Here is a 505,740-nt window from a genome sequence, read left to right as displayed (position 1 = left end):
GACTTTATGATCCCATCTGCAAGACCCGGGGGTTTTTGCGTTCGACCGGTTGAAAGGGGCTGCTATTTCTACTGCCTCATGGAACGGGGGTCTGATATCATAGCGTAGCTAACAGGCCTCAATAGCACTGGGGTTGGTGCGATTTAGGGTCTTGTATGCTGCTGTTAGCATTTTCCATAGAGGATCCCCTAGGGGTTGCTTGAGTTTCCATTTTTACCAGGGTTTTGGGGTTTAAGGATGGCGTGACAATTAGGGGAAGGTACTTTTGTTTTTGCTGTCCCCCTCCCAGTACTGAATTTGGTCCTATGACCCCTGCAGCGGGGGAAATTCTTAGCTTTAATTGTATTATGGTGTCAAATAATGGGCTTTGATAGAGATATATTCCCCAGGACAGTCCTGAAACCCATCGTTTGTCCCTCTTTCCTTCCTCTGTGAACTTTACACGTATCAGGTTACAGTCAGGAGCAAGGTTGGACATTTGAATGAAGAGAGATATGACCTGCCATTTCCCATCCCCATCATTGGTAGTGACACATTTCCAAGCTGCACAATAAAGAGTTAACTCCCCCACATTCACGCCTTATTTTCCCAGTCCTAAACCCTGGACAAGCATAAAACCCGTTTTTTACTTATGGATACCCGCCTTTGTCTCTTCCTTCATGATCCCCCTTCCATTTAGTTTCTAGATTTTTGCTATGGAACTTTCGAACCCAGACTCAATCTCCAGGCAAATGCTGATGTTGACTTTTAGCTGCATTTGCCTGCTCAATGGCATTTTGGTAAACAGCCCCAATGGCGGGCCAAACATTGGTCAGTACCCCCTGCACGGCTTACATAGCCCCTAATATTGCAGCAGGCCTTGCATAGGGCAGACTGAATTCTCTAGGGATAATGGGGGGTGGTTTACCGTACACAATTTTAAAAGGTGTTAGTCCAAACATGTAGGGGGAATACCGCACACAGAATATAGCAAACGGCAGGAGAGTCACCCAGTTTTCGCCAGTCTTGGAGGCTAATTTGGTCAAAGTCTCCTTTAAAGTTCTGTTCATTCTTTCTACTTGCCCAGAGCTTTGTGGGTTGTATGCACAATGCAGTTTTCAATTTGTCCCCAGAGCCCGGGCTAAATTTTGAACGACCTCGCTTACAAAAGCAGGTCCATTATCGGATCCAGTTGTTTGAGGCATTCCATATCTAGGAACTATTTCTTCTAACACCTTTTTTGCTACTCTTAGGGCTGTCTCTCTTTTAGTTGGGAAGGCCTCTACCCAACCTGAGAACATATCAATGAAGACTAACAAGGACTTGTAACCATATTTGCCTGGCTTGATCTCAGTGAAATTCACCTCCCAGTGTAGCCCAGGTTGCTTACCTCTTTCTCTAGCCCCTTGATGCACATTTATAATTTTACCTGGTTTCATTTCTTGGCAGACATGGCATTGGCTCACCAGCTGTTCTGCAGTCAGTCCTTGACCTTTGAATTGTAGTTTGGCAGTTTGCAACAATTGCAGCATCTTTATTTTTCCTAAATGAGTGGTGCGGTATAAATTGTACAGCATCTCTCGCCCCACCTCAGCGGGGAGGATAAGATTGTCCTGGGCCGTTAGCCATGGCGAGCCCTCTTCAGTGAGGGCTTGCAGCTTTTGTTTGGCCCACAGTTCTTCTTCAGCTATGTAGCCGGGCACATTTGGAACGGACCCAATTCCTGGAACAGAAAATTGAACAAGGCATCCCTGCCCACCTAGTTCTCCAGGTGCATCTCCTTCCTTCTCTTGAACCGCAGCATTTCTTGCCTCCTTGTCTGTGGCACGATTGCCCTTAGCTTCCATGGGGTCTTCTTTTCTGATGGCCGGGTGTGTGCACCACTGGCACAGCTTTTGGCGGTGTTACAGCTTCCAGTAGCTGCAGCACCTCAGTCTTATTTTTTATTTTTTTCCTTCAGCAGTTATGAATTTTCTTTCTTTTTACTGTGAGGACTGATATTCATCCTGGTTGGTGGTGTGCAATAGTTAAAAGTTGCCTTTTTGAGTCCATCAAGCAGACTCGTCTGTTTTTAAAGTATATTTGGGCATTTAACTTGGTTAAAATGTCTTTTTCCAGCAGGGGTGTCGGGCACTTGGGGATGAACATGAACTTGACCCACGCTGAGGTACATTTTGCGCTTAGAAGTCCATCGTAACAGTTGGTCCCCGTGGCACCTTGCACTCAGCTCGTACGAGACGACAGTTTTTCACTGTCGTGGGTGAGGGCTGATTGTTTTGCCTCCGTGTCAACCAAGAAATCAACCAGTTTCCCCTCTACTAATAAAGTTACCCTGGGTTCAGGGAGGGGTTCCGAACCCTGACCTTCTCATTCTAGGTCCTGCCTTTTCTCCCCTGCATAAAAATAGGGGACGTATGGTAGAGAAGTGGGAGTGGCAGGCCTGCTGGGAAAGATCAAGGGTAAGGTTGCTTAGAGAAGAGGTATACTCTAGCCCAGGTGGCGATGAAGCATGGTAGTAGGGCAGGAGGAAAGTCAAGGGAGATGGAGGAAAGAGCTAGGAGTCAAAGGGCATTCATGGAGGTCTAGACAAAGACATGTACATGCAAATATATATAGGAGGATGGGGAAATAGATCTATGTGTCTATATTTATAGGTCAAGTATTAAGGTGGCGGAAGGACCTTGGGCCTCTACTCAAACACTCCCTCAATGCATGAATACCTTCTTTTATTAAATTGGAACTCTATGATGCTCACTCTCCCGACACAACGGCTGGAGCCAAAGTGGGTGAACAAGTAAATGTGGTGAAGAAAGCTGATGGTGCCCGGCTATCAAAAGAGATAGTGACTGGGGTCTTAAAGGCTTGAAGATAAACAAGCGGCCACCTAGCTCAGAAGCAACAAAGTCCACATGGAAGAACACACCAGCCTGAGTGAGCGAGTGGTCCCAAAGGGATCCGTTACCAGGCATCAAAGAACAAAAAATCATATCATTGACTGCACACCTCCATGATAGGATCGCTGAAGACAAATGGGTGCATAAGCAAATGTGGTGAAGAAAGCTGATGGTGCCCGGCTATCAAAAGAGATAGTGTCTGGGGTCTTAAAGGCTTGAAGGTGAACAAGCGGCCATCTAGCTCAGAAGCAAATAAGCCCACATGGAAGAAGCACACCGGCCAGTGCGATCACGAGGTGCCCAAGGGACCAGGTATAAGGCATCATGCAAAAAAAAAAAGAAAAAGATATAAGTGTGTGTATGTATGTGTATATATGTGTATATGTATGTATATATGTATATATATCATATTAAATGAAGGGGGAAGTGCAGAGTGGAGACCCAAGGCCCAAGTGTCGACCAATGGAGATCCCCTCATAGAGGGGTTTAGGAGAGGAGATGGGTTAATTAGGGTGTGAGGTAGTATCGATGAAGAACACAGCTTTCCCCCGGATCCTGGATGCTTCCTCCCCCCAACTACCATGATCCGAATTCTACCTTGCAGGGCTGGATAGGACAGAGGCTGTACACTCGTGCATATGAGGGTTGGAGGTACAGGGAATCCAGGGTGGATGATACCTTCAGGACCAAGGGTGAGAGGGACGATGCTGGGAGAGTGGAGGGTGAGTGGGTTGGAAAGGGGGAACTGATTACAAGGATCCACATGTGACCTCTTCCCTGGGAGAGGGACAGCAGAGAAGGGGGGAAGGGAGACTCCGGATAGGGCAAGATATGACAAAACAACAATGTATAAATTACCAAGGGCATATGAGGGAGGGGGGAAGGGGGAGGGAGGAGGGGAAAAAAAAGAGGACCTGATGCAAGGGGCTTAAGTGGAGAGCAAATGCCTTGAGAATGATTGGGGCAGGGAATGTATGGATGTGCTTTATACAATTGATGTATGTATATGTATGGATTGTGGTAAGAGTTGTATGAGTCCCTAATAAAATGTAAAAGAAGAAAATTGAAAAAAATGATTAGGGCAAAGACTGTACAGATGTGCTTTATACAATTGATGTATGTATATATATGAACTGTGAAAAGAATTGTATGAGCCCCAATAAATTGTTAAAATTTAAAAAAAAATAAAAAAATAAAAAGTAAAAAAAGTAAAAAAAAAAAAGTATAAAAAAAAAAAATAGGGGACGTGCTGGCTTATGAAGATTGGAGCACCGGTCAACCCAGTGTCCATCCTCCTGGCAATGCCAGCACCATATTATTTCTTTTAAAAGCCCTTTTGTCTTGAGACAATCTCTGGCCCAGTACCCTCTTTTCTTGCAATAACTGCACTGATCTTTCCCTAGCCTAGGCCTCCCATTTCTATTAACGGGCTTCCTTGTGCATCCCTGTTTTCCCTTTTCACTTGCAGTAGCTGCCACCAATACTTGGGCAATTTCCCGTCATTTTCTGGTTTCTCCTGCCTGGAACCATTGATCTTCCATCAGCTGTCTTTTTACCTCTCTTCCGGGGTTTCTCTATTGTTATAGACCTTCTCTGCCACTTTCAACAAATCCTTCAAAGTCTTTTTTCCCAACCTTTCTACTTTCTGCAACTTTCCGCCACTTCCAACAAATCCTTCAAAGTTTTTTTTTCCCCCAGCCTTTCTACCTTTTTTTGACATCTGGTGCAGCTTGATTAATAAAAGCCATTATTACTGCAGTCCTACTTTTCTCTGATGTCAGGTTTACGGGGGTAAACAGCCTCAAAGCTTTCATGGTGCATTCTAAGAACACAGCAGGACGTTCTTGGGGACCTTGCCTTAAATCACCTACCTTGGCCAAATTAGTCGGCTTTTTTTGCTGCCGCTTGGAGACCAGCCATGAGAACCTGGCGATAAACTTGAAGCGTCTCCCTACCTCTGGTTCATTGAAGTCCCATGCAGGTCTTTTCAGGGGAAATGTCCGGTCAATCACCCCAGGGTTTATTGTAGGCTGGCCATTTTCACCTGGTACCCGCCTCCTGGCCTCCTGTTGCATTCACTCTTTTTCTCCTGTGTTGAAGAGCACACGGAGAAGCTGCTAGCAGCCATCCCAGGTGGGATGATGCGTGAACAGAACAGAGTCTAAGAGGTTAATAAGATCCTGAGGGTTTTTAGAAAACCTAGCATTCTGAGACTCCCAGTTATACAGATCACTGGTGGAGAAAGGCCAATATTGGAGACCTTGCTCCCCGTCATCTCTCACAGGGCCAACTGCCCTCAACTGCAGAGCCTGGGCAGAGCGAGGCTCTGGGTTGGAATGAGGTTCTGGGCTGGAACTGGAGGGGTTAAAATCCCTGCCCAATCGCTGCTGGCAACGAGTGGCATTGGAGCCCCGCAGGAATTTGAACTGGAGGAGGGAGAGAACTGGGAGGAGGAGGGCTGCGGGAAGGGGAGACAGGCAAAGGTGGGAGCGTGGGGGAGGGGCAGGCGTCTGTCAGGTCTCTTCTGCATCTTCAAGTGGTGACTCTGCCTCAGCCTGCAAAACTTTTGGGTGAACTTTGTTAGTGACCAAGACCTGGATCTGAATTTTTATTCAATTAGGGGGATTCCGTGCCAAATCTTGCCACACTAGGACATAAGGTATTTGGTCAGGATGGCCTTCTCGTCCGGGTTGGAAGACAACATCCTTCACTTTCTGGGTGATCGGTAGACTAAAGGTTTCCTTCACTCTGGTTTTCACTCCCTTGAAATTATCCGTTAATAAGGATAACGGGGTGCTGGAGGAATTTCCCATAGCTGTAGAAAAATAAATGATTAAAGACAGGACAAGCGACACAAAAGCGAGACAGACAAACAGTTAACAGTACAGACTGAACACAGAAGATGGCCACGCATCTGCAGACTCCCCGAGGTGCCTAGTGCCTCCCTGTCCGACCAGACCCAGTCTGTCGGAGTTTCCATCCGGACTTTAACCGGAACTTACCAGGGGAACAGGAGGATGTCTCCCACTCTGAACCCAACCAGTGACCTCTCTGGCGTGTCTGCCTCGGCCGTATTCTGGTCCCAATTTACGGCGCCACCCAGAAACCTGTCCTGACCGAATTCCAGAAAAACTCCTACCTCAAGATCGGTCCGCACGGTCCGTGGCAGGGCCTGTGCTGTCATCCCAAATCCCGGAGGGCCCCCCAAATGTTAGATTGGGGAATGGAATGCGAGCTCACCTTGGGCGCAAAGAAGAATTATGACCAGTTGAGATGCAAAAAACTGCAAAAGGAATTTATTTTTTTAGCTAGAGTTAGGGCTTCCCTCCCTCCACTGCCCAGCGCAGCGGGGACCCAGCGTCCAAAGGGGATCAGCCCCGAGTTCTTTGTTCCCTGGACTTTTATGGGGCTAGGGACAGGGGGCAGTCCAGTGTTGCTGTTCTTTAAACTTATTGGAGAAAACTTCTGGCATCAGCGTTGTCCAGTGGTTGTTGGTGAGTAGTTCTGCACATATTCTCTTCACTGGTCAATTGCGGGGGTGGGGTGGTCACTGCTCCCTACTGGTCAGTCTGGGACAGGTGATGCCTTCTCTGACAGAATTACCTCAGTGTCCAGGAATCTGAAATTGGAGCTTAAGCCTGCCCCAGACTTTGGTTTTATACAGCCTGTCATGGTGCTAGTGCTGGCAGTTGTAAACCAGGACCCCACATCACATTCTACCTTCTGATTAATGGATGTTTGCAGCTGTATCTTCTCATTTTGAGTCATGCTCCATCAGCAAAGGCTCTGCTCCAGCCACCTCAAGATCGACTCTACTTTGAGTAGGCATTTCTTCCTCAGTTGAATTGTAAATGCCTGCCAACCTGTGGGGCTTAAACTCCAGCACTCTATAACATGTAAGGATCTATGGCTATCCGTGAGGCTTTCAGTGGCTAATTCCTTGGAAGTCCACAGTCTATCCCTTCTTCATAGCCTGGAAGTTCTGAAACTTGCCCACCTTGCGTGACCCTGCTTGTGTTGGAAACACTGGTGCCATCCTTTCTAGCATCACAGTAACATACAAGCCACCACAGTACAACCAACTGACAGATGAGTGGGGTGAGTGCATTAGATGCTTCAAAATGTAAATTAGCATAGAGTATTTGCCTTGTAGGTATTATTGATACAAGTAAACTGGACTTACAAAAGATGTTTTTGTCATAATCTGGGCTATTTTTTATAAAATTAATTTCTTTTGAAACCCTTCACAAAATTCATATATTTTGCTCTCACTGACTTTGACAGTGTCAGATGGAGCAGTCCACACCCCCTGTACTTCCCTAGTGATGCCACTAGGTGTTGGAGAAAGAGCAACTGTGGGGAACTGATCCTGAGGGAAATATGACCAGGACTATATTCCCTAACTTATGACAGGGAATCTGGAAAGCTAATATTCCACAGTAGGAAAGACACCCCTTTGGTAAATTAAAGTCCAAGCACATTATCCTGCTTTAAATGTCATTCCCACAGATTCTCCCCTAACAGCTATGCTGCCTAAAAGTGAGCACATGGTTGATTCTGTCTCCCTGTAGAAGTAGACATTCTTTGATTATCTCCTTCTGCGAGGCACCCACTCCCCTCATTGCCTCCCCCCAATGTAGGTATTAGTTTTCCTCACCTGCAAGCTCAGGCCTTTTACTGTCATTACCATCCACCTTGTGATGTATGTAACTCAGAATGTGCATGACTAATGGCTACCCATAAAAGCCAGGTAACAATAAAGACTCCCTCCCTCTCTCCTCCTCTCTTCCCAGAACTCCACATGGACCACCAAGAGGGGCCGAGGTGAGCATGCTACCATGAAATGTGTCTGACTTGTTTATTTCATTCTCTCTCCTATCTCTCATTCTCTCTGAGTTTACTATAATCTTTATATAGAATTGCCATACAATTGCGCTTACGGGCCTGTGATATTGTCAGGGGCTGGTTACCCTGACAAAGCAACCAAGTGCACATTCTGGGGACCTCTCCTAGGTGCTTAAAACTGTGTGGAGGACTCAAAGACCTCCAAGCCAGCTGAGGGGCCAGGGAGGACTCGGAGCTGGCATTTGAGACTTGAGTTAGGCAAAAGGGAGGTGGCATGGCCTTAGAGATACAGGAAGTTGCATAGAAGAAGATCTTCAAGTAAAGAAAAACGAGACCAGACCTGAGAAAGCTTTGTAGGTAAAGGTGAATTTACAGTGAAGCTAACACAGTGTAAGTTTCTGGACTTGTCTTTTGCACAGGTTCCTTTTAAGACCAGGGCTATGAGAAAACAGACACATCTGATCTCCTCTGGCACAGTAGAGAGGAGAATCCATCTCCATGCCAGTTCAAGGTCAGTTGCCACAAGGCAGAGGTCAGACATGCTTCTACCTTCCATCTTTCTTTACTTATTCTAATACCAACTGTTCTTCCCACGACACTGCTTTTTTGCTGGATTCCATAATTTGTTGCAATGACCACAAAGAACTCAAAGGCAACACTCACAATTTGGGCAATTAGGCGCCCTGGTGTCATAGTGGGTTACGTGTTGGGCTGCTAACTACAAAGTCAGCAGTTTGAAACCACCAGCCACTTTTGGGGAGAAAGATGAGGCTTTCTACTTCCTGAAAGAGTTAGTCTCAGAGTTCTTGCAGTTCCTCCCTATCCTACAGTCACTATGAGCCAGAATTGTCTTAATGGCACTGAGTAAGTAGGTATTAGGAAAATTAACACGTTGCCACAAGTCAGGATAATAAAACATTAAGGATACAGCCTTTGGTCCACTGCAGTCTCCCCTCAACCAGCAGCCATGTCTCTCTCTGGTCCTCAGACTCTCAGACACATAGTCCTTTGGCCTCTTCCTCCATCCATGGCCTAGGAAGTCCACCCACTGCTCTGCTTCCCCATCTTATAGTGTCAGCACTGCTCTTCTGTCCTATCTCAGTCTCTTGGCCTTGCCCTCTGATCTCCGTGTGGCATGGTACCTGCTGCCTCTTCCACTTTACGGCTTTCTAATGTGTTCCAGTGGTGCCTCTTCTTCCTTGATGATCCTAGGAATTCTCTCTGCTCCTGCTTCTGAGCTGGCTCTCTCATACCCAGGGGAATGGCAACCAGCACTGTCCACTTCCTTCTATTAGGGTTCCACATAGCCCCTATTCATGTAGTCCCACCAAGTCATTTGGTGGGAATTACTGAGACATGGATTAAAGAGCCATATTAAGAAATTTAATTTTACTATAGCCTCCTATATTGTATAAATGTTAAACTCCACAAAACTTGGTTTTCTCAGGAGGGAGTCAGTGGTTGTTTGAGCCCATTGGTGCAGTCACTATCAATTCATCTTGCTGAGGATCAATGCCTCTCTACCAAGCATGATGTCCTTTTCCAGGGGCAGGTCTCTCCTGATAACATATCCAAAGTACTTGAGAAAAAGTCTCACCAGGCTTGCTGTTAAGGAGCATTCTGACAGTACTTCTTCCAAGACAGTTCTTTCCAACAGTGTTCTTTTGTCAGTCCATGGTACTTTGAATATTCTTCGCCGGCACCGTAATTCAAACAGATCAACTCTTTCTAAAACTTTCTTTATGCATTGTATAACTTTTGTATGCATATGAGATGGTGGAAAATAACATGCCTTGGGTCAGATGGACATTAGTCCTCAAAGTGATATCTTGCTTTCCAACACTGTAAAGAGGTCTCGTGCCGCAGATTTACCAATAGTGTGTTGTTTGATCTCTTGACTGCTGCTGTCATGCTCATTGATTTAAGCAAGATGAGGTCCTTGACAACTTCAGTGTTTCTCCATGTATCAGGGTGTTACCTTTTAGTCCACTTGTGAGGATTTAAATTCCTTTTTTCTTTATCTTAAGTTCTAACCCATATTGAAGGCTGCAATCATCTATCATTAGCAAATGCTTCAATCCTCCTCACTTTCCAAAATCGATTGTGTCATCTGCATATTAAAGACTGTTACTAAATCTTCCTCCAACCTGATGCCATTCTTCTTCATATAATCCAGCTTCTCTGGTGATTTGCTCAGCCTACACATTAAATATGAGAGGATACAACCCTGACACACACACATCTCTTTCCTGATTTTAAACCATGAAGCATTCCCTTGTTGTTTGTACCACTGCCTCTTCATCCATGTACTCGTTCCACATGAACAAAATTCAATGTTCTGGAATTCCCATTATTCTCAAGGCTATCCAGTTTGTTATCCAGTCTTTATAGTCCACAGAAGGCTGTTGCAGTCAGTAAAACACAAGAAAACATCATTTTGATATTCTCTGCTTTCAGCCAAGATCCACCTGATAGCAGCAACGATAACCCTTGTTCCATGTCTTCTGAATTCACCCTGCATTTCTGGCAGCTCCCTGTCAATGTACTGCTACAACTATTGCTGGATGATCTTCAGCAACATTTTTCTTGCATGTGATAGTAATGATATTGTTCTATAATTTACGCAGTCCACGTTGGGCCACTTTCCTTTGGAATGAGTACAAATATGCGGCTCCTCAGTCTCTGGTAACCAAATTTGATGTATTGAACACTAATGCTACAAGACCTGCTGTGCTGTGGGAGGGCATGAAGACCATCATTCATGAAGGAAGCAAAAGGTCATTAAAGACAGAAAAATAGTGGATCTGGATCATGTCGCTAGAGCTTGAGGTTTCTTCGAGACCTGCTTCTCCATGCTTGAGCTTGGGACTGTTGGATCCTGTCATCTGGCTGTTGGTGACCTGCCCTGCTGTTTGCTGCCTGTAGCTGGACTGTCTGCATAGCTCTTTGACTCAACTTTTTTGACCTTGGACCCAGAAGCCCTCCTGAGTTCAACTGAGCCCTCTGTACTGCTGTGTGGACTAATTATCCGGTACATTCTTCCATGCTGTATCTATTTATCTATCTATACATGGATAGAGTTATCTATAAATATAATATATATATATATATATAAAATCATAAGTGTCCTGGTTTAGTTTCTCTGGAGAATCTTATCTAACATAGTAACTCTTTTCCTTGTTATTATTCTTTTTTTTCCTTGTTATTATTCTTAACATATTTACTTACAGCTTGAATCTCCCTGAAAGTGATTTCCCAGTGACAGCACAGCCTACCCAGGTGCCCTTTCCTTATCAGGCTCAAGGTCATGTTCCTCTTCCAACCCTACACCATTCTCACTCATTAAAAAAAATCACAGGAGTCAGGTCTGTGTATCACTGAACTTTATTAAGATGGAATTAGTACTAATTATGGATGTTACTTGCCCATGCCAAAATCCATGAGGTTCACACAAACTTACACAAATTAGAAACAAATGGCATGTTTAAAACCTTAAGAAAATATCTGATGCCCAGATGATGAAGTTTGAGGTCAACAAGTCTGCACAATTATTTCAAGCCATTGAAGAGTTTGTGGGACACCTAAATAGGAGAAAGAAAAGGATGTCTGTCACCAACTGCCAGCTTTCATCTATGGTTACCCAAGGTATTTCAAGACCTGGAACAAAGCTCCTTATCACCAAGGTTCCTTCCTTTTCATATCCCCACACTGCACTGGAGCCTTTTCACCTTCCTGAGCATGATCACCTTTCTACCTAAACTACCCTGGCCACATTTTTCACATAGCCTTTATTCTTCTTTTAGAATTTAGTTTATATTACGCAATTTCCTAAAACCCCATTAAGCAAGTTCCAACCTAAGGAACAATGAGTTAATTAATATGGCTCATCTAGCAATAGTCTGGGTGGTTCCCACCAGATGCCTGGTTGTATTTCTTCTTTTCCTGATAACTCTGGGTAACAGAAGGTAGGGAAGATGTTCATAGGATTATATGATTTAATTGTGAGTGTTAACAGGGTTAACTGTGAATGTGAAAATTGAAACGCTAATGTGGGGATTAGTCAATTTCACCATCTTGGGTGAAAATAAGCCATCTCAGAAGCAGCAGGAGGAAAATGTTGCCGCCATTAAGAAAGAAGAACCACAGAATAAGATGTCCTGCTGACCCTGAGATCCTTCTGCAATGAATCTCCTTGATCCAGGGACAGAAAGCTGTGACACCGGAATTGGCTGAGACGCAGGAGCAGCAGACCTAAGAGCCAGAGCACCTGAGAAAGCAGTGGGTTTCCTGGCCCACGGAGCAGGAAAGCTGAATACCTTTGGGAAGGAAGCTTGCTTACAGAGTAGGGTGCCTCCAGGCACTTAATCTGGGGAAACTAGACGATACTTTGCTGATCCAGCTAGAGCTGAGCACCTTTGCGCTGAGGCTTATGGTGGAATGGTGTGCTCTTTGAACACTTACCAGCAGTGCTAAGAAAGCTTTGTAAAACTGCCCAAGCAAGGTAGAGGCCAGAGGCTTGCTTGTGGGCACAGCTGAAAAGTGGCTATCCTGATCAAAGAACTGTATCTTGTACATTTCTGATCCTGAATTATAACCTGTTAACTATCCTAATAAACTCCATAATCATTAAGTATGGTCTGTGAATTCTGTGTTGCCATTATAATGGACTATTGAACCCACCAGTAAAGGAGTATATGTGTGTTTTGGAAGAACAGTTGTGTCAGAATTGGAAGAGGGTGGAGGCATGTCTGAATCCCCTCATAGAAATTGGCCTTAGGGTGAAGTTGAATTTGATTCTCCTGCTTTGTGAAGTCATGAGCAGTAAGAAGTCACCCCGATACTATTCTTAACCCACCCCACAGGCATCTGCCCCTCTTCTGCCCTCCCATAAAACCTTGTACCTTCCATACCACAAATGACGTCTATCTCATATAATGAGAATAGAGGTCAAAGGTCACGTCTAGTAGGATAAATGCCAGGAGGAAAACAGAATGGCAGTGGGGAGGGCTGTACCAACTTTAGATAGGGTGGTGAGAGAAACCACTCTGAAAATGATATACTGAAGAAATGTACTTATTGCAGTAGGGAAGGTACTGGGTGCATTCCTAAGTGGTTCTATCCTACTCCACTCTCTTTATTGGACCATAAACTCAGTGAAATAAGGGATCATGCTTATCTCATTTATAAATACCTACATTCTTAAATCTTAATCCAATGCCTGGCTCTTAATTCAGATTACTTATTGAATGAATATAAAATGGGAGGGGAGGAAATCATCAGGAGGGCTTATAATATATTACAATTTGCTTACTCTGGACTTTTCAAATAAATGCAGTCATACATTGTAATTCTTTGTGACTGGCTTCTTGCATTTGGCATGTTTTAAAGGTTGCAATGTGTTTAGTGTACTTTTAACTGCCAAATATTCCATGGTGCCAGATTCAATTCCAAGTCAACCAATCTTAAGTTCAGCCACCACTGTCTGCCAATGGAAACTTGTAAACACACTTTAGTAGAACTTCCAGAGTAAGAAACAGCCTGGCAATCTACTTCGGAAAAGCAGTCAATGAAAACCTTATGGATCACAATTGTTGTCAGGGGTTGAGGGTCAATTTGACAAGTTAGTAGCAACAAATGGTTAAGTACTTTATTAACGGTAAGGTTGGCGGTTTTAACTGTCCAGAGGTGTCTTGGAAGAAAGGCCCGGTGATCTACTTTGAAAGATACTGGGCACTAAAAACAGTATAGACCACAGTTCTACTTTAACAAACACGGGGACGCTATGAGTCAGCATCAATGTGGTTATAGTTAAGTTGGTTTGGGGTTTCTTTATCAACTTATCAAGTTGACGGACATTCATCTTTGCCAACACTGTTATTTTTTTCATTATAGTTTGAAAAAGATTTCATTATCATTTGTGTATCCTATTCCGGAGTAGAAGAAAGGACATGGTTTTCTAATCTATAAATACTTTGTCTTGAGAACTCACAGGGGCAGTCTACCCTGCCCTAGGTGGCAGTGAAAGTGTGGTACAAAAGGTTAATATCAACAGCTAACCCCAAAGTTGCAAGTTCTGAGGTGCCTCAGAAACAAGACCTGGAAGTCTACACCTAAAAAAATAAAATCAGCTGTTAAAAACCCTCAAGAGCACAGTTCTACTCAGACCCACGTGGAGCTGCCATGTGTTAGAATACACTCAACGGTAAGGAAAAAATGGTGTGAAGTGGTATTTCATTGTTTTGATTAATATTTGCTGGTAAAGTAATTTCGAACATTTTTTTACTTTTTTGTTAAGTGTAAGAGTCAACAGATGTTTACATCAAAAACAAAGTTATGGGATTAATTATAAAATATAAGATATCCTGAAAGATAGAAATGATTTTACAGAACAGTTTAAGGCTGCTCTTCTCCAGGGGAAGTGGTATGAATTAGATACAGCTTTCACAGTAAATGCCTGTTGACGGACATGTGCCTAAGGCGGGAAGGTGGTCAGTAGCAAGTCTTCCCTAGCCACCCAAAGCCCCCACTCCACCCGCTGTTGACTTTAGGTTGACTTACGCAGTGGTCCCGCGCATGCAAGAAGTCAAATAGCTCCTCCGTGCAATCCTCCTCCGTGTGCGACCGAGAGGATACTCGCGCATCACAGAGCTCCAGCCGCTCCCGAGCCTTCACACATTTCTCCAGCTGCTCACATTGCTCTCTCACGGTTGTCAGGGGATCCTGAATGATAAACACAGAAAATGGAGAAGCCCATCCCAACCTCTGATTAATATAACACCCAAGCCCAGGTTAAGGTGCTGTCTTTGAATTATCGGGCAGGCCAGCTGGCAGAGCCCCACTCCTGGTGGAAAAGGCAGAATGCGGTCTCCCATTCAATTCAGATGCTAAGTAGTAGGGAAAATTTCACATTCTTGCCTTTGAAGGTTGCCCATATGCACTGAAAGCCTCAGTCCTATCTGAAAAACAAGGTCTGTAAAGGAAACCTGGCCAAACTTTGCTTCAAACCTAGAAAAGCCTCGCCTTCCCAAACCTACACAGCATAGGAAGTAAATCATAAAGGCTGAGTCCACTCCCATTCTCTCCAAAGCCAACCAACCAACCAACAGCACTGGTAGAACTGCCTCTGTGAGTTTCTGATATTGCTACTGTTTACCGGAGTAGAAAGTCCTATCTTTCTTGCACGGAACACATGGGTGCTTTTTAACTCTGGGCCGTGCAGACTGCAGCCCAATTAGAAACCAGTACGCCATCGGGGCTCCTATTCTTTCCAAGGTGTCAAGGAGAGACTCCTCGAATGCCTTTAATGTATCGTTCAGCTCAAGCACCCTGCTTTTATCAAGATGGTTCCAAACCCAAGAGTTCTTACCACCAGTTCTTCCTCCTCCTCCTCTTCCTCCTACAACAAAAGGAAAACATTTATGTCAGTGGCAATTTAGTTATATATATATATATATATCCATCTCCTCAATAACATGATTACTGAGTAAAAACACATTTCACTTTTATTAGAAATAACTCTACCCTGTATACGTGCACCCTCTTATCTGTTATGATTTGACTAATCACAACAGCCCCTTAAGGACTTAATCTGTTTTGCTATAATAAATAGTAATTAAACATTTTCTGATATAGATTTAAGCTGTCAGATGCCCATGTGGAAACGAAAACTTCATTGTGATAAACAGCTAGATTTAATCCTTATATTCTGTGGTAGTTACATACTCTACTGTCAACTTGAGGAAGGGGTGGAGTCTAGCCTGTCAATCAGGTTGCAGCCTGATGACCTCATTTGGAGGTGCCACAGAGATAAATAGTTCACTGGAGGCCAGATGCACTCTCTCTGCTAACATTACTGTTGACAAGTCACAAGGAGCTACACTGATGGAGCTAGAGCCATGGAGCTAATGGAGCCACGTGGAGACCCACGCCAGCATGGAGATGCTTCCATTTCTGCATTTGGCATCATTACATGTGTTGCATGAGTCTGAAAAGGAATTTATAGACTGGCATTGGACATATGGACTTGATCTGGATTGGGTTATTTTCTTAATATACAATTACTCTTTGATATAAAGCTCTCTCTTATACATATGAGTGTCTCTGGATTTGTTTCTCTAGTCAACCTGGACTAACACACATTCCAAACTAAGGCAGGCCAAGGAGAAAAACCATTTTTAAACAGCTCCCAGTCTGTATTACTTCACCCATGGCTTAGGAAGAGCAAATCCTACCCATTTACTACCTTTTGGGAGGGAGGGGGATGGTGGGGGTGGTTGAAGATATATACGGTCAAACATACATCAATTCAGCAATTTCTGTATGTACAATTAAACTTCTCATCTAACCTATTGAGTGGTTGTCAGCTGAGCTAACATAGATAATTCTTTACAAGAACACAATGCTCAAAGCAGACATTAAAAAAATTTTTTATTATGAATTAGGTGGGGCTTACATTTTGGAGTACTTTTTGTATTCAACAATTTAATCAACATAAATTTCTTAATTAAACTAACCTATTATTTGGTTTAAAGAGGATAGTTAAGGTTTAAAGATTTCCTGAGGGCAAATACGTTTCAGGGGTCTTCCAACTTCTGAATTCCAAGATATTTTAAGCCCAGATCCCATAAAAAACTTGAAGTCTGTTCCAAGTTCCCCCCACCCATTGACAGGGCTTATCAGATTACTTCTGAGTCAAGCACTCAAGCTCAAGTTTAATTTCCTTTCTTTGATTGGAGTAGTGTAAACAAATTCTCCATGGAAGCATCAGCATAAGCCTGAATCTGCAGTGTAGCATGGCTTCCACAACCAAGTTATAAATATGCTTAACCACAGTCTTTTATATTGGAATCTTTTACGGTTCTTATCCATCCATCGTGTCAAGCACATTTGTACATATGTCATTATAATTTTCAAAACATTTTTCTACTTGAGCCCTTGGTATCAGCTCATTTTCCTTCTCCTCCAAGAACTCTGATAATTTATAATTTTTTTTAATGTCTTTCAAAAACCGCTGTCTCCCTTCACACATTTTTCTGTTGTCTGCCCCCTGGGAGGGGGTTATATGTAGATCATTGTGATCGGTTCCCCCTTTCTCCCTCCACCTTCTCCTTACCCTCCTGTTATTATTCTCATTATTGGTCCTGAGGGATTTATCTGTCCTGGATTTCCTGTGTTTTGAATTCTTATCTGTACCCCTGGTACATGCACTCGTCTAGCCAGATTTGTAAGGTAGAATTAGGGTCATGATAGTGGGGGTGTGGGGAGAGGGAAGAGTAGGAAGCATTACAGAACTAGAGGAAAGTTTTTTAATCATTTTATTGGGGGCTCATACAACTCTTAAAAGTTGTATGTTTCACTGGCATTAACCATAGTCTTGGGGTACAACTCAGTCAATAAGCATAATAAAATTCATGAACTTTAATTTCTACACCCAAGTGAGTAAATAGTGCCTAGAGTTTTAATAGCTTGTGAGCTGTGATCTAAGATATTGGTCTCTACTCATGGAGCAAAAGAGAAAAAAGGGAACCCAAAACAGAGACGAAATGAATGGAAAGGACCATCTTCACAAACCACGGCCACTTCTAATACAAGAGAACAACTAGACGGACCCTGAGAGAATACGAGAGAAAGCTGGAGAAAGAATTTTTTTAAAAGTTCAGATATAGTGGACTGGTTGAAACTAGAGTACTACCTAAGATCATGCCCTGAGATACCTTTTCAACCTTAAACAAACTAGCCACCTTTTAGCTAAATAATAGATTAGCTCACAAAGGCTATTTTGTTAGATAGAACTTTACTCCTTAAAAAAAAATCATTTGTGTTACCAATTATTATAAAGCAAAGAAAGTAAGGCGCAGGGAAACTAGATGATTAAAAACGGAATAATCAGAATGGAATTAATAGTGAGACTGTCGATATATTCTGAAGAATGTAACTAATGTCAGGGAACAATCCACAGAATTTTGAATAAAAACCTGACAATATATATTCACTGAAAATGCACTCAACAATTTTTACATGTGCCAAAGATATCTGTTAAATGCTTTATGTCTCAAACCAAACTCACTGCCATTAAGTTGGGTCTAGCGTAAATGCTAAATATATAGGATGTAAATCCTAGTTTCTCATTAAGGACCTTTTTTCTTTTTTAAATTCATGATGAAAAGCTTTTCGGTTACCCACAAAATAAAAGCAAAACTAGAAGCAAGTCGTTTTATATGATTTTCTTAGTAGCAATGTCATTATACTGATAATTGTGTATCAAAATTAGAATGATCTGTTCTGGAGGGAAAAAATCTTTAAGCGTCTAGTCAAAAACCAAGGTCATGCAAAAAAAAAAAAAAAAGATTATGCATGGCTCCTAAAATCCCGTTTCCTTCATTTTGAAATTGGCTACTCCGTTTGCTTTCTTGTGCTCATCTGCTGTGGTGGGGGCCTCTTCTCCCCTTTCAGGTGTAAAACTGGGCCACTTTCTTCCAAAAGATTGTTGTGGTTGTTGAAGTTGTCTTCCTGGCAGCTCCCATTCACAGCAGGCCCATGCAGAACTGAATGCAACACTGCCCTCTCCCGGCTTCCTCATAGTCACGTTTCATGTTTGAGCCCAGGGTTGAGGCTACCAGGTAATCCACTTCCCCAGACACAAGACTAGGAAAAATCATTATGGGATAAACAAGTTTCCAGCTACCATGATCCCAAAACCCCATAATGGCTGGCTGCTCTGAAGTACCCAGAGAAGGATAGGAAAAATAATATATATTTTTTAAAAGACCGGAAACCCACAGCTTCAGTACCAAGCTCGGTTTCATTGTGGAGAATAGTCCGGGCTCTGGAACCAAGATGCCTGCGTTGGGTCCCCATTTTCATCATTTATTAGCTGTGTGCCCTTAGGCAAAGCATTTAACCACGCCATCAAACTAATCTAGTTCCTGATGCCTCCCTCCTGGGAATTCTGTGTGGATTACAGATTTAGTAACAGAAAATGTCTGGAAAATTAACAACAACAACACACACTCACTACCATGGAATCAATGCTGACTCCTAGCGCTCCCCCGGTGATATTCTGGGAGCAGAAAGCCCAGTCTTTCCTCCGCGGAGCTGCTGGTGGTCTGGAAATGCTGACCACGGGGATCGCAGGCCAACTCATAACCAGCACAGCAGCAGGGCTCCTCTGGAATAGTTAAGTACTCAATAAATGCTGGTTATTATTATTAATACCTGCATTTTCTTTCAGGGGAAGACCTCCCATCTTCAACACAGAATTATACTGCACGTTCCGACGTATAGCCCAAAGACGCCTCTAAAAAAACAAATCCGCTTGCTCTCAGAACTAATGTTAAGTAAGGCCAGATTCTCTCGAACTTCTAAAGCAAGATGTGATGCCGATGTTTGACCCCAACTGGGGTGAGGAAGAAAACTGGTCGGTCTTTTCGCTAAACCTGTCAAACCACTGCGTCACAACACCTGCCTAGAAATACCATCTCTAGAAATATAATCTTTTTTTTAACAAGTTTCGTCCGCACCACGTTTTTGGATCGCGTTAGACCTGCATCACCACGCTCACAGCATGGGGCCACCCAGAGAATACCCAGTCCCCGACTTGCTCAACGTCCCTCGACGAGTTTTGAAGGGGAGAAGGCACCAGCGATCGCCGACCCGCGTCTAGAAGTCAGGCCCCCGCGGGGTCTTGGCGCGCTCGGGGCGCGGGCTCCGGCTCGCGAAGCGGGTGCCAGGTCCGCGGCCTCGCCTCACCTCTTTGGGATCTCCGGAGCCCGTCAGCATCTTCCGCTCGTCCTCCAGCCCCATGCCTGGCGCCGGTTCTGAACTCAAGATCAGCAGCAACAGTGGAAAGCGGTCCGCCTCAGGACCAAGAAGGACTCGTAAGGGTCACTCAACGGATATCCGGCGACCTAGCCGGAAGTGCGGCAGACTCCTCGTAGGGGCGAACACCCGCTCCGATTGGGACGTACTACCGGCCAAAGACAGCGCGCAGGGGTAGCTGGTGTGTGCACCCGCGGCGGCTTTGCCAACAACCATCCCCTTGGGCACGAAAGACTCAACTCTATCGACCTGTGATTTTATTTAAACTGGTAGATCTTAGGTAGGCTTGGAAACCATGCGGATTTCTCCGACGGCCCTTATCATAATCACCATTCTCCCCTACTTTGCTGATGGAACTGCCCTAACTGCGGACCTTCTCAAGATGGCGACGCGCCTGTGTCACCCGCGGGCTCGCGCACCTCCCCAAGATGGCGGCGCCCGAGGCCTGGCGCGCCCGGAGTTGCTGGTTCTGTGAGGTAGCGGCGGCAACGACCATGGAGGCCACGTCCCGGGAGGCGGCGCCAGCGAAGAGCTCGGCCTCGGGCCCCAACGCTCCCCCCGCCCTGTTCGAGCTGTGCGGGCGGGCGGTGAGCGCCCATATGGGGGTTCTGGAAAGTGGGGTGTGGGGTAAGTCGCGGGGTGAGGGGCTGCCTCTCTTCAGGAGCGGGGGCGGCCGGGGGGCGCGGGGGGCGAGGCCGAGAGGCCCGGGGCAAGGCCCAGCCCCGGGCAATGGAAGCCTGGCTGTTGGGTCGGCGCTTGCATTCCGGGACTGGCGGGGCCGGAGAGAGCGCTGATGACAGAGACGGAACCAGCAGGTGGACCGGCGCCGCGGCCCGGCTGGGGGGCGCGGAGGCGGAGGCCGGGGAGCCCAGCGGCCCTGGCTGCAGCCAAGTCGCCTGGGCCCGGGCAGCCGAGGTGCGAAGGACGGGCCGGGGCCCCGGGCTCAGAACTGCCGTGCGGGCTGTGCGGGGCTTAGGGAGTCGGCGGGCGAACTCGCCCGGCACTGACAGGCCGGGGGCGGCGGCCGGGGGCCGAGGTCGGGCGGCTGGGCCTCAGGCAAACGGGCCGGCCGGGCCCACCGAGTCGGACTGGCGGCCGCGGCCCCGGGTCGCCCCCGGCCCCCAGCGTGCTAAGACTCGGGGGCGCCAGGCGGCTGGGCGAGCGCGGCAGTGAGGCAGGGGAGCGGGCGGAGAGGCTCGGCGGCGGGGCGGCGGGGCCTGACTGGCGGCCCCGCGCTGAAGGGAGCGAACCGATGACCCGGGCCTCTAGTGCCAACCTGCTGGTCGGCCGCGGCGCAGGCCGGGCGGGGAGCGCCCGAGGCCACTCGCATTGGAACGAGCGGCGGGGAAGGGCCGGGGAGGCAGTGCGGGAGCCCCGGGCGCGGTCAGCGAACAGGGAGGCCGGGATGATGGGCAGGCGGGCCGGGCCCCGGGGGCCCACGGCCTGGGAATCGGGAGTGACGGGCCGGCCTGGGAGGGGGCGCGGCGCCGCCAGCAGGCCGCGGTCCGACGACGAGGCGAAGGAGGCCGCAGGCCCGAGTGCGGCCGGGGCGGCAGGGATCGGCCTGCGGGGAGAGCCCCCAAAGTGAGCGGCGCTGGGGCCGGCAAAGCCAGTGCGCCGGGGAGACCGGCGGGCCGATTCGCGGAGGGAAGGCGGCCTCCGGCCAGGTGGGGCGCGGGGAGGCCCGGCCAATGCTGCAAACTGTCGGCCCCAGTCCGGGGCGCAAGCCGAGGGGCTTAGCCTGGCCACCGAGGAGGGGAGAAACGCAGGCTGCGACGTGAGAACTGGTGGTGCGGAGTGGGAGAGCGGAAAGTGCGAGTTCTGGGAGGTGGGCCTAGGCGCACGGGGACAAGGGAGGCCTCGGGCCTGACAGACGGTGCAGCGAGGGGGTGGGGTCCTGAGGCCAGGTTGAAGTTGGGTGAGGCGATGGAAGGCCTGGCGGAGCTGGGCTCTTGGAAGGGGTGGCAGGGGGACACGCCGGCCCTTGGCCTGGTGGTGGTCAGTGGGGGCATTCCCCGAGGTGACCTCAGTGGCCCTGTTGGCTTTTCCCGGAGGAAGGCCCCGGTCAGGTTGGGAGTGAGGACTTGAGCTATACTGGGGGTGGGGTAGGGGAACCATGAGGAAGTACATGTGGAGAAGAGGCCCTGCCTGGAATTTAGGGTTGAGGGCTCTATCGGCCCTAAGATTCTGGAAATTATTAAGAAATCCAGGGATCGTGGAAGCCCTTGATAAGGTTGGGTGGGGCACTGATCCCCCAAAGGCCTACTTGTAGTTGGGGAACTGCTAAGTCACAGGCCTCTGGGGTGAGGGCATTGTGGATGCCCTGTGTGAACGTCTGAGAGGAAGCATCAGGTTGACCCACAGGGAATAGGAAAAATTTTCCAGTGAAGCTAGGCAGGGGGGCTCAGAAAATCTCTAGAATATGGAAGAAAACTTGTTAACCCAGAGTTCCAGGATGCCCAATCTGGCTAGGGCGTTTGGAGTGAACTGGTTCTTTTGAGGCCCAAGTTGGAAAGGGGGGGGAGTATTAAAGATGTAAACTAGAAGGAAGCATGAAGAGTCTGACTTAAGACTAGAGAAGAGAGGAGTTTGTGGCTAATAAGGGATGAGAATTCCTGTAGTATAGAGGGAAGGCGAAATAGAGAGAGCCTCACATAGAACGCGAAGGTGGTAAAGGGACCAGGTTCTGGAAAACATTTCTTTGTTGTCTCTCCTCCCCCCCGGGAAAGGGGATGAAACAATTAATTGATAATTTACTGAATCTCCCTTTCTTCTCCCACTACTACAGCTCCCCCCCTCAAAAAAAAAAAAACACAACCTGTTGCCATCAAGCCCATTCTAACTCATAGTACAACACTATCATTATTACTAAGCGAGCCTTCACACTGAGAGAACTTTTGTAAGCCTAGTTCAGACAAAGTTTTACACCAAAAAATCTGAATCAAACAAAGGGGCCTGCTAAGCAGTGAGTGCTATTTTGGAGCAAGGCCTGATATCTAGGGAATTGTGGGCTGGCATTATTTCGTGTTGGATGAGAGGGGCAAAAGAGTGGGGAGAGGCTGCAGGAAGGGTACGATAAGGAGACTTAGCTATATGGGAAAGAACACAGCGACAGGACCAGAAAGTCAGATAATCTCTGTTATTAAGGGCTTTGAGTGCCAGGCTATGGAGTTGGATCTTACCTTGCAGGTAGAAAGCCTTTGAAGGGTTTTGGAAAGGGGATGACATCAGCAAGTACAGAATAAAGAATGAGGACAAGGCGACCAGTTAGACTGTTGGTTTAATTCAGGTGAAAGTTGATGTGGCCTATATTAAAATTTTCATTCAGGTAAACTGAGTACTTACTATGTAGAAAGAATTGTACTAACCACTTAGATATCAAGATTCAACTACTCTACAAGTAAAGATAAAAAGCAGAATGGCAGTTTTGAAGTACTTTTCCTAGATATTCTCCAATATCTTAGATCTATTACCGGCAGGGCAGAGATATTAGGGACAGGACAAGCATAATAATAGATAACATTTATGGGTTTATTTTGGTTAATGTCTAAAACAGACTACAAGTATGAGCTCCTTTAATATTCACAACGATCCCATGAGATTATTATTCCCATTTTGCAGTTGAGGAAGTGAGGCCTAAAGAGGTTAAATAATTTGCCCAAGGATTCTCCACTCACTATGGTGGAGACCATGCCCCTAGCCACTGTGCTATTATGCCTCAGGCAGGGAAGTTGGCAGAGCAGGTTTCGCCTTTAGATGTGTTGAGTTTAGAGGGGAGAACCTAATTATCTCTCTTCTTCATAGAAAAGTACTAGTTCAGGGTACCCTGGGGCTCAAAGGACTGAAGAGGTCAATCTGGAAGAGTGGAAAGGGAAGTCAAGAATGGCACGTGAGACTTGAAAGATGAGTACTTGATATGCCAAAAATGGCAAGAACATTCTTGGCTGAGAGAACACCCTAAGCAAAGCCAGAGGCACATGTAAAGGAAAAAGTCATTTAGAGTGACTGAAGTATTGGAGGCAGAGCTGGGAGCTGGAGAGACTGAGAGCCCAGAGTACCACATATTTACACCCTTTATGTAGAATGGTTCATTCTGCTCAGACCTGAGTGACCAGCTTCTAAATGAGTATACCAGTTTGCTTTGTGGAATTATCCCAGACTCAAAGTGTATGCCCCTGAAATTCAGCTACCAAGTAAGTGGATCAGAGTTTGGAATACACTTAGATTAGCTTTTACAGCCTTCATGTGCCAAAATGAGATGTTTGCCTTCATGTTTTCGTTTCTAATGGGAAAAGAGTGTTGGAACATTGGGTGGAAAATAAAACATGTGTTTTGGTTTTTGTAGCCCTCCCAGGCCCAATACTTCAAAGCATCTTACCTCTGCTCAACATCTATTACTTGGAGAGGATTGAGGAAACTGCCCTCAAGAAAGGTAAGTGACTTTACTATTTCTCTATGATTGTGAATAAGGCACCATGACATTTTAGGTAAATGTTACACTTGACAGTTGTTTAGAATGCCATTCTTTTCTAAAAGTATTCTTTTATTTTCTTGCTTTGTAGGCAAGGTCATAGTTTCAAGGGACATGCCTGTCAATTGGCCTAATATTGTTTCTCAGTACTTCTATTCTACCTCCTAATCTGTTGGGTATTAGCTGGGACCTTAGAAGCTAGCAAGCAGTCATCTCAGGTATAGCAGTTGGTTTCTAGTCACTGGGAGCAGCAGAGGAAGGAGTCAGGAATTATAGATGAAAAGTGAATATGTATTGGTTGCCTCTGAACAACTAATTGCCTTTTCCATGAGACCAGATTTGGATGGTGTCCTGCTGCTGTTACAGGTCATTTTGGTCAAGAAACCGGATGAAAAGGGAAATTGTTGTATAGATTTTCAAATTCTCAAAGGAATCGAGATGTTTTAGAACTACTGAGACTACATGAATCCCCAAAACTATTGCCTTTAAACTTTAAATCTCAACTATCCCTGAAGTTGTCTTTGAAGCAGAAAATAGTGTATCTTTATTATAAAGTATGTTTGCCTTAGAACTATGTATGTATCTTTGAACAGACGTAATTAGGCTCTAACCTGTTTAATTCATGACAGCTGCAAAGGTTGGGTGGCCTGCTTAGGGGTAATGAATTTAAGATAATGGAGCAGGAATAATTTGGAAAACGACCATGAAAATGTTAGTAAAGCTGAGTGCAATACAAAATCTACTGTCAACCCAAATTCCAACTCATAGCCACCCTTTAGGACAGAGTAGAACTTTCCCATAGGGTTACCAAGCTTATAATTTTTATACAGCAAGGAGCAGCTGATGGGTCTGAATCAACAACCTTGGGGTGAACAGCGAACTGTTTTAGCTACTGTGACACTGAAGCACAATAGAGTATGATTGATGTCACTGAATCGTACATGTAGAAATTGAAAGGTATATTTTGAGTGTGTATAGTTCTGCCAAAATCAAGTTTTTTAAAAGTACCTGTATCTATATAATTTTGTGAAGCACCAAGCAAATATTAGAACCCTATTCTACTAATCAAAGTAATAAACAGGCACATCACATTTCATAGCACAGCCACCCAAATCTTCTGATTCTTAGTGTTGTTGTTTTTTTTCACTAAGCTGCTTCCCTAACTTCTCATTGAATATACCTATTGGACACTAACATGTATGTAATTCTTCTTTGTCACGCACTTTACCTGGAAGGATTAATTTACTAATGTAATCCCTCTAACAACTATATGAATTAGCTATTTTTAACTACATTTTACAGATTAGTAAACCAAGGTAGAAGACGTTAAGTAATTTGTCTAAGTCACACAGCTAGAAAGAGGAGTTGCTGACCTTGAAACCCAGAGGATCTAACTTTAGAGCCATTCTGCCTTATTGTTCCTGTGAACCCAGAGAAGAAAAGCTAGTGTACTTAACACACCGTTCCTAAGGAGCAGCCAAGTAAATGTGATCTCTCTCTACAGGCCTCTCCACTCAGGCTATATGGCGCCGGCTCTGGGATGAGCTGATGAAGACGAGGCCTTCCAGTTTGGAGGTAAGTTTAGATAGAACTCTGGCCTGACTTTGAAGCATGAAAGCAAGAATAGCACACAAACATGAGGTGGGCACTGTTGAAGTAAAGGGGCAGGGATGGAATGGATGTAGGAGGAAGGCTCTGGTGGCTTGTCAAAAGCGTTTGACCCACTGGCATTTTTCTCTGACTTGCTTGCTTGCCGTGTTTGCAGGTAACAAACAGGAAAGTGTAGTGGTAACAGTGGATGACAGAACGAAGATTCACAGAGGTCTTGACATGGCTGGAGCCATGACCAAATCAATTATGAAATTTAATAGGATTTGGTTGTCTTCACCTGACCCTAAAAATGTCCAATTGTGTGTCCTCAGGACAGGATGTGTGGGGCCTGGCTTAGCAATTTTATTTAAAAAATTTTTTTCCCTTTTGTTCCCAATGTCTCTTTACTACTGGTCATGGGAGGCCCTTATATCACTGCCATGTCTTAAGCTTCCACAAAGAAGTCATTCTCAGTTATTACTGCAGTAGGCCAGGGTCTTGGGAGCAGCTTAGGCAAAGGAGTAGTTGCACACAATGCCAGTAAGGGCCCAGCCATCACTGCCTGTTGCCAAAAACCTCAGAAATCAGTTGAGGGTTATTTTAATCTAGGGAAAATATATGTAGGAATTTAAGATAACGAATGTCTTACTTTTAGTTTCAGAATTTCAGCCCCAGCTACCTCGTTTCAGGCTATATTACCTCTCCCTCTGTCCAGCCAATTCACATTGTTCTGGGTATATTATCATTGGCAGCAGTAATAAGTAACTTTTACTTTTAAAAATTTAAGCGCTTTCACATTTTGCACTGTCTCCATTTTTATAACAATTCTGTGAAACGAGTGATGTTCACAGTTTACAGCTGAGGGAAGAGATTCTGAGAGGTCCAACGTAGAGGGCAGTACTTCTGATGGAATGCCAGTTATCAGCAAGGGGACAAACCTGAATGAACCAGTTCAGAGCCCTGGTATAGGAGCAGAGCTGAGACCTAAATCAGAAGTCAGAGGATTTTCTACTGTACCCTAGGCTAGGTCAAGGTCTCAGGGATGATACTGAGAAACTCTGGAACATGCTATGTTTTTGTTTTGGGGGCAGTAGACAGCAGTTTCTCTTCACCTCTGCTGTATACATTAGAATCATTTGAAGGGATTTTTGTGTGTGGGGTTTGTTATTAAAAGGATTCCTGGGTCTCATTCCAGCTGTAACATAAGAGTCACTGCACCAGAAGTTCGGATAGTCCACTAAAGGTTGATGATCACTTGTACTACAGTGTCTTCTAAACATCAGAATAGTCTTTTGCCCCCATATCTGTCCAAACAAATAGCCATCTGGAAGAAAACACAGGTTTGATTCCCATCCTCCAAGAACTCTCATCTGCGTGGGATAATAGTACAAACACAGGCAGAGACTGTTTGCCAACAACTTAGACCGCAGAACTAATAGTCTTGAAGAATAAAGTGTTAAACTTCCTCATGGTGTGACCATGAAGAGCATCCCTAGCAGACAGAAGAAGGGATATGGAAGGCAGGTTTGGGTCTGTGAGATCTACCTGTTTCCTGAGCAGAGTACTCACATGAGCAAGAGGGGACAGTGATAAAGCTTTTTTCATACACAGTCCATATTTTGGGCGGCTTTTCCTGCACGGTACAAAAACCAAACCTATTCTTATCGAATGGATTTCAATTCATAGTGACCCTTTATAGAGTTTTCAAGGCTGTAAACCTTTATGGGAGCAGATAGCCTCATCTCTCTCCTCTGGAGCAAGTAGTGGGTTTGAACTACCAATCTTGCGATTAGCAGTCCAGTTTCTTACTCGACAGCACCACCCGGGAAAACAATGAGCCCTAGTTTCGAGGGCTTAATGCACTTGGCTGCTAACTGAAAGGTCAGTAGTTTGAACCCACATGTCATTTTATATGGTTTTAGACACTGGTAGGATTTGCATCCTTGGAAATTGGATAGGGCAAATCTACTGTCCTTACTACAATATTGTCCGAATTAGCAGTTAAGTTTGGTTAGAGTGGGAAGATGGTGTGAATTTTTAGTCAGAATGTGATCAAAGTGGTGTTTTACAAAGATGAATCTAATGACCTTGTGCAGTCATTGGGGAAGGAAAATGGGGCTAAGGAGCAGTCAGGAAGTTAAGGAAATGACCAAGTGTGAGGGCTGTGATAAAGGTGCCAAGTAATACAGGTATGAATAGGCTGGTGGTAAGTTGGAACAGATTCTTCAAGCAAACACATGGAAGAATCTAGAGTTGAATGACTGCTTCCCTTGAGAGGCACTATAGCAAAAGAAGGCTGGTTAAACAGTGGCTAAGCACTGGGCTGCTAACTGAAAGCCCAGCAATCTGAACCCACCAGCTGCTCCCTGGGGAAAAGATGTGGTAGTCTGCTTCTGTGAACACCCAAACCCACAGCCTCATAGCAACGTTACAGGGACCAGTCGGGTTTCCAAGGCTGTACATCTTTACAGGATCAGACCACCTCATCCTTTTCCCTTTGGAGGAAGTAGGTTGACCTGCCAAGAAAAGTGGAAATGGTGTTGGGGGTGTTTTACCTGATAGGCTTGAATTTGTATTCACTCAGTTGAATATCACATAGCAAAAGAATGTGAGTTCTGGAACCACATTTCCTGACTTCAAATTAGGACTTCTGACCAGTTCTTTCCAGTTTAGTCCCCTGAGAATTTGCTTTCTACTCGATATATGGAACTCAGGTGGCATAGTGGTTACAAGTTGGGCTGCTAACTGCAAAGTTAGTGTGAAACCACCAGCTGCTCTAATAAAGATGAGGCTTTCTACTCCTTTAAGAATCTAAAAAAAAAAGAATCTAAGAAACCCACAGGAGCAGTTCTACCCTGTTCTGTAAGGTTGCTGAGTCACATTCGACTCATGGCAGTGAGTAGCAGTAACTCAATATACTGAGACAATCTGTGTTTTTATAAGATCTCTGGGCATTTTTTGTACCTATGTGCTTTTTATATGTATATAAGGTCTTGTAAAATGTGATTCAGCGAGCATGAGACGGAAATGCACTTCTTAGCAGACGTTGACTCAGAATGATCAGAATGAACTGTTTTCAAGCCCTAGGGAGTATTTTTAGTATCACAACTATACCATATTCTCTGCTTTCAGAGTGTGACCTGTTGGCGAGCCAAGTTTATGGAAGCCTTTTTTTCCCATGTTCTCCGTGGGACCATTGATGTGTCTTCTGACAGGCGTCTTTGTGACCAACGCTTCTCACCTCTTCTGCACAGCTCACGCCATGTTCGGCAGCTCACCATCTGTAACATGTTGCAAGGTGCAACTGAGCTGGTGGCTGAGCCCAACCGCAGAGTTCTGGAGACCCTGGCCAGTTCCCTGCACACCCTCAAGTTCCGCCATCTACTGTTTTCTGATGGGGCTGCTCAGCAATCACTTCGACAGCTGTTGCACCAGCTCATTCACCACGGGGCCGTCAGCCAGGTGTCACTGTACTCCTGGCCTGTGCCTGAGTCGGCCCTTTTCATTCTTATCCTCACTATGAGTGCTGGCTTCTGGCAGCCAGGCCACGGTGGCCTACCCTGCCGTCTCTGTGGAGAGGCCTCGAGAGGCCGGGCCCCCTCCCGAGATGAAGGGTCTCTCTTACTAGGCTCACGCCGGCCTCGCCGGGATGCTGCTGAGCGATGTGCTGCAGCCCTGATGGCCACACGGCGAAAGAGTGAGGCCAAGCAGATGCCGAGAGCTGCACCTAGCACTCGGGTAACACGCCGGAGTACCCAGGAGAGCCTGCTAGCAGGTGGAATAGACCCTAAGAGGGAGGCGCATCCTCCAGCCACCTCCCAGGAGGCTCCTAGCACTAGGCGACCACCCTCTGCTCTACCTGCCGCCTCTTCTTCCACATCCTCATCCAAACGGGCTCCAGCTAGCTCAGCCCCACAGCCTAAGTCCCTAAAGCGTTTCAAGCGAGCTGTAGGGAAGAAGGGTGCTCGCACCCGTCAGGGGTCTGGTGCAGAACCCGAAGACCTGTATGACTTTGTTTTCATCGTGGCTGGTGAAAAGGCAGATGGTGAAGAGATGGAGATTGGGGAAGTGGCTTGTGGAGCTTTTGATGGGTCAGACCCCAGTTGCCTGGGGCTTCCAGCACTTGAGGCCTCCCAACGATTCCGGAGCATCTCCACCTTGGAGTTATTCACGGTTCCACTCTCCACTGAGGCGGCACTGACACTCTGTCACCTGTTGAGCTCCTGGGTGTCTCTGGAGAGCCTCACTCTCTCCTATAATGGTGAGTGCTCAGAAGGGGCAAGCGTTAGGTTGGGTTTCCCATCAGCACCAGCTCTATGTCCAAATTTATGTAGAAGAATTGGGAAGCTGGAGGTATGTCCCTGTCTCATGGGACAGGAGGCTTGATTTATGCTTGGAAGCAGGTTCCTGAGACAGATGAATCAGCTAGAGTACGACTGGCAATCTAAAGGAAGGTTAAAGTATCTGCAGGTTCAGTCAGATCTGGATAGGGGCCCATAAGCCCTATCAAAACCTTATAGAGACAAGGAGTGGGACAAGATTTTTTTAAGACCACAATATGCAAGGAAGTCCTTAGTTCTCTCCCATCGGATTATGCTCGGCTAGGAAAATCGCAACTCTGGCTAAATCCAACAATCTGCCTAGGTATCTGGGAATGACGGGTGGGATGCCACACAACTATGCAGATTACTAAATAATCATGATCATCAGCCTCATAAGAACCATCACTGTGCTTGTAACATCAGCGTTCACTCATGCTCTACCACTTCCAAACACTTTCTTAACCGATGTCATCTATTTCATAGGGGAAAGTTATATAGAAATAACTTACTGTTAAAAATCTATTATAGCCTACTAAATCTGTACTCACTTTCTTCCTTCCACAGTAGAAGATCCATATCGCCATCTTAGTGCTCTGGACCCCTTCCCTCCCATCTTAAAGCTCAGTTCTCATATTTAGTTCTAACTTATACATGCAAATAAAGGAGCCCTGGTGGCATAGTAGGTTAATCAATGGAGTCTTAACTGCAAGGTTAGCAGTTCAAGCCCACTAGTCACTCTTCAGAATGAAGATGAGACTGCTCCTGCAAAGATGTATAATCTTGAAAACCCTATTTAAGAATTGGAATGGACTTGATAGCAGAGTCTACTACACCAGTATGTATCAGACATGTTTTAAGTACTCACTTTTAATCCTCTAATGCAGGGAATCCCACATTCTCTATTAGTTTCTGTCTTTCCACTATTCAAAACCACTCTAGCCTCACCTCCCCCTTCACCCTTAGACTGCATTGAGGACCTAAGTCATCCCCTTGTTGCTAAGTCCAACAAACTTTTCAGTCTCCATCCTACATTAACTTAGCATTTGCTATTCTTAAGCATTGTCTATAAAGTCTCATTTCTACTGACTTTGGACATTTCCCCCGCCCCCTTTGGATACTTTTTTTTTTTGGCGGGGGGCGGGGGTATACCTGTGTCGCTTAATGCTCAGTTTCCTAGGGCTTAGAATTTTCCCACTTTATGCATTCCCCAATTTCACTCCAATTTCCAACTTTGCTGAGACTTCATTATGTAACATAAGTTCAGAGCCTTCTCCTAAACTCAAGATTCACTCATCCAGCTACCTATCAAGCTTGTTGACCACAAGCACCCCAATTCCATTATTAAGTTGAATGCATCATCTTCCTGCCTTTTGTTCTTGGCAAATGAAGTGCTCATACCAGAAATATGAAAACTCAGCATTCTCTTATATTTGAGTTATAGTCTTCTCTCAAACCCATTTATTACTTTATTCCCACTTCCTGAATTCAGGTTACCCTTAGACTCCATATTCTTGCTATACAACCCACTGTCCACACTGTAACCCAAACATTCTGTGGAAATTACAGAAGTCAGTCATTCCTTCACTTAAAAACCCTTCCAGAATCATTCATGTTTTCACACTGTTTAAAAGTTTTATGCCACAAACACTTCCTTTAGCCTTTGTGTTCTTCAGGGACTGGACTACTAACTACAACCCCACCAGCCACACCACAGGGGAAAGATAGGCTAACTGATCGTGTAAAGATTGACAACCTTGAAAACCCTATTCCTAGAGTTGAGTGGTTATCGACTTAATGCAGTGTTTAGTTTGTTGTTCTTTAGGACTCAGCTAGAATGCTTTCACCAAGAAGCTAGCTTAGGGGTTAAGTGCCCATTCTTTCTACTTCCCCAGTTCCTATCCTGTTTTTCCAAGCTGTATAGGCTGCTCACTAGTGTCTAGCAAGAAGCCTGATAGTGCAATGAATCAACAGGAGCCTGCTCAGTCCAGGGAGATGAAGTAAGGGACAGGTTCCAAGGGAATTGTTTATGGGCTAAAGTAACTTCCCTCACCTTCCTGGGCCTTCTATGATAATTTTCTGACACAATCCCCACCCGATGAACCTGCTCATTAGGTCATTGTCATGCCTGTTTTCAGGTGTACCCCATGACCAAAATGTCCTTTGTTCAGGGCCCAGCTTCTATAGCAAACTACTCAGAATACAGATGGTACCCCTGCTCCATCAGTAACCATATGCTGCCCAGCCACAGCCTATCATCTATTTGGTAACTGCACTGTTGATGCTTCTTGAGGGCGTGACCCAGTATAGCAGGCACCAGAGTTTGCTGGTTACCTGAGGAAAAGACAAGGTAGTGGATGAGTAACTGATACAAATGGTTTTAAGTAAATGGATGCAGAGCTGATAATCCAGCAGTCAATAGTAGTTTGTCTGGATTTGTCTGATTGTTCCCCCTGCCAACTCTCCCACATGACTGACATGCTCACTCTCTCCTGTCCAAGGTCTGGGCTCTAACGTTTTCCGCCTACTGGATAGCCTGCGGGCCCTGTCAGGCCAGGCTGGGTGCCGTCTCCGTGCTCTGCATCTCAGCGATCTCTTCTCACCACTGCCTATCTTGGAGCTGACGCGTGCAATTGTGCGAGCCCTGCCCCTGTTGCGGGTCCTCTCCATTCGTGTGGACCACCCCAGCCAGCGGGACAATCCAGCCGGGCCTGGGAATGCAGGGCCCCCTAGCCACATAGTTGGGGATGAAGAGATACCAGGTGAAGCACTGTGCATGCATGTTTACGTGTCTCTCTACACAAGGGATTTGTGTAGGGAAAAGGAGCCTCCAGGTCAGACCTGTCACTGTTCATCCGGCATGAGTAGATTGTCTAGATGTAGTATCCCCTTTAGAGCAGGCCTTGTGCTGGGCAGGGATTATTTCATACTACCACCAGGGAGGGACTGTGGCAGCTCCTTCTCCAGAAAAGGGGTCTGAGCAATGATGGGTTCTAAGCTGATTGGATTAGGTACCTCTACTCTCTGCTCCCTCGTTCCTGTGTCTCCGACCTCACCACTTGGAATATTGTATGTTTGCTTGTGTCTTCCTGGACTAAGAGCTCCATGAAAGGAAGGACAAACTGTGCACTTAGTGCTCAGTTCTCAGAGCCTAGCACAGTGCCTGACAAGTGCTTAGACTCCCTTTAGGGATGCGGTAGATTGCCAGCTGGAATGTCCTCTCTCTCTCTCACCTAGAAAATTGCCTGGAACAGCTGGAAATGGGATTCCCAAGAGGAGCCCAGCCAGCCCCACTGCTCCGCTCTGTACTGAAGGCCTCAGGTTCTCTGCAACAGTTGTCCCTGGATAGCGCCACCTTTGCGTCTCCTCAGGATTTTGGACTTGTGTTACAGACGCTCAAAGGTAGGTAGGACCCAGCCAGAATGGGGAAAACAGGGTAGGTGGGAACGGTACATTCTCTGGGAAAGTTAAGGCTTGTGGCCTCTGCCTCCCATTCAGAGTACAACGTAGCCCTGAAGAGGCTGAGCTTCCACGATATGAATCTGGCTGACTGTCAGAATGAGGTGCTCTTTTTGCTACAAAATCTGACTCTCCAAGGTGAGTTCCCCCATTCAGGGGCTGGGCCTTCCTGGGTTCTGTGAACAAACAAAACTATTCCCTTCTTGGTCATGTGTCCTCAACTATAAAACATATAGAAGCTGCATGAACTTCCTTCTAAAAGGCTGAAACACATCAGTTCTCCATGGAACATAGGAAGCTGTTGATATTTCCCCCAGAAGCTTTACCTTTCAGGAACTGATAAAAATGGTGATAGTAAGGAGGGATAAATGTGCACAGACTTAGAGGGTGGCCAGTGGATGAAGAAGGGCCAAAGGAAGTGGATAGAGGATTAGTTTTACATAGAACTTTGGTACACTAAACTTTTATTTCGTTCTACCCTTGCTTGGGGTCTTAAATTCCTTTCCCTTCTTGGATACCTATAAAATGCTCACACCCAGTGTGAGCCAACTAAAACAAGGACAGCACCAGTCTCAATGCAACCATTTTCTCTTGACAGAAATCACCTTCTCCTTCTGCCGTCTGTTTGAGAAGCGCCCAGCCCAGTTTCTGCCTGAGATGGTTGCTGCTATGAAGGGCAACTCCACACTGAAGGGCCTTCGGCTGCCAGGGAACCGTCTGGGTGGGAACTGGGCCCTAGGGAGGGGGAAGGAGCCAGGCTTATGACCTAGAAATGCACTGGGTGAGGACATGGATCTCTCACTGGGAGCACTGGGGTTGGAACACAAGGTACTTCTGTGCTGGGACTTTGGGAGCAGTCAGTTGGGCTCGGATATCTTGTGCCCTGTTCTGGTGGAGGTGACAGGTATTTCTCTCCTACCCAGGGAATGCTGGCCTGCTGGCCCTGGCAGATGTTTTCTCAGAGGATTCATCTTCCTCTCTTTGTCAGCTGGACATCAGGTACACAGGGAGGGACCAAGGGATTGGGGCTGCAGGGTCACAGACCAGGGATTACTTGCTTCCTAGATATCTAAATCCATCTCACCCCTACCAGTTCCAACTGCATCAAACCAGATGGGCTTCTGGAGTTTGCCAAGCGGCTGGAACGCTGGGGCCGTGGAGCCTTCGGTCATCTGCGCCTCTTCCAGAACTGGCTGGACCAGGATGCAGTCACAGCCAGGGAAGCCATCCGGCGGCTCCGGGCCACCTGCCACGTGGTTAGCGATTCGTGGGACTCATCACAGGCCTTTGCAGATTATGTCAGCACTATGTGATGGCCCATACCTTGCAGGCCCATGCTCAGTACCATCAGCTTGCAGGGGCTGAAGCATGGGTTGCCCAGAACCCCCAACTCTTTCTGCCACTTTTCTTCCTCTTGCCTATTTCCCCCAGTACTGAGGTCCTGGAAGACTTGATGCAGCCCAGCAGAGGCATTCCAATGTTGAGTTGAGAGCCTTTGGGACTCTCAGTACCCTGGGCCTGGAGAGTCTAGTGATCATCATAGTTGCTGAGAACAGCCCTTCCCTCCCTGCCCCAGGGCTCCTGCTTCCCTCTTCAGGAAGGTGCCCAGGCTATAGAGAAGTATAGGAGTGCCCATTACCAGACCTCTTCTTTACCAGGCTCATCATGATGCTCCCAGGCCTCAGTCCCTTTCATACCTTTATTCCTTTCTTTTTTTTTAACCAAAAAAAAAAAGGTTTTTCTTACAAAAAAAAATAAATTTTGGGCAAACATCATGCAGCCCTTCTTGATGCTTTTCTCCCAGAGAACAAAATGCAGTAGGACCCTATGGGGCAGGGAGCCCCTTTCCGTCTCCTCCTCCTCCAGCTACACCCAAAAGCAGCTGGTTGTCAGTGGAGCCCCCGCTGCTCCTCATGGGAACGCTGGTGGAAGACGAAGGTGATGGCAGCGGAGGCAGCATCCCAAGCAGCCTGGAGTACCTCATCTTGGAGTCCCCGCTTATCAGTGCTATGGTTCCACTGAGCCAGGTCTGATGTGCAGTCAGAACCGTCCGGAGGTGGCCGCACTTGGCGATTGTTGACACAGCGGCGACAGCGTAACCTGGGGGTAGAGGACAGAGATATCAGACCACTGCAGATTACATCTCTAAGCTAGACAGGGAGCTCAGAGGTAAATGGCAGCACCCACCTCTCATGTGTGTCACTGAGGCTAGCCTCATCCAGAGTAAACAGCTCCTTCAGCTCGCCCAGGGAGAAGTGCCGCTCCACATCTTCCTCCTCATCTACCACACAGCTACTCAATGCTTTCTTATGGCTCTGACGCTGGAAGATCTTCTCCTCAATGGTTCCTGCCTATGGAGGTTGGGGGTGGGAGGAGAGGATTAAGTTATCCTTATTAAGGATACAGGGAAGCCCAGGGGTTGAAACTACATTACCAGAGGACGGACGGATGGAGGAAAAGCGAGTTCTGTAGCATTAGCTTTGCTCAATTGAACCCAGTCTTATTTTCTCTTCTAGGAACATAGCCTGTGCATGTCTGTTCACCCAGGCTACTTTCTGTATGAATGGAGGGTGTCGGGGTCTAGCTAAAGTACCTCTTGGGGTTTGTCTGTAGTAGCTCTCTACCAGACCTCCACAATATGCCCAAGTCTCTCATTCATTCAAAAAACATCACTTGGGTGTTTTTTCTTATCCAGCCCAATGCCAACACCAACACACAAAGAAGACTCAAATACAATCCTGGTCCTTGAGCTCCTAAGCCTAGCGGGACACAGGCACACAAAGAAGTTACAATGATGGGAATCTATATAGGATACCTAGGGGCCCACAAGAGGGGCTGGTGGTGTGATGTTGAAAGGTTTGAAGATCAAGATTATCTTTGTGCTGAATTTTGAGAAATTAATAGGTGGTTTGCAAGGAAAGGCATTCCAGTCTAGGAACAAAGAAATTGGCCTCTTGGGAGGTCTGTGGTTGGGAATATACTGACAGCTGGCACTGGGCAAGTTCATTAGGGTGATGCTATGGAGAACTTTGGATGCTTGAACTTGTGCAAGTTCTAAAAGGCAAAACCAACATTTTTGGAACGTATTCTAGAAGTAGTAATATTAACAATTGGTTAGAAAGGATAAGACCAAAAGTAAGGAATTGGGAAGCAGCTACAGTGTCCCAAGTGAAAGATGACTGGCTTTAGGCAGGGAAGAGCGGAAAGAGGAAGGTTAAAGAGATTTCAGTAAGGTAAAAATCAAAATGGGCCAGAAGCTGCTAGGAGGCAGAAAGTAGTCCAGGAAAAGGATAATCCAGGTTGATTGGAAGGATAATAGAGCCATTAAATGATGGAATTGGGAGTGAATTGTAGTTGTGCTGCAGCTACAGTGCTCATAAGATAACTCAGTGGAAGAATAGGGCTGGAGCTCAGGTAAGCAATCTGTGCTAAAAAATGTAGGAGACTCATCAACATAAAGAGTAGGTAGTTCCTAGAGATGAGAACTTTAAGAAGACAGGAGAGTCAACAGTGTCAGATACACAAAGGAAACCAACAGTTTCTTGGCAATTAAGAAGCCAGCTCTGACTCACAAACTGTTTCAGTAGCCTAAGGGGACAGAAACCATACCGATGAGCTCTAATGGGTGAGTGGAAGATGGGGAAGTCACGAAGCTTATCTGCAAGCCCTGGAAAAACCAACCAGTGAGTGGAAAGCAACCCAAGGCCATCACTATAGTAGACTAGAATTTTAAAATTGCTTTCTTTTTCAAGTGGGAACTATTTAAACTCAATTATAAACTTTAGGGAAATAAAAGCAAAGAAATGAAAAGATCGGATATGGTCGAGCTAGAGCAGAGCTGGAGATAAAAGATTTGAACAGAGAAGAAAATATTTTGAGATGGGAAGGGAAATGAAGAGAGTGAATTCATGCCTAATGGCTTACGTTTTCTCTGAAGTACAAGACAAGATTTAGAGAAAGAATAAAGGCAAAGTTGAGTATCAGGGAAGTAGTGAAGACCAGAAGTGGCTGCTGAAAGAAATGAAATAGGCCCCAGCCCCAAATGGAAAATCTGAATTTGTGGTTGTACTGAGAAAAAGCTGAGAATGGCAGGAATGACTCGAGTATTAAGGAAAGAATGTCACGAGGATTAGGCTGGGTAGAAAAGGAAATCAAAGCCAAATGGAAGGAGTTGGATTGGAAGACGGGGTGGTAGCAGTTTTCAGAAGCATTCAGTTAAAGATGTAGTGGGTGTAAAGTCAAGAGAAAGCTGTAAGGATAGGAGATAAAAGCAGAATGATAGTAATTAAAGTTTCAAATTTCAGGGGAGTACTTCCATGACAGTAATGAGGTAGGGGAAGTGGTAAGGAAGCCTTTGGAGATGAGGGTTGACATGGGATGGCTAGAGTACTCAGTAAATGTGGGGTCCTTGAAATCAGCTGTGATGACAGCAGGATTGGGGGCAGGAAAATATGGTAAGCTGGTGCCCAACGTCAATGATAAATTAGGAAAATGGAAGAGGTGATTGCAACAAGGTAGACAAGGTCACTAGCATGATGTCCACTGGAAGGCCTGGAAGTATAACTGAGAACTTGGATAGTGCAGTATCACTTGTTAGCCCCCTAGGGTACAGTGAAAGGAATAAAGGAAAGTGCCCTGTGGAAAGGATAAGGCCATAGAGGAGTTGACCACTGAGCAGATATTCAGAAGGCAAACTAAGGTGGAAAAGAATTCTGGGCTCCAGGCTAAGCCCATACATAGCTTGGCCACTCCTAAGAGACACTGAAAAACCACCCAAGATGGTCCTGAAGGTCTTGTTCAATGGCCCACCAATACTCTGACCACTGTCACCATCCTTACAGATAGCAGGCGGTAGATGAAGCACATCTTCTTTTGACCGTCACGCCAGACCCGCGCCATAGCTTGTTCATCATTGGCTGGGTTCCAATCAGGATCAAACATGACCAACCGGTTTGCCCCAATGAGATTGAGGCCGCAGCCCCCAGCTTTGCTGCTCAGCATGAAGACAAAGTCAGGGCTCTGGGAAAATGGAAAAAAGTCTTGCAGCCAGAGATCTTGCTCAGTCCAACTCTTCTCCCTCATGCCTTTGATACTCCTATGTTCAAACCAATTGTGAGAACTACCAGTTTGTCTGCTTACTAGCCCATTTCCCATCCCAGCCATTATCAACCAGCCTAACTCAACCATACAACAAAACACTCCAAATTCACTGCCATCAAGTTGAATCCAACTCATAGTGGCCCTCTGGGTTAGAGTAGAACTGCCCCGTGTCCAAGGCTACAAATCTTTTCAGGGGCAGAAAGCCTCAGCCTTCTCCTTCAGAGCACCTGGGGGGTTTACCTTGCTGCCCTTGTGGTTAGCAGCCTGATAGGTAACCCGCTATGCCCTCATGAGTTCACACCTGCCAGCATTACAACCAGGGAGACCCTGAAGCAGAGGTCTGACAGCCGCTGGCAGCCATTGATTCTGTGACAGCAGCAGTGGTGTGGGAGAGGGGTTGTGCATTTACCGATGGACAGTTGAACCGTTCTACAACCTTGGCGCGCTTCTTAATAGACATTGTGCCATCCAAGCGGACATACAGGTACCTACAGAGGAATCAAAAGATCAAGACCCAAGAAAGAAAGAGTTCTTTGGGGCTGGAGCTTATGAAGGAACTGAACTAACTATGCCTGGGGCTCTTCACGCACAGTCTGAGGTCCTAACCCCTCCACCCCGCAAAGGAAGGGGCAGGGAGCTAAAAGGTCCAGGTCTTTTGGGAATACCTGAAGGACCAGGGGCTAGTCTGCTTACAGGTGGCGCTAGAGCCATCAAGCAATAAGGGAACGGGTATCTCTTAGAAGTCCCTCCTGTACCCACATCTTGGTCCACATCTGATCAGAACACCTAATCTTCCTAGGGGGATAGTAGAGGAGGCTCCCCTTTGGCAGCCTGATGAGGCTCTTTCCTACCTTCGGGCCCGGCAGAGTTTCTCAAAGAGGTCCAGTGTCTGAGTGTAATTGGATACCAACACTACTTTGTCATTGCTTCGGCTCCGAGTCACCGCCAGAATGTAGTCAAGGACCAGCATCTTACCTGCAGAGAGCAGCAACTATTAGCCCAAAGGACCCACCCAGCGCCCAGAATTCTTAGTCTTGATATCCTGATTTTAAACGGTAGCGATAATGCAGAGACCCCCCCACCCCATACCATCCTACCCTCCTCTTAAGAGTAGCCCAGCCTGGTGGGAAAGGGCTCACCTGATAGCTGGGGCTCCAGAGCCTTGGAGCTGTAACCAGGTGGGAAGATGTCCATGGCTCCCTCAAAGCCATTCTCCTCTTCCACACACTTGTCATATATCAGAGCTGGATCTAAGGGGGAAAGGCTTTATTTTCACTGCTTGCTAGAAACCTTCCCCATTGCTAACCTTGCTTGGTTTCCTCCATCTCAAATGCCAGGCTACACTTAGTGCGATGGACAATCTTGATGGACTTACTCACTCATGTTTGCCCCACGAGAAGGGGAGCTAGACCAGAGAGAAAAGTTTCTGTATTATTTTTCCCTCTGCTCACTGTGCTATCTGCATACATTGGCTCCTCTGAAAGCCCACTGTCTCACACATACATACACCCGCCAGCATCAAGGTGGGTGGGGCCGAGAGCAAGCGGAATTTTACAAAGCAGAGTCTTTTTTCAGCATACACAATACAGGGCTCCTGCCTTGGGGAAGACTGGAATTATCTATTGGTTTTATAATGACACTGGGTCATCTATAGGAGTCTTCAATCTGCTCAGTGTCATGGAGGCTCTCAGGGTATGGACTCAACTCACGATTGCACAGCTTCTTCAGGGAAGTGATAGAAGAGAGGGAAGAAACGCTCATCTTGCCCTCACACAACTCTTCCGCTGGTTTGGCTTGTTTCAGAAACCTCTTGTATACTTCTGTCTGGAGGGGCGTGAGCCTGAAAAAGGCAGCTGAGTGAGTAGGCAAGGATGGCCCACACTCTGCCCTCTGAGGACACTGGACAGCCCAGCCATGCCTCAAGAGTTGCCCCATACTCAACCACTCCACACCCCTTCAATTGGGTTCAGTACCTACAACAAACCACTTGTTCAATCTTCACAGGCAAATATTTAGAAAGGATATCAGATGTCCTCCGGATCAGGCACCTGGGGAAATGATAAAAAGCCAGGGGGGTTATAAAACTGTCATGCTAACTACTGGAATAGCTTCCAGTCAAAGAACAAGATGGACTCTCTTTTTGAAGTATCAAATGTCAGCCCTATGGGAAAAACTCATTAGCCCTGTGGCAAAAGTTACCTAAGTCAAGGTCGTGGGAACAGAGAGCTGTCCAGCAGCCTTTCCTACTCACTCAGCTGTGAATGACAACTCTCTCTTCTAACAGGTTGGCTGGTCTTTAAGAGAAGACCCAGGTCTCCCACTGAACTCAGTGCTCTGAAAAACAAGCAAGCTACAAACTAAGTCTTTAGGGAAATTTCTGCTTGCATTAGCCTAAAGGCCTGATACAGAACCTAAGCCTTAATGAACTTAAGCCGAGATCTCCTGGAAGACCAGGAAGGGTAGAGCTCAAACACACTGACTCTCCTTCTACCATCTACAGTTGGGTAGGAGGTAGCCAGACAGCTAGGAAGAGCAGGAAGCCTCTTCAGGATGCAACCACACAACGTGCACACCAAGAACAGAAGTCCAGGCTGGGCTTCCCCCTGGGATATGGGGCTCCACAGGGGAGGAGCGGGGGGTAGGGCCCTTTTTGGCCTAGGAGCCACGCATCTCCTTCAGATCTACTCCTACCTGTCAAAGAAGGGCTATCGGCCTTGAAAAAGGAAGTCTGGTCTGAGAGACAGGAAGCTTGTACAGGTCTAAAGGATATTTTTCTCAGAAACTACCAGCACCAGAGAAGAACTTCCTGAACAGTTTGGTAAGCAGTCCCAAATCAGAGCACAGGGCCCTGGCCAGAAAGAGAGTCCAGAGCTGGTCATGGTTAGGGGTACTAATCCCACTCCCCTTCTAAAGTCCTAACCCTTAAGGGTTCCCACACAGGATTGACTCAGACGGCCTGGGAAGCAATTCTGATGACCTCCCAGGGGAGTATCCGAGGTGGGGTGCTGCCGAGCCCAGCACCCACGCCACCATCATTACCTATTCACAATGCTGATTAGCTCCCGCAGTCGCTCCTCTCCGAGATGCCTGTCAGCATCACTGGCAGCTGCGTCTCGACCTTTCAAAATTGGCAACTCAAAATGCTTCTTGAACTCCTGGGCAGTCCCTGAGCACAGCAGAGAAAATGCAAATAAAAGCATTAAGAAATCGGAGAGGTAGGGAATGGGAAGGAAGGGGAAAAAATGAGAATCAACAGATATCACGAACAGCAAGGTTGCCAGACAGTCAGCCAATATTAAAAAAAAAATCAGAATTTCTAATAAAAAATTTAGATATCTAGTTAGAATAAAAAAGCTAGAAATAAATCTAAATACATATATTTTTTAAAGTCATAAAATATTAGTGAATGGACTTAAAATGCAAAGGGCTGAGAACAGTCGGAACAATATAAAACAGTGAAAATATCGTTGGAAGACACATACTAATATATCATGTTATTATTGAGCTATAGTAACTAAGGCAGACAAATAGACCAATGAGGCAGAATTTAGCCCTGAAATAGAGCTACAAATATATGGAAATGCGATTTGTGAAAAGTGTCACTACAGAGTGAGAAAACAAGAATCTTTACTGGTGCTTCTTGTGCGCTACCCAACTGGCTACAGCTCCTAAGAAACAGGTGATTTTAAAGGGGATCTGGTAGACCCTGAACTACTGTGGTGGTGATTCATAAGCACTGTTATAATAAAGCCACCATTCTCCTACAAAACACCTGAACACATTTGTAAACGACCATTACTAGGGCATTATTTTCAGCACCTATTCTGAGGTGATATTTAAGAAAATAAACATCAAATTTTAAATTAATTTAAGGACCTACTAAAGAATGTGCTACCGAATTTTAAATGATGTTCGCAATATCCTTGTCTAGAACAAAAGACAACGTGGACTTAAGTATTTTCTTTAATAGCATTGCCTTTTCTTTTTTTTAATCCAATTTTCCTCTTACTCATTTCATTGCGGAAGTCTTTTTTTACCTTCCCTCTTCACAGAGAAGTACTGACTTCATGGTATACATTCTAAAGTATTTCTTATTTGAATACTTTTGTACATTTTATCAATTATCCAACCTTCTCTTCTAGCATGATAGATACATAGATAGATAAATGGTACTGGGCAACTGGGTAGCTTTCTGGAAAAAAGACAAGTCTTGAGCCCTGCTATACACCTAAATAAAAATGAACTTTAACTTAATACAAAGGACTCAAATCCAGAACATATGAATAGCTACAAATCATAAGGAAAGGCTAGACAGACCCAATTGTTAAGAATGTGCTAACGAGAAGATGAAGTACATCATGAAAAAGGACAGAAACCACAAAGACCAGTGCACCTCTTAGGCAAAAACACCAAGTTATTACTAACAGCCTATCCAGGAGGACTAAGACTGAACAGAAATAGAATACTGGGGATGACTCAGTAGACGTAGCCAGCAAACTATAGCCAAGGGTCTGTTTCTGGAAAAAGTTTGACTGAAATACAGCCACGTCCATTCATTTACACACCATCGTGGCTGCTTTATGCTATAGTGGCAATGGGCAAGTTGTAACAAAAGCAGTTTCACCCGCAGTCCTAAAATATTTATTACCAAGACCTTTAAGAACAAGTTTACCAACTCCAGATAAAGAGACACTGGAATGAATTCTCCTACATTGCTGGCACAATCACTTTAGAAAATTGTTACCAGTGTGTCTGGACTACAGCTGAAAAAATGGGTAATGTTTGACCCAGAAATTCCACTCTTGGACATGCAGCAGTAATGCACACTATGTAAAGGCACCTACGTGAATATTTATAGCAGTATTATTTGAAAGATTTGAAAACAATTGTTCACCAATGGCAGAATAAATTCTGGTGTGTTCATAAAATGAAGTGGTATATAGCAATTAAAATGAACTAACAATCGTTGCACACAGTAACATGGATGGATCTCATCATAATGTAGAACCATAGAAAGCACCTACAAAGGATGACACAGTTGACTCGAACAATGTGGTTTGATCTGCACAGGCCCGCTTATGCAGAGATCCTCCACCCCTGTTGCTATTGCAGTGGGCTCAAGGATTTGGAGCATCTGCTTTAAAAATGATTGTGACGCTCATCCCCATGTGAATAATGCATCTCTCCCGACCTGGTGTGGTTACATGACTGCTCCCTTTGCAGTTAATCTGCCACTCAGCAAGCTCTGTCTCAAGAGATTGCCCTGAGCACCAGCAAGTTAAGGTGCCACCAGCAAACTCTTCCACAAGTGCAAGAACTGCCCAAGACAGTCTTCTCTAAGGTCCAAACTCTGTGAGACAGCTAGGCTATAAGGACCAAAAATGTTGGCTGTTCATAGTGACACCAGGTCATGCACTGCGCGGTGGGAAACTGGCCAGAGTGGGCCTGAGCTGCTCAGCAGAGCCGAGGCCTTCAACGGCATGTCTGCTCCACAGGAAGAAACCCCTTCCTGTACGAGTGGCGAGTAAGTCACGCGTTAGCTAGCCTTTTCCTGCCCCTTCTCAGTTGGAGCTATGCTCCCAAGGCCAGAGGGGGCTCCTCTCCAATATGGCAGACAAGGCTAGATTCTTACCCAGGATGCCGGAATTAACAAAATGCACCAAGCTGAAATACTCAAGGAGATCATTCTGGATGGGGGTCCCGGAGATAAGCACGCGGCGGCTGGTGTTCAAACTGTCCAGGGCCTGGTAAGTCTGATTCTCAGAGTTCTTGAGCCTGTGTCCCTGCAAGGAAATCAACCAAGTCTCACTTAGGCCTGGGAGCAGTGGAAGAGCCCTCGGTTGGCAAGATCTTGTATAAACAGGAAAAGGGGAGTCACAACATTAAAGGTCCTGGAGGCTTGGGAACTGGGTAAGGAACAAGAGTGTTTGTTGCTTAGAAAGAAATGTCAGGTTCAAGCTATAGCCTAAGCCAGTGGTATATCTTCCATCTCATCCTTTTCCTGTGCCGATGTCAACTGCTGTAGCAGCCTACGCGGCCTGGCCTCCTCAGATATGTCTGCTGGAGGTCCTTTTTTCCAATTGGCACAACCAACCCAGAACTTTCTGAGCATAAGAATGCCATCAGTGTTAGTCTCTAGGCCAGCGGTTCTCAACCTTCCTGATGCCACAACCCTTTAATACAGTTCCTCATGTTGTGGTGACCCCAACCATAAAATCGTGTTCGTTGCTGCCTCATAACGGTAATTTTGCTGTTATGAATTGGGCAACCCCTGTGAAAGGGTCATTCGACCCCCAAAGAGGTTGAGACCCACAGGTTGAGAACCGCTGCTCTAGGCTTTGTCTAGCCTGTCAGTGTAAAAGGGATTCCGCCAGGCTGCTCCCTGTCTTTCTTCCCCAGAATCCGCACAGCCTGTGTACCTGAAGAGCCTCCTTCGGCCTCCCTTCCACTTCTTTAGCTATCTCCATGCTCACCATCCAAAGCAACTTATTATTTCTCTCCTGTCGGCCTTTTTCAAGAAAACTTAAAAGGACCAGACTGTCTTCCCTCTTTCCCCAGGACTAGCTGGCCCCACGAGCCCCACACTGGGCTGCTGTTGTGATTGTTAGGTGTCATTGAGTGAGTTTGGGCTCATTTGGACCTTCTCCCTAACAGAATGAAATGCTGCCTGCCCATCCACCATCCTCACAATCATTGCGGTGTTTGTGCCCATTGTCTCTTGAGCCCTTAGTCTCTCCCCCTGTGCTCCTCGGGCAGTCGATACAAAGATGGCTGCAGTCTACTGGACTATTAATGCGCCAGGGCTTATACTTCACCCCCAGTCTCCCTAGAATCCAGTCGTTACATGAGCAGAAACGATAATACCTACTTTACACAGGAAACCAAGGCTCAGAGAGGTGAACAGAGCACATTGGAAGATCTAAAATTCGTGGCACAGCCAAGGCTGAACCCCCAATCACCTGGTTTCCCCTATTTCAGAGTACTAAGAGGGTCAGGGAATCTGTACATGAGAATTAATACAATGACCAATGTGTTCCAGAGAACAGGACCAGCTGGGAGGAAGTCGCTATGGGTGCTGGGAGCATCTTCCCTTTCCAGGCTCAGAAGTCAAACTCTTTTCCTGTGATAGGCTGTCTTTCAGGACGTGGCTTCCCCAGGTCCCTGACAAGGGACAAAGGTAACAGATAAGAGGTGAAAGAGTAGAAAGGAGGGCCAGCAGACTGCACGAGGCACGAGGCAAGCTGGTTCCTTGTGCCCTCAAGCGAGCTCATAAAACAGGACCGAGTGAGAAAGAAAAGGAGCATTCGCGTGTAGAAGCTCCCCAATCTTCAAAACCTCTTTCTCTAGCTACAGCCTGCCTTCCTCTTTCACAACGCCCTGGCCTCCGGACCAGACACCAAATACAGTCCTTCTCCACGAATATGTAACAGATGCCAAGGGCCCAAACTAAGTGCTGCCAGACCTCTGTCTGCTCGCTTATTCTTTCCTAGAGGCAGGGCCTACCAGAAAACTAAGAGTAAGCCGGAATGTAAGACACTGAATATAACTCTTCACAAGGACAAAAGGCCAACTGGGAAATAGGGGACCCCTGCAAAAAGAAGCTTTTCTGGTCTCGATCTGAGTGGAAAACCTACAGTCCCAAGAGCACAGTCAAGGTAGACAATCAGACGAGGCCAAATATTCCAGACACTTGCCCACTAGATCCCCAACCAAACACAAAATGACCTCAGTTCCTTTTCCCCAAGAAGTGCAAACAATGACTGCAGCCCCCGGGGGCCAAGTTCTCTTCTGCTAGAATCTCTAAGACGCTAGGAAGTTCCCAGTCACCCTTCCTTCTAAGGGCTCCTTTATACATTTATCATAATACCGGAAAGGGCCAGGAAACATTCACCACCGAGTTTCCTTTCGTCCCCAAGAGAGGAATTAAGAAGCCAAAAGCCATGCCAAGCTGTATGAACTGCCCACATGGGGCTTCTGCGCATGCAGGAACCTGTTCCCCGAGCCCATAATCAAAGCCAGTGCTTACCCTTCAGACTCCCACCACCTACCAGGCACTGCCAGAGTTCCCTCAAGTCGCTGAATGTACTGCTCACAATAATTTTTTGTGTTAGCATCTCATTTTAGTGCAGGGGGAAAAAGGCTCAGATGGCTAAGTACTTTGTGCTGGTCACGCTCCTGATAAGTGGCAGAGCCGAGTTTTAAATTCAGGTCCGACTCCTATACCCGCTTCCCTAAGCACTGTGCCATGTCCCTCCAGGCCTACAAATGCTTGTCATGACTCAATGGCAGTGAATTTGGTTGGGGAGTTTTAGATTAAGAATATTGTCAGAGGCAGCAAAACCAATCCATCGGCCCTTGTTTGCTCCCTGTTGTGGTAGGCTGGTACCATGGGGTCCCCGTCTCAGTCTCCCCCGAGGAATCGTGCCATCCGAAGCACTCCCCAGCGACTAGCACCGCTCTTGGGTGGCCACGCTACCAAGGTCCCCTTCTCCCTCTCTCCCCCATACTGCGGAGAGTGAAGTACCTCGTCACAGATGACCAGTCCAACGCTCCCTTTCTGCAGGACTCCAACATGAAGGCGGAACGTCTCATAGGAAATGATGAGGATGGGCGAGGGGACTCTGGCTCCACGTTGGTTCATGAATCCTTCTACAATAGAAGGGCGTCAAAGGCACATAAAAACGCATTCCTAAAGAACTGACCAAAAGCTTCCTTCCCCAACGATTAGAATATCACATACGAAACAAAGCAGCAGGCTGGCTAGAGGCGCTCTGCCAGCTTTGTCAAGGCTCCGTACCCAGCTTTCGGTCTATCTCATCTTTTGAGCCTCCATCGATGGCCAGAGGTTGGATCCTCCCTCCAAGCCACTTGCCAACCTCGTTGTACCAGTTCTTCACCAGACTGGAGGGCGAAACCACCACTGCCTTGTCGATTTCGGGCTTGCACTCTGGACTTTGCCGTAAAAGTGTCCACATCAGGGTGATGCACTGCAGCGTCTTGCCGAGGCCCATCTCGTCCGCCATGATGCAGCCGTAGCTGCCGGGGATCCGCCGACTGGTGACACACTCCCACAGGAACTTCACTCCCTGTGTGGTAAGAGAACTCAGTCCACCTTGCCACTCCTACTGGGGTGCCAGGCTCAGCCTGCGGCCCACTTACCTCTCTCTGATGAGGTCGCAAGACCTTACTGAGAACAGGATCCACAACCACATGCACGGGGAGCTTTTCCCTGAAAAATTCCAGCAAAGAAAACATAAGAGTTCCGACCTGGGCAAGGGCAAGGCCTCAGGATATGGTCTTGCTAATCCAGAAGGAACACTGGCCGCTGCCTGACAGAGAGGACCTTCCTGGCTGAGGGACACTGTGGGAAGGAAATGACTGCTCTAGGAGGGAGAAAGCCAAGGGGGGTGACCTTCCTGTGTGATCACCTCGGTCCCTCCTGCTCCCCTGGGTGAGCAGGAACAATTGGCGAGAAGCCCGTTAGCAGGACATGAGCCCAAGCTCTTCCTCAAGGACTCTCCTTCCCCAGCCACCCACTTGGAAAACACGCTCATCTCAAGGAGAAAAGGAAATTGCCCAAGTGCCCTCCTCCCCCCAGCACGTGTACCTCTCAGGGACCAGGCCCGCCCAAGAAACGCCAAGGCACATACTTGTCAAGCTTCAGCTGGTCGTGGGCGCTCAGCAGTGGAGGCTCGTACAGAACCAAGGCTCCTTCTTCCAGAGGGTCATGGAGGGCCCGGCGGACTCCAGCCTTTTTGAGGCCCAATGCCCGAGAGCCTAAAGGGCCTAGAACCAACCATCTGTCACCTGAGCCCAGCTCCAAGCCTTCACGCCCCATTACCATCGACACCCTCTCTCCAGGAGCCTGTCCCCCCACCCGGTTCATGCATCTCCACTTGACCATTGTCCCAGTCTGCCCCATTTCATTTCTCCCATTAACTGAGAAGTTCTGGAGTGCTGGGTCTGGTTCAACTCAACTCCTGTCAATCCCAGGAAGGTCTGGAACCTTAAAGGGGCCTTTCAAGTCGGAGAGGTCTTGAGAGCGGACCTTTACCCTCAGCTCTGGTTTTCGAAGCTGACTTGCCCTGCATAGCTCAGAGAAGCCAGGCTTCCCATCCAGGCCATCTCATAAGACATGCTACTGAATCAATCCCCTCGCAGGCACTCCCCCTCCTCAGAGGAGGGACAGACAATGCTGGCAGCCCCGTCGAAGGGACCCATCAAGCAGGGCTTTCATGCAGACCTCGGAGAGTGTCCCCATGCGCAGTCACTGCTGGTCTGCGGGCATCGCTGATTTTAAGCTAAGCACATTCACACATGGCCAGTCCAAAAAACAGAAAAGTCTAGATTTTACCTTGATAATTTGGAATGGGGATTTTGAAAGGCTTCGACAAAATGCTTCGTATAAATGCTTCCTACAGAGAAAGAGAAGAAACAGGAGTTCAGGATTGATTGGTGATGTTAGAGAGCTGTATTCTTACAAATACAGTCTAAAAACTTATTTAAGAAGCATTGACACTCAGATACATCTAGGACATAAGAAGATTGTGGTTCACATCTCATTTTATTCCATAACTTCCATTGTGTAGCTTAATGTATAACTCTAGAAACACACAGGGGCAGCAAAGGGTAACTTGTGAGTGTCTAACGTCAACCACGAGGCTCAGAACCCATTCACTCAAGAAAGACCACGCCAGTGAGAACATCTGGCTTTTCCTTAAGATGCAACACACCTTGAAAGATACCACAACTTCCCCAACCCCAATATTAAAAGAAAGCTCTCTGTCTGGGTGCAACCATGTCCACAAAGGGCTACAACTTCCCAAACATACCCCACAATCTTTTTCTTATCGCAATGCCCCGCCTCTGGGCACTAAAGAGCCCTTTAAGGGCACTGGTAGTAGGACTAAAGCAAGCAGGAATAGTAAAATCCCAACAGTGACAACAATAGGCTGGCTAACAATGGATACCAGACAGTGCTGAACTCCTGTGCTCCTGTTACCATGCAGTGTACACAAACAACCCACCTGAAGGAGGCGTGCTGAAGCTGTGGGCTAGGCGTTGGACCAAGTAGCTGCAAAATTGATGGTTCACGCCACCTCCCCACCCCCCCGCCAGCTCCACCGGAGAAAGATGACGCTGTTTCCAGACAGATTCATAGGCTCAGCTGTATGAGACCCCAAGAAAATGATTTTTTTTTTAAAGAAAGATTTCTAGGCTTGGGAATCCGGTGGAGAGTTGTTAAGGGCCAGAATCCACTCAGAGGTAGTAGGTTTGGTTCAGCAGCCGGTTCCCACTAGTCTCTGGGCTGCTCCGAGCAAAGGGTGAGTGTGGGGAAGGGGGTGTGAAGGAGGACTCAGGTGAGCCTTGAGCGGACTGTGACAACTACCCTGAACATCCCGCTGCACACACACCTGAGCCCTCTGGGAATGGAAAAGAGCCCATGAATCTAAACGGGGGGAAAAAGAGCCAAGCTAGAACCCAAGAGAGCAAGGAGAAATCAAGAGCAGAAACCCTAAAGGTAGTTTTAATGAGAATACATAAATGGAAAAATTGGTCAGGAAAAAAATTCCCTTCTCACAAAAAGGTAGCTTAATAAGAAAGTAAACCTATCTTGCTGTGAATTTTCTACTCTCGTATTCTGACCTATCTCTTCACACATAAGAGATCCACAGCAATTCCTAGAAACTCAATGTATTTTAAATAGGAGGGGAAAATGTAATGAATATATTTTGTGATTCCTTAGAAGACCGAAAAGGACTGTAGCCAACAGAACCTCATTAGCAGACGAAAAAACACGACAAGGGCAGGGTTAGGGCCAAAGCTAAGCCTGCCTTTGTTCATTTATACATTTCTAGGTAGCAGAATAAAATCTTTTATTGGGTTTTTAATTAGTGTGATTATCATTATGAAGAATAATAATCGCCACCTCACATATGAAAGATGCTACCAGAAGAAAAAGGACATAATTTCTTTACTAATTTGGTATCAATTCATCTTTCAATTCTAAAACGGAAATATCATTTTCAAGATTACTGACAAAAAAGGCTAGATATAAGCCTTTCAAATAAAAGTCGATTAAAATCTGACAAGGACTTTCAACAGGGCCCAGGCCGCAGGTATTACAGGGAGAAGAGCAGGCTGGGGGGCTGGAGTAACCTGAGGAACTATGGCGGGAGGGGAGCCCACAGCCGAGATATGGGATGGCCCACTTCAGAGACAGGGTCTGGTGACACTATTGCCTAACAATCGCCTGGGGATCTTGTTGACATGCAGGTTCTGACGCAGTACCAAGATCTAGGGTGGAAATGCAAATTCTCAGCAATGAACCAGTCCGAAGGCCTTGGTAATAATCATCGCGGGCAGAGGCAGAGAAGAAAACATGCTCGTCTTCCTTCAGTAGCAAGAATTCGTACCGTCCTTCTCTTCCTAAACAAGTGGGAGGGCATCACTCCTCCCCCCACAAACCGCACCCAAAGACCAAACCATCGCCGCCAACCAGCTAGCTCACAGCGACCCCACAGGGCAGCAGCGCACGGCTCCACAGGGCTTCCCAGGCAGGAAATCTTGGAAGGTCACCCACTGCCTAAGACCAAACATCCCTTTTCCGCAGGGTACGTACAGGCCTGCTATCAGTTCCCCCCAGTCTCTCCTCTCATAACTTCTCCCTGGACTAGCTTTTTCTCACCTGCCTTTTTTTTTGCAGTGTATTTTTTTAAAAAAATTTATTAGGGTCTCATACAACTCTTATCACAATCCATACATATATATACATCAATTGTATAAAGCACATCTGTACATTCTTTGCCCTAAACATTTTCAAAGCATTTGCTCTCCACTTAAGCCCTTTGCATCAGGTCCTCTTTTTTTTCCCCTCCCTCCCCGCTCCCCCCTCCCTCATGAGCCCTTGATAATTTATAGATTGTTATTTTGTCATATCTTTCCCTATCCAGAGTCTTCTTTCCCCCTCTTCTCTGCCGTCCATCTCCCAGGGAGGAGGTCACATGTGGATCCTTGTAATCAGTTCCCCCTTTCCAACCCACTCTCCCAGCATCGCCCCTCACACCCCTGGTCCTGAAGGTATCATCCACCCTGGATTCCCTGTACCTCCAGCTCCCATATGCACCAGTGTACAGCCTCTGCCCTATCCAGCCCTGCAAGGTAGAATTCGGATCATGGTAGTTGGGGGAAGAAATCAGCTGCCTTTTGTGTATGAGGGGAAAAAAAAGACTCCAAATACATATATTTATTACACCTTAAACAGGACGCACACAAGACAAGGCATCCAGATATGGGGGACCATAATGACAAGGAAACCAGCACAAGACCCCGATCGGCGGCAGACCCGGCACTGTCCCCAGGGGGCCGGGGAGAGGGAAAGGGACCGTGACTGGGGCACATCCATCTCCTAAAGCATTTCCGGGGTTGGCTCTGCAGCCTTTCTACCGCCTTACTCAGGGACGACCCATGGCCATGCGGCCCGCTACTCCACATCCCACAAGAGCATACCCAAACAAGCAGTGAGGGCTAGCCCGCCCATGCAGGGCGGGCCAGGGGCGAAGTAACCCCCGCCAAACACGCTGCCCGAGGACACGGCATTTACATGGCTTGTTTGGGGCCTGAAAGAACTCCAGTGGAAGCTGAATCTGGTGGTGACTGAGACGGAGGGAGAGCTTTGTTTATAGCCGGCTACAATTTAAAATGTCGCTTCCCTCCCACCTCAAGCACCTCAAGCACCCCCCTCCCTCAAGCACCGAAGTGCCTCTGATCTCATCTTCTCCCCTCCAGTCCTCTGTTAGAGATGGAATGGTGTCCCCTACAGGCATGTCATGTGTTGCCATTCCTAATCCTTCTACCTGCAACGATGGTTAGAACCCTATTTGGGAAGGGGTTTTAACAGGCTGATGAAGCTGTATTAGTGTAGGGTGTTGTTTTCAGACACAAAAGAGCCAATTAAGGAACCACGCAAGCAAGGGGAGATGGGGATCGCAGATGAAGGGGGACAAAAAACTTCCTACAGAGCCAAGAGAGAGGAAGCCTTTCCCAGATCCTGAACCCCAAATTCAAACGTCTCGTTTCCTATATTGTGAAAAGACACATTTGTCCGTTAAAGCCACCTCCTTTCTGTCAGAGTTGCACTCGATAACCGAGGGCCCTTCCTTTCCCTCCTGTCCTCCCATGTCTTCTGCTTCCTCCTCTCCTCTTCTACAATGACCCGGACCAAGATCATCAACAGCCCATGGGACCCTCAGGCCAATGGACCTGTTTCTCGCCTTATCTTACTTGACTGGCAGAGCTGGACACTTCTTTTCAAATCCCCGCTGCTCTTGCCGTCTATGCCACCGCTCTCCCCGCCTTCTGTGCCCGGGGATCCCGTGCTCAGTCCTCTGACATGCTCTCCCCGCCTTCTGTGCCCGGGGATCCCGTGCTCAGTCCTCTGACATGCTCTCCCCGCCTTCTGTGCCCCGGGATCCCGTGCTCAGTCCTCTGACATGCTCTCCTTGCTGACTCACCTCCACACAGGCCAGGGCTTCCGGCGTGGCACTCAGCGCCTCCATCGCTGCACACTCGCCCTCATGCTGTGCTGTCAAACACCATCTCTAACTAAGCCACAAGTTGCCACTGAATCACTTCTGACTCATGGCAGCCCCAGGCCTGTCCGAGCAGAACTGTATTTCATAGGGCTTTCAATACCTGGTCTTTCAGAATCAGACCCCCAAGCCTTTCTTCCAAAATATGAGTGGCCTCCAACCAGCAATCTGGCAGTTAGCAGCCAAGCACATTAACACTTTATACCACCCAGGAAGGGACTCCATCTCTAGGTTAATAGCCCCCCAAATCTATGTCTAGTCCATACCTGCCTCCTAGGTTCCATTCTCATATAACTACTCCCAACCCTGAATATCCCATAGGGGCCTCAAACTAACATGCCTGAAGGGTGACACTGTAACCTTTTGGGCCTCTTCTTCCTCTATAAGGATCTATTTTTAAATTATATATTGATAGACAAATACACCCCTGGGCCTAGTGCCCTGAGATTCTCTTTACGCCTTAAACCTGACGTCTCCCAAAACCAATAGTTCGGGTTAGCTAGCAGAGAATGTCTGCTTTGAGCAGGCCTCTTCTAAAACCTATGACTATGGGATCCAATTGGAATACCTTTTTATTTTTCCTCCCTCTTTTCACTTTAACAGGAATGAAAACATTGTGAAGTCCCAAGGTCCTAGGCCCGGTGCCCACAGCCTCCCTCCCAGCAAATCCTGCTCCACAGCTCAGCAACGGGCAAGTCTGCAACGTCATGTCATCCTCCAGCTGTCCCTCTCCCCACATGCAATTAGTCCAGTCCTTCCTCATAGAAGTCTTAGGCACCTCTCAAATGTACCCGCTTCTCCCCAGTCCCACTCCCCACACCACCCAAAACAGGCCACACCCTCTCTTTCCTGCTCATGGGTCTTCTTTCCTCCCGCGTGCACCCTTCCCACGGCTTCCTCTACTCCTACAGCTCCCACGCTCACCAGAAAGCTCTTCTGTGGTCTTACAGTGCAAATTCTTTAGCGTGCCTTACAAAGATAGATGCCTTTGAATTATGGTGTTGGTGAAATTATTCAGAGTACCATGACGCCCCAGAAGAACAAACACATCGTTCTTGAAAGAAGTCCAGCCACGTGCGCCTGAGAAGTGTGAGTGGTGAGACATATTTTGGATGTGTTATCAGAAGAGACTAGTCTTTGGGAAAGGAAATCATATTTCGTAAAGTGGAGGGTCAGGGAAAAGGAGGAAAATGGTCAAGCAGATGGACTGACACAGCCATATGTTGAGTTAGAGCAGGGGTTCTCAACCTTTCTAATGCCTCGACCCTTTAATACAATCCTCATGTTGTGATGACCCCCCCAACCATAAAATTATTTTCATTGCTACTTCGTAACTGTCATTTTGCTACTGTTATGAATTGGGTGACCCCTGTGAAAGGGTCGTTCGACCCCCAAAGGGGTTGCCACCCGCAGGTTGAGAACCGCAGAGTTAGAGGCTGAGCTGGCAATGACAACCCTGGTCCCAATACTCCCCCCTATAGCCTTGTCTCCTATCCTTCGGCAATCCTGAGCCACCTGGCATCTGCTGCCCAGGGAGCTATCTATAAAGAGGGAGACTCCAAGTCAGGCACCTACTAGGGGCTTAAAAGTTCATGGAAAAATGGGACGAAGAAAGAATGAACGCGGTAGAGGAGGTGGGTTTGGAACGGGGAGCTGATAGCAAGCGGATACAAGAAGTATAAAAAGGAAGAAAATGTTTTGAAACTGATGATGGTAGGAGTGTACAACACTGCTTGATATGACTGAACTATGGAAGGGTCTGATGTTGGGACTATGTCCTAATAAAATGGTTTGGAAAAAAAGAAAGAATGGGCAGGTCTCTCCCAGGCCCTGACAACTATGGGACGGCTCAGAACCGTCGAAGCTCTGTCCCTTGGCTACTCTGCAGTGCAGTGAGGAGCAAGAGTGAAAGCGCAAGAGTCGTGCCCAGGCTAAGCGACCCGTACACATACTCAGGCGCCTTTTGCACTTACATGTTGGCTGCTATCCAGGCAGGGCGGTCGATTCGTTAGCTGTATCAAAGGTTTCCGAAAAGGTGATTGGAAACACTCCTGGCTCTGAGTCCCACTGCTGCCTTTCCGTTTCTTAGGAGTCTAGGAGAAAGAACGTTTAAACCTCAAGGCTACAGAGGTCATCATAGTGGCCGCCAGCAAGTGGAAGACTCGGTCTTGTCTCGCCTCCACAACAGCTCTGGAATCTCAGTTTACTTTTAATCAGCCTCATTTAACAGCTGAGAAAAATCAAGGCTTAACAAGGTTAAGTAATTTGTTTAAACCAATGAATCAACACTGGAGAAGCAAATGACATGGGCCTGTGAAGAACACGGGGTCATGCTACCCTCAGATCTTCATTCCAAAAGCCCCAGGCAGGATTGAATAACCATATGCGCTCCCCCGCCCCACTTCCCAAAGGAGGGACAAGAGGATAGCCCCCAGCTCCCAGCCACCCCACACCAGAACAGAGAGCACAGTAGCATCAAATGCATTTTCAGGAAAAAAAGAAAAAGAAAAAAAAACAGCTGCAAACCACACCATTCATAACCCAAGTGCAAAGAACGCTACTCCAAGTTCAAATCTGAAACCCAGGGAAAAGGCAAGGGGTGGACAATGTGCCTCCCTCACAGGTAAAGGAGCCAGCTAAACATCAACAGAGCAACTATCGACCAAGGCTCGCTCTAACCATCAGATGAGATCCCACTTGCACAAGTTTGTCAAGGTGTATGACCTGCTAACAATCCTATAGGCACACCTGACACAAAAACACCAGGGCCCTCCCTTCTCCCTACCTGGCTTTACTCACACACTACCCTGCCCCAAAATCCCTTCTTGATTTTCTGCCGTTGATCCTTTCTTCTAGTCTACGGTTACAATGGCCAGTGCCAGAGTTCACAGAGCTCTTTCTGAAAGACGCACTACAGTGTCTTAATTTATTTTTGGTTTTCATAATGGTGCTCATAGGAGCCCTAGTGACAGAGTGGTTGCTAACCGCAAGGTCAGCAGGATAAAACCACCAGACCCTCGGCGGGAGAAAAGTGAGGCTTTCTACTCCTGTAGAGTTAAGTCTCAAACACCCACAGGAGCATTTCTACCCTTTCCTATAGGATCGCGGAGTCAGAATCGAATCAGTGGGAGTGGGGGAGTAAGTGAGATCCATAACCAGGCTCAGCAAAGCTTCCAAAGCATAAAGCCCGGCCCAAAGTGGGGCACAATGTACTTGAGCATGAGCTGGGGCAAGACGGGGCAAGCCCATCAAGCAAGTTTATGGCCCATGTGAACACAGGGTCTCAAGGTAAGCTCAGAACATCCTACTGTGCTGTAACTCTGGGCAGAAGCAGAGAGCAGGCTGCTAACTGCAGTTGGGGAACCTTTTTGCCACAAAGCAGTGAAAGGGCAGAACCCAATCTGCTCTTTTGCTCCGGAATACCCTGTGCCAACAGGGCAACTGACTGCATTAGCTTCTGCTGAGTACCTTAAGATGTGGGCTTTATCATCCTCCAGCTCAATACCTGTCACATAAGAAGCACTCATTAAACCTTCACCTAATTTACAACAAATAGCTATTTACAAAATAATAATAAAGAAGAGCGAGTTCGGAGTACGCACCACAACCCCAGGCTGCCAGTCTTCATCCTCCGAGTGTCTGCCTTCAGGCTTCCTCTTAGCCAGCTGGCTGGGAGCTAAGCTCCTCCTCTGTCAGGAAAGAGTGGAGGCTGGGCACCGGCAAGGATCCTGCTGCCTGGGCACATTAGACCCAGACCTCGTGCCACCCTCAGTCCCAGTGTGTCACACTTACCATCCTGGGCCCGGGAGCATGAAATATCAAGTAGCCATCAGTCGACGGTCAAAGGCACTCACTCAGCAGTTGAGAATGCAGGACCCGGGCCTGGTAACCCGGGACTGCTGTGTTGGGAGGACCAGCTATGAAACCGTGGGGCATGGGTGGAGAGGAGGCGCAAGCCGGCCCAGGGCTGGAGTTTAGGCACAAACTGCCAGCGTCAGTCGCCAGTTAACCGAGGTTAAGAGAGGGGGTCTGGATGGGGGTCGCGGGCTGCTAGGGGAAGGTTCGTGGAATCCTAGAATGAGCAGGGTACGGTCGGGATAAGGGTCCCACGTCGGACTGAAAGAGGGGCTAGCAGGTAGTGAAGGGTAATCCCAGACCAGGAGAGAGAGGTTGGGCCGAAAACCTGGGGGCTGGAGAGGGCGAGGCGCCAGGGTCCCTCGACGCAGCAGCTGTAGGTCCGAGCAGAGGTCCGCGCGGCGCGGGTGAAAATGCCCCGGGCTCGGAGGGGCGCCTGTGGGCGGGGAGGGAGCAGCAGGGCAGCCTGCCAGCAGAAGCAGCTCCCCCATCAGCCTCCCTCTCCCCGGAGCGCGCCTAAACCGACTGCGCAGCCCGCCAGGCCCGGCAATCGAACCTCCCGCGGCGCTGCCGCCGTGGCGCCCATTGGCTGCGTTCGATGCGTTCGGCGCTCGCGACCCAAAAAAAAACAGGAGGCGGGGCGAGGGTTGTGACGACTCCGGGGACTTAGGCCCGGGAGCAGAAGACACCGAACGGACCTGGCAGCGGTGGAACCCGGAGACGGAAGGGCCGGGCCAACGGCGGCGGGAGCGGCCGGGCGGGGCCGCGAGGCGGGGCCGGGGCTGTCCGCGTGCGGAGCTGGGCCCCAGAAGATGCCACTCCTGCGGGAGCCTGGGAACTCGGGAAGGCGGCAGGCACTTGCCCCGCGGCTTTTAGATCGAGTTTGGGAGCTGACCTCCCCTGCCCTATGCCGGGCCAGGAACTGGGCTTGGACGGGATCCTCAGCTGGAGTCCGATCCCGCCCACCCTAGCTGGACAATGGGAAACCCCCGGGGTTCGGGACTTTGTTGGTGTGGAGTGCCTTGAAAGAAGCGGCCTCTCCTGTAGCAAGCCCTGTGGGTTGAAATTGTGGTTTGGGGAGACAGGCCTTCATCCTGGACATTTAGCTTTTCAAAATTTCAACTTCGCCATCTCTAAAATGGGTATTCCTTCTCCACAGTTATTCAGATAATTAAGGAAATTACTGTGTTTAAAATACTCAAACCTAGTGGCAGGGAGAGCCTAGGTGTTTGCTCACCATTAATAATAAGGGTATACACATTAGCATTTACTACCAGGTGCTTCTAAGCTTCTTGGAAATAACACATTTAATGTTCGCCACAATTACATGCACTTAGTTTTGTCTACATTTAATAGGTAAGGAAACTGGCTTGGGCAAAAAAAAACTTGTCCAAGAGCACACAGTGATTACAGCCTGTATTTGAACTTGGGCAATCTGTGGGGCCCAGAGTACTTGCTCTTAGCTGCATGCTTTACTAAGGAAGGGAAGAGCCTGTACAAAATTTAAAGTAGATACAAATGTTAATGTTTGCTTTGGGCGATTAAAAATAAAAGTATCACACTCAATTACAGAATCTTAGAAATTTAGGTCCTTCTGAAATCTGTTTAGGCAATCAGGAATGTTTCTGGCTGTACTTTTTTTTTATTAAAAGATCATTTTATGGGGGGCTCTTACAACTCATAACAATCCATACATCACTTGTATCATGCATATTTATACATATGTTGCCATCATTCTTTTTCTAGACATTTACTTTCTATTGAGCCCTTGGTATCAACTCCTCTTTTTCCCTCCCTCCCTACCCTCCTCATGACCCCTCAATAAGTTACAAATTATTATTATGTTCATATCTTACATCTACCTCTGTCTCCTTTGCCCCATGGTTTCTGTTCGTTCCCCCTTCCTCTCCTCCCCACCTTCTCCTTCCCCTCCTGGTATCGCTATTCCTATTCCTGCTCCTGGATTCTGTGTGTTGTGAGCTCTTATCTGTACCTGTGTACATGCTCCGGTCTGGCTGTACTTCAAGATAGATTTGTTCATTCTTTTGATCGCCCTTATATTCAATATTCTTCACTATAATTCAATATCCATTCAAATGTATTAATTCTTCTGTTTTCTGCATGCATTGTCCAGCTTTTGGATTCATATGTTGAAGTTGACTATCCTAGAGCTGCTTACTGTATGCATATGAAGGGGTTAAAAGGTGCCATGGTTTGAGTCACACACCTTAATCCTCAAAGTGACTGTCTTTGCTTTTCAACACTTTAAAGAGGTATTTTTTTTACAGCAGATTTGCCTGATACCACATGTCATTTGCTTTCTTGACTGCTGCTTCTATGAGCACTGACTGTGGATCCAAGTAAAATGTTTCTTTTTGAGAGGTAAGCTGAGGCACAAGGACAAACAGAAAAAATTTAGAGGATGTAGCAGCTCTTTATTAGAAAAGAAGCTCCCGGACAAAGTAACGTGGTCTAACAAGTAGCTCAGGGAAGTCTCACCCAGTGAGGAGAATGGTGGATTTTTAGAGGAGGGGCCCTTTGGGAAGGAGTTGGAACTGCAGCTGCTGGAGATTTTCCACTTCTGTCATGCTTTTCCTTAGTCTAATTGTCCAGCCATTGCAGGTGGGGAGAAAAGACGGTTATTCTTGGAACCAGTTCTGAGAATTGTCCATTAGCTTCATTTCCTGGTACATGCAGGGAGAAGGGTTGAGGCCAGACAGCCTGTCCCTGACCCAACATCCCCACCTTTTGGTGATAGGGGTGGGACCTAAGTTGCTCTGGCTATTTCCTGCTTGGTGGCGGGGAGGGACCAGTAACAAGGGGCTACAGACTGGAGTGTGCTGGGTCAGGTTCGGTAGGCAGGGGCTATAGGGTGTAAAAGAAGCTGGTTAACAGTTAAATTGGTATGTCCCTTATAATGTTTTGGAGAAACTTGAAAAAAAAACAAACGGGGCTATTAACAACGGAAAACACTTGACTACTGGTGGCCCAACCAAAGGGAGAAGCCAGGAGACAAGAGGGTTTTGAAACCAAGATGTTAACCCGTCGATGGTTCCTGACCTCGGCCGCCATCTTATTAAGAACTCTTACATTCTGTTCTACTACTCCAGGCTCCTTGATGTAATCACAACATTCTTCTCCCCAAAACATACAAGTACCACCTTTTTGGACTGTTAGGGGATCCAGTGCCCTACAGTTTGGGAAGGTTACCTGTGCTAGGGAAGTAAGCTGTCGCTGTAAGATTAGGGATTCTGAGGTGGAATCATGACCAGTTGGAGTCTTTTTTCAAAATTCTGTGCCCATAGCACGCTTTGGCCTAGGGCCCCACTAGAGCGTCCAGCTGCCGAGAGCCAGGAGGCGAAGTGAAGGCCAACTAATACCGGTAGAACAGCCCTTTTGTTGAGCAGGTTGTTTTGGGGACCCCATAGCCATTTGAATTCAGCAGTCCTGTACATAGTAATTTGGAGAACTACCGTAGTTGGGAGGCAAGGACTGTTACAGAGTCACTGATGCATTTGGTAAGGGTACCACTGCACCAAAAGAACATGCCTGGGGGAGCTTTGAGAACCCCAGATATACTGTGGGTACTGTAGCACCGGTGGTTTGAGACCAGAGGTTTTTGGTAGCAAATGGGATAGGTCTTATTCTGGCTGGCATTTGAGGGGTTATATAGGGAAATTCTCTAAATTGGTGCAGGGCACTCCTTGGACTTACTGAGGGAGAAAAAATTAATAGGAACACAGCAGCTAATAGAGGGCGCTGTAAGGCACAGAGAAAGCAGGTGGTCCTAGTGTTTATTCCTGAAACATTGAGGAGGACTACGGCCTCCTGAATCACTTTTACCCAGGTGAATGCCTTGTCAGGACGTTTGGTCCGTGCTGAGCCTTCTATCGCTGGTAGCTGGTTGGCTAAAGATTGTTCGCTATCCAGGATCTCCTGTACCACTGAGTCTAATTTATCAAAACTCCCAGGAAGGACTCTTACATACTGCTGATGAGTCCTAAGGGTGCCGGAGGACTTGGCGCTTTGCCACCAAGGATATAGTTGCCCTCTACCCCTGACAGCCATGTTGTCTCAGGGGTCTGTGATATTGAGGCGATAGGTTCCGCTTCCATCCCTACAAAAACACCTGCTCTATCTATGTTGAGCTCTGCATTCCAGTCCTGCCTTACGTGTATTCTTCAAGAGGAATATGGACACCCACCTTAGATGTCTGGCCACCGTTGACAATGCTTTTTAGTTTAGTCAAAACAGAAACACAGGGCTGGTAGGGAAGCTCCGGTAGCTATTGATTTTAGCGTGCTGGGGGGAAGTAGATTGAAACTGGTGACTGGCTCTCTGCCAGGCGCAATATCCTTTTCCAGTGACGGGTTTGCTTAGCATTGCCAGGTTTGCGGACAACAAATTCCTACGCGAAGGGGTTGGCTTTGGGCTTTGTAGCCTTACCTTGGCTTAGGGTGGCTTGCAGAAGGCACCCTAGTAAAACGAAGGTGAATGAACCCCATGACTTGGGTGGAGTACAGGGGATCATGGCTGGAAGGTGCCTGTTTAACTCGGCTGAGGTGGTGCCAGTTAGGATTCCGGAATACCTGAACTGCCGTGGGAATAGTGGGGATTATGTATGTGGACCTGACCACCATGGTTGTAGAGGTTTTGGATGAAGTGTTGTTTTTTTTTCATTTCAACCATGCCCTCATTCTGGGTGTTTTGGGTTTTTAAAATCACTTTATTAGGGGCTCATACAACTCTTATCACAATCCATACATACATCAATTGTGTAAAGCACATTTGTATATTCATTGCCCTCATCATTCTCAAAACATGCGCTCTCCACTTAAGCCCCTGGTATCAGCTTCTCATTTTTCCCCTCCCTCCTTGATCCCCCCTCCCTCATGAACCCTTGATAATTTATAAATTATTATTATTTTGTCTTATCTTGCACTGTTCAATGTCTCCCTTCACCCACTTTTCTTTTGTCCATCCCCCATCCTTGTAATCAGTGCCCCCTTTCCAACCCGCCCTCCCTCCACCCTCCCAGTATTGCCACTCACACCACTGGTCCTGAAGGGATCATCTACCCTAGATTCCCTGTGTTTCCAGTTCCTATCTGTACCAGTGTATACATCCTTTGGTCTAGCCATATTTGTACAGTAGAATTGGGATCATGTTAGCGGAGGGGAGGAGCATTTAGGAACTAGAGGAAAGTTGTATTTTTCATCGTTGCTACATTGCACCCTGACTGGCTCATCTCCTCCCTGAGCCCCTTCTGTAAGGGGATCTCCAGTGGCCTACAAATGGGCCTTGGGTCTCCACTCCGCACTCCCCCCTCATTCACTATGGTAAGATTTTTTGTTCTAATGATGCCTGATACCTGATCCCTTTGACACCTCGTGATAGCACAGGCTGGTGTGCTTCTTCCATGTGGGCTTTGTTGCTTCTGAGCTAGATGGCCGCTTGTTTACCTTCAAGCCTTTAAGACCCCAGATGCTATCTCTTTTGACAGCCGAGGGATGAAGGGTTTTGAGAAGCACCGAGTTTCCAGGTTACATTGCAGCCACCTGAGAGGTTTGGGCTGAGTCTTCAGGACAGGACAGGTACTTGCCTGCTTGATTTCAAAACATATACTTTAAAAGAGAGAGATAAGGGCAGTAGGATACCAAGGGGGTTCTTGCACTGGTAAGTGGTGGTTAAGTAGGAATGGTCTTCCATACATGCGTTCATTCTTCTTTCAGTCTACAGCATATTGAGTATTCAAGAAGCAATGTATCAGTGATACAGTTTCCCTACATTCTCACTAGTCTTTGTTACTATTTTTACTGTAGTTATTGTTAGATATGAAGATATATCTTACTGTGTTTTGTTATTGAGAATATACACCGTAGAACATATATCACTTCCACAGTGTGTCAGTTGACTAGAGAAATAAATCTGGAGACACGCTTTTCTTTCTTTTTGAGCCATTCTTAGATTTGTGAAAAAGAGCTTTATATCAAGAAAACATCCCATCCCAGTCCAACTCAGGCCCATAAGTCTGATACTAGTCCACAAATAAGTCCCTCTCCAGACTCATGCAGTCACAGGCAGTGATGCCGAATGCAGTAAGGTCACAGGTTGGTGGGTGCAAATTTGTGTGGATTCAAGGCCAGTGGAGTCATCACAGGGCTCTGGCAGCAACCAAGGTCCACCAGCAGGAAGGTGAAGGCAGAGAGAATGGGAGGTTCCCTGGGCCCTCTTCATGAGAAGGCCACACCCACATGGAGGCAACATCAGGCTGTGACCTGATGGACAGGTGGATACCACCCCTACACTTTGATATATCTTCAAGTTGACATGAAATTATGTAACCACCACACGCAGTTGTGACACTGATTATATTCTTCAGGTTGTGAAACCATTCTCGCCCTTGTTTCCTGAGTTCTTTCCCTATTAACATACACTTACTTCTCCCTCCAAGGTTCCCATCTAATCTTTTGAGTTGCTGTTGTCAATTTGATTCCATATAGACAGTTCTTCAAAGCGCATAATGCTGGGTCGGTGACCAGGACCATCATCTCAAGGAACGCCAAGGTCAGTTGGCACAATTCACAAAGACAATATCTTACTTTGGTGAGAAGCTGCTGGGACCTTACAATCTGGTGAGCAACCACCGAAGATGCAACTCTTGGTTGCTCCCTGTCTGGATGAAAATGAAAAGATACGAGGAAACCATAGTCCAAGGAGCTAATAGAACACACAAACCTCAATATCCATACTCTCAGACCAGAACTAGAGCAGTGGTTCTCAGCCTGTGAGTTGGGACCACAACCCTGTCACAAGGGTTGCCTGATTCAAAACAGTAGCGAAATTACAGTTATGAAGTAGCAAAAAAATAGTTTTAGGGTTGGAGGGTCACCACAACATGAGGAACTGTATTAAAAGGTCGCTGCATTAGGATGGTTGAGAACCATTGAACTAGATGGTGCTCAAGTACCACTATGAGATGCTCTGGAGGAAAAAATCCTATTAGTAGGTCCTGGATAAAATGGAAATGGAAAACAAAACTCAAAATCATAAGCGGGACCAGCCTAGTTGAAGCCCTGGGACTATGGCCTGTAGTAACCCTGCAGATCTGGAACAACCACCATGTTAGAATAAATCAACCAGTTAAGACGAGAAGAGCAGCCGTTAGCCATGGACAATGTTCAAAAGTTTAGAAAACAAGGAAGCATGGGAACAGGAAACAGGGAGGAAAAGGAATAAGTGATAGTACATTGCGGGGACTGCAACAGAGGAGTTGAAACAAAATGTAAAACTGATCTCTGTAAACTTTCATAATAATTCACAATAAAAAGCAATTTAAAAACAATGCTCAATACATGTTTTACTAGTTGAGTTAACTGCTGTTTGATTTTTTAAAAAGACCAGGGACATCTAAGATAAAATGCTTGGCCTCTATGCATCTGGAGCAAAAGAGAAATTAAAGCTTCAGAATATAAATTAGGTTACAGGAATCATGAGCTTATCTACCCTGAGACCAGAGGAACTAGATGGTGCCCAACTGTCACAACTGACTGTTCTGGTCAGGAACACAGTAGGAGTAAAATGTGGAACTAAACTCTTTAAAAATCCAGACTTACTTTACTGGTTGCAATTGGAGGGCTCTCTGAAAGTATTTCCCTGAGACAGTCTTTACATCTTGAACCAAAACTATTCCATGAAGTCATCTTTGAGCTAGATAATAGAGTGGCTCCTAAAATAAAAATAATATCCATGAGTATTGTTCCCTTAAAAAATCATCTATATGAGCTCAAATGATCAATATTTACCATAATCTATGAGCTCAAGTGGTCAATATTTACCCTAAAATGAAGATGAGAAGCTGGGCAGAGCAGCTAGATTACTGGAAATACAAGTGGAGTGGAAAAGAGACTGTTGACACAATGTAGAGAATGTAACCATCATCATCATCATATGCAGATTGTTAAATATGAACCCAACTTGCTCCGTAAACTTTCACCAAAAACTCAATAAGATATATTTGTTAGGAAGATTAAAATGGACATTCCCTGGTGCGCCCCAACCCTCTCAATAAAGAAACAACTCGACAACAGTTTAAATTTTTTAAAAAGATATATTTGTTAAAAGCCAGTTGAATGTATGAGTCTATTGCTGGGCTTTCACTTTTGTTCTTTTGATCTATTTGTCTATCTGAGATTAATAGTCCCCTGTGTTGATTGTTATGAGTCTTCCTCCAATCCTGATACCACATATTTCTTCTTATAATCCAGCTTCTCCGATGATTTGCTCAGCGTACAGCTTGAATAAGTATGGTGAGAGGCTACAACCCAAATGCATACTTCTGATCTTAAACCAGTATTCCTTTGTTCTGTTCACACAACTGCCTCTTGATCCATGTATGAGTTCCAAATAGGTACATGAAGTGTTCTGGAATTCCCATTCTTCTCAAGGTCATCCATAGTTTGTTATGATTCACACAGTCAAATGCCTTGGCATAGTTAATAAAACAAATAACATCTTTCTGATATTCTCTGATTTGAGCAAAGATCTATCTGACATCAGCAGTGATATCGCTTGATGTACGTCCTCTTCTAAATCTGGCCCACACCTGAGGTAGTGCCTTGTCAAGGTGCTGCTGCAACTGTTATTGGATGATCTCCAGGAAAACTTTTCCTTATAGAAGCAGCAGCAGCCAAGAAATCAAACAGCACATTGCATTGGGCCAATCTGCAGGACAAGACCTTGAAAGTGTTAAAGAGCAAGGATGTCATGTTGAAGACTAAGATGTGCCTGAGCCGAGCCATGCCATTTTCAGTTGCCTTATACACTTGTGAAAGCTGGATGGTCAGTAAGGAAGACCAAAGAAGAATTGCTGCATAAGAATTATAGTATTGGCCATCTAGCTTGGAACCAACAAAGCCCACAGAGAGGAAGTACAGAGCCTAAGTGAACACGAGGTATTGAAGGGATCAGGTAGCAGACACCAAAGAACAAAAACCATCATTGTGTGATCACCTTCCTCACATAAACGCCAAAGATGAATGTGTGCATAAGTAAGTGTGGTGAAGAAGGCTGATGGTGCCCGGCTATTGAGAGATAAAGCGTCTGGGGACTTAAAGGCTTGAAAGTAAACAAGCAGCCATCTAGCCCAGAAGCAACAAAGCCCACATGGAAGCAGCACACCAACACATGTGATCATGAAGGGCCAAGGGGACCAGGTTTCAAGCAACAAAGGCAGGGGGGAAAAATCATATCATCGTAAATGAGGGGAGTGCATGATAGGGATCCAATGCCCATCTGTAGATAACTGGACATCCCTTGCAGAGGGGTAGTGGGGAGGAGATGAGTCACTCAGGGTTCAGTGTAGCAATAATGAAACTCACAACCTTCCTGTAGTTCTTAAACGCTTCCTCCCCACCAACTATCATGATCCTAATTCTAGCTTGCAAACCTGGTTAGACCAGAGGATGCACAGCAGTACAGTTGGGATCTGGAAACACAGGGAATCTGGGACAGATGAACCCCTCAGGACCAACAGTGAGAGTGGCGATACCGGGGAGGGAAGGGGGTGTAGAAAGGGGGAACCAATCTCGGGGATCTACATAAGAACTCCTCTCTGGGGGATGGGCAACAGGAAAGTGGGTGAAGGGAGATGCTGGGCAGTGTAAGATAAGATAAAATACTAATTTATAAATTATTAAGGGTTCATGAGGGAAGGGGTAGCGGGGAGGGAGCGGGAGGGAAAAATGGAAAATGAGCTGATTCCAGGAACCCAAGCGGAAGGCGAATTTTGAGAATGATGAGGGCAACAAATGTATAAGGGTGCTTTACTCAATTGATGTATGTATGGATTGTGATAAGAGTTGTATGAACCCCAATAAAATGACTTAAAAAAAGAATTATAGTATTGGCGAAGAATACTGAAAAGATCATGGACTCCTGAAAGAACAAACAAATCTGTCTTGGAAAAAGTACAGCCAAAATGCCCCTTCAAAGTGAGGATTATGATCTTTGTCTCGTATACTTTAGACATGTGATCAGGAGAGACCAGCCCCTAAAAAAGGACGTTATGTTTGGTGCAGAAAGTCAACAAAAAAGAGGAGGACCACCAAGGAGATGGACTGATACAGTGGCTGCAACAGTGAGCTCAGACATAGCAATTATTGTGAGTGCACAGGACTGGGCAGTGTTTTGTTCTGTTGTACATAAGATTGCTATGAGGTGGAACCCATTTAACAGCATTAACAATAACAACAAAACAGGCAAAACTAGTTTATGATGAAAAAATTATAAAGGCATTTGACTAGGAAGGGACATCAGGGAACTTTCTGAAGACGTGGCAGTGCTCGACAGCAAACCTGTTAAACTCTGGGGTCATGTAACTGTTGGGAGTGGCCCCAAAATTGGCATCATTGAAAGGTTTCAGACTGCACAGTGACCAAAAATTAATTTAAAATCAAACACAGTGAACTCCAGGTGTTTCTGGCAGCCCTTGCCAGTGTTACATCCTGAGACTTCACGGCAGCCGTGGTTTTGAACACACAATAGGTGCATTTGCACTGCGCCTGCCGACACACCACACAACACAACGCTGTCAGAAACACCTCAGCTCCGATTTGAAACTATCATATGTTATGAATGGCAGTGCTTCTACTGTACACACAAAGTTGCTGCTTTTACAGAAACAATCGTTTAATTATGAAAAGCAAAGACTTTAAATATTTTCCTCCCATCATTCCTCAGCATATGAATATCAAATTAGTATATCTTTGAATTACATTGTGTTAGAATGTTTGACTTTACAGAATGTTTCTTTTGACAAACATAAATGTTTAACTGCAGCAAGTAAAGAAAAAAATCCTTTACTATTTCTCCGCTGTTGCTGCTGTACGTGTGTGTAAGTGTGAACATCAATTTTTAAAATCATGTTATTGGGGGCTCATGCAGCTCTTATCACAATCCATACATCCAGCCATTGTGTCAAGCGCATTTGTACATCTGTTGCCATCCTCATTCTCAAAACGTTTGCTTTCTACTTGAACCCTTGGTATCAGCTCCTTATCCCCCTCCCTCACTCTCCCAACATCAATTTTTTAAATTAAGCACAAATGTAATTTGATAAACAAAAGCTAGTAATTTTGAGAAATGATTAGCAATAGTTATTTCTATTTTAAGACAAAAATATTTTTGGGTTAAGGATAAATGGTTAAATTTAGACAGAAGAGCTAAAAATATTGATGATAAGGTGATCCGAGTCTTCATTAACAGGCTGTAGTATGCCTAAATTGACAAAAAATAAATAAATGTCAAGTAATTTTGGCAACATGGATTTACTACTAATAATGATGATGGTATGGGAAAATATCTTTGCCTACTTTTTTTTAACATTAAAAAAATTTTATTGGGGCTCATACAACTCTTATCACAATCCATACATCCATCCATGGTGTCAAGCACATTGGTACTTTTGTTGCCATCATCATTCTCAAAACATTTTCTTTCTACTTGAGCCCTTGGTATCAGTTCCTCATTTTTCCCCTCCCTCCCCGCTACCCCTCCCTCAGGAACCCTTGCTAAATTATAAATTATTATTTTGTCATATCTTACTGTCCAATGTCTCCCTTCACCCACTTTTCTGTTGTCCATCCCCCAGGGAATAGGTTATATGTAGATCCTTGTAATCACTTTCTGCTTTCTACCCCACCTTACCTCCACCCTCCTAGTATCACCACGCTCAGCATTGGTCCTGAAGGTATCATCTGTCCTGGATTCCCTGTGTTTCCATTTCCTATCTGTACCAGTGTACATTCCCTGGTCTAGTCAGATTTGTAAGGTAGAATTGGGATCATGATAGTGTGGGGGTGGGGTGGGGGAAGCATTTAGGAACTAGAGGAAAGTTGTATGTTTCATCGGGGCTACATCACACCCTGACTAGCTCGTCTCCTCCCTGAGACCCTTCTCTAAGGGGATGTCCAGTGGCCTACAGAAGGGTCTTGGGTCCCCATTCTGCACTCCCCCTCATTCACAGTGATTTGATTATTTTGTTTTTTGATGCCTGATACCTGATCCTTTCTACACCTGGTGAATACACAGACTGGTGTGCTTCTTCCATGTGGGCTTTGTTGCTTCTGAGCTAGATGGCTGCTTGTTTACCTTCAAGCCTTTAAGACCCCAGATGCTATATCTTTTGATAGCCAGGCACCATCAGCTTTCTTCACCGCATTTGCTTATGCACCCATTTGTCTTCAGTAGTTGTGTCAGGAAAGTGAGCATCATAGAATGCCAGTTTAATAGAACAAAGTATTCTTGCATTGAGGGAGTACATGAGCATAGGCCCACTATCCACCTGCTACCTTAATACTAAACCTATAAATATATACACATAGATCCATTTCCCCATCCTCATGTATAAATATATTTACATATGTACAAGCCTTTATTTAGACCTCTATAAATGCCCTTTGCCTCCTAGTTCTTTCCTCCATTGCCTTTTACTTTCCCCTTGTCTCACTATCATGCTCAGCCTTCATTTGGTTTTCAGTAATTCCTCTCGGAATCACATTACCCTTAATCACGCCCTACCAGGCCTCCTACACCTTCCTCACCACTGATTTGGATCACTTGTTTCCTTGTCCCTGGGTTTGTTAACAACCACTTTCTTTTTCCCCACCTCCCTCTTTCCCATGTCCCCCCTCCTGGAACCATCGGTCCCATTGTTTTCTCCTCCAGATTGTTCCTCCAGTCTATCTTATTTAGACAGACCTGCAGAGATAATAACATGCACAAAATCAAGACAGAGAAAAACAATGCAACAAAAGAAAATGAAACAACAAAAACAAAAAAAACAATGACCAAAAAAAAAAAGGCCTGTAGTTAGTTCAAGGACTGTTTGTTGGCCTTGAGGAGTGTTTTCTGGTCAAATCTGATGGGGTGCCAATCCCTGGACACAAAGTCTATTTTTAGTATTCCCTGGGGACTTCATTGCCCTGTTCCCCTTGCTATTCTGTTGCACACCCTTAGTGTTTTGCCTCGGTATGGTGGGATCCGATTGGGTGCAATTCCTACATTGTGTCTCCAATGTTGTCCCCTGCAGGGCTATGGGTCAGTGAGGAATGTTGTGTCTCAGAGTGGGGGGGGCGGGGGGCATGTGGTCCTCTCTGTGCATTGGCTGCTCTGAGTGGGAATATTGTCCTCAAGGCTTGGTGGGCCAGGATGTGTTCCACTCTCTTCCTCCCCCTTCATTTGCTCCCATTTGCTCTGATCAGACATGTCCCTCTCCCTGAGCTACAGCTTCACTGCTGACCTCTGAAGTAAATTCTTCTGGAGGGAGAAGGGACTGTCCACGTAGTTGGGGTTGGGGCCGGCCCCTCAGACCTCTCCACTGGTTCCCTACTCCATGCCGGTATGTTTCATTCACATCTTGGAGCACCGGGTTGAAGTCTGGTCCCTCTTTCCCTGTGGAGATATAAACAACACCCTCCCCTTGGGGGGGTTAGCGCTTTGCTTACTTTTTAATGAAGTTTTGACTGCAGAGAGCACGAAACTAAAGCAACAGCTTCACACCAGGGATCAGCATACTGTCATATGTCAGGGGAAGCCAGCCCCTACACCAAAGAACTACTTTGCATGTCTTTAAAATCCTTCAAATAAAGAAAAAGTGTTTGGAGAAATTTGCTACTGCCAACAAAAATTATTATCTCTTATGGAACTTTTTATTTAATTGAAAAAACATAAATTAAAAAAAAAAAGAAAAACAAAAATAATCCCAAAACAAACCTGACACAATAGGAGATTTTTGTGTTAGTTGCTGCTATTAAAATATCATAAATATTTCATAGGAAAAATTATAAGGATGAAAGTCATAAATTTCCTTTATTTTGCATACTTATCTTTCAAAATAGTATCAGAGTTAGATGTGTTGCTTTGTGATACTATCAAAATCATTAACTTCCTCAGAAACCATACTCTTTATCGTTGTTGTTCTCAAACCTTTGCAGAGAAGACATGGACTCCAATTACAAACCCTTACTACTGCACGTGGAGGTCAGTTCGCTCTCAGAGGGTCAAGTTTAAGTAGATTATTTAAATTGGAAGCTGAAATTGTTATATTTTTGCATGAGCAGAAATCTGATTTTGTTAATTTTTTAAAAATAATGGCTTCCAAACTATGCTGTCAGATATAAAAAAAAATCACAGGGAGAGGGAACACTACAACTGATTGTGATGACATATACATACTGTTAAAAGTGTGAATGTGCTTGACACAATGGATGGATGTGTGGATTGTGATAAGAATTGTATGAGCCCCCAATAAAATGATTCTTTAAAAAAGTGACTTAACGATGGAAGTGTATGTTTATATCAAGAAAACTACTAAGAAAAAAAATAATGCAAAGTTGACCAATCGCTACCATGGGTGAAGGAGGAAGAGTTTTTGCTTGGGGGATATCGAGTTTACATTAAGGGTGCTGGTGGAATAAATTGGAAAAGAATATCAATAATGGTTGCATGACCAATGACACAAATATATATGTAAAAGGTATTGACTTGGAGACTGATTTGTTGGGTGTACTTTTGCCACAGTTAAAAAAAATCAATAATTATATTAATAATTAGTACAACAAAGAAGAAACTGTGTTAATTGTGGTGATCATTTGAGGTCATTAGTTTATTGTGCCAACCTGGCTGATAAACACACGTGGGGTTGATTGAAGGGCAGAGAGATAAATGGCTCAGTGAGCCTTGCCTTTCTAGTTCTCATGTCTCTTGCTTTGTGATGGTCGGACCAGGGTGCAACTGCCTTAGCCAGTTCCCTGCTTCAGCTGGCAAGGTCCACTTCCTGCAAGACATCCCTGAGGGGAAGCCACATGGACCTACCCCGATGCAGCCCTGGGTGATAGAGCACCCGTGTGGAGACCCCTGCCAGCGCTGAGATGCTTACACATTCACTGACTCGGCTTTCCTCCTGCAGTTGGCATCGTTGCATCTGTTTTGTGATGGAGGATGACTTTGTGGATTGGTGTTGGACATATGGGCTAATGGGTTAATGTCGGACTGTGGGCTTGGGCAGCACTGAGTTGGGATGTTTTCTTGATGTACACTTAACCTTTATATAAGACTTTTTTATCATTTTACTAGGGGCTCATACAACTATTTGTTGTATATTGTTGGTTTTGCTCTGTCTTGTTTTTGTGCATGTTATTATCTCTGCAGGTTTGTCTAAATAAGATAAGCTGAATGAACAATCTGGAGGAGAAAACTCTCTCTTATACATGAGTTTCTGTGGATTTGTTTCTTGAAAGTGCCCAGACTAGCACATAATTATACAATTTTTCTTGGTATGAGTAAACTATTGAATTATATGGTATGTGGAATAAATGCCACTAAATCTGTAATAAAAAAAGAAAAATCAATGATTTAAACATATTGTGTCAAGGAAAAATGATAACAAATTTGTTAAAAGATAAAATGTAAAGTTTTACTAAAAAGTTAACATATGGAAGAATAGGATGGAAAATGGTTCTTTAGAAATGTTTACAGCTACGAATGATTTTATAATTAAAAAAATAACCTTTCCAAAGGTTTAATTGTAAGAGTTATAATTGATCATCTGAAGTGCCTAGATACAGTTTCAGAAATGAAAAATGTTGAAGATGCTCTCTGTCCTGCAGTACCAACTACTCCTCCACTAAACAAGCACATCCATCTACTTGGTGTGCAAATTTGCTTTCATGTTTCCATAAATGATAAAACTATATGTGTACGAAGGAACTTTTACATGGATCAAGAGGCAGTTGTGTGAACAGAACAAGGGAATACGGCAAGGTTTGAAATCAGGAGAGGTGTGCATCAGGGTTGCATCCTTTCATCACACTTGTTCAATCTGTGTGCTGAGCAAATCATCAGAGAAACTGGTTTGTCTGAAGAGGAATGTGGCATCAGAATTGGAGGAAGGCTAATCAACCACCTGTAATATGCTGATGACACAACTTTGTTCATTGAAAGTGAGGAGAACTTGAAGCGTTTGCTGATGAAGATCAAGAATTGCAGCCCTCTGTATGGATTAGGAAAGGAGGCCTGGTGGTGCAGTGGTTAGGTGTTACCCTGTGATCCTCGTGGTTGGCAGTTTGAAGCCACCAACAAAGTCCACATGGAAGAAGCACACCAGCCTGTGTGACTACGAGGTGTCAATAGGATCAGGTATCGGGCATCAAAGAACAAAAAGTCATATCATAGTGAATGAGGGGGAGTGTGGAGTGGAGACCCAAAGCCCATCTGTAGGCAACTGGACATCCCCTTATGGAAAGGTCGTGGGGAGGAGGCAAGCCAGTCAAGGTGCAGTCAAGCACCGATGAAACATACAATTTTCCTCTAGTTCTCTAATGCTTCCTCCCCCCACCTTACAAATCCAGCTAGACCAGAGGATGTACGCTGGTACAGATCAGAGCTGGAAACATAGGAAATCAAGGACAGACAAACCCCTCAGGACCAACAATGAGAACAGAGATACCAGGAGGGTAAGGGGAAGGTGAGGGAGGTGATCTACATATAACGCCCTCCTGGGGGATGGACAACAGAAAAGTGTGTGAAGGGAGACATCGGACAGTGTAAGACATGAAAAAATAATCAAAATTTATAAATTATCAAGGGTTCATGAGGAAGGAAGGGTCCAGGAGGGAGGGGGAAAATGTGGAGCTGATATCAAGGGCTCAAGTAGAAAGAAAATGTTTTGAGAATGATGATAGGAACAAATGTACAAATGTGCTTGACACAATGAATGTATGTATGGATTGTGATAGGAGTCGTACAAGCCCCCAATAGAATGATTTTTAAAATAGAAAATAAAGTTGAAAATTTTTAAAAAGAAAAAGCTGCGAGTGGAAATAATTTAAGAAGCTCTACTCTATATCTTGATTGAAGGGTTGGTTACACAGCTAACCATTTGTTAAAATTGTAACTAAGATTTGTGTATTTCTACATATATAAATTTTATCTAAAATAACTAAAAAATGCAACCATGTTTTAGAAAATTAAGTATTCATATTCAATGAGTAACACCACCCACACACTACCAAAAAGTTGATTCTGATTCATAGTGACCTATAGGACATAGAATTGCTCCTTACAGTTTTCAGAAACTGAATCATATGGGAGCAAATAGTCTCATCTTCCTCCCATACCTGCTGGTGGGTTTGAACCACCAAACTTGCAGTTAGCAACCCAATATTTATCCCAGTGTGCCACCAAGTATCCTCAGACAGTATAATAGAGGATGGTAGATGAGTAGGTATTTTTAATGCCAAACATGAACAAGAATGTCTATTGTATGATAAAGCTAATAAATAGTTATGTTAATATGAGTGGAAATAAAAAATTTTCAGCATAAGAAAAAGTATGATCCAATAGTTTTAGAAATTAAGTAAAGACTTGTAAATTTAGATTGTAAATATCCAAGAGTACTCATAAGTTTTTCCTCTTTCAAAAAATAGGCATCTTTTGGTTCTGTTTACTGAAAAGGCCTAAAAACTTTGCCAACCAAATACCAATAAGAACCCCTAGCTAATATCCAACATCCATCAGGATGATGGATATTCATTAGGATGAATTCAAGCTCTTGGAGAAATGGCTGGTGTGAGATCTGGGCCGGTCAATTTACCACATGAGCCTGGGACAGCTCGTGCCTGAAAGCCAGGCAGCACTCAAGGACCAATGAGGTTGTGTCAGGAGGGTGAAGGCATCGAATCTATTCACAGGGTCCACGCATGAATTAAGCTTGCGGTGAACCCCTCTGACCATAGTTGAGGGGAGTGAACAGCCTTGTTATCACACAGAGAGTATTGTAAGTCAATTAAGGCAGATGCAGTGAGGTTAAAATGTAATATCATTTAATCACCCTTTGACCCATCTTAAACTTGTTTCAGTTTAAAAACAAATGAAGGGGAAATATACATGGATTAAGCCTTCAGTGAATCCCCTGGGAACACAGACCAGAGATGTAAATAACCCTGGTATCATGCAGAGGGCACTGGAAAGTTGATTATTGCAGATGCAAGTCAGGTGAAAATGGCACACCTTCAATCTCCTTTGGACCCATTTCTAATGATAGTTTTTAATGTTTTCTGCTTTCTTTTCTATTGAGGTTTTTCACTGTTTTATTTTTATTTTATTTTTAGATAACAAAGCTTATTGTATTGCTCGGGGTGAAAGCAGCAGAGACGGGGCCTAGGGACAGAGGTGCACAAAGCACTTGTCTGAGTGTTCCTGGGGTCTGGACCTGCTGGCCACTGAAGTCAAGCGCCCCAGTCCTGGGAGCTGGGTCCCTCCTCCTCCTCCCAGTAGGCAGGGAGGGAGGGGCGGGGCGCCTGCAGACTGGTCTGGCGACACTGGGCTCCACAGTGGTGGGAGGCCTTCTTGGCAGAGGCTACCCCCTTCTTTCCTGGGGAGCTTGGCAGTGCCAGCTTCTTGGGCAGACTGCTGCTGGCTTTCATCATGATGTCATGTTTAATCTTTTTCCGGATGCCAACCTCCAGGTCCTCCTGCTGCACCACTGCCTTCTGGGGGGCGATGATTCAGCGCCCTTCGGGGGGGGGGGGACGGGGTCCCCCAGATACGCTCCTAGGCTGCGGCCCACACCGCTGACCTGCTCTTGGCGACTTCTGCACCTGGAATTTGTGTTGTCCCTGCGCCATGGCCCCGCGCTGAAACGGGGCACTTCACTATTTTACTTTGTTCTTGTTGTTAGCTTTTTTGTTTTTAGGGGCTTTCTGGTATGTTTTTCTGTAGATGAAATGTAGGACAGGTAAATGTAGAGCGACAGCAACTGGGTAATTGGTTTCTTGGAGGTATAGCAGGGAGGTTGGGGATAACAATGAGGACAAGAATGCAGCAAATGTTCTGAACGTGATTGTGAGGATTTACAACTTCTTACTATAATGGATTGTATGATATGTGAATTATCTGTCAATCAACTAAAAAAAAAAAGGATATGGAAATCAAGGCCCCTGCGTGATCTAAATAGTTTGCACTCAGCTGGTATAAGAATGGTGTGGGGGCAAAGCTGGTGCGGTAGCAGCACCAGACTCCTCTAACTTCACAAGGAACAGAGAGAATCAAAATCAATGTCGGCCTAAAGAGATTACTATGAGGCAAAGGTCAGATATGCGTCCAGCCCCCCACCCTAACCCATCTAATGCCAACTGTTCTCCCACGGCACTCTCTACATGCTTGACTTCTCTGCTGGGGGTGGTGATCACTGCAGTGGCCACATAGACTTCACAGACAATACTTAAAATTGCAAGGTTTGCTAGGGACGTTAACTGATTACAATTCAGGATCAGAAATGCTCAGGATACAGTTCTTGCTGGACAAGCTCTTTTCAGCTATGTTCCCTTGGCCTCTTGGACCTCAGCCCTTTGGCCTCTCAGTCCCAGCTCCTTGACCTCTGCCTAATTTGGGAAAATGCTAGAAAACTCCGTTAGCTCTCAGATGTATGGCCCCTTGTGTTCTGCCCTGCTGGGGCAAAGGCAGCTCTGCTGATTAAGTGCCTAATTTGCAGACAAGCAAGCCTTGGCCCAAAGGTTCTATAGTTCTGTGGGTGGGCAAACTTAGTCCCACCATCCCTCTCCCTCTGCACTCCTGGAGACAACTCACTGCACCAGCATGCCTCCTGCCCAAAGGCACTCTGCTTTGCCACTGCACCCTGTGTACAGACCAGGAAATCCACTGCTCTATATCTTGCTCGTGGTTCTGCTACTGTCTCTTCTCTGCTTCTCTGACACTTCCCTGCGGTCTCTGTTGCCTAGATCAAGGAGGTTCATGGAAGGATCCCAATGTCCAAATGCTGGGTGCTATTCCTGGCTTTTTTGTTTTGTTTGTTTTTGATGGAACTGAGATTCCATTCCCCCTTTCCCCTTTTGAGGTGGTTCCTTTGAAACTTAGTGGGATGGCAAAATTGACCAATCCGCGCAATGGGGTACCACCCATGGTCCCAGTTCACAAGGGTAATATCCTTTATTTATATTATTAACTAGGAGTCTAATCTTCTTGGTGGGCCATAAGCACCTCACATTTGCACATACCTACCCAGTTAGGGCTAGAAGAACCCTGTCAAGGAAATCACTGCACTGTAGCTGGAAACCAAAAGGTGGTCACCTCTGCAGAAGACATAGACCTGATCATGTGCTTCCATAAAGATTAGAGCCAAGGAAGCCTATGGGGCCATCCCACTCAGTAACAGATGGGGCTTCTTCAAAGTCACAAGCCAACGACAAAAACAAAACAAACAACAAAAGGATGCAGAATCCAGTGGGAAAGAGCTCTGCGTTTCAGCATTAAAAACAATAACGAATGTGTCAGTTACATAATCTCCTGTCGATTTGCAAATGGAGTCTAGCCTGGAAATCAGGTCACAGCTCGATGACTTCATTTGGAAGCACTAAGGAGATAAATAGCTTGCTGGAGGCAGGACACAGACATGCCCTGCAAGACATTCCTGTTGCCAAGCTAGATGGAGCTATGCTGATGGCAGCCGGAGCCTTGGAGCTGGAGGAGCCATGTGGAGACCCATGCCAGCACTAAGATGCTTTCACAGCCACTGGACCTACAAGACTTTCCACTCACTGGCTGTGATCTTCCTGCCCTCAGCATCATTGCATGTGTTCTGTGAGTCTGAAGAGGAAATTATAGACTGGTATCGGACATTTGGGCTAATATCAAATGTATGGACTTGATCTGGACTGGGCTGGAATGTTTTCTCAATATTTAATTGCTCTTGTATATAAAGCTCTTTCTTACACACATAGGAGTGTCTATGAATTTGTTTCTCTAGTCAACCCGGGCTAACACAAAGAATCTGTGGTTGCTCACATTTTAAAAAAAGAGACAACTAATTATGGAAATGCCTCCTCATGGAAGTTCACTGGGTCACATCTGACAGATTCTTGCCCAAACAAATAAGACCTAAATGTAATGAAGCTTCTAAATTTAGCTGCCCAAAATCAAAGAAAACAGAAACATATGAAATGCCATCATGAGGATACAACAATCAAAATTTAGATTGTAGGGAATTCTATAGGACAAATAATACATTATTCCCCAACAACAACAACAAAACACCAGGGGAAAGGATGGGGTGGAACCTATAGAGTCAGCGAGAATGACCTCAAAGATCTTTATCAATCATTGCAGTGCCTGCCTCTTATTTTGATTCTGATTCTCACAACTTTTAAACTTTTATAGGTTATCAGAAAATTGGGAACACTTAAACACCAACTCTATTTGATTATAGTGATGTGGTTTTTTTAGGTGTAATAATGGCAATGCATACTCATATCCCTTATTGATGAATACTGAAACGTATACAGCTAAATTGAGATGCTATCTGGTTTTGCTGCAAAATAACCTCAGGTGAGGGAGAGAGTAGTGCTGGACTGTTGAATAAGGAAATAAATAACCCGAGATTAGTTATCAATTGCTGAGTATTGACACTGGGTGATAGGTGCATGGAAATTCATTACATTATTTTCTCTACTTCTGCATATGATTAAAGTCTTATATAACAGAGCCCACATATCACTGCAAGTGATTAAAGGGAACTGAATAAATAAAAACTGAAAGTTCAAAACTAAAGTTTACAACCAGAGGGAGAAACAGAAGCAAACTTTCGAAGACCGCTTAGCTGTTGCCAGCACACCGACACACTACTCTGGAAGCCATTCGTAAGGAAAGGGAATTAAGCATTAACCTTGCCATCTGGTATGAACTTTATTTCAGGAGAGCTAAGTGGTCAACACAATATAAATAGAACTTTCTGCGTAGAATTGCATTATTAAATAAGGAATGGTAACATGAGTTAATCACCAATTTTTGATCCCTAATGAAATAATCAACTCAAAGGGGTCATCAATGAGGGAAAAACAACTCGATGGAAGGCTGACCCAGAACATGAGGGTGCAAGAATAAGACTGTCGCTGCTGGCCAGGTGGGGTCTGCCCACTCTGCCCCGCCAACCCGGCGCTGCGTGGGGTGCTCTCTGAGCTGGTCCAGAAGCTGTGGCCATGCAAGTTTTCTTAATTTACTTCATTCAGGTTGTGCTCTATCCCCAACAGGGAGACCTCAGGGAACAGGGAGATCTCCGGGAACAGGGAGATCTCCGGGAACAGGTACCAGGCCTGGCTTGTCGCTGTACCGCACTTCGGCCAAGGCCCCTGGGCTGCCAAGCCTCCTGGACTTCTGAGGCCAGGCCAAAATCTGAGAGTCAGGAATGACTTCCGGCCCCCAACCTCCCGTTATGTCCTACTGTCACCACCCCCAACCCCACCCCAATTCCCCACCCACCCACCCAAGACCCCCACGTAGCCCTTGTCTTTCACAGAGGCTTCTGTTTCTGATGGGCATAGTGCCCACCCAGGCTGACCCTTCTGAAGGGGGCCCAACCCTCCATGCCCCAGTTGGCCGCCCATGTTGCTCCCTGGCGGTTTTGACAACATCCAACTTTAGTATTTTTATTATAATATGAAGCTCTTGCTTCAAATTCTTCAATTAAAAACAGCTTTTCAAGTAAAAAAAAAAAAGACTGTCACCACTGAATAGTGGGAGGAGGAGGTTGAGGCCCGAAGGGGGGGTAGAAGAGAGCAGGTCAACCAGGAGCAAACATACTGGATTGCTGAATAAGTGAAAATAAACCTTTAATGTGCTAAATCACTGAAATATGGGGCAGCTCTCTACAGAAATTAGATTACTGTAAAAGTATATCATTTCTATATTAAAACACGTAAGTATATCAATATTAAATGCTCTTTCAAAGATACATATACATACAGACTACATATGCATACATATGCATACATACAGACTATCTACGCATGGGGAAGGAACAAGAACAGGAATCAAAGAGCAAAAGAAGAAAGACAAAACCAGAGCACAAGCAGCTCAGCACCCTTTTCTAGAACGAAAAGGTAAAATGCACCACAATGTATACCTTGGAGATAAGCTCTATGTGCTGTTTTTTTTTATTCCTGTGGATGATGCATGCATTGAAATCCTACCAACCTGACTATGTAAATTGGGAATCAAATAAATGTTGAGTGGCAATTAAAAAGTAATAAGAAGAAAATCAGAAAGCTCCAGTATCAACTGTCAAGAGTTTGAGGAAGATGATTTAACTAAAAATTTTTAAACAAGAATTTTTTTACAAGGGTTTTTTTAAAAGACAACTAATCTACCCTTTCCAATGTGTCCACGTTAGTTTGCTGAGTGCGGGAGCCAGAGCACAGAACGGTCCAGAGAGGAGGCGGTGGTGAAGACAAAGCCTGTTGGAATTGACACAGGAAGGGCCTAGACCTGAAGGGCCCACTAGGAATAATTAAGAATTTCTGCCGTCTGCTCTCCCTCGCAGCGTCGGCATATGAAGCCCTTGAGGTTGTTGGACAGGAGACCTCCCTCTTGGCACCGTTGCTCTCACTCTGGGCTGGGGGACATCCTCCGGCCCAACTTTCATCCCTGCCTGTGATAGGCTGCAACATGCTTCCCATCCCCAGAGCAATCCACGTTATATGTGACCTTACATGGCAAAAAGGATTATGAATTAAGGATCTCAAGATGGCTGGAAGCGGGGTGGGGGGAATTATTCCAGTGGGTCCAATATAGTCCGTCATAAAAGAGAAACAGTACAGTTGGATGGGAAAATAACAGCAGCAGTCAAAAGGGAGAGAATTACTGAATTGGCAAATGTTTTGTTAGATATTTTCACAATTAAAATAAGAAGATGCTACGTACACCGTTGTTGTTGAAGGCAAGGCAAAGGACTGTAAACCAAGGAAGATCTTGCACCTGCCTACTCACGTGGGCTTGTCTCCTTGATGCGCCCAGCCTGGCCAGACCTCTACAGCTACCATGAGCACTCTTATCTCTGCTTCCACTCCACGCCCTGGCAAAGTGCTCCCCCGGGACACAGTTTTCAACATCCCTTTTTCATCTCCTTCTCTGTCTCTCTGCTCTCTCTCTTTTCCTACTTTCTTTCTCCTTGAGCTCCCCAACTGCGCTGATGTAAGAAAGGCTAAAGCAACAGGAGAACTGAGCCCTAGCCAGCCATTCCAGTAGCAGGGAGGGAAGACGAAGGATGTGTATCCACTGGGTTTGTATGATACAGGGGTCCTCAAACTTTTAAAACAGGGGGCCAGTTCACTGTCCCTCAGACCTGTTGGAAGGCTGGACTATAGTTTAAAAAAAAACTATGAACAAATTCCTATGCACACTGCACATATCTTATTTTGAAGCAAAAAAACAAACAGGGCAAAAACACCCGGTGGGCCGGATCAATGTCCTGGGGTGGGGGTGGGGGGAGCCACATGTGGCCCATGGGCCATAGTTTGAGGACACCTGGCTCTGATGCTTAAATGAAGTCTAAGGGATTAGGGGAGGACACCCAGACCTACCAGGAGTAACCAGGCAGTCCCAGTCACCCCACCTCTCCAGCCTTGGTGGCCCCATCTGGATTTCTAAGTCTCAAAGCTCCCTGCCTCCAGTCCCATCAAGGTCTCCGTGGGACTGAATTGAGGAGCTCTGCCCCCACCAGGTCCGGGTCGACTAGCTCACCTGTCCCTTTCACGGATCATGTTTGACCTGTCTACACCCCTGCCTGGACCCAGGCTTTCTTTTCTCAGCGCCCAAAGACTGGGCTACCTCTCAGGGTGGCATGAGAACCTGACCGTGAGAGTACTGGTTTTAGTCCCTGTATGTTGGTGGGCAATCTGGAGCCGTGGGCAGGCAAGGCACGAGATGTGGGTTCCTTCACCCGGGCACTGATACTGCTTTATACCTTGGGCAAGTCCCTGCCCTGTCGGGCGCTGAAGAGCACACTGGTCTGGAGCTTGGAGGATCCACTCAGCCCTCTCCCCTGGAGCTGGGGAGTCCACACGTTAAGGGTCAGAGAGTCGCACCCTCCAGCAGCTTCTTGAGAGAAAAAGCCAGGCCATCTGCTCCCATAACGGTGACAGCCTAGGATCCCTGCGAGTCCCCGACAACCCCACGGCAAACAACACCCCGGCAATGGCACAGCATGGCCACGAGATGGCGGGCATCTCCTTCACTTTAGACTCAGGTTTGGCAACTTCACCAACCAAACAGCTTCTAAAAGGAAAACTGAGGCTTCCTCGTGGGAGAGGACTTGGGAGGGCACCACAGCAGAGATTAGAACGGGGTATCAAATTCCCGGCACGGCGGGAGGTAAGGAAAGGAGAGACGGAGAATACAATACTTTGGAGAATTCCCTCCTTTTCAGCAGAGAGGAGTGAAAACCGTGTCTTTAGGGGAAGGCAAAGACGGACAGGACTGCCCCAGAAAGTCTGGCGTGGAACTTGTTAAAACAAAACTTTGGGGTTTAGGGGAGGTAGGGGCAATCACCTGGACTTCCTTCTTTTCCTCAGCACACAGACTGCAAAGTGGGGATTTTGTGGGGCGGGGGGTGGGGTGTAAAAAAGCATGCAGTTAATCAAAACACTAGAAATAGAACAAAATTAAAGATTTAGTTTGCTCGAAATCCAACATGGACTTTGTGTAGCAGCATGCACCAGCCCCCTCCCTTGCAGGGCAAACTCCTTTGAAGCTGAAATAGAAGGGCTGCCTTCTGACTAGGATGCTGTAAACAGGCCACTGGGACAGGTAACCAGGCATGAGGTGCACACACACCCCGCCCCCCTTTCTAGGTAGGCAGTGGAGCAGGGGATGGTGGTCTGGCCAGTTAAAATCCTGATAAACATAACCTTTGGGGGCGGGGTGTGTGTGGAATACACATTCGGAGAATTGTTTCCTGGGATCATCGTGCAACCTGCTTTTGTCACCTAGTTTGGTGTCTATAAGTTTCCCTGGATTCTCAGAGCAGTTTGGAGGTAGCAAGCCCCACTCCTGCCTTCTGTCTCAGGCTTGTAGAATAAGCTTAGTTTCTGGAATCAGCTGAAACAGTGAAAGGCAATCCCAGACCCCTGTTCCTGGCAGGATTTGGAGAAGACTCCTCCCATTCAGAGCCCCAGAGATGGACACTGACATCCTTTTCCGCCTGACCACCTGACATCCTTTCCTTTCCTTTATAGCCTTTTGTTTAGGTTTTGGTTTGTTTATTTGTTTTTTGCCAATTAATAGTTTTTGGCCAGGAATTTAGTTTCAGGGCCTGGGGGGGTGGGGGGGACAAGAACTGCCAAATGGGGCAATTATCTGGGACTCAAAGGGTCAATTTTCAAGCCTTCAGCCTTAGCCCTAGTCCCTCACCCAGCTTCTCTAGGCAGGTCCCTTCTCTGGGCCCCAGTTTGGCAGTGTCCCTGAATTCCTTCCTTGGTGTAATTCACTAGGGCCCTGGGACCCACGCCCAGAGCCAGGCCCCTGCTCCCTTCACCAGGTCCCAGGAGTCTAGGGCTTCCTCTAAAGGAGGAAAGAAGCCGTTCTCTCCCTTCCTCCCCACGAGCTCCTGTGGGCACAGGGACCAAAGAACTTCTGTTTTTCCATGCCACACCCCATTGTTACCCAGACAAGGGGATTCCTTGTGTCCCAGCCTGCAGTAGGCATCCATGTGCCCACACAGTGGAAGGCTTGGAGCTGGATGGGGGAAGGAGAATCACAGGATCGGAGAACAATGCCGTCTCATCTGAAATTCTGATGAACTCCCAGACCTGAGACCTTCAGCAAAAGGCCAGAAGGCTTAAGAGAACGCTGAGAAGGCTGCACGTCCTGGTAAACAGATTTGGAGGCAGAAGACAAGGACGGACGGGGCAACCCAGGGCCTGGGGAAGACAGTGTGGCAGGGCCAGGCCACAGGATTTGATTGAGAAGAGAAGGTAGAGCCCCGGCCCCCACCCCCCAAACACACACACCTCCCTCCCTCAAAGCACGATAAACAAGGATGAGGCCCAGTAAAAGGAGAGAGCCTGTAGATGAACCGAGAACATTCTGATCAAGAAGTAACCTTTCCGAAAACAAGAACAAACAGCTGACAGAAAGTGAGAAAACTTCCTGCCTCAAGGGGTCAGGTGTTCCCAGTCACCAAAAGTAATGGTCTGATGTCACGCAGCAGCAGCAGGGGCTCCAGACACGGCTTTACTTATCTGTCACCGACCCAGGACTGCTCCAGAGGAAGTGGTCATTCCTCTTGGCAGGAAATGACATCACTTCACAGACAGAAAGGGTGGTTAAGTCACTCAAAAGGCTTCTGGGAGGGCTACTCCATGGAGGGTTAGTCCTGAGTGTCTCTGTCTTTCTTCAGTCCCGCCCCCCTTAGCCGGGAGTGGGACCAATGGTCTAGACCTGGGGTAAGCTAACTACACCTGCCTCTTCCCCAGGGACCCCCTAGCAATCCTAAATTCCTCAAATCCTTACCAGAGTGGCAGGGGTACAAGTGGGGCTAGGACCACACCAGACACTGGAGGCCCGGCCTTTCAGGTCAATGTCTCTAAGGAAATAGTGGTAAGGACTCATAACTGAGGGGTGAAGGCCAGAGGCTCCTCAGGGACCGAGGAGATGGTGAGGCCAGGTTTCCATGGTAACCACAGAGTACACACATCAAGGCAACCTCTTCCTAGCCTCCGACTCAGAGAGAGTTTTAGGGGAGAGCAGAGCTCAGAGATAAGAGAAATCACAGGAGATGTTTACAAAAAGGTCACGTCATCCTGGCACTGGCCCCAGTACCAGTGGGTCTCAAAGCCCAGCTTGACACTCCCGTCTTCTGGTGGCTCAGGCAGCCCCTCCCCTGGGGACTTCCACCCAGCCTTCAATCCTCCCAGCCTGGTAGCTGTCAGGTCCATCTCAGTTCGTGCCCTCTCCCCACTGGGTATAGCCCTTGCCCAGTTCATCTCCGGCGGGGGAGGCTCCAGGGGGGCCTGTTCATCCAGCTCGCTGGGGGCCACCGTGTCCAGGAAGCTGCCGATAGAAACACTGTCCAGGCGGTCAGTGGAGCCAGTGTCCGGCAGGCTGTCCCAGCTGCCCCGTCTGGAACGGCCTGGGCTCCCGCCTGTCAGGCTATATTGGCTGCTGGTGAGGCTGCTACAGTGGCTGGTCAACGTCCCGCGCTCCTCTAAGAGCCAGCGCACTGCCTCGATACCCTCATTCAGGGTCACCAGCTGCTGCAGGATCTGCACATCGATGGCACGCAGGTAAGCCTGGGGGAATGGGAGAAAAGGTTAGCAGAGGTCTGGGCCATGTGCGTGCAGTATTTCCGGAGGCCCTCATCTTATGGCCTACCCAGCTGAACTTCACTTTGAAGAAGCCTGGGGCTAGAATGGTCTGGAAGTGTGGGTTTGAGGGTACTAGGTATTGAACCAGGGGGTCCAGGTTGACCAGTAAGACTGTTAGCCAAAGCATACCTTGATAAGGGACCAGGTGTTAATTGGGAAGTAGAATGGGCTAAAAGGAGGCAGACGCTGGGGAACCAAGAGAGAGCCAGCCTGGGTCCCCAGCCTCTTCAGGGTGTTGGTAGCAGGTGCCTAGGGAAAGGAGAGCTGGCCAGACCACAGTTGACAGAAAATTCTGCCAGGACTGGGAATAAGTTTGATTTACTGGGCAATCTCTCGGGTCCTGTACAACTAAGAGTCCCTGAGTTACCATCCTCAAGCACAAGTCTGAGCCTGTCCTTTCCCTGTTCAAGAGGCTTTATGGGTTTTCTACTGCTCTTAGAGAATGAAATCTAAACACTTCGCAGCTGGCATTTAAAAGCCTGTCATAATACAGCTCTAACTCATCTCTTTAGCTTCACCTTGAGCACATTTTCCTCTAACACCAAGGTCCTGCCATATATAATTTTAAAACCACCTAAATTAAAGAGGCAAACTGTTCTATAAGGTCTATTATAAAAAAAGAACAGTTCATCCGATCTTAAATCCCACTTTCCAGAGACAACTGTTTCATATGTAAGTTCTTTTGACATTTACCTCCTAATCTCTAAATACCATAGATACTCGTATAGAAGCTGGGTTTTTCAGCACATTTTAATGCAGTTTTTCATGGTAAAATTAGGTGCTTTGGCTGGTATTTGGGTCGACGTACACTTGAATATATACAGTAACCTGTTTACATCACTACTTCTTGATTTTTCCATTTTGGGAATTTTCTCCCCACCCCTCTTAACAGTCTATTGACATATAATTCACATATCACACAATTGGATGGTTCAATTACATCAAAAAGGCTTGTACAATCATCACCACAGTCAGTTTTAGAACATTTTTTTCATTCTTGTACTCATTGTTATTAGCTCATTTCCCCCAACCCCAACTCCCCTGCTATGCCCCAAGGAACCATTAATCCAGTGACTGTCTCTGTAGAGTTAGCTATTCTGGACTTCATCTACAGAGAAACATTAATTTTAAAAAAAGCAAACACTGGAGGGCGGAGGAGGGAGGGGAAAAAAAGAGGAGTTCTTACCAAGGGCTCAAGTAGAAAGAAAAATGTTTTGGAAATGTTGATGGCAACTGATGTACAAGTGTCCTTAATACAATTGAATGATGGTTTGTCATAAGATTTGTAAGACCACCCCCTATACAATGACTAATAATTTTTAAAACACAACAATAACTAGGTAAAACTGACAGAAACCTCAATCTTAAAAAAAGCAGTAAATAATAAACACTAGAGCGAATTTAAATGGCTCCTAAGAGAGATCAGTTAGGCTTGGGATTTGTCAGAAGATTCGGATGTACCTCTTGCAGCATGCTCCCAACTCTTGCCACACAGATCCCCACCTCATTGTCCCATCCTTCTAATATGGACAGTGAAAACCATTCCGTGTAAGATCTGGAATGCTAGTCACGGCTCTTAGTTTAGCTAAGTACTTTACTTTCTAACACATTTTCATTTTCCTTAGTTTTTGTTGTTTAATTTGCTGTGACTATCACTAATTAATCCCACTTAAAAAAAGAAATCCATTGCCATCAAGTGTATCCGACTCATAGTGAGCTCACGGGACAGAGTAGAAGTACCCCACTCGGTCTCCGAGGCTGCACATCTTGACAGAAGCGGACTGTCTCACATCTTTTGGGAGGGACTGGCGCATTCGAACTGCGCATTTGAAGGATTTGAACTGCGAGAGCTCCCCACTAAGCCCGCGCCCTCCCTCAGTTTTCCAGGTTTCCCCGTCAGTGCTTTCAGAACCATTTCTTGCTCCTTGGAGAACGTTCTTGGGGAGCCTTCTGAGGCAATCCACTCTGTCCTCCGCACAGATGTCCTGTGAGGAGCTCCCTCACCATCATCTTGGGGACGGGAGTCCCTTTGCCACGCTCCCTATTTCCTGGGCATCTCGGGTCTTGCTCTTTCTTGATTTGCTTCTCTAGGAGCTTCCAGAGGAAGTCTGAACAGGTCAATTTGTTGAGGCCTTGCATGTTTATGAATGTTACTCTACCCTCACACTATTGGTAGTTTGACCAGGTTTGGGATTTTCATTTGAAAATATTGTGGGGTTTTTTCCCCTCAGCATTTAAGATACTATTTGAATTTCCAATAATATAATTTTTAAATCATTTTATTGGAGGCTCATACTACTCTTATCACAATCCATACATACATCAATTGTATCAGGTATATTTGTACATTCGTTGCCCTCATCATTTTCAAAACATTTGCTCTCCACTTAAGCCCTTGGTATCAGCTAATTTCCCCCCTCCCTCCCCGCTCCCCCTCCATCATGAACCCTTGATAATTTAAAAATTATTATTATTTTGTCATGTCTTACACTGTCCGAGGCCTCTCTTCACCCACTTTTCTGTTGTCCATCTCCCAGGGAGGAGGTTATATGTAGATCCTTATAATCGGTTCCCCAGTAACAGACTTTTAGAAGTCGGATGCTATTCTGATTCCTGACCTTCTCCATACTTTCTGTATGTTCAGGTTCCTCTCCTTGCTGCCATTTTCTCAGATTTTACAGCGAGTGACTTGCCGATATGGGTCTGTTTCATACTAATTGTTGGCTTCTTCATAGGCCCTTTTATTTTGTAACTGTTTCCTGTGAATTGGCTGAAGGTGTACAAATCATCCATCTTACATTCCGTAATGCATATGCAGTTGGCTTCTTATCAAACACTGCAGTCCCCTCAGAGGTGAACATCAGCCCCCAAACCCTAGACCAAGAGAACTCCCAACACTCCTTATTCCACTTCCTCCCTGGATTTCCTGCTTTTCTTTCTCCTCCTCTCCTAATTTGGTCCCTATGTAAATGCTGTCCTTTGGTTATTCCACACTCACTGACTCATAGCAACTCTATAGGGCAGGCAGGGTAGAACTGCCCTAATGAATTTCTGACACTGTAACTCTTTACAGGAATGGAAAGCCTCATCTTTCTCCCTCAAGGCAACTAGTGATTTTGAACTGCTGACCTTGCAGTTAGCAGTCCAATTCATAACCACTATGCCACCAGGGTTCCTACAGTCTGTTACAGAGGGTATAATATAATAAGCAAGGCTTTCAGGATTCTGGAAGCTAAGTAAGGAAGGGAGAAGGATGGGGGGAGTGCTTTGTGTATCTAGTACATTTTAGCTCCATCCCCTCATCCTCATCTGTGCTTGGTGTCTTCTAACCTGGGAGCTGCCGGCACCTGGTTGCACAGTTCAGGAAGCGATTTGTAAACCAACTTTCAACCAGCTGCTTCATTTTCAGTCCTCCTCTCACATCCAGTTCCAGAAATACCTGGTGCTTATAATTCCTAAATTTTTTAGGCCTTATAACATGCAAGATATTTTGATTTTCAATTTCCCCTCCGCTGGTTTGGGATTCAGCTTTTTTTTTTTTTTAATCTGTGATGTTAGTTACCACTCACTCTTGCTTCTGCTTTTCAGTTTCCAAAATTTTGTTTCTAGCATATTCTCTCTACTCTCTTTGTCATCATGGTGTCTGGCCTTTTCAAAGAACCATGTATTTGCATTTTGCTGGAATTTTAGAAGAGAATGGAGGTTAATGCATTGCTCAATCTGACTTTTTTTTTTTTAATCTGACAGCTTAAACTGAGATTTCCGGTCTCGTAGGGTTGCTCTGAGTCGGCACTGCCTTGATGGCAGTGACAGTTGATAGGCCTGGCAAAGGAACCCTGATAGCCCAGTGGGTTACACACTGGGCTGCGAACTGCAAGGTCAGCCGTTCAAAGCCACCAGATAAGATGGAACTTTCTACTCCCATCAAGAGTTAGAGTCTCAGAAATCGACAGAAGTAGTTCTACCCTGCCCTGTAGGGTCACTATGAGTCAGAATCAATGGCAGTGAGTGGAAGATCGATCTAGAGGGAGGACAATGAAGGAAGAAAAGATAACCTTTCTTGCCCACGAAGGGTGCACAGTCTAGCAGGTAAAGAAAGACAATGAAGCAAGTTATTACACTGAAATACAGTGTAATGCCGGGTTAGGGGAAACAATTGCTCCACAGGGGTCATGAGTACCTAGAGGACATATGGACCTATGGCCCATAATCCAGAGTAAAGTTTAGGTATCTGCTTTTGTGGTCCCGCCCCTCATCCTTGCCCTGTGCACGCGCGCGGGCGGGCACACACACACACGCACACACACACACACACACACAGACGCACCGTTTCAGGGCTCGGAAACACTGAACTCAGTAAACACCAGGGATCCCCCTCCAGAGTGGTCTTTCCAGAGCATACGCCCAACCATGTCACCCTTTCTGGAGGACCTTCCCGGGTTCCAACAGCTCTATGAAGGTATACTAGAGTTGTTAGTGTATCTCTCACCCTCTCTCAACAGAAAAAGAAACACCTCATTCGCACCATCCCTTTGGACACAAGGAAGGGGGTAAGCAGTTCAAGAGAGAGGCAGTGTCGGAGGCCACTCCAACTTGAATCACCCTGTCCCTCCCTTCCACATGCACAGCTCAGCCTTGGCAATGCTGAGGCACAGCTTCCTCGTTGCTCCATCCAAATCAGGCTTTACATAGCCCACCCCAAGCATCCTGGCTGTGGGTTGAGATCCTTGGCTTACATTTACAAGCAGGGCCTTGGGAGATCTAGTTCCAATGCCCATCCCCAGAGGGAGAAAAACTGAGGCTGGAAGAAAGACAGGTCAGTCAGAAATCGAGGAAGATCTCGAACCCCTGTCTTTACTCTTCTGGCCTACAGCTTTTCCTTACGCTGCTCTGTGGGGGTGGGTTGTCATAGAAATAGTAATGTGGGTGGAAGGACTATTGTTTCTCCTTCCTACATTTCCCAGCCTTTGGCTGGTTCTCACAACCCTCCACTAGAGGGAAGTGGCAGCGCTGACCTTGGCCTCAAGGGCAGGCCTGCCCTTTACTGCAAGAACAGCTGAGAAGGGGGCAGATGAAGGACTTGGACCAGTCCTGCCATCAGGGCTCCAAGGGAAACCCCACCCGACATCTTGTTTGGTCAAGGCAGACCACGCCAGTGGTCAAGGCAGAGAATATAAAGGGACCAATGACACCCCGACCTGAGGTGAGGGAAAAGAATGGGGGTAACCATCCATGTCTGAGCCTCCAGAAGACTCCCTTCCTCGAGCCTCTGGCCAGACAGCCCAGTCCCCACAGAAAGAAATCAGAAGGAAAATGTACCCCCTTTGAAGTTCCCACACATTGTCCCCACCAAAGGCAGAAAAGTGTGGGAGCCAGAGAGACCAAGTGAGGCTTCTTGGCCGACAGCTGGGGTTCCCGGGCAAGCCAAGCCCCTGAGCACCTCTGAGAGAGTTGGTAGGGAAAATGATGATTGCTTCTCTCTTCACCCACACGATGTACCTAAGTGATCTGATGGAAAGTAGGTCTCCACGGTTGGTTGCGATGTGGCATGCAGTCAGACTACCTGAGTTCAAATCCTGCCTCTGCGGTTTCCTTTTTGTATGACCCTGTGCCTCAGTTTCTGCATCTATGAACCACTACTGGCGTGAGAGGGCTACTGTGGGAAGTAAGAGAGCAGCTTGTAGAGTACTACCTGATTCCTAGCACATGCAATCAGCAGGTCAGCTTTAATTTGTATGATGAGGCAAAATCAAGTCTCCCCATGCCTACTCCCGCCCCCCCCCCAACTCGCTCACTCACCCCCCCTCCCCCCCGGCCTGGGCCTGTGGGCACAGTCACAGCCCTGCTCGGTGGCATTTGGTGTTCACCTTAACCTTCAAGGCCAAGTACACAGGAGGGAGTCAAGTCCTTCTCCCCTCCCCACCTTCCCTGACAGCTCCACCCACCAGACTCTCCTCCCAGCCTCTCCAGAGATAACCTTTACTGATCTGGTAGCTCCATGATCTCATTCTGCACCCCCTCCACCAACCCAGCCCTCACAGCAAAGCCTGGCACAGAGCTAGGCTCTGTGGGGCGCCAGGAAGACGTATTCGCTGACACACTCAATGTGGGTCTGAGCCAAAGAACAGTTGGCAATTCCTCAGGCCCCCAGAATGGACTGCGATGTGGTGGCAGGTGGCAGGTGTCCTTTACGCTCTAAATCTCGCCCAGCTACCTTAGGGTGCCTATTTTCGCCTCTCCAAAGTGACACACAGGAGATCCAAAAACAGCACACCCAGCGGGGAGCTTGCGGTGGTGGTGAGGGGACAGGAACCTCTTGTCTGTGGTGGTTCCAGCACGTTCCAGTATTTTTCAGTGGGAATGTGGGAGGGTCCGTCGTGGGTATGGGGACAATGGGGAGAGGTAAGAAGAAAGCTTTTGGTGCCCCCTGGCTCCGGCAATTTTCAGGTGCTACATCGTCCTGTCCTTAATCAAATTTCTTCTGTGCTGAATCCTGAGTTGATTACTGGAGTCTCGGGTAAACCAAACCCCTTCCTGGTCCGTCCTCAAAAAACTCCCAGTTTGGAGGAAGAAACAAAACAAAACTGGATAAAGAGAGGCGGGGTGGGAACAGGTGGCAGGAGTTCTGCGTGGATTTGTGGTTTGCTTGGCTCTGTGGCTTCTCCGGCCCTGCTCTCCCAGAGCCATTTGTTGGGCAGGGTAACTTCCTAGAGCCTGTGCCTCACCCCCCAGGCCCCCAAGATTCTTGGGGGGTGGAATTCACAGAGATCCCTCCACCTCCCACTCCGGGATGAATGCTCAAGTTGGGTGGGATGCTGAGGACCGGCGAGGAGTTTTAACCCCCCGCCCCCTGCAGTCCAACTCCGGGGACAGCAGCCGGTGCTGTCGGGTCCCTCAGCTGAGCGCCCAGGTCCCCCCACCCGCGGAGCCGACACTCACCAGCTCCGTCCTCAGCGTCACGAGCTTGTCCCCCAGGTCGTGACCAGAGCTAGACGTCCCCGGGAGCCTCTGGGCGCCGCCGGTCCCCGGCTCCCTCTCCCCTCGCAGCCCGCGGAGCAGCCCTTCGGGGGTCTTTCTGCCCACCTTGCTCTCCACGTCGCGCAGGTCGGGCGTCTGAGACCCTGCAGTCCCCTCCATGGGGACCCCAGCGTGGGCAGCGCCGGGGCTGGGACGCCGCGGGCTGAGGTGGGGCTGGCTCCCCCGGGGTCCTGCTCCCTCTCCCCGGCGCCGCGGCGGAGCAGAGCCCAGCGGAACCGGGCCGTCCCCGCCCCCGCGGGAGGAGGGCGCCGTAAGTCTGCGAAAAGCCGCGCAGAGCCACAGAGTAGTCCGGCGCTGCGCACACCCCCTCTGGCCGTGGACCGTAAGGGACCAGGAGACGTTGCATTTGCACTTGACAGGGCAGCGAAGAGAATTCCATCCGGCCCCTGAATCCAGCCAGGCACCCGGCGGGCGCCCCAGAAATGCGTGCGTGCAGGATGAAGACGGGGTCTCCGCCAGGCAGGGCCGGGCAAGGTTAACGCACTGCAGCAGCCAGGGTTGCACGGGATTTGGGGAGGCTTCCTGGAGCCCAGGAGCTGGGTCTCAAACAGTGGTTAGATTTAGCTAGTCACTGCGTGTGCGGAGAGAGAGAGAGAGAGAGAGAGAGAGAGGAGAGAGAGAGAGAGAGAGAGAGAGAGAGAGAGAGAGAGAGAGAGAGAGAGAGAGAGAGAGAGAGAGAGAGAGAGAGAGAGAGAGAGAGAGAGAGAGAGAGAGAGAGAGAGAGAGAGAGAGAGAGAGAGAGAGAGAGAGAGAGAGAGAGAGAGAGAGAGAGAGAGAGAGAGAGAGAGAGAGAGAGACCCCAGTAAGGGGGTGGGGAGAGAGAGAGAAGAGGTAGTTCAAGGCCCCAGTAGTTAGAATTTAACCCCAGGAGTGGGGTGGGGGGAAGTAAAGTCCTCCCATTCAGTGAGACGCAAAATAGTGCAGTGCGGAAGCTAGAGAGGGCCACAGGAATGGATCCAGCGAATGATGCTGGATCCTGTAGACTGGAGTTTCTAAGCCTCACTGCGCCTCGGAATCACTGTGGATCTTGATCTGTCAGTGGTAGGGCCTGCGATTCTGTCTTTCTAATAAGCTCCGCAAACCACACCTTGAGTAACAAGGTTTTATTTTATTCTATAGGTCACTAAAAACTTTTTCTTTTCTTTTTTTTTTTTTTGAGGGTGGGGGCTTGTTTTTCTTATCTGTAAACCAAGTCATTCCAGTCTGTCTGTGAAAGGGTTTACAATAAAAATATGGTCCCTGCCTTTCCTTTCCCACCTCTAATCTCTTTCTCCACTAGGTTTATTTGTTGGTGTTTATGCCCATAATTCTTAACAGTGGGCTTATATAGCTATTTCTTGATTTTTAAATTTGTCTAGTGACTTCCTAGTACGATGAATATGGATCTATCTCACTTTGACCCTGTACTTCCCTTTCTCCATCAGCACCATCTACTTCTAGCTCTGCTCCTTGGGTCATCTAACACATGGGTCTCAGCAAACTGGAGCTCTTGGGACATCCGTGTGGCTCTGAAGTAAAATTGAAAATGAAAAGAAAACTACCCTACTTTCATTTACAAAGGGTTTGTAAAAATATATTTATAGATCTCAAAGAACTTTTAAATTGTTGGGAGGGAGAGGATTGGCTCTTCTGTCTCAAGAGTTTATCGACCTCTGATCTAATACATCTTGCCTGTATTCAGAATCAATGCTCCTCATAGAAACTGCAGTCAAGAAATGAAATGACATCCTGCATTGGGTAAATCTGCTGCACAAGACTTCTTTAGTGTTGAAAAGCAATGATGTCACTTTGAGGGCTAAGGTGTGCCTAATCCAAGCTAATGGCCTCATGTGCATGTGAAAGTTGGACAGTGAGTAAGGAAGACCGAGGAAGAATTGATGCATTTGTGTTGTGCTGACAAAGGATTGGGGGCCCTGTGGACTGCAATCTGTATCGGAAGAAGTACGGGCAGAAAGCTCCTTAAAAGCAAGGGTGGTGAGAGTTCATCAGGTACTTTGGACATGTTGTCAGAAGAAACCAGCCACCCTGGAAAAGGACACATTTCAGTAAAGTTGAAGGGCAACAAAAAAGAGGAATATCGCAACAAGATGGACAGGCCCAGTGGCTGCAACAATGGGCTGGTGCAAGACTAGGCAGGGCTTTGTTCGGTTGTGCACGGGGCGCCAGGGGGAGGAACCCAGGGCGCCTGACAACAGCATGGACAGGTTCCCAAACTTATTTGGCTTGCAAGCTCCTTTCCTGAGAAAAAAATTGCCCTGCGTTCCTCCTGGCAATTAAAAATTTATATTATAGCTCATAATGTAAGCTAAAGTGTAGATTTCTGCTTTGGCAGCCCCCTACCCCATCATTCCAGTGTCCCAGGGAGAGGTATTGGCCACTTTGGGAAATAATGATCTAGTCATTACTTTTGTCATTTTAACTGACACATTGTCCCTTAGACAATATCTCTATCCATGCAAAGATTTTAAGTCAAAGATTGACAGAGAAAAGAATGCATTTTGGAAAACTTACTCTGGATTTTTCAAGGAGAAAGGATCAGATGGATAAAAAAAATCTGGAGTGGAAGAGCCCAGTTAGAAGATGAGCAATGTAAATGGCTGGTTATGACCTTGGAGAAGTACTAGACCAGAAGGGGGCTCTTGAGGAGCTAAGATTGACAGGACTTGGCGACTGTTTACAGTCATTTACTTATGGTAGCATTTGATACATTCAAGTGGGCTTAAAAAAACATCATGAGAAATTACAATATCTTTTAATTCCATTTTCCTACAAACTTTTGAAGTCCCTTTTTTATTAATGATTTCAGCAAATATTATGGAAAGCCTACAATGTGTTAGGCTATCTGGCAGTGCAATGGTTTGCAATGGTTTAAGTGTTTGGCTGTGAATTGAAAAGTTGGAAACTTCAACCCACCTAGTGGCTTCTTGGGAGAAAGACCTGGCAGATCTGCTCCTATAAAGCTTGTTGTGTGACATCTAGTGGATTCCGACTCCTACCGACCCTACAGGACGGAGTGGAATGGCCCCATAGGGCATCCTAGGTTGAGTGCTTTAACCATTGTGCCACCCTGCCCCTTTTGGAGAATATAGTGGTCATTAAAGAGATCTAGCCTGGGAACTGGAGAGAGAAGGCATCAAGGGAGGACTCCCAGCTGTTTGGCCTGATGTGATTCAACAGGAAGGAAACCTAAGAGGAGGTCTGGGAGTGGGGGTAGATGATTCTCCAGGAGTCATGACTTGGGCTTTCTACTCCCGTAAAGAGTTGCAGTCTTGAACCAGAGGAGTACACTGGTACAGATAGGAACTGAAAACACAGGGAATCCAGGACAGATGAACCCCTCAGGACCAGTGGAGAGAGTGGCAATACCGGGAGGGTGGAGGGAGGGTGGGGTGGAAAAAGGAGAACCGATGACAAGGATCTACATATAACCTCCTCCCTGGGGGACGGACAACAGAAAAGTGGGTGAAGGGAGACGTCGGACAGTGTAAGATATGACAAAATAATAATTTATAAATTATCAAGGATTCATGAGGGAGGGGGGAGCTGGTAGGGAGGGGGAAAATGAGCTGCTCCCAAGGGCTCAAGTAGAAAGCAAAGGTTTTGAGAATGATGAGGGAAACAAATTACAAAAGTACTTGACACAATGGATGTATGTGTGGATTGTGATAAGAGTTGCACAAGCCCCCAATAAGATGAGTTAATTATTTAAAAATGGTAATTAAAAAGTTGCCGTCTCTGAAGCCCACAGGGGCCATTGTAGCCGGTCCTTTAGGGCTGCCATGAGTCTGACTTGACTCTCAATGGCAGTGAGTGGAAATGTCCAGAATCCCTGGGTGGTGCATTTGTCTAAGTGCTGGACCCTGACAGGTTGGTGGTTCTAGCCCGTTCAGGAGAAAGGCCTGACAATCCACTTCTGAGATGTCACAGTCGGGACTGCCCTATGGGCACTTGTCTGCACACAGGGGCTGCTCTTCCCACTGGACTCGACTGGTTTTGTTTGCTTGTTTGGATAATGGTGCTGGGCAGGCAGCGGGGCACAGGGGTCAGCCTGACACACGAGGGAGGTTAGCGCTGTTGCTATGGGTTTGGAAATCTATATGGAAAGGAGGTCATGACAGTGGGTGAGACCGTCCCTGGATAACAAGTTTGAGAAAAGAGGGCTAGGCAGGAACTCAGACATTTTTTAAAATACTTTTATTGAGGGCTCTTACATCTCTTATCACAATCCATACATTCATTCATTGTGTCAAGAACATTTGTACATATGTTGCCATCAACATTTTCAAAGAATTTTCTTTCTACTTGAGCCCTTGCTATCAGCTCCTCATTTTTCCCCTTCTCTCATGAACCCTTGATAAGTTATAGATTATTGTTTTCTTATCTTACATCGTCCTCTGTCACCCTTCACCCAAATTTCTGTTGTTTGTCCCCCTGGGAGGGGGTTCTGTGTTGATCCTTGTGATCGATGTCCCCTTTTTCTCCCCACTTTCCCCTTATCCTCCTGGTATTTCTGTTCTCATTATTGGCCCTGAGGGGTTTATCCATCCTGGATTCCCTGTGTTGCGGGCTCCACATCTTTTTAAAATGTTAATAAAGTGGGTTGGATTTTCTTCTGTTCTACTATATATCCTTATTGGGAAAAATCACTGATGGTCTCAACTCCTAAAATAGTACTGGTCACATGCCAAATCACCATTTAAGGAGCCCTGCCAGGAGCCCTGGTGGTGTGATGGTTACGTGTTGGGCTGCTAACGGCAAGGTCAGCAGTTCAAAATCACCAGCCTCTCTGAGGGAGAAAGAGGGGTGTTCTAGTGTTGTATAGATATACAGTCCTAGGAACTCATAGGGGGCAATTCTCCCCTGCCCTAAAGGCTTGCCATAAGTCAGCATCAACTCCATGATGGTTTGGTTTGGTTTGGGTTTGGTGGTGCTGGTGGGTAGCGCAGGACTGCTAATTACACTGTGAGCCATTCAAAAACAGAGCTACTCTATGGAAGTCAATGCTTACCCAACACAGCCCAGAGGGCTCCAGACTCCAAGCAGAAACTTGTACCAGTTTCATCAAGCTCCTCAGGTGATTCTGCTGCAAACCCTGGTGACAGTGGTTTAAGAGCTTGGCTCCTAACCAACAATGGTGGCGGCGGTAAGTTTCGAGCCCACTAGCTTCTCAACAGGAGGCAGACGTGGCCGTTTGCTTCCCTAAAGCTCCACAGGGAAGGCACTTCTCCCCGTGGTAGGCAGTTACACTCTGCCCTATGGGGTCACCACGAGTCGGAACCCACTCTCACACATGGGGTTTGGTTGTGGTGTTGGGCTAAGTATATTATTTCACGGAACCTCCACCACAACTCCGTCAGTGTTACTATTCCCAGTACAAAGAAGGAGGTAAGAGCTGAATCCGGAACCAGGCCACCTGTGTCCCAGGCGCTTCCAAGTTTTGTGATTTGGGGTCTAATAGTACCTGTAAGATTGGGATAGCAACGACCACAACAAAAACCATTGCCGTTGGGTCAGAGATGAAATCATTATGGGAGCCCTCAGCCTCATCGTTCACCCACGGTACCGCTGGGAGGTTTCAACCAGTGCCACCGGGATAAAAATACCAGAAAACAAAACCAAACTCACTGCCATGGAGTAGATTCCAATTCATAGTGAGAGTAGGGCCGAGTAGAGCTGCCACTGTGAGACTGTAAATCTTAAAGAGAAAGTTCATCTTCCCTCCTGAGGCGCAGCGGTGGCCTTAAACTGCTGACCTTGAGATTACCAGCTCCATGTGTAACCCACTACACCAACAGGGGTCCAGAGTTAGGGTAGCCCTCCCTAACAGGATTGCTAGGGAGCTCTGCTGGCTTGGTGGCTTTTACTTGGGTCTCCTAAAACATAAGGCCGGTTCCAAGCCACCAGCCTCTTTTGAGTAAGAAGCATGAGGCTTTCTGCTTTCGTGAAGATGTTCAGCCTCAGAAACCTGTGGGAGCAATTCCACTCCTGTCTGAAGGCCGTTCGTTGGGTTTCCTTAATGGCGGTAGTTATGGCATGCGTTAACGTTAAATAAAGTGCTTATAACAGTGAGTAGCATCCAGCCAGCATCATACAGGTGTGGCCCAGTTTCCCATGAAGGGACCCTAAGCCGAGAGATGAGGTGACTTGCCCAAACCAAGGGGCGTGATGGTACCAGGTTTTGATCTAGGCTCCTTCACCTCCAAAGGCTACGGCGGACTCTGGGCTGGAGTGCAGCCTTGGCAGGGCGGCGGGCCGGGCCGGGGCCGGGGTGCAGGGCTGGGCCCGAGGCCTGGATCCCGCCGGGCGGTGGTCTGGTCTGGGACGCTACGACTCGGACTTGGCCCGGGGCTGCCCTCGCGCAGGTCTGGGGGCGCGGGCTGCTCCCCCCACTCCGGGGAGCCCGCCCGGGGCCCAGCGGCACTGGGGGGCGAGCGGCACCCCGCCGCCGCCTCCGGCGTCCTAGGCACCGCCCGCCGCCCTCTCACCCCGCGGCGGCGGCGGCGGCGGAAGCGGAGGGGCGGGCCGGGCCGGGCCGGGCCGGGGCGGGGCCGCGAGCGGCATGGAGGAGGCGGAGGCCGCGGCGCGCCGGGCCGAGCAGTGCGGGCCCGAGTGGGGCTTTGGCCCCCTGAGCCGTGAGTGTCTTCGGGCGGGGTTCGGGGAGGGGCGGCGCACACCCGGCAGGTCGCGAATCCGGAGCGGAGAAAAGCGGGGCCCGATAGGAGAAGGCGAGGATGGAGATGGACAGGGTGAAGGATCGGGCAGCCGCTGCCCTTTGCCACCCCGGTTCTGCTGCTGCTGAACCTTGATCCAGCCTCACCCCCACCCCCATCCCACCCCTAGGACCCAGGGCAGCCCGGACTCAGCTAGCTCTTCCAGCCCCTGAGGAATTCCCAGGTGTTCCGACACCTCCCGAGCTTTTCCTGCCAGGCCCAGAAAAGTTGAGCCGCTTCCCCCAGGTCACGCAGCACGCAGGCCTCCTGGGGAAGCGTTCCCGGGAGACCCTCCCTCATCTCCCCTAGAAGGCGTTAGCTTTTGAGAGCAGCACCTTACCCACGTGACACTGTGGCCCCTGCAGATTCCTGAAGGCATGGGCTGGCCGGGACAGCGGTGACCCCCGCAATCCAGCATGGACGACTGGAAGTCCAGCCCCCTCATCAAGCCCTTTGGGGCTCGGAAGAAGCGGAGCTGGTATCTTACCTGGAAGTATAAACTGACCAACCAGCGGGCCCTGCGGAGGTTCTGTCAGGTATAGGGATGTCCCAAGACCTCCCCCGGGCTCCCTTCCAGCTTTACCCCAGCCTAGACCAGGGGCACTGGGCCCCACTTTGGCTGCCCCCAGGCTGGAAAGGGGAAACTGCTGCGGTTCAAGGCTCAAGGCCCCACCAGGTAGTGATTTGGGCCCAGAATTCAGCTTTGGCCTCAGAACCCAAGTCTGAGCTGGGTTTCGGGTTTCTGAAGTCTGGTCAGGGACTCTGCCCAGAGGCACACTCCTGTCAGGTCAATGGGAAGGGGAAGGTTGGGCAGGGTATCCTGGTGTTCCCCTTCCAAGCTTGGTCCTCTGAGACTGGTGCCATCTCTTGGAACTAACTGGAGGGGATCGAGGAACTTAAGCCTTCAAGTGGAAGAACGCAGGAGCTCTGAGCAGTGAGGGCCAAGGTGGAGGACGAAGGACTAGGGGGGATTACCGAGAAACCTGCCCGGGCCGAGAGTAGAGCTGAGTAGATAGAGGGAAGCAAGTCAGACTTCAAGTTCTCCCTGTGTCCCCAGTGCAGCCAGAACCCTGCTTTCAGGAGACCCTCTATTACCTGGAGGAGGTGCCCCTCTTTAGTCGTCCCCACCCCACCCCCTCAGACAGGAGCGGTGCTGTTCCTGCTGGTGACTGTGATCGTCAACATCAAGTTGATCCTGGACACTCGTCGAGCAATCAGCGAGGCCAGTGAAGACTCAGAGCCCGAGCAAAACTATGGTGGGGCCCGGCTGCGTTTGAGCTGGGGGCGGGTGGAGGGGGGGTGTCAGCATTTCTCAACGGGGCGATTCTGTTGTGAGGATGGTCTCCATGCCCTGTTGCGCTCCTGCAGATGACCCCCTGGGCCGCCTGGAGCCTCCACGCCGCAGAGGCAGGGGCCCCCAGCGGGTCCTGGATGTGGAGGTGTACTCGAGTCGCAGCAAGGTGTACGTCGCAGTGGATGGTACCACGGTGAGTGGACCAGGGCCCGGCAGCCTGCCAATGGCCTTCTGCTCGGGCACATTGGCTCTGGGGCCCCGCTGCCTGGGTGGGACCTGCAGCTCTGCCATTGTCCAGCTGTGTGACTTTTGGAGGTCTCAGCCCCTCCTCTGTGTACTGGGACTAATGATTTCTACTTGTTCACTGACTGAGTGAAAAGTGAGTGAGATGCCTGCTATGTAGTGGTATCTCAAAAGCGGCTGTTCGTGGTAGGAGGCAGTTCATTGATTGATTGATTTCAGAAGCTTTCTTCGTTGCTTAGAACCACTGCCTCCTTTGGACTGAGCCTTAGACTGAGCCCTGGGGAGCTGGAGGTAATCGAATTTGGCCCGACCTCAAGTGGCTCAGTCTGACAGAGGATTGTGTACACTCGAGGGTAAGGCCGAGGGAGCCTAGGAGTCTTTCAAGCGCCACGGAGGTTGCAGAGGGGGCGGTAGTCGAGAGAGGGGAGCTCTCTGGGTGGGGTTGCTGTGGAGGCCTCTGTGACGGGCTTCGGGCTGGTGTGGGAGAGACCTGTGAGAGCAGGCCCAAAGGAAGGAGGGAAGGCTTCACGGCCCTGAAGTGCCCACTGGAAAGGGACCGTGCATGCCAGAGTGATGACTCTGTGGTTGCCACCCTGTAGGTGCTGGAGGACGAAGCCCGGGAGCAGGGCCGGGGCATCCATGTCATTGTCCTCAACCAGGCCACGGTGAGATGCCAGGGGGAAGGGGGACTTTGGTCTCCTGGCTGGTGACAGCAGCTCACAAGAGGTATGTCCCCTGCCAGGGCCATGTGATGGCAAAGCGTGTGTTTGACACGTACTCTCCTCATGAGGACGAAGCCATGGTGCTCTTCCTCAACATGGTGGCCCCCGGTCGAGTGCTCATCTGCACCGTCAAGGTCAGTGGCTCTGCCTGGGCACTGCTGTCTTCCTTGTCCCCATCTCCAGCCCTGCTCAGGGTCTTGGTTCTTTTGTGCCCCCAATACGGCGTGGTGGGAATAAGCTCCGGATATGACTGTGACTCAGGGTCCAGTCTTAACCGTGCCATTTTTACTAATTCTGCAAATGGTCCTCGAACACCAGATCCGGGCCCGGCACTCTGGAGTGCTAAGGATGCCAATGGGGCCCACAAGTCAGGCTCTGCCGCTCAGCAACTAGAGACAGCCCCAGATACAACAGAGTAGAGGTGCAATATCAGGAAATGATAGCTTCAGGGTAAACGGAAAGTAATAGCGCCCAGGAGACAAGCAAAGGGGATGCTGTTTTAGAAAGGAAAGCCCGTTGTAAGGACCTGGTATATGGCACGGAAAGCTGGAAGAAGTAATAGGGAAGGATGATGGTGGGGATACTCCGGATAGAAATCCTGGCAAGCACAGAGGCTCCCAGGTCAGAAGATGCTTGAGGGACAGCGTGGATGCCAGGGGAGCTGGCGCAGAATAAAGGAGGGCAGGAGTTGAGTGATAGGAAAAGCGAGCAGGGAGTTAGTAAGGGACAAGAGGGCAGAGGGTGTGGGGTCATAACTCAAAGCCACCCTATAGGATAACACTACCCCTGTGGTTTTCCAAGACTCAGTAGTCACAAGAGCAGAAAGCCTTATCTTTCTCCCCGAGAGAGGCTGGTGGTTCGAATTGCAGCCCCATGTGCAGTGTGTCACCCACGACACTTCCAGGGCCCCCTATGTGGGATCATCCAAACCAAACCAAACTCACTGCCACCGAGTCGATGCTGACTCAGCGAGCGCCTGGAGGACAGGGTAGAACTGCCCCCTGTGAGTTTCTGAGACTGTCATGCTTGAAGCGAATAGAAAGCCCCATCTTTTTCCTGAGGAGTGGCTGGTGATTCCCACCTGCGGACCTTGTGGCTGGCAGCCCAATGTGTGCCCACCAGGGCTCCCTGTAAGGGATCACTGCAGTCAGGGCTTAGGAAGCGCGTGTGACCTTGGCTAGTTCTTGGAATGCAAGCCTTTAGTTCTCTCATCTGAAACGAGAGCAACCGCGGAGGCTTGTGGAGATAATTTAATGAACCCGTTTAGGTAAAAGGTGGCACATACCATATGGAGGATCCTGTCTCCCGGAACTATACCACGTACATTGACGGTCTTCTCTGCTCCTCTAGGATGAGGGCTCCTTTCACCTCAAGGACACGGCCAAGGCTCTGCTAAGGAGTCTGGGCAGCCAGGCTGGCCCTGCCCTGGGCTGGAGGGACACCTGGGCCTTCGTGGGACGAAAAGGAGGTGCCGGCATCCAGGGCTTGTCGGGAACTGAACCCCAGGAGATGGGCTAGGGTGGGAGGCACATAGCCAGTGGTGGGAGGGATGAGCATGGGCAGGGAGATGGGCCAGAGCCCCCAAACTGGAGCCTGAGCTCCTGCCGCCCCTCATTTCTGCCTCCTGCCAGGTCCTGTCCTGGGGGAGAAGCATTCTAAGTCGCCTGCCCTGTCCTCTTGGGGGGACCCAGTCCTGCTGAAGACAGACGTGCCACTAAGCTCAGCTGAAGGTGGGGTTGATTCACGGGGCAGGAGCCTGGCTGGTGGGTGGGCTGTAGGCACCAAGCTACCCGGACTTACTGTGGCGTGTCTTCACCAATTCTTAGCCCCTTTGTGGGACTTGAGCCTTTTCCCTTTCCAGACCACACTGGCCTCGTGTCCCCAGCACTGCTGTCTGTGTTCCTCCCGCAGAGGCAGAGTGTCACTGGGCAGACACAGAGCTGAACCGTCGCCGCAGGCGCTTCTGCAGCAAAGTTGAGGGTTATGGGAGTGTGTGCAGCTGCAAAGACCCCACGCCCATCGAATTCAGCCCTGACCCTGTAAGCAGTCTTAGACCCTAGCTTTGGCAAGGGGCTGAGGGAAGGTCCAGGGTGGTCTGCCTCTCCTCTAGTCTGGGAGGGATGCAGAAGGAAGTAAGAGAGCACCCTCCACCTCTTCCTTGCCTACCTTGGAATTTAGGTTCCGAGACACCTCCCCCACCCCTTCCTCAAGAGTACTGTTCCCTAGGTGGGGTTCTAGGTTTGGAGAAAGAAGTTGGAAAAGATCTAAAAATTGTCTCTCCCTCAGCTCCCCGACAACAAGGTCCTCAACGTACCCGTGGCTGTGATTGCAGGGAACCGGCCCAACTACCTGTACAGGTGAGCTTGGAGCAGGCTGTTCCCCTCACTGAATCGAGCAGGTGGGGACCCCAGGCTCATCTGCCTCCAGGAGGATCTGCTGGAAGGGGTGGGAGGGCACTACGTGCTGGGTCTATTCACCAGTTGGTGTTGGGGAGCACGGGACGCCTTGGGCTGGTGCAGGGGCCTAGAGGCGCTAACCCATTCCTGACCTCCCTAGGATGTTGCGCTCTCTGCTCTCAGCCCAGGGAGTATCTCCCCAGATGATCACAGTTTTCATCGACGGTTACTATGAGGTGAGTGGGGCATGGGGTGCTCAGGTGCACAGGGCTGGGGCTGTGAGCTGCCTTTCTCCAAGCTGGCCCGGGCGACAGCCCGGAGACCTGCTGTGTCGTGTGAAGCCTGCATATGTGGGCAGAGGCAAGGGTGGTGACCTATGAGCCTGCCTCTCTCTCACCCCCCCTTTTCCCCACCCTACCGCCCCAGGAACCGATGGATGTAGTGGCATTATTTGGCCTGAGGGGCATCCAGCACACTCCCATCAGCATCAAGAATGCCCGTGTATCTCAGGTACTGCTGGGCAAGGGTGGAAGGGGCAGGCCGAGGCCCTGCCCGCCACCTCACTGCTCACGGGCTGCCTCTCTTCCCTACCCAGCACTACAAGGCCAGCCTCACTGCCACTTTCAACCTGTTTCCCGTGAGTAGGCCAGACAGGACTCTGGAGCTGGGGAGGGCACTTGTGGGTGCGAGGTCTGGTCCTGGTACGGACGGAGTCAGCCCTGGGCCTCGTCCTCCAGGTCTGGGGGTAGGGAGATGAGGGCGGGGCATGGGTGGCTTGGGATGAACCTGTGCCCCTCACCCTGCCCTGCAGGAGGCCAGGTCTGCTGTGGTTCTGGAAGAAGACCTTGACATTGCTGTGGATTTCTTCAGGTGAGGGGATGCGCCTATAAACCACGCCAGGTCAAGAACTTTCTAGAGAAAGCGAGGTTAAGAGTGGGGAAAAGGTCTGTTGACAGGTGTTAGGAGCAGAGGGTAGGAGGGGGTGAACAGAGACGGGAGACAGTGGGCATTTGGGGCACGGAGACATGACCCCAGCCCTCGACCAGCCAGGATCACTGTGCGACTGGGTTAACCTTGCCTCTCTTAGCTTCCTGAGCCAGTCCATCCACCTGCTGGAGGAGGATGACAGCCTGTATTGCATCTCAGCTTGGAATGACCAGGTAGGCCTGGTGGCCCGTGGTCAGCAGGGGGAGTTTGTAGATAGCCGGAGCTCATCCCCTGGGCTCCTGTCCCCAGGGCTATGAACACACAGCTGAAGACCCGGCTCTCCTATACCGTGTGGAGACCATGCCTGGACTAGGCTGGGTGCTCAGGAGGTCCCTGTACAAGGAGGAGCTTGAGCCCAAGTGGCCCACACCAGAAAAGGTGCCGTGGCGGGCAAGGGTGGGTGGGCCGGGACGCCCACTCCACTGTACACCTTTGAGCTCTCTCATCTTCCATGCCCCGCAGCTCTGGGACTGGGACATGTGGATGCGGATGCCCGAGCAGCGCCGCGGGCGCGAATGCATTATCCCCGACGTGTCCCGCTCCTACCACTTTGGCATTGTTGGCCTCAACATGAACGGCTACTTCCATGTGAGTAGGCGGCGGTGGCGGCGCGTGGGAGGGTTAAGAACAAGGACTCTGGAGCCACCCCAGCTCTGCTCTTCCACTTCCTAGCCCTGGGACCTTGGGGAAGTGACCTTCCCTTGAAGGTTCACAATAGTACCTACCCGACACGGTGGTGAGGATTAGACGAGTGAACGTCTGTTAAGCGGAGGGGCAGCGAGAGGAAGGCCCTCGAGCAGAGAGATTGCCCTCGGGGCTGCATCCGTGGGCTCAGGCACAGGAAGGATTGTGAGGGTGGAGCAGGACCGGGCACTGTTTGGTTCTGTTGTGCACGGGGTCGCTATGGGTAGGAGCTGACTCGATGGCCCCTAACAACAACATATAATGTCTTTAGAATTAGAAGCATTATATAAGGGCCAGCTGGTATTATTTTCCGTATTACTATTCTGAGCACTAGACTGTGGGTGTGGAGAGGGTATGTTTGCTGCCAAGCACTTCTCTAGCCCTGCGAGCTCTGCCCCCTCCCCTGTCCTTGGAAGTGCTAGGTCCCAAGCCTTAGTCTGAAGTGAGCAGGGAGACTCCTTGGTCCCTTACCCCCCAGCTGGCTATGTCCAGGGGGCCAGCAGCTCAGAGATAGCAAAGGAGACCTGGAAATAACTCAACCCCAAAGTAATGGACGGCATCCAGCTTGGAACCTCCTAGAAACCAGAAGAGTACCTCCTCCCCACCGGAGGCCATCGGATACAACCCCTTGTCCCCCTTTGCAAAAAATAGATGTTCACCAGAGGCCGACTCACGACTTGAGTCACAGCAGTTGTTTCTCTTAGTCCAGCTAGGCCCTCTGCCCATGCCGCCACGCCCTACAGGGCCTTTTACAGTCCACTGTGGCTACAGCTGCAGGCCCAGGGGCAGCCGCTGGGGACAGGACTAGCTCGGGTCAGTGGCATGAACTCCCTATGAGGCCATGAGCTCCTTCTCTGGCAGTGATGGAGCCCCCGTCAGGACTCGTAAGAGCCTGCCAAGGGTGCTTCAAAGGGAGACATTAGCGGGACCTTTCCAGGTCCCGGACTTCACCTGCAGTCTTTGTGGACAAGTGCGTGAACAAGCAGGCAGGTGTAGGTTGGGCGTTGTGAGGCCCTAACTTCGCCCTCATGTCCACTCTAGGAAGCCTACTTCAAGAAGCACAAGTTCAACACGGTTCCCGGTGTCCAGCTTCGGAATGTGGACAGGTGGGGTCTGGGGAGAGGGGAAGGGGGAAGGCTGCCTACAACCTTTGAGGATTCAGTCCCCAACAGTTACCTCCAGCCCTGGGGCCTGACCCAATTCCCATGTGACCCTGCGCCCTGCCCCTGGGATGATACTGGGCGGCTGCCTCCTCCCCTGACCCACTTCTTCCCCTGTAGTCTGAAGAAGGAAGCTTATGAAGTGGAAATTCACAGGCTGCTCAGGTACGGCTAAGGACCATTGCTGTGTGTGGCAGGGAATGGAGAGGAATGACTTAAATGGGTCTTGGCTCCACTATGAACTTAAAATGCAGTCTGCCTGGAATTCCAAGATGGCAAGCAGCAGACCATTACACCAAGCATGGGGTCCCACATAGCATACCTGTGAAGTGAACCTTGTCTTGACCTAAGCCCCCTTCCTCCCCACTGCAGTGAGGCTGAGACCCTGGACCACAGCAAGAACCCCTGTGAAGACTCTTTCCTGCCAGATACGGAGGGCCGAACCTATGTGGCCTTTATCCAAATGGAGAAAGAGGATGACTTTACCACCTGGACCCAGCTTGCCAAGGTGCCCCAACACAGCCTACCACACACACACACACACACACACACACACACACACACACACACACACCTGGGCCCAGCTTGCCAAGGTGCCCCAACACAGCCTAACACACACACACACACACACACACACACATGCACACACACACACACCCCAAGCTTGCCAAGGTGCCCCAACACAGCCTACCCTACACACACACACACACAGCCTTTGTTCTGGACTCTTCCACCTCACAGCTTCTCTTCATGCCCTCAGAGACCCTTCTCCATTGCATCGTTCAAATCCTACTCCAGAAGATGCTAACTTTTACAAATTGAGGAGGCTGCTGAGGATGGGTAGAGGCTGGCCAGAGGGTCCTCAATGACCCCTCCTCACAGTCTCTGGCCTGTATCTCCCCCCACCCCTCCCCCTCAGTGCCTCCATATCTGGGACCTGGATGTGCGTGGCAATCACCGGGGCCTATGGAGATTGTTTCGGAAGAAGAACCACTTCCTGGTGGTGGGAGTCCCTGCCTCCCCCTACTCGTGAGTGACTTCTTGTTCCATAGAGTGGGGACTTAAGGGGGACATGGCTAATGACCTTGTCACTAATACATTTTCATAATCACTTTGCAGGGTGAAGAAGCCACCATCAGTCACCCCAATTTTCCTGGAGCCACCCCCAAAAGAGGAAGGTGCCCCAGGAGCTGCAGAGCAGACTTAAGAGCCCCTCCAAGACTCTGCAGGGCTGGGTACTGTGTACCCCCAGTCAGCCAAGCCCTTCACCCCATCCCGTAGGATTGCGTAGGCACTGTCAGGGGCTGGGACAGGTTTGTGTGTAACATGAGACTTAATGACTAACTCCATGGGTGTCCTCACTCCAACCTCCCTGTTCTTGAGTTGGAGGTCTATTTATTTACTTCCTTGTTGGCCACGGGCAGGGTGGCATCCGGGAATCTCTGGGATCCCTGGGCAGCTGATCCGGCTCTTTATAACCCCCTCCCCTCATGCCTGGCTCAGAACTTAACCTATTTATTGACCGCCCCGCAGACTGGGGGACCTTGGAAACAGGCCAAAGCCTGGGCGGCCTTGAATTTCATTTTGGGCTGAGGTGCACCTCTTCAGGGCGGGGCTGGCTCTTACTCAGGAAACTGCTATGCCCACCCCATGGACAAGCCCTGCCGGGCCCACCTTGACACAGACTCACTCTGAGACCCTCAGACCCTGGACCAGGCCTCTGCTCAGCCTCCTTTTTGTCCAGGTTTCCAAAGCTGAATAATGTGGCCATTGATTAAAAAAAAGGAGAAGACTTCTGAGGTTGTGCCTCTGTGTGTGTGTGTGGGGGGGTGAGATCAAAGAGCCAAGGTTAGATAGTAGATAGATAGATAGATAGATAGATAGATAGATAATAAATTTTCTTTAGTGTCCATTTGAGGTCATTTGACCAGCAGGGGATGCCCGAGCGTTGCTCCAGGACAGCCTGGCCCAAGCCACGCCCCATTTGGAGCTGAGCTTCGGTTAGACTAGCTTACCCTGCCTGGAGGTGTTTAACTCCGGAGGTGGCTGCTGCCTCCTCACTTGTCCCCGCCAGGCACCTGCCCCCAGAGATGGAGCGGGAAAGAAGAAAAAGGGCTATTTAGAGGTCGTGGGGGAGGGTGGGGGGAAGTGAGAAGGAAGTGGGTGAGAGAAGGGCTGGGCTGTAGGTGGAGACACCTGAACAAGGACGATTGTAGCTTTTAAAGGTTGTCCAGTTGATTGTGATCTACGTGACCTTCGAAGACGGAGTAGAACTGCCCCGTATGTCTCCTGAGATTGTAATGGCTACGGAAGGAGACTGCTACCTCTTCTTCCTGCCAGTGGGCGATTGGTGCAAACCACTGACTCTTGGATTTACAGCGGAGCACATTAACCTCTGTGCCCAGGGCTCCTTGTGTGACCCTGGAGGTGTTTTCCATGCAGACTTCCTTGTCTGGTTGTTTCCCTGGAGATGGGACCGTGGTTTCCATGAGAGTTTCACCCAGTAAGTGACCACATGAAGCCAGGACTAGGCATAGTATTGGGCGAGAGCCTTGGGAACCGCCCTCGGGTGAAACAGCCCCAGGCAAGTGGGGTGGGGAGAGTAGACAGGGGTCTCTGGAGAAGGCATCTGCTTCCAGGGCCTGGTGGGTGGGCCTCCTGAGCTCCCTACATAGCGCTGTGACCGAGGAGGCCCTGAGGAGGCCTTTCGTGCCCTGCTTCCTGCTGTGTGTCCCCACCAGTGCTTGGAGCCCAGATCAGCGATGGCACGGGTAGTGTGTGGCCTGGCCATTTCCTGCCTCCCGTCTGACGCCTTTGGTGTTTGCTGGAGCCAGAGATAGCGCTTGGGGTGGTACAACAGCCACATTGAGGTGGATTCTAACACAACGCGATGACGAGTAAGGCCCGCCCTGGGCAAACACGTCTGTGACCGCCACACTGGCACCTGAGGTGGGGGTGGGGAGGCTGATTGCCCTCCCTGCCTGGCCTCCTCTGTGGCTCCTGGGCTGGGTCTCCCAGGCTGACTCAGGTCCTGGGTGGCTGTGGCCAACCCTCTGCTCCTGTTTGGACACCACACAGGAGCTATGGTTTGGGGCTGCCCTTGAAAGGCGTGGGCCGAGTGGAAGGTGGCTGGTATATAGCAACGTGTCCCCTCGCCGTAACTTCCCGCCACTCCTTCAACAGAGATCATCAGGTCCCTAGCTGGGACATTCAGGCCAGGTGCCCCCTTCAAGTGGAGCTGTCACCATTGTCGACCAGAACCACACCAGGTTCTGAGGCAAATCACTCAGACTCAGAGGGCGTCTCAGCTTGTCACCTGAGGCAAGTCAGCTACTCGGGCTGTCGCCATGCCCTCGCCTGGAGCCACGGGGGTGGCGACTATTAAATAAGGACCCACTCGGGTCTGTGAAGCTGCAGGGAGGCTGAGACCAGGAATAAAGGAAGTTCTTTCTGAGACTCCCAAAGCAGGGGCAGGTTTGGAACTTTGCTTGAGCCGAGTGGGCTGACCGGGCCCGGGGTGGCGGTGTGATGGTGTGTGTCCATGGGCACGCTTGCTCTGGACGGACTTCCCAGAGCCCAAGGAGTGAGCGGCTCCTGTTGCCCTGGTCTCTCCTCCCCCACTTGGACGCAAGCTTGTTGTTTTCATACCTTTCCAGTCCAGTGCCCCCACCCAAGAGGGGGCAGGTTCAGCCAAAGTCCTCCCTTTTTTTTTTTTAAAGAGGGCAGACTGGCCCAACCCCACATCTTCAATGCTCTCTTGACTGGTCCCCTTAGACTCTCTCCCAGCGCTGGGCCTAACGGAAGGTGAGAGAACCTACCCAACCCCACCCCTTTGGCTGCCTTCCCAGGTGTTTCCCCAGTCACCAGCCCTCCAGCGACCCCTCTTCCCAAGGATACAAGAGAAGTTCAAATAAAAATATTTTAATTGTTTTATAAATCCTGAAGTCCCACCCAACCGCTGGCTGGCTCAGCTGATTTCACATACGCCTGGATGATGGGGCACCTGTTCTCATCCCCCAGGAGCATTCTGGGATCACCACGAGGGGCCCCTACCCAGAGGGGGTATGTGTCAAGGATCTAAGGAACAGTACAGGAACAGCAGGAGAACTGGGTGGTTTAGAGGTTCTGAGAGCAGTGGGCCCCGACCTACCAATGGAAGGAATAGTCAGTCTGAAAGGAGTGGTCCCGATCAAGTCCCAAATTCAGAGCAGCAAGGCTGGGTCCACTGTGGCCCAGCTAAGTGTGAGATCCGGCCCCACCCTTGCTTGGCAGCGCCTGAGAGCCTCATTCCAGTGGCCATGAGACGGCAGCAGAAGCAGGCTCAGTCCATATTGCAGTACAGATACATGGACACGATCATGGCAGCCAGCTGAGGAGGGAAGAACCAGAAGTGAAGGGACTGGGTCAGGTGGCTGGCTCCTGAAGCATTAGTCCCGGGCTCCCCAATCACCCTCCTACATGGAGTGCCTTCTCCAGCGAGGCCTCAGAGGTGAGACAAACAGCCTCCAGCCGTAGGCTTGGTGGGACTCACCCAGCCCCAGTCACCCCCCTCATCCCCTTACCTCCAGGCCTCCAATTCCAGCAGCCACACCACCCACGGTGACCGCATTGGTTCTGATGTCATGAAGAAGCTGTTTGAAGCAACCCTTGGGGGAAGAGAGTAGAGCATCTAGAGTTAGCAGGTGTCCCTCCATCCCCATCCTGGTCCTCTGGCCAGGAATGAAATCTACACCCATCCATGGCAGCTCCACACCTCCACATGATCGGCCTCGGCCTTCTCCCTGGTGCAGGGCACACTGGCTGTGCTGTAGTCCTGGCAACAGTAAGGGGGGAAGACATGGTATTCGTTGAAGTAGGGAGAGTCTTCAAAGTCCGTGTAGTTTGTGAAGCCACAGCACTTGAGCTGGAGACAAGAAGGGAAGGGAGTCAGTAGGGGCCTTGCTTCCTTCCCTCTACCCCTCAGATCCTCCCCAGCCCACCTTACCCCTTCCATGGTGGTATTCCACACTTGGGAGAAGTCCGACTGCTGACCATAGTCTTTCTTGATGGCAGGCACTACCAGCAACGTCAGGAATTCCTCAGCCTGGGGGTGGGGTGGGGGTGGGGACAGGCCAGTGTTTAGGGGTGGATAGGGAAAGGTGGCCATTCACAGGCCATGGTCACTTCCGGGCTTTTGCCTAATACGCTTCCCTTGCCCATCCCAGCACCTCACCATCGAGGTGTAGACCAAGGCGACCACAGCAGCTGCGACTTCAGCAATGAAGATGACGAGGAGAATGGAGAAGAACTGGGGGGGGGGGGGAACGGGTCTGTGTTTTAGGAAGACAATCTTTTGTGCCCTCCTTATCCCCAGTCTGGTCCCATCCCCCACCCCCACCCCATCCCCGTCCCCCTGTGTGAAAACAGGGCAAAAGGATTCCTGAGTAGGATTTGGGGATTCCCAGGGCCTGAGGTCAAGGGTGAGGGGCCACTGAGCCTCGGTCATAGGCCTGTGGAGCTGGGTCTGACGCACCATCATGAGGATACACTTGCTCTCCGTCTGAGCACCGTAGCAGCCCAGGAACCCGAGAGCAAGGAGCACAGCGCCAGCCGCAATGAGGAAGTAGCCCACGTTGACAAACTGCATGGCACTGGATGACAGCGGCCCGAAGATCTTCAGGAAGGAGGATCCATCCACCGATACCCAGATGCCCACAGCCAGCAAGGCCACACCACACAGCTGAGGACAGAGAAGGTAGGCCTTGAAACAACTAGCTCCCTGCCATACAACTGAGACGGGGAGATGGGAACCTAACACGTTTCCTCTTCGTAGGCTAACAGGAGCCCTGGCAGCATAGTGGGTTAAGCCTTGGGTTGCTAACCTCTAGTCAGCAGTTCAAAACCGATAGCTGCTCCTCAGGAGAAAGACAAGGTTCTCTATTTCCATCAGGATTGACAGTCTCAGAATAATAACAGTAAGACTGACAGTCTCAGAAACCTACAGGGGCAGTTCCTCTCTGCCCTATCAGGTCTCTCTGGGTCAGGTTCGAGTCCATGGCAGTGGGTTTGTTTCTCTTTTTAAGATAAAGGCTAAGGAGGCTAGAAACTCCTCCTGCAGGGCAAATGCAAGAAAGGTGGGCACTGGGTCACCCACCCATGGTCAGCACCAGGCTGTACACCTGGGCAGGTGAGGATGGGATTAGGAGTTCTAGAAATGTCCACAATGGTGCAGGGAGAGGCGGGGCTCTTTTTCACTCCTTCCAGGTTCCTGCTACAGAGCTGGGAATGGAAGCAGCGGGTGAGGACCCAGTCCATTTCCTTTTCATGCAATGGGTGCCAGGAGCAACACAGTTCTGTTCTCTGATCTCTGTTAGGTATAAACGGGGAGGGGGGTGGTTAGCATAGAGCAACAGTCACCGTAGCAACAAAGGCGTGGCTGAGGTGTACACCTGCTCCTAACCTACCTCGGAGAGTGCAGTAAGGAACGGTCACCCGGAGGCCCCATCTGGCTTCTCCAGAGTCTGACTCCAAGCCTGCCCTTAGTCAACCTAGGCCTCCCTTTGCCTCACAAGGAGAAATCAAGGGACCGGATGGGGAGTAGAGCCAGAGCTACTCTTGGAGGCTCTCCTGCTAAATCCCAAACAGGTGTCCCTATGGCCGCGTGACAAGAAGTCACTGCCTAGCTCCCTCAGCTCCTGGAGCAAAGCCTTGTTGACCCAGTGGCCAGATCCCATTTCCCAGCTATAAAAACCGAGGCTGGAGCCTGAGGGAGGTGGCGGGACTAGGTTGGATCCCGTGTTTGCTTAAGAAGAGCTAGCTGGGCTTGCAACCAGCAGTGTCAAATTTCAAGGAGCCCGAGGCCTGCCCTACCCTGCTCTAAACAGCCTGGCCTGGTCTAGGCAACTGGGGCCAGAAATCAAACCGGATTTGCCTTTAACCCCATCAGGCCAGAGTCCTGCTCTTCAGCTCCCCAAGATCCTATTTGCCTCCTTCAGGTGCAAGGATAAAGGGGAACTCCTTGAAGCCAAAGAGGCTGAGGCGCAGACTACATCGGAGTCAAGTCTACGGGCCCAGTCCCATGTCTCCAAACCCTTTTACACACGTGTGACTCTCTACCTTCTCGTTGCTCATTTATGCACTCTACCGTGGCTCTGGGATCTCTGGTGACAACCTCAGAGCCTTACCCTGCTTAAGCTTTTCTGACACGTCTTCTCTCTGTTTCCCCCCCTTTCCCCACTGCTCCTTCTCCATTGCCTTCATGGTTACAATTTCTGCGTTCATTCCTCATCGGCGGGGGCAATCTCCCAGAGTTCCCTCTCCGAGAGTACTCCCACCCCCACCCATGGTTTCACTGACCGGCTCTGAGCACACGACTTTCAAAGACCTGTGTCCAGCTCAGACCTGAGCCGCTAGGCTGCTGGGTAGACAGTGCCTTTGGGATCCCTCCCAGCTGCTCCTATCAAAGGCACGATCGAGCATCGGCTGTCTCCAAGACCTCTGTCTCCCTTGTCCCTTCTTCTAGCCCTCGGCCACCCTCTGAGAGCTTTGTCCTTTGTCTAGGTCTCCCCATCCCAGGGTTCACGCCTCGTTGCTCAGCTTCCTCAAACATGCCCTCTGCAACCTGTTCCTGGCTTTCTGAGCCATATCTGGTTTCATTACTTCTCTGCTTTGATGCATGTTTTACAGGCCCTCACCTCCACCCACTGGAGCACAAATTCCCAGCCTCCGCGCTTTCCTCCAGGAAATCTTCCCCCCACCCCCACAGGCTGGGCTTAGCCCCTGTTACGGGCTCCCATCGTTCCTATGCCCTGCTGGACCTGAGATTCTCAAGGGAAGGGAAAAGCTGGTAAATGTTTGGTCACTGAGTAAGGGCTACCTGAGGTAGACCCTCCCTCTGCTCCATCGCTGGGCTCCTTGGCTTCCTTGGGCGCGTCTCCTTTCAGCTCCCTAACATACAGAGGCCGCGGAATTCCTCACCACATGAAGTGACCTTTGGCAAACTCCTTCACCTCTTTACCGACACATTCCTTTCTCCAAAACATCTGAAAAGGGGACAATTGGCCAGCCGCCTCTGTCCTACCTTGCTCCGATCCTGGGCTGAAGCTTCCTAGAGGGAAGTGGGCTGCTACTGGGCTCAGAACTGGTTATTTTTGGGGAGCTGCCACACCCCACTTGAGGGAAACGTCAGTCTGTGGAGAGTATTCTCCACACCACAAGTTCACACACTCTTGTAGGGATCCCAGAGCGCACCCCTCCCCTCCCCATACTTACAAAGATGAGCAAATTGAAGAGGATCATCATGGTCTTAAGGAACTTGAAGCACTGCATGGTGGCTCCTAGAGGCAAACATGTGTGAGTGGGTCCCCACAACCTAGGCCGACCATGACATGCCAGACCCCAACATCTTGAGCCCCTGTGTCAGCAAGCTTCCTGCACCTGGACTTTGACACCTCAAGACTTACTCCAACCCCTATCCTGACATCCGACCCCCTCTTTATTACCCACGTCCTCTGCCAGCACCAAATACATAGAGATCCTAATATTCCAGGCTCCTTCGCAGGCACCCCAAGCTTGACCCCCACCCCCACCCCAACTCCAAGTCTCTCCTGTCACCTCTACATCCTGGATTCTTCTCCAAACCAACCCCACACCTTTCTAGGAACCCTTCCTGTAACCCTGCCAGCTCCCGGGACCTCTTTCCAGGTGGATTTCTCGTCATAGGAGCGTCCCTATCCTACACCATCACCTGTTCAGGGATCTCGGTGGCGTGGATTCTGGAAGAGGAATCAACAGAGGTTCCGAACTCCACAAACAACTCCGAGGAGCCGCCGCTGAGTGGGCAAGCAGAGGACAGGGCTGGCTCGCACACACCACTGCTCACCTGCAGGCGGGCCAGCAGCTTTAAAGGCCTCCTCCTGCCCGCCTTCCCGCCCCACCCCAGCCAGTACATCACCTCCTCTGGCCCCTGCTGCCCCCTGCTGCCTGACATCCGTCCCCAGAGCCACCAGCTCCCTCCTGGCAACACCAACCAGAGGCAACGCCCCGCCTGGTCTTTGGAATGTGAGGCCTGGAGGGGGGCAAGCCCCCCCCAGAGCTTCTGTGTGTCTTCCATCACAGCAATGTACACAGGTTTCTTCTCTCACACCTGCTAATATGTTCATACACACTCCATATGCTCATAGGCACTCACATTCACACATCAAACACAGATTCTTAAACACTTATCAGTGCGTGCACAAGCTTGCATGAGCACGTGCTCAACACACACACACACACACACACACACACACACACACACACACACTCTGAACTCTTTTGTGGACTGACTCCCAGCAACAACAAAGGAACAAGAGAACATGTTTCTCTATTTCTCTGCCTCTAACACACACACACACACACACACACACACACACACACACACACACACGTTTTCAAGGGAAAACCCCCAGAGTTTGGTAACCTCTGCCCCCTCTTCCAAGTAGCAAACTTCTCTCAGATTTTCTCAATCTATAAAACCCCAGCTTCCTAGTCAAGAGCTGACATTTCTTAGTTTGCTGAGGGCTGTACTTTGCAGCGGAAGTCCACATCCATTTTTGACTCTCCATCTAGATCCAGCCTCCAGTGAATTCTTTCAGACCATTAACCAGCAGTGAAAAATTTTGCCTTCAGGCAGAGGGCATTAGTAATCGAATTACCATCAATACTACAGCCGGTCCAGAGACTCCCTGTAGACCTCGGGGACTTGCCTGGGTGTGGCCTTCATGGAAATGGAATGAGAGAAAGGGTCATGTGGCCTGGAGTCCTGGTGGTCCAAGGGCTCTGACATGGTCTTGGAAACTCTTCCGTCTAGCATAGTGTAGTGTCCCAGCCATGGTCCAGTTCCCACCGCTGTCCTCCCACCCGTAACTGTGATCTATCAGTCGGCCAACAATCCTGCGTTTGCTCTCCCATGTCCTCTGCAAGTCTATGACTTGCTGCAAACCCTTGACAGCCAACCTTGCGCTCCCTTTGATTCATTTTAAAGTTGTTCTAGTTTCTAATGTTTTCTGATTTCTTTTCAACTGTTTTTTTTCCTCTTTTGTTATTGTTAGCTTTTGATTCTTTGTTTTTGTCTGTGTTTCGGCATATGAAATCGCAAATCTACAGCGACAGTAAGGGGACCAATGGTTTCTTGGGGGTAGGGAGGGCAGGCTGAGGGGAAATGAGGAGCTAATAACAAGGAGCACGAGAAAGAAGAAAATACACTAAAATGGATTGTGGTGATGACTGCACAACTCTTCTTGATATGATTGAGCTATCGAATTGCACGATGATATGTGGATTATGTCCCCAAAGTGTCGAGATATAAAAGGAGCAAAAAGCAAGATGAAGTAAAAAAAAAAAAAGACCTGTGTTAATTGGCTCGCTCTCATCCTGATGTCTTTGTCTTGTCTGTTCCTATTTTAGACTTAAATCAGTGTTCTCCTTTAATTTAATTGTGTTTGAAGTTTATTTTGTACCCTAAAATGATCCCCATCTTTACCCTCAATTTCCCCTTCTCTCTCCTCTCCCTGCACCCTCCTTTCCCCTTTCTATGACCTCTCTGCCCACGCCTTCTGCCAGCAGGTGGCACCAGGCTCCAACCAAGGAGACACCCCTCAGTTCTAAAAGTGTTGTTTTTCCCATCTTCATTCATCTTTCCTTCCCTGTTTGTCCCACTTCCAGGCCAAGATTTCCCCCTTACCTCCCCCTTTCTCTTTCACTCTGACACACTTGAGGTAGAGCTACTGGGAGAGTTCTGCCTCTAGAGGCATTCAGACCGGGACTCGAATTCAGGTTCGGTCTTTCCTCGCTGTGTGACCCTGTGAACGTCTCTTAGTCCTGGCTTCCACTCTCCGTTTCCTGGTCTGCATAACCGAATAGTTATGGAGCCATAAAGGAAGATTCCCTACCCACTCTAGGACATTAATATGGGAGTGACCAGAGACTGAGAAGGTCAGAGAGGAGAGAGTGAGAGTCAGAAATTATATGGGTAAGGAGTGGAGGAAGTAGAGTTTTGTTTTGTTTGTAGATGGGAGGAGGCCGCTGAAGGGACCTGAAAGAGATGGGCTAACACCACCATTTGAGCAGATCATGTTTTAATTAAGTTACCTATATTTAGTCCCTCTTCCCTTCATGGCAGTCCTATGAGATAGCTTCTCTTTTTAATCCTCATTTTAAATTGAAGGGACTGAAAACACAGAAAGGTGAAGTAACTTGCCACGATCACACAATTTGTAAGCGACAGAGCCAGGATTCAACCCAAGTACAACATCTTAACCACCAAGATGAAGTCCCTAAGGAAGAGGAGGGGCTGGCTTCCAGAAAGAGCTGGGGAGGAAGCCTTGGTCAGGGCCAGAGGAAACAAGGGCGGGTGGGCTTACAGGGATGGTGGCTAGAGTTGATGGGGGCCAGGTCATTTTCTAGAACTGAGGTGGCAGGGGTGGAGGAGGTATGCCGCTCTGGGGAGTGGTGTAAGGACCTCATAGTTTCCCAGCAATCTCCTGTAAAGAAGTCTTCCAATGAGATGAGAAGAGGAAGGAGAGAGAGAGGACTGAGGTGCAGAGGGGGAGGGGCAAGGGCAAAGTTTCACAACAACTCCGTGACAGGACTCTCCTTCCTCCTACAAACCAAGGCTGGCACCTGTTGCAAGCCAAGAGGAATGTAGGTGTGCCTTTCCTTGATTGTCCACCAGACTTTCTCTTCCTCTCAGGAAGAGCATTCATTTATGCTCAGGTGTCCAGGACAGATGAAGCTGTCGGTGAACATTTTCTAAATGAGTGAATGAGTAAATGCAGACTATACCCACCCCCCACTGCTGTTGTTCATGCGATTCCATTTCAACTCATAGTCAGACCCTAGAACACAGGGTAGAACCAGCTCATAGGGTTTCTGAGGTTGCCTCATTCATCTCCCTTGGAGTAGTTGGTGGTTTTGAACCACCCACCTTCTGGTTAGCACCCCAGTGTTTAACCCACTGTGACACCAGGGCTCTTCCTTGTAAAACAGCAAGCATTTTCAATGCTGCAAGGAGTGGTCGTGATTCTGAGCCCCTGCTTGCCTCTGTGACTTCATCTCATGGTACCTCCGATGAAGCGCTTTATAGAGAAAATACTTTATATAAAATAGCTTCCATATATACATAAATAAATAAAATCAGGTGCCTTAGTGGTGCTGTTGGGTAAGTGTTGGACCGCTAGCCACAAGGTTGGTTGTTCAAACCCACTAGGTGCTCCTCTCCTCGGGACCCAGATGAGGCTGCCTGCTCCCGTAAAGATTTATAGCTTCTGAAACCCATTTGGGGCCACTAGGAGATGGCATGGACTTGATGGCAGTGGATTAGTGATGGAAATAGGAAAAATGATAGAACTTTTCTAAAGGGTGATTGTGAAATGAAATCATGTGAAATGTTCAGCTCGAAGGACGTGCTGACTAAGCGTGGGTAATGTTGTTCATGTGGGTGAATGAGAAAGTAAGAGAGGCATTCTCACCCCCTCCCCAGAGCTCCTTTTCCCAAGGGGCCAAGTTCGGACTGGCAGTTGGGCTGGCTCCATGGAGAGGATTGTGAGGTAGCCTGTCCCCTGGGGAGGGGCTTGAGGTCAGCAGTTGTGACTAAGAGTGCCACTCTGATGTAGACTTCCTATGTCAATAAAGGTCCGAGCAGCTGCCCTGACCAGCAGCACCTGTAGCAGCTCCCTGTGGTCATGGGGCCCTCTCATCTTGTCCGTGCCCCTCGGCCCCCAGGCTTTAGGTTCCCTTACCACAGGCCAGGTGTGGGTCAGCCCCGGAATCGAGGCCCCAGGATGTTCAAGAGCAGTCGCAGAAGGTACCGGCCAAAAAACCAATGGCCAGCTGTAGCTACCACCATTACAGCCACCAATCTCGCCACCATGGCTGCTGGCCTCAACACCAGCACCCACGCTGCCATGACCAGGGTGTGGATCCTCCCATCACAAGGTGAGCCATGGGGCCCTGGCCTGGGCCACACAGAGCTGTTGGAGGCCCTGCCTGGATCTTCTAGAGAATGGATCCTAAGGACCACTGCCCCAAAGGGATGCCCGAGGAGTCGTGGCAGGCCTCTCGGAGTTAGAAGAGCTGACAGCAGAGGCTCGGGGAGGCTTCTAGAGCTGTTGCCCTCCTCACACTCATCTCTCTTATTCATTTTTTCAGTTCTCCAGCATCTCTGTCAACCCAGGAGCTTCCTGATCCTCTAGAAAGACCAGAAACTTAGCTTGCTCTGGGCCTGCCTCTCCCAGGGGCAATGGGTGATGAACAGTGGACGAATACAGATGTTTCTGCTCCACCTGCCTTCTGTACTCTGAGGTGTTTTCAGCCGGCTGTGCAGGGTGTGAGGGCCGGATGGGGGGCTGAATGCACCCCCAAGCAGGACTTTGGTGAGAGCAGCAGGGATTCCAGTTAGACGGGACAAAGCCAGTAACACACCATCTCTCTCCCTTTGGCCATAGCACATGGTTTGACCTGTGACATAGGGGCTTTTCTGCTTTGCACTCCGATCAAGGTATAGGAGCCGGGCCTTTGGGGAGGGACATGGAGGCGCAGAGGGTGACTGGCTGGATGAGGCTCAGACTTCATTGGGCTGAGTGTAAGGTATGCCTGTGATGTCAATGGGGAGGTGTGTGTGCCCAAGTGTGGTGTCTGAAACCACAAGCGGACTACTGAAATCAAACCCACTGCCACTGCGTCACTTCCAACTCACAGTGACCCTACCGTCCAGAGTAGAAATGCCCCAACAGGGTTTCCAAGGCTATCAATCTACTCGGAAGAAGACCGTCACATCTTTTTCCCTCAGGGTAGCTGGTGAGCTTGAACCGCTGACCTTTTGGTGGGCAGCCAAGCTACTGTGGCACCAGGGCTCTGGGAGAGGGGGCACTGGCCCCTGATAAGAGAAATGAAGGTCTGTTGGGGGAATAAGAAACAGACTGAGAAGAGACCAGGCCATTTCCTGGGTCACTTTTTCAGAACTGGCAGCTAAGCTGGGACGCTTGGGGCAGGCCAAGACTGTGGTTGAACCCAGAAAGGTGGGGAGGGTGCTAAATTCTCTGGCCTGGGGATTTTCCATGTGGATTTCTGAGTATGAGCCCGTGTGTCATTGGGTGTAACTGGGTTTCTCTGGGGTGTGTCTTTATGGAGTGTGTCTCTGTGGCTGGGAACATTGTGGGGAACTCTGCCTCTCCTGAGTGGCTTTGTGTGTGGGTTGGTGTGTGTTCCATTGCCCTTCCAGATTCGACTCCGGGTGGGGTCCGGGGGGTGGGAATAAACCCTGAAACCTTTGGCCTGGCCCCCTGGGCTTCCGGAAGCCTGGCTCCTGTCCCTTGCTACCTCTGAGGGAAAAAGGAATTGTGTCCACCCACTCTCAGGCTTATCTGAATCTGGAACCCTTAGGGGAGGGAGGGTGGGTAGAGAATTTACTGAGACTTCCTGCCTGGTCAGTGCTGGCTGGAGGCTGTATCTTCTCAGGGTACGAGGGCAGGACTGAACCTGGTCATAATTGGAAGGTGGCTGCCCTGGTGCTCAAGGGCCCCAAGGGGGCCCGCACTGAACACACAGGACAGTCTACAACACATTACAGAGAGAGATGTAAACATCATCGAGAGACCCAGGCACACCATGCAACAACTGAATACATGCAGGCAAGTATGCACGTAGTCCCCAGATGACACATGTAACACCATCATCTACATTACCTACAAGTGAACAGACATGCATGCACCCAGGCACAGGTACCCAAGTGTGTGTATGCAGGCACATGCAATCACACTCATGCAGACCCGGGCACACACAGACACACTCACCAGACTTCCCTGCCCCCTTGGCCCTGGGACCCGGAAGCCTTCCTCCCTTATGAGAGTGCGCGTGCATACCCACACTTGTGTCTGTGCGCATCTGTGTCTGTGAGTGTGTGTGTGTCTGTGTATGTGTGTGAGAAGGGGGTGCCGAGCTGTGGGAACCCGATGACATCACCTCCTCTGGCTATTTTTAGATCCATCTGCAATGACGGGCTTCTCCAGAGCCCCTCCCCCTCTGGGTTTCCAACTCTCCTCCCCCTCCAGGATCTCAGAGGCAGCTGCAGCCAGAGGGCACCCAGCACCCCAGTCTTAGTGACCGGTGGGTGGATGACTCTCCCACAGCCTGGGGGCCGAGACAGAGTTTGGGGTCGTGTGGGGGCCTGGGTTTGGTGAGTTAACCTGGTTGGTATCTAGCTTCATCGAGGCCTCAGCGTCTCCTTCCCCGTAAGAAGCTGTCTCCGCCAGCCTGCGCTTTCTCCGTTCCCTGCACACACCTGGAGCGCCTGCTCTGAGCCAGGGGGTGTGCTGCCTAAGGAGGCAGTGGGGGTGGTTCTTCCTAAAGCGCGGGGCTGGGACATCACAGAGGCGCTTCATTCTATTGCGTCCAGGACTGGAAAACTTGTAACAGGGGTCCACGTCTGGGATAGGGATGAGGTGCCCCCTGCACTCTGGCTTCGCCCGCTGGGTAAGGTATAAGCTGAAGAAAGTCAAACACTCGGGTCATACTCTTTGTCCTTGTACCCTTCCCCCCACAACCACACCTCCCTATCCCACAGAGTCAGCGTTTCCTTCTCGGCCCTGGCTGTGGTCCCAACACAACACGGACCCACAGTTCACCTCCCCTCCGAGGCCGCCACGGTGCCCCAAACGGAGGCCCCTCCAGCCGCAGCCTGGCCTGGCGGGCGCTGGCACGGAGAGGCAGGAGCCACTCGCACAGGTGCAGCAGGAGGATGGGGGCACGGTGGCCGGAGGGGGCCTTGCCAGGGGAGGGTTCCCAGCTCCAGCCAGCCTCGGCGGCGGCAGCCACCGGAAAATCGGGTTTGGCAGCCTGGACCGGCTGGGGGAGGGTGTGGCCAGCCTCCAGGGCAGTGAGGCCAAACTTCCTGGTGGGGGAAACCGTTGACAATGCGGGGACCTTTCGGAGTACGGGTGACTGGCTCTGCCTGCGCAGGAGGCAGGAGTTCGGAGTTCGAGTCCCCGCCCGATCTTAGAAAAGCCGTGGCCCTTTTTCTAGCCCTCAGAAGGGACTCGAAGATCTCCCTGCTTTCCTGCGCACAGGGCCACACAACTGGTGGGGAGGGACCAGAGGGCGCCCCCCACCCCCGCTTACCGCCCCCACCCCCGGCCCCGCCGGGCGCCAGGCAGGAGGTCCCTAGTCACCGATGGGTCAATTGCCGGAAGCTAGCTCCAGCCCCACAATGCACCACCACCGGCCACCCCACCCACCTGGTGCCCCCACCCATACCCCGCTTCCGTCCTCTGTTCCTTCCTCACCGAAAGCTGGAGGTCCCCTAGGGAATTCCCCTTTCCCCTCTGGCTCTTTGCGCTGTTTACGCACCCCTACTGCTCCGCCCCGCCCAGGTCCTGCAGGCCCCCCAGTAAACTTGCCCTGGTCCCCGGGGTAGGCTAGGGACAAAGGAAGATGATGGAAGAGCTGAGAGGCAAGCAAGCTGCTTTCCCTGCTCTTCTTAGATGGCGGTGGTGTTAGGTACTGGGTTGGTTCCGACTCTCAGCGACCCTATGTGGACCCGAAAGCAATACCGCCTGGTTCTGCGCCACCTTTGCAATTATTTCAGTCACCGTGTCAACCCATCAATCCAGGGTGAATTGACGCCCTCAGATAGTGACGTTCAAACGAAAAGGGTCGCTATGAGTTACAGGATCGTCATGAGTTCCAAGCGACCCCATGGTGGAGAGAGGATGTGCCTGAGACTACCTTCTGCAGCCCAGGGAAGGTGGGGCCGCTTCCCATCTATCCAGCCATCGCCTTCCTCTGCCTTCCCAGAACGCAGAGAAGAGAGCCCGGAGCTGCAACTTGCAGCAAACCCCCAAACCCAGTCCAGATGACTCTTCGCAGCTGTCACCATGTCAACAAAAATTCATGGCAATGTGTGAGATTTTATATTCACAGGAGTCCATCATTCTAGCACATGGAGATCTGAGTTACAGAATCTTATACATCCAGAATTCCCAAGTCCTAAGGTAACTGGTTGTGGTTAGGTGCCCTGAAGCGGGTTTCCACTCAGCAACCCTGTGGCCAGCCTCAGGAAAGGGGCCTGCTCTGGTGCCGTCCTCACAATCGTTCTTACGTCTGAGCCCATGGATGCAGCCGTTCATCTTGTCCAAGGCCTTCCTCCTCGCCACCGCCTTTTACATCACCAAACATGACGCCCTGCTCCAGGGACTGGTCTCTCCTGAGAACATGTCCCAAACGTGTGAGGTGAACTCTGGCTGCACTTCTTCCAAGACAGAGCTGTTGGTTCTTTTGAAAGCCCAGGGCCCTTTAATATTCTTCCCCAGCACCATAATCCAAATGCATCAATTCTTCTTCCAGCTTCTTTATTCAATGACTAACTTTTGCTAGAATATTGAAAAGGTTGGAGTATTCCTAAACTGGAAGTCTTGATGAGCCAATGAGCAACTCCCTTACCTGGAGCTGCATATCTAAACCAGAGGGTTCCCCACCAAGGATGGTCATGTGGGTTCACACACGCGCTCAGAGGAAGAGGAGGAGGAAGCAGATGAGTCGCAACATACCAACTCAAGGTGAGGCAAGATGCCTTCAAAAAAAACCCAGAGGAAGTCAGATCTCATCTGTAAGGATACATTCCTGGGTCCTGAGGGTAGAGTGGCAGGTGGGGAGAGGAACTATACAAACTAAGAAAACAAAGAAAGAAGGATTCAATACCATACGAAATCAGCCCCAATATCGCCAGCTTCCTCATGATTTAGAGTAATATCAGCCCAGGACATCTCCAAAAGTAAAAAGACTCATTACCCTGGAATGACATCTATGTCTGGCTATCTTACAGTGTGCAACTACAGAACATATTCCAAATAGGAACACTTTTATTGAGGGGTTTGGCAGACTCGGATCTCTCTAAGGAAGATGTTGAACCCTGAGCAAGATAACGCACTCCAAAGCTACCTTTCCCCCTGTGCTGGGGTTCAGAGCCCCCAGCAAGGCGCTGGTAGGGGAACTTGTGGGAGTGCACCCTTCCAGGTAGTGCCTGGGAGAATTGGGTCTCGCTACAAACGGAGCCAACAGCTAGCTGGTTTAATCTGTGAGGTTGGTCACTCAGCAAACAACAGGACTGTGTACTTAGTATTTCTGGAAACTACTGCAAACTCAGGAGACCAGAAGAAGCAACTCCACAGAGAGGCAGATGCCAGACTAGGCCTTATTGGACATAGGAAAGCGGCCCATGTTAGCTGAAGGTTCTCTAATTCAGCTGCTTGTCCTAAGCCCCAAATGACATACACTGCCCGTCTGCTGCCTCCTCCCTGCTTGCCTGTTGTACTTCCCTGCACCTTCAGGGTGACCTTTGACAAACTGTTTCCTCATTGGGCCTCAAACTTCCTCTACCTACATTTGACGCATACTACGGGGTCCTAAGTACAGTATTTAGTATTGTATAGCCCTTGTTTTGTCCAGATCAGCTCTTGCTTCAGATATCTCCATTTCCAGCTTCCACAGCAAGTGCCAGGAGAATGTAAGGGACAGGGAGATCCCTGGTGGCACAGTGGTTACTTATTGATTGGACTATGGTTTGGAAGGCCAGCAGTTTGAAACCACCAGTCGCTACATGGGAGAAAGAGAGTTTTCTGCACTCGTTAAAGACTTACAGTCTGGGAAATCCACACGGGCAGTTCTACCCTGCCCTATATGGTCCCCATGAGCTGGGAATCGACTTGGTGGCAGTGAGTGGCTAGAAACAATGTTTACACTTGACAAACTATTGACTCCCGTGCCTGGGCCAGGTGATTTCGTAGATCTTACACGACAGCCACCACTTCCCGTGTGTGTGCGCGTCGGTGTTCCCATTTTATCAGTGCCAGGTCTAAGACTCAGAGAAGGCAAGCAACATGCCTAAACTCATCCAGCTAGGGAGTAACAGGACTATAATCTCAAGCAGATCTATCTTAACCTGAGGGTGGTGGTTTCAGATTAGCTATATTCTGTGGTTTCAAAAGGCACCGTGAGAGTTCATGGGTGGAAGTTTGCAGGAGGTGACCAGGTGGTCCGGATGGTGAGCCCTGAAAAGGTGGCAGGGTGAGTTACATTAAGGGAAGTCTGCCAAGGAGCAGGCACCTTCTTGTGCTCCGAAAACAAAGCTGAAACAAGGCTCCTCCTACTGGGAGTTCTAGGTAGTCTCAGCTTAGAGTGGAGGTGGCTGGAGGGAGTGGGGAGGGAGGAGGGTTGAAGTGGAGACTGGGGTGCTCCTGGGCTAGTCAAGAGATTTGAGGGCTGCTGCCACTGTTCCTGGACATGAGGGTGTGTGTGTGTGTGTGTGTGTGTGCATGCGTGCATGTGTGTGTGCACGTGCGCTGGAGGAGGGACAGTGAATGCGGCTTCTACACTTTCAGGAGTAGGTTGGTTTCCTTGCCCTTATCCCTTAGTTATGGCTAGTAGTCAGCGCCCCCCCCCCCCCCCCCCCGCAGGCAGGGGATCTTTCCACTTAGAACAACATGTTGTGTTGACACTAGACTCATTGTCTCGAGCCTCCCAGCACCTTTTAGATACCTGAGAGTGTCCCAAGCAACCTCTTAGAACTGTTGCAGTTTAACTTACCCTCAAGGGACTGGGTTTCAGAAGTACCCCTGACTCCAGCCCTGCTTGGGTTGGGTTCTCAGAGCTGGGAGCTCCAAGAAGTCTCTGGATTACAGGGTCAGGGCCAGAGGCAGCCCTTTAATCGAAACCCCCCCAGGAGCACAAAAGTGAAGAAAATGCTTTAAAATGGATTGTGGTGATGATTGTACAATTCTTATTAATATGATTGAGCTATTGAATTGTATGATGTGTGAATTATATGTCAATAAAACAGCTTTTTTTTAAGTGGTAGAAAAGTGCTATACAGAGAGGGAACAGGGTTTGCTAAAATGTGACATAGTAGTTTAGCCAAGGCTGTTCCCACCATGTCCCCTTGGCACTGCGGACAGAGTTGAGTCAGGTCTGAGAGCGTGAAGTCTATTAGAGAGAATGGGTTTGGCTGCATCAAGCCAGATGTAGGGCTCAAAGAGAGGTTTAGACTTTGCACACTGTCAGGCTTCAGAGAGGATCCACAGAGGCAGCGGCTGGACTTAAAGAAAAGGTAACACTTTAGCAGATGCAAAGGAGAAAGGGGCCTTCCAGGTGGAGAAACAGCATCATCAGAGGCACAGAGTGGGCACTGGTTGGTTGTGTGGCGAGAATGAATTGTCCTGCACGCCTGGCGCGTTATGCTGGGAGCACAATCACATAGCCAGAGCCAGGGCCTGATGCTGAGACTCTGTGTGCTCGGTAGGCACAGAGGAGGCATGAAAGATGTTAGGCTCCTGGGACTTGAGTGCTCAAAGAGGAATGGTCAGGGGGCCTGAGTAGATTACAGCTAGATTCTTTTTCAGTCAAGGAAATGCGTTTATTTATCTATTTACTTATGATTTCATTGGCACTTCTTCCACATATCATACAATTCAATAGTTCAGTCATATCAAGAAGAGTTGTACAATCATTCCCACCATCCATTTTAGAACATTTTCTTCTTCCTTGTACTCATTATTAGTGTAATTACTGTTATTTTTTAATTGTGACAAAAATATACACAGCAAAACATTGTCCAGTTCAACGCATTCCACATGGATAATTAATTCAGTGCCATTGATTATACTCCGTTGCACAACCATTACTGATAGAGCTAGGAGAGTCTACCGCGAGACTGGGAGCTGCTACTGGACCCTCGCCCCCTCTAGACACATTTCCTTTCATCTAAGTCACACACACACACACACACAAACACACACAGTCCTCCCTCATTGCAGGTGGATACAGGCCCAATGGGAGGTCTGGCCCAGGGACTAGGGAGAAAGTTACCCCCATCCCAAGGCTAGCTTGAACCCCCTCCACACCCCTGCCTCCCCTTAGGCATAGTCTTCCCAGGGCTATTCTCTGTCAAGTAGGGTTGGAGGTGTTTCAGGGTGGGACTGAATTATTGGTGCCTGCTATGTGGGCTCAGGGAGAAAGAAAACAGGTGTGGATGCCCCTCCCCATGAGATGAAGGGTGGGAGCCCCAAGAGTGTGACTAGGAGTTTGGGGTGGTAGGTACTTGAGGTTCTGGTAGACAGCCATGAAGGTTTCGGACTGGTGAGCTGTGCTAGAGTGTAAAGTGGGGTATGCTGGGAACCCCCAGCTCACAACGGGTTGTTCTGTCCCCAGAAGTCACTAGTTGCCTCACACAGTCTCAGGACTGATGTGGATGGGCATCTGAAGGAGAATCCAATCTGACCGATCCCTGTCCTGGAAGGGTTTGTAATCTGGCAGGAAAGTTAGGCAGGTTCACAAGCCAGTACTCTGCAGGAGCTGGTAGCTTGACTTGCACTGGGCTGCTGTGGGTGGGAGGGGCCTCCCAAACCTGCTGGGAAGGGGGTGGGAGGCCCTCTAAAGGCTTCATATGTATAAAATGCCATTGGTCTAAAATGCTGCCAAAATGGGCAGAGAGAGAGATGGCATGTTTGGAGCACTGACTGCAGCCAGACCAAAGATATTCCCCAAATTTACAAAAAGAGGAATGCTTCTAACCTTTTGTTTGTGTTTTTGTAAACGGAAAAAAAAAGACAATATAGCTCTATGTCTGAAAAACAAAACACAAAGAAAAGATTTCAGCCCTGTTGAGTCACTCACTCACTGTTGGACCTTGGGACATTTCCAGTTGGCCAAGCCTCAGTTTCCTTACCGGTAAAATAAGAATAGCAGGAGTTGCTAGGCACAGGGTTTTTGTTGAGGATTAAATGAATCGAGACATTTCAGGTGCACGAACAATAAGAATTAGCATTGGGGGGAAAAAAAAAGAATTAGCATCGGGAAGAACACTTAGCCGTGTGTGTGTGTGTGTGTGTGTGTGTGTGTGTGTTGTAGGTAGAGGAGCAAAAATCCTTTCGAACCGAGTAAACACTGCCATCGAGTTGATCCCGACATCAACCCTATCAAACAGCGCAGCTTCCTCTGTGATTTCCAAGCCTGCAAATCTTTATAGGAACAGAGAGCCTCGTCTTTCTTCCATGAAGAGATGGGTGAGTCTGAACTGCTGACTTTGAGGGTTAGCAGCCCAACAAAGTAACTGACTACGCCACAAGGGCTCCTTGAAAAATCCTCTAGAAAAGTGGAAATCTAGGCTAACTCTCAAAGTTGGTGGATAAAAAGGGGAGGAATGACAGAGGGAATAACTAAAAACCAAAATAACAAACAAGCTCAATGTCATCCAGGGGACTTGGATCGACAGCAGCCTTCTAAGGCAGAATAGACTAGTCTCTGTGGGTTTCTAAGACATTACACCACAGGAGCAGAGTCTCATCTTTCCTGACTCCGGAGTTTGAACGCCTAGTCTGCTGGTTAGCTGCCCAGCGTGTAACCCGCTATGTCACCAGAAGTCCCATGACAGAGGCCATCAGACTCAAACTCACTGTCACTCAGTTGACCCTATAGAACAGAGGGTCACTATAGGTTTCTGAGACATTTAATCTTTAAAAAATATATATATATATAGTTTTCCTGACATATGGCTTACATATGAAGACTTTAAATCTTTACAAGATTACACGGCCTCATCTTTTTCCTGTGGAGCAACTGGTGGGTTTGAACTGCTGACCTTGTGAGGACTTCTCTGACAGAAGGAATACCAAAAAATTAAAAACTTACTGCCATTAAGTCAATGCTGACTCATAACAACCCCCTGTGAGTTTCCTGAACTCTAAATGTTTACAGGAGTAGAAAGCACAGTCTTTCTCCCTTGGAGATGCTGATGGTTTTGAACTGCTGACCATGTGGATCACAACCTAATGTGCATCCGCTACACCACCAGGGCTCCTTGGCAAAGGGAATAGCATGAGCAAAATCAGGCCGATAAGTAGAGGCCGGTGAATCTGGGGAAACTGCAAGACATGAGACAGGTAGTGGAGACTGGTAAAAGTTGAAAAGATGTATGGGGCCAGAATGGGGAAGGTGTAGGGCTTGAAGTTACTGATATGTTTGTTCTTTTTTTTAATCCTGAGAACTATTAAAAAAGGATTTCTCAGTTGAGGCTGGAGGAGAAGGATAGCTCCCTGGCGGGCAGCACGATGGCAGGAAGACCTGCGACAGAGGTGTGCACTATAGTAGTCCAAGAGGGCGACAGAGGTGTGAGGATGGACCATGATTTCTACCTTGTATACCTGAGTGAGACAGGGAACAGGAAGAGTAACATATTTGGGGGGAAGCTGAGTTCAGTATTGGACATGCCTGTGACCACACCCCCAGACAGACCCTCAATTATTGGGGTCCTGTTGTCCCACCTGGCAATTACTCTGTCCTGAAGATGGTAGGGGTATCATTAGCCACTCCTGGCTGTCTGCTTTCTGGCTGCGGCTGACTGCAGGTCTGGGTGGGGAGTTGCTACCACCAGGCTGGGCATGGGGAGTCACCCTTTGTGGTTCTGGTTTCTTTGGGCATGATCATGTGTTTGTTTTTTAAAAATAATTTTAATGGGGGCTCATACAACTCTTATCACAATCCATACATACATCAATTGTATAAACCACATTTGTACATTCATTATACTCATCATTCTCAAAACATTTGCTCTCTACGTAAGCCCCCTGCATCACTTCCTCATTTTTACCCCTACCTCCCCGCTCCCCTCTCCCTCATGAATCCTTGGTAATTTATAAATTATTATTTTGTCATATCTTACACTGTCTGACATTTCCTTTCAACCACTTTCTGTTGTCCATCCCCAGGGAGGGGGTTATATGTAGATCCTTATAATTGGTTCCCCCTCTCTACCCCACCTTCCCGGTATCACCACTCTCACCACTGGTGCTGAAGGGATCATCCGTCCTGGACTCCCTGTTTCCAGTTCCTATCTGTACTAGTGTACATCCTCTGGTCTAGCCAGATTTGTAAGGTAGAATTGGGATCATGATAGTGGGTGGGGAGGAAGCATTTAGGAACTAGAGGAAAGTTGTATGTTTCATCATTGCTACACTGCACCCTGACTGGCTCGTCTCCTCCCCGAGACACCTCTGTAAGGGACTGTCCAATTGCCTACAGCTGGGCTCTGGGTCCCCACTCTGCAGTCCCCCTCATTCACAATGATATGACTTTTTGTTTTTTTTAATGCTTGATACCTGATCCCTTTTGACACCTCGTGATCACACAGACTGGTGTGCTTCTTCCATGTGGGCTTTGTTGCTTCTCAGCTAGATGGCCGCTTGTTTACCTTCAAGCCTTTAAGACCCCAGACGCTATGTCTTTTGATAGCCGGGCACCATCAGCTTTCTTCACCACATTTGCTTATGCACCCATTTTGTCTTCAGTGATCATCTTGGGAAGGTGAGCATCATGCAATGTCAGTTTAATAGAAGAAAGTATTCTTGTATTGAAGGAATACTTGAGTGGAGGCCCAATGTCCATCTGCTACCTTAATACTAAACCTATAAATATATACACATAAATCTATTCCTCATCCTTATATATAAATATATTTACATATGTCCATGCCTTTAGACCTCTATAAATGCCTTTTGCCTCTAGTTCCTTTGACTTTCCTCTTGTCCCACTATCATGCTCAGCCTTCATTTGGGTTATAGTAATTCCTCTCTATTACATTACCCTTGGTCACACCCTATCAAGTCTCCTACACCCTCCTCACCACTGATTTGGTTCACTTGTTGCTCCCTTGTCCCTGAGTTTGTTAACACCACTTCCTTTCCCCCCACCTCCCCCTCTCCCATGACCCCCCGGAACTGTCCGTCCCGTTATTTTCTCCTCCAGATTGCTCATCCGGCCTATCTTATTTAGACAGACCTGCAGAGATAATAACATGGGCAAGATCATATTAATGAGATCAATGATGGGACTCTCAAACTGTTCCCAGAGAGTCACGGGGAGCCACCAATCCTCTGTGCTCTGGTTTCTGTTTTCCCCTTTACAACTGAGGAAACTGAGGATCAGGAATTGAGCAGGAGGTGAACATGCATCTGTACCACGTTGTCACATAATGCCAGCTGCAACATCATGAGGGATTATGTTTTCCCAGAGAGGTCGGGCAAGCCCTAGAACCATGGATGTTGCAGGAGCAGTGCAGTCTGTGGGGCAGCAGGCATGAGGGAAGGAGGCAGAAAGAGCTTCCTGGAGACATTGCCATTTGTATTATGGAAGCAAAAATCGCTTTTTTGGGGTCTCCCTAGCCAGAAATCGTTGGGTTACAACTCGGGGTGCTAACCACAGCCAGCAGTTCAAAACCACCAGCTACTCTGCAGGAAGAACATTGCTACTCTTGCAAAGATTTCCAGTTCTAATGCTCACCTTCCCAACACGATCGCTGAAGACAAAACGTGTACATAAGCTAGTGTGGCAAAGAAAGCTGATGGTGCCCAGCTATTACAAGATATAGCATCTGGGGTCTTAAAGGCTTGAAGTTAAACAAGCGGCCATCTAGCAGGGAAGGAACAAAGTCCACATGGAAGAAGCACACCACCCTGTGTGATCACAAAGTGTTGATGGGTTCAGGTATCAGGCATCAGAAGACCCCAAACAAACAACCACTTTGATGTGAATGAGGGGTCAGATGGAGACCCAAAGCCCTTCTGTAGACAATTGGACATCCCTCACAGAAGGGTCACAGGAAGGGATGAGTCAGCCAGGGTGCAACATAGAACTGATAAAACACACAACATTCCTCTAGTTCTTTAATGCGCCCCTCCACCACCACCGCTATCATGACCCCAGTTCCACCTTACAAATCTGGCTAGACCAGAGCATGTACACTGGTACAGATAAGAGCTCTGGACACAGAATACAGGACAGATGGACCGCTCAGAAACAGTAATGGGAGTAGTGATGCCATAAGGGTAGGGGAGGTGGAGAAAGGGGTGGAGAAAGGGAGAACCAATTGCAATGATTGACATATAAGCCACCACCCTCCACTCCGGGGGATGAACAACAGAAATGGTGAAGGGAGACAGTGGACGGTATAAAATATGAAAATAAAAATTAACAACTTATCAAGGGTTCACAAAGGTGGGAGGGTTGGTGGCCAGGGAGTGGTGGAGGGTGGTGGTGCAGGGAGAGGTAAAAAGAGGAACTGATACCAAGGGCTCAAAAAATGTTTTGTAAATGATGATGGCAACATTTGTTCAAATGTGTTTGATACGTTTGATGCTTGGATTGTGATAGAGCTGTAAGAGCCCCCAGTAACATTATTTATTTAATAAAAAGATTCATTTAATAAAAAGTTCTATTCTGTTCTATAGGGTTGCTATGAGTAGGAATTGACTGCATGGTACTGAGTGTGGTGTGTGAAAGCCAGCAATCCTTGATCCTCCGTCCCTGCCTGCAGGGAGGAAGGGAGACCTGGTCTTCTGAGGGGCCTCCTGGCTGAATGTGTCCAGAGCTGTCTGGCAGACACCCCCATGAATCAGAACCAGGACACGTTTACCTCAGTCTCTGGCATCAGGAAGCTTTGGCATCCCATTTGTGTTGGCGCTTCACTGGCAGCTGGAAGCCACATATCTATTCATTGTACATCAGGATTCAACATAAGTCTATACTTTGTTTCTAGGTATAGTTTTACTTAAAAAACAAAACAAAAAGACCAGCAGTCTTTATTCTTTCTGAACTCCCTCAGACTGGAAAACAAGAAAACTCCATCTTCCAGAAGATGATGAAGGAAATGTTGCTTCTCCTTATCTGTCACCCAAGGGTTTCCCCCTAGATGTTCAAAGGGTTGAGGCAAACTGATTTGGTCAGGGGAGGTGGAAGGATTCTTGGAAACTGACATGAAGGTATTACCAAAATAAGGTTAAAGAAAACATACTTATTGTGGAAAACTTGGAAAATGTAAACACATAAAATAACTAACTAAACAATATGCATCTATCTAGCTATAAAACATCCATCACTACCATTTTTATATCTCTCTCTTACATGGTTAATACTATACTACAGAGATAATTTCTTACCTTGCTTTATTATTCAACAGAATTATGAGAACTATACCATTTAAAATGAAAAATATGATGGGAAAATTAATGAAGAGGTGACTGTCCATGAGAAAGAGGAAGACGGTCATGGAGATGGACCGACACAGTGGCTGCAATAACGCACTCGGACATACCGTTGTGAGGATGGTGCAGGAAAGAACAGGGTTTCCTTCGATTATACATAGGTTGCTATGAGTTGGAGCCATCTCGACAGCATCTAAACTCAAACAACTTTTGCTATCTGCAGTTTCCATATTTTCTTTTACCCAATTCTTGTCCATGGATATCTAAAATGGCATCTATAGTTTTTGCTAGTATTAAAAAAATGTAGTCACGAAGATCTTTGTGCATAAATCTTTGTCCACATTATGGAATTTTTTCATGGAATTTTCCTTGAAGTGGTATTACTGGGTCAGAGGATAAAAATATGTTTAAAGATTAAAACTATGTATTGCCAAAATTCTTTCCAGAAAGATTGTGCCAATTTATACTTCAGCACCCTGACATAAATATCTCTGTCTTGAGGCATAGGACTGGTTTCAAACATTTAAACATTTTTTGCTAATTTAACAAGTGAAGAATGGATTCTCATTTTTCTGTGATGAGTCAAGTTTCTTGAAGGCCAAAGTGGTGTGGGTCAATGATTTGGCCCAGTCTCATAAATGTCTTTACTGATCAGATAGATGGTTTCCTTCCCTAAATTGGTAGGGCTTGGCCTCTGTCTCTCTGTCTTGGGCATCTGTTGTTCTTACCTTCTCCTCTTCCTTTGGTCACAGTGCCCAGTTTTCTTCTGGAGAACAGTTCTCAATTTCAGTTCATGCCGTTCAAGTGGGCCAGGTCTATCCCCCTCGATTTCCGGAATGGTCATTGAGACCAGTGATCATCTGGCCAATCATTACAGTGATTGCTTTGGTAATGGGGCACTTCATCCACATGGGTCAATGAGAGCATGCCTTTTGCTGGAAGAAGTGGGGACAGAAGCCCTCTCTCCTGGCAGGGAGCTGGAGAAGGGAACGTGAAGCTGAAGACTGTCGACTCAATCAGGGAAGCGTTCACCTAAGACTGAACGTAAAGTGAGATAAGTGGTTCTAAGAAATCAACTCATTGCCATCAAGTTGATCCTGACTTAGGGCAACCCTATAGGGCAGGCTCGAACTGCCCCTGTGGATTGCCAGCCTTGTAACTCTTTACAGGAGTAGAAAGCCTTATCTTTCTCCTTTGGAGCACTGGTGGTTTCAAACTGCTGACCTCTCAGTTAGCAACCCAGTGTGTAAGCCCTAAGCCACCAGGGCTCATGCTCGAAGAAAGGAAAAGCAAAACCAAGCTCACTGCTAGTGGGTCAATGCTGACTCTACAATGCAGGGTAGAACTAACTGCTCCTGTGAGTTTCTGAGTTTGTAACTCTAATGAAGTAGAAAGCCCTGTCTTCATCTCGCAGAGCCACTGGTGGTTTAGAAATGCTGACCTTTTGGATAATAGCCCAAAGCTTAACCACTATATCAGCAGGGCTTCTTGCATTCTAGTAGAGAAGGTGTATTTCCAGAGCCTTTGAATTTCTGAATCCAGCTTCCTGGCTTTTTATTTACACGTGGCAACAAATGCCCCCTTTTTGCATAAGCCAGTTTCAACTAGTTCAATTGTTACAAGTATTGAAAAAAAATCCTACTTCTCTACATGATTTTTTAAATTAATAAATCTTTTTATTGGGGCTCATAAAGCTCTTATCACAATCCGTACATACATCAATTGAGCAAAGCACCCTTATACATTCGTTGCACTCGTCATTCTCATAATTCACCTTCCACTTGGGTTCCTGGAATCAGCTCGGTTTCCCTTTTATCACCCCTCCCCCTCCCTCCCCGCTGCCCCCTTCCCCCTGGTCCCTTGATAGTTTATAAATAATTATTATATCTTATCTTACACTCCCCGGCGTCTCCCCTCACCCACCTCCCCATTGCCCATCTCCCAGAGAGGAGGTTACACATAGATCTCCAAGATCGGTTCTCCCTCTACATGATGTCGCATGGTGTTCAGAGAAGGCATCGGTTCTGAAGGTTTCAAAGGTCTTCACTATCTTCCTAATGCCTGCTTTATACACAAATCACTTCCATGTCTTTAAGTCAGTTCTCAGCCCCTTGCACAGTTGTAAGGGTCTGGGAGTTACTCTGCCTTCAGAGGTAATCTTTCTGTTATTGGAGAGTCACCACTGACTCTGGAAGTTGTTTTCCTTCTTTTAATGAACTGGACAACTCTAAGCTACCCCAGCCTGAAATGAAGATAAAAGAGGGGATCTATAGAAGAAACTAATCTGATGACCTGAAGGATTTTGGCCAAGCCTTTGGCAATACAAGGGAGGGAGAGGATAAGTGACTGAGTTTCATACCCGGAATAGCTAAATGGTTTGAATAAAATAATCTTTGTGTTTGCTTGTTATTGTTTTTTTAATCATTTTATTAGGGGCTCATACAACTCTTATTACAATCCATCAATTGCATAAAGCACATTTGTACATTCATTGCCCTCACCATTCTCAAAACATTTGCTCTCCACTTAAGCCCCTGGCATTAGCTCCTCATTTTCCCTCCTCCTTCTTCGCTTCCCCCTCCCTCATGAACCCTTGATAATTTATAAATATTATTTTGTCATATCTTACACTGTCCAACATCTCCCCTCACCCACTTTTCTGTTGTCCGATTTGTTCATTATTGTTTTTAAGAATATGAGGTTAGGAAGAGAGGGATAGAGAGGAAGGAGGAAGAAGAGAGAAAGAAAACTCACATAACAGCGTACAGTGGCAGAAAGGCTTTTTTTTTACATTTTATTAGGGGCTCATACAACTCTTATCACAATCCATACATATACATACATCAATTGTATAAAGCACATCCGTACATTCTTTGCCCTAATCATTTTCAAAGCATTTGCTCTCCACTTAAGCCCTTTGCATCAGGTCCTCTTTTTTTCTCCCTCCCTCTCCGCTCCCCCCTCCCTCATGAGCCCTTGATAATTTATAGATTGTTATTTTGTCATATCTTGCCCTATCCGGAGTCTCCCTTCCCCCCCTTCTCTGCCGTCCGTCTCATGTGGATCCTTATAATCAGTTCCCCCTTTCCAACCCACTCACCCTCCACTCTCCCATCATCGCCCCTCACACCCTTGGTCCTGAAGGTATCGTCCACCCTGGATTCCCTGTGCTTCCAGCTCCCATATGCACCAGTGTACAACCTCTGCCCTATCTAGTCCTGCAAGGTAGAACTCTGATCATGGTAGTTGGGGGAGGAAGCATCCAGGATCTGGGGGAAAGCTGTATTCTTCATCAGTACTACATCGCACCCTGACTGACCCATCTCCTCCTTTAGACTCCTCTGCAAGGGGATCTCCAGTGGCGGACAAATCGGCCTTGGGTCTCCACTCTGCACTTCCCCCTTCATTCACTATGGTGTGTGTGTATGTGTGTGTATACATACATATATATATTCTTTTTTTTCCTGATGATGCCTTATACCTGGTCCCTTTGTCACCTCATGATCGCACAGGCTGGTGTGCTTCTTCCATGTGGGCTTTTTTTGCCTCTGAGCTAGATGGCCGCTTGTTCACCTTCAAGCCTTTAAGACCCCAGACACTATCTCCAGAAAGGCTTTTTTAAAGAACAAGAATGTCAATACTAACGTTGGGAGGTTTTCTTAAGTAGTTTGGTGACAGAGGCCTTTGCTAAGTAATTTGTGTATGTATATGAACATGACAAGGGTTGCAGACTAGAGTGTAGATGATAAAGTATAGGACAGAGATAGATAGCATGAGGGATGTAAGGCAATTCATAAACTAAATTCAGGTAGTTGTATTAGAGTTTAAATTCTGAGCACTGTGGATAACAGTCAAAGCCCAATATCCATTTGTAGAGTCATGGATTAAGATTTCATTGAAGTCCTATGGACCAGTAACCAGGAATATGAAGTCTTGCCCTCACAGACAGAGTGCATTAGAAAGTAAAATACCACCTCCCTCTACCTTCCCTCTCCCCCTTACACACACCTAGGGAAGGGCAGTGTCTTGTAGGGGGTTGCCTGGATGTGTCATTGATAGAGACTGCCATACTGGGAATTTCACAGTCATGAGCTATGCCTTCGGTGCCTTGGTCAGAAGGTCTTAAGCCAATCTTGTAAATTCTTCTCTCTTCTAGCATAATGTAAGGGTCCTAATTTTGGTCCCATTTCCATTTCCCTAGTCCCACCTGCAAGTGTGATGTCTCGATCTTTCACTAATCATGCTGCTGTGACAGTTTCATTTGTCCTCCTCTGTCTTGTTTAAGCTTCTGATTCTCAATGAATCCTTGGACATCATAAAGACCTCATGCTAATGGTCTCCCTTTTCCACGTGATGTGTCTTTTCCTTTTCCTGTTTAAGGCTGTAAGAAGTGCCATCAAGTTGGTTTCGACTCATAGAGAAGAAATGTACAACAGAAGGACCCACTGCCCAGTCCTGCGCCATCCTCACAATTGTTCTTAGGTGGAGCTCATTGTTGTAGCCACGGTGTCCATCCATCTCATTGAGGGCCTTCCTCTTTATCACTGCCTCTCTAGTTTACCAAGCATGATGTGCTTCCCTAGGGACTGGTCTTTCCTGACATGTCCAAGGTATGTAACTTAAGATTCACTATCCTTGCCTCCAAGGAGCACCCTGGCTGAACTTCTTCTAATACAAATTTTTTTTGTCCTGTGGGTAGTCCAAATACTTTCAATATTCTCCGCCAGCACCGCCATTCAAACACATCCATTCTTCTACAGTCTTCCTTACTCAATACCCAACTTTCGCATACCTGAAGACTACCATGGCTTGGGTCAGGTGGACACTTGTGTCCTCAAAGTAACATCCTTGCTCTTCAATACTCTAAAGAGGTCTTGTGCAGCAGGTTTACCTAATGCAATCCATCTTCTGTTCTCCTGACTGCTGCTTCCATGAGCATGGATTGTGGACCCAAGCAAGACAAAATCTTAACAACTTCAGCCTTTTCTCCATTGATCATGAGGTGACCTATTGGTCCAGTTGTGAGGATTCTGGTCTTCTTGACATTGAGTTGTAATCCACAATAAAGGCTGCCATCCTTGATCTGCATCAGCAAATGCTTCCAGTCCTCTTCACTTTCAGCAAATAAAATTGTGTCATCTGCGTAGTGCAGATTTTTAATAAGCCTTCCTTGAATCCTGATGCCATATTCTTCTTCATGTAAGCCAGGTTCTCTGATGATTTGCCCAGCAGATTGAATAAGTATGGTGAGAGGGTACCAACCCTCTTGCACACCCTTCTTGATTTTAAACCATGCAACATTCCCTTGTTTGGTTCACACAATTGCCTCTTGATCCATGTACGATTTCCTCATGAGCACAATGAAGTGTTCTGGAATTCATTCTTCTCAGGGCTATCTATAGCTTGTTATGATCCACACTGTTGAATGCCTTTGCGTAGTCAATAAAACACAAGTAAACATCTTTCAGCCAAGATCCATCTGACAATCAGCAGTGACACTTCTTGTTCCATGTCCTCTTCTGAATCCAGCCTGCCTGGATCCTGAATCTCTGGCAGCTCCCTGCCAATGTACTACTGCAGCCATTATTGGATGATCTTCAGCAAAATTTTATTTGCATGTGATGTCAGTGATATTGTTCTATCGTTTAAGCATCCTGTTGGGTCATTGTTCTTTGGAATGAGTATAAATAAGGATCTCTTCCAGTCAGTTGGCCAAGTATCTGTCTTCATAACTTCTGGGCATAGATGAGTAAGTGCTCTCAGTACTTCATCAGATATTGAAACATTTCATTGGTAGTCCATCAATTCCTGGAGCCTTGTTTTTGATGAATGCTTTCAGTGCAGTCTGAACTTCTTCCTTCAGTACCATTGCTTCTTGCTCACATATTGCCTTCTGAAATGGTAGAATGTTGACTAGTTCTTTTTGGTCCAGTGACTCTGTGTATTCTTTTTGTCATCCTGCGATGATGCTTCCTGCATCATCATTTTATGTTTTGCCCATAGAATCTTTCAATATTTCAATTTGAGGCTTGTTTTTTTTCGTGAGTTCTTTCAGTTTAAGAGCATGTTCTTCCTTTTTGGTTTTGTAACTCTAGGTCTTTACACATATAATTATAATATTTTACTTGGCCTTCTGGAACTATCCTTTGAAATGTTCTGTTCAGCTCTTTGACTTCGTCATTTCTTCCATTTGCCTTAGCTACCCTATGCTTAAGCAGGAGATTCAGAGTCTCTTCTGACATCCACTTAGATCTTTCCTTCTTCTCTTTTTTTCCTGTTTTTGGTGAACTTTTGCTTTCTTCATGAATGATGTTTTTGATGTTATGCCAAAGCTCATAAGGTCTTTTGTCATTAGTGTCCAATGCATTGAACCTGTGTTTTAGATGTTTGAAGCTACCAGGTTTTTCATGGGATAAAAATGAGGCCGTCTGCTTCCCGTAAAGATTACAGCTTTGGAAATCCCGTGGCACAGGTCTACTCTATCCTACAGGGTGGCTGTAAGTTGGAGTTGACTTCATGACAGCTGGTTTAGATTTGTTATAGAATGCAAACCCAAAAGGATAACATGGCAAAATACGCTTGGAGATTAGAAGTGAGCTCGTAGAAGTTTTCTTAGAGGAAGCTGCATTTGAAATGGCCTTTGAAAATATGACTTTCATGGATGAAGATGAGGTGGTGTTGTTAGGTGCCATCAAGTTAGTTCCAACCATGGTGACCCTGGGCACAGAAGAATGAAACACTGTGTGGTCCTGCAGCATCCTCACAACTGTTCCTATGTTTGAACCCATTGTCGCAGCCACTGTGTCCATCCATCTCGATGAGGGCCTTCCTCTTTTTTGCTGCCCTGCCACTTTTAAAAAATCATTTTATTGGCGGCTCATACAACTCTTATCATAATCCATACACACATCAATTATGTAAAGCACATTTGTACAGTCATTGCCCTCATCATTCTCAAAACATTTGCTCTCCACCCAAGCCCCTGGCATCAGCTCATTTTTTTCTCCTCCCTCCCTGCTCCCCACTCGCTCATGAACACCTGATAATTTATAAATTATTATTTTGTCATATCTTGCCATGTCCAACATCTCCCCTCATCCACACGTCTGTTGTCTGTCCCCCAGGGAGGAGGTCACATGTAGATCCTTGTAATCAGTTCCCCCTTTCCAGCCCACCCTCCCTCCACGCTCCCAGTATCACTACTCATTCCACTGGTCCTGAAGGGATCATCCATCTGCCCTGGATTCCCTATGTTTCCAGTTCCTATCTGTACCAGTGTACATCCTCTGGTCTAGCCAGATTTGTAAGGTAGAATTGGGATCATGATACTTAGGGAGGAGGAAGAATTTAGGACTAGAGGAAAGTTGTATGTTTCATCATTGCTACGTCACACCCTGACTGGCTTGTCTCCACCCCGAGACCCTTCTGTAAGGGATGTCCAGTGGTCTACAAATGAACTTTGGGTCTCCACTCCTCACTCCCCACCTCATTCATAATGATATGATTTTTTCTTCTGATGATGTCTGATACCTGATCCCTTTGACACCTCGTAATCACATAGGCTGGTGTGCTTCTTCCATGCAGGCTTTGTTGCTTCTCAGCTAGATGGCCGCTTGTTTGCCTTCAAGCCTTTAAGACCCCAGACATTATATCTTTTGATAGCCGGGCACCATCAGCTTTCTTCACCACATTTACTTATTTACCTGCTTTGTCTTCAGCAGTTGTGTCGGGAAGGTGAGCATCATAGAATGCCAGTTTAATAGAGCAAAGTATTCTTACATTGAGGCTGCCCCTCTACTTGACCAAGCATGATATCCTTCTCAAGGGACTGGTGAGGTAGAGAGGGTATTAAAAGAGAAAAGAAAGAGTAGGTGTATGGGTGCAGAGCCTAGCCTGCTCAAATCACAGAAGAAAGTGTCTAGTGTGGTACAGGTATAGTGTGTTGGAAGGTGAGAAATGAGAACCAGGTTTTTGAAGGGTTTTAATTGTTAAACTAGGGAGTTTTGACTTTATAAATTATGGCGTGTTATCAAACAAGTTCAGGTAGACAGTGATAGCGTCACAATTGTGTTTGGGGATACTCTCTCTGGTTATAGTAGAAGAGAGAGAGAGACCAAGAAAGGGTGACCTGGTGACCGCTAAGGGGACCTTAAGAATGAAGATGGAAAGGAAGGATGAACGAGGTGCAAGGAAAAACGGGAACACTATTCTCAGAGGACTGTCAGAGAGCACAGAGGAATTGCCCTGATATGGCCACAATGAAACTGTGCTCTTTACGACTCTGTAATATTACCTTGGAATATTGAGGTCAGCTATTTTCAGTCTTAGTACTGAAAGAAGTACCCTTCAGATAGGGAGATGGAACGTAGTACCATGGGCTTGGCCTGGGCACCTTTCTAGTTGGGCACTGGATAACTGCATACAACTTCAGCAACCATCTGAGATCAACTTTCTGAGTAGCGTGGCTTGAACTGAGAGAAAGAGACTGGAATGCTGACTTTGGAGTGTCAGGTTCAAAGCAGGTAGAGCAAATCATCCCATCATTTCCATGTAGTCATCTCAAAAGGCGGTTTGCCTTTTCTAAATAGCTCATCCAGTACTAGACAAAGATCTTCCAAAATCTGATAAATTTGGTCGACTCTTGGGTCTGTATAGGTACCAGTTCCTCTAAAAAATAAAGCCAATCCAGACTCTAAGTTTCAGGATTTATGATTTTAGTTGAGGTTCTGACTTTAAACATGGGCAGCCACTCCATCACCTCCCGGGGGTTGGGGGGGTGGGGGTTTCCCATTGACAGACAGTAATGGGTCTTGTGGGGAGACTTTGGGTGGAGAAAAATCAAAGGGAAGGGGCCCAGCAGACAATTATCATGATAGGCCAGCTGGGCATTTTTCAGCTTCCAGCATTTTTACCCACATTAACTAATTAACTGACAGTTTGTCCAAGAGGAAATGAGGGATGGTAGAATATAGCAAGCTCGTGCCTGATCACACTTCTAGGATCTGGAGGGGACTGATAACGTGACTGCAGTCCCAGGGCCAGAGCTTTTGTATGTTTGAACAGGGGCTAATGGACAGGAGCTAAGTGACAGGCTCTTGAGTCTGTGTGTATGATGGTCAGCTGGCTTGCCCTTGACAGCGTGATAAATGCCCTATTCTGTATAGGGCCAGTCACGGCTAAGAGAGACCCAGTCAGACCTCGTTAACTGAGCTGATGACAAGTGCATGGGATATTAGCTATTTCACCACAGATGTCTTCTCTGGAGAACTGTCTCTGTCTAGCAGACAGAATGAGTTTCTTCATGGTCAGAGTTATGGCATACAATTAAAAAAAAAACCACAGGAAATTCTCACATCAAAACTCAGCCATCGATGAATTCCTGTCCTTCACTATTTAAAATAATCATGTGCATTCTTTTCTATAAGAAACACCAGAAAGGGCATGTAGATTTAAAGAAACAAATGTGTCAGCTTAGCTCACCGTGGTACTTCTCTGTGGACATCTATATCTCACTTTCTAAAGTCTACATACGTAACATTTCAATCCTTTTTGCATACAGTTCTGTGGGTCTAGACCTGGTGTCAGCAAACATTTCCAGTGAAGGGACAAATAATAAATATTCTAGACTTTGCATTGACACCATCTCTTTCACGACTACTGAACTTGACCTTTGGAGCAGATAATTCATACACCAAGGACTGTGCCTTCATTTAAGGAGACAGAAATTAGAATTTCAAATGATTTAAAGGTTAAAAAAATTTCCCCCCATTTTTTTTAAAATGGAAAGAATATTCTTTGCTTGCAGGCTGTACAAAAACAAATGGTAGGGCCAAATTTGATCTGTGGAATGTATGGTGTGTGCTGACCCTTGACTCAGACTGAGGTTTCTTAACTTCAGAGCTATTGACATTTTGGGCTGGGTAGTGATTTATCATTGGTGATATGTCCCTATCTTTCTTGCTTATTTATTTGTTTTTATGAGCTGGCTTGCTTTTGTATTACTAATTTCTTTATCTCTTCTTTATCTTTTTAAGGCATGTGACTTGCAAATATTTTCTCCCAGCCTGTAGCTTGTCTTTTCTTCTCTTAACGGTATCACAGAGCAAAATTATGTCATTAAAAATCAATCATTTTATTGGGAGTGCTTATAGATATTATAACAATCCATAATTCAATTAGATCAAGCATAAATTGTACAATTGGTGCCACCATCATTTTCAAAATATTTTCTTTCTTCTTGAGCTCTTTGTTATCAGCTCCCCTTTATCCCTTCCCTCCCCCACCCTATTTCCCAGGAGCCCTTATTATTATATTATCATTTTGGCCAGATCTTACACCATCCAATGCATCCATTCACTTACAGTTCTGTTACTTGTTCCCCTCGAGTGGGGTTATACAGTCATCATTGCTGTCAGTATCCCCTCCCCCAAGTTTCTCATTTTGATGAAGCCTAATTTATATATTTGTATGGGTTATGCTTTTGTGTTGTACCTAAGAAATTTTGCCTCATCTCAGGTCATGAATATTTTCTCATGTGTTTTCTTCTAGAAATTTTATCATTTTAGGTTTTATATTTAGGATTATTATTCATTTTAGTTAATTTTTATGTAAAGTGTAAGGTAAGTGTTGCAAGTAGTATTCAATTGTTTCAGCCCTATTTGTTGAAAAGATTATTCTTTTTTCCATTGAATTGCCTGTGCACTTTTGTGAAAACTCATTTTAGCATATATGTGCGGGGCTATTTCTGGCTCTTTTTCTTTAGTCTCTTAGCAGTATCTGTCTATCTACACACAGTAAATTTCTGTCCTTTCCCTGCAAATATCACACTGTCTGATCTCATATTTTAAAGTCAACTCCTACTGGTGTATTATTTTGGAACAACTATGGAACTGAAAAGTGTTTGGGCACACTGAATACACTTAATATTGTAACATATTTACAATTTGAAATTCGTGTTTTGGTGGAAATGTTAGCTCATGGTGGAGGGTGGTAGAGTTGATAACTCAGACAGTGAGGATGCTGAAAGAACATTGACATACCTATCACCTCTCTAAGTCACAGTTGAAAAGAACCGAGGAATTAAACAAAATGTCTTCAGCAAATCTTTGTGGAGTAGTGGTCTAGGCACTGTGCTATAGGGAAATGCATAATATAACTCATATACCCGCCTTCATAGAATCTAATGCCTTGCTAGATATTCAAGCAAACAGAAAAACATGTAAATAAAGTTATTTTAGATTGTAATAAGCACCAATAAGAAATTATAATACTCTCTCTCAGTTTCTCCTCCATTCTGAGTGTGGTGTTGCTCCGACTTCACCATGTCGTCTCATAAGACTTTCAGGATCAAGAGATTCTTGGCCAAGACACAGATGGATTAGAATGAAAACTGGTAATAAGATCAGGTACAACTCCAAGAGAAGACATTGGAGAAGAATCAAGCTGGGTCTGTGAGGAGTCCCCGGAGGGAGGGCACACACGCCGCATTGGCCCAGGCTCACATCGTGTTGAGTTGTGTTAAGACTTTTGCCACCATCTGATCAATTGAACTTGTATTAGCAAGTAATCTGATTTCCTCCTTGGTTTTTATGCTTCTGCATCAAGTTTAACAATAAATAATGTAAGGCTGTTGGTTTGAAAATAAAGAAAAAGAAATTATTATACATTACCAGAATAAAAGCTGATGTGGATGGGGCCATGTTGCCTAGAGTTTTCAGGGAAGGCCATTTGGTGGAAGTGACATTTGCGTCAAGATCTGAATAAAGAGAAAGGAGTTATAGTGACAAGCTGGGGGAAATCATATTCTCTGTAGAGGGAACAGCAAGTATAAAGGCCTTGAGGCCCATGTGATCCTGACAGATGACAGGTCAAGGCTGTCAAGGTTTGTGTGCATGTGGGTGGTGGATATGAAATGTAGTGAGAGATAGATGGGATTGTTACAATCTGACCTTCCCTCATCTCCCTCTGCCATTCACATTCTGTCTTCTAGGTATTCTGAATGTTTTTGCTCTCCAAACAAGGGATTCCTTTTTATACTCACAAGTGTTTCAGAAATGGTTGCCTCAAGCGACAATGTATGAAAGTGACCAAGCTTTCCTTTTTAAGGAATAGAATTTCCCTGAGTTCTGGTAGAGTCTCCTCTCAACGCAGACACTGACCCACCTTTTGACTGTTACAAGAGAGAAAAATAAACTTCCGTCTTGTTTGACCCACTGTTTGGGGTCTATAATATCAAAGTAGTCTGTATGCTAAAATTTTCTTCTCTGCCTAGTGAACTCTAGTTCTATCCTTTAAGACGAAGGCCTAAATATCATGTCTTTCTTCTGCTCGTCCCATCCTGCCCTGGGAAATTAGTTAATCATTTTTTCTTCTAAAACCTCATAGTAATTGGTATAGCTATCAAGGTATCCACTCAGTAAACAGTATTGATTGGAGTCTAACAGAAGTCCTGTACGGTGTTAAATAAGGAGTTCGTGGCCTAGAGGGGAGGAGATCATTTCAAAGCAGTGGTAGGACAATCTCTCTAAGAAATGAGTTGCAGGGAAGCAGACAACTCTAACTTTCCCTTCTTTCTCATGCTCCATATATCTAGTTCTAGTGAGATGTTAAGGTATAAGTAAGGCTTTACAACATAGACTTCGGCCACTTGTCTGTCAGTTCGGTTTTTCAGTGGTGGTTTGTGTATTGCTGTGATGCTGGGAGCGATGTCACTGCTTTTTCAAATGCCAGCAGGGTCACCCACAGTAGACGGGTTTCAGTGAAGCTTCCAGACAAAGAACAGACAATGAAGAGGTCCCAGCGCCCTACTTCGGAGGAAGGAGCCATTGAAAACCTTACGTATAGCTTCTAAGCATTGTCAAATACTGAAAGCCCAAACAAAGGAACATTGTTGGAGATACTGCCAGAGGATGGGCCCCTGGGTCCAATGTGACTGAAGAGGAGCTGATTTCTTAGAGGGGAGTCGACCATGGTGGCGTGAATCAGGTAAAGCCTGTGGGAGTGGAGCCTTTGGAACTTTCATTTGCTGATGGTAAAGGGAAACAGCAGCAAAACTCTTTTAATGATGGGAACTTGAAATGTGTGCAATGTGGATTTAGGAAAATTGGAAGCGGTCAAAAATGAAATAGAACACATGAAGGCTGATAGTCATGAAGGAGCTGAAAAGGACAGGTGTTTGCCATTTTGAATCAGACTCAGATTTACTATGCCAGGAATAAACAATGAAGAACAACAGTATGGCATTCGTTGTCAGAAAGGATCTTGCTAAATCCATCATGAAGTACAATGCTCTCTGTGAAAGGATCTATCCACTTTCAATGGAATCCAATCAATACAACTATTATTAAAAAAAATTTTTACGGCACCACGTGGGTTTATTTGTACAACAAACAGCACAAGAAGACACCAGCGCCATGCAGGCGGCAGACCAGGGCTCACACCAGTCCCTCTCGCCCTCACAGAGAACTCTACTTTGTGGGAGCCTGGGGGCCTTTGGGAGCTTGAGCTGGGGCAGGGGCGCCTTTGGGAGCTTTTGTTGGAGTCGTGGCCTTGGCTGGAGCATCAGCCTTGCTTTGTGCCTTGGCCTTGGGCCGGCATAGCCTCAGACCCTTGGCAATACGTGCCCGAGCCCGCTTGCCAAGCTTGGGGTGGGCAATGTAGGCCAGTTGGCTGAGCTTGCGGTTGACGCCCATTGGGATCTTGGCCTTGACCTCTGTGGGCTTCACAAGATCCTTGATGGCCTCAGCGCGAGCAGCCGCAGCCTTGGCGTTGTTGGCCTGCATTTTCTTCAGGCCCTTCTTGTTGTGCTTCTTGGCGAAGCGCATGTTCCTCAGGAACTTGGGGTCCACCCCCTTAAGAGATTCGTATCGTTGTGACCGGGGTTTTTTGATGCCGTTTCTGTGCCATTTCCGGGATTGGTTGTGCGTGGTGTGGTTCTTGGATTTGGCCATGTCTGCACCGACGCCTGCAGCTCCCGGAAAGCCAGGGACCGGAAGAGAGAGAGAAAGTCCTATGATTAAAATTTAGGCACCAATGAAAAAAGGTCGTGATAAAGAAATTGAAGAATTCTATCACTGACTTCTGTCAGAAATTAATCAAACATGCAACCAAGATGCATTGCTAGTTATTGGTGATCAGAATGCAAAAGTTGGAAATAAAGAAGAAGGACCAGTAGTTAGAAAATATAGGCTTGGTTATAGAAATGAAGCTGGAGATCGCATGATAGAATTTTGCAAAACCAATGACTTATAAATAGAAAATATCTTTTTCAACAACACAAAAGGTAACTACACACATAAACTTCCCCAGATGAAACACACAGAAATCAAATTGGCTATATCTGTGGAAAGACACGATAGAGAAACTCAGTATCAGCAGCTAAAACCAGACCAGGTACCAACTGTGGAACAGACCATAAACTGTTCATATGTAAGTTCAGTATAAAGCTGAAGAATATTAAAACAAGTCCACATCCCACCTGAATTTAGAGAGCATCTCAAGAAACGCTTTGATGCATTGAACACTCACGACAGAGACCTGATGGGCTATGGGAGGACATCATTCATGCTTGGAAAAAGCAAAAGGTCTTTAAAAGATAAGAAAGAAATAAAAGAGCAAAGTGAATGTCAGAAGATACTCTGAAACTTGCTGTGAACGTAGAACAGCTCAAGCAAATGGAATAAAGGATGACGTTGAAGAGGGCTGAGTAGAAAATTTCAAATGGTAGCTCAAGAAGACTAAGGTAAATAGAATGAAATGTTCAAGGACCTAGATCAATTTGTATGCTGAGCAAATAAATCAGAGAAACTGGATTATATGAAAAAGAATATGCATCAGGATTGGAGGAAGTCTTTTTAAAAAAATCATTTTATTGGGGGCTTGTACAACTCTTATCACAATCCATCCATCCATCCATTGTGTCAAGCACATTTGTACATTTGTTGCCATCATCATTCCCAAAATATTTTCTTTCTACTTGCACCCTTGGTATCAGCTCCTCATTTTCCCCCTCCCTCTCTCATTAACACTTGATAATTTATAAATTATTTTTTCATGTCTTACACTCACTGTCCAATGTCTCCCTTCCTTGGAGACATTGTCCATTCTGTTGTCCCTTCCCCAAGGAGGGGATTATATGTAGATCATTGTGATTGGTTCCCCCTTTCTCCCTCACTTTTCCCTTACCCTCCTGGCATTGCTACTCTTATTGTTGGTCCTGAGGGGGCTATATGGATTCCTTGTGTTTCCAGCTCTGATCTGTACCAGTGTACATCCTCTGGTCTAGTTGAGTTGTAAGGTAGAATGGGGATCATGAGGGGCGGGCGGGAAGCACTAAAGAACTAGAGGAAGGCTGTATGTTTCATCAGTGCTATACTGCATCCTGACTGGCTCATCTCCTCCCCGCAACCCTTCTGTAGGGATGTCCAGGTACCTACAGATGGGCTTTGGGTCTCTACTCCACACTCCCTCTCATTCACAGTGATATGATTTTTTGTTCTTTGATGCCTGCTATCTGATCCTATCGACACCTCATGGTCATACAGGCTGGAGGCAGGCTTTTTAACAATTTGTGATGACAAACCTTGCTTGCTGAAAGTGAGGAGGACTTGGAGCACTTGCTGATGAAGATCAAGGATTGTAGTCTTCAGTATGGACTACAACTCAGTGTAAGGAAGACCAGAATCTTCACAACTGGATCAATAGGTCACATCATGATCAATGGAGAAAAGGTTGAAGTTGTCAAGGATTTTGTCTTGCTGGAGCCACAATCCATGCTCATGGAAGCAGCAGTCAGGAGATCAAAAGATGGATTGCATTAGGTAAATCTGCCTCACAAGACCTCTTCAGTGTATTGAAGAGCAAGGATGTTACTTTGAGGACTAAGGTGCTTGCCTGACCCAAGCCATGGTGTTCTTCATTGCCTCATATGCATGTGAGAGTTGGATATTGAATAAAGAAGACTGAAGAAGTATAATGCTCTTACAAATTTAGTAGGGAGGGATCAGATCTCCCCCCCCCTCCATTTTTTCTAGCATCAGGTGAGAGAAAATATACTTACTTTCTCACTGAGGCTAATGATGTTTTAATAGAAGACAGAAGAAACAGTGTCAAATATACAAACAGTATGAATCAGGATCCTCTAAGATTTTGGGGACATTTCTAGGTTCCATATCCAGAATGATCTTTTAGATTCTTCCAATGTTTGAAACTAATATTAGAAAAGAAAGAAAGAAAAGAAGACAGTGTGATTGTAAATTCTTAAGGCGACTGGAGATTCACATCAAGGATTTGATTGCCTTAGGTGAGGATTTCACCAGACGTAGGAAAGCCTGAGGGTGGCCCAATTGATATTTGCAAGGCGGTATGATAATGGGCACTATGAACCCTCAAAAGGCAGAGCACTAGATGAGATTGGGTGGGGAAGAAACTCTTGGGAAACTGTGGACAAAACAAAAATCATGCTATAAGTCCTACTACCAGGCATATATCCTAGAGAGATAAGAGCTTTGACTTGAATAGACATATTTACATCCATGTTCATTTCAGCTTCATCAACAATAGCACAAAACTGGAAATAACTTCAGCGTCTATCAACAGATGAATGAATTATCATAGTATGGCACATATGGAGGTAAGTAAAAAAATTGTTACTACTAAATCATAGAAACCTTTATTAAACAAAAATTAAAATATCGAGCTATTGGTCCTCAGCATGTCTTCCTCCTAGAGTTATACACTGCTAATTGTTTCCATTTTTCTAACCCTTCCCCCAAAGAATTCTATGCTCTTCAACTTATACCACTTCCCAATGGCAGCTTGGGCAGCCTTGAGAGACTCAGACTGTGTTCCCTTTAATGCTCTTTGATTTGGGGAAACAACAACAAAAAAGTCTGAAGGGGCAAGATTAGGACTGCAAGATGAAGAGGGTAAGGTGTTCTAACCAAGTTCTCACAGGACAGTCTTGGCTACCTTTGCAGAGCAGATGCATTGTGGTTAAAATAAAATCCTTAATGCAGATTTTCTAGCCTTTTCTCAACAATCCAGTTTTCAATTGTCTTAAAACATCTTCATAATAAGCCCTGTGATCATCCTATGTCTTTCTATCAAGAGCACTCCTTTGCTACAGCTGAGTAGTGAGTAGGGTCTTTTTTTTTTTTTTTGCCAATTTAAATACAGCTTTATTTTCCAAGGCATTGCATGTTCCACTTACAGTAACAGTACTAATAAAGTGCAATGTTGACTTGATGTCCCCTATGCATACTGTATGTTCAAGTATGGAGAATGCCCAGAAATTTATCATAGCAGCTTTAACTCCTTACTGCTGGGTCAGTGTGCTACAAATTTGGGTCCTTCCATTTTTAAATGTGGAACAATGCTGTTTCTATTCTCTACTTGGTTTAATCAACCTCTTCGATGGTGGTTCCAGATGAAGCACCACCAGATGGAGGAGCTCCACCACCAGGGAAGCCCCCAGGCGTCCCTCCAGGCATGCCTCCAGCACTCTGGTACAGCTTGGTAATGATGGGGTTGCAGACTTTCTCCAGCTCTTTCTGCTGGTGCTCAAATTCCTCTTTCTCTGCAGTCTGATTCTTATCAAGCCAGTTGATAATTTCATTACACTTGCCAAGAATCTTCTGTTTGTCATCATCATTTATCTTCCCTCGCAGCTTCTCATCTTCAACAGTGGCTTTCATGTTAAATGCGTAAGATTCAAGTGAATTCTTAGAAGACACCTTATCCCGCTGCTTTTCATCTTCTGCTTTGTACTTGTCAGCTTCCTGGACCGTCCGTTCAATATCTTCTTTACTCAGACGACCTTGATCATTGGTGATGGTAATCTTGTTTTCTTGTCCAGTTCTCTTATCCACAGCAGGTACATTGAGAATGCCATTGGCATCAATATCAAAAGTGACTTCAATCTGAGGAACGCCACGTGGGGCAGGAGGTATGCCAGTGAGCTCAAGTTTCCCAAGCAGGTTGTTGTCCTTGGTCATTGCACGTTCACCTTCATAAACCTGAATGAGTACACCGGGCTGGTTATCAGAGTAGGTTGTGAAGGTCTGCGTCTGCTTGGCAGGAAGGGTAGTATTGCGCTTGATAAGAACAGTCATAACTCCACCAGCTGTTTCAATGCCCAGGGAAAGTGGAGGGACATCAAAGAGCAGCAGGTCCTGAACATTTTCAGATTTGTCTCCAGATAAGATGGCTGCCTGAACAGCTGCACCATAAGCAACAGCCTCATCAGGGTTGATGCTCTTGTTCAGTTCCTTTCCATTGAAGAAATCCTGAAGAGGTTCCTGAATCTTAGGAATACAGGTAGAACCACCCACCAGGACAGTGTCATGGATCTGCGACTTGTCAAGCTTGGCATCTCTAAGGGCTTTCTCCACAGGGTCCAGGGTGCCTCGGAACAAGTCAACATCCAACTCTTCAAATTGGGCACAGGTGATAGAGGTATAGAAGTCGATGCCTTCAGATAGAGAATCAATTTCAATACTGGCCTGGGTGCTGGAAGACAGAGTGTGCTTTGCACGTTCACAAGCAGTGTGTAGGCGACGGACAGCTCTCTTATTCTCACTGATGTCTTTTTCGTGCTTGCGCTTGAACTCAGAAATAAAATGATTGACCATTCGGTTGTCAAAATCTTCTCCACCCAAGTGGGTGTCTCCAGCTGTCGATTTTACCTCAAAGATGCCATCTTCAATAGTGAGGATCGATACATCAAACATGTCACCTCCCAAGTCAGATATCAGCACATTTCTCTCAGCACCAACTTTTTTGTCCAAGCCTTAAGCAATTGCAGCAGCAGTTGGCTCATTGATGATTCTAAGTACATTGAGGCCAGCAATGGTTCCTGCATCTTTGGTAGCCTGGTGCTGAGAGTCATTAAAACAGGCTGGTACAGTGACGACAGCATTGGTGACCGTCTTCCCAAGGTAGGCTTCTGCAGTTTCCTTCACCTTAGTCAGAACCATGGAGGAGACCTCCTCTGGATACAAGCTTTTTGTTTCTCCCTTATATTCTACTTGGACTTTGGGCCTGCCTGCATCCTTCACCACCACGAAGGGCCAATGTTTCATATCAGACTGGACATCTGCATCATCAAATTTTCATCCAATCAGACGTTTGGCATCAAAAACCGTGTTTGTGGGATTCATAGCAACTTGGTTCTTTGCTGCATCGTCAATCAATCATTCCGTGTCCGTAAAGGCAACATAGCTGGGGTGGTCCGGTTGCTCTGATCATTTGCAATTATTTCCGCTTTTCCATGCTGGAAAACACCCACGCAGGAGTAGGTGGTGCCAAGATCAATGCCAACAGCGGGTCCCTTAGACATGATCGCTTCGCGCAGATGGAGCGAGTAGGGTCTTGAAAGCTTGTGAGTGAGCATCCAAAGTGCTTCTCCCCATCTGCAGGAAAGAAGTGTGCTGAAAATCGAAAGACATATAGAAACAATTAGTTCAGTGGACTAACAGATCGTGGAAGTATCAGTCTCTACCACTCTGAGACCAGAAGAATTAGATGGTGCCTGCTAACAACACCAGCAGTTCTGAAAAAGATCACAATAGAAGGTCTGTAAGGTTTCTCCAGTGGGTGATACCTCGTTTCTTGGCTTCCCATGATGAAAGAATTCAGGCCAAAGCCCGTTTTGTAACCCAAGTGAGTTTTTATGAGGGGAAGGACCAGTTTCAGATTTTATAGTCTCAAAGGGGTTCACAATTGGGCACGAACAACCTCGTGGAAAAGAGTATCCACAGGTGTGGAACTGGGGAGGTGGGATCCCAGGGATGAGGGAGCAAGGGACAGGAGGGTGTGGGGAGGCCAGAGAGCAAAGGGGCCAGTGTGGAGGCACTAGGGTAAGAGAGCATCCTAGAGCATGCTCTCTGCCTTTATTCTAGGCCTCCCGGGCTGGGGGAAGGTGTGGTTGAAAGTATTGGTTGACCCCATTGACTGGGTTGAGCCCACCTAGGTGAGGTCATGAGCCTGGGCCTAGTTTGAACAGCTCGGATGTGCCTCCCACCTTGCTCAGGCGCTCGAGTATGAGCATGCTCAGTTTGGAGTCTTCATAAGTGTTTAATGGTTGGCTGATTTCCTTCTGACCGACTCCATGGAGGCCTTTGCAGGCGTGGGAGGGGCAACCCCCTGTCCCTAAATCTAACTCCCTAACGTGACCTAGATAGAGTTGGAGAAAAAGGTGAACCAGTACTAAAAATAATAAAAATTTTACAAAGACTAGGCTTACTGATCTAATAAAGACTGGAAGAATTCCTGAGCTTATGGCCTTAATACCCTCGAAGCCTGAAGCCGAACTCACTTGTAGAACAGCTTGCAGCCAAATGATAGGCCTGTAGGGTGAACCGTGACACCAGGGATGGATACATTCATTAGAGCAAGCGACCATAGGTGAGCAAAAGGGTAGCATTTTCCCAGGAATAAAGGTCAGAAAACAGGAACAGATAAGAAAGAAGGATAAAGGGAATGATAAACAGATGGAGGAAGTAAGAGGAGTCTTATTACTTTGTGGGGATTGCAATGTCTGCAAAATATGAAGTATTGAATGGAAAACCAGTATACTATGTAACCATTCACCCAAATCACAATGGAAAACAACAATAAAAACTCTGCTACAGCAGAGTGGAGACTCAAAGCCCATCTGTAGACAATTAGACATCCCCTTACAGAGGGGTCACAGGGAAGAGACAAGCCAGTTAAGGTGCAGTATAGCGCCGATGAAACATACAACTTTCCTCTAGTTCTTTAATGCTCCCCCCCCCAAATATCATGACCCCAATTCTACCTTATAAATCCAGCTAGACCAGAGCATGTACATGGGTACAGATCAGAGCTGGAAACACAGGGAATCCTGGACAGATAAACCCCTCAGGACCAATGAGAGTAGTGACACCAGGAAAGTAAGGGTAAGGTGGGGAGAGGAAGGGGGAACCAATCACAAGGATCTACATATAATCCCCTCCCAGGGGATGGACAACAGAAAAATGGGTGAAGGGAGACAGCAATTGATGTAAGACATGAACAAAAAATTAATAAATTATCAAGGTTCATAAGGGTGGGAGGGTGGTGGAAGGGAAAAATGAACTGATATCAAGGGCTTAAGTAGAAAGAAAATGTTTTGAAAATGATGATGGCAACATATGTACAAACATAGTTGACACAATGGATGGATGTATTATGATAAGAGTTGTAAAGCCCCCAATAAAATGATTAAAAAAATAACAACCCTACTACACACTGTTCACAATAGCAAGAAGATGGAAACAACCTAAGTGTCCATCAGTGAAGAATGGACAAAAGAACTTTGGTCCATATGTACAATGGAATACTCTGCAAGGCTGAAAAACTGATGAAACCACAAAGTACCTTAAGACATTAAATAACCTGGAGCACATTATGTTGAATGAAATAAGTCAATCACAAAATGACAAATATCATATGAGATCACTGTTAGAAAGAAAAAAGAGAAAAAGACTTTCATACAAAAGGGAACAGACTTTGGAGGTTGCCAAGGGGTGGGGGTGGGGGTGGGGAGCAGGCAAGAGAGGGAGGATGAAGCAAGAGGCTAGAGAACTGGCAGGTATTAACATGGGTGAAGGGAAAGATGCTAATTCATAAGAGAAATCAAATAAGGGTGGTGATAGTGGTAGGATAAGCTACTGTGGAGAGGAGGGCAGTTGATAAGTAATTTAAACTGCTGAATACAAAACTGATAATCTGAAGTATAAACTTCCTCCTAATTAACAATTTAAAATTTGTTTTTTAAAAACCAACAAAACCCTGGTATAGTTTACCTAAGGTTGAATAGCAGCTAAGAAATATAGGGAATAGAAATGAACCCAGAGCTTAAACTATCTTCAACTCTTACTTGAGGAGGTGCTAGCTAGCTGGAAATCCCAAATTTGTCTTGTGGAAGGAATAGGGACACTCAACAAAACAGTATGTAGATTCCCAAGTGCCAAGCATCCTAGTCATCTCCCATGATAGCAATGAAGAATAGATCAGATGTGATTTGAATATCAATTGTAAGGCTTGAGTTTCCAAGAGAACTTTGGCAATGAGGGAAGAGGTGAAAAATCTGTACTTTGATGTTGGAATCTGGTGGTGCCCAGGAGTCAGAGGTTCATTGATGGGGGCTGAACTTGATTCACTGCCATCCAGTCAATACTGACACAAGTGAGTCAGTAAAGGACAGGGTAGAGCTGCCCCTGTGGGGTTCCAAGACTGGAACTGTTTATGAGAGTAGAAAGCCCCGTCTTTCTCTCACAGAGCTGCTGGTAGCTTCGAACTGCTGACCTTGTAGATTGCAGGCCAACGTTAACCACTAGGCAACAGCCTAGATTTTAAAATGTTTAACTAAAACATGAAGGAGCAAACCATCTGAACATTCCCATCCTTGTTTCAGTGTTGAAGTCACAGGAAAATCAAGGCAGTCAGAGATCCAAATTCCCATCCTTTCTGCTTTTACCCTGAGTTCTTTAACTTTTAAAGCTGTAATTTTGGGATTTTCCCAAATTCAGAGTGTTATGAAACTGTATCATGGAAAAACCAAGCCAAGAGTAGTTTCTGTAAGAATGGGATGTGGCTGGGTATAGGTAAGCAACATAAGAAAGAGCTGAAGACCCAAATCCCGTAGATTATGGTTTAAGAAAGTTGGTGTTGTCTGAGACTGATGGTTTTTGAGTTCACCTTAAAGAGCTACTGATGAACTACATCAATTCTGGATTCCGTGTCCTTCATTTCCCTTTTGTGATAGTTAAGAAAAAAAGGTAAGATCTAGGTTTGTGTGGATTTTCTGACTCTGAATAAACATTCCAAAATAGACCAGAACATTGTATTCCACATACAGGATGGCTTAGCCACTTCCTATGGAGTCAGTGGTTTCCAGTGCTGGAAGTCAGAGCAGGTATTAAATCCCTACGGCTGCAGAGTACATAAACAGAATGGATTTTTTTCTGTCTTGTGAAGATTTTCCAATTTGAAGAGATGAGGGTTTCAGAAACCCCTGTTGCTCTTCAAAAGTTGCTGGAGAAAGTGACAGATCATTTGAATGCATCTGGAAGTGTTCATTGTTTATTTGTTTTTGCCTAGATATTGGAGGAATTTGAGCAATGGCTTCTTAAGAGTAATGAACATCCTTTTTTGGTCTGTCCAGACTTTATTACAGAGCTTCCCCTCAATATATATGGCTTGGGTGCTGCAGACCTCACACCCTACTTCTAGCAGTGGCCACAGGACCCAGGCCCTGGTCTATTAGAACATTCTACATATATAACTGAATGCATTGATTGTTTCAGGGATGATCATGTGATCCAAGTTTGGCCAATGAGATTCAATCCCAGCATTTTTCAGCTGCTCTGTGGACAAACTTATCCTCTACTGGAACTGCTAAAGCTTTGTCACCGTCTAGGGCAGTGGTTGTCAACCTGTGGGTGGTGACCCCCTTGGGGGGGGCGGTCAAACAACCCCTTTCACAGGAGCTGCCTGATACATAACAGCAGCAAAATTAGTTATGAAGTAGGAATGAAAATAATTTTATGGTTGGGGGTCACCACAGCATGAGGAACTGTATTAAAGGGTCATGGCATTAGAATGGTTGAGAACCACTGATTTAGGGAACAGCAGAAGGAAGGAGATTGAGAATGAGTCTAGTTTCTACTAACATTGAGCACTGCTAATCAGCTGTACATGAAGTAAAACTGCTCTTTTTGGGAGGGCTTATCTTCTTTTCCTGTCTCTTGAAACTGAAAAAAAAAAAAGAATCATCATAATGCAACAATGATAATAGACCATGTAGGAGACTCAGGCCTAAAGCTGCCCATTTATAACTTCAGTAATTTTGTTTGATCTCAGTAAAGGATAGGCCACTGAGCTGATCTCCATTTTAAACAACTGTTCCTACTCCATAGAATATGGAAAATTAGACACATTCATAACACTTGTTTAAGAAAAATTCTACTCCCAGGATTGCAAACTCCTCTAATGTTGCAACTTGGCATTGTCAGGATAGACTCAAGGCACTAATTTTTGAAGAGTTGGTTTACGGGTCCAAAGGAAGTCCAATTCCTCCCTGATTAGAAACTTTTTGGGTGTTTAAAGTCTTGCTAAGTTTGGTGAGTTGCTTAATTCAGGCTTGCTGACCCATGCTGATGCTGGTTTTAAGGGCATCTTAGAAAAGTGAACAAGAGGCCATCTAGCTCAGAAGCAACAAAGCCCACATGGAAGAAGCACACCAGCCTGTGCGACCACGAGGTGTCGAAGGGGTCAGGTGTCAGACATCATCAGAAAAAAAAATCTTACCATAGTGAATGAAGGGGGAAGTTCAGAGTGGAGACCCAAAGCCCATTTGTCGGCCACTGGAGAACCCCTTACAGAGGGGTTTAGGGGAGGAGATGGGTCAGTCAGGGTGCGATGTAGCACCGATGAAAAATACAGCTTTCCTCCAGTTCCTAAATGCTTCCCCTCTCCACCCTATCATGATGCAAATTCTACCTTGCAGGACTGGATAGGGCAGAGGTTGTACACTGGTGCAGATAGGAGCTAGAGGCACAGGGAATCCAGGGTGGATGATACCTTCAGGACCAGGGGTGTGAGGGGCAATACTGGGAGAGTAGAGGGAGAGTGGGTTGGAAAGGGGGAACCAATTACAAGGATCTACATGTAACCTCCTCCCTAGGGGACGGACAACAGAAAAGGGGGTAAAGGGAGACGTCAGACAGGGCAAGATATGACAAAATAATGATTTATAAATAATCAAGGGCTCATGAGGGAGGGGGGAGCAGGGAGGGAGGGGAAAAAAGAGGACCTGATGCAAAGGGCTTAAGTGGAGAGCAAATGCTTTGAAAATGATGAAGGCAAAGAATGTACAGATGTGCTTTATACAATTGATGTATGTATGGATTGTGATAAGAGTTGTATGAGCCCCTAATAAAATGTTTGGGGAAAAAAAGGAAAGTGAAAATGAGAGAAAATCCATAGGTTTTATTAACATAAGTCTGCCTACACAGAAGGGTGAAATTGTATTAAAAAATGAGTTTGGTTCAAAAGTGGGAGATCACAGGTAAGGGCTGAAAGAGTAGATGTGTCAAGTGCTGGACTACATTTCACTTACACACGTGTTTCCCAGGGTTAGGCTGGTTTCCTCTGATAACTGGAACGAGTCCAGACATCAGCATCCTGAGGCTTTCTCTTAACGAGCTATATGCAGGCTTTAAGGCAGGTCTAGCAGGAAGCTCTGGCCTGTGTTGGGTAGTATTTTCAGAGCAGCATTTGACATTATAGTTCAAAACAAGTCATTACTCCCCTCGATGTTTTGTAGGGTTGGAGAGAATAGTGATGGGTAGTATAATGTCTAAACTAATGTTCTCTCTTTTACTTTGTTGGATCCTAATATTCATTGCAATGACTACACAGAACTCAGAAAAAAATCATGGTTAAAAAGTTTATTAAGAAAGTTAACAAGTTGTAATGCCAGTGAGAAATGCTCAGGGTAGTTGTCTACCAGGACATGTTATCAAGTCTGCTAATGGATGCCCAAAGGGGTATACCACTGTGCTATAAGACTCAACCCAAAGGCATTCAGCTTAAGTCCTGTGGGTTAGCAAACCAAACTCCCTGAATTCAGTGCCCAGATGCACCCAACTCCAGTACGACTCAGCCTGTAGTTACTTAACTATACTTTCATGGGTCAGCAATTCTAACTTCTCAAAAGTAAGTGTCCAGAGGCACCCTACTCCGCAAGCCAGCCTCCTGAATCAAGGCACTCAACTTGCTCTGTGGGTTGGGAGTCCATCACTCTGTCCTCTGCTCCTCTGATATTATAACTGTCACCTAGATCCAGAAGAGTCACTGCACAGGGATCTTAGGTCCAAAGGAGTCCATGATACTCCTGACTCTTGCTAGTAATGATATCACTACTTCTGCTTCTCAGCGGACTCCTTTTATAAACAGCAGGATGGCACGCCAGGGAATTCTAATCTTGATTACTCACAGGTGAATCCCATCAGTATCTTCCCCCACCTTCCTACCAGACCCATGCAGAGAAAGGTCTTTTGGTGGGAGTTAGAGTCTTTGGAGAGAAGAGCCACAGTGAATAATTCACCACCCTACAGGTAGCTTCAAGCCAAGTTGGTGGGAGGGAAAGGAGTTGAGGTGTTTTACTGAAGGAAAATCTCAAGGCTTCCCAAAGGAGATGATCAGAGGTTCCACCCAGGGAGATTGCTTCAAGATCTGATTAATGGGGTTGTAGAAAATATTTGACATTTCTGGCTGCCCAGCATCTGAACACCCTTCCCATTTTGGAGGACTCCCAAATCAGATGGGAGGCAGGGCACATAAACTTTGATATGATGCCTGTGTATGGTGCCAGAAGACACAAGAATGAAGTAAACGGCTATTTTAGGATTTGGGACTGCCCACTAAGCTCAAAATAACTAAGTGGAGTTATAATGTATAGCCTGAAAGTAAGATAGATAGGAAAGTCAAAGTGATTCACCCAAATAATTTATGACTAAAAGGGGAACCTAAGAAAAAACTCTGCCTCCCTGTTCCTAACACAATTGGCAGGCATGAAGGCTGATGAAGAAGCCCTCTCACCAGGCACCAGTTCAGTCTCCTTAGTGAACAGAAAGGGAACATTAGACAGAGATTCAGTCACTTCTTGGAACACAAGCAACAAAATCTAGTTGGAACCTGTTTAAAATAAGCAAACAAATTATGTAAGCAGCCTCGTTCATCACAGGAAAGAGCAGCTCCAGTGCTAGGTCCCATGCTTAGAAGACCTTGCTTTGGCCACCCTCTGGGTTCATCGTTTCCCACAGCATGGGAACTCCTGGAGGTCACTCCTTCTCTCTTCTAGACCATGTTCTATTATTCAAGATCCCCAAATTTGCAGTTCAAACAGTTCACACTGTTTTTACAGGACTTGAGTATTGAGTGGGATTCTTTCCTGGGTATCTTTACCCAGGGACAGGCAGGATTACCAGTGTGGTTCTTTACTAGAGTGGCCTGGGGCCACTGCTTGTAGAGACTGTAAAAGAGGCTTAGGTATGTGTACAATCCCTTCCCCTACTGTGTTAGACTGGTTTCTTCAGAGAAGCAAAAGCAATGATACTTGTTTTTATATGTATATAGAAAGAGATTTCTTTTTCATTTTTTTTTTACATTTTATTAGGGGCTCATACAACTCTTATCACAATCCATACATACATCAATTGTATAAAGCACATCCTTACATTCTTTGCCCTAATCATTTTCAAAGCATTTGCTCTCCACTTAAGCCCTTTGCATCAGGTCCTCTTTTTTTTCCTTTCCCTCCCTGCTCCCCCCTCCCTCATGAGCCCTTGATAATTTATAGATTGTTATTTTGTCATATCTTGCCCTATCCGGAGTCTCCCTCCCCCGCCTTCTCTGCCGTCCGTCTCCCAGGGAGGAGGTCACATGTGGATCCTTGTAATTGGTTCCCTCTTTCCAACCCACTCACCCTCTACTCTCCCAGTATCTCCCCTCACAACCCTGATCCTGAAGGTATCATCCACCCTGGATTCCCTGTGCCTCCAGCTCCTATCTGCACCAGTGTACAACCTCTGCCCTATCCAGTCCTGCAAGGTAGAATTCGGATCATGGTAGTTGTGGGGAGGAAGCATCCAGGATCTGGGGGAAAGCTGCGTTCTTCATCGGTACTACATCGCACCCTGACTGACCCATCTCCTCTCCTAAACCCCTCTGTGAGGGGATCTCCAGTGGCCGACAAATGGGCTTTGGGTCTCCACTCTGCACTTCCCCCTTCATTCACTATGGTGTGTGTATATATATATATTTTGCATGATGCCTTATACCTGGTCCCTTTGGCACCTCGTGATCGCATAGGCTGGTGTTCTTCTTCCATGTGGGCTTTGTTGCTTCTGAGCTAGATGGCCGCTTGTTCACCTTCAAGCCTTTAAGACCCCAGACACTATAGAAAGAGATTTCTATTAAGAAATGGCACACACAATGATACCTTCAGGACCAAGGGTGTGAGGGGCGATGCTGGGAGAGTGGAGGGTGAGTGGGTTGGAAAGGGGGAACTGATTACAAGGATCCACATGTGACCTCCTCCCTGGGAGACGGACGGCAGAGAAGGCGGGGGAGGGAGACTCCGGATAGGGCAAGATATGGCAAAATAATGATGTATAAATTACTAAGGGCACATGAGGGAGGGGGGATAGGGGAGGGAGGGGAAAAAAAAGAGGACCTGATGCAAAGGGCTTAAGTGGAGGGCAAAAGCTTTGAGACTGGGGCAGGGAATGTATGGATGTGCTTTATACAATTGATGTATGTATCTGTATGGATTGTGATAAGAGTTGTATGAGTCCCTAATAAAATGTAAAAAAAGAAAAAAAAGAAAATGATGAGGGCAATGAATGTACAGATGTGCTTTACACACTTGATGGATGTATGGACTGTGATAAGAGTTGTATGAGCCCCTAATAAAACATTAAAAAAAAAAGAAATTGCACACACAATTGGGTAAGTCTAGTCCTGTTCAAGGATCTGTGGATCAAATGTAAGCTAAAGGCTTCTCCTGATTTCTGTAGCTGCAGGAAGCAGGGAGATGAGACGGGAAGGTCACTGGCTGGTGGATGCAGAGCTGAATGAATCTGAGCTCAATCAAATCCAAGGTGGACCCAGTTTGCCGATGGCTTCTGTGGTTGGCAGGCCATATGACAGGTCAATGAACCAGATGAAAGACACAAATCCAGCAGTCGGAGTGAGTTAACTTGCCTGCATTGTCAATTTATACTCAGGGAAGGCTACACCCTGAATGAAGCCTCCCTCAATCACATCAGGGCTGTGACCAGATGAAGGTCTATTTTCTCCATAACTGCTTGACTGCGTCACAGAAGATCCCATCATGGAGTTGATCACACTATGTTAGATCATATTGTGAAAGGATCCTGGACCATTCAAGTTGATATAAAACCTATCACACCCACCATCATCCAGCCTCCCACCCCCAACACACACACACACACACATAGTGCATTATGGAGACAAGAATAAGCAGGAGGTCAGCCCTTCACAAGTAATTGCTCAGGCAGGATGCTGAAGATCAGTGAATTCTAAATTTAAAGCTAGTCTTCTGGGTTTACACTGTGTTACGCAGGGTTCTCTAGTGAAACAAAACCAGGACACACACACACACACACACATATACACATATTATAAATAAATATATGCATTTATACAGCATGAAGGAATATACCAGGTAATTAGTCCACATAGCAGTACAGAGGGCTCGAACAATTAATATACTGGAAGTCCTTCAATTCAGGAGGACTGCCAGTTCCACGGTCAAGGAAGCAGACAGCTAAGTCTTCCCTCAGGCAAAGTAGGTAGAGTCCACCCACAGGCAGCAAACAACAGGGCAGGTCACCAACAGTCAGAAGCTCAGGAGCTTAGTGAAGCAGGCCCAGATATTGAACTCAAGCAATGCAAGACAACAGGATCCACCAGCCTCAAGCTCAAGCAATGTATACACCAGCAGCATGACGAAGCAGGTCTCAAAGGAACCTCAAGCTCTAGCGACAGGATCCATGGGTTGGCTTGTCCCACAGGTAGTGTAGCTCACAAGTTGTGGCAGAGAACTAGTTAAATCAGTGGCATGCTGGTCCGATCCCCAGAGAGCAAGAGAGAGAGGGGCGGACCTTGCTGAGCCATTTATCTCTGCCCTCCAATCAAACTGCGACCTGATTAATCCCACATGTTCCTATTGGCCTGGTTGGCACAATTAGGTTACCTACCTATTCCACACTGGTATTTCAAATACTAGCAGGATCATGCATGGTGGACAGGTTTCAGGAAGCTTTTGGACTAACACAGAGTAGGAAGGAGCATCTGGCAAGTTACTGCCGAGGGTGGGGTGGGGAAAGGCTGGTGAAGACCTCATGAATAGAAATGGATTTTTTCTCATACAGTGCCAGAAGATGGGCCCCTGAGGTTGGAAGGTACTAAAAACACAAATGGGAAGATGTGCCCCCTCAAAGCAGCATTGCGGAGTCTAACTCAATAACATAGATCAAGGGTTGGAAAACATGACTTTACAGACCAATTATAGAATAGATTTGAATATTAATTACCAAGAAAGTTGAGGGATGACAAGGACGTTATGCATGAAGAAAGCAAAAGGTCATTTGAGGCCATCCATTTCTCCATCAGTCAGGAAGGACATTTGTGACGAGGGAGAAGAGCCCCCTTGTCTTCCAGTGCTTTAGCAAAACCTCAGATGTGAGGCCTTCTGGCAGGGCATCTGCAGGCTCATATTGTTGGAGCATTCATTATGTCTTTGAGAGTTGCAGCTTTCTGTAAGTTTGCAGTTGCCGAATCGAGAAAGAAGGCATATGCAAATTTCTACAGGAATTATTATTCCATGAGGGATGAGGAGATTTGGAAAGCAGATATCTTTCAAAGTGAAAAGTGATTGTGGAATGGAAATATAATAGTTTCTTCAGATAGAGTTCATGAACATCACTGGCTTTTGTCCCCGGATTATGAAACATGACTGTGAGCTAAGGAGTAGTTTCTCTTGGTAAATAAATAATTAACAACAACAAAGGTCATTTGAATGACAGGGGTGGGGGAAAGACCAAAATGAGTGTCTGAGGAGGCTCTGAAATTTGCTCATAATCATAGATTAGCTAAAGCAAATAGAAGAAATGAAGTAAAATAACAGAATAGAACATTTAAAGGGCAGTCTTCTGGGCTTACACTGTGTTAGAAGACAAAGTATTCTAATGAAATGTACAAAGGCCTGGGGTTAGAAAACCAAGTCAGAAGAATAAATACACTCCACATTTCTCAAGATGAAAGAACTGAACAAAAATTCAGATCTTGAATTATAATATTGAAGGATTTTATGGGCAAAATATTGACTGATGCAGGAAGCATCAAAAGAAGATGGAAGTAATGCACAGGATCACTGTGCCAGAATAATTGGTTGACATTCGATCATTTCCGTAGTAGCTTATGACCAAGAACTGATGGTATTCAAGGGAGAAGTCAAATCAGCACTGAAGTTATCGGTGAACAATAGGACTCCAGGGATTGACAGAATACCGAATGAGTCAACAGATGGCTGTTATGCTGGCAGCTCTCACGGTCTAGACCAAGAAATACGAACGACAGCTACCTGGCCAGCTGAATGGCCAATTCCAAAGAAAAGTGGTTCCATAAATGAGGAAATTATTAAAAGTATCATTAATCTTACATGTAAGTAAGATTTTGCTGAATAAAATGTACAAATGGCTAGCGCAGTACATTAACAGGGAGCTGTCAGAATTCAGACTAGATCCAGAAGCATATATAGCATGAGGGCTATCATCACTGATGTCAAATGGATCTTGACTGAAGGCAAACAGTACCAGATGTTTACTTGTATCTTATTGACTGTGGAAAGGTATTCAACTACGTGGATCATGACAGATTATTAATAACACTACAAAGAATGAAAATTCTACAATACTTAATTGTACTCGTATGGAACCTGCTCATAGACCAAGAGGCAGTCATTTGAACAGAAGAAGGAGATATTGTGGAAGTTCAATACTAAGAAAGATATGCATCAAGATTGTTTGCTTTCATCATATTTAGTCAATCTGCATGCTGAAAAAACCATATCTGAGAAGCTAGACTCTATGAAGAATGAGGCATTAGCATTGGTGGAAGAAAGCTCATCAACAATGGAGAGACATAACCTTGTTTGCTAAAGCTAAGAAGTCTTGAAGCATCTACTACTGAAGAGCAAAGACTACAGCCTACAGTATGAATTGCACCTTCACATAAATAAAACCAAAATCCTCACAATTGAGTTGATAAGCAACATTATAAAAAATGCAGAAAAGATTGATATGGTCAAAGATTTGATTTTACCTGGATTTACAATCAATGCCCCTCGAAGCAGCTGTCAAGAAGTCAAATGATGCAATGCATTCAGCAGATCTGCTACAAAGATCTCTTTAAAGTGTTAAAGAGCAAAGATGTCACTCTGAGGACTAAGGTACGCCTGATCAAACCATGGTAATCTTTCCTTGCTTCATGTGCATGGGAGAAATGGACAATGAATACGGAAGACTGAAGAAGAATTGGTGCCATTGAATCACGGTATTCATGAAGAATAGTGAATACACCATGGACTGCCGTAAGGACAAGCAGATCTGTATTGAAAGTGATACAGCCCAAATGCATCCTGGAAAGGCAGATGGTGTTACTTCATTTTATGTATTTTGGGCATGTTATTAGGAGGGACCAGTCCACTGGTAAAGTGGAGATTTCAAAATGAAGAGGAAGGCCCCCAGCAGGAGGGATCGACCTAGCCCTGTAACAGTGGTCTGAAGCATGGCAAAGATTGTGAGGATGGCACAGGCTGGGCAGTATTTATTTCTGTTGTACATGGAGTTGCTATGAGCTGAAACCAAGTCAGCAGCACCTAACAGCAACAACATAGCAGCTGACAACAGAGAAGTATGGCCAGTTTTGCTTTTACAAATCATCACTGGCTACAGAGTTGATTCAAAAGATTAATTTTGAAGACATGAGACACATGTAGTAGATTGTTGTAATAATGAAAGCAAAATATTACTTTAATAGGAAATATTGTAAGAGTAGGGAGGATGGAGAGATAAAAAGGCCATGTTTGGTCATGTATTAGGTAGCCAGTGCATCCCCACCTAACTAATGGATCACTACAAAAATGACTTAAAACCTTTCTGATGGCTAATCCTTCCTTAGACAATATTGGTAGTGTTTTCTCTTTTGCTTCTTCATGGGATTCACTAACTTCCATGACCTCACTGGGCGGACCAACCAACCCTAAATCTTGAGAATGTACGTGGCTCGGTGGTTAATTGGCCCACTGTAGTGAATACCTTTAAAAACTTCTTCCCACTTCACTATGCCAACCTCTTTTTCAGTTTATATATGACTTTGTTCTTACCCAAAGTTCTTTTTTAAAAGCATAGAGATTTTATTTTAAAACTTTGTATTGTGAATTTGTTGATAGTTTAAAGAGTACATCATTATTTACATTCAATAATTCATACACTTTTTGTTTCAACTTATCCATTGCAATCCCTTCAATGCTTTTCTGAAAATAACTGGTTGATTATTCCAACATGTAGTGAATGTAGTTCCAGATGTGAAAGACTGACTTGAGCATAGGGGAAGGCAATACACAATAAGAGGGAAGTTTGCAACAACAACAAAAAAAATTTATGGAGGCAAGGGAAGATACTGGGAGGCATGCAAGACTTAAAGGAACCAGAGAAAAAATACTATCATGTTCACAATACTGCTATAGTGGTCCATGAGCAGATGCTTGGCTGGGCATCAGATATGGGAAGGGAGTGGGAGTGTAACCATGAAATACAGAGATTCGACATGGAGTCATAGTCTTGGGTGGTGTGTTAGTCTGGGTACTTCAGAGGAAAAAAATCCACAGAAACTCTTGTATAAGAGAGTTTTATATAAAGGTTAAGTGCACATCAAGAAAACATCCCAACCTAGTGCTGCCCAAGCCCACAAGGCGAACATTAACCCATTAACTCATATGTCCAACACCAATCCACAAAGTCCTCCTCCATTACAAAACAGATGCAACAATGCCGACTGCAGGAGGGAAGCTGAGTCAGTGAACGTGTAAGCATCTCAGCACTGGCAGGGGTCTCCACATGGGTGCTCCAGCACCCAGGGCTGCATCGGGGTAGGTCCACGTGGCTTCTCTTCAGAGATGTCTTGCAGGAAGTGAGCCTTCCCAACTAAAGCAGGGAACTGTCTAAGGCAAATGCATCCTGGTACAACCATCAGAAAGCAAGAGACGTGAGAATTAGGAAGGCGAGGCTCACCGAGTCATTTATCCCTCTGCCCTTCAATTAACCCCACATATGTTTATCGGCCACATTGGCACAGTAAACTTTTGACCTCAGGTGTCGCACCAGTTTTTAATCTGACCAGTAAGCCTGGTATGTGTATATATATATATATATATATATATTTGTTAAATAACTGTTTTACGGGTGTGTGGGGTTTTTCTGGGAAAACCAGAAAACCTGCTAGACAAATTCTAAAAGAGCTGTAACACTAAGCCTGGTATATTTTATGATTATTTTTCTCCCACTTTCTCCCAGAATATTTTAAAAAATCATTTTATTGGGGGCTCTTACAGCTCTTATCACAATCCACAAATCTATCCATTGTGTCAAGCACATTTGTACATACATTGCCATCATCATTAAAAAATCATTTTATTGGGGGCTTATATAACTCTTACCACAATTCATACATCCATCCATGTGTCAAGCACTCTTGTACACTTGTTTCCCTCATCATTCTCAAAACATTTGCTTTCTATTTGAGCCCTTGGCATCAGCTCCTCATTTTTTCCCCTCCATCCCCACCCCCCACTCCCTCACGGACCCTTGATAATTTATAAATTATTATTATTTTGTCATGTCTTACTCTGTTTGACATCTCCCTTCACCCACTTTTCTGTTGTCCGTCCCCCAGGGAGGAGGTTACATGTAGATCCTTATAATCGGTTCCCCCTTTCCACCCCACCTTCCCTCCACCCTCCTGGTATCACCACATCAGCACTGGTATCATCTGTCCTGGATTTCCTGTGTTTCCAGTTCCTATCTGTACCTGTGTACAACCTCTAGTCTAGCTGGATTTGTAAGGTAGAATTGGGATCATGATAATGGGGGTGAGAAAGCATTTAAGAACTACAGGAAAGTTATATATTTCATCATTGCTACACTGCACCCTGACTGACTTGTCTCCTCCCCAAGACCCTTCTGTAAGGGGATGTGCAGTTGCCTACAGATGGGTCTTGTTGGATCCCCAATCTGCACTCCCCCTCATTCACAATGATATGATATTTTGTTCTTTGATGCCTGATCCCTGGTCCCTTTGACACCTCATGGTCACACAGGCTGGCATGCTTCTTCCATGAGGGCTTTGTTGCTTCTGAGCTAGATGGCTACTTGCTTACCTTCAAGCCTTTAAGACCCCAGATGCTATATATTTTGATAGCCGTGCACCATCAGCTTTCTTAACCACATTTGCTTATTCATCCATTTGTTTTCAGTGATCATGTCATATCCTGGACCTTCTAATGTGATCCTTTTCAGAGCCATTGGTAGTAGTAGCCAGGCACCATCTAGTTCTTTTAGTCTTAAGGTTGTGGGGATTTATGTTTTCATGGTTCATTAATCCACATCTTTTGATTTTTATTACTCTGTTTCCTCTGGATGGGAAGAAACCATTAGTTGCACCTTAGACCCCAATTGCTACTCACCAAAGTAAGATGTAGAATATTGTATTTGTGAGCAATGTTATGCCAATTGATCTTGGTGTTCCTGAGAGTGTGATCCTGATTCCCCAGACCTAGGGGCTCTTTCCCTCAAGATGTTGGGTTATGTCTAAATTTTCATAAATTTGTTCTCTGTATGCTTCCCTCACATTTATGGATATATTTGCAGCAAAGGTAAATACACATATACAAGTATTCTATGTCAAATTTATGCATTTCCAGGTATACACCACAGTTCCTCCCATACCTGTTCTGCCTATCCAAGCTTCTACTTGTAGATCATCATTATTGCAGGATTGTGAATAGTGTTTGTCTCATGAGACATGCCTTTAACTCTCAAAAAGCTCCCGGTGTCTTAACCTGCATAGACATGCACACCAACCTCCCTCTTATTGTGTATTTCCTTCCCTTCCCTCTTGTTAACTCTTGTCTACCTTCTCACCCAAGATCTCTGCTTCTTCCAGGCCCTTCCCACCCACTGGGAACCATCAAAGAATATTTATTGTAGTGTGCGAATATTTTCTGAAATTTTTTATAATTGTGGTCTCATATAATATTTGTTCTTTTGTGAATGACTAATTTCCCCTAGCATAGTGTCCTCCAGATTCATGCATGTTATGAGATGTTTAGCAGATTCCATGTTATTTTTTAATGTTATGTACTATTCTTTTTGGGTGTTTGTACCTAAGTTTATTTAACCATTCTTCCACTGGTGGACATTTAGGTTGTTTCCATCTTTTTGCTACTGTTAATAGCCTTTCCATGAACATGGGTGTTCATATATGTATTCGTGTCATGGCTCTTATTTCTCTAGGATAAATAAGAAATTCCTGGTCTTTCCCCATTTTTGAAGAAGCACCAAACTACTTCCCACAGTGGTTGCACATTTTACACTTCCGCCAGCAGGATATGAGGGTTTCAGTCTCTCTGTACTTTCATCAGCATTTGTTGCTTTGATTTGCACATCTCAAATAGGTCATGATCACAATAATTTCTTCCTATGTTTTTTTGTGTCCTGAATTTCTTTTTTGGTGAAGTGTCTGTTCATCTCCTCTGCCTATTTTATTTATTTAACAGTTTTGTTGTCATATAATTCATATATCATACACTTCAATAGCTCAATCATATCAAGAAGAGTTGTGCAATGATTCCTACAATCAGTCTTAGGACAGTTTCTTCTTTCCTGCACTCATTATTTTTAGCTTCTCATTCCCCCCAATCTAATCTCCCCTGCCATACCCTCCAAGGAGCTATTAATTCAATTACTGTCTCTATAGCTTTACCTATTTGAATTTAATACACAGAAAATCTTTTTAAAATGAGGGATTAATTAATTTTATTATGATTATTTTTTAAATAAATCATTTTATTGGGGGCTCTTACAGTTCTTAAAACAATCCATACTCCAATTGTATCAAGCACATTTGTACATATGTTGCCACCATAATTTCCTAACATTTTCTTTGTATCAGCTCCTCTTTTTTTTTTTTTAATCATTTTATTGGGGGCTGGTACAACTCTTATCACAATCCATCCATCCATTGTGTCAAGCACATTTGTAAGAAAATCATTTTTAAAAAGTCTAACAACAATAACAAAGTAAAACAGATAAAACCTCTATCAAAAAGAAAGAAGAAAATATTAAAAACTAGAACAATTTAAAAATGGATAAAAAGGAGATTAAATGATAAGATGTTACATTTTAACCTAACTTTACCTGCAATAATCCACTTTCTAATGCATTCTGTGATATGGCAAGGCTCGTCACATCCCTGGTCCGTGTTTTCAGAGGGGATTCACTAGAAGTTTCAGCCACGTGTATTTCAACAACTTTAAAATGGATCAAAAGGTCCGGAGGTAATGTATGAATGTCAGTTTCTTAATTTTAACAAATGTACTATGGTAATTCCCCCCTCCCCAAATAAAAGAATCGTTTTAATTACAGTCTGGGTAAATTGTTCTCTAGAGCATTTCCATTTTAATATAAAACATAAGAGTGTAAAAATACATAATATGAAGGAAAGGAAAAAATGAATCATAAAATATTTTCAGGAAAAAAACAAAACACGGGCGGGGAAATCTAGGTGCGTCTTGGAGGGAGGGAAACTGAGTATTCACACACCTGTGTGCGGCTGTGGCTCCAGGTGGGTCGAGCTGCTTCGCGAGCCAAAAGGGTCCTTCCACCTCGAGATGGCCCATCTGCACTTACACTGATGATGCACTTGTTGCCGGGACCTATCTGCATGCGCGTGATGTTGCCCCTGTGTTCCCCCTCCCCTCCCCCATGGGGGTCACTTCACAGATGGTCATTTCCACCTGTGACAAAGTGCACTCCTTCCACAGTAATGTCCATGCCATTTATTGAGCCAGACAAGGATCCTTCCAACTCTCTGATTACGGACCGTCCAATACTTCCCAGTAGGCACTCTTTCTGTCTGTTCCCCTGGTGATGATCTGAAACTCCTCAGGGATAGCAAACACACTGGAATAAGGTATTGGCCAGGATCATCCGGTTCCTCTTAAGATGCCTCAGGGACGGCCAGGATCTCAGCAGCCAGGCCTGTCCAGAGAGAGAGAATATATTTCTACCCAAGGCTTATATACACTTAAGGGGCATGCAAGCCCCCTTAATTACAGGTAACCACATACCTAACAGGAAGGCGCTGTTCAATAGTGTACTATGGTAATTTAAGATGTTAAGCTCTTCAGGAAGTTGGGTCGAAGGATATTCAGGAACACTTTGCACTGTCCTTGCAATTTTTTCAGTAAATCTAAAAGTTTTCAAAAATTAAAAGCTAATTAAATGAAAAATAAATAAATAAAATGGGTCAAAAGAGATCAAATGGTAAGATACTACATTTTAACCTGAGTACGTCTGCCATAATCGACTCGACAATGCTCTCTGTCTTATAACCAGGTTATCCACACCCTTCAAGTATGATCAGAGGGAATTCACTGGAGGCTTATCCTTGTGTGGATTCTGCAAATGGGTTTGGGGAGTCCATTGTCATCCACAGCCTTCTGCAAACCAGGCGTTCACAATTTAAGCTCTGATACCATTCCCTCCTTTGGAGTCAGATATTATTTACAATCCTTGGATCACTCAAGGTACTGTGCTTTTTCCGTGTGGGTTTAGTCGATGATTCACTTAGATGGCTGCTTGTTTGAAGACAAGCCTTTAAGAATCCAGATGCTATTCCTTCTGATAGCAGGGTACCATCTCGTTTTGTCATTACACTTTGCTATCGTACCCATATCTTTAGTGATTTCTTTGCGAGGGCAAGCATCAAGAAGGGCCACGTCATAAGAAATTGTTCTTAGAATCGGGCTAGAATTAAGTGTAAAACCAAAATTCAGTCATGTTTTTATGGTTTATATATGTCTCTGGTTCACCTTAGAGACATCATTGTCATTTTGTGTTAGAGAACATTATCAATCATCTCCCTAGAGCATCACTTCCACTGCCATCAAGTCAATGCTGACTATAGGACAGAATGGAACTGTGAGTTTCCAAGACTAAATCTTTTCAGGAGTAGAAAGCCTCATCTTTCTCTCTTCTGCCTATTTAAAAATTAGATTATTTATTTTTTACTTGTTGAGATATTCTATAAATTTTAAGGATTGGTCCTTTGTCCAATATGCCATCGCCAAAATATTTTCCCAGTCTGTGGGTTCTCTTTTTACTCTTTTGGTACAATCTACTGATGCACATAAACGTCTAATTTTTCAGAGGTCCTAGTCAGCTAATTGTCATCTGCTGTTTGTGTTTTTCATTACGTTTGATATTGGATTTTTATCATGTATGAAGGTCCCTAAAGTTGTCCCTATTTTTCCATTGGTGATCTTTATAGTCTCAGGTCTCACATTTATGTCTTTGATCCATCTTGAGTTCATTTTTGTGTATGGTATGATATGGGCTCTGATTCATTCTTCTGGAAACGGATATCCAATTTTGCTAGCACCATTTGTTAAAGAGATTATCTCTTCCCTATTTAGTGTATTTGACCCTTTGTCAAAGATCAGCTGTCTGCACGTGGATAGATTTACTTCTGGGTTCTCACTTTTGTTCCATTGATCTATGTATCTATCGTTGTACCAGTATCAACCTATTCTGACTATGGTGGCAAAATAGTAGGTATTGAAACTGGAAATGAGATGCCTTCTACTTTCTTCTTTTTCTTTAGTAGTGTGTTGCTTAGCCTGGACCTCTTTTCTTTTCTTTCTTTTTTTTTTTTTTTAACAATTTATTGGGGCTCATACAATTCTTTTCACAGTTCATACATATACATACATCAATTGTATAAAGCACATCTGTACAGTCTTTGCCCTAATCATTTTTTTCGCTTTTCTTCTTTTACATTTTATTAGGGACTCATACAACTCTTACCACAATCCATACATATACATACATCAATTGTATAAAGCACATCCATACATTCTCTGCCCCAATCATTCTCAAGGCATTTGCTCTCCACTTAAGCCCCTTGCATCAGGTCCTCTTTTTTTTTTTCCCTCCCTCCCCAACCTCTTTTCTTTTCATACAAAATTATTAATTAGTTTTCTGTCTCTTTAAAATATGTTGCTGGGATCTGGATCAGAATTGCCTTATATTTGTGGATTGCTGTAGTTGGTATTGGTATTTTCATAATTCCTACCCAGGAACATGGTTTAGTCTTCCACTTAAGTAGATTTCTTTTGGTTTTGTAGTAGTGTCTTACAGTTTTCTTTTGTTTCTGTAAAAAAAATTTATATATTTCTTCTTTTGGACCCCCGGGGGCATAGTGGAAAATGTGTTCAGCTGCTAACCATAAGACTGTCCGTTGGAAACCATCAGCTGCTCCACGGGAGAAAGATGAGGCTTTCCACTCCCACGAAGAGTAACAGTTTTGGAAACCCACAGGGGCGATTCTACCCTGTTTTATATGGTTGCTATAAATCAAAGTTAACTTGATGGCAGTGAGTGTTTTGATTGACTGTTGGTTGGCTACTACTGTAAATGATGTTGTTTTCCTGATTTATTTTCAGAGCTCTCTTTGTTAGTATAAAAGAATATAAGGGATTCTTGTATGTTGATTTGGTGCCCTGCCACTTTGCTGCGTCTTTTAATTCATTTCAACAATGTTCTTGCTGAGTCTTTAGGATTTTCTATGTATAGGACCATATCATCTGCAAATAGAGTTTTATTTCTCTTTGACAATTTGGATGTCTTGAATTTCCTTTTGCTGCCTGATAGCACTGGCTATGATTTCCAGCATATCCATCGTAATATTGAATAGGAGTAGTGATAAAGAGCATCTTTGTGTAGTTCTCATTCACAAGGGGAATGCTGTTTGCTTCTTTATTTCTGTTAAGGGTAATATTGGCCAAGGGTTTTGTATCCATGCTCATTAATATATTGAGGAATTTGCATTCCATTCCTAATATGCTGGGTGTTTTAATCAGGAATGATATTGAATTTTGTCAAATGCCTTCTCATACCTGGTATAAGCCCTGCTTAGTAATGATGTTGTATTTTAAATATAGATATAATTGGATTTGATTGGCTTGATATTGTTATTAATTTTTGTATCTATGTTGCTGAACGATGTTGGTCTATAATTTTCTTTCTTTCTTTCGATGTTGCTACCAGGTTTTGGTATCAAAGTTATGCTCATTTTATAAAAGAAATCCTTTTTTATATTCCAGAATAGTTTGAATAGAATTAGTGTTAGCGTTTCTCTGAATGTTTGATACAATTCACCAGTGAGGCAGCCTGGGCCTAGACTTTTTTGCTGGGCACTTTTTTAATGACCTGATCCGTTTCTTTTTTTATGGCTTGTTCAGGTTTTCTACTTCAGTCTGTGTCAGTTTAGGCAGGTAACACATTTCTAGAAATTTGTCCATTTCTTTTAGGCTTTCAGATTTACTGGAGTACAGTTCTTTATAGGATTCTGTTATCCTTTTTTATTTCAGTTAGTTCTGTTGTGACGTAACCCTATCCATCTTCTCCTTTGCTAGATTCCTGGCCATAGTTAACGGCCAACTTGAGCCAATTAGAGTTTCTTTCACAAAATTAGAAATTGGACTAACAACAAGAAGTGGTTCAGACCTGTAACATGGAATCTCTGGAGCTGGCTGGAGCTGGTGCTCACCATGAAGACCGAGTTCCAAAGGAAGCCAGACTTTAAAAAGCCACGGAAGAATCAAAGGAATTCCCGGAAGGGAGTAGGGGTGAGTAGTGCAAAGAATACTAGCAGCAATGTACTCTCCGACTGCAGGGGACCCCGAGACCTAGCTTTGTCCCTGTCTTATAGTTTTTACCTGTCCTTAGTAATTGCAGGGTCTGAGGTAAGTGGAGATTCATATACTATGTGTCTAAGTATTTTTAAAAGTCAGAAATCAAATCATAAACTATTAATATAGTCAGTCTTCCAACTTTGGCAAATATCTTATTATTATTAGGGGCCCTTGAGTTGCTCCACCTCCTAGATTTAGTGAGAGAGAGACAGGGTAGGCTGCTTCCATACAGATTACAGCCTTGGACACCCCGTGGGGCGGTTCTGTTCTGCCCTATAGGGTCACTATATTTAAAAGCTATGTATTACATTATTTATTTATTACAAAAGAACCATATTATCTTCAAAGTACTCTCCATTACACATAATACATTTGTCAAATCAGAGATTCCATTCTTTTTTTTCCCTCATATTAAACTTGTTTTATTCAGGTTTGATTTTAACAAATGCGTTGGGGAGAGGGCCCAAAGGAGAAGATGAAGCCCGTGGGAGCAGGTCCCCTCCTTTCTCCTCTTCTTCCCTCCCCCATCTAAAGGGGGCTTAGGGGAGAGATAGGCAGGGGAGGGGCTGGTCCCTAGTCTAAGGGTGTTGTTTGGAGGGAAAGGGATACAGGAACAGGAGACCAGACTAGGGACAAGAAGGGCAGAGGACCATGACCAGAATCCATAGCGTTCTGATTCCAGATTGAATTTTAAAAAACAACAAAAACTAAGCCATAAGCAGCACCTGTCCCCTTCCCCATCCAGGGCTGTAGTGCGAGGGAAGAAGAGGAGGGCAGCTTCCCCAATGCCATTGCTCGCTCCTGGCCAAGGGAGCAGGGTGAAGGGCAGGGGTTCCCCGACAGATGGGAGAGGGGGAGGAGAAAAAAACCCAAAATAAAACATCAAATAAATTGTGTAGGAGTCCAGCCAGGGGCCAGGCCAGGCTGAGGGAGGGGCCTCTGCAGGCTCCAGGATCACTGCTGCCGCCACCACCAGCCTGGGAGCCATTTATTTCGCCATGGCCTTGATTGCAACAGCTGCCTCCTCTGTCATGGCAGACAGCACTGTGATCAGGATCTCTTCTCCACAATCATACTTCTGCTCAATCTCCTTGCCGAGGTCTCCCTCAGGCAGACGAAGGTCCTCCCGAACCTCTCCATTGTCCTGGAGCAGTGATAGGTATCCATCCTGAATGCCAATCAGCTGGAAGTCATTCCTTTTGATGTTGGGAACATCCATATTATGAGTTGAGGGGCAGATATCTTCATATTTCTTCCCAGTAAAGATGTCAATACCAACCAGGTGAACCTTGGCGTGGCCATGCTTGCCAGTCTTGGAAGTAGACATTTCGACGATCTTACATGGCCGGCCTTTGAGTACCACAAAGCCATTCTTCCGTAATGCTGAGCACTGCATTGGGAAGGTGGCTGAGGCCCCTGCATCTCCTGTCTCGAAGTCCAAATCATCTGCCATTTTAAAAGGCTTTGATTCCAACCATCCAATGTCGTGCAGCCAGAGATTCCATTCTTGAAAACATTTTTCAAACTCATTTGTTTGGATGGCTGACCGCACCTCCCTCTTTTTTTTCTTCACCTCTTCTACATTGTCAAATCACCGTCCTTTCATGTCCCTCTGCATTTGTGGAAACAAAAAGAAGTTGCACAAAGCAAGGTCAGGTGTGACTAAGGTACATGGGGCAAGAGAGGTATGCTGTTTTTTGTTGTTTTTTTGTCAAAAACTGGCACACTGAGATGGCTGCGTGAGCTGGTGCATTGTCATGGTGGCAAAACCAGTTCTGTCTGCTGCAAATTGGGCCTTTTTGTCACACAGTTACACAATCTTTCAGAACCTCTATAAAGTTTGATTGACAGTTTGACATGGTAGAACAAACTCCAAATGCATTAGAAGTCAACATTTTTGTCTCTTCGGGAAGTTGATGGGTGTCCAGGACGACGTTTGTCATCAATTGACATTTCACCATTTTTGAAAGGAGAAAACTACTCTTAAACTTGAGTTTATCCCATAGCGCCGTCCTTGTAAGCTATGTTCAACATCACAACAGTTTCTGTGGGATTTTTCCCAAGCAGGAAACAAAATTTCACAGCTACATGCTGTTCTCTTAAATTATCCATCACAGAAAAACAAGGTTGGAGTGAAACTGCTTCCACGAAAAAAATTCACGATGACCAGAGAGAACCTTCCCAGGCAATGTCACTGTGTACACTAACTCAGAGTGAGTTGCTTGATGATGACCCTTGCCTAGCAGGAAAAATACATACTACAAAAGCTGCGCACTGCCCACCATAATTCTGGGGTTTGGTTTTTTGTTATAAGGCAATATGTATTGTTTTGGAAATGTCTTGATATTAAAAGTCTTTTAAAACTCTATAGTGGTAGAAGATGATAATTATTCCCGTCATTGACTTTGCTTTCCCATCTTCCATGACTATTCTCTCTCCCCACAAAAAAGAGGGAACGAAGTCAGAGTAGTGAATTTGAGGTAGGATTTCAGAGATTCATGGTTCTTATTTTCAGGGACTTTGAATAACTCAGAGCCTAGTAGTGCAATGGTCAATTAGTCTTTCAGCTGTTAACTAAAAGGTCTGAAGTTTAAACCCAGTAAGTACTCCTCAGGAAAATGATGTGGTCTTGGAAACTCCATAGGGCAGTTCTACAATGTTGTATAAAGTCATTGTGAGTTGAAATGAACTTGAGAGTAATAGGTTTGGTTTTCTGTTTTGGATAACTCAGTAGAAACACCAACACAAGTTCCTATGTCAAGGTAGGATTCTGGGTAGATTATTCTATGAGCCTAGTAAATAAGACCCAAGACAAGAGTTGGAGTTGTGATTGGGGAACAAAGCTAGGAGTCAATACTACAAGGACAAAATCAGTGAGGCATGTGAAGTTAAGACTCAGCCATAAGCTATTAGAGGGGAAAGCTGGGGTGGATAAAGAGTGCTATCTTGCTCCAACCCTATGACCTGAGAAAGTTACCCAGTTTAAGAATAATGCACAGAGTTAAACTGCTATTGCTAGTTCACATGAGTCTTTATTAGTAGATGCTGGGCTGGGCTCAAGAAGGATAGACATCGTGCATTAGAGTACTTAGCACAATGTGACGTGGTGGAGGAACTGAACTGAATGGAATTTGAATTAAGTTTGTCATTTTGGGCATTCCTCCCCTCTTGTCTTTCTGTTTAAGAAATCTACTTGTATAAAATTTTTAATGTAATCTATTATAAATTTGTAGATTATATATTTGATGTATGTGATATCCAATTATTATTATTTTTTGTCTTCAATATAGTACTTTTGAATATACACTCCCAGTGACTTAGAAGCTTTACTTAGCTCTTGCCGTCAGTTGCTGAGTCAAGTCTGACTCCCAGAAAGCCCAGGTGTGCAGCTAGAACTACAGTCCCGTCATCCATTGGGCCTCCAGGTGAGCACAGCTTTTCACCCACTGGCACTGAGAAGAGAGAAACAGGATTCTAAATCAAGTTTATGTAACCAATCCATCCCATCCCATTGCCATGAGTTGATTTTGACTCAGTGATCCAATGGGATAGAGCAGAACTTCCCCGAGGTTTCCAAGACTGTAAGTCTTTCCCTGGGGGAGTCACTGGAGCAATAGTTAAGTGCTCATCTCCGAACTGGAAGCTCAGCAGTCCAAACTCACCAGCAGCTTCTCCGGAGAAATGATCAGGTGATCTATTCCTATAAAGAGTAAAGGCTAGGAAACTCTGTCGGACAATTCTACTCTGTCATATACCCACTGCATTCTGACTCATTGTGGCCCTCTATAGGTATTCAAAGCTCTAAATCTTTACAGGAGCAGAGAGCCTCATCCTCTCTGGCGGATTTGAACCATCTACTTTGGGGGTAGAAGTCCAATACTTACCCAACAGTGTCACCAGAGCGCCTTACCCTGTCATCTAGGGTCATTGCAACTCAGAATCGACTTGGTGGTACACACAGCTGCAATCTCTTTTTTGTAAGAAGCCTAAGATGAGTACAACACAAGGCAGTCTCTACCCTTATGTAAAAAGAAAATTACCGTAGTCAGATGCTCAGAGCTGAAGAAACAAAGACCAGGACTTCTGTACTCTATGCTTGTATTTTTCTTACTCAAATGATGATCCTACTCCCTAAGAGTTGCCTCATTGTCCCTGCAGAGGTGTCTTTGAATTTGCAGGAGGCCTTTTGTTGTAACACAGATTACATAAAGCAATTATTTTATTTAAAAAGGATTTTTAAATCATTTTATTGGGGGCTCCTACAATTCTTATCACAATCCATATGTACATCCGTTGTGTCAAGAACATATGTACATTTGTTGCCATCATCATTCTCAAATATTTTAAAAATTTTTTTAATTATTTTATTTATTTAAATAATTTTATTCAGGGCTCATACAACTCTTATAACAATCCTACAGCCATCCATTGAATCAAGCACATTTGTGCATTTGTTGCCGTCATCATTCTCAAAACCTTTGCTTTCTACTTGAGCCCTTAATATCAGCTCCTCATTTTCTCCCTCCCTCCTCACTCCCCCTTCCTCCTGAAGCATAAAGCATTTTAAGGGATATTTGCAACTTTATTGTTCATAAAACAAAGCAAAAAATTAGCACCATTGGGTCAGTTCTGACTCACAGAGACCCTGTGAGACCAAGAACTACCCCAGAGGCTTTTTAAGGCTGTGAATCTGTACGGGAGCAGAAAGCCTCAGCTTTCTCCTGCAGAGTGGCTGGTGGTTTCCCAACTGCTGATCTTGTGCTTTGTAGTCCAACACGTAATCCACTATGCCACCAAGCAAATAAAAATTTCCCCCTCTTCCCTCCAGCCTCTCTACAGAGGTTGTCCAATGAGAGACCTGAGCTTAGTCTGTCCTCTAACATTAATAAACAGTTTTTGGATTTGAGACTAGTGGGATTTCAGGTTGATTCTGGTACATTCCAGAAAGAAGGAATGAACTACAAATTGTTCTCAACTACTGAAATAATGACCACAGGAAGTAAGCGCAGTTTAAAGCCCTATATGGTGTTACATTTCAGAAATGAGCAAGGCTGGAAAATGAAACCAGCTTCTTTTCTTGCTGTTGAGTTTTCCAGTATTTCCTACACGCTGCTTGGAATTTTGCAAACAATTCACAGCTGATGAAATAAAAGGGCAGCCGGAACTGAGTGTCTGTAGGGAAGACCCTAGAGGCAGCAGGCAGAGGGAAGGAAGGGTCACTGTCTGCCTCTCTTGGTTCCTGTAATCAAAGAACTGTACATTTCCCCCCCTTTCTTTTTGTTCTTTTAAATCAGTGGGACTCAGCTGAGAACCTACAGAAAGATGACTAGGGTACCCTGAGTTTAGACGGCTTCAGGAAACTTTTTGGGAAGGCCTTCTAGAGAACTCATTCATTCAAGAATATTCACTGGCAATATGTGCCAAGCCCTATGCAGCTACTGATGACTCAAGCACCCATGACTCCATCCATGATCAATTCCAAGGTGGTCCAGGGGAGAGAGACTCGGGGACAGACACTTTGAACACGATGTGTGAAGGGTTGGGCAGAGGCCAGCACAGGGGGATTCATGAACAGTCTGCCGGATCAGATGCTGACCGCAGGAGTTTGCCACTTTATAGTGTTGTGTGGAAGAGAAATACTTGACTATTGTGAGAACTCCAAGGACTTTATTATAATTGTTTTTTTTATAGGTAATAGGAAGAACTACGAGAGAAGAGGCTGGAGAGGTTGGTGAGGGCTGGATCCTGAAGGCCTTGAATGCCAGCTGAAGGGGCCCTAGTCTATCCTGAGGGCAAAAGGAATCACTACAGGGCATAAGTATGGGAGAAACATGATCTTTTAAAAAAATATATAGATTGGTCACTGTGTGTAGTATATGGACCGGAGATGCCCAGACAGAGATTATGAAGACGTTGTTGTAGTCTGATTAAAGAAAGTGAACGACTGTGGAGTCATCTTTCAAGGAAATGCTTTCAGGCTTGGAGCTAATCATACACATTGGAGAAACTGATAAGGTAGAGACCACATGATTTAAAGTATACGTGTGTGACGTGAACTTTCACAGTAGCTCAAGTCTCCTCTGGGAAGCCTTTCGTCACCTTTATGTGGGCGGAGAACATCACCATCTTTGGGGATCCCAGAAGATTGTCAATTTATTATAGCCCATATCACATGCTCTGTCATTGTTTATTCCTCATCTGTCCCCTTCTCTATGGGCTAGATTCAACATTAGATCCAATCTCATTCATTTTTGTATTCCCAGTGCTTGGAAGCATCAACAAACATTTACTGGATGAATGCAGTGCAGAGGGTGGCTGTGTGGGCTGGCAAGCTAGGACACAGGGCTCTAATCCTGGCTCAGCTAGTAAGTGGCTGCGTGACTTTGAACAAGTCTCCTCACTGCTCTTGTTCTCAATTTCTTCATCTGTAAAATGAGAATAAAAATACAACCCTCCTTCTCAGGGTTATGGAGATTAAATGAAGTAACAGAGCTTACCAGCTGCCTGCCCTGTTTGTGCCCTGCCCTGGTGAAACAGCCTGGACTATTGTTCCTTCATTTGGATCTCATTTGCTCTCACTCTCTTTCCTGGTGATAGTGGAGCTGAAAACTGTGGCCTTGTTGGAGGAGAAATTTTCTACAGTGGCATACATACTATGCAAGGGGGCCCCTGTGTTGTTTGGAAGGGCAGGAACCAGTAGTGGGGAGTACAACAGGCCAGAGAGACCTGTTTCTTGGGTGACCCCTAAAACTGAAGAGAACCCCATATCACCTGCTGATGGATTTAAGGAAGCCCTCAAATAGTGCTCCTCAGCCCTGGAATTCAGCAGCAGCTGGCGTAATGTCATTTATCTGAAGTCCACCCATTCATCTAATGTCATAATTTCTCAGGCTTGTGGGCTGATATGATTAGCCCTTTCATGAGGCTTTAAGTACTAAGAAAGATGTAGGAGAGGAGAGGGTAAACCATTGTGAATGTCAGATAAAAGGAATGACATTCTGGGGGTGGGGGTAGAAAGAAAGGAAATCATGATTTTTGGACACTGCTATCTGAAGAGATGACTAACAATTTGCAGGCGAAGATGTCTTTCCAGAGGGCTCTTCTGGCATTACTCCTTTTACATTGTAAAGGCAAACTTTTCCATCAAAACTTGTATTTCCCTGACTTACCAGGCATGTGGCCAGAGAGGCCCTAACGTCTGCAACTGAAACTGTGTACAGCTTTACCAGGAGTCTCATTTATTGAGTTTATTTAGATGCATGAATTGGGCCTTATTACAAGGAAAGTGGTCAAGGGAAGAGGAGAAAGGGGAAAAAAGGAGGGGAGATTTGGCCAGTCGAATGGCTCCCTAAAGGCCCAAGTCAGCCCTGGTGTTAAAGCTGGTGATCTTAAAAATAAATACATAAAAGTATGTTTCCATTTTGCAAGGCTTTAAAAAAAAAAGTGTGTGCTCAGATGGCACCTTTAATCACGAAGAACTTTTGGCTGAGTTCCAGGCTGATTCTGCAGTCACAGAGAGCTCTGAGATCATACCCTAAATTCAGTGCACAGAAGAAACATTTCATCTATCTCTGAAATAGTGGGGGAAATGGAGCAAATTTGAACAGTTTCATAACTAAACCTTACTGGGGTGAAAAGTGAAAGACACCCTATCCATTCAGTTACAGAAAGACACTATTAATTCTAAGTACTTAATTGGCGTCTTTTTTTTTTTCATTCTGAGAGGGCTTCACAATAAACTAAGCAGCTTGCATAAATCCAAAGGCAATCTCCTGTTTCACAGATACATAAATGAAGGCAGGCAGATTTTGTGATTTACCTAAAACTAAATTAAAAAAGAAGCAAGGAAGGGGTAAAGGGGTGGGGGTGGGTGGGGGAGAAAGCAACTCCCAAAAAGGCAGGTTGTGACCCAGGAGAGTTTGAGCTCTTACAGCTGAATTTAATCCACACCCAGGCCAAATATAATTCCCCAGGATGGAAGTAGTCCAGGACACCAGAGCTCACATTCTCTACCTTGCCAAAGAGCCTGAGGTGGTTTAGTGATAAGAGGCAGAACCTCACTTTTACTTCTTAACTGAAAGAAAGTAAAGCCAGCATCTTGGGACAAGAATTTCCCACCCTGGCAGGGGGACTGATTCAAGGTCAGCTGAAGGAAGCATGCTTCCCCTTGATTCATCTCTTGAACCACTGTTTTTCCTTGGAAGTCTCCAATTCAAAGATCTATTTAAGCTTGGGCAGTTGGGTCATACAAGATTGTGTCACAGCTGTATTTCCTGTGACCGTCTTGAACATTCATTTATATATGGTGCTGCTGCTTCACTGTAGGCTCTCAGCTGTGGGAAGGGCCTGGCTGATGGCTCCGTGGATTAAAAATTGAACCCTGATACTAAGTGGAGAAAAGTGGTCCTGGTGAAAGTCACTGTGGAAATCTGAAAGCCATTATCTTTTCCACACTTTCTTCATCCTCATTCACAGGGACACTCATGAGCAAAAATAAATCAACTTATAGTTGACTGATTGTTCTCTTTTGAATGATCAAATGTGAGTACTTCTGGCTCCCAGATAGGGCGAAGTAAAGAGATTGCTGGGAATCCAGCCACAATTTACCGTTGATCTTTCAGCATCTTTTACCTAGAGGAATGAGTCTGTAGATTCAAATTCATATGCTCTGTCCCAAAGTTGATCCAGCTTCGGAATCACATTTGGATTTCAGAAGTGGAAGGAAAGCAGACTAGAATTGTTGGGTTTTTGGTGTGTTTTTTTAAACCCTTACTCTCTCCAATCCATAGATATTTCAACTGCTCCCAGAAACGCTCAAGTCAGACAGCACCTTTAAGGAAAGCAGAGCCACCTTAGGAAATAGAGTGAAACGTGGCAACTCGTCCACAGGCACGAATCAATATAGCATAGCCCTTCAGAGGAGGAGGTTTTGCTAGGGCTTAAATCAGGTTGTCAACTCAAACACAATGGGCTTTGTTACTCCTGTGTAAAGAGGAAATGGAGCAGTTTTTGGCTTCCCCAGTCTGTATTGTAGGGCATGCAAGCAGGAGGGTAATTCCAGGCACAATTTTCACGAGACACATAGCAGCTTTTGACTTTTTGGTGTTCCCCAGCAAGTTAATCAGCTATTTCTGAAATGCATGGAAATGCCATTTCCACACTGAAACCTAGTAACTTTAAGCTTGGGGAGGAGGAATTGGGTGTGGGCAAGGGGTCTTGTGGCGGGAGCTGGGGTGGGGGACGCAGGGGGCATCCCAGCACTTGATTGATCTCAGAAACTGGTGGAGCACCGAATTGGTGTGTGGTGACGGTGGTTGGGCTTCTGATGCGATGCCCTTCTATTTATTTCAGGTGTGAGGGAGTTCAAAAGTCCTCGGGTGGGAAGCGCGGAGGGACTGCGAAATGTCTCCCGAGAAACGTCTCAACTCTCTTTAAGGGAAGACGCAGGGACGAGGCACAGGTAGCAGCCGAGGGGGACACGGGGAACTCTGGGCACCTCATGGGGCGGTCACTGTGTTCGAAAGTGGTTCTGAGGGCCTCCGCTTTGACAACTTAGCACGGGAGCAGGGGGCTGTCCTAGCAAGGTAAGGAGGGCTGCGGGGGAGGAATTCTTCCCGGGGTCCGGAGCGGCGCGCGGCCCGTCAAGGGGCGGCTTTGCCCCTCTCCGCTCCCCTCCCCCGCGGCCAGTCTCCGGGCAGAGGAGCCTCGCGCCAGCTCGTCCGCCTCCGTTCCTCACTCGCCCTGGTGGACCGAGCCTCAGCGGGCGCCTGGCCTGTCTCTGGGCAGCTCGAGCCCCCGAACGTTCACCTAGCCTGTCAGTAACCGCCGTTTGCGCTCTAGTCCGCACGTCCCCCCACCCCACCTTTTTTTTTTTTTTTTTGCCTTCTTTTCCCCCTCTGCCTTTGTCCCGCTTAGTAACTGGGCCCTGACCAATCGTTGCTTTACCGGCCGGCGCCGGCTGTTTCCTGATTGGCTCACTTGGGGCGCGCAGCGGTCTCCCGCTTCTTCGCAGGAGCAAGGCAGACAAAAGACGTAGGCTCCCGGCTCCGGCAACCAGGATCAGCCAATCACCGCCTACCTTATCCGTTCTCCCTCCCCCCCGCCCCCACGCTCCTGTCCTCCTCCCCCCTCCTGACTCCCTCCCAGCCTGGCTCGCGTGCTTCGGGCACTGACTCCTGGCTGGCGGCCAGCGCCCGGACCGACCCATTCTGCATCGACCTTGGGGGAGATAGGTGATGGCTGATGCTGGAGCCGAAGCCTGGAAAGTGGCGGCGACAGTAAAAAGCTGAGACGGAGGACGGCTGGCCGGGCAGTTTCGGGGGGTCCCTGGCATGATTTCCAGGACATCGAGGCTGGCGCTCGTAGAGCGGGTGTGAAGCTGGGTGTATCCCCCCGCCTGACGCGGGTGGGTGGTTCCTCAGCGGGTGGGGCGATTGGGCGGGGGTGAGCGTCCCCTCGCGCTGTTAAAATGAAACTCTAGTGGCTGAAGCCGGGGCAGAGCGTGAGGTAGAGCCGGCGCTGGCGGGCTTGCGGACAGCCGGGCGGGAGAGCCCGGCCGAGCGGAGCTGACTGGACTCCCGACTCTCGGATTCCGGGGCTGCGGCAGCCAGGGTTCTGGGCCCGGCAGGAACGGAGCTGGAGCCCTGGCCCTTGAAGGGATACCTCTTCGCAGACTAGTGGGACCCCGAAACTTGAACGCAACCCTCGGTCCCATTTTTATACCTTCCTTTGTCACTTCCCCACTTTTCTTCCAACGCGTTTTTTCCCTTCTCTTTTCCCCTTCCCACTCTTCAGTCCCCCTCCTCCGAAGGACACAAAAGTGGCTTCCGTGGAAATATTCGGAGGCGGCGGGAGCTTTTTCTCTTTGGAGAGCGACTGTGTAGAAGTGATTTTTTTTTTGGGGGGGAAGCCACTTTTCACACTCTTCCCTCCACCCGCCCCCCAAAAAAGAGCTTTTGTACCCTTTTGAGAGAAGCTCAGAGTTTGAAAGTTGGAGGGGCTTTTTGTTGGGTACTGGAGGTGGAGAGAGGGGGAGGACCCTGGTCCTCGTTCTGGTCGTTGCCTGGACTTGTTACCGGCCTTTGGAAACCCAGAAGTACCTTTCCGTGTGGGACTTTAAGAGATATATATTTTTAAAATTTTTTACATAGCAGATACAAAACATATTATATATATATATATATGCTCTCTCTATATTTCTTGACGACCTGCCCCTGACAGCGCGATGTACAATACCGTGTGGAGTATGGACCGCGATGACGCAGACTGGAGGGAGGTGATGATGCCCTATTCGACAGAACTGATATTCTATATTGAAATGGATCCTCCAGGTACTTGGGTGAAGGAAAGGAACAAGGATCTGGTGATGGGTCTCATTTCTGTTTTAACAAGCCACGGGTCGTGTCTTCCGGGGCCGGAGTATTCTGGGTGCTGCGCTGAGATTGGGGCTGAGGGCAGATTCGCTGTTGGAGCTGCTGTAGAGCAGGTTCTGGTTTACACGGTTAAAGTTTACAGTTGGGACCCGGTTCCTATTGTCCTAGGAGGGTGGGAGTGGGAGCTCGACTCGGAGGAGGTGGAGATGAGAGACCGTTTCTGTGACTTCTTTACCTTCGGAGGCGTTCTGGTTCTGGTCAACTGCCCCCCCCCCCCTTTTTCCTTTTCGCCCTCGGAAAGACTCATGTACCTGCAAGGGATGCTCTACGTGCCGCTTTCACTAGTTGGGCGCTGGGAAGCCAGGTTTCTCCCGGTGGGGGATTCGAAAAGGCTTGGCATCGCCTCCGTTTGTCTAATTTCGTTCGTTGTGCTATACCTTTGTTAACTTCTGCAACGGGGTGGCCTCGGCGATGATTCATTTGAAGAGTCCTCGTTTCTCCCTTCGAGAAAGCAAATGCGGGTTAGTGATTTTCAGGGACTGGTGTTGTGCTTTGGGGGCCAAGGCCTGGCTTGAGGCTTTTTTCCTCTTCAGAATGTAGTTGCTTAGAGAGATCTATGAGCAATGTGTTATGTTTATGGTGATTTAATTGATCTATCATTTTGGGGACAAGGTTAATCTTCAATTCTTTAGTGGAACCTTTTTTTTGCGTGTGAATGTTACATTCATATATGGGATGGCTCATATAGATGTAATGTCAAGTATACATACACTGGCTTTTTATTTTAGAGCTTTGTTCGAGGCCCTCACAGACATTTTGTATATCTGGAAGGAAACGGAAAGGAAGGGAAAATGGAAAAGTTGGGTAATTTTTTTTCCTCCTACAAAGTCTACCCCATTTTATGATTATTAACTGGCACATTTTGAAGCCCTGCTTGCAATTGTAGACAGCACTTAATGCAATGATTTTGAAAGTAGAGAGCCTTTGTGCCCCCTTATTTTTTGTTGAGGATGAGTGTGTTATATGTCTTTTAAGCCTACAGAATAATTGTGTGTCTTGGGGGAACCTCATTTATTCTTAGACTATGCTTTTTGGAATGCTTTAAAAGGATTTGAGCCCATGTAATTGTAATGAGGTATAATGATTTTATAAGATGTATGTAGAAATTGTTTCTTGTGTCCTTGTGAACATTGAATGATTTAGTCTTTTTAAAAATAGAGTGTTAATGATGCTCTATTAAAAACTAAAACTAATTGAATCAATCTTTTTCACTTTAATGATCACTTAGCATTTCCCACACCCCCACCCCCCACCCCTGCTTCCCCTCATTTTGGAGCCTTCTTTGTTTTTTAATTGTGATTGCAATCTAGATGCAGCTTTTCAATGTTTCCCAAAGTTTGTAGGATTTTGCCACCCATCTTTTGTGTGTGTTTCCCCTTTGTTTCCCCCTAATGGTAAAACATCACTTCTATTAGATGCATTTGTTATTCATGTGAAAGGAAATTTAGTATATCATTGGTACCTCTCTTCTAAAAAGGAAGGTTAATGATTCTAGATAGCTGCTTAAGAATTGCAGTTATTAAGGGCTCAAGTGGAAGGCAAATGTTTTGAAAATGATGATGGCAACAAATGTACAGATGTTCTTGACACAATGGATGTATGTATGGATTGTGATAAGAATTGTATGAGCCCCCAATAAAATGATTAAAAAAAAGAATTGCATATATTCTAACTACCCTAGAATCATACTGTATATCTTGCCTTACAGACATACAAAGGGGACTTGTTGGGAAAAGGAGGGGAGTGAGGAAGAGGGGAGAAAATCAAGAGGGCATTAATGGTTGAAAAATATTGACCTAGTAGAAACATATTGGCTAGGGCATTGATTTTAAGTTGACTTACAATTATGTAGTGATGTGGGTCTTGTATGATTGTATAGAAAATTCTGATCCAAACTTTGTGTATCCTGTAGAAATAAACTTTGGAGTTTAAAACATCCATCATTGAATTACATTTTACATATTTAGATTCTTTCAGGATATTGAAAATATTCATACATTGCTCTTTATTACCCATTACGTAGCCTTAACGTAGAATACAGTTTCTAACAGCTTTTAAAAAATGAAGCACACTTGTGTATGCTGAAATATTGCCAGTGAAGTGAATTTTTAATGGAGAGACTGTGAATGCCAACCTTATTTTATTTGATAAGTTAAGCTTTTAAAATATTTAAAAACTGTAAGTAAATCATTAGTGATGTGTTTGGAGCATGTCTTGCGTCTGCCTTTTTCCATCCTCAACAGCTCCCTATCAGGCTCTTATTTTTTCTTGCCTGCTCTGGTGTGATAGGATACTAACTGTCTGCCCCAGTGTGTACTGCCACCAAATGAGTAATACTAAAGTATCATTTAATGATGATTTTCTACCGTGCTTTCAAAACCTTTTAATGGATTTCTTTTATCAACTGGGAAAAAAACCCCTCCAGATTGTGTCTCTATCTTTTAAATCCCTCTGTGATCGTTTCCAACCTATTTTTCCAATGCAAATACTCCCAAATATCCACCGTCTTCAAGTTACCACCAACTGTACTTAAAAACATTTATATGTGTTTATTGTGGTACATCTTAGAGTTAGTAATATGTATTACGTACAATGTTGCAGTCCATAGTTTGCTAGTGACGTTCTCAGATGTTCACTTGGAGATGTTCAAAGGTCCCGTTTATAAAGATGCTTGTAATGAAAGTCAATGATAATGAAAACCAAAAGGCATTGGACTTATGTCAGATCTGATTTACAATAGAGTTGTGGGAATGGAACCTGGCCAGAAGTGAGTGACTACCTTGCGTAAGTTAGTCTTCATTTCTATGGCAACTGTTTTGTACTTGGTATTCGTTGAATAAAGAGCCCTGGTAGTCCAGTGGTTAAGTGCATAGCATAGTTGCTTAACACAAAGGTTGGTGGTTGGAACTTGCCAGCTGAGATGTGGCAGTCTGCTTCCATAAATATTTTCTCTTAAAAATCCTATATGGGGCAGTTCTACTCTGTCATATAGATTCACTGCGACTGTCACTTGACAGCCATGGACTTACGGTGTTGCTTGAGTGTTTACTTTTTCCCTTTCTTGGACTGCCTTTCACTTTCTGTGGCTGTTTGCTGCAATCTTATACAAGGAGGCGTCACAATGTTCGTGGAATAGTTATTGTATTAGGCCGGGTTGACTGGAGAAACAAATTCAGTGACACTCATATACATTTAAGAAAGAGCTTCATATCAAGAAGTAATTGTATATCAGGAAAACATCCAGCCCAATTCAAGGCAAGTCCATAAGTCCCTCTTCAGCCTTTGAAGCCACATGCAATGATGCAGAATACGGGAAGATCACAGGCCAGTGCGTATAAAGTCAAGTGGAACCAATGGTGGTGTATGTATCTCCAGGGCTCTGGCAGATCTCAGAGTGGCTTACCAACAGGAAGATGAAGGCAGACAATGAGGGGGAGGTTCCTTATAAGGAGGCCATGCCCACAAGGAGGCACCATCAGGCTGTGACCTGATGGGCAGATTGAATACCACCCCTACACTTTAATATATCTTCAAGTTGACATGAAATTATGTAACTATCACAATTGTCTTTTGATTCTATTTTTTCCACAGACTTCTGGAAGCCCTGTAGTATGGGTTTTGTTTAAACAGTTTTGTTAGCTCTTCATCCATGCCACACTGTCAGTCATATCAAGAAGAGTTGTACAATCGTCACCACATTCAATTCTAGAACAGAATCTTCCTTGTACTCATTGTTATTCCCTTGTATCTGTTTAGGACTGGTTCAGATGCCTTTATTTTGCCAGATACAGTCGCTGATCTCTTCTATTGGGAGTTACTCCTCATTTTCACTTCCTCTTCTAGCACTTCTTGTGGAGCCTTTTCGTACAGAGTTGCTTCTGGGGCTATTTGTGGTCCCATCTTCCTCCCCTATGGAGCTATCTTTCTACTAGATTATGAGCTTCTTAGTTTCTCAGGGCCTGCACTAGTGTTTAGTAGATGATTGAATGAATTTGTTGAGTTGATAAAGAAGGAAAACTGTTTCTAGTCTTTAGGTGCTTTTTTCCTGTGGAAGGTCCATGGTGACCTCATTTCTTGGCAATTGCAATAATTTAGAATTAAAAGAGCTATGAATTAGACTTTTGCTGATTTTTGTCCCTTTCGCTGTATTGGTGGCAATATTTTTTACATAGTTTTCCTCTTAATTTTTGATCAAACTATAAATGTGAAGAGGAACTCTGGTGGCAAAGTGGATTATACATTATGTTGCTAACCAAAAGGTCATCAGTTTGAATCCACCAATTTCTCTATGAGAGAAAGATGAGGCTTCCTTTACCTGTGAGATCTACAGCCTTGGAGACGTAATGGGCAGTTCTATTCTGTCCTCTATGGTTGAGTTGAAATTGGCTCAGTGGCAGTGACTTTGTTCTTTTCCCTTTTTATAAATACAAAGTTTGTAAGTGTTTAAATTTCTTTTCTCATGCCCTTGGCCATCTAGTTAGTTTACAGTCTTGGAAACCCACAGAGGCAGTATTACTATGCCTAGAGGGTTGCTGCGAGTTATTTCTCATGTGCTCTCAAAAAATGACTTTTCATAGGTGCTTCCCTTCTGCCTGTCTTGCCAATACCTATCATTACCATACATCTTGAAGGTTTTTAGTAACTTCATGGGTGTTATGACTTATCACTGCCATTGTAAGGATTGAATCAAAAAGGAAATTTGTTTCAATCTTAATGTATTTTTTGCAGCAGTAAAAATAATGAATTTTTCAAATGTTAACATAAACTTTTTTTGTTTTGCAAATGTTAAAACTGAGGCACATAGAATTACTTGTAAGAATCTTTATTATTGCTGTTGTGAATACAGGAACTGCAGTTATTCCACAGCAGAACAGTTGCTGGATAGGCCTCTCAGAAAGTCCTGCCTTTTGTTATAAGAGATGTTAGAAGAGTACTTAAACACACACACACACACACTCTCACGTACCACGTTTACAGATTGTTATCTCTCATCTTGGCACCTTAGTGGTGACTTTTTTTTATTTTGGGAAGATTCAATAAATTACCTTATTTTTAAGTTAATGGGATATTGTAAAGTTATCTGTAGTTTTTTTAAAAATCAAAACAAACTTCTAAAATTTAAGGCTGCAACATTTTTGAAGTAGATTAGAAAATTATATACTTAATTGTCACTTAAAGATAAATCATAAACCGATACAGAAAAGTGGTCCACATTTTTTTGGTTAAAGTCTCAGTACCTGTCTGTACTCTTAAAAATTGAGGACCCAGCTTTTAAGTGTTGGACTGCCAATTGCAAGTTCAGCAGTTCAAATCCACCAGCTGCTCTGTGGGAGAGGCTGTCTGGTCCTGTGAATATTAACCATTTTGGAAACCCTAAGGAATGAGTCCAACTCTGTCCCATGGTATTGCTATGAATCTGAATGGACTATGGTAATGAGTTTGGTTTACAGTTTTAAAGAACTTTTGTTTAAGTAGGTTATATACTGATATCTACCACATTAGAATCAAACTGATTTAAAGAAAATTTTACTTAATTCACAGTCAATAAATAATAAAGCCATTACCTGCTTTTTTTATGATATAAAAAAGTATATTCCAAAAGACCAAACTCGTGAGAAGTGTTGCTGATTTACATTTTTGTAAATTTCTTTAATATGTGGTGTGTCTGTGTCTATAATCTGTTGAGAAATTTCACATGCCATAATTGAAAAAAATCCCACTGTACAGTTGTCAGAATGAGAGTGAAAAATACAAATAACATCTTAGTAACATTATAAAAATAGTTTGACTTTTTGGAATCACTGAAAAGGGTCTTGGAGTCTCATATGGATTCCTAGCACCATACTTTGAGAATCACTAGTCAAGAAGTTAACCTGACTACATACTTTAGTGGCCAGCCTGCAAAAATATCTTCTGACTTCTTTGAAGCTGATGAAAAGATTGTTTCAGGAAACTTACTTGCCTATCCTGGAATACTTTGTATTTTCTTTTTTTTTGTTACACTTTGTATTTTCGTCCTCGTAAAAATTTGGGTTAAGCAGCATTCTGGTGAACTGCCATACTGGTTCTGTGGTTGGGGAAAATGTCTGCTGAGGCACACTGAAGAAATAGGTCACCTGTCACTATGGGGTCCTTACTTTTGGCAGGTTGGGCATGTTCAGAGGTTGTATTTTTCCTTTTAAGCCTGAACATGGATTCACTTTATTATATAACTGCTTCTCCCAATGGTAAAGTATTTCTTTTATGAAGAATATATCACTTTTTAATACCATATAGGGTAAATGTTAATATCAAATAATGTAAAGGCCTATTCAAACATTTTTCCATCTTCTCATGGAATAGAGTTAATCATTGCTTTCATTTAGTATAGTTTATCTATGCTTTAATAGAAGTATGATGATTCTCCTGTTTGATATACTCTCCAGTGGTTCTTAACCTTCCTAATGCTTCAACCCTTTAATACAGTTTCTCATATTGTGATGACCCCCCCAACCATAGTTATTTTCATTGCTACTTCATAACTAATTTTGCTACTGTTATGAATCAGGTGACCCCTGTGAAAGGGTCATTTGACCCCCAGAGGGGTCATGACCCACAGGTTGAGAACCGCTGCTCTTCACTGTCATGTCATGCCTTTATATATTTTTTAGAATATAGAAAAAACTAGAGTGCTCGCTTCGGCAGCACATATACTAAAATTGGAACGATACAGAGAAGATTAGCATGGCCCCTGCGCAAGGATGACACGCAAATTCGTGAAGCGTTCCATATTTAAAAAAAAAAAAAAAGAAAAAACTAGGACATGTTAATGGCCACCATCTTTTAGCGAGGTATATAAAATAATTGCAAATGTATCTGTGAGATGAGATAACATTTTTTATTGTTATTAATGTGGGTAGGGCAGGGGAGGCAGCCTGAGTGTAGTAGAAATAACGTAATAGACTTTGAAAACAAATGATAAGGATTTCTAAACCAGCTTTACCATTTACCCTGCCCAAGTTTATACAACTAACACTTAACTTGCTGAGTCGGGATTACTGTATTATATCAAGTGCCTAGCACAGTGTCCAGCACATAGTATCTACCTAATAGATGGCAGCTTATATTTAAGAGTATGACTTCTGCTAGAAATGCAAGAAAACTCTTGCATTAAAACTTAAAAAAAACCATTTTATTGGGGGCTCGTACAAGTCTTATCCATACATACATCCATTGTGTCAAGCGCCTATGTACATTTGTTGCCACCATCATTCTCAAAAGCATTTAAAACTTTTTAAGCTCCTCTATTCTTTTCTTCATCCATGACATTTAAACAAGTACCAAATTTTAGTCATGTTATTTTTGGAAGTGTTCTCTAGGGTCTAATATCATGAGTCTATGGAAATGTAACTCCAAGCTATCCTTTAATTTTAATTCCTATTGCCCTTGTCTAGTTCTTCATCACCTTCTGTTTGAAATGATTCGTAATAAAGGTAGAAGTTAATAGTTGCTGATGTGTATTGAATAATTATTTAAAATAATTATGTTAAATACATTTATAATTTATTTTGTTCCCACAACAACCTTATGAAACAATGACTATTATTATTACACCTTATAGCAGAAAAGTGAGACTTGGGTAGCAAGCAATAAATAAAGCAAGTCTCTGCCCAGGCTCTTATGTAATACCTCCTAACTGTTTGATGTTTTTTTTCTCTTCAAATTTCTTAAAAAAATTTTTTCTCTATGGTACTCCACAAATTTATCCTGAAATTTTCAGCTCAAATTTTCCTACTGAAATGTTACTCTTATTGTTTTACTGCCCTTCTCAGAAATATTCAATGGCTCTACATTCCTTTTAAGCGGAGGCTCTACTGACTTACATTTCTTACTTTATTGTTGTTTGCTGTTGAGTTGATTCCACTCACAGTGACCCTGTAGAACTCCCCCATAGGCTTTCTTTGGCTGTAATCTTTTTGGAAGCAGATAGTCAGCTCTGCTACAGAGCCACTGGTGCATTTAAACCACCAACCATTTGGTTAGTAATAGGTTAAGCAGAATCCCACAGGTTTCTTCTCTAACTTTTTAACTTAACTTCTATTCATAGTTCCTATAAAATAATAGAATGTGTTTTATGATTTTGACACTAAATCACATTATTATGATATTAAAATATATAATTTATCTCAACAAGGTAAACTTAAAAAAAATCATTTTATTGGGCCTCATACAGCTCTTATCACAATCCATACATACATCAATTATGTAAAGCACATTTGTATAGTTATTGTCCTCATCATTCTCAAAATATTTGCTTTCCACCGAAGCCCCTGGCATCAGTTCCTCATTTTTTCCCCTCCACACTCCCCCCTCCCTCATGAACCCTTGAGAATTTATAAATTATTATTTTGTCATATCTTGCCCTGTCAGACGTCTCCCTTCACCTACTTTGCTGTTGTCTGTCCCTAAGGAGGAGGTTATTTGTAGATCCTTATAATTGGTTCCCCCTCTCTACCCCACCCTCCTGTTACCGCCACTCACACCCCTACCCCTGAAGGGATCATCCGCCCTGGATTTCCCTATGTTTCCAGTTCCTATCTGTACCAGTGTGCATCCTCTGGTCTAGCCAGATTTGTAAGGTAGATTGGGATCATGATAGTGGGGGAGGAGGAACTCGAGGAAAATCACATGTCTCATCATTGCTTCATTGCACCCTGACTGGCTCGTTTCTTCCCTGGACCCTTCTGTAAAGGGATGTCCAGTGGCCTACAAATGGGCTTTGGGTCTCCACTCCACACTTCCCCCCCATCATTCACAATGATATTATTTTTTGTTCCTGATCCCTTCGACACCTCATGATCGCACAAGCTGGTGTGCTTCTTCCATGTGGGCTTTGTTGCTTCTGAGCTAGATGGCCACTTGTTTACCTTCAAGCCTTTAATACCGCAGATGCTATATCTTTTGATAGCCGGGCACCATAAGCTTTCTTTACCACATTTGCTTATTCACCTGCTTTGTCTTCAGCGGTTGTATCGGGAAGGTGAATATCATAGAATGCCAATTTAATAGAGAAAGTATTCTTGCATTGAGAGATTGCTTGAGTGGAGGCCCAATGTCCTTCTGCTACCTTAATACTAAACCTATAAATATATGCATATAGATCTATTTCCCCATATTCATATATGAATATATTTACATATTTATATGCCTTTATTTAGACCTCTGTAAATGCCCTTTGCCTCCTAGCTCTTTCCTCTATTTCCTTTGACTTTCCTCGTGTCCCACTAGACTTTCCTCTTGTCCCCGTCATGCTCAGCCTTCATTTGGGTTTCAGTAATTCCTCTTGGTTGCATTACCCTTGATCATACATTACCAGGCCTCCTACACTCTCCTCACCAACGATTTGGATCACTTGTTGTTTCCTTACCCCTGGGTTTGTTAACATCATGACCTTTCCCCCACTTCCCCATCTTCCATGTTCCCCCGGAACTGTTGGTCTCGTTTTCTCCTCCACATTGTTCATCCAGCCTATCTTATTTATACATAGCTGTGGAGATAATAACGTGCATCAAAACAAGACAGAGCAAAGCCAAGCAACAATATACAACAAAACAACAACAAACCAATGACAATAAACACACACAAGAAAAAACAGCTTGTAGTTAGTTCAAGGATTGTTTGTTGGCCTTTAGGAGTGTTTTCCAGTCCAGTCTGCTGGGGCACCACGCTCTGGCCCCAAAGTCCACAACAAGGTAAACTTTTGGAGATCAGACCCTTGTATTTATTTCCTCTCTCTTTCTTTTTTTCACTGAACACTTGGGTGCCCAAATATTTTTCTTAAGTCTTACACCTGACCAGTTTCATTTTATGTCTTAATTTTTAAAATGCTGGTTCCATACAAGCCTTAAATTATAAAGATAATTTATCCTAAGAAAAGAAATAATAAAAATATCTAATATGTTTAGTCTCTGGGTTATGGTTGCCTGACTCACAAACCAAAAAACAAATACACTGTCATCAGGTCGATTCCAACTCATAGTGACCCTATATATGTTTTCCAAGATGATACATCTTTATGAGAGCAGACAGCCTTATCTTTCTCCGAATAGCTTGGGGGTTTGAACCATCAACCTTGTGGTTAACAGGTGAACACCTAAAAGTAAGGTTAAATAAGAACAAGATGGACCTGTTCTCACTTACCTACAAATTTGACTTAAAGACACTTAGGATTAGGAATGAGTCTTGTTTGTAAACCTGTACTTAGAAAATAAAAGACCTTGCTCATAAGGTTTTATTTTTGTTCATAAAGTTTTATCATTTGGAATAGTCATTTTTGAAACTGAAGAATTTGAAATGAATAGTAAGATTTTGACTTTGGTAGGCTAGTTTTACACAACACAAGACCAAATGGAAAATTGTTCCCCAATGTTGCTATTATAGCAGTTGGCTTCAGTATGTGTAAGACTTGAATTGGCATAAATTCCTTGGGTATATTTGTAAGTCATATAAAGTAAGAGGGTATTATTACTAAAATAGAAGAGGTAGGATTCTATTTTCAACCTGCTAGACCAGACCATTTTGCCTGCCTCTTACCATTATGAAAACAGTCCTATGAGTAGTGGTGAATCAACAAAAAGCTAAGGCCAGTAGCACCTTCCATCATGGTTTAGTCTTGGCCTTCCTGTTTTATGCTCTGTTTATTTGCCTACCTTTGGCTAACCAAACCCCCAAACCCAAAACCTACTGCCATGGAGTTGGTTCCTATTCATAGTGACCTTATATAGAGTTTCTGAAGCTACAAATCTTTATAGGGGCAGATGTCTTCAACTTTCTTATGACAGAGTGACAGGTAGGTTTGAACCACTAACTTTGGCTTAGCTGTCCAACATAGTCTATAGTGCTAACAGGGCTCTGTCTAAGGATACAGGACAATAAATTTAGAACATTTGTGTTTGAATAATCTTAAATACTTGTGTAATCTCACTGTTACAGTTTTTATTTTTAAAAATAAAACTAGATTCAGTCTTGAATAAAGACTAGCTCCAACCTTAAATAAAAATTGAAAATCTGCATGGGAATTCTATGGAAAAGGCATTACTGAAAATAATTTTTTGTGCTAGAATAATATTTTTTCTTTTTTATAACAATTTATTGGCATATAATTAATATATCATTCAATAGATCAGTCATATTAAGAAGAGTTATATAATTATCACCACAATCAATTTTAGACTTTTTAAATTATATTCATTGTTATTTCACCCCCCAAGAAATCGTTAATCCAGTACTGTCTCAATATTAACCTATTCTGAATTCCATATACAGAAAAATATACCATAACAAAAACAACTTAGTTAAACAGAAAAACCTCAATTGGAAAGTGGTTACACTTTGGGCTGCTAACCATGAGGTCCACAGTTCGAAATGACCAGCTAGCTCCTCAGGAGAAAGGCCTTTCTAATTCCGTAAAGAGTTACAATTTACCTATCACTTCATTAATTGATAAACATTTGGATTATTTCTCCCTTTTGGCTGTTGGTGAATTGTGCCACTGTAAACATTTGAATAGATATCTGAGTCTGCAAGTTTACATTTTTGATTAACAGCACTGTGTAATTCAGGTGAGAGATGATGGTGATTTGCACAATGGTGAAATTATGGAAGTGAAAGTGGTTGCATTTTGGTCAGGTTTGCACTTTATAAATATTATCTTGTTTGATTTTTACAACAACCTGTGAGGTGTAGGTACTATTTATCACCATTTTACAGATGATGAAACTGCAGTTCACTGAGGCAAGTAATTTGCCCAAGGGCACAAAAACTAGTAATTGGTAAAGCTGATTTGAGCACTGGTTGTCTGACTTTAGTTCATTTGCTTAACCATTATTTCAAGACACGACTAATTTCAGGTTTCAGAGAAATTTAAGGCTTTCCGTGAGCTGCTTGGGTGTATCTCTTTTTAAGCTTTATTTTTCTCCCCCAAGAGGAATATTTCACTAGAAAATTATAACAAGCATTAAGCAAAAGTAATTGTGAATAAAAAGTTTGACAAGTTACATTGGGTCAACATTGAATGCTAGACCAAGAATTCTGATATAATCCAATAGCTGTGAGGCAAAGCAGTGGCATAGACCTAGTTTCTAGAGATTCCGTTCCCAACTCTACATTCTTACCATGGTGTATAAACAGAAAATATACCCTGGTAAAATTTCACCATGTCACCACTGGATGGGCTACTTGGGACTCCTCTAGATTAGCTCAACCTTGTTGGCTTTTAGAAAGAAACATGTTTTTAAAGGACAATTAGATAGTTCAGATCTGTTGCAGAACATTAATTCCAGACTGTTGGTAATCCTGAATTGTAAGAGCAGCTATTGCATCTGTCCAATGGGAGCTGACCCAGGCATCTCTTAGATTTTCTAGGGCTGAGCCAGGGGCCTGGTTAAAGTAGGATTGCCTGATAATATGCACATAATACGTTCCATGCAATATTTAGGACATGCTTACACTAAAAAATAATTCATCTGACATTAAAAGTTAACTGTATATTCTGTATTTTTATTTGTTAAATCTGACCACATTACTTTAGGGGCTCTTGATTAAACAGAATTTGTTAGTACATTCTCCTTATCTTATTTAGGAGCCTTGCTGGTGTAGTGGTTATGGGTTGGTTGCATTACTAACTACAAGTTCTGAGGTTTGAAACTACCAACAGCTCCACTGGAGAAAGAAGAGGCTTTCTACACCTGTAAAGAGTTACTGTCTTGGAAACCCACATGACAACTCTTCCTTGTTCTATAGGATCACTGTGAGTCTCAGATGACTCGATGGCAGTGAGTTATTGTATTTAAGGATAGGTTTGTTACTTGATTGGGAGAAAGATGGGTCTCTCTACTCTTGTGAAGAGTTACAGTCTTGTATACACGTTGGGGCAGCCCTACCCTGCTGTATAGGGTCATGAGTTGGCATCAACTCTATGGCAGTGAGTTTATTTTTATTACTTGATATAGTGGATATTAGGATATTACCAATTTCTGTAATAGAAAATCCAACTGGAATTGAAGTAAAGAGATTTAATTGACTCCTATAATTGAAAGCCCATGAGTGAGAAACCCTTGTGTGGGTTGATCAGGCTTTCAGGGCTTGATTCTGTTTTTTTTTTTTTTTTAATCATTTTATTGGGGGCTCGCACAATTCTTATCACAATACATATATACATCTATTGTGTCAAGAACATATGTACTATTTGTTGCCATCATCATTCTCAAAACATTTGCCTACTTGAGCCCTTAATATCTGCTGCTCATTTTCCCCCTCCCTCCCCACTTCCCCCTACCTCATGAACCCTTCATCACTCATAAATTATTATTATTTTGTCATATATTACACTGTCCGACGTCTCCTCCCCCCTCCTGTCTTCTTCTCTGCTGTCCCTCCCCCAGGGAGGAGGCTATATGTAGATTCTTGTAATCAGTTCCCCCTTTCTACCCCACATTCTCTCCACCCTCTAGGCATCGTCACTCTCACCACTGGTGCTGGAGGAGTCACCTGTCCTGGATTCCTTGTGTTTCCAGTTGCTATCTGTGCCTATTCTCTGGTCTAGCCAGATTTGTAAGGTAGAATTGGGGTCATGATAATGGGGGGGGGGAAGTGCTTAAGGACTAAAGGAAAGTTATATGTTTCATCATTGCTACCCTGCACCCTACCTGGTTCATCTCCTCCCCACAACCCTTCAATAAGGGGTGTCTGGTTGACTAGCATTGGGCTTTGAGTCTCCACTCTGCACTCACCGTCATTTTCAATGATAGGATTTTTTGTTCCTTGATGCTTGATACCTGACCCCTTCTACAGCTTGTGGTCACACAGGCTGGTGTGTTTCTTCCATGTGGGCTTTGTTGCTTCTGAACTAGATGGCCAATTGTTTATCTTTGAGCCTTTAAGATCCCAGACGCTATATCTCTTGATAGCCAGATACCATCAGCTTTCTTCACCACATTTGCTTATGCACACGTTTGTCTTCATTGATCGTATCAGGGAGGTTGGCACCCATTGATAGGATTTTTAGTTCTTTGATGTCTGATAACTGGTCCCTTCTGCGCCTGTGGTCAGACTGGTTTGCTTCTTCCATGTGGGCTTTGATGCTTCTCAGCTAGATGGCCGCTTGTTTATCTTCAAGCCTTTAAGACCCCAGACGCTGTATCTTTTGATAGGCAGGCACCATTAGCTTTCTTCATTGATTCTGTTTTTCTGCAGTATCTTGACTACCTTCCCCTTAGGCTAGCTTTCCTGGTAGTTCAAGATGAAGCCTTTGGCTTTTGGACTGTCTATTTTCCTCATTAGTTGTTGGAAGTAAGGGAGAAAAAGACAACACAGACATCAGAACTTCATACTAATTGGACCATTCCCCTACCCACATTGTTCATTGTCGCAAAAACCTGTGCTTCTTAGAACTATAATTGTTACTTTCTCTGCCTAGACCAGTGGTTTTTAAACTTGAACATGCATCAGAACCACATGTAGGGCTTGGTAAAACAGACAGTTAGGCTTTGTCCTCTAAGTTTCTTATTCTGTAGGTCTGGGGATGAGTTAATAAGAATTTGCATTTTTAACAGTTTAATAGATAGTGCTGATTTTGCTTGTCCACACTGAGAATTTTGTTTCAGATCGGGGATTACTTTTGGAGGTAGTGAAGAAGTACCACTAACTCACTGACCATTGAATTAACTGACTCATCGTAACCCTGTGTAAGGTTTCCAAGGCTGTAAATCTTTTAAGGGAGTAGGTAGTCTCCCCTCTTTCCCTTGGTGGAACAATTGGTCATATACAAACCTCAGCAGTTGAGAGGGGAAATAAGATTCATTTTGGGAAGATAACCACTATGTCCACTAAAGAGAAGACATGTTTTTTGCCTGCTATTTTTTCCTTTCCTCTTATTGAGGTAATGACTTCCTGATTTTCCCCTGGGAACCATCATCCATTTGTAATTCATGTGACTTGAGTGGGGCTGATTTAGCTCATTGGTTTCAAGGGTGTGTGTGTGATGTTCACTCACTGCCTAATGTCAAGTCCATTCTGATTTATGGGACCCCTGGCCTGACCAATAAGAACACTGCATTCTCCTAGTTATAGTGATTAAACCAAAACTCATTGCCATTGAGTTGATTTTGCCTCAAAAGTGGTCCTGTAGGGCAGAGTACAACTGCTCCCTGGGGTTTCCAAGACTATAAATCTTTACAGGAGCAGAAAGCCTCATCTTTTTCTTATAAAGCTTGATTCGAACTGCTGACCTTTTGATTAGCTGTCCACCTTGTAATCCACTATATATCAGTCTCCTTAGGTAGAGTAATAGAAGAACACATAAACAAAAGAGGGAATGATTGATTTATTTTTACATAATGGAGAGAGAATAGCCTAGGTAAATGCACAGAGCAGGGCTTTCAATGGTCAGTTCCATTTGATCACCTACTGAGACCGTATTTCAGTCACCAAAAGAAACAAACAAACAGCCCTCACTACCATGGAGTCGAGTTTCTAAGACTAACTTCTGAGTTTCTAAGACTGTAACTCTTTATGGAAGTAGAAAGCCCTGTCTTTTTCCCATGTTGTGGCTGGTGGTTTCAAACTGCTGACTTTATGATTAGCAGCCCAACTAGTAACTACTGCACCACCAAGACTCTTTCAGTAAATTAGCTACTTTAAATATATGTTGACATTGATTATAATCCACCACAGATAAACTGATTCAGAATCTACATATTGGCAAAATCCTTCCTATGTATACCTTATTCAGCTTATCTGCAAATTCTCAGCAGGAGGCTGAACTAGAATGAACCAATTTGAATTCCTGACAGAGTTGTTAAAATACTTTGGTGTATTTTGGGGACTGTGTAGTTAAATTTTGTTGAAACATGATATGTCAAATGTGGTGGTAGATGAGTCTAGAAAAAGAGGTAAGGGTTAGATCAGAGGTTCTCAACCTGTGGGTCATGACCCCTTTGGGGGTCAAAGGACCCTTTCACAGGGGTCGCCAGAATCATACAGTATCAACATGGCAGTTATGAAGTAGCAGCGAAAACAATTTTATGGTTGGGGGGTCACTACAACATGAGGAACTGTATTAAAGGGTCACAGCATCAGGAAGGTTGAGAACCGCTGTGGTTAGACCATAAAGGACTGTGCATACTTGGGATTGGGCTTTATCCGATGGGAAAATCTGTGCCAACATTATGAGGAATAGATTGGAGGAGAGCAAGGTGAAAGAAACTGATTAGGAAGCTTCCAGTACAGACCAAAGTTATTATAAAGCTGGAGGAAAGTAATGGCAGTTAAAATGAATAGAAGAATTATTAAGTAGAGTTGATGGGATTTAGAAAATATTCAGAAAAAAATGAATCTAGAATTTCTTTTAGTTTTTTTTTGGCTGGGGAGATAATAATACTATAAAATTAAGCAATTTAAGGCAAACATAGGTTTGGCTATAAACCAAAACAAGTCCACTGCCCTCAAGTTGTTTGCAACTCATAGTGGCCCAGTAGAAAAGTAGTTTCTAAGGCTGTAACCTTTAAGAAGCACACTGCCATAGTCTCACATGGAGCCATTACTGGGTTTGATCTTTTGGTTTACAACTGAGTATTTTAATCACTGTATCACCAGGGCTCCTGGTTTGGACTGTATTTACTAACATTAAGTTTTTTCTGACTCATAGTGACCTTACAGAATAGAGTAGAACTGTCCTTCTGGGCTGTAAATCTTTATAGGAGTTGAAAACCTCATCTTTCTCTCATGAAGTTGCTGGTGGATTAGAACTGCTGACTCTAAGATTACCACCCCAATTGGTAACTCACTGTGCCACCAAGGCTCTCTGAAATAAACATGAGTCCCTGGATGGTGCAAATATTTAACACCCTCAACTGCTGGATGTTCAAGTCCACTCAAGTGATACTGTGGAAGAGATGTCTGGCAATCTGCTTCTGAAAACTCAGCCTTTGAAAATTCTGGAGCATAATTCTGTTCTGACATGTAATACCATGAGTTGAAATGCATTTGGTAGCAACTGGTTAAATTCAAAATGATGTAGTGGTGAGGTGGCCCAGGCTTTCTCCTTTTTGTGTGGTTCTTTTTCCCGTAGGCTTTACTGAGGAAAGGGAAGGGAGTAACGTCCGCTGCTTCTAGTCATAGTAAATCAGATACTGCTGAGTTCCTAAGGGTGGTGAGAGGTTGCAGTGTGAATTTGCCTAGTGGTCAGGATAAAGTAATGTTTAATTTTCAGATGTTTAAGTTCCCTAATCCTTTTTGAAAGAAATTTGGCATAAATTATAAGAATATTGCCTTTATCCATGAGTTAAGTTTAATATCGATGGGAAATATTAATTGCTGCAGCCATTGTGGGAAGTATGACAATTTCTAATAAAATTATTCTGGGGATCTCTCCTGTAGAACTAAAAGTAGCAACATGTAAGAAGATATGTATGGGAGATGTATTTTTCTAATCGTGTGGTAGAGATATGTGATAAAACATCTCAATCATTTTTATATGTATAATTCAGTGATTGCCATGTGTGTACCATTCCTTACTCTCTGGTTATAATTGCTTCATCCATTATAACACAAATTCTGTGTCCTTTAAGCAGTGCTTTTCTTCTTTTATCTGCCTCTACTAATGAAGAGTGAACTTTGGTGTCTGTATTTACTTATTCTGGATATTTCATATAAGTAGAATCATAATACAATTATTTGCTCTTTTGTATGTGATTTATTTTATATAGCATAATCTTTTCAAGGTTCACCCATTTTGCAGCATGTCTCAGAAGTTCAGTTCTCTTTATGACTAAGTATTCCATCATGTGTCTATGCACATGTACATAAGCATGTACATAGACATGTATACACATGTGCTTTTATGAACATATAAATGTAAGCATATATGTGTGTACACAAGTGTATCTGGATGTGAACATATGCATGTGTATTTATATGTTTATTTACTCATTTGTTGATAGGTAACTTTGTTTTTTCTACCTTTTGGTTGTTGTAAATTTATGAATTATGAAGGGTTCATGAGGTAGGGGGGAGTGGGGAGGGAGCGAGAAAATGAGCAACCAATATTAAGGGCTCAACCAGAAGGCAAATGTTTTGAGAATGATGATGGCAACAAATGTACATATGTGTTTGACATATGGATGTATGTATGGATTGTGATAAGAATTGTAGGAGTTTCCAATAAAATGATTAAAAAAAAATTTAACACCTTAAAAAAATAATGCTTCAGTGAATACTGGTGTGTAAGACTCTGAGCTCCTGCTTTTAATTCTTGTGGGTATGTATCTAGGCACGAAATTGCTGGGCGATAAGGTAATTCTATGCATAGCCTTTGAGGAACCACCCAACTTGTGTCCATAATAGCTTTTTATAGTCCTACAAACATTGGGTGAGGGTTTAAATTTTTTCCACATTTTCACCTATACTTGCGATTTTTATTTTTAAAATTATTTCATTAATTTTTATTTTTCAATCATTTTATTGGGGCTCTTACAGCTCTTATAACAATCCACTGTTTATAATTTTTTTAAATAACTGTTCTAGTGACTGAAGGAACCCTTGTGTCTTAGTGATTGCCCATTGGTTTGCTCATTGTCAGTAGTAGTTCAATAAGAGTTACAGTTCTGTCCCCACCAGGAGAGTTCTTCCCTACCCTATGGAGTGGCTATGAGTCAGAATTAACTTGATGGCAGTGCATTTGTTTTCTTGGTTTCAGTGCGTGTGAAGTGGCATCTCATTGTGATGTATTTGCATTTCTCTTAATGACTAAGCGATGTAATCATCTTTTCATGTGCTTATTAGCTGTCTGTGTTTTTTTTGTGGGGGGTGAAATGGCTGTTCAAGTCTTTTGCACATTTTGTTATCTTTTGTTTTTGATTTGTGACTTTGGAATCTGTTTTACCGCAATCTTTAGGGAGGAGCCCTCGGGATGCTGTCAGATAAGTGTTGGACTGCTAATTGCAACATTGGTTCAAACCCACTGGTCTTTTATTTCTCTGTGAGCTGGGATCCCTTGTTGGCAGTGTGTTTGTATTTTTTTTTTTTGTTGAGTCTTTTTGGAAGCACATTTTTGGAAGCCTGTTTCTTCCTTGGTGCCACTGACTGGGTTCAAATTGGCTATTTCTAGCTTTGGACAGTTGTAAATAATGCTGCAGTGAATGTTGGTATATAAGAATCTGTTGTAGCCGCCCCGGCACTTTACTTTGTCCATGCTTAGACTGTATTTTGTGATTGTTGGATTTTAGGAGTTCTTCAGATAAACTGGATATTAAGCTCTTGTCATATATGGGGGCCTACGTCTTTTTTACTGTCGCTTGTTTCTGCACTTGGTTAGTAAAATCCTTTGATGCACAAAAGTTTTAAACTTTGATGAAACCCAAATCAGTGGGTTAACTCATTTAAACTGGTTTAAACACATCAGCCAACTGCAGAAGGAGGATGAGGCAGTTTTCATCTGTAAAGATTAACAGCACTTGAAATAATGAAGCAGTTAAGCAGTTCTTTCTGCTATGATTCAGAATGGACTTGATCGCGATGATGTTTTCTTTTTTAAAAAAAATTACGGTGGAAAAGTATATCCTAAAGTATTTCCTTTATGTTTTATTTTTATTTATTTATTTAAACATTTTATTAGGGGCTCATACAACTGTTATACATACATCAATTGTATAAAGATCATCCGTACATTCTTTGCCCTAATCATTTTCAAAGCATTTGCTCTCCACTTAAACCCTTTGCATCAGGTCCTCTTTTTTTCCTCCCTCCCTCCCCATTCCCCCCCTTTATGTTTTATTCTAAGAGTTTTATGGTTTTAATTCTTACATTTAAACCTTTTATCCATTTTGAGTTAATTTTTTTATATAATGTGTGATATAGGTTCAATTTCATTCTTTCTCAGAAGGAGATCCAGTTGTCACAGCACCATTTATTGGAAAGACTATTCTTGCTCTATTGGATACACTTAATATCCTTGTAAAAAACCAAGGGACTTTTGTTTATATTCCATTGGTTTATGTGCCTATTATACTGACACCAGGCTGTTTTGATTCCTGAACCGTTACAGTATGTTGTGAGATTGGGAAATGTGAGTCCTCTGATTTTGTTCTTTTTAAAGATTTCTCTGACTGTTCAGGACTCTTGCAATTCCCTATACATTTGAGGATTGGCCTTTTCATTTCTGTGAAGAAGATTATTGGAATTTTGATAGGACTTGTGTTGCATCTATAGATTGCTTTGACATGTTAACAATATTAAGCTATGAATCCATGAATACAGAATTCCATTTATTCAGGTCTTCTTTAATTTCTTCCAAGCAATGCTTTGTAGTTTTCAATGAACAAGCGTGTGAATAGTGTACAAGTCTTTCACCTCCCTGATTAAATTTACTTAATGCTATTGTAAATGGAATTTTTTTTTAGTTCACTCATTGCTGTTTTATAGAAACCCAACTGATACTTGGGTTATTGACCTTGTATAACATAATTTTGCTGAATTCATTATTAGCTTTCTTGTGCATCTAGGATCAAATCATTTGTGAATAGTTTTACTCTTTTCTGGTTTGAATGCACTGGATATTATTTTCTTTCCTGATTGCTCTGACTAGGACTTACAGCACAATATTTAATAACAGTGGTGAAAGTGAGTATCCTTGATTTGCTTCAGACTTTAAGGGGGACCCTCCCAATCTTTCTTTATTGAGTTATGATATTAACTGTAGGTATTTCATAAAATGTCCTTTATCATATTGAAGAATTTCCTTTCTGCTTTTAGTTTGTTGAGTGTATTTTAATAATTAAAGTGTGGTGAATATTTTTTCAAATTCTTTTTCTGCATTGATTGAGATGAACATAACGATCCTTTACCTGTGTTCCGTTAATATATTGCATTGATTGGTTTCCTAATGTTGAATTACCCTTGCATTCCTTATCTTAAAGGGGTTTTTTTGGTAGTCAGAAGTCCTAAAATTAAGGTGTTGGCAGAGCTGTTTTTTTTTCTCTATAGACTCAAGAGGAAAATCTGTTTGCTTTTCTAGCTTGTAGAATTACCTATTGACTTCTGACTCTTTTCTCTGTCTTCAAAGCTATTAGAGGAAGCACCTTCAAATCTCTCTCTGACCTCACTCTGACACTCCTGTCTCTCTGACAGAAGGTACCTTTTTGACCTGTGGCTCGGCTCTCAACTTTCGTAATGCCGCCACCCTTTAATACAGTTCCTCATGTTGTGGTGACGCCCCTAACCATAAAATTATTTTTGTTGTTACTTCATAACTAATTTTGCTACTGTTATGCATCATATTGCAAATATCTGATATGCAGGATGTATTTTCATTGTTATAAATGGAACTTAATTAAAGCATAGTGATTAATCACAAATAATATGTAATTATTATGTGTTATGAAATATTTATTTCTAATGACAAATAAATGGAATTTTGTCTTGAAGCATGGTGTAGCATGGGTAACAGTCTTCACGATGGGTACTCGTAGGTGGGCGGACCTGCCTGGAGACAGAGGAACAGTGTCTCAGTTCCTAAGACCAGCAGAAAATATATGCTTTCTGATGGTCGTAAGCGACCCCTGTGAAAGGGTCATTCAACCCCTCAAGAGGGGTCATGACCCACAGGTTGCGATCCGCCGTTTTTGATCTCCCATGATAATCTTTTTACCTCAAAATTCTTAATTGAATCACAGTTCCCTATTGTCATGTAAGGTAACATATTTATAGGCTCCAGAGATTGGGATATGGACAGATTTTGCGGGTTGTTAATTATTCTGTCTCTTACAGACTCAAAACTTAAGAGCAAAAAAAATATTTTTTAATCATTGGGGGCTCATACAACTCTTACCACAATCCATACATACATCAATTGCATACAGCACATTTGTACATTCATTGCCCTCATCATTCTCAAAACATTTGCTCTCCACTTAAGCCCTTGGCATCAGCTCCTCATTTTCCCCCTCCCTCCCCACTTCACACTCCCTCATGAACCCTTGATAATTTATAAAAATTATTATTTTTTTCATATCCTACACTGTCCAACATCTCCCTTCACCCCTTTTCTGTTGTCCATCTCCCAGGTAGGAGGTTATATGTAGATCCTTGTAATTGGTTCCCCTTTTCCACTCCACCCTCTTTCTACCTTTCCCGTATCGCCACTCTTGGCACTGGTTCTGAAGGGACCATCTGCCCTGGATTCCCTGTGTTTCCAGTTCCTATCTGTACCAGTGTACATCATCTGGTCTAGCCAGATTTGTAAGGTAGAATTGGCATCATGATAGTGGCGTGCTGGATAGGAAACATTTAGGAACTAGAGGAAAGTTGTATGTTTCATTGTTGCTACACTGCATCCTGAAACAACCCTTCTGAAAGAGGATGTCCAGTTACCTACAGATGGGTCTTGGGTCCCCAGTCTGCACTCCTCCTCATTCACAGTGATTTGATGCTTTGTTCTTTGATGCCTGATACCTGATCCCATCGACATCTCATGATCACACAGGCTGGTGTGCTTCTTCCATGAGGGTTTTGTTGCTTCTGAGATAGATGGCCGCTTGTTTACCTTCAAGCCTTTAAGACCCCAGACGCTATATCTTATGATAGCCAGGCACCATCAGCTTTCTTCACCACATTTGCTTATGCACCCATTTGTCTTCAGCAATGGTGTAGGGAAGGTGAGCATCATGGAGTGCCAGTTTAATAGAACAAAGTATTCTTACATTGAGGGAGTACTTGAGTAGAGGCCCAATGGCCATCTGCTACCTTAATACTAAACCTATACATTTATACATATAGATCTATTTCCCCATCCTCATATATAAATATATTTACCAGGTATGTTTCTTAGGGTTTGATGAAGTTAGGAATTGGAAGTACAGATAAAAGCCAGAGTAACTTTACTGGCAGAGAATGAACTTGACAAATGTCTCTCCTTATTTTTGAATACTCGACACATCAGCCATGGAGGCCTAGCTTTTGACTGGGTTTATACATGTTTGGGAGGGGTACGTGAGATGAAATTTTAAAGCCATGCCTTTGTGTATCTGCTTCCTTAGGAGGAAAGAGCATTAGACTTTGTTAGATCCTGTGTTGCACTAAATGGGAAAAAGAATATTTCATTTACAAGGACTTTTTGGTAAAGATTATAACATACTATACTAGTAGCTGTTATATATAGTAATATTGAAAACAATACCCAGTTACTAGCCCCACCTCCCCTAACAAAACAAAAACTCCATTGCCATTAAATCTATTCTGTGTGTTCTGCATGGTTTCCAAGGCTGTAATCTTTGTAGGGGTGGGGGCAGACTGCAGCTGTTGGGTTCAAACCACCAAATTTCCCGTTAGCAGCCAAGCACCTTTGTTACTGGCTCCTGTAGCCAGTTTAGTATCTGGCACATAGGCATTGCTTCGTGTACCTTTCTAAGGGTCAGTGTTTTTGTGAACAGTAACAGGGAAATATTAGAGCGATTGGGGAGGGACTTTGTTTCAGTGATTTTTTTTTTTTTTTTTTTAGGTAGCTGCACATCTCACTTCTAGAAAATTACATGGCTTTAGTGTATGTTGAACTCTTAAGATCAGCATGGACAAAAGTTAGGACAAGAGAAGCAATGGGTTGTATTTGTAGAAAATGTTCTATTCATCATTTTGTCAATGGGTCATTTTACCATTTCCTATGGGAAAATTCAAAACATTTTTTTTTCCTGTTTCCAGTCTACCGCCCTCCCCTCCCCCGCCTTCAGTAAAATTCCATTGCTTTTCTTTCAGCATTCATGGATCTTCACTTCTCCTTACTGTAAGCCTAAATGGTTAGTGATCATCTTCTGCCTTTTGTTGAACGTCTTTTATCTGCAAGGCAACCAGAATTGAAGATGCAAAGATAATTGTGTTTTGAGGAACTGCTAGGGTTTTGGTGTGAATAAAGGGAAAGGTACCTGTGGGAGTGTGATAAGAAAATGGGCCTGAAAGAGCAAGCAGGGACCAGAGTATGAAGAATCCTATGTGTTATACTGAGGAGTTTGGACTTTATTCTATAGATGGTGGAAACCTTTGAAACATCGTTTCAAAACTATCAAATTTAAGGCTAAAAAAAACCCCCAGAAGGTAGGAAAAGTACTAGAGATTGGTTTCTGGGAAAGCTCAGGCCAGGGGAGATTTACAAGCAGGAAGAAATGACTAATAGTGTTTTTTTAAAAAAAAAGAGTAGGAGGACCTTAGCAAGACTAATATATTTATTGATTGAGACTAAAGCTAAATTACAGTAGATTTAAAAGCATTCGAGAGGTGCAAATATAGATTACCTTTAGAAAACTTTCTGTGAAGCAAGTGAGCAGTTGTAAGAGAAGTAGAGCTGAATAATTTTTTTTCAAGTATGAGTTTAGTGGTTGTTGTATGTTTATAGAGATGAGACAGTAGAGAGAAGTTTGAATATATTGCACATTGTGATTTGATAGAACAGGAAGGGGACTGGAGGTGAGAAGGGGTTATTAGACTAAAGAAAGAGAAATCATTGTCTTAACATTTTATAGAAAGATTTGAAGAAAAACATACGGTACCTTGGAAAAATGTGAGGTCAGATTTTTCTTTCTCCTTTTGGTAGAAGATCACTCTGGGAGGAAGATCCACAATATAAGTATGTGTATACATAGTACTGGGCTTGAGATTTAGATAGTCATTGATGACTGTGGTGGGGGTGGATTGTCACAGATATATATTTTATATATAGATGAAATATGAACAGGTTAAGCAACAGTTAAGATTAGACATTTGTGCTAATATGAGTTCCCAACTGGTTTCTGATTCTCTTCTGTAGAACTCAGTATTGGTGGTTTGGGAACAGAGAAAGTAGATCTTTGGATTAATTCCCCATGACAGACATTTTATTTTATTTAGTTATTTTCAAAAATAGCTTTAATTATAATTTCAGTCAATTGTATTCTAGGATATACTTCCTTTTTAAGCCTACTTTTTTCATCTGTAACAAAAATGTTTTCATATATGAACTTCTTGTAGCACCCTCGTGTATACAGTCTCAATATTTCTCTTAGAGTATTGCTCTTTTATTTTTCAATAAGAAAATGAAATTAGGAGAGATGAATAATAATATAAGCAGTAAATAGCTAAGTGTCAACAGAATGATAACAAGTGCTATAATACAGTTCTAGAAAAGGGGATGTGCTAGGATAGGAAGGAAAGCTTTCAAAATGATGGGTTTTGAAGTACAGAGGAGCCCTGGTTGTGCTGTGGGTTAGACATTGGACTGCCTACCTTAAGGTCAGTAGCTGCATCTGGGCAGAATGATGAGGCTGTCTTGCTCCTGTAAAGATTCAGTCTCAGAAACCCTCTCTATAGGGTTGCTATGAATCAGAATTGACTTGATGGCGGTAGGTTTTGTTTTATTAAATGGAGGACAGGTAGGATAGTAGTTTTGGTTTCTTCCATGAACTTTCTATATTAAATTTAAAAAAAAGATTTTCTGTAATGGTCATGCTCTCTCGTGTTTCTGGAGCCTTTTTCTTAGATAAAGAAATCTTGCTTATTTCTGTTAGATGGTTAAAGCTTTTTGTGGATGTCAGAAAGGGATCCAGCATACCAGGAATTTCTAGATCTTTAATGCACCACATTTACTGTGGAAGGAGTGGAAGAACTAATGACTTTCAATCAACTTTGCAAATTGAGTTAGGAGCTCCTTGCTAGACCTTCTACAAGTAGCATCAAGTGTTAGTATAAATCAATAGGTTTAGTTCTTCCTTTCAGTAGGCAGGTATTTATATACAAATAGTTTTACTATGGTTAATGAAAGAAAACACTTTATTTGAAACAACAATGTAAACATATTGAAACCAAAGAGATATCTCTTTTGTTATGCAGAACTGAAATGGGCAAAAATAAAGACTTTTCCCTTAAAGTAATAATAGTTTAAATTTCTACTTCTCTTTCTTTCCAATCTTGATACTTTCATTCTGTGGGTTTAATGAAAGAAAAATTTCAGTATGAAATATATTGTCAATAATATATAAAAAGTATTTAGTAAGGATGACCTCACTGTACTCGAAGATAAAGGAAGGATTGTCCTTTGTGAATTTGTTATTCATCAGTATTTATATTTTAGATGTCTCTAATTGCACCCATACATTAATTTCTATAAGTAATAACCATTGTATTCTGTTTCATTTGTATATCTCAAGTCCCCACTTAATGAATTATAGTTTAAAACAATCTAAGATACTTTTAAATAAGAAATACCTAGGAACTATGAAAATGGAAGATATAAAGACCAATGAGAAATTAGCTTAAATAGGGAAAGCACTTTAACAAAAAAAGTTACGTATAGAACTGATCACAATGATTGACTTATAACCTCCCACCCACCATCCACCACCCACCCCAGGGGAGTGAACAAAAGAAACGTGGGTGAAGGGAGACAGCGATGTTGTTAAATATGAAAATAAAAAGAATTTATTAAGGGTTCATGAGGGTGGGAAGAAAGGGGGGAGGAAGGGAAAAAAAGAGGAGCTGATACCAAGGGCTGAAATAGAAAGATAATGTTTTGAAAATGATGATGGCAACATTGTACAAATGTGCTTGATACAATTGATGTATTGATTGTTATAAGAGCTGGAAGAGCCCGCAATAAAATGGTTTATTAAAAAATATATTAAGTGTAATTTACCAAAACTAACTGAGAAGTGGAAATTTTTCATTGAACCCTTTAACCATTAAAGACATTGAATCAGTAATAATAATGGGAAGAAACCCAAATTATTGTTACACAGTCCCAGATCCATACAGTTTTATGAGTGAATGCTACCAAGCACTTGAGCTTTTCATGAGTCTTGAAAAAGGAATGTTCACATACTCATTCAATGAGTTATTAATGAGATGAATGTTACCTATATAAAAGGCCAAGATCATTTACTATTGTTATTAAAGAAAACTAGATGGTTAGAACAAAGATCAATATATAATTGGAGTCTATATGTCAGTAGCAAATAACATAATTTGAAAAAGCAATAGCTGGAAAAATACCTATGAATAAAATCAATGAAAGATGCCCATAACTATTTTTGGACAACACTATAAAATTTTATTGAACGACATTAGAGGAAATCTAAATAAATTGCAGAAAGCCATATTAGTGATAGGAAGACTCAATATTAAAAACATGGCCATTCTTTCCAAGTTAATTTATACGTTAAATGCAATTCTGTGCGGTTTTGTTTCATGTAATTTCAGAAGCTAGATCCAAAATTTATATAGATCAAACTGTCAAGAAAAATTAAGAGGGAGACTTACTCTATCAAATAGTAAGACTTATCAAGCCATAATAACTAAAAGGGATCTAGATCAACCAATGGAACAGCATACAGAGCCCAAAAACTGAACCCGTACATATAAGGAAATTTAATACACGACAGAGTTTTGCTTGTGAGTGAAGAGTGAGTGAGATGCTGAAGCAGTATATGGGCAAATGGTCATCAATATGAAATGATTACGTGGGAGAACTACCTCACATCTTATGAACAAAATCCCCAAACCAAACCCACTTTCACTGAGTCAATTGTGGTTCGTAGCAGTCCTATATAGGGTTTTTTTTTTTTTTCCTATATAGGGTTTTTGAGACTAAATCTTTACAAAACAGACAGCTTCTTTTTCCTACAGAGCAGCTGATTGTTTTGGACTATTGAGCTTGCTTACCTGATAGTGTCTCCAAGGATCAGTTCCTAAAAAATTAAAGAAGTAAATATGAAAAGCAAGACTTTTAAAAATAATATAAAAGAATATGATATCAAGACAGGGAAAGATTTCTTTTAAAAATACCTGGAATGTGAAGTCTCAATGTGTAGATAAAAAAAGGACACAAAAGGTAACATGAAATTGCAAGATACCCTACCATCTTGTAGAAAATGTTTTTATAATATATAACTAAAGAGAATTAATTTCGGGAGGGTGGAGGGAAGGTGAGGGAGAAAGGGGGAACAAATTACAAGGCTCTACATATAACCTCCTCCCTGGGGGATGAACAGCTGAGAAGTGGGTGAAGGGAGACGTTGGATGATGTAAGATATGACAAAAGTAATAATTTATAAATTATTAAGGGTTCATAGGGGAGGGGGGGTACCAGGGAAGGAGGGGAAAGAATAAGGGGCTGATGCCAAGGGTTCAAGTAGAAAGCAGATGTTTTGAGAATGATGAGGGAAACAAGTGTACAAGAGTGCTTGACACAATGGATGTATTATGGATTGTGATAAGAGTTGTGCGAGCCCCTAATAAAATGATTTTAAAACTTTTAAAAATAAAATATCCTTTTATTGGGGGCTCTTACAACTCTTAACAATCCATACATCAATTGTGTCTGGCATATTTATACATATGTTGCCATCATTCTTTCTAGACATTTGCTTTCTATTGAGCCCTTGGTATCAGCACCTCTTTTTTTCTCACCATCCCTCTAAAACTTGTTTTTGCCAGCTTTCTTGCACACTTGGGTTAATGAAAATTCATCCCTTGAGATCTTGAAGAAGCAAGACAATCTATACTGAACATTTAAAACCTCATTGAAGTTAAAATATATCAATAAATTTAAAAAATTAATTTCTGGAATATATAAAGAACTTTTTATAAACATACTAATTTTAAAATCTGGACTGGTAATTTATAGATGAAGAAACACAATTATCTACAGATAACCCTCAACCTCAGTATTTATGGGAATGCAGATTAAACCATCAATGCAGTCATAATTTGTATTCATTATACTGGTGAGGTAAAAGGAGCCTGATGGTGTCGTAGGTTACACATTAGGCTGATAACCGCAAGGGCAGCAGTTCAAAACTACCAACTGCTCTGTCGGAGAAGGATGAGGCTTTATACTCCTGTGAAGGTTTATAGTTTTATAAATTGATAAGTGCAGGCCTATTCTGCCTATAGGGTTGTGATGAGTTGGGATTGACTCAGCAGTGAGTTTTTGGTTGGATACTGGTGATATGGAATAATGAGAGTTCTCATGCACTGTTGTGAGGAGTGAATTATCAATTGGAGCCCAACTTTAGAGAAAGCAATTTTGCAGCAAAGTATATACTCTAGAGGGACTCTGGAACATAGGCATAAGTTTGTATATGGGACAAATACAGGGAAGTTCACAAGGCTATTGTAAAAGTTATAGAGCCAACTCAAGTTTCTATTAGTAATAGAATTAATGTTTTGTAGAATAATCATAATGGAATAGTATTGAGTAACCGGTTGCTGCCAGTGTTTTTCTTTTTGGTGTTACTGTAAATGGAATTGTTTTCTTAATTTTATTTTTGTGTTTGTTAGCATATAGAAATATAATTATACAATTATTTTATATATTGATCTATCTTGTAACAATAAACTTTTAAAAATCCTTTTAAAAAATCCTTGTGAATTGTGTTTAGTTTTTTGTGTGTGTGAATTCATTAGGATCATGTCATCTGAAAATTAAGATAGTTTTGCTTCTTCCTAATTTAGGTAAATTTTACAGTTTTTACTTTCCTAACCTCCCGAGTAGACATACTTATCTTGTTCTACATTTTAGGAAGAGAGAATTCAGTCTTTTTACCATTAAGTAAGATGCTTGTTTTTGTTGTTAGATGCCTCAGGATTTTTATTTTTTCCTGGAGATGCTCTTAATCAAACTATGAAGTTCTAGTGTGCTCAGTATTTTTGACATGAACATGTTGGGTTTTGCTATATGCTCTTTGCACATCTATTCCTCATGTATTTTTGTTATTAATATCGTTTACTATATTGATTTTTGCTTGATGCACTACTCTTGAACTCTTTGGGTATACCCAAATGTTTACAGTGTTATGTAATCCTTCCTTATACATTCCTAGAGTCCATTTAATGGCATTTTAAAAAAGAATTTTGTGTTTATGGTTATAAGGGATAGTGCTCTATGGACTTACTTTTTTTTAAGAAAGACAGCTTTTTACTTTATTTGAGATATAGTTTCACATGCAGCTGTAAGAAATAACAGAGCAATATCATGTAATAACATCTTGAAAAATTATAGTACAATATAATACTCAGGATACTGAATCCATATAGTTAAGATACAGAACAGTCCTATCACCACAGGATCTCCCTTGCTGTTTTTCTTTAGCAATAGCTATCTTACTACCTTCCACTTTCTATCTCTTGCTGATCTCTAGGACCACTTAAAATTTTGTTATTTCAAGAATTGAATATAAATTAAATCATATAATATGTAACCTTTGGGGATTGACTTTTTTCACTCAGAATAATTCTCTCAAGATTCACCCAAGTTGTTGCATGGATCAATTTGATAAGGCAGCTGGCTTCAGTAAAGATGGAAATCTTGGAAATTTATGGGGTCGTTCTATGTTCCATAGAGTTAATATGAGTCAAAATAGACTCCAGAGCAATGGGTTTTATTTGCCATTTATGTATCCTCTTTGGTGAAATAGCTGCTTATATATTTTGTCAATTTTCTAATTAGAATTTTTTCCTACTTCTGTTAGAGCTTTTAATTTTGCTTTAGTCATTGCAAATACTGTATATACTCATGCATAAGCCGAGTTTTTCAGCACATTTTGAATTCCGTTTCTGTGGTAAAATTAGGTGCCTCGGCTGATACTTGGGTCAGCTTATACTTGACTATATATGGTACCTTTTTCTTGTTAACGATTTAGGTGCAGGGTTTACATTTCAGATTATCAACTCTGCATTCAACAGTTCAAACCACTCACCAATCACCACTCTGTATTCTCTCCCTCTCCGCTGCTTGCTTTCTCCATTTATGGACCTCTGTTCTCATGTACACACCTGTATATACCTGTTAGCTTTCAGTTTTTTTATTCATCTTCCACCTTTGTCCTCACACACTGGGAAACCTCCCGAGTCTGTTGTTCCCTTTGGTATGCCAGTCTTTGTCATGGCATAGTAGTGATCTCATACAATATATGCCCTTTTGTGATAGACTAACTTCAGGTCCATCCATTCTGTGAGGTATTTTGTGGTTCCATTATTGTGTTTTAACAAGGCATAGTATTCCATTTTGTGTATGCACCAGTTTCTTTATCCATTCTTCTCCTCAAAAGCTTTGGAGCTTTTTCAACTTCTTGCTATTGTGTACAATGCTGTAATGAACATGAGCGTGCATATGTTTGTCTATGCTGTGGCTCTTCTTTGGGTTATATACCCAACAGAGGTGCTGCTGGCATGTATGGAAGTTCTATTCCCAGTTGTTTCAGACGTACCACAGCTCTTTCCACAATGGTTTTATGTACACTGTTTTTTGTGATGTCTGTATATGCCTTTGGTATCAGGATAAATGTTGGCATCTTAAAATGAGTTGAGAACATTACCCTTTGCTGTTTTGCTACTTTTTCCCTCTTTTGAATTTTGAATCCAGGTTTAATACAATTTTGTTATTGACTTAAAAATACTAATGTCATTTTTAGTGTCCTTTTTATGAGCCATGTGTTAAATTTTTCATTAAGCTGACAGGGAATATTACTCCTGATCCTCAGCAAAGCACTAATGGAATTTTTGCTATTCCACTGAAATCTGCCCAGAACACTACCCTTCTTGGGATGTCCATTATCGAAAAGGTCAAATACAAGGCCCATAAAATTGAGAAGAGGGACTGTGGGGATGCAGTCAAGCCTTTACATGGAGTTAGGCAAGAGAATTTAAGAGGATTACCAAAGGTACATTACAGGGTTATGGTAAGTCAGGACATTTTACTTTAAGCCATTGTTTTTCATCCATTAACAATTAATAATCTATGTAAAGGAGAAGGTTTTTGCATCTTAGTTCTTTCAATTCCATTTATATATTTGCAAGCAATGTAAAGAAACAGTAGTACTTCTATTTATTTTGAAAGGAATATGTTTAAAATTTATACCTTTAAGCTTTCTGTATTTTAACTTGAGAAATTTTTAAAAAGAAAATGAATTTATTGCTATCAGTTAGGAATGATTATTAGCATTTTTGGAGTCTTCAAAACAGTTAATTTTGTCAGTGAAGAAACTACTGCTTATATGAGTAGACAAGTCAATGTCTAAATTTATATATTGTGGTTAGAGCTGTATGGAGCCCCTGATAAAATGATTAAAAAACAAAAGTTAATGTCTAAATGGATTGAAATCTGAAAACGGAACTGTCGTTAATTTGGGTAGACTAGTTTTGAAAAAAAATCACATGAATATTTCAACCTAAATATTATACGTTTTAATTAATTTAATATTTCTCCTAATTCTTGAAATTTTTATTTTGATTGTGAAGCATTCTTTTAGAAAACACACATTTTCAAAGAAAAAATTAGTATGCACACCTTCATTTTGCTGATTCAGAATCAACTGAAACTACCTGCTGGAAACAGCATAGTTTTTTGTCTAAATGTTAGTAACATATCTAAATTCTTTGTTGTGATTGGCTAATGTAATGTTTTCATTGATAGATTAGTTTGTCAATAACATGTGATTTGGGATTGAGATGATGCTCACAAAACAGGTGAGTGTTGGGGCATTGGAAGGCATTAGTGTAACTCATGATGAACATGCTTTGGAGAAGTCATTCCAGTGGAGGAAAAAAAAGAGCATTTCAACTTTTTTGAAATGAGAAAATCACCTGTACATTTGAGTTTACCCATAGTACTGCCTTGTAAGCTGTGTTCAAAATCACAACAGTTTCTGCAGCATTTTTCCTGAGCAGAAAACAAAATTTCACAGCTGCATGCTGTTATTATTTTTTAAAATATTTTTTATTTGGGATGCACGCTGTTCTTTTAGAGGTTTGAGTGAAACTGCTTTCACGAAAAAATTCACTCTGACCAGAGAGAACCTTCCAAGGGGATGCCACTGGGTGCACTAATGCAGAGAGAGTTGCTCAGTGCTCACCTAGAGGGAAAAATGCATACTATGAAAGCTCTGCCCGGCGGAGCTTTTTTCCTTTCTTGGTACCCTCTCATATTTATATTTTTCCTTTTTTGGTAGCTTTTTCTAAATATTTTCTTACATCTAAGATTACATCATAACCTCCAGGATAGTACTAAATTTTTCATTTTATGTCTTATGATTTTAAGAAAATATATTTAATAAAATTGTTTTATTTTTATATTTAAAATCTAGACATAATTTCTGATTATTCGCAAATACTTTTATGGGGAATTTTTTTGTTGTGGTTCCCTGGTTTCTGTATCATGGTTAGTGAAAGCTGATTTAATGGCTCCAGAATTTAGAATACATTTCTACTAATAGGGGTCAATCAGAGAACACCATGGTTAGCACTTTTTATTCAAGTAGTTAGAATTTACAATCTGATGAAATATTTTAACTTTGTCATGTGCTTTTTGATAACATTTGTTATTACATTTAATAGGATAATTATTTAAGTATTTAGTTTTTAAGCAAAATATTCTCAATACTTTATAGCAAAAATAATGTATATGAATGAAAATGAATGAAGCATTCTTAAGCTTATGTTTCTTATCAAGGGTATTTGTGAAAAACATGATTTATTATTTAGAAGATAAATGTCACACATATTTGCATTTTTTACAGCTCTGATTTGAGGAAAAGAATGTTAGGATGATAAATATTCCTTTATTTTCAGTTGACTGATCAAAATGAGGAATTAAATAGAGCTTTAAGTGATTTAGCTGCAAGAAGGAAGTAAAAGCACGAATTAGTAGTAATAACTTATTTCTTTAATAAAATATAAAGGTAATTTCTGATCTAGTATTTCACCATCTCTAGTTATACTAAACTACCAGTAACAGCTGGCTAAACCAGAAGTACTAGAAACCTTTTCTTAATATAGAGATCCTATATAGCGATGACTACTGTTTTTCCTAATATAGAGATGGCTACTTTTATTTTTGTTTATTTGGTTTCTGCATATTAATGAGGTCTGACTAATTGGTTTTGTGATAACTGAAATATAATATGGCTGACTATTAAATATATTTTGTTACTTGTGCTCATATGCAAGTTCAAGCTGAGGGAAATTAAAACAAGGCCATCAGAGTCAAAGTCCAGAATCGTCTATAGTGATCCTAATTAGAGATGTTGGCATTGAGTAGCCTTCTGGTTCTGGTCTTTGGCTAGTGGAGGCTATGGTTTGTATCACCCTTCAGATAAATTGTTTCCTCGAATCTTTATTTTTCTTCATTCTTCTTTGCTGATAGAGATTGATAGTTGCAGCTTTTTATTGTTGCTGTTGCTGAATGCTATTGAGCTGATTCCAACTCATAGAGTCCTTACATATAGCAGAATGAAACATTGCCTGCTCTGTGTCAGCCTAAATGGCTGCTTTTAAGACCCCAGCAAACATTGGTATTGTTGCCTCGGTAAGGTGATATATTACTGTTGCTGTTGTTTTGATTGTCATCTCTCTAAATGCTAATGATCATGAACATTTCTTTTATGTATTTGTTGGCTGTTTGAATGCTTTCTTTTGTTCTTCATTTATTTCATCAATGTCTTCTAGTTTTTCATATAGAAGTCTTTTATTTCCCTAGTTAAATTTATTTTCCTGAGGTTTTTTTATATGCTATTGTAAATGTAATTAATTTCTTAATTTTCTTTCCTGTTCAGTGCTGCTGTTTTGAAACACAGCTGATTATATTGTGCTGACCATGTCCAACTTGGCTGAATTCATCTTACCTTACTAGCTTTTTTGTGAATTCTCTGGAATTTTCTGTAAATAGGATCATGTCATCTGCAAATAAATATAGCTTAACTTTCTCCTTATTATTTGGATATATTTATTCTTGTGTAATTGCTCTGACTAGGACTTCTGGTACAATTTTGATTAGCAGTAGTGGAATTGAGCATCTCTGTCTTGTTCTAGATCTTAGCAAGATCTTATCAATCACTCTCCCATTTAGTATGATGCTAACTGGGTTTTTCATAAATGCGCTTTATCATATTTAGGGATTTCCCTACTATCCTAGTTTGTTGAGTGTTTTTTTCCCAATATATCTATATTTTTATATTTGGGAAGTGGGGTATAGAAAAGCCAGCAGCCCCTATAGTGGGCCCTATTCAGTGGCAGCTTCTTGTTCCATAGGGCTGGAAGACTTGAGGGAAAAAAAAGTTGTTTGGAAAACCCCAGGTGTAGTTGCTTTGTATGTTGTGATGGGTAGAAGGGATGAAGTGAAGGGTGAGGGTGGGCCCTCACACCCTCCATGTTGCCTCAAACTATGTCCTGGAGCCCTGGGGCTGAGAAAGCACTACTCATTCCTGCTTTTTAGGATTATTGATGGCCATGTAGTGATTGAGAACGACAAGCAAGAAGAGGAGCGACACGCCCAGAACGTTGGTGAAATGGCGAGCTGCACGTCCGCGATTGTCCTGATCAGCCCGGCTTGGCTCCGACATTCTCAGTGCACAACTTCGTGGTCAGCAACTTGTGTTGAGTGTTAGAGTGTTTTTGTCATGATTTTGGATTTTTCCCCCCAACTGCTTTATTGGTATGTAATTCACATACAATTCAGTAGTTAGATCATATCAAGAAGAGTTGTATAGTCATCACCATAATTAGTTTTAGAAAAATTTTTTTCATTCTTATACTACTACTATTAGCTCCCAGTTTCTCCCAACCTCTCCTGCCATACCCCCAAGGAACCATTAATCTCGTTACTGTCTCTCTATAGTTTGGATTTTTAAAAATGCCTTTATCAGGTGAATTTGAAATGATCATGTGACTCTTTTGTTCCATTTTTGCATTTTATTACACAGATTATTTTCGAATGTTAAACCACTCTTGCATTTCTGGAATAATTGAACTTGTTCATGGTATAGAATCCCTTTGCTAAGGTGTTGGATTCATTTTGCTAAATTCTGTTGAAGAATTTTGATTCTTGTGTTTTTGTCTGGCTTTACTATCAGGATAATGCCACTCCATAGATGAAATTAGGACAGGTTCCCTACTCTTCTACTCTTTGGAATTATGTCAGTTCTTTAAAATTTTGATATAATTCCCTAGAGGAGCCATTAGGTCCAGGACTTAAAATTTTTTGTTTTTAATTGGGAAGTTTTGCTTACTGATTCAATCTTTTTTCAGGGGTTGATTGAATTGACATTTTCTTTCTTCTTGAGATAATTTAGGTAGTTTATGTGTTGCTAGGGATTTGCCCACTTCATCTAAGGTATGTAATTTGTTAGTGAACAATTGTTCTAGGAGTCTCTTAAATCCATTTTATTTCTTTATGGTTTGTTTAGTTATTTGGCCATTTTCTCGCTGTATTGTCAATCTAGCTAAAGTTTTGTTGATTTTATTGATCTTCTCTAAGAACTTTTGGCTTTTGTTGATTGCTTACTTAGTTTTTTTATGATCTGTTTCATTTATTTCTTCTCTGATCTTTGTTACTTTCTACCTTGTAATAGCTTTTGACTTTGTTCATCTGTTTCTGCTTCCTCAAGTAATAGATTGAGATTATTAATTTGAGACAATATTTTTCTTATTATTTTAAAATGGCTTTATTAGCACTTCATCCACATATCAATTTAGTACTTCAATCATATCAACAAGAGTTGTACAATCATCACCACAGTCAATTTTAGAACATAATCATCCTCCTTATACTCACTGTTATTAGTATAATTATTTTTTTAATTGTGGCAAAAATATGCACAAAACATTCTCCAATAACTTCTATGTGTATAATTTAATGTCATTTATTATACTCTGTTGTGCAACCCTTATTGATATCCTTTTCCAAATTATTTCATTACAACATAAACTCAAAAGCAAAAACTCTTCCTTCTTCACCCATGGTAATCATTGGTAAACTTAGATTTTTTTCCCTTTTTTTTAAAGTAGTTTTCTTGATATAAAATTCACATTTAATATGCTTCCATAGTTAAGTCCTACTTAAGGTTAAAAAAGAGTTGTGTATATACATCATTACAATCAGTTCTAGTGCTCCCCCTTCCTGCATTCATTGTTTGTTCCCCAATTACCCTCACCCTCTCACCCATTGCATCATGTATTATCTCTATCCACTTCTGTGCTTCATAAACTGAGAAACCTAACAAACAATAAAAACAAAAACAAAATGAAACAGAAGAAATGTATATAAAGATAAAAATAAACAGTAAGAGAAAAAAAATCACCAACAATATTTAAAAAGCCAGAGAAAAATTTCTGTCCTGAAACCAAGTGAGAGCTATTTAATTCTAGAACAAATTCAGGTTGGGTCAAGAGGGAGGTTAGTGGACCAAGTATCACATTATACCATAGCTTGGTCAAACATAATCAAGTTTATAATAATTTCTTGTCTGTTAGCAAAGCTGTTCGAGACTCTCCCTGTGGCCAGAGGGGATCTGCCATAAGCTTAATCTGCAGATGGATATTGGGTTCCCACTATCCTCCACAGCTTTCTACAAATTGAGTGTTTACCATTTCAGCTCTGATACTTTTCCCTTCATCCACATCACATTTGGATTTTGTTATTGTCATTTTTGGATCACACAGGCTGGTTTGCTCCTTAGATGTGGACTTAGTTGACACCTCACTTAGTTGGTTGCTTGTTTGAATATAAGCCTTTAAGACTCCAGACACCATTCCAGTTGATAGCTGGGCACCATCTGCTTTCTTCACCACACTTTACTGTAGCACCCTTATCTTCAATGATTTTTTCGTGAAGGTGAGTATTGAGCAGGGCCATGTTATAAGAACTCACTGTTCTTGGTTTGGGGATAGAATTATGTGGGAGCCCAGAATCCATCTGCTTGTCCACAGGTTATGAACGACTCTAGTTTACTTTAGTAGTCATATTATGACCAAAACAAAACCCAACAGGAACAACAATAACCCCTCCCCCAATAAAACAAAAAAGAAAAACCTTGTTAATCAATATCCTGATGTATAAGACAATTTCACTGATAACATAACATCAATCATTTATCCAATGGCATAGAGGGTTTCTTTGGATTTTTCAGCTAAGACAGCACAAGAGATAATTATTGTTTTACATTCCATTGAACCACAACTGAGAATAGATCTAGTCTAGAATGTCATAGGCCTGGGGTAAAGGATCAAAATTGGACTACTTAGGTGTGAGCAAGGAGGTCTCTTTGGTGCTCGCAGTGATTGAATAGTGATAGAAGTTCTAGGTCAGTGGTTCTCAACCTGTGTGTTGCGACCCCTTTTGGGGGGTCAAATGACCCTTACTTGGGTTACCTAAGACCATCGGAAAACACATCTTTTTGATGGTTTAAGGAACTGAGACACCACTCCTCTATATGTCTCCAGATGGGTCTGCCCACATGCAGATAGGCCCACATACGAGTACCTGGCGTGAAGACTGTTACCCATGCTACACTATGCTTCAGGACAAAATTCCATTTATTTGTAATTATAAATATTTCACAATGTATAATTACATAATGTTTTTGTGATTAATCATCATGTTCAATTTGTAACAATGAAAATACAACCTGAATATCGGATATTTATATGATAATTCATAACAGTAGCAAAATTACAGTTATGAAGTAGCAACAAAAATAATTTTATGGGTTGGGGTCACCACAACATGAGGAACTGTATTAAAGGTCACAGCATTAGGAAGGTGGAGAACCACTGTCTAGATCCACAGTTGGTAGCATGCAGTCAATAACTTATACCAGTGTCCAGGCCTCAGTCACAACATAATTCCTGTAGCTGTGCTTTCCGAGGGTGCACGCGGTTGGTTTACTTGAACCTCTGCCTCATCTTTTCTTGCGCTTCAGTGTGCACATTCTCTTCTTCCTCCACTTGGCTCTCATGGTTTGGAGGTTTCTAACTAGATGACGCTAAAGCCAAGAGACCCAATGGCATAGAGTTTAAGGTACTGTGGATATGAGTTTATCCAAGTGTAATCCAACTGCAAGCTGCAAGACTTATTTTTTAATGTAAGCATTTCTTGCTATTGATTGCCTTTTGAATATTGCCTTCACTGTGCCCTATAAGTAATACTTGTATGTTGTGTTTCCATTTTCACTCAACTAAATATTTTGATTTGTTTAATATGTTATCCTTGTGATACTGATTTCTAGTTTGATTCCATTGTGGTTAGAGAAAACAATTTTGGATGATATCAACCTTTTAAAATGTATTGTTTTAAATTTATTGAGAATTGTTTGTGACCTAGCATATGGTCTGTCTTTGCGAATGATCCATGTACACTGGAGAGGAATATATAGATTGTGCTGTTGTATATGTGTCTGTTAAGTCTGTTTGGGTTATAGGGTTAAAATGCTCTTTATCCTTATTGATGTTTTGGCTAAGTGTTCAGGTATTATAGAGTGATGTATTGAAATACCTGTTGTAGAATTGGGTATTATATATTTTACTTAGTCCTTTTGTCTAATATTAGTAAACTCCCTAGTTATCTTTTGATTACTGTCTGCATGGAGTATTTTTCTTTTATCATTTCATTTTCAAAGTGTGCATGTCCTTGAGTCAAATGTGCCTGTAGTCTGACAGCATATAGATGGAAACCCTTCACCTTCTTTCTTCCAATCTCTGCATTTTGACTGGATTGCTTAAGCCATTTAGATTTAAAGTATTGTTAAGGATTTATGCCGTTTTGTATTCTTTTGCATACACCCTATACATTTTCAGTCCCTCATTTTCTTTAGTACTTTGCCTTTTGTGTTTTGAAGCTATTTGTGACAAACCATCTTGGTTCCTTTCCTTTTCCCCTTTTGCGTATATATTTTTTAGATATTATCTTGTGTTTTCTATGGCGACATTTAACACCCTGAATTTATAACAACCTAGCTTAAATGAATAGCCATTTAGCTTCAGTGACATACAAAAATTCTATCCTTGAATTGCTTCTTTCCCCTTTATGAGTTTGCATCATAAGTTACTTCTTTATACATTATATGCTGAATAACATAAACATAACACAGTTTTCTACTCCAGAGAGCTTGTTACTTTTGTCCAGGTTGATTGACATTACTTGGATAAGTTGTAAACAACTTGATGACTCCATGCTTTTTGTATGGTCCCAGGCTGTAGCCAGTACTGTGATTAGTATCTACTTTTCAGGGATTGGTCACAATAGGATATGCAAATGAAGTATCTGTGACCCATTATGTAAATGAAGTCTCTGTGGCCCACCAAGAAGGAATTGGTCAGTTCTTGGCCTTAGTAGGAGGGTTATGCCTTGAAACTGGCAGAGTTGTATGCAGCCAACCCCACAGAGACAAGGAACCTACTAAAAGGTTCTGGAACTGACCCTTGTGGCAGAGCTGGTAGTAACAGGTCCAGCAGGATTTCAGTATCATTCCATGGTAATGTCAGGAAAGTCCAAGGCAGAGAAACCTGTCCTAAGGAGGTGGACAGGAGGACTGCATGACTAAAAGGGAGGAGGGTGTGCATAGAAAGACAGACCTGCTTGCTGGCATGAATAGGAGGAGCTGAGAGCGCAGTTCTGTGTTGAAGAAGGGATGGATGTGATATCTTCTTTGCAGACCAAAGAGACCAACAGACTTTGCCTGTTTGCTCCCTGATCTTGATCCTGAGCTATAGCTGGTTGATTTTAATCCAGAGTTGTACTGTGATTTCCTTAATAAACCACTTACCTGTAAGTGTGGTCTATGAGTTTTGTGTGGCCATTACAATGGATTACACAGCCTAACAACAATTTTTCCTGGGTCTGTTCCTGGGGTTATTTGGGGTGCTGATTCAGGAAATGGCATTGGATAGCCCACTTCAGCTCTAATAGTTTTAGGTATGGTGTTACGTTTTCAGCTATTATGTTTTACTAGTTTATTAATTAATCATCATGATTTTAAAATATGAGAAGAATTTAAGCCCACAAATTACAGGATAAGGCAAAAATGTAAGACATATTTGAAATAGATTTAGGTATTAAGGGACTTTCAAGGAAGCTGTATATAGGGTAGTTGGTTGCATATTGAGCTGCCAATCATAAAGTCAATTGTTAGAATCTCCCAGTCACTCTGCAGCCTTTAGAAGATTTAAGGATTTGGAAACTCATAGGGATAGTTCTTCTTTGTCCTATAGGGTCACTATGAGTTAGACTTCATGAGAGTGGATTTTTCTTTTTGGTATAGGAGCCTGTTTAATATATTACAGAAACTACAAGTTAGGTAACTACAAAGCCAGAACAGTTGGAGAAGAGAGGAAAATACAAGATGTGAGGGTAATTTAGAGTGTTGAAAATGTAAAACTTGATAGCACTTTAAATAAATATTTTTAAGATCTAAATTTTTCTTCAAATTATGTGGCAGACATTTCAGAATACATTTTAATATATAGAAGTCAATGGATAATTAATATAAAAGGTTTCATAAATGAGTTTGATGCCAGCTTCTTTATAAGAAAAATTCTAACTTTTTAAAGGGCTTCTGTGCACAGGTGGAAATGTTGTGCCATGTTATAACAAGATGAACGCTTTCATTTTAATAAAGGAGGTTGAGCCATGATAGACTCATTTTGGGTTTCAGAACATTTGAATCACTATTTGTTGTACCAAACTCACTACTAGTCTATTGTAACTCATAGTGACCATAAAGAACAGGGTAGAACTTCTTGTGGGTTCTGAGGCTTTAAATCTTTACAGGAGCAAGAAATCTCATCTTTCTCTTGTAGAGTGGCTGGCTCAACTGGCTGACCTTGTGGTCATCAGTCAAACATATAACCTACTATTGCCATTAAGTTTCCTTACAGAAGCTCTTATTTCTGGCCCCTTTTATAGGTAACAAATCTGAACTGCTTGCTATTCATTTCCTGATAAAGGTAAAGTTATACTTGGAGAAAAGTCCAAGTTCATGCAATTTGCTCTGTTCAAATATATCTTTGTATCAAAGGACACTATGTGAAAGTACATCTTGACCTAAATATTTAGTAAAACACAGACTACCTTAAATAAAACCAGTGTGGATTTTCTCAGGTTAGTGAACACTGCATTCAAATATCCTCATTTGTTATGGTCGAGCAGAATGGAGAATGGTATATAGCATGTGTTTTGTATCTCAAAACTTAGAACTGATAGGGGAAACTGGTGCCATTTTTGGAATCAGCAGGTCAAACATACTCAGAAAGAAGTTTAGCATCTGAGGTGCCAATATTGTTGGCCAATGATTGAACCTAGAAGAGAATAATCCTGTGGGAAAGATGACTAGTTTTAAATTGGTAAAAAAGTTAGAGTGAAAGGAAGTATGTTTCGCCTCCATCTCATGACAGTCTTTAGGTTGCTCATGGTTGTTGTCCTCACCTGAAGTTAAATCAGTTCTCATATCATGACTACTCTCCCACCAATTTTCAACAGCATTTCCATATAAGTTTTTATTCACTTTTCATGTTTTAGTTATCTAGTGCTACTGTAACGGATACACTGTAAATTGGTGATTTTAACACAGGGAAAGTGACTTTGCCAGTGTAGCTTAGAAATTCGGATTCAGGATGCTGAGTGTAGAAGAAAACCTTTCTCTTTTTGTAAGCTGCTTGGGGAAGGTTCTTGTCTTTGGCAACACCATATAATCATTGGTCATGGTATCCATGTAATATTAACACTTCATTTTTATATTCATGCTTTTAAGATTTCCCTAATTGTTATATTTATTCAGAATATTAACTTAAGGGATGAGTATGAAGCAGTCAGTGAAGTTCAAAGGATGCTCTCGGTAGCAATTGGACCATTCTACTTGATTGTATTCAAATATGGACTGATACTTTATATGTATTATTACTACTAATAAAGAGGATGCTCTGGTGCAAGACTGGACACATCTCAGCTCCTGTTCTTATTAGTTGGGTTACATAGGGCTAGTTACTTAAACTCTATGCCTCTTTTCTATATGTAAAATAGATATAATAATAGGATCTACTTTATAAGATTGTTGTGAGGATTAAATTAGTTAATACAGGGGAAAACTCATGTACATAGAGTGCAACTGCGTGATCTTTTGGGAAACAGATTTCCAGGCCTGTCTTTCAAATTGCCAACCTTTGATAGTAGTAGAACATTTAATCCTTTATGTCACTCACGGGCCCCCCAGCACTCAGTAAACACTCAAAAAACAAACAAAACTCACTTCCATCTAATCGATACCAACTAATAGTCACCCACCTGCAGGAACTGTGTATGGGAGTAGAAAGCCCCATCTTTCTCCCCAGGAGCGACTGGTGGTTTTGTGACTTGCCACTTTGTGGATGGCAGCCCAACACAAACCACTACACCACCAGGGATTTACAGCATATGTAGTAATTGTTTTGATACATTTGGGATGAATTAGTGTATCAGGAAGATCCATGGAGTTGATTGTGATTCATAGTGATCCAACCTAGGGTTTCTGAGACTGTAAATTGATATGGCAACAAACAGCTTCATTTTTCTCCTGGATACCTGCTAGTGAGTGTGAACTGCCATGATCACCCTTACAGTTAGCAGCCCAGCATCTAACCCATAGAATCCCATGCTCAGGGAAGGACTCTTGTCCTTGTTTGCGCCCATCTAGTTGGCTCTGACTCATAGACCACAACAGAATGAACCACTGTACTGTCCTGCACCATCCTCAATGTTGTTACTGTGTTTGTGGCAGTTACTTCATCATCTTCCTTTTTCTCTCAACTATCTACTCACAGGCATGCATGATGTCCTTCTCCAGGGATTGGTCTGCCCTGATAAAATATCCAAAATATATGAGACAAAGTCTCACCATTCTCCTTTTTAAGGAGAATTCTGGCTGTGCTTCTCTAAGCCAGCTTTCCTTACTCTTCTGAAAATCCACTACCAACAACACAATATAAAAGAACCAGTTCTTCTCCAGGCTTCTTTAGTCACTTTTCAACTTTTTTTTTTAAACTTCAGCTATGCTCTATTTTTTGAAGTTTTATTGGCACTTAATCCACATATCACACAATTCAATAGTTCATTCATATCAAGAAGAGTCGTATAATCATTACCATATTCAGTTTTAGAATGCTTTATTTCCCCCCACTATGGTTAAATAACTTTTAAAATGAGTTGTGTAATCATCATCAGTTCTAGTGCTCCCTCTCCCTCCCATATACATTATTTCTTCCCCCCTCTTCACCCCTTCCTCCCATATAATCCCTTGCATCAGTTCTTATCTATGCATCTACTCTATGCTTCACAAACTGGGAAACCCAACAGAAACAATAAAAAACAAAGTGGTAGGGATAAAATAATAAAAATACAAATAAATAGTAAGAAAGAAGAGGCCACTGTGAATATTTATAAGGTCAGGGAAGAAATTTTTGTCATGGAATTAGCAAGAAATACCTGCATCTAGAAGAATTTCAGGTTGGGTCAAGAAGGGAGGTCAACTGACCAAGTACCAGGTTCAATCCATTATAATCACAATTACAATGATCCCTATCTGATAGTGAAGTTGTTTGAGACCCTTGTCTATGGCTAGTGGGGATCTGTCGAGGCTTAATTGAACTAGATACACTGCAGATTTTTTTGGCCCCTACTGTCCTTCATAGCCTTCTACAAATTGGGTGTTTGCAGTTTAGGCACTGATACCTTCCCCTTTGTCACATTTGGTTTTGTTATTGTCATCTTTGGATCACACTTCTTCCATGTGGACTTAATTGATTCCTTGCTTAGATGGCTGCTTGTTTGAATACAAGCCTTTTAAGACCCCAGACACTATTCTGATTGACAGCCAGTCACTGCCTGCTTTCCTCACCACACTTTGCTGTAGGTGAGTATCAAGCAGGGCCATCTTCAACTTCAAAATGCATGTGAGGTGACTGAAAATGTCATGACTTGGGTCAGACATTTTAGCCCTCAAAGTAACAGTCTGTTCACTTTAAATAGATCTTGTGTAACAGATTGACCCATTACAAAATGTCATTTGATTTTTTTGACTGCCGCTTCTAGGAACATTGATTGTGGGTGCAAATAGAATGAAATCTTTTTTCTTTCTCTCTTTATCATGATGTTGTCTGTTGATCGTGGAACCCTGGTGGCATAGTGACTTTTGAGTTACATGGCTAACCACAAGGTCAGAAGTTTGACTTCACCATAGGATCAGTGTAAGAAAGAGGAGGCTTTCCTGTAGGGTTGAGATAAGTCAGAATGACAGTGAGTTTTGTTTTTTTGTTTGTCTATTAGTCCAATTGTGAAGATTTTCTTTTCTTTACATTGACCTGTAATCCACCTGGAGACTTTGGTCTTTTGTTCTTCATTGGTAAGTGATTCAAGTCTTCTTCCATTTTAGCAACCAAGGTTGTATCATCTGCATATTAAAGATTGTTAATGAGCTTCCTCTAACTTTAATGCCCTGTACTTATTTACATAGTCCAGTTTCTCAGATTATTTACTCGGCATAGATTGAATAAATTTGGTGCAGAGGTCCAACCCTCATACATATCTTTCCTGAGTTCAAACATTGTTCTGCTTGAATGATTGCTTCTTGGTCTATGCACAGGTTCTGCATGATCACTATTAAGTTCTCTGGAATTCCCATTCTGCATGTTACCCATAATTTGTTAAGAGTCATTGTGTAATAAATAAACACACAAACATTTTTCTGATATAGTCTGCTTTCAGCCAAGAGTCATCTGATGTCAGCAATGATATATCACATTCTGTGTTTGCTTCTGTGTCCAGCTTGGATTTCTGGTAGCTCCCTGTTGATATAATGCTTACAACTGTTTTATAATTCAGCAAAAATTTACTTGTGATATTAATGATATTGTTTGATGATTTCTGTATTCTGTTGGGTCACCTTTCTTTGGAATGGGCACAGAGGGATTTCCATTTGGTTAGCAGGAAGCTAGCTAGTTTCTAAATGTCTTTACATATAGACAAGTTAGTGCTTGCAGCACTCCATTGATTTCATTGAAACATCTCTCAGTTGATACTCTGTCAATTTTTGGAGCCTTGTTTTTGACTAATGCCTTCAGTGCAACTTGGTTTTTTCCCTTCAGTACAATCGGTTGTTGATCATATGCTACCTCTTGAAGTGGTTCAATGTTGACTACTACTTCTTGGCATAGGAACCCTTTATTCCTCATCTCTTTGGAATGCTTTCTGGGTACAAGTATGAATCAGACCTTTTTTTTTATTGGGCTTTTTCTCTTCAGTCTTATGTTTCCATTTTTGTGCTTTGCTAATTCAAGTTTACATAGTTACTTTTCCAGAATTGGAGTTTTGTTGTTCTCTAAGAAGGGTTAAAACTCTCAAACTTGCTGCCATTGAGTAGATTCCAGCTTATAGAGTAATCCACTACATCACTAGGGCAGGATCCTAAGAAGGGCCAGAGAGATGAATACTGTCTTCCCAAATATATAAACCTAGATGGGGAGGGTATATCAAGAAACAAGGGGTTCATATTTTAATATTTTCATTTAATAAAAGTTTCTATGAATTTATAAGGAGCTATGGTGAAGAGTAGTGGGCCGAGGGAAGAAGATGAGGCTCTCTACTCTTGTAAAGTTAGAGTCACAGAAACCCCCCAGGGGCAGTTATACTCTGCCTTTATAGGGTCACTATGAGCTAAAATTGACTTGATGGCAGTAAGATTTTAAAAAAATGAATTTATAACAGTAACCTTCATAATATCAGAAATAGATTTCATGCCATTTTGGAGTAGACTGGCAGCATTGAAATCACCATGAAACTGTTAGAAATGTAGACTTCTAGGCCCCAATTCAGACCTAATGATTCAGATTCTTTATTTTATGATTGGTCTAGTATGAGTACATGCTATGTACTCATTATATTTTTTTGAATAAATTTCTGTGAATCTTCTGTTGGACAGTCAAAAGTTTAGAAATGATCCACAAGCGACAAACTTTGTTTTGGGATCAGGATATAGCTATTATTTGAAGGTTTAGCAGTAGATGAAAGTATAGAGTGAAATCATAGCCAAGGAAATAGCACTTTTAAAGGTGGATGAAAGAAAATAAGGCTTTGTAGGAAAATGAAGGCCTCAGGAAGATCAGAGCCCCAGGAGAGATAAGAGTAGAATGAACAACATTCAAGTGATATTTGCTACAATATTAGTGGAGCCTTTCAGGAAGAGCCAGTTTTCAGAGAAGGTTAGGAAGTGGAAAGAAATATTCCTGAAAGATATTGAAGTTGTAAAACAATTTGTTTAATTGAATGTGGGGAAATGATCGGGGAAGATGCTCCTGAGGCTAGCCTGGTATGACCCACAATGAAAGGATGGTTGTGAAGAAGACATAGACTGTCAGGAGGTTGTAGTTAGATGATAAAAATTATTCCACTTCAATTTTTCTTCTCATTTTCTGGGTATTTAGAAATCTAAATATTCAAAATTCTCTTTTGGACTTTGTGTGTTTGTTCCCATAGTTTGGAATACCAAATTTTACAACTCTTAATTATCTTTGGTTAGGTTCAGTGCTCTAATTTTGTGTCCTTCTTAGTAACTTTTTTCTTGTTCTATTTTTTTTCTTGTTCTATTTGTACTGAGATGTAATTCACCCACATTCATGTGTTATTTACCCTATTTGCATTATTATTTTTGCTCTTTTTATCATATAAAATAAGACCTTACCTTTTCTGAACAGCTTGAGCGTAAATTATATCATCCTGGCTTCTGAGTACTTCAATGTGTGTGTGTATGTGTGTGTGTGTGTGTGTGTGTGTGTGTATAATTTTATTGGGGGCTCATACAACTCTTACACAATCCATACATCCATCCATTGTGTCAAGCATATTTATATTTTGTTGCCATCATTTTCAAAACATTTTCTTTCAACTTGAACCCTTGGTAGCCCTTGCTATCAGCTTCTCATTTTGACACTGTATATTTCTTATCTAACTACAATACACTAGGTACCAACTTTGATAATATAACATTGATATATTACTTCAATCTAAATTTTTGAAGATTGTTTATAAAAGCCAAACTCACCCCTCCTTCCCCCATTATCATAACTCCAATTCTACCTTACAAATTAGGCTAGATCAGAGCAAGTACACTGGTACAGATAAGAGCTCGGAACACAGGGAACCCAGGACAGATAAACTCCTCAGGACCAACAATGAGAGTAGCGATACCAAGAGGGTAGTAAGGTGAAGGTAGGGGAGAAAGGGATAATTGATCACAAGATCGACTTATAACACCCTTCCAGGGGGATGGACAACAGAAAAGTGGGTTAAGGGACTTGAGTATACATTTTTTCAAAGAAGTTATACAAATGGCAGAAAAACCCCAAAACCTCAACATCCTTAGTTACCAGATAAATCAATACCACAATGAGATACCACTTCATATTCATGAGGATGGCTTATTCAAAACAAAACAAAAACACAGAAAACAAAATATCAAGTATTGGCAAGGATATGGAGATTGGAACCCTTGTGCTTTGCTGGTGGGAAATGGTACAGCTACTGGGGAAAATAGTTTAGGTGGTTCCTAAAGAATTAAACTACCCCAACCTTCTGTGATGCTCACCTTCCCTAGCACGACGGCTGAAGACAAAATGGGTGCATAAACAAATGTGGTGGATAAAGGTGATGGTGCCCTGGTATAGTGTCTGGGGTCTTAAAGGCTTGAAGCTATACAAGCGGCCATCTAGCTGAGAAGCAACAAAGTCCACATGGAAGAAGCACACCAGCCTGTGTGATCATGAGGTGTCGATGGGATCAGGTATCACAACCCCAAAACAAATCCTATCAGTATGAATGAGGAGGAAGAGGGCAGAGCAGAGACCTAAAGCTCATCTGTAGACAATTGGACATCCCCTTACAGAAGGGGGTCACAAGGAAGAGACGAGCTAGTCAGGGTGCAGTATAGCACTGAAGAAACATACAACTTTTCTCTAGTTCTTAAATGCTTCCCCTGACTCCCTACTATCATGACCCCAATTCTGTCTTACAAATCCAGCTAGACCCAAGAGCATGTACAGATAAGAGCTTGCAATACAGGGAATTCAGGACAAATCAACCCCTCAAGACCAATAATGAAAGTAGTGATACCAGTAGAGGAAGGGGCAGGTGGGGAAGGGGAAAACCGATCACAATGATGGACATATAACCCCCTTCACAGAAAAGTGGGTGACGGGAGACAGCGGTCAGTATAAGACATGAGAAAAATCATAAATTATCCAGGATTCATGAGGGAGGGAGGGTAGGGAAGGGGAAAAGGGAGCTGATACCAAGGGCTCAAGTGGAAAGAGAATGTTTTGAAAATAATGATGACCACTTATGTACAAATGTGCTTGACACAATAGATGTATGGATTGTGATAAGAACTCTATGAGCCCCCAATAAAATGATTTAAAACAAAGAATTAAACATAGAATTACCATAAGGCCTAGAAATTCCACTCCTAGATATAGACCCAAAATAATTGAAAGGACCAACTCAGAAACATGTATACTAGTGCTCATTGGAGTATGTTTTATAATAGGCAAAAGCTGGAAATAACCAAGTGTCCATCAACAGATGAGTAGATAAACAAAATGTGGTACATACAGAGAAATGAAGGTCTGATACATATTACTGTGTACAAAAATTGTGAATTCATTGTGCATAGTGAAATAGCCAGATACAAAGGACATATACATGGTCCCATGTATGAAGTGTCTCAAAATAGGCAAATCCATTATGACAGAAGATTAGTAGTTGCCAGGAAATGGAGGGAGGGAGAGAGAAATGGGGAATTAAAAACAAAAACAAACAAAAAAACACCCCAAACTACCACTGATGAAATAAGTAAAATTTTCATTATTAACAAGATGTTTTAGAAAACAAACTGATAAGTAGAAAAGAAGAAGTAAACCCCAACTATTCACTGTTCTTAAGAGAAAAATAAAATAAGAAGATAGAGCATCTGGGATCATAAAGGCTTAAAGTTAAATAAGCGGCCATTTAGCAGGAAAGCAACAAAGTCTACATGGAAGAAGCACACCAGCCTGTGTGATCACAGGGTGTCCACGGGATCAGGTATCAGCCATGAGAAGATCCAAAAGAATCAATCATATTGATGTGAAGGAAGAAGTTTGGAGTGGAGACCCAAAGCCCATCTGTAGACAATTGGACATCCCCTCACAGAAGGGTCACAAAGAAGGGATGAGTCAGCAAGGGTGCAGTATAGCACCAATGAAACAACATTCCTCTAGTTTTTTAATGCTTCCCCCTTCCCCGTCCCCCTACTACCATGATCCCAGTTCTACCTTAAAAAACTGGCTAGACTGGAACAGGCACATGGGTACAGATAAGAGCTCTCTCAACACACATAAGCCAGGACAGATTAAACCCCTTAGGAACAGTAATGGGAGTAGCGATACCATGAGGGTAGGGGGAAGGTGGAGAAAAGGAGCAACCGATCGCAATGATAGACGTAAAACACCCCACGAAAAACAAATGTGGGTGAAGCAAGACAGCAGATGGTGTAAGATAGGAAAATAATTTAAAATTTTATCAAGGGGTTACGAGGGTACGAAGGGTGGTAGAGGGAGGGAAAAAGGAACTGATACCAAGGGCTCATGTAGAACATGGCATTGAAAATGATGGCAATACATGCAGAAATATGATTGATATAATTTATGTCTGGATTGTTGGAAGAACCCCCAATAAAATGATTTTTAAAAATTAAATACAATTTAAGGTTAAACCACTCAGTCTTATTTCTTCATGTGTACTGAAATTTTAGGTTGTCTTCCATACATGGTGGTATTGTATTTGATTGGCGATTATATGCTGGTATCCTCATAGGCACTCACCCCTTGTCTCCTGGTAGGCAGTGATAGGGAATGAATGGTAGTACTACATTTTGCGTATTCATTAGTTGATGGGCATTACAATATTCCTACTTTGGGCTATTATGAGTAATGTAGCTATGAGCATAACATAATATGGACACATGTTTTAATTTCTATTGGGTATATACTAAGGTGACTAGATTTTAACATTGGTCAAGTGGGACACCATTGACCCGGGGTGGGAGTGAGGGGTGGGGGCTCTTGATTAAAAATTTGATCTATATGGAGCAACAAAAATTTTCATTGAACACAAAAATAGTATTGTAATATATATTTCAAATTTCAACATAAGTACAATTTATAAATATACATTAAAATTATGTATAGTACTATTTTATTTGGCATTTTTCTCATTTGAGTGAATATTTTTTAGTAGATTGCTCTTGTTTAAAAGGTCATGAAATTTTTCACATTTGTTAAATTATATTTCACACGTAAAATGGCTTTCAAAGTCTCAACACTTAATTGTGATTTTTCTCATGTCCACACTTTATTTACCATAGAAAAAACACATTCAGTCGCTATACTAGTTCCTGGTAAGGACAGCGAATATTCCACAATTTTTAGTGCATTGTTGTATGGAACATGGTTTGTTTCAAAATGATGAAATGTTTCTAACCATTTGTTTTCTATTGTGATTTTTGCTGATGCCCAAGATTTAACCTTTTTCTTATCAATATATATTTTAATGATACCTCATTAAAAATTCATTTTTGGAAATATTATTATATGGGAAATTTTGAGTAATATGATCTAATGATTTTTGCACATCATGCCAATTAAGTTCTTGTTTTAATGTAACCCAATGAAAATGTTCAATATCATTGTAATGTACTATCCACTCTTCTAAATAATCTAAGGTTATAATTTTTATTCCAGTTTCTGAATTTAAAAATTTAATAATGCTTGGAAATAAACTTTATATCCTTATGATTAGATGTATCAAAATATATGGATATAAAATTAATTTTTTTATAGATTTTTGTTTAATTCTGAAAATGCATGTGGGGAAAGGACATTACATACAATTGCCTCGAATTTTGTTCTAGCACAGGCAAATTTTTTGTTGATTAACTTTTTGACAACTTGTGATGTACAGTCCATAGATCTGAAGAAATGATTGTGATTAATAGCATTAAAAGACATAAGTCCTTCTGCTAATGCTAATTTCTTCTCTTCGTGTCCATAAGTTGTTTTCCGAAAAAAATTCCTGGATTTTGGAGGAAGATTCAACAGAATTTAAATATATTTTATGTTTCTGTGTATCCAAGTGCTTTGAAATATTCTTCCTGCCATGCGAAATGGAAAATTCACCATTACATTTCTTACATTTTACCATGTAATCACTTTTGGTTTTTTTAATAAAAGGAAATTCACTTCTTAGATCAATGTTGCATTTGCATCCTCTTTTCTTATTCATTATGTTAAACTAAAAAATAATTTAAAATTATATTATAAATTATTATAGACATATTGCTTAAAAGCACAGCAAGTAGGTACACAATTATATGAACATATTTTATTACTAGTTTATAAATTAAATTAATTTGATTGTTATAAAAGAACTATTAAAATTATTTTAATCCTATATTTCTTTCTAAATAATAACAATACTAAATTGTATTATTTTTTCTCTGAATTTGCCGTAACATAAGTCATAAGTGTCACTTTCAAGGCCAGCGCTAGATTTTTTGCTGCCATTATAAAATATAATATGAGTACTTACTGTCTGCTAAATTCAAGAAAATACATTTATGAAATAAAAAATTAATTAATTACCTAAGTTATATGAATAGCTGATTTGTTGACGTCACTTGTTTAGCACTAGCACGCAGTACGATGTGTATCGTTTGAGAGACAGTTACAAAATGTTTCCGTTGTTGCCAATGCCAAAAAATGCCATTGTTCATTAAGTCCAAACAATGGTGGGTGAATTCTAATAACTGATCAACAATGCGAACTTTGAAAAGCAGTTCTTGATAATCATTTATTATTATTAAAGTTTAACATAAAATTAACAAAAATAATATAAAACTCATATCCTGGCGAAATAGCCACCTGGCAGCTGAAAACCGTATTATGCCCTTCCCGTTCTCTTGCTGTTCCCTAGCTTGTGCCTTCTTTCCAAAACTCGGGCCTTTTTAAAAACGCCATGGGACGCGGGACAAATTGTTAAAAATCCAGATGTCTGTTCACTGTAGTATATACCTAATAATGGAAGTGAATTGCTGGTCCATATGGTAGCTTATTGTTTATCCTTTTGAGAAATTACCAGATTCTTTTACAAAGAAGCTGTACCATTTTACATTCACAAGAGCAATGTATGAGGTTTCCAGTTATGCATCCTTGTCAACTTTTGTTATGGTCATTCTAGTGGTTGTGAAGAGGTTTTGTGGTTTTGATTTGCATTTCCTTGATGGCTAATGATATTGAACATCTTTTCATGTGCTTGTTGCCCATTTGTGTACTCATATGCTTATGCAAATAGCATGAGCCTTCTGTTTGTACCCTTCCTTATGAGGGATTTTTATAAATGCTGCTAGGCCAGTACATACCCTGTACCCCTCTAGGGAGGAGGTCTTTACCTCTTTTCAGTTTCTGTTCTATGGCTTATTGGTGATCTTCACATGGACTGACAGCTTACTTGCTTCTGTGCCTAGTATACTGTGTAGGGCTTAGAATTTACAGTACATATCTTGGCAGGACGCTGTTCAACCCTTAACAGTACTCCTGTCAGTCCATCTTTTGTCCTACTCAACTCATTTGAGTGTATCTGACACACTGCCATGTGTTACTACCTTTCTCACTTTGTTCAAGCTTCAACACCAGGCTTTCACTTGTGAAAAATCTCCTTTTTTTCACACTTGAGCTCTGAGATAATCAGTTCTCAGCCGCTCAGGCTCTGCACAACCCTCCCTTTACTACCACAAACTACATCATTCAATCCTAGTTAATGGTTTTGGGATTGATTTTTTGGAGTGTGGCTTCACTTTGTCTTTGAGTAACTTTGAAAAAATTTTGGGAGATCTATTCAGAATTAAAAACTAGTACTTTATAAATGGGAAAAATAGTAGCTTAAATGTTCACTTCCTAGGCAATTACTACTCATCTAAAACTCATTGCCTAATGTTTAAATTAACACTAATTTAATTGATAATTATTTGAATCCTAATGTTCTTAATGAACTGCTTCTGAGACAAGTAGAAAATGAATAGTAATTTTATTTATAAATAATGTCCCAAAAAATAATGTCACTTTCTTTTTTAGCTCTTCCACCAAAGCCACCTAAGCCAATGACTTCAACAGTTACAAGTGGGATGAAGGATAGTTCTGCTGCTTCTCTTCAGGATGCAGAATGGTACTGGGGGGATATTTCAAGGTAACTAGAAGTCTATAAAAAATGGAATTTTTAATTGTCTCTGAGAATTAGTAGTTAAGATAAAATTTTCAGTGCCCCATTTGTTGTTCTTAGATGCAAAATGTTGCTCTCATTGTGGTTCACAAGGTGTTCATTGGTAGCTTTTCAGAAGTAAATTGCCAGACCTTTATTCCTAGTTCATTTTAGCCCCCAAAATGTCAAAACCTCTTCATCGTAACAAAATAACAACTCTCCATTAACAGTCCCACAAAATAAAATGAGAAGACCATTAAGTTTTGAGTACAATTATTTTAAGTTCTGCGGTATCAGTCCTCAGCTTCTCAGGCCTGCACACCCCTCCTTTTATTGCCACGCTCTACATATCCAACCCCAGTTAGTGGATTTGGGACTGATTTGCTGGGGAGGGGCTTCACTTTATCTTTTGTACTATATATTTAACACTGTATGTAAGACAGATATCTGAATAAGTGGAACTTTTAAAGGACAATTACATATTCAGGACAACTACATGTGTATTGGAATAAAAGATACTTTTTCTCATTTTTCTTTTTCTAAAACAATGATTCCAAAATTTTTGCATATATTAGAATTAACTGAGTGTGGGGTCCAGTAATCTGCATTTTAGAAAACTCTGTTGGTGATTTTGATGTAGATTCTTTATAGGTGACACTTTGAGAAATAGGGCTCGGGGAAGATTTACTTTTTAGGCAAAATATGAAAGGTGAAAAGTGGAAACCTGAACAAGAAGGAAATAATAAGTATTTTATCTTAATAGAGAGTGATGGAAAGTGGCAACACTACATTTTCAAAGATGGAAAACATGTAGGACCCAGAAAATCAAGGCAGTCAGGTTGTGTTCTGACACTCATAGATTTCACTGTATTAAAATTGATCAGAAAGTTATCATAGAGTAAGAGAAACTATTTAAGGGAACTCTGGTGGTGTGGTGGTTACACATTGGGTAGCAAGGTCAACAGTTCAAAACTACCAGCTGCTACTTGGGAGAAAGATGGTGCTTTCTACTCCTAGAAAGAGGTTCCGACTTGGAACCCCACAGAGGAAACATGTCCTGTCCTATGTGGGTTGGCATAGACTCAGTGGCAGTTAGATAATTACATTTAAGTACCGTTCACATTCATATTTTAAGATCCCATGGTCCCGTAATTCAAGGATATTGTATGTTCTTCCAGTGCCTTTGTGTGTTCTAATCCTACACCAACTTTTGAGAATAAATTTGCTATCAGTATAAATTCAAATTGGAGACTATTCTATTGAAAAGTTGTGAAATTATTATTTTTGCCTCTGATCAGGCACAGCTGCCAATGTTGCTTAAATATAGCCACCTTGCTAAACAGCTGTTGGTTTTTCATGAAACTGCAAGTTCAGACCAGCCTAAGGAAGCCCTGAAGACTTATTGGAAACTTTATCCCCCTCCGACAATTGGAATCTGGAAGAGTTTAAAAACAAATAGCCCTTCCTGAGGTTGTATAACATGGAAAATCAAAACAGAGCATATCTAGTGGGAGGAATGAAATGACCCACCTCCCAACCAGCTCTCAGTAATAACAGATGCTGAGAATAATGTTTTTGTAGTTTAATTTTCCAATAATTCTGTTCTTCAGAGAGGAAGTAAATGACAAATTACGAGACATGCCAGATGGTACCTTCTTGGTTCGAGATGCCTCAACAAAAATGCAGGGAGATTATACTTTGACATTGCGGTGAGTACTTTATTTCTGCATTTTATTTAAACTTTTATTCAGACATATATACATTGCTGTATAATTTTTAGTTGTTTTACTAATTTACCTTATGTACACATTTAATGGTTATACATACAATTGACTATGTGCACAGGTTTTGCCTCCACAACCAACCACGAATTGAAAATATTTGGGGTGAAGGAAGCAATTAAATGGGCAAAGCAACCCTTCAAAGGCTAATAGGAAGTATAAAATGTGATTTATGTAGCGTTTACATTATATTAGGTATTATAAGTTATTCAGTATTGTTACTTTAGTAGGAGAATGTGTGTAGATTATATACAAATGCTATGCCATTCTTAAGAGTCTTGTATTGTAAGCCTCTGTGAAGTTTGTAATACACAGGAGTCCTGAAACCAATCCTCCATGGGTGCCAAGGGATGACTAGATAAAATTATCAGCTGTTTGTATTTTTATGTAATAATAAAGTGAAAAAGTTAAAACCACTCAATGCAAGGCAGTCAAAAGTATACTGTCCACCGCAGGAGGGAAGTAGAAATTGTGGGCACAATTTGCCAATGTTTCCAACTCTTAGCAACCCCGTGTATACCAAAACATTGCCCAGGCTGTGCCATCTTCACGATCCTTGTTATGTTTAACCCCTTTGTTGCAGCCCACTGTGTGAGTCAATCTTAGGGAGTGTTTTAATCCTATTCATTGACTTTCTGCTTTACCAAGCATGATGTCTTTCTGCAGGGCCAGGTCCACCCTGATAACATGTCCATAGTATGTGAGAGGAAGTCTCACCATCCTTGCTTTGAGGGAACATTTTGGTTGAATCTCTTCTGCCAAGACTGATTTGTTGGTTCTTCTGGCAGTCTCTAGTATAGTCAATATTTTTCACCAACACCATAATTCAGAGGCATCAGTTCATCTTCAGTCTACCTTATTGTCCAGTGTGCATATGCATTTACTTAACAAATTGTTTCTGAGAACACCATGATCTGCGTCAGTTGTACATTTTAGATGTGTTTAAAGTAACATCTTTGCTTTTTAACACTTTATAGAGGTCTTGTGCAGCAGAATTGTCCAGTGTAATATGTCATTTGGTTTCTTGGTTGCTTCTGCTATGTGTTTTGATTATGGATTCAAGTAAAACAAAATTCTTGATACCTTCAATCTTTTTCTGCAAGTATCATGTTGGTTATTTGTCCAGTTGTGAAGATTTTTGTTTTGTCTTTGCTAAAGTATAATCCATACTGAAGGCTGTACTTTTTGATGTCATCAGTAAATTCTTGATTTAAGTGCTTTAGGGCCTTTTTGCTTACAGCAAGCCAGGTGCCATCTGTATATTGCAGGCTGTTAATGAGTCTTCCTCCATTTCTGGTGCTGTGTTGTTCTGCATGTAGTCCAACTTTTCAAATTATTTGCTTCAGCATACAGATTAAATAAGTATGGTGAAAGGATATAGCCCTGACACGCACCTTTCCTGATTTTAAACCATGCATTATCTCCTTGTTTTGTATGAATGACTGCTTCTTGGTTCATGTATAGGTTCTGCATGAGTACAATGAACTCTTCTGGAATTCCCATTTTTTGCAATGTTATCTATATATAATTAGTGAGGATCCACACAGTTGAATTCCTTTATATAGTCAATAAAACACTGCTATACATCTTTCTGGTATTCTCTCCTTTCAGCCAAGAGCCACCTCACATCAGTTTGTTTCACATACTCTCAGGTCCAGCTTGAATTTCTGGCAGCTCACTGCTAATATACTGCTGCAACTGTTTTTGAATTATCTTCAGCAAAATATTATTTAATGCCATTGTTTGATACTTTCTGTATTCTATTGGCTCACCTCTTTTTAGAATGAACACAACTATGAATAGTTTCCAGTCATTTGGCCAAATTTCTTGGCATAGGTGAGTATTTCTAGTATTTCATCAGCTTGTTGAAACATTGCAGTTGGTGTTTTGTCAATTCCTGGACCCTTGTTTTTCACTGACACCTTCAGCGCAGTATGGGCTTCTTCCTTTAACACTGTTATTTCTTGATTATATGTTACCTCTTAAAATGTGTGAACATGAGAAATTTCTTTTTAGCACAATGACTAGTCCATATTTTTGGATGCTTACTGAATAAAACAATGTTTTTCCCACAAAATCCTTCAGAATTTCAACTTGGGGCTTGAATTTTTTTTCTACAGATCTTTCAGCTTGATAAATGCTGAACATGTCTGTCTTTTCTTATTCCAGGTTTTTGTACATTTGATTATAGTGTTTTGTTTTCCTGAGCTGCTAATTCTTTTTATTTAGCTTTTTTACTTCATCATTTCTTACATTTGCTTTAGCTATTCTACATTCAAGAACAAGCTTAAGACTCCTCTTCCGATATCCATTTCATTATTTTCTGTCTTTTTAGTGACTTATTTTTCTTCATATTACCATGCCCTTGAAACAATCTTACAACTCATCTGATCTTCATTCATTAGTGTTCAGTGAGTAAAATCTTCAGATGATCTGTAAATTTGGGTAGGAGAATACTCAAGGTCATTTTTTGGCTCTTAATTTTCTTCAGCTTCAATTTGAACTTGCTTAACAACCTTATATAATTCCTAAGAAAGAAAAATCCAAAATGTATGTCAGGAAAAAATGCTGAAATTTGTTCTTCAACACATAACTATATACTAATGAGAGGAAAAAGAGGCAAACAGAACAGAGTTGAAATTATAAGTACATAGGAGGGAAAAAAATCTTCCTCCCCATCTTCCATGCAATTGATGGTCTGTTCTACAGTCTGCCCCTGGCCTTATTCTGACTGATGATAACTGAGCTTCTCCATCATCTCTTTTCCACAGAAGTCACTAATTTTGATTCTTATATCCATAAATGTTATTTAAATAATTCCTGGATTGTATAGTTATCTATGCTTCATAAGCATGCTGAACTATTCATCAACTCTCCTCCCACTGTGAATTGATACAAATCTGTGTGTGTGTGTCCCTGTTTGTGCGCGCGTGCATGGAAGATGGGGAGGAAGATTTTTTTCCCTCCTATGTACTTATAATTTCAACTCTGTTCTGTTTGCCTCTCTTTCCTCTCATTAGTATATAGTTATGTGTTGAAGAACAAATTTCAGCATTTTTTCCTGACATACATTTTGGATTTTTCTTTCTTAGGAAATTATCTAAGGTTGTTAATGCCCCTTTGAGAAATAATTCCCCAATTCCCACCCTCAGTGACCCTATAATTTTCTTTGATACAGACTCCAGAAATAAAGTTTAACATAATTTTGGCTGGTTAGGATATGTAAAATATAGAGCAATTCTCAGTGTGCATCATGCTTTCCAAGTGGGCATATTTGAATAAATGATAGAAGTGATAGATTTTTTATATTTGGAAAGGGTTTTTGTTTGGAAAGATGAAACTTACTTACAAGGTTAAGAAAAATTTCATCAGGCATTTTCATATTTAATTTTTAACACTTAAACTGGCCTAATTACAATAAAGTCTTGTGCTTTCTAGAGAATGGAATGTCTTCTAAAAAAACAATGGTAGCATCAGCAACAACTACTACCAACTCTGTTGGATTAAGTAAACACTTTGATGCAGTATCTCAGTTATCCCTAACAACAACCTTATGGAGTAGGTACTATTACTGTCCCATTTTATACATAAAGTGTGGTTAATGAACTTGCCTGAAGACACCTATATAATAAAGTGTTAAGAGAGGTTGGCCTTCAGAACTTTATAGCTCTTTATTGCCTTTCCAATCTAATATTTCTAAAAAGAGTAAACACATTATACTAGAAATTTAGAGAACCACTATTACTCTTTGACAGAGACATTAAGAAGTTAATACCTTAGCACAATTCGAGTTGTGCTGAGAAATAATCACTGTAGAACAAAACTTTTTTCCACTCCAGTCAAGCTTTGATCTTCTCCAATATACAGGGGCTGATAAGCCAATGACTTTTCTCTTCTTACCTTACCTAACCTCTAGGTAGCATTAGTCATAGTCTCTTACTCCCAGAAAGAGTTTGTCTTGGCTTTGGTGATATCATACTCTGACAGTTTTCTTAACTCAGACCATTCTTTTGCTCAATAGAAATATTAAATGACTCTAGACCCAAACTTGGACTCCCTTCTCTTCTCTGTGTTCACTTCCAAGGTGAGCCTGTTTTATCCTTTGGCTTTTTTTTGTCCCCCTGGCTCTCAGATTTTATTGCAATTAAAAATGTAGTGATAGTTAATAGCATTTTATTTCATAAACTTTTAGTCAAGTAGATACCTCAATTATAACTATAACTTTAAAACTAGAAATACAAGTATTGTCACTTTCTATTTTTAAAAAATACTTTTATTGGGGGCTCTTACATCTATTACCACAATCCATACATTCCTCCAGTGTGTCAAGCATATTTTCACATATGCCGTCTTCATCATTTTCAAAACATTTTCTTCCCACTTGAGCCCCTGATATCAGCTTCCCATTTCTTCTCCCTCCCTCCCCTGCCCACCCATCCTCATGAACCCTTGATAAGTTATAGATTATTTTTTCCATGTCTTACATCGTCCTCTGTTTCTCCCTCACCCTCTTTTCCATTATTTGTCCCCTGGGAGGGGGTCCTAGGTGGATCCTTAGCCTTAGGCTTTAAGAAACAATTATATGATGGTAATTCATAAACCTCATTTCCAGCTCTGACCTCTAGAGCTCCAGATAAATTTATCTAGTTGCCTATTTGACTTTGCCATTTCGATAACTAAGAAATATTCTGATTCTAACATGGTTCAAGCAGCATTTCTAGTCCAACTTCTTTTACCCAAATTGCTTTTCTTATGGTCTTTCCATTTCTCAGAAATAGCACTGCTCATATAGTTGTACCATTCAAGCCAAAATTGCCTTTTTTACATCTCTTGCCCTTGCCCTCATATCTAGTCTATCAGCAGCAAATACTGCCAACTCTGACTACACGTCTGTATTTGGAATGTCTTCCTGCTTTTCTCTTCACTTTTCTGCTATCCAAATGTAAGCCACCTTGTATGACCTTTTGCAGTCGTCTCCAGTGGGCATTTCCCAGTTTCTGACCTTGTCCCCTTCCATGGACTATTTCATGTACAGCAACCAGAGTGATCATTTTAAGATCTAAGTCTTATTATCCCATTGTTAAAAATCCTTTAAGGGTTCTTTTATTCTAAGTTAAATAACTCTAGTTCTGCCCTGCCCTAATCAAGGTTCCTATGAGTCAGAATTGACTCAGTGGTTGTGGGGGGTTCCTTGCCTCTGTCTAAATTTTTTGGATCATCTTCTATCACTCTCTCTTACCTTACTACTAGGCTCAATTCTATTGATTCCTCAAACAGGAAGCTTATTTTGGTTTAGGGACTTTGCACTAGCTGTTCAATCCAGTGTAATGTGTTTTTCTTTGATCTGTGCCTCTTTTTTTGTCACTGCATCTGCATAAATGTCACCTTTTCAAATCTTTACTCATCACTCAATGTACAGTAGTTATCCAAGGATATGTTACCACCATTTAATTATCTGCCTAACACTGCTCACTTTCTATTTTTTTGCCCCCAGCCTCTGTCTCCACCAAACTAGAATTAGGCTTCATGAGGGTGGAGATTATTTGATCATTGCTAGGTTAGTGCCTGGCATAGGTTAGTGCCTGGCATATTAAAAACCCCATTGCCATTAGATCAATTCGAACTCATAGCGACCCTATAGGACAAAAGATAATTACCCCCAAGGATTTCCAAGGCTATAATTTTTATGGAAGCACACCACCTTAAATTTCTCCCATGGAGCATCTGGTGGATTCAAACTACTGACATTTTAGTTAGCAGGTGAGTGCTTAACTATAGTACCACTTAGGGCGCCTATTTGGATGCCTAATTAGTATTTCTACCACTTTTCTTCAGTTTGTTGTACCCTGGTAGCTTGTGTGTTCCTGTAATCCTAGAACTTATGTCACTCATATTTCAAATATCAGCAAGGGCACCCAAAGTGAACAGTTTTCAACAGAACTTGCAGACTGCAAAGATGGAATGAGCTGTCCACTTCTGAGGACATTGCAGACCTTTAGTATAGGACATGGTCGGATACGGAAGATCTAATGAATAGAAGCAGAACACTGTTAGAGATAGTGACAGAAGACAACCTGAGCCCCTTAGGTTAGAAGGCACTCGGAATATGACTGAGCAAGAGCTGCCTTCTGAGTTGACTATAATGATCTGGGTGGAGTAAAGTCTGTGGGGCCTTAAATTTGCTGTTGTGGCACGACTCAACATGAGAAGAAACCGCTACCAATATCAATTAATAATTGGAACTTGGCATGTATGAAGTATGAATCTAGGAAAATTCGAAGTTGTTAGAAATTAAATGAAACATATAAAAATTGCTGTTCTAAGCATTAGTGAGCTGAAGTGGACTTGGCCGATCTGAATCAGAAACTCATTTGGTTTACTGTGATGGGAATAACAGATTGAAGAGGGAGGGTATTGCATTCATTGTCAAAACGAACATTTCAAGATCTGTCTCGAAGTATAGTGCTGTCTGCATTCAAGAGAATCCAGTCAATACAACTATTCATAAAATTTATGTACCAACTATGAAAGCTACTGGGGAAGAAATTGAAGAATTATATTAATGTCTTTAGTCTAAAATTGATCAAACATGCAACCAAAATGCACCAATAAATTATTGGTGATTGGAATGCAACAATTGGAAACAAAATAAGGAACAGTAGTTCGAAAATATAGTCTTGGTGATAGAAACGAATCTGGAGATCAGATGATAGAATTTTGCAAGACCAACAACTTCTTCATTCCAAATGTCATTTTCAGCAACACAAAAAAGGTGATGACTATACATGTGAACTCCAGAAATTAAATTGACTAGCATCTGTGGAAGAGACAGTTGAGAAACTGAATTACTAGCATCTAAAACCTGGCCACAAGCCAACAGTGGCTCATATGCAAGTTCAGGTTGAAGATGAAGAAAATTAAAACAAGTCCACAGCAACCAAAATATGACTTTGAGTCTACCTTAATTGAATTTTGAGACATCTCAAGAACAAAGCTGATGCATTGAACACTAAAGACAGAAGACCCGATGAGCTGTGGGGTGACATGAAGAAAATCCTACACGAGGAAAGCAAAAGTTGTGGGGAAAAAAAGAAAAGAAAAAAACTCTAAAACTTGCATTTAACCATAGAATATCTAGGGCAAATGGAAGAAGAGAATATCAGAAAGATATTTACTTGTGTTTCGTTGACTATGCAAAGACATTAGATTGCGTAAATCATAACAAATTATGAAGAGTCTTGAGAAGAATGGGAATTTCAGAACACTTCATTGTGCTCATATGCAACCTGTATATGGAGCAAGAGGCAGTTGTGCAAACAGTGTGTCAGGATTATATCCTTTTACCATACTTGTTCAATCTGTATGCTGAACAAATAATCAGAGAAGCTGAATTATATGAAGAATGCGGTATTGGAATTGGAGGTAGGCTTATTAACAACCTGAGATATCCTGATGACAAAACCTCGCTTGAGGAATGTGAGGACTTGAATTGTTTGATAATGAACATCAAGGATTGCAGCCTTCAGTATGGATTACAGCTCATTGTAAAGAAGACCAGAATCATCACAATTGGACCAATAGGTAACATCCTGATAAACAAAGAAAAGATTGAAATTGTCAAGAATTTTGTCTTGTTTGGATCCACTCATGGAAGCAGCAACCAAGAGATTAAATGATGTATTGCATTGGGTAAATCAGCTGCACACGATTTTTTCTAAAGCGTTGAAAAGCAAGGATGTGACTTTGAGGACTAAGGTGTACCTGACTCAGGTCATGGTCCAGACGCCTCATATGCATCTGAAAAATTGGGCCTTCAGTGGGAAAGACTGAAGAAGAATTGATACATTTGAATTAAGGTGCAAAGAATATTGAAAATACCATAGACCTGTCAAAAGGACAGACAAATCTGTTTTGAAAGAATATAGCTTGAATGCTTGTGAGAGGCCAGGTTGGTGAGACTTTGTGTCACATACTTAGGACATATTATCAACAGAGAACAGTCCCTGGAGAAGGACACCATCATATTTGTTAAAGTAGAAGGGGCAGCGAAAGAGAGGAAGACTCTTCACAAGATAAATTGACACAGTGGTTGCAACAGTGGGCTCACATGTGAGGCTGGATAGGACAGGACAGTGTTTTGCTCTGTTGTACATAGGGCCACAATGAATTAGAACTGACTCAGCAGTACAGCACGTGACAACAATAAATATGTATTAAATTAGTGAATATTATTCTTAGCCATCTGGAAAATGAGTTTATGCCCATATCAAAGTAGCATTTTACAATGTATATGTCCCTAATTGCTACTTATTAAAAGCAACAATTTTGGTATGGGGATAAGAGTTTACTAAGAGCTTTCAAAGGTTACATAACTTATTTGAAGTTGCAATGCCACAATATAAACTCTTCTTCCAAAGAGCTAGACCTAGAAGGGATATTAAATGTTACCTGGATCAACTAGATTTCTCCAGGTGTAGAAATCTTTGTATACCATTTTCCAGAAAAGGTCATTCTGCTTACGTTGATCTTCCATGTATAAAATTAGCCTTTTTAATTTTATTTACTTACATGTTAATCATTTTATTGGGGGCTAATACAACTCTTGCCACAATCAATATATTCCTTTTTTATTCTTGAACCAGGCTTTTTTGTTTGGACAAACTGTAAAGTTTTAGGTAATTATTGTACTGTGGCAGGCCTAGGAATAAGGAGCCTTGGTTCATGTAGTGGCTTACGAGGTGGTTTGCTAACTGCAAGGTCAGCAGTTTAGCAGTTGAATAACACCAGTGGCTCTGTAAGAGAAATCTGAAGCATTCTGCTCCTGTACAGGTTCACAACCTTGGAAACCCACAGGGATGCTTCTAATCTGTCCCAGAGGGGCACTGTGAGTTAAGAGTCTACTTGATGGCAGTAAGAGCACTAGGAATATAGAAATGAATGACATGCTTACACCTTCAAGATAAAATCAGACACGCATATACTCACTATACCTTATTACAGTATGGTGAAGTATTACTCTTACACTAGAGACATAAAGAAATGAGAGCACAGAGGCAAGAATGATTTAAAGTCTGTATGTATCTAGCACAGGGTCTGATATGTCAGGTACTTAATGACATTTGAAGGAAGGAAAAGGGGATACATGAGAGAAAGATACAGAGAAAGTTTCTTGAAGGAAAGGACAGTTGAGTGGGCTTTAAAGGATTTTGCTAGACAGAAAAATGCTTGTCTTAATTAAATTTAATAAACACTCTTAGTTTAGTGCTAGTCACTACAGGGGATCCAGCAATGACTTGCAACTTCTGTCTCGAGGAATACAGGATAGTGAGGCAAGGGAGGAAAACAAACACACTGCTTTGACTTAAAGTAAAATAACATGAGAAGTTCCAAACAGTATTTGAGACTCAATGGAAGGAAGCTGATGCCTTGTAGAGGGGACAGAGAAAGTTATTCTTCATTGCATTTGAGATAGACAGGTTCAAACATGTAGAACTGGAGATGGGCAGGTATAGGAATAGGTTACAATAGAAACAGAAATGGAAGCAGAAAATTAGGGATAATATTTTATGAAATGGAGTCCTGTTTGCCTGTAAGGAAAAGTTAAGAGGTGAAAGTGTGGCAAGTAGAAGGTTGGAAAGGGAACCTTTGGAAAGAGGGTCTTTAATTCTAAAATTTGTATTCTATTGTAGGTAGGCAGGAGGGAACCATTGCATTTTCTCAGCAAGAGCATTATGTGATCAGACTATTCTAGTGTAGAAATACTAAAAGAGGGTGGTGGTGTTGCTGTTGTCATTGATTTGGTTCATACTTATAGTGACCCTAGTACAGCAGGACAAAGCTGGTCCTGTTCCATGCTCACAAACATTGCTGTGTTAGAGAGCTACTGTGTCAAGCTATTTGCTGAGGCTTTTCCTCTTTTCCACTGACCATTTACGTAGCATGGTGTCCTACTCCAGGGACAGGTTCCTCCTGATAATATGGTCAAGGTATGTGAGACTAAGTCTCTCAAACCTTATTACTAAAGAGCATTCTACCTATACCTCTTCCAAGACAGATTCGTTGGTTTTCCTGGCATTCCATGGATATGGTCAGTATTCTTAACCAACACCATAATTCAAGTGCATCAATTCTTCCCTTATTTATTGTTTATTTATTGTTCTAGCATGCACACTACAATAGGAGATTATCCATAATACCATGACCTGGCTCAGGTGCTCCTTTGATATGTTCTCAAAATGATATCTTTGCTTTTTAACATTTTAAAGCCGTCTTTTGCAGAAGATTTCCAAAGTGGAATACATTTTCTTGAGGCCTTTTCTGATCTTTCCATGGGTCTCGATGGATGTAAATTGAAAGAGGATAAATACTATTATGAGTTGAGAGATAATGGTAATACAGGATAGAATTTATTCATTTAATCCTTTAAGTTTTATTGACAGCTTACAATATATTAGGGAATGTTTTAGGCAAAGGAAATAATGATGGACAAGATAGACATAGTCTCTATTTTATAGTTATTTTGGGGAGTAAGGGAAGGAGAGAGTGAGCAACAAAGTAAACAATGAAAAATGAGATTAAAATGCCATAAAGAAAACACATAGGGTAGTATGATAGATAACATATAGGCAATAACTTGAATGTAGCAATAAAGGATAGCTTTTCTGAGGAGATGACCTATTAGATTTGAAAGAACCAGCCAGATAAATGTTCTCAGAAGACGGAACAGAAAATGCCAAAATAGAGTTGGGAAGGATTTGATAGGTATCATCAGTACAAAGACCATTGTAGACCAGAATGAGAGGGGTTGGAGCTGGAACTAGAAGTGGGAAGGATCGGAGAGCTTTGTAGTTACGGTAAAGAACTGGAGTTTCATTTGTTTGTTTGTTTAGAAAGGGCTTTAGACAAGGGAATGACTAATAATAATTGACTAATAATAGTTAACTAGTTGAATGACTAGGAAGGTAATCAAAGTAAGAGGTGTGGAGCTATGACCAATTGAATAGTTAGAAGGTTGAGGGAGAAGTCGCAGGTGACTCTGGTTTGAGCCTGAGCAGTTTAGAGAGAACATGCCATTTACAGTAACAGGAAAAGCAGGAGCATATATTTTAATGGAAGAGGTGGGAATGGATGTTGACTCTTTAACTTCTCTAGAACTTCTGGTAAAAAGTGAGCCTCGCTAGCAGTGTAGGTTTGGAGCTCAGAAGAGAGTATGCTGTTGGTGGTGCCATCACATAGTATGTGACTCAGTAATTTATGTGACAGAGTAGAACTGACCTGGAGGGTTTTCTTGGCTATTATTTTCAGGGAAACAGAAAAGAAGTATTTGTAATTCAGAGTAGCTGTCTGAGTTTGAACCTCCAGATGCTCAGCAGCTGTGTGTTTAACTGTTGGTGCCACCAACCCTTTTATAGAATCAGGTATGATCTGTATAAAGTGAATTTTAAGTAAAGATTTCACAGGAAAAATGAATACAAGTTGAAAGTAAAATCTCTTAGGGAATAACTATGCTTAAGGTAGGGTAAGCAAGAGAGGAAGAAAGGTCTGAGAGATTAAAAGAAAAGATTAGTATCAGAGGCCATGGAATGCTGAAGTATTAAGAAGAAAGGGAATGGAGTTGAAAAATTTAAAAAATTGACTGGTGATGGTTTCATATTCTATGAATATATGAAAAACTTGAAGTTTACACTTAAAATTGGAGAAATGTATGGTACGAATCTTGTCTCAAAGCTGTTAGGGAAGAGAAAAAAAGGGGATCAGGAGGCGGAAAAGGAAGAACAGGATTAGAAAGACTCTCAGAGCCTAGAACAAAGGAAAGAGACCGAGTCTTTAGTCAGTAAGTATCGTTGATGATCTTCGGCAAACTGCAGATGAAAAGGAAGTAAAGATATTTTCAGTTCATTAGCCATTATTTTAAAAAATAAGATGATAGGTAACAAATCTTTAAGCATCTACTATATGCCAGGGTCAGGTGTTTTAGATAAGAATTACCATAATTTTTCTGTTCATGAAAATTTACAGAGACATATAATTAAAAAGTCACTATTCTTTAATTTCTTCTTGTCTTCCTTTTTTTCTCCACCTCTGCACAAACCCCATGACTCATTACTAAAATCCCTCCTGGGAATATATCTTCAACAATCTTGCTCTTCTTGCCCTCCATTGTACTCTTCTAACTAACCTCTAACTTTGGTTAAATTTATCTTTCCACCTGTTTGCTGCTTCTGCCTGGGCACATGAATGTTGAGAAATACACAACTATACGGATTGGTCACACATTAAATAAATGTATGCCTTTAATATTACCCAGCTGAAATGCTTCATTTTCACCATCCATTTGCCCTCTCACAACTCTTCCCCATTTTTTTAAACATTCCCTGACACCTTGCTTTTCCTATTTCACTCAGAAAGTAGAAGCAGTTAGAAAAAAGAGCTTCCTCATGTTTCCACTGCCTCAGCTTTCAGCATGTTTGCATCTTGATGTGAATGTTCTCTCTTCCTCCAGTGGATGACGGTTCACTTCCTTATACAGAATTTTCTTATCTACTGTGGACTGGATCCTATCCCTATCCAGTGGTTCTCAACCTTCCTAATGCTGCAACCTTTTAATACAGTTCCTCATGTTGTGGTGACCCTCCCACTTATAAAATTATTTTTGTTACTACTTCATAAATGTAATTTTGCTACTGTTTGAAATCGGGTGACTCCTGTGAAAGTGTTGTTCGACCCCCAAAGGGGTCGTGACCCACAGATTGAGAACTACTGCTCTAATCTATTTGAAGAGATCATTCTAAGAATTATCTTGTCCTTTCTTTTGAATCAATTAATAATGTTCTGTGCTGGGTCATTCCCATCAGCAGAGAAATATGCTATTGTTGTTGTTTAGTGCTATAGTCATTTCAGTATAAAAGAAGGAAATGCTACCCAGCATGTGCCATCCTGAAAGCCCATTTTGTTGCATTCAACTGTGTCAGTCCATCCTACTGAGGGTCTGCTTCTTTTTGTGGACCTTTTACCAAGCATGGTGTCCTTGTCCAAGGAATGGTGGTCTCTTCTGATAACATGAGATGAAGTCTTGCCGTCTTCACTTATATGGAGTATTTTTGTTGTACTTCCTGCATGACACATTTGTTTATTCCTCTGGCAGTTGCCAACACAAGAATTCAAATGTATCAATCTTCTCTGGCTTCCTTATTCATTGTCACGCGTTTGCACACACATGAAGCAGTAAAGATACCCTGGTTTGGGTCAGGTGTACCTTAGTTCTCAGAAGTGATATATATGTTCTTTAACACTTTAAGGAGGTCCCTTGGAACTGATTTTCCCAGTGCAATGTCACTTGATTTCTTGGCTATTGCTTCCATGAGTGTTGATTGTGGATCCAAATAAAATTAAATCCTTAACAACTTTAATCTTTTCTCTGTTTGTCATGAAGTTACTTGTTGGTCCAGCTATGAGGAGTTTCGTTTTTCTTTATCTTGAGGTATAATCCATACTGAAGGTTGTTGTCTTTAGTTTTCATCATATAGCACTTTAATAAGTTTTTTTTTACTGGTTGAATGCTTTTAAAACTTTTATTTTAACAGAGAAACTAGCTTGTATTTATTTAAATGTGTAGGGGGTGGTGCTGCCCATAGTAACTGAAGATGATTAGTGTGTCCTAATATCCATCATAGAGGAATGAGTAGTTTAGCATCCATATATATAAGTACTGATCTCCAAGCTTCTAAAATTTATATCACACCATAGGTTCACACCTATTAGACTTGATATTTTACAACGCTACTGCCTCACTTAAATGTATAATAACATGACTGATGAGATATGGAGGCCCATCTCTGTTTTTCTCATTAAGTTTACATGCTGCTAAAGGAAGTGCTGAATGGAAATAGTGCAGTATTTTGTTATGATTTAATGAATAAGTCTGCTGTGGTTTTAGATTATGCCTTATAAAACTTGAAAAACATTATCATTTTAAGCTTTGCTTATAAATTATTTTTGAAGGGACCATTTGGGTATCACCCTGTAAACAAAGATGTTCTAAACTTTTCAAGTATCAGATTATACATATTTCACATACATGGATCTTCAAAGGCTATACATTGTAAAACAACTGAATGGCATTTGAATCGTTCATGCGCTGTGATGTCCTAAGTGTACCTTCATTTCTGAAAATTATAAGTAACTATAAAGACAAAGTAGTTCAAGCTGCTAGATTAATTTCCTGATTATACATTAGTCATTATGATTGTGTATTAACAATAAAACCTTGAGTGTATTGATTATTATATAAAAAGTTTTTATCCTTCTTCATATAGAGGTAGCTTTTGCTTCCCTCCACATACCTTCAGGCCATAAATAGATTGCCGCTATTCCTGCTCTGAAAAATATTGATAGCATTTAAGTTAAAAAATTCATTAGACAATAATTAAAAGATTCAATTTACTATAATCTTAGTTATTTTTCTTGTGATTATTTATGCTAGATTTGTTGATACTGATTATTGTGAAGGTTTGTTGACCTTTAGAAACCCAAGGTATTTAAGGACAAAGGGAATAATGTGAAATAATACCATATGCATATTTTTACTTATACATGATTTTTCATCCCAAGTAAAAATTGTTTATCATGTGACACCAGACTTTATAATATGCATATGATAGTAATTCATTATTAGATACTTTGGGGGGAAAATATGCAACTGATGTTTTCTTGTTCACAGGAAAGGAGGCAATAATAAGTTAATAAAAATCTACCATCGGGATGGTAAATATGGCTTTTCTGATCCTCTGACATTTAATTCTGTGGTGGAGCTCATTAACCACTATCATCATGAATCTCTTGCTCAATACAATCCCAAACTTGATGTGAAGCTGATGTACCCAGTGTCCAGATACCAGCAGGTATGATTATAGATGTTCTTGACAGCTACTGAGTAAGCCATTTTAAAAAATTAATAAATCATTTTATTGAGGGCTCTTACAGCTCTTATAATAATCCATGCATCAATTGTATCAAACACATTTGTACATATATTGCCATCATTATTTTTAAAACATGATTCTTTCTACTCAAGCCCTTTCTACTCAGCTCCTGTTCTTTTCCTCCCCCTCCCTCCCCACGACCCCTGATGAATTATGAATTATTACTATTTTCATATCTTACACCATCTGATGTCTCCCTTCACCCGTGTTTCTGTTGTTCGTCCTCCTGGGGGTGGGGGTGGGGGTGGGTATATATCGATCGATCATTGTAGTTGGTTCCCTGTTTCTCCCCCTTCTCCCCCCACCTTCCCCCTACCCTCATAGTATTGCTAATCCCATTACTGTGCCTCTGTCCTGGATTCTGTGTGTTGTGAGCTCTTTATCTGTACCAGTGTACAAGCACCGGTCTAGTTGGATTTGTACAGTAGAACTGGGATCAAGATAGTGGGGGTGGGGGAGCATTAAAGAACTAGAGGAATGTATCATGTTCCACCAGTGCTTTGCTGCACCCTGGCTCACTCATTCATTCCTGGTGACTCTTCTGTGAGGGGATGTCCAATTGTATTCAGATGGGCTTTGGGTCTCCACCCTGACCCCATCATTTGGATCGATAAATTTGTTTCGGGTCTTCTGATGCCTGATACCTGATCCCATTCACACCTCATGATCACACAGGCTTGTGTGCTTCTTCCATGTGGGCTGTGTTGTTTCCCTACTAGATGACTGCTAGTTTAACTTAAGACCCCATATTGCTATATCTTGTAATAACTGGGCACCACCAGCTTTCTTTACCACATTTGAGTAAGCCATTTGTAACCGCATAATTTGATTCTAATTTAGCGGGCTTACCTGTTTAAAAAAACAACAAAAAAGTAGTCTAATAATTTTACGTTTTCTGCCCTAAGTATTTACATGAATAATTTTGGAATTTATTTTGTATAGCTAACTTTCCTTTAGTAGTATATTGAATGCATTTATTATAAACTGTATAAAAATATTTAACAACAAAAAGACAAAAACTAAATCATAACATGAGCAAATAGCTTGATTAAATATTTCACCAAAAAGGACATCGAAATGGCCACCAAAATCATGAAAAGAGGCGTAATGTCACTATCTAAAAGCCCAACCTGACACACTAACCACCAGGGGAATGTAAATCAAAAGTACAATAACATTCTGTTTTACTGTATTAGGCTGCCTAAGATTAAAAACAAAACAAAAAACCAAATAACAAGTATTTGTGAAGATAGAAGGAAATTGGAACCCTTATCCATTGCTGGCGGGAATACAAAATAGTACAGCATTTATGAAAAGCAGTGTGCAGTTCCTCAAAAGAACTAAAATTGGAACTCCTATATGACCCAGCAACAATACTCCTAGGTATGTGAGAAGGCACCCCCAAAAACCCAGAATTGCTCTAGGCCGAGCAGAGCTTTTGTAGTACACATTTTCCCCACCAGGCGAGCATTGAGCAACTCCCTTTGAGTTAGTGCACCCAGTGGTGTCTCCCAGGAAGGCTCTCCCTGGTCATAGTGTATTTTTTCATAAAAGAAGTTTTGCTCGAACCTTGGTTTTGTTTTTTTTTTTTTTGAGCCTTGTTTTTTTTTGTGATGGACAAACATTGTGCAACTGTGAAGTTTTGTTTCTTGCTCGGGAAAAATACTGCAGAAACTGTTGTGATGTTGAACACAGCTTTCAAGGACAGCACTAGAGGAAAAACTCAAGTGTACGAAGGGTTTTCTCATTTCCAAAAAGGTAAAATGTCGATTGATGACAAAACTCGTCCTGGACATCAGCTTCCCAAACAGCCAAAAATGTTGACTTGCAGTGTATTTGGAGTTTGCTCTACCAGGTCAGACTGTCAATCAAGCTTTCTATTTAAAAGTTCTGAAAAATTTGGGTAAACGTGTGTTACAAAAAATCTTGATTTGCGGCAGATGGGGGACCGGTTTTGCCACTAAGACAATGCACCTGCTCACGTAGTCCTCTGAGTGCTCCAGTTTTGGGCGATAACCAGCTTGCCTCTCTTGCCCCACATATCTTAACTCACCTGACCTTGTTCCTCTTGTTTTCACAAATTAAGAGGGACATGAAAGGACAGGGATTTGATGACATAGAAGAGGTGAAGAAAAAAATGAGGGAGGCGCTGTCATCCATCCAGACAGATGAGTTTGAAAAATGTTTCCAAGAATGGAATCACAGATTTGAAAAATGTATTAAGTGTAATGGAGAGTACTTTGAAGGTGATAAGGTTGTTTTGTAAAAAAAATTAAATACATAGCTTGGGGGATGGGATTATGTTATTTTGGGGGGGTACCCCCTTGTATATCCAAAAGACTAGACTTGAAAGCAGAGACTTGAGATTTGTGCACTGTATTCTCTGTAGCCATATATCAGCATATCTTAGAGATATTGCAAGCTTAGTTTCACACCACTGGAATGTCACAATGAAGCAAGTCACACAAATATTTTTGTTTCCTCGTGCTTATAAAAGTTCTGTTTACTATACTGTATTTGTGAGATTTTTTTGTGTGCTAGATTTTGAGGCCTAGGATCATAGTTTCATGGGATAACTCAGGCAACTGACATAGCATAGTTCATAAGAATGATGCTCTACATTGTAGTTTGCTGAGTAGCCGAGGTCTTAAAAGACTGTGAGTGGCCACCTAAGATATTAGTATTTGTCTCTTCCTCTCTTGAGCAAAAGAGAAATAAACCAAAGATGTAAAGGAAGAAGTTAGTCTAGAGGTTAGTCCATGAGAACCTTAGTCTCTTTGAGGCCAAGGCCAGAACTAGATGGTGCCCAACTACCATTACTGACTGGTCTGACTAGAGACACACAGAAGATCTCACTTAAAAAAAGAGAAAAATGTAAAGCAAACGCAAATCCCTAAAAGGGCTCATACATAATATACTCACAGAGACTAAAGAAACTCTTGAGACTTATTGCCTTGATACTCTTCGCACCTGGAACTTAAACCACTCCTAATAGTCACCTTTCATTTAAATAATAGAACAACTGAATACTGTGATCCCATAAATCAATCAGCCATACGGGACCAAACTCTCAACATTTATCCTAAAAGATAAGATGAGAAGCTGAAAGGGCAAGGAAATTAGATGAATGGAAATAGAAAATGAAGAATGGAAATAATGAGAATATTGACTAATTGTGAAAAATAGAATCAGTGTCTGGAATAAATTGTACATTGTTGAACAGGAACTCCAGTGAGCAGGCCTGTGCCCTTTCTTTGACCAAAATGCCTCTTTCTTTGGAGGAGGCTCCACACAACTCCGTAGGCAGTACTTATATGCTTACTGTGATGAAGGGAGCCGAAGGGTTTTGGATATTGCTTTATTCATTCACTTTTCATTTGACTCGTGCTTCAGAAACTCTCAGAGGGCAAGAAAGAATGTCTCCTTGAGCACGGAGCTCTTTTAATATCTAGCTATATAGAATGAAGCTGATAACAGAGAAAGATAGGAAAATTAGAGGGACAGTGAGTTTGTGTTACTGTGGGATGAGCAACTCAGGACAGTGAGGATGATTACACAACTTGAAAGAATGTAATCGTTAAAACAGAATTGTACATGTAGAAATTGTTGAATCGGTGTATATTCTCCTGTATATAATATCAAGAACAACCAAAAGTATAAGATGTATTTCTAATTATGTTTTCTATTTACACTTAATTTTTAATTTTAAGTGATAATTATTATTTTAAAACATTTTATTGGGGGCTTGTACAACTCTTCTCTATCCATACATACATCTATTGTGCCAAGCACATTTGTACATTTGTTGCCATCATCATTCTCAAAACTTTTGTTTTCTACTTGGGCCCTTGGTATCAGCTCATTTTTCCCCTCCCCCATGAACCCTTGATAATTGATAAATTATTATTATTTTTTTCATGTCTTACACTGACGGTGCCTCCTTTCACCCACTTTTCTGTTGTTCATAACCCAAGGAGGAGGTTATATGTTGATCATTGTGATTGGTTCTCCCTTCCTGCCCCTGCTCCTTCTCTTTCCCCTCCTGATTGGTACTCTCAATATCAACCCTGAGGGGTTTGTCTGTTCTGGATTCCTTGTGCTTCCAGCTCTTATCTGTATCCAGGTACATCCTTTGGTCTAGCCAGATTTGTGAAGTAGAATTGGGGTTATGATAGTGTGGGAGGGAAGGAAGCATTTAAGAACTAGAGGAAAGTTGTATGTTTTGTTGGTGCTATACTGCACCCTGATTGGCTCGTCTCTTCCTTGTGACCCTTATGTAAGGGGATGCCCAATTATCTACAGGTGGGCTTTGGGTCTCTACTCCGTACTCCCCCTCATTCACATTGGTAAGATTTTTTGTTGGTAATTATTTTGATGGTTCCAAAGACCGTTTTTCATATTAACAAAAGGATTTTACGTGCTTGATATTATTATAGTGGCCTAACTCTACAGTAGAATTATAAGCAACATTAAAATAAATAGATGTGGAAAAAGTCTGTCAAAATAATATTCTCTACTTTTCTTGTTTGCCTGTGTAGGATCAGTTGGTTAAAGAAGATAACATTGATGCCGTAGGTAAGAAACTGCAGGAATACCACTCTCAGTATCAGGAGAAGAGTAAAGAGTATGACAGGCTTTATGAGGAGTATACCAGGACATCTCAGGTTAGTAGATTTTTGGTGTTTGAACCATAAGTGTCCAATGTTATAGGTATGCCATATTTTTGATAATTCACCTCATGATTTTCAGCTTAAGTTTTTTAGTTAAGATTTTAATATCTGAAACAGCTTTTTTAGACTGATGATGATGATATAAAGTGTACTACCATTCAAAAACTAATTTTTATGTTAGTATTCACTAGGACAAAGTTACTGCAAGTGACAAAAAAATAACGAAGACTTTAGGTGAAATTTATTTTCTTCATGTGCGTGTAGGCAGCGTGGGTTGTTGTGGCAGTTCCATAGCTGTCAGGGTTGGGACTTAAAAAGACTGCTTTCTTTGGAAGTTGGCTATCCAAGTAGCAGCCATCACAGCCATATTCTGGTGCACAGAATGTGAAGGAAAAAGAGATGTTCCCTGTTTTTTCTCCCCAGAAGAACGTACTGCTTCCATTTTTATCCTGTTGTCTAGAACTGTAATGACATGGTCACACCTAACTGCAGAGGAGACTGGGAAATAGAGTTTTTATTTGGTCAATAATGCCCAACCTTTGGCGGTTCTGTTATTGGATAATAAGGAATGAATAGAAATTTTGAAACCATTATTACTGTTCTTTTAAAATCATAAACCTTAACAATCTATGTATTTCTTTTACTACATTTACCTAGTTCTCCATATTTCTGTCCTATTTTGATTCTTTTTTGGTTATACTTGGATTAATTTGTCAAATGCTGTCACATGGTTTATAAAATGTTTTGTACATTTTGATGAAGTGTGTGTCTTCCTTTGTAACGTTAGGGTAAGTAGTTGCTTAAGAAAATATATTTAACTGAATTTCTCATGCATCCTATACTGAAACACAAGTTATTACTTTGGATATCAAATGATTTACAGAAGCGTTATTCTATATTGATTCTATTAAATTCCAAGTGATGGGTACCATAAATTTGACATCCTCTTCACCACACAGTGATGCAGCAGTAACTTGTGTGATCCTTTCTAGTACATGAGGATGTTGCTCCTCATTGCCATATAGTAAGTTAGGCTTCATGGAGCCCTTATGTACAGCAGAATTAAACACACCTGACTCATGGTTGCTATGTGAGTCCATCGTTGAATTTCCAGTGTTGTAAATATTAACAGAAGACTGCTTATCTTTTTCCCATGGAGCAGCTACTGGGTCCCAACTGTCAACACTCTCGTGTCATTGTTATTTGAATATTCTAACTCACTCTGCTCTAGCCGCACTAGCCTACTTGCTGTTCCTTTACTGTGCCAGACTGTCTTCCCACATTTTAGCACTGGCTAGCACTTAGCTAGTCTTAGTACTGGCTGTTTCCTGCACCAGGAATGCTTTTCCCCCAGATAGTCCAGCACCTGGCTCACTCTAACCTTTTCCAAGTTTTTGTTCAGTGTCATCTTCTCATTGAGGCCTATCCACCTCTTAATTTGAAATTACATCTTACATTCTGATCCTTTCTTGCTTTACTCTTCATAATACATCTCACCTCTAACAACTTATATAATGTACTTATCTATTGCTGTTACTATCAGTATAACCTCTAAACTGTTGATTCCCAAAATGGGTGATAGTGTCCCCTGGGAAGAGGGGGCTGGATTGGTCCAGGGGTCTACAAAAGCAGCTATCTACATGGACTATATATAGTACAAAAGCTTTTTAATTGCCAGGGTGGTTTTGGGGTAATTTTTTTTCTCCCCAAAAAGGGGGCAGTGGACCAAATAAGTTTGAGAACTCATAACCTAGAATGCAAGTTCCAAGTGGGCAGAAATCTTTTTCAAACTTGTTTACTTATATATCCCAAATGCCTTGAATAATGGTGTTAATGTAAGCCTAGTGCTCAGAGTTTTGCTGAATGGATTTATGCAAGGTATTGAATCAAAAGTAGTCTACCTTGGCTGGACCGTGGAGTCAGACTCATGTTGCCAAACTGAGATGGGTAACCTCTGTAAACAGAGGTTAGAAAAAGTAGCTGTATTTGCATGTGCCTTTGGCTTAGAGAGAGCTGCATTTTTACTTTCTTGTCCTGGTTGGAAAAATCAGAGAAAGCCTTACCTGCTGGTCACATGCTCAGTTATGTTGGGGATTTAACATGAAAATAAGAGTTCTGAGCAGCAGATAATGAGACTGCATGTTTGGACTTGGAATCACGTGTTGGGGAGTTGGTAAGGAGGTTAATGTAAACAAAAAAGTCAGTCCATAGAAACCTGTTGTTTAGGTACTGTTGAGTTGGTTCTGACCCATAGCAACCCTACGAACAACAGAATCAAATGCTGCCTGGTCTTTGCCACCAGTACAGTCAGTGCTATGTTTGAGCTCACTGTTGCAATGACTATGTCAATCCATTTTGTTGAGGTTCTTACTCTTTTTTCTGACCCTCTGCTTTACCAAGCGTAGTGTCTTTCTTTTAAGGTCTAATTCCTCCTGCTAACATGTTCAAAGTGAGACAAAGCCTCGCCATCCTTGCTTCTAAGGCAAATTCTGGTTGTCTTTCTTTTTTTTTAATTAAACATTTTTTTTGGTTGTATTTAATTCAAGCCAGATAAAAATTAGAACAGGAATAAAATTTTGTTTGTGAGAATTGGCATCAAGACTTGAGATACGCGTTAGGTTGGGGCAGAGTCCCAGAGTAGGCAGAGAAGAGCCATGGAGGCAGAAAGCCTTGGGAGGTGGAGAAGTGAGAGACCTCACCACAAGTGAAGTAAAGGCTTTGAAAGACTTTAAAAGAGTCTTTGAAGAGGTTTTTTTTTGAGGTATATGTTATAGACCACCTCTGTTTTTACTGTCAAACCTAGATCACTTTGGTACAAGTCAGTTCTTTTCAGAGGATGTGAAGCGATGGCATGCTCTGGCTCAGTCGGCACAGAGTAAGAATAGGTCACATATGGTGGGATCTGCCATTTAGATTACATGTAATGAGGAAGAAAAACAATAGGGCTCAGTGATAGGTTCAAATAAGATAGTGGCGTTTGGGAATGAGGAGACTCATTGAAGACCTGGAAAGAGTCTGGGTATGTTAAGAAATAACAGTTTCCCAATTTGATATATTTTTAAAAATAAAACTTTTTATGATTTTATGACATTACTTTTTTTTTTACTTATATATAAAACTACTCTTTCAAGGAACTTAACTCACTGGAAGGGAATTTAAGGGGGAGGTTTTTTCTCTTTCCTTCAAAGTGGTGTTTATATGTAGATAAAGAGAAACCAGTAGACAGAAAGAGTTAATGATGTAAAAGGGTTTGGCTGATGTGGTTGGTGGATTGAAGCATCTCAGAAAGGAAGAGGAGGTGGGATCCAAAGCACATGGAGATAATGGTCTGGGGAGATGGGGTGGGAAGGGAAATAAAGGTACAGCTGTAGGTCGGTTTATAGTTTTTGTAGACAAGCTCTAGTGGTGTAGTGTTAAGCTCCAGGTTGGTGGTTCAAAACCATCTCCTTATGTGTGGAGAAAGCTGTCAGTCTGTTTCTGTAAAAACGAAAGCCTAAGAAACTCTCTAGGGCAGTTCTTCCTTGGCCCCTTGCCCTATAGGATTGCTGAGTTGGAATTAGTCGATAACAATGTTTTTGTGTTTGTTTTGTTGTTAGGTATAGTGGCACTAAAGGAACCCTGGTGGCATAATGGGTTATGTTTTGGCTACTAACCTCAGGAGTAGCAGTTCAAACTCAGCAGCCACTCTGAGGGAGAAAGATGAGGTTTTCTGCTTCTATAAAGAGTTACAGGCTCTTTTTCTGCGTGGCCGTTCTCGTGGGGCGCCTGGAGCAGAAGATCTGCTTCCCGCCTTAGAGATGAGGATCTGGGGCCTTGAGCAGTGAAGTGATGAGTTATCCATGTCCTGCAGCTAATTAAGTAACAGAGCTGGGATTAAAACTGAGGTTTCCTGCCACCCAAGGTTGTTAAAATGAGTTTGTGGAAACAAACCCCTAGTGACTTCTTAAAGCAAATCATTGGACGACCGGTTGTGGTAAAATTAACCTCAGGAGTGGATTACCGAGGGGTCCTGGCTTGCCTGGATGGCTACATGAACATATATCCCTGGAGCAGACAGAGGAATATGTAAACGGACAACTGAAGAACAAGTATGGGGATGCATTTATCCACGGGAACAATATGTTATACATAAGTACACAGAAGAGGAGGATGTGAAGCCAGCAAGAGAGCAAAGCTTTCATACTTGGATATATTTTTTATGGAGTTTTTCTTCTGTTTTTTGACTCTTGTATTATATAATTGTCCTGTTTTCACAGTTGTTGGTGCTTTTTCACTGGCTGATACAATGATAAGATAAATGTGTAAAGTTGTTGAATCTAATTGTCAAGAGTTCTTTCACATTTAAGTTTCAGCGTTTTCCCTTTCTCTGTGTACAGAATGCAAAAAGTATAAAAGCAGTTATTAGTTTTACTTTCATTTGATCTGCTTTACTTATTTGACTGATTAAAATGATGTACATGAAGGTCAAAAAAAAAAAAAAGAGTTACAGGCTCCGAAACCCAAAGGAGCAGTTCTTTTCTGGCATTATGAGTTGGGATTGACTTGATAGCAGTGAATTTGGTTTTGTTTTGTAGTGGCATTATTGAAAACAATAGCAGTGTAGGTAGGGGAACTGCTGCTTTGGGAATGGTATAAAATAACTTTCATGCTGACTTATCTACCAACACAAATATCAGTGTTAAACAAACAAACACCCGCACTCACTGTCATCAAGTCAACGCTGACTCATGGCGACCCCTTTGGGCTTTCGGAGACTGTAACTGTTTACAGAAGTAGAAAGCCCAATCTTTCTCCCTCTGAGCTGCTGGTGGTTTTGAATTGCCGACTATGTGGGTCAGTCACAGCCCAATGTATAACCACTACACTGCTAGGGCTCCTCTATGTCAGTGTTAGTAAAGTCTAAATTGTTGGTATTTGAAGATCCAGGGCCAAAGTATGTTTTTTTTTGTTTTTTTGTTTTTAACATTTTATTAGGGGCTCATACAACTCTTATCACAATCCATACATATACATACATCAATTTTATAAAGCACATCTGTACATTCTTTGCCCTAATCACTCTCAAAGCATTTGCTCTCCACTTAAGCCCTTTGCATCAGTTCCTCTTATTTCCCCCTCCCTCCCCGCTCCCCCCTTCCCTCATGTGCCCTTGATAATTTATAGATTGTTATTTTGTCATATCTTGCCCTATCTGGAGTCTTCTTTCCCCCCCTTCTCTGCCATCCGTCTCCCAGGGAGGAGGTCACATGTTGATCCTTGTAATCAGTTCCCCCTTTCTAACCCACTCACCCTCTACTCTCCCAGTATCTCCCCTCACACCCCTGGCCCTGAAGGTATCATCCACCCTGGATTCCCTGTGCCTCTAGTTCCCATATGCACCAGTGTACAACCTCTGCCCTATCCAGTCCTGCAAGGTAGAATTCGGATCATGGTAGTTGTGGGGAGGAAGCATCCAGGATCTGGGGGAAAGCTGTGTTCTTCATCGGTACTACATCGCACCCTGACTGACCCATCTCCTCTCCTAAACCCCTCTGTGAGGGGATCTCCAGTGGCCGACAAATGGGCTTTGGGTCTCCACTCTGTACTTCCCCCTTCATTCCCTATGGTTTTATATATATATATATATATATATATATATATATATATAGCATGATACCTTATACCTGATCCCTTTGGCACCTCGTGATCGCACAGGCTGGTGTTCTTCTTCCATGTGGGCTTTTTTGCTTCTGAGCTAGATGGCCACTTGTTCACCTTCAAGCCTTTAAGACCCCAGACACTATCTCTTTTGATAGCTAGGCACCATCAGCTTTCTTTGCCACATTTGCTTATGCACCCATTTTTCTCTGGCGATTGTATCATGGAGGTGTGCAGCCAATGATATGATTTTTTGTTCTCTGATGCCTGATAACTGATCCCTTCGGGACCACGTGATCACACAGGCTGGTGTGTTCTTCCATATGGGCTTTGTTGCTTCTTAGCTAGATGACTGTTTGTTTATTTTCAAGTCTTCAAGACCCCAGACACTATCTCTTTTGATAGCCGGGCACCATCAGCTTTCTTCACCACATTTACTTGTTCACCCGCTTTGGTTTCAGCAGTTGTGTTGGGAGGGTGAGCATCGTAGAGTGTCAATTTAATAAAAGAAAGTATTCATGCATTGAGGGAGTGCTTGAGTAGAGGCAGGGCCAAAGTTTTATAGATTATTTCTAATCTCCCAGTGGAACCAAATCCCCCACAGTAATTTGAGTGTTAACAGAATCTCTCACTAGATACTTAGTGTGAGGTACGCTATGGATGTGTGTAATATAATGGAGAAAATGGCATTGGGGCCATATCTGACTTCCCCTGGCTATCCAGGAAGAGAATCAACTGCATACCAACAGTGTTAGATGAGGGAGTCTAGAGAAACGGATAAAAAGAAAAAGGAACTTTCCATCAAGAAGCCACCCCAGCCAATCCAATTGAAGTCCACTAGTCTAATGCTCGTCCATAAGCCCCCTCTTCAGACTCACAGAGCCACATTGCAGACTAGGGAACCGGGAAGAAAAAGATCCCAGGCCAGGGGGTGCAGAGTTGCATGGATCCAAAGTTGGTGGAAACACAGCAAGATACCGACAGCTTCTTGGTCTCAGCAGCAGAGTCCCAGCAAGCAGGAAGATGAAGGGGCAGAAAGAAAAAGAGATCCATCTCCATTGTCTCACATCTTATACAAAAAGGTTTGTGGTATAAGGAGGTGTCACTAAGCTGCGACTGCAGCTTGATTGACAGGTTTGCCTCTGTCTCTAATGATGTGTCTAGTTGACATGATCCTTAACTCCCACACTAACCCAAGGCCGACATGCTTCCACCCTCTTCTTTCTTTGCCTGTTCGGGCGTCAACTGTTCCCCATGACCACTCCTTGTTTGCTGGGTTCCATATTTCATTTTGGTGATCACACTGATCTCTTGGACAAGACTCACAATTATGGAGTTTTATTAGGGAAGTTAATAGATTAGTTACCACAGCCAGCATCAGTAAATACCATATATACTCGAATATAAGCCGACCAGAGTATAAACCGAGGTACCTAATTATTACCTGGGAAACCAGAAAAAACTGATTGACTTGAGTATAAGCCTAGGGTGGGAAATGCAGGATGTGAGTTAACACAGAGACCAGCGGGGAGAGACGGAGCGCAGCCACAGACATATCCTTACCAGTTTAGCTGCCGGTGTAAGTGAATCACTAGGAGTGCTTCTGTGAATTGGAGCTGTCCAAGTCATAGGACGGCTCTGATTGGTTAGATGTGAGTAAACAAACATTCAAAGTCCTGCAGTGTCAGCGGGGCTTTGAATGAACAGCGAAGGAAAGACAATCACCCGTGAGATATTATGCCTCAGTGGAGTACCACTGAGCCGTGTATAAGCTGAACCCAGTTTTTCAGCACATTTTTTGTGCCGAAAAACTCGGCTTATACACGAGTATATACGGTAGTAAAGATAGTCATTGGTCTACAACAACACCTCTCCTCAGCCAACAGCTGAGTCTTTCTCTCTGGTCCTCAGCCTTTCAGCACATGGTCCCTTGGCCTCTGGTCAATAGACCAGGAAGTTGCTCTGCTGTCCTGCCTCACAGCCTCCCCACTGTCTCTCTGCTGTTTTATGATCTCTTTGCCTCCGCCTCTAGCCTCAGTGAGGCATAATGTCTGCCGCCTCTGCCTTCAGACTGAGATCTCAGAGGTGCGCTCCCTCTTCCTTGATGATCCTAGGACTTCTCTGTGTTCCTGCTTCTGAGATGGTTCATTCTTATATGGAGGTGTGTCATACTCTCAAGGAAACAAAAGGCAGTGACTTGAGTCACACTCTCTACTAAAGTGGAGACTCAGAATATGTCCCACTGTAATCCTGTAACAGAGAACTCCCTCCAAAATAGGGTTTGAGATAGAGGCTAGAATTTATAATACCTCCGAAAAAGGATTATGACTAGAAGCCAATAGTAGGTATGGACTACATCTCAGTAACCTTTACTGTATGTAACATCGCAGAGTTCTTGCCTGCCTCATATGCTGCTAATCTCCTTCCTCACCAGGGAATTCCTCAACCATCCCCTGTTCTTTCATGTATACCGGATACCATGCCTTCTGTGCCCCAGATTCTAAAAACCCACCCTCCTCTGTGAAGCCTCTGTAAAGCAATAGTTAACTAATTCACCTGTTTGATGGCCGGCCTCCACTGTGGCACGAGCGCAAACCCTGTGAAAAGTCACAGTTCTGCCCCACCCGCATGCTGAGCTCTGGAGAACATTCCACCGTATTCATGACTATCTGTTTTACCAGTGTGGTATCTTCTGTATAGTAAATTCTTAATAATCATTTGTCGAAATGAATAAATGCCGGATAACTAAGGAATTATCTTGTAAGTACCAGAAATCTTAATATTGTAAACATTTAGGATGGCAGTCTTCTTACACCTTCACATGTATTTCTTGCCTTTTAAAAGTAAACTGAACAAATTTTAATTCTATTTGTGAAGATTTTAGGGGAATCCCAGTTGGTATTTTTAAATTCTATTAGTGCTCCCAAAACTGTTCCAAAATGTATAGGGCTGTGAATCCTGGTGCTGAATGGCCTCGCCTACTAGGCTTTTCCTGGAATTTTAAAGTTTTTTAATCTTGCTTTTCTAAATTCATCTACTTTCAGTAGTTATTCTTCCCCCTTTCATTTCTGTCTTTAATGCTTAAGAAAAGAAAGTAAGAATAATTATATCTACAGTGCTCTTCTGGGATTGAGACTTTACACCTTGGGACATGGCCTTGGCTCCATCTATCTACTCTTCAGAGCTGTCTTGGGGGCAACACTATACTATTAGGTGAAGACAGAATTTGGACATGGTGTTCAAGGTCTATTTCTTTTGGCAGTTTAAATGACTTTCTCTCAGCTACATATTCCAGATAATGGTTCTTTTTTCTTTTTTTTAGATTTTGAATGATGTACTTTGTATAAAAATTAATAGAGATAGGAGCTAATTAAAGGATTTTAGTTGGGTCTTATATGAGAATGTTAAACTGAAAGTATAAGTCTAAATTTTAAGAAAAAACAAAAGTAATAAACTATATATCTTTCCTTTTTCCTCTCCCATAGGAAATACAGATGAAGAGGACTGCAATAGAAGCTTTTAATGAAACAATTAAAATATTTGAGGAACAGTGTCACACACAAGAACAACATAGCAAAGAATATATCGAGCGATTTCGCAGAGAAGGAAATGAAAAAGAGATTGAACGGTAAGTATACTTAATGCCTCCGTATGCATCAGTGAGACAAGATCTCTTTTCTTCCCCAGCAGTCGTTTTTACCCCTTCCCACTGCACAGTCGTGCTCTCAGAGCTACTTGTTTCTGCTGCTAGCGCCATGTCAGACTTCCTCTCTGTACTCTCTGTTCCCTGAAGTTACTGACTCCTGCTCATCCTTAGGAATCAGCCTGGACATGGCTTTTTCTAGAAAAATCTCCTCAGATTCTGCAAGACTCGTTTAGGGAATTTCTGTGTATGCCTACAGAGTATATGGTATTGATTTATAGAATGCCATATCCACTAAAGTGTGAGCTCCTTGGGAGTAGGAATGGTGAATTATCTTCCCTGATAGCCTAGCACATATTATGGGACCCTTCTATTCATGTCTGGGAGAGGTTCGTGATAGCAAAATGTATCTAGAGCAGGATTTGAAGAAACAAGTGCTGAAAATTCAGAGTCACTGAATATTTGTTGAACAGGAAGGAAACTATAACAGGGCACTTAGATATATGGATAAGTTTACTTGTTAAATCTTGACTAGAACCAGGGCTTCCACAAGGTCATTGGGACTCACTCTCCCTTTCTTTTGTCTTCTGGTTGGTTTTCAGCTCTGTTGTCTTTATCTTTTGTGGTGAGGAAGCAATGTGGCTGTTGAGAGTCCTAGAGTTACATATTCAAAACTGAGTAACCCTGGGGGAAAAGAGACTCTCTTTAGACAGTGTTGTTGTGTGCCATGAGTCAGTTCAGACCCAAGGTCTCCACTTGACTCTTATTGGAGAAGCTTCTATCTTATGCCCTGTCTGGTACTAGTCACTGTGACCTGAGTGCGAAATGGAACACTCTTACTGAGCAAACATCCCACCTCCTGAAGTGGGGCAGGAAACCCTACCTACAAGGAGCACCATCACGATTACTAGTATGAGAGGCTGGGAATGGAAACCGAGTAGGCAAAGACATCAGATGTCTGCCACACTTGAAGATGTTAGGACCATGCTCAAATGATAGGCTTATTCTGCTTAGGTATTGTTTTAGTCTTAATATATCAAATATTTTCACAGAATTATGATGAATTATGACAAATTGAAATCACGTCTGGGTGAGATTCATGATAGCAAAATGCGTCTAGAGCAAGATTTGAAGAAACAAGCTTTGGACAACCGGGAAATAGATAAAAAAATGAACAGTATCAAACCTGACCTGATCCAACTACGCAAGATCCGAGATCAGCACCTTGTGTAAGTAACCTGCGCCTGCGTGGAGAGGGAGCTTCAAGCACCAGATTCCTCCTGGCACTAGAGACCTCAGAAGATACTTTTAATTGAGAACTAGCATTGAGATTGTAAGATTTTAGGGAAAAGAGCCCTATTAGTAGTAGTGGTATCAGTTTACCGAAAGTCAGTATGTAGGGCAAGCTGGGAGGGCTGGTTTGTAACATGAGCAATGTGAAAAAGCTTTCAAAGTATGGATTTATGTTTGACTTTAAACACCAGAATCTTTAGTTAATGGGGAGAACTATAGAAATAGAAATTACAACCCCTAGGAAAAAAATCAAATCATTGTGAATGAGGGGAAGTGCAGAGTGGGACCCAAGACCCATGTGTAGGCAACTGGACATCCCCTTACAGATGGGTCTCGGGGAGGAGACGAGCCAGCCAGGGTTTAGTGTAGTAGCGATGAAACATACAATTTTCCTCTAGTTCCTAAATGCTTCCTCCCCACCACTATCATGATCCCAATTCTACCTTACAAATCTGGCTAGACCAGAGGATGTACACTGGTAACACAGGGAATCCAGGACAGATGATGTGGGGGAGGTCAGATCACGCCACATCACAGGGGTGGGCCTGCTCCATGCTGCTGGAGACAATGGATTACTTCTTGAAGCTTTCAACTATTAGCTTGGTTCCTGTAGGTGGGGTTTACACCCTACTGATAATGGTTCCTATGGAAATCTAGAGAACAGGTCAAAGTTAAGCTGCCATCCTGACACTAGGATCCGCCCATCTTGTCATATGTATACCCCCAATCCCTCCTCTTCCTATTGCGTGTATGTCCCTAGACCACCCCCCTCTCATTGCTGTATAACCTATAGTGCAACCCGTTCCTGTAACGCATGTCTTTACCTGTATTTAGTGGGCTTGCATGCCCCCAAGGTATATAGGCCTGGGTTAGCAATAGAGGTCTCTCTCCTCTCTTGCTGGTCTCTCCCCCCCCCCCCCCCCGTCTTTCCTCGGCCCCCTCTCCTCCCATTTTCCTTTCCCCTTGTCCTCCTTCCCTTACCCCTCTCTCCATGTAGACCACCATGCGGGGCTAAGGTAAGCAATGAAATGTGTCTAGACCATGAAGTGTGTCTAACCCCATTATTGCAATGTATCTTTTGTCTCTCATGCTCTCTATGACTTTAATATAATATATATATATCTCAACTGTACAATTGTGCTTACTGAACCCGTGATTAGTGTTGGGGGCTGGCATCCCCCAACTCGTACCACAAATGGTGCCCAACGTGGGGCAATATGAGTTATACCCCGTGTAACAATTGTGTGGCGCCCCCCCCCCCCCCCCACCGGACTGTAGAGTGAATCAGAAAATTGTGTAAAGTGAGGATCCAGTGTGGGGATTGGAAGATAAGCAGTAGAAATAGTGAATGAGTATTTTAAAAAGAACAATGGGGCAAGGTAAAAGTAAACCTGAAACTTATGGTACTATGCACATCTACTTACTGAAAAGACAGGGTGTAAAAGTAACAAAGAAAAAGATGCAATGTTTTCTAAAAGTAGTAAAAAGGTATTATCCATGGATCCCAGAGGAAGGAACTTTTGAGCTAGAGACCTGGGAGGAGGTCATTGTAAACTTAAAGAAGCACACAGAGATGGGGAGAGTATCCCAGTGGAGATGTGGTCTCTGTGGTTTCAGTTAAGATGGTTTAAAAACTTTTGCAGGAGGTGATACCAGAGGATGGAGGGAGGGTGGGGTGGAAAGGGGGAACCTATTACAAGGATCTACATATGACCTCCTCCCTGGGGGATGGACAACAGAAAAGTAGGTGAAGGGAGATGTCGGACAGGGCAAGATATGACAAAATAATAATTTATAAATTCTCAAGGGCTCATGGAGGGAATGAAGTGGGGAGGGAGTGGGAAAAATGAGTTGATACCAGGGCCTTGGGTGAAGAGCAAATGTTTTGAGAATAATGAGGGCAACGAATGTACAGATGTGCTTTGCACAATTGATGTATGTGTGTATTGTAATGAGTAGTATGAGCCCTCAATAAAATGATTAAATAAAAAAAAAGAAATTACCAGTCAGACAGGAAGGAAACTATAACAGGGCACTTACAAATATGTATACAGAACAATCTCTAAAAGGATATTCTCTACTTAAGAAGTCAAATTTTAATTGTAAATAATCAAAATATGTCTATAGCAGGCACAAAAGAGAATTTGACCTGAAAAACAAAATTTAATTTAAAAAATATTTTTAAGTGAAATTAATATTATAATATCTTATGTATATAAATTAAACCACATTTTTTTTTGACTTTGAAATCATCGATTTTTCTTTCTTTTTTTGGGGGTGGTTAATGATCTTTATTCAGGTAACAATAATTTCTTTTTTTTTAATTAATAAATATTTTTATTGGGGCTCATACAACTTTGATCAGAATCCATACATACATCAATTGAGCAAAGCACCCTTATACATTTGTTGCCCTCGTCATTCTTTTTTTTTCTTTTTTTACATTTTATTAGGGACTCACACAACTCTTATCACAATCCATACATACACATATACATACATCAATTGTATAAAGCACATCCATACATTCCCTGCCCCAATCATTCTCAAAGCATATGCTCTCCACTTAAGCCGTTTGCATCAGGTCCTCTTTTTTTTTTTCCCCTCCCTTCCCGCTCCCCCCTCCCAATGTGCCCTTGGTAATTCATACATCATTATTTTATCATATCTTGCCCTATCCGGAGTCTCCCTCCCCCCCCTTCTCTGCCGTCCCTCTCCCAGTGAGGAGGTCACACGTGGACCCCTGTAATCAGTTCTCCCTTTCCAACCCACTCACCCTCCACTCTCCCAGCATCGCCCCTCACACCCCTGGTCCTGAAGGTATCATCCACCCTGGATTCCCTGTGCCTCCAGCCCCCATATGCACCAGTGTACAACCTCTGCCCTATCCAGCCCTGCAAGGTAGAATTCGGATCATGGTAGTTGGGGGGAGGAAGCATCCAGGACCCGGGGGAAAGCTGTGTTCTTCGTCGGTACTACCTCGCACCCTAATTGACCCATCTCCTCTCCTGAACTCCTCTGTGAGGGGATCTCTATTGGCCGACACTTGGGCCTTGGGTCTCCACTCTGCACTTCCCCCTTCATTCAATATGGTATATATATACATATACATATGTAGACACACACATATACACACATATATCTTTTTTTTGCATGATGCCTTTTTACCTGGTCCCTTTGGCACCTTGTGATCGCACTGGCTGGTGTGCTTCTTCCATGTGGGATTTTTTGCTTCTGAGCTAGATGGCCGCTTGTTCACCTTCAAGCCTTTAAGACCCCAGACACTATCTCTTTTGATAGCCGGGCACCATCAGCTTTCTTCACCACATTTGCTTATGCACCAATTTGTCTTCAGCGATCCTATCATGGAGGTGTGCAGTCAATGATATGATTTTTTTGTTCTTTGATGCCTGATAACTGATCCCTTCAGGACCACTCGATCACACAGGCTGGTGTGTTCTTCCATGTGGACTTTGTTGCTTCTGAGCTAGATGGCCGCTTGTTTATCTTCAAGCCTTTAAGACCCCAGTCATTATCTCTTTTGATAGCCGGGCACCATCAGCTTTCTTCACCACATTTACTTGTTCACCCACTTTGGCTCCAGCTGTTGTGTCGGGAGAGTGAGCATCATGAGTTCCAATTTAATAAAAGAAAGTATTCATGCATTGAGGGAGTGTTTGAGTAGAGGCCCAAGGTCCTTCCGCCACCTTAATACTTAACCTATAAATGTAGACACATCGATCTACTTCCCCATCCTCCTATATATATTTGCATGTACATGTCTTTGTCTAGACCTCCATAAATGCCCTTTGACTCCTAGCTCTTACCTCCATCTCCCTTGACTTTCCTCCTGCCCTACTACCATGCTTCGTCGCCACATGGGCTAGAGTATACCTCTTCTCTAAGCAACCTTACCCTTGATCATTCCCCACCAGACCTGCCGCTACCCTCTCTCTACCTTTTGGGGTCCCATGTTTGAACCATATTTTAAAGAATATGTTAATATGAAATAGTTTTCACTTATAAACTACCTAGCTTCTTGTTATTTTCATTACTTTTTAGGAGAAAAAAGATACTAATGCAATATAAACTATTCTTTATATGCTAATAAAAGTAAATAAAGCTTACTGAGCCTCCCCCTTTTAAAAAAATAATTTATTGGGGACTCTTACAGATCTTATCACAATCCATAATACATCCACGTGTCAAACACATTTGTACATATGTTGCTATCATTTCCAAAACATTTTCTTTCAACTTGAGCCCTTAGTATCAGCTCCACACTTTTTCCTCCTCTCTCCCCAACTCTTCCTCATGAACCCTTGATAATTTATAATTTTTTTTTTCATGTCTTAAACACTGACCGCTTTCTCCCTTCACCCACTTTTCTGTTGTCCATCCCCCTGGGAGGGGGTTATATGTTGATCATTGTGATCCAGTTTCTCCTTTCTTCCCCCAGCTCCCCCTTCCCCTCCTGGTACTGTTACTCTCATTGGTCCTGTGGGGTTTATCTGTCCTGGATTCCCTGTGTTACGAGCTCTTATCTGTACTAGTGTACATGCTCTGCTCTAGCCGGATTTGTAAGGTAGAATTGGGGGTCATGATAGTTGGGGGAGAGGAAGCATTGAAGAACTAGAGGAAAGTTGTATGTTTCGTCAGTGGTATACTGCACCTTGACTGTCTTGTCTTATTTGGTTTGTGACCCTTCTGTGAGGGAATGCCCAGTTGTCTACAGATGGGCTTTGGGTCTCTATTCTACACTACCCCTCTTGCACATAGATATGATTTTTTTGTTCTGAGTCTTTTCGGCCTGATACCTGATCCTGTCGACACCCCATAATCACACAGGCTGGTGTGCTTTTTCCATGTGGGTTTCATTTCTTCTGAGCTAGATGGCCGCTTGTTTATCTTCAAACCTTTAAGACCCCAGATGCTATATCTTTTGATAATAGGCACCATCAGCTTTCTTCACCATATTTGTTTATGCACACATTTTGTCTTCAGTGATCCTGTCGGGAAGGTATCACAGAATGCCGGGTTATTAGAACAAAGTGTTTTTTTATCGAGGGAGTACTTGAGTAGAAACCCAATGTCCGTCTGCTACCTTAATACTTAATATTTAAAGATATGTACATAGATCTATTTTCCTATCATTATATATAAATATATTTGCATATGAACATGCCTATATTTAGACCTCTATAAATGTCCTCTGCCTCCTGGTTCTTTCCTCTATTTCCTTTTACTTTCCTCTTGTCCTGCTATCATGTTTGCCCTTCACTCAGGTTTCAGTAATTCCTTGCAACTACATTGCACTCCATCAAGCCCCACCAGGCATCCTCCACTCTCCTTGCCATCGATTTTAAATTACTTGTTCCCTTGTTCCTGAGTTTATTGGCTTTCCCCTCTCTTTCCCCCCTAACTTTTTAATATTAAGGAGACTTGACAGTAATAGGTTTTACACAGTTTAGCCAAGTACAGGCATAAAGCAAGGTTGTCCAAATATAGCTGATCAGAATAAGATGCGTAGATTAGATATTTAGAAAGATTGAAGGACTGATTCCTAGAAAGAATCCATGAGTTAGGAAAATAGACTGGGCTTCATTCTATGCAATGAAGGGACTGTCAGGTGTTGTATTTATGGGTGACATCCCTATACATAACCCAATTTAATTCAAACTCCTGGCACTCCACATAGCAAAGATGTCTCACTCTGAATTTTCTATTCTTTTGAGAGTTTCCCTATATGATTAAAATATAAGCTAGAGGTTAGAGTCCCATCAAATAAATTCAGTAGAGAAAAATGTAGAATGATGCATCTTGGGACAAGCAATTACAACTATACTATGCTGAGCAGTTTTAGTAACATCCCTTTGAAGGGATCATTTTAGTTTGCAGTTGTGCCCAAGAAAAAGTCAACCAAGTGGTCTCTTTGGGAATAAGCCAAGGTGGTGCCATCGTCTTAAGTTTGTATGATTTTGGAATGCTCATGTGGTTGTGGCCACATTATGAAGCTGAAGAAAGGTGCAGGAAGGCCATGCTGTGCCCCAAATGAATTAACCATTTGTTCACCCTGAAAAAATGGAGACCAAGAGGCATACATGGGTGTGGTCAACCAGACCTTGCCTTAACAGATCGCACAAACATATTATGAGAGAGTTAAATTACCATTATAATGACAGATCAATGCCCTGCTACTAGGAGCATCTAGAGTATTTCGGAAAATATAGGTAGCCATTACATTCGTGGGAGAGTTACTTCTGGGAGGCTAGTCTGGTATGCCATAGGCTATACTTAGATGTTTCTAAAAGAGACGGCACTGGGCTTGGTAGTAGACTGTTCTGTCCCAGTGCTGAAATTTGAGTCTGGTTATAAAATGTGTGCTGCAGAGTATTGCTGCATGATATGGAGCACTGAGCATGATCTCGCCATCCTGTTTTGCAGTTGGAATAGGTTGGAATTCTGCATTACTCATTTAGAGATTGCCACTAGTTCATCAAGCTCCTGTAGAATGTGAATATTTTCCTTACTTTCCACTGTATGCCCCACAGGGTTTATATAGGCATTTTTATGAGATTCTCTGCTGAGATCTTAATGTACTGTGTTTAGAATATTTTTGATTCTTCGTGTATCAGTATAATAGCCTTTTCTAAAAAATGAAATTTGGTTGTGCAGTTCTTTTTTCTCATGAATTTAGGTTAGTTACCTTTCTGTGTACTCATAAATTCAAAATAAAGAATAACTTGCCACTTAATGAAGGTATAGTAATTTTGAACTGTGAATCATATGTGTAGGGAGTTTGCAACAAAAGGAATCCTATAGGAGGCAATCTATTTGCTTTTTTAAAAAACAGCATTGAGATTTAGTTTATGTATAATTCACCCATTTAAAGCATATAATGAAATGATTTTAGTGTATTCACAGATGTTCGCAACGATTGTTACAACCAATTTTAGAACATTTTTATTTTAAAGACCCCTGTACCTTTGAGCTGTGAATCCCCCAACATCTTTTACCTGTACCCCTAATTCACTATGAACAGCTATTAATCATTTCTCTGTCTCCATAAATTTTCCTATTGTGGATATTTCATCTATGTATAGAATTATAAACGATGGGATCTTTCTGTGACTGGCTTCTCTCATTTAGCATAATAGTATTTTCTTTTTTGAATGAGTTTTCTGTTGTCCAGTAGGTGGGGCTGGGGTTTGCACTTCTGATCATCCACTCTGAATTCTACAGTTCAGATCACTCATCAGTCATTAATCCTGTTAGCATGTTTTCAAGGTTCATCTCTGTGGTAGCATGTGTCAGTATTTCACTCCTTTAGTAATGGTAATATTTTAGGGTATAGATACATACCACATTTTGTTTAACCATTCATCAATGAGTAGCTCTTGTGAATTGTTTCTACTTTGGGCCCTTATGCACAGGGCTGATATAAAGATCCATGTACACATTTTTGTGTGGAATATATGCTTTCATTTCCTTTGGGTATCTACCATGGAAGAGAGTTACTGAATCAGATGGGAACTCAAGTGTAACCATTTAAGGAGCGATCAGATGATGTTCCAAAGTAGCTGCCACATTTTATAGTCTCACTAGCAATGAAATTCTAGGCTTCTAAAATCAATAAATGTTACTTAATTTAGCTATTATAACTCTGAATTTTATAATTGATTTTTCTTTTAGAGTGTATATTCTCATATTATCTAATTTTACCATTACAGAGGAAGTGTAAAATTATGCACACATAGCATGATGTAAGACAAGTTGAATTTTTGTTTTTCTTTCAACTAGAGTTTATTTTTTATTGTCTTTTTATCTGAGATACTTAATCTTAATTATTATTGAGAACTATTCCTACCTCCTATTCATACATGTCCTTGGGCGTTGCAATGTAACACACTAGACTGCTAATCAGAAGGTTAGAAGTTTGAATCTACCAGAGGTACCTTGGAAGAACACACTCAAAATGGTGTTAGGAATCTAGAAGAATACAAAGTCCCTTTTCCTTTGTGACCACCTTAATTAAATGCTGCCTCTGCCCCTCTTCCTTGAGTCCTGTTACCTGGTTAATACCAATATTCCAGACAATTGAGAGGTGTTCTTCCCAGTAACCGTTGCTTCAGTAGCCAGCAACAACTCTGTGTTCTGAAGTTATGCTGTCTGTTAGTCTGGGTTGACTAGAGAAACAAATTCATAGACACGCATATGTGTATAAGAAAGAGCTTTGTGCCTCCAAATGAGGTCATCCAGCTGTGACCTGATTGACAGGCTAAACTTCACCCCTTAACTCTTAACACTCTCACATTGACAACAGATTATATAACTGCCTCACTGTCCCACATCCACAATGCCCTGTACCCGGGCCACCCCATTTCATACTTTAGCCTGGCTCTACAGACACTTAAGAGGAGCACTGGTGGCATAGTGATGATATCTTGGCTGCTAACCTCAAGGTCAGCAGTTCTAAATCACCAGCTGCTCCATGGGAGGAATATGAGGCTGTCTATTGCTTTGAAGTTACTGTCTCGGAAACCCTGACCTATAGGGTCACTGAGTGGGAATTGACTTGATGGCAGTGGGTTGGGTTTGGAGGGAAGCTGAGCTCTCCTCTAATAGCTTAGCTACTATTTCCTCATCTTAGTAGCTTTCTAGTTTAACCTTCTTTTTGGACCCAAACAGTAGCTAATCCTAGAAGGTAGAAGTTGGGTTGTAGGGGTTCCTGAGGTGGCATAAATGGTTAATGTAATCAACAACTAACAAGGGCTGGAAGTTCAAGTCCATCCAGAGAGGTGCCTTGAAAGAAATGCCTGGTGGTCTGCTTAGAAAAACCAGCCATTAAAAACCCAACAGAGCACAGTTCTCCTCCGACTTGGGTGGGGTCACTGTGAGTCAGATGGCCTCAGCAGCAGCTGTGGTTTTTAGGTGAGTGGTAAGGCCAGCTAACACCTTACGTTTTCCATCACTTACCTGGGATGTGGGCTAGGAAAGGACATGCCATAATGAGCTTTTCGCTCCTTCTTAAAATAACTTCAATGTCAGCTTTAGGAATAGTATTTTCCCAAAAAGAAAACTGAGATACAGAAAGAGGTCCAAGACCACATAATTAGTAATAGAATTAGAACTGATAGTCAGATCTTTTGATGTCATGCCTCAATTTGGGTTTTCTAGGATGTAATGACTTTAGATATGACTTGGACATTATTAATAGGTAAGAATCAACATATTTACCAAAATAATTTTAGCTTTTATTTTTTTAATTTAATAATTCATTTTATTGGGACTCATACACTTCTTATCACAATCCATATATACATCAATTGAGTAAAGCACCCTTATACATTCGTTGCCCTCATCATTCTCAAAATTCGCCTTCCACTTGGGTTCCTTGAATCAGCTCATTTTCCTTTTTGTTCCCCCTTCCCCTCTCCCCCTCCCCTATGAACCCTTAATAGCTTATAAATTATTATTTTATTTTATCTTACACTGCCCGGCGTCTCCCCTCACCCACCTTCCCATTGCCCATCCCCCAGAGAGGAGGTTACACGTAGATCCCCGAGATTGGTTCTCCGTTTCTACACCCACTTCCCTCCTGGAGTCACCACTCTCACCACTGGTCCTGAGGGGTTCATTTGTCCCAGATTCCCTGTGTTTCCAGATCCCTACTGTATCTACAGGTCCACAAGGCAGAATTGGGATCATGATAATTGGGGGGAAGGAAGCGTTCAAGAACTAGAGGAAGGTTTTGAGTTTCATTGTTGCTACACTGAACCCTGAGTGACTCATCTCTTCCCCACTACCATTCTGCAAGGGGTGTTCAGTTGTCTACAGATGGACATTGGATCCCCATCACGCACTCCCCTCATCACGGTGATGTGATTTTTCCCCCCCTGCCTTTGTTGTTTGAAACCTGGTCCCCTTGGCCCTTCATGATCACACATGTTGGTGTGCTGCTTCCATGTGGGCTTTGTTGCTTCTGGGCTAGATGGCCGCTTGTTTACTTTCAAGGCTTTAAGACCCCAGACGCTATATCTCTCAATAGCCGGGCACCATCAGCCTTCGTTACCACATTTACTTATGCACACATTCATCTTCAGCATTTATGTGAGGGAGGTGATCACACAATGATGGTTTTTGTTCCTTGGTGTCTGCTACCTGGTCTGTTCAACACCTTGTATTCACTTAGGCTGTGTACTTCTTCTCTGTGGGCTTTGTTGCTTCTGGGCTAGATGGCCGCTTGTTTGCCTTCAAGCCTTTAAGACCCCAGACGCTATATCTTTTTGATAGCTGGGTACCATCAGCTTTCTTCACCACGTTTGCTTATGCACATGTTTGTCTTCAGTGATCATGTCGGGAAGGTGGGTATCATGGAATGACCGTTTAGCTGGGCAAGGTGCTATTGTATTGAGAGAATGTGCACGAGGAGGCCCAATGTCTACCTGCTACCCTACTACTGAACCTATAAATATATGTACATAGGTCTATTTCCCCCATAATCACAAATATATTTACATATGTACATGTTTGTATTTAGCTTGTCAAATCATGTTTAAAAGTTAGGCAGCTGAGGAAATAGTGTTGGCCCCATTTGACCTGCTCCAGCTACATAGGGAAGGAGAATCTACCTCCTTATCTGCCCATGGATGCTACCTCTGCCTCCCGCCTCACCTTCTTAACCTGATTCTGACACCAACCTTCCTGCCCACAGCACCCTGCTTCTATGCTGGTCACAGGGAACTCACAGACTACTCACTATGTGGGGTTTATTAGAGAAGTTAACAGGTTACAAGAAGTCAGTATCAGAAAGCAAGTGCCTGCAAGTGCCTCTTCTCAGCCCTGCCAGCAGGCACATCTGTCATTGACCCTTGACCTCCTTACCAAGTAGCCCCTTGGCCTCTGCCCTGCTCATGGCAAGTGTTACAAGGCTTGTAGTAGTAGATTTGTTACTAAGTCATTTCTATAAAAGGTCACCTGTTAACCGGCTTCCACCTTCACTAACAGTAAAATATAAGATCCAGGCTATTTGTGGAATCTATAAGAACTTTAAAATTAGGTATGATGCCAAGTTACTTAGTGTACTTGAGAACAGAAAGAGAGGTAAGATATCCCCGAATACTTCAGAGTTGTGAAGATTTTGTTAAAGGCAGCTAGCCAGCAAATATTTACTCTTTATTTATTAAATGTGTACTATCTGCTGACACTGTTTGAAGCACTGGAAGCATGGCAATAAGCAGAACAGACCCTTCTTTACGACAGGAGACAAACAAGTACAGTGCTAGGATAACTCATTCAGGCACAGAGAAAGGTATGACCATTAGAAAATAAGGTAAAGTGTAGAGTGTTTTTAGGGGGTGGTCTTGGGAGCTCTCACTGAGGGGATGATGTTTGAGATGAGCTCTAACTGGCCAAGAGCCTTGTTGGGGTGATGTTGGATGTACTTTATGCTCCACTCTGTAGACCATTGGCTGTCTCAAAATGAAGGATGCGAGTTGTTACCATTTTCCAAATTAGACATTAGTACATTTGAAGATACTGTCATTTGCATGACAATGAAGTAAAAGTGATATTAAATACCTAGATTGCCACCTTGAATTTCTTGTGGCTTGTCTAGGTAAACGTCAACCTTGAATTTCTGTTTTTTAATTTTAAATTCAATGCCAGAGGCCACACAGGAATAAGGCCTTCTGGTTTAGCAGAGATTGAATGTTTGATTCCAAAAATAAATGGTCTGTGTATGAGTGCATGTCTGTTTGTAGTAATACATCCTTCTAAAAATGGAAAATGCAAAGTGAGAGAAGTAGCTCATTTCAAGTAGCTCTATTCCTTTTCACAGCAGAGAATAATTAAAAGCAACTAATTGAAGGAAAGCATGGAGATGAATTCAGGGAAATCTCTGGCTGCTTTTTTGGAGTTTTGCCAGGGGAGGGGCTCCTGGACTCTGGGAGTTTGGTTGGCGGAAGTGTGACTACTTTGTCCGGCAGATTTTGTACAGCTACTGACACTGTTGTCTTCCTCCCGGCAGATGGCTCAATCACAAAGGAGTGAGACAGAAGCGTCTGAATGCCTGGCTAGGAATCAAGAATGAGGATGCTGATGAGTACGTTCTCTCTGTACCTCCTGTCAGAGGGCTTGGTTCCCACCATGAGGCCTGGGCCTTTTAAAAAAATCATTTTATTCGGGGTCCGGGCCTTCTTTATACATGCTAAAGACTAGTTCTCTTTGTCACTTGAGACACTGAATCCAGAACGTTGTCTCTCTTTTAAGCAGAACTGCCTGTAGAGTACCCTATAGGCTCTTGAATTCAATCACACAAACCTGTGTGAACCAGCACACAGACTTTCATATTTCAATTAATTGGGTGGGACATGGGAATTCAGTACTTTACACCATCAACAAGCAATGGCGTTCTTAAAAAAAAAAGCTCAAAACAAATTACAATTTAATGTTGTTCTTATTCTGGTTAAAGATTTAGATGGGAGCTTTATTATGAATTTGCTTTTAGAAATAAGTAACCTGATTGTTAAAATTATATTTTAACATTCATTTTTAGGAACTATTTTATGAATGAGGAAGATGAGACCCTGCCCCATTATGATGAGAAAACCTGGTTTGTTGAGGATATTAATCGAATACAAGCAGAGGACTTGCTTTATGGAAAACCTGATGGTGCATTTTTAATTCGAGAGAGTAGCAAGAAAGGATGCTATGCTTGCTCTGTGGTGTAAGTCTTCTCTTGGAGTATGACCTTTTGAAAACTTCTGTGTTGATTTCTAGAAAGCCCACCTCATAAAATTCAGATCAAATTAGTTCAAGTACAGTAGTAACAGTATAATGAGGGCTCATGGTGTGAACCATTTCTACTTCTACAAAGAGGAGAGTTGGTTGTTCTAGGAGAACTGATGTCTACAATAATCTTGGGCATTTAAATTTACATGGTGCAGCCGATTGGGCATAGTGTTGCTAGTTCTGTGTTGTCTTTTTTGTTTTGTTTTGTTTTTCAATCATTTTATTGGGGGCTCATACAACTGTTACCACAATCCATACATACATCCACCATGTCAAGCACATTTGTACATTTGTTGCCCTCATCATTCTCAAAACATTTTCTTTCTACTTCAGCTCCTCATTTGTTCCCTTCCCCTTCCCTCCCTCCCTCACAAACCCTTGATAATTTATAAATTATTGTTTACTTTTTAATGCTGTTTATAAACAGTAAAGTGATACCTGGAATTGATCTGCATACTTTGGTCCCCACTCTCAGAGTGGGGAAGGCTTAATTAAGTGGGCATCCTGGCGGTGAAGTGGTTGTGCATCGGGCTGCTAACCACAGGCTCAACAGTCTGAAGCAACAAGTGGCGCCATGGGATAAAGACATTGCTTCTCAGAAAGAGGTACTGTCTCAGAAACCCTCAGTGCTACCTACTCTGAAGGGTTCACCGTGAGGCTCAGTCAACTCGATGGCAGTGAGTTACAATTAAATAGAAGGAAAACTCTATCCCAATTTTGTATTAAGTAGTATTGAGGTAGCGAGAGAAAATGTGGGTATGTTTGCCTTAAGGTGATCTGTGACTCTGAAAAAATTATTTTGATGAAAATTCAAAAGCTGGGCCACTAACCTTGCCTCAGTCAGATAGCTAAAGCTAGAAGTACTTGAAATCTTTCTCTTTTTTTAACCTGGGCTTATCAAGTTATCTGAATGAAGATGCCAGGATAGGCTATTTTGGTAAGGATTTTGGCTATTTTAAGAGTAATTAATAAAGAAAGGCAGCAATCCCAGTGCATTGATCTCTCGGGTGTTTGGGTAGCAGTCGGTCAGTGATGGACCTGATGGCGGAATGTATTGTCCAGCAGTGCAGTCAATCCCTGAACTGTGTTCATTTGAATATTGAGATAACTGAACTCTTTAATTTTCCTTCCTTGTCATGGGCTTAACCAAACTCAAGTCCACAGCAGTGTGGATAACCCTTGGGTAGGCAAACCAACTGCATTTGCCGATTGTATTGGAAGTGAGTACAGAATACCACTTGGAGGATGGTTAGAAGTTGGAGAAGCTGGCTTCAGGAATCTCTTCCTTGTTTGCCAGTCACACTGGCTAGAAGAATCCAGCTACAGGGACCTTCCCAGAACACATAGAACATTTGCTGAAGTAGGAAAATAAATAAAATTGAATAAATTACCTTTTTACAAAACACAGCAAAATTAAAATGATCATGTAGTAGTAGGTCATGACATGCATTTTTTAAAATCTTAAATTCTTTAATAACAGGAAGTGTAAGAGAAAGTTGTTGAACTTCAGAGCCTACTCTGGCTGTAAACATCCAGCAATCCATGTGTTTTAATAGCTTGATCTGTGATACTTACTGGTGTTGCCGTTTGAGATAAGAAATTGGATTATATATAATACAACTAGACAAGGAAACAGAAGACTTGGACAATACTACCACTCTAAGGCAGTAGTCCTAACAAACATCTATAGAATATTCCGTGATATGCTGACTTCCCAAGTATACACGAACCTTAGTATAGACCATAGGTTAGGCCATAAAGCAAATTTCAAGAAATTAAAAGGATTGGAATTATACAAAGTATGTTTTCTAAACACAGTGGAATGTAGCAAAGAGATTGACAAATGTGGGAAAAATACATTTGTAAATAATCAATGAGCAAAAAAAGAACAAGGGAAATTAGAAAATATTTTGAGTGACAACTGAAACATATCAAAATAGATGAAACATAACTTCAAACTCACTGCTGTTGAGTCCATTTAGACTCTTAGCAGCCCTGTGAGGAAAGGTGGAACTGCCCTTTGGGTTCCTCAGACTTCTTGGAAGCCTCATTTTTAGAATGCAGCTAGAAGGAAATTTATAGCTATAAAACAAAGATCTAGAGTTGCTTACCTAACCTTCTACCATAAAAATCTAGAAAAGGGGGGCGGGGAGGAAAATGAGCTGATTCCAGGAGCCCAACGGAAAGCGATTTTTGAGAAAGATGAGGGCAACGAATGCATAAGTGTGCTTTACACAATTGATATACGTGTGGATTGTGATAAGAGTTGTATGAGCCCCAATAAAATGATTTTTTTTTAAATCTAGAAACGGAAGAGCAAATTAAACCCAAAGCAAGCAAAAAGAAGGAAATTATATAAAGATTCAAGTAGAAATAAGCAAAATAAAAGTAAAACAATAGAGAAAAATCAATGAAACTAAAAGTTGATTCTCAGAAAAGATGAGTAAAATGACATTTACTACCTTGATCAAGAAAACAAGACTCAAGTGACTAAATTCAGGATGAAGAGGAGGCAGTATTAACAATGCTATAGAAATGGAAAGAGAAAAGGGAATACTATGTGCGCCAACAAGTTATTTAACCTAGATTATGTGGACAAATTTCTAGGAGGACATACTACTGAAACTGACTCAAGCAGAAACAGAAAATCTGGAAGCATAGCAAAAGTTGAATTATTAATTTTAAAAAACCCTACAAAGAAAAGCCCCGGCCCAGATGACTTCACTGATGAATTCTACCAAATGTTTAAAAAATGGACACCATGCCCTCACAAACTCTTCAGAAAAACAGAAAAGGATGTAACACTAAAACTCATTTTATAAGACCAGTATGACCAGGATACCAAAACCAGAAAAAAAGAGACATCCTAAAACTGCCAGTGGTTATCAACTTTCCTAATGCTGCAACCCTTGAATATAGTTCTTCATGTTGTGGTGACCCCCCCCCCCGACCATAAAATTATGTTTGTTGCTACCTCATAACTATAATTTTGCTACTGTTATGAATTGGGCGAGCCTTGTGCAAGTTGGTCATTCGACCTCCCCCACGGGTCGCGACCCACAGGTTGAGAACTGCTGCTGTAGACCAATGCCCTTTATGAATATTGATGCAAAAATCCTTAGCAAAACACCAGCAAACCAAGACAGCAATATCTAAAGAGTATATACATTATGACCAAGTAGGATTTATCCCAGATATGTGAGATTGGTTCAGTGAAATCAGTCAATTATAGAATGAAGGGAAAAAAAACACATGATCATCTCAATTAAAAAACCCCAAAAACTCAGGCCCATCAAGTCAATTTCAATTCATAGAAACCTATAGGACATGTAAAACTGCCAGAGTGGGTGTTCAAGGCTAACTACAGGAGTAGGAAACGTCATCTTTCTCCCATGTAGCAGTTGTGGTTTGGAACTGCTGACGTCAAGGTTAGCAGCCCAGTGCGTAATCACTACACTACCTTGATCATCTCAATAGATACATAAAAAGGATTCGACAAAATCCAACACTCTTTCCCAATAGAAACACTAAACAGCTATGAATGGAATGGAGCGTCCTCCATCTGAGGAAGGGCATTCCTGAAAACTCCACTGCTAACACCATGCTTAGTAATGAAAGACAGAATTTTGTTTTCCTAATGCCAGGAACAGAACTACTTCTGTTCAACATCATACTGGACGGTGTGAGCCGACACAGAAAGGGTCCGTTTGGACAAATGAGCCATGGAAGCCCCAAGGAGCACAGTTCCGCTCTGACTCACGTGGGCCACTGGAGGCTGGAGTCAGCTGGTCGACATAAGTGGAAAGACACTGTGAATCCAGGAAGCAGAAGAATGAACAAGGTTTTGATGATATTACTCCCCAAATTGAACTACAGATTCAGTGTAAATTTTAACATACTACCCCCACCCCCAAAATAGACAAGCTGGTCCTAAACTCTTATGAAAATGTAGGGGACCCAGAATTGCCAAAACAACACTGAGGGGAGGGTTTTTTCCAAAAGGTCAGAGAACTCAGTATATGTCTTAATTTCAAAACAATATAAAATTATAGAAATGTGTGGCATACTGGCATAAGGAAAGACACATCAGTGAATACAATGGAAAGTTGATAAACATTTATAGTCCACTGGTTTTCAACAAGGGTGCCAAAAGAGCACAGTGAGGTGAAAAACAATCTCTCCAACAAATGATGCTGGGTGACAGGAAAAACTGAAGGTGAAAGAACGCTTGAATGAATTAGAGCGACTCCTACCTTATACCATATCCAAGGGAAGAGAGACTCAAATGTACCATAGCCATGACTATCAAAGCTTGAAACACGCTTAGAAGAACACTGTAAGTTTACATTGTCATGACCTCAGATTATGCAATGGCTTCTTGAGTTTGAAACAAAGTCACAGCAAGAAAATTGGAGTTTGTTAAATATAAAGCTTTTATGCTTAAAAAATACCGTCAGAAAAAGATTTGCCATGCCACCGCTGATAACAGTGGTTATGCATTGACCTATGATCCAATCCCCATGGTTTGCGGTTCAAAACCACCAGCAGTTCAGAGGGAGAGACTGGGCTTCCTACTCCTGTAAACAGTTAGTCTTGGAACCCCACAGGGGGCGCTGTGAGGCAGCACTGACTCCATGGCAGTTGAGTGCATTCCTTGCAGTACAAAGGTGGAGATACCTTCAGTGCCCCTCAGTAGTGACTGGATAAACCAAGTCTGTTACCTACACACCATGGATACAACTCAGCCAGGAGGATAAGATGAAGTTTTGATACATTCCACACTGAATGGAGCTGAAGACATTATGCTGAGTGAATTAAATGAGTTACAGCCAAAGAGTGTGTGACCTCACGCATATAAAAAGATAACTACAAAAAGAAAAAGCAAATATAAAGACCAAAATAAATTACTGGTTATTCGGGGTGGGGGTTGGGGTGGAATTAGCAGTGATGGGAAAAATTGCGTTAAGAGTACAGTCGCTGCAGAGCTCAGTAACTGCTGTCAGTTTGTTGTATGCTTGCAAAAAGTTGAATTAGCAAAAGTCATGTGACAGATGCAAAGGAACTTCAAAGAGTTTGTGGGGAAATTCCATTCTTTTAATTCCATCTTTCCATGAACTTTATGAAACAACAAGACCCCCCAATGGGGGGGTGGAGTGGATAATGGTAGCTTCTGAAGCTGCTGATGTGCAGCCAAATACCACATGAGATTTGGTTCCTTGGTTTGGGGGTTTGTAGGGTCATTGTTCATGCGGCACCCCAATTAATTGACCAAAGACCCTGTTTAGTGTTTCCATTCTACCTCCTAGGTGGTGACTGCTTGGGGTCTTAAAAGCTTGCAAGTGGTGGTCCAGTGCCCACTATTGGTCTGTAGTCACCTGGAACAACAGGAATAATGAGAATCGGATGTGGTGGGGCTCCAAGAAGTTTGTAGGAAAATGAGTTCAAATTAGCAGCCGTAACTCAAGAGATTAGATACAGGAATCTTAGGGGAAGTGTGTTGTGTGTTTTTGTGAATGAGGGAAGAACCACTTTAGAAAAGGAGAGTGAAATGGGTTGTACAACTCAAAGAATGCAATCAGTGTCACGCAGTTGTACACGTGGACACGGTCTCACTCACTGTATACTCAAAAAAACAACAATATAAAACTTTAAACAAAAATACTGTCAGGCAAGTGAAAGGACAGCCCACAGAATGGGAGAATGTCTTTTTCAAATCATGCAGTAAAACCTGGTCTGTGTAAAGCAGAAACCTGTCAGAGAAGGACAACTCAAATCTTTTCCACCGAAACAATAACTTTAGCTTGATCAAGAATTCTCTGAAAGCCAGAGCTTTCTAGACATGATGGAATTAAAAAGTCAATGGCATTGCAACTGAAATATGAGGAAGTTCAGATGTTAAAGCCAGAAACCGTTCCAAGAAATACCCGAGTCTACACTTCCACCTAAACTACAATTGAGAGAGAGACGGACAATCTGTCTTCCACTTTCTTCTGCATCCTTCCTCTGTGTGAGTGTATCACTGCTGAGCTGGGAGATCTCTTCACATTTTTTCCTTGTGTATTTGGAATTTTTATTTTGCCTGTAAATTTTTTTTCTCAGAGAAAAAACAATATCCATAAGTTTGGAAGAAGATAAATACTAAAAATTTATTTATTTTCATGAAAAGCTAGTAAAATATGTTTGCCCTCTTAAGAGGTTTTACTTTTCTCCTTCAGTTTGAAGTTTTCACTTTAGCTGTTTGTAATTTTGATAACATTATTACAATTTTTAAAATCCACTTGAAAGTCTTCCCTTCACATTTCTTGTTTTGCCCTCAAAATAGAGAAGCATTTCCTTAACGCATTCAGTGTGTACACAAAAGCCACAATATTGTTCTCATATATATTTCCTGAAATATTTTACTGAAGTATGGTAATTTTATCATATAGTGATGTTGATAGTTTTCATTTTTTTCTTTCTAGGTAGTCATGTTTTCAAGAATAAGATGATACATTCCTTACCTTTTATAAAAATGTATTAACTTTGGGGGGTATAAAACAACAAAAAAATCTAATCCTTCACAGCTGTGGACAAGATCTTATCTTCGGAAAGAAAAATTTGACATTGCCAAGATAATTATCTGAGGGAAGAGACATTAGAGAAGTTGTAATTAAGTGCTGCAAAAGAGAAATTTACTCAGTTGTGAAAGAAAAGGGTAAAATAATTGACAAACACATGAGCAGCTCCCACATAAATGTCAAATGAAGAAAGGGATGGAAATGATGCAGAAATCAACAAATTTGCTTTTAAGTTTTTTTGTGAAGCCTCCACCAGAAATATTTCCCTTTCAGGACCTTGCTTGCTTGGTAAACTCTGAGAATCTAAGAGATGATTTCAGAGTGCTAAAACCAACCAGCCTAAGTAAGTAACCAAACCAAACCAAACCAAACCAAACTTTGGAATCTCTTACAGTGTAGCATGTAAGGAATTGAACAAAGTTGACAAAGGCATTCAAAACTGGTGCACAAAATAACTGGTGCACTAAGTCCAAAGAGTTCCTAAGGGGTATAAGCTTCACGTAAGCGCCAACGAGACTCTGCTCCTTTACTGGGCAAAGCTAATAGGGCTCCTAAAACGAGGGGGGAAATGCTTGAAGGTCGACTTTTTTTTTTAAGGAACCTCTTACTGTCCTCTTGATCACACTTGTGGACGAGATATTTGACAAAACCATGTGTAAGAGCAAAAAGCCATGGTGCTTTAAGAATATCTAAATCAGCTTGTAGTAGAATAGGAATGAATTTTAAAAGTTGAGATGACAGGAGCAATTTATAAAGAGTTTTATAATGAACTCAATAGCACGTAAAAAAGATCAAACATCTTTTGTTCTTAACAGTCTTTCAGCTGATGAATGGATAAGCAAAATATGTTATACCTTACAGTGGAATATTACTTAGCTGTAAAAAGAAATAAAGTATTAATACAGGCCACAGCATGAATGGATCTGAAAATATTGTGAAAGAAACCAGACACAGACCATCTATGATGGTATTATGATCCCATTTCCATGAAATGTCCACAATAGGTTGAGCCATAAAGTAGCTTGATGGTCATTGGGGGAGTGGCCGTGAGGGAGTGTTATTTTTAGAGGGTGACAACAATATTCCACAGTTAAATAGTGGTGACAGTCACACCTGTCAATATATTAAAAACGACTGCATTGTAGACTGAAAGAAATTAGATCCGTTCTCCTCTCCAATGCACTCAGCAGGGAAGATCCAGTAGTTAATCACAGGTACCCATCCTAGCTTTGCCACCTTTGCAGGAAGGGAAAGGTTCTTTGGGTGGCCGTGACTCTATCTGGGGCTGGGAAGCCTACAGTTGATCGTAACATATTGTAAGTTTTGTCTGATCTAGAAAACATCTTGACTCGTGTCAACAGTTGCCCTCTGCTGGACTTTGGCCATTTCTCTCTGGCTCTCTCCTTCACCTTTTCCCTGTGGTGTTTGTGTTCTGTCTCTGCAGTGCCGACGGGGAAGTGAAGCACTGTGTCATCTACAGCACTGCTCGAGGCTATGGCTTTGCGGAGCCCTACAACCTGTACAGCTCTCTGAAGGAGCTGGTGCTCCATTACCAGCAGACGTCCCTGGTTCAGCACAACGACTCCCTCAACGTCAGGCTTACCTACCCTGTCCACGCACAGATGCCCTCGCTCTGCAGATAAAGGGGGGGCGGGGAGAGAGGTGGCTCTCTAGCGTTTTTTTCTACCGTTTTTATTAGACTATGAGGGCATTCTTTCTACGTAGACTGCTTGTTTTGCACAAGAAGTGATTATGTGAATGTGAAGTGGAGACTGAGCAGCCACCGGCCAGGGTGGGGGAAGGGAGGGATATGGAGTCCCCTGGACCTCAGCTCTGTGCTGCACTGACATACTAAGCCAGAAGCAGATGTTTTTTTTTTTGAAAAGTTGGTTATTGGGGATTTTGTTTTGTTTAGTCAGGCAACCTCAGCAGAACACATTAGGCTTGGGGTGGGTTTATTGGAGCCCTCTGAAGAAGCCTGGTCCTCTTTCAGTCTTGGAGGGCAGCTGGAGCACTGGGAGTTCTGTCTTGATCTGGCAGCTTCTCTTAGGGTACATGTGGACCTCCATCAGGCCTCTTCCTCCCATAAAAGAAGGCGGTTTTGGTTCTGTGGTGGTGTGGGATTTGGTGGAAAAGACAACCAAAGGAAAACTGGGAGGCTCAGGGCTTTGTTGAGAGAATGTAAGCCAAGGAGGGGACACCTTCCAATGAAGGTGCTGAACCTTGTCAACATAATTTAGGCTTGAGCAGCCCCAAACTCCTCCCTTTAAAGAAGCATTATGTTTATAAACCAAACTGATCCCTCCAAAACATTGTTGTTGCTGGACTAATGCCTGATGGGAGAAGGTGGCACTAGTATCAAAATGCACACTTATAAACCAAAACTTGAAAAGGAAAAGTAAGATATGAGTTTTTACAAACACTAAAATTGGTCAGTGTAGTTCCTCCTGCCTGCCTTTTTTCTGAGAGATGAGGAATAGTGTTTTTGTGGAGATATGGTGCGCTTTGAATCATAAAATGAAGTTGGTGCTATTGTGGTATTTCCTTAGCATAAAGAATGATCTGTTGTTTGAAACCTCTGTAACTTGTTTGTGTGAGTAAAAGGTGCAATCCAGTGCGTTTAGATGACTTGAATATACCAAATAACCCTAGAGAACAACATTCGTTCATGTCTTCCCCAGGCTGGGAGGGCGGGCCTGCAGTAGCATCAACATGGTCTCCATTTATCACCGCCTCCTCTGCAGGGTAGGGCTCAGAGTCCTCGGGAGGGGAGGGTCCTACCATGGGCCCATCACCCATGCACTTCCTTGCTTCCATTCACTGGTTTCTGAAACTCTCGCAGGAGCAGAGTGTGGCTGGTGTTTAAACTTAGCAAGAGCCACCTAGCAGGGTTTCTTCTTTTTCTGTGATCCAGTCACTAAAACAATGTGCACAGTCTGCTTCCTGCTCCATTGGCCCCAATTTCAGGCTGGGAATCGTCTGCTGCCCCGCTGTAGTTTCAGCCAGCCTTCGGGCTGAGTGAAACTAGGCAGTTGGAGTAAGAGCAGGCATCCCCTCCAGGCTGCATGCTGCCCACCCCCTTTAGTCAGCACTCACTTGACAAGAAGAATCCATCTGTCTCTGAGCAAGTCAGCTGTTTGAGCACAAAGCTGTATCGTCAGGCAGCCTGGCCGAGCCAGGGAAGCCAGTGTCTGGAGCTTGAAGCTCCAGGATTATGGCGAAGGAAGTTCTAGTTTTAGGGGGAAAGGAAAACAACTGCTTTTAACGAGCACCTGTCGTGCTGTTGCGACCTAGAGTGGACCATGACGTAGAAGTAGACATGGATTACACTCTGGGGAAAAAACACCAGTTATAAGTGAGAGGCTCGGAAGGAAAGGTGTGTCTTTGACTTTTCCTCGGTTTAGTTGCAATCTCAGGATTGGGTGAGAGACAGATGAACCGCCCCACCTCAATGTCACTGTTCTGACTTAAGCTCTTGACTGAGAGGTAGCCACCCTTTCTATCTGACTTGCAGAGGGTAATATTCCCAACTGTTTTCTGGGCAATGCCATGCTCACTGCTGCTGGACACCCCTGGATGGCCTAGCACCTGGTGTTGAACCTGCTTAAGCAGCTAGACAATGGAGATTGGGTTCAAGTCATTTCTTCTCTGGTACTAAAGTTTTTGTGTGTCCTGTCTTTTAAAATACCCCAAATGGGAATAAGGGTTTATGCCTATTTTGTTGGACTTGTGTCTGCCCTTGACTGGTAGACACTGGGAAGGGCAGCTGGAGGGCAAGCCGCTCTGATTTCCCCTTGGGCTGGCTGGGAGGACTGCTTTTATTTCCCACTCTAAAGTCTTCTACTTTTTCTCTCCCCCGTTTCTCAGTTTTAAGTTCATTGCTTTCTGGGATTTAAGGCCCAGGGTTCATTAAGAAGTTGGAAGATTTATTTTCTGACCAGTTGCCACATGGCTCGCTCGATCCTACACCAGTGGGAAATGGCAGAGAGGCAGCCTAGTGTATACTGGGCTGTGCTGTGCATGCATCAAGGCAGTATGCAGCTCCTTTGCTCCGTAGACTTGGGAGCAGGTCTGAGTCTGCCGGGGGCCTGTCCCACGATCTGGGCCCTGAGGCACTCTCTAGGCATGTTTACCCCAGCCCCACCAAGACCAGAGTCCACTGTGGAGGTAGACCCGGGAGCTAAAGGAAGCGTTGAATGTTCTCTCGGCTAGGGAAGCCACCCATCAGCATGAAGGCAGCGCCAGGCTGACTGGCTGTAGGTCTCCTTAATGCTCACCTGTACCTTGCCATAGGTGCTGGCTGTGTTCTGTCACTACTCTAGCAAAGGTGGAGGGCTTCCTGATACACCCCCCCCTCTGATGTCTTCCACAGCTCCCCCTTTTATTGGTGCAAAACCAACCCCATGGGTCCTCTTGGGACAAGAACTGGATCTAGGCTATGCCTGTTTTCCAAGGTGGTCTCTGCTGCCAGGTGACATCCCACAGTAGGCCTCTTTGAGACTCCGTGGCCTCAGAAGCCAGAGGGTCTGGGTAGAGGCCTAACTGGGCCCTCCCTCTGCCACCAACTGCTCATCTTCGCTTTCGGTCCAGCCACTTGTGACACCCAACTGTGTTTCCTTACAAATTCCAGCATGTGATGTTGGTGCCCCGTTGTTAACTTGTGAAAAATCTATTCTGTTGTCTTTGATGTAGTAAAAAAAAAAAATCATGTAGTTTATGTAAAAGTATCTGATTCACAAGGAAGCCAACTGTGTGTCTTGTGTTGGGACAGTTCATAATGTAGTTCCTAGGCCACTTTTGCAAATTGTTCTTGTCACCAAATGTGTTCAGACATTGCTGTGCAGTTGTGGGGGAGGGCGGGGGGAAGGAGAGGGAGATACTTTTTTGGTCTTTTTGTTTACCTTCCCCAAATGGGGACAGTCTGGCCAACTTGCTCCAGTAATGCAATAAAGACACTGCAGTAAAGCACCTTTCGGCCTCATGTGATGATGGAGTGAACTGCACTGGTGAAAGGGGCGTGAAGGGAGGAGATGGAGGTTATCCCCCAAAGCTTCTCTGCTCACCACACACTCCACACCCGACACCCCAAACCAACAAACAGCCTGGGTCATTGGGGTGAAATGGGTCCACCGGAGGCTCTCTTCTTACCCTTCAGGAGGAAGCCAACCCCAAGGATGCGCTGCTGGAGTCCATGCACACAGGACACAGGAGCCTCGGGAATCGCCTGGACAACCACTTCCTATCCCCCCCTGCACTGCCAACCTTTAGAAAGCCCAGTTACTGGCTTTTTGGCTGGAAATTAGGTGCCTCCACATTTCACCCTGGGGCAGAGGGAATGGACTCTGGCTACTCTTGTGGCCCGAGGCTTCTGTCCACTCTTCTGCCTTGTTCCTGGTCGAGGTGCCTACTTGCCGGGGCTGGAATGAGCAAATGTCTGACCCCCTCTACTAGGAAGAGAGCTACCAGCTCTCATCTGTGTTTCTCAGACTGCCCCCAGAGGTGCCCTCAATTGCAACAGTAGACTGGGCAGGGGCCAGTCTGTTGCTTTAAAGGACCCCCTACAGCCCTCCCCATTACATTTCAGACTCCCAGCACATGCAAGACCCCTGCTATTCACTGACAAAAAGCGTATACTTGAGTGAATTCCCTCGCCTTCCTGCCCACAAGCCACACATCTCTCCACACTCATGCACCTTCTCATACCTGTTAAATTAACAAAGGGTAGCTCAACGGAAGCCGTCTCAGGAATTTCACCTGATCCATTAGTTTTTTTTTTTTTTTCTCAACTAGAGAATCTGATGTCTCTGCCCAGCTTTGCCAGTCCAGCCTCTGTCCCACGCCTCCTGCCCCCATATCTCCCTTTCAAAACTGAGCCTTCCCTAAGAGTGGCTTACATCCACTTTCATTTCCTCACCTCCCCAAGCATTTCAGTCCAGGGTCCACCACTTTTGGAAGGGCTGCCCCGACGTACTGCCACTCGTCCCTCTAAGAGAAACTGCCCACAAACCCGCTCTTTTTCTTCCCATAGCTGTCCCTGTGACTCTCCTCCACAGGCCCGTCCGTCCTCTGGACCTCTTATCACTGCACCTTCTTCCCTCTGCCAGTGCCAGTCACCCCAACTCCGCTCTTCTGCCCAGACTCATACTGGAAGGTGCCTCACTGAATGCAGGATCCTCACTTAGCCCCCGGGTTTCCTCTCATTTTATACAAATGGAAATCTGAGGGGGTACTCCACCCCCAAGGAAACAAGTTTTTTTTTCCCTCCAAGGCTATGTACTTAATTTTTTTTTTTTTACAAAACTTTATTACCTTCAAAGTGCTCTCCATTACACTGATTACATTTGTCAAATCTGCAATTTCATTCTTGGAAACATTTTTCAAACTCATCTGTTTGAATGACTGACAGCACAGCACCTCCCTTGTTTTGCCTCTTCATTCTAGGAAGCACGGAAACAAAAAAGTCCCAGGGAGTGAGGTTGGTGAATCAGGTGCGTGAGGCATGCTGGGTTGTGTTGTTGTTTTGTTTTGCAAATACTGGCACACAGATACCTGAATGAGCAGGTGCATTGTCGTGGTGGCAAAACCAGTTCTGTCTGCCACAAATAAGGCCTTTTTGTTGCACACTGTTACGCAATCTTTCCAGAGCCTGTAAATCAGTGGCTTTCCACCTGTGGGCCGTGACCCCTTTGTGGGTCAAATGACCCTTTCACAGGGGTCGCCAATTCATGACAGTAGCAAAATTACAGTTATGAATAGCAACGAAAGTAATTTTATGGTTGAGGGTCACCACAACATGAACTGTATTAAAGGGTTATGGCATGAGGAAGGTTGAGAACCAATGCTCTAAATAGAAAGCATGATTAACAGTCTGACCTAGTGGAATGAATACCAAATGCATTACCCCCCCCCCATATCAAAAAAACTTTTGGGGGAGAGGTGGGGTACCCTCTTGTATAGTCAACCTAGTAAGTCAGTAATGTAGTCCCCACCCACGAACTTCCTCTGCTGCATGTCTATATTAAAACCTATCATGAAATCCTATCACGTATACCTTCTAAATAGGATTCAAATACACCACCCACCTCCCCTCTCTCAATCTGTGGCTTCTTCCCTTCCCACACTCCTGGAAGGCTTCTCTCTATTCTTGTCTCCTCAAACCCATTCTGATTATAGCACCTGGCTCACCTTTACAAAACAAAAATCTGAACATGTGTAAAACCGTGAAGGAATTTCATTAGGATAAATCACATTCTCAAAAATGATCTGCTGTGCCTCCCAGTTGAAACTTCATCTTACACCCTCAATCTTACTTCCAGTCTTTTCCTTAGACGCCCGATTCTAGGTCAGGTGGCTTTGGTACCTTTCCATAGGGCCATGTTCTCCCTGTCATCCCCTTTCAACCCATTCCTCTTTCAGACGGTTCATCTTTCGTCACCCATCCTTTTATTCTAGGCACTGTGCATGAAATTTAAGATCATCCTTTTATCTCACTCTTTCTCAAGATAGACCTTTACTCTCCACTTAGGGCTTCATGTTCTTCCCTGTCCAGCCTGGGCCTTGGGGGCTCAGGGACACTGCAGTACATATTTGTTAGCTAGGCAGCCCAACATCTGAAAGCCTGACCTAGTCTGGGGAATTTCTCCCTTGCTTGCACATCGATAGGAAGCAGCTCCTCAGCTCCCCGCCAGAGTATGGGGTGGGGTTGGGTCACCTGGCGGGGGCTTGGCTCCACCGATGTTCTCACCTTTGTGGTTTCTATGCCCTAATGGCTTCCTGAATGATGTGAAGATTAAACAAATGTCAGGCGTTTAAAACTGGGGTACATAAATGTGGTATGAGTTGGGAGCGCCAGCCCCCTACCAATCACGGGTTCAGTAAGCACAATTGTACAGTTGAGACATATAAATATTATATTAAAGTCATCGAGAGCATGAGAGCTAGAAGAGAGATTGAAATAATATAGTCAGACACATTTCATAGTAGCATGCTCACCTCAGCCCCACTTGGTGTTCCACGTGGAGAGAGGGAAGGGAAGGAGGATGGGAAAGGAGATGGGGAGCTGACGAGAGGTCAGGGGAGGAGTCGAGATTTGCTAACCCAGGCTTATATGCCTTTTGGGGGGCATCCAAGCCCACTAATTTCAGGTAAAGACAGGAAAGGGTTGCACTATAGGCTATACAGTAATGGGCAGGGGTGGTCTAGGGGCAAACACGCAATAGGAAGAGGAGGGGTTGTTGGGGTAAGCACGTGACAAGATGGGCAGATCCTAGATTCAGGATGGCAGCCTAACTGGATGTCACAGAGCAGGTTTGACCTGTTCTCTGGATCTCCACAGGAACCAGTATCAGTAGGGTGTGAACTCTACCTGCAGGAACCAAATCAATGACTGCAGGTCTGTCCATTGTCCTTAACAGCAGGGGGGGGGGGCACTGCAGTCTGGTGACTGATGGCCCTCAGGGAAGATGCCTGCAAGTGTCTGACCTCTCCCCACACAGGACTTGAATTATTCTTGATGTGCAAATTTTGTTGATGTGGCTTAACTATTGAATTGTACTATGTGAATTATATGCCGATAAAACTGTTGCGGAGGAGAAAAAGGGAATAGAATAAACACTTCAATAGGGGGAGACCCAAAAGTTATCCTTGCCATTTGGCAGTGTCCACCTTCACATTTCTTATGTTAACCTCTCTCAAAGGCCTCCTCTTTCATACAAAATGGAAGTCAACTTCTTGCTGCCAAGCCCCTCAGCCTTTGCCCTCTGGGAATACGGGCTCCTCTCATCCCCAAGCCCTGTTCCACCCCTGGTGCAGACAGCATTTGATCAGGGGTTGGCACAGTTAACGTCACATCTGACATTTTAACCACGGGTCTTTGGCCTTCTGCCCTTTGCACACTACCAGGTCCCTACATAATCCCCATTCTACTGGCCCCTATCTTGATGTCCAGCTCCTCGCTGGTGGTGGCCTAGTTTAGACCACCATATTGATTTCTGTACCTCTCTGGTCAGCATGCTCCATCTAGCCAAGGAAAAATCATGAAACCACCTTCTTTCCCTGCAGCTCCCTTTCAGAAGAGCCACTTCCCTCCCCTTAGGGAGCCCTGGCCCAGAGTGGGACAGGAGCGCCACTGCAGTTGGGGCAGTAGGTCTGTGTGTTGCTCTTCCCCAAATGTGTCACCAGGCAAAGCAACCCCCCACTAACAGATCGTGGTGAAGGCCACATGGCTTGAACGTGGCTGATGTCACTATATTGGTAAAATGTGTGGAAAGTGTTGTTACATACTTAGGCCAAGACAGACAAATAGAAGTCCCATATTCCTATGAATTGAGTGACTGCAAGGTTGGTTCCCACCCCTACCCTACCCCCTTGGTGTTGCACTTCATTCCCTCTGCCTTTCCTGAGTGTACCCGTGACCCACATTCCTGCTGTCTAGTATATCAGGTTGAGCTCCCAACACAGGCCAGGAGGAAGAGGAAGGAGGAAATTGAAGAGGTGAGGCTAAGGGCTCACACAATGATGCAATATCGCCCTCTGGTGGCCACAGACATCAGGTGCAGAGCGACAAATGCTGAGAGGCATTTCCTGTCTCCAGGCACTGGTCTGCGGGACAGCCATTCAAGAAGACAAGTCTCCATAGGGCCTGAGTCACCAGCCTGCTAGCCTTGGCACCTGACCACAGTCCAGCTTGTGATGAGGGATTGCTTCACACAACCCTATTCCTCTCCTCACGCCCTGCAGGGCCCTGTGCTGCTGGCCCCACTCCTCTACCACCCACAAGGGCGGTTCAAACCACTGGGGGCTTACACACCTTAGCAGTCTCCATCTCCAGGGCCAGGCCGGGCCAACCTCGGCAGTCTAAAAGCACAAGGATTGATGATGAAATTCAGTATGTCACTTTTTATTCTTTCATGGGCCTCAGCCTCAGCACTGAAATGAGTTCATTTTCCCTCCATTTAAAAATGTTCAAACAGGGCAAGCCACGGGAGATTTGATAAGTTGTTGAATAAAAAATGAGCCACTCTGTACACTTTCACGTAATTCACAGTAAAAGGTTAAAGTTCAGATTTTTTGATTCCCCTGTTTTCTAAGAGAAGCAAGGCCCATTCCCACTGTGAGTTATTTTTGACTTCTTTAATACAGCAGCCCTGGGCTATCAAACCACAAGGCTGGCAGTGGAAACCCACCAGCAGTTCCAGGAGATGACACTGCTCCCAGCAAGATTCAGTCTGAGAACTCCCAAGGAGTTCCATTCCACCCTGATGGGAAGCAACTCAGTGTCTTTGCCCAAGCATACTTCCTTAAAGCAGCCAACTCCCTCTCTCCCTACCTACTTATCACCTGGCCTCCCTGTTTTGAGTGTAGACTTCAGTGTCTCTGGAGAGGCAAACTTGGTTAAGTGCCCTTCTGAGGATCCATGCTGTCATATCACCATTACGTTCTCAGTAACAACCCAAAGAACCAGTCTACACATGAACGAAGGAAGAAAGCAAAAGACATCAAGGAAGTTTCCAAGATCTTGTATTACAACTGGTCTCAGTGCAAGTAATGGCAGACAACTGTTACGTTTGCTTTGAAGTCTCATCAGGAGACCGTGCCAACCCCTGTTGCTTTCGAGGCCCCCCTGGTTCTCGATCCCTTCGGAGGAGGATGGGCCCAGCCTCCTGGGTGTGTGGGCAGCTTCCACATGGAGCATCCTGCCTGCTGACCCCTGAGGCATCAGGCACTTTGGTGATGCCAAGGGCTGCCTCCTCCAGGTGTTTCTCTACTTGGGGTGGACGTACAGGCTCCCATAGCCAACTAGGGCTGGGAACCTTACCAGGAGAATGGGCCAGTCCAGGGGCACTGGGTTGAGGTGCCTTACCCTCCTGACCGGGTGACAGGTTGTCCAGGGGGACTGGCACGGTGCTTTCTAAATCCTGTGGACCGGCTAGCCTAACTTCCAGTGCTGCCCTTCTACTTGGGGATGCCTTGTCTGGGCCCTCAGTAAGGGATCTCCAAGACCATGGGCTTAGCTCCCTGGGGGTGGAGGAAATGTCAGAGTGACTGGTCGGGGCAGGTCCTGAAGAGCGGGGACAAAGTGCCTGGGGCTGGAGCTGCTGGGCCTTCCAGCAGCCCTCCGTGAGGGTGGGGAGGCCAGGCCTAGTCAGGCTGGGGGCTGGCGAGGAGGTGCTGGCAGCCATCTCCGAGGCTTTCAGGCTTCCAAGTTGCCTCTCGGGGGTCCTGTGGTCTTCTATTCTGAGAGCCCCCAGTGTGACCCCCATCAGTAAGTCTGGAGCCACCAAACTCTGGCTCTTGGGGTCACTGGGCGGGAAGACATCACCTCTGCCCTGTTCCACTCCTCTGAGAAGTGGGTTGCGGCCCACTTCCGGGTGAGTGGCCATGTTGGGTTCCTCAGTCCCCTGGCTGTTCCCAGGCCCTTCGTCGGTGTCATCCTCCGAGGAGTCCACCTCCCGGATAGCCTCTTGCTTCTGTAGTGATTCTCTTCGTTCAGCCCGATCCTGCCGGAGGGTGCCCAGGGCCCAGGAGGGGGCAGGCTGCAGCACCCCCTTCCCAGACAGCACACTGCGGGTCCCTACCACCTCGAGAGGGCTGCCTTCCCTGGGTGCCAGCTCCTTCTTCAGCTCAGGGTGGGGCAGCTCCAAGCTATGCTTGCGGGAGGTGGCAAGCTTCTTCTCTGAGGCCGCAATGGCAGCCGCCAGTTTCTCCGCAGACTGGACCCGTTTAAGCAGCGGTGAACGGGGTGGCTCCGCGCTCTTTGGTCGAGACAGCTGCCTGCCCAGGGGAGGCGAAGAGTGCAGCTTGGTGGGGAAGGCCTGGGCCCCATGGGCAGACAAGGGCGATGGAGAGCGCTGAGGTGAGGCTGCTGGTGGTGGAGGGGACGGGGTGTGGGCCAGCGGGGACAGCGGGATGCTGCCGGCCGACTTGCGCCTTGGGGACCGGTACTGGCGCTGGAGCTTGGGTGCCAAACCGTGCAGGGAGCTGGGCCGTGTGTGCCCTGAGCCAGCTGGGGAACTGGGCACACTGGAGCTGGGGGAGCTGCTCTGTGATGAATTTCCTCCCACTTTGCACAGAGAGACAAGGCAGAGCAGTATTAGCGATTACAAGTGACACAGGGGCTAAGAGGGGAATGCCCAGGCTACAGCCACAAGCCAACCGGCTCTACGGAGGTGTTTTTCCACCCCCACCCTACCCCCCACCCCCACCGGCGGGCTGGGTCTTCCAGGGTGAAGTCAGAGAAGCACCGAGGGAGGGGCAGGTCCTTTCCTACCTCCCAGGGATCACCTCTGAGACGACAGAAGCCCTTCATACCTGAGTGCACAGCGTCCGGGGTCACGCGGTAGCCCTGCGTGGGGGAGCGGGGGGACAAGCTGTGGCTGTGCGTGGGCGAGCCGGGCCCACTCTCCCCTGAGGACAGAGAGCGGTTGAGGGAGGACAGGCTGCGGCTGGTGTGGAGCAGGGAGGCTTGCTTGGTGATCTTCCGAAACAGGGAGCTCCTTTTCCTGCTGCAGAGACAAGGGCCAGGGGGACGGGGCTGGGGCACAGGGCACACACGCGGGCCCTGCCCAGGGCGCTCGCACCAGCCGCTCCCAGACGGTCCCTGCAGACACCAGGCTCACCTCTCTGGCCCATCCTTTCCCCGGCTCCGCTTGCTCCTGCGGGCCATCTTGGCCTTGTAGCTGCCTTTCCGGGCTGGTCCCACCTTAATAGACGTGTTCTCCAGAGGAGTCGTTGAAATAGACACTTTGTTTCCACTCTAAGAAGCAAAGTGTAAGGCCGAGACTGAGGCTGTGGCCCCATCCTTGCCTCGCTCCCACCCCAGGGCGGCTGCAGCAATAACCCTGCACCCACCTGTCTGCACCACACACCTAGCTTCCTTCCCGACAGATGACAAAACAGCTCTGGACACCAGAGGGCTCCGCTCAGGAAAGCAGAGAAGCAAAGCAACTCACCTGCCCTGCTCACCAGTCCTGCTCACAGTTTTGAGAGGCCCTGAGCCTTGGCCAGGGGGGGTACCCTTTGCTGTGACTATTCCTCAGCTCTAACTCCTCAGCACCTGACCTCAGTGCCTGGTGCCCGTGCCAGCCCAGCACTAACCTTCAGGATCAGCTCCACCACCTCCGTGTGCACCAGCCCTTGCACGGACTCCCCATTGACGTGGGTGATGAGGTCACCCTGACGAAGCCCCACTTCACTGGCTGGCCCTCCGTCTTCGACATGCTGCCCCAGGAGAAAAGGGGCCTCAGCCTGGCGTCTGGTTCCGCTCACCAAACTGCGACTTCCCTTGCCCGACCCCTGGGTGCTTTAAGAGTAGTGTGGGCAGGGGCAGAGGCAGTGTAGAGAGGCCCTGCGAAGGAGCATGTGCAGTAGGAGCCAGACATACCCACACCATATGGTGCACAGTGTAGACATCAGAGTCACCCATGTAGACACGGATGGCCCGCAGGGTGAAGCCGTATTTCTTCCCAGCGCGGTGGATGGTGATGGGCGGCCTCATGCTGCCCAGGGCTGGCAGGAAGTCCCTGCTTGGAGAAGAGTCCCTGGACGACGGGTTGGATGACTGGGAATGTGGGGACATGGGACTGGCCAGCGGAGAGCAGGTGTGATGGTCTGGGGGGAGGAGCTGGGGCTTAGTAAGTCGGAGTGGCCTAGCCCACCGGCTCCCAACCCTGCCCTGTGTGGCTTGTCTTCCCAGAACACTTGACTGTACCCAGGCCCCAAGACCCCAGCGATGGTAGAGGAGGGCTGGTTTGTACTGAGCACTGACTCTAGGTACCAGGGATTGGAAGCTCTGCATACACATATTCACGGTCACAACATTCTTATGTGGTAGCTGCTGCTGCTGCTGCTGCTGCTACTACTACTACTACGGGGCACTTGAGATCTGGAAGGTTAAGCAACCTGTTCAAGGTCAAGAGCCATGTAAGCCCAGGAGCCCTATCACACTATCCTCTCCAGCTGTCTTATGCACACAGACAAGTGACAGACATACACATGCACACGCTGTCACATGTGGATTCCTGCCCAAGGTCTATCAAGAGTCCAGTGTCGACCTTTGCCCTTGTCCCCCTGGGGTCTCACCTGCAGGAATGAGAAGGGAAAGGGCTGTGGCTGAGGCTGACTTGATCACTTTGGTGACAGGGCGGGCAGTGCGCTTCTCTATAGAGTCCCCGGAGAGCAGCCGGTGGCGGGCCCTGCGCACAGCCAGGTCGCTGATGGCTTTGGCTGGTGCTCCCTCGGCCAGCTGCAGGGTCCCTCGGCCTCCTCGGACATCCATGGCTGTGAACCCAAGTGAGCAGTGAGACCCCATGCTGCTGAGCCGCCCTCCTGGCAGGCAGCCCAGGCCCTCAGGCCCCTGCTGGGCCATACCTGGACTGCACCCTTGGCTCGGGGGCACATGCTCCTCCTCCAGCACCAGCCGCTGCTCTACTGGCTGTTCAGGGGCAGGCCCAGTTAACCCCTCTCCAGATGGGGGTGTCATGAGCCACGTGCCCTCCTGCTGCGGCTTCCTTGGGGTGCTGCTCGGCTCCTCGGGGCCCTCGGAGAAGCGGGGCACATCCAGAAGGCCGGAGCAGCGTCGCCGCACCGTCAGCGGGGGGCTCGAGTCACTCTCCGTGTGGGAAGACTCAGACATGGACAGCCGTTTGCGCAGTCTGTGCGAGACCCCAGCCCATCCCTTCACTTGGGTGAGGGTCACGGACCTTTCTCCCGACACCCACTGGGAGCTGCCCCTTCATCGCGCTCTTCCCCAGGGCTGTCACCCCCTTCCCCCCAACTACCCCCAGGTAGCCCTTCTGATGGCTGTGCTGCCCTGAGGGTACTCACATCTCAGGGGAGCCAATCACCCAGCCCCGATCTCGACCCTTCAGCCCCGCCAGGCCGTCGGAGCGGTCTTCCTTCTCCTCACTCAGGCTGCGCTTGGTCGGGGGTGGCGTCCGGCGTCCCTCGAGCAGAGAGAGCCGCTCCATGCTGCTGTACACCTGGGGGCGGGGTGCCATGGAGGGGCGCAACAAGCACCCCACCGAAGAAGCAATGACGTATCTGGGCACCCCACCGCCTTTTTCCCATCAGGTGATCATTTGGGGAAGCAGCTTTTCCACCAGCCTGATGGGGCCTCATCTTGGCGTCTCCTGCCAGGCAGGCTCTGTCGTGGACTCAGCAGCACCTGTCACCTGCAGCCCAGCCCTCCCCCAGCAGCCTGCCAGCCCGCCCGCGTGTGCACACCTTGCTGAACCTGGGCGAGCAGGAAGAGAACTGGCGGATCTCCAGGCAGCCGTCCTCACTCACATCCTCCTCATCCTCTGAATCCACGTGCTGGTACCGCTCCAAGCGCGCTAGCCAGACACACAACAGTCTCCTTCAGAGGCCCCTGGTGACCCTATCAGATCTCAGTAGGGTCTCAGTGCCAAGGTCAGGCAGGCAAGACTGACCCCACCGCACTTACTGTCAAAGTAGCTGGTATCATCCTCGGATTCCAGCTGAGGAATAAATTCGGCTTTCTGGCGAAGGAGTCCTGTCCAATCCAGACCCGTGAAGAAGGGGTGTTGCTTCACCTCATAGGCACTGCCTGTGTGCATGGTGGGGGGGAGGGGGCTGGCACTCGCGCTCCTCCAACAAGGAGCAGGGCAGAGGTCCCCGACCCGAAGGCCCCCTCCCACTGCACAGCCTCTCCAGCCCCCCACCACTGCACTGGTGACAGTGGGCCTGTCCTACCTGTGCCCAGCCTCTCCAGAGGGTTCTGGCGAAGGAGTTTGGAGGTGAGGTCTTGGGCATCTGTGGGCAGGGCATCATCCCCTTCAGGCCACACAATCTCATCTGGGGAGTCGTCAGAGACAAGAGTTGGAAGCAGTGGGCAGAGGGGGGTCTTAGAAATTGTGGGGAAGGAAAAAGGGGGGGGGTTCCAGGAGAGTCTGAGTGGAGGGGGCCCAGAGCCTTGGAAGCCTTGCTTGGGCCTCCGTTGACCGAGTTTCACAGGTCCCTTCCTCAGAGAGCCTCCCAGACCTTGGATCCCAGCTTGTTCCTTCTTCCAGACTGAACTTCCCTCGTAACTGTCCTGAGGCTCTAGCTTACCCTGTCCTTTGCACCGCCCCCCCCCCCCCCACCGAACTCTCTCACTCACATACACACAGCATAGTCAAAGGAGGGGTACAGGTATGTGTACCGTGCCCGCTTCCCCCCCCCCCCCATCTAAGCATACTAAACACACACAAACAGTGTGACAGGTCTCATGAGCCTCCCCCTCCCTGGGGTGGACGTGAGTCATCTCTAGCCCACACTCTGCTGCTTCCCTGGGCACTTACCACTGATCACTTGCCCAAAGAGCTCCTCCGGTGTGTCTCCAAAGAAAGGCACGCAGCCCACCAGGAACTCATACAGAATGATGCCCATGGCCCACCAGTCCACTGGCTTCCCATAGCCCTGGCGCAGGATCACCTCAGGCGCAATGTATTCCGGGGTCCCGCATACCTGGCCACAAAGAAACCAGGTTGACTCAGCTTCCCAAGTGAGGCAGCTTTCCCAAGGAGGGTGTGTGTGTGCCCACCTCGGGGGTAGAGAAGTCTATGAGTGACCTTAGTCAATGAACAAGAGCAGTAAGCGCCTCAAGGAACCAGAGCTCAAACATCTGGCCAGGAACCAGGACTCCCTGAGCTCTCAACGTCTTCTCCTGACAGCCAAATCTCAAGTGGCCTCCAGTCTCCCAGGAATGGCCTCTGCCAGTGACAGGACTACAGTCGGAAGCTAGGATGTCAAATCCAGGCCACGCAGAGGCAACTTGCAGGAAGCCAAGCCAGAGCCCATGAAAATGTGGGGCTGTGTTCCAGAACAGGGGCACCAGTATTTGGGTGGGAGATTCAGGAGTGTCAAGAGTCCTGCTACCTATTTTCTCTAAACTTTGGGGAGAAAGTTGGCTTTGAATTTTAGATCCACAGATTCTCATGGCCCACCCTGTTCATCAGAGGTGACCCCTATCTCAATGCCTGCCTAGACTAAAAAGGGGGAAGTCACCAGGCTGTTAACATCCAACACAGGGTGAGCATAGGGTGCCGCACTCATGCCGAGACCGGAAACTCATCTCCCTCACCTGCTTGTCCAAGAACTCCCGGGCATCCTTTTCAATGTGACCTTCATACAGATTGGTCGTCAGACTCATGAGGCCAATTTTAGAGAGTCCAAAGTCAGTGAGCTTGATGTGCCCCAGGGATGTAATCAGGAGGCTGGGAAAGGGAGGACCAAATGAGGGTGTGATGTTCTGATCTTCCAGGAGGGCCCAGGCTCCCTCACCTGCTCTAAGGGAAAGTGGGGGCATCAGCAGGGAGACACCAGTAGGGGAAGAGCAATAGCTTTGGCTTTGTGTGTTCAGCATTCTGCACAAGCAATGGGTCTACCTTTTACCCATCACCCCATCTTCATCTCTCTTCCACACCGGCCTGGGTGCCAGCCAGAGCAACCGAATTTTCTCACTCAAAACCACCAGCCTCATCCCGAGGTGGTTACTCTACCTGCTCCTGGCCTCATCTAATCTGGGTGGCCCACGAACGCCTTTTCCAGGGAGAAGGGGAAGGGTACACGTCTTTGGAGGACTGGGTGGAGAAAGTCACTCCTCGGCACTGACACTGCCAGAGCTGTTCCAGTATCTGCCAGACCTCACCCAACCACCCTTTTACTCCACTCACGCCTGACTTAGCACCCTGGCTCTGGCTCACCTATCCATGCCGCTCAGGCACGTGAAACTCAACCTATGCCAAACAAGTCCTGCCTCCCGACCTGTACCCTCACCTCCTCTCACGAACACCCATCATGTCCGCTCCTGAGCTCTGTGCAAGGTGCTTTAGCTACATTCTGGCACAACAGAGGGAGGGGCTGGCAGGCCCCTGGTCTTCTGCAGTGGTCATTTCTGTCCTACGGTGTAGTAAGTCTCCTGAATCTGAGCACACCAACCTAGCATGCACTCAGGCAAGAGGTCCTTCGAGGGCCCGTCAAAATAAAATCCAAACCTAGCCCCTTCCCAGCTCTCTAACCTTCTCAGCTGCAGTTGTAGGACCTCATTTGTAGTTTCTGACAGGATCACCTTCTGTCACCAGTGAGGCTCGACAGCTTCTCCCCAGCTCTGCCTCCCACCCACTCCCACTCCCCATCTGACTCTTGTTCTCCAAGCAGCGTTTCCTGGGTGTCTGTTCCCCATACCAGGTGAGTTCTACAGGCCGGCCGGTAGCTGATCGAGAGGAAGCTCCCCCAGGCCACAGCTCAGTGCTTGTTAGTCAATGCTGCGATACTTGATCAGACATCTACAAGTTGTCCCTGCCTGGTCTCTTGAGCGGGCCTCCTTAGTGACTCTTTCATGCCTTTGACACTCTCCAAGGTCCCTGCCAGACCTTGGCTTTTGTACCTTGGGTGGCTGGGGAGCTGGAAAATACACCTAGACAGACAGACACACCGACAGTTTCCTAGCAGCCCCTCTTGAGCCCTCTTTTCAATTATTTACACCCACAGAGGGGGTTCGCAGAGTGGGCGTACTTGTCAGGCTTGAGGTCCCGGTGCACGATGCCGTAGTTGTGCAAGTACTCTAGGGCCAGCACCGTTTCCGCAAAGTACAGACGCACCATGTCCACGGGCAGGGCGCCGATGTTCTTCAGCAGAGTGGCACAGTCTCCCCCTGCAACAAGGCCAGGCCACCATGAGGAAGACTTGTGCACAGAGAGGGCGGAGCTGCACGAGTCAATAACCTGCTACCAGAGACGGGGTCAAGGGCTGGTGGGGGGAGGGGGAAAAGTGAGGTGAATTAGCCAATGAATGTCCAGGGGATATCGCTGGCCTGAGAGGCAAACCTCTGCCAGTGGGTTGACTTGTAAGCACAGGATAAGTTACTTTAAGATGGTAATCCTGTATGTTGACAATACATTTGACTGAGATCGTCGCCTGTGTTCCTGTGTCCCTTCATGCTGATACTCTGTGTTCTGATTAAGTCACGTTGGTGGTGGTGGTGGTGGTGGAGTGGGGGGCATGGAAGATTCCTGGCATGTACTTCTTGAATTAAAAGAGCACTGTGTTCAGCTTCAACTTTAAGGAAAACGCTCTTTGGGAGTGATGCAACACAACGGTGGGGAGGGCCATGGCAGAGCGTCTGCTCTCTCTAGAGCTGGGCCTGGATGCCTAGAGCACTTCATATGCTTTCAAGGCGTGTCCCTTCATAGTCACCAGCCAGGCCTGCAATGACCTTCCTTTCTTCTGAAGGCCCAGGTGTGGCCCTCCCACCAGGACTCAGTCCTGGGCTTCAATGGCTCTGCTTGGCCCAGTAGGATGCAGCGGATAGGTCTCTATAGTTACTGGGCTGCTACCTCCTGTCCACACTGCCTTTGGGAGCACTTGACAGGGGCAGCCCTTGTGTTGAGCCCTTGTGGAGAGGGTAAGAAGCCTTGGCCAGCATGGCCAAGTGGTCTCTAAGACCTCGTGGCAAAGAGGGCTTGGCATGCTGGGTGAAATCCCACTCTAGACAAAGCTGCTGGCCCCAGCTCAGAGCAAAACCTGAGGGCCTGCCTTGGCTTTACCCCAGCACCTTGCCCGGTACCTCAGTACCTTCAACATACTCCATCACCATGCACAGGTGGCGCTTGGTCTCAAAGGAGCAGAACATGCTGACCACAAAAGGGTTCTCAGCGAAAGTCAGGATGTCCCGCTCCACGAAGGCCTGCTGGATCTGGTTCCGCAGGATCAGGTTCTGCTTGTTGATCTTCTTCATGGCGAAGCGCTGCCGGGTCGACTTGTGGCGCACCAGAAACACGGCCCTGGGAACACACCCCAGCCCAGCCCGGGGCCCTCTGCACCTGAGCTGTGTGAACCACCTGCTCTCACACTACACAATGCACACAAGGGGGTGGGGGCTGCTTATCAGCGAGAGGTTCATGAATGCTCCAGAGAGACCTGATATAGCAAGTCCTGAGGACGTGGCTCCATTCTCCCCAGAGCTTGGGGGTGGGAGGAGTGCTACCAACAGGGGCGGAGGCCTTGCCTGGGAAAGAACCAATGCTCAGCTATCAGAAGCAGCTGAGCCCTGGCTTCTCCAGGAGCCACAGGGAGGGAGAGCGCGCATCTGCTGCCCAGAAGCCTGGGAGTCACGCACGTCTAGAAAGAAGAGCCCAGGGCAGGAGCGCTGCACACCTTACCCCCAGCCTTACCCGTAGGCACCATTGCTGATGAGCTTGATGGTTTCAAAGTCCTCTTCAGATGGGGTCTTTTTGGATAGCACAGGTGCCCCCCGGCCCTGGAAGGAAGACCGGGAAAAAGACTTGGGGGTGCCCTCAGCAGAGCATCTGCTGCAGTCTCCTGTCTAATCTGGCTCAGCAGACGAATGATTTCCCAGTCAGCGTTTGCACCCATGGACCCACCCCCACCCTCAATTCAAAGCTCTGCGGAGGAGCTGAGTTGTGTCCTCTGGACCTTATAAGGAGAACTCACAGGCTTGCTTCCTTAGGCCTGGGCTTTACCTCAACTGAATCATCTGTTTCCGGAGTATCAGGACTATCGTAGCTGCTCAACTGGACCATATCTAGAGACAAAACAAGGACACCACAGCAAAGTACGTGGCGATGCCAGGCATTTCCTTAAGTCCATGCAGGGTAGCAGGTAATGCTTTGGGACCAGGAAATAAGTAATATTTCTATCTCTACTGCTGGGAGCCCAGTGCCAGGCACATTCGACAAAGCTTCTCTGGTAGAACTGGAGGCTTGGGAGGCTTCCTGGCAAGCAGGGTCCAACGCTGAGCTACCAGACCTCATCCTGCTGGCCAAGCTCTGCTGTGAAGTAGGGAGGGCAGGAGGGCAAGGACTATATGCCAGGGAAGTGGAAGCCCATGGTTGGTACACAGAAGCAGTCTGATGCCCAGAAGAATGGAGATACCATCTGATGCCCTGAGTGTTCCCAAACCACCCCCAACAATACAGGAGGGCTGGGAACGTGGCCAGGAAGAGGTGAAATCATGCGCAAGATGATTTGCTCTAATTTCAACTCAGCTGGACCCACGGCAGCCCCGATGGGGGTATATCTATTAAAGCAGAGAATGCAGAGTGGCCCCCTGCAGTCCTGAGGCTCCTAAGTGTTGTGCCATGTTCAGGTGCAAGCTAGCACTTCTACAAGCAGTTTGTCTCCTATTCATGGCTCTGGGTCTGGCCACCAGGCAGCATACTCACCCTCCAGAGGACCCCGTGTGAGGCCCAGCTGGCTAACGATGTAGCGGGGGATGTCACATTTAATCCCCTGTCCCTCTTTGGCTTGGCCTTCAGCTGCTTCTAACAGGTGGTAGAACTCTTCAGGGTCAAACTCCTGCACCGGGAAGGGGAGAAAGGGAGTCAGTGCCGAGGATGCACACGAAGGGCCCTGGCCCCTTTGGTTTTGCAGCACACACCTGAAGGGGAGGAGCACGACTTTCTCTTGATGATGGGTTATGCCTACTCCTGAGTGCCCAGAAACATCGTGAGCACCCGAGTGGGACAAAGTTATCTTGTAGGGCACTTCCAGACTGGACATCTAAGTATAAGCTGCAACAAAGATGAGCGCTTCACCCACAGTCTATTCACCCAGCCAGACGGCCCTGCCATGTGCCCCGCTGTCCAGAGCGCAGCCTCTCAGCCCTAGGCCGTGTGCACGCACTCACATAGCTCCTGCGTGTCTCCCGGGCGCTGAGGGCGAGAGCACAGAGTAGCAAGGGCCCCTACTGAGTGCCCCTGAAGTGCCACACTCTGGGCGAAGCCCTCAGAAGAAGCCTGTGGAGGAAATCATGGCACACTACGATGCACTGTTTTTCTATGATCCCAGAGGGAGAAAGGAAGAAAAACTCCCGGCATTCAAATCCAGACATGTTCTTGGAGGGAGGCCACCAGGTCCAGCTCCCCTTTCAACCTTTCTTCCCCTCTGTTCTCACCAGCTAGATGGCTGCCTAGCTGGACAGAAGGTTAGGTACACCTGGAAGTCTATTAAGTCCCTTTGCTTACTTACTCCCACCTGCTCAGCAATGTTCCCACTCAGGTTCACTCCTTTCTCCCTGTTCTCCTTCCATTGCCCGAGCCCAGGCCCCCCACTGTCTGCAGGAATGGCTTTCTGTGGGCTGACCACCAGGGCCAACCTGTCCTTCACTCTCCAAGTTGCAGTCAGAGCAATTGTTGTAAGGAGTAAATCTGATTAAATATTATTCAGAAATGAATTATGAATAGATTCCTGATATATGTATCAACATGGATGAGAATCTCAAAAAGGAGGAAAGCAGGCTGTGCCTGCTGCACGGCGGTGCTCTGTAGAGAAAGGCTGTAGGGAGGAGTGAATAGACAAGAGACACGATGAGGTGGCAGAAATGCTCTCTAAGGCAGTGATATATCTCAATTTGTTGAGCCTCGCTAACTTGTACACCCCAAGGAGAAATAGTCAGTTAGACATAAATTATACCTCAATAAAGTTGGTTAAAAAGAAAATAAAGTTCAACCATGTCACACTCTGGCCTAAATTTCTAGTGGCCACATCAGATCGAATGCAAACTCTTGAGTGGAGACACGGTGCCTCCCAGGACTTCTCGTGGCCTGTCTTCCACGTCCCCCACTCCTCCAACAGCGTCTTGTGAGCGCTTGTCTACATATTCAGTTCCACAAACGCACCAGGCTTGTCTCCCTGGCCAATTCCTCCAAGCAGCTAAGAGGCTTTTCCAACACAAACCCACACCTTATCCTTCGAGTTCCCCAATTAGCTCTCAGTGAGTGCGAGGGGGCTTCAAGCACTTCTTTCACTATGTTCTCCTTGCTTCTCTGCTGTGATGCTTCTGGTGTCAGTATGTCTTGTGTCTTCTGCTTGCATGCCCACACACCATATACCCTCGCTCTACTACAGAGCAAGCTTTTCCCGCATGCCCAGCTCTAGGGAAATCACTGTAGAATCTACCCTGGAGATGAGTGGCTTTGCTCGGGTCTCTCTCCCCAGGGTCTAGCATGAAGGAGGGACTGAAGAAAAATGTTGCCAAATGATGGCCTGAATGATTCAACTTGTTCTGTCCCTGATCTGGCTGGAACAGTGGCCTAGGGCCTGATCAGTGTGGATGGGCCAGACTAGTACCTGCCACACCCCCAGAACCATCCACTTCTCCTCATGAGTGCCCCATTGGTCCCCCATGTGTGCGTACCACATTTAAAACAGGCTTCAGCAACAGAAATGACAGAAGGTGCCACACCACCTTGCTGTGAGCAGGATCCTTCTGACTGCTTCCTGTTCCTACCCCAGCTGCACTGACCTGCCCAGGGCCCACTCACCAGGCATTCCAGGAGACGAGCTGGGCGGGCAACAACCATCATCAGCTTTTTCACGAGCAGTATCACAAAGGCCACCTCCGGGCTCTCCGAGCGTTCGTGGGCCTGCAAAGTGAAAGGTCACTTAGGTCACCCACTGGCTGGGCTGACTACGAGGGACGCGATTTGATGGTACAGAGAGCTCTGCAAAGCAAGGAGCTCAGAGAAGGCCACATGCGCTGTGAGGAAGGGAGCACACTGTTCATCCGGAGCCGTGTGAGCTTTAGAACATGACATGACATCAAGGACCAGCGCAAAGACACCAGCTTTACCTGCTCCTCCCTCGAGCAAGCTTACTTAGCCTCCAGACCCCAGCTCAAGGGCAACTTTCAAGGAATCTTCATTGATGCTATGTCCACCTTACACCCCTGACTGACCGCAAGGAACAGAAAGACCTCAAAGCAGGGGACTGGTATGACCAGGTGGGGATTTGAGAACAGTCACTTGAGCTGCCGTGTGGAAGATGCACTGAAGAGAGGAAAGCCCACTAACAGGCCACTGTCATGAATCAGATGGAAAAAGGTCTAAGCCAAGAGAGAAGTGGCCAGACAGGGCCACATGGGACGCTGTTGATTAGAAAAGAAGAGGACTGGGAGATAACATCAGCTTTAAAGAAACGGTGACACCATTCAATAAAATAGAAACGAACGCTAGGCAGTTTATGTGAGGGAATGCACAAACACATTCCATCTCGTACGAGAGAAAGGGCAGATTTAGGGAAAAGATAGGTTTCATCTTGGATTGGTACAGGGTGAGGTATCTACAGTGGGCACTTTTGAGGATCTGCTCAGCCCAGGAGTCATGTTTTTATGACATGCCTGAACCCTTACGCTCATCCCCACAGCTGACGGGCGAGGGTTTATCAGACTCTCCTCCCGGGGAAGTTACGAATGGATGAAAAGAACTGCTAATAGCAAAGGGGCTAGAATGCTCTGGGGTGAGATGAGATGGCTGTGCGTGTCACCACAAAGCCCGGAGAGAAGGAACGTTTCCTGTGCTTCTCCCACATTTGGCGTTTAGGTCAGGACCCTCCTGAAAGCCTGGTTACACTCAATTCTCCAATACTCACAATTAGTTCCTCTGACTGCGTACCTGCTCCGAGGTACTGTTCTACTGTTTTTGCAAGTCAAGAATCTTAACCAATGGGGATGGGGGTGAGGTTGGGGGGGAAGCAGCAGTCAAGGCTGCCAAGGAGAGTGGGGAGAAAGGAGGCCAGCCACGCAGGGTGGCACCCAGCATGTAAGACAGGAGGAAACAACCTAAGGAAAAGGTTCAAGAGATGTAAAATCTGGAGCGTTCTGTGGACGGAAAGAGGTCAAGGGATCTGGTGACGGGACCCTTGTGCTCTTGGTGACTTGCTTGAACAGTCCTCGTGAGAGGACGAGCAGGAAAGCTACAAGGCAGAAGATGGGAGTCATGAATAAGTTGGTGGGGCGAGAGCAAATGAGCACTCTTTAAAAAATTGGTTATGACATGCAGAGAAAGGCTGCACAGGTGGTGAAATTCTGCTTCTTCTGTAAGACTGCCATGCACCCTCTAAAGCTTCACCCAAGTCCCTGACCAGGTACTGCCCTAATACACTCATGTGCGTGCACAAGCACACCACGCAATTCCGGCAAGTTTCTGCTTTTCCAGCTGCTTCCTTCCATCACAGGCACCAACAATCCTGTTGTTTTATGATGGACCACCTGTCTCCACAGCCATCGGAGGGCCTGGTGAGGAGAGAGGCAGTAGCTTTCCCATTGTTTTCTTCCTTCACAAGCTAAGCCTAACACAGAAGTAGCTCAGTTGCTCTATTTGGAAAGACAGGATTCTAGGCTCTGGCTGAAAAGAAAGCTGGGTTGGGTTTCTGGCTCTGCTTCTTCACCTCTTTACGCTTCGGTTTCCACGTCTTTAAGTTTTATGTTTAGAGAATCACAAAACCTCCCTTACAGGATTTTTGTGAAGGTTGGACCAATCAAATGAGATAATGAAGAGTGCCTGGCATGTATTACGTGTTCATTACATATCAGTGATTTTTGCTATTTTAAATGCAAAATGGATAGAACCTTTTTCTAACTTAAAACCACTACCTTCATGATAAAATCTAAGTTCTTCCTAAGGCCCTGGACCACTCGGCTCCTGGCCTAACCTTTCAAATGTCTCTACCAACTTCCCCTGCAGGTATCCTTCCCTCCAGTCATGCCGACCTACTACAGCTGCCATTCCTGGGAAGTGTTCAGTTCTTTTACCCTCTGAGAGGTGGTTCATACGTCCCCTGGCTTTAGGAGGCGCCTACCAAATCCTCCCTCCTCCAGACTCCGCCTTTCCTGACCTTGCTAGGCAACGTCCACACGTCCTCCTCTGGGCTGAGGACCTGCGTGTTTAGTGATCAGGTACACTGCACTGCAATAAACAGTAACACAGCATTCTGTAGCAAGATCGGCAATGTACTTCTTCCTGCATTCTCAGGGCTACATTCTCCATAGAATGTCTGAATCTAAATATTATTTTTGAAATCAGAAGGGGGGAAATTTATAAAAGGAATTTCTATTACTCCACTCCACCCCCCCATCTATTAAAGCAAAAGTTTTCTCACTGTAACTTTTACCCATTGTGTAGTTATGTCTTCTAAGGCTACAAAGAACAATCTGACACTTGAGAGTTTCTAATATTTGATAGCAATAATTGGGACTATCTTTAATCATTCTTCTCTAGGTTCAACTTTTTCCTACACACATTTTCTTTGATCCTCCTAATTCCTAGACGCAAACATTGGAGTCTTATTTGATCACTACCCTGGATTCTCAGCTCAGTGTTCATGCATGGGTCTGGAGATACTGAAGGCTTCTGGACCAGGGAACATCTCAAGGAGGAACTAAGGAGGCAGACCACTAGGGGTGTGTGTGGACAACTCAATGATGCTTTGATCTTAGCCGTCTCGGGATTACCTGGGTCCTCCCAGAGTCTTTTTACCAGACCTTTAAATACCTACCATCCCCACTAGAGAAATTATCACCAGGCAAACAGAATGTCAGCAAATGAAAAAGCCTCAGGTCTCTTTTCCTTGCCTGAAGATAAATGGTCTGAAGTCTAACTTAAACCCATCTCTACAAGAAGAGAGCCCACAACAGCTTCTGTGGTCATTTGGGGGCTCTAAGTTACAAATCTCCTGGTTAAATACTTACAGACACTAACAATGTTAGAACTGAACTTAGAAAATTAAATACCCAAAGATTTGAGGTCCTTTGACACCAAGCAAGGTGGGAAACAGGCTTTTCTCAGAAATATAGGGGACCGAGGAGGAATCCACGCCCATCACCACCACCGTGGAGGGCGAACCCTGTGTACCACCCCAGTAAGGAAATATGCAGGGGTTAGGGCCTGATGGGAGGCACCCCTGCGATAGCCAGCCAGCTGGGAAGACCTGGATCTTCACTTGGACCGAGGCTCAATCCATCAGAACCAGGTGCAGGACACTCACATCTTGCAAGAGTTTCTCCAGATTCTCTTGAAGTTCGTAGAAGTAGTGTGACGTAATGAGGCCACTCCGAGATTTATTCAGGCAGTCTCGAGCCATCTCGATCACCTGATGATGAATGAAGCTCAGGGCTCCATCTGCCAAGGGCAATACACTGTCTGGCGTGTTGGAGGAAATAAATTCTGCCAGCCGCTCTTCCATCTGTGCAGTCGCCTGGGAACAAAAAACAGGAAAAGTGACCCTCCCCACTTCTGGTCCCAGAACAGGGAGGGCTCCATGTGAACCAGGCTTTCTGATGCTAATCACGGGAGACTTCCAAAGACCACCTTCAGGTGAAATTAAACTGCCTGAGCATAGAGTTAAGGCCTTCCATCAAAGCTTTATTTGTCTGCCATAACTTCCTGCAGGGCGGACTCCTTTGCCTTAGAGACACTTGCATACAGCAGCACACACACAGGTACGACTGTTTCTGATTCTAGATGGACAATTCAGCGACACAGATGGCATTGTGCATTCTGAATTGTTCCTTCCTCGTTGACATAAACTCACTGCCCCTGACTTTCCTGTCTGATCTTTCAGGTGGCTGTTGCCACTATGATCTCAACGCAGACAGGTCTTAGCATGGTTTAACTAGTTGAGCTAAACCCCTGCTTGGTTTAAAGATGTGAGCGGATAGTTTTGGTTCACAGTTGAAAGGTCATCTCAGAGTGATAGTTTCAGGGGTTTATCCAGCCTCCATGATTCTAGAGACTCTGGAGTCCATACAAATGTGAAATTCTATTCTGCTTTCTCTCCCTTTTCATCAGGATGCTTCTGTAGAGTCTTTGAACATATGTTCAATAACAATAGTAGGACATCATCTAGTTCTTCTCGTATTAAAAAATAGTAATATAATTGAATACTATAAAATTCACCCATTTTAATTAAAATTTAACATTTTTTTACAATTCGATTTTTAGGAAATTCACTACGATGAAAATCACAATAAGTCAGTTTAAAAACATTTCCATCACCCCGGTTAAGATCCTTCATGCTCATTTACAACTAATTCCCATTCCTACCCCTAGCAATTGGCAACCACTAGTATCTAAAGTCAATACAATTAGCCTTTTGTGGACATTTCATACAAATTAAAACATAATATGTGGTCTCTCATGTCAGGTATGGCTTGGCATAATGTATTTTAGTTCTTCGTACTATTTACACAATTCTAAAATTTCAAAATGGAAAGATGGGTGAAGGAGGTGAAGTATAATTGTTATTGCTGTAAACTGCATCGTGCCTTTCTTTCTTTTAAAACATTTTATTATTAGTGTGGTGAAGAAGGCGGATGGTGCCCGGCTACTGAGAGATATAGCGTCTGGGGACTTAAAGGCTTGAAAGCAAACAAGCAGCCATCTAGCCCAGAAGCAACCGAGCCCACACGGAAGCAGCACACCAACATAGGTGACCATGAAGGACAGAGGAGACCAGGTCTCCAACATCAAAGGTGGGGTGGTGGTGAGAATCACATCACCGTGAAAGATGGGGAGTGCGTGATGGGGACCCAATGCCCACCTGTAGAGCTGAACACCCCTTCCAGATGGGTAGTGAGGAGGAGATGGGCCACACAGGGTTCAGTGTAACAACAATGAAACTCAAAACCTTCCTCTAGTTCCTGAACGCTTCCTCCCCTCCCAATCATCATGACCCCAATCCTACCTTGCCTTGCGGACCTGGTTGTACCAGAGGATGTACAGCGGTGCAGTGGGGATCTGGAGGCACAGGGAATGTAGGACAGATGAACCCTTCAACACCAGCGGTGGGAGAGGCGACACCAGGAGGGAAGGGGGTGTAGAAAGGGAGAACCGATCTCGGAGATCTATGTGTAACCTCCTCTCTGGGAGATTGTCAAGGGGGAGGCGGGTGAGGGGAGACGCCGGGGAGTGTAAGATAAAATATAATTATTTATAAACTATCAAGGGACCAGGGGTGGGATCGGGGAGGGAGGGGGATGGGGGGAAAAAAAGGGAAACTGAGCTGATTCCAGGAACCCAAGTGGAAGGTGAATTATGAGAGTGACGAGTGCAACGAATATATAAGGGTGCTTTGCTCATTTGATGTATGCACAGATTGTGATAAGAGCCTTATGAGCCCCAATAAAAAGATTAAAAAAACATTTTATTAGGGACTCATACAACTCTTATCACAATCCATACAAACATCAATTGTATAAAGCACATCTGTACATTCTTTGCCTTCATCATTTTCAAAGTCTTTGTTCTACACTTAAGCCCTTTGCATCAGGTCCTCTTTTTTCCCCTCCCTCCCTGCTCCCCCCTCCCTCACGAGCCCTTGATAATTTATAAATTATTATTTTGTCCTATCTTGCTCTGTCCGGCGTCTCCCTTTACCCCCTTTTCTGTTGTTTGTCCCCCAGGGAGGAAGTCACATGTAGATCCTTGGAATCTGTTCCCTCTTTCCAACCCACTTACCCTCTACCCTCCCAGTATCGCCCCCTCACACCCCTGGTCCTGAAGGTATCATCCATCCTGGATTCCCTGTGCCTTCAGCTCCTATCTGCACCAGTGTACATCCTCTGCTCTATCCAGACTTGCAAGGTAGAATTCGGATCGTGGTAGCTGGAGGGTGGAGGAAGCATTTAGGAACTGGAGGAAAGCTGTATTCTTCAACAGTGCTACATCGCACCCTGACTGACTCATCTCCTCCCCTAGACCCCTCAGCGAGGGGATCCCCACCGGCCGACAAATGGGCTTTGGGTCTCCACTCTACACTTCCCCCTTCATTCACTATGGTAAGATTTTTTTTTTTTCCCGATGCCTGTACCTGATCCCTTCAACACCTCATAATCGCACAGGCTGGTGTGTTACTTCCATGTGGGCTTTGTTGCTTCTGAGCTAGATGGCCGCTTGTTTACCTTCAAGCCTTTAAGACCCCAGACATTATCTCTTTTGATAGTTGGGCACCATCAGCTTTCTTCGCCACATTTGCTTATGCACCTGTTTGTCCTCGGCGATCATATCATGGAGATGTGCACCCAATGATAAGATTTTTTTGTTCTTTGATGCCTGATAACTGATCCCTTCAGAACCACGTGATCACACAGACTCGTGTGTTCATCCATGTGGGTTTTGTTGCTTCTGAGCTAGATGGCCGCTTGTTTATCTTCAAGCCTTTAAGACCCCAGACACTATCTCTTTTTATAGCTGGGCACCATCAGCTTTTTTCACATTTGTTTGTTCACCCGCTTTGGCTTCAGCGGTTGTATTGGGAGGGTGAGCATCATAGAATGCCAATTTAATAGAAGAAAGTATTCATGCATTGAGGGAGTGCTTGAGTAGAGGCCCAAGATCCTTCCACCACCTTAATACTAAACCTATAAATACAAGCACATAGATCTATTTCCCCATCCTCATATATATTTGCATATGTACATGATTTGTCTAGACCTCTATAAATGCCCTTTGCCTCCTAGCTCTTTCCTCTATTTCCTTTGACTATCCTCCTGTCCCATTATCATGCTCTGTCCCCACCTGGTTACAGCTATACCTCTTCGTTACCTTACCCTTGATCATTCCCTACCAGGCCTGCCACACCCACCTCACCACCAATTTGGATCCCTTGTTGTTCCCTTGTCCCTGGGTTTGTTAACACCACATCCTTAACCCCCACCTCCCCCTATCCCATGTCCCCTCGGAACTGTCGGTACTGTTGTTTTTCCTCCAGATAGTTCATCCAGCCTGTCCTATTCAGACAGACCTGTGGAGATAATAACATGCACACAAACAGACAGAGGAAAACAAAGCAACAGTATATAACAAAACAACAACAAACCACTGACAAAGAGCAAAACAAAACACATCAAGAAAGAAAAGCTTGTAGTTAGTTCAAGGATCATTTGTTGGCCTTTGGGAGTGTTTTTCAGTCCAGTCTGTTGGGGCACCACGTCCTGGCCCCAAAGACCACTTTCAGCATTCCCTGGGGACCTTGCCGCTCCATTCCCTTGCTGTTCCGCTGCACTCCTCCAGTGCTTTGCCTTGGTGTGGTGGGATCAGGTCAGGTGCAATTCCCACACTGTGTCTCCAGTGCTGTCCCCCCCAGGGCCATGGGTCAGTGAGGGGCGTCATGTCTCATAGTGGGGGTCAGCCATGTGGTCCTCTCTGTGGACTGGCTGCTCTAATCAGGAATATCATCCTCACGGCCTGGTGGGCCAGGATGTGCTCCACTCTCTCCTCCTCCCCCTTAATTTGCTCCCGTGTCCTCCGATCAAACATGTCCCTCTCCCGGAGCTGCAGAGTCAATGTCATCCTTTGAAACAAATTCTTCTGGGGGCAGGGGCAGGCATCCACTTAATATTTGGTGCTGGGGCCAGCCTCCCAGACCTCTCCTGCATCGTGCCTTTCAAACAGATACAGTGAAGCTCTAATCTTGTTCCTGCCAACAAGACCTGTCATCATACAGAGTATGCTGAGCAGTGTCTTCTACAAAGGGGAAAAGGACGTGGTGAGAGACACACTGGGAGGAAGATAGCCGGTGAGGATTCATCTATAAGCCAAGGAACCCAAGGTAACCAACAAGGACCGAGCCCCTCTGGTTTGGCTTTCTAGTTTCCGAAACTGAGAAAATAAACTCCTATCCTTGAAAGCCACCACTTTTGGTGCTTTGTTACGGTAGCTTAGGAAATGAAGACAACTACCAGGTGGCTGAGCACTGGCCTCTGTCCTGAGTTGCTCGACCTTGGGCAGTGACAGAACCAGAACACACTTGGTGAGTGGTAGTCCATTCTACAGGGATCCTGTGGCATGCCATCCCTGACATCACAGCCCCGTACACAATCCCACCGTGCCAGCCCTAGGGTGGCTGATGGCAGGGGCTGGCCGGTTATCAACTGAAGCTGCCACTCGACTCCAGTTGGCTTGAGTTTATGGGAGGTCCACTGTTACCTAGGAGCGACTAGCTGCTTTTTGGAGGGATCAGATTTGTGGATTAAATTGGGGCCCCACAAGGGAGATTACCACCCATCCTGAATGCTTTTAAAAAGTCGCTATCTAATAAATTCTGATTCATGGCAATGCCATGTTTGCCAGCACAGACCTGTACTCCATAGGGTTTTCTTTTGCTTTGAAATTTTGTTGTGTTGGTGAGTCTTGTATTTTGACAGGAGTGAGGTCATTTGTCCTTTGGTGACTGACATTTCATTTAGCTTGACTTCAAGTGCCGCCCACATCAAGCCTTCCTTCTCCATTGGCGGAATAGTAGTCCATCACATGAACCGTGTTTTCTCCTTGCATTCACACATTACTGGGCATGGCGGCACCATTTAACTATTGTGAAGGTGCTCAGGGAACACTGATGTCCTAGTCTCTGAGTGTTTGCTCTGGGGCATATTGTCGCTCTAGTTTCAGTTCTCAAAGGAAGCCCCACACTCTTCCACAATAGCGGCATCACTTTGCATTTCCACAAGCAATGACTGAGTGTTCCCAGCACCCCGTCCTCTCCAGCACTGTGTTCTGTTTTGATCTGAGCCGTCCAGGGGGAGTGAGATGATCTCACTGTGGGTTGGAGTTGCACCGTTCTGACGGCTAGTCACACTGACTGTATTTCCATGTGCTTGGCAGCCATTTCTATGTCCTTTTTGGTGAAATGTCTGTTCAAATCCTTTGCCCATGCTATGATTGGGTTACTTCTCATTTTGCTAAGGTTTATCTATTTTTTGGTTATTAGATTCTTATTGGAAACATGATTTTCAAAGATAGCCTTCCAGGTGGTAGCTTATCTTTTTATTTTTTTTGGGGGAAAGACTTTTGAAAAACCAAGAACTTACATTTTTATGAGGTTTATTTATTTTTACTTTTGTTATATTAGATAATCCATAGTTAAAAGCTAGGCCTGCTAGCCTTGCCCCTATATTCTTCTAAGAATTTTATGGTTTGGGGACAGTTGTTTTAATTACATTACTCCGGCTAGGAGTTGGCTATCCCACAAAGACTAATCACAAGAAAAGTGGATTGGAACCTTGAGCCATGTAAAACTGTATCAACCGTTACATGTTCTTTAAAGCTGTTTCATACTATAAAAGCAGAGCTGAGAAGGGAGGGAGCACAGTTACATGACTAACCATATCTATATACTGATTAAAATTAAATATCTGACACCTTTGTTCACTGAGCCTCCCTCACAATATGCTCACAGGCAGATGGTTCCAGAAGGGGTCTAAGTTAGTTAGTTTATTGTGCCAACCTGGCCGATAAACACATGTGGGGTTAATTGAAAGACGAAGGGATAAATGGCTCCGTAAACCTCGCCTTTCTAGTTCTGGGGTCTCTTGTTTTGTGATGGTCACACCAGGGTGCAGCTGCCTTAAGCCAGTTCCCTGCTTCAATTGACAAGGCTCTCTTCCTGCAAGACATCCCCAAGGAGAAGCTGAGAGGACCTACCCTGATGCAGCCCTGGTGACTCCTGCCAGTGCTGAGATGCTTACACGTTCACTGATTCGGCTTTCCTCCTGCAGTCAGCGTCATAGTGTTTGTTTTGAGAGTCGAAGGAGGACTTTGTGGATTGGTGTTGGATATATGGGCTAATGTTGGACTTGGACAGCATTGGGTTGGGATGTTTTCTTGATATGCACTTACCCTTTATATATAACGCTCTCTCTTACACATGAGTTTCTGTGGATTTGTTTCTCTAAAGGACACAGACTGACACAGGGTCACATTCTTACTCCAAAGGCAGAGAACTGAGACCCTCCCAGGTCTGACACTATGTCTCTCCCTTTTGCTGGTTCTGCGTTACTATAATCAGAAATATAATACTTGCACTGAGTTCTGTGAGCCATTCCAGTAGATGACTGAACCTCAGAATTTATAGCCAGTTGGATAAGAACCAAGTGTGGCCTGAGGACTTCTCAATCTGTGGTTGAGCAGACTTGGACGTCAGGAGGATGTGCCTTTAATCTGTGTAACCTGTGAAGTTTGGCCTAACACTAGGTATCTGGTGTCAGAAGTCATTTGCAATGACCAAACAACAGAGGTACGAGGGCGATTCCTCAACTATCTCAGGACAGCAATCTACCTTTCTCCCTTAGAATGTTCTAGCTGGAGACCCCACATTTAAATGTTAGGAAGCAACCCTGAGGTCTTGGTCTGGTACTGAGATGCTACTTAAGAACTCTGTATTGAATGTATTATCTTTTATCAGGGGGCAAATCTTGTTCTGGGAGACTCTGGCTCATGGATCCATATGTGCAGTTAAAAATAAAGTCTTCAGTTCTCTCCTTTCCCTTTAATATTAGGAGGGAAGCCTAATTTCTTACCAGATACCCCATCTCCCAGGGAGAGGAGAAACACAGGTTCTGTCCACAGGCACAATCCTCAAACTTCCACTCCTCTGCCACCTCTCTCTGCTCAGGCAGCCTGCATGCCCTGAGCACCTGGGCTCCTGCTCCAGGTGCCTCTCTGCTCTTCTACTTGATTAGCTCTAGGGGTAGCACTTGGTCCCCTCACCCCAGTCTTCCCACTGGAGCTGACTGTAGGAAGCCATTCTCAGAGGGGTTACCGGCCTTTTACCTGGGGCCTTACCTTGGGGAATCTTTCTTTGTAAACATGATTCATCATTATTATTTCACTGTCGAAGGAAACTGGAGACCGTCCGGGACTAGACAAAACAGAAATAAACCTGTTACTTCTGTGCTATGGAATTATCACGTGGAAAGATGCCCATCCCCAGAGCCCCTCACTCCCAGTCTTTAGTGCCCCTAGGATGATCTCCCAGGACAGGAATAATAAAACCTCTGAGCTTTGGCCAGTGGGGCTAGGTATAACCCTGCATGTTCCATGAATCAAATCAAACCATTACCAAAGCAACCAAAGTGAAACTCTGTACACCTTTATCTTATTTCAGATAAACCATAGCCAGCGGGCCTTTGACCTAGGGGGTGACTGAGGTCAATTCAACTTGTAGTAAATTAGGAGTGCAAGTCACCCACAATAAAGAACAAGTAATGTTTTTTAGCCTAAAATTATTACTCCCGACCCCAACCTAAATCCCACTCCCCTGACCCTGTGGTCACACTCCATTGAAGAATTTCAAAGTTTGAGCAACGTAACTGAAAGGATGTTTGGGTGCTACTTAGTCTGGTGCTCCTGACATGTGATCCCAGTTGGACTGGATTCAGAGAAGCCATAAGGCCTTGAGCTTCACTGTATTTAATAACTCACTTGAGCTGTGTCAATTTCTTATGCCAGGGGTTGGCCAATTGCTGGCCAAATCAAGCCCACTCCTCCCTGCCATTCCTCCCTAAAGTGGCCCATGGCCTGTGTGCTGGCTGTACTGATAACAAGAATTTAAGAGTAATGCAGCAGTGATCTCCCTAATGTCAATGTAGTCCTCTCAAACTCAAACGGCCTCAAAGACGGCCTTTCCTCTGGGCGGGAAGCTAACACCACCACGATTCAGGTGCGGGGAGGCACTGGGGATGCGCACCAACTGCTCAAGTCACAAGTCATGATCCTCACCAAGCTATGACCTTGAACCAGACTTTGTGGTCTACTCAGCTCACTGCTGACACTGTGGGGTCCTCCACTTTTCTGGGAACCCACCCTACACGTAGTAACCATTCATCACTCCCCAGGAACCCTAGAAAGCTGAGCGAGGCATTAAAGCCATGTCAATTTAACTGCCATGCTCTTATCTTGGATTTTGGCACAGACTTATCAGTTATGCAAATTAATCTAAGGAATTCAGATAGATGAGCTGTTTGAGTTTGGTAAAGGCCCGCCCAAGTGATTAAGGAAAATGAGCTCGCTTATGCTCACTTAATTCAGCTTTTGAAACAGTCTTCTTCAGCCAAGTATGCCCAGGACTGATGTCACTACTATGTTGTTACTATGCTACTGTGATGTTACTCTTGTGCTCCTTTTACTTTACAGCACATGCAAACTGTGAACTACTCTGAAAGGGAAAAGAGATGAGCAAGTCGACAGTCTTCCCAGACTTCTTCGGGCAGTGAGCTGAGCACTGTGAATAAAGCCAGAAATGCCCTGAGTTTCACTGGGCTTAACACACTTGAGGTGTGCCCATGTCCTATGCCAGGCACTGGCCACCTATAGCCTGCGGTCTAATTTTGTAAATGTTGTGTTGCTGTCGAATCAATTCCGACTCACAGCCAACCTATCGGGCTGAGTAGAGCTGCCCCACAAAGTGTCTTCATGGGAGCAGATTACCAGGTTTTTCCCAGTGTGCATTCAAGCTGCTTTTTCCCACCGTGGATTCAACCTTTCAGGGCAGAGTGCTTACCCACTGTCAACGTTTACAGACTGTCTCTGGTTGCTCTCCAACGACATGAGCAGAGACTTTGTTGGCCACACAGGTTGTGTCAAAACTATTTACCACTTGGCCCTGGACAGAAAAAGTTTGCCAACCCTTGCGGCATACAAGCAAGCAGAGATCCACAGGTACTGGGTGCTGGGCAGAGAGAGCACTGCTCACCTGAGGCTGCGGGAGCGGGGCCTCATGGCTGGGGACTGCCGCCCCTCCTCATCTGGTACACTCTCTGTGCTGAAATGTTTGGTCAGAAAGTGCAGTTCATCGGCTGTGGGCTGGAAGGGCAACTGGTGCAGCTTTTCCTGTGAGGAGCAGGAAGACTACAGAGGGAAACATTAACAAACACCATTAGGGGCAGGGCCCAAGACAGTCTGCAGAAAGAAAACTGCACACAGCCTAGGGGGTTCCCAGAATCTATGTTTACAACGAAACCCAAAGGACAATCTTCAGTCTCTCGCTCCTTTTTGCTTTGCTCATCTCTGGCCCTTTAGAGAAAGTCAAAGTTCCGTATAGACTTGAGAATAAGTTGAGTTTTTCAGCACATTTTTAGTGCAGTTTTTGTGGTAAAATTAGGTGCCTTGGCTGATACTCGGGTTGGCGTCTCCTTGAGTATACATGGTATCTGAGTCCTTCGGGAGTCTTGGTGACATCAGACCGACATCTTCATGAGGTGTGAGGGTCCCATAACACTTAGAAGCCTCTTTCAGTGGCAAAAAGCAGATTTGTCTACATAGACCTTTTGCCCTCAGTGAAGATTTTGGCTGGTGGGAATGGTGAATAATCATGCTTCCTGGTTCAAGAAAGGTTCTGGGTATTTTCAGTGTACAAATGATAGCCCCTTTAGTTTTCCCTTCCACAGACCTTGAGAGAACACGCCTGTGGATGGTTCAGCAATGCTTCCTTTGGACTGTTAGCCAGAGAATGGGCTCTGCTGAGGCCCTGACTGTACCCAGACATTAGGGACACCAGTACATCAAGGAACAAGCCAGACATTTTTTTAAAAGTATAACTTTTGGGTTATACTTAACCAAAAACCACTGTGAGTTTGAAATGTGGCCCAATGAGAGAATTCTCAATGAACGCCTACTCTGAATCACAGGAGACCATTTGAGGGCAGTTCACCCAGGCACCCATGGGATGCAGCACCTGCTGTGGCCCCATGCAGTATGGGTTCAGCGGTTTCCCCTTCACCTGACACAATGACTGAGAGTAAGCAAGTCTCATGTCACTGGCCCACAGGCCATTCACCAACTGATTAAAAAAACCAAACACTGCCCCGGGGGTCAATTGCGACGCATAACAACCAACTGATTAAGGATCAGAAATTAAGACCTAAATCCATTCAGAGTCAAAGCTGCAGCAAACTGAGAGACCTTGGTTGTTATAGGGCACAAGCCTGACCACCAGGGGAGCAACCAGCATTTCTCTGGCTACTGGTTAAAGCTTCTCTTGTGGGACAATACTCTACATGAGGGTATACACAGATGGAGGGCGGTCTCCATAGCGTCTTGGAGGGCAGTGTAAACCAGCCAGTGGCAACAGTGGCCGGAGTCCATTCAAATATGGAATAGGAGTAACTAGAGGACTCTTAGCTTGACTCAAAAAACATGTTTCAGTAAAGGATGATGAGAAGAGTAGTACTTACTGGGGATGAGTCTTGTAGCTTTACAGCTGTCAAAAGATCAGTGAGATCTTTGGATTTGTGTACATGTAGTGTCTAAGCCAAGGGAATAAGTCACACTCCTTTCTCCTGCCTTGAAAAGCATTCATGAGGGATTCATAAAAAGAAAAACTAGGGAGAAAAGACCTTAAGAGTGGCAGGAAAAGTGAGCACGGGTCATAATTTGTTTTCAGCTGGCTGGCAAAGCCTACAACATTTGCCATTTGGTTTACTATCTGAAAAAGATGACCAGTCCTGTCACCCTAAACTCAGAGCCAAATTCACCGCCATTGAGTCGATGCTGACTCACAGGACCTTATAGGCAGGGTAGAAAGGGTAGAAAAGCCCGCCTAAGTTTCCAAGACTGTAACTGTTTACAGGGTGTAAAACCTCACCTTTTCCGCTTGGAGCGGTTGGTAGGCTTGAACTGCCAATCTTGCAGTTAGCAGTCCAATGCATAATCACTATGTCATGAGGACTCCCTGTAACCCTAGTTTCAAAAAAGCCTCCACCCTGGCTCAACGAGGAAGATTTATTTTCGGTTAATTGTATACAATAACAATTTGGCATCTATTGTGCTTTAGGCAAAAATTCTCCCTAATTCAAAATTTTAGGGAACTACAATTTCAAATAATCTTTCTTCCCTTTATTTTTGAAAGAAAAAAAGTGACAAAAGTAGGGAGAGGAACAGGAGGAAGGGGTTGCAGTTCTGGAAGTCTAATGGAAGAAGTGAGGAAGCCATGTTTAAAGGCCCCAACCCTGGACTTCCCTGGCAAAAAGCCAAAGTCCACCCTCAATTTCTTCTCTGACTTTGGTTACCCTTTCCAAGGGCATTTCAAGAGTATGGCATTCTGCCATATTCAGTCTTGTCAAACGATCTGAGTTTGGTTCAAAGGAGGAAAGGTAGAAAGAAAAGCTGAGAACCACTTGGCACTAACACAAGGATAGGCTCAATATCCCCTAGTAAAGGACTGCCTCTGCAGGGAGAGGTTTGCAGAGTCTGTGACTTACGGAGACAGTGGAGCTAGGAGTGTTGGTTCCATAGCCTGAAGAAGGCAGAGAGGCCAAGGACCAGCGCCGTCCGTCAGTCCTATGTAAGAAAAGATTATGAAGACCGTTTCCACAGGCTCCATTCATCCTGGCCCCAGATCTGTCTGCCCCTCCATCCTAAATTTCTGGCAGTTGGTTAACTCATCTCAAAGCAATACTCTGCTGTATCTATTTTATGTTTTCATCTCATCTCGACATGGGGGCCCACTACTGTGTGTTTTCCACTGCAACAACGAGTATCTAATTATGAAGGAGTCTGTGACTCTGAAGAAGAATATCTCTATATAATCCTGCGGTTCTGAAATAACCATCTTTATACTCTTGAGCCCGAATCGCTTTCAGGGACGCAATGGCAGAGGGCACCAATTAAAGGCATCAGTCAGTACAAGGAGGCAATTTCCATTGGATGAAATAATTTCCAATTCAAAACTCCATGTGGAGGGCACTTTGGTCTTTCCCAAGCCAGTGGGTTAGCAACTACCAAGAAATGGACCATCGTTTGGGTCTGCACTGAGCATGAATCCACAGATGACAGGCAGTTAAAGGCTGGCTAGAATCTATCCTAAAAAGAACAACAACAACCAGGTGCAATCAATTCCAAATCATGGTGACCCCCTTGTGCGCACAGCAGAAATACTTCACTGGGTTGGTTTTCAACACTCTGACCCTTTGAAAGGAGATTGCCAAGGCTTTCTTCCTTGGCACCTTGGGTATGTGAACAGCCAACCTGTCGGTTAGTAGGTGAGTGCTTAACCATTTGTACCACCCATAAAACCATTGGAGGATGTTTGCCCATGCATGACAGAACTCTTACAAATGAGGAGAAAGCTGATACACTTGGTTGCAACGGGGGCCTTGGGGGTGGGGGGAGGCTGTGGTGCTCTCCAAAGCCCAACCCCATTTGCTTTGTTGTAGAGGAGAAAGATCCAGGTTTTATAACATGAACACATAATTCCTTGCCTGAACTGTGGGATGTTATGCAGCAAAAACAATGTCTCACGGAGTTTGGCAGGGGTGGGGGTGGGGTAGGGGATATGCTGCCCTGGTTAAAGTTGGAGCAAAACTATCTTGTGTGTCTTGCCATAAACCTTAGAGCTGGCAATGGAGGATCAATAACCTCAATTTTCAGAGAACACTGAGACCCACGGCTGTATGTGATTTGGCCAAGGCTTTCCAAGGCTGTGTGTGGTGTGAAAAGGTTGAGCAAAGAGGAGGTAAAAGGAGGGATACTCTTGCATCTCCTTTTGAAGCACTCCTCCACACCACCAATACCTAGCAGCTTTCCCTGCTAAATTCTGAAAGGGGAGTCTGGGATTCCATGCTGCATGCATATAACTCAAACCTCATGCCCCCCCCCGCCCCCCCCCACCCCCGCAGCCAGCACATGTCAACTTAGCTCTGCAGGGAACCTAGCCTCTGAGGCAAAGAAATGCCCAGGAGAGTGCTCACACTTATGTGCACTCTGCAGTGTCCCGGGAGCTCTATACAGGAAACATACCGACACCAGGAAACATAACTTGGTGAAGATGGAAGCAGTATGACTCAGGGATGGATTTCCCAAAACCTTATCAAGTAAATTTTTCACTGTTAAGTTTTCCTCCATTATCTAGAACTGGAAGTCAGTTCTCTGGATACTGAAGGGCAGAGGGGTACTGAGAAATAATACAATACTGCCCCAGGACGCCTCGATTTCCTCTGCCAGTCACTTTCACTAGGTGACTTGTCCTGAGGCCACAAATTTAGAACTATTCAGCAACTGGAAATAATAAGCAGTTCCTGCTTCAAAGGATGTCAGCTCTGAGTCTTGGTTCCAGCAGGCAGTGGGGAATCCCTTGAGCCTTTTGATGAGATAGGAAAGCCCAGAGTTCATGCCCACAGTCAGAAAATCAATGCAATCATCTCTCAACAAGCACAACATCACAAACCCTATTTATCTGGCCATGCATAGCAGTTTCCCAGCACCTCTCCCCAACACACACATCCCTTACTTATTACCTGTCTGCTCTGTGTCCATGGCTGTAGTGGAAAGATGTACATTTTAGTGAGAATCAGGGAAACTACAGAGTGATGTTGGATCATGGGAATTTAGTCTAGTGTGGAAATCAGAAGTAAAATTTTATGATGAATGCGTCTATCCTTTGTGTTTTATCCTATCTGTCTTTTGAATGATATTCCAAAGTAATGTGATTCTGTAAGGCTCAAGCTTAGACCAGTAACAAATAGTTTCAGAATCCCTGGAATTCACAGAACAGTTTGAGTCCTAAGGATAATACTAGTTCCCCAAGTCTCCTATTTGGTTCAATTCCTGAAGCAGACACAAGGTCTCCCGTGGAATATGTTATCCCTTCTGCCTGGAATGCTCTGTACATCAGTGCTCCCTCTCATCTTTCAAGTTTTAGTTTAAAAGTCAATCTTTAAAAAAGAAATTAATTTTTTTTAAAAGTCAATCTTTCAGAAAGACCGTATGTGACAATCCAGTAGATTCTCTAATTCCATATTCTTTCTGTTCTTTCATGCAGCATTGTTTTCACCCTTCATGGTGCTTACCACAGTTTAGAACTACAAATTTGTTTATTTGCTCATTAAATCTCTATCCTCCCATTCAATCAACAAACAATGAGATGCTGCTTGCAACATATCTGTTAAAGATGTTTTTAATTATGGCTGAAGGATGCTGAAAAGCAAATAATATCAGGTATTGTTAAGTGACACTTAGAAAATAAAATAAGATGAGCTGACAGAAAATAAGGCTCCTTTAGAACGTGTAATATGGGGGACAGCTCAGAGAAGTTGGCAGTTAAGATGTGACAGGAAAATAAGAATGAGTTAACTAAGTGAAAGTGTAAGGGACAGCAATCCTTACACAGGGAATACCAAATGCACAGAATCTACAAAACTGTAAGTTTCAAGAAAATAGGGGTTATGTCAATTTTAAGCACCCAGCATAGTGTCTGACTTAATAGTGATTGATAAGAATTTATTGGATGAATGGAAAACAGCTCAATGTCACTTAAAGGGACCTAGTGACAGATTCTGAGGCTCCAACTCAGTCCTCATCTGAGGTTACAATTTAAACACAGCCCCAGCTGGCAGTCTAGCGTAAGGAAGGCCTTCCACCCATTGAGCATGTTTTCATATTGTAAGAGACTGTCTAGAGCTTTGGTTAACTAGTTCAGGTTACCCAGCTTAAGAGAAGTGAGTTCAAAAAAAAAAAAAAAGGGAGAGTGATGAGTTCACGGAACATAGTGAATTTTAAGTAGAGGAATTGGGTCAGCTGGGTAGGGTCACTCAAATCAGTCACCAAATGCCCCCAATTTGGCCCTGTCCTTCTCAGACAGAATCCTGGGTAGAAAGAAGATGGATTTCTTCCAGACTGTCATTAATAATTAGCTGATGGTTGAGTCTCACCCCCCCTTCTCCTGTTATGTATGAAGGAGCTTCAAAAAGTTCATGAAATATTCCATTATATTTTAATCTTTTTTCTCCAAGAATTTATTTTCTCCCTCAAATTTAGCACAACAATCTTCAAAATAACTTAAAAAATCATTTTATTGGGGGCTCATGCAATTCTTTTTGTATATGTGTGTGTTTTTAATTTTTTAATAGTTTTATTAGGGGTTCATACAACTCGTGTCACAATACATGTATACATCAATTGTGTAAAGCACATTTGTACATTCATTGCCCTCATTAATCTCAAAACATTTCCTCTCTGCTTAAGCCCCTGGTATCAGGTCCTCATTTTCCCCCCTCCCTCTCTGCTCCCCCCCTCCCTAATGAACCCTTGATAATTTATAAATTATTATTTTGTCATCATATTTTGCCCTGTCCGATGTCTCCCTTCACCCACTTTTCTGTTGTCCGTCCCCCAGGGAGGAGGTCACATGTAGATCCTTGTAATTGATTCCCCCTTTCCAACCCACCCTCCCCTCCCTCTACGTTCCCAACATCGCCACTCACACCACTGGTCCAGAAGGGATCATCCGCCCTGGATTCCCTGTGTTTCTGGTTCCTAGCTGTACCAGTGTACATCCTCTGGTATAGCCAGACTTGCAAGGTAGTGGGGTGCGGTGGGGGATGTTTGGAAGCATTTAGGAACTAGTGGGATCATGATAGTGGAAGAGGGGAGGGAAGAAGCATTTAGGAACTAGAGGAAAGTTGTATTTTTCATCGTTGCTACACCGCACGCTGACTGGTTCGTCTCCTACCTGGACCCTTCTGTAAGGGGCCGTCCAGTGGACTACAAATGGACTTTGGGTGTCCACTCCTTACTCCCCAGCCCCCCCATCCACTATGGTAAGATTTTTTTTGTTCTGATGACGCCTGATACCTGATCCCTTCAACACCTCGTGATCACACAGGCTGGTGTGCTTCTTCCATGTGGGCTTTGTTGCTTCTGAGCTAGATGGCGCTTGTTTACCTTCAAGCCTTTATCTTTTGATAGCCGGGCACCATCAGCAAAATAACTTTCTTTTTAGTCTAAGTGTTGGAGTTTCCTTGGCCTCGTGTTATATTATATTCCCTAGTCACTCAAAGGTTTAAATTTGGAGCCACGATCTTTCTGGTTGTTCCCTGGAGCCTTGGTGTCTAGTATGGATGGATCAGTATCCCTCCAGAGGCCAGTCTATACCCTAGCAAGGGACTGAGCTGTCAGAATTGCTACTAGGTGTCAACAATAGGGCTGTATCATTTGGGGGATGGATAAAAATGGAAAGAGAATAGTGTAAACATTGCTCTCTAGATAACAAATCATTCTAAATTAATGGAAGGTTAAGTTAAGACCCTGTAGTTCCTTGACCCCACTCCTGGGCTGTATGATAGAGGGGTAGTTACATAATCTGGTGTCAATTTGAGGATAAAGAGTGAAGGGGTGGAGTCTAGCCTGTCAATCAGGTAGTAGCTTGATGAGTGTATCTGGAGGCGCTAAGGAGATCAATAGCTCACTGGAGGCAGGACACATGCTCACTCCCTGGGAGACATCTCTGTGGAGAAGATACATGGAGAAAGGCTGATGGAGCTAGACAACTGGAGCTGGAGAAGCCATGTGGAAACCCCTGCCAATGCTGAGATATTTACAATGCCACTGGATTCACGAGACTTCCCTTCCCCGGCCTGTGATCTTCCTGCATGTATTTCCTGAGTCTCAATAGGACTTTATAGATTTGTATCAGACATATTAGATAATATCGGACTTATGGACTTCATCTGAACTGGAATGTTTTCTCAATATTCAACTGCTCTTATATGTAAAGTTCTTTCTTATACACACGAGTGTCATGAATTTGTTTCTCTAGTCTACCCAGATTAACACAGAGAGCTTCCGACAGATTTACCTTCATGGCCAAGAAAAGGGCATATGATGTCCCTTCCAGCCCCTTCAAAAGAGCTAAATTAGAGGATGAATTGAACACCTTTAGTTCCTCTTGGGAGTTCTTTTCTTACTGGCCATTCTGTTGAAAGTATGTTTGAAACATACCCTGAGGATTATAAAAAAATAAATCTAATATCCATTCTCCTAAGGCTCAAATACTCAAACACAAATACCTAAGGCATCTAGAAAGCAAAACGAGTAAGGATATTTGAGCCTGGGAGAAGAAAGCAGGCAAGGTACTCTGCTGGCTGTAGTCCAAGCTAACACACCTAGAGGAGGGTGACATTCGTGCAAGTCCACACATGCTAATTATAAAAGGTTTTCTATCCACTTACCTGCGGGCAGGAACAAAGGAAAAATGAGCAGGTGCATTTGGCGAGAAATTCCGGGGGCTGTCCAAAGGACTATTACCTGTGGATGTGAAAAGCAAAAGAAATCTGTAGGGCGGTCTGCTTCAGAGGAGAATTGTGAGTACACTTAGGCATGCATTCTTCTCTTAGCATATATGGCTATTTCTCTAAGCCCACCATCTGTTTAAAGATTCTCTCTTAATAAAAGTTTGGCTACCCAGAAATTTTCTTCCTTGTTCCTACGTTGTCTGTTATAACGCATGTCTTTCACAACTGCATTTTAAGTCCAGCAGTAGCTTATGCATTTCCTAGGAACAGACAATTCCTATTTCCTAGAAATATTTTAAAATTCAATCTGCCTAATCAAATTAACCCAATTTTCTATGGGCATGAAGAACTCATTCAGCACAGATGGCGTTAGGAGAGACAGAATGAGTGTACAAATGCTTTCTCTGAGGGCAACAGAGATCCTGGTCCCAAACCTCTTCTTGTGTATTTATCTTGGCACACTGCATCCTAACAAGAAATGTGTATGAGGGGTACCAAAAACAAAAATAAAAAACTGGAAAATGGCTCCACTGGGTGGAGCTTTTATAGTAAGCCATTTTCCTGCTAGGCGAGGATCCAGCAACTCAGTTCTGAGTTAGTGCACCCAGTGGCATTGCCTGGGAAGGTTTTGCCTGGTTACAGTAAATATTTTGGTGATGGCTGATTTAAGAGTACACTGTGCGGCTGTGAAATTTTGTTTCCTGCTCAGAAAAAATGCTGCAGAAACTGTTCTGATGTTGAACACAGCTTACAAAGACAGCGCTATGGGGAAAAACTCATGTGGTTTTCTGGTTTCAAAGAAGGTGAAATGAGTGGGGCCGTGGGGCGTGAGTGTGTGCACGCACCGCAGTGGGCACAGGGGTTGGGAGTGGGAAAAAAAAAGGTGAAATGTCAATTGATGACAAACCTCCTTCTGGACGTCTGCCAACTTTCTGAGTGGACAAAAATGTAGTGCATTTAGAATTCATTCCACCAGGTCAGACTGTTAAGCTTTCTATTTAGAAGTTCTGAAAAAATAAAGTAACAGTGTGCAACAAAAAAGGTCTGACTTGTGGCAGATGGGACTGGTTTTGACACCCTGACTATGCACCTGCGTACACAGACATCTCCATGCAACAGTTTTTGGAAAAAAAAAAAAAAGCTAGCTGCCTATCTTGCCCCACACACCTGACCACACTCTGTACAACTTATTTTTGTTTCCAAGAATGCAGAGGGATGTGAAAAAAAATGAGGTGCTGTCCGCCATTCAAACAGATGAGTTTTACAAATGTTTCTAAGAATAGAATCACAGATTTGACTAATGTATTAAATGTAATGGAGAATACTTTGAAGGTGATAAGGTTGTTTTTTTAAAAAGTTTTGGGGCAGAAAAAAGTTTAAATACATAGTTTTGAAAAAAAATAATCTTTTTTTTGGGGGGGGGGGTACCCTCTCGTATGCTTTAATGAAACAGGCTCTGAGGTGAAGACTCAGAATATAGTGTCGCTTGAAACAGTTCACATTCAGGCCCTTATATCTGCAAAGCACACTCAACTATCTATCTCAGAGGGTGGGAAGGACCTCTATCTCTTTATTTGCTACAAGAGTCCCATGTAGAGTCCTTACTGAAATTAACATCCTGTGATGTCTAAAAAGAGAAGAAACTGTGGGTGGGAGGGAAGGGGCACAATATAGCTGACATGGCTATATTAATACGAGACCAAGTCAATTTCAGAAAAAAGAATATACAAGGAAGTAAAATTCATTTCATAGGGTCTAAGACTCTTAAATATACATGTATAAATAACAGACCTTTAAAAACTGATAGACCTGCAAATAGAAATATGCATTTCTATTTGCAAATCCACAATTATAATAATGAGGTCTCTCTCAATAATTAATAGATTAAGTAGAGAAAGTACTGTTGTTATGTAGCATCAAGGCAGTGATTCATAGCAACCCTGTGTACAATTGACCGAAATAATATCCATTCCCATGCCAGGAGCAATCATTTAATAGTAAGCAACAAAAAACCCACTAGAGAAAAACTGCAGTAGTGATGGCTGTCCTTGAGTGGGTGAGAGCGTACTAGTGGAAGGACTGGCTTGACAAAGGGAGTCAACAGTTCATGGATTCAGGTAGAAAGGCAGACTCAGCGGGTACAGATATACTAATAGAAGTCTATGTAAGAGTAGCAGCTAGTAATATAAATTCTCATCTGCTTGTTTCTATTTTCTCAATTAGTAAGCCCAGTAATTAAGTCTGACTGGTTAAGAGGTATGTGGCGGTTTGAGAAAATCATCTAGGAGAATGAGAGTTGGGGGAACTTCAGGAGTGAACAGTGAGGACGGGAGGGGTAGGGAGCACTAGACCAGATTTAGTGCCTACACAGCTCAGTTTGAAGGCAACGACTATGGCAAGGGGCGGGGTGAGCTCTAAGATAGATATAGTGCAACTCCCCTTGATGTGACTTGACGATTGCATTGTTCAATTCTATGAGAGTGAAATATGTGCCAATGAAACTGTTGGGGGTGGGGAATCAAGAGTAAATGGATCAAGAACAAGAAATATGACCACTTGATAAGTATTAATTAGCTACTTGACTTTTGGATCATGAATATATAGTATGGTTAATAAGCATAGTTGGTTTTTCCTTAGTCAGTTGATGATCCTGGGTCAGATACGGTCAGACAACAGAGTTGGATTTGATCAGTGTTGTGGTTCTGATAGTTGGGCACCTAAAGTGAAACAGGCCAAGGCAGAGAAGGGTGCATGCAAGGAAATAATTACATTTGACCATAAAATAAATGGGAGCTGTTATCAGATAGCAGAGGATGATTTTTTTTAACATTTTATTAGGGGCTCATACAACTCTTATCACAATCCATACATATACATACATCAATTGTATAAAGCACATCCGCACATTCTTTTCCCTAATCATTTTCAAAGCATTTGCTCTCCACTTAAGCCCTTTGCATCAGGTCCTCTTTTTTTCCTTTTTTTTAGAGGATGATTTTTAAAGTATTATATAGTCAGTCGTTTAGAGGCCTAGGGATCAAATGATTCTTTAGGGGAAGGGGGTATTCCCACATGGCAAAAACCATAGGATTAGAGGTAATTTCTAGAGAATAGGAAGTATTAAACTGAAATTATACAGACAAGATGTGGTAATGGGTATAAGCAACTGAGGTCGATGAAAGAAAATCCCACTGGAAAATAGTAGTTCAAAGAACTGATTATCTTTGGTGTAATGAATCATCTTTCTTCATATGGAAAAATAAAGAATAAGGCAAGATTAGAACTGAAGAGGTTAACCGTAATTCAAAAGTTAAAAATTTACAGTTATAATATGTAGAGCTTTAAAATTTTTTCTATTTATGGTACTTATTTTTTATGTAGAGATTCTTATTATTGAAATGATGGGTAGTGGATACTATCTTTTTCATGCTAAAATTCCTACCTTTGATAGAAGATTAGTAGGAAGGAAGAAAGAATAAGGAGAAAACAAGAACAGCTACTCTCACTTCCAGGTTCAATATTATGAGAGATAAGAGCCAATTCTTGAGTGTTCTCCTCCATTCTCTGAAGTGTTGACTCAAGAAAATTGCAGGATAATTCCAGAGAGGAGTGCTTAGACTGAGGATCTAGGAGATTCTGTAGGTGACTATGACTTACAGAAAGTAAAATGGAGGAGTTTCAGAAGCTGATGAACAATGAGACAAAAAAGATAAAATAGGGAATGTTCAGAGGTTTACAGGAAGTGGAATGAAAGAGATGGGCGAGGGTTTCTTGTGAGACTGAGATAAAGGATAATGAAATTAGTCCTAGTGAGTTTAAGACACAAAGAGGTGGAGTCAAGAGGGTAAACTGCTGTGGCTTATTCTTGACACTGAACAATAGGCACTAAAGTTTAGGACAGGCAGTCTTGGTCCCAAGATGCTAGTTCAAAAACAATGAGATGTTCTAAGAAACAAACATTAAAATATGCATGTCTTTTACTTATTAATCCTAGTCCTAAAAATGTATACAGTACATCTCAAGACTCAGCAATTCCATGCTCATTTAGAAATCCTAGGAGGGAAAATTTTTTTACATGTATAATAAAAAAAAACACGAGAAACACGGTATTTGTTACAGTTTCAACCACAATAGTGAGAAACAAAATGCTCTAAATGCCTGTGCCATTTATCAATCTAATGCCGCTCTACTCCAAATTCAGTCTTCATTACTTGCTCTATAATCATGGAGACTATTTCTTAAAGTACAATTTCTCTTTTACAATGAACATGCCATTAAACTTTCTCAATGAAGGGCACTAGAAGCACACTGCTGGAGGAAGAGGCTCCTTTACTAGTTCCAGCAGCTGCTCCATGGATGGTGTACGGGGGAAGACTAGCGGGGAATCACCAGGACTGGCCTGGCGAATGCCTTTCCACAGTGAAGCTTTCCAACAGATTTGAGTGTCCCAGGTTTCCTGCTATCACTCTGCATGCATGGACCATCCTCCACCCCACTCACAGTCTGTGCTCAGGGTCTCCTGTCCACAGCATTCCTTCTGCATGGCTGCCCACTGGCTGCAATTTGCTTTTCATGGGCACCAGAGTGTTGTTTCTTTATTGTCCAGTGACAATGGGCCAGGTCTCGCCTGGGCAAACCACAAACATAATTGCCATCTGGTGGGCTGCAACGAGATTTTCTCTGAGGAGATCTAAATCCAGCTTAGGCAAAGGTCTTCATCCACGCTTGTTCTTTCCTGGATACTTGACCTCAGCATCCTTTGTGCTTATGGCTTTCCCTTACATCTTAAAGTTACTCTTTTATCATTTAATAATTTTTCACTCTCATCATTTTAAGCCACTTTTATATTTTATAATTCTAAAATAATTTTTCATATTGAACTTCATCTATTTAAATCACTTGAGAATTTTGATCTCTAAACTGGACTCAAACTAACGAGTAAGAAAATGGACCCGTAAATTGTGGAACAGTTATACAATGGATTGCACTATATAGGCTCTAAAGTTCCTTTGTCAGCATGGTGCACTAAACTACTACTGATACTATAGTTGCTATGTGCCGATATACAGTAGATACTTAATGCTGAACTGATCTGTTCGGAATGGAACTATTTTCAAATCAATAGGTCTCAAGTTATTTAACGGATCCCATAGATAAACGGGAAGTTGAAAGATCTCAGCATTCTGTGGATATAACAACAAGGATATATATCACTTGAAGATATAATCTGATGTCAAGTTTGATATGTATGTAACAAGTCGTGTTGCCTTTCACAGTATCATTACCTTTGATCTTCCTTAAAAGAATGATGGGAAGATAGCTGATCTTTGCACAAGGTTTTTGAAACCCATCAAGCCAAAAGCTTGCTGAGGACAAAGGTTCGTTTAAAATGGACAGTGCTGAACCATATACGATCCCAACTTCAGTACCTATTTCATCAGTGGTCATTCTGCTTCCAGCTACAGTTTCTTCATTCATAGGCTAACAAGTATTCCCTCTCTTGGTTCTCTTTTGAGGTCTTCCTGAGCTTCCTAAGCAAGCTTGATTTATCTAAAACTGTTGATTTACATGAGACAGCATTCAGGCAAACCTGCTGCAATACTTTAATGATTGGAGAAGATGTCAACTTGAGTTTTAAAACTAATTTGGTACAATCCCTGATCTCTTGTTCTGTTCAAACAATTGCCTCTTGATCTATGTAGTCATCTATGTGCATCAGCACAATGAAGTATTCTAAAATTTCCACAGCCAAAAGTGATTGCTGCCCAGTACTCACATTACGTACTGTTGTGAATTTACGTACAAGGATTAGACATGCTAACTTTGTTTCTGTATGATGAAAAGACCAGATCAGAGGTATGGTTAAGTTTTTGTAGTTTCAGAACTAATCTAAAACCTAATCAATCTCTAGGCTGAAAGTACCTAAACACAACGAGAGCGCTGCTTTAAATGCTAAGTTATATCTCCAAATGTGACAATAAATAAGGTATTTATTGACTATGGAAAAGAGTCATAGGCACAGTAAGTGTCTAGCCTATAGGTTCAGAGTCCTTAGAAAACTTCTTCATAAGCACCTGTGGTAGGCTGAGTTATCTGGAGAAACAAAACCAATGACACCAAGACGTAATCTTTATACCAAGACGTAATCTTCTATCAAGAAGGCATCTCTGCCCAGTCTAACAAGTGCCTGGGTCCGATGCTAGCCATAGCTCTCTCCAGACTCAGAGCTGCAGGTAGCTGACACAGAAGGGGAAGTGGGATGTAGGTGCAGAGCCATGTGGATCCAAGGTCAGTGAAAACATGGCAGGATGCTAACAGTTCTCAGGGTCACACTGCCCACATGGGGCCGCCCCTAGAGGCAGGCACAGAGACCCAGCAAGCAGAAAGGTGAAAAGGCACAGAGAGGAGGGGTCCCCAGTGTCTCTCTTATGAAAAGGCCACACCTGGGAAGCATCACCAGGCCATGACCTAGTTGTTCATACAAATTCAAGTCAACATAAAATCAATCAAACATTGCACCCTTGCTTTCTCCTGCCAAAGGCTCAGCACATTGTGAACAAGGAGATAAACCCCAAGGGAACAGTCCTAAGCTATCTGATCTGCTTTGAGCAGCCCACCTTTGTTATTGTTTTGGCACCCTTTAATTGACCAAAGGTAGACAAAGTCAGGCTTTAAACAGCAGTGCTCATGGGTAACCCAAACAGAAGCCCTGAACTGGTTCCTGGGATTCCAAGCCAGCTCCTTTCCCATTAATCCTAGGTCTATAATTTCCACTGTAAACAGTGTAGCGATGGAATATGTAAGTAATACAGTCGCGTCTTCAGCAACATTGGGTCCCTTAAGACTGGGGGTCCCCTGTTGCTGCTACCAGGTACCACTGAGTCAGCTGTGATTCACGTACAACAGAATGAAACAATGCCTAGGCCTGTGCCAGTCTCACAATCATTGCTTCATGAGCCCACTGTTGCACCCACTGTGTCACTCCATCTCACTGAGGGGCCTCCTCTTTCTGATGACCTTCTAATGTCCTTCTCAAGGGACTGGTCCCTCCTGAAAACATGTCTAAAGCATGTGAGGCAAACTCTTGCCATCTTCACTTATTAGGAGCATTATGGCTAGGTTTCTTTCACGGCAAATATATTTTTCTGGCAGTCCATGATATATTCAATGTTCTTCACCAACACTGTAATTCGTATTAACTCCTCTTCAGTCTCTTATTTAGGATCTAGTTTTTGTATACATAATAAGTCATTGAAAATACCAAGCTTCCCCTGGGATACAAAAATACAAGTTCAACCCAAAATAAATGGTTACTATCATTAAGGTCTTTTCCATTCATCTGGAGGGCAGTGTGTCTAAATCAATCCAAGTCGCATAATTCTTACACATTCCTTAATCAGAAGCAAATAAATCAATCTTTATGCTATCTGGAAGAGCCCATTTTTGACAGAACAAGCCAGTAATGCATGAGATCATGCACTTCAATTCCAGTACATGAAATCAATGCAACATTGAACAAATATTCCTCTTGCTTTTGTTGTCTCCTGGTTTGACACAGGGAAAGTTAACAGTTTTATGGGGCAGAAATCCTTTCTTGATCCTTGGGCATGACAGAACAAAAGGTTCTGGGACCTCTCATCATATAACCCAAAATGATTGGAGCCGTAATACACACTTCACCTTCTAGAACAGAGGTTATGGAACCAGGACACATACTTGACCAAAACAGATGTTGAGAGGGCAAGGTAGGAAACAACCAAAAATCAAAAGCAAACAAAACACATTTTCCTAATAGAAAGCATCCTTGAACTTGGTATGCTTCACTCGGCCCAGTGAAGTGACAATGTAATGTACCGAACTACACAAACTAAGAAGAAAAAACAAATAGTAGCAGATGCTCAGTGGAAACTGGACACCAGAAGCCACTCTTCCACTCCACTCTTTTTAGCTTTCAACCACTCACCTGTGTGGCCATGGAGTGGTGAGTGTGGCCGTGGAAGTGTAGGCGATGTGCTAGAGGTCACAATCAAGCTCTTACGGTTACCTGTCCGACAACTGCAATGAAAACACAAATGTCAGTTATTACAGGATAATAAATGGAGCCAGAGGCCTCGAGTGGCTATCTAGGAACAAAGGAATGATGCTATTTCACGGACTGAATAATATATTATTCCAAATTCTGAAGTGGGCCAGTATTACTGTTTGTACCACTTAAATTTACTAATTCCCCAGACTTCACCTTGGAATAACATTGTCATGGTTATTGCATCTATCCACTGTTTAGATTCTGGTTCCCAAACAGACATATTTCTCCCTAAGGGAAACAGATCACGTCTTAAGTGGTAGCTAGTGAAGAAAGGCAAAATTTGAGTTAGAAAATTAAAAATACAATCTTCTCATAAATCACAAAAACCAATATTCCTACCATAAAAACAAAACAGAATTTAATCTAAACACTTATTTTAAATTTATTTTACTGATATGTAGAGGGTTTTTATTTCCCCACCCCCATCATTTTATTGGGGGCTCTTATAATTCTGATAACATTCCATACATCAATTGTATCAAGCATATTTGTACAGATGTTGCCATCATCATTTCCAAGACATTTTCTGTTTGAGCCCTTGATATAAGCTCCTCTTTTTTCCCTACCCTCCTGTATCCTTGATAAATTATATATTGTTATTTCGTATCTTACATTGTTCTTTGTCTCCCTTCACCCACATTTCTGTTATTCGTCCCCTTGAGCGGGGGATTACATATCCAGTCTTGTGATGGGTTCCTCTTTTCTCACCCTTCCCCCTCCTTTACCATCCCGCCACCTCATGATATCGCTACTCCCATTACTATTCCTGAGGGGTTTATCTTTCCTGAATCCCCTGTGAAACAAGTATTTTTAAAACTACATTCAAATCAATTAAGCAAATAAATGACACATTTCAGAATAAGTACTCTTTATAAACCTTGAGGCATGTGTACTGTCGGAGAAAATCAAACCATGGTAACAAGTCATTTCATGCAATATTACAAATTTATATTCATTCCAACAAATAGTTATTAAACATCTACCTTGTTCTAGGTGATAAGGAAACAGTAAGGGGGGAAGAGAAAGGAGAGGAGTTAAAAACTGAAAAAAGGAAATAAAAAGACAAATAGAGGTGGACATGGTATCAGGGCAGGTGGCATTCGACCAGAGGTCTGAATGGTATGAATACACAAGACATGTGATTTGTTCAAGAAACAGTAAAAGAATCACGATTGGGTGGCAGAAGACTGACAAATCTCATCGTGCTTCACATTCCTAATGACCTCGTTTCCGTCAAATATCCAAACCTTCCATTCTCTAATTGATATAATTTCTCATTATCCCCTTCATCTTCAAAGACGCTTACATGTGCCTACACAAATTCTATTTGTCATCAGTAAAATGCCTATATCTTCAAATTCTTCTTTCAACATATAAAATTCTAGCTATACTTGAAACCGCAGTACCCCGTACTAAGAACATCACTCAAACTCACTCCCGTTCTCTCCCATTTCCATTGATTCTAATACATTACCAACCCTAGGTAGGGCTTCCAACACTAAATCTTTATGGGAGAAAACAGCCTCATCTTTCTCCTAAGGAATGGCTGGTGGAGCGAAACTTCAACTCCCATGCACTGCCAGGTCCAAGGTCAAGGAAGCAGACAGCAGAGTCTGCCTACAGACAGTAAGCAGCAAGGTGGGTCACCAAGAGTCACTAACTCAGGAGCTTAGCAAAGTAGGCCCTGGTGGGATATCGAACACAAACAATGCAAGTTGACTGGATCCACCAACCCCAAGCAAGCTCAAGCGATAGACACTCCAACAGCATGGCAAAGCAGGTCACTAAGGAGCCTCAAGCTCTAGCTACATGATACATGATCCAGGGGTTGGCTGGCCCACAGGTAGTGTGGTAGTTACATAATCTGGTGTCAACTAGAGACTATTAAGAGTGAAGGGGTAGATTTTAGCCTGTCAATCAGGTCTGAACTTGATGACCTCATTTTGAGGTGATAAGGAAATAAATAGCTCCCTGGAGGCCAGACCCACACTCCCTGCTTCATCTTCCTCCCTGGACACAGGACACAATATCTCTTTCTCTGTCTCCCTGTGAGACATTCCTGTTGACAGCCACATGTAGCTACACTGATGGCGCCAGAGAGCCCTGAAACTGGAGAAGCCATATAGAGACCCACACCAGTGCTAAGATGCAGGGGTCCTCAAACTTTTTAAACCGGGGGCCAGTTCACTGTCCCTCAGATCCGTTGGAGGGCTGGATTATAGTTTTGTTTTGTTTTTTAACTATGAACAAATTCCTATGCACACTGCATATATCTTATTTTGAAGTAAAAAACAAAACGGAGCAAAAACACCTGGCAGCCTGGATAAATATCCTTGGTGGGCCGCATGTGGCCCGTGGACCGCAGTTTGAGGACCCCAGGCTAAGATGTGTTGCATGTGTCTAAAGAGGAATTTTTAGACTGGTGTCGGATATATGGGCTAATATCGGACTTATAGACCGGATCTTGACTACGCTGGGATGTTTTTTTAATATACAATTACTCTTTATATAAAGCCCTTTCTTATATATATGTGAGTGTCTATGAATTTGTTTCTCTAATCAACCCAGACTAACACAGGTAGTGTAACTCACAGGTTGAGGCAGAGAACTAACTACAGCAAGCAGCACACACTCTCCAGCACGCTCTGATCACCAGAGAGCAACAGAGAGGGGGCGGGCCTTGCAGAGCCATTTATCTCTTTGCCCTCCAACCAAACTGCAACCTGATTAATCCCACATGTTCTCATTGGCCAGGCTGGCACAATAAACCCAACCATCACACTACATGAATAGTCTCTTAGCGTTATGGAGAGGGAGGTCAGGGGGTAATGGAAACTAATAATCATGAGCACAAGAATGAAGAAAATGTTCCCAAATCGATTGTGGTGGTGATCGCACAACATTGAGAGCATAATTAAACCACTGAATTGTGTGGTATGTGAATTGTGTCAATAAAACTTAAAATTAAAACAAAAAATGCTATTATAAATGCACTTTATATTTTCAAAAAGCATGAGCACATGTTAAGGAGAGATTATGGAAGATATGAAAAAGCCTAAATCAAACTTTTGGCACTAAAAATGAAAAAGAATCTTAAAAGCAACAACAGTAGTTTAGACATCAACTGATAAAAAGTTAGCGAACCCGAAGACACAGCAAGAGTAATTATCCAAAATGATAATAAAATAAAATAAAAGGGGATGCTTTTGGTTTGCTTTTAAAGGAAAAAAACCAGCAGCAGTGTGACAATTTCAACCAGATTAACAAGTGCAATTACCGTCCTTGAAAAGGGCAGTGAGGGAGACACAAACATTTGAAGAAACAACGGTTGAAAATTTTTCATATTCGAAGCTTACATATTCAAGAGGTCCAATAAATCCCAAACACAAGACACACGAAGTACACAATAGCATACTATAATCAAATTACTTAAACCAATTATTGAAAAACCATATGCCCATTACATTGAGCCAATGTTGATTCAAAATAACCCTATAAATATAAAGCAGTGGTTCTCAACCGGTGGGTCATGACCCTTTGGGGGAGGGGAGGTCAAACAACCCTTTCACAGGGGTTGCCTGATTCATAACAGTAGCAAAATTACAGTTGTAACATAGCAACGAAAATATTTCTATGGGTGGGGGGGAGGGGTCACCACAACATGAAAAATTGTATTAAAGGGTCGTGGCGTTAGGAAAGTTGAGAACCACTGCTCTAAAGGGTTTCTGAGGCTCTAAATCTTTATAGGACAAGACAGCTTTATGATAGTAAATAAAAATCTAGATACACAAAAGAAAAGCACAAGAAATGGTAAAGACAGTGGGGCTTCAAAAATTTGTGGGAAAATTCCAGTCTCTATTCCATTTCCACCAACTTTTTGAAGCCCCTTATATGTAGGTAATAGCAATTATTTGATTTTATTTTCAAATCTTTCTTAGGGACAATTGACTTTAAAGAAACATCATACATTTTTAGAAGCCTCCTCGTATTGTGAGATTCATGAAATATTATGTCAAGGTAAACTGTGACAAACTGAAGAGTTATTATAATTATTAAAGCAATTACTTAAAAATAAACAGGAAAAGATGACTAGTTAATAGGCCAACTAGTAAAACAAAACAAAAAACTCACTGCCTTCGAGTTAACTGACGCATAGTGATCCTAAAGGACAGAGTAAAACTACCTCACGGGTTTCCAGGGCTGTAAACCTTTCCAGAAGCCGACTGTCACACAGTTCTCCAACTGAGCAGCTGGTGAGTCTACCTGGTAACAATTCAGTTAGTGGGTGAGTACTTTAACCATATTATCACCAAAGTTAGTCAAACTAAACCATAAAAAATACTCAAAACAGGACTTTAGGCAAGATGGCAGAGTAGACGTGGGGTGCCAAATTGACTCGGGTGGTGGTCCTGGAAACCCTGAGCACCAGCAGTGTGAGGGGAAGAGACTGTGGCTGCTCTGATGCCGTGTGGTCAGCATGAACTGCTGCAAGGAGCATTAGTGAGGCAGCAGCCTGACAACACAAACTGCACCGCCCCTTGTTTCCACACCTTCCTGGTTATAAGGAAGAGTGTGGCCGCCCTACCCCTACTTAGTACCCACCCAGCCCCTGCTCTGCTTGAGGCTGATGATGTGCCTTCATGGACTGGGCTCTTGGCACACTAGCCCCTCGTCTGGAAATGCATAAACTCCACCTCATTATACCTGTAGAACATAAACAGTGCCAAGCCCCTGAAAGGGCAACAATTCCTTCCATAACCAGCCATTCTGTTTCCATCTGCCCTGGAGGTCTGAAGGAGATTTTTTTTCAGAATTTAAGTACTCAAACCTCAGACATCTTCAGAGCTAGCATGAACTACTACTTCCTGATCAGACACCCTGATACCAGATAGCACCTAGACCAGGAAGAAGTCCCTCTAGGACTGGACGTCCATTCGCTCTTCCCTCCCTAGCATCCCCCCTCCCCCCCACCCTGTAAGTTCCTAGGTTGGCAGAGAGTACAGATCCATACTGGGTGCCCTGTCCCCAACATCTGCCTTTTCTCTGGTTCCTACTCCTGCTCCAGTTTTCTTTCACGTTCATTCATCTTAATTCTTTCTTTCTTTTTCTTAGTTTCTCTTTTCTTTTTCCTTTCTCTTATTTTTTCACCTTTCCTAAAGTTCAGCTTATTGTTTTTTCTTCTCATGTTTTAATATTAAATTATTTTTATCGTTCTTACTTAATTTCTCCTGCTTGTTTTCTTTCCTTAAAATTTTTTTCCTCTTTTTTCTTTGTCCAACCCTCCAAAGAGACTGCAACCATGCACATATATCCCAGTCACACTATCTGCTTCCGCACCACTTGATCATAGACAACATCCAATACTAGCCAATACACCATTCTCAACTGTGCTACACCCTCATTCTCTACCACACCCACCAAGGGGTAAGGTACACCTAAGATTACACTAGAATTATTGTGGTTAAGTTATTGTTATTAAGTGATGTCAAGTCAGTTCCGACTCATGGTGACAGAAACAAATACTGCCTGGTCCTGTGCCATCCTCATAGTTGTTCTTATGTGTGGGCCCAATGATGCAACTATTATGTTGAAGGTCTTTTTTTTTTGGGAGGGGGTTGCCTCTACATTTTACCAAACATAATCTCCAGAGACTGCTCTCTCTTGATAACTTTTTCAAATATGTACGATAAAGTATCACCCTTCTTGCCTCTAAGGAGCATATATTTCTCCCAAGGCAGATGTTTATCATGGTACTTTGAATATTCTTCACCAGCACTACAATTAAAATGCATCAATTCTTCTTAGGTCTTCCTTATTCAATGTCCAACTTTCACACGTATATTAAACAACTGAAAAATACCATGGCTTGGGTCAGGTGCTCCTTGGTCCTCAAAGTAACATCCTTGTTTTTCAACACCGTGAAGAGGTTCGTGCAGCAGATTTACCTAATGCAATGTACGGTTTGATCTAACTGCTGCTTCCACAGCATTGATTGTGGATTTAAGCAAGAAAAAAATCCTTGATAACTTCAACCTTTTCACAATTTATCATTAGGTTACCTATGGGTCCAGTTGTGGAGACTAATTTTCTTTACAGTGAGTTATAATCCATACTGAACTTCATTAGGAAGTACTTCAAGTCCTCCTCATTTTCAGCAAGCAAGTTGTTATCTGCACATCACAAGTTGTTAATAAGCCTTTCTCCAATCTGGATGCCACTTTCTTAAACTTCACATAAGTCAGCTTCTCTGATTATCTGTTCAGCATACAGATTGAATAAGTGAAATAGTTAACGTTTATTGTGCCAACATGGCCAAAGAACACATGTGGGATTAATTGAAGGGCAGAGAGATAAATGCCTCCGTGTGTCTCGCCTTTCTTGTCTCTTGCTCTTTGATGATTGGACCAGTGTGCGGCTGCCTTGCTTGTTCTGTGCCTCAATTTGCAAGCTACACTACCTGTGGGACACCTAACCCGTGGACTGTGTCGCTGTAATTTGAGGTTCCTTCAAGACCTGCTTTGTCACGCTACTGGAATTTACATCTCTTGAGCTGGGCATTGTCAGACCCTGTCATCTGGCTGACTGCTGGTGACCTGCCTGCCTTGCTGTTAGCTGCCTGTGGCCGGATAGCCTGAATTGCTCTACAGAGGACTGCCCTCAAGACTTGAAGGACTGCCAGTGTCTCACAGGAGTGAGTTGCACTGAGCCATTTGTACTGCTTTATAGATTGTTTATTTCTTATGTGATCTATCTATAAATATATACAAAATTATTAGCATTCTGGTTTTGTTTCTCTAGAGAACATAAGTATGGTGTGAGGATACAATCCTAACATACACCTTTCTTGATTTTAAACTATGCAGTATGCCTTTGTTCTGTCTGCAAAACGGCCTCTTGATCTATGTATGGGTTCCACATGAGTGGAAGTGTTCTGGGGTTCCTATTATTCTGAAGACTATACATAGTTTGTTATGGTTCACATGGTCAAATGCCTTAGCAATACTGTATGCAATAATTAATTAAGTACAAATATAACACCACCACAGTATCTGATACAAAAGACTGTTTCAGTCACATGAAGAGAGAAGACAGAATAGCTTAGACAAGTAACCAAAACGCAGAAGTAGAAGACCATTCAAGAAAGAAATGGCATTGGTACTACTTGTTAAGGAATTTTAAAACATTGGGTTGCAAGAAAGACTGAGAAAGCTACAGATGAAATCAAGGAAAATACTGGGAAAACAACTTTAGAAGAATTCAGGAAGCACTATAAGAACAAACTTAAAAAAAGTAAACGCCATACAAAAACTGCAAATAGAAAGTGAGAAGATTAATACTAAGATATCAAAATTAGATATTATATTAAAAGGGTAAATGAATAAAAAGAAATAATGGAAAGCTAAAAAAATATATTACTAATGAAGCACTGGAAGCACTCACTCATCTATACCAGCAAATCTAGAAGGCAGCTACTTGGCCAACTGACAGGCAGAGATCCAAATTTGTGCTCATTCCAAAGAAAAATGACCCAACAGAATGCTCAAATTATAGAACAGTATCAGTGATATCACATGCAAGTAAAATTTTATTGAGGATCATCCAACAGCAGTTGTAGTAGTACACTGAAAGGGAACTGCCAGAGGTCCAGGCAGGATTCAGAAAAGGACATTGAACAAGGGATATCAATGCTGATGTCATATGGATCTTGGCTCAAAGCAGAGAACACCGGAAAGATGTTTACTTGTGTTTCTTTGACTATGCAAAGGCATTAGACTGTGTGGACCATAATAAACTGTGGATGACCTAGAGAAGAATGCGCAATCCAGAACACTTCATTGTGCTCATGAGGAATGTGTACACAGATCAAGAGGCAGTTGTCCGAATAGAACAAGGGCTTACTGTGTGGCTTAAAATCAGGAAAGGTTGTATCCTCTCATCATAATTGGTCAATCAGTAAGCTGAGCAAATCATCAGAGAAGCTGGATTATATGAAGAAGAGTACAGCATTAGGATTGGAGGAAGGTTTATTAACAACCTGTGCTATGCAGAGGACACATATCTGTTTCTGAAAGTTAGGAGAAATTGAAGTACTTGCTAGTGAAGGATTGTAGCCTTCAGTATAGATTACAACTCAATATAAGGAAAACCAAAATCCTCACAACTGGACCATAGGTAACATCATGGAGAAAAGGTTGAAATTGTAAAGGATTTTGTCTTAGTTGGATCCACAATCAATGCTCATGGAAATAGCAGCCAAGAGATCAAAAGACATATTATATTAGGTAAATCCGCTGCATAAAATCTCTTTAGAGTATTGAAGAGCAGGATGTTTCTTTGAGGACTAAGGTGTGCCTGACCCAAGCCATGGTGTTCTCTATTGTTAATACCTTGTGAAAGTTAGACATTGAATAAGTTAGACCATAGAAGAACTGGTTCATTTGAATTGTGTTGAAGAAGAATATTGAAAGTATGGTACCACGTGTCAGGCATCAAAGAACAAAAAATCCAATCATTGTGAATGAGGGGAGTGCAGATTGGGGACCCAAGACCCATCTGTAGGCAACTAGACATCCCCTTAGGGAAAGGGCCGCAGGGAGGCGATGAGCCAGTCGGGGTGCAGTGTAGCAACAATGAATCATACAACTTTCCTCTAGTTCTTAAATGCGTCCTCCTCCTCCCCACTATCATGATCCCTGTTCTACATTACAAATCCGGCTAGACCAGAGGAAGTACACTGGTACAGATAGGAACTGGAAACACAGGGACTCCAGAACAGATGATCCCTTCAGGACTCGTGCTGAGAGTGGCTATACTGGGAGGGTGGAGTGTAGGTAGGGTGGAAAGGGGGAACCAATTACAAGGATCTACATATCACCCCCTCCCTGGGGGATAGACAACAGAAAAGTGGGTGAAGGGAGACATCAGACAGTGTAAGAAAAATAATGATAATTTATAAATTATCAAGGGTTCATGAGGAACGGAGAGGGAGGGGAAAATTAAGGAGGAGCTGATGCCAGTGGCTTAAGTGGAGAGCAAATGTTATGAGAATGATGATGGCAACAAATGTAAAAATGTGCTTGACACATGGAAGGATGGATGGCTTATGATAAGAGTTATATGAGCCCCCATTAAAGTGATTTTTTTAAAAAGTACGGTACCAGGCACTACTAAATGGAAAAACAAATCCATATAGGAAGAAGTAAGGCCAGAGTGCTCCTTAGATGTAAGGGTAGTGAGAATTTGTCTTACATATTTTGGGCATGATGTCAGGAGAAACCAGTTCCTGGAAAAGGACATCATGTTTGGTAGAGAAGAGTGCGGGGAGGCAGTAAAAAGAAGACGGCTCTGGATGAGATGGACTGACATAGGGGCTGCCACAATGAGCTCAGGCACGGGAACAATTGTGAGGATGGGGCACGACGGTACAGTTTTTCGTTCTGTTGTGCACAGGGTTGCTATGAGTTAGAACTGACTCCATGGCACCTAAAAACATAACAATAAGTTTTTCTTTTCTGTCTTTTTTTTCAATCGAGGTTTTCCTATTGTTGGGGTTTTGTTTTTTATATGTTTTTCTTTATATAAAATCTAGGATATGTAAATCTACAGAGAACGTGAGTGTATTAATAGTTTCTTTGGGTTATGGCAGGGCAGGTTGAGGAGGGGAATGAGGAGCTAATAATAATGTGTACAATAATGAAGAAAATGTAAAATGGTAATGAATGCACAATTCTTTTAAATATATTCAAACCACTAAATTGTGTGGTATGTGATTATGTCAGTAAAATTCTTCAAATAAAACACACACAAATGAAAATAAAAGAGTAATACAGAAAAAATAAACAAATGGCAAAAAGAAAAAAAGATAACCAATAATACTAAGACATTGACCATATTGTCAGGAGAAGCCAGTCCATGAAGGTGATCCTGTGGGGGGCAGTGAAGGAGAAGAAGGCCCTCCATGAGATGACCTGACACAGTGGATACAGCAATGGTCCCAGGCATAGGAACAAGTATAAGGTTAGCACAGGACAGAGCAGTGTTTCATTCTGTTGTGCATAGGGTCACTAAGGGTCAGAGTACAAGTCTACAAGACTAAACATAGGGCACACAATATATCAATTTATAATGAACATAATTACAAAATAAAAAGAATAATGTGGTTATATAACTTCCAAATGAAGAGAAAGTCCAATAGATTTAAAGATAGAAAAGAACTTGGAAAGATGCAGAAAATGGCAAGGGATCTGTATCTCACCTCTCATGGCTTCCCTATTGTCATGAGGCAGAGGTAGACATGGCTCCACGCTCCATCCTTCTTAAACAACTCTGACACCAACTATTTCTCCAACAGTATTCTAGTTCTACACCAGTTTCAATAATGTGTTGCCATGGCCGTGACAATGCTCACAATTATGAGGGTTTATTAGGAAAGACCAAAGGAAAACTGATGCCTTTACATTATGGTGCTGGTAAGGAACATTAAAAGTACCAACAGCTGCCAAAAGAACAAACAAAACTGTATTGGAAGTAGTGCAGCCAGAATGCTCCTTAGAAGACTGGATGGTGAGACTTCACCTCATGTATTTTGGACATGTTGTCAGGAGAGACCAGTCCCTGGAGAAGGACAACATGCTTGGTAAAGTAGAGGGGCAGCAACAAAAAGAATAAGACTTTCAACAAAATGGACTGACACGGTGACTGTGGATCGGCTCATTAGGCAGTGTTTCAGTTTGTGTTACGTCAGGTCGCTGTGAGTCGCAACCAACTGATGGCACAATAAAAAATTATGGCTAAAAAGGGCATGTTCTAACAGACTATAACTCAAAAGTAGTTAATATATGGTTGCTCACAGAAAATCTAAAAATCTTATCAAAATAATGAGAAAAATCATGAAAATTTAGTAAACACTAAAATACTACCAGTGAAATAAATGAACTCAAGACAGAAAATTATGTGGAACAAAGAAAACCAGCAGTACTGCAACCAACCACACATTAAAATGACAGCAATAAATTCATACCTATTGATAATTACTCTGAATGTCGTTGAACAAAATGCCCTAGTCAAGAAAAAGAGAGCAGCTGAATGAATGAGTAAACAGACCACATCAATATCGTGTCTACCAAAGACATACCTTATACACAAAGACAAAACTTGAGAATATTAAAGAATAGAAAAATACCTATTAAGCCAATAGCAGTCAAAAATAGCAGTATTGAAATATTAATTTCTAATAAAATAAACCTTAGGGCAAAAATCAGCCTAAACAACAAAGAAGGACATTATAAAACGATTAAAGTTCAAATAAACAAATGGACACAGCCATGATACGTATGCACCCGTGTTAGTCCATGTAGACTAGAGAAACAAATTCATAGAGACTCAGGTGAATAAGAAAGAGGTTTATATACAAGAACAATTGAATATTGAGAAACCAGCCCAGCCCAGTCCAGATCAAGTCCTTAAGTCCAACATTAGCCCCTATGTCCAATACCAATCTATAAGGTCCTCTTCAGACCCACGAAACACAGGCAATGATGCTGAATGCAGGAAGATCACAGGCCAGTGGCTGGGAAGCCTTGTGGATCCAGTGGCATTATAGGCATCTCAGCGCTGACAGAGGTTTCCCCATGGCTTCCCTGGTTCCCAGGGCACAGGGTCTATCAGTGTAGTGCCATGTCTTGTCAGTAGAGCGTCTCTCAGGGAGAGTCAAGAGAGAGAAAGTGTCTCCTACCTCCAAATAAGAAATACAGGAATTCTCAGACTCCTCAGAGGAAGTCCATGCCCACACTGAGGCTTCATTGGCTATGACCCGATTGACAGACTAGACTCCACCCTTTCACTCTTAAGTCCCAAACTGACACCAGATTATGTAACTTCCACAGCACCCCATGAAAGAGTTTCAAAATACATAGATAAAACTAAAAAAATTTAAGAGACAAATCGACAATTCTACAATAATAGACTTTAACACACCACTTTTTATGAAGGGCAGCACAGCAAGAGGACAATTCAACAAATACACAGAGGAACTAAATAACACAATCAATTAATTTGACCTTATAGAAATACATGAAACACGCCACCTAACCACAGAACAACATATATTCTTCTCCAGGACATTTGGAACATTCTCCAGAACAGACTAACTATATGGTAGGCCACAAAGCATACCTCAATAAACTTAAAAAACATTCAAGTACTACAAAGCATTCTCTTATATTTTAATGCTACAAAATTAAGAATCAATAACAAAATCAAAAGGGAAAATATATGGAGATTAAATTACAAATGCTACTTTAAAACTGGTTAATAGAATAAATAAATTAATTTTAAAAATTAATTCTATCCCCCATTCCCCCCAACAGGAATTCAGAGGACAGCACTGAAGCAACCGCTTGGGGAGAAGGGTGTGTCTGATTAGAACACACAGAAGAAAATGAAAGAGGAAAGGAGAGAGTGTGGAATATATCTGGGCCCGCTAAGCCCCGAGAACACTATTACTGGTCAGAGCAGTCAATGCACAGAGAGGACCACAGGGCCAGCCCCATCATGGGACATGATGCACGAAGCCCCTCATGGACCCATAGTGCTATGGGGGACAACACTGGAGACACAGTGCGGGAATTGTGTCTGATCTGACTCCACCACACCAGGGCAAAACACTAAGGGCATGCAACAGAGCAGCAAGGAGAGCAGAGCAAGAAGTCCCCGGGGATTAAAAAAAATAGACTTTGGGGCCTGGGCGTGGGACCCTATGAGCAAAGCAATGAAGTCCCCAGGGATACCAAAAATAGATGGTGAGGCCAGGGCGTGGCACCCCATCAGACTCAACTGGAAAACACTCCTAAAGGTCAACAAACAGACCTGGAACTATAATTCCTTGGATTATAATTCTCTTCCCTGAAGAAGCTTCAGGTTCCCTCATCTTCCTCAGGTTTTGTACAAATATAATCTTCATATCAAAAATTTCCCTGATGATCCATCCTTTTAAAAATTGTACTATCACCCCAAACTCTCTATTTCCCTTTCCTACATTTCCCCACAACACATATCATCACTTAACTTACTATGTGCTTTGCATATTCTTAGAAAATAAGCTCCATGGAGACAGGAGTTTTGTATAATTGGTCACTGCTGCAGTCTTCGATGCCTACAACACTGCCTCTCGCCTCTCACACTGTGTGTTAGGCTGGGTTGCCTAGAGAAACAAAACAAGTGACACTCATATGTGTAGATCAAGAAGTAATTTTACAACAAGAAGGCATCTCAGCCCAGTCCAACTTAAGTCCATGGGTGTGAAGCTAACAAAAGCCCTTTTCAGACTCACAGAGCTGCAGGTCAATGACAAATAAGGAGCAAGTGGAAACCAGGGACATCACAGGCCTGTGTGTACAGAGTCACGGGGATCCGAGGTTGGTGGGAAGATGGGAGGGCGAAAGCTCCCAGGGTCAGTAGCCCTGGATGCAGACGCAGAGTCCTGGTGCAGAGGAAGGAGAAGGACAAGTAGAGGAGCATTCCCCAGTGTCATTCTTATAAAATAGGTCACAACCTCAAGGTGATATTAACAGGCTGTGACCTGACATGTTGGACTCTACCCCTATGATTTCACATAGGTGCAAGCTGTCATAAACTCTAACCACCACCCATGGCAAGATCTCAATAAATATTTGTCAAATAAATGGGTGGAGGAGTATGTTTTGTTACAAGAATTGAGAATGCATGCATATTTGGTACACCTAAGCTATGAAAGGGCTTCAAAAAGCTTGTAGCTAGTAGAATGAACGGATCCTAGTTTTCTATGATCTTTTAAAAAGCCCTTACATATACCAATAATTATGTCTACTAAACATCTTGTGTATGAAAATAAAAATTTCTTATAACTGTAGGGACAGATAATGAATTCTAATCTCATTTTCCATCTTATTTAAAATAAAATTCCCACTAAAGATCATATTTCTAGATTGCATGCCTTGTATGAAGGTACACCTAATCTCACTGGACAAATCTGTAACAGCTGCCAGGGGAAAAAAGGTCAGGCACCCTGATACTGATGCCATGACTGAGCTGAGATCCAAGACAATGAACTGCTAATTTTTCCATTTCAACAGGCTCCAACCAACTAACTCCCGAGTATCCTAAAAGATAAAAGGCAGGCCTTGATTCGTTTATTCCAGTAAAATGGCAGTAGTGGATGTTTGCAGAGTCAGGCAAAGCAACTCTATCTGGTGGTGTAGTGGGTTGTGTGTGGGCTGCTAGTCCCAGGGTCAGTAGTTCAAAACCACCAGCCACTCTTCAGAGAAAGACAAAGCTTTTTGCTTCCATAAAGAATTACAGTTTCGAAGGAAGAGATGAGCCCATCAGGGTGCAGTATAGCACAGATGAAACATACAACTTTCCTCTAGTTCTGTAATGCTTCTTCCTCCACCACCCCACCCCATCGTGGCCCCAATTCTACCTTACAAATCTGGCTAGACCACAGATGTACATGGGTACAGTAAGAGTTGGAAACACAGAGAACCCAGGACAGATAAGCCTCTCAGGACCAATAATGAACAGCCAATACCAGGAGGGGAAGGGGAAGGTGGGGAGAGAAAGGGGAGAACTGATCACAATGATCAACATATAACACCCTTCCTGAGGGAGGGACAGAAAAATGGGTGAAGGAAAACATTGGTCAGTGTAAGGCATGAAAAATAATAATAATTTATATCAAGGGTTCATGAGGGAGGGAAAAATGAGGAGCTGATACCAAGGGCTGAAGTAGAAAGATGTTTGGAAAATGATTTGAAAATCATTTGTACTCAGGGATTCCTGCACAAGCAGCAGTGGGAATTCTGGTAGCAGCTATATTAAATCTGTGGATAATTTGAAAATTTCTTCCATCTAACAATGTTGAGCCTTCTAACCCTTGATCACAGGGTATCCTTTCGAAACGACACAATGACAGTGAGGTTGCCTTACTTTTTTTCAATAATGTTTTGTAGTTTTCAGTATATTTCTTCAGCTAAGTTTATTTCTAGGGTTTTTTTAATGCTATTTTAGATGGAATTGTTTACTAATTTCATTTTCAGAATGTACATTGGTAGGGTACAGAAATAGTACAGAAATAGAAGGAGATTCTCCTTCTCCCATGTGGAGTCAAAGGAGGTGAGATGTAACCTCCATGTTCTTTTCGTAACTCCTGCTTGGTCTTTAAGCTCAAGCGCCTATCTATTGTGAAACATTACCTCACCACTCTTCTCACCCCTGGAGTCTCTCGATGGTGCAAACTGCTCAGCACTCCACTACTGGTTGAATAACTGGTAGTTCGACAAACCTACCAGAGGCACCTTAGAAGGCAGACCTAGCGACTTGCTTCTAAAAGGTCACATACATTCTTCTCTCTACACATGTGGCAAGATGAGTGATCATCAATACAAGGGCACCAAACAACCACCTTCTGCCCACCCCACCCCCACCCTATTCAACTCAGGAAAAGTTAGATGATTCTAAAGTTCATCTTAAGAATTCATCTTTTTATACTGAGGAACTTGTGGGGCTTATAGTTTGTCAAAGCAGAGTAGAAGCAAGAAATATAGTCAATGACTGACAAACCTCATTAGAACCAGAAATGAGTCAATATCAGCAGTTAATTTGGTAGGAGAAAAATGACCATTTATGGAAACATGACAACTAGCAAGAAGTAATAAGGTTACTGTAGTTGACTTTCCCAGAGTTCTAACTGACTAAAGCTGTTGCAAGCGACAACAGAACAGGTGGGCCTGGGGTTAAGAATGAAGCCCAATCTCTAAATCTATCTTTAAGTCAAATTTGTACATAAATCCAAATGTTAAATAGTCAAATGTTTGTCTTAGTGCCTATCTATGGATAAAGCACTAAAGAAACACTTCCACATACTCTAAAACCTCTTTTCTCTCTTTTTTAAATGGGGAGTTAATACATATATCACATCATTCCATAGTTCAATCGCATCAAGCAGAATTGTATAATTGCTACATCAGTTTCCAAACATTATTTTACTTCCTAGACTCCTTGACATAGTCTCTCTTTCACACCACCACCACTGTTACTCCCCCATGACCCCCACACACCCCAAAAAACCCACATTATATTTGCTGTCCCTACAGGTTCATCAATCAATCCTGGGTTGCAGATACCATAAAAAAGAAAAACATGTAACACAAATCCAAGACGGCGACTCCCAATAACATAACACAACTGAAATAAACCCTAATATGAACAAATGAAAATCAAAATACAGAAAATGTTGAAAGCCAGATCAGGTCCCAGCATGTACCAGAAGGGGGATCTGCTGACAAGGTTTTTACCATTCATGCCAGGTTTATCCCTTTGATCTTCTACAGTCATCTCTCCAGTGCACTGTTTAGTAACCACTTTCCTCCCATCCCTCTATTATGGACAGAGGAAGATCACCGGAGGCTTATTTCCTATGTAGTTCCCACTCATGTATCTTGGGCTCCCACCGTCTGCAAATCGGATTCCCCCCTTCCAAGTCAGATTATGTGCTTTAAAATCCTGTGTTGACTAATGATGGCATGCTTCTTCCATGTAGACTTAATTGACATCTCACTTAGATTGCACCAGCCTTTAAGACCCCAGATGCTATTTTATCGGATAGGTGGGCGCTATCTAATTTTTTCACTATATTTTGCTATAGCACCCATATCTTCTGTGATACCTTCCTGAAGGCAAGTATTAAGCAGGGCCATGACGTAAGGACTAATTATTTTTTTCCCCAAGTTTGTTTTAGTTTCTAATATCTTTTCTTTATAAAAATGATTTATCATTTTATTGAGAGCTCTTACAGCTATCATAACATTCCATAGTTCAATCACATCAAGCAGTATTGTACAATTGCTACCAGTTTTAAAATATTTTCTTTCTTTATGAACTCCTTGATATCAGCTCCCCTTTATCCCTTCCCTCCCCACCAGGAACCCTTATTTTTATTTTTGCCGCATCTCACACTATCCAATATATCCATTTACATGTTGTTCACTCCCCTTGAGTGGGGTTATACAGTCATCAGTGCTATCAGCTGCTCCCATTTCCCCTCCCTCGCTTCTTGTTCCCTCAGGGCACCATTACTCCTGTTACTGTTTCTGAAAGGTAATGTATCTTGACTTTCATGTTTTCAATTATCTTAATTTTACAAATGAACATACACAAGTCTAACATGTTTAATGAGGTAAAAGAAATAAAAACCATAATAGTAAGGGAAGGAAATATTAAAGAACAAGAGGATAGTATGTATTTCACCACTGCTATATTGCACCCTGGATTTATCATCCTTTCATGTGGCCCTTCTGAGAGGGACTCATTCAATTAACTTGCAGGTAGATTTTGGGTTTCCACTACATCCTGCACCCCTTCACATCAATCTGGTAGCTTGGTTTGGAACTCCTGATTATCTTTTCATAGTCAACACCTCATGATCACACAGGCTGGTGTGCTTTTTCCAAGTAGCTTTTGTTGCTTTCCTGCTAGATGGCTACTTGTTTGACTACAAGCTTTTCTTTAAGACCCTAGATGCTATTTATTTTAATAGCTGGGCACCAACAGATTTCTTCACCACATTTGCTTATGCACCCATTTTGTCTTCAGTGATCGTGTCAAGAAGGTATCATACAGTGCCACATTATTGGAACTAACCTGCTTGTTCCGAGGTAAGATAAGTTAAAGGCTCAAAGTCCATCTCTTCCTTGGTGAATTTGCATTTATAAATATATATGAACAAATAACCTATATTCAAATCATTTACATTTACATATATGTATGCCTAGATATATTTTTTCCTTTCTTTCATTTTTCTTCCTCCTGCCCCACTATGTTTATCCATTATTCACCTCTCAGAAATTCCTCTCAGATACAATTCTATTGATCAGACATGACCAGAAAAGCTACATCCTCTTTGCCATCCATTTTAGAACGCTTACTATTCCCCTGTACCATCTTTATTGGGTCACCATTCTCCTACCCTGCCTCCTCCCCTTGCATGCTCCCCAGGAACCATCAGTCCTGTGGCTGTCTCCATAGGATTGCCTATTGTGTCTATCTAGTATAGATAAACACACACACCAAAAAAAGAAAGTAAAAAAGATCATACAAGTAGTCACAAATCTATCATGGATCCTGACACAGAGCAGATGAATATCTCTTTGTTAGAGAGAGAGACAAACGTGTTATAATCCACCAGTATAGACGCCTTTTCTTTCAGGGTTCCATATCCCGGTTCATACTTATCAAACAACACATACACCCTTTTTGGTCTTCAGCAGTCCTGTCCGAAAAGTATGTATCCTAAAAGTCTCCATTGCTATACCTGCAGTGAGGGATGGAGTGGTCTAGTGCCCCCCACCCAACACCCCCGCCCATTACATCTTTAGACTTCCAGTATGGTCCCCTTGTGCATAAACCCTACCCAGTTCAGATGGGTTGCCAAGTGCTGCCCCCCATCTACAATGGAAATTCCTCTGGGACTTCGTGGCTTTGCTCCAATCACTGGTCTGTTGCACACCCTTCTTGGTTTGTCTTCAAGCAGGTGAGTCAGAAAGGCCGCTCTCCCCAAACGGTATCTTCAGGGAGAACTAATTGTTCTTAAATTGGAACCCCAAACCCATTCTTGGATCTGTTTCTTTTGTTTTGTTTGTTTCTCCTGAAATATCTTTAACATAATAATACAGAAAAGGAATGATGGGGCTGAAGAAGAAATTTATAGCAAACAATAATGTATCAACAGTTATCATTCTCATTTTAATTGTTGTTACTCATGATTCAAATATAAACTTTAGTAGTACATTTAAAGAAAACTATCAAAAGATCACATCAATCACCTGCTCAAAATTTCCTGATAACTGCCACCACCAAATAAATGATAACTAAATTTGGTTTTTTAATCCTCATCTTTTGAAATATAAATATAGACAAAATTACATATCTGATATTTGCTTCAAAATAACAGAGATGGGGTCATAAATGAAATAATATTGGTCATCAATTAATAACATTGATGCTAGAGATATAATATTATTCTTTATTTTCTGAATGTTTGGGGAATTTTTCTGTAATACTAAGTTCTAAAAAGGAAGTCTACATTTCAGTGAGAAAATTTTACAGTTTAAGAAGCAGAAACATCTTAGAAATCCTTCAATTTCCTGCATTTAAGCCAAGGGGTAAAAACAAACAAAACAAATAAAACAAAAATGTTGACAGGGTGCCAAACAAAACTGCACTTTTCTCTGACGTCAGCTGATGCCAGAAGCTATAGAATATTCTATGCCACACAAAATTTCCTTTAAATCATAGCTAGTGTGATTCTCATCACTTTACCTTTCATCAGGAAACACTTTCCCTTCCCTAAGAGGAAGGGCCTCTTCCTGAAGACCCTTTCAAGTGGCTCCTTCTCTTACAGACGAACAGGAGAGAGAAACATCTTCAGTCTTTTCTTTTTGATGGATTTTTCTTGCTGACAAAAAAATAACCCTCTTAAGTGTATTTTCAGTGTTTCTCATTGTAGTCCATGTCCGGATGAAACCCAACCAGCCAATTGTCAGCAGCCACCATTATTGAGACTGCATGTTAGGATAAGAGGGCCATCTAGCCGTCACTCCCTTACTGGGCCAGTAACAAAGCTTCCACAGGCAAGACGAAACAACAAATGATTCCTAGAGTTTCCCATGGGAAAATAATATCAGTGGTGATAACAGGAAAATTAATGAAAGCAAGAAAGTGTTGTGAATCAGCAACAGGTGAGCTTTCCCACAGTGGTAGTAGTTAAATAGTTATTTTAGTAGCTACCCAGACTACTAGGAAGCAAGTTTATGCATAAATTCATTTAATCCTTACAACAATCATTGCCATATTATTACCCCCATTTTAATGATACAGAAAACAGAGTCAGAAGATTAAGTTAAGAAGCTTTCCTACAACTGGTGTGCAGAAGGGTCAGTATAAGAACACATTTGTGAGATTGTCCTCTTTTGGAATACTTTGAAAAGCTGTTGTTTAGAAAATGGAAAAGGAGAAAAGCAGGTGTTGGTAAACAGTGCTTTCTCTGTGGCAGGAGATAATCCTGACTACCATGAAATGCTTTCAAAGGCTGCTTAGTTTTGGAAGAAGACCAAAGGAACACCTGTCCTTTTGTGGTAGAAAAGTCTAAAGAAAGTCTCTCACTCATTTGAGACAGACTACTGAATTAGTACCAATGACTGCAAATTTCAGTAGTAAAAGTTTTGTTATTATTGATACTTATGCAAAAGTTGAATCGCTTTTTTTGCTAGAAATTTTAGAGAAGAAACTCCGGTGCAGTGGGAAGTAAGATAAATCAGGACCCTTACACACCACCACCACCAAAATTATTGCAGTAATTATTGTCATTCAAAATGGATGTTGTACCTAAGTCATTCTATGAGCTAGAAAATTGCCAACATCAAAGTTCTATCCCCAGCAGGCTAAAACTGTGCCTGTGAATAAACTCCTCTCTTTTCAGGGACCCCAGACTCTGGCACTTATTCCTGTGGTGTTATACCTATAATGCACTTACCCATCCATGCCTGAGTGACAAGCAATAGGCTAGAAGGATATGAGGGGTACCCAAAAAACCTCAGAACACTAGCCTCCAAGCAATTCCATTCTTGGAAACATTTTTCAAACTCATCTGTTTGGATGACTGACAGCACCTTCCTCGTTTTTTAAATTTTTATTAATGTCTTTTTAATGGGACTCATATATATTATAATATACACATCCAGTATATTAAGCAAATATGTACAGATATTGACATGAACAATTTCAAGGCATCATCTTTATTCTTGAGCCCCTTGATATCAGTTCTTCTTTTCCCTCCTCCTCTAACCTGCCACCTTCACGAACCCTTAAAATATTGTTTTATCTATACATATATATTTTTAACCTCTTTTACATCACTAAATCACTGTCCTTTCATGTTCCTCTTCATTCGTGGAAAGAAAAGAAGTCCAACAGAGCAAGGTCAGGTGAGTAAGGTACATGGGGCAAGAGAAGCATACTGATTTTTTCCCAAAAACTGGTACACTGACTGAGGGCTTTGTGAGCAGATTCATTGTCATGGTGACAAAGCCAATCCACAGTCTGCCATAAAACAGGGCTGTTTTGTCGCACACTGTCACAACATATTTTCCGAACCTCTAAATAGAAAGCTTGATTAACCCTGACCTAGTGGAATGAACTCCAAATGCACAATCCCTCTAACATCAAAAACAAATGAGCATCGTCTTGATCTTTGATGTCACTTGATGAGCTTTTTTGGGTGAGGTGATGATGGTGTCTTCCACTGGCTTGATTGACGCTTGCTTTCGGGGTCATAAGAACAGCACCATGTCTCATCACCAGTAATAATCTCGTGGGGCGGGGGGTGTCTAGGTTGCTTCGAAGCTGTTCTTTCCAAGAACTGCATGTTTTACACTGGACGCTCTTTTTCCTGGTCAGTCAGAACTCGAGGGACAATTTCACAGCGACCATTCTCATTCCCAAATCTTTCATTAAAATTCACTGAATCTAACGCCAAGATAGTCCAGATAATTTCTCCATCTCTTCAATGATCCGTCGTCAGTCTTCGAGCATGAATTTTGTGAACGTTTTCCTACGTTCTGGAAGTTAACTAATGTCCAGAACAAGTTTTGTCATCAATCCACATTTCACCTTTTTTGGAAAGGAGAAAACCACCTGTACACTTTAGTTGTTCCCATAAGGCTGTCCTTGTGAACTGTGTTGAACATCACAACAATTTCTGTGTCATTTTTCCTGAGCAGGAAACAAAATTTCACAGCTGCACACTCTTCTCTTAAATCAGCATCACAAAAAAATGAGGTTCGAGTGAAAATGTTTTTATGAAAATATTCACTGTGTTCAGAGGGACCTTTCACAGCTGATGCCACTGGGTGCACTAACTCATAGCAAGTTGCTCGATGCTCACCTAGTGGGAAAAATGCGTACTATGACAGCACTGCCCCGTGGAATTTTTTCCATTTGGGGGGCAGGGGATACCCCCTTGTATATATTAGAAGATATGCAAGTTGACTAAAGGTCAAAGGTTAATTAATCTAACTCATCACAATCGTATCTATTATTCTTCTTAAGGCTGATCATACCCATAGGAGATACCTTACAGATAGTATCCTTTGCACTAAAGTCTGACTAGAACAGACCTATGCCTTCTCTTCAAGAAAGAAATAATTATACTTGAGTATAAGCCAACCTGGTATCAGCTGAGGCACTTAATTTTACCACAAAAACCGCATTAAAATGTGCTGAAAAATCCGATTTATGCACAAATATATACGGTATACAGTAAGAGCCAGAATCATTTAAAAACTATGTCTTAGTTGTCCTTCAAGTTATTTTTGGGTGGTGGTGGTGAAAATTAAAGGTAATAAGAATATCACTAAGATGAAAGCAATAAAAAGGCTTGGGAGTTTGCGCAGGGCTGGTTCTCACCACTATGCAAAGGGACACACTGTTTTCTAGCCCTTTGGTGTAATGCAGCCAAAGGTTCTGTAGCTGTATTCCAAAGGGGATAAGAAACTCAGTCCAGACACTGAAAGGTGGCAGTGTGGGGATCCTAGTTCCCTGTCTCCTGGGTCACCTATTTCCAAACAGAGGTCAAACTCGCTGCCAGTAACTAAAACTTTAGCTCTTTACTCATCTGCATTGTCTACAAAACCATTTCTCTCTTCTTTCCATTTGTACTTGCTCATTTACTTCATATCACTAATATTCACAGGTACAGCACATGGTCAGGACTTTGTTCATTGCTGCATTCACAAAGTACTGGTTCTGTCCTTAACTCTCAGTGTGAACACAGAGACCAAAATAAAGTTACTGGATGGTGGCTGTTGGTGGTGATGAAAGGAAACAAAAGTGAACGATGTAAGTTATGTTTTATTAGAGGGTAAGGAAAGAACAATAAATATTGATTCCCATCTCTTACATAGGGGCCTTCATTAAACAAGGTTACTATCTTAGTTACTGCGTAATACTGCTTACTAAACTTCTATATATATAAAATAGTTACTATGCTACAATAGAACTATAAGTAGTTGGCTTTAACAAACAGAAATTTTCTCAGAGTTGATAATGCAAGACTAGAAATTCAAATTCCACACATGTTAAAGTTATTTTGAACAGGGTCTAGAAACTATTTAATGTTTGATCAAAGTTTGTTAAGCTAATTAAATACACAATAACAAATTTTCATCAGAAATACAGCAGCATGTTTAAAAAAAACAACCACAGACGTTACAGGCAGAGTCTATAAAGCTTAATGCTAGTTCTACCACTTATTAATAAGTTCCTTCACCTCTGAGTGCTATAGTGAGTGCCATCATCTATAAAATAAACTTACTTGGGATTATCCATCTCACCACCTTACACTGACAATTACAGCCAAATAAAAACAACAAATCCTGAAAGTGTGGAGAGAATGGAAGACTCACACATTGCTGATGGGGCGGTAAATACACATAACCATGTGGAAAGCTGTATAGCACTACTTCAAACTGGAAATAGAAATTCCATACAATCCAGCAATACCTCTGTTGGGCATAAAGAAGTAAGAGCCATAGAATGAATAGATACACACACACTCATGTTCATTGCAGCACTGTTCACGACAGCAAGATGGAAACTACCCAAATGCCTGCCAGTGGAAGAACAGATAAAGGAAACTTTGGAACTTGCACATAGTGTAATACTACACACCACTAAAAATAATGATGAAACCACTAAGTACCTCAGGGCATGGATGGACCTAGAGGTCTTTATGCTAAGTGAAATTAATCACAAAAGGAAAAATAATATATGAGCCATTGTTATAGGGGAAAAGACAAGACAGGCTTTCAGTCCAAAACAAACAGATCTGGATGTTGCCAAGGGAAGGAGGACAAGGGAGGAAAGAAAAAAACAATAGGCTAGATGCCAGACTGGTATGAACCTGGGTGAAAGTGTTCTGTAATCCACACCAGGAAGGAGAGAAAGCAAAGGAAGAAGGTACTGGGCAGGGGTGAAGGGAGCTTGAAACACACAATTTTGTGTGCAACACAAAATTGATGGTCAGAAATAGAAATCCTCACCTAATTCACAATTTTAAAAAGTTATTTAATAAAATAAAATGGTATATTGCATTGGGAAAAATCTGCTCCACAAGACTTCTTTTAAAGTGTTAAAGAGAAAAAATATGTCAATTTAATCGCCTCATGCATATGAAAGCAGAACACTGAATCGGGAGGATTGATGAATAATTGATACATTTGAATTATGATGCTGGTGAAGAATATTAAAAGTACCATGGATTGTCAAAAGAACAAACAAATCTGTCTTGGAGAAGTATAGCCAGAATGCTCCTCAGAAGCAAGATGGCATGATGTCTCATACTTTGGACATGTTATCAGGAGAGACCAGTCCCTGGTAAAGGATATCATGCTTGGTAAAGTAGAGCGTCAGCGAAAAAAAGTAAGACTCTCACCAAAATGAACTGACACAGTGGCTGCAACAGCAAGGGTCTCCAACATAACAGTTATCAGGATGACAGGTAGTGTTTCAATCTGTTTGTACAAAGGGTTGGTATGAATCAGAGCCAGCTCAACAGCATCTAACAACATCAACAACAAAGTAGCTAGAACTTGCGAGGCAGAGTGCCAAGATAGAGCTATACAGGAAGAGTTCTCAAAAACCAAACCACTCTCACCGCCATCAAGTTGATTCTGACTAATAGTTCTGCCCCTCTGGTGTGGTAAATCTAGAAATCGGGGGCAGGGGGGTGGAGTAAGGTTTTAGTTTCTGTTTTTAGCTGCGTAGAGATCAATGCACATGGGTAAGAAAATTATCCAAGAAAAGAAGCAGATGGAACACTCCCTGGAGTTCGCACAGTCCTACCATGGAGAATGGTAAACAATCCCATAATATGTCAAGTAGAGGAGCAATGAAAACGAGGAAGACCTTCAACCATATGGAATGACAAAGTAGCTGTAAATGAGCTCAAACATAGCAACGATTGTGAAGAGGGAGCAGGACTGGGCAGTGTGCAGTGTTTCATTCTACTATACTCATTTGCTATGAATCCAAAACTACTCGACAGCACCTAACAATAATAAGGTATCAAATAATACCACTTAAATCCATACAATAAATCATCCTTCAAATTACATTTTAGTTTCTGGGGTTACTTTTCTAACTAAAAGCTTGAAAAATACTCATTGATTAATCACATCTTCCTTGTTTATTTTTGTTCCGGTTGGCTTCTAAAATATCACTCTCTTATTACTCTTATATGACAGTTGCTACTTTTCAAGCTTTCCTCACTGTCTTCCCAACTTTCCAGGCCACAATCCTTTAACATCTCATCTCTGAATAATCACTCACTGAATAATCTGATGAACCAAATGACTTTATATTATCATTTATATGCTAATGATTTCTAATTATTTCTCTTTAGAGATCTAACTAAATGTCTAATTAATGATGCCCTGCAGTTTCTTAGTCTGTTAACAGTGACTTTAATTTTCCAGTTGTTCAATTCAAAAGTTTAAATCATTCTTAACTTATCTTAAAACCAGATATCCAATCCACCAATAAATCCTATCAATTCTTTCAAAATGTAACCCCAAATCTGACCACATATTACCTGTACCACCACAAGTTCAAACACAGATTATTCCCTTAGCCTTTTAATCTGTCAGATCAAGTCATTCTTCCACTTCAAATCCTCCAGTAGTTTCTCATCTCATTTAACATAGAAGCAAAAGTCCTTAAAATGGCTTTTGAAGTTTTACTAATGTGGTTTGCCCACATCTCAGACCTTATTCCCCACCACTTACCACCTTATTCACCAGCCTCACTGGCCTCTTTGCTGCACTAAGAACACACAAGGCACACTTATTAAGCAGGCACTTAACACTTACTATACCTTGGCCTGATACACTATTCCTCCATCTTTTTCCTTTCTGGCTCTGTGACTTCCTTTAGTCTTTGCTCATATATCAACACATCCTTGAGGACCTGTGTGATCATCTCATATAAATGGCAACACTTAGCCACACATTCTCTACTCTCCCTATCATACTTTATCTTAATAGTACTATGACTATCTGTTATCTATTTACTTATTAATTTCAATCCACGCTCTCTGTTTTCTATGCATAGAGCAATACCTGTCACATAATAAGTACTCAAAAATATTGAATATATGAAAAAGAAGACTGGAAGAAATGGGAGGTAGGGCTATTTTCATCAACCTGAACAAATAATTTAACCTATTTTGGAATCATATTTTCTAAAGCATGATCATCTAAATGTGGGAGTGTGGACTATTTAACCTCTAAAAAGCACTAGCATCCTGTCATGCTATGCTTCTTCCTCAAATGATCACAAGGCTATCCAACATCTGGATGAGCACACAACTAGTCTGAAGTACTGATATGCTATTCTAACGCCTAAAAATTTTAATGTAGCAATCTTTTTATAGTTTGTTTAGTCTTCTCTGTGCCAGGTTCATGACTCTTAACTCCTCATAATTTAAAAATTAGGTATGGGTTTACCCTATCAAGACTATTAGGTCAGAAGCGATCACCAAGGCCCACATTCACGTCACAGCAGTTTTCCTTACCTCCACTGCAGTGGGCGGCTGGAACAGGGGCTGCCAGGACTGCTGTGAGCTTGTGGGTTCAGGAAAAAGGCAAGAGGAGAAGTGGCCAATGCACAGTCAGCACTAAATGGAACTTTAGTGAGGGATAGGGCTGGAGCCGAAGTGGGTGAAAACATATGCTGGTTTACTTCAGATCCTCGGCAAAGAGTAGAGATTCTGACAAGGCACCACAATAGACAAAAAAACAAGATCAGTAATAGTTTCTCAGTGAAGAAACATATTCAAGTGGATTCTTTCAAGCAAGAGGATGAAGAAAAGTGAAAAAAAAAAAGTTTTTCAAATAGCATATCTCAGTTCCAATGCTAGAACAAAATGACAACAGAAACTTAAACTGAATCCACTTAATTAAAACCAAAATCTTAAGCTCTGGCTACTCAAAGTATTAAAAATTAACTCTGGATAAATCAAACATTGTAAGTATATACAATTCATCAGTTAACAAGAACAGGCAATGTTTTATGCTCAATGACTTAGTAAAACTGCCCAGAGAAATAGGCACATGTCCACTAAAGTAAAGCTCGGTGGATTAATCCTATAGCACTTTTTGACTAATGATTATATCAAATAATGTCATTTAAATTTGTCATATACAAAATCATGCCTTAATTAAATTTTTCTTCTCGTAATACTTTCCTCTCAAAATATTATCTAACCTTTTTGATGTATTAAGGCTAAGGGAAGACTATTAAAGAAATAAGATCATTAAACTGAAAAGACAGGCAGTAAAACTTTAGTTCACATTTGTTAATCACTGGTAGATATGGTACAGTTCATTAACTATAATTGAGGTTTTAAAAAGTTGCCTAAGTATTACATAAGCACCTAAACCGTGTTTAAAATGCTGGTTTCATATATTATTATTGCTAAATTCTCAAATATGAACTTAGTGATCTTCTAATTGTGTACTTCCAAATATGTATTCAAAGGAAACCTTCACCTTCCTACTAATTCTTCCTGTAACTAGCTTCAGTGTATTTCTGATTAGAAATAGAACAGAAGAGGGGAGGCCAGCTAAGTATTTAAAATTACAGGTATGCTCAATTTTTTTTTAACTTAAAAAGTAAAAACATTAATTTGGCTTAATATCTCTCAAAAATTAATTTTCATTTTTCTAAAGAATTCTTTCTAAAATAATCTTCCCAGGAAACACAAGTTACAGCTAATTATAACATGCAACAAGACATTAGTACTTGTTAAGTGAAACAATGTTTACACAGAATATTGCCATTTTAGATCTTATCACATAAAAGGAGGTTTAGTCATTCTGATAAAGACATAACGAAGATTGTAAAAATCTATGAAAACCAAATTCCTGATTTTGCTTCTAATTACCACTCTTCAAATAAGTCACCTTTACTTTAAAAGATATTTTAATTGATGAAGACATTCTTTTTTTTGTGGTCTTTATAGTCTTATAGTCTCACTCTGGGAATAAAGTCTCTTTCCCTAAGTTGCCAATTCTATTAAGTTATATTCATCAAACAAGTCATATTTTTCCCCAAGGTCTGGTAAAATCATTAATTCTATTACCGACCATCCATAAACACTGAATGCCAACCAAAGGGCCAAGGGCCATAATGGAGCCTGTGGGGGGAAAAGCTGTCTGTTGGAATAAGCAATGCTATCGCTGGGTAAGCATTAACAGTATGGGGGAATGGGAGGGGGAGAATCTAAGTGTGCGCCCTTCCTCCTATGAGTTAAACAAAGGTAGTTCAATATAGAAAACTGAGCTACAATGGGTGCTAGGGCCCTTCTTTCCCCTCCTGGTTCCCTTACTTGCTGAACAATGCCCTTAGCAATTTATCATTAAATAGCCCAGTACTTTTCCATCTTTGAATCCTCATCTAATTAATTTCTTATTGACCAACAAAGAAATAAAACTCATATCAAACCCTGAAGGACCCTAGCTTGGTTCTGTAAGAGAAGATCTGAAGTCTTGATCCAGGGTCAAGAATGCAATTTACTAGTCAAAAGAGAAGCTATTTTTCCTTTCCATTTGCTTTTCACATTCATGAGGCTTGTATTTGTCACTTTGTCAGAGTATTTAAATATGCATCTGCTTTTCAAGACAAAAAAATGTTATCTTGATTGTTAACCCAGTTCCTCCAGTACCTAAGAATCCCTAAAATAGCCTCCAAACCCAATTTTCAGAATCAGAAGCTCCCGATGCCCCTGCCAGGGACCACTTTTTTGACCTTGAATTAATGAAGCCAGCTCAGTCTCTTCCTGGCATACATTGAGGAAGCAGTCTTTACTCGGGCAAGTAAAGCTGTGTTAGTTGGCATTAGTTCTCTTTCTGACAATTGTCACTTTCCAATCAAAGACCCCAGCCTCCTTACTGAATCCGAAGGCATGGTGCTCCCAATCTCTCTCGCCTCCTTTTCATCATTTTCCTGGTTACTCAAATTTTTGCTCTTTCACACTGGCACCGTCTTTGCAGGAAGTTCTCTCACACAAGGGGTATGCAGTCTGTCAGCCAGAGGAAACCTAGGCTTCTCACACTTAATGGCCTTTTCTCCAAAAGGCACGATATTCAGAATCCTCTAAACAAAGACCTAAGAGGCCAGGAAGCAGCAAAGAGACATCTCAGACCCCAAATGAATCAGCTGTCCTCTGATCTGCCTGACATCATTCACACTCAGCCTTCAACAACCAGAGTTGTAAAGAGCACCTTGTTCCATCCACAGTGACAAGCACCAAAATCCCTCCCCTTCACAAATCAGTTGCAACTTCCAACCCTGAGGCCTGGCAGCAGGGAAAGATGCTGGCAGAAAGTGTACATACCAACTTGAAAACTCACACTGTGACAGAAATACTATCAACCCAGGAGGCGTGGGCCAGGCTACAACAGCTGCTGCAATGAGGAGAGGAGAGGAGAGGAGAAAAGAGCCATAATAAGGCTCCCAAAACAGTAAGCTAGTGAGCTAAGATTAGGTGGAATTTCTGCAACATTATTCACAATCAAACCCAAGCATGGTAGAGGGTACCAAGGCCTTAATGTTAGGGCTTAAAGTCAAGCCATTATTCAACTTCTGAATTTGGTCGATTCAAAAGATGCTATACTCCTTCAGGCAAAGATCAAAGCAGTTTTTTATTCAATTGCTAATGATTCTAATCACCTTGCTGTGAGAACAGCATGTTACCAAAAATAAAAGTAAAAAACCATTTCATTAAATTTTGTACAGATACTATTAATAAAAACACATATACATAAAAACACTTATATAGCAGACATTAAGATAAACTGCAAGTATAGCACGGATGAAACACACAACTTTCCTCTAGCTCTTTGGTGCTACCTTCATCCCACTATCATGACCTCAATTCTACCTTACAAATCGGATTAGACTAGAACATGTACACAGCTACAGGTAAGAGCCCACAACACAGAGAATCCAGGATACATAAACCCCTCAAGGCCAACAAGGAGAATAGAGATACCAGGAGGATTAGGGGAAGAAAGGGGGAATCAATCAAAAGGATCGACCTAGAACTCCATCCCAGGGGGATGAATAACAGAAAAGTGGGTGAGGGGTGACGGAGGACAATGTAAGATATGGAAAAAATAATCTATAACTTATCAAAGGTTCGTGAGAGAGGGCGCTGGCAGGGGAGGGAGGCGGGAGAAATGGGGACCTGATATCAGGGGCTCAAGTGGGAAGAGAATGCTTTGAAAATGATGATGGTGGCATGTGTGCAAATGTGCTTGACACATTGGAGAAGTGTATTGATTGTGATAAGAGATATAAGAGCCCCCAATAAAAGTATTTTTTAAATAAAATAAACTTCAGAAGAACTCTTATTGAAGGGTAAAACACTAACATTCTGTGCTTCCATTTCCTCATATGTAAAATATTTATAGTGCCTGAGATATATGTTGTCATGAGAATTAATGCACATACTACAGAACACCACTGAGCACAGAGCAAATACTAAAAGTGTGTTAGCCATTGTTACAGGAATTACACTCCAGGATTGAACTCACAGTTTAAAGGAGGAAATAAGCCTAAACACATTGGAAACTATCTGAGGGAAACAGCCTGGTCTAAAGAAAGCCAAGTGAATGATCAAGTCAAGAGCTCAATACTGGCAACTACAGAGCCAAAATGGTACTCTGGTGGCAGAGCAATTACACATTGTGCTGTTAACCTCAAAGTTCACCGTTCAAAACCACCAGCTGCTCCACGGGAGGAAAATGGGGTTTTCTACTCCCATAAAGAGTTACAGTCTCAACCGAACACAATGATCTACAGATGACCCCCTCTCAGGGGGATGGACAAAAGAAAAATGGGTGAAGGGAGACAGCAGGCCGTCTAAGACATGAAAAAAATTTTTTAAATAAAATATCAAGGGTTCATGAAAGAGAGTGTGTGAGGGGGCAGGTAAAATGAGCTGATACCAAGGTCTCAAGTAGAAAGAAAATGTTTTGAAAATGATGGTAACATATGTACAAATGTACTTGACACAATGGATGGATGTATCAATTGTGATAAGAGCTGTATAAGCCCCCATTAAAATGATTTAATGAAAAAAAAAGTCACAGTCTCAGAAACTCACTATTCTGCCTGTCGACATCAACGTTGGTTTGGTTTCTGTTGAGAGCCACAGAGAAAGGAAAGATCTTCATCCCAATCCAACTCTGATGGACACCTCTGATCCATCTAGATGGCAATATATGCCAAATTAGTCATAAAGTAGTATTCAAAGGATTAATCCAACCAGTGCTTTTTAAAGTCGCAACTCCTTAGGAGGGCATAAACTCTTCTTAGGAAGTTAGAACCAACTTTTTTTTAAAAGCAAAATAGAATAGATTAAAAATAAAATCAGTGTGCTTAACACATACTAAGAGTAAGAAGAATATGTTTACATTATTGAAATGTTTATAAACCTACAAGTGCACACACATGGGATGGGTTGCAATGGAAAATCTATTTGTTATTAGAGGCCATGGTCTAAGTGGTTTGGAAGACAGTGTTCTAATTACTATACCACACTCGCCTGACCCAGTAGCTACACACACTCATTTTTCGATTGTGTTCAGTGGTCTAATTCCTCAGCTCTTGCAGTTTGTATTTCAGTATGTCTGTTTGGTAGCTGGGCTGCACTCTGAAACCTAGCACTTCTTTACGACTAAGTCCTGCTTTGGCAAAGTCTAAGGTTAATTGGAAAAGCCTACACGCCAAGCTGAGGCCACATAGATATGGCTAGGCCCTAATTTTCTATCCAAGATTCCCCAATTCTTAATATACAGTACCTAATTCCAGACTACTAAATATCAACAATAGTAACAGTAACATCAATATTTATGCTTACTAATTACTAGTATCTTAGTCATCTAGTGCTACTAAAACAGAAATACCACACACAGGTTGTTTTAACCAATACATGTATTTTCCCACAATTTAGGAGGCTAGAAGTGAATTCAGGGTACCAGCTCTAAGGAAAGACTTTCTCTCTGTGGATTCTGAGGGAAGGAAGGTCCTTGTCTCTTTTGAACTTCTGCTCCAGGGTAATCTTCATGTAGCCTGGCATCTATCTTCTCCTGTCTCAGTTTGCTCATTTGTTTGTTTAATCTCTTTTATATACTATTAAAAGATAAATTTATTTAAAACACATCTTATACTAACACTGATCCTCATTAATGTAACAAAGACAATCCATTCCCAAATGAGATTAAACCATAGGTATGTTGTATGTCATCCAATCAATTCCGACTCATAGTAATTCTATAGGGTAGAGAACTACTCCAAAGGATTTCTTATGTTGTACTCTACAGGCAGGAGCCCTGGTGGCATAGTAGGCTACACATTGGGCTGCTAACTTCAAGATCAGCAGTTTGAAACTACAAGATGCTCTACATGAGAAAGATGAGGCTTTCTATTCCTGAAGAGATGTATCATCTCAGAACCCCACATAGGCAGTTCTACTCTGTCACAGAGGGTAGCTATGAGTCAGAATTTGTAATCATTTTTTAAAAAACATTTTATTAGGGACTCATACAACTCTTATCACAATCCATACATACATCAGTTGTGTAAAGCACATCTGTACATTCTTTGCCCTCATCATTTTCAAAGCATTTGCTCTCCACTTAAGCCCTTGGCATCAGCAGTGGCAGAGAAGCACTCAAAAACTCACTGCCATAAAGTCAATTCCAATTATTAGTGACCCTATATTAAGACAAGGTAGACTGGCCCTGTGAGTTCCTGAGACTGTAACTCTTTATAGGAGCAGAAAGGCTTTTTCAATAGAGGAGCAGCTGGTGGTTTTGAACTGCTAATCTTGACATTAGGAGCCCAAAAAGTAACTGCTATGCTACCAAGGCTCCCAGTAAAACTGAAAATCCACTCAGTTACCCCCTCACCACCACCAAAACTTTTCTATTCCGATTATTCCATGGTTCAATCACATCAAGCAGTATTGTACAACTGCTTTCACAGTTTGAAAACACTCTTTCTTCCTGAACTCCTTGATATCATCTCCCTTTTACCCTCCCTCCCCCATCCCCACTGTGCCTCTCAGGAACCCTAATTCTACCTGCTGTCCCTATCTGAGAAGCAACAAAACCCACATGGAAGAAGCACACCAGCTTGTGTGATCATGAGGTGTCGACAGTATCAGATAATTAAGCATCAAAGAAGAAAAAAACTTATCACTGTGAATGAAGTGGAGTGCAGAGTGGGAGCCCATCTGTAGGCAACTGGACATCCCCTTATAGAAGGGTCACAGGGAGGAGACAAGCCAGGCAGCTTGCAGTGTAGCAGTGAAGAAACGTATAATTTTCCAATAATGAGAGTAGTGATACCAGGAGTGGAAGGAGAAGGTGGGGTAGAAAGGGGGAACCGATATGAACCCCTCCCCAGGGAACAGACAAGAGAAAAGTGGGTGAAAGGAGACATCAGTCAGTTTAAGACATAAATAATAATTTATAAATTATCAAGGGTTTGTGAGGGATGGGGGGATGGGTTGAGAATGAGAAGCTGATACCAAGGGCTCAAGTAGAAAGAAAATGTTTTGATAATGATGATAGCAACAAATGTACAAATGTGCTTGACACAATAGATGTATGTATGGATTGACGAGTTGTATGAGCCCCCAATAAAATGATTTTAAAAGGTCTAGAGGAAGGAAGGAAGGAAGGAAGGAAGGAAGGAAGGAAGGAAGGAAGGAAGGAAGGAAGGAAGGAAGAAAGAAAGAAAAAAAGAAAAAGAAAGAAAGAAGACATCTAGGGCTATGACACATTTACTGAATCACATTACTAACTGTTCTTATAGCTGGTGTATTCTCAGTATGCACTTAGCTCTTGTCACTGAGTTAAGTCCAACTCATAATGTCTCTAAAGGGCCGTGTATACGACCCCATAGGGTTTCAAAAGCTATAGGTTTCTATGGTAGCAGACTGCCATCTCTTTCTCACATGGAGTGAGTGGCGGGTGGGTTCAAACAGCTGACTTTCAGGTTAGCAGCCAAGCACTCAACCACTGTGTCACAAGGCTCCTTGCTCCCAGTATATGTCTCAAGATTGTTATATAACAAGATTTTTCCCCTCTACAAAGATGATATTCGCCCACATTTTAGAAATCAGATGTAGCACTCACTACCTTCTGTCTGTAAAGAACTATTCTAGGAGTCATTTTATCTAAAACATTTTTGGATTACCTTTATTATTCTTATTTTTCACACTGCAAAATCAGCCCAATTCCATTGGTAAGTGCTTTATTCTTGTAATTCTCATTAGCCCTTTCACAATTAACACAACAGCATTGTGGAATAAATTAACCACAATGATTTAAGCCTTTAATGCTGCTGTTGCATGATGGCACTACAATCAACTAGAGGCCAGAGTTTGACCCTGCAATATGAGGATCATCTCTGGAAAGGAAATATAGTAGATATTCCAGACTACTGAAACTTCAAAGAATAAATTATTGGATACAGGATACTAATGGTATCGCCTAGACAATTGGACAACTTCCCAACCATTCCAGAGGACTGAGTCAGAATTTCCAGAACTCTTTTTAGTATGTGTGTGCACACACACACACACACACACAAATAAAAAAGATCTAGTGACTGAATGAGCTGATAAAGGATCACTATAGTTACTTATTTGAATTAGTTTTAATTCCTGGATATATGAAAGTCCTTTCTCTTCTTTTTAAAATTTTTCTTTTTAAGGCTACTCATGATAATTCAGTAAAGTTTTCTTTGGTAAACTTCCTAAGTCATAGCTCACTGAACCACTGGAATAGGGAAAATTTTACTAAATCAACTTAATTATCATGACAGTATAGTAATTAAAATAGGTTCGCTGTGAATGTTTTCTTTTGTACTGGAATATAAATTTCCAGAACAGCAAATTTACTACTACCGGATGCTGACAAGTCAATTCTGACTCACGACTACCCTACAAGTAAAAGAGCAACTACAGTTTTCAGTGGCTGATTTTTCAGATAGCCAGGCTTTCTTCAGGGGCTTTCAGGTGGACTGGAGCCTCCAACTTTCTGGTTAGCAGTCTTCCTCAGGTACTCTAAAGTCTATTTAAGAAGGCCTACATGATAAACTAACATTCTTGCCGCACTCGTGTTAAGTCATCATGGCAAACATAAAGAAAACAGGAGGGGTGTTTTGTGGTCAAGATTATCTGAAAATACATTAGATCCAAAGGTAAGACAGATTGTTAGAAATCTAGAATAAGAAAAATCACATTTATTTCCACTAAAAAACAATGCAATATTTACAGCACACTTTCCCAATTTATCTGAATATAGCCCTTTACTGTCAGCAATACAAAATACTTCTTTCTATGAGTGGCAATTAGGTGCCATTGACTCAGTTGTTATCTGATACACAAGAAAAAAACACTTCCCAATCCTGCAACAACCTCACAATTATTGGATGTTCTTGTCTATAGGCATGCTATTAAATTCTGTATGGGGGAAATTCAGTTAACTCCCCTCCAACTGGAAAAAAATCTAGATTTTCGTTCATTGTAAATTATTTTTTTTGTAAATTACCATGTAAATTTGAGCCTTTTATGATCTTCTCCTTTGAGTGATCTGTAAAATCTGCCTGGCTCTTTTACTCAAAATAATTTTGGGGAGCTAGGTACATGCTAATTTTTTTGATGATCACTTTCTAGACACTTCTGAGGAAGCCTAGTGGTATAGTGGCTATTTGTTGGACTGCTAACTACAAGGTCAGCAGTTTAAAACCACCAGCAGATCCAAGGGAGACACACAAGATTTTCTAATCTTGTAAAAAGTTAGTCTTAGGAACCCAATGAAAACTGGTCCACAGGACTGCTATGATTTGGAATACACTCGAAAGTTGAGTGAGTTTTATTTTATTATCATGAAATAATATTTTTCAAGACATAAAAACAGAACATCTTTTTTTTTTTTACAGAACATCTTATTTTAGTTTGTTAGCTTGATTTAAAAGTCTATACCAGGGTAATTCATGTGGAGGTCGGAGTGAAAGCAGGTGTGAGTGGGCTAAAAGGGAGATCCAACAGAATCACACATGGCTGCCAAGGTGTTTGAGTCATCAGCAAGTTCAGCCTGGCCTTAGCCATCCGCGGGAGGCGTGGTGTACTCAGCCCTTTACAATGTGGACGTGGGGCACAGAGTTGTCATCTCTGACTGGTTCCGTGGAGTCTAGGACATCATAGTAAGGGAAGGGACTCACTTTCTCATCCCTTGGGTACAGAAACCAATCCTCTTTGACTGTCACTCTCAACCATGGAATGTGCCTGTCATCACTGGTAGCAAAGTTCGACAGAACGTCAACATCACACTGCACATCCTCTTCCACCCAGTGGCCAGCCAGCTGCCACGTGTCTACACCAGCATCGACGAGGACTATGAGTGCATGCTGCCGTCCATTACCACCGAGATTCTCAAGTCCATGGTTGCTGACTTTGATGCTGGAGAACTAATCACCCAGAGAGAACTGGTCTCCATACAGGTGCGGGATGACCTCACAGTGCGAGCAGCCACCTTTGGGTTCATCCTGGATGATGTGTTTGACACATCTGACCTTCAGGAAGGAGTTTACAGAAGCGGTGGATGCCAAGCAGGTGGCCCGGCAGGAAGCTGAAAGAGCCAGATTTGTTGTGGAAAAAGCTGAGCAGCAGAAGGCGGTGGCCATCATCTCTACCCAGGGAGACTCCAAGGCAGCCAAGCTGATTGCCAACTCACTGGCCCCCACCACCGGGGTCAGGCTGATCGAGCTTCCCAAGCTGGAAGCTGCAGAGGTCATTGCCTGTCAGGTCACATGCTCTGGAAACAAAACCTACCTGCCGCAGGGCCAGTCCGTGCTCCTCCAGCTGCAGCAGTGAAATAGATGGAAGCAAGAGGTATAAAAGAAGAGATTGGTGTTAACTAGCCATAAGTATGAAGAAAAAGGTAATGTGTTAGTCTGAGTAGACTAGAGAAACAAATCCACAGAAACTCATATGTATGTAAGAGAGTTTCATATAAAGGGTAAGTGTACATTAAAGAAGTATCCCAGTGCTGTCCAAGTCCTTAAGTCCGACATCAGCCCAAATGTCCAACACCAATCTACAAAGTCCTCCTCAATCTCATAAAACACACTAAATGACACAGACTGCAAGAAGAAAGCAGAATCAATGCGTGTGTAAGCAAATCAGCACTGTCAGGGGTCTCCACACAGCTGCTCCAGCACCCAGGGTTGCATCAGGGTAGGTCCATGTGGCTTCTCCTCAGGGATATCTCACAGGAAATGAGCCTTGCCAGCTAAAGCAGGGAACTGGCAAAGGCAACTGAACCCTGGTCTGACCATCAGAAAGCAAGAGACCAGAGAACTAGAAAGGCTAGGCTCACAGTATATAGTCGTGCATAAGCCAAGTTTTTCAGCACAAAAAATGTGCTGAAAAACTGGGGTTCGGCTTATACATGGGTCAGTGGTACTATTAGTAATGCTATGGATGGCAGCGAAGACTGCGCTTTGTATGAAAATTATAGCAGTGATGGTGATAACTGTGATCTCAGTGAGTACAGTGTCTATGATGACCTCATACCAGCTGAAGCTCTGCATTGGGATACGGATGACGAGGAGGAATCCAGTTTTGAAGGATTTTAATTCTTTACAGTTTAGCTTGGTTGCTGATTGAGCTCAGGGAATAGTACTCTTAAGATATCATTGTTTTTGTTGAACCTATTTTCCACTACTGTGCTGGTTTACTAATGTTAAATGACTTGTTGTCCTTTTATTTATGATTTTATTTAAAATAAATATTTAAATACATTACCCCACTGATGTCTCAATTTTTAGTAATTTTATTTTCATTTGTTTTGATTATTGAAACTCACCAATAGCGTCTGCATTTTCCACCCTAGGCTTATACTCGAGTCAACCAGGTTTTCTGGTTTCCTAGGTAATAATGAGGTACCTCGGCTTATACTCAGGTCGGCTTATATTCGAGTATATACGGTATTTCTCCACCCTTCACTTAATCCCATCGGTGTTTATTGGCCAGGTTGGCACAATAAACCTTACCTATCTCAGGTAACATGAATGACTCATTTTCAATCTTGAGAAATGACATTTAGTAAGTTTGGGAATGAAAACACAACTTTTTTTTTTAAGACAATGACTTCAGTGTTTTGTTTTTATTTCAATAAATCATTTTTATTTCAATAAATCATGTTGGGGGGCCTTACAACAATCCATACATCGATTGTATCAAGCACATCTGTACATATGCTGCCATCATTTCCAAAACATTTTCTTTCTACTTGAGCCCTTGATATCAGGCTCCTCTTTTCCCTCCTTCTCTCCCTCCCCCTTTCTTTTGTGTACCCTTGATAATTTATAAATTATTTTAATTTTCATATTTTACATCATCCACTATCTCCTTTTACCCATATCTCTGTTGTTTATTCCCCCAGAGGTGGGGGAGGGGTTTATAACATTGACTTCAATTTTATAAATGTTGAAGTTAAGAATATTCTGAATACTCTTGTTCAAATGCAATGCAACACAATGCAATTATATGTATTGGTAGTTTTGAGATTCAGCCATATGAATGTAGGGGTTATATCATATCAATTGCTATTCTCAATATAACAGTAACAAAACTGGATCTCAAGGATTTTCAGGCCACGGACAACCATGTGCATTTTTTAACAGTGAAACAGTTCCTATGGAGAAATTAGTGATGACTATTACTTGATCGCTGCTAAAACTTTCCTATCTGAGGTCATCTATTACAGCTCAAAGGAGGACAGGTTTTAAATGTAACACAAAACTCTCACTTTGACCTTCACAGTACTGTGTTGCTTTAACTTATGTCCAGTGGCCTCTGACTCATGGTAACCACATGCCAGAACGCATTGTCCAGCCCTACATCATCCTCATAATTGTATTGTGGATTAAACCACTGTTTTTGACAGCTTGTACCTAGACAGATTGCCCTTTCTTCCTAGACCATCTTAGAGTGGAAGTTCTGTTGAAATATGTTCAGGACTATACTCCTTACAAAAAAGGAAAAACCACACCCATTGTTGTAGAGTCAATTCTGACTGATGGCAACCCCTTATGTTACAGAATAGAACTGCTGCATAGGATTTTCTTGGCTGTAATCTTTACAAAAGACAATTGTCAGGCCTTTCTGCCTTGACACGTTGGGTGGATTTGAATTGCCAACCTCTAGATGAGGGCTCAAGCACAATCCTTTGTGCCAACAAACTCTCTAATTTTCAAAGACCCACAAAAATTAAAGTCTTGTGTAACTGATACCATACAAAGGGTTTATATATTTACTACGTTTAACAGGTGGCATCTATTTTAAGCATTTATCCAGACAAACACCATCCAGTTGCATGAGTAAAAAAGTACATGACCCTGTGTCAGTTTCACAAGGCCAAAATTTGACACATCACATTCCTGAGCCCCAAGAACCTGGGATTGCAGACATCTGGCATTTATTTCCATCCAATATCTGGTGTCCACATTCACTGCCCAATTGAGGAAGACAATAGTGCAAAAGGATAACTATCCCCAATGACTACAAGAATAAAGGCCAACAATATCAAAAGACAGATACATACACACATACACAAACAAGGGGTTTTCAAAAATTCATCAAAAAATTCAACCACCTTTTAATTCCACTTTTCCAAGAACCTTCTGAAGCACCTTCATATATAAACATGTTCTCATTCTCCATACTGGGATTTCACTCTCTTCTATAAGGTGATTACCAAAGCTGACTTCATGAATATCCTGTGGCTTTTCTAAGACATATTACTATTACTTTTAACAACATGATTTGGAACCTGCAAATCTTTATAATAAAATGTTCATACCTTCTAACTAAGTTTATAATCAAATATAAGGGAAAAGTTGGCAGAAAGCAGAGAATATCACAAAGATATTTATGTGTAATTTACCTATTACATGAAGATAATTTGATAGTGTGAGCCCTAACAAATTATGGACATTACGAAGAGCAGAAAACACAGAGCACTTAAATTGTGCTCATGTAGAGCCTCTTCATGAATCAGGAGACAACTGCTAAAACAGAACAAGAAGGTACTGACTGACTTCAAATTGGAAAATGTGTGGCTGGATTATATGTTATCATCTTATGTATTCAATCTATACTTATAAATAATCGGTGAAGCCAGATGATATAAAGAAAAATGAAGCATCAGAATTGAAGGATGATTCCAAATCATCAGACATAAGAAGCAAACTTTACTGGAAAATTTAAGTCAAGAGAGAGGGAGAGTCTTGGAAAAGGAGATTACATTTCTGTTGGTGGGTAAACCGAGAGGAGCAACCTCCCATCAGGAAAAAAAAAGTTTAATAATACTTACATAGAACACAAGGTGAGAATACGCCTTGTACTATATTCCTAATTGGACATTTTGACATAGTTTTATACAGCCTTTGGTGACCCAGGTCCTGTGCTACAGCCTACAGGGCCTCAAGACTCCATTCTTGTGAGGCACACTAATCCCTCATAGGCCACACTTGAAGGATTTGATGTGGAAATCCACTAAGTTAACTGTGCATTACCCCAATTCACCTTTAACAGATTTAAGGAACTGGCATACTCTCTTGAAAATGCCTTAGTATGAGAAGACGCAGAATGACTGCGATCCCAGAGTTATGGAATTGGTGACAGTTGGACTCGGGTTCACATTTCTTGCTTTGAGGAAGCCCAAGGAATGTGGGACTATTTTAATGCCCCCCCCACCAGTTTTTTATGACATGTATTAATCTAGTAGAAATAGCTCTGCCTTAAAGTGTTATTAAAAGTTTTGCCCAATTACCAACCCCAATTTTTTGTGCAAATAGTTCCATTCACTTTAGAGTTTATTTAATCTATATGCATCAACAATTCATGTATTGCAGTCTTTTCTCAACAGTGTTTTAAATTCTATACCATTGGCTAAATTAATGACATCAATAGAATTATCTTAAATACAAAGGAATAATTTATAATATCTCTCATAAAATGATAACGGTGTTCCTAAAGTGAGCCAGAGACATATATAAATCATAGATATGTGAATGAACTTGGGGTCACACTTAATTCTAGTCCCAACCTAAGAATAAGTTCTTATTATATGACCCTGCTGGATGCTTACTCTCATGAAGAGATATGGGTGCTACAGAAGTGTTACAGAAGAAAGCAGGTGAGGGCCAGCTATCAGAAAAAATAGTGTCTGGGGTCTCAACTGTCTGTCTTCATACAAGCATCCACCTAAGTGAGGCATCAATTAAGTCCATATGGAAGAAGCACACCAGACTATGTGATCCAAAGATGATAAACAATAAAATCTAAATCCAAAGGAGGAAATGTTATCAGAGCTTAAATTGTGAACACCCAGTTTTCAGAAGGCTATGTATTGCTGTGGAAGCCCAAAATCCATTTGCAGAGTCCCTGTGTGGATTAAGCCTCCAGGGAATCCCCTCTGGCCATACTTCAGGGATGTGAACAGCCTCATTATCAGACAGAGAACATTATAAAATCAATTATGGTGTATATGTAGTTAGGTCAAAATATAATACCGTATCATTTGATCTCTCCTTTGACCCATTTTAAAGTTGTTTCAGTTTTTAATATTTTCGGATTCCTTTTTATTCTGATTTTTCTGTTTTACTTAGTCATTATTCTTGGGTTTTGTTTTATATGATTTACTACATATGAAATCCAGCAAAGGTAGATCTATACTGAAAATTATCAATTGCCTAGGGGCATGGCAGGGGAAGATGGGGGAATTGAGAGCTAATAACATGAAAAAAAAGAAAATGTGCTGAAATTGATTGTGGTGACCATTGCACAAATCTTAATAAGACTGAATTATTAAATTGTATAATCTACAAAGTATATACCAATAAGACTATTAAAAAAGAACTGAAGGATAATTAACATAAGATAAATAGATGTTACATTTGGCTCACCCAAAATAAAGACAACTTTAAGCATTTAAATACTTCACTAGGGATTGTGTCTGAAAATAAAGAAAACAAAAATCTTCACAAGTGGACCAATAAACAATATCATGATGTACGAAGGAAAATAGTGAAGTTGTCAACTATTTCTACTTTATCAACAACCAATATCCACAGGCACAGCAGTCAAAAAGTCAAAAAACCTATCGCAACTCTGCTGCAAAAGACCTGTTTTTTTTCTTTTTAAACCATTTTATTGGGGGCTCTTACTGCTCTTACACAATCCATACATACATCCATTGTATCAAGTACATTTATACATACGCTGCCATCATTTTCAAAACAATTTCTTTCTACTTGAACCCTTGATAACAGCTCATTTGTCCCCCTCTCCCACCCTACCTCTCATGAACCCTTGGTAATTTATAATTTTTTTCTTTTATGTCTTAACACTGACTGCTGTCTCCCTTCACCCTCTTTACTGTTGTCCATCCCTAGGGAAGGGGTTATATGTAGAGCATTGTGATTGGTTCCCCTTTTCTCCCCAACTTCCCCATATCTTCCTAGTATCTCTACTCCATTATTGGTCCTGAGGGGTTTCTCTGTCCTGGATTCCCTGGTGTTGCAAGCTGTTACCTGTACCAGTGTTCATGCTCTGGTCTAGTTGGATTTGGAAGGTAGAATTTGGGTCATGATAGTGGTGGTAGTGGTGGGGGGACGACACATTAAAGAACTAGAGGAAAGCTGTATTTTTCTATGGTGCTATCCTGTACCCTGGCTGGCTCATCTCTTCCTTGTGACCCTTCTGTGAGGGGATATCCAATTATTTATAGATGGGCTTTGGGTCTCCACTCCACCCTCTCCCTCATTCACATTGATATGACTTTTTTGTTCTGGGTCTTTGATGCCGGATCCCTGATCCCATCAACGCCTCATGATCACACAGGCTGGTGTGCTTCTTCAATGTGGGCTTTGTTGTTTCTCAGCTAGTTGGCCGCTAGTTATATATTCAATTGTTTCACATTTTCTTTATGTTATTTCTCAATGCTTGTTGATTTTTCATTTCAAGATACATTTTACATCTCATAGGGGTCTGTGGCAATTCTTAATCAGGCTGCCTAAAATAGTTTTTATCTAATACAATTTTCTGTCTAAATGTTTTTAGGGATGGTAGTTTTGTACAGTTAAATGTTGTTTTTAAAGGGGAGTTTAAATTTATTTTTTCACCATTCCAAGTTCTGCAAAAGAGCTCTGTAACAGACAACTAGACTGCTCTTTACAAGCGAGGATGTGGAGGTTTTATTTTGCTTTTTGGGACTTGTCATCAGGAAAGATCAATCACTACAAAAGGATATCATGTTAGGTAGAAAGTGAACAAAAATGATGGAAATTCTCAGTGAGAGGGACTGACACAATAGCCACAATATAAGGGATATCCCTACCCACCCCCAGAAAATGGAAAAAATCTTCATTAGGTGGAGCTTTCATAGTATGCATTTTTCCAACTAGACGAGCATTGAACAACTCGCTCTTAGTGTACCTAGTGGTGTTACCTGGAAAAGTTCTTTCTGATCACGGAATTTTTTCGTAAAAGCCATTTCATTGGAGCCTCGTTTTTTGTGATGACATTTTAAGAAACAGCATGCAGATGTGAAATTTTGTTTCCTGCTCAGAAAAAATGCTGCAGAAACTGTTGTGGTGTTGAACACAGCTTACAAGGACATTGCTATGGGAAAACTCAAGTGTACCTATATCAAAAAAGGTGAAATGTCAATTGATGACAAACCTCGTTCTGAACATCCTTTGTGCTAATTACATAAAGCAATGTCAATTTGAGATTTACGAGTGAAGGAGTGGAGGCTAGCCTGTCAATCAGGTCACAGCTTGATTACCTCATTTGGAGGCACTAAGGAGATTAACAGCTCACTGGAGGCAGGACACACGGGCACTCCCTACAAGCCATTCCTGTTGAGAAGACACATGGAACTACACTAGAGCCCTGGAGCTGAAAGAGCCACGTGGAGACCCCTGCCAACACTGAGATGTTTCCACTGCCACTGGATCCGCAAGACTTTCCACCCACTGGCCTGTGATCTTCTTGCATTTGGCATCATTGAATATGCTGCATTGAGTCTGAAGAGGAATTCATAAATTGATATTGGACATATGGGCTAACAGCAGACTGACAGACTTGATCTGGACTGGACTGGGATGTTAGTATACAATTGCTCTTATATATAAAGCTCTTTCTTATACACATTTGAATGTGTCTATGAATTTGTTTCTCTAGTCAACCTGGACTATCAACAACCAGAACAGACAAAAATTCGACACATAGTATATTTAGAGTTCATTCCACCAGGTCAAACTGTTAATCAAGCTTTCTATTTAGAAGTTCTGAAAAGATAGCATAACAGTGTACAACAAAAAAAGGCCTGATCTGTGGCAGGCAGGACTGGTTTTGCCACCATGACAATGCACTTGCTCACACAGCCATCATCTCAGTGCATCAGTTTCTGGTAAAAAACAGCATGCCTCTCTTGCCCCATGCACCTTACTCTCCTGACCTCGCTACATGCGATTTGTTTCCACGAATGCAGAGGGACTTGAAAGGATAGCGATTTGAAGATTTTGGAGAGGTGAAGAAAAACTGAGGGAGGTGGTGTCAGCCATCCAAACAGATGAGTTTGAAAATGTTTTCAAGAATGGAATCATAACAGCAAGGGAATGGAGTGGCAAGGTCCTCAGGGAATGCTTAAAGTGGACTTTGGGGCCAGGGCGTGGTGCCCCAACAGACTGGACTGGAAAACGCTCCTAAGGGCCAGCAAACGATCCCTGAACTAACTACAAGCTTTTCTCTTGTTAAAAAAAAAAAAAAAAGAATGGAATCATAAAAGAAAAAAAAAGAATGGAATCGCAGATCTGACAAACGTATTAAGTGTAATGGACAGCACTTTGAAGGTGATAAAGTTGGTTTCTAAAAGAAATTTAAATACATAGCTTTGAAAAAAAATCTGGGTTTTTTTTGGGAGGGAGTACCTAAAAGTAGAATCAAACAAAGCAAAGATTACGAAAATGGCCCAAGAACAGATAACATTTTGTTCTGTTTTACATAAGGTCTCCATGAGCCAGAGTTGACTAGATGGCATGTCACTAAGGCCTGCTAATAATAAAAATAATAATAATTAACTATCACGTGTTAAAAGCTTATTATAAATAGAATTCCCCTAAGTTCTCTAACAATAATAAAGTCTTGAGTACAAGCACTATGTCTGTATGCTTTACAAATATAATGTTTAGAAGTGAAATGAGGTAATGAGCTTACTGGAAAACTGTTACGTTCCTAAGGTCAATACCTCCACTGATGGACATTAACACTGAGGAAAACAGGATGAGGACTGTATTTCCTAACTTATAACAGAGGGAATCTGGAAAACTGGTATTCCACAGTAGGAAAGCCTCCATTTTGATAAGTTAAAGTCCAAGTACATTATCCTGCTTCAAATATCATTTCCACAGATTTTCCCCTTTAATAGCTATGCTACCTTTGGGTGAGCACATGGTTAATTATACCTTCTTATATAAGCAGACATTATTCTTTTGCTCTTTCTTACTGCCACGACACCAGCCCCCCTTGTACCTTCCCCCATTCCAGGTATTAGATTTCCTTGCCATTGAGCTCAGAGATACTAATGTACCGTGTACACTCAAATATAAGCCGACCTGAGTATAAGCTGAGATACCTAATTATTACCTGGGAAATCAGAAAAACTGATTGACTCGAGTATTATCCTAGGGCAGAAAATTCAGAAGCTATTGGTGAGTTTCAATAATCAAAACAAATGAAAATAAAATTACTAAAAATTGAGACATCAGTGGGGTAATGTATTTCAATATTTATTTTAAATAAAAAACATAAATAAAAGGACAACAAGTCATTTAACATTAGTAAACCAGCACAGTAGTGGAAAATAGGTTCAACAAAAACAATAAGGTATCAACAATGATACCTTAAGAGTACTATTCCCCAGGGGAGCAATAAATGATCCAAAATCAGTAGCAAGGAGAGTGTGAGTGGCCTGGTAGGGATTCAGCAAGGGCCAGGTAATCTAGAGAAATTATTGAAACCCAAATAAAGGCTGAGCATGATAGTGGGACAAGCAGAAAGTAAAAGGAAATATAGGAAAGAACTAGGTAACAAAGGGTATTTATAGAGGTCCAAAGATTGGAATGTACATATGTAAATATATTTATATGAGTGTAGGGAAACAGATCTAAGTGCATATATTTATAGGTTTAGTACTAAGGCAGCAGATGGACATTGGACCTTCACTCAAGCACTTACTCAATGCAAGAACACTTTGTTCTATTAAATTGGCATTCCAGGATGCACACCTTCCTGACATGATTGCTGAAGAAAAATGTGTACATAAGCAAATGTGGTGAACAAAGCTGATAGTGCTCGGCTATCAAAAGATATAGCATCTGAGGTCTTAAAAGTTTTAAGATAAACAAGCGGCCATCTAGCTGAGAAGCATCAAAGCCCACATGGAAGAAACACACCAGTCTGTGAGATCACGAGCTATCGAAGGGATCAGATATCAAGCATCAAGGAACAAAAAATCCTATCATTGTAAATGTGGGTGAGTGCAGAGTGGAGACTCAAAGCCCAATGGTAGCCAACCGGACACCCCTTACTGAAGGGTTGTGGGGAGGAGGTGAGCCAGTCAGGGTGCAGGGTAGCAACGATGAAACATACAACTTTCCTCTACTTCTTAAATGCTTCCTACCCCCCCGCCCCAACTATCATGATCCCAATTCTACCTTACAAATGGGGCTAGACCAGAGGATATACATAGGCACAGATAGCAATTGGAAACACAGGGAATCCAGGACAGATGACTCCTTCAGGATCAGTGATGAGAGTGGCAATGCCTAGAGGGTGGAGAGAATGTGGGGTAGAAAGGGACAACTGATTACAAGAATCTACATATAGCCTCCTCCCTGGGGGAGGGACAGCAAATAGTAATTTATGAATGATGAAGGGTTCATGAGATGGGGGGAGTGGATAGGGAGGGGGGGAATGAGCAACAGATATTAAGGGCTCAAGTAGAAGGCAAATGTTTTGAGAATGATGATGGCAACAAATGTACATATGTTCTTGACACAATGGATATATGTATGGATTGTGATAAGAATTGTACGAGCCCCCAATAAAATGATTTTTAAAAAAATAAGTACTATTCCCTGAGCTCAATCAGCAACCAAGCTAAAATGTAAAGAGTTAAAATCTTTCAAAACTGGATTCCTCATCATCATCCGTATTCCAATGCAGAGCTTCAGCTAGTGTGAGGTCTTGATAGACACTGTCCTCACTGAGATCGCCGTCATAATCATCACTGCTGTCATTTTCATACAAATCGCAGTCTTCACTGCCACCAATAGCATTACTAAGAGTACATTTCTGGAAGGCATGTCATACCATGTCTTCTGGAATGTCTTCCCATGCATCTCGAACCCACTTTACTATTAACTCTATGTCAAGCTTCATGCAATTCACTCCCTAGAGCCCCATTAAAGTACGTTAAACCACGAAGAGCTTTTATAGCTTTTGGAATCTGTTCCAAGTCAGCCTTCATGTTCCGCCACTCCCTCACTTGCTTTTTGTCAACACAGAATTCCGTACTTGCAATACTGTTATTGCTCTTTTCTGCTCTTGACACAACCTTCATTTTGAAACCAGCCTCATATGACCGGCGTTTTTTTGGTTCAAGAGTATCGATTTCTAATGGGATAAAAAAACAAGACTTTGAAAAAGAACTTTCATGGTAATGCACACACACACCCCCCAACGTGTTAGCCGGGAGGAAGGGGGAGGGATCTGTGTGGGAAGGGGATGCAGGATGTGAATTAACACAGAGACCAGAGGGGAAAGACAGAGTACAACCACAGACACATCCTTACCAGTTCAGCTGCCTGTGTAAGTGAATCACTACAGGTGCTTCTGCGAATTGGAGCCGTCCATGTCATAGGACGGCTCTGATTGGTTAGATGTGGGTAAACAAACATTCAAAGCCCTGCAGTGTCAGCGGGGCTTTGAATGAACAGCGGAGAAACGGCAATCACCCGTTACTGGAAGAGTGGGGGGCAGCGAGATGTTACACCTTGCTGGGGTACCACTAACGCGTGTATAAGCTGAACCCCAGTTTTTATCACACTTTTTGTGCTGAAAAACTCAGCTTATACATTTGTATATACGGTAGGTAGATGCCACCCACCTTGTGATGCATGTAACTACTGAATATTAATGTCTTATGGCTACCTACAAATGTCCCAAGATAGTAAAGGTTCTCTCTCTTCTCCCAGTTCCACTTGGACCATCAAGAGGGACTGAGGTGAGCATGGTACCATAAAACATACCTGACTCCTTTATTTTACTCTCTCTTTCTTATTCTCTGACTTTACTATAATCTTTATATATTATCGCAGTACATTTGCGCCTTCTGGTCCTTTAGTTGTTGGAGGCTGGTTTCCTCCGACACGCCACACGTGTGCCTACAATCTATTTTCTCCTCTCTCCTGCGTCAACTTTTCCTTCCTTATTGACTTTCCTTTGGCACAGAAGCATGAGGTAATATGCGGGGGGTGGGGGGGTCCAGACAGACGCGTAGTGGAAGACACAGACAGGGACACGACCTCACAGCTTTCAGTTATCCACCATTTTACGGTTCTTTTCCATAAAATTCTGAAAAAACAATATATGAAACTACTCCCAAAACTTAAAAGAGGAATAAAAATTAAGTGAAATCATGTGTACTCTTCACTGAGATTCACCAACTGTTAACATTTTTGCCACATATGTGTCTTTCCTTATCCTTCATCCCTTAAAGCCCCCACTCTTATCACACCCACTCAGGTCATCTATTTTTGTTGTTCATCAATTGAACAATTTGAAAGTCAGTTGTAGACTTCATGTCATATTTTCCCATTACTTCTATAATTAACACCTTTGATCTATGAACAATGAAAACTCCTAAATAACCACATATGTATTATAATACAGAAGTTTAACGCTGACCCAAAAACATTACCTAAGAAATGTTCACGTTCAAATTTCCCAGTGGTCTCAGTAATATCCAGAACCAAACCCTGAATTTAGCTGCCATCTGTCTCTAATCTACAATATATCTTTAGTCTTTTAAACTTTAACATAGTTTTAAGAGATTAGGTCAATAGTTCTACACAATGACCTTAAATTTTGATTACTCTTATCGTGTCTTCAGAGCCCTGGTGATGTAACAGTATGCATTGGGCTACGATCTGCATGGTCAGCAGTTCAAAACACCAGCAACTCCAGGGAAGGAAGACTGGGTTTTCTATTCTTCATAAACAGTTACAGTCTCAGCAAACCACAGAGGTTGCTATGAGTTGACATTGACTCAATAGCATTGAGTTTGGGTTTGGTTTTGTTGTTTTTTTGGTGGGGAGGGGGGTCTTGTTTCTTCATAAATTAGTTTGGGTTAATTAAACATCTTTGGGCAGAAATATTACAGAGGTAACAATGTCTTCTTATGCAAAGGGGTTATCATATACCGTACATGCTCAAGTATAGGCCAACCCAAACATCAGCCAAGGTACCTAATTTAACACCTAATTTTACCACAACAACTGTATTAAACATGTGCTGGAAAACTCACTTATACAAGAGTATATACGGTATATCCTTTCTAACCTGATATTGTAATCTTCCCAAAATGATTGGTCAGACGACAATCTTACAGTTCTCAATCTATGAGTCGAGATGCCTTTGGGGGTCAAGCCACCCTTTCACAGGGGTTGCCTGATTCACAGTAGCAAAATGACAGTTACGAAGTAGCAACTAAAATAATTTTATGGTGGGGGGGGGTGTCACCACAACATGAGGAGGTTTATTAAAGGGTCGCAGCATTAGGAAGGTTGAGAATCACTGCCCTAGAAAGTCATCAACAACGTCATAGATTAAAAAAAAAAAAAAAGTTCACCGCTACTATATCCAAAGCCAATCATGTGTTCATTTTACAATCTCTCTCTCTCTCTCTCTGTAGCATTTGACACAAACGATCACTTCTTCCTCCTCGATCTTGGTTTTCAAGATAGTATTGTCTTCTGGTTTTATTCCAGCCTCACTTCTATAGTCTCCTTTACTGATGTGTCCTCCTCTTCACTCTCTTCTTTCCTATTTAGATTCACCCACCAGGTCAGTACATCTCAAAGTAATTGCCAAGAAAGATAGTTATTCAATTCATTCAAACACAAGCCATTGCAAAATAAATAAAATCAGTTATTAGAAAAATGATCAAATGTTTATAAGTCACAACAATGTCAAATTACTAAAGAAGCTACGACATGCTTACTCTTAATTTCTGGGTTTAATTCATCACCAACTGGTAATATCACCAGTCAGCTAATCACACCTGACTAGAGTTCAGTAGATGATCTCATCCTATCTTGTGGATATAAATACCCTACACATGGCATCAAAAGTAAAAGCAATCAAGAAAAAAGCAGATAAATTATACTTCAACAAAATTAAAAACTTTGTCCATCAAAGTACAGCATCAAGACAGTGAGAAGACAACACAGAATGGTAGAAAATATTTGCAAATCACATTATCTGATAAGTGATTTGAGAAATAGTTGGCATCCATCATATATTTTTTTTTTAATTCTTTCAACTCACTAAGAAAACAAACACACACACAAAGAAAGAAAAGGACACAAGTAACCAAATTCCAAAAGTGGGCAAGAGATATAAATGAATAGGCATTTCTCTAGATATAGAAATGGACAAAAAGCATGTGAAAAGCAGCACATAATTAAGTCACTAAAAATATGCAAATAAAAAAAACCCAATGAGAAAGCACACTTCACATTGGCCATTTAGGAAAGTGATGTCGATGGGAGTGTGGGGCAGATGGAACCCTCAATTGCCAGTGGGGATGTAAAATAATGGAGTCACTTTGGAAATCAGTCTGGTAGATCCTCAGAATTTTAAACAAATATTCATCGTATCATTATTCATAATAGACAAAATATAAAAATAGCCGAATGTCTATCAACTAAAGAATAGATTTCTAAAAAAGAAAAACCATTGGTATAGCCATACAGGATACTACACTCAGTCATATAAAAGAAATGAGGTACTTATACATGCTACAACACTGTAAAATTCTAGCACTAACATCTGACCCTTTCTAACTTCAGGAGGAGAAATGAGAAACAGGAACAGCCTAAAATTAACCCTTATGAGGTGGAGGTCAGACTCTTATGAGATGGAGTTGCAACTCTTCAACTTTCTTACCAATTTTGATACTGGTTATCCCTTCCACTGCACACTCCACTTCTCTTTTGGATTCAATAATTGATCGTGATGACCACACACAACTCACAGACCATACATGCAGGTAAGTGCTTTATTAAGGAATTGGGATTGGGTAGCAACAGGCTACAACACAGAATCTAGACCAGAAAGCAAATAGGCTACTTCTAGAAACCTCTCAAGAAATGGATGGAATGAACATCCCTCCTTCAGTGCAATTCTCTCCATTCCTCTTGGCTTTGCAAATAAGCAAGGAATTCACAAGCAGGTTCTTATCTCTGCTGTGCATGCATTCTCTCAGCCATGCAGGCCTCCCCTCCCTTTCAGCTGTCTCAAGACCAGCCTTTTGTCAAGCCCTTCAGAACAGATTTCTCTACCATGACCTCTTCCACTGCTAGCTCATCAGCTCATACTCTGTACTGCAGTTTTATTAGCATCCTCAGTGCTGTCCTCACTACTTCTGCCACATGGCCCTTTCTGGGCCGATCACCACACGCTCTGCTACATGGCCCCTTTGAGCTTCTCACTGTCTTCAGGGTTACAGCTTTTCAAGAGTTTCCTCATCTCCTCTATCTTTTCTTGTCTCTCCTTGACTTTTCTCATTTCTTTGTCTTTCTTCCTGTGAGGCTGGATGTATCTGAGAGGGTTTCAAAAGCACAAGAAAAAGTCCACTGTCTTCTAATTCCATTTTTCCTCAATTTTTTTGAAGCCCTTCAAAGTATAAGCAAATTCCTGGTCAAGGCCACAGACGCTTCATTTTTATTTTTCATTTTAATAAATCATTTTATCGGGGGCTTTTAAAAAACTCTATTTCTATATCATGATGGGGAAATAGATCTATGTGCACATATATTTATAGGTTAGTATTAAGGTAGCAGATGGACATTAGGCCCCCACTCAAATACTCCCTCAATGCAAGAACACTTTGTTCTAAACTGGCATTCCATGATGCTCACCTTCCCGACAAGATCACTTAAGACAAATGGGTACATAAGCTAATGTGGTGAAGAAAGCTGATGGTGCCCAGCTATCAAAAGATATAGTGTCTGGAGTCTTAAAGGCTTGAGAGTACAAGCGGCCATCTAGCTCAGAAGCAACAAGGGCCACATGGAAGATGCACACCAGCCTGTGTAATCATGAGGTATCAATGGTATGAGGTAACAGGCATCAAAGAACAAAAACCCCACATCATTGTGAAGCCCATCTGTAGGCTTACACGGGGAGGAGATGAGAAAGTCAGAGTATAGTGTAGAAATGATGAAACATACAACTTTCCTCTAGTTCTTAAATGATTCTTCCCCCCCCCATCCCCATCCCAATTCTACCTTACAAATCTGGTTAGACCAGAGGATGTACACTGGTACAGATAGGAACTGGAAACACAGGGAATCCAGGATGGATGATCCCTTCAGGACCAGTGGTGAGAGTAGCAATACAGGGAGGGTGGAAGGAAGGGGAGGTAGAAAAGGGGAACCGATTACATATAACCTCCTCCCTGGGCGACAGTCAACAGAAAAGTGGGTGAAGGGAGATGTTGGACAGTGTAAGATATGACAAAATAATTATCAAGGGTTCATGAGGGAGCAGGGAGGGAAGGGAAAAATGAGGAACTGATACCAAGTGCTCAAGTAGAAAGCAAATGCTTTGAGGATGATGAAGGCAACAAATGTGTTTGACACAATGGATGTATGTATGGATTGTGATAAGAGTCGTATGAGCCCTCAATGAAATGATTTTTAAAAAAGGAAAAAAGAAAACTATTTCAACCTAGTCCCAAACATAGCTTCTCTTGTCCCAATTTGTCAGGAAAGTTGGCCTCTCCCTAGTATCATATTATGGGATAGATGTAGATGTGAAAGTCACAATTTCAACATGTTTAAAAGCTTGAGTCTAGAAATGTTAAATAAATCCAAAAATACAAATACAAGACTGATGAGTATTTAAGTAGAAATGCTCATAAAATGCTAGGCATTCTGTAAATAAACAAACACAAGCAAACAAAACACCCCCAACCACTCTTAAATGGAATTCTTCCATGTGAGGCTGAGAGCAATCCCCAAGACAGGATAATAACCATAATCACACTTCTACTGATAATAATAACAGTCTTCTACTTACAAACTGCCTCTTCTTGGAAGGCTCAACTCCTTCTGAAAAGTAAAACACAAAAACCATTAAGACAGAAATAAAGACCCATTTGATCCTTGAAGGTCTGAACTAAATAACCTACCAGAGTTATGTTATTATAGCATTATCTTAATAATGGTGAAGACTGTGGGGGGTGGGGGGGGAGGAAAGAGCTGATACCAAGGGCTCAACAGAAAGTAAATGTCTATAAAAGAATGAGGGCAACATATATACAAACATGCCTGATTCAATTTATGTATGGATTGTGATGAGTTTTATGAGCCTCCAATAAAATGATTCAAAAAAATTTTAAAATAATAGTGAAGACTAAATATTTCTAAATGATATTTTCTTTTGCCTCTTTTAAGTTTTAGTGAGATAAAGAACACTCAAATTAACTATAACCCTTCCTTTTAAAGAGAATGGTTTCCTAGAATAGTTGAATTAGTATTTTCTCCACTAGATAAAACCAGTGTAGATTCTAGGCATGAGTCTAATCATTAAATGCTGAAGAATAGTAAAGGACTCATATCATTAAAGTCAGATACATGAAAGGAATGACATGTGATTATTTTACTTAAAGAAATATAAAGGTAATATAGCAAAAGGATTATTAACATGAGAAAAAGTCCTTTTAAAAGTTTGGATTACTGTGATATTTCATATACATTCATAAGTAACTATTAATACTGTCTTACATGGTTTCTTATTATATGAATTCATTTGTAAATAGCTATTTTAGTCAGTCAATATTATAATTGGGAGATTAACCCATGTAGATGTGCGTCAATTTAGTCCAATCTATAAACAGACTAACATTTACTCATCAAATCGCGAGCTAATGAAAATTTAATTTGCGTTTCTAGGTTGTTGGGTTTTTTTGTGGTCAGTTGCCCAACCCTTAACCAACAGTGCCACAGAGAGCTCTTTGATTGTTGTTTTTTTACCTCCATGAAAACAATGCTACTATATATACTCTTGTACTTATTTATTTGTACAAGTGTCTAAAGAGTTTCTTGGAATCATATATTTAGAAGTGAACTGTTGAGTCATAAAGTATTTGATAATCAAAAGTGCTCCAAAAATGGTTGAAACTACTTATCCTCTCCAATACTACCTAAGAAAAGTTCTTTCCAGACTGGTCTCCCAACACTTACAGTCAACTACCATTAGAGACACTGTCATGCCCCCAAGTCTATGCCACCATCATCCCTGTAACATCCTCCTAATTGGTCTCCCTTCAATTTAGCTTACTTTCCCTTTAGTCTTAATGTTACCATTTACTGCCATTGAGTAAAACTGTCCCTGTGGGTTTTTCTGAGACTATAGATGGGAGTAAAAAACCTCATCTTTCTCTCAAGGAGTAGCTGGTGGTTCTGAACTCCTGATCTTGCAGTTAGCAACCCAACGTGTTTCCCACTATGCTACCAGGCCTCTTTCTTAATGTTATAATCAGTGTAAAAACCCTATCATTAGTGATTATTTGCTGGATGATACCTTTGGAGTTAACAAAACAAATACTGCCATCAAAAAGATTGTTTTAATTATGTCCCTCTATTCTCTACTGCATTCCTGGATACTCTGGCAACAAAAGAAAATACACATGAAGAAATATCCCCCATGAAACACACACACACACAAATATTCACGGGCATATGCCCATTCTCCCTTCCACACCTGTTCAATCTGTGTGTCTATGACTCCTCAGAGATCACCATTACCGCAAGATTGTGTACTTACCAGTATTTACCTGTGGCCTTTAACTCTCACACTCTTCCCAAGGTGTTCCAATGCCCCCACAACTTTCTGCTGAACTCCCTCTTAAGGTATATTGCCTTCTCCTTCATCCTAGTTAAACTCAGTAATTTACCCATCCCCCACCACCACCACCACCCCCCGCCTTCTCTTCGCTTCTCATCCCTGGTAATCATCAAAGAATGCTTCGTTTAGTGTGATAACTTTTTCTTGACTTTTTACAGTTGTAGCTCTTACAATATTTGTCCTCTTGTGGTTGACTGTATTAAACATAACCGAATTACCTTAAGCAAATGAATTAATGAGGTCTGAGGACTCAGGACCATGGATGGTCTCAGGGGACACCAACACCAAGATCAAATGGCATAACACAATCCACTGAGACAATGTTCTATATCCTACTGTGGTGAGCAATGACAGGTCTTACAAGTTTGTGGATGGCTATCTAAGGTGCAACTGTTCATTTCTCCCTGAAAGAAGCAGAGTCAAGAAAATTGAAGACATATTGGTGGCAATAAGTCCAAAAGACTAACAAAACGACTTGAGACCAGAACAACTAGATGGTGCCTGAAAGGGATCATATTCAGAGTCTGGATAGAGGGGTAGAAAATCATGATACATAACTCAAAATTATTAATAATTTTTTAAAGCCAGGCTTACTGATCAGATAAGAGACTGGTGAGATCCTGGGACTAGAGCCCTTAGTCACCCTCAGGTGTGGAAATGAGCTCACTACTACGATTTAATTTTCAGCCAAAGAGACAGGCTTATAAGGAGAGTAATGATACTAGGGAGTTGCACACACCTGAGAATAAGCAAGCATTCGTGATCAAAAGGGCAGCATTTACCCAAGACAAAGTTCAAAATGGTTAGAAGGAGTAAAACATGAAACATGGGAAGAAGTAGGATAAGGGGTGCTACACTGTAAGAAATGCAATGACCTAATAAAAAATATATATACACTTTTGGATGAAAAACTGATTTACTCTGTAAATATTCATCCAACTTCTTAAAAAAACTTTTTTAAAAATGCAGATTGGACCGGGTCACATCTGAACTTAAACTCCTCAATAGATAAAAAGTCTAGAAACTTGTCTGTAGCCTACAGGGTATTTTTTTACTGGGGAGTAAAAGTACTCCCTACTTGTTCAGAATAATTTCCACAATTCTCCAGCCTTGCTGAGGCTTTAGTTTCTTAAACATGCAATGCTCTCTTTTATCTTCAGGTCACCAAACATATTATTCCCTTTGGCTGAATCACTTTTCCTAATCTCTTTTTCTCCCGCACCCCCACCTTTCCCTCTACCCTACCCTCTCTTCCTTGCTCTCTCTCTCTCATACATTATTGGGTCTCAGTTTAAACCTCATTTCATCTGGGAAATTTTTCCTATTTAGTTTCCCTCCACATATTTCCAAATAGTCCTTTAATTTCTCGGTCATACACAATTCACTCTTCACTTAATAATTTAACAAACTAGTTTCCTTAAGTTACTTCTATCTCTGAATAAACAAAAACCAGTCTTTCTCAATGACATACCTAACATCTGGCAGGCGGCAAATGAGTAAACTCTCCAAATTCATTGCCATCAAGTCGATTCCAACTCAGTGACCCTAACAGACAGGGTGAAATGGCCCCTGTGGATTTCCAGGACTATAACTTTCTCCTGCAGAGCCACTGGTGGTTTTTAACTGCTGACTTTGTAGTCAGTAGCCTAACTCACTGGTGACTAAGTCAATGAATCAGTTTAGTAAGTAAATACACTGTAAACACTATCACCATTATAAAGCTCACAATAGGCTCTTCATTCCCCATCTGGAGTGAAACTGACGACAACTGTCTATTACAACTAGGTCAACTAAAATGATTTTAATGCCACAATATATTGGCATCACATATTATCTACTGACAAGGCCTTCTGGATAGTATATACTCAAGGGTAAATCAGAAAGAATGCTTTTAAGAGAGAAAGCATTACCTAGGAGGAAATCTGACTCAGTATCACTGACAAGCTAACCTTGAAAGGGCCATTATTCCCAAATGCAGTCATTTCCTCAGCTCTGGCAGCAAACATCTGCTGGAATGCAAAAGATGCCTTTGTTATGTAACAAATTTACTATTACTACTACCCTTGACTTTGTAGTGTTTTAGTCTGCTTATTTACATTTTAAGGTAAGTCTATTACAAGGTCAGGAGTCAAGAGGGAAATCAGTGAAAGTGCAGCTATTATACATCTATGAGATTCTTTTTTTTTCACTTAAGCCAAGTGGAAGATTTTTATAAGTTGCATTTATACATCAAAATCTTAAGTAACAGCAATGGAGATATAAGAGTGATCAGGGATGATGGCATGCCAAGATAGCTGACAAGCAACTTAACATTCATCAAACCAGAATTTCATTCAGATGACATGAAACACCTGCCTACTGTAAAATGCAAATTCGATCGGGGCCTCTCTGCCTTCCAAAGAGTGCTGACATGAACGGAGATGGGTGACTTACTCTACATACAAGAGTTACAAGGGCTAAATTCAATCCAACATTTCAGGTTTGGCTTTTCTGGTCATAGTCGCATAGGGACATTTAAATGGAACTTGTTTGTCTGGGATCCATTCGTTATACGATACAAAGACTTAATAGTAAAACTAACTTCGGTCAGCAGCCTGTGCAGCCCTGAAACTTGATCACTGTAATTGTTAGAGAGACAGAAAAATGGAAACATTCCAGATATTCACAATATGCTTATATCAGATTCGACTGTTGTGCCATCTTTAATCTCAGTAAGATGGTTTTCTTAGAGAACGCTTTAAGCGCATCCATAGACATGGTTTGAAAATGCGACTCATGTCATGGCAGCGGACTCATCTCTGATCAAAGAAGCCCTGGCAGCACTGTCGGTTAGGCATCAAGCTGCTAGTGGAAAGGTCCGTGTTAAACCCACTAGTTCTCCTCAGAAGACACATGAAGCTGTCTGTCCCTGGAAAGATCTACAGCCTCAGAAACGATATAGGGTTGCTGTGGGTTGGAGTCCACTCAAGAGACCATTAGGTTCGGAAGGCTTTTGGATTCCACGGTCAAGGATCAAGAAATACTAGCACAATTTATCGAGAACATGGTGTATTAAATGTAGACAATGTGGCCAAGGGAGTTGAAGCTAACATTAAGAATGTGCCGCTGCATGTCCAAGGAGTTGCCTGGTGCATGATTCTCCAAGGGAGCTATAGAAAGGTAACGCAATGGCTATTCAGCATGGGCATCTAAAGAATAAACCCACCACCACTGAGTGGACTCCCGACTTGCGGTGACCCTGCACAGGGGTTCCAGGGCTGGAAGTCTTTAAGGAATCTTTATGGAAGAAAACAGCCTCCATACCGCCTCCAGCTTTCTCCAGTAAAGCAGCTGGTCGGTCTGCAGCTCCTAGGCCAACACTTACCCAACATGACCACCAGGGTACCTGGCCTAAAGACAAAACTCATGGGACCAAGGAGTTCCCCATTCCCATTCTTCATCTGTGAACCAACAGGGTTCCAGAAAGCAGCCGCCCACGAGATTGTGATCATACTACGTATGACAGCACATTACACTGAAGATCAGTGATAGTCAGAGGATACAGGGCAGACTTAAACATCCAGCGTCACAAAATATTGGTGTTAAAATGAGTCTTCAACGACAGCTGGTGTTTCTCAGCGTAATCAAAACATGCACTTCACTGTTTGCTACTAGGTCGAATGACTTGCCAGGACACAGCTCCGGGTGTTCACTAGTAGCTCAGGTAATATTTGGGTGCTGGCTTCCAAAGGGCAAAAGTGATTAGGTCGCTTCTTACTCTCGGTCAGGCAGGCAGGTGTCCTAATGCACAGTGCAGTAAGAGAAGCTGATTTTAGCAGCTGCTAACCTGTTCAAGCTAACGTTTTCATCCATGTCAACCAGGTGCCTTAAGAGACACGTGCCTTTAGGTATGTAAAGTCATAATACAGCCCTTTGTGAAGTATCACTTGTTTGCATTTCCAATATGCATGGGCACAATTATGTTTGCCCATTTATAAATTACAGGAGCAAAAAGACCAAGAGATTCAACAACTGAAACCAGTAGAAATGTCCACAGAAACATCCGGTCGAGAACCTGGGCTATGAATTTCCAATCTTCTACAATCTCTCGGACATCGTTCTCCTTCATGACGTGTCTTGTGATATAGCGAATAGAATCGAGTGCTGCTTCCAGGGTGTTTCTGGAAGACTGCGATCCACTCTCATGCTCTGCTTCCTCTCTCGGGGGGAAGTACCAGTCCGCATGGCTCCGCATGCAGAGCAGCTTGGGAAGCCTGTGAAGAAAGAGCTTGTGGACCCATGGGGCCATCGCATCGTGGGTGGAGGAAGACTGGTGGTAGATGTTGATGGTGAAGACGGTGACCATGATCGACAGCGTCACGAAGATCATGGTAAACACCAGGTACTCTCCAACCAGAGGGATGACTTTGGAAGAGGAAGGGATGATTTCTTCAATCGCCAGAAGGAAGACGGTCAAGGGGACAAGGACGGAGGTGCAGAGACAGATCTTTTCCCCTTCGTTTGAAGGAAGATAGAAGACAAGGACGGTTAAAAAGGAGAGCCCGATGCAGGGTATGATAAGGAACAAGGTGTACAGGCACCTGATGACAAAGGAGTAAGTGATGGATGTGTACCAGCAACAGCTATCCGTTCTGTTCCCTTTGCTTCCCTTTGCGCTCAAAATTTCCCATTCTCCATTGTCAAAAAAGTCTCTCTTGTCCACTTCTTGGTCCTCTAAAATCAAATCAGCTTGTGATCCATCGTAAAGTCCAAGAGCTGAATTTCATGGAACAGTTTTGAAGATCAAATGGGAAAAACGTTACATCGATGGTGCAGGAACTTTTGTAGCTTGCGGGCGGGGTCCAGGTGACAGTGCCATCGTGCCTGACAACTGTTTTGGTACTGGCACCTTCAAAACACCCATCTGCGTTATCAAACAAAACGATGTCTGGGGTCTAGATTGCATCTGAAGGGACACGTATAGTTTTTATTCCACCGTAGTCCAGGGGGTTCCACCTTAATTTTACATCTGTCCATTTCTGCTTCAACCAGACATTTGTTGGCATTAAGTGATTTTTCTCATCCACATCCACTAGTTGAGATATAGCCAGGCCAAACTTTATCTTGTCATTCAGGTGGTTCACGGGACGCACCCATCTTTCATAGTCTTCAAATAAATCCTTAAACAAACTGTCTTCATGTCTTGCAATTAAGGATGGTTCTGACCAGCCCCCGAGCCAGCCGGGCCCCAGCGCCTCGCGGGCAGCAGGAAAAGGAGGAGCCTGAGGGAGAGGCGCACGGAGCCCAAGACCTTGGGGCTGACTCCCCGCAGCGCAGCCCAGAACACGCGGGTGGTGTCCGGAGGGCTCCGCCGGGAACGCGGGTTCCTGGAGACGAAAGGGGTGTGCGTCGGCAGAGGGAGGGGTGACCCAGCGAGCCGCTCCAGTCCCGCTGCAGCCACCTCAGCCCCACAGCCGGCGGCCGGCTCCATCTATGAGATTCTTACAAAAGTTGTCTTGATCCTTTGTTTGTTCCATTGCATTCACATTGTGTCATGATAAAGTATTTAGATTATACAACAATACTTATATTACGGTATGCAGAAAATAGCACAAAATTTGAAGTTAAGAAAACTAGGTTCATGCAGGCTCAACCCAATAACATAACCAAGGAAATGGAAGAGGAGGGCCCTCGATGAGATGGACTGACACGACACAGTGGCTGCAACAATGGGCTCTAACATAAGTACAATCAGGAGGACGGCACCAGGACCAAGCCATGATTCACTCTGTTATACCTAAGGAAGTCGGAGTGACTAGTTAGCACCTAACAACAAACCAAATGTAGATTTCAACTACTGTTCAGGCTTACAAATAGTGGCTATAATGGTTAGATTAAAAAATGTGTATGGATTTTATAAAGTACAACACAAATAATAGATGTGTTGTTCTTTCGTATGTGTTTGAGGAAAACTAAAGATAGCTTGATGATAATAGGGCATTATAGTTTGATAGAAAAACACCCAGAGTACACATGAAAAGATGATCAATGTCATTAGCTATTGCTGTCATTGTTGTTAGATGCCATCAAGTTGGTTCTGACTCATAGCAACCCCACATACGAAAGAAGAAAACCATGTCTGTATTTATACAGACAAAATAAACAGAATAAAACCATGTCTGGTCCTGTGCCATCCTCCCATTTGTTGCTATGTTGGAGTCCACTGCTGCAGCCACTGTGTTTGTTACCCATCTCACTGAGGGCTCCCCTCTTTTCACGACATTACCAAAAGTCTGATAAATCAAAACCACAATGATATACCACTTCATGCCCACTAGAATGGTTATTATAAAAATAAATAAATAGCAAGTATTATGAGAATGAGAAGAAACTAGAACTTTAAGCTACTTCTGGTGGCCACTGTAGAAAACCGTTTGACAAGTTTCTCGAAAAGTTACACAGAATTACCATCTGACCAGCAAAAAAAACTTGTGATTAAATTCCCTTATCTTTTCGTTCAATTTTCCACAACTCTTTTTACAGTATTGGCACATACTCTATATAACATACAATTCAATAGTTCAAGCATATCAAGAATTGTACAATCATGACCACAATCAATTTTATAACATTTTTTTTCATGGTTAAATTGCTTTTTAAATGAGTTATTTAATCACACTCAGTTACAGTGCTCCCTCCTGAACTCATTATTTGCTCCCCAAATCCCTTACCCTCTTTATCTCCCATCCCCACTCCTACATCCCCTATAAGCCCTTGTATCTGTTATTATCGCGGTGCAACTACTCCTTCTGTGCTTCACAAACTGGAAAACCCAACAGAAACAATAAAAACAAAATAAACTGGTAAGGATAAAATAATAATATAAAGGTAACTATACAAATAATGAGTAAGAAAGAAAAGAACACCATCAATATTCAAAATGCCACGGAAGAAATTTTTGTCATGGAACTACCAAGAAATACTTGCACCTAGAACAAATCCAGGTTGGGCCAAAAGAGAGCTCAACTAACCATGTATCAAGTTTGATCTAGTGTAATCAAGATTACAATGATCTCTATCTGATAGTAAAACTATTTGAGACCCTTACCTGTGGCTAAAGGGAATCTGCAATCAGCTTAATCTGACTCGATACTCTGCAAATGGGTTTGGGGCTCCCACTGTCCTCCATAATCTTCTACAAATTGGATGTTCTCAATTTAAGCTCTGATCCTTTTCCCTTTGCATTATTTGAATTTTGTTATTGTTGTCTTTGGATCACAAGTTGTGCTTCTTCCATGTGGACTTAGTTGACGCCTCCCTTAGATGGCCGCTTGTTTGAATACAAGCCTTTCAGACCCCAGACACTGTCACCATTACACTTTGCTTTGGTACCCTTATCTTCAGTGGTCATCTCATGAAGGTGAGGAACTGTTTTTGGGTTAGGGCTAGCTTTAAGTGGGAGTGCAGAATCCATCTGCTTGCCATAGCATATGTATAACTCAGGTTTACTTTGGCAGTCGTATTATGGGAAAATCAAAACCCCATAGGCCAACTATACCAACAATAGCAACAAACCAGCAAGCAAACAAAAACAAACAAAGGCAGAAAAATAAAAACCCATAGAAACAAAAAAGCAAAACCTTATCAATCATACCCCTGAGTATGTATAAGGTGAGTGCACTAATAAAATCAACAACTTTTCCAATGACAGCACTCCAGACACTGTACGAGCGGTCTATGCTAGCATAGTTCCCCTGAGTTGTTGCCCTACACAGTAAACTCTCCCATTTAATTGAGCTTCGTTTGCCCTAATTATAGGGACTTTTGCCAGGGGGAAACTTATTAGATGAATTCTTCAAAGTACATACCCCTGCCCAACAGATCAAAACCTGTCATGTCACTGAAAGAGGGGCATCAAGGTACTACATATATGGTGCTTCTGGGTCCCTTTCCATTTGACACGCACCAAGCTGGGGGTTTCCCCCAAGCTCCAATGACTGCCACTCCAACATCCCCAGAGTGGCCACTCTCTGCTTCCTCTCCCATGCGACTACCCCAGTTCTCAGTCCAAGGGTGCATGCAAACTTAAGGCAGAGCCTAGTTCATTCAGCTGGACCTCTATAAGAAGTCCTTCTGGTATAAGCTCCTGGGTTGTGCCACATTGCGACAAGGTCGGTGTCCAAAGTCATCATGGTGCTTAGTCCATGGCAGGGTTCACTAAGGGTTGGGTAGAAATGTATTCGTAGTTATCTATCCAGGAATATAAAATCTGGCCCATTATCGGACCCCCACCCCTGAAATTTCCCTATAGTCATTGTTTAGCACCCCTTCCCAATGTGAGTATACTTCTCCCCAGTCACCCACCATACTCACCAATAGAACTATCAAGTGTCTCCTCCAAACTGTAGGTGATCCCCTTCCCCTGGTCTTGGCTTGGTTTTTCTGGCAAGGTTCTCCAATCGTATGAAGGGGGGGGGGGGTCCACTGATTTGTCCCAGGCTTGTCTCAATGTTGTACAGCCTCAAGTAATGGTCTCCCATTTCCCCCTCTTGAAGGTATGACTCCAGACAATGTAACTCCTTCAAGATGGCTCTTGTGAGGTGTGCAAATGGGAGGGGATACATGGTTCATGGCTGGTAGGTAGCCTTCTTCCCTTTTGTGCAGGAATTAGTCCCTAAGATTTGTTTAATTGGTGTTTCTTATAGTAGTGGATACATACAACAATTGTCCTCTTGTGACTGACTTACTTCACTCAGAATAATGGTTTCCAAGCCCTTCCATATCATGTGGTGTTTCATGCTTTCATCACTGTTTTTTAAGATGCACAGCATTCCATTGTGTGTATGTACCAGAATTTCTTTATCCATTCTTCCACTGTTGACATTTGGGTTGCTTCCAGTTTCATGCTACCATGAACTGTGCTGCTATGAACATGGGAGAGCATACATCCATTGTGTGTGTGTCTCTTATTTCTTTAGGGTATATGCCTAATACTGGAATTGCAGGATCATAGGGGATTTTCAATTCCCAGTTTCTTTAAGTATCGCCATATCGTTTTCCACAATGGCTGTATATATTTACAAGTCTACCAATATATGAGTTCCAATCTCTCTACCTCTTCTTCAGCATTTGTTGTTTTCTGGTTTTTTAATTTGGGCTGGCATTGTGGCTGTAAAGTGGTATCTCATTTCCACAAACTTTTTTGAAGCCCCTTCAGATACCCAAAACACAATTGTAAATCAATGTTGACTGCAGCATTATTCACAATAGACAAAAGTTGAAAATAACCTACCGTATTTACTCATGTATAAGCCAAGTTTTTCAGCACAAAATGTGCTGAAACTGGGGTTCGGCTTATACATGGGTCAGTAGTACCCCAGTGAGGCATAACATTGCCGTTCCTCTGCTGTTCATTCAAAGCCCCACTGACACTGCAGGACTTTGAATGTTTGTTTACTCACATCTAACCATTCAAAGCCATCCGATGATGTGGATGGCTCCAATTCACAGAGGCACCCATAGTGATTCACGTATGCCAGCAGCTGAACTGGTAAGGATGTATCTGTGGCTGCACTCCGTCTCTCCCCTCTGGTTTGTGTTAATTGACATCCTGCATTTCCCACTCTAGGCTTATACTCAACAGAGTCAATCAGTTTTTCTGGTGTCCCAGGTAATAATTAGGTACCTCGGCTTATACTCGGTCGGCTTATATTTGAGTATATACGGTATGTCTAGCAACAGATGAATTAATAAAATGTTGTATATCTACATAATTGAATAATATTCAGCTACTATATGATCCCACTTATATAAATACCTTGAATAAGCAGAGGCATAGAGGCCAAAGTGGCTGAGAAAGGAAAATAAGTTCATGCTTACAGGACAATGAGTTTGTTAAGGGTACTGACACACTTCATACTGTCTGCCAAAAAGATATCCCCTCGAGTCATTAAAGTAATACTGAACAGAAAATAAAGTCTTGAAGTATATTCTCAAACAACAACCAAAAAAAGCGCTATATTGAATAATAAAAAATGATTCAGTTCTTTTCACTTCTCCACAATGCAATCTTCCAAAGTTATTACATTAAAAAATGAGATGCTGCCATTCCCAAAGACCCATGGGGTAATCACTTTCTATATTACTCATAATTCAAAATGACTAAACGCTCAAAATACTTCCAAAGAAAAGACAAAGGCCAAGTGTCCAAAGGCATCAACCACTTCCCTCACAAGTAACTATGCAAGCCAAGCCTCACAAGACTGGTGCTTTTCCTTTATGCAACAGGTACCAGCATGGAAGAAGTGCCTGTGGGTCAAAGCTGTACCAACGGCAACTTCTTCCTCAATGTACCTTTAGATCTTTCTGTTACATATTCTGCCATCTGTGGTGAGATATTACAGTTTTTTGGGGGGGTCTTCAAATTATAGGAAAAAAATTCTGTTGCCTTTCATCTCGGTACCCCCACACCCTTTCTGAAGCCCCTTCATATGTATGCGCACACACTGCAGCGGCAGCCACCGCCTTCTTCACAATTGTGATAAATCTATAGAGGAGTTCTACACTGAATACATGGGACCCCCATGAATAAGAATCAACTTGATGGTAATTACCAACAAAAAGGTTGATAAAGAGAGGTGGATAATGACATCTGAGAATGGAAAAAAGTTGGAGGAAATGAATAAACATGGGAAAACCATATCTCCACAACCATGCCACACAAAGAAAAAAAATGCAAAAGACTGGTTGATGTAGCTACAACACAGAGTAGGAGGACCATAAGGGGCAGAGAGAGGAGGAAAAAGAATTAAGTAATTCACTTGACTTTCAGAGCCATCAAATTTACTGAACTTGAAGAAAATACTGTTACTAAAGACTGATGAGTACAAATTTAAATTTTCATTATTTTTATCATGACCCACAGGAAGAAAATAAACAATGAAACACTGACTACCTGAGAAGTAATAATTAGCTTATATTTGTCCATTATGCCATCTTTTATAAAGTAAAATAAATTGATAAAAAGACTGAAATGTTTGAAATCTATGTCATTCCTGATGATTTTATTTTCAAGGTTTAAAATGTAAACTGAATCCTTTTTCAGGGTGATTAAAGCTTATTATGATAGTCATAATTTTCACCACACACACACAACCTGTCTCATTCTCAAGCAAGTTTTGTCAAGAATTGTTTCTCAAATGAAATTACTTAAATGGAAACACTGAAACTCTTCACACCTTGTGAAGAATGTAATCAATGTCCTTGAACAATCTGTACAGAAATAGTTGAATAAGAACCTAAACTGCTGTGTAAACCTTCCCCAAAACCATTATTTAATTTTTTTTAATCTCAGATTACAAGAGTTACAAAATATATATCAAGAAAGAAAACAAATTCGTGACAGATTGGAAATGAGCCTTTGTGGATTACAGAGTAGCAGAAGAATGTTAGGATTAAATATGGAAAGTAGCTGCCAAAAGTGCAAAATGAAATAAAGCACACACAATCCAACCATGACTAGCCTCGTAACTCCGGTTTAAAATTTAATCCTGCCTCAAAGGAGATACAGATGATATTAAGACATACAAAGCATGCCGATCCGTAGTACATCAAAAATGATGGGAAATTGATCAACTCAGGGTATAATATTTTTAGATATTAAGTAAGATTATTAAACTGAAAGAATAAGAAAACTGAGTAAATTGCTTTTATTTGATAGATTTGGCTAGGTAAATAAAAATCGTTATCAAAATTAAAAAGAAGAAAATACATCTCAATGTACATTACACTTTCATCACTCGTCCAGAACAAGTAGCCCGGAATAATAGCACTTTATATACTCTCCTTTTGGAGCAGCACAGATAGAAAGGGGGCAATACACAGCTTCTTCCCTGGGGGCAATAATATTGTCTGCACAACAAATAGTCTCAATACAGAACCTGAGAAATCAGGTTCTCTAAGCAGTGAAAACTGATTACTGTATCTGCCTCTCTGGGAAAATACTTAATGTGGAAATTCTGGCTGTAAGAGAGTTGTTGATAAAATGTGCTATGGTTGGTGAGTTAGTTTATTGTGCCAACTTGGCTGATAAACACATGTGGGGGTAATTGAAAGGCTGAAGAATAAATGACTTGGTGAGCCTCGCCTTTGTAGTTGTCTGGTCTCTTGCTTTGTGATGGTCGCACCAGGGTGCAACTGCCTTAGTAGTTCCCTGCTTCAGCTGGTAAGACTGACTTCCTACAAGACATCCCGAAGGAGAAGCCATCTGGACCTATCCTGATGCAGCCCTGGGTGCTGGAGCAACTGTGTGGAGACCCCTGCCAGTGCTGAGACGCTTACACATTCACTGACTCGGTTTTCCTCCTGCAGTCAGCACCACAGTGGATATTTTGTGAGCTGGAGGAGGACTTTGTGGACTGGAGTCAGACATATGGGTTAATGTTGGACTTGTGAGTTTGGGCAGCACTGGGTTGGGATGTTTTCTTGATGCGCACTTAACCTTTATATAAAACTCTCTCTTATACATGAGTTGCGGTGGATTTGCTTCTCTAAAGTACCCAAATTATCACAATTGGCTACTCAGTTGACCTATTAATGTTAAAATAAAATGATCTCCCATAAAACTGACTTGGAAATAAGAAAAATTTAAAGAAATTTCTTACATTCATAAAGAACTGCAAGAATCTCTTGCTGTACATGTGTCAAAAGTAGCTGCAGGTGGACCTCCATTCAAGTACTCTCTCAATGAAAGAATACTTTGTTCTATTAAACTGGCATTCTATGATGCTCACCTTCCCAACACAACCCCTGAAGACAAAACAGGTGAATAAATATATGTGGTGAAGAAAGCTGATGTTGCCTGGCTATGAAAACATATAGCATCTGGAGTCTTAAAGGCTTAAAGGTAAATAAGCGGCCATCCGACTCAGAAGCAACAAAGCCCACAAGGAAGAAACATACCAGGCTGCATGATTACAAGGTGCCGAAGGGATCAATTATTGGGCATCGAAGATCAAAATATCATATCAGAGCATGCTCACCTTCCTGTCACGATCACTGAAGACAAATGGGTGCATAAGCTAATGTGGCGAAGAAAGCTGATGGTGCCCAGCTATCAAAAGATATAGCGTCTAGGGTCTTTAAGGCTTGAAGGTAAACAAACGGCCATCAAGCTCAGAAGCACAAAGCCCACATGGAAGAAGCACAAAAGCCTGTGGGATCACGAGGTGTCGAAAGGATCAGGTTTTCAGGCATCATCAGAACAAAAAAATCATATCATTGTGAATTGGGGGGGGGGGGAGTTCGGAGTGGAGACCCAAAGCCCTTTGGTAGGCCACTGTACATCCCCTTCCAGAAGGGTCTTGGGGAGGAGACGAGCCAGTCAGGATGCAGTATAGCAAAAATGAAACATGCAACTTTCCTCTAGTTCTTAAATGCCTCCCCCACCCCCGGCCCACTATGATGATCCCAATTCTACCTTATAAATCTGGCTAGACCAGAGGATGTATACTGGTACAAATAGGAACTGGAAACACAGGGAATCCAGGACAGATGATCCCTTCAGGACCAGTGGTGTGAGTGGCAATACCGGGAGGGTAGAGGGAAGGTGGGTTGGAAAGGGGGAAACCAATTACAAGGATCTACATATAACCTCCACCCTGGAGGGCGGACAACAGAAAAGTGGATGAAGGGAGACATCAGGCAGGGCAATATATGAAAAAACAATGACATAAATTATCAAGGGTTTATGAGGGAGAGGGGAGCAGGGAGGGAGGAGCAAAAATGAGGAGCTGATGCCAGGGGCTTAGGTGGAGAGCAAATGTTTTGAGAATGATGAGAGCAATGAATGTACAAATATGCTTTACACAATTGATGTATGTATGGATTGCGATAAGAGTTGTATGAGCCCCTAATAAAAGGATTATTTTTTTTAAAGTAGCTGCAGGATGAGAGTCAGGTTATACCTTAAGGAGGAACCAACCCTTAACTACTTTTCAAGTAAAACAATGGCAAGGCATAGACAGACAGAGGCTCCTCTAATTTAAGAAAAAGATGTCATTAAAATCTAAAGATGTTGAGGTTACATTCTATAATCACTACTGTTCTTTTTCTTATAGAAAGCCAGCCTGAGAAAAAAGCAAATACACAGAAGATAAAAGTAGCAAGATACATTAGAATGCCCAACACCAACACCTATGTGACCTCTGACTTCCAGTCTGTAAGCCAATTATTTCTTTAATATTTAAACCACTTTCAGCTCTGAGTATCCTAACTCATATTCCTAGTCTTACTCTTTAACCTCAATTCTACCTTACAAATCTGATTAGACAAGCACATGTACACTGCTACAGTTAAGAGCCTGCAACACAGGGAATTCAGGATAAACCCCTCAGGGCGAAGAGTGAGAGTACAGAGATACCAGGGGGGATTGGGGAAGGTAAGAGGAGAAAGAGGGAATCGATCACAAGGATCAATCTAGAACCCTCTCCTAGGAGGACGAATAATAGAAAAGTAGGTGCGGGGCAACAGAGGACAATGTAAGATATGGACATAATAATCTATAAATTATAAAGGGTTCATGAGGCAGAGCAGGTGCGGGAGGGAGGGGAAAGAAATGGGGAGCTGATAATCAGGGGCTCAAGTGGGAAGAGAATGCTTTGAAAATGATGGCATCATATGTGAAAATTTTCTTGACACACTGGATGAATGTATGGATTGTAATATGAGATGTAAGAGTCCCCAATAAAAGTATTTTTGGGGGAAAAAGCTTTATATAAAAGAGCAATTGAATACTGAGAAAACATCCCAGGCCACTCCAGATCAAGTCCATAAGTCCAGTATTAGCCCTTATGACCTATATCAATCTATAAATTCATCTCCAGATTCATGAAACACATGCAATGACGCTGAATGCAAGAAGATCACAGGTCAGTGGGTGGAAAGTCTTGTGGATCCAGTGGCAGTGTAAACATCTCAGTGCTGGCAGGTGTCTTCACATGGCTTCTCCAGCTCTGAAACTATGGCTGCTATCAGCCTGTATCCATATAGCTTGTCAACAAGAATGTCTTGCAGACAATGAGTATGTGTCCTGCCTCCAGCAAGCTATTTATCTCCTTAGTGCCTCCAAATGAGGTCAAGCTACGACCTGATTGACAGGCTAGACTCTACCCCTTCACTCTTAAACCTCCCAAACAAACAACAGATTATGTAACTACCACAGACCACCCTTTGTCAATTTGACACTTTCACACAACTCTTTAGCCACATATAATTTTCAAATACACAATAAAATAATATCTGTACCTAACAGGATAAAACTAAAATGCATACAATTCAATATGAGCCACCCACATTTAAACATAACATTCTGTAAGTGAACAAAACAAAAAAATCCTATGCCTAACATTTGAATAAGTAACACCTACACCTTAATCCTATAATCCTATGAATATATTCCCCTACCCATGAAAGTTTGTAAGCCAACCACTCCATGCTTCTATCCCCCCAATTTTGGGTATCAAATTTCTATGCTGCCCACTTACATCAACCCAGTGCTCTGAGGAGACAATCATATTCTTTGACGTAAAGAATCTTCATTCCAGTTGGAACCTTGTAAAATCTGCATTGACAACAGATTACATAACTATCATAAACACTGTACTAAGGGGGACCCCAGAACACAAGACAGATATATAATAAAAATGGATTATTTGTTTGTGTCACATAGAGTTGGAATCAACACATCAGCCAACTAACAATATATTTCAATATCAACAAGATAATTTTTAGCCAAAATTTCATGCTATATATGGGAGCAAATATGGGGATAATATCAAGGGGAAAATACTCTTTTTTGTGTATTCATTTTATTTACTTGGAATGGAGACCAGAATCATGTAACTCTAATAATTCCATCATGACCATTACTAATTCTTCATAACTCCACTGATGTCTTTTTTTTTTAATCACTTTATTGTGAGCTAGGACAACTCTTAACACAATCCATATGTACATCCACTGTGTGAAGCACATTTGTACTTTTGTTGCCATCACCATTTTCAAAACATTTGCTTTCTACTTGAGTCCTTGGTATCAGCTGCTCATTTTTCCCCTGCCCTCCCCACCACCCCCTCCCTCATGAACCCTTGATAATTTATAAATTATTATTATTTTGTCATATCTTACATTGTCCAGTGTCTCCTTTCACCCACTTTTCTATTGTCCATTCCGCAGGGAGAAGGTTATATGAAAATCCTTATAATCAGTTCCCCCTTTCCACCCCACCCTCCCTCCACCCTCCCAGTAATCAACACTCCTGAAGGGATCCTATGTCCTGGATTCCCTGTGTTTCCAGTTCCTATTTGTACAAGTGTACATACTCTGTGCTATAGTTGATTGCGGCAGCCTGGCTGATAAACACAAGTAGGATTAACTGAAGGGCAGAGGGATAAATGGCTCGGTGAGCCTCGCCTTGCTTGTTCTGTGCCTCAGTTTAAAGGGGTACACTACCTGTGGGATGCCTAGCCTGTGGACTGTGTCGCTGTAAGTTGAGGTCCCTTTAAGCCCACACGATTGGAATGTTCATCTCTGGAGCTGGGGACTGACAGTTGATGACAGTTGGGGACCTGTCTTGCTGTTTGCTGCCTGGGTATATATAGTCCAGCTCTCTCTACAGAAGGGGACTGGCAACTGGCGGCTCTCAAGCTTTAAAGGACTGCTATTGTCTCACTGCTTTATAATTTAATTGTTAATTTCTTGTATTATCTATCTGTATATAATTTAACGGTTTATTTCTTGAATTATATATCTATCTTTATAAATATATTTATATATAATTACTAGCAATCTGGTTTCTCTCTCTAGAGAACCCTGTCCAATACACTCTGCTCCAGCCAGATTTGTAAAACAGAATTGGGATCATGACAGTGAGGGTGAGGAAGCATTTAAGAACTAGAGGAAAGTTGTATGTTTCATCGTTGCTACCCTGCACCTGATTAGCTCGTCTCTTCCCCTTGACCCTTTTCTGTAAGGGGATGTGAGTTGCCTACAGATGGGTCTTCTTGGGTCCCCAATCTGCACTCCCCTCACTCACAATGATTTAATTTTTTTGTTCTTTGATGCTTGATATCTGATCCCTTCAATATCCCGTGATCACACAGACTGGTGTACTTCTTCCATGTGGGCTTTATTGCTTCTGAGCTAGATGTCCACTTGCCAGATACTATACTATGAAATATACTAGAGCAGCGGTTTTCAACCTGTGGGTCGCAACCCCTTTGGAGGTCGAATGACCCTTTCACAGGGGTCGCCTAAAGCCATAAGAAAACACATATTTCCAATGGTCTTAGGAACCAATACACCACTCCTCTCTTCAAGCAGGTCTGCCCACATGAAGATACACCCACATACTGTTACCCTTGCTACACCATGCTTCAAGATAAAACTTCATTTATTTATCATTATAAATAAATATTTCACAATATAGAATTACTTATTATTTTTGTGATTAATCACTTTGCTTTAATTATGTTTAATTTGTAACAAACTGAACATGGTTGGGGTCACCACCACATGATGAACTGTATGAAAGGGTCGTGGCATCAGGAAGGGTGAGAACCGCTGTCCTAGAGCCTATTTCTCCTCTGTAGTCATTCTTAGAGTCATGGTAACCTCATACACAATAAAATGAAACTGCTGCTCAGACCTGCGACATCTCCAAACTTAGCAATAGACCAAAAATTTGTGGACCCATCAGGTTTCATTGATGGATTTTTCTAAGTAAATTACTAGGCCTTTTTTCTCACATCACGTGAATCTGGAAGCTCCAGTGAAATCTGTTCAGTATCATAGCAACACACTAGTCTCTTGATTGGTGACTTCTTAAATGTTAGAGTATTAGTAGTTTACTCATCATGTACCTGGTCATTTTTCCATCAGCCAATAGATTTTAGTTAATTTCTTTAAGGTGTCTAGACAACTAGTTATAAGTTCAGTATCACCTATATTTATTCTTTTATTATTAGTTGGGATTTAATACATATATCATATCATTCCAAAATTTCAATCGTTTAAGTAGAATGTACAATTGCCACCACAATATAAGTATTTTTTAACATCCAGTATTCATGCTCCCTTTATTATTATGCTCTCCAGCATTTTTCAAACTATAAAGTAATAATGGTAAAAACATATCCTTTCACTAATTCCGTAGAGTGTTTAGTTTATATGTGGTTTTGTTCTAGTACTGGAAATACAGTAGCAAACAAAATAGACAAGATCTTTGTCCTTGTGGAATTTTTTAAATGCTATTTCCCTAAAAACACCTGGAAAAAAACCTGAAGGATCAAAGTTGGTTTTATCTTGGCCAATTTTATAGAAATCTTACAGGACGTCTAACTTATCTACTAAAAAGCAATGTTAGGTCCAAACATGCATTTGGATTGTCAGGTATCTAATGTTAGGTTGTCTAGTAGATCACTTGTACAAAGAGGCATACTTAAGCTTTTACCATGTTCATGTATGATTACTGGGTGAAATAATCCATGGTTTAACACTATAGAACACAAAACAAACACCTAAGAAATAACGTTTTTTTCCTTGCAGTATTACTTTAATCTGAGTCTAGCAGAGTGGGAATCAACTTGATAGCAACCAACAACATACTCAGAAACAGTATCGACTGGATAAAACTTCATTTTTAAGTTTTACTTAGTAATTTACCTGTTTAAAACAATCTATCTAAACTGCAACTTTCAAACATCAGTTCTCTTTCTGAATGTTTCAAAGCAGTCGTCTGAAGAATAAAGTTAAAGTGATAAAAAATGTTTTAGGAAAACACTCACATTGCTATATGACCTGGTCGTTTGGAACCCCTGCTAGAAAGAAATGACGACTCATGAGAAAGAGCATCAACAAGCCGGGCAGCAGACACTGGAGACTGACTCCATCATAAGAGATGATTATTTCAAACACACACCTACCAACAAGAATTGAGTATTACCAATTCAATAAAAAATTCTTTTTTGAATACTTCCATAATAATACTAGGCAATGAAAGAGAACTAAAAATAAATGAACAAAAATAAAATCTTAAATGGACAACATTAAATTAAATGTGATAATGAGGAGCTGATACCAAGGGCTCAAATAGAAAGAAATTGTTTTTGAAATGATGGCCGGATTGTGATAAGAGTTGTATGAGCCCCTAATAAAATGTAAAAAAAGAAAAGAAAATGATTAGGGCAAAGAATGTACAGATGTGCTTTATACAATTGAGGTATGTATATGTGTGGATTGTGATAAGAGTTGTATGAGGCCCTAATAAAAGGTTTAAATATATATATTAAAAAAATAATGATGGCAACAAATGTACAAATGTGCTTGACACAATGGAAGGATGGATAGATTGTGGTAAGAGTTGTATGAGCCCCCCCAAAAATGATTTTTTTAATTAAATGTGCTTCATAGAAAGCTATTTTTAATTAGCTACCTGAACACACTCAGTACTTATGAGAGGTTTTCTGAGTATTTTATAAATACTTCTGAAAATATTCCAAGAGATCAAATGACAAAATCTCATCAGCCAAACTGTATTAACATGAGAAATTAAAGTATTGGCATTTCATATCATTAGCTTCAAAGCTTGGGCCACAGTGAACAACTGTTTGAAGGGTGCTCCTAATAGGCTTTGAGTGTTAATAATGCAATAAAGAAGTACATTAACATAAGTTGCATTTCTAAAATGTACTCCATAGCTGACAACTAAAAATATCAGAATTTGTTTAAACTTTACCAATCATATAAATTTTCTCTCAGAGCATTTCATAGAAACTTTTGTGATAACTAAAAAAGACCAAGGTAGTTTGTATAAATAAAGTGATTTACAGATGTCAGAATAAATAAATGAAAACAAAAGGAAGAGCAATAGCTCCATGTCCTGACAAAACCCTCACAGACTGATCTGATTAGGTTATTGTTTTATACTGGAATATTCCAGTGTCAAGTCTTTACAACCATCCAGCAATAGACTAAATACAAGTAAGCTTGTTCCAACAACGAAAGTACACCAAGGCTATCCGTGTCTGTATTCCTCCTCACGGTTTGACTTCAGTTACCTCTTCAAGTGCCAAATTATCCGAAGGCAAAAGGAGAAGACTTCCAAAACATATGCCCCTGATAGATAAGCAAATTGATAATTTAGAATAGTTCTTAAAACTATATAAAGAGTCAAATATGTATTAGATATACATATGACTTAATTAAGGGACTGAGGAGCATGCAAAGTGATCAGGAAGAACATGTTTATTATAAACTATTAGCAATACTATTACCTATAAATAGGCTTATGCTGATTTAATCACTCCACTCAACTTAATATGATCTAAATAAGTCCAGATGGCATTTCTCTATAGAAGTATTAAGGGTCTTAGACAAATTCTCTAATTATAACTATACATGAGGGATTAAAAGGAACTTAATGGTACTTCTTAATGGTACTCCACCCTGCCTCCTGCCTCAAATGAATTTAACAAAATTGAAGCAATCAGTTTAAAGTATTTTCAAAAGACTCTGAGAAGAAGTAGATGGTTTAAAGGCTTTCTTTTACTCACCTGTAACCCTCTCCTTTGACGAACACTGGAATCATCCATTATAGAAATCAGACAAAAAAGCCACTCCCAGATAGTCAACGACTAGTGTCGACTTGCTTACTGCTGGATGAAGAGGCAAACAATTAAGCCAGCAAACCATGCTGTGCCCACTAACACTATCCCACTACAGCAGTTCTCTCAGCCCAGCCTAAGTATGCAATCACTCTCTCAGAGCAGAGCCATGTCATTCTTCACACAGGGGACAGAAAAGGTCTCATCTGATTCACTGCCAAAATCGGAGGAAATAATTTGCTTTTCTTCTCCAGACATATTCCTTTGGTTGAAATTATCTGAAGTACAAAGAAAAGAACAAACGTCCAGGAAAAAAATTTCCAATCTTTGATGCACTGACTTCACTGCTTACTAAAAAGGTCTGGCAAACAAAACAAGAGTCTCCACCTACAGCTGCTAAGCTTATAAAATCCATGTCACGTTTTCCTTTCCAAAAACAAAACAACTCCACATACGTTTGTAAAAAGATAGTAAACAAAGAAAAATGTGTTATTCTGATGCCTGTATTTCAGGTTCAGACTGATATAATACCAGTTATTGTTTTCATTAAATCGGCAAAATTCCTTTTATCCTTTGTATAGACAAAGCAAATGTCAGATTCTGTCGATACTGTCTCAGGCTCTCTTGTTTCTTTCTCTAGATGCGCTGGGTCTCCACTTCTTGGACAGTCACGAAAGTCTTTTTCTTCAGGAGCTTAGATCACTGCTAAGGTCGGTTTCCCTGTTCTTTTATGTCTGGGAAGGGGCTAGTACACGTGTTGTGAATTCTGCGCATAGACGAATTCATTCATTCATCTATTCATCGTTAATAATACTGTCACGGGAAACGCTACCCATTCCACCACATTTGTAAAGGGACTTAGCATGAAAAAGACCAGTTTTACCAGGCTTTAATAAACTCAGAATTGTTTCCGTGGTCACTGGCTGCCATTTTTACCATCAAGTTTAAAGAAGTCTGTCTCTTGATTAATGGTTCAAAGAAAAAACTGCTTACATACACACACACACACACACACACACACACGAGACTTTGAAAGTTCATAGAAAAATGGAATTAAAAGATAATGAAAATTTCCATTTATGTATGAATTTCAAGAATTAAAGGTTTATTCTCATAATGGTGTCACTCTACAAATAACCCTTTAAATTCTTCAATTTTAAAGAAACATGCAAAATCACAGTTAATATTGGGGGTAAAATTCAAACTAGTTGGTGATTTTCCTAACATGTTACACACACAAAAGAAAACCCAACAAAAACCCCCACAAAATTAAGGATAACACTGTATTTTTAAAAAGAGGGTTAAATATATATATAAATATATATATAAACATATATATAAACATATATATATAAATATATATATATTCTTCCAATTCATACCTGCTGGTCTTCAAATTATAGTACATACCATCAAAAGTATTTTCTCTCCCAAGGATTTCAGGAGGTAAATAAATTCCCTCATTTGCAAATAAAGACATACACAGAGCACTAGGATCAGGCTGCTACTACTACTAAGGAGTGAATATAGCAATAACAACTATAAGGCAGATTTCATCTGCACCCAATAAGGAGGAAAAGCTGTTCCTCCAAAAATGATGACAGCTGCAACCAACAGTCGGGGCTTGAAGGAAGGTCTGTTTACACTTCTTTTTCTAGTCTTAAACTGACTCTAGTCATAAGAACTAATCACACCACTGAAAATAGCATGAAGGAAGGAAGGAAGACCAAGCTCCCTTTCATTTGGTAGAAATTTTCTAATCCTTAGCACAACCGGTGTGGTCTCCCTCATTGTAAGAATTAATAATCCACATCTCCATGGACTCCTTCCATCTGCTGCTTTCAGCCATTACATGCTGGCTTATGTGTATGGGAAAGCAAATAAAAGGTCTGAGCACAGAGCTGATTTGCATAGGGTATACTGGAGGTACACTCTAAGAGTGTCTAGAAAGCCACAGGCTTTTAAAGCGATAGAACCTCTAAATAGAAATAGGCTTTATTAACTAACTAAATTAGATATATCAGCAGAAAGGAAGTAGGAATGAGCCTCGAGTCCAATGGTTCTCAACCTTCCTAATGCAGCAAAACTTTAATACAGTTCCTTGAAAAACAAACAAATAAATAAATAAATATGGAGCTGACAACTAGGGCTCAAGTACAAAGCAAATGTTTTGAGAATGATGAGGGCAACAGATGTACAAATATGCTTGACACAATGGATGTACATATGGATTATGATATGAGTTGTATGAACCCCCAATAAAATGATTTTAAGAAAAATACACCTCCTCATGTTGTGGTGACCACCCAAACCATAAAATTATTTTCATTGCTACTTCATAACTGTAATTTTGCTAATGTTATGCATCGGGCGAACCCTGTGAAAGGGTCGTTGGACCCCCAAAGGGGTTGTGATCCACAGGTTGAGAACCGCTGCCCTAGTCCATTCAACCTTATAATTAGTAGAAACATAAAAAGTGGCATATTCTGTCACCTTAGCGACACAATCACTGACGACAAAGTGGATTCATAAACAAAAGTGGTGGGAAAAAGCTGATGGTGCATAACTATCAAATGATACAGAATCTGGGGTCTTAAAGGTTTGAAGGTAAAGAAGCGGCCATCTAGCTCAGAAGCAACAAAGCCCAGATGGAAGAAGCACACCAGTCTGCGTGATCATGAGGTGCTCAAGGGATCAGTTATCAGGCATCAAAGAACAAAAAAATCATATCACTGTGTGTTCACTCTGCAATAAGATCAATGAAGACAAATGGGTACATAAGCAAATGTGGTGAGGAAAGCTGATGGTGCACAGCTATCAAAACATATAGCGTCTGGGGTCTTAAAGGCTTGAAGGTAAACAAGAGGCCATCTAGCTCAGAAGCAACAAAGCCCACATGGAGGAAGCACACCAGCCTGTGTGATCACGAGGTGTCTAAAGGATCAAGTATCAGGAATCATCAGAACAAAAAATCCTATCATTGTGAATAAGGGGAAGTGCAGAGAGGAGACCCAAAGCCCATCTGTAGGCAACTGGACATCCCCTTACGGAAGGGTCTCAGGGAGACAAGTCAGTCAAGATGCAGTGTAGCAATGATGAAACATACAATTTTCCTCTAGTTCCTAAATGCTTCCTCCCTACCCACTATCATGATCCCAATTCTACCCTACAAATCTGGCTAGATCATGGCATGTACACTGGTACAGATAGAAAATGGAAACACAGGGAATCCAGGGCAGATGACAGTGTTGATACTGGGAAGGTGGAGGGAAGGTGGGGGGCAAAGGGGGGAACTGATTACAAGAATCTACATATAACCTCCTCCCTGCAGGATGAACAACAGAAAAATGGGTGAAGGGAGATGTTGCACAGTGTAAGATATGACAAAATAATTTATAAATTATCAAGGGCTCATAAGGGAGGGAAGAATGGGGAGGGAGGGGCAAAATGTGGAGTTGATGCCAGGGGCTTGAGTAGAGAGCAGGTGTTTTGGGAATGATGAGGGCAATGAATGTACAAATGTGCTTTACACAATTGATGTATGTATGGATTTTTATGAGAGTTCTATGAGCCTCTAATGATTTTTTTAAATGTCACATAAAAAAGTGGCATAGTCTGATCAGCTCAACAGACTAGAGAATCAAAATTAAAACTCATTATGCATTCAATAATTCAGGGATCATTTATTATGCCAAGGACTGAGATGTGCATACAGAAAGATTACACATAGACAAATAATTCTGTACCACAAGCGCTCTAACTGAATAAGAACAACTGGAGGATGTTACAGGGAGAGATGGGGTTTTGTTCTGTTATACACAGAGACACTACGGGTTGAGCCAAATTGCTGACACATAATGAATAACAATAAATATACCTTAAGACTAATGCATTGTGGATAGCTATGAAAAACTTGACATGTTAAAAAGAGGTAAACTACAATTCAAAATTTCACTTTTGTTCCAAAATCTAAGTCCCAGAAATAGCCCCAAAGAAAGAGGACCCTTTCCACCAGACCTATCATTACACTCAGCACAAAGCACAGAACCTAGAATGTCTATGATCTGTGATAAATTCTTGACAATGAATCCTCTTTGTTCCTTAATTGAAAACTCAGTCAAGTTAGAGTCTCTCTAAATACGAAGGGGTTTTTTGTTTTGTTTTGTTTTGTTTTTATAGTGGAAAAATGTGCTCTTGAAGTTAAAATAATAGAAGTGATTATTTTAATACTCTTTGGGAACAATACTTTACAACTTACATATGCTTACTTAAGTAAAATTCCTTACTCAACCTCCTAGGAAATCACTGTCTTTTGAAATTAATCCTCATTTCATTCACTCATTCCACAAATAAAGCACCTTCTATGTATCTAAGAACTGTTTTAGGTTCTACAAATACAAATGTTAACAAAAGAACAAAGAATCTCCCGTTTACTCGAGTATATGTCTAAGTCTATTGACTGAAGTTCCTGCAAATCCAACAAGCCCTGGCTCACGGCGCCCATGTGTGTCAGAGTACATAGTGCCTCCAATGCCCAATTTTTGGAAGCAGCTCGCCAGGATTTTCTCTCAGTGTGCCTCACTGCATCGAAACCACCGACCTTTCAGTTGAAGTGAACAGTATCAACCATTTACCCAACCAAAGGACTCAAGCATATGTAGCAGACATTAAGCAAATAAAATAAAAATAAATAAGATACACAATATGTTAGAACAGCGGTTCTCAATCTGTAGGTTGTGACCCCTTTGGGGGTCGAGTGACCCTTTCACAGGGGTTGTCCGATTCAAAACTGTAGCAAAATTACAGTTATAAAGTAGCAAAGAAAATAATTTTATGAAAGGCTTGAAGGTGAACAAGCGGCCATCTAGCTCAGAAGCAACAAAGCCCACATGGAAGAAGCACACCAGCCTGTGCGATCACGAGGTGTCAAAGGGATCAGGTATAAGGCATCATTAAAAAAATTTAAAATCTTACCATAGTGAATGAAGGGGAAATTGCAGAGTGGAGACCATTTGTCGGCCACTGGAGATCCCCTCACAGAGGCGTCTACAGGAGATGAGTCAGTAACGGTGTGAAGTAGCACTGATAAAGAATACAACTTTCCTCCAGTTCCTAAATGCTTTCTCCCCCAACTATGATGATCCCAATTGCTATAGTTTATTATGCCAGCCTGGCTGATAAATACAAGTAGGATTAACTGAAGGGCAGAGGGATAAATGGCTCGGTGAGCCTCGCCTTGCTTGTTCTGTGCCTCAGTTTAAAGGGGTACACTACCTGTGGGATGCCTAGCCTGTGGACTGTGTCGCTGTAAGTTGGGGTCCCTTTAAGCCCACACGATTGGAATGTTCATCTCTGGAGCTGGGGACTGACAGTTGGTGACACTTGGGGACCTGCCTTGTTGTTTGCTGCCTGGGTATATATAGCCCAGCTCTCTCTACAGAAGGGGACTGGCAACTGGCGGCTCTCAAAACTTGAAGAACTGCTAGTGTCTCACTGCTTTATAATTTAACTGTTAATTTCTTGTATTATCTATCTGTATATAATTTAACGGTTTATTTCTTGAATTATATATCTATCTTTATAAATATATTTATATATAATTACTAGCAATCTGGTTTCTCTCTCTAGAGAACCCTGTCCAATACACCAATTCTACCTTACAAATCCGGCTAGACCAGAGGATGTACACTGGTACAGATAGGAATTGGAAACACAGGGAATCCAGGACAGATGATCCCTTCAGAACCAGTGCTGAGAGTGGCCATACTGGGAGGGTGGAGGGAAGATGGGGTCGAAAGGGGAAACCAATTACAAGCATTTACATATAACCTCCTCCCTGGGGCACAGACAACAGAAAAGTGGGTGAAGGGAGATGTCGGACAGTGTAAGAAATGGCAAAATAATAATAATTTTTAAATTATCAAGGGTTCATGAGGGTGACTGGGGAGGGAGGAGTAAAAATGAGAAGCTGATACCAAGGGCTCAAGTAGAAAGCAAATGTTTTGAGAATGATGACGGCAATAAACTTACAAATGCGTTTGACACAAGGGATGTATGTGTGGCTTGTGCTAAGAGTTATACCAGCTCCCAATAAAATGATTATAAATAAAAAATAAAAAACAAATAAATAAAACACACCCTATATTTGTCATTCTAACTAGAGTTAAAGTGTATCTTGTCAGGAAACATTTTCCCAAGACTTCTCCCATTAGAAATCACATGTTGGCTTCATTTATATATTTTCTCAACTAACATTAGTAATATTAGATACTTTATTTAGCAACATTAATTAATATTAATAAATTATTGACATCATTACTATTTATTTTTTAAATCATTTTATTAGAGGTTCATACAACTCTTATCACAATCTATACATATATCAATTGTGTAAAGCACAACCTTCAAATCATAGACCTCTACTACCCTTTCTGCTTTTCTTTATATCATTTTATTGGGGGTTCCTACAACTCTCATCACAATCCATACATACATTCATTGTGTCAAGCACATTTGTATATTTGTTGCCATCATCATTCTCAAAACATTTGCTTTCCACTTGAGCCCTTGGTATCAGCTCATTTTTCTCCTCTCGCCCTGTTCCCCGCTCTCTCATCCATTTCTTCTTATGAGAATAACTTTTCTACTAATCTCTATGTAAAACTAGTATCTGGAGAGCCCACAGTCTTAGGCTTTATTATGTATATCTGACTGATTAAGGACGGAAATAATACTTTGTAAGACTTCTAGGCCTTAGTGGGGAACAAAGTCTCTGAAATTTCCTTAGTGAAAACATGAAGAAACTTCCTAGAACAGTGAGCTCTAAAATATTTTTTGTCACTAAGTGAAACGATCTTCCGTTTTGCTTTCAAATAATCAATTCCCCAATAGGAAAAAAAGCATAACTTGAATTTTATATCATTAACAGAACCCATTTTTTACTTACTGTGACTTTCCTCTGGAATATTTACTCCATGAAATTTGTTTTTTGTGGGCTAAAGACTACTTTTTGTATACTTTTCTATGATATCCTGACTTCTGACAAGATTGTTTCCTAATTTCTGAATGCCACCCTTACAATGGATTTTTCTCAAGACAGAAGAAAGCTGCCTATACAGAAGTAAGTTAGAAAATTCCAGCAAACAGCCAATGCCAATTTTTACTAAACTCACATAGCCAGCCCCAGCTGATGCCAAAGAATGTCCTAAGACTCTCTTGAATAATGGGTGGAATAGGGAAAAGTACATTCTGTGCAGGCCTTTATCCTACAATAGAGAAAGCACTGAAATAGCAAACAAAGCATCCCAATTCATTAGCAATATCACTTGGGTAATACATTATGTCACAGTTTCCTCACCTCTAAAATGGAGAGACTAATTCAATATGCCTTCAGCATACATAAAGAATAAATGAGAAAGTTTATGTGAAACAATTTTTAACTATGATGTACATTTAAAATAATGCCAGTTATGGTAACCCCACATAAATGCCTAATAGGAGTCCAATGGCATAGTGGTTAGGCGTTGGCTGCTAACCATAAGACAGTAGTTCGAAACCACTAGCCAATCCACAGGAAGAAAACAGGCTTTCTACTCAAATAAGAGTTAATCGATAACACAAGGGCATTTTTACCATGTCCTATAGGTTCATTATTTGTTGGCATCAACTCAATGGCAGTGAGTTTTTGGTTGTAGAAGTGCTAATACTGTGAAATATACTTTACAAATACAAGTCCATTTTATAAACAAGTAACATGAGGAGGAATAAGAAAAGGAGAGAATGAGGGGAAGAATGGGAAAGAAATGTGCAGATGAAAGGAAAACAAAGAAGGAAAAATAAAAGACACACTTGAGAGCTTAAATCATGAAATTACTAGGTGAAGAATCAGGCCTCAAGACTAAGTTTATCTTTACTACAAACCTACAGTAATCAAAACAGCATGATACTGGTATAACAACACAGAAGAGAGTGCCCAGAAATAAATCCTTTTACACTGATTTCATAATCATGCCTATTACAACAAGTGGTTTAAATAAACTAATGCCAATTAAACTGAGTGTGCTAGCAAATAGCATTATCAAACAAATGCTTGGTAAAATGAGCAGTGAAAGAGAGGAAGGCCCTCAACAACATGGACTGACAGTGGCTGCAACAATGGACTCAAGTAGAGCAAAGTGAGAATGGCACAGGACTGGGCAGTTTTTCTTCTGTGTGCATAAGGTCGCTATGGGTTGAAACCGACTAAATGGCATTGAACAACATCCATAAACAAATACTAATGCTTTTACTCATGCAGCAAATGCCCCTTCAAAATAGACCTTGCTATAAGAAATAGTTGATGTGGAAACGTAAGGGGGCTTCAACAAGTTTGTGGAAAAATTACATTTAAAGAGATAAAGAAAAATTTCCCATAATTTTTAAGACTTTTTGTATCACACTATTTCTTCAATAAACTACTTTAGTGGGAGATATAATATGCTTAAATAGCTTCTGAAAGATATAACAATAACATTGAAAGTTTTTAATTATATAATTTGTTTCCATATACATAGCCTTTTCATATGTAATTTTCCAGGCATTATGGTTTAATGCATGATGACAAGAATCTTTTGATCCCACTTGATACACTAGTCTACAGAAAAACTATAATCAATGTCAACTCATATTTAAAGTAGCTAGTTCATAAAGGAGCCTTAGTGGTGCAGTGGTTACACATTACGCTGCTAAACATAAGGTTGGCAGTTCAAAACCACCAGCAGCATTGTGGAAGAAAAACAGGACTTTCTATTCCCTTAAAGAGTTATATATCTCAGAAACTCACAAGCACAGTTCCACCCTGTCCTATAGAGTGGCTTTAAGTCAGCATCCACTTGATGGTAATGAGGGTTTTTTGTTCTTTTTTTAAAAAACATTTTATTAGGGACTCATACAACTCTTATCACAATCCATACATACATCAATTGTGTGAAGCACATCTGTACATTCTTTTCCCTCATCATTTTCAAAGCATTTTCTCTCCACTTAAGCCCTTTGCATCAAGTCCTCTTTTTTCACCTCCCTTCCCGCTCCCCCCTCCCTCATGAGCCCTTGATAATTTATAGATTATTATTTTGTCATATCTTGCCCTGTCCTGCATCTCTCTTCACCCCCTTTTCTGTTGTCCGTCCCCCAAGGAGGAGGTCACATGGGTTTTTTGTTTTTAATGTGCTAAAACGAAGTCCTGTCAGTACAGTGGGTTAACATTTAAGCCCACAAGCCGCTCTGTAGGAGAACGATGAGGCTGTTTGCTCTGGTAAACCTTTACCATCTCGGAAACCCTAAGGAACAGTTCTACTCTGTCCTAGAGGGTTGCTATGAGTTGAATCAACTCAATGACAGTGGATTTGAATTGGTTTAATCTGTTGACAAGACTAACGGGTTTCTTTAAAACAGCAATATAATACATTCCACAAACTAATTACATAGTTTTTTAAAAGACCAAAAATCTAACGCCCTAATCATATTAACACTAAATGGAACAGCTATTGAAGATGCAAAGCTTAGTAACAGCAGCGTTCTTTCTCCCCAACAATCAGCTTTTGCTTTGCACTGTTTGCTACACATCTCTCATCATCAAAGACTGGGATTTTACTGAACACAAAGATCACTGCTCATTCTTCTCTGTGCCCTCAACGCCTAGCCCAGGGCCTTTTGGAGAAAACCAGTCTAAAAACAAACAAAAAATGATTTTAAAATTGAGAGAGACATATACATGATCCCTGATTTAACAGCTCACCATTTAGAAAAGAATTCTCCAAATTTTCTATTTTTTTAATCTTCCCACATATTCTCTGCTAAGTAAATTTATCCACACTGATAACTCTAATTATCATTTTCGTGTTGATGACTGACTTTTGGATCTTTATCTATATCTTTAACATAAATGTCCTCTGCTCTAAATAAAATTGCTTAATGGCCAACCATTTGTAGACCAGATGCCTCAAACCTTGATACAGACAAAACAAGCTCTTTTTCCCTCATTTCCTAGACCTGCCCTGGCTCCCATTTTTATGTATTTCTATTGTTTTGTTTTGGTTTTTCAATCATTTTATTGGGGGCTCATACTTGTGTCAAGCACATTTGTACATTTGTTGCCATCATCAAAACATTTGCTTTCTACTTGAGCCCTGGATATAAGCTCATTTTACCCCACCCCCCCCTTAATGAACCCTTGATAATTTATAAATCATTATTTTGTCATGTCTTACACTATCCGATGTCTCCCTTCACCCACTTTTCTGTTGTCCAACCCCCAGAGAGGAGGTTATATGGAGATCCTTATAATCGGTTTCCCCTTTCTACCCAACCTTCCCTCCACCCTGCAGGTATCGCCACTCTCACCACTGGTCCTGAAGGGATCATCTGTCCTGGATTCCCTGTGTTTCCAGTTCCTTATCTGTACAGATGTACATCCTCTAGTCTAGCCTGATTTGTAAGGTAGAACTGGGATCATGATAGTGGGGGGAGAAAGTAAGGTACCGCTATTGTATTGTAAGACCTATCAAGTCTTTGTAATTATAAGCTGTCATTGGCAGTGTCTAAGCAGATAATTATCTTTACTTCCAGAAGATAATTAAAATGTATTTTACAAATAAGACCACTGAGAAAAACAGACAAGGGGCAAGTAAAGTGGAAGAAGGCTAAAGACATTACTTGTAAGGATAGAGAAAAATATAAACAGTAAAAAACATGGGTAGACATAAAAAGGTCCTCAATCAAAACATATCTAATCATTCCACATATTAATCTTTCTCTCCTCAGATTATGTATTTATTGCACCTGCAGTCTCTCACTCCAGCTATTTGCTCCACAAAGAAGTCTATCTCCACCCATGATCTCAAATCAGTCGCCCAGGCAGGGATTTTCATACTCAATAGCTTCCCATTACCTAAAAATTATATCCTGCCAACTTATTCTTCAAACTCCTTTGCTATTTAAACCCATCAACAATCAACTTTTCACAATCTTAACTAACACTACTGCTTCCCTTAGGCTCCAAGAAGATCTGGAACTCTGACAATTTAACCAAAGATTTAAGTAGAACTAGACACAGTGACTACCATATTATATATATATGCCACCATTGCTGTGAGTTAAATTCTGACCACAGTAACTATTCCCTTAGGACAGAGTTCAACAGTCCTGGAAGGTTTCCAAGACCACAATCTTCATGAAAGCAGGCTGCCACATATTTCCCCTACAAGGCAGAGCACCTTGTAGAGCTGAATCACTTGGTTACCAGCCAAGCACTTAACCAGGTTGACACTAAGGCTCCTTATATTATGAGTAAACAAATATTTGGTTCTAGTGAAAAAGAAATACTTGCTACTTGTGGGATTTTAGACAACTCTAAGTTTAGTCCATATTCTATACTGAAAGGGGCCTCTCCTTGTTCAAGCTCAATAGTCTGTCTAAATATCACCTACCTACCCGTCAGTGGCCAACTCAAATACCATCTCCTGAAAGAAGCTTTACCAAATTCCCTAGAAAACCTATTAATTCCTTCACAGACCATCAACATCCATTAATCATGTCTAATCATTCTTTAAAACCCTACTCAAGCACTATCACTATTAATTTTTAAAACCCCATCCATTCAAAAATGGATCACTAGTTCTTGTGTCCAAACTGCCTCACATGTTTCTGTTATAAAAGTTATAGTTATTAGTTAACCAGATCACTGAAAGCTAAAGCCATGTTATATAATCTAATTTTCCATAAATCCACCACAATGCACAATACCCCAAGAACACTAAAAATATTTGTTAAAAGAATTTTTAAAATCCAGACAACAGAACAAAACACTCCTCTGGTCCTGCAGCATCCTCACAATTGTTATGTTTGAGACTATTGCTGCAGCCACTGTGTCAGTCCATCTCACTAAGGGCCCTCCTCTTTTTTACTGCCCTTCTACTTTACCAAGCATGATGTCCTTTTCCAGGGACTGGTTTCTCCTGACAACATGTCCAAAGTATGTGAGACAAAGTCCTGCTGTCCTCAATCCTAAAATGTATTCTGGCTGTGCATCTTCCAAGACAGATGTTTGTTCGCCTGGCAATCTATGTTACTTTCAATATTTTTTCCAGCACCATAGTTCAAATACTTCAATTCTTCTAGAGTCTTCCATATTCAGTGTCCAACTTTCACATGCATATGAGGCAACTGAAAATACCATGGCTTACATCAGACACTCCTCAGTCCTCAAAGTGAGCTTAGGAGAAAATTATTCAAATTCATTTCAAAAGGATCAAAGAATCAAATGAACTATCATAGGTTTAATTTAACCAAATCAGAGCATACGTGGTTAGTAAGCTGCTTGTGACATATGGTCCATACATTAAACACAGTAGGAATATCTTCAGTATGAATTCTTCCAACAATTCTGTCTCACTTTTAACATAGTAATAAATTGTGATTGTTATACACACACCAGAGTACATGCTCCAGAATCAAAGTTCTAAAGTAGAAATGCTGTTTTGGGGGGCCAAAACAATTTTGCAAGTATTAGAATAGACACTCTTAGGATAGCTTTTTTTAAAAAAGGTATATAAACTAATTGTTAAATGTATCCCCAAATGTGAAATATCAGAAAACACAAAGTCAGAAAGAGAAATTCAGAAAAGGTTTATTATGTATATTAACCTTTCAAATTACAGATAAAAAGAATTAAGTGAAGCCATTAAGAAGTATATACTCTAGTAGGGAGAAGGTGGGAGGAGGAAGGGGGAATCAATCATAATGAGTGACACACAACCACACACCACCCCCTCCAGGGAGAAGAACAACAGAAACCATTGGGGAAGGGAGACCGTGGTCAGTGTGAGATATGAAAATAATAATTTATAATATATGAAGGGGTTACGAGGGTGGGAAGGAGGAAAGGGAAAAAAGAGGAGCTGATACCAAGGGCTAAATAGAAAGTAACTGTCTAGAAAAGAATGCTGGTCACATATACACAAATATGCCTGATAAAGTTAATGTATGGATTGTAATGAGTTATAAGAGCCCTCAAAATGGTCTTTAAAAAGTATCATCCAGGACCAAAGAATAATAGGAAACAAGATGGTTCAGTAGTAGAATTTCCACCTTTCACGCAGGAGGCTTATTTCCTCCTGCTAGCATGTCCCTTAATCAATGTACCTCAAACACAGGCATTATTTTCTCTGTGAATGGATGCTTGCTTATTGGTTGCTATGATACTAAATAGGTTTCAGCAGAGCTTAAGACTAAAACAAACAAGGAAAACAAGTACAAGGGGGTACGCCTCCATCCACACCAAAAAAAAAAAATGGAATTTCCACCCCACCCCAAGCTAGGTATTAAATTTTTTTTTTACAAAACGACCTTATCACCTTCAAAGCACTCTCCTTGACACTTAATACATTTGTCAATCTGCGATTCCATTCTTGGAAACATTTTTCAAACTCATCTCTTTGGATGGTTGACAGCACCTCCCTCATTTATTTTTCCACCTCTTCTATGTCATCAAATCGCTGTCCTTTCATGTCCCTCTGCATTCGTGGAACAAAAACAAGTCATCACATGGAGGTCAGGTAAGTAAGGTGCATAGGGCAAGAGAGAAGTATGCTGTTGTTTTCCAAAGATTGGCACACTGAGACGGCTACGTGAGCAAGTGCCCTGTCATGGTTTTGTCGCACAGTTATGCAATCTTGTTAGTACCTCTAAATAGAAAGCTTGACCTAGTAGAACGAACTCCAAATGCACTATTCTCCCCCCTAACAACAACAAAAAAAGGGGGGAAAAAACAAAAAGAAATGAGCATTGTCTTGATTTCTTATTTCACTTGAGTTTTGGGGTGAGGTAACAATGGCGTCTTCCACTGGCTTGACTGATGCTTGCTTTCAGAGTCATAAGAATAGCACTATGCCTCATCACTCTGTTCTCTTAAATTGGGCATCACAAAAAATGAAATTTGAGCACAACTGATTTTACAAAAAATTCACTGTGAGGCGAAGTCATTGAATGAACTAACTCAAAGTGAGTTGCTCAATGCTCACCTAGTGGGGAAAATGTGTACTACGAAACTCCTCAGCAGAGTTTTTTTCCCCCATTTTTTGGAGGGTATCCCCTTGTACTTCTGAAAATCAGCCAAGGAAAATCTTAAGCTAGTCCAATCTATAATCAATCATAGGAATGGCACAGAACCAGTCGGTTTTTTGTTTTGTTTTTCACTGGACCACCAAATATTAAGAACCAACTTGATAGCAGTTAACAGCAACAACATACAGAATCAATTAACCAAGAAAATAGACTCCTGATCTTTCAATCTTGTATATATGCCATCAGAAACAGAAGTAGACAATAGCAAAAGCATCATTATTTTTCGGGTTCAAGACAAACAATGCTAGCACCTAGGTAGAGAAAAACATGGTTTAGTAGCAGGTGATATGAAAAAACTTGAATATGTATAAAGGCAACCTCCAACCCTTGCCTCTAGTATAAATCTAGGCAGATTGCCCTAGTTCATTTCCACAAACCACTTACAGACTATGTCGGGGTCCCCACAGCCACTCCTTGGTTTAATGATTTACTAGAAGGGCTCAGCATATAGTCATACTTAGCTAAGATTTATTGCAGTAAAATAATACAAAGCAAAATCAGCATATGAAAAAGGCACAAGAGGAGAAATCCACAAGAAGCATAAGCTTGAAAACAAAGGTGTTCTCCCTCTAAGTTCAGAAAGGAAAACAATTGAACTCTTCCAACAAATTGTGAAAACAATTATGTAATATTATCCACTTGAGTCCTGAGACTTGATGCTCAAAGTTTTCATTGAAACTGATCATATAGGCACACTCTACCAAGCAAAAGCACAATTCCAAACTCCAAGAAGGAAAGGCAGAGTGGGTCACTCTTACAATTTACAGCAAGTTTTTACATTAGTGTAGAGAACTATTTATTATTCAAGTTCCCAGGCATCACCCAAGGGAAACTTGCCCAAGGCCTTCCCAAAGAGCAGGCTCTGGGCTGACATGTCAATGATTCTGCACGCTACCCTTTCTTAAGGTGTTCCCTGGAAGACTACAACCCTGCAATCAGCCCTGTACCTTAGACAGTCTATAAATAAGAGGGGAAACTGTGCCAAAAAGGAAAGTGACAACATACTTGTTCCTATTTTTGTTAGGTGCCACTGAGTTGGTTCTAACAGTGAACAAAAGCACGAGACACAAGACACTCCTTGTCCTGCACAATCATTGCTGTTTGAATCCAATGTTGAAGTCATCGTCTCAATTCCAGTCTCAATTCCATCTCATTGAGGGTCTTCCTCTTTTGCTGACCCTCTGCTTCACTAAATATGGTATCCTCTAGGAACTGCATCCTCCTAATAGCATGTCCAAGGTGATAGAGACATCTCTCCCCATCTTCACATAAAAAAGAGCACTGCAGCCACACTTCTAAGACCAATTTGTTCATTTCTATCAGTCCATAGTGTAATTCAGTATTCTCTGTCAACACCATAATTTGCAAGCATCTATTAATCTATAGCCTTCCGTTTACACTATCCAGCTTTCACATGCAAATAAGACAAGTAAACCATCTTTCTCTGCAATGGGAAAAAATATGCATGCAACTGTCTTCCAGTGGTTGGTTGCCTGCCAAATCTTGACATACCGTATATACTCGTGTATAAACGGAGTTTTTTCCAGCACATTTTTAATGTTTTTGTGGTAAAATTAGGTACCTCAGCTGATATTAGGGTCAGCTTATACTCCAGTATATATGGTATTATGGGTGAGCATTTCTAGTGATGAATCGATTTGTTCAAACATTTTAACTAGTATAACATCAATTCGTGGAAACTTGGTTTTTGCTTATGCCTTTAGTAATGCTTGGATTTCTTCTTTCATTACCATCAATTTGCTGTTTGTTTGTTTGAAAGTCCAATGGAGTGGTTTTCAAATTTATTTTAATTATTTTATTGTTAATAGAGTGGGGGCTTTACATTTCAGATCACCAACTGCTCCAACCATTCACCAACCCCCCACTCCCAAATTCTACCTCAATCCCCCACTGATTTCTCTTCTTCAGATTGGAAGGCCCTCAAAATATGACTAGGGAAGAGCAATCTCATCAAAGTAGAGTCGACATTAATGACATGGATGGAGGAAAGCTTTTAGGATCTGTATTTGTTTCTATGGCAAGACAGGGAAAACACAGCTGCAAACATCCATAAGTAATCAAAACATGAAATGAAGTATAAATCTAGGAATGTTGGAACGATCCAGGAGGGCTGCAAAAGCAGATACCTACACTTCATCCTGGGTTGCAGGCTTTAGTACAAAAGTTTTTAATTACAAGGGGTCACTGAGTTTGTTTGTTTGTTTGTTTGTTTTCCCTGAAAAGGGGGCAATAGGCCAAATAATAAGTTTGGGAACCTATGTTCTAGAGCAGGGTTGGCAAACTGCAACTCTTGAGGCATGTGCAGCTCGTTTGGTATGTCCATGTGGCTCTGAAGTTGAACTGAAATTTTTTAAGGCTATTATTCAGATTATGGTGGTTTCATTTGTTTTTAAAAATATATTTATGGCACTCAAATAATTTTTAAATGGTTGTGAGAGATGGGATTGGCTCTTCGATGTAAACAAATAATTACAAGTAACAGTACAATAAAAATAATATATAATATTTACTAGGGTTTACCATCACCAGGCACACTGTTTTAAGAGCTTACATAATAAGAGACTTCAAAAAGTTTGTGGAAAATAGAATGAGAGATAAGGAAATTCTTCCATGGAAATCCCTTGTATAAATTTATTCAATATATAAAAATACAGTAACTTTAGATTTTTTATTTCCATTTCACAAAGAAAAGTTATAGAAAAAAATAAGTAAAATGATCTAACTTAATTTACCTTTTAATGGTGGCAATTGTTTTGACAGAAGAAATAAAATGTAGTATACACATACAGTGGAAAATTTTTATTGTTGCTGCTGGGTCCCTTTTGACTCCCAGAAATCTCATGTCAGTTACAACAAGAACTGAGGCCCTGATGCATGCCATTACATGGATAAGCCCTGAAAACATCATGCTGAGTGGAATGAGTGCGCGGCAAAGGGCAAATACTGTTTGATTACATGTATGCAAATTATAAATCAATGAGTATTGGTAGTTATCAGTGGTGGAGGGAAGAGGAAAGGGGGAGATTTTCCTTGGAGTCATTCATTTATGTGGGTGGTGGTCGAGTAATTTTAAAAGGGCAGGAACAATGGTTACACAATATAAAAAACTATAATCAATGTCACTGAAACATGTGCAGAAATTATTGAATTGGCAAATGTTTTGTTGTATTTTCATCCCCATCTCACCCCAAAAAAAGGAATGGGAAGGGAAATAAAGATCCTAAATGAGTCACGTTCAACACTAAGATTTCTCACTTGAAAATAAAATGCATTAAGTGAAAAGCCTGTCAAATAACTGATTTTTGCTACTAGAAAGAAAAGCACTTTAACTACTATTTCATACACACAAATTTAAAGTGAAGGTACAATAATGGGCTGTTTACATCTTGATAAATCAGACAACTGTAGAATATTTTACATCCCAGTTCAAATTTCTTTAATGAAATTTTGCTGCATTTGAATAACACAAAGTGTCAATATCCTGGACGTTCAATTTTTGCTCAGCACTTTTAAATAGACTTGGGTATAATACACATACATGCAATACAGGTCCCCTAAAAACTAATGATAGACTTCTACACAAGATTGAAAAGAAAAAAATAACAACCAACCCTGTAGGCATAACTTTAACTGTTTAAAATAACGGTTTTAAAACCATTCTCTTTAGCATATATGACACTTAATAAATCGTTCAGTCTCTCAACTAATTAAAAAACATCTTTATGTAACCTCAATCTACCAATTTGTTTAAACTTTAAAATGTTAAATGCCTTTAAAAAATAATGAGGCCACTTCTTTTTTCACTGTTTATTGTGACTTATGTAGATTTTAAAGAAAAAAATGATTTTTCATATAATCAAGAATTCATAAAAAAAGAATTCATGCAAATTTATGGTATATGCTCGAGTATAAGCCAACACAAATATCAGCCAAGGCATCTAATTTTACCACAAAAACTGCATTAAAATGTGCTTGAAAATTTGGCTTATATACAAGTATAAACAGTAGTTTCATGATACTGATTGCATTACCCACAAGTAAATGTTTAGAAAATGATGGCAACATATGTACAAATATGCTTGATACAATTTACATAGATTATTATAAAAGCTGTCAAAGCCCCCAATAAAATGATCTTAAAATTTTTTTAAAAGCACTCTTCTCTTCTCCTGTTTATTATTTCCATTCGTCCTACTTTCTATTCCTGCCCACTGAGGTTTGTTCCAGGGCAACTGCTGCCTCTTTTTATTTCATATGATTGTTCTAAGAAGAGCATACCACCTTTGTGCTATACTGTTTATTCTCTAGGACTGTAAGCCCTGGTGGTATGAAGGTCACTATTTTTAAGGTTGTGTGTGTCATGGTTACACATTGGAAGCCACCAGCTGTTCTGTGGGAGAAAGATGAGACTTTCTACTCCTGTAAAGAGTTAGTCTCAGAAATCCACAGGGCAGTCCTACTCTATCCCATAGGGTCACTATGAGTCAGAATTGACTCAGCAGCAGTGAGATCAGTTTTTGATGTCTTTGATTACTTACAAATCATCATGGGAGAGATAATACAAAGATTTAACAATCCAAAATGAAATGTAGCTTGGAAAAAAAAAGGACTGTAGCTTGAAATTTGTTCTGAGGTTACATTTGCTTTTCCGTTAAGGACATTCTTTTTTTCAATCGTTTTATTAGGGGCTCATACAACTCTTATCACAATCCAAACATACATCAATTGTGTAAAGCACATTTGTACATTCATTGCCCTCATCATTCTCAAAACATCTGCTCTCGACCCAAGCCCCTGGCATCAGCTCCTCATTTGTCCCCTCCCTCCCTGCATTCCCCTACCTCATGAACCCTTGACAATTTACAAATTATTATTTTGTCATATCTTGTACTGTCCAACATCTATCTCCCTTTACCAACTTTTCTGTTGTCCATCCCCCAGGGAGGAGGTTATAAGTAGATTCTGTTAAGGATATTCTTGATAGTTACCACTTAGGTGTATTGTCTTAACAGTTTTCACTATTTTGCTCCTCTGAAGAACTCTGGTGGTGTTGTGATTACACCCTGGGCTACAAACTGCAAGGTCAGCAGTTCAAAACCTCCAGCAAATCTGGGGAAGAAAGAGGTGGTTTTCTACTCCTATGAAGAATTACAGTTTCAGAAACCCATAGGGGCAGTTCTACTCTGTCCTATAAGGAGTTGCCTTGAGTCAGAATCAACTCAATGGCAGTGAGTTTGGTTTTTTTTGGTTATTTTATTTCTCTGGGTTATTAAGGAAATTATGTTGTAATGCCAGTGAGAAATGCTCAGAGCTAAGTTGTGTATCAGGACATGTTACAAAGTTCTTTCTGGTCTGCTAAATGTTCCAGGAGCACACCACTCTACAGTAAGCTTCAACTCAGCTCAAGCTCCATAAGTCAGCAAACCAAGCTCCCTGAATTAAGTGGCCAGAGGCATCCACTCCAGCTCAGCTGGAAAGCACACAGCTCCACTTTCAAGTGTCAGCAAGCCCAATTTCCATGCCCAATATTCCATTTGTAATGATTACACTTTACTAGATCTGTGGTTGGGAAGTCAATAAATCTGTTCCATGATCCAGAACATGGTCCTGTTGCTGTTCTTCGATGACGTAGCTGTCAACTGGATCCAGGAGGTTCACGTAGCAGGGATCTCGGGTCCAAGGGACACACTCTACTCCTGGCTCTTGCCAGTAAAGAAATGCCTCCTCCTGCTTTCTCAAAGGGCTCATTTTATACAAAGCAGGATGGCACTCCAAGGAATCCTAGTCACAATTACTCACAGGTAAATCCTATCAGGATCTTTCCCCACCTTTTTACCAGACCTATGTAAGGAAAGGTCATTTGGCTAGAGTTAAGAGATTTGGGCTAGAAGAGTTACATTAAGTAGTAATTCACTGCCCCTGCAGTAGGCTGCTAAGGAAATGTCAGCAATTCAAGCCCACTCATCTCTCCATATGCGAAAAGGCCTGGCTCCTGTAAAGACTGAAGCCTAGGAAACCCTACAGAGCAATCCTAATCTTTATTACAGGGTCACTATGAGTCAGAATCGAACTGAGGGCAAGCTTTATAAAATGTCCTAATTTTTATCTGAAAAGTCACCTATAAAGCATTACTCCAATAACTTTGAAAAAGCACGAGATGACATTAGAAACATGTTCCCCTGGGAAAAAACCACCAGGAATAGACAGGACAGTACAAATTCTTAACAGGCAATGAATATGCCTGAGCTATCATTTTTCCCATTTGATACATTATCATGATATACTATTTTCCCAGTTCTTATATGTTTCATGCGCCCCCACATTTAATATCCTCTTGCATAAAATTACAGCTTCTAATTCCAAATCTATAGTCCTAAACTCTGAACAATATTTACAGCTCTTAAGAAAATATTTAAATCAGAATGATTTATCATCAACATTCTAAAGATCAATCTAATGTGTTCCTTAAAACCTCATCTTCTATATTCCTAGTTTTAGTTAACCACTCTACCACACAAACAAAAAATTTGAACTTATTCTTATCTCCTATCCTCCAGTAATATAAACTATGTTATAATTTGTTACTATTAATATTTTAGCTGTCTCAAACTCACTGCCATCCAGTTAATATGTACTCAAAGCGACCCTATAGGAAACAGTAGAGTCCCTTTTGAGTTTGACTCTCCAAATCTGCAACAGCTTGTGGGAGTAGAAAGCCCCACCGTAATTGTGTAGGCATACAATATTTGAACTCAACGGGAAGTACAACCAGAATGCTCTTTAGAATGAGGACAGTAAGACGTTGTCTCACCTACATCTGAACCTGTCATAAGGAGAGTCTCTAGAGAAAGACATCATGCTTAGCAAAGTGGAGGGTCAGTGAAAAAGATGAAGACTAACAACACAACAGATTGATGCAGTGGCTGCAACGATGTACTCAAATATAGGAACCATCGTTTCATTTCATTTTACGCAGGGTCCTACAAGTTGAAACCAACTTTAAAGCATATAAAAGGCTCACCAAGAAAGAAAGATTGCCATTGAGTTCGTACTACAAATCTGGCACTGTTCTTTTACATAGATTTCTCAATTTGTCCTAATAGTCCTATGGTGAAAACCCATAATTATCTTGATTTTACAGAGGCAAAACTGAGGTTAAGTAACTTACCTAGGGTCATATGATTACTAAATGACAGGATGGGATTTAGAACATGGGTCTACAGTCTAAACTTTTATTTATCACTGTACTATACAATAACTGCTATAAGAATTAATGGAACTAACGTAAATGATTGCTGAACACAGGTGCTGAAAAATATTAATCAAATTTAAAAACTGGAAAAAAGAACTAAAGAAAGATAATAATAGATATGATCAAATTTTGAGTTTTTGACATCTGAAAACAGTCATGAAGACTCTACGGTTATCTAAATAAGAGATTGCTTAGATCTTATTTGCTGATTAATTGCTCTTACTTACTTATTAATATATGAGGCTTAAACTTGGCGAGGATTATGGTAGGAAAAAATAATAGACCACCTGGAGACACTGAGAGATTTGGCTACAAAAGGGACAAAAGACAGATAAAAAGTCAAAGAAAAGTTCTAGGTCTCTGGCTTTCGGTGAATAAGGTAACTGTTTAACAAAACGGTATAAAAAGCAAGAGGGAAGACCAATCACTAGAAAAGGACAAGTTTGGTGGAATATCCACAAAAATGAGGATAAGCCTCAATGAGACTAACAGGCAAGAATGGACTAAGGAACATGGCCCAGGCCAGGGAAAATTTTGTTTCATTTTGTGTGTGTGTTATGTATATATGTACATATATGATTATATATGTGTATATGTGATTTTTTAACATTTTATTGGGACCTAATCCACATATCATACAATTGAACAGTTCACTCATATCAAGAATTGTACAATCATTACCACAATACATTTTAGAACACTGCGATCAAGTCAATTCTGACTCATAGTGACCCCAGAGGTCTAGGTAGGCATCCCCCTGTGGGTTTCTGAGACTGCAACCAGGACTCCTCAACACAATATTCATTCTACTGCCATCAAGCTGATTCCAACTCAAAGCAACCCTGCAGGGTAGGATAGAACTGTCCCTGTGAGCTTTCCATGACTGTAACTTTTTACAGGAGCCGAAAGCTCCATCTTTCTCCTAAGGAGCAGCTGGTGGTTTCAAACTGCTGACCTTGTAGTTAACAGCCCAACTAGTAACCCCTACGTCACCACGGTTCCTTATACACAAAGTCACTGTAAGCTGGAACTAATTGATGACAACTAAAAACAACATCAACATCAAATAAAGCCTAGACAGAGAAAGTACTTATTCTTTCATCCAATATACATTTAAGCGTCTACTAATGTATGCCAAGAATGTTCCCTATCCTTATGTACTAAATATGTATGCTGTAGAGTTGTTCACAAAAGCAACAATACTTCACAAGATTTAGAATCATTTCTATAAAAGGAAATTTTTCCCAAAGAAATTATTCATCAAATTTATCACCATATTGAATCCTTTTCTTGCTTCACTGTATAATCAGTTCAAAGCACAACATGAAAGAGCTATCAAAATTCATTACATTTCATTTTTATCCTATACTTCACTTTGAGAAATTAAGTCATCAAAATCACAAAAAGGAATAGATGTGTCAATGGCAAGAGAGATTCAAGAATGTGTCTCAAAAAGCAAGTCACCTTCAGTACTAATACTTACCAAGCCAGCAGTAAGAGAAGGTGCAGACTGCCCAAGTGACTGGTTTCTCATTCGAACCAGGTTTGATGCTTCTCCAGAAGACTGCCATGTCACCTGTCCCACACTGCTATGTACACTGCTGGACAATGGAAGCAGCTGCTTACCTTCAAACACAAGTTTGGAAAAATATACCTGTAATTATTTATTGACAACGAATGAAAATACATATACAGTATTATCCAATGGACATAATCATGCACTATTGTCCTTTTAAAATTCCCAAAAGTCTTACTGGTGATGAGAATTGCAAGTGGAATACTACACTAAATTCACTATTTAAAATTCTTCTGTAACACACACAACCATACTAATTCCTACCCTGACTCCAAAACTAGAAGGCTGGTTGTTTTCTAGTCCTTTCCAACTTGACATAATGTGAATGGTGCCAATAGGCAAGTTTGGCCCTTCAGCTGCCAGAAGGCAAACATTGAATCTATACTGTTCTTGTTATACTCTGTGTTCAGTCCTGGTTAAATGGCACGTTTAATTCTACTTAAATACCACAGGAGCGTTACCTATACAGATCCAGTGTTTAGAACAGCAGTGACCTCCTAATTGAAGTGCAAGTGCCTTTCTTGCTCTGTAAGTCATTCTTCTAAGGCACACTGGTGGCACAGAGGATTAAGCGTTGAGCTGCTAAGGCAAGTGCAATTCAAATGCACCAGCATAGGAGAAAAACAAGGCTGTCTACTTTCATAAAGATTTACAGTCTCAAAATCCCTAAGGAGCACTTTTTTTGTTCTATAGGATTATTATAAGTTGGAATTGACTTCATGGTGGTTTGATTTGCCTTGACTGTAAGTGATCTTTACACTACTGCTAATGATATAACCAAAACAAACTGGTTATTCTATTGCTTAAAAACTAATAGTTCTACAATGTTTAAAGACTTAAGCCAAATCCTTTAGCATTCAAAAAAAATTATCTCTTTGGCATCTCCTTCCACTCTTTCCCAATCCCACTATGTCACTCAACTTCCATTACGCCTTACACTTTCACCTGTCTTAGTCTTTCATCACTCAAAAACTGCTCCCATGCCTGGCAAAAACATTCATCATGAAAATAGCCACTATTAAAAGAATGTGTTTTCGATGTAACACATTTTCATGCAAACAAAATACAATGCAACATTTTTGGAGGGCACTTTTAGAAAAATGTATTACAATCTTAATTCATATATATTTAGAGCTAGCATTCCACTTGTAGAAATGAAGTGGGAAGAAAAAAAATGACGATGGAAAAATGCCCACATTAGCAATACTAACCTTAATAAAAACTAGGTCTAAGAGGACTATTTATCACAAATTAAAAAATACAGTATATCCACATAATAAAGTACAGAAGACATTAAAAACAGTAGGGCACCTCAGCATACAATTAGAAAAAAGCATTCAAATGCATAAAATATGACAGCTCAAGATACAGTTAAAGAGAAAAAAATCTCCCCATTTCTTGTTTCATTAACAAAAGCAAATGGATATATTATTCAAATATTTTTAATAAAAAAAGGTTGTCCATATATATGTATATAAAGGCTATGAATATATATATAGTCTGGGGAGGGAAGACAGAAGAAAGTAAAGACGAAGAATTAATTAGCATGATGCTTTATTTTGTATTCAAGTGTTTTATAGCTGACATGTTTTTTTATTCTTTTTAATCAGAAAAAAAGTTTTAAAAAAACCTACATAATTATCTTGCAAGTTTCCTCTCTTATAAAAAGGATAAATACACCCTTTATCTGGAAACCTTTCAAACTCCCACCCCCAAAAATTATTTTAACAATTCTCTACTCAAAACTTTCATAAGCCCCAAGTAGAGTCTATTCACTTCCAAATCTTCCTTAGCAAATGCTCTCCACATGATCTGTCTCTATCTTCAAAAGGAAAATTAGCTTGTTAATTTAGCCTATCCACATATACAAAGGCTGCAGTATCAACCTCTCTTCAAAACTAACAACCTGTTGAGGAAACAGATCTATACAACTACTGACAATCATTTGCGCTATATATACACCAGTCAAGGGTTAAAGTATGTTTCTCACAACCAATAGATTACCAAGAATTGAGAAAAACAAATATGAAAAGACACAATATGAACAAACAGAAGCAGCCCACTTAACTAAACATCTCAAGGGGGGGTGGGGGTGATAAAACTTCTTTACAATTCAAGTCACTATTCTAATAAAAAGTGAAGAGGCTGTTGAATAAACCATTTCCATTTAAAGAAGAATGCTTAAGCACATGTTTATATCTTTTGCCCTCCAGAAGAGCAAATTAAAGGCATAATAAATAAATCCCTCCCTTAATCAAAGAGGGATGACAATACAAGAAAGGTGAACAAGGTTTTTGGAAATCTAAAACATACAGGAGAAGCATAATCAATAGGCCTAGATTAGTGGTTTTAAACCTTCCTAATGCCTTGACCCTTTAATACAGTTCCTCAAGTTGTGGTGGCCACCCAACCATAAATTATTTTTGTTGCTAATTAATAGCTGTAATTTTGCTACCGTTATAAATCAGGAAACCCCTGTGAAAGGGTCATTTGACCCCAAAAGGGGTTGCAACCCACAGGTTAAGAACTGCTGGCCAAATAAATAAAGGCATATTCTATACTAAGCATTAAGTAAATTACAGTGAGTGGTTTGTGTCCCGAAAAAATCTGATAGGCTCAGGACTCAGAAAGTCAAGATATCGCAAAGAGCGAAAGGTAAAATACATGGCTGAAATCAGATCGACTGAAAATCTACAGAGACAGAACCGTAAAACACAACCCGATTTACAAACATCGCTGAGTAATCAGGCATTTACTTTGTAACAATACAGAAGGAACTTAATATGTGAGAACAAAGCTCTGCATTTTAAAAGTCAGGGGCTCACAAGAAAAACAGTTAAGTAACAACGATTTTTGAAAATGTATTTTTTAAATCATTTTATTAGGGGCATATACAACTTTTATTTTTTAATGGCTTTCTTGGGCCATCAGCCTCTTTGTCCTCTAGCCCCTTGGCCTCTGCCCTGTTCAGACAAAAGCTTTTTTTAAAAAATCGTTTTATTAGGGGCTCATACAACTCTTATCACAATCCATACACACATAAATTTTATGGAAAACATAAACAAAAAGATAGTTCCATGAGATTTTATACAGGATTGTGGTAATAACTTATTTTCTAAGAATTAAGACCAAAATAGTCCCAAGAAGCTGGGAGGCAGAAAAAGTCCCAAGAGTTCAACTCTTGCAAGCTGATAGTCTGCTTCATTGTAACCCCACTCCTCCCTTGAGTATATCTCGACAGGTCTCTGGGGTCTGCAAATCTCACCACCGTGCCACAGTTCTCCGAAAGTTCAAGGAAATGTCTCACGCAGTGGTGGGTGCAGTTCAGTCCGAAGGTCAAGCAGGGGAAAACCAGATGCTAGGGCCAGAGGACACACTTCACTCCTGGCTCTTGCTGGTGATGACGGCACAGCCCCTGCTAATCAGTTGACTCTTTATACAAAGCAGGATGGCATTGCAGGGAATCCTGTTCACAGTTACTCCCAGGTGAATCTTATCAGTATCTTCCCTCACCTTTTCTTACCAGACCCATGCACAAAAAGGTCATCTAGTGGGAGTTACATGGTGAAAATAAATTTTACCCCCAAATAATAATCTATTCTCCACCCTTGGACTGTACCCTATGCATACATAATGTGGGGGTATCTGGCAAGACGTTTCCAGTAGACACTGGCCTCCTACTAATTTTCATCATCCAGGCTTTTTCCCAGGCTGCTCCAGAAACAGTGCTCGTTCTCCTCTCAGCTGTAGTAGATTCCTTACACGCACTGTAAGGATGAGTAACTAAGATAACCACTAAACAAAGAGCGGGGTCCAACTTACAATCTCTGCTAAGGTCAGAACTCAATCCCATCAAATTCCTGTTTGTTGGCAGATAATGCCCTCCAAAAACAGAATCACGGCCACAGTATATAAAATTCAGAATTATGATACATCACGTAAGGGATTATAGCTGGATGGGCCATATTGAGTATAACTTGATGATTAGGAGATCAAGTCAGGTAAATAGTCCTGAAAATGGACAATTTTTAAAAATTGAAAACTGCTTATTATTTACTGCTAAGTCAATGAGTATAATAAAATTTTCTTTATTACTGCTATGTTTCAGATTAACTCTTTTTTTACATACTGACTGCTTCGAACTATGGTACATTTTAAGTGTTTCCTATGTGGCTATAAGAGTCATAGTGTCATAGTGGTGATGCTTTGGGCTGCAAACCACAAGGTCAGCAGTTTGGAAACAACCAGCCACTCGGAGGGAAAAAGATGGCCCTTTCTACTTCCATGAACAGCTGCAGTCTTGGAAACCCTCAGGGGCAGCTCGATCCTGTCCTACAGGGTCATTGAGTTGTAATGGACTTGATGGCAGTAAGTTGGTTATTTGGATATGAGTTATGAATTTCTTATATAAACTTGTTCCCATCGAATTTTTTTAATTGTCTTTTATTTGGAGGAGGAGAAGCACTGTGGGCTTTGAGCTTTGGGAATTGAAGAAAACAGAAAGGCATGTAAACCCTACAAAAGTAGGCAGACAGCCAAAAATCAGACCAAAAATGAACAGGCCAGTGAAAGGGGTTGACAAAAAAAATCTAGCAGGCTGAGGAGATCAGAATTCAAAGATCCAGAGAAAGTAATAAGGAAGGACAATAACCTTACCTTTAAGTGTTCTCTAGTATGCTACACCAGAAAATAAGCACTCAAAGATACCATATCAAATATTGTGTGTGTTGTCATTAGGTGTCTTTGAGTTAGCCTAACATATAGTGAACCCACAACTGAAAAAAAAAAATTCAATTCTGACTCATTTCAACCCTGCAGGACAGGGGAGAACTTCCCCTATTAGTTTCCAAGACTGTAACTCTTTACAAGAGTAAAAATCTTCATTTTTCTCCTACTGAGAGGCTGGTGGTTTCAAACTGAAGACTGAGGCTAGCAGACCAATTCGTAACCACTATACCACCAGGGCTACCTGCTAGCAAATCCCAAGTATGAAAGAAAGAAACACTGCCCAGTCCTGCATCATCCTCATCATCTTCTGTTTGAACACACTGCTGCAGACACTTCGTCAATCTATCTCAGTGAGAGGTCTACTCTTTTTCACTGATTCTCTTTTGTACCAAATATGATGTCCTTTTCCAAGGACCAGTTCTCTTAATTATATGCCCAAAGTATGTGAAAGAGTTTCCTACATCCTCATTTCCTAGGAGCATTCTAGTTGTACTTCTTCTAAGAAAAATTTGCTCATCCTTCTAGTATCTCATGCTATGTTCAGTATTCTCCACCAACACCACATTCAAAGGCATCAATTTTTCATCTGTCTTCCTTACTCACGATCTAGCTTTCAGATGTACAGGAAGTGAATGAAACGACCACAGCTTAGGTCAGGGGCACCTTAGTACTCAAAGTGACATTTCTGGTTCTTTAACACTTTTAAAGAAGTATTTTACAAGAGATTTGCCCAATGCAGTATGTTGTTTTATTTCTTGACCGCTGTATACATGGGCATTGATTGCAGATCCAAATAAAATGAAATCCTTAGCAATTTCAATCTTTGCTCTTTATCATGATGTTAGTTATTGGTCCAAATTCTTTTTTAAAATTTTTTAATTAGAAATTTACCTGACAGGGAACTGGCCAGGCTTCCTCTCCGTAACTTACAGTCATCTTGACTAAGCTGTCGTTGAAGTTTAACTTTTCCAGTGGATGAAAATATGTCAGGATTACTGAGCTTCCTGAAGAGCAGGGGACTAAGTCCAGTCACCACATCCTTCAAAAAGGAAAGAGTAAAATATAAGGCTTTAAAACCATCTCTAAATTACAAGAACTCTACATTAAACTTCTCTACAATATTCAATATGCCATATATATTCGTGTATAAGCCGAGTTTTTCAGCACAAAAAATGTGCTGAAAATCTGGGGTTCGGCTTATACACGGGTCAGTGGTCCTCTGCTGTTCATTCAAAGACCGGCTGACACTGCAGGGCTTTGAATGTTTATTTACTCACATCTAACCAATCAGAGCCGTCCTATGACGTGGATGTCTCCAATTCGCAGAAGCACCCATAGGGATTCACTTATGCCAGCAGCTGAACTGGTAAGGATGTGTCTGTGGCTGCGCTCCATCTCTCCACTCTGGTCTCTGTGTTAATTCACATCCTGCATCCCCCACCAGCACAGACTCCCCCGACTTCTCCCACCCCCCCCCCTGCCCAACACGTCGGGGGTGGGGTGGAAGGTGCGGCGGGGCAGTGCATTACTATGAAAGTTCTTTTTCAAATTCTTGGTTTTTTATCCTATTAGAAATGGATACTCTTGAACAAAAACAAAAACGCCGGTCATATGAGGCTGGTTTCAAAATGAAGGTTGTGTCAAGAACAGAAAAGAGCAATAACAGTATTGCAAATAGGGAATTCTGTGTTGACGAAAAGCAAGTGAGGGAGTGGTGGAAAATGAAGGTTGACTTGGAACAGATTCCAAAAGCTAAAAAAGCTCTTCGTGGTTTAACGTCTTTTAATGGACTCTAGAGGGTGAATTACATAAATGGGTTATAGAGTGTCGTCAAAATGGTTACTGCATAACACACATGGAAATCCACATACGTGCTCTACAAATGGCTAAGGATGACAAATATAAAGGACCAGGCATTGAAAACTTTGCTGCGTCAGCAGGATGGTGTTTCCGCTTCATGAATAGTTTGGCCTACAATGTTTGAGACAAAGAACAAAGATTTCCCAGAAATTGCCATAAGACCTTGAAGAAAAAATTATGTCATTCCAGTCATTTATTTTTTTTCCATTTATTATAAAACAAAGAAGGATTTATAATTATGACCTGGCAGATATTGGGAATATGGATGAAACTTCCATGACTTTTGATCTTCCAAACAACAGAACTGTGGCAAGTTTAGCAGGGAAAAAAAAACATTTTTCTCAAAACCACAGGAAATGAAAAAAAAAAACACTTTACAGTTGTTCTATCATGTTTGGCTAATGGAACTAAGCTGTGTCCTGTCATTATTTTTAAAAGAAAGGCCTTGCCTTAAAAGATCAATTCCCCACCAAGAATTACAGTGCGTGCACATGTTAAAGGCTGGATGGATGAAGATAGAACAAAAAAATGGCTGGAAGAAATTTGGAACCAAATGACCAGGAGCAGCCTTAAAGAAAAAGCCATCATTACTTGTTTGGGATATGTTCAGAGCCCACCTATCGGATGACATAAAAAAATTGGCAAAATCTAGTCAAGTTACTTCAACGGTTATTCCAGGGGGGCTTACATCTGTACTGCAGCCTCTGGATGTATCTTTGAAGAAGCCTTTTAAAGAATGTGTGCAAAGGATGTGGCATGAATGGATGTCATCTGGTCAAGCCTGACTAACAAAAGGAGGAAATCTCATGAAGCCCGACATAGAGTTAATAGCAAAGTGGGTTCGAGATGCATGGGAAGACATTCCAGAAGACATGGTGTGACGTGCCTTCCAGAAATGTAGTATTAGTAATGCTATGGATGGCAGGGAAAACTGCGCTTTGTATGAAAATGACAGCAGTGATGGCGGTGACAGCGATCTCAGTGAGGACAGCGTCTATGATGACCTCACACCAGCTGAAGCTCTGCATTGGGATACGGATGAAGATGAGGAATCCAGTTTTTAAAGATTTTAACTCTTTACATTTTACTTGGTTGCTGATTGAGCTCAGGGAATCGTACTCTCAAGGTATCATTGTTGACACCTTATTGTTTTTGTTGAACCCATTTTCCACTAACTGTGCTGGTTTACTAATGTTAAATGACTTGTCCTTATATCTATGTTTTTTATTTAAAATAAATATTTAAATACATTACCTCACTGATGTCTCAATTTTTAGTAATTTTATTTTAATTTGTTTTGATTATTGAAACTCACTAATAGCTTCTACATTTTCTACCCTAGGCTTATACTCGAGTCAATCAGTTTTTCTGGTTTCCCAGGTAATAATTAGGTACCTCTGCTTATACTCAGGTCGGCTTATATTCAAGTATTTACGGCAGTTTTAAAATGACATCTTGTATTTCTTGCTCAATAGCTAAAGCCAGAAGCAAATTTATTAAAGCAAGTTAGTTACATAAAGAAGTGAATGGCATATTGCCTTAAGCCACCCAAGGCAAACAGGAGAGGAGGGTCAGAAAATGACAGAAGACATTTTAATAATTGTCTTATTCATAATGAGTATACTTGTAGTTATATAACTATACACTCCTCACTTATAAGCACGGAGAGGTTTCTAAGAAAATGGAGGATGGCTACATGACAAAAGTGGTGTCATGTGAAAATACAGGATTCAACTGATACCGTGACTATCCCACAAGCCAGAGGGGGAAATAAATTGAAAAATAGCCACTCTGGGGCGGGGGGCAGGGAGGTAGCTTAAAAACACCTCTAAGGTCATATACTGTGATTGTTAGGTTAACAAACATAGGAAAGTATCCTCTTAGGCTCCCTCCCAGTCACTACACTCCTCTGTGTCACCCTTCACTCTAAGTTAACTACTATCTAGCCTTCTAACAATATAACTATTTAAAATTCAAAACAACACAAATGGCATTAGGTCATAGGAACGCTTAAGTCTTTCTTCTTTTGCTCAACCACATTAGACTGTTTTAAGAGAACTTAATTCATCAAAAATATGATAAAGATATGAAAGGGAACCAAGCTGAAAAACAGCCAAGAAACACATAGTGACCCCAGTGAGAAAGAAATGGCATGGGAATAGAACTTCCTTACTAACTTCTCCCCCAACCTACTTGAAGTTTCCTAGTTCCCACTTCTATCTAGTCTGCTGGTTCCCAAATTTATTTGGCCTACTGTCCCTTTTCAGGGGAAAAAAAATTACTTAGCATTCCTGGCAATTAAAAGTCCTAATTCAGGATAAACTCTACACTATTGGTAACCCCTCTGGATTGTTCCAGCGGCCCCCAGGAGGCAGTATCACCCACTTTGGTAAACACTGACCAGAGCCTTGAGATCCAAACAAATCTCATGTTTTGAGGTTTTTTCTAAAACTGTTGTGAATTGGTTGAAAGTTTATAGTGAAGTTCAGGTTTCAAAACAATCCAAACACCTTTTGAGTCAAACCATTGATTGTAATCCCTACAATGTAGCAGCACTTATCCTAAATCTTCTCTGTATTTCCTATTTCCATTCTCCCTCCTTTCCTAACTCTTCTGAATGGTCCTTGGGAAAATGCTGCCCTTTTGATTTTAAATGATTGATTATTCTACGGTGTGCATACCTCCCTACTGTGACTGTTGCCCTAGCTATTGTGTGGCTGAAAATTAAGCCAGGAAAAGTGGTATTATTTCTAGACATGAAGGGTGAGTAACAGTCTGTATTTGACTGCTGGCTGGTCTTTTTTGAGCCTCTGGGATTAGTTACACATTTTCTGCCACTCTATCCAGGCCCTTCTAATGGGATGTCTTTCAGAATCATGGCAGCTGAGCACTATCTAGTTCTTCTGGTCTCAGGGTCATGGAGAGTGAAGTTCCCTTGACTCAGTAATCCACTACACTAAAAGTTTCCATGTGTCTTTGATGTTCCTTACTCTTCTTTCTTCCAGACAGGAAGAGACTAATAGCCCCACCTTGGATGGCCACGCAAAGCTTTTAAGGCTCCAGTCACTATTCATCAAAAAGTAGATGTAGAACAATGTCAACTGACCTTCAAGACCTTGAGATTGAATCCCTAAGCCCAGGGACTCATTCTCTCAAGTTATTTGATTATATCTAATAAGTTTTCATGATTCCCAAATGTCCTTCCACATTCATGAATTTTTTTTCATGAATATATTTCTAGCAAAGATAAATAGCCTCAAACTGTTATATATTTGTGAACCTTTCTTTTTTGACTGAATGAAATAAGATTGAGTGTTATTATGTAAAATAATACGGGTCTTAAGCAAAATAAAAACTAAAAAGAGGAAAGATAACTTCCAGGTTCTGGCTTGGGACTTTGCCATATGAGGTACACACAATCAGATTGACTATATCTGGGAAAATACTACGAATTAGTTCAGTATCAGCAGCCAAAACAAGGAGAGGGGTCAACTGTGGAATACACAATCAATTGCTAATCTACAAATCCAGGTTGAATATATAGCCCCTGTAGGGGGACAAATAACAGAAATGTGGGTGAAGGGAGACAACAGGCAGTGTAAAACACGAAATAACAACAATAATATATAATTGATCAAGGATTCATGAGAGTGGGAGGGAGGGGATAAAAGGGGAACTGATTCCAAGGGCTCAAGAAAGAAAATGGTTTGGAAATGTTGATGGCAACATGCACAAGTGTGATTAATACAATTGAATGATGGATTGTCATACTATTTGTAAGAGTCCCCCAATAAAATAATTTTTAAAAGAAAATCCAGAATGAAGCTAACAAATATTAAAACAAGCCCAGAAGAGTTAACATACAACATTGAGTATATCCTGTCTGAATTAGAAACTATCTCAAAAATAGATTATACATTATGAGTTAGATTTTATGTCAACTTGCACCTATGTAAAAATGTAGGAGAGAAGTCCAGTCTATCAATTAGGTAACAGCCTGATGAGGTCTCCTTGGGGCACATTTCTATAAGAGACAGTGGGAACTACTCCTCTCTGTCTTGCTTCTCCCCAGCCCTCCTGCTTGTTGAGCCTCTGCCTCCAGGGGCAGCCTCATGTGTGTGGGCTGCTGATCGTGGGAGCCAACCTGAGAGCTGTTGGTACCCTGCCATGTTTCCACCAGCCTTGGATCAACACAATTCTGCACCACTAGCCTATGATCTTCCTGCATCCTGAGCCACATTTCTGCATCTTCAACCTTGGGCTACATGAGTCTGGAGAGAGCTAGTACTGGACCCATAGACTTGAGTTGGACCGGATAGAAACACCTTTTTGATATGAACTTCCTTCTCAATATACAGTTTTCTTTTTTTTTTTCAGCAATAGATTATATTTTACTTTGCTTGCATTGACAGTGAATTTCTTAAATTTTTCTAACCAAATTTTTCCAATTTCTTGTGGAAACAGCCAACTGGCGTAATTAGGATATAATATGCTAATGATCTTTTAGTGCTTCTTTTTTTTTTAACAATTTATTGGGGCTCATACAATTCTTATCACAGTTCATACATATACATACATCAATTGTATAAAGCACATCTGTACTATCTTTGCCCTAATCATTTTTTTCTCTTTTCTTTTTTTACATTTTATTAGGGACTCATACAACTCTTATCACAATCCATACATATACATACATCAATTGTATAAAGCACATCCATACATTCCCTGCCCCAATCATTCTCAAGGCATTTGCTCTCCACTTAAGCCCCTTGCATCAGGTCCTCTTTTTTTTTTCCCCCTCCCTCCCCTTTCCCCCCTCCCTCATGTGCCCTTGGTAATTTATACATCGTTATTTTGTCATATCTTGCCCTATCCAGAGTCTCCCTTCCCCCCCTTCTCTGCTGTCCCTCTCCCAGGGAAGAGGTCACATGTGGATCCTTGTGATCAGTTCCCCCTTTCCAACCCACTCACCCTCCACTCTCCCAGCATCGTCCCTCACACCCTTGGTACTGAAGGTATCATCCACCCTGAATTCCCTGTGCCTCCAGCCCTCATATGTACCAGTGTACAGCCTCTTATACAGTTCTTTCTTATGGACGTGTTACTACCTTTGTTTCTCCTGACAACACTGCCTACAACAGACACACCGAACACTAATGACTGATGAGTTATGGAATGATACCAAGAACATCATACATGAAGAAAGTAAAAGATACCAACAGAATTGCTTCAAAATGTTAATGCAGCACTGAAAACACTCACTGGTCTATGACAAGAAATCTGGAAGACAGCTATGTGGCCATCTGACTGGAAGAGATCAGTAGCTGCATCTATTCCAAAAGAAAGTGATCCAACAAAATGCAGAAATTATCAAACAATATCATTAATATCACATGCAAGCTAATTTTTGCTGGAGAAATTATTTAAAGGGTTGCAGCCATGCATCACCAGGAGCTGCTATAAATTCAAGTTGGATTCAGAAGAGGACATGGAATTAGAGATATGATTGTTGTTGGCAGATGGATCTTGGCACAAAGCAGAGAAAATTCCAAAGATAGTTACTATGGTTTTATTGACCATGAAAAGGCCTTTGACTGTGTGGATCTTAACAAACTATGGATAACATTGAGAAGAATGGGAATTAAAGAACACTTTATTATACTTGTGGGAATCCTACACACAGACAAGTTGTTTGAAGAGAACAAGAAAATTTTGTGTGGTTTAAAATCAAGAAAGGTATGTGTCACGGTTGTACTCCTTTATCACGCTTAATCTTGTATGCTGAGCAAATAACCGGGGAAACTGGGTTGTATGAAGAAAAACTAGGCATCAAGATTAGTAAAAGATTTATTGGCAACCTGCACTGCCTGAAAACCAAGATAACCTGAAGTACTTGCTGGTGAAATCAAAGGCTGCAGTGTTAAGTTTGGATTATATTTCAATGTAAACAAATCAAAAAAGGCTAAAATGGATGAACAGAAAATATCTTAATAAATATATAAATGATTAAGGTTGTCAAGAACTTTACTTAAATTTGATCTACAATAGTCATGGAATCAGGAGTCAAGAAATCAAACAAGGTATCTTTCATTGAACAAATCTGCATGAGACCTTTTAAACTGTTGAATCATAAGGATGTCACGTTGAGGACTAAGGTGCACCTGACCCGAGCCATTGTATTTTCAATCCCCTCATATGTGTATGAAAACTGGACAATGAATAATGAAGACCAAAGCATTTGAACTATAATGCTGGTAAAAAAAAATATTGACTTCAATCGTTTCTCCATTTATCATGATGTTATGTATTGGTCCAGTTGTGGAGATTCTGGGTTTCTTTACACAGACTTTCAATCCATATTGATGGCTGCACTTCTTAATACTCATCATGTACTTCAAGTCCTCCTCACTTTCACCATGTTAGGTGGTGTCATCTACGTATCGGAGCTTGTTAGTAAGTCTTCCTCCAATCCTGATGCCATGTTCTTCACGTAATCCATCTTCTCAGAGTATGTGCTCAGCACTGAATAAATATGGTGAAAAGACAGAACCCATACACATACCTTTCCTTATTTTAAACCACGCAGTATTCTCTTGTGCTGTTCAAATGACTGCCTCTTGAAACATTTGCGGTTCCACATGAGCACAATGAAGTGTTTGGACCAGTCTAGAGTTGAAAGTCAAAGGACAATGGGAGTAAAGCAAGATAAAAAGAGTAAAAAGATCAAGAGGATGGTGCCTCCACCAAAACAACAACTGCACTGGATAGACCAAGGGGAATCAATCAGAAGGAACAATTTGAACCCCAGGATCTGTGTGCCTCAGTTCTAATAGAGGGGATGTCCTGTCACATCTCTAAAGTCGTGTCTGATAAAGAGTGGATATCACATCCTCCAAGATTTTGAGGCTGAACAGTTTGCAAGGTGACTTGTTCTGGCAGTGTTCTGGAGGACTAGGATAGACAACTGCACAATGTGGACTTATTGTTTAAATGGCTTCTTCACTATGGTGTATCGAAGAGCATAAGGAATCTGTTGGCCATTGGCTAACTGCAGACTAGCGTCAGTGAACACACATAATTAGAATGCACTCTCTACATAGTCTGGAAGAGTGAACAAAAAGATGCCATAAGCCTTCATCAACTAGCATTAGTAATACCTGCAGAGTATAAATACCAGATTTCCACATTGTAAAACTCAGACCAAAAAAGTAGTTTATCACTGTTTGTTTGTTTGTTTCATTGGGGCTTTTATAGTTATAACAATCCATACATCAATTGAATCATGCATATTTGTACACATGTTGCCATCATTATGTTCTCTCTTTTTTATCATTTTATTGGGGGCTCATGCAATTCTTATCACAATCCATCTATACATCCATTGTGTCAAGCACATTTGTACATTTGTTGCCATCATCATTTTCAAAACATTTTTTTTCTACTTGAGCCCTTGTTATCGATCAGTTTCTCATTTTTACCCCACTCTCCCTGGCCCTCCCTCTCTCATAAACCCTTGATAATTTATAAATTATTATTTATGTCTTATACTGACCCAATTCTCCCTTCATTCACTTTTGTGTTGTCCACCCCCTGGGAGGGGGGTTTATAGGTAGATCATTGTAATCGGTTTCCCCTATCTCTCCCCACCAATTTTTAAAAATACTTTTATTGGGGGTTCTTACATCTCTTATCACAATCCATACATTCATCCAGTGTGTCAAGCACGTTTGCACATATGCTGCCATCACCATCTTCAAAGCATTCTCTTCCCACTTGAGCCCGATATCAGCTCCTCATTTCTTCCTCCTCCTTCCCCCGTCCACTCTCCCTCACAAAACCTTGATAAGTTAGATTGTTATTTTCACATCTTATATCGTCTTCTGTCGCCCCTCACCCACTTTCCACTGTTAATTTCCCTGGGAGGGGGGTAGAGGTTGACCTTGTAATTGATTCACCCTTTCTTCCCCCCACCCTCCCCCTAATCCTCCTGGTATCTCTACTCTCATTGTTGTCCCTGAGGGATCAATTTTTTTTTAACCTACAAAATATACAAAGAAACCAAAAAGTATGGCCCAAGCAAAGAAGAGAAAAAGATGTGACATAAGTTATCCCTGAGGAAGCCCAGACATTTGGAATAAACAAAAAAACATTATATCAAATTTTCATGAATGTATTCAATGACTTAAAAGAAGCTTTGGACAAAGAACTAAAGAATATTAGACATATGACACATAAGAATAAGGGAGAATAATCATAAAATAAACCTAAAATAAAAATTTAAAAACCTATTCTGGATGGAACTCAAAATTACAATAACTTCACTAGAGGAACTCCACTATTGTAGGCAATAAACTTAAAGATACTACCACTGATTACTGAGTCTGAAGAACAGATTTTTTTTTTAATTTTATTGGGGCCTCATACAGCTCTTATCACAATCCATATATCACCCATCCATTGGGTCAAGCACCTTTGTACATCTGTTGCCATCATTTTCAAAACACTTTCTTTCTACTTGAGCTCTTAGTATCAGCTCCTCATATTTTCCCTCCCTCCCCTCCCCTTTCTCCGTCAGAAACCCTTGATAATTTATTAATTATTATGTCTCCCTTCACCTACTTTTCTGTTGTCTGTCCCCCTGGGGGGGATTAGATATAGACCATTGTGACCGGTTCCCAGAAATTTTTTAAATAAAGAAAAATGACAAAGCCTAAAGGAGTAATTGAACCAACCCCACACGAAAGAAGCACACTAGCTTGTGTGATCATTAGGTGTCAACAGGAAGAGCTATCAGAGGTTCAAAAAACATGCTTCCAAATTGATACAAAGGGGAGTGGATGTAGTGGAGACCCAAAATCCACCAGCAAGGCAATTGGGTAGTCCCTCTTAGAAGGGCCTCCTGGAATGAAGGATAAATCCAGGGTGCAGTGTGGCACTGATGAACCATCTAAACTATTTTCTAGTTCTTTAAGATTTCCTCCCTTTTATGGTCCTTACCTCACTGGTCATGTTAGATTTATCTATGTTCATTTATACATTTATGATCGCTCAATACATGGTAGTCAAGATAGATGACTCCTCAGAGATAGTGGCAGGAATAAGGGTTCCCTCAGCGCAACGGTTTACAACCTGTGGGTCGTCACCCCTTTGGGGTCGAATGACCCTTTCACATGGATCGCCTAAGACAACCTGAAAACACACATTTCTGATGGTCTTAGGAACCAAGACACTGCTCCTCTATCCATCTCCAGGTGGGTCAGCCCACATGCAGATACTCCCACATATGAGTACCCAGCGTGAAGACTGTTACCCATGTTACACCATGCTTCAAGACAAACGTTCATTTATTTGTAATTAGAAATAAATATTACAAATATATAACTACATATTATTTTATGATTAATCACTATCCTTTGACTATATTCAATTTGTAACAATGAAAATACATCCTGCATATCAGATATTTACATTACGAATTCATAACAGTAGCAAAATTACAGTTATAAAATAGCAATGGAAATAATTTTGTGGTTGGGGTGTCACTACAATGTGAGAAACTGTATTGAAGGGTCATGGCATTAGGAAGGTTGAGAACCACTGCCTTAGAGGAAGTGAAAAGGGGAAAGGAGGTGGAAGAAGGGAGTTGATAACATTCATGATTGTGTAGCCCCACCCAATGGGATTGAACATGAGCAAGACATGTCAATAAAATTATTGTTTAAATAATTTTTTTAAAGAGTACCAACATACAGTGCATAACCAGTCTCAAAGAAGAGACAGACACAGGAAAACACTTGATGGGGAAAAAAATACATAAAAATTGCCTCTATCTAATGAAAGACATGACTTCATATAACCAAGACACTCAATGAGTTCTAGGCAGAATAAATTCCAGACACATTACAGCCAACAGTTGAAAATCAGAGACAAAAATGATTCATGAAGCCAGCAAGAAAAGTGAAGCATCATATACAGGGAATCCTCAGTAAAAGTAAGAGCTAATTTCACCTCATAAACCATGCAGCTCAGAAGGCAGAATGAGATATTTAAAGTGTTGTTAACTGGCCTTTCAATTCTGGCTCATGGTGATCCGTGGGATTAGAGCACAACTGCTCCATACAGATTTCTTCATGGTGAAATAGCTGAAGGTCAGTGGTTCAACCCATACTAGATGCTCTGCAGAAGAAAATGCAGCAGTCTGCTTCACAGTCTCCTTTCAATTTTCAGCTCAGAAACAGCTTCAGCACAACTTTCTTCAGTCGTCCCACATCTGGATTCATGAAACATCAGCTGCCTCCACCATGCTGCCCAGCAGTTCAACCCCACTGAGATCAAAGTCATGTACTTGAGAGGCACCAGTAAGGAAGTGATGTCATATCCTTCCTGGCCTTGAAGATTGGCTCCCTGGGTTTGTCTCCAAAAAAAGTTACTGATGACATTGGTGGCGATAACTGGAAGAGGTTAAGGATTACGGTGAAACTGACTGTTCAGGACAGACAGACCCAGATTTCAGTGGTGCCTTAATCATCAAAGCCCTCAAAGAATACCCAAGAGGTAAAAAAAGCAGAAAAATATTAAGCACAGTGGGAACATCACTTTTGATGATCAATGGCACTGCCAATCAGATGTGACAATAATCTTTATCCATATAACTCTCTGGAACTATTGAGGATCCTAGGGACTGCCCAGTCTGTGGGCTATACTGTTAATGACCACCACCCTTATAACATCATAGATGACACCAACATAGTGCTGTGGAATGCCCTGAGAATTAAGGATAAAGTACTCAACAACATCTCTGATAACCAGGAAGGGGGGTGGGGGGTTGGGGGTAGGAACACACTTATAGTCTCAGGAACCTATCGAGCAATTGTACCCAAAAAATTCACTATGAGTCAGAATCAACAGCAACAGGATTTAATCTTAACAGACGTGAATCACATTGGTATCCCTGGAGAGGTTCAAACCAACTATGTTAGTAGTCGAATACAAACTGCTTATAACACCGACCACATCTAATCATGTATAAGCTGAGTTTTTCAGCACATTTTTAATGCAGCTTTTGTGGTAAAATTAGGTGCCTCAGCTGATATTCAGGTCAGTGTATACTCAAGTATATGCGATACTTAAAAAAAAACAACCCTGCCAACCAAGAATTCTGTATCCAGCAAAGCTGCCCCTCAAAATTAAGGAAATTAACACAATCCTAGTTTCTTAAATGAGGGAATTTATTACCAGTGAACCTGCCTTTATAAAAGGAATAAAGTGAGTCCTTCGGGTCAAAATGATAATACACTAGTAACTTGAAGCCATAAGAAGCAATAAATGGTAAAAGTAACTACATAGATAAATATAAAAGCTAGTATTATTATACTTTTAGTTTGTAATAACTCTTTTTCACACATAATTTTTAAATAAAATCTATAAAACAATTATAAATTTTTGTCAATATGGATTCCATTTATAACAGTAACCAGTAAAGAGTGTGTACACACATACACACAAAGGGGGTACAAAAAAAACGGAACTGCACTGGGAAGAACGGAGCTTTTGTAAAACACATTTGGCATCACCTGGGAAGGTTCTCTCTGGTCACAGTGAATATTTTTGTAAAAACAGTTTCACTCAAATTTCGTTTTGTGTTGGGATTTTTTGTAGCTGAAAATGTTCAATTTTTATTTTATCACACAGAACTGTCTGAAAATAAATTTCTATTTTTTAAAAAATTATTTTATTGTGGGCTCGTACAACTCTTATCACAATCCATACATACATCCATTGTGTCAAGCACATTTGTACAAAATTTCTTGTTTTTTGTGATGGCCGATTTAAGAGAACAGTATGCAGTTGTGAAATTTTGTTTCCTGCTTGGGAAAAAAGTTGCAGACACTGTTGTGATGTTGAACGCAGCTTACAAGGACAGCGCTATGGGAAAACTCAAGTGTACGAGGGGTTTTCTCGGCTCAAAAAAGGTGAAATGTTGATTGATGACAAACCTCACTCTGGATGTCCGTCAACTAACTGAATGGTCAAAAATGTCAACCCAAAGTGCATTTGGAGTTCACTCCACCAGGCCAGACTATTAATCAAGCTTCCTATTTAGAGGTTCTAAAAAGATGACAATACTGAGCAACAAGAAAGTCCTGATTTATGGCAGACGGGGACTGGTTTTGAGACCATGACAACACACCTGATCACACAGTCATCTCAGTGTATCTCAGTTTTTGGCAAAATACAACATACCTCTCTTGCCCCACGCACCTTACTCATCTGACCTCACACTGTGAAACTTATTTTTGTTTCTGCGAAGGCAGAGGGACATGAAAGGACAGTGATTTGATGACTATGACAGAAGAGAAGAAGAAAACGAGGGAGGTACTATCAGCCATCCAGTTTGAAAAATGTTTCCAAGAATGGCATCAGAGATTTGACAAATGTATTAAGTGTAATGGAGAGTACTTTGAATGTGATAAGGTTGTTTTGTAAAAAAATTTATATAACTTAAAAAAAATTATTTGTGGATATATATATAATGAGCAAAGTGTATATTTACAATTGCAACTAAGTTTGTATTATTCAACTTAGATTGTTATAATTTCAGGATTTGTACTTGCTTCAGCGGCACATATATAATAATTTCAGGATTTAATTGGAATCCTCAAAGCCCCCAAAAATACAAACTCACTGCCATCGTGTCGATTCTGACTCATAGCAACCCTATAGAAGGGGGTAGCACTGCCCTGTGAGCTTCCAAAACTACTTCACAGGAATAGAAAGCCTCCTTGCGCTTATGAAGCAGCTGGTGGTTTCAAACTGCTAACCCTGTAGTTAGCAGTCCAAGGAATAATTACTATGCCACCAAGGCTCCATAATCCTCAAGGTAACCACTAAAAATAAATAGAAAAGGGAAGAAAATAATCAACCCAATATGGTATAAGATTTCACCTAAATACAAGCAAAGCCAATGACAGAGGAATGAGAAATAAACAAAAGACAAAAACAAATAGCTAAATTACAAGAATAAAAGACTTCTTTTTTAGTATTTAGGAGCCCTGGTATCATAGTGGTTATGCATAGGGCTGTGATCCAAAAGGTTAGCAGTTCGAAATCACCAGCAGCTCCATGAGGTAAAGTCAGGACTTTCTAATCCGGTAAACATCACAGTCTCGGAAATTCAGAGGGTAGTAATACCCTGTCCTTTAGCATTGCTCCATCAGCATCTTGATGGCAGTTAGTTCCTTTTTTTTTTTTTTTTAAGTTATAAGTAATTACTTTAAATGTAAATGCATTATGCTCTACTAAAGGCAGAGATGGGCAGATTAGGGAAAAAACACAGATCCATTTATATTCTATTTTAAGAGTATCTATTTTGTATCAATTTAGATACAAAGACATAAAGAAGCTAAAAGTTAAAGAATGGAAATAGATAATACATGAAAGGGTAACCAAAAAAAAAAGAACTGGGATAGCTAGCTAATTATATTTTTAAAACTCACTGTCACCAAGTTGATGCCAACTCATACTGATTGTACAGGTCAGGGTAGAGCTACCCTGTGAGTTTCTGAGACTGTAACTTGTTAATGGGAGTAGAAAGCACTATCTTTCTTCCTCAGAGTGGCTGATGGTTTCAAACTGTTAACCTTTTGGATCACAGCCAACTGGTAGCCACTATGCCAGCAGGGGTCCTCTGTAGGTAAACTTTAAATCAAAGCACTTAATAAGGACATTATATATTTATATAGAAGTCAATATAGCTAAAGACATAACAATTTTAAGCAAAAATTAATTCAAAATGGATCAAAGACTAAAGTCACAAAACCCTTAGAAGAAAACAGGGATAATGCTTGAATTATTAGATGTTCACCAGCCAAACAAAAGGATAAAAAGAATAAAATAAGCTTAATTTAAAATTTTTACATATTAAATAATTTTACCAAAATTGAAGAGGAAACATAAATGGAAACACAGTGAAATTAGTTCTTTTATGTGGCCTATTGGCTGAGTTCTTTGAATAATACCTTAAATATGAAAACAATAGTAATTTACTATTTATCAAGGGGGCACGGGGCACGGGGGGGGGGAAGGAGCTTATACTAAAGGCTCAAATAGAAAGGTTTAAAAAATTATGATGGCAACATATGTACAAATATGCTTGATACAATTCATATATGGAATGTTTTAAGAACTGTCAAGAGCTCCCAATTAAAAAAATTTTTTTAAATACCTGAGAGATTTCCCTCCAAGCCCTAAGAAGCTGCCATCTCCCTAGTTACTCTAAGAGTAACTTGGGGGACAAGGGACTTCCAGGTAGCTTTCCATTCTGGGAAGTTTGTATGAAGGATTACCTGGATTAATTGACATTTCCTGAGTAAACTATAAACAGTAGGTTGGTTGACTACTTTTTGTTTGGCTCTAGGCTTCAATCTTCCCTGTTGCATTTACACCAGAGATATTCTGAATCAAATTCTGTATTCTAACAAGACCCCTAGAGAGCTTGTTAAAATGCAGATTTGGACTGGGAACCTTGTAAAATGTACATAGTAATTCAATATATCTGGAGTGGAAATGCATATTCTGAGCAGGAGGTCAAAATGGAATGTACTAGGTTTAATACCCTGGAATATGGACCAAATAGGACTCACAAAACAATTTCATCACTAGCATTCATATAAAGAATATTACATTTAAGCTATTTATAACTATATCATCCATGATTAAAATTAATAAGCATTACTAACAATTATATATGGTCTGGAGGTCCATGGGTGAGGTGGGCACCATAAATTGCTACACTGGGTGACAACCAGTGATACCATTGTCAGAAAAGAGCCTGCAGTGGAGTCAGCAGCAAAAGAGACAAAAGGAGCCCTGTGCCCAGAGCCTGCAGTGACAGCAAAAAGGTGCTGTTAGGAGAGCAGCTAAGCAAGTTGCTTCAGTGGCTATGAACTGAAAAGGCCAACAGTACAAAGGTCAGAGACAGAGACACTGTACTGCCAAGAAGGGGGTCCACAGCCCAGACAAGGTCCCATCTGCTTGTGAGGCGGATAAAAGGGCCTCTAGCCATCACAGACGAGAGAAGAGCCAGCTGACACAAAGAAGGAATTGGAAGAGTTGTGCTGGTTAGAAGTGTTTCTGCACTGAAGAAGGAAGAAATGTGCTCTCCGCTTCAGGGCAGCCTTCCACGCGTGTTCCCAAATCATTCCTAATACTTTCAAGTTGATCCTGGTCATAAGCTGTACCCTGTTATTTCCCTAGTAAGCCACATTAACGGTGAGTAGGATCTGTGAGTTCTATGTGGCCATATAACAAAAAGGAAAAATAGAGAGTGCCACGCGAGACGGACGGGCAGACACTTGGTATCAGAAATGAAGAAGAAGCTGGTAAATTGAGGTTATGTCTAATCTCCATCTCATAGGAATTAGCATTGTGATGATTCTGATTCTTACCAACCCCCTGGAATTTAGGTGACTCCTTGTGCTAAAACAGAGAGAGAAAATACTTTTAGCCATATATTCCTTGTTTATTCTAAGACAAGTGGAAAGAAATCCTTTGAAAATTATGATAGTGGCATATGTGCAAATGTGTTTGACACACTGGAGGAATAGATGGATTTTAAGAGCTCTCAATGAAAGTATTTAAAAAGAAAGAAGTTACTCTAAAAATATATTTTTTTTAAACTCTTTGAATTCACACATAAAGATAACCCAATTTAAAAATGAGAGAATGTGAATGGATATTTCTCCAATAAGCACTCAATATCATCAGTTAATAGGAAAATACAAATCAAAACCACAATGAGATACTACCTTCATAGCTAGGTGGCTATGATTTTTTTTAATTTAAAAATAGAACATAACCGGTATGAAAAGACTATGGAGATGATGAAACCCTTATAAAATCGCTAGTGCAAATGTAAAATAATATAACTGCTGTGGAAAAACAGTTTGGTAGTTCCTCGAAGTGCTAAACATAAAAATCACTACATTACCAAGCAATCTCACGCCTGGGTATATGCCCCCAAAATTAAATATAGGTGCTCAAAGAAAAACTTGTATTATGAATGTTCATAGGTACACAATTCAAATACGCAAAAGGTAGAATTAACTATATATTCACCCACTGGTATTCAGAGAGCTAATTGTGACATTTCTAATTTTTTTTCATTCGCCCCACCCACACCCCCCGACATTTCCATTTTTTAAAAATCCACTGTTGTCACTGAGTTGATTCTGACTCAGCAATTCATGTGCTTCAGAATAGAACTATATTCCTTAGAGCTTTGATGGCCATCATCTTATGCTGAGTAGATCTGAACTGTCAGTCTCGTAGCCAAGAGATTAGCTGTTTGTGCCCCCTAGGGACTGCATACAATGAAATAACATTCATTCATAACAATGAATGAAGTACTGATACATGCTACATCAATGAACCTTGAAAATATGATTCTATGTGACAAGACACAAAAAGCTACATATGGTATGATTCCATTCATATGAAATGTACAGACCCATAAAGGCCGAAAACGGGTCAGTGCTTAGGGAAGGAAGGAGGGAGGGAGGGAGAGAGGGTGTGTGTGTGTGTGTGTGTGTGTGTGTGTGTGTGTGTGTGTGTGTGTGTGTGTGTGTGTGTGTGTGTGTGTGTGTGTGTGTGTGTAGATTAATGAAAATGTTCTGATGGTTACAGAATATTGTGACTCAATTAAATGTCACTTCTGGTAAGTGTGTGTGTGTGTGTGTGTGTGTGTGTGTGTGTGTGTGTGTGTGTGTGTGTGTGTGTGTAGATTAACAAAAATGTTCTGATGGTTACAGAATATTGTGACTCAATTAAATGTCACTTCTGGTAAATTTTTTATATGCTTATTTTACCACAATTTAAAAGGAAAAATGCTGAAGCACACCAAGAAGTAGTCTCTCCAGAGCAGCAGTTCTCAATCTGTGGTCACGACCTTTGGGGGTCAAACAACCTTTGGGGGTCAAACAACCCTTTCACAGGGGTCGCCCGATTCATAACAGTAGCAAAATTACAGTTATGAAGTAGCAATGAAAATAATTTTATGGTTGGGGGGGCCACCACAACATGAGGAACTGTATGAAAGGGTCATGGCATTAGGAAAGTTGAGAACCTCTGCTCTAGAGCCAACACTTCCTTCCAGAAACCTATTAAAATAGTAACAGTTGAAACCAGTCACCTCTTTCTCTGTAGCTTCCTTCTAACTCAATTTTGACTTTTTCCCCTTTGACAAGCCTGGCGAACCTAGCGGAAACAGCCTGAGGGTGGCTCTCACTACCCCTCAGGACCTGAAGGAGCAGCAGGGTGGCTGAAACAAGCTCGCTCTGCAACAGGCCAAACAGAACAAGCTTTTCCAGATCTCCTACTTGTGCTCAAAAAGGGAGAGAAAAAGGTCCTTTACTTGCACTCAGAATAATTATGACCGAAACCCTATAGGTTTAGTGGGAAAGAGGGATGCTGTCTATAATCAAAGTAGAAGGATTTCTATGAAGGTATAAGGAGCCCTGATGCATTCATTGAGTCGCTACCACAGGTCAGACAGATAGGCTTTCTGCTCCTATGAAGATTTACAGCCTCAGAACTCCTATACAGGGTCTTAGTTGCTAACCCCAAGGCCAGAGAGTTGATCCCACATACTCCTCCTCCACAGAAAGATTGTGTCTTGGAAACCCACAGGGGCAGTACTCTGTCCTCCAAGGTTGGTATAAATTAAAATACATTCCATGGCAATGAGTATGAATCATAATAGATTCAATGGCAGTGGCTTTTGAGGATTTAAGTAAAGGATTGCATGAGGCTATGAGGCCATCTAAATGTTTATCAAAAATGCTACACCTTCCTCCTAGACAAACTAGATAATATTTCCCAGTTTCCTAGCAGTTAGGCCAGTGGTTCTCAACCTTCCTAATGCTGCAACCCTTTAATACATACAGTTCCTCAGGATGTGGTGATGCCCAATCATAAAACTATCTTCGCTGCTACTTCATCACTGTCCTTTTCCTACTGTTATGAATCGGGCAACCCCTGTGAAAGGGTCATTCCACCCCCAAAGAGGTCGCGACCCACAGGTTGAGAACCACTGAGTTAGACAGTACCTTGTGATTGAATTCTGGCCATGTAATATGAGCAGAAGTGAGAAGCCACCTCAAGGTCTAGACCAGCAAAGCCTGTCATCAAGCAAGCCTCCCTCCACTTTCTTCAGGAAGCCATGTGTAGAAAATCATAATCCCTCCGTCAACCTGGGCCATTCACAGCAGCTACTATCACTTTCACTAAATGCAAAGCCAAGAACTGAGTTTGTAATAATCATCCCTTTCTCTTACAAGTTACAGGGAGGACTCAGTTGTTCCTGGATCACCAGAGCCAAATCATCTGGGTATCATGCGTTTGAAATAACATATGACTTTTTAAAATTATTAATAACTATTTTTAACCTCGGCTTTTAAAAAACATTCCTGGGATCTCAAATGACTATGGTAATTAGAACACCTAACAATACTATATTATTACTTCTGCTGTGCTAAAATACAGGCAGATTAACTGGTTTGTTAATCTCCACAAATTAAGGGTTTGTATAGGTGCCACTTAGATTTACCCTTAGGAAGTACAGCTATATTAAAATGGACATAACTAAGATGATATCATAACACTTAAAAATGTGGTTCCCTAGAGCTAAATTTGTTTAAATTGCATTCTGAAAGCTGGGGGGACTATCCTGTAGTTTACAACAGTTACCGGACATATATGTGTATAAACCAAGTTTTTCAGCACATTTTTAATGCAGTTTTTGAAGTAAAATTAGGTGCCTCGGCTGATATTTGGGGTGGCTTATACTCCATTATATGTGGACTTAAAAAGAAATCCATAAACATTTCTCTAAGGGGAAAAATGCACAAGTATCCTTTTCAAGCTAAACAAAATGAGAGAATAACATCAACAATGTCCAATAACAACAACACACCAAAGGTACAAGAGACATCTTCTATTTATTTTTAAAACCAGATAACAATTGAAAATATGAACTCTATAGAATTTTCCCATACATAAACTTTTTAAGCACCCTTGTACTTATTATTATATACTGATATGAGGCTCTTTAATAATGCTTTATTACAATCCTATGAGATATAATATCACCATTATACATATGGAATCATTAAGGCTTAGAGAGCTTGAATAACTTGCCTCAGATCAGAGTTGGAATTTGAAACCAGACAAGTTGACTCTAGAGTCCAAGTTCTTAATCACTAGGTAGTCCACTCAGTATTTTATAGAATGAATTCCTTTTTTTTATACAAGCTACAACTCTAGAAGCTATTACTGTAGCTGTGAGAAACTCATATCGTATATACTCAAGTATAAGTTGATCCGAATACCAGCCAAGGCACCAAATTTTACCACAAAAACTGCAATTAAAAATGTGCTGAAAAAAACTCGGCTTATACATGAGTACATACGGTACCTGAATTCATGCCCTAAAACCACCTCACTGCCATGGAGTCAATGCTGACTCAGAGCAACCCTACAGGACAGGAGGGAAGCGCCCTGTGGGCTTCTGAGACCATCTACAAGTCGAAAGTTTTGCCTTTCTTCTGAGAAGCTACTGGCTTCAAATTGCTGACCTGGCTATTATTAGCAGCACAATGCACTACCATTGCACCACCAGGGCCCCTGCAATGCTATCAGTGCTCTTAAATGCCTGCCCTCAGCAAGTACATATTCTAGTGTGAAAGAATAACAACAAACAGCAAATATGTGACAATAGGGAATAGCAGACAAGAATAAAAAAGAGGGAAGCAAGTGAAAAAGAGTGTTACTTTAGAAAAGCTGGTCAAGGATACAGACAACCTGCCAAACGAATATCCTAAGTAAGAAAATGTTAGGTGTATAGGCCTCAAAAATTTTTTTTATTCCCAGGCTGAAGCCATCAAGAACTATCACAGCAGCATCAACGAACAAGAATATAAGGAAGTGATGTTATAAAAGGCCAAGGAACAGGTCATATATGAGACCCCAATGTCAAAACAGATAAAATTGAAGAACAGAGGCAGGTCTGACCTTATACTAGGTTCTTAGGTGCCTGACCTTGTTGTTATTAGATACCATCGAGTCAGTTGCAACTCATAGCTACCATATGCACAACAGAACAACACAGCCGGGTCCTGTGCCATCCATACAATTGTTCTTATGTTTGAGCCCATCTCTGCAGCCACTGTGTCCATCTTATCAAAGGTCTTCCTCTTTATCCCTGCCTTGCTACTTTACCAAGCAGGATGTCCTTCTCCAGGGCCTGGTCTCTCCTGACAACTTGTCCAAAGTAAATGAGATGAAGTCTCACCATCCTTGCCTCTAAGGAGCACGGTGGTCTTATTTCTTCCAAGACAGGCTTGTTTGTTCTTTTGGAAATGAATGGTACTCTCAATATTATTCTCCAGTACCACAATCAAATGCATCCATTCTTCTTCAGTTTTCCTTATTCAATATCCAACTTGTCCTCCAACTTTCACATGCCTATGAGGTGATTGAAAATACCACGGCTTGAATAAGGTGTACCTCAGTCCTCAAAGTAACATCCTTGCTTTTCAACACTTTTTCCCCCCAATACTTTAAAGAGGTCTTGTGCAGCAGATTTACCCAATGCAATGCATTCTTTGATCTCCTGACTGCTGCTTCCATAAGTATTAATTGTGGATCAAAGCAAGAAATCGAAACAACTTCAATATTTTCTCTATGTATCATGATATTACTCATTGGTCCTACTGAGAGGCTACTGATTACATATTGGTCTACTAACCACAGATTTTTCTTGACTTCCATGAACACTGATTGTGGACGCAAGCAAGACAAAATCCTTGACTAATTCAATCTTTTCTCCATTTACTATGATGTTACCTACTGGTCCAGTTGTGAGAATTTTGGTCTTTTTTATACTTAGTCATAATCCACATTAAAGGCTGCAATACGTAATCTTCATCAACCAGTGTTTCAGGTCGTCCTCATTTTTAGCAAACAGGGTTGAGCCATCTGCACACTGCAGATTGTTAATCAGCCTTCTGCCAATCCCGAACATAAATTCTTCTTCATATGATCCAGGTTCTCTGATTATCTGCTTGGCATATAGATTGAATAAATATCATGAGAGGCTGTAACCCTGACACACACCTTTCTGATTTTAAACCATGCCCTTGTTCTATTCATACTACTGCCCCTGGTCCATGTCCACATTCTGTGTAAGCACAATACAGTGCTCTGGGATTCCCAGTCTTCACAAGGCGATCCATAGTTTGTTATGGTCCACGGTCCCATGCTTTAACCTGAAAAAAATCAGCTTAAGGCAGCTAACACTGATTTTCTTCTCTCTTGTGAGGTTAGAGGTTGTCAGAGGCCACCCCACATCATACTTTTTAAAACTACCATCGAGTTAGCCCAATGGTGACCCCATGAAAAGAAAAGAAAACGCTGCCCTATCCAATGGCATCCCCATGATCTGTGGCAAATGGAGCCATTGAGATTCATAGGGTTTTCCTGGCTGGATTTTTCCAAGTTATTTTAGATTCTTCCTAAAATAGAAGAATCATATCAATACACAAGCCTTCATTGGTAAAGAGGTGGTCTTAGCTGTACTTGAGGTGTACTGATTGGAAATTAAGCCCAGGTTTCCCATGTTGAAGGCAAGAATGCTATCACTGAATCACCACATTTCCATGCTCTACCACAGCCCCCACCATTTTTGTTATATATTTTACCACAATTTAAAAGGGAAAAAAAAGTTCAAAGACAGTTTTTACCAAAGAAGATATCTGCTATTTTAGGTCACAAAAGGAGACCCCAATCTCAAACATAATTTTAAGAGGATATTAATTAAGTCATAAAAGGTACAAACACAACACAAAGACATAGACACATCACCCAGATGAGGGAGGCGATTAGCACAAGGTCAAAATGGGGCCTGAAGACTCAGGTTGGGACACTTCTTAAGTGAGGCATGGAACAAAGGAAATTATCACAAATGTATGATTGGTGGCAGATCAATACATCACAGTTACAGGTAGGACTATAGAAGGAGCAGAAGCAGAAACAAAACCATGATTCTTATGTTACATAGAAGGGCTTGCCAGATTGGTCCAGGGTTCTCTGACCAAGGCAGTCAGGGCAAAACTGATACAGAATAACTCATGACTATGTGATACTGTCCCTAGTACATGACCTCAATCAAGAACATACTCAGGCAAGTCCTTAAGAGAGAATGCCCATCTGTGGGCTGGCTGGAGAGGGGTGGAGACAATCTATTTCCCAATGCACTCTGATCAAGGCAAGATTTATCTACAACCTTGGATAACAATCAGAAATAATTTGATGGAAGCTTAATCTTCATGAGGACTCTGCAAATGGATTTCGGGCTGTTACTGCCATACATAAAGACAGAGGGCAAGGGACCACATGGCTAAGTAGCTGAGGACTACAGAAGAGACTTGATTACTGTCTGAGGAGAGATGTTGCTGTGGACCAGTTGACTGTATCCTTACTGTATAGTGATCCTAACTGTATAAACTTCCTTAATAGTGAGTATTGTCTGTGAGTTCAATGTGGCCACTGCAATGGATTATCAAACACAACAGAAAAGCAGTGTGTCCAGGGAGGAATAGTTGATATTAGAATAGGCTAATAAAAGGGTGGAGGCATGTCTGACCTTTGCCTCCTGGCAGTAGGGAAACCAGAGGAATTCATATGGCCCTATTTTCTCATACTTATACACAATGTTAAAAGTTAACAAAGAATCTGCTGAAAATCTTATGACATGGATAAATCTGGAGGACATTATACTGATGGAAATTAATACCAAAAGACAATTATTGTAAGAGACCACTGTTATTTTAAAAAATCAAGAAAAGATTTTCACACACTAAACTAAACAACTTTAAAGGTTACCAGGGTGAGAAGGGGAAGGAAGTAGACAGAAAGACAGGGTACAGGGGTCCTCAAACTTTTTAAACAAGGGGCCAGTTCACTGTCCCTCAGACACGTTGGAGGGCTGGACTAAGGTTAAAAAAAAAAAAAACCTACGAACAAATTCCGAAGCACACCACACATACCTATTTTGAGTAAAAAAGCAAACGCGGCAAAAACACCCAGCGGGCAGCATGTGGCCCGTGGGCCATAGTTTGAGGACCCCTGGAGAGTGTAGACAGGTATTAACTTGAGTGAAAGACATTATCCAGCAAGAGGAAGATGGGCAAAAATTATGGAAACAGGACAAGACCTTGGAAGGTTTGATGAACCAAGTGTAAAACTGATGATCTAGCTCTCTGTAAACCTTCATCTAATTCACAATAAAAAGCTTCAGGGGAAAAAAAAGTTCATGAGTGTGATAGATAGATTTATTGTGCCAACCTGGCCAATAGGAACATGTGGGATTAATAAGGTCGCCATTTGATTGGAGGACAAAGAGATAAATGGCTCAGCAAGCTCCACCTCTCTCTCTTGCTCTCTGGTAATCAGACCAGTGTGCAGCTGCTAGTTTTCTGCCTCAACTCATGAGTTACACTACCTGTGAGACTGCCAACCTGTAAGTGTCGCTAGAGCTTAAGGTTCCTTCGAGACCTCTTTGCCCGCTGCTGGTGTATACATTGCTTGAGCTTAGGACTACTGGACTTTATCTTGCTGACTGTTGGTGACCCACCCTGCTGTTTGCTGCCTATGGCCGGACTGTCTGCATTGCTCTACAGAAGACTCAGCTGTCTGCTTCCTTGACCTTGGACCCAGCACCCCTAGTGAGTTGAAGGACTTTTAGTATATTAACTGGTCCACGGAAGTGAGTTGAAATGAGCCCTCTTTACTGCTGTGTGGGCTAATTAGCTGTTATATTCCTTTGTGCTGTAGGTAGATAGATAGATAGATAGATAGATAGATAGATAGATAGATAGATAGATAGATAGATAGATAGATAGATAGATACATGCATGCATGCATGCATGCATACATACATACATACATACAAACAATCATTAAGTGTCCTGGTTTTGTTTCTCTAGAGAACCCTAACACAAAGTGTGAGTATGTTAAATTTGAAAGGCTTATTGGATATTCTAGTGGAGATGTTACAATGTTACAGAGTAATGAAACATGGTAGTTCACAGCTCAGGAGAAATGTCAAATCATCACCATACAGGGAATGTAAAGCAACAGTATTTCATGAGATCCCAAACAGAAGGAATATAGATGTAAAACTGACTAAAGACAGTACACTTTGAAGCATTTCCAGCCATACAGGAAGCAAATCAAGAGTGTAGTCTCTGAAACTAAATGATAGAATTATCAGACATGTTAAAACAAAAAAGTCATGTGAGACAATTACTGAGAACTACTGGATTCAGTATAGCGCTGTAGATCCAATGAGAACCTTGGCATAAGCTGTTTTAGGGGATGCTATAGAGACAAAATCTTGATTCAAGTGAGTATAAGTAGGGGGACAAGAATAAAAGCAGAAAAACAAAGACAATTATCTCAAATAGTTGAGGCATGAAGAGAAGCACTCTTCCACTCCTAAAGGATTACTTCAGACCCTTTTACCTGAACCACCACAATCTGACAGAGACCTCCCTCAGCACTCTGCTTCCACAGTCCCAGTCAGTCAATTCTCCATTAGAACAGCCAAACAGAACAAAGGAAAACGTTAGATCATGTTATCTTGGGGGTATAGTTAGATCATGGTACTACTGCTGAAAACTCTCCAAAGGCTTCATAGCCTATAGGACTGTTCACATCTAGAAGTTCCCACAATTCAGACCTCCCTTTCCTTTTCCCTTTGGGCTTCTACTTTTTCCCCTTACTTCACTCCAGCCACACTTGCCTCCTGCTCTTCAGATTTCAGATTTGGGAATATGCTTCTATCCCAGGATATTTGCTATCCTACATTCTACATTCCTCTCCAAAATAATCTAAACTCATCTCCCCGATATATCCTTTAAGTCTTTACTCAAATGTTCCCTTCTCAGAGATACTTTTCCTGACAATGTTATATTCCAACCATAATCCCTCATCATCCTCTACTGCTCCCCTTACCCCTGATTTCTTAGTATTTATCACCATCTATATTATTGCCTGTATCAGAATAAAAATACTACAAATGCAGAAATTGTTGTCTTTGTTGTCTGCTTTTATCAGTTATAATCAAAACAGTGCTCAATTTTTTATTGTTGTTAAGTATGAGGGTGGAGGACTCTTGTAAGGTGAATCTAGTTTTAACAAAATTCCATTAGCTGTTTGTCTGCGAAGGTCTACGTTTCACCATCAATTTTTAAAGACAATTTTTCTGGGCATATGATTCTTGGTTGGCATTTCTTTCCTTCAAGATTTTTTATCTGCCATCCCATTGCTTTCTAGCCTGCTGAGAAATCAAAATTAGTTTTACTGGTGCCCTTTTGTATATAATACTTTATTGTTCCTAAGCTACTCTCAGAATTCTTTCCATGACTTTGGTTTTGGAAATTTGATTATGTGTCTTGGTGACTTTCTTTTGAGATCGTGTACAGCATTCTTTTAGTAGCTTCATGGATGAAAACTTTCTCATCTTTCCTGTAATTAGAAATGTTTTATGTCAACAAATCTTGAGTAATTCTGTGCTTTTTGTTTGTTTGTTTGTTTCCTTCTATTCTGGAATTCCAATCTTGTTCCATAGTTATTCCTCTTAAAAGGGTCTCACATTTAACTCAGGCTGTCATTTTTTTTCTTTATTCTTACTCTTTTTGTTCCTCAAGAATCTAGACTCTCATAATTAAAAAATATAAAGAATTTGGTTTCTATTTTATTATTCTTTCTTCCAATGATTGAATTCTAGTTCTCTGTCCTTCCATTCAGTTATTTCTGATATTTTGTTGATACATCATCAACAAACAAAGTTTGTTTGTTAAGCATGGTTTCTAATTGTCATTTTTATTTGGTTCTTGTATTGCTTTCCTGAATTCTTATATAGGGTTTTGTCTGCATTTTACTTAGTTTTGTCTGTACACATGTTAACTTTGATTTCTTTAAGTATCTTATGCACAAGTCTTTGAGGCTTTTCTATGTGTCTTATGAGAACCTTTATCAGGTACTATGAATACCATTTCTTCCTCTGGGAAGTTTTCTCCTGCCTCTTTATGTTGTTCATTTGCTTGAGCTATCTTGTCCTCTTTCCGTATATAATTTTACATTGTCCGCCTTCTCCAAGGCACTTAGGGTATACTTTTATTGATTGATTATATGCTTGCTTCATCCTCATTGTTTTATTTTGTTTTACTACAGGAGAGGAGGGTCAACATTCTTTGCTGATCACTCCTCTGGTGGCACAAGAACCCTCACCTCCTGCTATGAATGCTGTGGGGATTTGCCAGTTGGGCTAGACAGTAGCAAGAACGTGGCAGGCAGGGCAGAGGCCATTCAACCACAGCACAAACAAGTCAGGAGAGACTCAGGCAAAAAACAAGGCATTTGAACACTGATTTTGACGCAGAGCAGCCCCTAGGACAGAGTAAAATTGCCACTTTGGGTCTTTAAAGTTCTTTCTCCCATGGCACAGCTGGTGGATTCAAATTCCTGACCTTTGAATTAGCAGACCGATAAGTAACCCACTATTCTACCAGGGCTTTTTGAAATAGTCATTTAGGAGTAGAAAAGTCAATGGACTAGGAAAATGTTGTAAGATTGATTGTCAGTACTGAAAGACTCCTTGAGGTTCATGTTCACATTTAGACAGTATGACGTTTAGCTTCCCAGATACAGGTGCAGAGTATGAAGAGAGTTGGTTTGGTTTTCACAGGTTGGTACAACAGAAGGAAAAAAGCAAGAGAGCTAAGGCTACATACACAAAATGATGATGATAACAGGCCATGAAATATAAATAAAGAAAAAAGAATAAAAAAATATGAAAAAAGAGGAAAGTAGAGGCATGAGATGGTTGACAATAAAAATTTGGTTGTAAACCTAAACAAAAATCAAGGGGGTGGAAGATAGGATACAGGGCAGAGCAGGCTGATGAGTGCTTTGAACTACTAATGCAGAGGTGATGAAATGAAATGTAAATCCCAATTCACAATAAAAAATTCATTAAAAAATGGACAAAGTTATTGAAAACTCTTTCAGATAATTTGACCTTAAAAAAAAAGGTAATTCTAAAAACGAGCTGGAGAGGCCAGAATTCAAACAAAGGTTTTAGAAGTGAAGCAATTATGGTAATGAACATTCAAGTAGAAGATTCAGGTTGACATTGATTATTCCCACTATATACAGGCTCTAGATCAAAGAAGAGGTAAGAATATTTGAGAATGAGACAAATTTCTGAAACAAAAAGTGGTCACCTATGTCTCACTTATCTCAGTAACTTCTAACTTATGCTCTTCTACATATGCCATTTTCCTTAAGAATGTTCTCCTCTTCCCCTAGGTAGCCCGTGAGCTAACAATCCAGTTTCCAACGCCTTTGGGACCCCAATTATGTATACTAATGATGAATAATGAAAAAATATATACTGATCAAAAGTAGTAATACCAAGGTATCCTAGTGATTTCACCAAGAAAAAACTAGGTGGCAAATTTATCAGAAAACCATTGTGGTAGTTACATAATCTCCTGTCAACTTTCGAAGGGGTGGAGTCTAGTCTGTCAATCAGATCACAACTTGATTACCTCATTTGGAGGTGCAATGAAGATAAATAGCTCACTGGAGGTCAGATACACTCACTCCCTCCAAGACATCCCTGTTGTGAAGCCACATGGAGCTATGCTGATAGAGCCAGAGCCCTGGCGCTAGAGAAGGCACGTGGAGATCCATGCCAGTGCTGAGACTCTTCCAACCACCACTGGATCCACAAGACTTTCCACCCACCAGCCAGTGATCTTCCTGCATTCGGCGTCACTGCATGGCTGGATGAGTCTAAAGAAGAGTCTATGAATTAGTATCAACCTATGGGGTAATATCGGACTTATGAACTTGATCTGGACTGGGCTGGGATGTTTTCTTAATGTACAATTGCCCTTTGATATAAAGTTATCTCTTACACACATATGAGTATCTATGAATTTCTCTAGTCAACCAAGACTAACACAGCCATATACAACGAAGACAAGAACAGAAGAAGATATACTGACTACAATACTTAGATCTCTCTGATAGACCTGACCTACATTACCATGAATAACAAGGGTGGAAAAAGTCTCAACATTGATTACAAAGAAGAAAAAAATGTTCTAGAATTGAATATGGTGACAATTACACAAGCCTTCTTGATGATTGAAGTTTTGAATTGTATGACATGTGGATGAAGTGCTAATCAAACTTTTTTTTTTTAAGTCTCTAGTGTGATCGTTAGGCTAAGGGGCATCTACCAGAACAAAGATGTGAAAAACTTTGTAAGCAGCTATGTACCATCTTCATCAGGAAACACTGGCCAACCTGTTCCAGCCATTCCAAACTCTCCTTCTCATTCTCCTTTATGAAATACAATCTTCCAAAACCAAAAGGTTGTCAGCAGTTTGTCCTGACCTATTTTATTCCTGGATAAGTAAGTAAAAAATCTTACTTATAGATGAGAGGACTGATAAACTCTCTCCACTAAAACTTCTCAAACACCCACATGTCCATCATGCTATTCTCCATGCAGTTGCCAGACTAATGTAGCTAAAACACAAATTAAACTATATTATGCCCTTACTTTTTCCCTTTTATATAGCACTAACGACCTTCAAGGAGCCCTGAGAGCATAGTGGTTATGTATTGGGTTGCAATTCTCAAGGTCAGCAGAGTTCAAAACCACCAGCTGCTCCACAGAAGATGGGACTTTCTACCACTGTAGTTAGTCCCAGAAACTCACAGGGGCAATTCTACCCTGTCCTATAGGGTCAATAAGAGTTGGCATCGACTCAATGGCAGTAAGGGGAGGGGAAAGAATTTGTAGAATTCCAATTCCTTTAGTCTCTTAACTCAGTTGTACATGCCTTTAATTTTAAGTTCAGCAATATCAACATGATTACACTTAACTGAAAACATCATGTACTTCCTTCTTTGCTTTTTGGCTCATGCTTTAGCCAATGAACAAACAGTGTAATGTAATGCAGAGGAAGGGGGTGGTATCGAATTCTAGGAAAATAATTTTGAAAATTCTTACATGTGCCAAGGGTATTCTAGGAACTAAATTTGGATTCATCTTCTCATCTACAAGCACATCTCACTTATTTTACTTGTTATTTCTATCATATTATTACTTAAATCACTCGAATTCAAAATATTTTAATCACATTCTATTCATTCATTTAATAAATAATTACTTAGCATCTATTCTGAGTGAAACCCCCTATGTATTGTTAGATAAAATGACATATAGTTTCCACTTTCTTTAATTTACAACTTAAAAGGAGAAATCAAATAATCTGAACACGGAAAAGAATACATTAAAACACAGAAAAAAAACACAGACTTATTCATTTAGGAAATATGTACCCAACACCTACTATAAAATTAGCTGAAGGCATTGGCAAAGAAAACAAGGCTCCAGGAATTGAGGGTACATCAACAGAGATTCTTCAACAAATAGATGCAACACTGGAAGTACTTATTCATCTTTACCAAGAAACTTGAAAGATAGCTACCGGCCAAATGATTAGAAGAATATGGTCATATTCCTACCCATTGCAAAAAAAAATCAATCCAACAGACTGCAAAAATTATCAAATAGTGTCATAAATATGCTAACAAAATTATGGTGAAGATATTCCAAAATGGCTGCAGCCATACACCTATAGGAAACTGCCAGAAGTTAGAGCCAGATTCAGAAGAGGACATAGGACAAGCATATCATTCCTAATGCTAGATGGTTCTTGGCCAAAAGCAAATACCATAAAGATATTTATACTCTTTTATAGATTATGCAAAGGTATTCAACTGTGTAGGTCCTAACAAATTATGACTAACATTATAAAGAATGGACTGTCCAGAACATGTAATATGTTCATGAAGAACTTATACATACATCAAAGAAGAGTTGGTCAAATAGAACAAGGCAATCTTATGTGGTTGAAATTAGGAAAGGTCAGCCTTATTTATTCAACATATATGCTGAACAAAGAATGAGAAGTTGGACTAGATGAAGAGCAGAGCATCAAGATTGGAGAAGATTCATTAATCACCTGAGATATGCACAGGGCACAACCTTGTTATAGAAAGTGAAGACAACATCAAGGACTTCCTTACTGATAGACTGTACTTGAATATCAAATAAACAAAACCCAAACCCATAGCAATTGAGTTGATTCTGACTCATAGCAATCCTACAGAATATAGAACTGCTCCAAGACTGTAATGTTAATCTTTGTGGAAACAAAATACTACATCTTTCTCTCACAGAGCTGCTAATGAGTTTGAATCACCAATAAAAGGCATCACGATAATCATGATAAATGGACAGAGAAGTTGTCAAGGATTTCATCCTTCTTAAACCAACAATCAATGCCCATGAAAGCCACAGTCAAGAATTCAAATGACATAAAGTGATATTTGTCCAACTGCGCCTTGCCCAAACTTTCCACTACTCAAACAGCAAAGCTCGAAAAAAACCTGCTGCTGTGTTTGTAACTTTGCTTGATAATCGAACCAAAAATCCAACTTGAATAAACCTGTATGGGTCAAAAGTGAATCACGAATAGCATCAAGCCAGACAAAGACAAGAAGCTTCAAAGCACCATTGTCATTCGGACATATTATAGTGCTTGTGTTAGTGTGTTAAAACATTCGTCACTGTGTTGTTGTTGGGGGTTTCTTTTTGCGCCTTATTTGCATAAAATATTGTAATTTTATTTAATTTTACTTACTGTATTGTACTTTGATATTTAATGTACTGTATTTATTGTGTTTTGATGTCTTAGGGAGTATTTCCATAACCTAGAGCTGTTAACTTTGTGTTAAATTCCTTGAAAAATTAATTTACAAGTATAATTTTGGGGCCTCAGAACCAATTATTTGGTTTTCCATTATTTCTTAAGGGAAATATATGTTCAGTTCTTGAACTTTTCAACGTTCAAACATGAATTTGGAACAAATAAGAGTTTGACAACTAAGGTATTCCACTGGACAGCTCTAATGCACAATACTTTTAAAAGTGTAACAAAGGAAGGCGCCACATTGTCAGACTCAAGCCATGGTCTTTTAGCCACCTCATATGCATGCAAAAGTTAAACAATGAAAAAGGAATCTATCTATCACTTTTCAATTTTGGTATTGGCAAAAACTATAGAATATAGCATGAACTCTGCCTCAACAACGTCACCTGCCAAGATGCACCTTAGAAATGAAGATCGCATGTGCTTGACACATGGATGCATGTATAGATTGTGACAAGAGCTGTATGAGACCCCAATAATATGATTTGAAAAGAAAAAGAAAAAATGAAATTAAGATAGCAAGACTCTCACTTTATACAATGCCATCCGAAATGACCAATCACCAGACAAAGTCATGCTTGATAAAGTTAGCAAAAAAAGGCAGATGGGGGATAGTGGGGAGATGAGGCACTCAGGGTTCAGTATAGCACCAATGAAACTCAAAACCTTCCTCTAGTTCTTGAAAGCTTCCTCCCCCACAATTATCATGATCCCAATTCTACCTTCTGGACCTGGTTAGACCAGAGGATGCACAGCGGTGCAGTAGGGACCTGGAAACACAGGGAATCTATGACAGAAGAACCCCTCAGGACCAGCAGTGAGAGTGGTGACACCGGGAGGGAAGGGGGTATAGAAAGGGGGAATCGATCTAGGGGATCTACATGTAACCTCCTCTCTGGGGGATGGGCAACAGGAAAGTGGGTGAGGGGTGACGCCAGGCAGTGTAAGATAGGATAGAGTAATAATTTATAAATTATTAAAGGTTCATGAGGGAGGGAGAAACAGCGAGGGAGGGGGTGGGAAAAAAGGAAAATGAGCTGATTCCAGGAACCCAAGTGGAAGGTGAATTTTGAGAATGATGAGGGCAACGAATGTATACGGACGGGGGCTTTACACAACTGATGTATGTATGGATTGTGATAAGAATTGTATGTGCCCCTAATAAAAGGGAAAAAAAAGAAATCTACAAAATAAGAGTGAGAAGACTACAATAAATGGATGTTTGGATTGTAATCAGAGTTGTATGAGCCCCTAATAAATTGATTTTTTTTTTAAAGAAAACGAAAAGCCTGTAAATAGTTCAAAGTCTGTTTGTTGACCTTTAAGAGTGTTTTCCAGTAGAGTCTGATGGGGTGCCAGGCCCTGGCCCCAAAGTCTATTTTTGTCATTCCCTAGGGACTTCCTTGCTCTGTTCCCCTTGCTGTTCTGTTACACACCCTTAGTGTTTCACCTCAGTGTGGTGGGATCAGATAGAGCGGAATTCCCACACTGTGTCTCCAGTGTTGTCCCCTGTAGGGCTATGGGTCAGTGAGGGATGTCATGACTCATAGTAGGGCGGGCCATATGGTACTCTGTGCTTTGGATGCTCCCAGCAAGAATATGGTCCTTAGGGCTTGGTGGGCCAGACCTGCTCTCTCTCCCCCCCCCCACCGCTTTGTTTATTCCTTTGTGCTCTGATCAGATGTGTCCCTCTCCCTGAGCTGTAGCTTCAGTGCTGTCCTCTGAAGTGAATTCTTCTATAGGGAGGGGAGCTGTCCATGTAGTTGGGATTGGGGCCTACCCCTCAGACCTCTCTACTGGTTCCCTGCTTCGTGCCAGTATTTTGCATTCTCGTCTTGGAGCACTGGGTTGGAGTCTGGTCCCTCTTAAGGAACTTTTTTTCTGTCATGACAATACACCTGCTCATTCTTATGGATAGCAAAGGCTATCCTATGAGAATTTTGTTGGGAAACCTTACCCCATCCAACCTACAGTGCTAATCTTACCCCTTAGACTTATTTTTGGTCCCAATTGTATTAATCCAGGTAGACTAAGGAAACAAATCCATGGACACTCATATATAGATGAATAAGAGAGTTTTCTATAAAGGGTAATTACATTAAGAAAGCATTCCAACCCCATCAGTCCAAGCCTTTAAGTCTGATATTAGCCCACATGTCTGATAGCAGTCTATAAAGTCCTCTTCAGACTCACGAAACACACTCAATGACCGAATGCAGGATCAAAGGCCAGTGGGTAGAAAGTCTTTGGATCCAGTAGCAGTGGAAGCATCTCAGCACTGGCAGGGGTCTCCACGTGGCTCCTCCAATTCCCAGGGCACAGGGTCTATCAGCACAGTACCATGTGTCTTGTCAGTAAGAGATTCTCCAAGGAAGTGAGCAGTGAGAGAGTCTCTCCCACCTCCAAGCAGAAAATCAGGATTTCCCAGAAATCTCAGGAGAAAGCCATTCCCACACAGAGACCTCATTGGCTATGATCCGACTCACAGACTAGACCTCCACCCATTCACTCTTAATCCTCTCAAGTTCCAAACTGATACCAGATTATGTAACTACCACACCAATGCGCTCAAGAAATATTTTAAAAGGACACAATTCATTGCCAGAAGGATGCCCAAACTGCCATTTGAACAAGGTAAAAACCAAAGAGTGCAGAATTCTCCTGAGAAAGGTTTGAGAGAAGGAAACCCTGTCTTCAGGAGTCTACAGACCTAACCCAAGGGCAAAAGTTCAGAGACAGGAAAAGAGGAGGGATGAAAACAGGAAACATGGGGAAGTGGGATAAGCAATGGTACATTGAGGGGACTGCAATGGATGAGTTAAACCAGATTTAATATGAACTAATAAATGTAAAATTATGATCTCTCTAATGTAAAAGTTTAAAACATGTACAGACTTAGATGAAGGATATGTGGAAAAACAAGAGCTTCATTTTCTTGTTTTATAGCACTACTTGACTTACCTTCTGAATTGGAGCTGACTCAACAAACAGCACCTAATAACAACAACCTGTATCTAGCAATGTATCAGAGTGTTGAAACAAAGTCAGGTAAGAATTAATATTACACATCTACCTACTATGTGATTTCCGATCATTATTTCACTTCGTCTTTTAACACATAGACTTTCACTCTTTAGATCATATAATTTCCTGAATTGGATGAAGTTTGTTTTTTTTTTAAACAATGTATTAGGGGCTCACACAACACTTATCACAGTCCATACATATACATACATCAATTGTATAAAGCACATCTGTACATTCTTTGCCCTAATCATTTTCTATTTTTTTCCTCCTCTTTTTTTTTTTTACATTTTATTAGGGACTCATACAACTCTTATCACAATCCATACATATACATACATCAATTGCATAAAGCACATCCATACATTCCCTGCCCCAATCATTCTCAAGGCATTTGCTCTCCACTTAAGCCCTTTGCATCAGTTCCTCTTTTTTTTTTCCCTCCCTCCCCGCTCCCCCTTCCCTCATGTGCCCTTGGTAATTTATACATCGTTATTTTGTCATATCTTGCCCTATCTGGAGTCTCCCTTCCCCCCCTTCCCTGCCGTCCCTCTCCCAGGGAGGAGGTCACATGTGGATCCTTGTAATCAGTTCCTCCTTTCCAACCCACTCACCCTCCACTCTCCCAGCATCGCCCCTCACACCCCTGGTCCTGAAGGTATCATCCACCCTGGATTCCCTGTGCCTCCAGCCCCCATATGCACCAGTGTACAACCTCTGCCCTATCCAGCCCTGCAAGGTAGAATTCGGATCATGGTAGTTGGGGGAAGGAAGCATCCAGGACCCGGGGGAAAGCTGTGTTATTCATCGGTACTACCTCGCACCCTCATTGACCCATCTCCTCTCCTGAACCCCTCTGTGAGGGGATCTCCATTGGCCGACACTTGGGCCTTGGGTCTCCACTCTGCACTTCCCCCTTCATTCAATATGGTATATACACACACACACACACACATATATATATACATATACACACATATAACTTTTTTTTTTTTGCATGATGCCTTATACCTGGTCCCTTTGGCACCTCGTGATCGCACTGGCCGGTGTGCTTCTTCCATGTGGGCTTTTTTGCTTCTGAGCTAGATGGACGCTTGTTCACCTTCAAGCCTTTAAGACCCCAGTCACTATCTCTTTTGATAGCCGGGCACCATCAGCTTTCTTCACCACATTTGCTTATGCACCCATTTATCTTCAGCGATCCTATCATGGAGGTGTGTAGTCAATGATATGATTTTTTGTTCTTTGATGCCTGGTAACTGATCCCTTCGGGACCACTCGATCACACAGGCTGGTGTGTTCTTCCATGTGGACTTTGTTGCTTCTGAGCTAGATGGCCGCTTATTTATCATCAAGCCTTTAAGACCCCAGTCACTATCTCTTTTGATAGCCGGGTACCATCAGCTTTCTTCACATTTACTTGTTCACCCACTTTGGCTCCAGTCGTTGTGTTGGGAGAGTGAGCATCATAGAGTTCCAATTTAATAAAAGAAAGTATTCATGCATTGAGGGAGTGTTTGAGTAGAGGCCCAAGGTCCTTCTGCCACCTTAATGCTTAACCTATAAATATAGACACATCGATCTACTTCCCCATCCTCCTATATATATTTGCATGTACATGTCTTTGTCTAGACCTCCATAAATGCCCTTTGACTCCTGGCTCTTTCCTCCATCTCCCTTGACTTTCCTCCTGCCCTACCACTATGCTTCATCGCCACATGGGCTAGAGTATACCTCTTCTCTACGCAACCTTACCCTTGATCATTCCCCACCAGGCCTGCCACTCCCCCTTCTCTACCATTTGGGGTCCCATGTTTTTCCCTTGTCCCTGTGTTTGTTAACACCACTTCCTTACCCCCCCTACCCCCCCACCCCAAGTCACCCCGGAACTGTCGGTCCCGTTGTTTTTCCTCCAGATAGTTCATCCAGCCTGTCCTATTCAGACAGACCTGTGGAGACACTAACATGCACGAAAAGAAGACAGAGGAAAACAAAGCAACAGTATACAACCAGACAACAAAAACAAACCACTGACAAAGAACAAAACAGAACACTTCACAAGAAAAAAGCTTGTAGTTAGTTCAGGGATCGTTTGCTGGCCCTTAGGAGCGTTTTCCAGTCCAGTCTGTTGGGGCACCCCGCCCTGGCCCCAAAGTCCACTTTCAGCATTCCCTGGGGACCTTGCCACTCCATTCCCTTGCTGTTCCGCTGCACTCCCCCAGTGATTTGCCTCGGTGTGGTGGGATCAGGTCAGGTGCAGTTCCCACACTGTGTCTCCGGTGCTGTCCCCTGTATAGCCCTTAGTCACTAAGGGGCATAATTTCTCATAGTGGGGCCAGCTGGATGAAAGTTTTAAGAAAATATTGCAAACAAAATCCTACATAGAATTTCATGAGATTCATGGATTTCCTAAAGTCCAGGCAAGGACCTTCTAGAGAGTCCACATTAAAATTTAAATTAAAAAAAAAAATTTACAGAAAGTTTCTGTGGCATTGAAGTTAAACCTGGAAGCTTGGGTATAGAAATTTACTGGGCAAAGACAGAGTTTTCAGATTGATGTTTAATTAAAGTAAGTATAGAAAGTGACTACCAGTAACCATTTACAGAATGGCTATTCCATATTGGTCAAAACACTAAAGGTTGGGATATAATAATGAATAAAACAGCTGCTGAAATATCAACTTTCTGTCGACAGATAACCAATTAGGATATTCATTCATCAAATATCTGCTTCAAACACGAGTCACTGTATTTCTAACAAATGTTCAGATAAATATTCTGTTTCAGACCCTACCTAGGTATACAACAGGAAATAAAATGCTATTGAACTCAAAGAACATACTAATGAGAGAGAGATGACCATTTCAATAGTGGCATACTATGATGGGAAAAAAAGAACAAAGGGTGCTACAGAACCAATAGAAAAGAACATCTAATTCAGCTTCTTTAAATAAAAAGTGACAAATGTCAGGTATACCTTGAATCCCAAAAACTATAGGCTTTATTCTATGGGTTAAAAAAAAGCTATTGATGACAAAAACTTTCTGAAAATAGAGAACTGAGTTCCACCACCACCACCACCCCCTTCTTTTTTAATTGCATGCAGAATATAATATTATAGCTAAAAAATGAAGAGTAAATGCAATTCAGGTATTGCAACAACAACAGCTAAAGGATATAAATGCTAAGTTAAAGTGATCATGGGAATAAAGATTTGATTTGAAATACATTTTCAAAGTGGAATTAGCAGAACCTAACTGAATAACGGGGTCAAGACGAGAGGAAGTCAAAGACCACCATATAATTTCAAGCTAGATGAAAAGAAAAAAGATAAGAGAAGCACATTGCCAAGTAGAAATAATATTTTTCATTTTAATAATATAGTAATTCACTGACCTTCTGTAGTTCTAAGTCTTGAGTCCTGGCCAGGACCTATTCCCAAATACCAACATAGTATGACGTATAACAACCATTAGCCTTTGTGATATAAAGTGAAGAATAACAAAGCCATTTTTGAGAGGTGAGTGCTTGCTGATCAGCTAGGTTCTTAATACCTAAATGAATGGAATCTAACCAGATGCACACAAACGACTTCACACAAATGAAATCTTCGCTTTTGCAAAACCATAAAGTTAGAACAAATTGTCGATCATCGAGGTCACTACCAAATTAATAAAACTTAACAAATGTTAGGATCACAAATTCTGAGTCTCCAGTGGGAAGTTCAGGACCATTGACCAAAATGGAAATGTACAACTAAGGAAAGAGGTCAGTCCACAAGGAAGTTCTGTGACACAATGCCACGAATAAACAGCTACAGACACCTGCCAAGGAGCAGCCAGAAGTAGGAATGGGATGGAAACTATGACACAAGTGGGGAAATGTCAAAAAGGGGCATGGTTAACAGTGACAAATAGGTCAAACTGGTCAGGGAAAATGAGGACTAGGGCAATTATCACATTTAATGAATTAACCAAACTCAATGCCAACAAGTCAGTTCTGACTCATAGCCACCCTACAGGACAGGGTAGAACTGCCCCTGTGGGTTCTCTAGCAGTGAGTTTGTTTTTTGGAGGGCTTTTGGTTTTGTTTTGGGGAAGGGAGTGACTTCAGGATATTTGAATAAATCTAGAACAATGAAAATCTTCCTCAAATAGCTACATATTGTCTTTTTAATTTGAGAAAAGAAGTGATTGGTTCCCACCAGCAACACAATAGTGAAGTTGCAGTACAGTTACACAATGAAAAACTACACAAAGATATGACAAAATAACAATCTGTGGATTATCAAGGGCTCATGAGGGAGGGGGGAACGGGGAGGGAGGGGGAAAAAAGAGGACCTGATGCAGAGGGCTTAAGTGGAGAGCAAATGCTTTGAGAGTGATTAGGGCAAAGAATGTACAGATGTGCTTTATACAATTGATGTATGTATATGTGTGGATTGTGATAAGAGTTGTATGAGCCCCTAATAAAAGGTTTAAAAAAAGAAAAACTACACAGCAATGAAAAAGACTAAATTCTTGCTGTAACAACATGGATGAATCTTACAGACACGGCTGAAAGAATTGAGTCATAAAGGAGGACAAACTACCATTTGATTTATATAAAGTATAAGCAGCAGCAAAACGAATCTATTGTTGGGAGAGTAGTTTTACCTTTGGGTTTGGTAATAACTTGGGAGAAAGCACAAGCAAGCACTGTAGGGGTATCAAGATTTTCTTCATATTGATCTAAAGGATGGTTAGTTGGGCATATTTATTCTGTAAAAATTCACTGCACTGACTTTTCAGTTAGATACCATTTACAAATAAGTCACAACACAACAAAAACAGAAACCACAAAAAAAGTTATTGGTGACCTTGACGAGGTCAGTTTGAGGGAGTATGTGTAGAAGACAAGCCATAATGTTAAAGAATATATAGAAAGTGAAGAAGCTGAGAGCGATAAAAACAAAGAGGGAAAAATGAAGTAGCTTAAGTTGGTTACATGATTTGGGGAAGCTGAATTGTTTTTAATTCAAGATATTAAAAAGAGATTAACATATATTACAAGGGACTACAGACTCAGTCTATGAGTGAAGGCCTGCATGTTACTGAACAAGAGTGATGTCCAACGGTGTGATGCTAAATAAGTTTCAATGAAGCTGTCATACTATGCAGATAAGGAAGAAAGGCCTAGTTACCAACTTCTGAAAATTGGCCAATGCTAGTTTGGGCCAATCATCCCATATGCAACTGATCATGAGGATAACAAAGGGCCAGGTCGCATTTCCTTCTTTTATGCGTGGGGTCACCATGAGACAGGAGCGACTCAATGGCAGCTAACAAATAGCAGCAGGAAAATAAAATCAGGGACATTTGGAGTAACAAAGACTCAAAGGGGAAGACAAATCAAAACTGAAGCGAAGGTTAGTAAACCTAGAAAGTCTGAGGGAAGATGAAGAAAACAAGTAACCTTGAACTCTTCATTGAAGCATGCAAAAAAATCAAGTGGGATAAATAACGATGCAGGAAAGGGCTCTGGGCTTAAAACATTTTAATTTTTGAAAGAGGTACTGCAAGGGAATATAAAAGACAAAAGATCAAGAGAGGGAGTACATACACAGAAGGAGAGCAAAATGCTCAGCAGCCTGAAATCAAGAGTAGAGATGGCAGACAGTACAGTCTGCTCAGGGCTAAGAACTAGTGGAGAATAAAAGGTGGAAGAACAAAGGGGTTTAAAAAATAATAAAAATATCTAAGATGTTCACATGTGTGTCAGTCATAATTAAGCATGATGTCTACAGAAATAAGATTATTTAAGCAAGGAGAGAGGCAGGAGACTTTAAATGTACTGACAGGTTCAAGGCTGAAGACACAAGGGTCTGGAGTGGAGCTGTGTAAAAGAAAAGCTGTCATTAAAGCTCACGACTACAGAACGCATTTCAGAAAATTCCACACGTTGAAAACCACATATCCTTTCACTACTTCCTAAAGCTGGCAGTGGCAGTTTTCAGTAATAAAACTGACCTTTATCCCCTACTCCTAAATACACCTATTCCAGATTAACAAGTTATATAAACATACCCTGTTCATTCAGAAACCTAATGCACACAAGTTTGCATCTGGGTTTTCCCACCAAAGTGTTTTCAACGGTAAACTCCTAGAAGGCGATCTGGATCCATAAAGACTCTTCTCACAAAGTCGGATTTGGGATTGCACATATCCAGCAATTTTTTTAGTAAGTGTTTGCTCATGAGCTAGTCTGTGACTACGGAAAATCTTTAATGATCCTAAACACACTCGTATAATGATGGAACATCAGGAGCACATCGTCCATTTTCATAACTCACAAGACACCCGGGTATAATGTTCTGTATGTAAGTCTCTGGATAACTCCGCAGAATCTCGCAGCAGCTCGCTCTCTCCAGCCCACCACATTCCAGTGCCCTAGCTGCTATCCCGAATCCCAGACTACACACGCCCTTGGGACCATTTTCCATTCCCCTGCTCCCCCATTCCCTATTCCACCCCAGGCCACCACTACCATTTTTTCCTCCACTCCCCATTTTTTCCGCATCTCTAGACCTCCCTCTCCTCCTCCCAAACTGCTCAGTCCCCACCCCTCATATGCCCTAGCCAGGGTCCTCCAGCCTGACGTCCCCTCCCCCACCGCCTCCATTCAGCCGCGCCCCCTCCCCCTCCCCCCATCCTTCCCGACCCCAGCCGGCCCTACCTGCTCCCTGCCGTCCGGCCCCGCGGGCCCGGTCCGCTCCTCCAGCCGCTGCCTCCCGGGCGGCGCTCGCCGGCGCTGCGGCTGCGGCTGCGGCAGCTCCGCCGCCCGCGGAGCCCCATCCTCCCGGCGGGCTGCCGGCGGCTGCGGTCGGTCGCGGCAGCGGCTCCGCTTCATGTCCGCGGCTGGGCCGCACAGTCTTCAGCGTCGCGACGGCCCGGGCCCCTCACGGCCCCGGCACTCAGCGCTGCCGCGCCAACCACCGCCCGCGGCCACCATAGCCCGGCGGGCGCCCGAACCCGCTGCCCGCAGCCTGGCGTTCCTCCGCGCCGGCTGGGGCCTCAAGCGCCGCGGCCTCCTCGGCACTCCTCACACGGGCGGCAGCATCGCCGCCGCCTAGTCGTCTGCCGTCCGACACGCGCTCTGGTGGCCGGCCACCCGCCGCAGCCGCCCGCCCGACCGCGCGCCAGCCGCCAGGCTGCCTCCGACCCCGCCCCGCTCCGCGAGCGCGCGAGCGCGCGCGCGCGCGCACTGACGGGGAGTTCGCCCGCCACTGGCCGCGCGCGGCCTCCGCGCACGCGCCGGCGAACGGTCGCGAGAAGCTCGCCGCGGCCCCGCCGAGTAGTCGGGGCAGCGGAAAGGGGCGGGGCTCCGAGCCGTGGCTGTGGCTGCGGGAGGTCACTGACTCTTCCATCCATTCATTCATGAAACTGTCCCAACCAGGGTAAGTGCTGGAACCCAAAAACGAGTTAGAACCAGTGTCCTCAAGGAACTACAGTCAGATGGCCTGGAAAGAAGGCAAAATAACAAATGATTAATAAAGCTGTAACTCATGCCTGTTTATTGAATGTCTTGCCATCCAGTATAAGATGCATTCATTGCATTAGAAAGTACGGAGACAGTGAATGTAACGTACACAAGTCACCCAGCAAATCAGTGGCCAAACTAAATAGGACTCCAACGCTGGCATTTCTGCTCCTTTCCAATGTTTCCTTTTGCTTCTAGACAGTAATACAGGGTATGGAAAGCTATATAAGTGAAAGGAAGAAGTGGTGGATTTTTAGGGGTTGGGGAAAAGAGAAAAGACTTCCGGAACATTCCTCAGGATTCCCCCACCTACAAGGAAGTCATCCTGTGGTAGCCCAGTCTAGCCTGCTATGACCCGGGTAGTTTGGCTTGCTGCCTCCCGTGACTCATCTGCTTAGCAAAATGTGCCTGCAGTTCCGCCCGCCTGGCCTCCTCCTTTGGCTTTAGCTGGTCTGCCACGACGTTTTATTTTCCCTCTTTTGACTTGATCTATTTGTTCTGGGCCTCCTCCCTAAGCCCTTTTTTGAGAAGTAATAATAGCTACTGTTTATAGAAAGTCAACCGGATACCAGACACGGTGTATTCAATGCACACATACAGCAGACATAGACACAAACAGAGCAGTTAGGGCCTTTGAACCGCTGACCTTGCAGTCACCAACCCAACTCCTAACCCATAGCACCATTCCTTACCCAAACAAGAGAAGTTGAATTATTTCTATTTTATAGGTGAGGAAACTGAGGGTCAAGGTTAGTAGTAACTTGCTCAAAATCTCACAGCTAGTACGTGCAGAGCAAGGATTCAAAGTGAAGTCTGTAAAATACCAGCGCCTACACACATAACTGCAGCCCATCTCCAGCTGCTCCATTCTCCGTTCCTCCTCGGTTCCACGCATCTGCTTGTCGCAGCCAGAAACCTGAAAGTCATCCTGGACAACTTTCTCTTCCTTTCTACCCCACACCCAATTAATGAACAAATCCTTTTGTTTCTGTAACCTCACTATCACTTCCATCTGTTTCCTTCTTTTCAACCCACTGCCACCACCTGAGCTCAGACCTTCTCTTCTCTCACCGCTTTACCAGGAAGCCTTTGATCTAGTTCACCTACCTTTAGTCCCACTCGCCTCATGCTCATTCTCCAAAGCCTCATCCGAATCTTCTTATAGGGCAATGAATGTGCAAATGTGCTTTACACAATGGGTGGATGGAATGTGATAAGAGTGTATGAGTCCCTAATAAAATGAATTTTTAAAAGTATTGATGTCACAAGCAGAGTCAGAAAGCTAAATAAATAAATACAAATAATGTATTTTTTAATTACAACAACAAAAAAGAATCTTTTTATATCCTGCTACTCCCTTGCTTAAAACAGTTAAATGGATGTGTACATTTACTATGGACAGCAAGGCCATGTATGATCTATTTTCTGTCTACCTCTTCTGTTAATTCTGATGTGCCAAGTGTCTATAGTAATACCGATTGTTTATAGTTCCCTGTACATGCTCCACATTCTTGGGTAGAAGTAACAAACAAATTGACCATCCTACGCCTAAGGAGAAATGTTTAAGAAGGCTATTTAGAGGGCACACAAAACTAGACAGAGATTGGAGAAGTTGGCTTGCTAAACCAATGGGGGGAAAAAAGAGGCAAACTGAACATCAGGGACAATTTCAGGACACGGCTGCCGCCACCACCACCCCCCCTCCCCCAGAACACCGCCAGCAGACAATTGAGTTGTATTGTTGCCACACTCCTACAAGGAAATGCTAACCTTCCCTTCATAGTTGCTTCACCATTCCAGATCCTTTATTTCTACCAGGAAAATCTAACTGATGAACCTTAGTAACCTAGATACCAGAAATCAATTTGTGAAACTCCACAAACATTTATCAAGCACTTACAATGGCATTCTTGTAAGCCAGACCACATATGGTATGATTTCATTTATATGAAATGTCCTAAAAGGCAAATCTACACAGGAAGTAGAGCTGTGGTTGCCTAGGGCTAAAAGGATTACAAAACTCTGTGAATTTAATAAAAATCATTGCATTGTATACTTTAAATGAGCAATTGACCTGTTTAATTCACATATAACATGTGAATTATATCTCAATAAGTGTTTCTTTTTCTTTCTTCTTTTTAAAGAAAAAGAAAACTGTGTGATCCTGAGAAAAACTTAGAACTTTCCAAATTCCCTTGGGGAGACAAGAATAGTATAAGAGTCTCAGAACAATCATAAAACTTCAAAAATTCAGTTGGCCTCAGAGTTATATGTAACATAAGCACTTTGCCTATGTTAGGCAAAATATTTGAGTTGATCATCTCCTCAGTCACACATGTTCATTTATTTTCTCATCCATCACTTGTTCATCCTCTCACTAATCAATTTCATATATGATATGAATAAAACCCTGGGCAGAATCACATATGGCCTATAATCTCATAGATTACAAATGTTAAATTGAAGTGAGAAATATTGGATATTATCATCTTCAGGAAAGCCAACTGATGCTAACAGGGCTTTCTCTGAAAAGACTTTTCACTTAAACCACTGTAGCCTAGAAACTCTTCCTGATGGCTCAGAACTAGGCACCAAAACTACAACCCACTGATTGCCGTTGGCAAGGTTCCAATTCATAGCAATCTTATGTGAGAGTAGAACTGTCCCATAGGCTTCCCAGGCTGTAGATATTTTATTTTTAAAACATTTTATTGGGGGCTTGTACATCTTTTTTTAAAAACATTTTATTAGGGGCTCATACAACTCATCACAATCCATACATTTACATACATCAATTGTATAAAGTACATTCTTTGCCCTAATCATTTTCAAAGCATTTGCTCTCCACTTAAGCCCTTTGCATCAGGTCCTCTTTTTTTTCCCCTCCCTCCCCGCTCACCCTTCCCTCATGAGCCCTAGAAAATTTTAGATTATTATTTTGTCATATCTTGCCCTACACGGCGTCTTCCTTCACCCCCTTCTCTGTTGTCCGTCCTCCATGGAGGTCACATGTAGATCCTTGTAATTGGTTCCCCCTTTCCAACCCACTCACCCTCTACTCTCCCAGTATTGCCCCTCACACCCCTGGTCCTGAAGGTATCAATCACCCTGGATTCCCTGTGCCTCCAGCTCTTATATGCACCAGTGTACAACCTCTGCTCTATCCAGTCTTGCAAGGTAGAATTTGGATCATGGTAGTTGGGGAGGATGTACATCTTTTTTTAAAAACAGTTTTATTGACACTTCATCCACATATCATACAATTCATTCGTTCAAACTTATCAAGAAAAGTGGTACAATCATTACCACAATCAATTATAGAACATTTTCTTCTTCCTTGTACTCATTATTAGTGGAATTATTTTGTTTTAATTGTGGCACAATGAAACATTCTCTAAGTCAACAATGCCTATATGTACAATTATATGTAATTGTGCCATTGATTATATTCTTCATGTTATACAACCCTATGCATTTCCAAGTTATTCCACCACTATTAACATAAACTCAATGCCTCCTAAGCAAAACCTCTTCCTCCTTCACCCCTGCTAATCATTGGTCAAGTTTGGTTTCTCATTTTTGTTGTTGTTGGGTTTTTTTCAGTAGTTCTCTTGATATAATATTCACATATCATACACTTCCACAGTTAAAGCACTTTTAAAAAGTTATATATACATCATCATAATCAGTTCTATGCTCCCTCCCCTTAAGGCTGTAAATCTTTATGGGAGCAGACTGCCACATATTTTGCCTACAGAGCAACTGGTATGTTCAAATTCCCCGCCTTTGGATTAGCAAGCTAGGGATTTAACCACTGTGCCATCAGGGCACCTGGAACTAGGCACAGCTAATTTTAATTCTTTCAGAGATTACAAACTTTTAGTATCAAGTTCACACTAATAAAAATTTTGACAACTTTGACAAGCAAGAATAGAAATTCATTTATCATCTTTTCCATACCAGAACCCTATTCCAGCATGATATCCCTATTATTTAAGTCCCTGAATAGTGAAGTTCTCCATAGAGAAAATGTGAGATTTTTTCCTCCATCTTCAAAGCCAAGTGAAACTGAAGAAGATCCAAAATAAGTATTTGTAGAGTTTTGTTGACTTTGTAGAAACGCCTACAGGAGAGGGAAAATATAATTCTCAGTCCTTGTCTGAGCTACAGAATACACAGGTCTACTCAGAAGCCACATCAGAACAGGATGGATGTGATGAGTAACATCTTAGGAAAGCCTGAAATAAGTTCCTTAAAGAAGATGGTGGAGTTGAACATAGAGGCTTGTGTTTCTTCTCGTTTTAAGAACCTTAAAAGAAAGAAAGGAGCCCTGGTGGCACAGTGGTTAAAAATTTTGACTAAAAAGCCAACATTTGACCAAAAATTCCTCGTTCAAACCCACTAGCCACTCTGTGAGAGAAAGATATGGCCGGCCAATTCCAAAAACCCTGTGCGGCAGTTCGGTTTGGTTCTATAGGATCACTATGAATAAGAATAAACTCAGTGTCAATGAGGTGGCTGTTTTTTGAGATATTAGAAGACTACCTAAACTGCTTACAGCAGTCAGATAAGAGCATATCGTATAACGTGCCTGTAAGAAGCAAAATAAGCGGTACGACCACCCAAGTTTCTACAGCTCCACTGCTCTTAGGGTCCCAACTAAAGGAATATTGAGCTTCTTAAAGTGAGAAGATGCATGACCCAGAAATATGATTCTAGGAACTATCTCCTGGTAAGGACCAAAATTAAAAAAGATATGGCTCCCCTTCTCTTAGGGGGTCACTAATGACAAAGGAGCCACAGTGCACCAGCCAAATGAAACCAATTGCATCCTGGAAGCCGCCAAAAGCAAAAGCCACCAGCAGGTGATCAACTGCTGCAAATAGCCGCCTTCTCGCTCCCAACCCTTGGACGAGTAGTTCCAGAACAAAATAGTAACAGAACAAAGTAGTAAAAGAAATGCCCTAGACCCAGACTATGTCGCCCTCCATCATAAAGTATTAGAATACAAAAAGGAGTAAAGGAAATGACTTTCCATTCCTCAGATACTTCAGGTCATGGTTCTAGCTGGCAACTAGGGAAAATATGACAGAAACTATGAGTCGGCATGTCATTACAATAATTCTCAATCCTCTTCTACTTCCTCACATTCTACTACAGTGGCTGGGAAATTCAGCATGACAAGCAGACAATAAGACGGGCCTCATGATCCCCTCCTAACTGTTGGCTGTGCCCTTGTCTAATTCCCTTCCCTTGAGTGTTGGTGGAACCCAAGACTTCTTTTTAGCCCTTGTTATTGGCTTAGTGGGTTACAAGTTGGGCTGCTAGCCACACGGTCAGCAGTGTGAAACCACCAACTGTTCTTAGGGAGAAAACAAGTCTCTTTAGTCCTGTAAAGCGCTACAGTCTCTGAAACTCACAAGGGAAGTTCTACCCTGTCTTGTAGGGTCACTGTGCATAGACTCAGTGACAATGAGTTAGATTTCCTCAAGTTCATTCCAACCCATTGTGACCCTGTGCACATAGAACGAAACACTGCCCTCTCCCGCACCATCCTCACAATTGTCCCCATTGTTGTAACCACTGTGTCAGTCTATCTAGTTGAGGTCCCTCATCTTTTCCTCTACCCTTCTACTTTACCAAACATGATGGGTCAATGAGGGTGCGAGGTAGTACCGATGAAGAACACAGCTTTCCCCCAGATCCTGGATGCTTCCTCCCCCCAACTACCATGATCCGAATTCTACCTTGCAGAGCTGGATAGGGCAGAGGTTGTACACTGGTGCATATGGGGGCTGGAGGCACAGGGAATCCAGGGTGGATGATACCTTCAGGACTAGGGGTGTGAGGGGCAATGCTGGGAGAGTGGAGGGTGAGTGGGTTGGAAAGGGGGAACTGATTACAGGGGTCCACGTGTGACCTCCTCACTGGGAGAGGGATGGCAGGGAAGCGGGGGAAGGGAGACTCCGGATAGGGCAAGATATGACAAAATAACGATGTATAAATTACCAAGGGCACATTGGGAGGGGGTAGCGGGGAGGGAGGGGAAAAAAAAAAGAGGACCTGACGCAAAGGGCTTAAGTGGAGAGTGAATGCTTTGAGAATGATTGGGGCAGGGAATGTATGGATGTGCTTTATACAATTGATGTGTGTATATGTATGGATTGTGATAAGAGTTGTGTGAGTCCCTAATAAAATGTAAAAAAAGAATATACAAATGTACTTTAGACAATTGATCTATGAATGGATTGTGATAAGTTGTATGAGCCCTAATAAAACAATAAAAACAAACAAAAAAAACCCACCAACAACAAAAAGAAAAATATATACCATGGCTTGGGTCACACACACCTTAGTCCTCAAAGTAACAGCCTTGCTTTTCAATACTCTAAAGAAGTCTTGTGCAGTATATTGACCTAATATAATGAATTTTACCCTTAAAATATAGCAAAGATAATGGAATACATGCTATTATGTTCATAATTATGTTAAGGCATATAAGACTCTGTCTCACTAGCCATTTCACTCTCACTCACTTAATGGTCTTAGAAAAAGCAAGCTGCTATGTTATGAACTGGCTATGAACAGGGCCACATGCCAGGAAACTGCAGGTGACCCCTGGGAGCCAAAGGCAGCCTCCATCAACCATCTACAAAGAAAAAAACAAAACCTTGAAATTCACAGTCTTATAATAATAAGGAAATAATTCTATTGACTTCTGAATGGGCATGAAAACAAATTGTTCTCCAATCAAGCCACCACAGTCTGATTGACATCAGGCTTGTGTCAGCCCACTGAGACCTTGAAGCAGAGAACCAAGCTAAGGTGAACCAAGACAGAAACTGGCAACGAGGTTGTTGAGATAATAAGTATGTGTTGTTTTAAGTTTCTTAAAATGTATGGATCCTCATTTTCTTGGCCTCTCATTAGCCAGAAATGTTATAAACCTGATTTTTAAAATTTGCTCTTTCCTCTGTCTTCTGCAGCTCAATAAATGACACATTAATATTCTGTTCCTTGGCCCCCAAACCTCAGAGTTATCCTTGAGTTCTCTTTTTTTATTTCCATCTCACTAGCAAACTCTAGAATGTTAACATTATCTCAGGGAGAGGTGGTAGTGACCACTACCAAGTTAGAGATGGCGGCAGGGCAGGAGTAGAAGAAAGTGGGTAGATCTTAGAGACCCAGAAATAGAAACAAGGCCTGTTGACCGCATTGGGATGGCGAGGACTTGAGAACCGTCCCCAGGTCTTTAGCTTGGGCAAAGGTAGGAAGCATTGGAAGAGATGTTTTAAAAAGATGATGATTACTTCTATTGGGGATGTATTTGCTTTGAAATGCCACTGAGATACCCAAGTGAAGATGTCTAGTGAGCTATTATTGAATAGGTTTAGAACTCCGAACTGAGAGTCACCAGAAGTTAGATTAAACACACACACACACACACACACACACACACACACAGAGAGACACACAAAACTGATGGCCATTGAGTTTACTCCAACTAATAGCGACCCTATGGGACAAGACAAAAGTGTCCCTGTGGGTTTCCAAGACTGTCACTCTTTATGAGAATGGAAAGCCTTGTCTTTCTGCTGCACAGCAGCTAGTGGTTTCAAACTGCTCATCTGGCTGCTAGCAGCTCAGCATGTGAACACCACTGACACTGACAACCATTGAGTCAATTCCAGGTCATAGTGACCCTACAAGACAGGGTAGAACTGCCCCTGTGGGTTTCTGAGACTGTCACTCTTTATGACAGTAGAAAGCCTCATCTTTCTTCCACAGAGCAGCTGGTGATTCAGAACTGTTGACCTTGCTGCTAGAAGCCCACTGTGTAACCAGGGCTCTTCTTGACACAGCATAGATATTAAATAAATGTCATGAAAGGACACACCCCTTTCCTCATTTTAAACCATGCAGCATTCTCCTGTTCTGTTCAAATGGCTGCGCCTTCATCTACATACAAGTTCCACATGAGCACAATGAAGAGTTCTTTTCTTTTTTTACATTTTATTAGGGACTCATACAACTCTTATCACAGTCCATACATATACATACATCAATTGTATAAAGCACATCTGTACGTTCTTTGCTCTAATCATTTTCTTTTTTTCTCTCATCTTTTCTTTTTTTACATTTTATTAGGGGCTCATACAACTCTTATCCAATGAAGAGTTCTTTGCAATGTTATTCATTGTTATAATCTGCACAGTCAAATGGCTTTGCATAGTCAGTAAAACACACGTAAACATCTTTCTGGTATTCTTTGCATTCAGTCAAGATCTATCTGATGTGAACAGTGATAACCTTCATTCCACGTCCTCTTCTGAATTCAGGTTGAATTGCTGGTAGCCCCCTGTCAGTGTACTTCTACAACCATTTTTAACTATCTGCAGCACAATTTTACTTGCATGTAGTATTAATTATATTTTTACATAATTTCTGCATTCTGTTGGGTCACTTTTCTTTGGAATGAGCCCAAATATGGATCTTTTCCTGTTGGGTGGCTGTCTTCCAAGTTTCTTGGCACAGTTTAGTGAGTGATTTCAATGAAGCATCAATTTGTTGAAATATTTTGTGAAAAAGAATGGGCATGGTGTCTGACTTCCCACAGATAGGCCTACAACCTAGATCTATGTAAGGGGGAAGGAAAATTAAACTCCACTTCACCATTACCCAAGGCAGATTTCTGTGAGGCTAAGGTCAGATGTCTACCTTGCAACCTTCCTACCAATTCACACCAACTGCCTCTACCATGTACTCTCTCCTTTTCAGCTATGCTTGATAATTAATTGCCATGGCTATACAGAACTCACAGATAAATTCACAGACAGTATTCACAACTACAGGGTTTGCCAAGGAAGTTAACAGGTTACAAAAGCTTAGGATACAGTTATTCAAACAGGACAGCCTCTTTCTTGCAGGCAAGTCATTCTCCAGTCTTTGGCCTCTGGGCCACATAGCCTATTGGCCTCTGCCCTGCTTGTACAGTGTTATAAAGCTCTTTTAGGGATGACAATAAATGCCTAAACAGTACTCTACTCCACCATAAACTTCAGCCCAAAGATGCCCAGCTCTATCGCTGTTGAGTTAGCAAACCCTGATCCTTTAATCAAATGCCTATTCTACAAGCTAGACTCCTACCTGAAAGCACTTAGCTGGACTTAGCCTACCCAGGCCTACTGCTCTGTTTCATACTTTCTTCTGCTAGCTCTGGTTTTATTGATGCTCCTCTGCCACTCTCCTCATGCCACAGTTGTCTCCTAAATCAAGGAGGTTCAAATGCACAAGGATCTTGAAGTCGAAAGGATGTGCTCCAATCCTGGCTCTTCTCTCTTGCTAATAATGAAATACACACAAACACACACCTGTTTCTTTCTCTCTTTTTAAAATCATTTTATTGGGGGCTCATACAATTCTTATCACAATCCATACATACATCAATTGTGAAAAGCACATTTGTACATTTGTTGCCATCATCATTCTCAAAACATTTTCTTTCTACTTGAGCCCTTGGTATCAGTTTCTCATTTTTTGCCCTCCCACCCCATTCCCGCCTCCCCTTGATAATTTATAAATTATTATTTTGTCATGTCTTGCCCAGTCCAACGTCTCCCTTCACCCACTTTTCTGTTGTCCAGTTATGTTTCATTGTTGCAACACTGCCCACTAACTGGCTCATCTCTCCACAACTCTTCTGTAAGGGGATGTCCAGTTGCCTACAGATGGGCTTTGGGTCTCCAATCTGCACTCCCCCTCATTCACAATGATATGATTATTTGTTCTTTGATGCCTGATACCTGATCCCGTCAACACCTCGTGATCACACAGCAGTTTCTTAGAGGACTTATTGTGTACCTAGCAGAATAGCCATCACAATTAGCCCTGTTGACAATCACAATTGAATCATATAATTCTGTTGGTATCTTCCCCACCTTTGCTTATTCAGACCTATCAAAAAGTCATTTTGTGGGAGGTTCCAGGTCTATTACTAGAAGAACTATATTAAATAATTCACAGTGCTGCATATTTCAATTGATGTTCTGTTAATTCGTAGAGACTTGTTTTTTGCCAATACCTTCAGGGTAGTTTGGACCTCTTGACTTCAATGCCATCAGTTCTTGATCATAGGCTAGATCTTGAAATGGTTGAATGTTGATCAATTCTTTTGGGTACAGTGACTGCATTCTTACCACCTAATTTTGATGCAACCTGTAGCATTCAATATTTGCCTTTGTGTAGAAGTAAGTTTGATTGCTTTCTACTATTGTCTAACAATCCAGAACAAAATTTGTGACTTAAAGCAACAGCTATTTATTTATCTGACAAGTCTCTGAGTCAGCTGGATGGTTCTTATGGTCTGGATTTGTTCAGTTGGTCACTGCCAAGATCGCTTAGGCAACCACAGTCAGCCAGAGGCTTGATTGGTAACTAGATATCTAGCTTTTCTCCCATGTCTGAAAGTTGGCAGGCCATTCACCATAGTGATGGGAGAACTAGGCTATGTATCCCTCATCTTCCAACAGCCAACTCAAATTTCTTCACATGACAGCAGAGGCAAGGGTCATAAGAGCAGAAAGAAGTTACAATCTGAAAGCACAGTTTGAAGTTCTATTTGTGTCAGATTGGCAACTGCTGTCTTTGCTAACTCAAGTTATAAATCATAAAGCAAGTCATTGTCATACTTAGTCATTTTAAGAAAGGACTAAAATTACATAGCAAGTTGTAGTGAAAATGAAGAGATGAGGTTGTGTTTGAGAAATCTACTCCAGAAACATCAGCCCAACTTCCATAGCCAATTACACCTACACTTATATTAATCTGTGACCGTCTTGACTTCCTGGGACCATATAGCATAGCTTTCAAGGAAGAGTCTTCCCAATCCAGCAGATGTCTTTTGAAGAATGATCATCTCATTCAAAGGTGCCCAGAGTTCCCACAATTAGAGCTGTTAGTTCTCCACCCTTTCAGATCACATATATATTAATATAACCAGCCCCAGGAGAAATTCCCTAATGAACCACATCCTCAAAAAATCCAAACTCACTGCCATTGAGTCAATTCTGACTCATGGGAGCTTTATTGCACAGAGTAGAAGTACCCCCATGGGTTTCTAGAAAGGTCGAAATCACGTCTTTCTCCTGCAGAGATGCTGGTGGTTTTAAGCTGCTGACTTTGCAGTTAGGAGCCCAATACACAACCCACTGTGCCACCAGGGCTCTTGCAGCCACATTCTACAAGCCTAGAAGCTCTTCCTCTTAATGATTTAAAGTACGGAAGATCTACTTATATCCCATGACTTCATGTTAATCCCCATAAGTGGGATTATCCTCAATGGTTCAAAGGGACTGGGGAATCAATCTGGAGAAGGCTGCTTTCAATTAGTCTAACATGCTCTACCTTGCTAAAACTCCAAAGGTGATCTGATGGGGCCTACAACAAAGAGTCTGCTTCAATGATTTCTGTATTATTATAACAAAGACAGGCAGGCATTTTCCCACCAACCCCTAGTATCCATTTTTCCCTACTATTGTTGGGCACATGATCCCCTAGAATAAAGATAAATTCCCCAACCTCCTTTGTCCTTAAATATGATCATCTGGTTAAATTCTAGCCAATGAAATGAGATGTGAGTATAAATAATTAGTGAAACTTCTGAGTTATGGTTTTAAGAAAGGAAGCATTACTTTTTGTTTTATTTTCAAGTTTTTTTTTCCATGCTGTTGTTTGGAAAGTGGTCATAGAAGAATTCTAAGTTGGATCAAAGGCAATTGTACAACTCCCTAAGCATGGCAATGCAACTATATAGACATGTCTGAATAAAGTAAAGCTCTCATACTAGCCCTCTATATTATAAAATGAGTGATAAATACACTCCCCCCGCCCCCAAGTACTTGCTGCAATGCATTGATTTATTTAATTATTTAATCATTTTATTGGGGCTTTTACAGCTCTTATAACATTCCATACATCAATTGTATCAAGTATATTTGTACATATCTTGCCATCATTATTTGTAAAACATTTTCTATTTGAGCCTTTGGTATGACTCCTTGATCGATTATATATTGTTATTATTTCATATCTTACACTGTCCATTGTCTCTCTTCATCCACATTTCTGTTATTCATCCTCTTCAAGGGGGCAGAGCTATATATCCAACCTTGTGATGGGTTTCCCCTGTCTCCCCCTACCCCCTCTCCGAGTATCCCCCTACCCTCATGATATCGCTACTCCCACTACTGTTCCTGAGGGGTTTATCTGTCCTCAAGTCCATGTGTCAAGAGCTCTTATCTGTACCAATGTGTGTTCTCCAGTCTAGCCTGATTTGTAAGGAACAGCTGGCTCATGGTAGTGTGGGGAGGAAGCATTCAGGAACCAGAGAAATAATGTGTGTTCCATCAGTGCTATACAGCACCCTGGTTGACTCATCTCTTATAACCCTTCTGTAGGGGGATTCCAATTGTCTGTAGATGGGCTTTGGGATTCCACTCCAACCCCCATTGTTTGTATCAATCTAATTGCTTATTTTGGATCTTTTGATACCTTATACCTGATCCCATGGACACCTCATGATCACACAGGCTGGCGTGCTTCTTCCATGTGGGCTTTTTTGCTTCTGAGCTAGATGGCCACTTGTTCACCTTCAAGCCTTTAAGACCCCAGACACTATCTCTTTTGATAGCCGGGCACCATCAGCTTTCTTCGCCACATTTGCTTATGCACCCGTTTGTCCTCAGCGATCGTATCATGGAGGTGTGCACCTAATGACATGATTTTTTGTTCTTTGATGCCTGATAACTGATCCCTTCGGGACCACATGATCACACAGGCTGGTGTGTTCTTCCATGTGGGCTTTCTTGCATCTGAGCTAGATGACCGCTTGTTTATCTTCAAGCCTTTAAGACCCCAGACGCTATCTCTTTTGAAAGTCAGGCACCATCAGCTTTTTTCACCACATTTGCTTGTTCACCCGCTTTGGCTTCAGCGGTTGTGTCAGGAGGGTGAGCATCATAGAATGCCAATGTAATAGAAGAAAGTACTTGTGCACTGAGGGAGCGCTTGAGTAGAGGCCCAAGGTCCTTCCACCACCTTAATACTAAACCTATAAATACAAGCACATAGATCTATTTCCCCATCCTCCTATATATATTTGCATGTACATGTCTTTCTCTAGACCTCTATAAATGCCCTTTGCCTCCCAGCTCTTTCCTCTATTTCCCTTGACTTTCCTCCTGCCCCACTATCATGCTCCATCCCCACCTGGGTTACAGCTATACCTCTTCTTTACTTAACCTTACCCTTGATCATTCCCTACCAGGCCTGCCACTGCCCCCTCACCACCAATTTGGATTCCATGTTGTTCCCTTGTCCCTGGGTTTGTTAACACCACATCCTTAACCCCCACCTCCCCCTATCCCAAGTCCCCCTGGAACTGTCGGTCCCGTTGTTTTTCCTCCAGATAGTTCATCCAACCTGTCTTATTTAGACAGAGCTGTGGAGATAATAACATGCACAAAAACAAGATGGAGGAAAACAAAGCAACAGTATACAACCAGACAACAAAACAGCAACAACAAACCACTGACAAAGAACAAAGCAAAACACATCAAGAAAGAAAAGCTTGTAATTAGTTCAAGGATCATTTGTTGGCCTTTCGGAGTGTTTTCTAGTCCAGTCTGTGGGGGCACCATGCCCTGGCCCCAAAGTCCACTTTCAGCATTCCCTGGGGACCTTGCTGCTCCATTCCCTTGCTGTTCCGCTGCACTCCCCCAGTGCTTTGCCTCAGTGTGGTGGGATCAGGTCAGGTGCAATTCCCACACTGTGTCTCTGGTGCTGTCCCCTATAGCGCTTTTGGTCACTGAGGGGTATCATGTCTCAGTGTATTTTTTCTTAACTCTGGAAAACATGTACACACCAAAACATTCTCCAATTCAACACCTTCTATATGTACAATTCAGTGCTCATTGTTTGACTTTACGAAGA

The 505,740-nt window shown here is 42.6% G+C and overlaps 11 protein-coding genes, 2 non-coding genes and 3 pseudogenes across 22 annotated transcripts; 6 read left to right on the top strand and 10 right to left on the bottom strand.

Moving 5' to 3' along the window:
- Positions 1-11,086: 11,086 nt before the first annotated feature.
- On the bottom strand, positions 11,087-19,627 carry UQCRH (ubiquinol-cytochrome c reductase hinge protein). The gene is made up of 4 exons (XM_075555706.1): positions 19,467-19,627; positions 15,085-15,114; positions 14,277-14,438; positions 11,087-11,299 (listed from the first exon to the last, which is right to left on the bottom strand). The coding sequence occupies exons 1-4, from the start codon at positions 19,518-19,520 to the stop codon at positions 11,267-11,269; spliced, it is 279 nt and encodes a 92-aa protein (XP_075411821.1). The 5' UTR covers positions 19,521-19,627; the 3' UTR covers positions 11,087-11,266.
- Positions 19,628-19,948: 321 nt separating this feature from the next.
- On the top strand, positions 19,949-35,149 carry LRRC41 (leucine rich repeat containing 41). Of its 2 annotated transcripts, none has more exons than XM_075555686.1 (10): positions 19,949-20,162; positions 23,881-23,967; positions 25,511-25,581; positions 28,729-29,857; positions 32,417-32,677; positions 33,153-33,317; positions 33,414-33,512; positions 33,973-34,095; positions 34,298-34,373; positions 34,468-35,149. In XM_075555686.1, the coding sequence occupies exons 1-10, from the start codon at positions 19,964-19,966 to the stop codon at positions 34,685-34,687; spliced, it is 2,430 nt and encodes an 809-aa protein (XP_075411801.1). In that variant the 5' UTR covers positions 19,949-19,963; the 3' UTR covers positions 34,688-35,149. The 2 variants fall into 2 exon arrangements, with proteins under 2 accessions (XP_075411801.1, XP_075411804.1); XM_075555689.1 differs by lacking the exon at positions 19,949-20,162 and adding an exon at positions 20,297-20,450.
- On the bottom strand, positions 34,822-57,448 carry RAD54L (RAD54 like). 2 transcript variants are annotated; one of them, XM_075555695.1, is made up of 18 exons: positions 56,858-57,448; positions 56,668-56,754; positions 55,039-55,158; positions 48,829-48,889; positions 48,125-48,260; positions 47,634-47,703; positions 47,272-47,560; positions 46,999-47,123; positions 44,107-44,257; positions 41,514-41,640; positions 40,448-40,522; positions 40,184-40,314; positions 39,614-39,724; positions 39,326-39,449; positions 38,884-38,962; positions 38,214-38,393; positions 35,562-35,725; positions 34,822-35,474 (listed from the first exon to the last, which is right to left on the bottom strand). In XM_075555695.1, the coding sequence occupies exons 1-18, from the start codon at positions 56,858-56,860 to the stop codon at positions 35,264-35,266; spliced, it is 2,244 nt and encodes a 747-aa protein (XP_075411810.1). In that variant the 5' UTR covers positions 56,861-57,448; the 3' UTR covers positions 34,822-35,263. The 2 variants fall into 2 exon arrangements, with proteins under 2 accessions (XP_075411810.1, XP_075411814.1); XM_075555699.1 differs by lacking the exon at positions 55,039-55,158 and having other exon boundaries at positions 34,823-35,474.
- A 21,838-nt stretch (positions 57,449-79,286) lies between these two features.
- LURAP1 (leucine rich adaptor protein 1) lies at positions 79,287-92,560 on the bottom strand. The gene is made up of 2 exons (XM_075555682.1): positions 92,074-92,560; positions 79,287-85,059 (listed from the first exon to the last, which is right to left on the bottom strand). Exons 1-2 carry the CDS (start codon positions 92,269-92,271, stop codon positions 84,550-84,552), a joined length of 708 nt encoding a protein of 235 aa, XP_075411797.1. The 5' UTR covers positions 92,272-92,560; the 3' UTR covers positions 79,287-84,549.
- Positions 92,561-98,697: 6,137 nt separating this feature from the next.
- POMGNT1 (protein O-linked mannose N-acetylglucosaminyltransferase 1 (beta 1,2-)) lies at positions 98,698-107,713 on the top strand. Its single transcript, XM_075555681.1, has 22 exons — positions 98,698-98,804; positions 99,248-99,418; positions 100,024-100,138; positions 100,251-100,369; positions 101,019-101,084; positions 101,162-101,275; positions 102,492-102,609; positions 102,773-102,871; positions 103,053-103,180; positions 103,428-103,498; positions 103,698-103,773; positions 103,964-104,047; positions 104,133-104,174; positions 104,349-104,407; positions 104,625-104,697; positions 104,774-104,902; positions 104,987-105,112; positions 106,250-106,314; positions 106,489-106,533; positions 106,741-106,876; positions 107,288-107,397; positions 107,488-107,713. Exons 2-22 carry the CDS (start codon positions 99,299-99,301, stop codon positions 107,573-107,575), a joined length of 1,983 nt encoding a protein of 660 aa, XP_075411796.1. The 5' UTR covers positions 98,698-98,804; positions 99,248-99,298; the 3' UTR covers positions 107,576-107,713.
- Positions 107,714-110,689: 2,976 nt separating this feature from the next.
- TSPAN1 (tetraspanin 1) lies at positions 110,690-115,208 on the bottom strand. Its single transcript, XM_075531692.1, has 8 exons — positions 115,094-115,208; positions 114,619-114,683; positions 111,881-112,087; positions 111,581-111,655; positions 111,353-111,451; positions 111,122-111,271; positions 110,931-111,014; positions 110,690-110,737 (listed from the first exon to the last, which is right to left on the bottom strand). Exons 2-8 carry the CDS (start codon positions 114,673-114,675, stop codon positions 110,690-110,692), a joined length of 720 nt encoding a protein of 239 aa, XP_075387807.1. The 5' UTR covers positions 114,676-114,683; positions 115,094-115,208.
- A 31,667-nt stretch (positions 115,209-146,875) lies between these two features.
- Positions 146,876-147,411, bottom strand: LOC142435124 (large ribosomal subunit protein eL29-like). Its single transcript, XM_075539714.1, has one exon. It carries the CDS (start codon positions 147,356-147,358, stop codon positions 146,876-146,878), a length of 483 nt encoding a protein of 160 aa, XP_075395829.1. The 5' UTR covers positions 147,359-147,411.
- Positions 147,412-150,752: 3,341 nt separating this feature from the next.
- Positions 150,753-152,759, bottom strand: LOC142435108 (heat shock cognate 71 kDa protein-like; annotated as a pseudogene).
- Positions 152,760-167,472: 14,713 nt separating this feature from the next.
- On the bottom strand, positions 167,473-167,534 carry LOC142438307 (U7 small nuclear RNA). Its single transcript, XR_012782708.1, has one exon. It is a non-coding gene; the product is annotated as a U7 small nuclear RNA (small nuclear RNA).
- An 8,054-nt stretch (positions 167,535-175,588) lies between these two features.
- On the bottom strand, positions 175,589-176,519 carry LOC142454306 (eukaryotic translation initiation factor 5A-1-like). The gene has a single exon (XM_075555671.1). It carries the CDS (start codon positions 176,489-176,491, stop codon positions 176,027-176,029), a length of 465 nt encoding a protein of 154 aa, XP_075411786.1. The 5' UTR covers positions 176,492-176,519; the 3' UTR covers positions 175,589-176,026.
- An 8,995-nt stretch (positions 176,520-185,514) lies between these two features.
- Positions 185,515-296,917, top strand: PIK3R3 (phosphoinositide-3-kinase regulatory subunit 3). Its single transcript, XM_075555676.1, has 10 exons — positions 185,515-186,368; positions 240,477-240,588; positions 242,211-242,309; positions 257,101-257,281; positions 261,901-262,026; positions 271,155-271,297; positions 272,365-272,541; positions 284,634-284,708; positions 285,162-285,332; positions 293,399-296,917. Exons 1-10 carry the CDS (start codon positions 186,263-186,265, stop codon positions 293,595-293,597), a joined length of 1,389 nt encoding a protein of 462 aa, XP_075411791.1. The 5' UTR covers positions 185,515-186,262; the 3' UTR covers positions 293,598-296,917.
- LOC142438149 (U6 spliceosomal RNA) lies at positions 193,139-193,245 on the top strand. Its single transcript, XR_012782578.1, has one exon. It is a non-coding gene; the product is annotated as a U6 spliceosomal RNA (small nuclear RNA).
- Positions 265,891-266,187, top strand: LOC142435092 (U6 snRNA-associated Sm-like protein LSm6 pseudogene; annotated as a pseudogene).
- A 5,538-nt stretch (positions 296,918-302,455) lies between the features above and the next one.
- Positions 302,456-491,418, bottom strand: MAST2 (microtubule associated serine/threonine kinase 2). 8 transcript variants are annotated; one of them, XM_075555633.1, is made up of 31 exons: positions 490,948-491,418; positions 449,324-449,471; positions 443,612-443,754; positions 398,227-398,258; positions 371,281-371,475; positions 344,496-344,587; positions 336,470-336,545; positions 332,759-332,779; positions 330,725-330,803; positions 328,219-328,373; positions 326,310-326,385; positions 318,736-318,945; positions 315,237-315,338; positions 313,137-313,269; positions 312,435-312,496; positions 312,126-312,211; positions 311,527-311,735; positions 310,468-310,606; positions 309,035-309,167; positions 308,253-308,418; positions 307,666-307,767; positions 307,397-307,519; positions 307,177-307,286; positions 306,778-306,932; positions 306,322-306,605; positions 306,034-306,231; positions 305,336-305,562; positions 305,050-305,172; positions 304,572-304,708; positions 304,264-304,457; positions 302,456-304,015 (listed from the first exon to the last, which is right to left on the bottom strand). In XM_075555633.1, the coding sequence occupies exons 1-31, from the start codon at positions 491,119-491,121 to the stop codon at positions 302,514-302,516; spliced, it is 5,586 nt and encodes a 1,861-aa protein (XP_075411748.1). In that variant the 5' UTR covers positions 491,122-491,418; the 3' UTR covers positions 302,456-302,513. The 8 variants fall into 8 exon arrangements, with proteins under 8 accessions (XP_075411748.1, XP_075411751.1, XP_075411754.1 ...); XM_075555636.1 differs by having other exon boundaries at positions 304,264-304,454; XM_075555639.1 differs by lacking the exon at positions 332,759-332,779.
- LOC142428924 (prohibitin 1 pseudogene) lies at positions 376,987-381,660 on the top strand (annotated as a pseudogene).
- On the bottom strand, positions 403,979-405,116 carry LOC142435076 (neuronal acetylcholine receptor subunit alpha-5-like). Its single transcript, XM_075539713.1, is given in 2 exon segments — positions 403,979-404,800; positions 404,802-405,116. Coding segments are annotated over 2 exon segments (1,122 nt in total). The 5' UTR covers positions 405,102-405,116.
- Positions 491,419-505,740: the final 14,322 nt, after the last annotated feature.

The sequence above is a fragment of the Tenrec ecaudatus genome, chromosome 1 (assembly GCF_050624435.1).
Source record: "Tenrec ecaudatus isolate mTenEca1 chromosome 1, mTenEca1.hap1, whole genome shotgun sequence".
Classification (NCBI taxonomy): domain Eukaryota; kingdom Metazoa; phylum Chordata; class Mammalia; order Afrosoricida; family Tenrecidae; genus Tenrec; species Tenrec ecaudatus.
The sequence above is the reverse complement of the archived record's forward strand: the minus strand, read 5'-3'. Positions and strand labels throughout refer to the sequence as shown.

What these genes read in the sequence shown, in the direction of transcription:
- UQCRH (XM_075555706.1), bottom strand. Translation starts at nt 19,520, where the DNA reads ATGGGGCTGGAGGACGAGCGGAAGATGCTGACGGGCTCCGGAGATCCC. An exon ending in AGGAGGAGGAAGAACTGGTG is followed by an intron (nt 14,439 to 15,084) that starts GTAAGAACTCTT and finishes TTTATCATTCAG; the next exon opens with GATCCCCTGACAACCGTGAG. An exon ending in TGCATGCGCGGGACCACTGC is followed by an intron (nt 11,300 to 14,276) that starts GTAAGTCAACCT and finishes TCTCCTATTTAG; the next exon opens with GTGTCCCACAAACTCTTCAA.
- LRRC41 (XM_075555686.1), top strand. Translation starts at nt 19,964, where the DNA reads ATGGCGGCGCCCGAGGCCTGGCGCGCCCGGAGTTGCTGGTTCTGTGAG. An exon ending in GCTGCCAGGGAACCGTCTGG is followed by an intron (nt 34,096 to 34,297) that starts GTGGGAACTGGG and finishes TCTCCTACCCAG; the next exon opens with GGAATGCTGGCCTGCTGGCC. An exon ending in CTTTGTCAGCTGGACATCAG is followed by an intron (nt 34,374 to 34,467) that starts GTACACAGGGAG and finishes CACCCCTACCAG; the next exon opens with TTCCAACTGCATCAAACCAG.
- RAD54L (XM_075555695.1), bottom strand. An exon ending in ACTGGCAGCCTGGGGTTGTG is followed by an intron (nt 55,159 to 56,667) that starts GTGCGTACTCCG and finishes TCTTTCTCCTAG; the next exon opens with ACTCCTAAGAAACGGAAAGG. An exon ending in CCCCATTCCAAATTATCAAG is followed by an intron (nt 48,261 to 48,828) that starts GTAAAATCTAGA and finishes GGTTGGTTCTAG; the next exon opens with GCCCTTTAGGCTCTCGGGCA.
- LURAP1 (XM_075555682.1), bottom strand. Translation starts at nt 92,271, where the DNA reads ATGGAGGGGACTGCAGGGTCTCAGACGCCCGACCTGCGCGACGTGGAG. An exon ending in TGACGCTGAGGACGGAGCTG is followed by an intron (nt 85,060 to 92,073) that starts GTGAGTGTCGGC and finishes CCATTCCCCCAG; the next exon opens with GCTTACCTGCGTGCCATCGA.
- POMGNT1 (XM_075555681.1), top strand. Translation starts at nt 99,299, where the DNA reads ATGGACGACTGGAAGTCCAGCCCCCTCATCAAGCCCTTTGGGGCTCGG. An exon ending in TTGTCCTCAACCAGGCCACG is followed by an intron (nt 101,085 to 101,161) that starts GTGAGATGCCAG and finishes GTCCCCTGCCAG; the next exon opens with GGCCATGTGATGGCAAAGCG. An exon ending in CGGCCCAACTACCTGTACAG is followed by an intron (nt 103,499 to 103,697) that starts GTGAGCTTGGAG and finishes TGACCTCCCTAG; the next exon opens with GATGTTGCGCTCTCTGCTCT.
- TSPAN1 (XM_075531692.1), bottom strand. Translation starts at nt 114,675, where the DNA reads ATGCAGTGCTTCAAGTTCCTTAAGACCATGATGATCCTCTTCAATTTG. An exon ending in GCAAGTGTATCCTCATGATG is followed by an intron (nt 111,656 to 111,880) that starts GTGCGTCAGACC and finishes CCCCCCCCCCAG; the next exon opens with TTCTTCTCCATTCTCCTCGT. An exon ending in CTGGAATTGGAGGCCTGGAG is followed by an intron (nt 110,738 to 110,930) that starts GTAAGGGGATGA and finishes TTCCCTCCTCAG; the next exon opens with CTGGCTGCCATGATCGTGTC.
- LOC142435124 (XM_075539714.1), bottom strand. Translation starts at nt 147,358, where the DNA reads ATGGCCAAATCCAAGAACCACACCACGCACAACCAATCCCGGAAATGG.
- LOC142454306 (XM_075555671.1), bottom strand. Translation starts at nt 176,491, where the DNA reads ATGGCAGATGATTTGGACTTCGAGACAGGAGATGCAGGGGCCTCAGCC.
- PIK3R3 (XM_075555676.1), top strand. Translation starts at nt 186,263, where the DNA reads ATGTACAATACCGTGTGGAGTATGGACCGCGATGACGCAGACTGGAGG. An exon ending in AATGAAAAAGAGATTGAACG is followed by an intron (nt 271,298 to 272,364) that starts GTAAGTATACTT and finishes ATATTTTCACAG; the next exon opens with AATTATGATGAATTATGACA. An exon ending in ATCCGAGATCAGCACCTTGT is followed by an intron (nt 272,542 to 284,633) that starts GTAAGTAACCTG and finishes TCCTCCCGGCAG; the next exon opens with ATGGCTCAATCACAAAGGAG.
- MAST2 (XM_075555633.1), bottom strand. Translation starts at nt 491,121, where the DNA reads ATGAAGCGGAGCCGCTGCCGCGACCGACCGCAGCCGCCGGCAGCCCGC. An exon ending in CTTCTCTTACTGCTGGCTTG is followed by an intron (nt 398,259 to 443,611) that starts GTAAGTATTAGT and finishes TTTACTTTTCAG; the next exon opens with AAGGAGTTGAGCCTTCCAAG. An exon ending in TGGAGAAACTCTTGCAAGAT is followed by an intron (nt 315,339 to 318,735) that starts GTGAGTGTCCTG and finishes TTCACTTTGCAG; the next exon opens with GCCCACGAACGCTCGGAGAG.